Raw genomic sequence first — 576,716 nt, forward strand, 5'->3', positions numbered from 1 at the left:
ACGGTCTGCCTTCCAACTCTTGTCAGTCTGTCTATGGACCAGCTTGCCCGCTCACCTGGGAGCGCACATCTGCTACCTGCCTGCTAGCCTACCTGGAGGCTCTGCCGTCACGTGCTGTGACCACCTGCCTGTCCAGTGACTCCTGCCCGCTCACCTGGGAGCGCTCATCTGCTGCCTGTCTGCTAGCCTACCTGGAGGCTCTGCCGTCACGTGCTGTGACCACCCGCCTGTCCAGAGACTTCTGCCCGCTCACCTGGGAGCGCTCATCTGCCGCCTGTCTGTTGGTCTTCCTGGAGGCTCCGCCGTCACATGCTGTGACCACCCGTTTATCCAGAGACTCTCGCCTGCTCACCTGGGAGCTCACGTCTACCATCAGCCGCCACAGGTCGTACCAACCCTTTACCCAGAGACTGCCCCGGTCACTTGCCGTGACCATCTGCCCGTTCACCCAGAGACTGCCCCGGTCACTTGCCGTGACCATCTGCCCGTTCACCCAGAGACTGCCCCGGTCACTTGCCGTGACCATCTGCCCGTTCATCCAGAGACTGCCCCGGTCACTTGCCGTGACCTCCTGCCCGTTCTTCTAGAGACTGTCCCGGTCACCTGCTGTGACTGCCTGCCTGGTCGCCACCCGCTCCCTTACAAGGACCGCCCCCTTGTATAGTAGCTCAGAGGTTCCGCCTCCCAGACCCGTTACACTCGCCCTATGTACACACATGGGACAGATCTGTCAATCAACTAGGTTCTTCAAGCTATGTTTTTTCTAAAATGTCAGAGCGCCTCAGAGGAAAATATACCTGGCTGAAACCATGCAGCCAGGCTCCAATTCATGCTGCCTGTGGTTTTGGCAGCGTGAATTGACTGACAGGTTCCCTTTAAGGGTTTTTCTGATTTTAAGGCTGAGATGGGAATAATTCTGCTCAGGTTCTGTCTAGCTAGAACTAGAGGTTGAGCTACGGAAATAGCCAAGTGCTACTCACTCCCAACTCACTATTACTAAAATAAGTATGAAAAAAACAAGAAAAAAACAAAACCCTGAAGCAAGTAAATAGTAATAGTACATCTAAATAACATGGGGTACTTAGTTAACACTATTTTGATCAAAAAAGCGTTAGCCATCCCAACAAGGTGTACCCAATCGGCATGGTGCTATCCTATCTCTAGTATCAAAACCTCACCTTGTATCAGCCGACCTGAATGTAAATAAGGGCAGAGCAGAATACAAGACACCTGCCCATGGGAAGCTAAATAGATGAAATGTCTACCTCAAAAAAGGGGGGCCTGTTTGTACAAAGTACAAGAAACCTCAGCAAAACCAAAGAAATGGGCATGTGATGGCGGTGGGTGTAGACCCACTGTGCCACTGGCCGGGCTTACCAAGGAGAGGCGTAATTATTAGTGACTACCTGGTCTTCACTAGAGTCACTGATGGTAAGGATAGGCTTGGGACTTTAATGGGGTATTCCCATCTCCAAGATCCTATCCCAATATGTAGTAGGTGTAATAATATTAGCAAATACCTCGAATTAGAAATGTAGCATAGTTTTTCTGATTCGCTATGTCTCTTTCTTCATGTGCAGGTGTAGCACCCCGAGGGCTCGGCTGCTACAGGGGTATTGCACCTCAGACCAGAGGTGTGATATTCCACTCCCGGGTAAGGATGGAGTGTTGACCAGGGCTCAGTAAGCTGCATGCACCACACACACCCCATTTCCGAGGAACAGACCAACGGTGCTCCCACTAGACAGAGTGCAGGCACGACAGCTTCTGTTCCTGGCTGGAGTGGGGAGGGGAAAGTACACCCAGTGGTGTAGGAGCAGATAGGGGTGGGTCTCTGGGCATAGGCAGGAGCCCATTGGTTGCTAGTCACCTGGGCTCGGGTGTTAGAAGGAGGTATATAAGGTGGGCACCATCTTAGAACAGGGTTGAGTTCAGCCAGTTCAGTCAGGAGGAGAAAAGGAGAGGAGCTCAGCCAGAGAGGGCTGACAGGGAGCTGTGGCTCAGTCTGGGCCCAGCTCCAGAGGCAGGCCTGGAGTGGAGGCCAGAAACAGCAGAAAGAGAGAGGAGGAGGAACAGAAAGGAAAGTAAGAAAGGAACTGGAACAGAAGAGAAAGGAAGCAAGGAACACGGAGAAAGGCCCAGAGACACGAAGGCAGAAGGAACCCCATATGCCCAGAGGAGATACTGGGTGAAGGGTTGGCAGAATAGGGTACCGGAACCCAAATTGGTGGAGGCGACTAATCCTCAGCCAAAACCGGAGGTTGTGACCACATCTTGGTGCGACCCCTCACTACATCCACCAGAAAGGCATACCGCATAGGGTCAGGGAAACCGGAGAGAGGTTTCGCCAACAGAAGGCCCGAGGAAGCTGGACAAAGGTGGGTCACTGGTGGGGACGGCCAGTAGAAAGGAAGAGAGGGGAGCTCTGAACCACGCTCTGGAATTGCCTGGGAGTTGACCGAGTCCCTCACCTGGTGGACGCAGCACGGCTTGGGCAGTCATCGCCTGCAGCATTGACCTGAATAACAACCGTGAGTAAAGCTTTGGAAACTGCAATTACAAGTCTCTGTGTTTCATCGCCGCACCAGCACCATCAGTACTGGGACACTCACACCATCACTCCCATCATCTTCCACATTAGCTGCCCTGAGGCAATACTCCTCCCGTGGGGAGTCATCCCATACTCAGCTGCGCAAACAACATCAGCCTCAGCGGCCTGCAGCGCAGCGGCGGTCCCCACTGACCGCAATCCACGGGTGGCGTAGTCGGACACTTATTTCAATACAAATAGACTGCCACTGGTTTGACCACCCTGGGCACGGACCGGGTCACCGCCACGGAGAACTACAACCCCCAGCGATCCGGCTCCGGTTATTCCCCCTGCACAGCAGCAGCAGCAGCACAGGCCCAGGGGGCGCGTCACAGGCATCGCAGGACCTTAGGTATCCATGGTTACGACCACTGCAATAGTGACAAATAGTTAGATAGTTGCCAGTGGTCACCAGGTGCCACTCCAGGGCAGTCCCTGGACCTGCAGCAGCTGACCAACAGGTCAAATGCAAAATACAAGGCACCAAGGTTGAAGACAGCTACGTGGGCAGGAAGTCTGAGGTTGGGGTGGGCAGCACAGGTTCAGGATACGAAGCCGTGGTCAGGAGCGGAGAGGTCAAACAAAATGAGTAAACTAGCTGGGTCGGTAATAAGAGAGACTAAACAGTAAAGCACCTTAGCAGGGAACTAGAAACAAACTGCAACTAAGACCTAAGCTCAGGCAAGATGTAGAGGGAGGAGCTGCCTAAAATATCCATTGCTGACAGGGAATAGGTCAAGGAAGCAAAACTCGGCAGGACACAGTGGCTCTAAATTCCTGCAGAGTCTGGCCGAGCCTCCCTATAGCCAAGTGGAGACTCTCCAGCAACAGGAGGATGTAGCAGTGCTGAGGAAGCTCAGTGAGATGGTTTGATACTTAGAGGAGCAGAGCGGTGGATGCATTGAGTAGGACGGCGGTAACAAACCGTGCAAGTCACTGGCATGACAGAGCATAAGTTAAAGAAGTTGTCCACTACTATTTACTCCTCTTAAAAATCCCCCCAATGTATTGAACCTGTGGAGAAAAGATTTTTTCTAAATACCTTGTGTTGTGTTTCTTGCCTGTGAGCTATCGCTGGGCTGGGGACAGTGTTTTTCCCACGCGTCACAACCCAGCATCCACCACGCGTTTTCCCTCTCCATTCATTGGGAAAGCGCACAGTGGATGCTGGGTGTGACACACGGGGAAACCCTGCCCACAGCCCAGCATCCACCACGGGAGCGCGTCACTGAGTCACGCCTCACTTGACGTGACCTCATCGGAAGCCAGAGCCGGTTGCAGCCGGGGTCACGTGATGCCTGTGAGCGGCCAGCGGCAGACTTGTGTAGGTTTGGGTGTAATATAGCCAGGCTAGGATGTTTTTCTCTGAAGAAAACGCTTCCAACATGCCACTTTACACCACAGGCTAGAAATATGAAGAATATGCGAGATTGTTGATACATGCAGTACACAACTAGTACTCGTCAAAAATTCCTGCAGCTCCTTTAATGTTATTTTAGTCCTTTTGGCAGCCTCCAAGACCAATTTTCTTCTTGTTTCATCAATTTTTGAGAGATGTGCAATTCTAGGTAATATCATTGTGCCAAATTTAAGCCACTTCTTGATGACCGTCTTCACAGTGTTCTACAGTATATCTAATGCCTTGGAATTTATTTTGCACCCTTGTCCTAATTGATAACTTTCAACAATGAGATCCCTTTGCTGTATTGTAAACAGGGGGGTACATAGAAATCATGGGACCCAATAGCAGAAGTTCTAATTGCCCACCCTCCCAGAAAAAAATAAAAATAATAATTGTCGGGGTCACAAAAGAGCGTATCTCACAATTTTCCAGCCTTTACATAAGAATTTTCCTCCTGCTGAAGTCCTAGATTCCTCTTTCATTGCCCCCATAAAGTATTATGCAAACAAAAGTGCCCCCAAACATAGTATGATACCCCCATGGTGAATTCCTCCACATTCACAGTATAATATCCCTACTGTACCACACCTCAACTCCCAAGGCAAAATATGGTAACCCCAACACAGTATGATCCCCCAACTGTGACCCCTACACAGCTCTCCGTGCACTGTAATGGGCCTACATACAGTATAATGGCCCCAACAGAGTATGATAAACCCACTCAAACCTTAACACTGTATAATTGCTTGCATACAGTATAATGGACTCCCACATATTATAATGGCCCCACATAGCCTTGCATACAGTATAATGGCCCCCATAATCCTCCATAAAGTATAATGCACTCCCCATTATATAATACACCCCATGGTCCTCCATACAATATAATGCACCCTCCATGGTCCTCATTATAATAAAATGCTCTCCCTATGGTCCTCCATATAATAAAATGCTCTTCCTATGGTCCTCCATACAATATAATGCACGGCCCATGGTCCTCCATACAATATAATGCACCTCCTATGGTCCTGCATACAATATAATGCACCCCCATGGTTCTGTATACAATATAATGCACCTCCATGATCCTCCATACAATATAATGCACCCCCATGGTCCTCAATACAATATAATGCACCCCCATAGTCCTCCATACAATATAATTCACTCTTATGGTCCTCCATACATTATAATGCAATCCCCATGGTCCTCCATATAATATAATTAACTCCCATGGTCTTCCATACAATATAATGCACCCCCCATGATCCTCCATACAATATAATGCACCCCCCATGGTCCTCCATACAATATAATTCACTCCCATGGTCCTCAATACAATCTAATGCACTCCCTATGGTCCTCCATATACACTGCTCAAAAAAATAAAGGGAACACTTAAACAACAGAATATAACTCCAAGTAAATCAAACTTCTGTGAAATCAAACTGTCCACTTAGAAAGCAACACTGATTGACAATCAATTTCACATGCTGTTGTGCAAATGGAATAGACAATAGATGGAAATTATTGGCAATTATCAAGACACCCTCAATAAAGGAGTGGTTCTGCAGGTGGCGACCACAGACAACATCTCAGTACCAATGCTTTCTGGCTGATGTTTTGGTCACTTTTGAATGTTGGTTGTGCTCTCACACTCGTGGTAGCATGAGATGGACTCTACAACCCACAGAAGTTGCTCAGATAGTGCAGCTCATCCAGGATGGCACATCAATGCGAGATGTGGCAAGAAGGTTTGCTGTGTCTGTCAGCGCAGTGTCCAGAGGCTGGAGGTGCTACCAGGAGACAGGTCAGTACACCAGGAGATGTGGAGGGGGCCGTAGGAGGGCAACAGCCCAGCAGAAGGACCGCTACCTCCGCCTTTGTGCAAGGAGGAACAGGAGGAGCACTGCCAGAGCCCTGCAAAATGACCTCCAGCAGGCCACAAATCTGCATGTGTCTGCACAAACGGTTAGAAACTGACTCCATGAGGGTGGTATGAGGGCCCGACGTCCATGGAAAGGGGTTGTGTTCACAGCCCAACACCGTGCAGGACGCTTGGCATTTGCCACAGAACACCAGGATTGGCAAAGTCGCCACTGGCGCCCTGTGCTCTTCACAGATGAAAGCAGGTTTGTGACAGACGTGACAGAGCACATGTGACAGACGTGACAGAGTCTGGAGACGCCGTGGAGAGTGATCTGCTGCCTGCAACATCCTTCAGCATGACCGGTTTGGCAGTGGTTCAGTAATGGTGTGGGGTGGCATTTCTTTGGAGGGCCGCACAGCCCTCCATGTGCTCGCCAGAGGTAGCCTGACTGCCATTAGGTAACAAGATGAGATCCTCAGACCCCTTGTGAGACCATATGCTGGTGCGATTGGCCCTGGGTTCCTCCTAATGAAGGACAATGCCAGACCTCATGTGGCTGGAGTGTGTCAGCAGTTCCTGCAAGATGACGGCATTGAAGCTATTGACTGGCCCGCCCGTTCCCCAGACCTGAATCCGATTGAGCACATCTGGGACATCATGTCTTGCTCCATCCACCAACGTCACGTTGCACCACAGACTGTCCAGTAGTTGGCAGATGCTTTAGTCTAGGTCTGGGAGAAGATCCCACAGGAGACCATCTGCAACCTCATCAGGAGCATGCCCAGGCGTTGTAGGGAGGTCATACAGGCACGTGGAGGCCACACACAATACTGAGCCTCATTTTGACTTGTTTTAAGGACATTACATCAAAGTTGGATCAGCCTGTAGTGTGTTTTTCCACTTTAATTTTGGGGATGACTCCAAATCCAGCCCTCCATTGGTTAATAAATTTGATTTCCATTGATGATTTTTGTGTGATTTTGTTGTCAGCACATTTAACTTTGTACAAAACAAAGTATTCAATGAGAATATTTCATTCATTCAGATCTAGGATGTGTTATTTGAGTGTTTATTTTTTTGAGCAGTGTAATATAATGCATCCCCATGGACCTCCATCTAATATATATAATTGTCTTATCTCGTCTGTCTGTCTGTCCAGGAAATCAGGCTCACCCTCACATGCTCACCCGCACACGCTCACCCTCACCCGCTCACCCTCACACGCTCACCCTCAGACGCTCACCCTCAGATGCTCACCCTCAGACGCTCACACTCACGCTCGGACGCTGACGCTCACGCTCTGACGCTCACGCTCTGACGCTGACGCTCACGCTCTGACGCTCACACGCTCGGACGCTCTGACGCTCACGCTCTGACGCTGACGCTCACGCTCTGACGCTCACGCTCTGACGCTGACCCTCACGCTCTGACGCTCACACTCGGACGCTCACGCTCACGCTCTGACGCTCACACTCAGACGCTCACGCTCTGATGCTCATGCTCTGACGCTCACGCTCGGACGCTCAGACGCTCACGCTCGGATGCTCACGCTCAGACGCTCACGCTCTGATGCTCACGTTCACGCTCGGACGCTCACGCTCGGACGCTCACGCTCGGACGCTCTGACGCTCGGTCGCTCATGCTCACGCTCTGACACTCACGCTTACGCTCGGACGCTCACGCTCGGACGCTCACGCTTACGCTCTGACGCTCACGCTCGGACGCTCACGCTCAGACACTCACGCTCGGACGCTCACGCTCTGACGCTCACACGCTCTGACGCTCACGCTCGGACACTCGGGCGCTCACGCTTACGCTTGGACACTCACGCTTGGACGATCACGCTCGGGCGCTCACGCTCTGATGCTCACGCTCAGACGCTCACGCTCTGACGCTCACGCTCGGACGCTCTGACGCTCACGCTCTGACGCTCACGCTCGGACTCTCACGCTCTGACGCTCACGCTCGGACGCTCACACTCTGACGCTCACGCTCTGACGCTCGCGCTCTGACGCTCACGCTCTGACGCTCATGCTCGGACGCTCACGCTCTGATGCTCACACTCATGCTCTGAAGCTCACGCTCGGACGCTCACGCTCAGGCTCCGACTCTCACGCTCACGCTCTGACGCTCACGCTCTGACACTCACGTTCTGGCTCTGACGCTCACGCTCAGACGCTCACGCTCGGACGCTCATGCTCTGGCTCTGACTCTGACCTCATGCTCAGACGCTCACGCTCTGAGGCTCACACTCGGACGTTCAGACGCTCATGCTTGGACGCTCACGCTCGGACGCTCACGCTCTGACGCTCACGCTCGGACGCTCACGCTCTGACGTTCACGCTCTGGCTCTGACTCTGATGCTCACGCTCTGACGCTCACGCTCTGACGCTCAAGCTTTGACGCTCACGCTCTGACGCTCACGCTTTGACGCTCACGCTTTGACGCTCACCCTCGGACGCTCACCCTCGGACGCTCACCCTCGGACGCTCACCCTCACACGCTCACACTCACCCTCACACGCTCTCCCTCACATTCTCACGCTCACATTCTCACGCTCCCATGCTCACCCTCACACGCTCCCATGCTCACCCTCACACGCTCCCACGCTCACCCTCACACGATCCCACGCTCACCCTCACACGATCCCACGCTCACCCTCACACTCTCACCCTCACACGCTCACCCGCTCCCACGCTCACCCGCTCCCACGCTCACCCGCTCACCCTGTGCTAGCCGGTCATCTCCCGGCTGCTCGCAGCAGAAGTTCCCCGACCGGCGGCCTTGCTCCCCGGTCCTCCAAAATTCATTAGGGGCCCCGGGGGGATACATTGGGGGGTTAATTTAAAAGTAGTGCACAACCCATTTAAACACTGCTTCGCTGATTAGTCGCGCCCGGTCGGCCGCATACATATTCTAGAATACCCGATGCGTTAGAATCGGGCCACCATCTAGTACAATATAATGCACTCCCCATGGTGCTCCATAAAATATAATGCACCCCCCATGGTCCTCCATACACACTAATGCACCCCCATGGTCTTTCATTCAATATAATTCACTCCCATGGTCCTAAATACAATATAATGCACCCCCATGATCCTCCATACAATATAATGCACCCCCATGGTCCTCCATACAATATAATTCACTCCCATGGTCCTCAATATAATATAATGCACTCCCTATGGTCCTCCATATAATATAATGCATCCCCATGTCCCTCCATACAATATAATGCACTCCCAATGGTGCTTCATACAATATAATGCACCCCCATGGTCCTCCATACACACTAATGCACCCCCCATGGTCCTCCATACAATATAATTCACTCCCATGGTGCTCAATACAATATAATGCACTCCCCATGATACTCCATACAATAAAATTCACCCCCATGGTCCTCCATACAATATAATTCACTCCCATGGTCCTCAATACAATATAATTCACTCCCCATGGTCCTCCACATAATATAATGCACCCCCTATGGTCCTCCATACAATATAATGCACTCCCCATGGTGCTCCATATAATATAATGCACACCCCATGGTCCTCAATACAATATAATGCACCCCCCATGGTCATCCATACAATATAATGCACCCCCCATGGTCCTCCATACAAACTAATGCCCCCCCATAGTCCTTCATACAATATAATTCACTCCCATGGTCCTCAGTACAATATAATGCACTCCCCATGGTCCTCCATATAATGCACTCCCATGGTTTTCCATACAATATAATGCTCCCCCATAGTCCTCCATACAATATAATGCACTCCCCATGGTCTTCCATACAATATAATGCACCCCTCATAGTCCTTCATACAATATAATGCACCCCCATGGTCCTCTATACAGTATAATGCACCCCCATGGTCCGCTATACAGTATAATGCACCCCCATGGTCCTCCATACAGTATATTGCACCCCCATGGTCCTCCATATAGCATAATGCACTCCCATGGTCCTCCATACAGTATAGTGAACCCTCATGGTCCTCCATACCGCATAATGCACCCCCATGGTCCTCCATACAGTATAATGCACCCACCATGGTCCTCCATACAGCATAATGGACCCCCATGGTCCGCCATACAGCATAATGCATCCCCATGGTCCGCTATACAGTATAATGCACCCCCATGGTCCTCCATATAGCATAATGCACTCCCATGGTCCTCCATACAGCATAATGAACCCTCATGGTCCTCCATACAGCATAATGCACCCCCATGGTCCTCCATACAGTATAATGCACCCACCATGGTCCTGAATACAGCATAATGGACCCCCATGGCCCGCCATACAGCATAATGCATCCCCAGGGCCATAGTCCTCCATACAGTATAATGCAGCTGCCCCATGGTCCTCCACACAATATAATGCACTCTTCCATGGTCCTCCATACAGTATAATGCACCCCCATGGTCCTACATACAGTATAATGCACCCCCCATGGTCCTACATACCGTATAGTGCACCTTCATGGTCCTACATACAGTATAATGCACCCCCATGATCCTCTATACAGTATAATGCACCCCCATGATCCTCTATACAGTATAATGCACTCCCATAATCCTCCATACAATATAATGTCCCCCATGTTCCTCCACCCAATATAATGCACTCCCCATACTGTATTATGGCCACTGGTCACTGATTTAAAAAAAATAAATACAATACTCACCTCTCCTGGTTCCACCCGATGCTCCAGTCCTCTCAGTGTGCAGTGTGAAGCGCCGGACATCTCAGAGCAGCGGGGGCGCTGTAATGACATCAACGCGCCTGCTGTCCTGACACGTCAGAAGCCGAGGAAGAATGATGGGAGTGGAAGCGTCTGCTGATGCTCCCTCCTCCATCATCATTGCTCGTACTGGGCCCAACCTGGCCTTGAGCGCAAGCAATGATAATGGAGGAGGAAGTGTCAGTAGATGCTTCCACCCCTATCATTCTGTGTGGGTGGGCAGTGCGGGTGCTAATGGGCGGAGACGGGGCCCGGTGCGGTGAGGGTTCGATGCGGTAAGGGCCCGGTGCGGTGAGGGTCCCCTAGCAGTGGCGTGGCCTGCCGCCATTGGCGGTACGCCACTGGTTGTAAGCTGTTACAGACCATGGCTTTTGCTGTAAAATGCAATAAGAATGTCAGGAAAATCCTAGGAGAGCTAAGCTTTACATGGGGTTAATCAGAATCTCTGCAAATGATGGCAGCTGTGTACTGACTAATACTATTCAACACGAGTTTAAATGTGATTGACTAATTCTGAACGCAACTACATACACAAATATAAGATATATGCTCACACTTATGCAACCACATAATTTAAGTTTTGTTATTTTTATTTTTCCCCTCAAAATGATTTCACTTTGTTTCTCAATGGATTTGTACAGATTATGGGAGACATTAAAGATGGAGAAAGTTCTGAAAGACTTCTTGGTATGATTTTTTTTTACATGGCACAAACTTGCCATTTTTACAGGGGTGTGTAGATTTTTTATATTCTCTGTATATATATATATATATGCCTTAATTGAATAAAAAAAATATAAACATAAGAAATTCAATTTAGGGATTTTTTCTATTTATGATTATGACTTTTATAATCATAACTGAAAAGAAAAACATTCCTCCAGAAGTCTTCCGCAGTCACGCATTGCAACATTAAGAGTTTTTAAAGGGGAAGTGTAAGTGGCGTAATTTATCTTATCATAGCTTGTCGTGACAAAACAGTACTGTGGAATTTTTTGGGTATTTTAGTGATTAGAATGAGTGACAGCATTATTATCATTCTGTTTAAATCTGTAGTGTGATTCTCTAGAAATATCATGTGCTTATTCCATTAAATTTAATGAAATAAAACTCTGTACTTATTCTGCCTGTATAGATTACGCTGATGTTGGAAGATACTATTTTTGTCCTGCTGCACTATTGCTTTTCATGATGGAGGCTGGAATATTCCCTTTGTAGTCCATTTGATAACTGGATGAGATACCTGACGAGCCTGTCATTGTCCTGAATGAGAAGTAGGCTTGATCTTAGCCACCATTAGTGTGCTGATGGGCTGAAAGTATAGGTTGGTTTGGACAAGTGACAGAGAGGCTGAGTGGAAGCAGTGCACTCGGTGCTGTGAGACTGTCAGTGAGGTCAAGAGACAGAGACCCAGAGTCCGTGCCTAAGTGGCAAGGACTGGGAGTTGGCATCGAGTTAGGTAAGTGGACTGGTGGAATTTAGAGGGATCAGTGTTAAGGTCCATTTACACTGGCAGATTATGGTAAACGAGAGTTTCTAGGAACACTAGTTTCATGATAATCATGCAGACTAAACAGGCTGACGATCACTTAATGTACAAGCAAAACTCTTGTTTGTTGGCTAAAATGATATTTTGGTTTGCACAAAAGATCTTCGTTCTCGGGAGCACATCTTCTTGAGTAAACTGGACCAGTGCTGCTGAGATAGAATCGCAGCCCAGGTGCTCAGAATAATATATTACATAGCGTTCAGTGCACATCTGTAGCTTGTGTATAGGGCTGCCACCAGGAATTTTGGGGCCCCATACTGGCAAAATTTTCGGGCCCCCTTGAGAATCCGCCCAGGCTCCGCCTCCATCCCCTCTAACCTTCTACAGTCCCACTGCCCACTCTTGGAAAAATTCGCCACCAAGATAAGGTATACTCTTCTGGCCGGGCCCTACTCTAACCTATTAAAATTTCTTAAAATATCCAATACTCTTTTTAGGTATATTTTTATTTATTTTTCTTTAAGGGAATGTGTCATATACATTTTTTAAAATGACCAATAATACCACATACAAGGAATACCGCTACACCATGACCAGACCACATATTACCACCACATAGTGACCGAATAATACCACACAGAAGGGACAAAAACCCGCCACACCATGACCAGACCACATATTACCACCACATAGTGACCGAATAATACCACACAGAAGGGACAAAAACCGCCACACCATGATCAGACCACATATTACCACCACATAGTGACCGAATAATACCACACAGAAGGGACAAAAACCACCACACCATGACCAGACCACATATTACCACCACATAGTGACCGAATAATACCACGCAGAAGGGACAAAAACCGTCACACCATGACCAGACCACATATTACCACAACATTGTCACCGAATACTACAATACTGATCATTAATAAAAGAACAGAATACTAATATTACCATAAGTGCCATTATACACAGGATCTCTGTACATGGTATACAGTGTATAATGTAAGTGTACAGGTAATCTAGTGATCACCAGTAACATTAAATACAGGAACTCTGTATATAGTGTACAGGTAATACAGTGATCACCAGTGACATTATATACAGGATCTCTGTATATAGTGTACAGGTAATACAGTGATCATCAGTGACATTATACACAGGAACTCTGTATATAGTGTACAGGTAATACAGTGATCACCAGTGACATTATATACAGGATCTCTGTATATAGTGTACAGGTTATACAGTGATCATCAGTGACATTATACACAGGAGCTCTGCATATAGTGTACAGGTAATACAGTGATCACCAGTGACATTATATACAGGATCTCTGTATATAGTGTACAGGTAATACAGTGATCATCAGTGACATTATACACAGTAGCTCTGTATATAGTATACAGGTAATACAGAGATCACCAGTGACATTATAAACAGGAGCCCTGTACATAGTATATAGTGTATAGTGTCAGTGTACAGATAACACACTGACTCACCGGTGACGTCTCTAGGTGAAGTCCTTCATCTTCGCTTTTCTCCTTCATCCAGCACAGACCGCCATCACTTCTTCCAGATAGGACTTGTCTCTGCATAAAATAACACAGTTATCTAGAGCACATTACCCAACTTCTACATTACACAGCTGAATACAGACGTGCACCCACCATTAATATATAATTAGTTATTATGCAACCCACCATTCCAAATATAAATTGTAATCCACCACTGTGCCCCCACTAACTGTAAATAGCCACTTCCCCCACCTTATAAATATATAAATTAATTAGAACCTGTACTCTTTCCCCCAATTTATTACCAGTCACACTCCTGCATCTGCAACGCCCCCCACTCTGTACCTCCTGCTCCCCTGATTCATTATATTTACATGCACCCTCTGCCCCAATTCATTATGTCATGTCCGTGCTCTCCCCATTCCCACCCTCTATTCATCATCATTTACTCTCCCTACCCCCCACTCCCATGCGCTTATCCTCCCCCCACTCCCAATTTCCGGTGTGCAGCTCATTCTCCCCCCTACTCCCATTTCCCCATGTGCAGCTCATTCCCCCCCCCCCACTTCCAATTCCCCATGTGCAGCTCATTCTCTCCCCCCACTCCCAATTCCTCTTGTGCAGATCATTCTCCGCCTCACTCCCAATTCCCCATGTGCAGCTCATCCCCCACACGCCCAATTCCCCATGTGCAGCTCATCCCCCCCACCTCCCAATTCCCCATGTGCAGCTCATTCTCACCCCCACTCCCAATTTCCCATGTGTAGCTCGTTCTCGCCCCCATTCCCCATGTGCAGCTCATTTCCCTCCCCATTCCCCATGTGCAGCTCATCCCCCCCCCCCAATTCCCCATGTGCAGCTCGTCCCCCCCCCCACTCCCATTTAATTAATTGTATTTAAAAAAATAAAGTTGTCGTACTTACCCCTCATGCAATCCCTGCAGAATCCTGGCTTTCAATGCCGCTGCCGCCGGGTTCTCCTGACTTCTGGTCATGTGACGGTGCGAAGTCAGGAGAAGCATGAAGGAGCTGCTGCAGCTGCGCAGCTCTGGTAAGGAACCCAGCACTGAGATGTGCGCCTCCTAAGGCACTCGGCACTTTATTACACCATGGGGCCCCATGAGCAGAAGCACAAGAGGGGGGCCCGGGCCCAGTGTACTGCTGCTTGCAGGGCCCCATACAGCAGTAAGGGCAGTAATGCCCTGATGGTGGCCCTGCTTGTGTAAACTATAAAATGATCGCTGATCAGCAAACAAGTAACTGATCAGCGGTGGTTTAGTGCCCAAGGTCGGTCGTTGTAAATGGATCCTTAGCCCAAGAGGCTCGTGGTGATTAGCCAAGAGAAAGAGTTTGTCCTCCTCCTGCTTATAATAAAGATTTAACTCATACATAGTATATCATATATTAAAGTTAAACTGTTTAATCAGTCTGCGTAAAGATTGTGTTGACCTGTGTGAGGAGAACATTGGCTCTTATGAACTACTCTTATAATGGCACGACCATTTTGCAGTTTTTTGCTATTACTGACACAAAGAAGATTATTCTATGGTCTGGGACTGGGACTTTGTTTCACAGAGTATTGGGTGATGTGCACTGGTCAGGTGGTATTAAAGTCTGCAAGAATTTAGGGGCTATTGGGACCCCAGAGGCACAGGGCAGATCTATACAAAGTAGCTGGTGCATCTTGTATTCCACAACAGTGGAGGTTTTGATCTGCAAAGCTTCCTACATCTGCAGATATCCCAATACCCAAGTATTCAAGACACTCAGCGTCATGGGGATACCATGACAAAGAGGGGCCAGACGATCGCGGCATCTGGTTTTATGAACTTCTGCATTGGTTAAAAGTACTTCACAGTCTTATTCAACAGTTCAATTTTTTTCCTTGCTAGCAGTGCAAAGGTTAATCTGTTCAGTTGAAGCTCCTGAAGCTTTCCTATCTGGATTGTCTCAGCTGTTCAGTGTTGGCCACTACCCTCTGCTATATATACACTGACCTCTGGCGCTTAGGAGTTGCCAGTGTTAGTTCTAACTGCCTAGTGTGGAGTTGGAGGTATAGTCTGTGGTTGGAGTTGGTGTTTGGAGATTTCCTTAGGAGACTGATGCATGCACATCCTCATCCTCTCCTATTTGGTTTCTCCTTCCTTTATCTCCACTATGTTCCACTCTGTTTGGTGAGTGTATTTTGTATGATTGTTATTTTCATTTATCCCTGTCCATCTTCCCCTTGTTTGTCTGGTTAGGGAATTCCTATACACTTTCTGCTTCCACCTTTCCTGGGGGAGGGAGGGGACAGATAAGGGTTAATTTAGGAGCTTAGTATGCACGTGAACCCGGCATTTTCACCTTCAGGAGTAATCTGGGGGACAGGGATAGACCAGGGCACCCCTAGTTCTAGGGGCCTGGTTAGCTCCCACATTCCCTAGGAATTGTGTGACATTAACACTGGACCATACTTTTTTTGATCCATCATGGATCCGGTGGCAGCTCTGGCATGGCAACTGCAGCAATTCAGCCTGGAGGTGGCAGACTTACGCACAGTTGTTTGCAGCACCCTAAGACTTCAGGATTAGGGCCCACGGCTCTTGGGCAACCCCTGGTGGAGCCCAAGATAGCTCTACCACATAGGTTTTCTGTGGGTCGGGATAAGTTTGTTGTTTTAAGTGAAGACTGTAAACTCTATTTTAAATTACGTCCTCACTCCTCAGATACCAAGAAGCAATGGGTGGGGATCGTAATATCTCTCCTCCAGGTGACCCCCAAGCTTTGGCATTTTCTCTCCCATTGCTCCGAGTTTCATAGGTGGTCCATGGATACTAAGTGGAATGACTCCACGCTCCGTAGTCTGTTCTGTCCGGGGCTTTTTGTGGGTGTACAGGATGCCTTTGCTCTGTATGAGACCCTGGTTTCCCTGGTGGTGGCCATGTCTCTGGCTATCCATGTGGACCGCCGTCATCACCAGAGATTTAAAGATACACCGCAATTTTCGGGGGGGCCGGGGTCAAGGGAACCTTGGGCTGAGTCTACCGAGGAACCCATGCAGTTGGGAGGGATGACTCATTTTGTAGGTCCACCTGTAATTCGGCATAAAGGGAGAGTGTCTTTTTTCTGTGGTGGGAAGGTTCATTTTGTGGGTACCTGTTCTTCCGTACCTATCCGCATGTTGCCACCGGAAAGCTAAGGAGCCCGGATTGCTGGGAGGTTAGCAACCTGGGTATATATATTTCCTCTGTGGGTAGGTCTCAATTTTTTTTACCGGCTAAGATCTATTTGGGCAAAAGTAAAGTGGCTATTTTAGTCTTTCTGGCCAGTGGGTTGGGGTTTAACCTGATTGACTTCAGGTTCGTCCAGGACCAGGGTCTCAAGCCACATAAACTGTCTAGAACGATACCCATAATCGCCATTGACTCTGCACCCTTGAGCCAGGGATATTTTACTCAGGTCATTTGAGTAATACTTCTGCAGGTAGGGGTCATGCACTTGGAATTAATCGATTTTCATGTGCTAGAGGGCTTGTCCTCTCCTGTGGTTCTTGGACTACCTTGGCTTAGTCCCATAGTGGACTGGCAGACTTGGGAGGTGGTAAGGTGGAGCGAGTACTGTCAAGAACACTGCTTGGGCACCCGGTTTGGGAGGGTGGATTCCCAGTCTCTGCTAGAATACCAGTCTGGCTTCAGGGATGTGTTTTCTGAACAGCTGTGTCAAGAACTCCCTCCTCATCGTCCTTATGATTGCACCGTTAAATTTATTGCTGGGGTCAAGCTATCTAAGAGCAGGTTATATAATATTTCTGGTCAGGAGAGACAGGCTATGAAGGACTATATCACGGAAAGTCTGGCAAAGGGTCATATTAGACCTTCCTCACCTCCCGTTGCAGCAAGTTTTTTTTTTTGTTAAGAAGAAAGATGGGGGATTATGCCCCTCTTCAAATTTCCGTGAACTCAATCGGATCACGGTCCAGGAACAATATCCTTCCCCTCTCATTCCGGAGCTCTTCAACCAGATCGTTGGGGCTAAATGGTTTTCTAAACAAGACCTCAGGGGGGCATATAATCTCAATCGAATTAAGAAGGGGGATGAGTGGAAGACAGCATTTAATACACCTGGGGGACACTCATCACCTTATGATGCCATTTGAGTTGACTAATGCTCCCGCCGTCTTTCAGCACTTTGTAAATTATATTTTTTGTCACCTGGCAGGTAGATTTGTTGTGATCTATCTTGATGACATATTGATTTATTCGCCTGACCTTTAGTCACATCAGGTACATGTCATGTCATGTACAGATACTCAGAGGCAATAAATTATTTGGTTAACCAGAGAAATGTATGTTCTCGGTCCAGGAGATCCCTTTTCTGGGTTATTACGTATCGTCCACCGGTTTTCGCATGGATCCGAACTCTTGGCAATAAAGTCTGTCTCTCTTCACCTGTCCTCCATGTGCAGTTTGGGGTCTGTCACTTTTTACCTGCCCACCATGTGTAGTGCGGGGTCTGTCACTCTCTACCTGCCCTCCATGTGTAGTGCGGGGTCTGTCACTCTCTACCTGTCCTCCATGTGTAGTGTGGGGTCTGTCACTCTCTTCCTGTCCTCCATGTTTTGTGTGGAGTCTGTCAGTCTCTACCTGTCCTCAATGTGTAGTGTGGGGTCTGTCAGTTTTTACCTGTCCTCCATGTGTAGAGCGGGGTCTGTCACTCTCTACCTGTCCTCCATGTGTAGAGCAGGATCTGTCACTCTCTACCTGTCCTCCATATGTAGTGCAGGGTCTGTCACTCTCTACCTGTCCTCCATGTGTAGTGTGGGGTCTGTCACTGTCTACCTGTCCTCCATGTGTAGTGCGGGGTATGTCACTCTCTACCTGTCCTCCATGTGTAGTGCGGGGTCTGTCACTCTCTACCTGTCCTCCATGTGTAGTGTGGGGTCTGTCACTCTCCCTGTCCTCCATGTGTAGTGAGGGGTCTGTCACTCTCTACCTGTCCTCCATGTGTAGTGCAGGGTCTGTCACTCTCTACCTGTCCTCCATGTGTAGTGCGGGATCTGTCACTCTCTACCTGCCCTCCATGTGTAGTGTGGGGTCTGTCACTCTCTACCTGTCCTCCATGTGTAGTGTGGGGTCTGTCACTCTCTACTTGTCCTCAATGTGTAGAGCAGGATCTGTCACTCTATACCTGTCCTCCATGTGTAGTGCAGGATCTGTCACTCTATACCTGTCCTCCATGTGTAGTGCAGGGTCTGTCACTCTCTTCATGTCCTCCATGTGTAGTGCGGGGTCTGTCACTGTCTACCTGTCCTCCATGCGTAGTGTGGGGTCTGTCACTCTCTACCTGTCCTCCATGCGTAGTGTGGGGTCTGTCACTCTCTACCTGTTCTCCATGTGTAGTGTGGGGTCTGTCACTCTCTACCTGTCCTCCATGTGTAGTGCGGGGTCTGTCACTCTCTACCTGTCCTCCATGTGTAGTGCGGGGTATGTCACTCTCTACCTGTCCTCCATGTGTAGTGAGGGATCTGTCACTCTCTACCTGTCCTCCATGTGTAGTGTGGGGTCTGTCACTCTCTACCTGTCCTTCATGTGTAGTGCGGGGTCTGTCACTCTCTACCTGTCCTCCATATGTAGTGCGGGGTCTGTCACTCTCTACCTGTCCTCCATGTGTAGTGTGGGGTCTGTCACTGTCTACCTGTCCTCCATGTGTAGTGCGGGGTCTGTCACTCTCTACCTGTCCTCAATGTGTAGTGCGGGGTCTGTCACTCTCTACCTGTCCTCCATGTGTAGTGTGGGGTCTGTCACTCTCCCTGTCCTCCATGTGTAGTGTAGGGTCTGTCACTCTCTACCTGTCCTCCATGTGCAGTGCAGGATCTGTCACTCTCTACCTGTCCTCCATGTGTAGTGAGTGGTCTGTCACACTCTACCTGTCCTCCATGTGTAGTGCAGGGTCTGTCACTCTCAACCTGCCCGCCATGTGTAGTGTGGGATCTGTCACTTTCTACCTGTCCTCCATGTGTAGTGCAGGGTCTGTCACTCTCTACCTGTCCTCCATGTGTAGTGTGGGTTCTGCACTCTCTACCTGTCCTCCATGTATAGTGAGGGATCTATCACTCTCTACTTGTCCTCCATGTGTAGTGCGGGGTCTGTCACTCTCTACCTGTCCTCCATGTGTAGTGCGGGGTCTGTCACTCTCTACCTGCCCTTCATGTGTAGTGCGGGGTCTGTCACTCTCTACCTGTCCTCCATGTGTAGTGAGTGGTCTGTCACTCTCTACCTGTCCTCCATGTGTAGTCTGGGGTCTGTCACTCTCTACCTGTCCTCCATGTGTAGTGTGGGGTCTGTCACTCTACACCTGTCCTCCATGTGTAGTGCGGGGTCTGTCACTCTATACCTGTCCTCCATGTGTAGTGCGGGGTCTGTCACTCTCTACCTGCCCTCCATGTGTAGTGCGGGGTCTGTCACTCTCTACCTGTCCTCCATGTGTAGTGTGGGGTCTGTCACTCTCTACCTGTCTTCCATGTGTAGTGAGGGGTCTGTCACTCTCTACCTGTCCTCCATGTGTAGTGCAGGATCGGTCACTCTCTACCTGTCCTCCATGTGTAGTGAGGGGTCTGTTACTCTCTACCTGCCCTCCATGTGTAGTGCGGGGTCTGTCACTCTCTACCTGTCCTCCATGTGTAGTGTGGGGTCTGTCACTGTCTACCTGTCCTCCATGTGTAGTGCGGGGTCTGTCACTCTCTACCTGTCCTCAATGTGTAGTGCGGGGTCTGTCACTCTCTACCTGTCCTCCATGTGTAGTGTGGGGTCTGTCACTCTCCCTGTCCTCCATGTGTAGTGTGGGGTCTGTCACTCTCTACCTGTCCTCCATGTGTAGTGCAGGATCTGTCACTCTCTACCTGTCCTCCATGTGTAGTGAGTGGTCTTTCACACTCTACCTGTCCTCCATGTGTAGTGCAGGGTCTGTCACTCTCAACCTGCCCGCCATGTGTAGTGTGGGATCTGTCACTTTCTACCTGTCCTCCATGTGTAGTGCAGGGTCTGTCACTCTCTACCTGTCCTCCATGTGTAGTGTGGGTTCTGCACTCTCTACCTGTCCTCCATGTATAGTGAGGGATCTATCACTCTCTACTTGTCCTCCATGTGTAGTGCGGGGTCTGTCACTCTCTACCTGTCCTCCATGTGTAGTGCGGGGTCTGTCACTCTCTACCTGCCCTTCATGTGTAGTGCGGGGTCTGTCACTCTCTACCCGTCCTCCATGTGTAGTGAGTGGTCTGTCACTCTCTACCTGTCCTCCATGTGTAGTGTGGGGTCTGTCACTCTATACCTGTCCTCCATGTGTAGTGCGGGGTCTGTCACTCTCTACCTGCCCTCCATGTGTAGTGCGGGGTCTGTCACTCTCTACCTGTCCTCCATGTGTAGTGAGGGGTCTGTCACTCTCTACCTGTCCTCCATGTGTAGTGCAGGATCGGTCAATCTCTACCTGTCCTCCATGTGTAATGCAGGATCGGTCACTCTCTACCTGTCCTCCATGTGTAGTGAGGGGTCTGTCACTCTCTACCTGCCCTCCATGTGTAGTGCGGGGTCTGTCACTCTCTACCTGCCCTCCATGTGTAGTGCGGGGTCTGTCACTCTCTACCTGCCCTCCATGTGTAGTGCAGGATCTGTCACTCTCTACCTGTCCTCCATGTGTAGTGCAGGATCTGTCAGTCTCTACCCGTCCTAAATGTGTAGTGCGGGGTCTGTCACTCTCTACCTGTCCTCCATGTGTAGTGTGGGGTCTGTCACTCTACCTGTCCTCCATGTGTAGTGAGGGGTCTGTCACTCTATACCTGTCCTCCATGTGTAGTGTGGGGTCTGTCACTCTACCTGTCCTCCATGTGTAGTGAGGGGTCTGTCACTCTATACCTGCCCTCCATGTGTAGTGTGGGGTCTGTCACTCTATACCTGTCCTCCATGTGTAGTGCTGGGTCTGTCACTCTCTACCTGTCCTCCATGTGTAGTGTGGGGTCTGTCACTCTACCTGTCCTCCATGTGTAGTGAGTGGTCTGTCACTCTCTACCTGTCCTCCATGTGTAGTGTGGGGTCTGTCACTCTCTACCTGTCCTCCATGTGTAGTGCAGGATCTGTCACTCTCTACCTGTCCTCCATGTGTAGTGTGGGGTCGGTCACTCTCTATCTGTCCTCCATGTGTAGTGAGGGGTCTGTCACTCTCCCTGTCCTCCATGTGTAGTGAGGGGTCTGTCACTCGCTACCTGTCCTCCATGTGTAGTGTGGGGTCTGTCACTCTCTACCTGTCCTCCATTTGTAGTGCAGGATCTGTCACTCTCAACCTGTCCTCCATGTGTAGTGTGGGGTCTGTTACTCTCTACCTGCCCTCCATGTGTAGTGAGGGGTCTGCCACTCTCTAACTGTCCTCCATGTGTAGTGAGGGGTCTGTCACTCTCCCTGTCCTCCATGTGTAGTGCGGGGTCTGTCACTCTCTACCTGTCCTCCATGTGTAGCGCAGGATCTGTCACTCTCTACCTGTCCTCCATGTGTAGTGTGGGGTCTGTCACTCTCTACCTGTCCTTCATGTGTAGTGCGGGGTCTGTCACTCTCTACCTGCCCTCCATGTGTAGCGCAGGATCTGTCACTCTCTACCTGTCCTCCATGTGTAGTGTGGGGTCTGTCACTCTCTACCTGTCCTCCATGCGTAGTGCAGGATCTGTCAGTCTCTACCTGTCCTCCATGTGTAGTGCGGGTGTAGTGAGCTGGCAGGTTCTGGCTGTTCTGTGATAATTGAGATAGAGCCTGTGACAGAAATGATAACGCAGGATGGTGTTGCCACCTTGTGGCCAGAGGTTGCACCTGCGCAGGATGTGATGACAGAGAAAAAGACTGAGTCTCCTGGGTCCCCCCTCCCTGGAGAGTCACGTGAGCAAAGTGAAAAAAAAAGCAAAGCGCGCGGAGAGTCTGAGGTGGTCTGTGAAAGGAACCAGGACGGTGTGCAGGTCCTCGTGTGTGCCGTAGAGGATACTCTCAACGTGGTTTCTGTTATCTGACACCTTATCCTCAGAGTTTTCCCCAGCTTCCGCACTGCTGAAGGATTCAGCTGTTACACTCCCCGCTATTGGAGTGTGAACCACATAAGGGAATCCACAAGAGCTACTACCCGGATCAGAGAGACTGTAAGCGGGACCTCTGGCGAGAGACCGAAGTATTCCTTCCTTTCAGCGAAGTCTGCTGTTCCTGTTCTCTTCGGCTGGGACGCCTTCCTGCAAAGACAGACAGGCCTGCGACGGGGGACACATCCTTCTGGAGTAAAGGACTGGTAACGTGTGAGTAGGGACAGTGAGGGTCAGCTTATAAGTACACGTTATTGCTGTGAACATTTACGGTTGTCATTTATTGTGTTCTGCTGTGTTAAAAATGTATACAAGTAAAGATACGGTTATAAAGGTAGAGTCTGTGTGTGGGGATCTTGCTGGGCCAGATCATGGATATCAACGCGCGGCCTTGCCCGCGGTCACTTCATCTGGCGTAGTCGGCAGGATCTGTGACCAGCAAGATTCCCACCCAGGCCACGTGTACAGTCAAAAAGCCCCGCCGGTGTCTATTGTGAATCAGGTCAGGAAATTTGGCGGACGAAACTACCCTGTACCAGAGTGGGCGGAACAAGTCCGGATACTGGGGGAAATGTATAATATTGACCCTAAGACCTTGGCAGAAATGGCGGTACTGACTCTAGAAGGGGAGGCATGGACGACAGTCAGACTGGAGACTGTCAGGGGCCAGCGTACAGTGGATGATTTGGTGCGGGTGCTGGAGAACACCTATGGGCCGACCCCATTCCCGGGAACACTGCGACACATGTTCTTTAGACGGACGCAGCTTGAATGGGAGGATATTCCCCTATATGCGAACGCCCTTCAAGTACTCCTTGAACAAGCCTGTGGAAAAGGGGAACAACTAGCTGGTATGGCTCCTCGTGACCTGGTACTGAGAGACCAATTTGTAATAGGACTGAGAGACCAGTATCTTAACCGCACGTTACAGGACTTGATCCGGATGATGCCGACTCTTACTTTTGCTGAAGTCAAACAGGAAGCCATAGAACGTTCAAGGGGACCTATCATGGATGTGGGGATTCAAGGTGCTGCGTGCAGATCCATATCTGACATTAAAAATCCGAACAGTGACACGGAAGACCTGAAACAGATGGTAGCAGACTTACAGAAACAGATATTACAGTTGACATTAGACCGACAGGGAGACCAGTGAAGACAGCCTAGCCGTCCCGTGGGACAGTGTTGGTCATGCGGTGATCCTCGCCATAGGGCAAATCGTTGTCCTCAACACTTCCCTCCGCAAAAACCTCTGTCGCACCAACGAACAAATCCTCAGTCACCCCAGCGAAGGGAATTTCGATCAGACCAGCAAATGGAACCCCAGCCATATCCACAAGCAGAGCTACCACGCCGGGCCTCACCACAATGGCCGCCGTTAAACTAGACACCCCTGCAGTTGAGGCTCACACAGCAGGGGAGGCCAAAGAGAGGGGTGTGGAAAAACAGAGCCGACGGCGGAGTGCTTTTGCCTCGAGTAGCCCGACACTTGAAGTTGTCCTGGAAAGAATTGCCGTACAGGGACTGATGGACACTGGGTCACAAGTGACCACGATCTCTGAACAGTTTTACGAAAATTACCTCAAACCAAGAACTGCTTGTGACCCAGACACCGCCATTAAGATTATTGCGGCTAATAATCTACGCATTCCAGTGACCGGAGTTGCTTGGATGGACACAAAGGCCTGCGGACAGGACTTAGGGAAACGAGGGATCGTCATCGTCAAGGAAGGTTTCGGCTCCGAGACCCCAGTGATTGTTGGAATGAACATCTTGAAAGACCTGGATCTTATGCTGTTGACAAGAAAAGGACCCAAATACTGGCAGAAAGTCACCAAATATAAGCCGACTCGTCTGGCGTTCCAGCGCGTAATCCGGACCGTTGGACTTCAACAGATGGCAGAGGAACAACTACCCCTAGCCGCCATTACGGTGCAACGCCGTACCCGGATTACTTTGCCCGCTGAAAAAGAGACAGTCATTTCCTTACCCCTTAACACCCACCGACAACTTGAGGGGGTTGAAGTGTTGATCGAGCCGAGGACTCCAAGTGGGGGTAAGCTAAACCCACTAGTTGCTTGCACTCTGGCCGTCGTGAGGAACGGGAGAGTCTCTGTCAGGCTAAACAACATCACAGACGTAGGCCTAGCCCTTGAAGCCGGCACTCAACTTGCCCGGGTATATGCTCTACCCACGGAAGTGAATCCCATTGGACCCCTAAAATTCACCCCGTCTACAGAAGGCGACTGGACGGTAACCGTCTCAGCCATAAACGCTCAAGTAGATGATGAAGACATTGGGCGAAAACTACGGGAAAAAGTACAGCTAGACACGTCTCAATACACCAAACAAGAAGTGTCTCAAGTGGAGGAACTCCTGCGGGAACACCAAGACTCCTTCGCAAAGCATGACACAGACTTTGGGTGTACCACCAGTATCCAGCACGAGATACCCACGGGCGATACCCCCCCTATCCGCGAGAGGTACCGGCAGATACCACCTCAACAATACCAGGAGGTGAAAAGCCTATTAGAATCCATGCTACACGCCGGAGTGGTACGTGAAAGCCAGAGCCCGTGGGCTGCACCCGTGGTGATAGTCAAAAAGAAAGATGGTTCCCTGAGATTTTGCGTTGACTACCGTAGGCTAAACGCTTGCACTATACGGGACTCATATCCACTTCCCCGGATCGAAGAGTCACTGACCGCCCTGAAGAAGGCCAAATATTTTTCGTCCCTAGACCTGGCCAGTGGATATTGGCAGGTTCCAATGAGTGAGAAGGACAGGGAAAAGACCGCCTTCATCCTTCCCATGGGCCTGTATGAGTTCGACCGGATGCCGTTCGGCTTGAATAACGCACCAGGGACCTTTCAGAGACTGATGGAACGCTGTCTGGGAGACTTCAACTTTGAGTTTACGCTGATATACCTTGACGACATCGTGGTATACTCCGCCACCTTTGAGGATCATCTTCACAAGCTTGGCCAAGTGTTCCAGCGCTTGAGGGGACACGGCTTGAAGTTGAAGCCCAGCAAGTGCCGTCTGTTCCAGCAGGAAATCGACTACTTGGGTCACCGGATCTCGGCCGAAGGTGTCCAGCCCTCTCCGGAGAAGATAGCAGCCATTCAAGAGTGGCCGCAGCCAACTACCGTCAAAGAAGTCCGGGCTTTTCTGGGGCTGGCAGGCTACTACCGTCGGTTTGTCAAGGACTTTGCTCGGCTTGCTGAACCACTGCATGAGGTTCTCCGAGGGACCTCGAACAGTCCCAGAGGACGACGCATCAGTTGGGGGCCTGACCAAGAAAAATCCTTTCAGGCACTTAAGGCTGCTCTAACATCACCCCCTGTTCTGGCGTATGCAGATTACACATTACCGTTCCAGTTGCACACTGACGCCAGCCTTCAAGGTCTAGGGGCGGTCCTCTCTCAAGTTCAAGATAATAAAGAACGCGTAATAGCCTATGCCAGTAGGTCTCTCCGTGACACCGAAAAGAATCCCGTCAACTACAGCTCCTTCCGCTTGGAACTCTTGGCTCTGACTTGGGCTATGACGGAGAAATTTGCTGGTTATCTGACAGGAGCGGAGGTGCTGGTCATGACGGACAACAATCCTCTCGCCTACCTAGAGAATGCCAAACTAGGGGCAATGGAACAGCGCTGGATGGCCAGGCTCTCTAGATTCCAGTACAAAATTAAATACAGAGCGGGGAATGAGAATCAGAATGCTGACAGCCTGTCTAGAGTGACATCATCCCCGCCAGTGGGGGATCGGGATGAAGAGTTGGAGGAAGATGAGATGCCTGACTTTGCCCGGCTCGCAAAGCAAATAGAAGATAGCTGCCAGTATGCTGTAGGAGGGATTGAAGCCGTAGTGGGATCTCCCCTGTCCCAGCAAGAATGGGCCAAGCTTCAAGATCGAGATCCCGAGCACGTCTTACTGAAACGGTATGTGAATAAGCAAGAGAAACCGCCCTCCGAAGTGAGAGCCCGACTATCGACCGGAGCCTTGACTCTGCTTGCCCAATGGGATCGGCTGATCGTGAAAGATGGAGTCCTGTATCGCAGGGCCCTTTTATCCCATATGCTGGAGGAGTGTTTGCAGATTGTCGTCCCGGTGCAGTTGGCCCATGACATGGTGGGCGAAGCTCACAGGAGGAACGGCCACTTCGGCATAGACAAGACCCTCCGGTGGACCCAGCAGTTCATTTTTTGTCCGGGGCTCCATAAGCTGGTTGAAAGCGTCTGTCAAGAATGCCGTACCTGTGAATTCCACAAGTCCGCTGAACAGCGTGCACCCGTCCAGACTATTAGGACGTCGAGGCCCCTCGAGCTGTTGATGGTGGACTATCTGTTGATCGGAACGGCGAATAGTGGCTACCAGTACTGTCTGGTGATGGTGGACCACTTCACGAAATTCGCCGTCGCTGTTGCTACCAAGGATCAGACTGCCGAATCAGCTGCACAGGCCATCTGTCAACAGTTCGTTCGGGTCTACGGATGTCCGGAGCGGCTGCACTCTGATCAGGGGGCTTGTTTCGAAGGGCGAGTCATTGAAGAACTCCAACGGATGTATGGAATCAAGAAGTCCAGGACCACCCCTTACCATCCACAAGGGAATGGCGAGTGTGAACGCTTTAACCGGACCCTCTTACAACTGATCCGGACACTGGCTGAAGACAAAAAGCCCGACTGGCCTCGATTCCTCCCAGAACTGCTGTGGGCCTATAATAATCAAGTCCATTCCGTCACCGGATTCACCCCATACACCCTTCTCTTTGGCCGTCCAGGCAAAGACATCCATGAGTTGCAACTGTCTAACTCCGAAGAAGATACCTGTGGTACCTATCCTTCCTGGCTACAAACACACCGCCAGAGAATGGAGACTGTCTACCGGCTAGTAGGCCGACAAATCCAGGATCAAGGGCACGCTGACCCACTTCCGGTACAAGAGGACTCACTGAATGTAGGTCAACTGGTCCTAGTCCGTATAAAGAAACCGCAAGGGAAACTGCGGCTCAAGTGGGAGACCGAAGTCTATCGAGTAATTGGACACCCGTACCCCGGTGGCCCCGTCTATCGAGTGCAGGGCGAAGACAGCGGCAGCATCCGTACTTTGCACCTTAATATGTTGCGCCCCTGTCGCTCCCAGCCTGACTCCCCTACTGTGATACCTAGAGAGATGGATATCACTAATACTGTCGGAGACACTGACCCCGGGGATGTAGAGATTGAATGCATGCCTACCCGTGTCCGTCCGACTGACGCACTTGAACCGATTACCTCCTCTACTGACATGTCGACTGGGAAAGAGAGTGGGGTGACTGATAGGAGAGAGGGGATCCAACCCGTTAGGCGGACAACGAGGACCACTGCAGGGGTACCTCCAGGACAGTCCTACAGAGACCAATATGTGTGGCCCTCTTCCCAGCCGCCCCCTGTAACATCCACAGCCATCGCCGCCCTGGAGCCGGTCGTTGGCAGGGACTGCCAACCTTTGAGCGGGGGAGTGTGTAGTGAGTTGGCAGGCTCTGGCTGTTCTGTGATAATTGAGATAGAGCCTGTGACAGAAATGATAACGCAGGATGGTGTTGCCACCTTGTGGCCAGAGGTTGCACCTGCGCAGGATGTGATGACAGAGAAAAAGACTGAGTCTCCTGGGTCCCTCCCTGGAGAGTCACGTGAGCAAAGTGAAAAAAAAAGCAAAGCGCGCGGAGAGTCTGAGGTGGTCTGTGAAAGGAACCAGGATGGTGTGCAGGTCCTCGTGTGTGCCGTAGAGGATTCTCTCAACGTGGTTTCTGTTATCTGACACTTTATCCTCAGAGTTTTCCCCAGCTTCCGCACTGCTGAAGGATTCAGCTGTTACACTCCCCGCTACTGGAGTGTGAACCACATAAGGGAATCCACAAGAGCTACTACCCGGATCAGAGAGACTGTAAGCGGGACCTCTGGCGAGAGACCGAAGTATTCCTTCCTTTCAGCGAAGTCTGCTGTTCCTGTTTTCTTCAGCTGGGATGCCTTCCTGCAAAGACAGACAGGCCTGCGACGGAGGACACATCCTTCTGGAGTAAAGGACTGGTAACATGTGAGTAGGAACAATGAGGGTCAGCTTATAACTACACGTTATTGCTGTGAACATTTACAGTTGTCATTTATTGTGTTCTGCTGTGTTAAAAATGTATACAAGTAAAGATACGGTTATCAAGGTAGAGTCTGTGTGTGGGGATCTTGCTGGGCCAGATCATGGATATCAACGCGCGGCCTTGCCCGCGGTCACTTCACGGGGTCTGTCACTCTCTACCTGTCCTCCATGTGTAGTGTGGGGTCTGTCACTCTCTACCTGTCCTCCATGTGTAGTGCAGGATCTGTCTGTCTCTACCTGTCCTCCATGTGTAGTGCGGGGTCTGTCACTCTCTACCTGTCCTCCATGTGTAGTGAGGGGTCTGTCACTCTCTACCTGCCCTCCATGTGTATTGTGGGGTCTGTCACTCTATACCTGTCCTCCATGTGTAGTGCATGATCTGTCACTCTCTACCTGTCCTCCATGTGTAGTGTGGGGTCTGTCACTCTACCTGTCCTCCATGTGTAGTGAGGGGTCTGTCACTCTACCTGTCCTCCATGTGTAGTGTGGGGTCTGTCACTCTACCTGTCCTCCATGTGTAGTGTGGGGTCTGTCACTCTCTACCTGTCCTCCATGTGTAGTGAGGGGTCTGTCACTCTCTACCTGTCCTCCATGTGTAGTGCGGGGTCTGTCACTCTCTACCTGTCCTCCATGTGTAGTGCAGGGCTTGTCACTCTCTACCTGTCCTCCATGTGTAGTGAGGGGTCTGTCACTCTCTACCTGTCCTCCATGTGTAGTGAGGGGTCTGTCACTCTCTACCGTCCTCCATGTGTAGTGAGGGATCTGTCACTCTCTACCTGTCCTCCATGTGTAGTGCGGGGTCTGTCACTCTCTACCGTCCTCCATGTGTAGTGAGGGGTCTGTCACTGTCTACAAGACAGAAAAATGTAAAAGGAGGTTTTATTTTTTTCATATTCATAGTTTCAGTTACATATTTTATAATATGGATACAGCAGGTACAATGACATGAGCAATTCACATAGATGTAGATATGATTAATAACGGATGAACTACATTCTAAAAAATAAACATAAGTAATAGTACTCCACAATTTGGATATGGTTCTCCTAGGGACCACATTGTAGGAGGTGCGGCACATGTGGTACCTAAACCATAAAGGAAACGAGTGGGAGGAAAGGAGAGGGGAAGAGAAAGTGAGAGAAAGAAAAGAAAAAGGGGGAGAGAGGGTAAATCGCATGTGGCAGGGGCTGAATGGAGTAACGTGTATGTCAGATTTCCTTATACAAAATATATACATTAATAAACATATCTTAGACCTGATGATCCAGTTTGTGTCACGCAAGGTATAGGAAAGACTAAGTGCAACATGAAGGGAAGAAGGAAAAGGGAGCCCAGACTCTAGAGGAAGGGGGTAGTGGAGACCTCCTAGGCTGACATTATATCACCCTGTCTCCCCTAACATCCCTATATTGGTTCCGCACCAATCGCTGAACAGGAACCTCACCTTGCCTTTCCCTGGCATTTGGCCCTGGCTAGGGAAGGGAAGGGATGAGCGCTAGTTGATCCCCACTGACAACTAAAGACAACAAGGGAAGATAGCTTTGCTTTAGCTGACTTCAGAGAGATGAACACATGTCCTCTTAGCACCAGAGAGGCTGCCCGTAAAACCTGGCCCAGATGCACAAAACAATGCTCTTAAAACTATGTGCACTAGAGCATTACCCCAGGTTTACATCACAGAGGACAACCACCTCCGTGATACATACATTCCATCAACTATGTGTCCGGCAGCCACCTTACAAGGTGTATGTACTTCTAAAATCCAAGTCAGAATGACTATATAATACTGATATTAAAATTCCCATTTTGATTTTGGCAAAGAAAGTTTCAGCAATAATTAAATAGTCATTATGACTTGTAATTTAAAAGTAAGTACATCAGCCTCATCAGGCCTTTGAGCTCTATTTAAAAATGTATGTATTTTGTTCTGCGAAATTTGGTGACTGATCCTAGTTAAGTGTGTGGTAGTGTTGCCCAGCATAAGATGGGGGCCCTATTTAATTCTTGCATGATCCTGCTCGGAGGGTAAATCTATAAGTTAGATAAATTACATAAACTTTGGATGAAAACATTTTTTTTTTTACTCTTTTTTTAATAATTTTTTTCTTGCAGCATTTAAATTGTCACAGTATGTATCCATGTATGAACAAATTCCACCACCGTCCTCAGTGCCTGTGCTGCGTTCCACAAAGTTGTATATTATCCCCTGACTCCACCTGTATACCCCTAAAAAATCTTTTGAGTTGCTCCTAAGCTGTATGCAAATCCAGATGGCAAGGTCTAATGGGCATCATTGCTGCGGCGTCTGTCCCTCCTCTCCGCTGAAAATCACTGTCCTCTAGCTTTGATTGATGTGGATAGTTACATAGTTTATAAGGCCGAAAAAAGACAAGTGTCCATCCAGTTCAGCCTATTTCTTGTGCACTGCAGCTATTCCGCAGCGTTGATCCAGGGGAACGCAAAAAAAAAACAAAACAAAACAAAAAAAAAAACCATGCGGTATAGGCCAATTGACATCATTGAGGAAAAAATTCACTTCCCGACACCAATCTGGATTAATTAACTATCACTAAGCATAAGATGTAATTTTATTGTTCTCAAGAAAGGCGTCCAGGCCTCTCTTGAACTCATTAAGTGAGTTGGACATCACCACTTCCTCTCCCAGAGAGTTCCAGAGTCTCACGGCTCTGACCGTAAAGAATCCCCTTCTATGCTGGTGCAGGAACCTCCTTTCCTCCAGATGCATAGTGTGCCCCCTCGTCTTTGTCACCATCCTTGGTATAAACAGGTCATGGGAGAGATCTCTGTACTGCCGCCTGATGTATTTATACATGTTTATGAGGTCTCCCCTAAGCCTTCTCTTTTCCAACGTAAATAGGCCTAATTTTGACAACCTCTCTGGGTATTCTAGTCCCTCCATTCCCTTTATTACCTTAGTCGCCCTCCTTTATACCCTCTCTAGCTCCAATATGTCTTTCCTGAGCACCGGAGCCCAGAACTGTGCACAATATTCTAAGTGCGGCCTTACCAGCGCTTTATACAGAGGAAGAACAATGTTCTCATCATATGCCCCTATTCCTCTTCTGATGCATGCCATGACTCTATTTGCCTTCGCAGCTGCTGCCTGACACTGGGCACTCCAATTTAATTTGCTATTAACCAAGACGCCCAGGTCCTTCTCCATGTCAGATTTCCCCAACGGTTTCCCATTTAATATGTATGGGTGACTGCTGTTTTTCTTTCCCATGTGCATGACCTTACATTTATCGGCATTGAACCCCATTTGCCATTTTTTGGCCCAACTCCCCAATTTATCTAAATCCTCCTGTAGCTGTGCCCTATCCTCATCTGTGTTAACTACTTTACAAAGTTTAGTATCATCTGCAAATATTGCTATTTTACTATGCAACCCTTCCACTAGATCATTAATAAATATATTAAATAATATAGGGCCCAAGACAGACCCTTGAGGCACCCCGCTAGTAACTCTGACACACCCTGAGCTTACTCCATTGATAACCACCCTCTGCTTTCTATCACTCAGCCAGCTATTTACCCACTTGCACACATTATCCCCCAGACCAAGCATTCTCATTTTATATACCAACCTTTTGTGTGGCACGGTATCAAACGCTTTGGAGAAGTCAAGGTATACAACATCCACTGACTCTCCCCGGTCCAGCTGTGAGCTCACCTCCTCGTAGAAGGCAATCAGGTTTGTTTGGCAGGAGCGATCTCTCATGAATCCATGTTGATATGGAGTTAGACAGTTATTATCATTAAGATATTCTACAATAGCATCTCTAAGAAATCCTTCAAACAATTTACCCACAACAGACGTTAAGCTTACTGGTCTATAGTTCCCAGGGTCACTTTTAGACCCCTTTTTGAATATTGGTACCACATTTGCTTGGCGCCAGTCTAGTGGGACAGTCCCTGTCCAGAAAGAGTGCTTGAATATAAGATACAGCGGTCTGTCTATCACATTACTTAATTCTTTTAGTACCCGGGGGTGTATGCCACCTGGGCCTGGTGACTTGTCTATTTTGATATTATTTAGGCGTTTCTGAACTTCCTCCTGGGTTAGGTGGGTGATATTTAGCGGAGGGTTTACTTTATCACTTTGCATTTCCTCCGATAAATTGTTTTCTTTTGTGAAAACAGTGGAGAAGAAGCTATTGAGTAGGTTTGCTTTACCCTCATCGCCCTCTATGATTTTACCCAGGTTATTTTTCAATGGGCCAACTCCATCAGTTTTAATCCTTTTACTGTTTATATAGTTAAAGAACAGTTTGGGATTCGTTTTACTTTCCTTGGCAATTAGTCTCTCTGTCTCCTCTTTTGCTATTCTTATTTGTTTCTTACAGATTTTGTTTTTTTCCCTATAAGTTATTAGCGCTTCCTCGCTGCCTTCTTGTTTAAGTTTACCGAAAGCCCTTTTTTTGTTTTTCATTGCCCTCTTGACTTCCTTATTTAGCCACATTGGCTTCCTCCTATTCCTAGCCCTTTTATTCCCATAAGGTATGTACCTTCTACAGTGACTATGTAGGACTGTTTTGAAAATTTCCCATTTTCTATCCGTGCTCCTATTACTGAAGATACTATCCCAGTCTATAAGGTGAAGGGCATCTCTTAGCTGATCAAACTTTGCCCTCCTGAAGTTCAGTGTTTTTGTGACTCCCTTGCTGGGCACCCTACTGAAGCACATGTGGAATTGTATAATGTTGTGGTCACTATTTCCCAGGTGCCCCCCAACCTGCACCTCAGTTATTCTGTCTGGCCTGTTAGTTAATATTAAGTCTAAAAGGGCCGTCCCTCTAGTTGGTTCCTGCACAAGTTGTGACAAATAATTGTCTTTGATAATTGACAGAAACCTGTTTCCTTTCTGAGATCTACAGCTTTCGGTTTCCCAGTCTATATCGGGGTAGTTGAAGTCCCCCATAATAATCACCTCGTTATTTTTTGCTACTTCGTTTATTTGTCTCATTAATAGACTTTCCGTGGCTTCTGCTATATTTGGTGGTTTATAACAGACTCCTATGATAATTTTATTATTGTTTTTTGCCCCATGTATCTCCACCCATAAGGACTCGACCTCCTCATTTCCCTCCCATACATCCTCCCGTATTGTAGGCTTTAGACACGTCTTTACATATAGACAGACTCCACCCCCTTTCCGATTTCTTCGATCCCTTCTAAACAGACTGTAACCCTGTAAGTTAACTGCCCAGTCATAGCTTTCATCCAACCATGTCTCGGTTATTCCCACTATGTCATAGTTACCTGTAGATATTTCTGCTTCCAGTTCATCCATCTTGTTTGTCAGGCTCCTGGCATTTGCTAGCACGCAGTTTACACGATTTTGTTTTGTTCCAATCTTCTCCCTGTGGATTGTATTAGAAATTTTCTTACCTTCCTTCCAAGTATCTTGTCTTGGACCTTCTTTGTCGCACTTCATATCTTTCATTAGTATGTCCTCTGGTTGCATGTTCGTGTCCGGCGTTTTTCTTCCCATCGCCTCTTCTTCTAGTTTAACGCCCTCCTGATGAGTGTTGCGAGTCTCCTGGCAAATGTGTGTTTCCCGGGTTTGTTGAGGTGTAGTCCGTCTCTGGCAAGGAGTCCATCATAGAGGTAATTCACACCGTGGTCCAGGAATCCAAATCCTTGTTGTCTGCACCATCGTCTCAGCCAGCTGTTCACATCAAGGATCCTGTTCCATCTCCTGACGCCATGCCCGTCTACTGGAAGGATAGAAGAAAAAACTACCTGCGCATCCAGTTCTTTTACTTTCTTCCCCAATGCTTCAAAGTCCTTGCAGATTGTCGGTAGGTCCTTCTTAGCCGTGTCATTGGTGCCAACATGTATCAGAAGAAATGGGTGGACATCCTTGGGACTGATGAGCTTTGGTATCCTATCGGTAACATCCTTGATCTTCGCCCCTGGGAGGCAGCATACTTCTCTTGCGGTTATATCCGGTCTGCAGATAGCTGCTTCTGTTCCTCTCAGTAGTGAGTCTCCCACCACCACCACTCTTCTTCCCTTCTTGGCTGTCCTTTTTCTTGTCGCTTCTGGGTGTTTCTGGGTGCTCTTTTCTTTTTTGCTTGCTGGTAGTTCCTCATCCTTAGGTGTGCCATCTTCGTCCTCCACAAGTCCTTGGAATCTGTTTCTCAGTTGTGTGGTTGGTGGTGTCTCCATGGTCTTCTTGCTTCTTTTGGTCACTTGCCTCCACTTGTCTGCCTCTGGAGGTTCTCTGACGCTTCCTTCACTTTCTGTGACCAGTAGTGACGCTTCTGTTCTGTCCAGGAAGTCTTCATTTTCCTTGATGAGTTTTAATGTCGCAATTCTTTCTTCCAGTCCCCGCACCTTTTCTTCTAAAAGAGCCAGTAGTCTACACTTCTGGCAGGTGAAGTTGGTTTCAGCTTCTGGTCGATCTGTGAACATGTAGCACATGTTGCAGCTCACCATGTAGGTTGTCACATCTGCCATGCTGCTCCTTGTTCCTGCTGACTTGATGTCTGTCTTCTTTCTTGTGATACCCTAGGAGAAACAAATTTGCGCGCCGTTAGGCGATGCTTTCCAAGCAGCTGGTCCCGGCTGTACCCAACGATCTTCTAGCTGAAGGAGACTCTTTGCTTTTCCCAGAAGGCACCTGGAATATGCAAATTGCCCTCTTCAAGCTTCAATCCCTGGTTTGGCGATGCTTTCCAAGCAGCTGGTCCCGGCTGTACCCAACGATCTTCTAGCTGAAGGAGACTCTTTGCTTTTCCCAGAAGGCACCTGGAATATGCAAATTGCCCTCTTCAAGCTTCAATCCCTGGTTTGGCGATGCTTTCCAAGCAGCTGGTCCCGGCTGTACCCAACGATCTTCTAGCTGAAGGAGACTCTTCGCTTTTCCCAGAAGGCACCTGGAATATGCAAATTGCCCTCTTCAAGCTTCAATCCCTGGATGATGCTTCCTGCACGATCTACATAGCCAAACAAAATGTAATCTCTGCGCAGGGGCATCGCCGGCTCGCGCAGGTGCACACTGCTCTGCCTTACTACGGGCAGAGCATGAAACATAACGTGCACATGTGCCGGCACGGTCCACATCTGCAATAGGGAAGAGCAAAGTTCACCTGCACGAGCCGCCGATGTCCCTGCGCAGGCGCAAGATTTCACTCGGCTATGTGGATTTTTCAGGATGTGTCATCCACATCAATCAAAGCCGGAAGACGGCGATTAGCAGCGGAGGGACAGACTCCACTGAAATGACGCCCATCGGACCAGATCGCCCGGATTTGCATACACACTGGAGCAATTCAAAAGTTTTTTTGGCGGGTATAAAGATGGAATCAGGGGATAATATATAACTTTGTTCATACACGAAACAACCGGTGACAGGTTCACTTTAAAATAGAGAAACTGTGCGGAACATCACACCACATATATTGGCAAACCCAAAGAGAACAGACGTGATTGGAAATTGGCAGGAAAGTAAAAGGGGGGAGTCTTCATGCCCATTCAGTTCCCCTTCTTGTGCAGTTCTCCAAGCTCTGCACGTTTCTTCAGAGGAAACCGGTTGCTGAAGGATAAAAAAGAAGAAGACCAGCATAACAGCCGCTTCCTGCTCAGCACTTCTTCTTTCTCAAGGGAAAGCAAGCGTTCATGCTCGTTCTTAAGTTGCTCAAGATGAATGGATCAAACAGAAGACCATGCAACTACTAATAGATTTTGCACATTTGCACAGCTAGTGTAATAAATGTATCCGCTGCACCAGCGTGCTTCAGAGTCTACACTATTAGGCCTCCTTCACACCTCAGTGTTTCCAGAACGTGTGGTGACAGTTTTCACATACCCATTATAACATATGGGGCTTCGCACATGTCCGTGTGTTTACCCATATGTGCACATGTCCATTTTTTTTCCTAGCATGGACGTCAATACGTCCCGCAGACGTGCACACGGATGACATAAAGAGCGTCATCTCTGAGCCGTCTATGTGACTCATACTGAAATAGAATGCAGAATAGAAATGACAGCTGTTTACGTATGAAAGATGTACAAATATCTGGATTGATAGATATGATGTAGATAGATAGATATCCATGGGACATATAATTAGTGCCATGCGCGTGTAATTTACTGTACATGTAATTAGCTAATAAATAAATAAATGAAGAAAACAACGTAGGGTCCCCCCTATTTTTCATCACCAGCCAAGGTAAAGCAGACGGCTGTGGGCTGATATTATCAGGCTGGGAAGGCCTCTAGTTACTTGGCCCTTCCCAGCCTAAAAATAAAAGCCCACAGCCACCCCAAGAATTGGCGCATCCATTAGATGCGCCAATTCTGGCGCTTTGTCCGGCTCTTCCCAATTGCCCTGATGCAATGGCAATCGGTGTAATGGTAGTTGGGGCTTATGATAGGTGTGATTTGTCAATAATTACAGCTGTCATCAGCCCCTCGGGATAGAAATTGAGAGGTGTCTATCAGACACCCCCATTACTACTGTTAGAACTCCCCTGTTAGGTTTTTTCTATTTTGCTGGTCACATGACCTTTTTTGCCTATTTAATCCGGCTCCGCCCTTCTGGCCATGCTGGACTTCATTGTAATTTCTACTCTTAAGCTAGCCAGGTGCTTTGTAACCTTTCTCAGTCAGTTTAGCTTGGTCTTTTGACCTTTATGTTCTATGTTGTGTGTTTGTCTTTTTACTGCTACAATTTCTGCTAGGAGGTGTCCATCTTTCTCCCAGTCCCTAGTTCTTGTAGGGATCCCTCCCTCACATCTATAGGTCTTCGTTCAGACTAGCTGAGGACTTTAGCGGGTCTGATCGCAGGATCAGGTTCCCCGTTACATCGTAGGAATCTAGCTTAGTTCTATTGTAGGGACAGATCTCCTGTCTTTCCTTAGTGCTTGTAGCCTATCATAACAGTAAGTCCAGCCCAAAAATATCTCTAAGGAAAGACCTCCAGTTTCCATCATGGTGTCGGTTCAGGATTTGGCTCAACGCCTGCAGGGACTCTCTCTGGAGGTGGCCGAGCTCCAACAATACGTGAGTAGCTGTTCTGGAGCGCATTTTGTGGAGCCAAAGGTACGATTGCCTGATTTATTTTTTGGTGAACAACAAGATTTTTTTTCCTTTAAAAATGCTTGCTTATTGTATTTTCATTTGAGACCCAGATCCTCTGGTGATGAATCACAGCGCATAGGGTTCATAATGTCACTTTTGCGCAAAGAACCTCAGGGATGGGCCTTTTCTCTCCAACCTAGTGATCCGTGCTTTAGATCAGTGGATAGTTTTTTTTCTACTTTGGGGTTGTTGTATGATGATCCTGATCGTGTCTTATCAGCTGAGACGGAATTGAGACTTTTGAGGCAGGGATCAGGTAATGTGGAAAATTATTGTACTCACTTCCGTCGGTCGTCTGCTCAGGTGGGGTGGAACGATTCAGCTCTGAAAAGTTTATTTCTTGCTGGGCTAGGTGAAAGGGTTAAGAATCTGCTTATTGCTTATCCTACACCTGGAAACTTGCAGGAGGCAATGCAATTAGCTATACGGGTGGACAGGAGACTGCGTGCAAGGGTTAATGAGAGTAAATCCTTTACCATGTCAGCTCCTAGTCTTGAGAGGGTCTGTACTGACATTGGAGAGCCAATGGAGATTGGGGCGATGTCACCCCGCTCTCAGGAAAAAGACCGCAGGTTTTCTGAAGGTTTGTGCTTTTATTGCGGAAAATCTGACCATTTCATAGAATCATAGAATCATAGAATCATAGAATGGTAGAGTTGGAAAGGACCTCCTGGGTCATCTGGTCCAACCCCCTGCTCAAAGCAGGATTCACTAGATTTCATTAAGAACTGTGTGCTTCGTATGAACAAAGAAAAAAAAAAAGGTCAGTTACGCCCGTATAGCCTGTTTAAACACTAAGGGGGTATTTCTTTCTGCTACTACTGCAGCTCAGGAGGAATTAATTGAATTTCGGGTATTTGTGGATTGTGGTTCTACTCTGAATGTGATTGATGGGGGATTCTTGGAAAAACTTAAATTAAAACCCAAACTTTTGTCATCCCCTATTGCCGTGGTTGCTGTCGATGGCTCTCCCTTGAAATGTGTTACTCACAAGGTTTATGAATTTCCCCTCACTATTAATGGTATTTACCAAGAAAATTTGGATTTGGTAGTATTAAATAATTTGCCTTCTCCAGTAATTTTGGGGTTACCCTGGTTAAAATTGCACAATCCTGTACTGGATTGGTCTACTAATGAAATTAAGTCCTGGAGCCCTAAGTGTTATGACAAGTGTTGTAACGGGCGCATTGCTGCTGTGGATAAAGGGGAATTACCTGTACCTATTCAGGATTTTTAGAAAGTTTTTTCTGAGGAGGAGTCGCAAATTTTGCCTCCCCATAGAGACTATGATTGTACCATTGAATTTGTCCCTGGAGCGACTCTTCCTAAAAGTCGTTTATTTAATCTTACTATTCCTGAGAGAAAGGTTTTGGAGGAATACATACAGACGAGCTTGGCCACCGGTCATATCAGACCCTCTAAGTCACCTGTCTCCCTTGCCTCACAGCTTCCTGCTATCCAGGTACGCTCCTGATTGCTTTTCAGGAGCGCACCGCTCCCCTGCTTCACAGCTTCCTGCTATCCAGGTACGCTCCTGATTGTTTTTCAGGAGCGCACCGCTCCCCTGCCTCACAGCTTCCTGCTATTCAGGTACGCTCCTGATTGCTTTGTAAAGGAGTGGACACTGGCTGGCCTATGAAGAGAATGCTGATGTGACCTAATGTTTTATGTGCTGGTGATATAGAGCTATTACTCAATAGTAATGCAAAGTATTGGGATGTTTTATTGAAGAAATGTGTCTGTTGGTCAGAAAATATGTTGTAGTAGAGTAATCTGGGCAAGCTCTGAAGTGCCAATGAGTTTTGGGAGCAAAATAGATATACTTTCTGGTTAGCAGTTAGTTATGTTGTCTTGCTTTAGGCAGTGTTTAATCAGTAATTGTAAGCAGAGATGAGCGAATCGATTCGTAGCTAGTTGAAATTTTTGTGAATTTCTCTAAAAAAATTGGATTTGCCAGAACAGCAAATTAGCAGCCAGCCTCACACCATGTTGCTGAATTTCTTATAGGGCCTAGAAGGGGTTTATAAAATATAATACACACCTGCCCTAGCCCAGCCCCATCTTCTTTCCTTCTGCCACAGCTTCCTCTACGCACTTTGGATCAGTCTTTAGTACGGATCTTCTGGTGTCAACTAGGCCTTACGTGGTCATGTGAGGCACGATACACGCCAATGACATGGATCACCCAAGATGCTGAAGTTGGACTCAATGAATGTCATGATGTGGGTCGCATCCCACAAGACTGCCTGGGGTCAAGATCTGGATCAGAGGGCGATCTGAAGTGAGCGAAGGGTGAGACAGGGAGCTGCAGTGGCAGGACAGGAGGTGGGCAAGCCTGGGACAGGTGACTACAGTCATGGCCAAAAGTATTGAGAATGAGACAAATAGTAATTTTTCCAAAGTTTACTGCTTCATTTTTTGTAATGGCAATTTGCATATACTCCTGAATGTCAAAGAGTGATCAGCTTAACAGCAATTACTGTACTTGCAAAGTCAATATTTGCCCAGAAAATGAGCTTTAACCCCCAAAACACATTTCAACATCACTGCAGTCCTGCCTTAAAAGGAGCAGCTAACATCGTTTTAGTGATTGATCCATTAACACAGGTGTGGGTGTTGATGAGGACAGGGCTGGCGATCAATCAGTCATGATTAAGTAAGAATGACGTCACTGGACACTTTAAAAGGAGGCTGGTTCTTGGTATCATTGTTTCTCTTCAGTTAACCATGGTTATCTCTAAAGAAACACGTGCAGTCATCATTGCACTGCACAAAAATGGCCTAACAGGGAAGAGTATCGCAGCTACAAAGATTGCACCTCAGTCAATAATCTATCGCATCATCAAGAACTTCAAGGAGAGAGCTTCCATTGTTGTCAAAAAGGCTCCAGGGCGCCCAAGAAAGACCAGCAAACGCCAGGACCGTATCTTAAAACTGTTTCAGCTGCGGGATCGGGCTACCAGCAGTGCCGAGCTTGCTCAGGAATGGCAGCAGGCTGGTGTGAGTGCTTCTGCACGCACTGTGAGGCGGAGACTCTTTGAGCAAGGGCTGGTTTCAAGGAGGGCAGCAAACAAGCCACTTCTCTCCAGAAAAAACATCAGGGACCGACTGATATTCTGAAAAAGGTACAGGGAGTGGACTGCTGAGGACTGGGGCAAAGTCATTTTCTCTGATGAATCCCCTTTTCGATTGTTTGGGACATCTGGAAAACAGCTTATTCGGAGAAGAAGAGGTGAGCGCTACCACCAGCCTTGTCTCATGCCAACTGTAAAGCATCCTGAAACCATTCATGTGTGGGGTTGCTTCTCAGCCAAGGGAATCGGCTCACTCACAGTCTTGCCTAAAAACAGCCATGAATAAAGAATGGTACCAGAATGTCCTCCAAGAGCAACTTCTCCCAACCGTCCAAGAGCAGTTTGGCGCCCAACAATGCCTTTTCCAGCATGATGGAGCACCTTGCCATAAAGCAAAGGTGATAACTAAATGGCTCATGGAACAAAACATAGAGATTTTGGGTCCATGGCCTGGAAACTCCCCAGATCTTAATCCCATTGAGAACTTATGGTCAATCATCAAGAGACGGGTGGACAAACAAAAACCAACAAATTCTGGCAAAATGCAAGCATTGATTATGCAAGAATGGACTGCTATCAGTCAGGATTTGGTCCAAAAGTTGATTGAGAGCATGCCAGGGAGAATTACAGAGGTCTTGAAGAAGAAGGGGCAACACTGCAAATATTGACTTGCTGCATTAACTCATTCTAACTGTCAATATAACCTATTGGTACTCATAATATGATTGCAATTATATTTCTGTATGTGATATAAACATCAGACAAACACTAATAAAAACCAGAGGCCAGCAGATCATCTGAAAATATAATTTTGGTGTCATTTTCAAAACTTTTGGCCATGACTGTATAATAAAGGGAATTCAGGAGGCTTACTCATCTCTAATTGTAAGTCAAAGCTAGGTGTGGAACCTTAATAGAGAAAACCAGAAGTAATAGATTCACACACCCATTTTAGGTTTTGTAGCTTCTTGGAAAATGCTGGTTAATGCCTGGTTCATTACACCACCACAACTTCATGCATGAACAGAAGTACCACGTGTCCTCCTTACCGCACCCTGAATAAGAAAAGTGCTGCTCTGAAATGCGATTCCTCAGTGAGAAGTCTGGTGACATTAATGCCTCAGAGTTGTAGTTTTTCAGTGATTCTGAACTGTTACAGGCAGAGCAGTCGCCAGCAATTACAGGAAAGAAATCTCTAATAAGTGTAGAAAAATATTTTTAACAATATATTTTACATCCACTATTGATTTATGGTACAAATGTAACCTAGGTATGATTTGAAAGACTCTTAGGCTTAAATAGTTATTGTTTTGTGCAACAAGTAACTGAAAATTGCAGAACCTTGTCCACGTACATACTTTTCTTGTTTTTAGTTTTAATAAGGGAAAATAGGGGTCATTTGACTTTTTAGGTTATTTTTTTGAATTTTGTTTTACTTTTATATTTTTCCACTTAGGGAACTTGAATTTGTATTTATCTTATTGCTTGTTGTATACACTGTATTGCAATATATAGCTAAAATGTATGATAAAATGTGTTGCTGTATACAGCCGAAATGTCTCCTATTGCTGGACTTTACTGGAGTGCCCCCTGCTGTCATGGTAGCCCATCGCCATGCTTTGATTGGGTCGCAATGAGTGCCTGGAGTGGTGTGCGCCTTAAATGTTGCTGCCAAAGATTGATATGTCTATATAACACAACTGGTATCTGAAGGGTATGGTGTAGGCTCAGCTCCTGAGTCCGCTCCAGGTACCCGCACTCGACATATAGCATACAGGTATAGTGCATGTTGGGAAGAGGTTAATATTTTCCGATTAGTTGGCATTAACTATATTTATTACGGTTTTCTTAAAAGAAGAAGTGAAAAACCACATTTTACCTTTTTGTTTTCAGCATTAATGTTCTCAGTTTTAAAGACCACTAAAAGACCTCAAACTATTAAAGGGAGTCTGTTAGCCCAACCTGACTGTATAAGCACGATGCCTTCTAGGGGATAAAGCCTTTATAAAAATTGCACCTTTAGGGTTTGTTCACGTGACGAAACTGCAGTGTTTTAGTTGCGGATTTTACAAATTTGGTGCATAAAATACTCAGCCTTTTACAGTGTGTAACATACCTGGCGGCGTCCTTGCATGGTGGTCCATCTCCCACTGTGCAAGAGAGCGCACTTGATCTCCTGTCCAGAGTGTCTCTCTGGCTTCCCTCCATGCTGTCTGTTTGTGTCTGTCTCTGCTGCTTAAGGGCGGCGCCCGATCACTTCCTGCTTTTTGTACCTGCTGTGGGTCACACCCCTTGTGCGTCCTCAGCCTATTGCTGTCTGACACTTGGTATATAGCTCAGCAGCTCCCTTCTATCCCTGCCTGAGCATAAGTGTTTCTTTCAGTGTGTGCTTGCACTCTGAAGGTGCCAGGTCCCGTTCTGTGTTCTCTTGTCTGCCTATCCTGGAGGCTGTATTTCCAGGCCTGTCTGAACACGCTCCTAGCCTGTTCCTCCTGCCTTCTAGGGGCCGATTACCTAGACCTGTTCCTGTATCTTGTCTGACCTGTCTGAACACGCTCCTAGCCTGTTCCTCCTGCCTTCTAGGGGCCGATTACCTAGACCTGTTCCTGTATCTTGTCTGACCTGTCTGAACACGCTCCTAGCCTGTTCCTCCTGCCTTCTAGGGGCCGATTACCTAGACCTGTTCCTGTATCTTGTCTGACCTGTCTGAACACGCTCCTAGCCTGTTCCTCCTGCCTTCTAGGGGCCGATTACCTAGACCTGTTCCTGTATCTTGTCTGACCTGTCTGAACACGCTCCTAGCCTGTTCCTCCTGCCTTCTAGGGGCCGGTTCCCTAGACCCGCTCCTGTATCTTGTCTGTCCTGTCTGAACACGCTCCTTGCCTGTTCATCCTGCCTCTCTGGGGGCCGTATTCCCAGACCCGCTCCTGTATCCCGCTGCAGTGTCGGTCTCCTCCGTACACTCAGTTCCAGTCTGAACTCTCTCCTATCCTTTACCTGTTTTTCCTCTATGTCCGTTCCCTTCCTTTTTCTGCAGAGTCTGAACTCGTACCTAACTCCTGCTTGTTGTCTCTGTACTCCCGTTTGTGAGTTTGTGGTCCACTCGCTACTTCACTGCAAGTACCCTGTGGGTGTCTGGCTCTGCCTTTCCCTTCCTGTCTGTTCCGTGTGAACAGAGCCCTGTCCCCCCTACTCAGCCTAGCCTGCTCTGACTCCTCTGCCCGCTGCTCCGGCAGTCCTGTCCTGCCCTGCTTCTGCCCGCTGCTCCGGCAGTCCTGTCCTGCCCTGCTTCTGCCCGCTGCTCCGGCAGTCCTGTCCTGCCCTGCTTCTGCCCGCTGCTCCGGCAGTCCTGTCCTGCCCTGCTTCTGCCCGCTGCTCCGGCAGTCCTGTCCTGCCCTGCTTCTGCCCGCTGCTCCGGCAGTCCTGTCCTGCCCTGCTTCTGCCCGCTGCTCCGGCAGTCCTGTCCTGCCCTGCTTCTGCCCGCTGCTCCGGCAGTCCTGTCCTGCCCTGCTTCTGCCCGCTGCTCCGGCAGTCCTGTCCTGCCCTGCTTCTGCCCGCTGCTCCGGCAGTCCTGTCCTGCCCTGCTTCTGCCCGCTGCTCCGGCAGTCCTGTCCTGCCCTGCTTGTGCTCGCTGCTCCGGCAGTCCTGTCCTGCCCTGCTTGTGCTCGCTGCTCCTGCAGCCCCGTCCTGCTCTGTTCTTGCCCACCGCTTCGGGCGTTCCCTCTCTGCTGTGGTTGTCTACCGCATCTGCGGTTCTGTGACCCAGTCTGTACTGGGTCTTAACCTTTCTGTGCTCCAGCCCGTCCTTTCGGCCAGTACCTCCCTGCCTGCATACTCGCCTGTATCCACCCATCTGCATACCAGCCGTGTTTGCTTATATCCACCAGTCTGTGCCAGCCTAACCTGCCTGTTCCTGAGTCCCAGTGTGTACTGGGTCCTATCCCGCCTGTGTTCCTACCTGCTAGTGCCTCCCTGTCTGCACTCTAGCTGCGCTTGCCTTTACCCGCCTGCCTGCATACCAGTCGTGCCTGCCTATACCCTCCAGTCTGTGTGCCAGCCTACCAGCCTGTTCCTGTATTCCCCTGTGTGGGTCAACAGCCGTGTCCGGGGTCTGTCCTGGAGTAGCACCTGGTCCCTCTGCTCGGTTCCTCCTTGGTGCACTGGCGTCGTATGCCGTCGTGCGACCCTGGTCGGATCGGGTGAATACTTAGTCACGCCCCTCCAGGCATTCACTCTCCGGCACGGTCCAGTGGAATCACTACCAATCCCACGCACACGCCGCTTAGCCCGGGCGTGTGCATAACAGCATGCTCAGGCCATGGTTCCCGTTGAGCCCCACGGCCTTCGCCCTCTGAGAAGTTTTCCAGCGAATATATGCATTAAAATAAATAAATAAATTTTTTTTCTCTTAGCTGAGTTCCAGGCGAAATTACGCACCGTCCAGATGGATCTATCAGCTCTCGTTCCTGCGGATCCGCCACGTTACTATGGGGATCCAAGACAGTGTCGTGCATTTGTGGAGCAATGCATGCTACACTTTAAGGCCTACCCTCTCTACTTTCCTTCCGATTGGGCTAAAGTGGCCTTTATGATGTCTTACCTGGCGGGTGATGCCTTGGAATGGATCAACCCCCTATATGAAACACAGGATCCGATCCTCCGGGACCTAATGGCCTTCCTGGTGGCCTTTCTAATGGTCTTCGATGATCCTAACCCGGAGGCTCCTGCTGAAGCTTCACCTCCCAATATCCCGGAGCAGCCCCGATGGGTAATGTGTGTGGGTAGCGCAATAGTCCTCCAGCCCAATGAGACTACTGCCCACCCAGAATCCTCACAGGGTGACTACGCTTTCCGGAATACTTCTCTCAACCTCAAGAGGCAGTCCAGACGTGCTAGACGTAGAGGCAAGCCGTCACGCCAGGGTCTGTCCTCCCTGAGACCTCCTGACCCCAACCTTGAAGTCCCTACTGAAGCTTCATCTCCCTGTATCCCGGAGAAACCCCAATGGGTAATGTGCGTGGGTAGTGCACCAGTTCTCCTGCCCGAAGAGACTTCTGCCCATCCAGACTCCACACAGGAGAACTTCCTGCACCCGGCATCAGATGCTTCTCTCTCTTTAACCGGTGTGCATGTCCAAGGATGCTCCAAAGCTGTGGTTACCTCTGAGTCTGTGCACCTCTACTACCTGGCGGAGGATCCCCTGTTGCCTCCTGAATCCTCCGGGATACCACTCGATGACAAATGGAGAGAGACTTCTCTACACCCGGTACTCAATACTTTGTCCGCTTCGTCCTGTGAGCCTGACAATGGGTACCCCAAAGTGGTAGTTACCTCCGAGTCTCTACACCCCTCCGACCAGGCGGAGGATCTCCAGTTGTCTCCTGAACCCTTCGGGGTGCTACCTGGTAACGAAAGGACAGAGACTCTCCTATACTCTGTACCTGATACCTCGCTCGCTTCGTCCAGTGAGTCCAACCTAGTGTACTCCGAAGCAGAGGTTACTCCCGAGTCTCTACACCCCTCCGACCAGGCGGAGGACCTCCAGTTGTGTTCAGAACCCTTCGGGGTGCCACCTGGTGGTGAATGGACAGAGACTTTCCTATACTCGGTACCCGATACCTCGCCTGCTTCCTCCAGTGAGTCCGACCTAGTGTACTCTGAAGCAGTTGTTTTCTCTGAGCCTCTGCACTCTTCTGACCCGGCGGAGGACCTCCAGTTGTTTCCTGAATCCTCCGGGGTACCACCAGATAACAAAGAGACAGTGACTTTTCCTCATTATGTACCTGATAACCCGTCTATTTTTTCCTGTGAGCTTGACAAGATGTACCTCGAAGCAGAGATTACCCTCAAGTCTCTGTCCCCCTCCAACCCAGTGAACGACTGGTCCTCGAATTCCCTGCGGAAGATTCTGGCAGGCCTGAAGAAGAGGGGGCGTAAGGGGGGAGGTACTGTAACATACCTGGCGGCGTCCTTGCATGGTGGTCCATCTCCCACTGTGCAAGAGAGCGCACTTGATCTCCTGTCCAGAGTGTCTCTCTGGCTTCCCTCCATGCTGTCTGTTTGTGTCTGTCTCTGCTGCTTAAGGGCGGCGCCCGATCACTTCCTGCTTTTTGTACCTGCTGTGGGTCACACCCCTTGTGCGTCCTCAGCCTATTGCTGTCTGACACTTGGTATATAGCTCAGCAGCTCCCTTCTATCCCTGCCTGAGCATAAGTGTTTCTTTCAGTGTGTGCTTGCACTCTGAAGGTGCCAGGTCCCGTTCTGTGTTCTCTTGTCTGCCTATCCTGGAGGCTGTATTTCCAGGCCTGTCTGAACACGCTCCTAGCCTGTTCCTCCTGCCTTCTAGGGGCCGATTACCTAGACCTGTTCCTGTATCTTGTCTGACCTGTCTGAACACGCTCCTAGCCTGTTCCTCCTGCCTTCTAGGGGCCGATTACCTAGACCTGTTCCTGTATCTTGTCTGACCTGTCTGAACACGCTCCTAGCCTGTTCCTCCTGCCTTCTAGGGGCCGATTACCTAGACCTGTTCCTGTATCTTGTCTGACCTGTCTGAACACGCTCCTAGCCTGTTCCTCCTGCCTTCTAGGGGCCGGTTCCCTAGACCCGCTCCTGTATCTTGTCTGTCCTGTCTGAACACGCTCCTTGCCTGTTCATCCTGCCTCTCTGGGGGCCGTATTCCCAGACCCGCTCCTGTATCCCGCTGCAGTGTCGGTCTCCTCCGTACACTCAGTTCCAGTCTGAACTCTCTCCTATCCTTTACCTGTTTTTCCTCTATGTCCGTTCCCTTCCTTTTTCTGCAGAGTCTGAACTCGTACCTAACTCCTGCTTGTTGTCTCTGTACTCCCGTTTGTGAGTTTGTGGTCCACTCGCTACTTCACTGCAAGTACCCTGTGGGTGTCTGGCTCTGCCTTTCCCTTCCTGTCTGTTCCGTGTGAACAGAGCCCTGTCCCCCCTACTCAGCCTAGCCTGCTCTGACTCCTCTGCCCGCTGCTCCGGCAGTCCTGTCCTGCCCTGCTTCTGCCCGCTGCTCCGGCAGTCCTGTCCTGCCCTGCTTCTGCCCGCTGCTCCGGCAGTCCTGTCCTGCCCTGCTTCTGCCCGCTGCTCCGGCAGTCCTGTCCTGCCCTGCTTCTGCCCGCTGCTCCGGCAGTCCTGTCCTGCCCTGCTTCTGCCCGCTGCTCTGGCAGTCCTGTCCTGCCCTGCTTCTGCCCGCTGCTCTGGCAGTCCTGTCCTGCCCTGCTTCTGCCCGCTGCTCTGGCAGTCCTGTCCTGCCCTGCTTCTGCCCGCTGCTCCGGCAGTCCTGTCCTGCCCTGCTTCTGCCTGCTGCTCCGGCAGTCCTGTCCTGCCCTGCTTCTGCCCGCTGCTCCGGCAGTCCTGTCCTGCCCTGCTTCTGCCCGCTGCTCCGGCAGTCCTGTCCTGCCCTGCTTCTGCCCGCTGCTCCGGCAGTCCTGTCCTGCCCTGCTTCTGCCCGCTGCTCCGGCAGTCCTGTCCTGCCCTGCTTGTGCTCGCTGCTCCGGCAGTCCTGTCCTGCCCTGCTTGTGCTCGCTGCTCCTGCAGCCCCGTCCTGCTCTGCTTGTGCTCGCTGCTCCTGCAGCCCCGTCCTGCTCTGTTCTTGCCCACCGCTTCGGGCGTTCCCTCTCTGCTGTGGTTGTCTACCGCATCTGCGGTTCTGTGACCCAGTCTGTACTGGGTCTTAACCTTTCTGTGCTCCAGCCCGTCCTTTCGGCCAGTACCTCCCTGCCTGCATACTCGCCTGTATCCACCCATCTGCATACCAGCCGTGTTTGCTTATATCCACCAGTCTGTGCCAGCCTAACCTGCCTGTTCCTGAGTCCCAGTGTGTACTGGGTCCTATCCCGCCTGTGTTCCTACCTGCTAGTGCCTCCCTGTCTGCACTCTAGCTGCGCTTGCCTTTACCCGCCTGCCTGCATACCAGTCGTGCCTGCCTATACCCTCCAGTCTGTGTGCCAGCCTACCAGCCTGTTCCTGTATTCCCCTGTGTGGGTCAACAGCCGTGTCCGGGGTCTGTCCTGGAGTAGCACCTGGTCCCTCTGCTCGGTTCCTCCTTGGTGCACTGGCGTCGTATGCCGTCGTGCGACCCTGGTCGGATCGGGTGAATACTTAGTCACGCCCCTCCAGGCATTCACTCTCCGGCACGGTCCAGTGGAATCACTACCAATCCCACGCACACGCCGCTTAGCCCGGGCGTGTGCATAACACAGTGCCAGTAAAATCAATCATTTCTGAGATCTCATGAACACACTATTTTTTTTTTTTTTTTTTTTTTTTTAATATTTGGAATCCTGCTGCATTTTTGCCAAAAGAAAGCATGTCAATTATTGCAGCATTTTTTCAGTAATTTTCACCCATTCAAATACCTGAAAAATGAAACTGAAACAGCATTTTTCCCTGCAAACGTCTGAGGTTTTTATGTGGAAAAAAAAAAAAGCCTTGTGTGAACATATCCTTAGCGTTCTCATTGCAGCCTCCATTCTGCAGAAACTGATGTTCAATCAGATATGCCAATTATGGTGTTTGGTGCACCTGGAGTGTGGCTGAAAAACTCAGTGCACCATTCCGCCCCCTGGTTTTACATGCCGCCACCTCCGTTACTGGTGACATGTCTGTTTTGTATTGGCGGAAATGAACTTTATTTTTTACCCCCGACAGCCTCAGTCTTTCAGTCACTGCGGTGGAGCTGACACAGTTTCAGTAAGATTAGTGAGCGACGGCTGTAACCTTACCCCCAGCACTGATTGACAACCGGCCTTAATGCTTAGCCTGCTGTCAATCAGTGCCGGTGGCGCGGTTACAGCCGTCACTATGTACTGAGCGATAACTAAAACCATGCAGGAGACACAGGACTGAAAGAGCGAGGCTGCGGGAGGGGAATAAAGTTAATTTCCTCCTGGCAGTGGGGCTCTCAGTGCTGGCGCCAAACAGGGTCAGAACACTATTAACCATCAGATTAGTCCCATATCTGTTCTTGGCTTATGAAATGTCGGGTTTCCTTTGAGATGGGTGCATAAAAATTGGACAGCACACGCATGGGTTCATGTGCCGTGCGATTTTTTTCTTGCAACCATTGACTTGCATTGGCTAGTCTTGTCCAATGTACGCGGCCAATCGCAACACACTGCGATTATTTTCGGATAAAATGGATAAAAAAAAAAAATCGCAGAACACTAAATCAGTGAATAACATTAGTCAGAGTGCAATCCGTTTTTTTTAGCAGATTGCACTCGTCCGATTTATATGCAGATGAGAATTAACCCATAAGTGTCTGACTTACAGGAAGAGTTGAAAATGCAATATCCAGCTAAACATTGCATTTCCATGGGATGCTTTTGACCATTTATCGAAATGTGCCCAAAACAAATAAATTAATGGCATTTCGTGCAATACAATTAACACATGCTCCGGTAGAAAATGATCATACGGAGTAAAGAAAAGAACCATCAAATTAAAAATCAATAAATCTTTATTGGAAAGCTTATTAAAACATAATTTATAAAAATCACACAGAGTGCCCAGCCAGGGGGAAACCAAAATATCCAGGAAGGTGAGTAATAAATCGCTATATTAATAAAGATGTAACACTCAAGACAAAGGGATGCTTGTTTAAGATAAAGTCAAGTGACTTCCCATATGGATATATCACATAAATCAAAAAAGCTGGAATACTGAATAATTAATTTCAAAAGGTATGCATTATAAAGATCAATCAGCATTAGAAAGATCTATCCAAGAGGTAAAAGGGAATACCACACAAAATATAGTAGTATAGACTGACACAATAAACCTGCCTCCAGTATAAGCAAAAAATGTCCAAGTGGAACTAGTAATATCAAATGGCTTAATACTAATATAATGATATGAGCCTATAGAAAGCAATTATAGCCATAATGACAATCCCCATAAGATAAATCATTCACATAAACAGAATTCTGGAATTCACATGCTGATAAGTGTAAGGTACAAACATATCTGAAAGATAAAGATCCAAAAAATAGTATAACCCCTGTTAAGAGTGATAGCAGGAATGGACAAGCTGGATCGAGTGGCATCCCCCCCACCCCGACGTGCGTTTCGCCTCTTGCTTCTTCCGGGGGCGTCAGGGTGAGGGGTGACTGCCCTTTTAAACTAAGCATCTACCAATGGAAAGTGAGAAGTGACCAGTGAGCGCTTGTGACGTTCACAGCGCATGTCACGTCCACCACTCCCCACATGTAAATGGAATTTCCAGTGAAAATCAGTGAATAAAATTAGTCAGAGTGCAATATGATTTTTTATACATTGATTATTGATTAAAAACCAAGCAATGTGAACTGAGGTCTAAGATGGTAGACATGCAAGAAATAGGAGCATGTTCACACTAGCAAAAAGAAGCAAAACCTACAAAAGACAAAAATATATCTCATACCCTACCATCATTATATATAAATGTAAAGCAAAGTTGCATAATAAATATAGGGTACTTAGTGAACTATTTTTGATCAAAAAAAGTATACAAGCCGTCCCACCAGCGGCAAGGTGACCCTAAATTGGGACGGTACCTATACTGCCTATATTAAAAACCTTACTGTATATCAAAGTTGAAGTAATGCATATAAAAGGGTAGACAAATAGGACCGGGTCCCAACTCCAGACCACCTAGGCCCCTGGTAAGCTACATATATACTAATCAGCTCAACAAAGGGGATGCCACACCCTTAAATTGCACAGAATGCAAACAAGACAAAAAAACAAGCAATGTGAACTGAGGTCTAAGATCACTAAGTACCCTATATTTATTATGCAACTTTGCTTTACATTTATATATAATGATGGTAGGGTATGAGATATATTTTTGTCTTTTGTAGGTTTTGCTTCTTTTTGCTAGTGTGAACATGCTCCTATTTCTTGCATGTCTACCATCTTAGTCCTCAGTTCACATTGCTTGTTTTTTTGTCTTGTTTGCATTCTGTGCAATTTAAGGGTGTGGCATCCCCTTTGTTGAGCTGATTAGTATATATGTAGCTTACCAGGGGCCTAGGTGGTCTGGAGTTGGGACCCGGTCCTATTTGTCTACCCTTTTATATGCATTACTTCAACTTTGATATACAGTAAGGTTTTTAATATAGGCAGTATAGGTACCGTCCCAATTTAGGGTCACCTTGCCGCTGGTGGGACGGCTTGTATACTTTTTTTGATCAAAAATAGTTCACTAAGTACCCTATATTTATTATGCAACTTTGCTTTACATTTATATATAATGATGGTAGGGTATGAGATATATTTTTGTCTTTTGTAGGTTTTGATTGATTATTGATTGAATAGGATTTATACACAGATGACAATTAACCCATAAGTGTCTGACTTACCGGAAGAGTTGGAAATGCAATATCCGGTTGAACATTGCATTTCCATGAGACGCTTTTGACCATGTAGTTATACCACAAATTGCCGAGCTTTTGCGATCCATTTTTGTACAGGTGAAATACATTTATTATACATGTTTCCTTTGTAAAAACATCAGAAATTCACAGTCAAAAACCATCTTTTGTAACTGCAGTCTGAACCAAATCTCATTTTACTGCATCTTTCAAGACATGGAGCAGCACACTGCTCAGCCTGATCCGTCCTATGAAAAGCATGGATAAACCCCAGTGACATCATTTTGTTCCGCTGGGGGGTGTCCTTCATTTTTGACCATCTTAAGTAACTAAGGCTGCAATAGAGGCTCTGAAAGCACCACTCCAGTGTTTTTTTATTTTACTGCTGGAGCGGTGTCACTAATGTAAGTTCCCTGCTCCTAGTAATATACTTACCATCCACTGTCTTTTTCGGTTATCGGCGCCGATCATCTTCTGCAGATTGTGCCCGGCCGGATCACTCCAGCGTTTTCCGATCGAGTCAGAAAACACTTCTCAATTTAAGTCTATGACAGACGAGGCCAGAATCAGGATCTCATAGACTTACACTGAGAGCTTGTGACCGTTACCTCTGGCTTCTGGAAAGTCAGGAGCTGATGGTACAAGGTGGCAGAGCGGGACCAGAGCAGTGCTGGGAACATCTGAAGATGGCGGCTGGTGAGTATAAGACTTGGGGCAGGGAACATGGATTAGTGCTACTATTCCTGTGCGGAAATAAAAAAACCCCGCTGGAGTGGTGCTTTAAAGGGTTATTGTTGTCATCTTAAAATTGCCTGTAGTACTTGTAAAAACAATCAATTTGTAAATTACTAGTTATTAAAAATGTATTCCTGTTCTGAAGACCAGAGTGATAATAAGGCTGGGGTAACACGAGCGTAAAAAAAAAAAATCAGTCCCATTCTCACCCAAGAGAGTGGGACGAGTTTTTCTCACTTGTCATTCGCATACAATCCATTTTTACTCAGCGGTTATTAAACTTTTACAGGACCATTTACAGTTTCCCATGCTACAGAATTGTAATATGAATGTAAAAATCAGATGCCTCTATGGTCCGTATGGCATGCAATATTTTACTCGCACCCATCTAATTTCGGAGTCAAATCGTAGCATGCTGGATTTTTTTTACTCACCCCGAATACAGCTAAGAAAAAATATGCAGATCTGCACTGTCTCATTGAATAACATTGGTCTGAGTGCGATCCCTCTATTTATCGGATTGCACTCATCTGATTTTTATGCAAGTGTGGGCCAGCCCTAAATGTGTTCGTTACTGCTCGTTGCCTAGGCTACTGGTACTGCTAGTAGCAGTTGCTAAGTTTGCGCAGTGCTTACAAGCTCTTTGTAATAGATGCCAGCTAACCAGGTCCCTAAAACTAGGGGCGCCGTAGTCTATCCCTGTCCTCCGGATTACTCCTGAAGGTGGAGATACCGGGTTCACGCACCTTGCTATGCTCCTACTAACCATACAAAATTCACACACCAAACAGAGTGGAACAAAGGGGAGTTAAAGGATGGAGAAACTAAATAGGAGAGGATGTGTACACAGACAAAACTCCAAGCAACAATCTCCTGAACAATCTCCAAATGCCAATTCCAAACACGAACTACACCACCAACTCCATAACCAGGCAGTAAGAACTAACACTGGCAATCCCCAATGCCAGAGGCAAGCATATATGGCAGAGGGGAGCAGCCAACACTGAACAGTTGAGACAATCCAGGTAGGAAGGATCCATGAGCTTCAACTGAACAGATTAACCCTTACAATGAAGGAACAAGGAAAAAAACCTGCAATGTTTAATACGATGGTAAAGCACTTCTAACCAGTGCAGGAGTATGTGAAACCAGACACCATGGTCTTCTGGCCCCTCTCTGTCGTGGTAACTCCGTGACAGTCTGCTTGCAGTGTCATAGAGCGAAAAGTTTGGTCTAGCAGCGTGATATGCAAAGTTTGGGCTAGCGGCTTGATTATGATGCTAGACTGAATTATTAATCAAGCAGGAGTACGTCATCACCGGATTGGAATATTACACAACCTCTTTAAAACAGCTTTCAGTGCAGATGTGAACAGAGCCTTAATCTAATGTGGTGATTAGAATGCACAAAGTGCACAGACTCCAATGCAGCTCCTCACACCGGCCGTTCACAAGACTAGTTTTTTAATTGAGGACCAAATGTCCGCACCTTAATACAGTACTATGCATGTGAATAGTGTTCTACACACAAAAAAGAATGTGTATATTAAAGGATGCTGCTATTAATTGTGATTAATGCTTCTAACAGCAAGCAGAGGTCAGAAAAGAGAACACCGTAAGGAGCTTGCTGAGGCTGGCATTTCTAAAGTTGGTATCAGGCCTCATTCAGATGTCTGTGAATCAGGTATGTGTTCTATCACAGATACAACATGTACCCTTTAAAGTCTATGGTGCTATTCACATGTCCATGGTATTTTTGCAGACCGTGTGTCCGTTTTTGATTTGGAGCAAAATTACCCATGCAAGTCTATGTATCCTTGAAAATCACTGACAGCACAAGGATGAATAGAAGCTTTGCATTTTTTTTCCTCATCATTGGAAAATCCCTTATAAAACACTGATAATAAAAACTCACACTCAGACCAAACACTGATCAAACTTGGATCCAAAATACCGATGAGCAATGGTCCGCGTTTTTACATACGAGAAAAATCACGGATGTCTGAATGAGGCCTTACAAGCTGTGAAGGTACATGCCTGCTAATAAATTGGGAGCATCGTGGGCAGTCATGTACACTGAAATGGAAGGTGTGTGTAAAGTATAGTAGTAGTTGTAAATCCATGATTGGCCGTCCACCGCCCCTGAGTGGCAGAACTGTAATTAAAGGGACTCTGACATCACCAGAAATGCTGTTCCACAGCAGATATAGGGTTAATCTGCAGGTGAATAGAGTTACAACCCTGTGTAGCTGGCTGACTTGAAGTTCGGCTTCACAGAGAGAATGAAGTTTTAATCATGGTGTAAAGTTTTTTCCTGCCGGACCGGGTCAGTGAGGGAGTGATAACGTCACCGCTCAGTATACTGGGGGTGCAGCTGTAATCACGCCCCGACACTGAGTGACAGCCTGCCTGCAGTGTGTGTGTGTGCATGTATATAGCGAGCTGTCACTCAAAGTGTCAGGGTGTGATTACAGCCGCACTCCCGCTATACCGCGCGGTGTCGTAATCTCTGCCCTGCATCGCCCCAGGACTCGGAGAGTTACATAAAGATTGCACCGTGATTAAAACCTTGTTTTCTCTGTGTAGCCAAGCTCCAAGTCATCCGGCTACAGAGGTTTGTTATTCTATCCACCTGCAGATTAACCCTATATCTGCAGTTAAATAATGCTTTTGGTGAGGTCAGATTCCCTTTAAGCCTTATCATTTATGAGAGTAGATTTTCTATGTAGCAGACGTATCACTCTTTCATCCCTTCTGTTATCATAAAAGAAATGATGTACAGAAATTAGCTTCATAGTAGTGACAGAATGAGCAGCTGAGAAAGGCCAGACTATAGGACTGATAAATAGGAGAGGGGCCGAGACAACTTCCTCTCATATTAATGAAGAGAACAGTTTAAAAGGAACTGTGTCAGCACAGAATGACTGTTCAAACCAAGCACAGGTACTCAGTGCATAATGGCGATGGCGGGGCCAATCATTTATATCCACCTTCCCACCTGCTTGTTTTCCCTCAATCTCCATCCTCCTCTGATAGACAGCTCAGGCTTCATAGAGGCAGAGAAGGATGGAGATAGATGGAAACCAAGCAGGTGGGAAGGTGTATGTAAATGTTAGGCCCTGCTGAGAAGCACCACACAACAGTACTTGGTTTAAACAGTCATTCTGTGCTGACAGAGTCCCTTTAGTGACCAATTTTTTGGAGCAAGTCACAGCTCCTTTTTAACCCTTTCAAGACATATGACATACATTTACGTCAAATGTCGTGTCCCGATTTTGATGCGGCTCCGGCGATGAGCCTGCATATTTCCCTGCACATGACAGCTGATCTAATCAGCTGTCATGTGCCTTTAACAGCCGAGGGTGGATCGGAGCTCCACCCGTGGCTGTTAACCAGTTAAATCCCGCTGTCAATCTCCGACAGTGAGATTTAACATGCGCCAGCTGGAAGCGCATCACAAATCATGCCCAACGGCGCCTCGGTCACGTGATCGGGGGGCGCTGATGGGTTGCAGAAGACCCCCACGCCTGTCATTGTGAATCTCCTGTGAACGCCGGCTTGTGGCTGGCGTTCATAGGCGATCGTGATTTTTGCTATACATACCAGTACTGAAGTTCTGCTACGTATAGCACAAGCAATTTGATAATCGCAGCTTCAAGTCTCCTAAGGAGGTTATGGAAGCCGATAAAGTGTGAATAAAACAGTTTTTAAAAATATGAAAAAAACAAACAAAAAAAAACAAACGTTCAAATCACCCCCCTTTTGCCCTACTGAAAATAAAACAATTAACAATAAAAAATACACATTTTTGGTATCGCCACGTTCAAAAATGTCAGATCTATCAAAATATAAAACAATCAATCTGATTAGTAAACGGCGTAACAACAAGAAGGAATCGAAAAGCCAGAACTATGGGGTTTTTTTTTTTGGCTGTCGCAACATTTCAATAAAATGCAATAAGAGGCGATCAAAACATCGTATCTACCCCAAAATAGTATCAGTAAAAAAAACGTCAGCTCGGGATGCAAAAAATAAGCCCTCACACAGCCCCATAACTTGAAAAATGAAAACGCTACCGGTCTCGGAAAATGGCAACGAGCAAAAACTTTTTTTCATACAAATTTCAACATTTTTTTCACCACTAAAATAAAAAATAAATTGGTCAGTTTTACCGTATAGTGAACATGGTAAATAAGAAGAACAATTGTAGCATTGCACTATTTTTTACAATTTCACTGCAGTTAGAATTCTTTTCCCGATCTGCAGTATGGCAAAATGAATGGTGTCATTCAAAAGTACAACTCATCCAGCAAAAAAAAAAGACCTCATACGGCTATATATAGATGGAAAAATAAAAAAGTTATGGAAAAGGCAAAAAAAAAAAATCAACAAAAAAACAAAACAGAAAATGGCCATGGCGTGAAGGGGTTAAAGAAGCAGCGTTGCTACTTTACTTTAATGTAGTGGTGCTGCAGGTCCCTGCACGGTAGATAAACTTATGTACAGCGCCATGGAATCAATGGCGCTATATAAATTAATAATAATAAACTGAGAAGGATGGGTGGGGTTCCCAGCAATCACACCTCTACTGAACACATATGTAATGGCAAAATATATATATATTTTTTTTAAAGGAATAACCCTTTAAAGTTGAGATCATAATTGCAAATTATTCTGTGTTTGTTTTTACAAACTTTTTGCTGTAGTGTTTTTGTATAAATAACACTAAAATAAAAGATTATGGAAACAGCACAGTAAAAATGGCGCCTGTGGACGTACCCTTCCTAGGGCATGCTTTACACAATGAGGTGCGCAACTGTTACCAAATAGGACAGTCCGTCTCCTTATAGATTGTAAGCTTGTGAGCAGGGCCCTCAATGTGTTACATTGTATTGTTTTTATTGCCTGTAGATGTCCCTACTTTATTGTTAAGCGCTGCTGAATTTGTTGGTGCTATATAAATAAAAAATATTATTATATTAGTATTAACACTGATTTGGCACCGGATTTCACAATATAAACTGCACACATTTTAAACAGATCTTTTAGACCAGTTAAAGGGGTTGTCCGGTCTAAAATGACAAGTCCGCAGACTTGTGAATCCTCACATAGCGCGCACTCTACGGTGTGAGGATTCGCCGGTGTCAGCGTCAGGAATGGCGGTCACATGGCCGCAAGCAAGGAATATGCATACTCCCAGCCACAATCCGACTAGACTGTTTATGGCACGCTCAATGCAAGTGTATTGCGCAAGGCCGGAAACAGTCTAGTCCGATTGTGGCCGGGAGCATGCATATCGCATATTTGCGGCCATGTGACTGCCATTCCTGGTGCTGACACAGACGAATCCTCACATAAGGCAGTCCACACTATGTGAGGATTTACAAGTTTGCAGTCATATAGAGTGACTGCAGGTTCGTAGTTTTAGGCTGGACAACCCTTTTAAGGCTGTTGAATTTACTTTGAAAATCCATGTCAGAATGGCAAAGTATGCTCATTTTAGTATTATGCAGGGAAACTTTTTGAAAATAAACCCATCAGCTTCATCAAGTCTAATCTATTTAAAAATGTATGCATTCATGTATGCAGTGATAGTTTTCCTTAAACATCTTTGCCAGCATCATTTCACTTGATTTTATATGGCGGTTCTGCCGCAGGCATCTTTGCTCTATACTTTTCAGTATTTAGGGCGGGCGGGCGGGTTCCAAATGAAACTGTCCAAAGAATGAACATGTCACTTCTTTTAACTGCTTCCGAACCCTGAATCGGTTAAAAGACGTGAACGTAACATGGAACGTGCACAGCAATGTTCTTTTTCCATTGCTGTGTGACATGATCACTTTATGCAGTGCTTTTTTCAGGTGCAATCTGCCTAAACAAGAAATTGTGTGCACAAGCCCATGTTAGGATGTTCCTGAGCCACCCAGTCCGATTCGGCTGGTTGCCATTGAAAGTAGCCAGCTTGCTGAGAGACAGACCCCTGATCTGTTTAGTTGGGACTCGGTGGGCCAGTTAGGTTTTGATTCGATTACATTTCCTACAAAGTGCAGGCACTGAAACAAAGAATGCTGTGAGATTTCAGCTCTGAAGGCTGGATTATTGGGAATAAACTCTGTAGTGTAATACCCTATAAAATTTGAATTCTTTTCCAAGGCAAAGAATTGTAAGTGTCACTTTCCACATCAGTCCTGTGGTCAGAGGCCGATCTCAGATTCCTCATCCCAACCACAGCTTTCCACAACAGCATCCTGAGGAAAATCCACCTCTACATTGTACTCAAAGTCCGGGTCATCTTTCTTCTTTCTGTTCTTTTCAAAGAGTTCATCCATGATGCTCTTTCTCTTGGCAAGCTCCCTGTCATCCAGTTTGTTAAGATCTTCATCTGGATCTATAGTTTCTTCCCTGCGGATGACATCAAGGCTAACGTCTAGACTCTCGCCTTTCAGATGTGCCTTGAGTAACTTATATAATCTTTCCATCTGCTTCAAGGATACACCTTCTAAGTATTCCCTGTGCCGGGGATTGTTCTTAAGTTGCTCCGCTGCTCGGCTGCAATCTATGGGTACAGAAAACCAACAACATATTATACAGATGGGCAGTGTGTGGAGGGAGGTATTTTATAGAGGGGCAGTGTGGAGAACATGTATTGATGGTGCTTCTGGCACCGCATTCATGTACTGACGGTGGTTCTGGCACCGCATTCATGTACTGACAGTGTGACAGTGGTTCTGGCGCTGCATTCATGTACCGACGGTGGTTCTGGCGCTGCATTCATGTACTGACGGTGGTTCTAGTGCTGAATTCCTTGTACTGACGGTGGTTCTGGCGCTGCATTCATGTACTGACGGTGGTTCTAGTGCTGAATTCATTTACTGATGGTAGTTCTGGTGCTGAATTCATGTACTGATGATGGTATTGGTACTGCAATCAATTGCTGACAGTGGTTCTGATCTTGTACAAATGTAGCAATCCATAACGGGTTTCATGGCTATGCTGGAACTTAAAAATGTACAAAATCTAGAGATTTTATATTATGGGGAGGATTTGTTGAGTTTCTGCTCCAAAAAACTCAGTTTAAGTTAGCGTGTGTTCACAGTGATTTTTTTAGAACAGAAACTCTCCAAATCCTTCTCAAAATTCAGAATTTGATTCCAGTGATGTACTCTTGCATTGATGGTGGTTTTTGGTGATGTATTCATGTAACTACCCCTTTAAAAAAAAATTGTGGTCCTTGACATTAGTTCAGTAAGGCATTGTGGCCCTTGTACTGAAAAGTGTTGTGCATCCCTGTTCTAGAGTGTGTAGCACAGATGTAGCAAAGGGAAACCATCAGGAAATTTATTCCGGCTGAACTAAGCGCAACATGAAATCAGGACAGACATGTATTTTACTCTCTGCAGCATTTCAAAGAACACAAAATTTAAAAATGAGCTAAGAACGAGAAAAAAAATCATCTGAGCGGTTCCACACACAACAAAAATAGGACGAGACCTGCTCGGTGGGGAGCTGTCCCAGTAAACTCTTTCTTTATTCACAGCTTTATTTTGTATGGAACCCCTAGGGTGGTAAAAAAATATTTTTCACTTAAAGGGAATCTGTCACCCTCTGGCACTTATCTGACCTCTAATATGGGCATACAGGTGATAGAAATGTAAATCTATTCATAGCTGTATGCCTCATATTAGAGGTCTTGCTCCTGTGAAATGTCTTTTATTCCTACAAGTTTCTGATGCTTGCAGGCCCCGGGACTGGAGGAAATCCCCATCTACTGTGTGAATTGCAATGTTTCCCCCCTCCCCTGCATGTCACAGTGCCTGTATCTAGCGGCTGCAACTGCACATCACAGGGCATTGTGACATGCAGAAGAGGGGGGAAACATTATAATTCACACAGGAGGCGGAGATTTCTTGCAGGCCCCAGGAGGGGAACGCATCAGAAACTTGTATGAATAAAAAGACATTTCACAGCACCAAGACCTCTAAAATGAGGTATGTATAGATTTACATTTCTATCACCTGTATGCCCATATTAGAGGTCAGATAAGTGCCAGGGGGTGAGAGATTCCCTATAAATGCATGCATTTTGCAATTGCAGTTGGGTTTCTTTAAAAGTTCTCCACGATTTGCCTTCTATGGTCTTCGCACTGCGCTGTCTATTGTTAGCTGCAGAATGAGTTAAGTAAGAATCCATCAGTGAGCTCCTACTAATTAGAGTGTAAGGGTATGGTCACACTGAGTTGTTTTTTTTTTAGCAAAAACTCTCCAAAATTCTCCATAAGAACTGCTTAAAAAGCACTAGTAAAACTCTTCCAATTCATTTTCTGTTCATGTGGAGTTTTTGGAACTTTTTATTTTTAAAAAAAGGTTGTGAAAAACTCCTAAGTTAAAAAACAAAAGTGCTTTCACTTCTTCTTGCACAAGAAAACTTCCCCAAACAAGACATTGTCCAAAAAAAAAAAAAAGGCTGCAAAAACTATTCAGAAAAAAAAAAACGCTTCCAATACTCTTCCAAACTACTTCAGGAAAAGAAAAACTCCTCCAAAACCTCCCCCAAAAAGGATTTTCCTAAAGTGGTTTCTGCTTGAAAACTCGTGGTTTGTCAACTCATCAAAAAAACCTCAGTGTCAACATAGCCAAAGTTCTGCCTCCAAAGCTTTATAATAAGCTTTGGAGGCAGATTCTCATGCAGATCAGTGTCCGGCCCATAGTCCTGAACAGCTCATTTACATACAAAAAAGACATTGATTTCTCTGGAATAAGATTACAGATCGCAGATATCAAGGTATCATTTTATTCAGCTTCCTATGTCCTACAGGCCCATATAGACAGCTTAGGAGGGTTGATGCTACTGACAGATTCCCTTTAAATGTTCGCTCACACTTGTGTATAAATATGTCGAATGCAATGTGATAAAAAAAATAAAATCGCATTCAATGAGGCAATGATCATCTGTGAATTTTTCCTCAGCTGGAATTGAGCTCAGGAAAAAAATAAATAAATCGCAGCATGCTGGGTATGGCTGCAAAAATGTCCAAGACTCACAAATGCAAGTCCATAGGCATTGAGCAGCAGCCACTCCCAGCTCCAGAGAGACTCGGCGCTTAAGATGAGCGGTGACATCAGTAACATTACTGTCGTCACCGCTCATCACAGTCGCCGGGTTGTCGGAGAGTGGCTGCTGCTCAAAGCCTATGGAGCCTCAGAACGAGTCTCCTTAGGCTTTGATCGTCGGAATCGAGGAACGTTGTGGGAAGCGTGGACCACGTCGGAGCTGCGTGGGACCTTGTTTTTTATAATAAATTGGGGAACGAAGGACAGTGTGTAGTCTTTATTTCTCTCTTTTTATGGCTTTCAGGTTTCCATTTGTGAACTGTGTTGGATTCCCTGGATTACGGTGGACCTGCATTTTTTTTTTTTAAATAAATTGGTGAACCAGGGAAAAAGTTGGGGGGATTTAAAAAAAAAAATATATATATATATATATATATATTTTTGTGTCTGTGTTTTTTTTTTCTTTTTACTTACTGGGTTAGTAATGGGGATGTCTGATAGACGCCTCTCCAGTACTAACACCAACGCTTGATGCCAGCAGTGTTTTGGGACAATGCACAGCTGACATCAACCACAAGTACCATTACCCCGATTGCCCTGGTGCGTTGGCAATCAGGAAGAGCCAAGGTGAAGCGCCAGTATTGGCGCATCTAATGTGATGCGCCAATTCTGGGGCGGCTGATGGCTTGTATTTTAAGGCTGGGAAGGGTCCAATAACCAGGGACCTTCCCAGCCTGATAATATAAACCCGCAGCTGTCTGCTTTACTTTTGCTGGTTATCAAAAAGAAGGGGGACCCACGTTGTTTTTTCAAATGATTTATTTATTAGGTTAAATCAGGCTAAATACATTTTAGTGCCACATGAAAGGCACTAAAGAGTGCAAGTTTATTATATGTAGGGGGCTTGTGAAATTATAATCTACAGGACATCTATCTATTCTATCTATATACAGTACAGACCAAAAGTTTGGACACACCTTCTCATTTAAAGATTTTTCTGTATTTTCATGACTATGAAAATTGTACATTCACACTGAAGGCATCAAAACTATGAATTAACACATGTGGGATTATATACTTAACAAAAAAGTGTGAAACAACTGAAAATATGTCTTATATTCTAGGTTCTTCAAAGTAGCCACCTTTTGCTTTGATGACTGCTTTGCACACTCTTGGCATTCTCTTGATGAGCTTCAAGAGGTAGTCACCGGAAATGGTCTTCCAACAATCTTGAAGGAGTTCCCAGAGATGCTTAGCACTTGTTGGCCCTTTTGCCTTCACTCTGCGGTCCAGCTCACCCCAAACCATCTTGATTGGGTTCAGGTCTAGTGACTGTGGAGGCCAGGTCATCTGGCGTAGCACCCCATCACTCTCCCTCTTGGTCAAATAGCCCTTACACAGCCTGGAGGTGTGTTTGGGGTCATTGTCCTGTTGAAAAATAAATGATTGTCCAACTAAACGCAAACTGGATGGAATAGCATGCCGCTGCAAGATGCTGTGGTAGCCATGCTGGTTCAGTATGCCTTCAATTTTGAATAAATCCCCAACAGTGTCACCAGCAAAGCACCCCCACACCATCACACCTCCTCCTCCATGCTTCACGGTGGGAACCAGGCATGTAGAGTCCATCCGTTCACCTTTTCTGCGTCGCACAAAGACACGGTGGTTGGAACCAAAGATCTCAAATTTGGACTCATCAGACCAAAGCACAGATTTCCACTGGTCTAATGTCCATTCCTTGTGTTCTTTAGCCCAAACAAGTCTCTTCTGCTTGTTGCCTGACCTTAGCAGTGGTTTCCTAGCAGCTATTTTACCATGAAGGCCTGCTGCACAAAGTCTCCTCTTAACAGTTGTTGAAGAGATGTGTCTGCTGCTAGAACTCTGTGTGGCATTGACCTGGTCTCTAATCTGAGCTGTTGTTAACCTGCGATTTCTGAGGCTGGTGACTCGGATAAACTGATCCTCAGAAGCAGAGGTGACTCTTGGTCTTCCTTTCCTGGGGCGGTCCTCATGTGAGACAGTTTCTTTGTATCGCTTGATGGTTTTTGCAACTGCACTTGGGGACACTTTCAAAGTTTTTCCACTTTTTCGGACTGACTGACCTTCATTTCTTAAAGTAATGATGGCCACTCATTTTTCTTTACTTAGCTGCTTTTTTCTTGCCATAATACAAATTCTAACAGTCTATTCAGTAGGACTATCAGCTGTGTATCCACCAGACTTCTGCACAACACAACTGATGGTCCCAACCCCATTTATAAGGCAAGAAATCCCACTTATTAAACCAGACAGGGCACACATGTGAAGTGAAAACCATTTCCGGTGACTACCTCTTGAAGCTCATCAAGAGAATGCCAAGAGCGTGCAAAGCAGTCATCAAAGCAAAAGGTGGCTACTGTGAAGAACCTAGAATATAAGACATATTTTCAGTTGTTTCACGTATATAATTCCACATGTGTTAATTCATAGTTTTGATGCCTCCAGTGTGAATGTACAATGTTCATAGTCATGAAAATACAGAAAAATCTTTAAATGAGAAGGTGTGTCCAAACTTTTGGTCTGTACTGTATATAATAACTATCTATTTATTATCTATTATATATCTATTTTTTATCATCTATCTATATGTTTATATAAAATTGCTTTATTAACTAGATTTAATGTACATCAAGTAATATTATAGTATTTAAAAAGATGATGTTAAAAATGCATTGCATACGGAGGTCATAGAGATGCAAGGCAGCACACTGCAACGTTAAGTATGTGAACATGAAATAGATGAAATTTGTATTTTATTTGTATATGGAGGTAGCTGCTCCTAGTAAGCACCTGTACACACCTATTTCTTGTTTTGGATGTGCCGGTCAGTTTTTTTCGGTTTATACAGATGCAAGGCGAGAAAAAAAAAAGTACACTCCCATAGCACTCACCAACTTTTCTGAGAAACTGAGCGCTTTTATATGCGCAGATATGAGCGAACCCTAAGGCTATTTTTTTCTGCTGCAAATCTGCTGGTAACTTTTCTCTGGTAGGAAAACAGCTGCGTAAAAAACGAAGGTTTTGTTGCGTTTTTTGCTGCTTTTTTTTTTGACCACCCATTACTTCCTATGTGTGAAAAAAGGCAGCAAACACACAGCAAAAACGCAGGTGGGTTTTCTGCTGCAGAAACGCTGAAAGAAGTGACACGCTCTATTATCCAAAAACGCAAGCAAGGCAGAAAATACGCAGTAAACAAAAAGCAACGTGTGAACAGAGAATTCTGGTATCTCATAGACTTTGCTCGTACTGCAAAACACAGCTGAAAATTTGCATAAAAATCTGCTGAAAAATAGGCAGCAAAGCACAACGTGTGTGAACATAGCCTAATAGCGCAAATACCTGTAGCTCTTTGATGAAACAGAAAAAGCCCTTTACTGCCACCTCTAGGCAGATGAAAGGCAAGAAAACGGTCTCAAATGTAAAATTTAGGCAATCCGAAAAGAAAAAAAAACAAAAAACTGTCTCTAGTGCCACCTACAGGTAAATTAATAAAGGTAACACCTAACACCCAGAGACTATAATAAAAAATGGGAAAATCAGTGCACTGTCAAAGATTTAAAGAGACGGTGACTTTTGGCAATTAAAGCAACTTTCCAGACTTTTGGTATTGCTATATTTTCTCCTGCAGGTTCGAAGATCCTAGTGAGTGATGTCAATGGCAGCGTCCATCTTCTTCATTTGTATAGACTGGTCAAAAATAGCAGCCATCAGCACAGTCCTAGACTACTGTTTATAACCCATATTGTCACTGAAGGGGAATGGTGGTGTGAAAGTTAGAGGGTTGGACCATGATGTATGTTCTGGCCCAGGTCTCCTGACCTCATATGAGGCTTCTGATTCAGGTCCAGAGAGCCACTACCGGTCCGTACATTACAGTCTGTACTCGCATTAGACAGACGCGTCAAGCCGGCTTTACTGCGATATGACTACGTCTGGCATTGCAGCCATTGGTGTGATCACAGGAGGTAAAGGTTGTCAGGGCTGAATGTCATTCCGATCACAATGAAAAGTATCTACATAATCTCACCAGAGAATTTGGAGAAGTTCCTGATGGGCATAATGCGTTGTCTGGATTTCCCTTCAGTCTTCTCATATACTAAGATAATGGCCGGTGGCTGAAACCGTACGCCACATTTTTTAGCCGTGTAACTCATATTATCCATTTAGAAAAAGAAATCACCAACGTGTTACCACCTAGAAGATAAAGAACAAAAACACAAAGAACAATCATTATTTTTACAGATTCCTGCAAGAAGGTTTTAGACAGATAGTGAACCTCCTAGAAAAAGGTCCTGGTCACCTCATCAATGATTTTTTTCCATTATTATGTGCACCCTTGGTGTGGCCAAGCAGCTCAGTGCACCCTCCTACATACTCGTATTCAATCTCTCTCTGTCTTCCTATATAAAGCCAGAGCAGTCAATCAAGGAGGTGGAGGGAGGAGATAGATGAAAAACAAGGAGGTGGGAAGGTGCTCTGAACTGTTTGGCCACATCAAGGGTGCACTGAGCGCCTGTTCTTGGTTTGAACAGTCACTTTATGCTGACAGAATCCCTTTATGTCAAACCTTCCAAATTTTCTGATAATTCTAAAAAGTGTCTGGAGAGCGTGCAGTGACTAAGAGAAGCGTCAGATTATTGGCATAACGTGCTGCCAGATGTCACACACAAGGAGGCAGTAAGCATGGGCCATAGGAATATAGGGCTACATTCACACATCTGTGGGACACGTTCAGTGTCAGACTGAGATGCCAAGGGCCCACCAGTAACCAACTCCAGGGCCCCACTTTTCAGCTACATGCAAATGTGACATTATCCTCAATCACAAATTTATATAACAATGAACTGGGTAGATTGTAAATTAATAAGATGCTGCCATTGTCTGTACATAGTGATTCAGGTATATTGTGCCAAGTACTGCTCATATAAGAGGGTGGTGGCCCACCGGAGGATTCTCCTGTTCTCCTGTGGGCCAGTCCAAGTGCTGTCTGATTTTCTCAGACAGCACTCAGACCCATAAAGTACAATGGAAGAGTTCACAGATCCGATAAAATCAGGGATCCGAGAGTGAGATCTGTGTGACCCAGAGCAGATCCTATTTCCATTCAAGTCTCCGGGGATCCGTGAGACACAAATATGAACCCCAAGCTTCCATTTTGCATCTGTGTCTCTTGGATCTCCTCGAATAAAAACATGTGAACTTCCCACAGTTTTCTTATTGTCTTGGAAGCAATCGCACCTGTTCAGTGAGAAAAAATGGAAGAGAAAAAAAAGGGACCAACTAAGAAAACAGCTGAGAAAAAAATTGCTTTATCTCTTGGATGGTAACAGTCACATGGATGTGTGAATGTCGTTTTACTGCTGGGATGAGTTTAAAGGTGTTGTCTGGCCTTAGGGTACAAGTCTGCAGTCACCATGTGACTGCAGACTTGTCAATCCTCACATTACGCGCACTACGTTCTGTGAAAATTTGGCGGCACCGGGAACAGGCGGGCATTTGACCACAAGTATGCGGTTTGCGTACTTCCGACTAGGCTTGTCCGCCCTTGCTCAATTCGCTTGCAACTAATGAGGCCGTGCACGTCTAGTCAGCACATGACCACATGTAAGCAAATCACATACTTACAGTCATACGCCCGCTGCCGGAGAATCCTCACTGTGTGCACGATGTGAGGATTCACAAGTCTGGACAACCCATTTATAGGGTTAATCGCAAAATGTTGTCACGTATCCCATAGGGGGAGATAGTTTACTGATCACTGGGGATTCAACCACAATCCCAAGAATAGATCTCTGGAGCCCGGGAGCAGCTCAGCTATTTTAAGCATTCCTATGGGATACGGGGGGACCAGTAGGAGTCGGTGGAGTTGTGCGCCCACCACTGGTTTAGGTGGAGGGCTAGCTGCTGCCATGTTAGGTGCCGCAATCTGTCGGGTTCAGTCAACTGTGCTGTGTGGTAATACAGACGGACTAGTGGCAGAGTGTTTCGACATCATTGTTGGTGGGATTATTGGGGAGGGTGACTGCTGGGATTATTGGGGTAGATGACTGGTGGGATTATTGAGGTGTGTGACTGGTGGTATTATTAGGGTGGGTGACTGCTGGGATTATTGGGGTAGATGACTGCTGGGATTATTGAGGTGTGTGACAGGTGGTATTATTAGGGTGGGTGACTGCTGGGATTATTGGGGTAGATGACTGGTGGGATTATTGAGGTAGATGACTGCTGGCATTATTAGGGTGGGGGACTGCTGGGATTATTGAGGTGGGGGACTGCTGGGATTATTGAGGTAGATGACTGCTGAGATTATTGAGGTAGAGGACTGCTGGCATTATTAGGGTGGGTGACTGCTGGGATTATTGAGGTGGGGGACTGCTGGGATTATTGAGGTAGATGACTGCTGGGATTATTGGGGTAGATGACTGCTGGGATTATTGAGGTGTGTGACTGCTGGGATTATTGGGGTAGATGACTGCTGGGATTATTGAGGTGTGTGACTGCTGGGATTATTGGGGTAGATGACTGCTGGGATTATTGAGGTGTGTGACTGGTGGTATTATTGGGGTGGTTGACTGGGGGTATAACGTACCCTCCCCCATTCTGTACGTGCCATAAAGTCAGGGTACATCAATTCACAGAAAACATTGCAAAATACAGAATGTAGCCTCAGACATCCCATGTAAAGGAGTCTGTGACCAGTCAGGAAGAAAAAAAAGTGAAGTGTCAGAGAACTACAAGTCCCAGCAGTCTGCGGCCGCCATGGACACGGCTCGCTGCGGTCTATGCTGCTCCAGCTGTTGTGGGCCATCACAGGCCGCCGCCATTTATATTCTTATGTGTCATATAACCTCGTTCTAAACCGAAACCTTGTATCACTCACCTGGAACCTGGCGAGAAGGCGTTACCGGGGCAACCAACCGCCAAGCCCCTCACTGAGGCTGCCCCAGCTGCCTGCTGGAGATAACACAAGTCTGACGATCGGAAACAAGAACCGTAATGACTTCTTAGTAGTGTAGAGTAGATGATGAGACTTCAGGGCGGCGTTACAAAGATGTGTTAGTGATTACTGCAGGTTTATTTCGTACAGGCACTGTAGTGTACGGCTATGACGGGTCCTCAGGAGGTCCCCTTGTGGAACGCGGAAGTGGCTGCAGGAGACGTTGGTGGGTGATAATTATTGGTATTATGAGGACGATGGGGGAGCAGGGCCTGCGGGTCACATGCTGCACGGCTCTGCAGGCAGCAGTGGTAGACAGGAGCACATATGGGAAGTGTGTGTAATGTGAACATGGCTCTATCATCCTGACTGAAGTGATATGGCAGAGTCGTTTTTTTTTAGTTTTCTTGTTTCTCGGTGTATTTGTGCAGATTGTGGGTGAAAACAGTTCTGTGATGATTCTTCTTGGTGTTTTTTTTTTTTTTTTTTTTTTACATGACGAAAACAGTATTTTAAAGGGGCAATCTTGGACTTTAACACTGATGGCCTATTCATAGGATAGGTCACCAATGTGTGATCGGGGGTGGGAGGTACGACACCCAGCCTCCTGCTGATCAGCTGTTCTAGGTGTGGACAATGGTTGGAACTGCTCCGTTAGGGTATGTGCACGCGGTCAGGAGCCGCCTGCGGCCACTACTCTGCGGAATAGCCGCGCTATGCAAATGAGCGGCGTCATATTTTTTTCACATGCAGACTTTCCTTCATAGAGATTAGGTCTTTGGGGAAAGTCCACATGCGGACCCGCCAGGGCTGTGGAGTCGGTAAGCCACAGTTGCGACTTCGACTCCTGGATTTTATCAGGTTCCGACTCCGACTCCTTCATAAATGGCCAATTCGTAACAATAAATTTACTGTTGTAAAATATTAACATCGTGCTTATTCAGTTTCTCACCATCATATAAGTAATCAGACCACTTAGAGCAAAAGCTATATTTATTAGAATACAATTAGAATATAGCAAATAACTTTTATAAACTTTTCTAAACTCTTGTAAGTAAATATGCAATAAACACTGTTATGCAGTTAATAAGAAGAAATCTATAAATTTGTCCTCAGAAAAAGTATTGCCTCTGTCAGATCCTCCTTCATGGATGCCCTCAAATCTGATCTAATTATTTTGAGAGCAGAGAACAACCTCTCTATACTAACTTGGGTTGGTGGCAAAGCAGTAACCACTCGGGCAACATCTCTGACAAAGTCAGGATACAGTGGAATCGCTTGTTGCACTGTTATTTTTGATGAACGATCAAATTTCTCAATTTCTTCTAGTGCACATGAAAAATTCTGCTGAAATGTACTGGCTGTGTTCTTTGATGGGGATGACTCTTCTTCTATGCGGGAACGCTTTGCACGGTCGTTGTGATCCAAATATTTTTCGAAATTAAATTCTTCATCAGTTGATGATGAGGGTGAAGATGTGGCAGGACGACCAAATTCTTCTTGTTCCTCCTGACTGTTCTGCAACCCTTTCATCCTTACTGCTATTTCAAACAGAGCTTCTTTTCCTTTAGTTAGCTGTTGATCATCTAGAAGAATCCGATGCATTGGGTCTACATAAACAGCTGCCAAAAGAATGTCATTTTGTAATAGTAGCTCCTCTCTCCTTCATTGATGTAGCAATGCCACTTGCAATTAACCCTCCTCTTTGGGACAGGCGAAACATCAGGTTCTTCCACTCCTTTAAGAAAATACCTGGAGTTAAGTCCTCTGCTTGTAATTTTTTAGTCACTGTAAATGGGTGCTCTAGCAATTTTTCCAGCTCAGCCACCTGATTCCACTGACTTTCATTTAGCGTCAGTTGAGGGTTAGCCATGTCTACAAGAAAGGTTTTCAGTTCAACCAAGCGCTGAATCATTAAGTAAGTACTGCCCCATCGTGTGGCTTGATCAATAATTGCCCCTTTTCCAGCACGTCTCTTCAATATTGAGTCAACTTTAGGGGTTCTGGCAACAGTAGCCAATTTTCTCACCTTGCCAATCAGTGCAGCAGCATGTCCTTCTTGCAGACTGTCTCTTATAGCCAGCTGTAGCGTATGCACAACACCGCGCATGTGATGAATGAAAGAACGTATTGACACAGTTTCAACAAGATCATCTAAACTATGATGTTGCTGTTCATCTGAAGCAACTTCAGTTTGCTCCTCAGTTACAATACTGTGTTCCTCTATTTCAAACATTTCTGTGTCTGTGGACCCAGAATGTTCTTCTAGCTGCTGGTCACCATCATTACTCTCATTCATTAGCTTAATAGTACTTATCATATTTGAAGCATTGTCAGTTACGACAGAAAGAACTTGCTCTTTTTTAAGTTCATAGTCTTGCAGAACCTTTTCCACCAAGACCTGGAGAAACTCACTGGTGTGATGAGCTTTGGTGTCTTTTACTGCCAATGTCTTGGTAACTATTTCATTTTTGTCACAAACAAATCGGACATTGATGGCAAAATAGTTCACTCTGTGACGTGTGCAGGCTTCCATTTTAAGAAACAGAAAGTGTCCCTTGAGAGTTTTTTAAAGTTCTTCCTTTTGTTTAAAAGCTTCTTCGATTACTAATTTTCTAATACTCTCTCTCTCCAGAGAAACACCAAGCTTGCGGGCCATTTCCCCATTCAGACACATAAAAGCTGGTCGTGAAAATAATGAAATAGGCAATGAAATAGGCACACTATCCTTTACAACAAGCTCTATGATCTGTTTTTTAAATGTATCTACTGTCATTGTCACAGTAACTTTGTCACTGACAAAATATCTTGCAACTGATGGCTGCAAAGTTCTCTGCTCCTTTGTTTGGCTGGAAGAGCTGGGCACTGGTTCATTGGTTTGGATGCAATCTTTCTCATCCACTGCTTTCAGTACTTCTGGATGAAAGCGCTGTAAATGTCTCTTTAGATTAGAAGCTCTGGTAGGAACATTTTTATCTTTCCCTGAATATGCACTGATCTTTGCTTCACAGCATTTTTTTCGTCTGGATCATTTGTCATACACTGACAGACATAATGTTTTCTATCTTGAGTGATGGTGAAATGTTCAAATACAGCTGATTTAATGTGACGCTTCTTTGACATTCTCAGGTTTTTAATTCTACATTCACAATCCAAATGACAATTGTTTTTCCTAAAAACAATTGTACAAAATTATTGCCAGGTCGTACAACTGATATAGTGGTCAGTAATACTGTTATTCCTCATGTACTCACAGTTAACTGATGCAAAGTTTGTTGAAAGGATAATACTTCTTACAGTCTTCCTCTTCTGAGTAGCAGCTGTGAGATGCTTGGAAGACGCACACCTAGTAAACATCTAGTCTAGAGGAGGAGCCTTACTACTAAGAATTTGCAACACATTTTCACTTTCAGTTTCATACATTGTAAGTAGGGGGGTTGGGGCAGCATGAGGTTAACCAAGTATAAGATTAGATAAGGGCAGTGGAGAACAGTGACACACAAGAAGTAAGAAATGTCTATCTCCAGCAGAACTGCTTATCACTGTTGTTCATAGTTTGATAGAACATATATATTTGAGTAACATTTATAAAATTCATATGATAGTTCAATTATGAAATATTAATACATTTTTTTTAAAGCTGGAGTCGGAGTCTGTACATTTTTACCGACTCCAACCAAAACTAACTCCGACTTCACGACTCCGGCTCCACAGCCCTGGGACCCGCAAGAGAAATTGACATGCTGCGGGTCTGAAAGACGTGCTGCGTGTCAGTTTCTGCGGGTGATCTGCAGGTGCATGGAGACCCATTGTGGGCTTGGGATTTCTACAAATCCCATCCGCTATGCTGTAACATCTGGCTTTTAGTTGAGATGAATCTGTGCTGTACTTTATGTATACGCTCAGTAGTGAGGCCGTGCTGTGGAGTCGGAGCCAGGGAAATTGAGGAGTTGGTGGTTTGGCTTACAGACTCCACAGCCCTGGCTGTAATTATACAGATCCACAAAATGCAAATAACATGAAGATTTGTGAACGCAGTAAAATTTAAAATGTAAAACAATGACAGAATTTGTTATTTTTCCAATTACTTTCCATAAAGACAATAAAAGTTGAATAATATTATGTACCCAAAAATGGAGCCAGTGATACAACTTGCAACAAAACAAGCCCTCAAATGGTCATGTCATAGCCTCATAGTATAAGTAAGAATGTTATGGCTGTTTGAATGTGAAAGTGAAAAAAATAAATAAATTTCATCCTAAAAGATTGGGACTAGAACTCTATAGCGCCACCTATAATCATAATCTTTATTTTTATATACCATTAACATATTCCACACTGCTTTACAGACATCATCATCACTGTCCCCATTGGGACTCATAATCTACATTCCCTATCAGTATGTCTTTGGAGTGTGGGAGGAAACTGGAGAACCCAGAGGAAACCCACACAAACACGGGGAGAACATACAAACTCCTTGCTGATGTTGTCCTTGGTGGGATTTGAACCCAGGACCCCAGCGCTGCAAAGCAACAATGCTAACCACTGAGCCACCGTGCTGCCACCCATAGGAAGTAGCAATCCTAGAAGTCAATATTGACTCTCTAATGAGCCTTGTCACGTGACTTAGGATAAAAGCCAAAACCAAAATCTCAATTTGCACATGAGACAATTTGCATATTTTCCAGAGGAGCATTGTGGCTTAAAACTGACCTCACCTTGGCATATCAGGCATGACATGTCACTCTCCACAAGGAGAAATGTCACCCCTTGGATTCTAAAGGATCAAAATGCTATAGGTCAGTCCTAAACCTAAAGGAGTTACAGGGGATTTTCTGGGTTTAAAAAAAAATTGTAGATAAATTTAAGGGCTCTCACACAAGCGTACACATCAGACGAGTGCTATGCAATGTTTTACAGGATAGCACTCGGACCAATGTTATTCAATGGGGCAGTGCAGATCTGTGTTGTTTTTTTATACCGATTCGGTGTTCGAAAAAATTTGTAACGCATATTGGATGCCATTCACCCATTCAAGTCTGTGTGTGCATGTAAAACATCAGACTGCACTTGGATGACATCTGACTTGCTGAATATGCGGCAAGTTCTTGCTGTAGGGAAGTAAGCAAACACCACAAGGAGCGCCATGGTGAAGTTGCAGATGATTGAGTACATTTGATATTTTTTTATTTTGGCACTGTCCCTGCTATGAGCTAAATGTTTTGCAGTCTTGGCCTTATTTCGGCCCTCTGGCCATAGTCCCAAGACTCCCAAGTACATGCCAAGTACATGCCATCCAAGTGCAACCATGTAATGACCTCGCACACAGTGTAGTCACATGCCCGAATGCAGTGTCTGGCACTTCTCACCCAGCTTTTGGTCCTTTCCACATTGCTCTTCATGTATCATCATTGAGTTATACCGCCACCTTCTGGCCACAAGGATTATGTCAGTCCTAAAACAGAGTCTGGGAGATAGATAGTACCGGTGTCTAATCAAGAGCTGTGTAGGCGAGCAGCCAAAGTTCTCCCTCTTCTATTCTATTCACACTCCGACGCCTTCATAAATGACTAATAATTAGTTATAATAAATGTTATTCAGAAATGTTTTTAATAATCGGCCGTGGAGGAGCCTGAAGATACCTAGTCCTCAGGACCGGAGAGGTGAGGACTGATTTTGTATCACCACTAGGACACCCTGGTTATCTAGGTTTTTTGATAAACAGTGGCCTAACATTGATAGAACATAAAGCCTTGATTCATCAAAACAATTTTGCCCAAAATTCCGACGTAAATAAAAGTTGCAATTTTTCTGCGTAGCTCGGAGTTGTGCAAAATGTTACTGCTTTTCGCTACTTTCTCCTTGCTCCACCAAAATCGGCAAGGCTGAGGCGTGGTGGGGTCTTGACACCACAGCTCCTGAAGCTCATGACGAGCTGCAGAGTTTCTTACTCCGGTCAGAGACAGAGGTGCACGCCATTGCTCAGATGCTCCAGATTCACTAAGAGTTGTGTGCATCTGACTCCAGCACGCCCCCTCGTCAAGACTCCCCAAAAAAATCATACTAGTCTTGATGAATGGGGCCAAAATATATGTATTTGAGCAAAAAGATTTGTGCTACCGTGGGCCAGCATCCATACCTCCAGACGTCGCAGCCTTATGGTAAGTGCGAGGTGCACCCTGGATGCCGGTCTGAGGATGAAACTGCGTCCATTTTTCTCGTACGTGAAGTAAACGGATGTCTGAATAAGGCCTTACTAACATTTTATACCACTTTTATATGTGTTAAACTGGTGAAGAATTACACCACTATGTAACTGTGACACAATGGACATGTGAATTTGATGCAAACTGACTTCTCTACCAATGGTCCTGATTGAACAATTTCTTATTTTTTTCCAGATTGACATGTCGAAATCACAGGAGACTTTGATGTTCTTCATACTGATAAGTTTCTTCTGTTCTGGGATCAGTACAGGTAAAATAAAATAATTGGCATTACAGGGTGACAGATCTTTTGTGACATTGAATTTTTCTGTAAATTTCCTTTTTTCCGGTGTCGGTCGCACAGCATTGTCTATATGACGGCACTTGTCCCTGTTGCTCTGTGTTATGGAGCTGCACCACCAGTGATTGTGTGAGGTACCATGTTCTTATTAAAGGGATTTTATGTTCATCTGTTCACTCATAGGACAGGAAATGTCATCAGTATGAGCTTGGTGGGGGGTCTGACATTCGTTTTTGGCCGGATGTAAACATTGTATAGATCTGTACTGCACAGCTCCATTCATTGTGTAGCAGCCATTGCAGAGTGCTGTGCATCAGTTCCTATTCCAGAGAACAAGAGCTGATCATAGGACCCGGCAATGTCTGCTACACACTGAATGGAGACATCCCATTCAACTGTAGATTTGGCTTTCTGATAGCCAGAGACACACCAGATTTATTAAGAGGCTCAGATCTCTTCCTAAATTGGTGCCTCTTGCTTGGGCAAGCTTAAATTTAGGTCTTATCAGATGTCAGTTTCTACCATAAGTGATTTTTTTTTGTACGCAATAAATAAAAAAAAAACATTGCAATGGTATGTTCACACTGAGTTTTTTTCCTGCAATCCCTGCAGCGTTTTGTTAGCACTTTTCCTAGCATTTTTAGGAGTGGAGCAGTCCTAAAAATGCATTAAAAAGGTCTAACAAAGCACTGAAAATAATCTTCCTATCTATTTTTATGGAAAATTAACTTGCCGTTCATATGTTCAGACTTTTAAACATCTTTTAAATGCTTCAAAAAGACTTGATTGGAGAAAAGAGAGTGCACTTCACTCCAATCCAAAAGGCTGCATAAAATGCGTCAGCAAAAAAAAATGCAAAAAACCTTGATAAATTCTTTACAACTACTGTAGGTAACATAAAACGCCTCCAAAAACTCCCCAAAAAAAGGACCATTTCCTGGAGCAGTTTCCACTATAAAACTAGTTAAAGCGCCCATAGACTTGGATGGCTGAATTTCATCCTTGACTCAGAACAGAAACGGACAAAAAACATGGACATGTAAAGAGCTCCATAAACTACAGAAGGTACTTGTTCTATCCATGAAAAACCTGGGTAGGACTCATATGTGAAAACATGGACGTCTGAATAAGGTCTAAGGTTTTTTCTCAGGAGTGGGAGCCAAAACCAGGAGTGGGTGATAAATGCAGAATTGGTGACTTGTTTCCATTACACCTTTTCTCTGATTGTTCCTCACCTGGTTTTGTCTCCCACTGCTGAGAAAAAATACTGACCGAATACTGACCAAATACTGACAGTGGGGCCGTGGCCTAAGTGCTCATTACTGATTTGTTAAGTGTCTTATTTGGAGAAACACCACTGCAGATGTTGATGTAGTTTTTTTTTACTTAACGCCAGAATTGGATGTAGGAAGGAGCAGTAGAAGACCCCCCTTTATATCTCCCACTCCTTTTGTACTCACTTATGGTTTTAACTCAAAAATTGCATTTTAAAAGGCCACAAAACTGCAGCATTTGTAAAAATGAAAAAAATAATAATAATATGTCTATGACTGCTTAATAAAGGAGAATTGTCCCATTTTCTTAGTACTCTGGACTATGACTGGAATATACAATGCCGGTCTTAGTGCCCACCCTATGTGCACACAGCTTCTTTCCCAAGGTGAAAATGTTGTCGGTCACTTTTGTTTAGGCGTCTCCACCGGCACCTCATTAATGGTTTCTGCAGCGGCTCTGCCACTACGTACCTGTATAGTGCGGGAGGCTGATGAATGAGCATGTCACTTCAAGGCTTCCGGACCCTGACGCGGTTAATAGAAGTGACGTGGGGTGGAACATGTGCACATCCATGTCATTATTATATTGCTCTGCATTATGTTATTTTTTTCTGGTGTTGTTGCTGCTCTATCTCAGGCATAATCCGCCTGAAAAACACGTCGTGTTCACGTACCCTGAAAATAATTGCTTTTAGCTGCTGCAAAGTTTCTGTTATCTTTTATTTAATAGTTTATTATCTTTTGTTTTTCAATTGCAGAAACTTTTTGTCCCAAACTCACTGTACGGAGAGAGATCTTGAAAAATGGATTTCACAGGTACAGATACATTTTAAGGAGTTTTCTTATCCGAAACTTTTTCTCCACATTATCCCTGTACTGTAACATCACTGTGTATTATCCCTGATCTGTGACATCACTGTGTGTATTATCCCTGATCTGTGACAACACTGTGTGTATTATCCCTGATCTGTGACAACACTGTGTGTATTATCCCTGATCTGTGACAACACTGTGTGTATTATCCCTGATCTGTGACAACACTGTGTGTATTATCCCTGATCTGTGACATCACTGTGTGTATTATCTCTGTACTGTGACGTCACTGTGTTTATTATCCCTGATCTGTGACAACACTGTGTTTATTATCCCTGTACTGTGACATCACTGGTGTTTATTATCCCTGTACTGTGACATCACTGGTGTTTATTATCCCTGTACTGTGACGTCACTGTGTTTATTATCCCTGTACTGTGACATCACTGGTGTTTATTATTCCTGTACTGTGATGTCACTGTGTTTATTATTTCTGTACTGTGACATCACTGTGTTTATTATCCCTGTACTGTGACATCACTGTGTTTATTATCCCTGTACTGTGACATCACTGTGTTTTATTATCTCTGTACTGTGACGTCACTGTGTATTATCCCTGTACTGTGACGTCACTGTGTTTATTATCCCTGTACTGTGACGTCACTGTGTTTATTATCCCTGTACTGTGACATCACTGTGTTTATTATCCCTGTACTGTGACATCACTGTGTTTTATTATCTCTGTACTGTGACATCACTGTGTATTATCCCTGTACTGTGACATCACTGTGTGTATTATCCCTGATCTGTGATAACACTGTGTTTATTATCCCTGTACTGTGACATCACTGGTGTTTATTATCCCTGTACTGTGACGTCACTGTGTTTATTATCCCTGTACTGTGACATCACTGGTGTTTATTATTCCTGTACTGTGATGTCACCGTGTTTATTATTTCTGTACTGTGACATCACTGTGTTTATTATCCCTGTACTGTGACATCACTGTGTTTATTATCCCTGTACTGTGACATCACTGTGTTTTATTATCTCTGTACTGTGACGTCACTGTGTATTATCCCTGTACTGTGACGTCACTGTGTTTATTATCCCTGTACTGTGACATCACTGTGTTTATTATCCCTGTACTGTGACATCACTGTGTTTTATTATCTCTGTACTGTGACGTCACTGTGTATTATCCCTGTACTGTGACATCACTGTGTGTATCATCCCTGTACTGTGACGTCACTGTGTATTATCCCTGTACTGTGACATCACTGTGTTTATTATCCCTGTACTGTGACGTCACTGTGTATTATCCCTGTACTGTGACGTCACTGTGTTTATTATCCCTGTAGTGTGACGTCACTGTGTTTATTATCCCTGTACTGTGACATCTCTGTGTTTATTATCCCTGATCTGTGACAACACTGTGTGTATTATCCCTGATCTGTGACAACACTGTGTTTATTATCCCTGTACTGTGACATCACTGGTGTTTATTATCCCTGTACTGTGACGTCACTGTGTTTATTATCCCTGTACTGTGACATCACTGTGTTTATTATCCCTGTACTGTGACGTCACTGTGTTTATTATCCCTGTACTGTGACGTCACTTTGTTTATTATTTCTGTACTGTGACATCACTGTGTTTATTATCCCTGTACTGTGACGTCACTGCGTTTATTATCCCTGTACTGTGACGTCACTGCGTTTATTATCCCTGTACTGTGACGTCACTGTGTTTATTATCCCTGTACTGTGACATCACTGTGTTTATTATCCCTGTACTGTGACATCACTGTGTTTTATTATCTCTGTACTGTGACGTCACTGTGTATCATCCCTGTACTGTGACGTCACTGTGTATTATCCCTGTACTGTGACATCACTGTGTTTATTATCCCTGTACTGTGACGTCACTGTGTATTATCCCTGTACTGTGACGTCACTGTGTTTATTATCCCTGTACTGTGACGTCACTGTGTATTATCCCTGTACTGTGACGTCACTGTGTTTATTATCCCTATACTGTAACATCACTGTGTATTATCCCTGTACTGTGACATCACTGTGTATTATCCCTGTACTGTGACATCACTGTGTTTATTATCCCTGTACTGTGACATCACTGTGTATTATCCCTGTACTGTGACATCACTGTGTATTATCCTTGTGCTGTGATGTCACTGTGTATTATCCCTGTACTGTGACATCACTGTGTATTATCCCTGTACTGTGACATCACTGTGTTTATTATCCCTGTACTGTGACATCACTGTGTATTATCCCTGTACTGTGACATCACTGTGTATTATCCCTGTACTGTGACATCACTGTGTATTATCCCTGTACTGTGACGTCACTGTGTGTATTATCCCTGTACGGTGACGTCACTGTGTATTATCCCTGTACTGTGATGTCACTGTGTATTATCCCTATCCTATGCAAATTGCTTCTTTAGAGAGGAAGAGGACTAGAACTTTAGCAGCTCGTATTGGAAGTAGCGATCCTAAAAGTCAATAGTGACCCTTTAACGAGCCTTGTCACATGACTTAGAATAAAAGCCAAACCAGAATCTCAGTTTGCAGACACAGTGTTTCAGGGTGCCACCCCCTCATCAATGCAAAGTGTGAGATCTGGTTTGGCTAGGCGAGAGGCGTCTGACTGGGATCCAGGGGGTAACATTTCTCCTTATGGAGATGCCTAGTCTAGTCTGGCATGACAATTTGAGGAGATTTTTAAGCCTTGCATGCTCCTCTGGGAAATGAAATATGCAAATTGCCTCTTCAGAGAGGAAGAGGACTAGAACTCTAGCGCCACTTATTGGAAGTAGCAAGGCTTAAAAGTCTCACATTGGCACGCCAGGCTTATCATGTCACTCTTCACCAGGAGAAACATTACCCCTTATCCCTGTACTGTAACATCACTGGGTTCAGTACCCCTGTATTGTGACATCACTGTGTGTATTATTTATGTACTGTGACATCACTGTGTGTATTATCCCTGTACTGTGACATCACTGTGTTTATTATCCCTGTACTGTGACATCACTGTGTATTATCCCTGTACTGTGACATCACTGTGTATTATCCCTGTACTGTGACATCACTGTGTGTATTATTTGTGTACTGTGACACCACTGTGCGTAATATTCCTGTACTGTGACACCATTGTGTCTATTATTCCTGTACTGTGACATCACTGTGTGTATTATCCCTGTACTGTGACATCACTGTGTATTATCCCTGTACTGTGACATCACTGTGTGTATTATTCGTGTACTGTGACACCACTGTGCGTAATATTCCTGTACTGTGACACCATTGTGTCTATTATTCCTGTACTGTGACGTCACTGTGTGTATTATCCCTGTACTGTGACACCACTGTGCGTAATATTCCTGTACTGTGACATCACTGTGTCTATTATCCCTGTACTGTGACGTCACTGTGTTTATTATCCCTGTACTGTGACACCACTGTGTTTATTATCCCTGTACTGTGACATCACTGTGTATTATCCCTGTACTGTGACATCACTGTGTGTATTATTTGTGTACTGTGACACCACTGTGCGTAATATTCCTGTACTGTGACACCATTGTGTCTATTATTCCTGTACTGTGACATCACTGTGTTTATTATCCCTGTACTGTGACATCACTGTGTATTATCCCTGTACTGTGACATCACTGTGTATTATCCCTGTACTGTGACATCACTGTGTGTATTATTTGTGTACTGTGACACCACTGTGCGTAATATTCCTGTACTGTGACACCATTGTGTCTATTATTCCTGTACTGTGACACCACTGTGCGTAATATTCCTGTACTGTGACATCACTGTGTCTATTATCCCTGTACTGTGACATAACTATGGTTTATTCCTGTACTCCAGGGGTGGAAAATCTCTTTTTTTTTGCCAAGGGCTATTATTTGGATATTTATACCATCCTTCGGGGGCCGTACAAATTGTGCTGCGCTAACTCCACCCACAAAATACATCCTAAGGGTATGTGCACACGATGCAGAAATGAAGCAGAAAATTTCTGCATCATTTCTGCATCTCCCTGGCAGAAAAAACGCATGCAGATTGTGCATGCGTTTTTCCTGCAGAATACATGCGGATCCACATGCAGATTCACATGCGTTTCCGCATGCAGATTGACAAGCTCTTTCCAGGCGATGTTAGCATCACCTGGAAAGTGCTTGATAACTAGGTCACACTATATAAATCCATGCAAACAGCATGGATTTATACAGTGTGAACCGAGAGAGTGTATATACTTACCTCCGATGGCCCGCGCTGTCCTGCTCACTCCGTTCTCCCGGCTGCCGGCAACTTTGAATTGAAAGACCTGCCGACGTCAGCGTCACGTGACCCGTCACATGACTTTGACGTCACCGCAGGTCCTACAACTCACTGCAAGTGCCGGGAACCAAGCGGGAGCGCTGTGCGGGCCGACAGAAGGTAAGAATACATTTATTTTTTATTTTATTCTTCTTTTTACAGCTTTTTTAATGGTACCTGGGTGTGGATGAGACTCTCCTCTCCTCCACACCCGGGTACCATCCGCACATTAGAACGCACCAATTACGCAAGTACAAATGCTGTCTTGCGGAATTGGCGCGTTCTAATGCAAGTCAATGGCGGCGAAATCGCCGCGTTTCCGCAAAATTAATTGACATGCTGCGGATTTTTGACCGCAGCGTTAACGCTGCGGAAAAATCCGCATCATGGGCACAGCACATGCGGATTTCCATTGGGGAACATTGCTGCCCTTCTACCATGCGTTTTTCATGCGTTTCCGCGGCGTTTACGCAACTGCAAAAACGCCGCGGAAACGCATGAAATACGCATCGTGTGAACACAGCCTAACGCTAGCACTGGTGTCAGGACGTAATCTTTCATTGCACGTGCCTCAGCGTTCAGTAGTGAACAGCACGTGTCTGTGCTCACAGGGCAAGAAGAAATTAATGGGCCGAGGGCCGGCAAAATACAACTGCTGGCCCAAGCACTGCAGTACCTGGGAATCTACCCAGGGGCTGGATAAAAGGTCACCGAGGGCCGTAAATGGGCCGCTGGCCTGAGGTTCCCCACCTCTGCTGTACTGTGACATCGCTGTGTGGGTTATCCCTGTACTGTGACATCACTGTGTGGGTTATCACTATACTGTGACATCGCTGTGTGGGTTATCACTATACTGTGACATCGCTGTGTGGGTTATCACTATACTGTGACATCGCTGTGTGGGTTATCACTATACTGTGACATCACTGTGTGGGTTATCACTATACTGTGACATCACTGTGTGGGTTATCACTATACTGTGACATCACTGTGTGGGTTATCACTATACTGTGACATCGCTGGGTAGGTTATCACTATACTGTGACATCGCTGTGTGGGTTATCACTATACTGTGACATCGCTGTGTGGGTTATCACTATACTGTGACATCCCTGTGTCGGTTTTCACTATACTGTGACATCGCTGTGTGGGTTATCACTATACTGTGACATCGCTGTGTGGGTTATCACTATACTGTGACATCACTGTGTGGGTTATCACTATACTGTGACATCACTGTGTATTATCACTGTACTGTGACATCACTGTGTTTATTATCCCTGTACTGTGACATCACTGTGTTTATTATCTCTGTAGTGTGACATCACTGTGTTTAGTATCCCTGAACTGTGACGTCATTGTGTTTATTATCCCTGTATTGTGACGTCACTCTGTTTATTATCCCTGTAGTGTGACGTCACTTTGTATTATCCCTGTACTGTGACGTCACTGTGTATTATCCCTGTACTGTGACGTCACTGTGTATTATCCCTGTACTGTGACGTCACTGTGTATTATCTCTGTACTGTGACGTCACTGTGTTTATTATCCCTGTACTGTGACGTCACTGTGTTTATTATCCCTGTACTGTGACGTCACTGTGTGTATTATCCCTGTACTGTGATGTCACTGTGTATTATCCCTATCCTATGCAAATTGCTTCTTCAGAGAGGAAGAGGACTAGAACTTTAGCACCTCGTATTGGAAGTAGCGATCCTAAAAGTCAATAGTGACCCTTTAACGAGCCTTGTCACATGAATTAGAATAAAAGCCAAACCAGAATCTCAGTTTGCAGATACAGTGTTTCAGGGTGCCACCCCCTCATCAGTGCAAAGTGTGAGATCTGGTTTGGCTAGGCGAGAGGCGTCTGACTGGGATCCAGGGGGTAACATTTCTCCTTATGGAGATGCCTAGTCTAGTCTGGCATGACAATGTGAGGAGACTTTTAAGCCTTGCATGCTTCTCTGGGAAATGAAATATGCAAATTGCCTCTTCAGAGAGGAAGAGGACTAGAACTCTAGCGCCACTTATTGGAAGTAGCAAAGCTTAAAAGTCTCACATTGGCACGCCAGGCTTATCATGTCACTCTTCACCAGGAGAAACATTACCCCTTATCCCTGTACTGTAACATCACTGGGTTCAGTACCCCTGTATTGTGACATCACTGTGTATTATTTCTGTACTGTGACATCACTGTGTATTATCCCTCTACTGTGACATCACTGTATATTATTCGTGTACTGGGACATCACTGTGTGTATTATTTCTGTACTGTGACATCACTATGTATTATTTCTGTACTGTGACATCACTGTGTGTATTAACCCTGTACTGTAACATCACTGTGTATTATTCGTGTCCTGTGACATCACTGTGTATTATCCCTGTACTGTGACATCACTGTGTGTATTAGCCCTGTACTGTGACGTCACTGTGTATTATTTGTGTACTGTGACACCACTGTGCGTAATATTCCTGTACTGTGACATCACTGTGTATTATCCTTGTACTGTGACATCACTGTGTTTATTATCTCTGTACTGTGACATCACTGTGTTTATTATCTCTGTACTGTGACGTCACTGTGTTTATTATCTCTGTACTGTGACGTCACTGTGTTTATTATCCCTGTAGTGTGACGTCACTGTGTTCATTATCCCTGTAGTGTGACGTCACTGTGTTCATTATCCCTGTAGTGTGACATCTCTGTGTTTATTATCCCTGTACTGTGACGTCACTGTGTTTATTATCCCTGTAGTGTGACATCACTGTGTTTATTATCCCTGTACTGTGACGTCACTGTGTTTATTATCCCTGTACTGTGACGTCACTGTGTATTATCCCTGTACTGTGACGTCACTGTGTGTATTATCTCTGTACTGTGACGTCACTGTGTTTATTATCCCTGTACTGTGACGTCACTGTGTTTATTATCCCTGTACTGTGACGTCACTGTGTGTATTATCCCTGTACTCTGACGTCACTGTGTTTATTATACCTGTAGTGTGACGTCACTGTGTTTATTATCCCTGATCTGTGACAACACTGTGTGTATTATCCCTGTACTGTGACGTCACTGTGTTTATTATCCCTGTACTCTGACGTCACTGTGTTTATTATCCCTGTACTGTGACATCTCTGTGTTTATTATCCCTGATCTGTGACAACACTGTGTGTATTATCCCTGATCTGTGACAACACTGTGTTTATTATCCCTGTACTGTGACATCACTGGTGTTTATTATCCCTGTACTGTGATGTCACTGTGTTTATTATTTCTGTACTGTGACATCACTGTGTTTATTATCCCTGATCTGTGACAACACTGTGTGTATTATCCCTGATCTGTGACAACACTGTGTTTATTATCCCTGATCTGTGACAACACTGTGTTTATTATCCCTGTACTGTGACGTCACTGGTGTTTATTATTCCTGTACTGTGATGTCACTGTGTTTATTATTTCTGTACTGTGACATCACTGTGTTTATTATCCCTGTACTGTGACGTCACTGCGTTTATTATCCCTGTACTGTGACGTCACTGTGTTTATTATCTCTGTACTGTGACGTCACTGTGTTTATTATCTCTGTACTGTGACGTCACTGTGTTTATTATCCCTGTACTGTGACATCACTGTGCTTATTATCCCTGTACTGTGACGTCACTGTGTTTATTATTTCTGTACTGTGACATCACTGTGTTTATTATCCCTGATCTGTGACAACACTGTGTGTATTATCCCTGATCTGTGACAACACTGTGTTTATTATCCCTGTACTGTGACGTCACTGGTGTTTATTATTCCTGTACTGTGATGTCACTGTGTTTATTATTTCTGTACTGTGACATCACTGTGTTTATTATCCCTGTACTGTGACGTCACTGCGTTTATTATCCCTGTACTGTGACGTCACTGTGTTTATTATCTCTGTACTGTGACGTCACTGTGTTTATTATCCCTGTACTGTGACATCACTGTGTTTATTATCCCTGTACTGTGACGTCACTGTGTATTATCCCTGTACTGTGACATCACTGTGTGTATTATCTCTGTACTGTGACGTCACTGTGTATTATCCCTGTACTGTGACGTCACTGTGTATTATCCCTGTACTGTGATGTCACTGTGTTTATTATTTCTGTACTGTGACATCACTGTGTTTATTATCTCTGTACTGTGACATCACTGTGTTTTATTATCTCTGTACTGTGACATCACTGTGTTTATTATCTCTGTACTGTGACATCACTCTGTTTATTATCCCTGAACTGTGACATCACTGTGTATTATCCCTGTACTGTGACGTCACTGTGTATTATCCCTGTACTGTGACGTCACTGTGTTTATTATCTCTGTACTGTGACGTCACTCTGTTTATTATGCCTGAACTGTGACATCACTGTGTATTATCCCTGTACTGTGACGTCACTGTGTATTATCCCTGTACTGTGACATCACTGTGTTTATTATCCCTGTACTGTGACATCACTGTGTTTATTATCTCTGTACTGTGACATCACTGTGTTTATTATCTCTGTACTGTGACATCACTGTTTTATTATCTCTGTACTGTGACGTCACTGTGTTTATTATCCTTATACTGTGACGTCACTGTGTTTATTATCCCTATACTGTGACATCACTGTGTATTATCCCTGTACTGTGACGTCACTGTGTATTATCCCTGTACTGTGATGTCACTGTGTATTATCCCTATCCTATGCAAATTGCTTCTTTAGAGAGGAAGAGGACTAGAACTTTAGCGCCTCCTATTGGAAGTAGCGATCCTAAAAGTCAATAGTGACCCTTTAACGAGCCTTGTCACATGACTTAGAATAAAAGCCAAACCAGAATCTCAGTTTGCAGACACAGTGTTTCAGGGTGCCACCCCCTCATCAGTGCAAAGTGTGAGATCTGGTTTGGCTAGGCGAGAGGCGTCTGACTGGGATCCAGGGGGGTAACGTTTCTCCTTATGGAGATGCCTAGTCTAGTCTGGCATGACAATGTGAGGAGACTTTTAAGCCTTGCATGCTCCTCTGGGAAATGAAATATGCAAATTGCCTCTTCAGAGAGGAAGAGGACTAGAACTCTAGCGCCACTTATTGGAAGTAGCAAAGCTTAAAAGTCTCACATTGGCACGCCAGGCTTATCATGTCACTCTTCACCAGGAGAAACATTACCCCTTATCCCTGTACTGTAACATCACTGGGTTCAGTACCCCTGTATTGTACATCACTGTGTGTATTATTTATGTACTGTGACATCACTGTGTGTATTATCCCTGTACTGTGACATCACTGTGTATTATCCCTGTACTGTGACATCACTGTGTGTATTATTCGTGGACTGTGACACCACTGTGCGTAATATTCCTGTACTGTGACACCATTGTGTCTATTATTCCTGTACTGTGACATAACTATGGTTTATTCCTGTACTCCAGGGGTGGAAAATCTCTTTTTTTTTGCCAAGGGCTATTATTTGGATATTTATACCATCCTTCGGGGGCCGTACAAATTGTGCTGCGCTAACTCCACCCACAAAATACATCCTGACGCTAGCACTGGTGTCAGGACGTAATCTTTCATTGCACGCGCCTCAGCGTTCAGTAGTGAGCAGCACGTGTCTGTGCTCACAGGGCAAGAAGAAATTAATGGGCCGACGGCCGCCAAATACAACTGCTGGCTCAAGCACTGCAGTACCTGGGAATCTACCCAGGGGCTGGATAAAAGGTCACCGAGGGCCGTAAATGGGCCGCTGGCCTGAGGTTCCCCACCTCTGCTGTACTGTGACATCGCTGTGTGGGTTATCACTATACTGTGACATCGCTGTGTGGGTTATCACTATACTGTGACATCGCTGTGTGGGTTATCACTATACTGTGACATCGCTGTGTGGGTTATCACTATACTGTGACATCACTGTGTATTATCACTGTACTGTGACATCACTGTGTTTATTATCCCTGTACTGTGACATCACTGTGTATTATCACTGTACTGTGACATCACTGTGTTTATTATCCCTGTACTGTGACATCACTGTGTTTATTATCTCTGTACTGTGACGTCATTGTGTTTATTATCCCTGTATTGTGACGTCACTCTGTTTATTATCCCTGTACTGTGACATCTCTGTGTTTATTATCCCTCTACTGTGACGTCACTGTGTTTATTATCCCTGTACTGTAACATCACTGGGTTCAGTACCCCTGTATTATGACATCACTGTGTGTATTATTTCTGTACTGTGACATCACTGTGTGTATTAACCCTGTACTGTGACATCACTGTGTATTATTCGTGTACTGTGACATCACTGTGTATTATCCCTGTACTGTGACATCACTGTGTGTATTAGCCCTGTACTGTGACATCACTGTGTTTATTATCCCTGTACTGTGACGTCACTGTGTTTATTATCTCTGTACTGTGACGTCACTGTGTTTATTATCCCTGTACTCTGACATCACTGTGTATTATCCTTGTACTGTGACATCACTGTGTGTATTAGCCCTGTACTGTGACGTCACTGTGTTTATTATCCCTGTAATGTGACGTCACTGTGTTTATTATCTCTGTACTGTGACGTCACTGTGTTTATTATCTCTGTACTGTGACGTCACTGTGTTTATTATCCCTGTACTGTGACGTCACTGTGTGTATTATCCCTGTATTGTGACATCACTGTGTGTATTATCCCTGTACTGTGACGTCACTGTGTATTATCCCTGTACTGTGACGTCACTGTGTATTATCCCTGTACTGTGATGTCACTGTGTATTATCCCTATCCTATGCAAATTGCTTCTTCAGAGAGGAAGAGGACTAGAACTTTAGCACCTCGTATTGGAAGTAGCGATCCTAAAAGTCAATAGTGACCCTTTAACGAGCCTTGTCACATGAATTAGAATAAAAGCCAAACCAGAATCTCAGTTTGCAGATACAGTGTTTCAGGGTGCCACCCCTTCATCAGTGCAAAGTGTGAGATCTGGTTTGGCTAGGCGAGAGGCGTCTGACTGGGATCCAGGGGGTAACATTTCTCCTTATGGAGATGCCTAGTCTAGTCTGGCATGACAATTTGAGGAGATTTTTAAGCCTTGCATGCTTCTCTGGGAAATGAAATATGCAAATTGCCTCTTCAGAGAGGAAGAGGACTAGAACTCTAGCGCCACTTATTGGAAGTAGCAAAGCTTAAAAGTCTCACATTGGCACGCCAGGCTTATCATGTCACTCTTCACCAGGAGAAACATTACCCCTTATCCCTTTACTGTGACATCAATGTGTATTATCCCTGTACTGTAACATCACTGTGTATTATTGGTGTACTGGGACATCACTGTGTGTATTATTTCTGTACTGTGACATCACTATGTATTATTTCTGTACTGTGACATCACTGTGTGTATTAACCCTGTACTGTGACATCACTGTGTATTATTCGTGTACTGTGACATCACTGTGTTTATTATCCCTGTACTGTGACGTCACTGTGTTTATTATCCCTGTACTGTGACATCACTGTGTATATTATCTCTGTACTGTGACGTCACTGTGTGTATTATCCCTGTATTGTGACATCACTGTGTGTATTATCCCTGTACTGTGACATCACTGTGTATATTATCCCTGTACTGTGACGTCACTGTGTTTATTATCCCTCTACTGTGACGTCACTGTGTGTATTATCCCTGTACTGTGACGTCACTGTGTGTATTATCCCTGTATTGTGACATCACTGTGTGTATTATCCCTGTACTGTGACATCACTGTGTATTATCCCTGTACTGTGATGTCACTGTGTATTATCCCTATCCTATGCAAATTGCTTCTTCAGAGAGGAAGAAGACTAGAACTTTAGCACCTCGTATTGGAAGTAGCGATCCTAAAAGTCAATAGTGACCCTTTAACGAGCCTTGTCACATGACTTAGAATAAAAGCCAAACCAGAATCTCAGTTTGCAGATACAGTGTTTCAGGGTGCCACCCCCTCATCAGTGCAAAGTGTGAGATCTGGTTTGGCTAGGCGAGAGGCGTCTGACTGGGATCCAGGGGGTAACGTTTCTCCTTATGGAGATGTCTAGTCTAGTCTGGCATGACAATGTGAGGAGACTTTTAAGTCTTGCATGCTTCTCTGGGAAATGAAATATGCAAATTGCCTCTTCAGAGAGGAAAAGGACTAGAACTCTAGGTCCACTTATTGGAAGTAGCAAAGCTTAAAAGTCTCACATTGGCATGCCAGGCTTATCATGTCACTCTTCACCAGGAGAAACATTACCCCTTATCCCTGTACTGTAACATCACTGGGTTCAGTACCCCTGTATTGTACATCACTGTGTGTATTATTTATGTACTGTGACATCACTCTGTGTATTATCCCTGTACTGTGACATCAATGTGTATTATCCCTGTACTGTAACATCACTGGGTTCAGTACCCCTGTATTATGACATCACTGTGTGTATTATTTCTGTACTGTGACATCACTGTGTGTATTATCCCTGTACTGTGACATCACTGTGTATTATTCGTGTACTGGGACATCACTGTGTGTATTATTTCTGTACTGTGACATCACTATGTATTATTTCTGTACTGTGACATCACTGTGTGTATTAACCCTGTACTGTGACATCACTGTGTATTATTCGTGTACTGTGACATCACTGTGTATTATCCCTGTACTGTGACATCACTGTGTGTATTAGCCCTGTACTGTGACATCACTGTGTTTATCTCTGTACTGTGACATCACTGTGTTTATTATCCCTGTACTGTGACATCACTGTGTTTATTATCCCTGTATGTGACGTCACTGTGTATATTATCTCTGTACTGTGACGTCACTGTGTTTATTATCCCTGCACTGTGACATCACTGTGTTTATTATCCCTGTACTGTGACATCACTGTGTATATTATCTCTGTACTGTGACGTCACTGTGTATTAACCCTGTACTGTGACGTCAATGTGTTTATTATCTCTGTACTGTGACATCACTGTGTATGTTATCTCTGTACTGTGACATCACTGTGTATTAACCCTGTACTGTGACGTCAATGTGTTTATTATCTCTGTACTGTGACGTCACTGTGTTTATTATCCCTGCACTGTGACATCACTGTATTTATTATCCCTGTACTGTGACATCACTGTGTATATTATCTCTGTACTGTGACGTCACTGTGTATTAACCCTGTACTGTGACGTCAATGTGTTTATTATCTCTGTACTGTGACATCACTGTGTATGTTATCTCTGTACTGTGACATCACTGTGTATTAACCCTGTACTGTGACGTCAATGTGTTTATTATCTCTGTACTGTGACGTCACTGTGTTTATTATCCCTGTACTCTGACATCACTGTGTTTATTATCCCTGTACTGTGACATCACTGTGTGTATTATCCCTGTACTGTGACGTCACTGTGTTTATTATCCCTGTACTGTGACATCACTGTGTGTATTATCCCTGTACTGTGACGTCACTGTTTTTATTATCCCTGTACTGTGACATCACTGTGTGTATTATCCCTGTACTGTGACGTCACTGTGTGTATTATCCCTGTACTGTGACATCACTGTGTTTATTATCCCTGTACTGTGACGTCACTGTGTTTATTATCCCTGTACTGTGACATCACTGTGTTTATTATCCCTGTACTGTGACGTCACTGTGTTTATTATCCCTGTACTGTGACGTCACTGTGTGTATTATCCCTGTACTGTGACGTCACTGTGTTAATTATCCCTGTACTGTGACATCACTGTGTGTATTATCCCTGTACTGTGACATCACTGTGTGTATTATCCCTGTACTGTGACATCACTGTGTGTATTATTCGTGTACTGTGACACCACTGTGCGTAATATTCCTGTACTGTGACACCATTGTGTCTATTATCCCTGTACTGTGACATCACTGTGTGTATTATCCCTGTACTGTGACATCACTGTGTGTATTATTCGTGTACTGTGACACCACTGTGCGTAATATTCCTGTACTGTGACACCATTGTGTCTATTATTCCTGTACTGTGACATCGCTGTGTGGGTTATCACTATACTGTAACATCGCTTTGTGGGTTATCACTCTTCTGTGACATCGCTGTGTGGGTTATCACTATAATGTGACATCGCTGTGTGGGTTATCACTCTGCTGTGACATCGCTGTGTGGGTTATCACTATACCGTGACATCGCTGTGTATTATCACTATACTGTGACATCGCTGTGTGGGTTATCACTCTGCTGTGACATCGCTGTGTGGGTTATCACTCTGCTGTGACATCGCTGTGTGGGTTATCACTATGCTGTGACATCGCTGTGTGGGTTATCACTCTTCTGTGACATCGCTGTGTGGGTTATCACTCTTCTGTGACATCGCTGTGTGGGTTATCACTATACTGTGACATCGCTGTGTGGGTTATCACTATACTGTGACATCGCTGTGTGGGTTATCACTCTGCTGTGACATCGCTGTGTGGGTTATTACTATACTGTGACATCGCTGTGTGGGTTATCACTCTTCTGTGACATCGCTGTGTGGGTTATCACTATACTGTGACATCGCTGTGTGGGTTATCACTATACTGTGACATCGCTGTGTGGGTTATTACTATACTGTGACATCGCTGTGTGGGTTATCACTCTTCTGTGACATTGCTGTGTGGGTTATCACTCTTCTGTGACATTGCTGTGTGGGTTATCACTATACTGTGACATCGCTGTGTGGGTTATTACTATACTGTGACATCACTGTGTGGGTTATCACTATACTGTGACATCGCTGTGTGGGTTATCACTATACTGTGACATCGCTGTGTGGGTTATCACTCTGCTGTGACATTGCTGTGTGGGTTACCACTATACTGTGACATCGCTGTGTGGGTTATCACTCTTCTGTGACATCGCTGTGTGGGTTATCACTCTTCTGTGACATCGCTGTGTGGGTTATCACTATACTGTGACATCGCTGTGTGGGTTATCACTATACTGTGACATCGCTGTGTGGGTTATTACTATACTGTGACATCGCTGTGTGGGTTATCACTCTTCTGTGACATCGCTGTGTGGGTTATCACTATACTGTGACATCGCTGTGTGGGTTATCACTCTGCTGTGACATCGCTGTGTGGGTTATCACTCTGCTGTGACATCGCTGTGTGGGTTTTCACTCTGCTGTGACATCGCTGTGTGGGTTATCACTCTGCTGTGACATCGCTGTGTGGGTTATCACTCTGCTGTGACATCGCTGTGTGGGTTATCACTCTGCTGTGACATCGCTGTGTGGGTTATCACTCTGCTGTGACATCGCTGTGTGGGTTATCACTCTGCTGTGACATCGCTGTGTGGGTTATCACTCTGCTGTGACATTGCTGTGTGGGTTATCACTCTGCTGTGACATCGCTGTGTGGGTTATCACTCTGCTGTGACATCGCTGTGTGGGTTATCACTCTGCTGTGACATTGCTGTGTGGGTTATCACTCTGCTGTGACATTGCTGTGTGGGTTATCACTCTGCTGTGACATTGCTGTGTGGGTTATCACTCTGCTGTGACATTGCTGTGTGGGTTATCACTCTGCTGTGACATTGCTGTGTGGGTTATCACTCTGCTGTGACATCGCTGTGTGGGTTATCACTCTGCTGTGACATCGCTGTGTGGGTTATCACTCTGCTGTGACATCGCTGTGTGTAATATCTGTGTGGTGGGATAACAGTATTTGCATTTTGACGTTCTGTGATATAACTGTAATAATTCTTCCAGTGACATGACTGGGCGTATGTTATCAGGTGCGGGGGTCGCGCTCATATCTAGGAATTGGTGCCTGATGTGGCCCCATGTCTCCTCTGCATTAGTATTAGATATTCGCACCATACTTTGCATATGAAGTTGTGGGCTCCTGTTATAGATGTTTATATCTGTGTAAAATCCCTGTGACACAGGCGCTTTGTTTTGGTGCTTTTAGGGATCTGGTGACCAGAGTGCAGGTTCCCAGCTCTGCAGAGCAGATGAGCGGCTGCAGCATATTGCTCCGAGAGACGCTCCCATCGGGGCTGTTCCTGGACCCCTATCAGCTTTCCTCCCTGAGGCAGCACAATCTGACAGAGGTGAGGTCCTGTAAGATCCCATCACAGCCGCCTTCTCACTGATTTAAAAGGGGGATTTCAAGGGATAAAAACCAGCAATCCCAAACCACTCAGCAGGTCGGTCCCTTCTGCTCCGGAGCTGCGGCTCTTGTGGTGCCCTGCTGGCCACCACTGGTAATGCAGACAGTTCAGCTTGTGACTGAGGCCAATGATTGGATGTTATCCATTCGGGTATATAGGCAAATATACTTTATTCCTGCTCTTCCCCTGAATACTCAGTTGTTTTTTTTTCTTCTAAATCCAACACACTGCTCTAGAAATCTGGGACTTTTTAATTCTTGCTACTTTTTTAGGGTCTTTATCAAGGGGGCGTGGCTTACAGGGTAACAATACGGACACCCCCGGAGAATCTTGTAAGCCACACCCCCTTGGGAAAGACCATAAAAATCACTTAAGAAAAAGGTCCATACCTCTGGTACCGTATGGCGGATTTATAAAAAAACTAACAGGAGCAACAAGGATAAAATATGAGCAGAACCGGTCACTTTTCTCCTGGTGACGGGTTCCCTTTAATTAACATCTGGAACCGACATCCCGCATTTCTGGATCATATAAGTTGGTCGTGGTCAATATCATGGCAATATGTCGCGCATGTCTTTCCGAAAAAACCACTCTTAGTGCCACAAATGCCGATTTAAATAGTTCAGGACTTTAAATATTGTGAATTCTTCTGACTAAGGTCGTTTTGATGAGTTTGGTGGATTTGGAAGCTCCGGAGTATCTGTCCGCAGAATCGCATGCGCTGGTGTATATAGGACCAGACCAGTCGTGTGCCGGTTGTTTCATCTCGTCGGTGCCGGTCCATGCCAGATACCACCGCCCATCGGCGCATGTCAGCCACGTCTCCATTGTTCTACAAAGACCTCAAATGCTCGTCCACTGCAGCAAAGGTAAAGTCTTTATTTCTCTGTGAATTCGTCTTTTGATGTGGTCTTTTGGTCATAAATCAGCTAGCAAAAGACAGAACTACCCCATGAGAAGGAGCTCACTGATGCATTCTCAGTTAACTCTTTCTTCAGCAACAGACCGTGCAACAAGGAGACTGCAGAAGGCAAAAATGTTAATAAAACCCACCTTAAAAATTGATTTTATAGCCAAACATACATGCATGTAAGTAATTAAAACTGGCCCAAATAGTGTATAACCCTTTTTAATCTTTAGATTGTAATCTGAGTTTGAACAGGATCAGAGTGGTAAGAATTGCTGGGGGGTTTTCATAAAAAAGTACCTTTTTTTTAACAAGCAGGTGTGCTTTTTTTTCTTTATATAAAACTTATACTCCAGCTCATTTCTTTTGGTTTTGCTTTAGCTTCTTGCACTCCGGGCACACAAGACTGTGGCCTCCCTTTCTTTGAGCTAGACATTACCTTTTTGTAGCTTCCCATTGCTGAGTGTCCATAGTTGGGCCCCGGTCCTGCTCGGCCTTACTCACATTGACGTCACTTTGACACATACAGTAGTAAGGTTTTAATACTAGAGGTTAGGACCATCCCGATTGGGGTACACCTTATCGCTGGTGGGATGGCTTTAGTGCAGTACTTCAGTCCATCCATATTTGCCTCCAGTACACACCTGGTAGCAGCTCGGGCTCCACGCTGACCACTCCTGACCTCTTTATGTTCTCGCTTTTACACATGATGCTGCTTTTTATCCCTTTCGTAGACTTTCTCTTAAGCGGCTGCTTGGATTATCCTTTGGTTGAAGCTCCTTGTGAACCTTCTGGTGAAATGCCATGCCAGTGGATGAACCTGCCGTACACCGAGGTTGGTGCCAGGCCTTGTGTGCCCCATAGGTCGTCTGTTCTTGAATAGTCTGTCCAGAAATAACCTTTTATTCTCTCTGATCAATTATCTCTATTCCTCACTGTGTAGTCAGCCAGTGAGCTGTCAGTCAATCAGGTCAAGGTGGGGCTAGGCCGGGAATAGAACGTGGGAGGCATAGGCTTGGGAAGGGCTCTGATCACACCCAGAGCACTTAAGCCTCAGTTCTATTTTAAAAGGAATCTCCTTTTAGCAGTTTTTTGCTGTGTAATCTGACAGCAGCATGATAAGGGGGCTGAGAGCCTGATTCTAGCTATGTGTCACTTACTGGGCTGCTTAGTATAGTTTAAATGAAATCAGTGTTTTATCAGTAGGGGATTCACTAGAGGACTAGTAAACCTGCTACCAGGTATAACCACACCTCTACCACTGATTGGCAGCTTTCAGCTTTCTATGCAGCGTACACAGAAAGTGGCCAATCAGTGGTGTGGGCGGGATTACACAGGGCTCAGCATTCAGAGAACTGCTAGATTTGCAGCAGAGAAAACAGTGAATTTATCAAAATGATATCAAGCAGTCCAGTAAGTGATACATCGCTGGAATAAGAGTCTCTGCCCCTACATTATGCTGCTCTCACATTACATAGCAAAAACCTGCTTACAGATTCCCTTTTAATTAAAACAGTGATTTCTCAGGCAGGAAATAACAGATTGCATCAGTAAAGGGGTGGATGATAATATGTTTCAGACCATATAAACAGGTTGGGGATGGTAGACTGTTTTGACCGATTCCCTTTAAGCCAAGTCATAGATGGCTACTTCCTGGCACAGAAAAATAGTAAATTACCAATTTATCCACTGGTAAATAATTAAAAATGTATTGGATGGAAATCTGGGTTGTTCTGCTTATTTTTCAAGAAACAGCGCCATATTTATCCTTAGTCTGTTATTACAACTCCATCCCATTCACCTGAATACCAAACATATAGTATACGTAAAGTCCTTGTAGTCAGAAAAGTAAGCAGGCCACTTTTTCTAATCCTAAACAACACCTTAAGACAGATCTATTACTCGATTTTATAATACAAGCTACATACATTATTGAGCTGATCTCTTAGGCTATGTGCACACGGTGCGTTTTTGATGCTGCAATTTCGCGTGGAATTGGCCTCAAAAAATGCATTGCAAACCTTATCACATGATTTCCTATGACATTTTGGAAGATCTGTGCACATGATCAGGATTTTTCCTGACTGAATTTCATGTGCGGAAAAAGATGCAGCATGTCCATTCTTTGTGCGGATTTGCCTGTGTTTTCCCTATACAATGCATTGGAAAAAATGTATGGCAAAAACGCATGAAAATGCATCAAAAATGCTGCAGATTTTCCTCAGTGGTTTTGCTGTCAAGAGGTGCAGAAACGCTTCAGAAATTTCTGCAAGCAATTCCTTATCGTGTGCGTATATCCTTAGACCTGATGAGGCTGGCATGTTGACTTTGAAATTTTATGTTAGAACGGCTGCATAATCCTAATACTAAGATGAGCTTTTTCTGAGTCCAACTATAGAATAAAATAATTCACGAATCCAAATGTATTCAGTCTCCGCACACCCAGCCTGACTGACAACTGCAGCTTGTACTAAGTAGTGTGAGATCTCCGCAGCGGCAAGGGAGGAAGGACCCTGAGGAGCTGTCAATCAGGCTATGTGGGCGGCGATTGAGTTAAAGTTTCATAACAAATTATACAGCCATTCTGGCATGGATTTTCAAAATAAATACAGCAGCCTCTTCAGGATTTCCTGGGAATAGAAAAAAAAAACTAAAGGAAATGTGACTATAAATACTTTTAATTAGTAAATGGCACTCTTTTTGTCTAGTGGGGTAATTAATAAAGAATTAAAATCAACAGAAACTGGTTGTAGCTCCACTTCTGTGACCTGTAAATGGCCTGTACCATGTACTGTTTCCAGGTCACAGCAGCTGTAGTCTCTGGCCGCTGGATGGGAGCCCTGAGGACCACCTCTTACATGATGCATCCATGGCTCCCCTTGTGATTAGCCAACCTGGCGCCATATCACATGTGCATCACACCGCAATGATGATGTTGCACCAGGCCGGCTAATCGAAAGGAGAGCCGTGGATGCTGGGAGGTAGGAGGCAGATGTTGGGGCTCCCGTCCAGCACCCACAGATCACTCACCCAGCCGTTGGGACTCGGTCCTGCAAATGGATTTGCACCAACTCTGCTGGTGACGGATATAATTGCAATTGTTGCGTTACAGTAGACACATCCACGCTTGTATTAGTCTGATGGAGGTTGTATTTCTGCGACTGATGATACTGTTCTGCTTACACAGGTTACAGAGAATGCCGCGCTGCAGGTGCCAGTGGGCAGAATACAACATGGAGCAGCCGTCTGCATCATTACTGTCGTCGTCACACTGTTCTGCACCGGATTGATACTCACATCAGTGTACAATCACAGAAAGGTTTACAGGTCGCACAAAGACCCCCACAGACGTTAGATCTTGTCCAAATGATCCCCCCAACTTTCCCATACGCAGGAACACTTGGACCGGCTGAACGTCCATGTCTTCAAATGAGAGAAAGTCTCCGACAGACAACTCCGGCAGACAGCTCCTGTCCTGAGGAATACGAGTCAGGCATTAAAATTCAGGCTGCCGACGCTTATCTCCCCCAACATCATGTGATGGGGGCAGCCGGAGGTCCCTATACGCATTAGTGCCGGCCGATATGACCGGAGTCTCCAAAATGTGATGACACCTGGATGACAATGCTTGTCGTATCCTGGAAAGATACAAAGTGCTTGGTGGGATTTCTCCAGAAATACGAGGAATAGAAGAGAAACGAGTGATGGAGGACGATGTTATTGCGGGTTTCTTTCACATATGGAAATGGGGTTTATAATTGTAAATCCTTGTGGATTTATTGTAAAATAATGAATCAAAGTACAATTTAATGATAAAAAAGTATTGGGTTTTGTAATAAACTTTATATAGTAAATATGATGGTGTTATGGTGAAGGCGACAAATACAGATGTCACTGAATGAGGAGGAGATGGGACGACGTTACGAGTCTCGTGCACTTGTGATGTCTATGTACCATAAGGGCTCATGCACACGGCTAGGATTTTCTCGTACTAGATCGGTCAGAGTTTGATCAGAGTCGTCAGTTTCTCCGCCATCTCCCATCTATCAGTCAGTGATGGCCTCCCAGCGCTGTACCATTTTTTTTCCACAGACTTTCATTGCCAGATCGGATCAACATCGGACGTGTCTGCTCGATTATGAACGGATCACTTGGTCCGAGAAAAAAAATCACAGACACGTGAAAAACTGATGTCTGAATAAGCTCCGAGGGCTCTTTCAGTTGTCTGATTTTTTTCCACTTACTAGAAAAACTGACTAAATAGGTGTTTTTTTTTTCAGTTACTGAAGCACCCTGGGCCAATTGATAAAAGCAGGGGACGATCCCTTTAAGGCCTCGCTCACACTGGCGTATAAAATCGGATTACACTCGGACAATGTCAGTCAATGAGGACGTGCAGATCTGGTATTTTTCTCAGCTGTATTCGCCATGCTGCGATTTCACTCCGAAATTGGACAGTGCGAGAAAAAAATCGCAGCCTATAAACCAGAATTGTGACAGAAAACAAGGCGCAAATTTTGGCTCAAGCGTCAATTGTGCAAGAACTAGTGACTTTTTCCCCCAGTTTGTAAAAATTTAGTGCATCTGATTTTGACTTGGAGAAACATATACATCACGGCTTACCAAGGGGGAGCCGCCCCTTTAAGAGAAAATTATAAAAATGACGAGACATCGCGGAATATCCCAGTCACAACAGAACCCTATGGAGAAAACATTGTATGTAACCGTGGTAACATGGAGCTGAATGTACACCCTCAATGTCATTGGATTATATAGATTGAGTCCCAATGGTGACAGCGATGATGATGGCGCTATGGAAAAGAAATAGTATGGCCACCACCATGCCCGGCACATGAGGAGACTGTACTGCTCCCAGAAGACGCACTGCACACGGCGAGCAGCAGAGGGCGCTCTGCACTGGGCGAGCTGCGGGAGCCGCACTGTGCAGGATGTGCAGCAGGGGGCGCGCTCAGCGAGGAGGAAGAAGGCGCCGCCGTGCAGAGTGTCCCGGCCTGAGGGGAAGAGGAGGAGGTGTGGCAACCCGGAAGCGGAAAGGGTGAGGAGAAGGAGGGCCTGTGCACCGAGAGAAGGGTCTGAGCAGAACGCAGAAGGGAGCCGGCACCGGCGGGGAGTTCAGGCCGCAGCACTGCATTGTAACCCCCGGTAATTATTCATCCTCGCTCAGTACTACACAGTTCTCGCTGCCGCCTGCAGGGGGCGGAGTGCGCGCCGGTGTGTGGATGTGTCCGGGGGTCCTCTCTGTATACGGGGTCAGGGGCTTTTGATAGCCGGATGTGAGGTCTGCTGGTAACTGGGGCAGGTGTGTACACGGCTGTGCGGCTTTTTACTGCTAACACTCTTGTGACCCTTAATCTTTTCATAAGTCAGCGCCCCAGTGCCTGTTACTACATCGCTTTATATCAGGAAAGCTGCACCACCGCGGAGGAGGTTCTGTGCGCGCCCCCCGCACCACCGCGGAGGAGGTTCTGTGCGCGCCCCCCGCACCACCGCGGAGGAGGTTCTGTGCGCGCCCCCCGCACCACCGCGGAGGAGGTTCTGTGCGCGCCCCCCGCACCACCGCGGAGGAGGTTCTGTGCGCGCCCCCCGCACCACCGCGGAGGAGGTTCTGTGCGCGCCCCCCGCACCACCGCGGAGGAGGTTCTGTGCGCGCCCCCCGCACCACCGCGGAGGAGGTTCTGTGCGCGCCCCCCGCACCACCGCGGAGGAGGTTCTGTGCGCGCCCCCCGCACCACCGCGGAGGAGGTTCTGTGCGCGCCCCCCGCACCACCGCGGAGGAGGTTCTGTGCGCGCCCCCCGCACCACCGCGGAGGAGGTTCTGTGCGCGCCCCCCGCACCACCGCGGAGGAGGTTCTGTGCGCGCCCCCCGCACCACCGCGGAGGAGGTTCTGTGCGCGCCCCCCGCACCACCGCGGAGGAGGTTCTGTGCGCGCCCCCCGCACCACCGCGGAGGAGGTTCTGTGCGCGCCCCCCGCACCACCGCGGAGGAGGTTCTGTGCGCGCCCCCCGCACCACCGCGGAGGAGGTTCTGTGCGCGCCCCCCGCACCACCGCGGAGGAGGTTCTGTGCGCGCCCCCCGCACCACCGCGGAGGAGGTTCTGTGCGCGCCCCCCGCACCACCGCGGAGGAGGTTCTGTGCGCGCCCCCCGCACCACCGGTTCTGTGCGCGCCCCCCGCACCACCGGTTCTGTGCGCGCCCCCCGCACCACCGGTTCTGTGCGCGCCCCCCGCACCACCGGTTCTGTGCGCGCCCCCCGCACCACCGGTTCTGTGCGCGCCCCCCGCACCACCGGTTCTGTGCGCGCCCCCCGCACCACCGGTTCTGTGCGCGCCCCCCGCACCACCGGTTCTGTGCGCGCCCCCGGCACCGGAGGTTCTGTGCGCGGTTTGGGCAATGTGTGTCACATGACAGGCTTTTTTAATCCCATCCTCGTGCTACAGGTTTTGTTTTTGGGCAGAAATTGGCTTTTGTTGCTTTTTTTCTTTTTTAATGCGTATCAATTTATGTTGCAGAAATGCACTTTTTTTGGTGCAGATTTTACACATTCATTTTCCCATATTGGGACCTTGTATACACAGATTAAACCACTGAGCTAGCAATGTTCTGGTTAGTGATGAGCGAGTATGTTCTGTTAACCCTTTCGGCGAGTATGCTCGGGCCGAGCTCCGAGTATTTACAGCTGCTCGGTGATATGGTTAAATCGCTCCCGTGTGCATGATTTGCAACTGTTTGACAGCTTTATTACATGAGAGGAATGTCTATTTCTTACACATTCTTCACCTGTATTAAAACTGTCAAAACAGTTGCAAATCATGTACACGGGAGCGATTTAACCATATCACCGAGCAGCTGTAAATACTCGGAGCTCGGCCCGAGCATACTCGGAACAGAACATACTCGCTCAACACTAGTTCTGGTGCATCTGCTCAACAGAAAACCATAAAGCTAATGCATAAGTACCTGTGTAATGCACATGTAGTGTTGGTGCATTGATATACTCTACAACCCGTCTTCCCCGGTTTCCATCTCCGGTCCTCTTCTTTTAGGTCACATGATGTAGTGTTCCTCACTGCCATGAATAAGAACCTTGTCAAACACACAGCCCGAGGTTATTCCCATCGGGGTGTCCTGTTTTTAAATATTGTGTTTTATTATATTCTTTTTGAATGAATGCGCTAATAAATGTTAATGCTTTTATCCCTACACTGCAGACCATGTGCTTTATTTTGTTCCTTCTTGCCTGGTATCATGTTTATCCTTTTCAGCTGGGATTTTTGGCCGTCCTCTCCCCAGAGACTTGGCATAGTTTTTTGTGAGAGGTGAGCTGAACATATTTTTGTTTTCCAAGTGTTCCTCTACTCCAGTCCTTAGGGCCACCAACAGATCATGTTTTTGGGAATTCCTTAGTATTGCACAGGCGATAATTCCCTCATCTATACAATACTAAGAATTCACGATCTGTTGGGGAACACTGTTGTAACGGCTGTTCAGGCTCCGTGGATCACACTGGGGTCTATGTGTCACCTGGAAGTCTATGGAGTGTCAGGACGAGACTCCATAAACTTACATTGTAAAAGCAACTTTGTGATTGTAATGTTTAGACCCCCAGACTCCAGCAGTGCAATGGTCGCTCTTCACGTTTGTTTTCTTTTAAACTCCTTTATTGGAAACTTAAAGGTGGGAACATGTTAAACCAGGTGTCCCTCCCCTATATCTCCATGTGCCCTTTCTACTTCCAGCAGCTGCTGAGCACACGGTCTCCCGGGTTCATTCTTTCGGAGTGGCGATGTGTGCAGGGTGTAAAATCAACACCAGCTCCCACGTTATATGAGGACTCAGCAGGCTGTTGCTTGGCAGGCTGCATTTTACTGACAAATCGGATAAGACATCCAGTCGGCAATGCAAAATTAGCACTTTTTTCGTAAAACTTAATTAAACTGAGATTACACAATTAACTGGGCCTGTAATGATGCCTTTTTATTAAACCTGTCGTAAGTGATCAGTGACGCTCAGGGAGCTGTATCCTTCACATCTCAAAAACATTTATTTGAAGGTTTCTGAAATTCATTTTCTTGGTCACCTCATGAAGACAACCCAGTTTATTTGCTGTGATACACCTTGTTCATCCTTCTTTTAGCCTGAGTAGTAAGGGCATGTGCACACAACGCTTTTTTAAGACAACTGATCAGTCGGGGAGAAAGCAAACATTTGCCGCCAGTCGCTGCTCAGAGTTTTGAGATTTTTTTTTTTTACACAAAGCAAAAGAATTTCCAATGATCTTGTTGTCACTTGTAAGAAATAGTTAGATCTGTTTAGAGAAGGGATCTGGGGGCCGGGAATGATCCCTGCAGGCCTGTCTGTCATCGGCTGTGATGGCTAACAGCCCCTCCACACATCTTCTATTGTTATTACTACTTCAGGTTTCTTCTGATTTTTCTTGTGTTCAGATTTCCAGACTTCTCAGTAATTTCTGTCTTGTGTAATTTAAAGGTGTTTCCTACCTATAGATTTTTGTCCTTTAATGGCCAGCACTGGGCTAATATAACGGAGTCAGATGTTACTGATCCTCCCCAGGCCAGTCGCTGCTCCAATCTGTGTACTGGCTACAGCGGTGGTGTCATTGCTACAATGCACATCACTGCTGCAGCCAATCACCAAGCTCAGTGGTGAGGCTGCGGTGGAGAACACAAGCCCAGCGGTCGGCTGTAGCCATAATCTTACCACCGCCTATAACTGGCACACTCAGTCGTGCACTAAAGAGGCAGGGAACCTTTTTGTGCTGTAGGATCTCTCATTCTGGAGAGAGGCCGTGTCATAATTATGTTTTTTCTCCTGCTCACAGTACATAGGAGACTGTATAATGATAATTCTAGTAAGGACTAAACCATGGCCAACCTTCTCGCCCCATCATGTCCAGCTGTACCCCAGTATTTCCATCTCTTAAATGCATTAATGATTCGCACAAAACGGTTCCACATGGACTTGTTCTTGTCAAAGCCACAGGACATGCATACTGTACCTGTATTTGTGGTTTCTGATTAGAATCATTACCCCTTCCCATTCTACACACAAAATTACTGCTCCTGTACTAATGTAGGTAGAATAAGCTAATGCAAATATTTCATTTATCACAAAAAGTAAAAAAAAAAATCAGTAACTGCAATTAGCCTTTTATGTTCAGGGCTTGTTCCTTCCTGTACACATGAAGCTCCATCTGTCTGACATTGTCCCTTTAAATCCGCCCAGCAGTGCCCGGGTCTGGATCCAGTTTCTGTGCTCTAATAAGCCACAGCGCTTTGATTGCTGTAGTTTTGGCTTGTTTCTGCATGTCTCGCACATTCTGCAGCAAATTCCACCTGCTTTCACAAAGTCCATGCCTGCGGGCAGATCCAGCCTTAGATCGCATGGCTGCTTCTGCAATTACACATAGGTGAAGGGAGTTTTATCACATACCACATCTTCTGTCTGTTACTAGATGTTATAGATTACAGCTGGGGGGGGAGGTCCATAGATTTATCCCACCTCCCAGCAGGTTACTTATTCCACAGAAGAATGAGAAAATTGATCTGTTTGCTCTGCCGGACTGCAAACACAAATGGGATGTTCACATTGTCCGACGGCGCAGCAGAGCTGACAATGTTCCGCCAGCTTTCTAGGCAGATCCTTTTTTTTTTTCTTTTTTTTCACCTCCAACTTGCTAAATTTGGTGTCACTTTGGGCTACAAGCACACATGTAGTTTTGTAAGGAGCCAGAAGTGAATGAATATCAGGAAAAAAAATTTTTTTCCCCCTCCTAAAGTGAACCAGTCATCATGTGCTCTGCCCAATCCACGGGCTGCAGGAATGTGGGACACTGCGGCGTTTTCAGAAATAATGCAGTTTAAAAAATCGTCTAGGAGCAATGGGTCCTAATCGTCATGTATGGCGGGGTGGGGGGTTTGTCACTTTTCTTTGTTGTCTTTTGGTATTTGATTTCCTTTTATTTATTTGCGCTAAATTATATAAAATGCCGCACGGTTCTTTTGCGCAATAGCAAAAATGCTCTTTATTTTAGTCATTTTAACATTATTGCGCCTTTTTAGTGCAGAAATTAGCATGTTCCGATAACATAATGCAGAATTTGCTCAAAAAATTTGTCAGGCTTTCATAAACTGACTCCAGCGGGGAAGGGACTGAAATGTATTTGTGCAAAAAGTTTGCAACTTTTTAAAAAGTCGCATTTCTTAATTTCTGCTGAAAACCTTTAAAAACAATGGCAAACATGCTACTGTCATAGTAGTGGAAACCTGTCTGGCGACTGTACAGAAAGTGCGGCTGCCAGGAGAAATTATTTCCTCCCAAAAGCCACCTGCGCACTATACATATACTACCACTGTGCTGTGTGATGGCACACTATACATATACTACCACTGTGCTGTGTGATGGCACACTATACATATACTACCACTGTGCTGTGTGATGTGATGGCACACTATACATATACTACCACTGTGCTGTGTGATGGCACACTATACATATACTACCACTGTGCTGTGTGATGCGATGGCACACTATACATATACTACCACTGTGCTGTGTGATGCGATGGCACACTATACATATACTACCACTGTGCTGTGTGATGCGATGGCACACTATACATATACTACCACTGTGCTGTGTGATGTGATGGCACACTATACATATACTACCACTGTGCTGTGTGATGCGATGGCACACTATACATATACTACCACTGTGCTGTGTGATGTGATGGCACACTATACATATACTACCACTGTGCTGTGTGATGTGATGGCACACTATACATATACTACCACTGTGCTGTGTGATGTGATGGCACACTATACATATACTACCACTGTGCTGTGTGATGTGATGGCACACTATACATATACTACCACTGTGCTGTGTGATGCGATGGCACACTATACATATACTACCACTGTGCTGTGTGATGTGATGGCACACTATACATATACTACCACTGTGCTGTGTGATGCGATGGCACACTATACATATACTACCACTGTGCTGTGTGATGGCACACTATACATATACTACCACTGTGCTGTGTGATGGCACACTATACATATACTACCACTGTGCTGTGTGATGGCACACTATACATATACTACCACTGTGCTGTGTGATGGCACACTATACATATACTACCACTGTGCTGTGTAATGTGATGGCACACTATACATATACTACCACTGTGCTGTGTAACGTGATGGCACACTATACATATACTACCACTGTGCTGTGTAACGTGATGGCACACTATACATATACTACCACTGTGCTGTGTAACGTGATGGCACACTATACATATACTACCACTGTGCTGTGTGATGGCACGCTATACATATACTACCACTGTGCTGTGTGATGTGATGGCACACTATACATATACTACCACTGTGCTCTGTGATGGCACACTATACATATACTACCACTGTGCTGTGTGATGTGATGGCACACTATACATATACTACCACTGTGCTGTGTGATGTGATGGCACACTATACATATACTACCACTGTGCTGTGTAACGTGATGGCACACTATACATATACTACCACTGTGCTGTGTGATGCGATGGCACACTATACATATACTACCACTGTGCTGTGTGATGTCACACTATACATATACTACCACTGTGCTGTGTGATGGCACACTATGCATATACTACCACTGTGCTGTGTGATGCGATGGCACACTATACATATACTACCACTGTGCTGTGTAACGTGATGGCACACTATACATATACTACCACTGTGCTGTGTGATGCGATGGCACACTATACATATACTACCACTGTGCTGTGTGATGCGATGGCACACTATACATATACTACCACTGTGCTGTGTGATGGCACACTATACATATACTACCACTGTGCTGTGTAATGTGATGGCACACTATACATATACTACCACTGTGCTGTGTGATGCGATGGCACACTATACATATACTACCACTGTGCTGTGTGATGCGATGGCACACTATACATATACTACCACTGTGCTGTGTGATGCGATGGCACACTATACATATACTACCACTGTGCTGTGTGATGCGATGGCACACTATACATATACTACCACTGTGCTGTGTGATGCGATGGCACACTATACATATACTACCACTGTGCTGTGTGATGCGATGGCACACTATACATATACTACCACTGTGCTGTGTGATGCGATGGCACACTATACATATACTACCACTGTGCTGTGTGATGTGATGGCACACTATACATATACTACCACTGTGCTGTGTGATGGCACACTATACATATACTACCACTGTGCTGTGTGATGGCACACTATACATATACTACCACTGTGCTGTGTGATGGCACACTATACATATACTACCACTGTGCTGTGTGATGGCACACTATACATATACTACCACTGTGCTGTGTGATGGCACACTATACATATACTACCACTGTGCTGTGTAATGTGATGGCACACTATACATATACTACCACTGTGCTGTGTAATGTGATGGCACACTATACATATACTACCACTGTGCTGTGTGATGTGATGGCACACTATACATATACTACCACTGTGCTGTGTAACGTGATGGCACACTATACATATACTACCACTGTGCTGTGTGATGGCACACTATACATATACTACCACTGTGCTGTGTGATGTGATGGCACACTATACATATACTACCACTGTGCTCTGTGATGGCACACTATACATACACTACCACTGTGCTGTGTGATGTGATGGCACACTATACATATACTACCACTGTGCTGTGTGATGGCACACTATACATATACTACCACTGTGCTGTGTAACGTGATGGCACACTATACATATACTACCACTGTGCTGTGTGATGGCACACTATACATATACTACCACTGTGCTGTGTGATGGCACACTATACATATACTACCACTGTGCTGTGTAACGTGATGGCACACTATACATATACTACCACTGTGCTGTGTGATGGCACACTATACATATACTACCACTGTGCTGTGTGATGTGATGGCACACTATACATATACTACCACTGTGCTCTGTGATGGCACACTATACATACACTACCACTGTGCTGTGTGATGTGATGGCACACTATACATATACTACCACTGTGCTGTGTGATGGCACACTATACATATACTACCACTGTGCTGTGTAACGTGATGGCACACTATACATATACTACCACTGTGCTGTGTGATGGCACACTATACATATACTACCACTGTGCTGTGTGATGGCACACTATACATATACTACCACTGTGCTGTGTAACGTGATGGCACACTATACATATACTACCACTGTGCTGTGTGATGGCACACTATACATATACTACCACTGTGCTGTGTGATGCGATGGCACACTATACATATACTACCACTGTGCTGTGTGATGCGATGGCACACTATACATATACTACCACTGTGCTGTGTGATGCGATGGCACACTTAACATATACTACCACTGTGCTGTGTGATGGCACACTATACATATACTACCACTGTGCTGTGTGACGGCACACTATACATATACTACCACTGTGCTGTGTGATGTGATGGCACGCTATACATATACTACCACTGTGCTGTGTGATGTGATGGCACGCTATACATATACTACCACTGTGCTGTGTGATGTGATGGCACACTATACATATACTACCACTGTGCTGTGTGATGCGATGGCACACTATACATATACTACCACTGTGCTGTGTGATGCGATGGCACACTATACATATACTACCACTGTGCTGTGTGATGCGATGGCACACTATACATATACTACCACTGTGCTGTGTGATGCGATGGCACACTATACATATACTACCACTGTGCTGTGTGATGCGATGGCACACTATACATATACTACCACTGTGCTGTGTAATGTGATGGCACACTATACATATACTACCACTGTGCTGTGTAATGGCACACTATACATATACTACCACTGTGCTGTGTGATGTGATGGCACACTATACATATACTACCACTGTGCTGTATAATGTGATGGCACACTATACATATACTACCACTGTGCTGTGTGATGGGATGGCACACTATACATATACTACCACTGTGCTGTGTGATGGGATGGCACACTATACATATACTACCACTGTGCTGTGTGATGCGATGGCACACTATACATATACTACCACTGTGCTGTGTGATGGCACACTATACATATACTACCACTGTGCTGTGTGATGCGATGGCACACTATACATATACTACCACTGTGCTGTGTGATGCGATGGCACACTATACATATACTACCACTGTGCTGTGTGATGCGATGGCACACTATACATATACTACCACTGTGCTGTGTGATGCGATGGCACACTATACATATACTACCACTGTGCTGTGTGATGCGATGGCACACTATACATATACTACCACTGTGCTGTGTGATGCGATGGCACACTATACATATACTACCACTGTGCTGTGTAACGTGATGGCACACTATACATATACTACCACTGTGCTGTGTGATGCGATGGCACACTATACATATACTACCACTGTGCTGTGTGATGCGATGGCACACTATACATATACTACCACTGTGCTGTGTGATGTGATGGCACACTATACATATACTACCACTGTGCTGTGTAATGTGATGGCACACTTTACATATACTACCACTGTGCTGTGTGACGGCACACTATACATATACTACCTGTGTAATGTGATGGCACACTATACATATACTACCACTGTGCTGTGTGATGGCACACTATACATATACTACCACTGTGCTGTGTGATGGCACACTATACATATACTATCACTGTGCTGTGTAATGTGATGGCACACTATACATATACTACCACTGTGCTGTGTGATGCGATGGCACACTATACATATACTACCACTGTGCTGTGTGATGCGATGGCACACTATACATATACTACCACTGTGCTGTGTGATGCGATGGCACACTATACATATACTACCACTGTGCTGTGTGATGCGATGGCACACTATACATATACTACCACTGTGCTGTGTGATGCGATGGCACACTATACATATACTACCACTGTGCTGTGTGATGCGATGGCACACTATACATATACTACCACTGTGCTGTGTGATGCGATGGCACACTATACATATACTACCACTGTGCTGTGTGATGCGATGGCACACTATACATATACTACCACTGTGCTGTGTGATGGCACACTATACATATACTACCACTGTGCTGTGTGATGGCACACTATACATATACTACCACTGTGCTGTGTGATGGCACACTATACATATACTACCACTGTGCTGTGTGATGCGATGGCACACTATACATATACTACCACTGTGCTGTGTGATGTGATGGCACACTATACATATACTACCACTGTGCTGTGTGAATGCACACTATACATATACTACCACTGTGCTGTGTAATGTGATGGCACACTATACATATACTACCACTGTGCTGTGTAACGTGATGGCACACTATACATATACTACCACTGTGCTGTGTAACGTGATGGCACACTATACATATACTACCACTGTGCTGTGTGATGGCACACTATACATATACTACCACTGTGCTGTGTGATGTGATGGCACACTATACATATACTACCACTGTGCTCTGTGATGGCACACTATACATACACTACCACTGTGCTGTGTGATGTGATGGCACACTATACATATACTACCACTGTGCTGTGTGATGGCACACTATACATATACTACCACTGTGCTGTGTAACGTGATGGCACACTATACATATACTACCACTGTGCTGTGTGATGGCACACTATACATATACTACCACTGTGCTGTGTGATGGCACACTATACATATACTACCACTGTGCTGTGTAACGTGATGGCACACTATACATATACTACCACTGTGCTGTGTGATGGCACACTATACATATACTACCACTGTGCTGTGTAACGTGATGGCACACTATACATATACTACCACTGTGCTGTGTGATGCGATGGCACACTATACATATACTACCACTGTGCTGTGTGATGCGATGGCACACTTAACATATACTACCAGTGTGCTGTGTGATGGCACACTATTCATATACTACCACTGTGCTGTGTGATGGCACACTATACATATACTACCACTGTGCTGTGTGATGTGATGGCACACTATACATATACTACCACTGTGCTGTGTGATGCGATGGCACACTATACATATACTACCACTGTGCTGTGTGATGTGATGGCACGCTATACATATACTACCACTGTGCTGTGTGATGTGATGGCACGCTATACATATACTACCACTGTGCTGTGTGATGTGATGGCACACTATACATATACTACCACTGTGCTGTGTGATGCGATGGCACACTATACATATACTACCACTGTGCTGTGTGATGCGATGGCACACTATACATATACTACCACTGTGCTGTGTGATGCGATGGCACACTATACATATACTACCACTGTGCTGTGTGATGCGATGGCACACTATACATATACTACCACTGTGCTGTGTGATGCGATGGCACACTATACATATACTACCACTGTGCTGTGTGATGCGATGGCACACTATACATATACTACCACTGTGCTGTGTGATGCGATGGCACACTATACATATACTACCACTGTGCTGTGTGATGCGATGGCACACTATACATATACTACCACTGTGCTGTGTGATGCGATGGCACACTATACATATACTACCACTGTGCTGTGTGATGCGATGGCACACTATACATATACTACCACTGTGCTGTGTGATGCGATGGCACACTATACATATACTACCACTGTGCTGTGTGATGCGATGGCACACTATACATATACTACCACTGTGCTGTGTGATGCGATGGCACACTATACATATACTACCACTGTGCTGTGTAACGTGATGGCACACTATACATATACTACCACTGTGCTGTGTGATGTGATGGCACACTATACATATACTACCACTGTGCTGTATAATGTGATGGCACACTATACATATACTACCACTGTGCTGTGTGATGCGATGGCACACTATACATATACTACCACTGTGCTGTGTGATGTGATGGCACACTTTACATATACTACCACTGTGCTGTGTGACGGCACACTATACTTATACTACCTGTGTAATGTGATGGCACACTATACATATACTACCACTGTGCTGTGTGATGGCACACTATACATATACTACCACTGTGCTGTGTGATGGCACACTATACATATACTATCACTGTGCTGTGTAATGTGATGGCACACTATACATATACTACCACTGTGCTGTGTGATGCGATGGCACACTATACATATACTACCACTGTGCTGTGTGATGCGATGGCACACTATACATATACTACCACTGTGCTGTGTGATGCGATGGCACACTATACATATACTACCACTGTGCTGTGTGATGTGATGGCACACTATACATATACTACCACTGTGCTGTGTGATGCGATGGCACACTATACATATACTACCACTGTGCTGTGTGATGCGATGGCACACTATACATATACTACCACTGTGCTGTGTGATGCGATGGCACACTATACATATACTACCACTGTGCTGTGTGATGCGATGGCACACTATACATATACTACCACTGTGCTGTGTGATGCGATGGCACACTATACATATACTACCACTGTGCTGTGTGATGCGATGGCACACTATACATATACTACCACTGTGCTGTGTGATGGCACACTATACATATACTACCACTGTGCTGTGTGATGGCACGCTATACATATACTACCACTGTGCTGTGTGATGGCACGCTATACATATACTACCACTGTGCTGTGTAATGTGATGGCACACTATACATATACTATTTCAGGTGAATGATGAACTAATAGTTGGATAATTGGCTTTTCAGGATCTGTCATCTGTAAGAATCTTGTGATATTTTCCTACAACCTCGGCTCCATCTTTAACTTTGTTTTATGTTGAGATAAACAGGAATTCCAGAAAAATGCCCCCTCCCCCACCCACCTATAAATCTTTGTCTTAACTATCTTCTGATATCCTCCAGTAATATTTTGTTTCATGAGCTCCTTCTAACTAAACTTTCCTCCATTGTAACAACTGTTGTAGCAGATTACAGCCCAATAAATGGGGTTTTAAGCTGTATCCACATGTCATGACCACGCTGTGATTTTGGTGAGTTTTTCTTAACATATAACCTTTTCCCTTGAGTCTGAAAAATTAGAAAAACAGACAAGTGTGAGTTCAATTTACAGGGAATATGTCAGCAGAATTTCAATCTAAACTATTTATATGCACATGTTCCTGTTTCAAAGACAAGTCCAGCAATACCTTTACACGGCCGGTCTGTTCCCCCGTTACTGGGAAATCAGTGTTTGAATTTGATATGCAAATCAGGCTGAAGAGCTATGATAGATCTGAGGCCTCAGTCACGCTAGATCAGGGATGTCAAACTCAAACACACAGAGGGCCAAAATGAAAAACTTGGATAAAGCTGCTGGCCAACTAGTATACAGTATAATGGGCCCAGACACAGTCCTCTATACAGAATAATGGGCCCCACATAGTCCTCTATACAGAATAATGGGCCCCACATAGTCCTCTATACAGAATAATGGGCCCCACACAGTCCTCTATACAGAATAATGGGCCCCACACAGCCCTCCGTGCAGGATAATGGGCCCCACACAGCCCTCCGTGCAGGATAATGGGCCCCACACAGCCCTCCGTGCAGGATAATGGGCCCCACACAGCCCTCCGTGCAGGATAATGGGCCCCACACAGCCCTCCGTGCAGGATAATGGGCCCCACACAGCCCTCCGTGCAGGATAATGGGCCCCACACAGCCCTCCGTGCAGGATAATGGGCCCCACACAGCCCTCCGTGCAGGATAAGGGGCCCCACACAGCCCTCCGTGCAGGATAAGGGGCCCCACACAGCCCTCCGTGCAGGATAAGGGGCCCCACACAGCCCTCCGTGCAGGATAAGGGGCCCCACACAGCCCTCCGTGCAGGATAAGGGGCCCCACACAGCCCTCCGTGCAGGATAATGGGCCCCACACAGGTGTGGCTGTTCTGCTTTTGCGGGCCAAATATAACCTTCCTGTGGTCCAGATTTGACATGTATGCTTTAGATGTATTCCCCACCCAGCATCACCTCCTGCTGCTTGACAGCTCGTTTGCCTGAAATCGCACAGCATGGAGGCTGTCAGTCAAGCAGGAAGAGGCAGCAGCGCTGGTCATGGAATAGAGCTTGAGTGACAGAGGCTTTAGATCTATCATAGCTCTTCAGTCTCATTTACGTAACAATTTCTCAGTAATGAAGTAATGGACTGGCCATGTGAAGGTATTGTTTGACTTGTCTTTAAAAGAGCTACATGTGCATATAAACAGTTTGGAGATGAAATCCCGCTGACAGATTCCTTTTTAAAACCCCATCCAAATGTAGTGGAGGGAGGGGCTCAGTAGAGTAAACTAAGCAGGATAAGTGTTTTTACAGCCTCAGCAAGTCAATCATGTCACTAGTTTTCATTGTGGATTCAACCTTTCACCTGTGCATCTACATGCTGAATTCCATGCTGTCTTCCCTATACCGTTCTGTTCCAATTCTCTAATGGTACGTCACCCAACTTTTCCGTCTTGACTCCCATGCAGATTTCTCTATTTCTCTACCCCTATGTCCCACTGGTATGTGACCCAGCTGCCCCCCACTTTCATTTATGACCTTGTTTATTCTGTCTTGAGCATCCAGCATCTGGTTCAATCTAATCAGCTGATCAAGATGAGCACAGACCACTCCCATCTGCTTCACAGCTGAATGCATTCTGTAGCCCATATATTGAGAACTAGGAGTCTGTGTCAGACTTCTGTCTGTGTCCATGAGCTGAAGTGTCTGAAATTTGAATGAATCCTGAATTGAAATTGAAGGTAACTGGATACTTTGTCACAGTAAACAATGTTTCTCTTTGTTTTCACTCTCACCTCCTTAATCCTTCACTTCTTTCAACCACCCCTAATCCCTACACCTAGTAAGGAACTCTTCATCTCTTCCTCCATTCTCCCCACCCATCTCACCTCCTCCTCAGAGCTATTCCTCAATATACAATCCTTTGTCTCCAAACACAGACAGCCACCTCATGCCCTCTCCTGCTCCCACCTACTAACGCTTTCTCTGCTCCTCCTTACTGCCGGCGACATCTCTCCAAATCCCGGCCTTCCTCACCACATCCCTACAATCACTTCCACCTCCTACCCATGATCTATCCCAAACTCTCCTAACCCTTCTAACCTTCGACCTATACGCCCAGCCCCCTCTTCCCCAGTTCCACTAACAGGAGCTCTATGGAACGCTCGCTCGGTCTGCAATAAACTTTCCTACATTCACGATCTCTTCATCACTAACAAGCTTTCCTTCCTCTGCATCACTGAAACCTGGCTCACCCCCTCCGACACGGCCTCTCCTGCTTCACTCTCATATGGCGGATTCCACCTCTCCCATACCCCCCGCCCCACCGGCAAGCACGGTGGAGGAATAGGTTTCCTCCTCTCAGAAAAGTGCTCCTTCACCCATATCCCACTGCCGCCCGCAATTACTCTCCCCTCCTTTGAAGTGCACTGCGTGCGCATCTACTCCCCATCCAACCTCCAACTGGCTGTCATCTACCGCCCCCCAGGATCAACCACCACTTTCTTTGACCACTTCACCACTTGGCTACTTTCATTTCCTCTCGATTGACATCCCCACTATCCTCATGGGTGACTTTAACATCCCCATTGACACTTCCCTCTCAGCTGCCTCTAAGCTTCTATCCCTCACTTCCTCCTTTGGTCTTACTCTGTGGTCTTCCACACCCACCCACAAAGACGGCCACACGCTGGAACTCATCTTCACCCGCCTCTGTTCCCTATCTAACCTCTCTAACTCACCTCTCCCTCTCTCTGACCACAACCTACTCACATTCTCTTCTCTCTCCTCCCCGGGGCAACAATCCCCACTCCACAAACTTGCATACCCTCGTAGAAATCTCAAACACCTTGACCTACACTCTCTCTCTGAATCCCTCCTCCCTCTTACAGACATTAGTTCCTTACATGATGCAGATGCTGCTGCCACTTTATACAACACCACAACAGCTGCAGCTCTCGATTCGGTCGCCCCTCTCACACATACCAAGGCTCGCACAATCAACAGACAACCATGGCACACCAGCCTAACTAAAGAACTGCGACGGGCCTCCAGGGTTGCTGAACGTAGATGGAAAAGGTCCCACTCCCATGAGCACTTCATCGCATTCAAACAGTCCCTCACTACCTTCAAGTTCACACTCACTGCAGCAAAACAAACATACTTTGCATCTCTCATATCCTCCCTGTCTCACAACCCTAAACAACTATTCAACACCTTCAATTCTCTCCTCCGTCCCCCAGTGCCTCCTCCCTCTCCTCTTATTTCAGCCGAAGACTTTGCCTCATTCTTCAAGCAGAAGATTGACACCATCAGACAAAGTTTTTGCCTAAAGCCCCCACAGCCCCCCCCACACCTACTCAACCCTCCTCCTCCAAAACTACATTCTCCACCGTTTCTGAAGATCAGCTTTCCTCTTTACTCTCCAAATCACACCTCACCACCTGTAAACTTGACCCAATCCCGTCCCACCTCATCCCAAACCTTACCACTATCTTCATCCCAGCCCTAGCCCACCTCTTCAACTTGTCACTAACAACTGGTGTCTTCCCCTCATGCTTCAAACATGCCTCAATCACACCCATCCTCAAAAAGCCCTCCCTTGACCCATCCTCCGTGTCTAGCTATCGCCCCATATCACTTCTCCCCTATGCCTCAAAACTACTGGAACAACACGTCCATTCTGAACTGTCCTCCCACCTCTCCTCCTGCTCCCTCTTTGACCGCCTACAATCTGGTTTCCGACCGCACCATTCTACTGAAACTGCACTGACTAAAGTCACCAACGACCTACTAACCGCCAAATCTAAGCGACACTACTCTGTCCTCCTCCTCCTAGACCTGTCATCTGCCTTTGACACAGTGGACCATTCCCTCTTACTCCAGACTCTCTCATCTCTCGGCATCACAGACTTGGCCTATCCTGGATCTCCTCATACCTAACAGACCGGACATTGTGTCTCCCACTCACAGACCACCTTCTCATCTCGCCCCCTATCTGTCGGTGTCCCCCAAGGTTCAGTTCTAGGACCCCTGCTCTTCTCCATCTAAACCTTCGGCCTGGGACAGCTCATAGAGTCTCATGGCTTTCATGATCACCTCTATGCTGATGACACATAGATCTACCTCTCTGGACCCGATATCACCTCCTTATTAACCAAAATCCCACAATGTCTGTCTGCTATTTCATCCTTCTTCTCTGCCAGATTTCTAAAACTTAACATGGACAAAACACTCATCATCTTTCCGCCATCTCATTCAACCCTCCGAACTGACCTATCTATCAACGTTAATGGCTGCCCACTCTCCCCAGTCCCTCAAGCTCGCTGCCTTGGGGTAACCCTGGACTCTGAACTCTCCTTCAAACCACATATCCAAGCCCTTTCCTCTTCCTGCCGACTCCAACTCAAAAATATCTCCCGGATCCACACATTCCTCAACCATGAATCTGCAAAAACACTAGTGCACGCCCTAATCATCTCCCGCCTTGACTACTGCAACCTCCTGCTCTGTGGCCTCCCTTCTAACACTCTCACACCCCTCCAATCTATCCTAAACTCTGCTGCTCGACTAATCAACCTGTCCCCCCGCTATAACCCGGCCTCTCCTCTCTGTCAATCTCTTCACTGGCTCCCCATTACCCAGAGACTCCAGTTCAAAACCCTAACCATGACATACAAAGCCATTCACAACCTGTCTCCTTCATATATCTCCGACCTAGTCTCCCGTTACATACCTGCACGCAACCTCCGATCCTCACAAGATCTCCTGCTCTACTCCCCTCTTATCTCCTCCTCCCACAACCGTATACAAGATTTCTCCCGTGCTTCCCCCCTACTCTGGAACTCTCTACCCCAACGTATCAGACTCTCGCCTACCGTGGAAACCTTCAAAAGGAACCTGAAGACCCACATCTTCCAACAAGCCTACAACCTGCAGTAACCACCGCTCCACCATACCGCTGCACGACCAGCTCTATCCTCACCTACTGTATCCTCACCCATCCCTCGTAGATTGTGAGCCCTCGCGGGCAGGGTCCTCGCTCCTCCTGTACCAGTCGCTGTCACATTGTGTTCAAGATTATTGTAATTGTTCTTGTATTATACCCCTTTTTCACATGTAAAGCGCCATGGAATAAATGGCGCTATAATAATAAATAATAATAATCTACAGCACAATCTGAACGTGACACATGCAGATGTAGTTTTCATATCACTGTAGATTTGCAGATCTGCACTATGGCACTTTTGCCTTATTTTTTTGTTCCCGATTTCCTTAATGGGAGTATGTAGAATAAAAACAATAATCCCACCTTTCATACTATGACTTTCTGGGACTAGGCCAATCTAGTGTTAGTACTGCAAATGAAGTGGGCCAGCAGTTTCTGGAAACATGAGATAAATGGACAGGTGCACGTCTCCCTGATGGCTGCGGTGCGAACACATATATGCAGCACACAGTGAACTGCATTTTAGCTACATAGACTATATATTTGTGCTTCATGGCACACCATTTTATCAAATTATGTGAGCCCATCTGCAGGGCTGTGGAGTCGGTAAGCCAAACCTCCGACTCTGAAATTTCCATGACTCTGACTCCCTCATACATGGCTCATGTTTAAGTGATAAATTTACTGTAGCACAGATTCATCTCCGCTAAAAGTCTAGACCCTTAGATCAGGAATAGGACAGACATTTATAGGACATTTCAGAACTTTCCCAAATTCTTATGAAAAAATATTCCCCACAAACTGCATTGAACTACTGTACACAATTTATTATATATTTTAGGAATTGGAGTCGGTCCATTTTATTCCGACTCCACCAAAATGGACACTGACTCCATGACTCCGACTCCACAGCCCTGCCCATCTGCCAGCAAAAGGGCCACCTCTTCAGATTGGACCCTACACTAATAGACTTGCCTTAAACTGTTATACAGCCCTGCTAACATGGATTTTCAGAGTCAGTACATCATCCTAATCAAGTATAACAAATCTATTTAAAGCGTAACAAAATGTTTAAGATAAAATTGATTGTCGGGGGTCCGGTTCTTGAGACCCCCTACTCTTCACTCCAAAGATCCCTGAGAATTGTGCGGCTCAGAGGACAGGAGCGCTCACACGCTCACCTGCGCTTTCTATTGCATCGTACTCCAATCTGTGTGCTCTCTCAGGCAGGAGCTGTGAGCTCGAGCTGCTCCTTTCTTGGGGGTCTTTTGACTGATCAGTGTGGGGGGTCACAGATCCTGGACTCCCACCAAGTCTACAGGACTTACTGATTTAGTGCCTATAATTTAAATGATGGGAACTAGAGTTGGCACAAATGGATTAGCACATCCCTTTCCATTGGCCACTGGACAGGAGCGAGGTCTCTTACCATCTGCGGCTCTATTGATTAGCTGGCCTTGCGCGATGTCACGTGCCGCTCTACAGCGATGACATCATGCCAGGCTGGCTAATCAAAAGAAGAGTTGCCGAGTACAGCAGGTAAGAGACGTTACTTCCGGGGCTGTACGTCGACAACATACCACTTTTGTGACTGACTGGATTTCAACGTGTGAATCAATTCACAACAACTCTGCCTGTACCACGGGCAGCGTGATACGGGCTCTGGGCTCATTCAGGCGGCTTATAAATCGGAAGGCTATCAGAGCTCAATGCTCGGACTGGCCGGCAGCTCTCCCGACCCGAGCGTGATAACTGCATAGAAATAAATAAAGCTGTTACTCTGATCGGGAGAGCCGCCGTCCAGTCCGAGCATTGCATTTCCTCCTCCGTCCGATTTATACGACCGTCTGACTGTGTCATCTTGCTGCATTATTTCTGCAGCGTTTCAGAGAACGCATACTTTGAAAGGCTGGACCTGCTTCAGACAAGTCATTCTAGTTGCATGATGGCGGCTTCTCTTCACCAAGATATCCTGAACTGACGGGTCTCTCCCCTCTGTGTATTGTAGGAAGTGGGAGAAGTTACCGGCAATATCAGTCTGCATCATGGGCTGCGTGGGTCATCTATAAGTTACCTTTATGGTAGTGTTGTAGTAATGGCATCGTTTTTATCTGTTTTATCTTTTTAACTTTAGGTCACCGAAAATGACTGAATAACCCTTGCCTAACTTCTGACAACTTGGTTATAACTATCCCTCTTAGGGTCTGGTCACACCTGTGTATATTCTCTCATGCAAGAGAATCGGATTGATTTTGCTAACGACATCGATTGATCCGAGTGTCATCTGAGTGTGATCCGATTCTCTCACATGAGAGAATTGTAGTACAGGTGCGGAGAAGATGGAGAACTTAATTTCTCCATCTCCTTCATTGTGTGCGTACATCAGACTGCACTCTGATGACAGCCGAATGCAGCCCGATGTTCCACACACACCCATAGACTTATATGGGTGTGCTTAGTCTGATTATGGGATCCACACACAGCATGCCTTAATTGTTTTCTTATGCCAAATGGGCATGAGAAAATAATTTCAGATCTGCACTGCCCCGCAGTATAACACTGGGCTGAGTGTTGTCCGATAAAACATCGCATAGCACTCGGCCGTGTTTACGCCAGTGTGAGCGAGCCCTTACACTTACAGTCTGCATATTCCTTCCTGTCTGCTCCTTGGTGTGAGGTCCTGTGTATACTCCGTGTATGAACCTGTTGATATTGGGACGCTTACTCTGTGGCGGCAGGATAAATAATGGCATCCTGGCACACTACACTAGACCGCTCTGCTGGTAATCTGGTCTGCAGTCTACAGTATGTGTGCACAGGGTTATAAGCAATGATTACAGCCGTTTAGGAACAACTGAGGTATTTATCCTAAGTCATTTGATAAGGATCATTAAAGGGTCTTTTAGGATCGCTACTTGCTATAGGTGGCACTAGAGTTCTAGTCCTCTTCCTCTCTGAAGAGGCAATTTGCATAATTAATTTCCCAGCGGAGCATACATGGCATATAAGTCTCCTTACTTTGATATGCCAGGCCAGGCTTGTCTCTCTACATGAGGAGAAACATTACCTCTTAGTTCCCATCACTTTATAAGAACAGGGGCTTCTGAACTCAATGCTTGGGAGTGATGGGGGTCTTAGCAGATAGTGATAAGTTACGGTGGGCCATCCTCTTTACATACAATGTATATTTTCCCTGTCGGTGGGTGTTGAGATGCTTTGGGCAGTACTGTTGTCTGGTCCATCATGTTATAAGTTGTGTGCTCATATGATATCTATTCAGGGGCACTGTTCACACCCTATGCATAGCCGTGCCATGCGGTACCTGGCAGATGTGACTGCTTTGTAAGATAGCTGCTAGTAGTCATGTTTTCTCACAGTGCAGTGTACAGAGGAGGTTGTTCTTACCAGGACCTGCCAACTTCTCACATCGGTGCCCCTGTGGCAGCACACAATCTGCTTTCATGCTGCTGTAATCTGACTACCTGGTAACAGGGAGGGATGGTTGGAATTTGGCCTTTACACAGTCCCAGTGTTTGTTTGCAGACCGTTCGTATACTGTGAGTCGGCAGAAGGACGGCGATCATGAATGCTCAGATTCCTCTGTCTTGTTTCATCAGTCTCTGGATTACTGGATATGACTCCATTTCTGCCCCAGTTATTCTGTTTAGTAAAAGCCGGATCACAATGGGATAGACGTGTTGTAACCAGGACTGTGAGCTGCAGTTCATCATATACAGTTGAAACCAGAAGTTTACATACACTATATAAAATGACACATATGCATGTTTTTCTCAATATCTGACATGAAATCAGAATAAACCTTTCCCGTTTTAGGTCAATTAGGATTACCATCAATTTTAATATGTGCCAAATGCCAGAATAATGAGAGAGAGTGTTTTAGGCTATGTGCCCACGTTGCGGAAATGAAGCATATTTTTTACGCTTCTCCCCGGCGGGAAAATCGCATGCGGATTTTACATGCGGTTTTCCCGCCAGGTAGAAGCGTTTGTGAGGCGTCTTTGCAGCGTCTTTGCATGCATTTCCGCATGCGGGTTATCAAGCACTTCTCCAAGTGATTCAAGCATCACTTGGAAAAGTGCTTGACAACTTGTTCACACTATATAAATCCATGCAACCGGCATGGATTTATATAGTGTGACCAAGTAATAGTTAAAAAAAAAGAATCAGAATGGTAAAAAATAAAAAAATAAAGTTTATACTCCCCTTCTGATGCATTCTGTGCCCCGTCCGGAGTCTTGAGCGGCTCACGCTGTTGTGTGCAGGACCTTCGGTGACATCATTGAGTCATGTGATGGGTCACATGACTCAATGACGTGGCAGGTCCTTCACACACCTCGCGACGGCGGGAAAACACCGGGAAGACATCAGAAGATAAGTATAAACTTTATTTTATTCTTTTTTTTACAGGTTCTTTGGTACCCAGGTCTGGATGAGAGTCTCCTCTCCTCCAGACTTGGGTACCATCCGCATGTGGAAACGCAAAATTAATGAACATGCTGCGGATTTTTGACCGCAGCATATACGCTGCGGAAAAATCCGCAGCATGGGCATTGACATTGCGGAATGCCATTGGGGACCATGGGGTGCGGATTTACATGCGTTTTACAAGCGTTTACGCTGCGGAAATTCCGCAGCGTATACGCTTGTAATACGCAACGTGGGCACGCAGCCTTAAGGCATTTTTATTACTGCAAAGTCAAAAGTTTACATACATTTCTTTAGTATTTGGTACCATTGCCCTTAAACTGAATGACTTGGGTCAAACGTTTGGGATCTCCTTCCACAAGCTTCTCACAATAGTTGGTCAGAATTTGAGCCCATTCTCCTGACAAAACTGGTGTAACTGATCCAGGTTTGTAGGTCACCTTGCTCGCACCTGCCTTTTCAGTTTTGCCCATAAATTTTCAATAGGATTGATATCAGGGCTTTGCGATGGCCACCCCAAAACATTGACTTTGTTATCAAGCCACTTTGTTACCATTTTGGCAGTATGGTTCGGGTCATTGTCCATTTGGAAGACCCCTTTCTGCCCAAGCTTTAACTTCCTGGCTGATGTCTTGAGATGTTGCTTCAGTATTGCCACATAATCTTCTTTCTCCTGATGCCATCTATTTTGAGAAGTGCACCAGTCCCTCCTGCAGCAAAAAAAACTCACAACATGATGCTGCCACACCCATGTTTCACAGTTGGGATGGTGTTCTTGGGCTTCCAAACGTCTCCCCTTTTCCATCAAATGTAATGATGGTCATTATGCCCAAATGTTAAATTTTAGTTTAATGAGACCACAGGACATGTCTCCAAAAATTAAGGTCTTTGTTCCAGTGTACGTTTGCAAACATTAATCTGGCTTTTTTATGTTTCTTTTGGAGTAATGACTTCTTCCTGGCAGAGTGGCCTTTCAGCCCATGTTGATGCAGTCTTGTTTCACTGTGGATATTGACACAATGTTACCAGCTGCCGCCTTCATCTTCACAAGGTCTTTTGCTTTTGTCCTTGGGTTGATATGCTCATGTCGGACCAAAGCACGTTCATCTCTGGGACACAGAACCCGTCTCCTTCCTGAGCGGTATGATGGCTGGACATTCCTATCTTGTTTCTACTTGCGTATAATTGTTTGTACAGATGAACGAGGCACTTTCTGGTATCTTGAAATTGTACCCAAGGATGAGCCAGACTTGTGCAAGTCCACAATTCCCTTTCTGAGTTCTTGGCTGATTTCTTTAGACTTTCCCATGATGCTACACAAAGAAGCAGTGTGTTTCAGGTGTGCATTAAAATACATCCACAGGCATGTCTCTAATTAACTCAGATGTTGCCAAAAAAACTCTCAGAAGCTTCCAAACACATGACATCATCATATGGGCAGTCCAGAATTGTTTAAAGGCATAGTAACCTTAGTGTATGCAAACTTTTGACTTTGCAGTAAGTAATAAAAATGCATTAAAACATTCTCTCTCTCATTATTCTGGCATTTGGCAAATATTAAAAATTATGGTAATCCTAATTGACGTAAAACGGGAAAGGTTTATTCTGATTTCATGTCAGATATTGAGGAAAACATGTATATGTGTTTGTTTATATAGTGTATGTAAACTTCTGGTTTCAACTGTAAGTGGGAGCACTCCGACTTTTTACATGTTATTTTTCGTATTTCATGTGCAGAGTTTGTCGGTGTTGCGGGTAGAGCAGGTAGGTGGTCTGCTCTGCTTGTTGCCGGGATAGGTGGTCTCGTTATATAATGTGTTCTGTGAAGGCTTTATGACGCACAAAAAATATATTCTCTTCGAAACTGTCCTACCTGACTTCAATAATCTGCAAAACCTCGACGGCTAAATTTCCAGGCATCTCCGCTACAGAGACTAATGCACATTGCCATAAGGAGTTACCGTATGTAGCACAAATCAGTAATGCACCATCCAAACACTATATTATATATACAGTACAGACCAAAAGTTTGGACACACCTTCTCACTTAAAGATTTTTTCTGTATTTTCATGACTATGAAAATTGTACTTTCATACTGAAGGCATCAAAACTATGAATTAACACATGTGGAATTATATACTTAACAAAAAAGTGTGAAACAACTGAAAATATGTCTTATATTCTAGGTTCTTCAAAGTAGCCACCTTTGGCTTTGATGACTGCTTTGCACACTCTTGGCATTCTCTTGATGAGCTTCAAGAGGTATTCACCGGAAATGGTCTTCCAACAATCTTGAAGGAGTTCCCAGAGATGCTTCGCACTTGTTGGCCCTTTTGCCTTCACTCTGCGGTCCAGCTCACCCCAAACCATCTCGATTGGGTTCAGGTCTGGTGTCTGTGGAGGCCAGGTCATCTGGCGTAGCACCCCATCACTCTCCTTCTTGGTCAAATAGCCCTAACACAGCCTGGAGGTGTGTTTGGGGTCATTGTCCTGTTGAAAAATAAATGATGGTCCAACTAAACGCAAACCGGATGGAATAGCATGCCGCTGCAAGATGCTGTGGTAGCCATGCTGGTTCAATATGCCTTCAATTTTGAATAAATCCCAACAGTGTCACCAGCAAAGCACCCCCACACCATCACACCTCCTCCTTCATGCTTCACGGTGGGAACCAGGCATGTAGAGTCCATCCGTTCACCTTTTCTGCGTCGCACAAAGATACGGTGGTTGGAACCAAAGATCTCAAATTTGGACTCATCAGACCAAAGCACAGATTTCCACTGGTCTAATGTCCATTCCTTGTGTTCTTTACCCCAAACAAGTCTCTTCTGCTTATTACCTGTCCTTAGCAGTGGTTTCCTAGCAGCTATTTTACCATGAAGGCCTGCTGCACAAAGTCTCCTCTTAGCAGTTGTTGTAGAGATGTGTCTGCTGCTAGAACTCTGTGTGGCATTGACCTGGTCTATAATCTGAGCTGCTGTTAACCTGCGATTTCTGAGGCTGGTGACTCTGATAAACTTATCCTCAGAAGCAGAGGTGACTCTTGGTCTTCCTTTCCTGGGGCGGTCCTCATGTGAGCCAGTTTCTTTGTACCGCTTGATGATTTTTGCAACTGCACTTGGGGACATTTTCAAAGTTTGCCCAATTTTTTGCACTGACTGTCCTTCATTTCTTAAAGTAATGATGGCCACTCGTTTTTCTTTACTTAGCTGCTTTTTTCTTGCCATAATACAAATTCTAACAGTCTATTCAGTAGGACTATCAGCTGTGTATCCACCAGACTTCTGCACAACACAACTGATGGTCCCAACCCCATTTATAAGGCAAGAAATCCCACTTATTAAACCTGACAGGGCACTCCTGTGAAGTGAAGACCATTTCTGGTGACTACCTCTTGAAGCGCATCAAGAGAATGCCAAGAGTGTGCAAAGCCGTCATCAAAGCAAAAGGTGGCTACTTTGAAGAACCTAGAATATAAGACATATTTTCAGTTGTTTCACACTTTTTTGTTAAGTATATAATTCCACATGTGTTAATTCATAGTTTTGATGCTTTCAGTGTGAATGTACAATTTTCAAAGTCATGAAGATACAGAAAAATCTTTAAATGAGAAGGTGTGTCCAAACTTTTGGTCTGTACTGTATATGAAACGAAAAATCAAGCGAGGCTCACGTACCGTACAAACTAGAAGAGCAAAATGCATCGCAACTCGCTCTGTCACCTGCCTAAATACAGATATAGTCTCCCCCAAAACAAACTGGCTGATGTACTGGTGTCTTTACTTCTAGACCTTAGCAAACAAGACACGAAATTTTGACCCTTTAATGTTTCATCAAGTTTTACACAGATTTATGTGTTCTAGACACCAGATGTGAGGTCTAGAGGAAAATGGTGGCGACATGGGCCGAAGTGTAGGTGCCTTTTCAGACTGTCTGGTATGTAACATTGCGCTGTCTAAAAATGTAGGAAAGTTGGTAAAACGGCCCCATGGTGCCAGGTGATAAGGACACACTGACTGATAATATCCACAGGCGTTCATGGCGAGGCTTTCCGTATATTTTGCAGCAGATCGCACCCTTTGCCTTGCAGACAGTGAAAGCCGCTGCTTTCTGTAAGGTAAGGAGCTGCTGTAGATCTGCCCATTTCTTATATGACTTTATTTCCATGTAGCTTTTTTGTGTGTTAGATGTTATGTTTTTGAAGAACCCACCCACATTTATTCTACTCTAAGCGCTCAGCCATGTGGGACGTTTCCACTACTCCATTCCGACAGTGGGTGGTCCACAGCCGGTCCTCCAATTCTTGCAGATTTTGCTGTGGCCCCAGACTTCAATTTTTGCATTGCAAAATATTCTCTGAAAATCCTCCTCATTAATTGAAATACTGTCTATGATCAATCTCATCTGCAAAACGCTGCAGATATTTTGCTTGAAAAATCCAACCCGTGTGAACATACTCTAACATGAGCACCAGGTGGCGGCACATGGCTTGCCTATGTCTCTTTAATATAGACCTGTAGAGCCTGTGTACAGGGTCTGTGCACACACATATATAGTCCGTGCTGCTTCCACCTATGGGTAAAGCATTTGCTTCTCTGGCAGATCATCCTGGTAATGTGAGATCATAATGATCCTTGGATTAGAAGAAGCAGTGAAGCTGCAAATCCTTCTCTCTCCCGTCTGTGCAGAGCTTAAACCTACCATCAGGAATAAAAATTGTGCTGTAGATATGGTGAGTGTGCTGTACACAAACCGCACAAATCCACAGGAAAAACATAACTCTGCTCGCCCCTTCCCAACTACTGTACAGAATAACTCCCCTACACGGACCCCAGTGCAGATCTGAGGGGGCAGAAACCATTCCTGGGACTGCTGAGCGGTGTGGAGCTTGGGACCGATTTTACTACCGTCTGTCTGGTAGCTGGAGCCGCTCTTTATTTGATGTACTTGTCCTTGGTCACAATGCTGGGCCCTGTTTCCTGAAGTGCGTGTGAGGGTGACGGAGGAGGAGTCTCATCATCTGTAAGTCTAATTATGCCTGTGTACTGGGAGCGTAAGTGGTTCTGTAATAGGAAATCCTGCAGGGAACTTCCTTCTATATACACATTCTTAGTCTGTGGAGCCCGGTATCCTTTTTCCTGTTGAGCTGAGCTGACTTTACACTCATTATGGGGCACAGATGAGAACTGCTGTTTGTGCACCTGCACACAAAAGTCATGGTTTACAGTGTGGACCGGACCTCATGGCTTTGTTCTAAACTTGTATCCAGGACTTCAGGTAGGCTGCCTTTTATACCTATGCCAGGATGAGAACTGGGTTGTGTGCCCATCGGCCCATTCATATACAGTGCAAATATATGGTGGCTACTGGCACTTCATTTTCTCATCCTAAACCTCTATTATACTATATTGAGTAGCTTCCTCAACTTATCCCTGTATGAACAGATTACATCTCAAGAGTCATCTGGGTGCTGCTATCTGGGAGAAGGCCTGCTCATTTGGGATATGTCATTCACAGATCCTGTGTTGTGCTGCACTGGGGGGAAGCTGCGGTGTGTGTGGCACTGGGGGGAAGCTGCGGTGTGTGTGTGTGTGGCACTGGGGGGAAGCTGCGGTGTGTGGCACTGGGGGGAAGCTACGGTGTGTGTGTGTGGCACTGGGGGGTAGCTGCTGTGTGTGTGTGTGTGTGTGTGTGGCACTGGGGGGGTAGCTGCTGTGTGTGTGTGTGTGGCACTGGGGGGAAGCTGCGGTGTGTGTGTGTGGCACTGGGGGGAAGCTGCTTTGTGTGTGTGGCACTGGGGGGAAGCTGCTTTGTGTGTGTGGCACTGGGGGGTAGCTGCGGTGTGTGTGTGTGTGTGTGTGTGGCACTGGGGGGTAGCTGCGGTGTGTGTGTGTGTGGCACTGGGGGGTAGCTGCGGTGTGTGTGTGTGTGGCACTGGGGGGTAGCTGCGGTGTGTGTGTGTGTGGCACTGGGGGGAAGCTGCGGTTTGTGTGTGTGTGGCACTGGGGGGAAGCTGCGGTTTGTGTGTGTGTGGCACTGGGGGGAAGCTGCGGTTTGTGTGTGTGTGGCACTGGGGGGAAGCTGCGGTTTGTGTGTGTGGCACTGGGGGGAAGCTGCGGTTTGTGTGTGTGTGGCACTGGGGGGAAGCTGCGGTTTGTGTGTGTGTGGCACTGGGGGGAAGCTGCGGTTTGTGTGTGTGTGGCACTGGGGGAAGCTGCGGGGTGTGTGTGTGGCACTGGGGGGAAGCTGCGGGGTGTGTGTGGCACTGGGGGGAAGCTGCGGGGTGTGTGTGTGTGGCACTGGGGGGAAGCTGCGGGGTGTGTGTGTGTGGCACTGGGGGGAAGCTGCGGTGTGTGTGTGTGTGTGTGTGTGTGGCACTGGGGGGAAGCTGCGGTGTGTCTGTGTGGCACTGGGGAGTAGCTGCCGGGGGTATATGTGTGACACTGGGGGGTAGCTGCGGTTTGTGTGTGTGTGGCACTGGGGGGAAGCTGCGGGGTGTGTGTGTGTGGCACTGGGGGGAAGCTGCGGTGTGTGTGTGTGTGGCACTGGGGGGAAGCTGCGGTGTGTGTGTGTGTGGCACTGGGGGGAAGCTGCGGTGTGTGTGTGTGGCACTGGGGGGAAGCTGCGGTGTGTGTGGCACTGGGGGGAAGCTGCGGTGTGTCTGTGTGGCACTGGGGGGTAGCTGCCGGGGGTATATGTGTGGCACTGGGGGGTAGCTGCGGTTTGTGTGTGTGTGGCACTGGGGGGTAGCTGCGGTTTGTGTGTGTGTGGCACTGGGGGGAAGCTGCGGGGTGTGTGTGTGTGGCACTGGGGGGAAGCTGCGGTGTGTGTGTGTGTGTGTGTGTGTGTGTGTGTGTGTGTGTGTGGCACTGGGGGGAAGCTGCGGTGTGTGTGTGTGTGTGGCACTGGGGGGAAGCTGCGGTGTGTGTGTGGCACTGGGGGGAAGCTGCGGTGTGTGTGTGGCACTGGGGGGAAGCTGCGGTGTGTGTGTGGCACTGGGGGGAAGCTGCGGTGTGTGTGTGTGTGGCACTGGGGGGAAGCTGCGGGGTGTGTGTGTGGCACTGGGGGGAAGCTGCGGGGTGTGTGTGTGGCACTGGGGGGAAGCTGCGGGGTGTGTGTGTGGCACTGGGGGGAAGCTGCGGGGTGTGTGTGTGGCACTGGGGGGAAGCTGCGGGGTGTGTGTGGCACTGGGGGGAAGCTGCGGGGTGTGTGTGGCACTGGGGGGAAGCTGCGGGGTGTGTGTGTGGCACTGGGGGGAAGCTGCGGGGTGTGTGTGTGGCACTGGGGGGAAGCTGCGGGGTGTGTGTGGCACTGGGGGGAAGCTGCGGTGTGTGTGTGTGTGTGTGTGGCACTGGGGGGAATCTGCGGTGTGTGTGTGGCACTGGGGGGAAGCTGCGGTGTGTGTGGCACTGGGGGGAAGCTGCGGTGTGTGTGGCACTGGGGGGAAGCTGCGGTGTGTGTGTGTGGCACTGGGGGGTAGCTGCGGTGTGTGTGTGTGTGGCACTGGGGGGTAGCTGCGGTGTGTGTGTGTGGCACTGGGGGGTAGCTGCGGTGTGTGTGTGTGGCACTGGGGGGTAGCTGCGGTGTGTGTGTGTGGCACTGGGGGGTAGCTGCGGTGTGTGTGTGGCACTGGGGGGAAGCTGCGGTGTGTGTGTGTGTGGCACTGGGGGGTAGCTGCGGTGTGTGTGTGTGGCACTGGGGGGTAGCTGCGGTGTGTGTGTGTGGCACTGGGGGGAAGCTGCGGTGTGTGTGTGTGTGGCACTGGGGGAAGCTGCGGTGTGTGTGTGTGGCACTGGGGGAAGCTGCGGTGTGTGTGTGTGGCACTGGGGGGTAGCTGCGGTGTGTGTGTGTGGCACTGGGGGGTAGCTGCGGTGTGTGTGTGTGTGGCACTGGGGGGTAGCTGCGGTGTGTGTGTGTGTGTGGCACTGGGGGGTAGCTACGGTGTGTGTGTGTGTGGCACTGGGGGGAAGCTGCGGTGTGTGTGTGGCACTGGGGGGAAGCTGCGGTTTGTGTGTGTGTGGCACTGGGGGGAAGCTGCGGTGTGTGTGTGTGTGGCACTGGGGGGTAGCTGCGGTGTGTGTGTGTGTGTGTGGCACTGGGGGGTAGCTGCGGTGTGTGTGTGTGTGGCACTGGGGGGTAGCTGCGGTGTGTGTGTGTGTGGCACTGGGGGGTAGCTGCGGTGTGTGTGTGTGTGGCACTGGGGGGTAGCTGCGGTGTGTGTGTGTGTGTGGCACTGGGGGGTAGCTGCGGTGTGTGTGTGTGTGGCACTGGGGGTAGCTGCGGTGTGTGTGTGTGTGGCACTGGGGGTAGCTGCGGTGTGTGTGTGTGTGGCACTGGGGGGAAGCTGCGGTGTGTGTGTGGCACTGGGGGGAAGCTGCGGTGTGTGTGTGGCACTGGGGGGAAGCTGCGGTGTGTGTGTGTGTGTGGCACTGGGGGGAAGCTGCGGTGTGTGTGTGGCACTGGGGGGAAGCTGCGGTGTGTGTGTGTGTGTGTGGCACTGGGGGGAAGCTGCGGTGTGTGTGTGTGTGTGGCACTGGGGGGAAGCTGCGGTGTGTGTGTGTGTGTGGCACTGGGGGGAAGCTGCGGTGTGTGTGTGGCACTGGGGGGAAGCTGCGGTGTGTGTGTGTGGCACTGGGGGGAAGCTGCGGTGTGTGTGGCACTGGGGGGAAGCTGCGGGGTGTGTGGCACTGGGGGGAAGCTGCGGGGTGTGTGTGTGGCACTGGGGGGAAGCTGCGGGGTGTGTGTGTGGCACTGGGGGGAAGCTGCGGGGTGTGTGTGTGGCACTGGGGGGAAGCTGCGGGGTGTGTGTGGCACTGGGGGGAAGCTGCGGTGTGTGTGTGTGTGTGGCACTGGGGGGAATCTGCGGTGTGTGTGTGTGTGGCACTGGGGGGAAGCTGCGGTGTGTGTGGCACTGGGGGGAAGCTGCGGTGTGTGTGGCACTGGGGGGAAGCTGCGGTGTGTGTGGCACTGGGGGGAAGCTGCGGTGTGTGTGGCACTGGGGGGAAGCTGCGGGGTGTGTGTGTGTGGCACTGGGGGGAAGCTGCGGTTTGTGTGTGTGTGGCACTGGGGGGTAGCTGCGGTGTGTGTGTGTGTGTGTGTGTGTGGCACTGGGGGGAATCTGCGGTGTGTGTGTGTGTGTGGCACTGGGGGGAAGCTGCGGTGTGTGTGGCACTGGGGGGAAGCTGCGGTGTGTGTGGCACTGGGGGGAAGCTGCGGTGTGTGTGGCACTGGGGGGAAGCTGCGGTTTGTGTGTGTGTGGCACTGGGGGGAAGCTGCGGTTTGTGTGTGTGTGGCACTGGGGGGAAGCTGCGGTGTGTGTGTGTGGCACTGGGGGGTAGCTGCGGTGTGTGTGTGTGGCACTGGGGGGAAGCTGCGGTGTGTGTGGCACTGGGGGGAAGCTGCGGGGGGTATGTGTGTGGCACTGGGGGGAAGCTGCGAGGTGTGTGTTTGTGGCACTGATCTGGGCTTTTATTCTGTACATGTGGCATATGAGGGCTGCACCAAAGTGCTCAGTGTAGCAGATTTTATCCATTGTGACGGCTACATCTACATTATGTGCAGCATGTGAATTCGGGCCCATTTTGTGGATCGCACTTTTAAAAATGTAAAAGAATTTTTATTAATTTTATTTCACTTCTCTCCAAATATTTCTAGCAACACAAATTAGTTTCAATGAGAATAATTGTATCGAGCGCTCTGAGGGGAAATCAGTGTGTCTGTAGCCAGCACAGGTATCCTGTGCACATCAGCTTTTTTTTTTTTTTTACCTCTGTGGTATCGGGCTTTATGAACAGTTTTAATCCCTGCAGATCTATAATAAATTTACCGAGTGGCTTTTGAGTAAGTAACTTGTGGCTGTGTTGCAGTTAGAGGAGATGTGTAAATGGCGTTGTGAAATGAGCTGTCATCACTGCAGGATTTCCTCCGCACACGGCTGAGCGCAGGCAGCTCTTGTTTTCCACGTGTTCATTCCTGCTATACAGATGTGACCTGTTTCCCAGAATGAAGAATCTAGGAAGGGTGCACATCTGTTTTACTGTTTGGGAAGAGCTCTGCCATCCTTAATTTATTTGATGGCTCCAATCAAAACTGAATGTACAGTATATCATTACCAAATTCTGTGTTTTTTTTTAACTCAAAACATCAGTAAGGTTGGCGGCGCACTTTAGGCTGAAGTTTTTATGCTGAGTTTTTAGAGCAGAAACTTAAAGTTTTGAGGAGTATTTTGAGTTTCTGCTCCAAAAACTGTGTGTACATACCTTTAGATGGCTGTTGGCTCAACACTCATTTGGGTGACCGTACACATGCATGCTCAGCTGAGCAGAGTGTCCACGGGGAAAGGAGAGGAGACAACTGGCCTATCGGGGGGCTTATTCCCCTGGGAACTAGCTCTAGCTTCACAGATCAGTAATATATGGTAGAATATAGGCTGTACAAGCAATCCACATATTACAGTTTTGCATGGATACCCTAAAGAGTCAAAAATATGCTATATGCACACGTTGAGGATTTGGATGAAGATATTTCGACATCTCTTGACAGGAAAAACGCAGGCAAAGACGTGTGTTTTTAATGTGTTTTTCAATGCATTTTTTCACCTGTGTTTTTCTAGCGTTTTTGGACAGCAATGAATGCTATGGCAGTGGCTATATTGGACATCTTTTTTATGATTAAATAAATGAAAAAACAATGACATGGGCTCCCCCTTTTTTTTGTAACCAGCAAAAGTAAAGCAGACAGCTGAGAGCTGTCCATGGTTATTGGGCCCTTCCCAGCCTAAAAACTACCAGCCTGCAGCCGCTCCAGGAAGTGGTGCATCCCATTAGATCAGGGGTGTCCAAACTTTTTTCTAAGAGTGCCAAATTTGATGAAGTGAACATGTGCGAGGGCCGATCATTTTGCTTGACATTCTTTGGACCATTAAAATGAATGCAAATAAACTTTTTTTGCAAAGTTTATTGAAAACGGCATACTTTTTATTTTGTGACTTGGATGACAAATCTAAACAGGTGTTTAATCAATCTGCCTTAAAGGGGTTAACCCAGACATACCCCCATTCTCACCCAGGAAGCCCCTCCCCGACTTGAGCATCGAAGCAGTTTATGCTCCAATGTCCTACTTTTGCCCTGCACTAAATTGCGCAGAGGAAAGGCATTTTCTGGAGTTCTAGTGACATACCCGGCTCTCCACGGGGCTGGCAGAAAGCCCAGTGACGTCACCGGCACTGATGGGCGGGCTTTATCACCAGTAAACCAGCTAGAGCAGCGCTAAAGCCTGCACATTAGAGCCGGTGAAGCCTCCTACCGGCAGTGTGTCATTGTAAATAGCACAGGGCAAGGGAGCACATCGGAGCATGAGATGCTTTGATGCCCATGGCAGGGGGGCTGCCTGGGTGAAAAAGGGGGTATGTCTGGGTTCTGAACTTGGACAACCCCTTTAATATAATAAAAACAGGAAACTGAGATATCTCAGGAACATTTTAAAGTACATTACACAAAGTAATGTAAGGTTGTCTGTCAACTTATAAGTTCAAAAAATGTGAACAGGAACATAACAGCAAGTATACATGTGTTCAAATATATAACTGTCTATCCAACTGACATTAATTGAGATTTTACAACATATTAATCTCAATTAAAAAAAAGAAACTAGCCTGCACTAATGTGAAGGGTGAAACTGGGATCTGGACTGCAGCACATAGACTAGGTCTGGTTCAATGGCCGTGGTTTTGATGCGCAAAATGTCACGCAGGTGAGAGTCACTTAGTCTTGTCCTCACGCGGTTCTTGTTAAAGTTCATAACAGAGAATGTCTTCTCACACAAATATGTTGAGCCAAACAAGCTCAGGGTTTTCTTAGCCAATGTTCGAATCTCTTGAAACCGGCTCTTATCCAGTTGGCGGTAAAAGTTAACAAGAGAGAGCTGTTGATGACGACTGCGTAACTCGCTGTCACAATGTAGCTCAATGAGCTCGAGCTGCAACTGATCAGGAGCATTGTCGGGGTCAACAGAGAATGGAGAGGAGAAAATGCTGATCTCCTTTTCAATAGCTGCAAAATCTTGAAAGCGCCGTTGAAACTCCCCAGCCAGAGATGTGATGTCTGCTGCATACCTGCTTATTTGCGCATGGATATCATCCTGTGGAAAACTGTTAATTATTTCCTGTAGCACTGAAAAATGGATGGTATTGGGCGGTGTTTGTGACAACTGCCTTAGGAAAAGTTGCAGCTTTGTTCCAAAGGCTTTGAGGTGTGAATAAAGTTGGTTCACCGCTGCATCTTTGCCCTGAAGATTCATGTTCAGTACATTCAGATGCTTTGTTAGGTCGACTAGAAACCCCAAATCAGCCAGCCAAATTGGATCAGATAGTTCTCGCATCGTTTGTCCCTTTGTTTCCAAGAATTCTCCTATTTCCTTTCTGAGAGAGTAGAAACGTTGCAGTGCAGACCCCCGACTGAGCCATCTTACATCGTTATGATATGAAACATCTTCATATTCAGCCTGGATATCCAGTAGAAACTGTTTAAACTGGCGGTGGCACAGGGCTTTAGAGCGGATAAAATTAATGGTCTTTAGTACCGGTTTCATAACATGATCATATTGGAGATGTTTAGCACAGAGAACTTGTTGATGAATGATGCAATGAAGTTTAATAGCTTTGCCTCCTTCTTCGCTCACCTTGTTACAGATTAGGGTTGATAATCCACTTCGTTCACCAGTCATGGCAGGTGCCCCATCAGTAATAATCCCAGTAACTTTGTTCCAAGGCAGTTTCATGTCATCTATGGCAGAACTAACAGAATCAAATAAATCTTTCCCTCTTGTTTGATCCTTGAGGCTCTGGAGGTCAAGTAGCTCTTCAGTCACATTCATTTCATCGTCCACCCCTCTTAAAAAAATCAGCAACTGAGCCGTGTCAGATAGGTCCGTGCTTTCATCACAGGCTATTGAAAAGAAGTCAAAATCAGCTCCTTTTGACATTAACTGTCTCTTAATATCCGATGAAATTTCTTCAATTCTCCGTGCTACAGTGTTACGAGCCAGGCAAATGTTGGAAAACTCTTGCTTCTTCTCGGGACAGACATTCTCTACCATTTTCATAACACATTCTTTGATAAAGTCACCCTCTGCAAAAGATTTGCAATTTTTAGCAATTAACGCTGCCACCTCATAGCTCGCCTTTGTGGCATTTTCATTTGACTCACGGGCTCTTGTAAAAAATCGCTGTTGTGACAATAAAACAGCTTCAAGTTGCTTATACTTTTCACTTCGGTCGTGCCCTGTTAGCTTGTCGTATGTGCTATGTCTCGTCTGATAGTGTCGCTTGACATTAAATTCTTTATAAACAGCAACGGTCTCTTGGCATATCAGACAAACACAGTGATTCTTTATTTCAGTGAAAAAATATTCTACTTTCCACTTGTCCTGGAAGCGGCGGCCCTCACTGTCAACTTTTCGTTTCTTATTTGTAGTTGCCATTATAAAAATTGGCCAGAAGGGGAGAGATTAAAAGGCGCAGAGGGTGGAACAGCAAAAATAAGATACTGCTATATGCTTTATAACACAGGCAGAGAATAGCAAGCTGTGCAACAGTCGCACATCAGATAATGGAATTATAGCACAGTGACAGGCAGTCAGGGGTTAATGAAGGGTATGACAGCTTGCTACCACAAGCTTGTGTGAGAGCCCTGCTGGCCTAACCTTTCTGGAGGTGTAAGGTGGCGCAGGGACTTATATATAACTTAATATATATATTATTTATATAATTTTACACAACTAAGCTGAGGTCTTCAGCCTATCTGACCTCTGAACGTCTTACAACCCCTGGGGGCTGGAGATCTCGCACGTCGCGAGATCTTGGCTGGCCGGTTGCTGCCGCTCAGTACTCCGGCGCAGGGAGAAGGAAAGCCGAAATCTCGCGATGTCCGAGATTTCGGCTCTTCTCCCTGCGCCGGAGTACTGAGCGGCGGTGGCGACGAGAGCGGCAGCGGCCGCAAGGTACATGCTGCTGGATACCTGGGGGCCTTATTAGTCCGGACCGCGGGCCGCAAATGGCCCGCGGGCCGGACTTTGGACATGCCTGCATTAGATGCTCCAGTCCTGGAGCTTTGCCTTGGCTTTTCCCGACTGCCCTGGTGTGGTGTCAATCGGGGTAATAGGGCTTTGGGTTGATGCTAGCTGTGTTTTTGGACATTACACAGCTGACATCAAGCCCTGGCACCAGTAATAGAGAGGTATCTATCAGACACCAGTAATAGAGAGGTATCTATCAGACACCCCTGTTACTAACCCAGTAAGTAAAAAGAAAAAAAACACATCTTTATTTAAATAAATCCTCCCCGCCACATCATCATTTTCTAAAAAAAAAAAAAAAAAAAGAGTTTCCAATCCAATGTAGTCAACCGAAATTTGACGTAGTCCACGAATGGAAACCTGAAAAACATAAACAGAGAAATAAAAACAAGCCACTGTCCCTTATTCACCACTTTTAGAAAAAAGTTCAAACTAAATGGTAGCTAAAATTGACATAAAAATACCATCCATATATACTTGAAGGCCTCTGAATCATACTACCACATTGGTTGTAAGCATAAGATGGAAAGGTATATGCACACAGAATATAAATGACTTTTACGTATTGGATGGTAGTGTGGTGCATAGAGTAAATAGATATACAAAGAAAAGTAAATGGTGTGCAAATAATGCTCCAGGGTGTGACAGTATGGGAGTCTTAACAAAGGGAGAACTAAGCCAGTGCACACAGATGAGCAGAGCAAGGTGCAAAATCAAATGACAACCACAGGTAACCATTATAATATGTTTAATACCTGTAAATGATGCAGGAGACTAGTTAGTCTGTGTGCTTACATGCGGATTTAATGCATTTCCGCTGTTTAAACACATTAAAATCACTTGTTAAGAGGTCTGGGATGTATCCCAACGATAATCTGCATGTGTTGTGCACATGCTGCGGAAATTTCCACTGCGGATTATCATTGCGGAAAAATCCGCAGCACAACCAATTTGGGCGCGATTTTGTGGCGAAATCGCGCCCATTGACTTGCATTGAACTGCATAATATCCGCATGTATACATGTGTAGATGCGGATCAATGCGCGGATGGTACCCGAGTCTGGAGAAGAGGAGACTCTCCTCCAACCCGGGTACCATGGTACCTGCAAGTTAAAAAAGAATTGTAAAGTAAAAAATAAAAATATTCATAGTCACCTCTCCGGCGGCCCCTGGTCTCCTCCCGGCTGCAACCTCTCACCTCGGCAACCTGCAGTAATGTCATCTAGTCAGCTGATGGTCACGCGACCAGTGACGGTCAGCGGTCAGGTGATGGTCGCATGACCATCAGCTGACTAAATGAAGTCACCGCAGGTCCTGCCAGTACACCGCGGGACGCCGAGGAGAGAGGACCCGGCCGGGTGGAGACCGGGGGCCGCCGGAGAGGCGAGTATAAGTTTTTTTTTTATTTCTTTTTACTTTTTAATTCTTATTTTTACTTTAGATGCAGCATTTGAAGTAGAAATGTCCTCTAAGTTGGTCACACAATATAAATCCATGCCAGTTGCATGGATTTATATTGTGTGACCAACTTGTCAAGCACTTTCCAACTGATGCTCAAGATCGCTTCAAAAAAACGCTTGTAAAAACGCTGAAAAAAAAACGCATGTGAAATCCACATGCTTTTTTTATGCCAAGGAGATGCAGAAATGCTCAGGAAATTTCTGCTACAAATCTGCATCGTGGGCACATAGCCTTACCATATGAATGTGCCCTAGGGATGCCCTCACATTGACACTGAGGCCAAATAGGTTATCTATCTATAACATTCACTGCTGTCTAAAAATGCAGGAAATAAACGCTACAAAACAGCAAATAAGCAGCAAATCTGCCATCATTTTTGGGCCTGCGTTTAATATCATTTTTTACCGACTTCATTGAAGTCAATGGGTGAAAAAATGCTGAAGGAATTGACACGCTATAGATTTGAATCTGCACCAAATCTGCAAGTCACAAATAAGCAATGTGTGCACGAGACTTTAGGATTCTCACTCACTTTGCTGGCGTTAGGAATCCCTTTAGATTTTGTGACACATCCGTGCCGCAAAAATGCCACAAAAAATTTGATGTGTAAACACAGCCTTAAGGGGCACCTGTCATTAGATTCATGCTGCCCTAACTACAGGCAGAATGAATCTGAGCCTGGCAACATGACAGCAGGCAGGAATGTTTTACTGTGAGTCACTGTGACAAACCGCACAGGGCAGGAAGAAGACAGCTGGGGGGCTGCACCTGACAACTCTAGTGTCTCCCTATAGTCCTAGGCCAGTTTTGCAAACTGTTTATTCTGACAAGCCTCGGTGTTTCAGAGTAAAACATACCTGACTTCTGTCACAAAGCATTAATCTAGTCACAGGTTCCCTTTTATATACAGGTGCATCTCACTAAATTAGAATATCAGCAAAGTTAATGGGGTTGTCCAGTACTTTGTACCCCCCCCCCCCCCACCACCACCACCACCACAATGTATCCCCCCGGGGCCCCTAAGGATTTTTGTAATTACCTTACACTGCAGATGATGCCTGTGAGCGGCGCTATCACTGGCCACTCAGAGGCATCATGTGACCGCCGGCTCTGACATCCGCTGATGTCACAACAAGTGCAGGCAGCAGCCGGGGCTCTCTGTCTTCTGCGTTCCAGGTGGATGCCAGGCTGTGGGCGGGGTTGCCCCTCACCCCCGCGTCACACCCGGCATCCACCGTGCGCTCTGCCTCTCCCCATTCATTGAGAAAGTGCGTGGTGGATGATGGGTGTGACGCGGGGGGTAACCCTGCTCACAACCCAGCAGCCACCGCGGGGACCCCAGCACTGATTCACTCCTCACTTGTCGTGACGTTAGCACGGGATCACATGATGCCTGTGAGCGGCCACAAAAGTCATTATCTCAGTAAATTAGAATACTTTATAACATCAGCTTGAAAAATGTTTTTAAAATCCGAAATCTTGGCCTACTGAAATGTATGTTCAGTAAATGCACTCAATACTTTGTTTTACTCCTTTTGCATCAATTACTGCATCAATGCGGCGTGGCATGGAGGCGATCAGCCTGTGGCACTGCTGAGGTGTTATGGAAGCCCAGGTTGCTTTGGTAGCAGCCTTCAGCTCGTCTGCATTGTTGGGTCTGGTGTCTTATCTTCCTCTTGACAATACCCTATAGATTCTCTATGGGATTAAGGGCAGGCGAGTTTGCTGGCCAATCAAGCTCAGTGATACTGTTGTGTATAAACCAGGTATTGGTACTTTTGGGAGTGTGGACAGGGGCCAAGTCCTGCTGGAGAATGAAATTTCCATCTCCAAAAAGCTTGTCGGCAGAGGGAAGCATGAAGTGCTCTAAAATTTCCTGGTAGACAGCTACGCTGACTTTGGTCTTGATAACATTGGACCTACACCAGCAGATGACATGGCTCCCCAAACCATCACTGATTGTGGAAACTTCACACTAGACCTCAAGCAGCTTGGATTGTGGCCTCTCCACTCTTCCTCCAGACTCTGGGACCTTGATTTCCAAATGAAATGCAACATTTACTTTCATCTGAAAATAACACTTTGGAGCACTGAGCAACAGTCCAGGTCTTTTTCTCCTTGGCCCAGGTAAGAAGCTTCTGGCATTGTCTATAGGTCATGAGTGGCTTGACACAAGGAATGTGACACTTGTAGCCCATGTCCTGCATGCGTCTGTGTGTGGTGGCTCTTGAAGCAATGACTCCAGCAGCAGTCCACTCCTTGTGAATCTCCCCCAAATTTTTGAATGGCCTTTTCTTAACAATTCTTTCAAGGCTGCGGTTATCCCAGTTGCTTGTGCACCTTTTTCTATCACACTTTTTCCTTCCACTCAATTTTCCATTAATATGTTTGCATACTGCACTCTGTGAACAGCAAGCTTCTTTAGCAGTGACCTTTTGTGGCTTACCCTTCTTGTGGAGTGTGCCAATGACTGCCTTCTGGACGTCTGTCAAGTCAGCAGTCTTCCCATGATTGTGGAGCCTACTGAAACAGACGAAGGGATCTTTTTTAACTTATCGGAAGCCATTGCAGGTGTTTATTGTTAATTATTCTAATTTACTGAGATAATGACTTTTGTGTTTTCATTGGCTGTAAGCCATAATCATCAACATTAACAGAAATAAACACTTGAAATAGATAACTCTGTTTGTAATGACTGTATATTATATAGGAGTTTCACTTTTTGTATTGAAGAACTGAAATAAATTAACTTTTTGATGATATTCTAATTTAGTGAGAAGCACTTGTACTGTTATAGATTGCTGTATACTAGAGGAATTGTCCAGAAATTTGAAAGAAGGAGCGTTTGTTTTTTTTCTCTCCCCTTTTCTGCTACCAGAATTTGGTATTCATCTAGTTCATGCCGCTTCATAAGAGGTCTCTCCTTATCTTATGCAACTGAATGTTTCCTGATTTCTTGCTCACATTCGCTTCCTCCACAAGATCTGGGTGTTGGAAGAGCGGAGGAATGTACAGGTGTGTAGGACCTGCAGGTACAGGACTTGTAGCTTGTGAATCACTGCATTACTAATCCTGTCACTGTACATGAAGTACAGCCTGTACATGGATTGTTTTCAAGGTTTTGTTGTATTTCTGCATTTTGACATCGATAGTAACCGTTCTCCTGGGACTGCAGTTCTGTAAAGTCCTTGGCAATTGGGGTTGTCTTGCTCCACTCACTCCTGCAGCACAGGGGCGAGAGGCGCTAATGATGTGACAGCTGCACATTTACCCGGTGCGTACACAATAATCAGGACTGTGAGAGGTCTCAGACCATTCATTTAAGCTTGGCTACAAATTAGAGATTTTGGGCAGAACTTTTCTGAATGACGTGCCATTTATCGTTGAAGAAAGTTGTTGTGGACTTCATTGCCAAATGTTACAACAAGCAGCAAACCCATGTCTGCCGTGATCTGTGGACAAGTCTTGAATTCCATTGATCGGATGCACATCAGTCATTTATCACGAGCATCGAATTACAGGACCAAACAGCTTCACAAAATCAGCTATTTAACAGTAATCGGCCATCCACAACCACGGGTGGGGAGGAATTGGCAAGTGCGATCGGGTGGTAAGATGTCATTGTTACCGAAAACTCGTGCACATCATTCTCCATCTTAGGTGGGCATGACTTTCAGCTGTCACACCATGACACCCTACCCTACAGGAAAGGTACTGAGGCACTGTGAATGTAGCATTAAACTAGGTTTACATGTGGTTGTGCACTCATGAATACGGACAACCCATAAAAATAAAAAAATTAGGGGGTTTTGTTTTTTTGGGGGGGCTAGTCCTAAGGGACAAAACACCATAGTGTGCTGCCTCAGTGTATTTTCCTATAGGATTTTATTCTGTGGTGGTCTACGGCAGGGTTCCCCAACTCCAGTCCTCAGGGCCCACCAACAGGTCATGTTTTCAGCATTTCCTTAGTATTGCACAGGTGATGGAATTATCACCTGTGCATTACTACATGACATGTTGGTGGGTCTTGAGGACTGGAGTTGGGGAACCCTGGTCTACGGAGCTGCCAGAGACCACAGAACAGGCCCATTAAATGAAACCTAATGGCAGATTCATTCTGTCCTAACTACAGGCCGCATGAAACCGGCTCCGTTACTGCAGTGAAGGTGAGCAAGGCCGGGAGAATTCCCCGAGACCTGCTTTTTTGGACTAGTCGTCCTGGTCACCTTGTTCCCAGACGTTTTATAAAAGTTTGTGTTCTCTGAAATTCTGCAGCGTCTCAGAGTAAAACCTATATGGCTGACATAACAAAGCCGGCTCAGTAGTTAGAGGCAAAATACAAAATAAAATGGAAATAGAAGTATGCATTTAAATAAAAACGGTTTATTTCATATAGGATTTGGGGAATAAAATGTCGAGGCTGAGATGTGGAGGCTTGGATCCCCTCCTAGTAGGTGACATGTATGGGGGTCTTTGAGTGGATGCCTGGAGTCAGCATTATGGGATGGAAGGGTCCCCTGTGGAAAGAGAGGAGTGCTTAAAAGGGAGTACCGATACTGATGGTTTAGAGGTGCTAGGTAGATGGTTATTGCCTGTATATGTCTGTATTGGGTGTGGAAGATGTAGACCCAGTTTCCAAGGGGATAGGGTTGTCTTACTCGTAGTGCTGTAAGTAGAAATAGAGTTTTTAAGGATGGAGGAACCTGGTGAGGATATAAATGAAAGCAGAGGTCTAGGGTTTTACCATGAGGTATAAGGTCATCCAGCTAGGAGGGTGGAGTTGGTGTGATACACGCGGCTTTGGTTCGGGCAGCATGAATCGGCTGTTGGGTCCCCTTATAAGCTGCAGTTCGGTGTCTGGCTGCCTCCACAGCTTGAAATCTTAAGGTACGTTCCCGTGGGGCAGTAACATAGTGGATTTTCTGTCTGGATTTTCCATTCACAAGCCCTGCAGCTTCTTACAGTATTGGCGTTGTAAATATGATATCTAGAAATCTCATGCACATTCTAAAGAAAATCTCTGCAGCCTAAATTGACCTCACCACCCTCACTTCATCGTGGGACTGAAATTCAGAACATGTTTATGTTGTGGACGTTGCAAAAGATTTCTCCATTTCCAAAGCAAATCGTTAAATGTCCAGCTTATCTACACCATTTCCACTTTAGAAATGCCATATCGGAATGTACTCTGAGGTTACTTAAACTGTTTCCTTGCAGTCATGTAATCTTGCAGAGAACGTCTGTTTCACCTTCAAGACCATGTGGCTGATCAATGTAGCCGCACAGTTTCACAGGTGAAACTATTTCCCTGCAAAACTGAGTGTGCAAGGAAACCGTGGAAAGACCATGGCATCATAGGGCTGCTTCAGTATAAAGCTGCAGCATAACTGCTGCACGTGAACGTCACCAAAACCTACACTTTTTTATAGTTGGGAAAATTGCATGTATACACACCATAACAATACAGCCACTGGCTGGTGTAGTGAACAGCATTGATTATCTCAGGGCGATGGCAGTTGTCAGGGGTGGGATATACAGTGGGGAAAATAAGTATTTGATACACTGACAATTTTTGTAAGTTTTTCCACCTACAAAGAATGGAGAGGTCTATAATTTTTATCTTACATACACTTCACCTGTGAGAGACAGAATCTAAAAATAAAATCACATTGTATTATTTTTAAATAATTAAATTGCATTTTATTGCTGAAATAAGTATTTGATCACTTACCAACCAGGAAGAATTCTGGCTCTCACAGACCTGTTAGTTTTTCTTTAAGAAGCCCTCCTACTCTGCACTCATTACCATGCAAGATTTCGCCACATGGGGTAAGGATGATTAAGAAAGGTCAGGAAATATCCTGGAACTACACTTGAGGACCTGGTCAATGATCTGAAGAAAGCTGGAACCACAGTTTCAAACACCGTTAGTAGCACACTACGCTGCCATGGATTAAAATCTTGCAGGGCACTCAAGGTCCACCTGCTTACGCCGGCACATGTCCAGGCCCATTTGAAGTTTGCCGATGATGCTGAGGAGGCATGGGAGAAAGCCATGTGGTCAGATGAGACCAAAACAGAACTTTTTGGAATCAACTCCGTTTGGTGTGTTTGGAGGAAGAAGGATGAGTACAACCCCAAGAACACCGTCCCAACTGTGGAGCATGGTAGGAGAAACCTTATACTTTGGGGGTGCTTTTCTGCAAAGGGGACAGGGCGACTGCACCGTATTGAAGGTAGCAGCAGCAACCTCCTTACCTCAGTAAGAAGACAAGCGGTGACATGGTGTTGAGTGCCTAAGGCTTAAAGGGGTTGTCCATGAATAAAGTACATTTTAATTAATAAATGTTGGAATAATAAATTCCGCAATACTATTACACAGTGCACAGCAGGGGCACATTTATAAGATTATCTCAGCACAGGAACTTATATATTTTTTTTTAACTCATCCAGTTGTGGAAATTATTATTCCAGGATCTATTGATTAAAGTGTACTTTGTTCTTGGGGAAACCCCTATAAGTCTTGGCTCTGAGCAGACGCTGGCTGGGCTGCATGGTCGGGTTGTTTGTAGACAGAATACAGGCAGCCTTGGGGTATGTGCAGACGGTCTCTTATGATACTGTATCTGCCTTCTTTTACTATATAAATACTCTTTAGGAAAACAGTTTTTCCTGAAGCGTCTTCCTAGACACATTTTGCATCGTTTTTCCATCGTCTTCACCTCCAGCTTTTTTTATAATGATTTCATGTAGAAGATGGCGGAAGCCGTCTGAAGATAGGGCAGGTCATTTCTTTAAGCCAAGGCCTGAGGCGATTTTAAAAGAAGTTGCAAAAGACCGGACATATGCACGGCAAGTCGTATGGCATTGGTGTCCATATGTTCATTATTTTCAGCGTTTTTCAGGTTCCGCCTGTAAGACTACGTGTGCACAGTTCCATTTTCTGGTTGAGTTCCTGGGTTTTGTACTTGCAGCCCTGCGACCTGCTAACCAGAAGACTGCCGCTTCTGAGAGTTGACGACGCGTTGGTCTGGCTGCATTCAGCTCTTTCTATTGTAGCACTTCCTCCACAGACCTGTCACACCACAATAGGCACCAATACTTAATGTTTAGTATTTCCAGTAACTTTTTACCGGAGGGGTTTTCCCTCCATGTGTAATGTTAACTCGTACAATGTGACCTATCCCTTCAGGAAGAGCGCCGAGTTCTAATCTTTTTGTAAAGAAGCCTGCACACTGCTGTGTAATCCCCAGCGGGGAGGACTGCACGATATCGCCTGACTGCTCCAGTTGCGATCACATCCACAGGAGTGTAATTGCTGTCCATGTTCACAACGTATCGGACCACACATGGAGGATTTTCCAAATAGACCTAAAGTTCGCCTGGAAATAATCACAGCATGTACAGGTCTGGTGTACGGTTTACATACACGGCCTGTGCAGGCACCATGGGCCGCTCCTGCACCTGTCCCCTGCATGGACATCTCACAGAGCTGCACACAGCTAGTCCTGACCTCAATTCGCAGACTACACTGATCCGATAAGTTTACCTTTCGTCTGATCATGGGCTTAAAGGGAGTATTCTTCTTTTACAAAACTTTCTGCCATACATTCATATAGTTTTAAAGTGAACTAAACTTTAGTTAACTTCAGGATTAGCACCGACTCTCCTGAGCTCCGTGATTGGCTGCAGTGTTGTCGACGTGTCATCACTGCTGCAGCGGCACAGAGACCAGAGCGGCGGTGGAGTGTCAGTGCTGGTCCTGGGAAGGGTAAGCAAAACTCGATTTGTTGTTTTTAAAACTTTATCCACACATGGCAAAAAGTTTTCTAAAAGAGGACAAACCCTGAAAATCCTCATTCACACGTCAGTATTTTTACATCAAGTGTTTGTATGACAAAACCTGTAGTGGAACTTGCAGAGAAAAGCAGTCAATAAAATTTACACCTATTCTGATTTTGGAGACTTTACTAGAAATAGTGATTAAAGCTACTGATTTAAAATACTGGTGTGTCAATGAAGCCCAAGATAAAAACTTTGGAAGGACCCTGTCTGTTTGCTAAAAGGGCCAAACCTGCAGACAGTCCTGCTTCTTTTAGGGCTCCTCCACACATTAGTGATTTTTCTCGTAAGCAAAAAAGTTTCATCAGTTTTTCTCAGATGAGAAAAAAAAAACTGGTGACGGTTTTTCAAGCTTCTCCTATCAAATAGTCCGTGAATAGTCCGGACAGCACACAGATGGCATCCAAATGCTGTCCGATTATTTATTGATTTCCCCCCCCCCCCACTTATCCATGGCATTGCATTGGTGAGATTGATTTGACACTTTGATAAATATCAGATACGTCTGCGTACTTCTGTGCAGACCACAACGTCTGAAGAAAATATTGGGCATGTGAAATACCCCATAGATTATTATGGGAATGAGTGCTGTCCGCGAGGACCACACATATATCTCACTGATGTTTGAATGAGTCCTTTCCTAGACTTTGTTCTTTTTTTTTTTTCTAAAAATGTCCTCATGATATAATTGCCAGTTCTCCTTTGATATCTTCACAGCGGTATTGGAGGCATTTCAGGAAAACTTCTAGTAACATCCATTTGGCAATGCTGTAAAAAGCCATAGAGTGAACAGGGCCTTCCTGTAAAATATCTTGTTGCAATCTAAGCTGCACGTGTGATTACAGTGGTGGGGAATAGGTATTTCTGTAGTGTATATCTAGCGGAACAGTGAAGCTTCATGTTGTCTGAAGCTTTTTGATGCATTTGATTGAACAAGCACTTGTTTCCAAATATATGGCTGTGTAAACTTACCGGTTATCACCCAATGAACAAGCAGAATGCTCATTCATCAGGTGTTGGGATCGCTCATGCTAACAAAAAATGAATTGTCCTCGGTGGCACATCGCCCAGGGTAAACCTGCCAATAACATACTGTATGGTGACAGAGCCTTCATATTGTCCATTATAGTCCCATCATTATTCATTGGTCTGGGTGACCAACAAGTGAAAACGACTTGATACATAGGCGATTGTCACTCGTTAAGGTGCACTCGATGGGGCGAAATTGGCACGTCTCCATGCACCATTATTTTAGGGAATTAATTGCATTGGCACTACTGTTATTGGTGTCAGAAAACCTTAAAATGTTCAGTATATGTTGGATCGTCAGGTAAAGGCTGCTCACACTGAGTAATTAGGATTGCAGTTTTTTAGTTTTTGTAGGAACCCATACACTCAGTAGTTGATGGTAAGATGTCGTCGTCTCCTCTTACGTCTGTACATGTCATCTGACTGGAGAGCGAGACGTAGGCCGTCCTGGACACCTCTCGTAGCGGATTACCCCCCCCCCCCTTGGAGCACAATGATTGGGGGATTCTTTTCAAACTACCCTGTCCTTTTTTTCCCGTGACGTATCTTGCAGGAGCGCCGGGAGACCCCCATACACATTAGAGCAGTGTTTTCCAAACTCCATTCCTCAGGGCCCCAACAGGTCATTTTCTCAGGATTTCCTTAGTATTGCGCAGGAGATGGACGTATCATCGAGGAATCAGGAATTCTCTCACCTGTGCAATACTATGGAAATCCCAAAAATATGATCTGTGGGGGGCTGGGATTAGAGGGTCAGTATGTCCTGACAAACTGAGAAGCTCAACCTACTCTTAAGACTGTTCACATTCGCGTCTGTGCCGCGTCAAGTGTAATGTCCTTTTTGACGGTAAATTTTTCTTGTCAAATCTAACAATCTACAATCAAACAAAACAAGTGTAAACTAAGAGCCAAATGCAATTAGACGAGTCTGTGATTTTGGTATATATTAGGAAGTTGCTGGCTTTTCATTACCAATTAGGAGAACCTACATTAATGGGGATGACATGTGCTTGTTTTCTCTTACTGTTTGTGTGTAGATGTACAGAACGGACCATAGTTTTATCAAGTACATTCAATAAACCCCCCCCAAATCCCAGACGCTGCTGGTTTTAATGGTTCATTTCTTATGATGTTCTGCATATAATGGCAAACCCTGAATAATAGCAAGTGTAAGGGTAGTACCTCGCCACAGATAAATTGATATGTAGGTTGTGGTTGCAAGTATGCCCAAAAGATGATGCCAATCCTCCGTAAGATTCGAAGATGAAGAGGGCGACAACCGCATCCACGGTAACAAAAATTATGGTATCTTTATTTATTTTTTTTAATCGATACATCATATAATACTGGAAGACTGCAAAGTTTCGACCTTACAGCATCGATAGGTCTTTATCAAGCCATAGGAAACAGTACACACTAAAATATTTATATTACACCTTACCACTTAAAAACATCATATGATTGTCTCTGCCAGGTAAATTGGCTAAAAATGCATATTTAAAACATGCAAAATATAATTTTGCACATATTCAATATTTAAAATACACAACTATGTAAAGAGGACTACAAAACAATGCAAATAACTAGATGTATTACGCTTATGTGTAGTGATATTACAGGTCCAATGAGGGCTCCAACATAACAAATAATAAGAATATAAAAATAACAAAACCCTATTCCTTCAGAACGAAAAGCTCTGCCACAGGGGTGGAGGGAGTAAGTTACAAAAGAAGTTGCTCAGGATCGGACATGGTACTGATGGGTTAACACAGACCTCAGTTGACAATGGCGTTTACTTGTACCAACCACAAGCAAGAATGTGGGGAAAAAAGAGGGCTAAACCACCCTGACCAGGGGGGCAGGGAATGATGCTTTTCTTCTGTTCTAATTAGTGTGGTAGACGGGGTCCTTACTTTACCAAACAACTGAACCAAGGCCCACATGCACATTTGACTATAGCCGTTCGGTCCCCTCACACATACACTTTGGACCATAGGCGTCTGATCCTCTCACATACACATTAGACCAGAGGTGGGGAACCTAAGGCCTACAGGTGGTTTACGGCCCTCGGTGACCTTTTATCTGGCTCCCGGGCAGATTCCCAGGTACTGCAGTGCTTGGGCCAGCAGCCGGCAAAATAACATTAATTTCTTTCTTGCTCTGTGAACACGCAATGTTCACTACTGAACACTGAGGCACGTGCAATGAAAGATTACGTCCTGACACCAGTGCTAGCGTCAGGATGTATTTTGTGGGTGGAGTTAGCGCACAATTTGTACGGCCCCCGAAGGATGGTATAAATATCCAAATAGCCCTTGGCAAAAAAAAGATTCCCCACCCCTGCATTAGACCATAGTCGTCCGATCCCCTCACACATACCCCTTAGACTATAGCCATCCAGTCCCCTCACACATTAGAGTATGGTTGACTGATCCACTCACACACATTAGCCCATAGTCATCTAATCCCTTCACACATACACACACACGTTAGACTATAGCCGTCCAATCTCCTCACACATACCCATTAGACAATAGTCGTCCTGTCCCCTCACAGACTATAGCCGTCTGGTCCCCTCACGCATTACATTATAGTTGTCCGATCCACTCACACACATTAGACTATAGCTGTCCGAGAGTCTGATCTGTATGGGGGCGTCCTGATTCTTCCCCACCCCTTTTCCTATAACTGGTGTTAGGGGGATCCAGCTGTTGGAATTTCAGGGGTCGATCGTTTTCTTCAGTGCTGAGACAAGCCGTTGTCTAGGGAATCTGACAGAGAATCTTGCAGAGAACACAGGAAATCTCACCGAGCGTCCTTTTCATGGTAAATTTGGGTTTGTTGCTGGTCTGCCAAATGATCTAATGTGCACGGGACCTTGAGACTGCAGGTCAACCTAGTGACTGGTAATGTGAGCCAGACCAAATAAATGCCGTTTCTGAAGATTATCTGGTTGCATTAGTTGCTACTTGACACTTGGGTTAGAGGGTTTTGCCACTTTCAGGAAAGTGGACCCCGAATGCTGTAAAATGGCAGAATAAAATAACAGTAGATACTACCCCTCCCCTGGTCCAAAGCCAGCTCCCCGCTGCTGCTCCTGTCTTGGTGTTTTGACTGTAGGAGTGACGTCAGAGTGATGGCTCCCATCCACCGCTGCGGTCAGTCATGGAGCTCAGCCGCTGAGCAGAGTTAGGCAACGTGGCTGCAGCGGTAATGGGAGCTGGTGATGTGATGTCACCGCTGCAGTCAAAATGCTGAGACTCAAGCAGTGGCCGGGAGCCAGAGCTGGACCCAGGTATGGGGGAGTATCTGCTTTTTGTTATTTTTACAGTGTTTGGGGTTCACTTTCCTGAAGTGGAAAACCTAATTTTATGTCGATTTGACTTGCCATTGATCTAGATTGCTGTCATGTCAGTGTAGAAAGTATTGTGACATACTGTATATTTTATAGTTATTTTTCCACTTTAGGTCTATGTCAGCTACAGCAACCATGTCTGATAATGGAGAGCATGAAGATAAGCCTCCAGCCCCCCCAGTGCGGATGAGCAGTGCCGTCTTCAGCTCCGGGACAAAAGACCCTCTGTCCAGCAACCACAGCCTGAAGCCTCTGCCCCTGATCCCCGAAGAGAGGAAATCATCCAGAAACAAAATCATTTCCATCTTCTCGTACAATGAGAAAGGTGAGGTGTGCATCTGAATGGCTGGTAGTAGTCTACATCACCTTTATCACAATGCAGGGGCCATGGACCCTCCCTCCATTGTGGTGATCTGGCAGGGTGATCTGGCAGGGGGGATGCTGAGAGCAGCAGTTATTCCTGTGTAGGGCTTATATACTATTACATGGCAGATAGTCAATGGGGCTTCATGGATTATATGAGCAGGAGCTGCTCTTATCTGGCGGTTTATGGAGGTTGGTTTCATGCAGGATTCCTCTGTTTTATGACTGGACAAATAATTTTAAATATACAATGTAGGGTTTTATTTATTTTGCTTTGAGATCTAGTAAAAGTTGTTGTCTCTTTTCGGGATGAATATCTGTAAATGCCCAAAAAGAAGCAAACAAATAACACAAACCTGATTCTCGCGTTGCTGATGCTTTGCATCTCCCAAACTGATACTTTCCGTGTTCCCTGCTGGTATCAACTTCCTATTTACGCTCAACACGCGGAAAATGACTGCTCAGCCAATCACCGGCCTTGGCGATGTGTCACAGGGGTCACATGTCCCTATGTTAGAATCTCATATGTAATAGAGACCGGCAGGGGACCAAGTAGCAGGTGATCAGTAAGGCAAATATGGCTTCCTTTATTTAAAAGGCTCCAAATAAGTTAAAAATCTAAATAAAGTGGACTACTCCTTTAAAGGGGTATTATTCTAACTTTTTGTAATCAGTAATTCTCAGCTCTAATGCTAAGCCGGCTGTTAGTCAGTGCCGGGGTCTCGGTTACAGGTGCCTCTCTATATACTGAGTGTTGACTAAAACCGCGCCGGCACCCTATGACTGAAAGAGCAAGCCTGCCGGGGGTAATAAAGGTCATTTCCTCCTCCATCTGGGCTCTCAGTGCAGCGCCCAACGGTGTCAGAAAGCTATTATCCTGCAAATTAACCCCATATCTCCCAGGTTAATAGCGTTATTTTACACAACAGGCTCCCTTTAAGTGTTCAACTTGTGTCCATATCCTATTAGGGCATACATGAGGCAACAGCAATAAGCAGCTGACTTCCTTCCTAATGCTCCTAAATTTGCCACAGTAGTTGTCATTCATAAGGACTATTTTTGATGCTACATCCTTCTTAAAGCACCCCAGGTTCGGCAAATAATGTGGCCTTTATGATGCCCAGTGCTTTGTTCTCCCGGGACCTGGTCTGCAGCCAGTGTGGTGCAGCGGGGGGTTATTCTCGGCATTATATTAATATGATCTGGATGGATAACTAGAATAAATGTATTTGCTCCTGGTGGGTAACATGAGATTGGGGAATGTTACGTGTGTGATCACAGTAGCTTATTTGGATGTATGTTTTTGTTTTGTTTTTAATGAGTTTGCATTATCTAATCTTTAATCACAGTGGGTAAGAAGAAAGAACGTCCCGAGATCTCCCCGCCCTCCGATTTTGAACACACTATACACGTGGGCTTTGATGCAGTGACTGGAGAGTTTACTGTAAGTTACATATGTGATGAGCTGACCTATAAGTTCACTGACTATAGTATGGACATGTTATGCTTGGAGGAACAGCAATCATGTCTCTGCCAGGAACAGATGCCATAATGCTAGTGGGAAGAAGTATTTCTTACTCTCTTCAGTGTCCACAATATGGACATGCACAATAAGTTAAAGCACGACTCCATTATTTTTTTTTATTGCACCAACGGAGTGGTGCTTTAAATGTAATTCCCCTACCCTCTGTCGCATACTCTCCTGCCGCCGCCTTCATCCTTTTCGAGCATTGCTCCCGTCTGTGTCCGACGAAAAGTTACCTGCCAGCAGCTCCAGTGTTTCATGCAGCGCGCCGGAGGTCACTTTTCGATGCATCTCTATGAGAGGCTCGTTACGGCCTTGTTCTGGCTCTCATAGACCTGCGTTGAGCTTTTGTGACAGATCTTCTGACTTCTGGCCAGTCAGAAGTTACAGGCACAAGATGGTGCTGCGGGACCAGAGCAGCGTCTGTAAAAGGTGAAGCTGCCGGAAGGGGAGTATAACAATGGGGGCAGAAGGCTTAAATTTAAGGCGCCACTCCAACGCCGAAAAAAAAAACCAAGCGAGTGGTGCTTTAAAAGAAAAGACCCCTCAAATGCTGTGCGGTATAGGAGTGTTCCCATGTTATAAATTGGTGGGCTATCATTAGGATATTCCATCACTTCATTGAACTAGCTAATTTTCATCCAATATTTTTTAAATATAAGCTGCACATTGTTTATAAGCCTGATAAATATAATAACCTAAAAAGGGAACACATCAAATGTATATGAAATAAAATTTAAAGTTTATTACATAGATAATAAAACCAGGTAAGGGAAATAGGATGAGGTGTCCAAAAAAACAGAGAGCAAGCATAGGGGGTACAGAACGATGGTAGTATACAACTCTGCTTATTGCAATAAAATAAAGAAGAGAAGTAGATACTGACCCCCAGCGCTGCCATGTTCCTCGTTTAAAGCATTGGCGAAACGCGCGTCGGACGAGCTGTGGCAGCGCTGGGGGTCAGTATCTACTCCATCTTCTTTTGCACTTTTACGTTGCAGGTTTTGCACATATAATTCATCCAGTTATTCTATGTCTAACTATTCACTTCAATAGGTCACAGCACTTACATTATAAACATATTTATAGCACTATGCACTTTACAATTCATGTTTATGATATAATGGTATACACTGTGATTTAATTAGGTTTTTGATTATATCTGTGCTCCCTGACAATTTTATTGCAATATGCAGAGTTGTATACTACCATCGTTCTCTACCCCCTATGCTTCCTCTCTGTTTTTTTGGACACCTCACCCTATTTCCCTTACCTGGTTTTATTATCTATGTAATAAACTTTACATTTTATTTCATATACGTTTGATGTGTCCCCTTTTTAGGTTATTATATTTATAGACACACAAATTACCAACAGCAGTTGGGTCCTAACATGCGGTACTGATAAATATTATGTAAAATGAAAGTTCACTATTTTAACAAAACGGGACGATGTGCTAAAATTGTGATAATTAGCACGTTCACACCATTTTCTCTCAGCTCTGACAAAGTGGGCGAAGCTGGGACAGGGGCGCGAAATTCGTGACGAGCGGAGACTATCACCACAAATCTTACTCCAGCAGGGTCAAGAGTAGGATTTGTAGCGAGGTGCACTCCACTCGTCTGACGCTCCTGATTCATGAAGAGGCGCGAGTCTGACTCCAGAACATCTCTTCATCAAGAACCAGTGTGAACAACATAGGTTTTAATGAATTGGGCTCTTAAAACTATGCGTGACGGTGCACATTCTGATCTCCTTTTATTTGGCAAATATTTTTTTAGTCATCTTTGTTTTTAATCCCTTCCTGACCGGTCGTTTTTTTGTTTCTTTTTTTTTTGCTTCTCCCTCCCGTTTTTCTCTCTCCTTCTTCCAGAGGCCTTAACTTTTTATTTTTTTTTCCATCAATTATAGCCATATGAGGGCTTATTTTTTATTTTTATTTTTTTTTTTAGTGGAACTAATTGCAATTCGAATGGTAGAATGAATTGTCATTTAAATCTACTGGAAAACTGGAAAAAATTCCAAGTGCAGTAAAAAAAAAAAGACTTTCCAGTATTTTGGGTTTTGTTTTTACAGAGTCCATTGTGCTCTAGAAATGCTGTGGCAACATGAAACTTGTATTGTTTTTTTTTTTCCATATTAAATGGTGAATAAAAAAAAATATTCCATCAATGTCTTTTTTTGCATGGCTAGCTCCCATTTATTATACCATTTTAATCGCTTTGTAGTGCATTTTTTTGTGCTGTTGTGAAAAAAACAATTTCTGGCGTTTCGATTGTTTCCTGCTGCTGTAGTTACAGGTAGATTCCATCTGTGTGTTACAGCTGGCATCTGCCTTCTACGGTCTTAAGTTGGGAAGGGGGTTAAACAAAGCAAATTTCCAGTTCTCAATACCATAGGGGGGTTATGTTGCCATATCATTCTCCTTGTGGATTTGTGCAGGGTATGCCAGAGCAATGGGCACGGCTGCTGCAGACCTCAAACATCACCAAACTCGAACAGAAGAAGAACCCCCAGGCCGTGCTGGATGTGCTGAAGTTCTACGACTCCAAGGACACCGCGAAACAGAAATACCTGAGCTTTTCAGCACCAGGTAAGCGATCTGCACTACAGATGGAAGATGTAATCCACTCTGCCATACGGCGAAATGGGGATCAGTCAACACGAAGATTCCTGTAGTATTCACCACTCCTTTCACATATGACTGCAAGTCTCATAACAGCATTTTCTTGTTTATTCAGATAAAGATGGCCTTCCTTCTGGCGTGTCACCCGCAGTAAGTATCCATACATTTTCATCTTTATGCTGACATAATAAATCCCATCATATATTCAGTGATTATTGGGTTAAAGGGAAATCCAGCTTCTACTGGCTCACTTGACTATGGACACTTTGCATTTAATTTTTTTATTTTATTTGTCTTTTCGCTTCCTAAACGCACAATAAACCAAGTTTCTTTATACTAATTAAAACTTCGCTAGCTGTCAGAGTCTCTGCAACCCGTGTACATAGCTGGCTGTGAGACTGCTTCTGACATACATCCCACTACATAGCTGGCAGTACCGGCGCTCTCTGCTCTTTCTCCTCACTTCTCTCAGTGTTAGAGATACCGAAAGAGAGGAAGGAGGTTGCACATGCCCAGTTAGTGTTGAGAGGGGGCATTCTTATCCGTAACAGGTGATCAGCACCATATAATTTACTGCTTTTTATCAGTATCTCCCAACACAATATGATGCCTCCACAAGTACTGACAATTTGACAAAAAGAAAAATTAACACTACTCTCCTAACCCTGTTCTCCTACTGCTCCAGTCTGTGCAGTGTATGGAGGCACAGCTGGAGCGCTGCCGTGACCTCCATGGTGCCTACTTCTGTAACTTCATCGTTACAGCTGAGATGGCGGAAATCTCATGGTCTTTTTCATTGGTGTTTGTGCGAACAAGAGAGAAGAGATCTCTGGTGGGCTACAGAAGGAGAAATCAGTACAAGAATGAGTCTATATTCTGATACATGAAGGCTGCAGCACCGTGCATACACAGACCTCACACCCAGCATGCATCACCAGGAGGGAAACCTCTGCATGATAGAGGCCTGAAACTAGGGAATACCTGCTACATATTGTGCTGACATTTAGTAAAATCGCGTCCGCAATGCTTGTACTGTGACGCAGCAGATTTAGCACTGCATATCCAAATCCATGTGAACTAATGGTGTTTTTTTTCTTTCTTACTAGCCAAATGCTAAAGGATCTGAGCCTACAAGAGGACATGCAGATGATGACGATGATGATGATCATGTTCCTCCAGTTATTGCGCCACGACCCGAACATACAAAATCGGTAGGCAAACTGATAGAGAGCTCTTCAATTGATCGTTTTATGCAGCCAGAAGTTTAATTAGGCTGTAACATCTGGCACTGTAGGGGTTAAATGGTATTATGAAAAGCATTTATGGCATGTCCATTTAATATGGCAAATATTCCTGATCAATAGGACCCGATGAGCGATATGAAATTGCAACCACCTCTTTATTAAAGGTGAAGCACCATCTTTGCATCGGTGAATGTGCAATTGGACAAGAGCATGGTCTCATCCTGTGTGACAGATACAATGAATGTTTTATCTCCTGTATGGGGTCTGTCGCAGGACTGCAGGGTATAGTGCTTGGCTGCTAAGTTTGGAGAAGTAAGAAATGTGACACTGACTGTATCTTTTTCCTCCAGATGTATACCCGATCTGTAATTGACCCATTACCTCCCCCTGCTGGAGATGCTGACAGCGCAGCAAGGAATGCAGACAAGCAGAAGAAGAAGACAAAGATGAGCGATGATGAGATCATGGAGAAACTACGTGAGTTATATCACCATGTCGCTTAGTGTGCGGCTTATACTGTATAGCTGTGTGTGTGCATAAAAAAATACATATATAGATCTTTTTTTTTCCTTCTTTTTTGGAGGAGGGCGTTTGGAGGAAATCGGCAAGCATTATATAAAACTTTTTTAATAGAAAAAATAGTATGTGTAATAGCTATAGATATATAAATATATAATTTTGGTGTACATTGTAAAACAAATCAATTTTTATTTTTTGTATGTGTTTTTATAGGCTAGTTATACTTAAAGGGTTGTTCCCATCTCGAAGATCCTATCCCAATATGTAGAAGGTGTAATAATATTAACAAATACCTCTAATTAGAAATGTAGTAAAGTTCTACTGATTCACTATGTTGCTTACCTCATGCTGGGCAATGCAGTAGCTTAAGTATCCATGGTTAGGCTGAGTTCACACGATCCGGTTTTAATGCGTTTCCGCGGCTGTTTTTCCTTAATAGGTCTGCCATGTAGAGCAATGATACATGGCAGACCTATTACCAAGCAGTTTTAATGAGTTTAAAAACCGCTGCGGAAACGCATTAAAGCCACTTGGTAATAGGTCTGCCATGTAGAGCCATGATAATCCACATGTGCTGTGCACATGATGCGGACGTTTCCGCTGCGGATTATCATTGCGGCACAAACCGCAGCACAACCAATTCAGGCGCTATTTAGCGGCGAAATCGCGCCTTTGACTTGCATTGAATCGCAGCAAACCCACATGTATAATATCTATACATGCTTATTTGCTGCGTCTCAATGTAAAACAATAGGCGCAAAATCGAGCCGGAATCGCGCTGCGGCTGGTACCCAGGTCGGGAGAGGAGACTGCTGCTCCTCTCATCTGACCACTGCTCTGGCTGATAACAGCGAGAGCAGCGTGGATGGAAGAAGCAGCAGCCTGCTCCTCCCAGCCTGCGTGCTAGCGGCAGTAAAAAAATACTCACCTGTCTGGTGGCCCTCTGTGTCCTCCCCAGCCATGCTTCCTCTTCGGCGGCTCGCGGTACACTGCAGGGCGCGGGCTCGCGGCCCACAGTGTACTTCCAGGACCTGCGCTGACGTCACTGATCACCTGAAGGTCATGTGACCATCAGATGATCAGTGCCGGCAGCAATCAGATGATGGTACTGACTGACTATGACTGATCCCCCTGACACTGCCTTACCTGTCTTGTCCCCTGTGTAATCCCAACAGTTACCGACATTACTTCTGGTCCTGTGATGCTGGTTAGAAGCTCGGTGCATAAGGACCATGCAGCACTAACAGTCACCATGTGCTGTGTTCTTTGCATAGGTGTTCTGGCAAACCTCAGTTATTAACTGCACAGTTTTTAACCCCTTCCAACACTGCAGCATAATTTTTTGATGCACTGAGTTGATAGTTGCCACGTGATGCTGAATGTAGCAATGCAAACGTTTTTTTCCTTTTTTTTTTTTTTTTTTTTTAATTAAAAAGTAATAAAACATAACCAGTTCTTCACCAATACGGTTTTTAAGTCGTAAGTGTTACATTCTGTAAATTGGATTGAGTCAGTTGTGACCACAATGGTCAGTACCAGGAGCGGTGTGGACCACAAGGGTCAGTACCAGGAGCGGTGGGGACCACAACGGTCAGTACCAGGAGTGGTGGGGGTCAGTACCAGGAGCGGTGGGGACCACAAGGGTCAGTTCCAGGAGCGGTGGGGACCACAAGGGTCAGTTCCAGGAGCGGTGGGGACCACAAGGGTCAGTACCAGGAGTGGTGGGGGTCAGTACCAGGAGTGGTGGGGGTCAGTACCAGGAGTGGTGGGGGTCAGTACCAGGAGCGGTGGGGACCACAAGGGTCAGTACCAGGAGCGGTGGGGACCACAAGGGTCAGTACCAGGAGCGGTGGGGACCACAACGGTCAGTACCAGGAGTGGTGGGGGTCAGTACCAGGAGCGGTGGGGACCACAAGGGTCAGTACCAGGAGCGGTGGGGACCACAAGGGTCAGTACCAGGAGTGGTGGGGGTCAGTACCAGGAGCGGTGGGGACCACAAGGGTCAGTACCAGGAGCGGTGGGGACCACAAGGGTCAGTACCAGGAGCGCTGGGGACCACTTCTTTTTAATATCTTTATTAATGACTTTGTGGATGGGATTGAGATTTCAGTGTCAGTCTTTACCGATCTATTTATGATGATAAACTGAGCTTGGCAGTACGATATTGCCGAATGGTCTGGATAAGAGTCTGCATGGGCAAACACTTAGCAGATGAGCTGTTTTGTTAATAAATGCAGAGTAATGCACCATGGCCAAGAGAATAATTAATTAGTATAAATTTATTATAACGCCATTTATTCCATGGCACTTTATATGTGAAAAGGGGTATACATAATAAAAACAATTAGGCTATGTGCCCACGATGCAGAAATGCTCTGGATTTTTTCCTGAGCATTTCTGCATCTCCCTGGCAGAAAAAACACATGCGGATTGTACATGCGGCTTGTACATGCGTTTTTCCTGCCAGGGACATGCGGATGTGAAGCGTTCTTCACATGCATTTCCGCATGCGGGTTGACAAGCGCTTTCCAAGCGATTTTAGCATCACTTGGAAAGTGCTTGACAACTTGGTCACACTATATAAATCCATGCAAACGGCATGGATTTATATAGTGTGACCCCAAAGAATGGTAAAATATAAATATATACTTTCCTTCTGAAGGCGCCCGCATTCTTTATTCGATACGTCCTGGCTTGCCGGCAGATCGCGGTGGACTGAAGGACCTGCGCTGACGTGATTCAGTCATGTGACGGCAGGTCCTTCAGTGTACCGCGAGCTGCCGGCAAGCGAAGACAAGCGCATCGGGGGCCATCAGAAAGTAAATATAATATATTTTTTTTTATTTTATTTTTTTTTACAGGTTCTATGGTACCCGGGTTTGAAGGAGAGTCTCCTCTTCTCCAGACCCGGGTACCATCCGCACATTGAACGCATCGATTCCGCATGTACAGATGCAGTGATGTGTAATCCATGCGTTCCAATGCAAGTCAATGGCGGCGAAACCGCAGCGCTTCCGCAAAATAATTGGTAGTGCTGCGTTTTTTTCCGCAGTGGAAATTTCCGCAGCATGTACACAGCACATGCTGATTATCATTGGGGAACATGGCAGGCCTTCTACAAAGCGTTTTTTAAGCTTTTCTGCAGCGTCATTGCCGCTGCGGAAACGCTTAAAAAATGCATCGTGGGCACACAGCCTTACAATAATCTTAGACAATAGAAGTCACTGACTGGTACAGGAGGAGCGAGGACGCTGCCCGCGAGGTCTCACAATCTACGAGGGATGGGTGAGGATACAGTAGGTGAGGGTAGAGCTGGTCGTGCAGCCTTATGGTGGAGCGGTGGTTACTGCAGATTGTAGGCTTGTCGGAAGAGGTGGGTCTTCAGGTTCCTTTTTGAAGGTTTCCACGGTAGGCGAGAGTCTGATATATTGGGGTAGAGCGTTACAGAGTAGGGGGGATGCGCGGGAGAAATCATGTATGTGATTGTGGGAAGAGGGGAGTAGAGAAGGAGATCTTGTGAGGATTGGAGATTGCGTGCGGGTATGTAATGGGAGACTAGGTCACAGATATATGGAGGAGACAGGTTGTGGATGGCTTTATATGCCATCGTTAGGGTTTTGAACTGGAGTCTCTGGGTAATGGGGAGCCAGTGAAGGGATTGACAGAGGGGAGAGGCCAGGGAATAGCGGGGGGACAGGTGGATTAGTCTGACAGCAGAGTTTTGGATAGATTGGAGGGGTGCGTGAGTGTTGGGAGGGAGGCCACAGAGCAGGAGGTTGCAGTAGTCGAGGCGGGAGATGATGAGGGCGTGCACTAGGGTTTTTGCAGATTCTTGAGTAAGGAATATGTTGATTCGGGAAATATTTTTGAGTTAGTCGGCAGGAAGTGGAAAGGGCTAGAATATGTGGTTTGAAAGAGAGATAATAGTCCAGGGGCAGCGAGCTTGCGGGACTGGGGAGAGTGAGTAACCATTTACTTTAATTGATAGGTCAGACAGGGAGGGTTGAGTGAGATGGGGGAAAGATGATGAATTATGTTCTGTCCATTTTAAGTTTTAGAAATGTAGCAGAGCGGAAGGATGAGATAGTGGACAGACATTGTGGGATTCTGGGTATTAAGGAGGCGATATCGGGTCCAGATAGGTAGATCGGTGTGTCATCAGCATAGAGGTGATCCTGAAAGCCGTGAGACTCTATGAGCTGTCCCAGGCCAAAGGTGTAGATAGAGAAGAGTAGGGGTCCTGGAACTGAACCTTGGGGGACACCGACAGATAGGGGGCGAGATGAGGAGGTGGTGTGTGAGAGGGAGACGCTGAATGTCTGGTCTGTTAAGTATGACGCAATCCAGGATAGAGCAGAGTCTGTGATGCTGAGAGATGAGTCTGTAGTAAGAGGCAATGGTCCACTGTGTCAAAAGCTGATGATCCGTCCAGGAAGAGGAGGACAGAGTAGTGTCGCTTAGATTTTGCGGTTAGTAGGTCGTTGGTGACTTTAGTCAGGGCAGTTTCAGTTACATTTCATTATTTATAAATGGTACTCAACTTTCCAAATTTCAATTACTGGAAAAAAACAGCACTACTCAATGTAAGAATGTCAGGCATCAGCTGCAAAAGCAAACAAGATTTTAGGGTGTATAAAAAGAGATGAATCCTGTGATTACTCTTCTATATCACTTGTAAGGCCACATCTTTCCAAAAATGATATTGGGAAGTCAGTTAGTTCAAAAGTGGGGAACTGGATTATTACATGGGATAGAAGGCCTCCCCTGTGATGAGTGGTTAGAGAATTTAGCTTAGGGAAAGGACTGCTTAGCGGCAAGGTCTTTTAAATGTATAAATATATGTGTGATTGGTACAAAGTACTGGTGCATGACTTATCCCTTTCAAAGACCTTCCAAAGGACCAGGGGGCACTCATTACGGAGGAAGAATGATTCTGGCAGCTAAATAGGGAAGGGTTCTTTACAGTTACAGCAGTCAGACTGGAATGCCGACCACAAGAGGTAGTGATGGCAACATTTCAGAAACGTCTGGATGCTTTAATGGTTAATGGGGATATAAATTTAGCGGTAAAATATATTGCTGATTTAAGAACGGATGTCATCCAATGTAACTTATAAATTTGGTCTTATCATAATCCTAATGGACCACAAAATAATGTTAGTGTGTCATTAATATGGCAGTAACAATAGAAAAATTAATTTATAGCTTCCACAAAATGGAGAAAAAAAAAAGAAAAGGCTTAAACCGAATCCATAGATAATCTTCTCACTTATAGTACATCCCATAAGTGTCTGATGGATGCAGGTCAGGTGCTTTTGTATTCTGGTTCTCACCGCCTTTTGTCCTTCCAGGAACCATAGTGAGCATAGGTGACCCGAAGAAGAAGTACACCAGATATGAAAAGATTGGTCAAGGGTAAGGATCTCTGTTGTACCTGCCAGAATTATCTTGTCACCCTTCATGGACTCTGTCCTCCCCATGGTTGGACAGGACTCCGATAACACTGAATTATGTTCTGTCCTTAGGATAGAAGAGCCCGGGGCTCTCCCTTCATTTTTTTTGCGGTCACTACGAACCATTTTAATGTGATGTATATAAGAGCTACTGAAAATATTCTAATGTAAAGTAGAAAGTATAATCTATATTTGACCACAATGTACAAACAAGGTTATCAATCCCCTTACTACAGCACAGTTGTGTTGGCTAGTAGCATTGAAAAATACCCATTTTACAAGATATAAAGTTAACGCGTAAACGGTGTACCCCCACTGACTTTGAGAACGGGGCTCTAACACCATGGCGGAATTCATTCTGAATTGGCCTGCTGGAAAAAAACAGCATTGTAAATGGCCATCAGTCTAATAGAGAATGAAAAGACTGGAGGCATGAGACATTTAGAAGCCTCGGTTCTCAGGATCGGTGTTGATCTGTCGCTGTCAGTCTCTGACAGCAGCATTTAACACATGCAGTCAAGGGAACACATCATTCCACCCATCAGCGCCCCCCTCCCAATGACGTGATCGCGGGGTGCCAAGGGATGCCATGACAGACGGGGGTCTGCTTAAAACCATTCTGTAGCTGATGTTCATAGATCGTGATTTTCACTATACATAGCAATGCTGATGCGCCGCTATGTATAGCACAAGCTATCTGATGATCGCAGCTTCAATTTCCCTAAGTGGACAATTAAATACAGTAGAAAGGTAAAAAAATGTTTTAAAAAATGTTCAAATCACCCCCCTTTTGCCCCATTAAAAATAAAACAAAAAAAAAATACACGTTTGGTAAAGCTACGTTCGTAAAAGTCCAATCTAAGAAACTAAAAAATAAATTAATCCGATCAGTAAATGTTTTATTGGCCGCTGCAGCATTGCAATAAGAGGCGATGAAAACATTGTATCTACCTCAAAATGGTATCCGTAAAAATGTCAGCTCAGGGCGAAAAATAAGCCCTCATACAGCCCCATGTACCGAAAAATGAAACCGTTGCATGTCTCAGAAAATGGAGACACAACCCAAAAAAAGTTTTTTTGTTTTTTTTACATTTCCGAATTATTTTCACCAGTTAAATAAAAAAAACTATACATGTTTGGTATGAATGGTGTCATTAAAAAAGTACAACTCGTCCTGCAAAAAACAAGACCTAAAAATAAAAAAGTTATGATTCGTGGAAGAAGAGGAGGAAAAAACAAAAATGGAAAATTGCCCAGGTGTGAAAGGGGTTAAAGAGATCTATATTGCTGACTGCCAATCACTACAGCAAATACAGGCTAATCTCCCCATTGTATCGCTGAAATCTTTGTCTTGTCCTTTTAGTGCCTCTGGAACGGTCTTTACTGCTATTGATGTAGCCACTGGTCAAGAGGTAAGAATGAACCCGTAGGAAAAAACGTAGATTATGGGCTTGTTCACACTATATTTTCCCTTGGAAAAATACACCTTTTACAATATTACCAAAGTGAGTGTAGTTTCTGAAATCTCATGCACACGTTGCTTATTTTTTGCTTGCAGATTTGAACCATTAAAGCATATTTTTCAAATGCGCAGCGTGTCAATTCTTTCAGCATTTTTGTAGTGTTTTTTACCCATTCAAATAAATGGGTAAAAAAGCTGCAAAAGAAGTGTTTTTTCTGCCAACACTTGAGTGTTTGCAGCAGATGTTTCTGCTGCAGCAAAAAACAAGCACATGCTCCTAGTCTATTGCTTCTATTCACACATCATAATTCCGTAGCAGTCCACAGTCTGGTTTGTGGTCTGCTACGGAATCCAACCCATACCTTCTATAAAATGTGAAGTGTGTTACGTTACAAATAACTGTTGTAATTTGACAGTTTTTCATACATAATTTTTTTTCCATAGGTTGCTATTAAACAAATCAACCTCCAGAAGCAGCCGAAGAAAGAATTGATCATAAATGAAATTCTTGTGATGAAAGAGCTGAAGAACCCAAATATTGTAAACTTCCTGGACAGGTACAAGTCTTTTGTCCCATGTGCCTACTGAAAATGTGTTCACCGATTCTTGTATCACTACAGTTAGGCTGCTAGTGGTAATAGGTGCCTATGATTAAAAGAAATAAGTTGTCCCCGTGCACACAAGGGATTTCCCACACAGACTGAGGAAAAAAAATCATAGTGTGCAATAGTTTCTGTATAACAGACTAGGCTACTGCATGTAAAAAAAAAAGCTGGTCATATCTGCAATTTTGACTCTCCCATTGTTTTTTCATACAGATGTCTGAAACTGGCTTTAGAGGGACAGCTAAGCTCCTCTGCCCCTTCATTTTATTTATGGGTGCAACCAATCACCCAGCTATAACAATTTTAAATGACACTAATCAAATATATACACTCAGCGTGTATCAGAAAATGGCTTTATGTTTGACTCTGAAATGCTGCAGTTTCAGAGTAAAACCTACATTAAATGCTGCCGAGGCCCGAGCCACACAAGAGACTAGATGGACACACAGGTCCTGGTGGTTTTTCCCCACCCACTCCCCTGAAGTGACCGGTCTCTTCCTATCCACACATACTGGGAGAGACCCTTACTCAAGTGGAGCTGGCGGGGAGATACCATCTTGGACCAGTCTGTCCTACCAGTGTCTGTCGGGCTTTGTCCTTGGTGGCTTTTGGTGCGTGTTTTCTCTGAATTCCGCAGCGTTTCACAGTCAAATTTATCTGGCTGAGATCATAGAGCCAGCGTCAGATACATGTTGTCTGTGGATTGCAGCATGTATCAGCTGTCAGGTTCACTTAAGAGATTAAATAGGTTGTACTAACGAGAAAACCAATGTCTTTATGTCCTACTTATTTTTGGATGTCATGGTGGTAGGCAGTTGTGTTCGGCCAGGGTTTGGAGTTTGCAATATGAATATTGGTTACCTACATTTTCAGCAGTTTTGATGTCTCTTAAGAAAAGGAGGTAGAATACGGTCTTTAATATATTTTTTTCCAATTGTCTGAAATACTAGTACAATAAATGAGCACCTAAAAGTGACAGTAATAGACTGTATTGTCCCAATGCATGAATGACCTTCACTTGCATGTTTCAGAATTTGAACACTTCTGGTCTCTGGTAAGGCCTTCTTCATATGTCTAAACCGGAATTGGAGGTAGTGAGGTATAACAGAATAACTCATGGACTTTCATGCAGACCGTTGTACATACATGACAGTTGTGACGTTATAAACTTTGCTCCCTGTTAATTATGTTCTTCCTATATTCCCTGCTCCCAGTCTCGTACATTGTGTCTCCTCTTCTATAGTTTCTGCTCCCAGTCTCATACATTGGGTCTCTCCTTCTGTAGCCCCGGCTCCCGGTCTCGGACATTGTCTCTTCTTCTGTAGCCCTTGCTCCCGGTCTCGGACATTGTCTCTTCTTCTGTAGCCCCTGCTCCCGGTCTGATACTTTGTGTCTGTTGCAGCTTCCTAGTTGGAGATGAGCTCTTCGTTGTGATGGAGTACCTGGCCGGTGGCTCGCTCACTGATGTTGTAACAGAAACCTGCATGGATGAAGCGCAGATAGCGGCAGTATGTAGAGAGGTATGTACAGCTGTAACCAAAGCATAACATGGTGAAGCCCCATGAGAAGAGCACACAAGCACTTGCAGCATGTAAATAAGCTTGGCCACACTTGACCTCTTCTATACTGACACATGGAATGAAAAGTTATATCCGCCTTTCTAGGCTTAAACTGTATTTTAGTGTCCCTATTGCAGGCACAATACCCTGACTTCATGTGGTTTTAGTGAACTCAACTTATCTACAGTGATTTAATGCTGGCTTAACCCCTTTACAACCCAAGGTGGTTTGCACGTTAATGACCGGGCCAATTTTTACAATTCTGACCACTGTCACTTTATGAGGTAATTACTCTGCAACGCTTTAACGGATCCCCCTGATTCTGAGACTGTTTTTCGTGACATATTGTACTTCATGATAGGGGTAAAATTTCTTCGATATCACTTTTGTTTATTTGTGAAAAAAATGGAAATTTGGTGAAAATTTTGCAATTTTCAAAATTTGAATTTTCATGCCCTTAAATCAGAGAGATATGTCACACAAAATAGTTAATAAATAACATTTCCCACATGTCTACTTTACATCAGAACAATTTTGGAACCAAATTTTTTTTTTATTGGGGAGAGCTATAAGGGTTAAAAGTTGACCAGCGATTTCACATTTTTCCAACAAAATTTACAAAACCATTTTTTTAGGGACCACATCATATTTGAAGTCACTTTGAGGGGTCTTTATGACAGAAAATACCCAAAAGTGACACCATTCTAAAAACTGCACCCCTCAAGGTGCTCAAAGCCACATTCAAGAACTTTATTAACCCTTCAGGTGCTTCACAGGAATTTTTGGAATGTGGAAGAAAAAAACTAACATTTAACTTTTTTCACAAAAATGTTACTTTAGACCCAATTTATTTTATTTTCGCAGGGGTAACAGGAAAAAATGGACCCCAAAATTTGTTGTGCAATTTCCCCTGGGCACGCAGATACCCGATATGTGGGGAAAAACCACTGTTTGGGCGCACAGCAGGGTTCGGAAGGGAAGGAGCGCCATTTGACTTTTTGAATGCAAAATTTGCTTGAATAATTAGTGGACGCCATGTTGCATTTGAGGAGCCCCTGATGTGCCTAAACAGTGGAAACCCCCCGCAAGTGACACCATTTTGGAAACTAGACCCCTCAGGGAACTTATCTAGATGTGTGGTGAGCACCTTGAACCCCCAAGTCCTTTACAGAAGTTTATAACATTGAGCCGTAAAAATAAAATTTTCACATTTTTCCCACAAAAATGTTTTTCAGCCCCCACTTTTGCATTTTCATAAGGGTAACAGGAGAAATTGCACCATGCAGTTTGTTGTGCAATTTCTGAGTAAGCAGATACCCCATATGTGGGGGGAAAACCACTGTTTGGGCACACGGCAAGGGAAGGAGTGCCCTTTCACTTTTTGATTGTAAAATTTGCTTGAATAATTAGCGGACGCCATGTTGCATTTGGGGAGCCCCTGATGTGCCTAAACAGTGGAAACCCCCCACAAGTGACACCATTTTAGAAACTAGACCCCTCAGGGAACTTATCTAGATGTGTGGTGAGCACCTTGAACCCCCAAGTCGTTTACAGAAGTTTATAACATGGAGCCGTGAAAATAAAAAAATCAAACTTTTTCCACAAAAATGATGTTTTAGCCCCAATTTTTTTATTTTCACAAGGGTAAGAGGAGAAAATGGACCCCAAAAACTGTTGTGCAATTTCTCCTGATTACGCCAATACCCCATATTTGGGGAAAGCACAGTGTTTGGGCGCACGGCAGGGTTCAGAAGGGAAGGAGCACTGTGTGACTTTTTGAACGCAAAATTGGCTGGAATCGAGAGCGGACACCATGTCGCGTTTGGAGAGCCCCTGATGTGCCTAAATAGTGGAATCCCCCCACAAGTGACCCCATTTTGGAAACTAGACCCCTCAAGGATTTTATCAAGGGGTATAGTGAACATTTTGAACCCAGAGGTACGACACAGAATTTGATAACATTAGGTCATCATATTGAATAAGTTGTCATTAGTCTTGAGCACAAGTGCTCGCTACTTGAGTTTGCATCGGGTACTCAGGTATGCACCTTGCATCAAGGGTGCTCGAGTCCCCGCCCGCATGTTTCACGGTTATTAGACACCCCCAAAAAAACATGCGGGGATCGCTCGTGCATGGCAGGCAATCCCCGTGAGGTTTTTTTTGGCCGCGAAGCATATGGGGCGGAGACTCGAGCATCGGCGATACTCCATGCATACCCGAGCACCCGATGCAAACTCAAGTAGCGAGCACTTGCGCTCAACACCTTTTTTTTTATTTTTTTTTTTACTTTTGAAAAAACAAACCCAACCCCAGCCCTAGCGTTTATTTTTTACGCCGTTCCTAGTGCGGTAAAAGTGATTAGACGACTTTATTCTTCGGGTCGGTGCGAATACAGAGATACCAGAATCATATCGGGTTTTTATGATTGAGAGCTGTCACATACTAAAAGACGCATTTTTTTTGTAAAATCTAGTTTTTGTATCGACATATTTTGAGATCTATAATTTTTCCATATTTTGGCCGACAGTCATGTGACGACTTGTTTTTTGCAGGATGAGTTGACGTTGTTGGTGCCATTTTCAGGCACGTGACATTTTTTGATCACTTTCTATTCCGATTTTTGGGAGGCAGAATAAACAAAAACCAACAATTCAGGAATTGTGTTTTTTTTTTTACATTTTTTTATTCTGCTCCGCGTGTGGTAAAATTGATAAGGTAGCTTTATTCTTCGGGTCAGTATTTTTACAGCGGTACCACATTTATATCGTTTTTCTATGTTTTGGCGCTTTTACACAATAAAAGCTATTTTATAGAAAAAATTCTTTTTTAGCATCGCTTTATTCTGAGAGCTGATTTTCGGCTGATGGAGCTGTATGGCAGCTTGTTTTTTGCGGGACAAGATGACCTTTTCAGCGGTACCATTTTTATTTATATTCGTCTTTTTGATCGCGTGTTATTCCATTTTTTGTTTGGCAGTATGATGATAAAGCATTGTTTTTTGCTTCATTTTTTTATTTTTTTTTACCGTGTTCACTGAAGGGGTTAACTAGTTGGACAGTTTTATAGGTCATGTCGTTCCGGATGCGGCGATACCAAATATGTATACTTTTATTGTTTTTTTGTTTTTTTTTCATAATAATATTTATTGATGGGTATATTATATTTTTATTTTTTTGGTGGATTATTTTTTTTTTATTTTTAATATTTTTACAATTTTTTTTCTATTTTTTTTTCCCTTTCTGACAGTTTTTTTATTTTTATACTTTGTCCCACTTTGGGACTATCAGATTTTATTCTGATCGCCTGCCTAGCACAGTAATGGAGCACCATCTCTGTGCCGTGCAGGCTGTCAGAGCTGCACAGTGAGAAGATAGTTTGGTCATGTACTGCACATGACCAAAAAATCTTCCTGCTGTCTGGTGACCCGGATGTTGTCATGACGACATCGGGTCGTCATGGCAACATCCGGGAAGCCGCGTTAGACAGCGCTGGAGGCCGGAAGAGGAGGTGAGTATTGCGATCACCTCCCCTTAGCCACCGCAATGCTGCGATCGACTTCGATCGCAGCACTGCGGGGGTTAATGTGCCGGGAGCGGTGCGATCGCCCCCCCCACAGCCTGTGTGCGTGCGCGATCGCCATGACGTATTAATACGGGTCAGGCTCTTAAAGCCCAGTGCACAGACGCGTATTAATACGTCATGGGCTTTAAAGGGTCGCTACACTATTTTATTTTGATGAAGTAGCACAATATGGTAGGCACACAATGGCAGATTGTTTGGGGGTTCAATGGTAGAAAGAGATCCGAGGCACTCCAGATTCCGAAGGAAAATTAGTTTTAATGTAGTACGGTCATCAAAAATTCTGTGTGAAACAATAGGCCATCATTTTGGTCACATGACCTTGATCATGGCCACATGGTGAATACAGAAAAAAGGCAGGCTGATCTATATACCCTATATACCTACAGCAATGTAGTTGGTAAAAGTGCCAGGACGTGCTTATAGCCGCTGCTTTCAGTGATGTGAGCGATGACACTAGCCGTGCCTGCATAACTGAAAGCTGGCGGCTCCCGGGAAGGAGAAAGTTAATTTTCTCTTGGGAGCAGCACTTTTAGTAAGGTGGACAGAGACATTTCTAATGCTATTGACCTTCAGGTTAACCCTATATCTGCAGTTTAATAGCACTATCCGATGATACAGGTTCCCTATCAGTGAGCCTTTTGTTTTTTAAAACATTCTCCTTATTTGTTGGTCTTCCCAGCTATCCACGTAATGGAGAAAGCCACTTTTCATCACTATGTATTGGACACTACATTTTTAGACCATATAAAAACATCTCTTCTAGTTACGAAAAAATAAAAGTAATATTTCATAGAAGACTGATTTGCAAAATGTTCTGATTTTAGTGTTTGCAAGCACTGGAGTTCCTGCACGCCAACCAGGTTATTCACAGAGACATCAAGAGTGATAATGTACTTTTAGGAATGGACGGCTCTGTCAAACTTAGTGAGTATATCCTGGATTATTATATATAGGTAGATCGGTATTATATCTATCGCTACTGTGCAAAAATTTTAGGTAAAAAAATGCTGCAAAGTAAGAATGCTTTCAAAAATAGAAGTGTCAATAGGTTTCACTTAGATAAAATTAAAGTGATTGAACAAAGGAGAAAGATAAATGAAATCAATTCTTGGTGTGACCGCCCTTTATTTTCTAATCTGCATCAATTCTTCTAGATACACTTGCACAAAGTCAGTTGTTTTGTAGGGTTATAATCAGCTGTAAGAGTAATCAGTTACATCGATCAGGTGATAACGATCATTTTCATGTGTAGGTTGAAACAATTATTAAAAAAAATTGCATGTAATTGGCTTCCAAGCCCCTGCTTTTTCCCATGTTTATTTGCCTGGCATTAGCTGAATGACATCAGCAGTACTCCAAATGATTGCGATCTGATATCAAGTGAAAGGCTCAGCACTTGTGTCTCACTAAAGCCCCCGTCTCACATAGCGAGATCGCTGCTGTGTCACGGTTTTGGTGACGCAACAGCGACCTCACCAGCGATGTCGCTATGTGTGACACTTTGCAGTGATCAGGCCCCTGCTGTGAGGTCGCTGATCGCTGCAATGTGTCATGGACCATTTTTTGGTCCTTGCCCTCCCGCTGGTCAGCACACATCGCTGTGTGTGACCAGCGGGAGCAGCGATCAGGCTGGTAACCATGATAAACATCAGGTTACTAGGGGCACACGCGCACTTAGTAACCCGTTGTTTATCATGGTTACGAGCCTGCTAAAGTGAGCGGTAACCTCCCTCTCACTGTAGCAGAGTGGTAACCATGATAAACAACGGGTTACTAGGTGCGCGTGTGCCCCTAGTAACCTGATGTTTATCATGGTTACCAGCCTGCTCCTGCTTCAGCAGGCTGGTAACCAGGAGCAGGACATCGTGGAAAGATTCTTTCCACGATGTCGCTGCTCCCCTGATCGTTGGTGAGCCTGCCTGTTTGACAGCTCACCAGCGATCACATAGCGACGCAGCAACGATCCCTGACAGGTCGTATCGTTGTCGGGATCGTTGCAGCGTCGCTAAGTGTGACGGGGCCTTAACTCTGGGGAAAGTCTGCTGTAGGAGATTGCTCTGATAATAATGCAGGTAAATATACTGGAGTTTGGAAGCCACTTACAGTTGAAACCAGAAGTTTACGTACACTATATAAAAAGACACATATGCATGTTTTTCTGAATATCTGACATGAAATCTGAATAAACCTTTCTCGTTTTACGTCAATTAGGATTACCATAATTTTTAATATATGCCAGAATGAGAGAGAGAATGTTTTAAGGCATTTTTATTACTTACTGCAAAGTCAAAAGTTTACATACATTTCATTTAGTATTTGGTACCATTGCCTCAAAAACTGAATGACTTGGGTCGAACGTTTGGGATAATCTTCCACAAGCTTGTCACAATAGTTGGTTGGAATTTGGGCCCATTCCTCCTGACTAGTGATGATCGAGCGTGTTCTATTAACCCCTTCGGCGAGCAAGCGAGTGCTCGTCGAGTATTTTGGCATGCTCGGCATTTCTTTTAATGTCGTTGCGCCTGCAAGTGTCACGGCTGTTTGACAGCTGTGACACATGCAGAGATTGCTTGTCTGTCAGGCAATCTCTGCATGTGTCACAGCTGTCAAACAGCCATGACACTTGCAGGCGCAGCGACATTAAAAGAAGTGCTGAACGTGCCAAAATACTCGGCGAGCACCCGAGCGTACAAAACTGGTGTAACTGATCCAGGTTTGTAGGTCGCCTTGCTCGCACCTGCCTTTTTTGCTTTGCCCATATTTTTCAATAGTATTGAGATCAGGGCTTTGTGATGGCCACTTTGTTATCCTTAAGCCACTTTGTTACCATTTTGGCAGTATGCTTTGGGTCATTGTCCATTTGGAAGACCCATTTCCGTCCAAGCTTTTACTTCCTGGCTGATGTCTTGAGATGCTGCTTCAGTATTGCCACAATCTTCTTTTCTCATGATGCCATCTATTTTGTGAAGTGCACCAGTCCCTCCTGCAGAAAAACAACCCCAAACATGATGCTGCCACCCCCTTGTTTCACAGTTGGGATGGTGTTCTTAGGCTTCCAAGCTGCTCCCTTTTTCCTCCAAACGTAACGATGGTCATTATGCCTAAAAAGTTACATTTTAGTTTCATCAGACCACAGGACATGTCTCCAAAAAATAAGGTCTTTCTTCCAGTGTGCATTTGCAAACATTAATCTGGCTTTTTTATGTTTCTTTTGGAGTAATAGCTTCTTCCTGGCAGAGTGGCCTTTCAGCCCATGTTGATGCAGTACTCGTTTCACTGTGGATATTGACACAATCTTACCAGCTGCCCCCTTCACGAGCTTTTTTGCTTTTGTCCTTGGGTTGATATGCACATGTCGGACCAAAGCACGTTCATCTCTGGGACACAGAACCTGTCTCCTTCCTGAGCGGTATGATGGCTGGACATTCCCATCTTGTGTGTACTTGTGTATAATTGTTTGTACAGATGAACGCGGCACCTTCAGTTATCTTGAAATTGTACCCAAGGATGAGCCAGACTTGTGCAAGTCCACAATTCCCTTCCTGATATCTTGGCTGATTTCTTTAGACTTTCCCATGATACTACACAAAGAAGCAGTGTGTTTCAGGTGTGCATTAAAATGCATCCACAGGCATGTCTCTAATTAACTCAGATGTTGCCAAAAAAACCTCTCAGAAGCTTCCAAACACATGACATCATCATATGGTCAGTCCAGAATTGTTTAAAGGCATTGTAATCTTAATATATGCAAAGGTTTGACTTTGTAGTAAGTAATAAAAATGTCTTAAAGCATTTCTCTCTCTCTCTCTCTCTCTCTCTCTCTCTCTCTCTCTCTCTCTCTCTCTCTCTCTCTCTCTCTCTCTCTCTCTCTCTCTCTCTCTCTCTCTCTCTCACTCTCTCTCTCATTATTCTGGCATTTGGCAAATATTAAAAATTATGGTAATCCTAATTGATCTAAAGCGGGAAAGGTTTATTCTGATTTCATGTCAGATATTGAGAAAAACATGTATATGTGTCTTTTTATATAGTGTATGTAAACTTCTGGTTTCATCTGTACATAAATTTTTTTTTGACAAATTCCCTAATTTAAGATATTTACAAAACTTCATGTGTCTTAAAATTCTTTAAAAAGAGGGTTAGTTACAATTTAATTTAAAAGGAAAGTGTCATCAGAAAATAGTCTATTGTTTAAATTTAGGTTTTTGTGTTAGATTTTTTCCCCATATCACAATCTTTATAAAAAAAAAATAAAAAAAAAGTCTTGCCATTTTCACATTGGCCACTGGGGCTATTTTAGACTATTTTTTTAAATTTCTTGTTAAAGGGAATCTGTCACCCCCTGGGACATTTTAAGCTATTTATATGGGCATACCGGTGATAGAATTGATCAAATGGTCATACCTGTATGCCTCATGGCTGCGGTCTTGTTGTTGAGAAATAATCTTTAAATCCTGTATGTTAATGAGTTCTTCCAGGCTCTGGGGCGTGCGGTGCCTGGAAGAAAACTGCCTCCTGAGTTCATTTGCATACCACCTCCTCCCATCAGCGTCACAGTGCCCTGTGACATGTGCTGGTGGCCCCAGAACCCTGCGCCCTGCAATAGTGCGATTATACTTACCTTTTCCACCCTTCTATAAGCATTGACTTCATGGTTCTTCTGCGCAGGCGCCGGCGAGTGGTAGTGAAGTAGCAGTGACTCGCCAGCGCCGGAGAATAATGCTATGAGGTACACAGGTATGACTATTTGAACAATTCTATCACCCATATGCCCATATTAATAGCTTAAAAATGTCCCAGGCGGTGACAGATTACCTTTAACTCCATAATATATTGGAAAGTCTGCTCACCCACCAGGAGACAAGATGCACGGAAACTTGTAGTGCCACAAGGTAGAATTCTGTAGTAACAAGATAATCCGGTATCGTGTTCCTCTAATGAAACATGTCTTTTATTAATAGTAGTAAGATATAGCTTCCATCACCAAAAATGACAAGCAGACATGTTTCAGACAGTCTTTAGTCATTGCATAATATACATGCACTTTTTTTTATTGGCAATATGTTTGTTCTTTTTCCATATCACAATCTTTGTTAAAACCTTTCACTAAATTGTTCATGTTGAACTGGACATTAGATGTTATAGTGGCTGCAGAGCGGAATCCTTTTTATTTTTTTATATATTTCGCCTCGTTGCTGAGATATTAGCAATTAAAGTATTTGGCACCTGAGGAGTTAACTGTTTTGGTAGGTCCAAGTGGGTGTTATCAGACAGCTTTCACTGGGGGTGTGTACTTCTCCCTGTATGATGCTGACCAATCATAAGCAAGCAGCAACACTCAAAGGAAAAAAGATCACGCCCCACCATAGCTTAGAGCAGCTTCTCAGTGTGTGAGATGTAATGAATACAGCCCTGACCTCTTGGTCTAACCTCTTCCATGAGTCAGTGTTGGGGGAGGGCAGTGCAGCTGAGTTTAGCGATGTCACATTACAAAACCTACTGTCAACTCTGCTGTACTGCCCCTCTTTCACACTGACTGTCCAGAGATGTCAGTAATCACTCTCGCTAACCATCTTCTTTTTTTTTTTTTTCTCTCTTTTGTCGTCTTCAGCGGACTTTGGTTTCTGTGCCCAGATCACTCCTGAGCAGAGCAAGCGGAGCACCATGGTGGGGACACCATACTGGATGGCACCTGAGGTGGTGACCAGGAAAGCATATGGCCCCAAAGTAGACATATGGTCGCTTGGAATCATGGCTATTGAAATGGTGGAAGGAGAGCCACCTTATCTCAACGAGAACCCCCTAAGGGTAGGTACTTTTGTTTTTCACCCCAAGTGGCACTAGGAAAGGTCTGCTCAATGTAGTATGAGGCCTACCACTTGATCTCCCAAAGTTAATTTTAACCAAAATAAGAGTAGTAGTCTTCTGTTTAAAAACGTTGAACGTTGTAGTTCCTATCGCTTTTCTTTTTTTATTTTTTCAGGCTTTGTATTTGATTGCTACTAATGGCACCCCAGAACTGCAGAACCCTGAAAAGCTTTCACCAATTTTCCGAGATTTCCTGAATCGTTCTTTGGAGATGGACGTAGAAAAGAGAGGATCAGCAAGAGACCTCCTACAGGTTAGTGGAAGAAATGCTCTAACATTATGGACATTTTTTTGACCTTTGTTGATTATTTGGTGCAAGTTCCACTGCAAAAAATCTGATCTGCATTGGACAGAATTAGAGACCCCTTCTACATTTGACATCATTCTGAGATTAGATGATAAATCCCTTCCCGACATATGACGTACAATTATTGTTGCAATTTCAGGATCTGGGCTTGTATCAATGCCAGCAGCCATTGGCTGTGTTATACAGCCAGCATCTGCCTCTAACAGCAGCTTGAGGAGCTGAGCTTCAGACATTGCAGGAAATGAAGCACTTTGGCGTTATCATTAGGTTTGGGTGGAGATTACACTGTTACAGGTTGCTCATTGAAAGATCCATGAAATTTAGTGGTGCTCCACCTACTGTTCTTCCTCTTAAATGTTGTTGTCAGTCTCATGAGGATAGCATTTAATGGTGGCTGTCTCGGGGTGCACTGTTCCAAGTGCCCATCCATTCCCATCACAACTTTCCCACGACAGTCACGGGTTGTTGATGGGTTCCTATGGCAGTCAGGCGTCTGCTGAAGGCTCTTTTGCTGGACATTACGGTACTCCCGTGACTGCCATTACTAATATTACTACAATTGAAGAAAAAAAACTAAAATGTTACACGTCTTGGAAATAAGCAACAGACAATTTTTTTTTTATTATTTACGAATTTCCTAGTTTTTTCTTCAACAATTGAATAAAAACAAGCTAAACAAGTTTGGTATCACTATAATTGTACTGATCTGCGGTTGTAAATAGATTCATGGCTAGAGCACCGACAGAGGCAACGTATTGTACGTCTGCATGTCTACTGCGCAGGTACCTTATCAGCAGTCTGTGGCTGATTGGTCCCCTCTGCAGTGATGTGATGAGAACCTGTGCGGGATCGCCTTTCCAGAGGAAGTAGATAAATAGCAAACAAGGGGGTTGGTTTTGGACAGAGTCATGACCTATTGTCTCATGTTTAGCAAATGGTCCTTGTTTTTCTCACTAAACTTTATGGGGCTGTTCATGTATCTTGTTTTGTTTTGTTTTTTTCTGTCCGGAGTATCCGCAAAAAAAGAAAACGAATCTGAATCACATGTTAAACTTGATCATTCAAATCAGTGGTTGGTGGGAAAAAAAAACCTGATAGCATTCAGACTCCATCCATGCATCATTTGAGCGCTGTTCATTTTTTACTGTTTAATGCTGAAGAGAATCTTAGAATTTTATTTTATTAAAAAAAACTCATGCTTCACTGGTTTTAAAAAATGGATGAAAATTGTTCTGCACATTAATGAAAAACTATTCTCTTTTTTTTTTTTTTTTTTTTTTTTGAGACCTCAGTGTCACCCTGGTTATTGGGCTTAGAAATCAGAAGTCCACCGTACAATAATTCTGCTAATGAATCTTAGGCTATTTTCACACGCAGCTTTTTTTACTCTGTGTTTTCTGCAGAAAATAAACTGCATTTTACAGTACGAGCAAAAGCTTTGAGACTTTAGAAATCTGATGCGCTTGTGTTTTTTTTTTCTTTTAATTTCCTGACTGAATTTGAAATCTGCAGCCTGTCATTTTTTCAGTATTTTTGCAGCATTTTTTTTCACCGATAGAAAGCAATGAGAATGCAAAAAACAAACAAACAGGTTTTGCCATATTTTTACTGAATAAACCTAACTTTATTAAACATACTGCACTGTAGACTGGTTTTGGCAACAGAAGAAAAAAAAACGCTGTGTGTGAACATAGCCTTAGTGTTCCTGGGAAAATAAAATGTCAGAATTCTAATTTTTTTCTTTTTGTCTGAGTATAGTTATATTTTAATATTTTTTCATCTTCTTTTTTTACAGCACCCATTCTTGAAACTTGCGAAACCACTGTCCAGCCTGACTCCTCTCATCCTGGCTGCAAAAGAAGCAATGAAAGGCAACCGTTAACGTCCAGCCATCCCTTCCTCCATTACGCCCTCTGCCCTGTTAACCCTCCTAACATTTTACAAGTGCCACTCCTCTGCTCATCGGCAGCTGAGACAATAATCGACAAAAAAAAAAACGGACCAGAGATTCGCGCTCTCTTCTTGTCGTGGCAGTGAAAGTACAGAGTGCGAGCGAGGACGTGGCACCCCCCATGCTGTGCGTCTTTCTTCCTGAAAGAAGGATGAAACTGTTTGTGGCCATTTCAGATCCCGATCTTTTTGGGATTCCGACTGCATTGTGGGAATAAGTTTCTACGTCTGTGCCCTCTGAAGATGCCTGCTCTTGTTTTCTGGCCTTTTCTTGATACTTGAATAACTCTCATGCCAGTGCCAGAGCTTTTATCTCTTGCTGGCTCCTTTTTATTCCATTCACTGCCCGTGTGCCTGGGATTCACCCGCTGTCTTGTCCTCGGGGCAGTGTGAATGCGTTGCTTCCGTAGAGCGGCATCCAGAGAATTTCATTGACTCTCCTGACCATCGCTGTTCAGGTCTATGATGTACGAGGCATATCGCTGGTGGGGAAGTGAATTGAAACCGTCTTAACTAACACTTACTTCATTGATTTTTGCAGTAGGGAAAGGGCTGAGGATATGAGGACTGTCCTTGCCTGCGCCATGCTGTGTCAAGAGCAAAATGATTCTTTCACAACAGTGGCCTCTTCTTCTTTTCTTTTTGTAATTAATATGGACACTTTTTGTAACCTCCAAGTGCTCTTAACTTAACAGCCAAGGAAAAACCATCTGATAATTTTTTAACTGCCTTATATAATGTCACATTAAGGGAAGTTGTGCCAAAGTTACTACCATTTTTTGTGCAGGATACTTTTTTTTTTGTATACTCAATTTAATACATTTTTTTTAATGTTCTTTCAAAAATACTGTAAGAATTGACAACGTTAAGTGCCTATGAGTAAGTATCCTTTGTTAGGCAAGTAAGATCCCCCAGAGCATCATAAAGTACTTTCTGGAACGGAGCTTTTGCTCTCAGTTAAAAGTTAATGTTTTCCCTTTCCTTCCCCAACAGAAATCGGGGACTAATTATAGTAGTCCAGTTTCTTCTAAAACTTTGCGATGAGGTGTAGCATGTGCCAAAAGTCCAAAAACGTCAGTGAAACTACATACGGTCCTACTTGTAAAGAAGTTGCCAGATGTGCGAATCCTTTCATTGTGTTCTAACCCATTGGACAAAAGGGAATTCTAGTATCATGATACTTGGCGCCTTGTGTGTCCCTGCATTGCTTTTCTCGTCCCACGTTTTCTAGCTGGAAGTTGGAGCTAGGCCTTGGACATTATATTGAACTATAGCTGACCCTGCCAACACCAACAAGACGTAAAGAAAGACCACATTGTCTTATTCTGAAAAAGCTGTGTAATTGTGTAATATGTACCTTTAACGTTTGCAAACAGCCTAGTATCTGCAGTTTCCTCTCATACCCTGTAAACATATCAACTGCTGGTATTTATTATTCCAGACCGGTTTGTAGATTATCCTATGTGACCTTGTGCTGTATATGTTAAGCCCCCGTCACACTATGCGAGATCGCTAGCGAGATCGCTGCTAAGTCACAAGTTTTGTGACGCACCAGCGACCTCATTGGCGATCTCGCTACGTTTGACACGTAGCAGCGACCAGGTCCCTGCTGTGAGATCGCTGGTCGTGTCGGAATGGTCTGGACATTTCTTTGATCGTTGAGGCCCTGCTGGACAGCATGCATCGGTGTGTTTGACACCTTACCAACGACCTTGTTGACGACTCAGACACAGAAACACATAGGCGTGCATCGTTATACAGATCGTTGCTGCGTCGTTGGGAAGATCTGACTGTTTGACATCTCACCAGCGACCACATAGCGACGCAGCAACGATCCCTGACAGGTCGTATCATTGTCGGGATCGCTGTAGCGTCGCTAAGTGTGACGGGGCCTTTAGTTTTGACTTTCTAAGCCCATTACTCTGCACCTGTGCTGCTGGCTAGAAACGATTTTATAGCAAAGAACTGTAATATCGCAGAAAGCACAGTCGTCACTTTTCTTGAGCTAATGGTATGTAGTCCAAGTTGGTGATAAAGCCTTAAGCGAACCCAGAAGAAAGAAGTGAGATATTGGAGGCCTCTGTGGCTAGTTGGTGTATAACTATCCCATTGCTGAGTGTTCAGTTCCTCAGCTTGAGCCTGTCCCCGCTTTTGCCTTCATTAGTTCTTACAAGACTGACGGCAGTGTGTTCTCCGATTATAGCAACTGGTAAATTTCTAAATCTGGTATTTGATAAATGTCTGGTCAATTATAGGGGATATTCGGGACTTGCGCCTAAGCACTAACAGGCAGGTAGTTGTTACCTACCTGCCTGTTGTGCCCGGCGCCTTTCATCGCCGGCACAGAGCGGTCACAGACAGCTCCTGACGAGGGTTCAGCTGTCTGCTGTGCTGACGTCACATCGACAGTGCGGCGGCTTTTTTTCTGCCCTGCTCTGTTGACAGGATTGGACTTTGACATCATTCTGATTGACAGCCGAATTCCCGATGCCCAACTGAGGGAGCCGACTGTCAATCAGAATGATGTTGGAAGCCATGCCCCCTCAACAGAGCAGGGCGGAAAAGAAGCCATCACTCTGTCGACATGATGTCAGCAGAGACAGCTGAAACCTCAGCAGGAGCAGTCTGTGACCACTCTGTGCCAGCGATGAATGGCGCCGGGCACAACAGACAGGTAAGTAGCAACTACCTGCCTGTTAGTGCTTAAGCACATTTTTTGTTTTTCACAAAGTCCTGGATATACCCTTTAATATGTGTGGGGATAACTCGAATTTCCCATGACTGCAGATACTGGGGGATGGGATAGTGTACAGTTGAGCAAAAAGCTTTGCAGTACCCTGGTCCTGCATCCATATCAGTAATCCATGGCCTTGGTCACTAGGCTTCTTGAGATGCCATGCCTTTGCAAAGGCCTAGTTATCCCTTGAAGCGCCAAGTATTTCTGCATTCAAGTGGTGGCTGAGGAAGTTTGGACTTTCCTAGTCCACCTACTATGGAGAGCCAACTTGTACTCTGTATCAGCAGCCTGCAAACATTTGCTCAACTCTAGGATCGGGCTGTTTGATTTCAATATGCCCAGTCCTTTTGTTCCCAGACATGATCTGAGGTCGGAAATGACTAGGAATGGCTGATTCACCTCTCCCCCTCAGTCCACACTGAAATGGAGATGTCTTTGGGAGGAATAATTTCCGGCCAGTTGGGCTTTAGAGAGCTCTTTCTGTAGTGATTTCCCAGCTTTAGAGAAGAGGACATATCAAACCTATGGTGCTGACGAGTGTGGGAATCTAGGGCTGCGGTTACAAAGAACCTTGGAAATATGCAGTGATTTTCTATTTAGGAGGCTTTTCTGCTTCTAACAATACAGGTAGCGTCATCGGTTACGTTTGTCAGGTTCCCTTAAGAATTATACACGTCTTCACTGATTGTAGAATGAAATGTAGACTGTTCTTGATTTCCTAAAGGGCTCAGTGGTGTCGGCCACCTGTTCTGTCCATATTGATGCGGCACCGGGCAGCAGTCCGTGATTACTGCTTAGTATAGAAGTTGCCGCATTTGACGAATCATACTGTGTCTGAGTTGAGTGAAGATGGCTGTAATATTTCAACCTTAATGCTTAGAAATACGTGTACATAGCTAGGATCTAGAAGTTGAATACGTGAATGTTGTGTCCTTTTGAGTTTTTGTCGGAGATTGCATTAACAAAAACAGGGCATTTGTAATGATTTCTCTGCATTGACAATACCTTGGTTCCTTATTAACATTTGAGACTTGAAGGGAGACCTCATTTTCACAATATACACACAGGGTTTCGAAAGTGTTTTATAAAGCATTATAATATTTTTCCTTGAAGACACAGATGCAAAAGTCGGACATCTTCAGGAACCAGCATCTCTTTCTGCAAACCTTCACGGCGCTCTGAAGTAGGATCTCACAACTTCTCCTAAACCAAGAAAGACTTTGAGATCCGTAAAGGTGACAGAATATGGGAAAGGCTTTCTGGTTACTTTGTTGAAGTTGCTCGGTCCCTCGTCATGAGACTCAACAAATGTCTCATGTTTGGAAGAGTGTGGTCTCCGTTCATAATAAATCCAAGATACTTGCCTTTCTGTCTTATGTTTCTTCTTCTCCCTGTAGCTTTTGCATGCAGATGTTACATATTTTTGTGGTTCCATTCTCTGCATAACGTCCTTTTCCTGTCTTGTTTAATTTATCCCATCTTTTTATTTAATTACGGCAATAACTACTGAATCATTTGTGTGCGTCAACTTTGCTTGGAATAAACATTTTTGTTTTATTTTAGAAGTATCCATCCCATTATTGCTGTGGCTTTATAAGTTCACTGTGTTTATGTAGATTGTATACTCAGGGGTGCACATCCTTTTTTGGTGTAAAGTGTAACATTGACAAGATTTGGTGCTTGAAGAATATACACCACTCACCCATAACATTAAATCAACCTGCTTAATATTGTATAGGTCCCTGTGCTGTAAATTGCTTTCACTCTTAATGGCGTTGCCCATGTAATTTCCAGCCCAAAATCCCACTATCATTGCATCCAAGCCAAAAAAATCACTGAAGAGGATAGACCTCCATTGCCATTTTGCTCTGCACCATGATGGCCTTTGAGAGAGGGAGGTGAATGGGATCACCTTCACAAGGGAACATCACGACGGTCCTACTACTGACATTATGGTGTTGGGTGGCATATTGTACAGTAGTCTTCTTTCCAGGTGCGTGGTGTTACATTGATTTGGTTGTGTAACAAGTCAGTCATTTCTTCAATGTATCCCAGGAGACCTTTATCAACATGGCAATGCCAAGAAGCACATGTGCTAAGGTGAGCAGCTGTGTGTCCTAAATGTACTAGCATGGCCTGCAGCATCTCCGTAATTGTCTACCATTGAGCACATCTGGGACATCATTGATTAGCAATTGCACAGGCAGCTGCCAGCAGTGGATCTTGATTTATGTGCCTTCAGCGTGGCAGATCATTCTCCATGTCGCTCATACATAATGCTGAATGAATCAAAGTGCTTTGAAATTTTGTTACCAGTTTTTCATTATTTGCACATCATTAACATGTCTATGGATCTTGTGGTTTCCATAAATGCTAAATATTGAAAGTTGTGCAATGTTGGGCCAATTTATTGATGCTAATTTTTTACTTTGGCCAGTTCTAACATCACTGTAACTTGGCCCACCTTTAAAGTGTCTAGTCTAAGTTTGCACTATCTCTTAGTTGCAACATATACCATAACTCGGCTCACTGTTTGTGTTTTGAGGACAGTCGGGTTGCATGGACATCCCCACTAGATCCACAAATGTCTCAATCCAAAACATAAAAAAGTCCAGCAATGCAGAGACCATCCCAGAAGACTTGCCTTATTCTAAGCATGATGGAATAAACGTTGGCAAATAACACAGGAGCCCTAGACCTGGCCTGAATCTTTCTACAGGTTATGCCTATGAGTCACACCAAAATAAGGCAAAAAAAACAAAACATAGCCCAAGTTGAAATTTGCCAAAACTTTAATAAAGACATATAAAGATAAATACACACAATAATAAAATCAAAGACACACCACAGAAGGAAAAGGATGGAGAGCCTGGACCTCAATAATATGTAAGGTAATATATCCTACTTGTAGTTCCCCCAGGTAGATATATAACAGCTAGTATAAAATTTATGGGCATTAAATACAAAGCTGCAAAAAATATGTAATATAAAAGATGACTAAGAGGCAAGTGAAATATAGCTTAATAAAGTGCATAAATATATATGGTGTATAATAACACCACCCAATTATACATATATAAGCATAGCTGCATACATAAATGACCAGTGTCAATAAAAACAGCCCATAATAGTATTTAGGAAGTAACCATAATTACCCAAAGGCACAAGTCAATGGTTCAGGCACACACCACACACCCGACGCGCGTTTCGCATAGGAAATGCTTTGTCCAGGTTATGCCTATGGCCAACAGCAAGTTTCTATATGTTGGCTTTTGTACCCTAATTTGCATCACATTGTGGAGCAACTTTGCTGCGTGGCATCACCATTTACACCACATTGAGCATATTGAGAAATATACAATTATTGGTAGCAAGTTAAGCCAGATATCTTACAGACGAGAACTCCATAAATGATCAATCTCCTAAGAGGTGAGGGGAATCATGTGAGCTGTAGATTTATATTGGTAAGTATACCCACAGCAATCCTTGGCGGCATTAAAACAACTGTGGCAGTAAGAGCTGAGCAAGATGACGAAGGTGAAAAGAGTTGAGCTATAACGGAAAATCTTTTTCTGTCACATATACTGTATGTTACCTATGCACATAGGGCCCGATTCATCAAAGTGATTTTATTAGATTTCTGTCATGAAATACATTAAAAAGTTGTTTTGACCAGCTTCACCAAAATGGGTGTAGCATGGGAGGGATGAGCATGGCAAAGCCCACCCGATAAATTGATCAAAAGTTGTGACGTAACTTATGCCAGAAAAGTGACTCCAGTCTCTAAATGGAGTAACATTTCCAGCCAGGTGCATACCGTGGATGAGATACGCCTAATTCATTAAGATGCACATCTCACTCTTGTTGGCCCCTCATTAAGCCTGGTGTACGAAATGCCAGTCTTAATGGGGCCCATAGTGTGTGAACGTGTGTGTTTTTTCTAAAGATCTCACTGAACCCGAGGATACTGTACTTTTCCAATAGGGCACTACCAGTGTAACAATTAGTGAAATGCCTTTCCTCCTAAATATTCCATGTTCGACTGTGGATGATATTATTGAAAATTAGAGATGTGGAAACAATGTAAAGTTACAAAACTGTGAATTGAGCTGCGGGGAGCATAGTGTATAAAAATTACCCAAACTCTTTGCTGACTGCGTAACTATGGAATTCAAAGCCTGTGTCCCTGGAGCTTCATGGCGAGTGTTTCCGTGCTAAAGGAACTGCATGCGTTATATCACCCAGCGTAATGCCAAGCATCGGATGGAGTGGTGTAAGGCAGCCACTGAACTCTGGAGCAGTGAAAATATGTTCTCTAGGGTGGTGAATCATACTTGTCTATAAAAACAAGTGCATTGAAAGCCAATGTGTAAACCTTTTATTCAAGGGGTTTCCCCACAAAGTACATTTTAATCAATAGATCTTGGAAGAATAATAAGTTCTACAGTTGGATGCATTTTAAAAAATGTTCCTGTGCTGAGATAATCTTATAAATGTGCCCCTGCTGTGTACTGTGTAATGGCTGTGTCTTACCATACAGGAACACGGTCTGATCATACCACAGCTCCTGGGCAGGGGGGAGAAAAGAGTGTACAGACATTACAGCAGAGGATCGCAAATAATTCTTATTGTGAGGAAAAACATTTCAGTGCCTGTTTTTAAGCAAAGTATTACCAGAAAGAATCAGCTGCTATCTCTGCTGTAATGTCTGTATACTCTTTTGCGTCCTCCTCTGCCCAAGAGCTGCGGTATGATCAGACCATGTCCCTGTACGGTCAGACACAGCCATTACACAGTACACAGCAGGGGCACATTTATAAGATTATCTCAGCACAGGAACATTTTAGTTAAACACATCTAATTGTGGAACTTATTATTATTCCAAGATCTATTGATTAAAATGTTGATTAAAATTAACTTTGTTCATGGGAATCCCCCTTTAAGTCTCACGACAGCTTTTCAAATATATATTATAAAATTAGTCTCTAACGAGGAAAAAAAAAGTCACACGCACCTAGGGAGTATCGACAGTACAGAAGGTACAATACATGCACAATCAACAATGTGGCACAAAACAGTGGCTAACAAAATACCCCAGTATAAGAGATAAGGGGGTAGCACCACACCAACAAGAGGACAACTTTATTGGTAACCTATTTATATTCATGGCATTCAACGGTTTGCTCTTAATACTGTACATGCCTTATTTCACATTGGACTATATCTATGACCAGTGTTTCTACTTTTTCATCCTGAATATACCTGTGACCTACAATTATATTGATTTCATTTGCACTTTATATAATATTGCAATATATATTCTTTGTTATATAGCTTGCTCTGTTCATTTACTGTATCACTCAATTTAAGAGATATTTTGTCAGCAGCTATTTTGTGCAACATCCATGTATTGTACCTTTTGTGCTGTCTATGCTCCCTAGGTGTGTGTGGCCTTTTTTTCCCCACTTTTGAGACTTTTTTAATATGCTAATGTGAGACTTAGAGGTTGTCCATTAGTTCATCATTGATGACCCATACTTGGGAAAGGTCATCAATGCCTGATTGTTCGGGGTCTGACTCCTGGCACCCCCGCTGATCTGCTGTTATCGGTGTCGGCGGCCGCTGGCCAGAAATGCTCATTTGCAGAGCTGCTCCGTCTTCTGACGCGGCCGGATCCTGAACATCTGCCTCCTATTGATTTGAATAAGGATAAAAAAAAAAAAAAAAAAAAAGGTTTTTAATATAGGCAGTATAGGTACCGTCCCAATTTAGGGTCACCTTGCCGCTGGTGGGACGGCTTGTATACTTTTTTTGATCAAAAATAGTTCACTAAGTACCCTATATTTATTATGCAACTTTGCTTTACATTTATATATAATGATGGTAGGGTATGAGATATATTTTTGTCTTTTGTAGGTTTTGCTTCTTTTTGCTAGTGTGAACATGCTCCTATTTCTTGCATGTCTACCATCTTAGACCTCAGTTCACATTGCTTGGTTTTTTGTCTTGTTTGCATTCTGTGCAATTTAAGGGTGTGGCATCCCCTTTGTTGAGCTGATTAGTATATATGTAGCTTACCACGGGCCTAGGTGGTCTGGAGTTGGGACCCGGTCCTATTTGTCTACCCTTTTATATGCATTACTTCAACTTTGATATACAGTAAGGTTTTTAATATAGGCAGTATAGGTACCGTCCCAATTTAGGGTCACCTTGCCGCTGGTGGGACGGCTTGTATACTTTTTTTGATCAAAAATAGTTCACTAAGTACCCTATATTTATTATGCAACTTTGCTTTACATTTATATATAATGATGGTAGGGTATGAGATATATTTTTGTCTTTTGTAGGTTTTGAATAAGGATAGGTCAACAATGATAAAGTAGAAAGTAGACAGCCTCTTTAATAAAGGTTTAACTCGTCTTCTAGGCTATGTTCCAATGATGAGTTTTGAGTTTTCCACGCTGCTCATTTTTAAAACAATGCAGGCAACCTATTTTACTTAATGGATGCAGGAATGGTGCAGAAAATCAGCATAAAAAACTCACCGACGGCTCACTGTGGGAATGTAGCCTTAGACATTGGGTTCAGGGCACTTGATCTACAGTTTATTTGCTTGTCTTGGTGCATTGCCGTTACCGTGCTTGTGCCTTTGGTGGCATGTGGCTCATATTAAATTCTCAGTGCTTGTGCAGCCCATGTCACACCTTTGTGATTTTGGTTCATTCTCTACCTGCTAGTCTGATGGATGAGTCTGGGTTCAGTGAATGCAGGAGAACGTTACCCTCCTGGTTGCATTGTGCCAACTGTAACCAACTTTTGGTGGCAGAGGGATAATGCTTTGTGACTGTCTTTCAGGAGTCGATCTAGGTCCTTTATTTCCAGTGAATGGAAATCTTAATTCTTCACTATACTAAAACATTTTGGACAATTGAATGTTTCCTAATTTGTGGGAACAGTTTGAGGAAGGCCCTTTTCTGTTCCACCATGACTGTGTAGCTTTTTACCTTTTTGAATGTTATGACCCAGCAAAAAAAAAAATTTTGTCGGCATGGTCTGTTATTAATATGATCACTTACTTAGAATTTAATCAAACTGTAACGTTAACCACCAATATGGTTCCATTTCTTTCTTTTTTTGTTCGAACATGTGGTCAGTGCTGCCAAATATAATATTGAAGTCTCTCAAAGTAAATAATTCTGGTCTTCGCTGCTGCTTAAACTTCTGATTTTACATTACATTGAAGTGTATAATTTTTCATTTTGGGATCCAGTTCTGGAATTGTTGATCATTTTAGATGACTGTAAAGCCATGAAAGTAGCTGATTCCTATATTTCTGCTTGGTGTCCTTACTACTGTTACACTTCGGTTAGAAGCTCTATGATGTGCTGCATGCACAGCTGCACTGGTTCCCGCCTGCGTCCTTGGTCCAGCTAGTAGCATTGAGCCACGTTTACCATCACTAGACCTGTATAAGTACAGAGTCACTTCTTCCTAAGTCTCCTCTATCACTGACCCTCCTTCCTCCCACCATGGCCGGACTGAACATGGTAGTAGGCTTCTTTGTTTCAGTCATCGCCTTATCTCAACTTATTCGTTGGATAAGTAAGAAACTGCTGCCAGCCCGGATTTATGGATGCTCTGTCAGTGAGTTTGCCAGTTCTCTGCAGCTATGTGCCTGCTATATGGAAGTCCACATGCTGGTAGAGATTGGCATGTGGGGTGGTGGATTTGGCCCAGATGTGGTGTCTACGCTTCTCTTTTTGCTGTTTTTAGTGCATGGATTCACTTTTGATGGGTCATCGGCCAATTCATCCGTCTCTCTTCAGGAGTTCTTGCTGAAAGATAGCCCATTAGTAGACACAATAATTAAGTTAGTGGCTCAGATTGGAGGCATGGTGGCTGCCAGATTCTTAACCAGCCTCTACTGGAGACTGGAGCTGACCGAATTTCACACAATCCAAATGATGATGATGGATGATTGCAGCTCCTCTTTACAAACCACGGTGGCTCAGGGAATTTTCGTTGAAGCACTGAGCGCCTTCTGCTATCACATAGTGCTACTTCGCTTCCAAAGCACACGGTTGATTTACAGGTCACCAATACTTGCCCTGACTGTCACTTTACTGGCATATGCAGGTAAGTCGCCACTCACTTCTTTACTTATATATTTACTTTGATTATTGTACTGTTTAACATCAGATTATTGGAGAGCGATTGGGTTCTATCATTGGAACAGGGAACTACTTAGATGCTATAGTCTGAGCTTTACCTGACTATACACTGACATAATGGTTACAAGGGACCTTTATGTCAATGTCAGCAGAACTGACCAATTTCAGCAGGATCGTCTGACCATCTGAACAGTATGAGTCTCCCGACTCTCCCCTGTCAGATGTTGGGGTGAAGAAGATATGAAGAAGGTTGAGTTTAAATGCCTGATACAGTACTTCTGTTCTCGTGTGAGAGAAGACATTGGGAATAGTGTCTGTGGGTTACTACAATCCTCTCCAAGCGGAGTATGACATGTACAAGGTGTCCAACACCTATCTACAGCGTATAGCCTCCTAAAGTCCATATTGTCTACGGGGTGAAAAATGAGTGTAGGAAAAGTGCCAGTGATCACAGGTCCTTATTCCTACATATTGTCTTATTAAAATAAACACAGTTTTGGTCTCATTTTCTATAGAACAGCTGTTGGTGTCACTTCTGCTCTTGGTTAGATATAGCCTTGGCGTCTGGGGATAGTTAATGTCCTTGTCACCAATTTTTGTCCACTCTCTTTAGAAGAGATGAGCTGTTAACTGGACATACACAGGAAAAGTAGCCTAAATCAGTGAATGCATAAACCTGTTAGAAGGTTGCTGTCCTTATAAAGAGGTGTCATGAGATATCTTGGCACCATGTTGTAGAATGACATCCTAGCTTTCTAAGAAATTTGCATTAGAAAGTGAACATTATACAAAAGCTGGATTGTGATCTGCTTCAGGGGTTAAGATGCGTTTTAAGTTTGATATAGATTCCAGGTTCTTTTCTGATGACTTTTATCTATATCTTTATAGGGAGTCAAAGTTCTGATTTTTCTGGTACAGAGCCCCAAATTCCCTGCATGATAAAATGTAGGCAGTCTGCTATAGGGAAAACCTCCCTGCATACAAATTTTTATAGAGGACGTTGAAATCAATACTAAGTGTATACGTCTTTCATTGAATAGTTGCAGTCAGGGTTGCCAACTTGACTTTATACTTTTTCTGGACAAGTTACCAAAAAATCATGGTCATGTATAGACAATACTTTTTATGAACATATTAGAAAACTATAATGAATCTTTATAAGTGATCCATGTCTACAGGCCAAAATTCTGATCTGAAGACGTCAGCTGTATTCACTGTAAACTGTCAATTACAGTCATAATAATCTTTCTTCAGCTTCAAAAAAATCACTGATGCCTTAAATTTATTTTATGAAAAAGTTAATAAAGTTCCCTATTGATATGGACTGTCCTGGAATTTCTAGATGGTTCATAACCCTGGTTGCAGTACAACAGGATCTTTGAGGCAGGACACCTGATGGCGGCACAATATGTACTGCCTGATGGTTTTGTTAGAAAACTTACGCTGGATTTTTGAAAGATTGTTATGGCAGCACGGTGGCTCGGTGGTTAGCATTGCAGCCTTGCAGCGCTGGGGTCCTGGGTTCAAATCCCACTAAAGACAACATCTGCAAGGAGTTTGTATGTTCATAGAATCATAGAATCATAGAATGGTAGAGTTGGAAGGGACCTCCTGGGTCATCTGGTCCAACCCCCTGCTCAAAGCAGGATTCACTAGATCATCTCAGACAGATGTCTGTCCAGCCTCTGTTTGAAGACGTCCATTGAAGGGGAACTCACCACCTCTCGTGGCAGCCTGTTCCACTCATTAATCACCCTAACTGTCAAAAAGTTTTTTCTAATATCTAATCTGTGTCCCCTCCCATTTAGTTTCATCCCATTGCTTCTAGTCTTTCCTTGTGCAAATGAGAATAAAGATGATCCTTCTACAATGTGACAGCCCTTGACATATTTGTAGACAGCTATTAAGTCTCCTCTCAGTCTTCTTTTTTGCAAGCTAAACATTCCCAAATCCTGCAACCGTTCCTCATAGGACATGGTTTGCAGACCAGTCACCATTCTGGTCGCTCTTCTCTGAACTTGCTCCAGTTTGTCTATGTCTTTTTTAAAATGTGGTGCCCAAAACTGTACACAGTATTCCAGATGAGGTCTGACCAAAGAGGAGTAAAGACCGATAATGACTTCACGTGATCTAGACTGTATGCTTCTGTTAATACATCCCAGAATTGTATTTGCCTTTTTTGCTGCTGCATCACACTGTTGACTCATGTTCAGTCTATGATCTATTAGTATACCTAAGTCTTTTTCACATGTACTGTTGCTTAGCTCTATTCCTCCCATTCTGTATATGCTTTTTTCATTTTTATTGCCCAGATGTAGTACTTTGCATTTTTCCCTGTTAAAAACCATTCTGTTGGTTGCTGCCCACTGCTCCAGTTTATTTAGGTCTTTTTGAATCCTCTCTCTCTCTTCTCTAGTATTAGCTATCCCTCCTAGCTTTGTGTCATCAGCAAATTTAATCAGCTTACCCTCAATTCCTTCATCTAAATCATTGATAAAGATGTTGAACAATACAGGTCCGAGGACGGAGCCCTGTGGTACCCCACTTGAGACATTCATCCAGCTGGATGTGAAGCCATTTACAACCACCCTTTGAGTCCGATCACTAAGCCAGTTATGAATCCACCTAACAGTTGCCTGGTCCATTGCATACTTGGTCATTTTTTCAATAAGGATGGTGTGAGATACTTTTTCAAATACTTTGCTGAAGTCAAGATATACTATATCTACAGCATTTCCCTGATCCACCCAGTCAGTGATTCTGTCATAGAAGGAAATTAAGTTAGTCTGACATGACTTGTTAGTTACAAACCCATGCTGACTCTTGTTAATCACTTCATGATTAACTCCCTTCATGTTCTCCCTGTGTTTGTCTGGGTTTCCTCCGGGTTCTCCGGTTTCCTCCCACACTCCAAAGACATACTGATAGGTAATGTAGATTGTGAGCCCCAATGGGGTCAGTGCCGATTATGTCTGTAGAGTGCTGTGGAATTAATAGCGCTATATAAGCAAGTAAAATAAATAAATCCTACATTAGTAATAACCTGTTAAGAACCACTTTACTCATACTTCCGTTCTTTACTTCAAGTCTTTTCAGAAGACTCACTATCCTTACAGTCAGGAATCCTATGACAGGTGACACCTCTATACACAGCTGATAACATACGATCCATCTATCACCACCGCTCGCTCTCCCTTCCTTTACGATCACTTTTGTACACGCTCAGTCGATGCTTCAAGACAAATCATAGGGTCTGGTCAGTCTATTGCTGCTAAAGTGCATGTGAGTTTCTTAAAAGAACAGGAAATAGGAGTCTGAAAATAAAAAGCTCTAGTGGCCATCTTGAACATTTCAAGGTTTATATTTGTTTTTTTAAATACAGATTGTGATCTAAGGAAAAGAAAATACCAAACATTTTGTAAAAAATTTTTTAAACATAATCTGATTTTTTTAAAAATAAGTCATTTTCTGATGACCCATTCCCTGGAGTTCATTTAGTCCAGCTAGACTGTCAAAGAAGCAAACTGAATACATGTCTATTATACAAGATCCGGTCTCTGATCCTGCCTGTGGTTTGGGTAGCATAATTATTGTGACATGTTCCCTTAAAGCAGATGCAGATCTGTTCAGTCAGTGACTAATGTCACCACAGGTGTCACATACACACTTCTCAGCACGCAACGTGGAGTGCACCTGCAAGATTTAATTTTTCTCCAATTACTCAATCCAGCTCTCAACCTCTTTTTGGCTATAAAGTGAGCATAACTCACACCCCGACACAGTCCACACACCCTAATTTCTTAACACGCTGCTACCACTCATCAAACGCACGAGGTGATGAGTCCCCAAAGTATGTTACTGTCAGACAATCAAAAGGTCACACACACTCTGACAGCCCTGGCCCCGACGTGCAGCAGCATGATGAGGTCAGCACGCTATGATGTCATCACACTGCTGCCGGCACCTGAGCCCCGAAGTGCCGCAAAGGCAAAGAGACAGCGCGGCCAATAGTAAGCGCTCCATGAAGGAGCTGAAGATCAAAAGCCTCATTATTGTGGATGAAGGGGTTAATGTTACAGTGCGGGCACATAATGGGGGTGACAACTGCGAAAAGTGGCGCAGTTTTGCTAGAGGTGGCGGTGGTACTTTATTCATAGGGACAGTGTGGGGGATAGTTTACAAAGGGGCAATGTTTGTGGGGGGATATTTTGCAGAGGGGCAGTGTGCAGGGGATATTTTGGAAAGGGAAATTGTTTTGGGGGATATTTTGGAGAAGGGCAGAGTGCTGGAGGGGGAATATTTTGGAGAGGGACCGTGTGCAGGGGGGAATATTTTGGAATGGGGCAATATAGGGGGATATTTTGTGCAGGAAGCACAGGCAATTATTTGATGGGAGCAGCATGGGAGATATTTTTATTTATTTGGCAGTATAATGATACTTTTATTTTTAAGGGCACTGTGTCGGTAAGTCTGCAGAGATGAACTCTGCCCGTGAAATCTCATCATGGCGTCTGTGCTACATAGTGACAAAAGGGATTGGAACAATTTAAATCAGAGAAAATGTTACCTATAAAGTACCTGGGTCTAAATGTCTATTTATGATACTGCCAGCTGGATGATGACTGGTAACAGAAACTCCCAGTATCTCCTTACCATTGGTAAAGACATACTGGGAGTTGTAGGTTCATGCTATACAATTGTATATGGGGTTAACCTGACCTTGCAATTGATTGCTGTACTAAGCTTGATGATTTATTCATATAGAGACGGTGGTTCTGGCACTGCATTCAAGTGCTGGCGGTGATTCTGTTGCTGCATTCATGTACTGACTGTGGTTCTGGCACTGCATTCATGTACTGATGGTGGTTCTGATCTTGTACACATGTAGCAATCCAAAACGTGCTTCATGGCTATGTTAAAAAGTAAAAATCCTCAAAACTTACAGTTTCTGCTCCAAAAACTCAGTGTAAGTTAGTGCATGTTCACACTTAGTTTTTGGAGCAAAAACTGAGCATAAGCTCTCCAAATCCTTCTCAAACACTCAAAACTTGGATCTAGTGATGTATTCATATACTGATGGTAGTTCTGGTGATGTATTCATGTACCCCTTTAAGTGTATTGCGGCCCTTGTATCAAAAAATGTTGTGCACCCTGGATTTAGAGATTCATATAAGAGTCTTAACCCTCATAAAAATCATACTTGTAACTGTAGATTTTAGTAACTTGGTTTCATATAATAACAGTTTTATTAGATATGTAAATGAGGAGGCTTCAGTGCACCATTCCCTACCTTAGTTACCATCATCTCACCTTATGCTGATTGAGAACACTCGCTCTGTAGAGTTGCCTGATTTAAATCCCCAGTCCTGCACTTACTAATCCTGCAGCGGCTGAGGCACACTCAGTGTCAGTGTGTGGAAGACTGATATCATCATTCTCCTGTTTTTAGCCTTTGGCCACACCAAGGGTGCTCAAAAACCCTCATAAAACAAAATGAATAAAACCTACAGTACCAGTATGATTTGTTTTTATAACTTCTATGTTTCCTATATGAATGTCTAATTTAAATTTTTCAGTTTTAGGGGGGGTGAAAGACTCCCTTTCAAGTGTACCTCCATGATTCTATTAAAATCCTCTTAGGATATGTACGTTGGTGGGTAAATTCAGCATAACCTGAAGATCTTGGGCTCCAACTAACATTTTATTTATTGTCCGTCTCTTCACATGGGACCTTTATAAGGCCCTAAGGCCAAAGCTTACAGAGATACCAAACATGACTGTTTACTGGTTTGTGACATTTTGTCTTTAAAAAGTATGTTACAAAAAAATGATTACCGCAGTTGTTTTTAAACCACTATTTTTTATTATCTTTATGGGGGAAAAAATCTTTAGTTTCCTTATTGTTCCAACCTGCAGTGTATTGGTTTACAGAGATGTATCTTTATGTACCAGTACAAAATGTCTGAAAAGGAGCATAAATACCATTTAGAAAATACCATTCTGCAAATTATTTTATACTTAATAGTGCAGCATGTGGCTCACGGTTAATGTTTCCGCCTTCCATACTAGAGGTCCTGATTTTAAATCCCTGGAAAACGCAGAGTGCAAATTAAAGCAACATATTTTGAGGATGGAACTGAAGGCCGCAATATACCTGAAGGATGACACAGACCATCCCCGAAACGCGTTATTTTTATTTACACCCAAATAAAGACTCTAGCTCATGGCTCAATACTCAAACGCTTTTGGGATACCAGCAAAATTCTCCATGAAACTCCTCCTTGCTTGCTCCTACCATTATCTGCCTCTACAGTCACGCCACTGACAACAGCCTTGGCATTGTTTGATATTGGCAAAGAGGAGAGGAAAGATGAGTGGTAGGATTAATATCTAGCAGGCTTGCAAAGATGCTGGCTGGTGACTGGGCTGCAACCCCATAAAATCTCTTTCATAGCTGATAATAAACTGCCTTTTAGTGAATTGGGCAGAAGATGACGCCATCCTGATCAGCTGATCTTTGAAGGCAACACCTTTGCAAAGGATCTAGAATTACAAAAAGGACTATTTTTCACAGGATCTACTCTTTAAAGGGGTCACATCAGCCATTCACGGCTGAGATGGGAGTATCCGTCTTTGTGTGGCAATAACTACAGTAATTAGCCGAGCATTCTGCGACTGTACTACTTTTTCCACAACTTTTTCACATCTATGGAAGTTTTGGAAACAGAGTAGCTCAGCCCACTTGGATATTCCCATAGCTGTCATGGGAATACCCATCTAATTGTTCAAACAGTTCCACTCATATAATGATGGCAGCTTTATTCTTAAATACTTTACTTCTCATTGTGTTTAATTCTTTTCTTAGGTGGTCCATACACTGCAGCTTACTTCAACCCAGTCCTGGCCTATGCCTTGACCTTCAACTGTCCTGGGAAGACATTACAGGAGTATTCTATTGTTTATTTTGCTGGTGCTATAATTGGTGAGTAGAGGATTTTCTTTTTATGTGTGGTTAGAAACGTAGTGAAATTGGTGATTGTGTATTTTCATATAAATTCTTTTTTAATATTTGGCTACCAATATTGCATATTGGCCATAGATTGATTTCATTTGCTAAAGCGTTGAATCATCGAGTATATTCTTTATTAAGATGCCAGTCCACTGTGGAAATTAGTATACAGACCACAAGACCACCGGGAATACTACATATTATTCCACTATCCACTCTGTGCAAATAAGGGTGTGGCTACTCTTTTCTTTGAGCTGGACATTACATTCATGTAGTTCCTCATGCCTGGGTGTACATTAGCCGGGTTCAGTCCTTCTCAGCCCTTATCCACATGTACGTCACTTGACAAATGGTAAGGTTTTAAAACTAAAATAGGGTCACCATGATGTGGTGGGACGGCTTAGACATTTTTTTGATCAAAATTATATTAACTGAGTACCCTATATTATTTTCATGCACTATTGCTATTTATTTACTGCAGGGTATTTTCTCATTATGTTTTTATCTTGGGTTTTGTCTGTTTAGAGGCCAGTGTGAACATGCGCCTACACGCTGCATGCACACCAACTCATATTCCAGTTCATCTCTTTAGATTTTTGTTTCCGTTTTTTTTTTTTCACTCTGTGCAAACATAGGTGTGGCCTCCCTTTTCTTTGAGCTGGACATTCATGTAGTTCCCCATACTTGGGTGTCCATTAGTCAGGTCTCAGCCCTTATCCACATGAACGTCACTTGACAAATGATAACGTTTTAATACTAAAGGTTATCACCATCCCAAATAGGGTCATCTTGACGTGGTGGGATAGCTTAGTTAACATAATTTTGAACAAAATAATGTCTAAGTGCCCAATATTATTTTCACTATTGCTATTTATTTATTTACTGCAGGGTATTTGCTTATTCTGTTTTTATCTTGGGTTTTGTATATTATTCCACTGGAAGTCAAGATGAATTATCCCTTTTCTGACGTGGAGCGTAATAGTACTCCCCATGTGAGATCCCCCTGTTTGATGCTGAGCCCACACCTTTCAGAGCACATGTCAGCTGATCTATACAGCTGACTTATGCCCGCAACAGCCGCGGGTGGAATCGTGATCCACCCGCGGCTGTTAACCAGTTAAATTCCGCCAAGAGTGTGCAAAGCAGTCATCAAAGCAAAAGGTGGCCACTTTGAAGAACCTAGAATATAAGACATATTTCCAGTTGTTTCACACTTTTTTGTTAAGTATATAATTCCACATGTGTTAATTCATAGTTTTGATGCCTTCAGTGTGAATGTACAATTTTCATAGTCATGAAAATACAGAAAAATCTTTAAATGAGGTGTGTCCAAACTTTTGGTCTGTACTGTATATATACACATACATACAGAGATATACCGTCTGATGTACTGTATATACTGTACATATGAGGAAACACTTGCAGTGATCAGCATATATTTGGCCGGTATTTGCTAGTACACTATTGACTTCAAATTCAATGGTGACAACTCCATGACACAATCGCAGGAACCTGATAGGTGGTTGTTGTTAAGGCATCCATGAACCCTTAAGGTGGCCAAATTGGTCCTTTGCTATGTGGCACAATGATTCCTATGTACACCATTGTGTATTTTTTTGCGCTACAAGTTGCCCTACACCGTCGCATAAATCTGGAGCTTATGTTCAGCACCACTTTTCAAACATTAAAAATGGCATAATATTAACAAATTTACTATAACATCTTTGGTTTTGAAGCATTTGTTGATTATTTTCACACTTACTAAACTGTTTGATTTCTGTGAATATTATACTTGAGATGTTTTATGAGCATAAGATTTCTGCCACCATAATGGACAATGTACTATGTCATGGACACCTACGGACACTCTTTATATTCTACGTAAACTCTTTATACGGTTCTTTCCTAGGAATGGTTTTGGCCCTTTTCCTGTATATGGGACACATTCCTCGTCTCTTCCAAAAGAACCTTCTCTACAACCAAAAGAGCAAATTCAGAACCCCAAAGGCAAAAAGTGTTCAGTCTAGCGTTCCAAAGAACGTCCCATCTTCACCAAAAGGCTCGGAGAAAAAAAGCTGGAAAAAAAGTGAAGAAGGTCACAGAAGAGAAGAGTAGCTAATCCTACCAGAATGTGAAAATCTGAATTTACAATATTTTTCAAAAAATGAACAAATCTCATATAGCTACGTATAATGCAGTTCTCTGAGTAATGTATACGTGCATAGTTACTAAAATATTTCATGCAGCGTGAATGATGTGAAACTCATGGGATGGTGAACTACAGGTAACAGCTAGTAATTAATGAGGATGGTTGCATAGTTCTGGGACCCCAATGCAAATTTTGTATTGCAGTGTATGACTGCTATTCCTCCCCTTCATTTCTCATTCATACCTCTGCACCTCTATAGCTATACCACTTGACTGTCATCCGAGAGTCATGCCTATCTGGGCTCTACAATGACTTTAGGGCTTCCACAAGTTTTTCCAAGTTTCCTCATTGATCAAAAAGTACTGATTGATTTGCCTGACAATTTTTGCCTAAATGAGGCTGCATTAGGTTTTGGCTACACAGTGATTTTAGTTGCGACACAAGTTGCGTAGCCAAACAACGCTATGTGCCGATACTATATTGCAGCGTAAGGCAGGTGAATGTGGTGAATGGCGATCCTGAGGGTTCCACAACAGTGACAAACAAATTACAAAAAAATCACCCTACGGGTTGCAATTCACCACATTCATTATGCTACAATGTAGTAGTGGCACAAGACAATCTTTTGTGGCAAGACCTGTTTCTTGGCCAAAGTTGCCATGTAGCCCCAGCCTTAATTTTGCAATTTAAGAACTCAGGCAGCCAACAGTTGTTGTGCGGCCCTTGCCTGATCCCGTTGCTCCATGCTGATCAGACCTCCAAGGATATTATATCTTTGTAACTCACTAAGTTGTCTTTTTTATCTCATCCCTGACTCTACGTATAGCTTATGATGTGTTATTAAGAAAATTAAACATGATGACATACTCTACTCTTTGTAAATCGTCTTTTAAAGGAGCAAGAATGTGATATCCAGTGCGACTTTCAAAAAAAAAAATCATGAAGGAATCAGATTACATAATTGTAAATTGTTTTTATTCCACATTGATTATTTCCATTATAACATAAGATAATACAGTAAGCAACCAATCTGACCCTTTATTTTCCAATATGCCTAGGCGGTTGTCCCACGAACAAAGTACAGTTTAATTAATAGATCTTAAAAATAAGTTACCACATCTCCTGGGCAGGGGAGGAAGGAAAAGAGTATACAGACAGGACAGCACAGGATCACAAATGGTTCTTTCTGTGAAGTAAATCAAGTTTTCAAACAAGGAGGGAAATGTTTTTCTTTACAGAAAGAATCAGCTGTGATCCCCTGCTGTAATGTCTGTATACTCTTTTGCGTCCTCCTCTGCCCAGGAGATGTGGTATGATCAGACCATGTTCCTGTACGGTCAGACACAGCCATTACACAGTACACAGCAGGGGCACATTTATAAGATTATCTCAGCACAGGAACATTTTATTTAAACATCTAATTGTGGAAGTTATTATTATTCCAAGATCTATTGATTAAAGGATACTTTGTTAGTGGGGCAACCACTTAAGACCTTGGACATATGAGTACGTCCTAGATCACCTCCCCCTCTCATTGCTGGAGTCCACACTTTTCCGGGCACATGACAGCTGATCTGATCAGCTATCATAAGCCCCTAACAGCTGCGGGTTGAATCGCGATCTACCTGCGGTTGTTAACATGTTAAATGCTGCTGTCAAACTCAGACAGCGGCATTTAACATGGCTGCTCCGGAAGCACGTCACATGACCGCGTGTTGCCGATGGGTTGGCATGAGAACCCGGGGTCTGCAGGAGACCCCTGTGGTTGTCATTGCTGGGATGCTATGAGCACTGCTCGGCAGTCGGCGCTCATAACAAGTGAGTATTTCTGCTACGAAAACGCAAAAACAGAAAAACCCAAAGTCGCAAAGGGGTTAAGAAAAATGGAGTCTTTAATTTGGTGATCAACTCGTGATTTATACTTTTCTGGTCATGTGGCTTGAAATGATCGAATCTCCGAAGATTCAAATTCACAAAATGTTGTTGATTTTACCAGGAAATTCTATTCGCAGCAAAATTATTCTCTGCCAATTGAGCCTTCCTTATTATATTGTGGGGTGTCTCCATACTTAGAAACCTAGATCATAATAAACAGTGTAAAAAAATAATATTTTCACCTTACTGCTGAACCTGCCATCCCCGCAGCCCACTCTGGGCCTCTTCTTTTCCCCTTACCCCGTTGCACGCATTCTCTTCAAACTCTTCACTCCAGCACCTGGCTTCAAGTAAGTTTCAGACGTCATTGCGCGACACTCTGTTACTTGGGTGATGCTCGCCATAAAGTTGTGACTTCACGATGTCCAACGTGACAGCCCAGCATAAAGTGATGTCAGAGGCCTAGGTGAGCTGGAAGCCACGGCCCGGAGTGAAGAGGTCGAAATGGGGATGCATGTGATTGGGAAGGGAAAATGAAGAGGTACAGAGGTCAAGATGGCAAGCTGAGGGGGTGGCGGGTAAGAGAAGTGGTGAGGTATTAAGATTTTATTTCTCTGTTTCATGGCCCTCTATGCTTCAGCAAAATAGTGGCAGCATCTGGCCGCCATTTGCGAGGAGTCAATTACAAAAAATTAGTGTTCTGGAAAATACAAATGTTTGTAAAATTCAAGGAGTATTCAATAAAATTCATTCATCTCTATACATCACCACTTCAGTTGCCATTTGAAAAGAAACTCCTCGTAACTGATGAGTAGTGTTGAGCGATACCTTCCGATATCGGGAAATATCGGATCGGATTGGATCGGACCGATACCCAAAAAGTATCGGATATCGCCGATTCCGATACCGGAAACCAATGCAAGTCCATGGGACACAAATATCGGAATAAAAATAAACCCTTTCTTTCCTTTTAGTGTTTTCATGCACCGTCTCTTTAAAAAAGCCGGCCGGCAATTCAGCAGCGGTACCCGACAATTTGGAATAGAAAGAATAGAGAATCACACATAGATTAGATAGATAGAAATATGTCAGTCACATATATAAGAAGTACAGTGATAGTGTTGGTTATTGTTCTTGTCATTTAGTGTTAAAATAAATTATTTATTAAAAAAAAATTGGCGTCGGGTTCCCCATAATTTTAGGCTCTAGCGGAGGTTAAGCAGACAGCTGGGGCAGATGTTTGAAGCCTGAGAAGGGGTTAATACCCACGGAGCTTCCCAGGCTACTAATATCAGCCCCCAGCTGAATACCTAGCCTTTACTAGCTATTAAAATGGGGGACCCCGAAAAAAATGACGTGGGGTCCCCCCTATTTTAATAGCTAGCAAAGGCTAGGCAGACAGCTGGGGACTGATATTAATAGCCCAGGAAGGGTGCCATGAATATTGGCCCCCTCCCAGGCTAGAAACACCAGCCGTCAGCCACCCCAGAAATGGCGCATCCATAGGATGTCATGTGAATGTAGCAGAGCTGAAGCTGTCGTGGGAACCATGGAAAGGTAAGGATGATGTTGCTTTATTATTTTACTTTTATTGCAGAAGACATTGGCTTCAGCTGGAATGGGCGTGATGGTAAGTATGGTTTAATTTAGAACAATAAAGAATTGTGTCTTTATTTCAATTAAAGGACTTTATTCTGGGTGTTTGTGGTTTTTTGTTTAACTTTGACTATGGGGTTAGTAATGGGAGTGTCTTATAGACGCCTCTCCATTACTAACCTGGGCTTGATGTCAGCTGGCATTATAAGCTGACATCAACCCCAACCCTATTACCCCACTGCCACCGCTACAGGGCAGTGGGAAGAGCGAGGCTATGTGCCAGAATTGGCGCATCCTATGGATGCGCCATTTCTGGGGCGGCTGACGGCTGGTGTTTCTAGCCTGGGAGGGGGCCAATATTCATGGCACCCTTCCTGGGCTATTAATATCAGTCCCAAGCTGTCTGCCTAGCCTTTGCTAGCTATTAAAATAGGGGGGACCCCACGTCATGTTTTTGGGGGGGTCCCCCATTTTAATAGCTAGTAAAGGCTAGGTATTCAGCTTGGGGCTGATATTAGTAGCCTGGGAAGCTCCGTGGGTATTACCCCCTTCCCAGGCTTCAAACATCTGCCCCACCAGTCTGCTTAACCTCTGCTAGAGCCTAAAATTACGGGGAACTCCACGCCAATTTTTTTTTAAAATAAATCCTTTATTTTAACACTAAATGACAAGTACAGTAATCAACACTATCACTGTACTTCTTATATATGTGACTGACATGTTTCTATCTATCTAATCTATGTGTGATTCTCTATTCTGTCTGTTATAAATTGTCGGGTACAGATGCTGAATTGCCGGCCGGCTTTTTTAAAGAGACGGTGCATGAAAACACTATTATTTTTTTTAATAAATCCTTTGCAGTAAATGACAAGTACAGTAAGCAACACTGTCACTGTACTTCATATATATGTGACTGACATGTTTCTATCTATCTAATCTATGTGTGAAGCTCTATTCTGTCTGTTATAAATTGTCGGGTACCGCTGCTGAATTGCCGGCCGGCTTTTTTAAAGAGACGGTGCATGAAAGCACTATTATCTTTTTTAATAAATCCTTTAACACTAAATGACAAGTACAGTAAGCTGAGCGCTGCCATCCAGCTTGTCATCCTTCAGAGCGCAGGCATTTTGGGCACTTCCGATTCCGGTATTCGATATTCTAAAAGTATTGGAACTCAGTATCGAAACTCCGATACCGCGAATATCGGTAGATACCCGATATTTCAGTATCGGAATGCTCAACACTGCTGATGAGCCATTTTAGTAGACTCTTAAATATTTTGATTTTTGCTTGGTTCCCAGTAATGTAGAAAACTGGAAACCAACACAATTTACAGATACAAACCTCTAGTTGGACCTGTGCATAAGATGGTTATCTTATGATGTCTACCCCTTTTTCTAAATAAATCTGAAACAGCGATCCAAGGAAGCCACTTCCAGCTACAAACCAGTTTACCCTGAATAATCCGGATTCATCATTGCATGGTTGCAATCAGTGACAGTCCCTGCATGGATGTGCCGGGTGTGTCAGGACAGGAGCCACCACCATGATGTCAGTAAAGCATAAAAAGAGGAGCTGTCCCAGTGACCAACAAAATGGTGCAAAATTGATCCATACAGAGCTATATCTTATGTGTCATTTGAAAAAAATATACCTTTTTTTTACTAAACTGAAGATTATTTAGACTCTGACTAGAAAGAAAATAACCACAACTGTGATGTTGCCAACCACAGGCCCTGTTCAAATTTTGCATATTGATGCAGTTTTTTTTTAAGACAAAAAGCCAAATTATATGTACCACTAGCTATTGAACCCGTTCTATGCCTGGGTGGTGAGCATTTTTATTGGTATATGGTCTCCCATGCTGGTATGTGCTGCCCCCATCCTGTCCCCATCATCCTATCCTGGTATGCATGGCACCCCTCATCCCCAATCCTTGTATGCATGGCACCCCTCATCCCCAATCCTGGTATGCATGGCACCTTTCACCCCCAATCCCGGTATGCATGGCACCCCTCACCCCCAGTCCTGGTATGCATGGCACCCCTCATCCTGTTATGCATGGCTCCCTCATACCCAATCCTGGTATGCATGGCACCCCTCATCCAAATCCTGGTATGCATGGTTGCCCCACATCCCTATCCTGGTATGCATGGCCCCCTCATCCCCAATCCTGACATGCATGGCACCCCTCATCCCCAATACTGGCATGCATGGCACCCCTCATCCCCAATCCTGGTATGTATGGTACCCCTCATCCCCAATTCTGCTATGCATGGCACCCCTCATCCCCAATCCTGCTATGCATGGCACCCCTCATCCCCAATTCTGCTATGCATGGCACCCCTCATCCCCAATCCTGCTATGCATGGCACCCCTCATCCCCAATCCTGCTATGCATGGCACCCCTCATCCCCAATCCTGGTATGTATGGTACCCCTCATCCCCAATCCTGCTATGCATGGCACCCCTAATCCCCAATCCTGGTATGTATGGCATCCTTCATTCCAAATCTGGTATGCATTGCACCCCTCATCCCAATCCTGGTATGTATGGTACCCAATCCCTCATCCTGATATGCATGGCACCACTCATCCCCCCAATCCTGGTATGCATGGAACCCATCCCTCATCCTGGTATGCATGGTACGCCTTATCCCTATCCTGGTATGTATGGCATTCCCTGTTTTGCCGGAGGCTAGCATGGGGGGGGGGGGGGGGAGTGCGGGCCCATACCGTACTTTCTGGCGCCATTTTGCTGAAGACACTGCAAATATGTCATCAGTAAAATGGCGCCAGATAGCGCTATGCGTATGCACCGATTCCGACCCTCACTCCTGCCCCGGTCTCCGGCGAAGAGAAGCGCCGCGGCAATGCTCCTCCCGGTCAGGTAAGTATGTAAGTATGGCGCCGGAGATCGCGGTATGCGTTCAGTGCCTACGCATACCGCGATCTCTGGCGTCATACTCTCCTCTGACCTCTAACGGCTCCATGCGTTCTTCTGTCTGGAGCCAGACTGTGCAGGCGTGTCGCGCTTGTGCAGTCTATAAAGGCTTCAGACAGAGACACGCATCTCTCGTTATATTATAGATACTAAACAACTCCTGAATACAGTGGGTAATGTATTTCGCCTTGTTTTCATGCAGCAGTACATGCAGATTTTGTTATACAGAATGGTCATAAAAAGTGCATCATTCTTCATACAACACCATACTGTCCCTAGAAAAATTAATTCTCATGCTTCATTGATGAAGTAAAAGCTGTGGAATACAGCCCCACACTGAGAACATTTTTGCCTGTTGTATAGTCCCTTATTGTACATTGTATTACATGGGGTGCATAATCCTGTGCACGAAGCCTCAGCTAAAGCTTGAAATTAATAAAAAAAAAAAGAGAAACATAAAGCCACCACTCACAGCCACTTATCTGCCCTGAAAACAAAAGGATCAAGTGCTGAAACTTCAACTGCTACATCATATTCTGTTAGAGAAGAACTGGGGATCTTGACACATATCAGATGGTTGGCAAGGTCCATTGAAATCTGCAGGGTTGGATGACTTTTATCTACTGTGTTGAGCGCTAACGTTTTTACACAACAAAGAAAACAATATGAAAAAAAAAATGAAATCAAACAGTACAGTGTGACTGGTCCTCAATTGTTGCTCACTTGCTGTGCCTAGTTGTTTTTCTTCAGTGCCACAGAGTTTGAATGTATTGGCATAGAGCATGCTTGACCACTAGCTTCTCGTAGAAGCGGTCTGCTCTTAAGAGGAATAGAGGACCAGTTTACCCCAATTTGGCGATTAATGAATGTCTGTGTGGTTGAAACCATTATTGATCTAACATTTATCACCTTTGTGGATGGGTGATAAAAATACCCTTTTAGTGCAGTCTTAAAAATTAAAGCCGTTACTGTCAATGACTACAACATGTGTCAGGTTTTAGAGTCTTTGCCACATCTTGTTCCTGTTTACAGCCCAATGTTCGGACTTTTGATTTCGTATGCGTATGCGATGTTTTTGTTGGGAAATCTTTTTCCCTTTAATTGTCCCTTGCCTATTTTGCTTGAAAAACAATAGTTCTGTATACTGAATTTCTGGGGTGACCAGCTGGCGACATAGACGTTGCTCATCCTTTTTGAGTCCTGGCTTCAGATTGTAACCAAGGATTTTATGTATTCCTATCTGAAATGGTCGTAGGAAGTTGTCTTTCATTTTTGCTGGGTCTGCTTGATCTTGTAGACAGATCTCAGATTGTGCTGCCCTCCTCCTCTGAAGTTCCTGCACCTCACGTTGCATCCGATCTTGCCCAAATTTGTCTACCTTTTCCCAAAAAGACTTATTGAAGTAAACATAAAGCTGCCAATCAAGCTGGTTCCAAGTTTTAATTTTATGTTGAGTCTTTTCAGAAAGGACTTTTCGGTTGGAGACATTCCTGCTATTTAGAGGAAAAGACAATACATCATCAAAGCTCCAACAAAGGGCATCCTTCAAAAGAATCAATGATTCATCAAAGTAATCTGTGATCAAGACCAAGTTAAACATGATTTCTACAGTTGTTTGGGCCAGCTTGAAGTGTTTAGGAGTTTCAGGCCCGTGTTGGTCAAGACCAAGATCAAAGGCCATAAGGTTTTTGCCATAACCGCTGTTTATACTTGTTTGGTTGTAATAATTGTAAGGATTATTCAAGTATTCTTCTAAGCTGTTAGCTTTAACAAAAATGTCTAAATCCTTGTAATACGAAAATGATGACTCCATGAGAGACACAGGATTTCTCATTAAGGTGAAATAAAAAGTGTCCATGGGCATCACCTTTTCCACCTGTAATAAATTGAACAATAGAGATCAGTAGAGATCAAATTGATATAGGTAGAAACTCTATAGGGTGTAACCATATGGGGTGGTACGTTCCCCTTGTGAAGGCAATTACCTAAACCACGATTTGTTGGTAAGAATAGGAATGAACTGGCATAAGACCCAAATTGGAATAAAACAGAGTGGAGTTTTATAAATGATAGCTCAGTTTTTCTTCTGCCAATTAATTGTCTCTTGAATTAATTCCAATGTTTATAGGTACTAAATAAACCTGAAATGTGAGTTTCCAAAGTTCATCATAACCAAACTACTGTAAGTAACAGGTTTGTGCAGAAGATGTGCCCAAAACAACAACCCTCTTCTCAGACATCACTCCGTATTCACTATTGTCTGAAGCTGCACCGATTTTCTACTCTTTCCCCCTGCATTCGTTCTGCACATATTCATTATTTGTAAATTCCAATATTTATCACTGTTAATTAGTATTAATTACAATAAATGCATAGCTATTGTTAATATACAGACTAAGCCTAACATAACATTTCTTTCTTGTACCTTTTTGTTTTTTTCATCTTTATCTGCCCCTCTGTCCATCCAGCTTCACATAGCAGAAGGGATGGTCCTATTCCTACACTGCTAAAGCTAACATTTTCCAGCACAACCCTGCTTCTCCTCAGTACTGCAAACCCCTCCCTCCCTCTCCAGGGTGTTAGTGACTAGGCTCACCTCTCGGCTGCATCCAACACCAATGTTTGTCATGTTATCAAACTATTCTAAGTGTAATATTCACTTTATTTGTATGTGCACTGCATGCTCCTGTAAAACAAATCTGCCTGCCCAATCTTATCTTCTCCCAGCTACATTAGTATAAGTGCCTGTGTGTTTTGCATCATTGCTCTGTTAGCTATTTTTCAGCAGAGCTCCGCTGTCCTGCAGTCCTCCACAATGGAGCTTGTAATAACTTAGCTCAGCAGAGGTGACACAAGCAGAACTGTGCCATATGCATAGTGGCATTTGCAGTTTCACATCACATGTGTTGCAGGCAAGCTCTGATGAACACTTTACACACCCTTGACATTCTTTCAAGCAGCTTCATCCCGTAGTCACCTGGTATTGCTTTCCAACAGAGCTCAGAGAGCAGGAGCTGAGATGCCTCCTTCCTGCCTGTCAGACGCTGATCTGATGCTCTCCAGTGCAGATGCACTGCAGAGTATCAGATCACTGATCTCACTGTGTAAAGTTGATGTCCCATACTGGCAAAATGCGAAAAAGTATAAAGAGTCAATACAAATTGCAAAAAAAAAAAAATAATAATCACAAAATAAAGAACAAAAAAATGGAAAAAATGTAATGACCCGACCTATAAAACTGTCCCACTAGCTAACTCCTTCAGTGAACACCGTAAAAAAAATAAATGAAAAACAAGGCAAAAACTATGCTTTATCATGATACTGCAGAACAAAAAATGGAATAAAACGCGATCAAAAAGATGCACGTAAAAAATATGGTACCACTGAAAATGTCCTTGTCCCACAAAAAAAAAGCCATCATACAGCTCCGTCAGCAGAAAAATAAAAAAGTTACAGCTTTCAGAATAGAGCGATGCAAAAACAATTATTTTTAATAAAATAGTTTTTGTGTAAAAGCGCCAAAACATATAAAATCGATATAAATGTATTACTGTAATCGTACTGTCCCGAAGAATAAAGCTGCCTTATCAATTTTGCCACACGTGGAAAGCATACTCCAAATCTCCAAAAAACAATTCCTGAATTGCTGTTTTTTGTTTATTTTGCCTCTCAAAAAACAGAATAGAAAGCGATCAAAAAATGTAATTTTCCCGAAAATGGTACCAATAAAAACGTCAACTCGTCCCGCAAAAAAAACAAGCTGTCACATGACCGTTGGCAGAAAAATGGGAAAATTATATGTATCAAAATATGGCAATGCAAAACTTGTTTTCAAAAAGTGCCTTTTACTGTGTGACAGCTGCCAATCATAAAAACCTGATATAAATCTGGAATCACAGTAATCGCACCAACCGAAGAATAAAGTAGTCTAATCACTTATACCACTGCCTCATTAAAGTGAATGGATCCCATGGGATAGGGTTAGGGTTGTGTTAGGGTTGTGGTAGCATTAGGGTTGTGTTAGGGTTAGCGTTGTGTTCGGGTTAGGGTTGCATTAGGGTTAGGGTTGTGTTGGGGTTGAGATTATATCAAAAGTAAAGAAAAAAAATGATGATATGGCGACTAGTGTTGAGCGCATGTGCTCGCTACTTGAGTTTGCATTGGATGCTCGTGTATACACTGAGTATCACAGGTCCTTGAGTGACATGCTCGAGTCTCTGACCCATATGTTTTGCGGCTGTTATACAGCCAAAAAAAAACAAGCGGGGATTGCCTGCAATACACGTGCAATACCCGCATGTATTTTTGGATGTCTAACAACTATGAAACATGCGGGGCGGAGACTCGAGCATATCACTCGAGTACTCGCGATACTTGATGCATACCCGAGTACACGATGCAATTGCGCTCAAAACTAATGACAACATATTCAATATGATGACCTAATGTTATCAAATTCTGTGTCATACCTCTGGGTTCAAAATGTTTACTATACCCCTTGATAAAATCCTTGAGGGGTGTAGTTTCCAAAATGAGGTCACTTGTGGGAGTTTCCACTGTTTAGGCACATCAGGGGCTCTCCAAATGGGACATGGCATCCGCTCTCGATTCCAGCCAATTTTGCGTTCAAAAAGTCACACAGTGCTCCTTCCCTTCTGAGCCCTGGGCGTTGAAGGTGGTCACCACACATCTATACAAGTCTAGTTTCCAAAATGGAGTCACTTGTGGGGGTTTCCACTGTTTAGGTACATCAGGGGCTCTCCAAACGTGACATGGCGTCCAATAATTATTCCAGCAAATTTTACAATCAAGAAGTCAAATGGTGCTTATTTAGTTCTAAGCCCTTCTGTGCGCCAAAACAGTAGTTTTCCTTCACATATTGGGTATTTGTTTACTCAGAAGAAATTGCACAACAAATTGTATGGTGCAATTTTTCTTGTTACCCTAGTGAAAATGCAAAATTTGGGGCTAAGCAGAAGAAATGCTAGCACAGGCTTCCAGTATCCATTAGTTCAGATGCTGCACATCTCCTATCTTCACAGCATAGACAATTGCCTTCAGATGACCCAACAGATAAAAGTCTAGGGGGGTCAGATCGGGAGACCTTGGTGGCCATTCAACTGGCCCACGATGACCAGTCCACTTTCCAGGAACCTGTTCATGTACGAATGCTCGGACCTGACACCCATAATGTGGTGGTGCACCATCTTGTTGGAAAAACTCAGGGAATGTGCCATCTTCAGTGTATAAAGAGGGCAACACATCATCATGTAGCAATTTCACATATCCAGTGGCATTGAGGTTTCCATTGATGAAGAATGGCCCCACTATCTTTGTACCCCATATACCACACCATACCATCAAGATACGAGATATGCAGCATCTGAAACAATGGATACTGGAAGCCTGTACTAGCATTTCTTCTGCGGTGTTGCTATCTGTGTGTCAGAGTGGGAGAAGAAGGTTGCATTGACAATACAACACAATGGGCAGCACTTTGAACTCATTTTATAAGTGGTCATAAACTTGTAAAAAACTCATGAAAGAATAAAGTTATGTTAAAACCAAGCACACCATTATTTTTCTTATGAAATTCTCAATAAGTTTGATGTGTCACATGACCATCTTCCCATTGAAAAAAATAAAGTTGGATCCAAAATGGCAGACTTCAAAATGGCCGCCATGGTCACCACCCATCTGGAAAAGTTTTCAGCCTCCCATATACTAATATGCCACAAACAGGAAGTTGATATCACCAACCATTCCCATTTAATTTAGGTGTATCCATATAAATGGCCGACCCTGTATATCCGGAGCTTAGTTCATTTGTTATTACTACCATAGATTCAGAGTGAGCGTACCTCTGTGAGACGGAAGCGCATGTGATGACACATTATATCATAATTAGGCCGGGTTTTTGTGATGTAGCCTTCCACAAAGTAAGCCGTGAAATGGTAGGGATAAAAGAGCTGTGTTTGGTGATTAGCTGGTAGGGCAAACGTTAAGTTGTGTGATTCACCAAACCGGAAGAGAACGTTCATGATGGTGCTACTGGCTGTTTTATGGGTTTTCAGGAAGAATATGTGTGTGTGAGGCTGGCAAGATCTCTCCTCTTTTCTTCCCATGTTTGATGGTCTCTTTTCACCCTCTGGCACTTGTTCAGGTGACTGCACCACAAGCTTCTGTATAACACTGACATTCTTCTCATTAACAGGACCAATGTCTAAATGTACCGAGGATGGCAAAATGGCGTTCTCGGGGTACCTGTAATAGATAATGCATATTTAATAATTTTCGTATAAAGAGTCAGAAACAGTAGAAATTTATGGACAGTGCCCAGTTTTGAGGCATTTTGGCTTAATAAAAATAAGATAATAACTAAAAAAATATATATTGCTCTTCCCTAATTAAAGTGTCTGGAGAAGCTGCAAGAAAAAAGTAGGAATGCATGGCCCTGTTCAAATCAATGGGCAGACAAGCCATGGCTTCCAAATGGAAGGCCAAATTTTTTTTCAGTGGCTTCCTTTATTTTAGCTGATAGATGGAGAGGAATTTTTTTTATTATACACATAAAGGAGACAAAACCTTTTATCATTATTTATATTCCTGTTGTTTTTCACATGAGCAGGGATCTAGTACAGTCTAGGAATATTGATAAAATCCCGGGGACACAGAATAATAAATGGGTTTATGATAACATCCCTGGGGGTATAGTGTAATAAAGGGGTTAGTGATAACATCCCTGGGGGTATAGTGTAATAAAGGGGTTAGTGATAACATCACTGGGGGTATAGTGTAATAAAGGGGTTAGTGATAACATCCCTGGGGGTATAGTGTAATAAAGGGGTTAGTGATAACATCCCTGCGGGTATAGTGTAATAAAGGGGTTAGTGATAACATCCCTGGGGGTATAGTGTAATAAAGGGGTTAGTGATAACATCCCTGGGGGTATAGTGTAATAAAGGGGTTAGTGATAACATCCCTGGGGGTATAGTGTAATAAAGGGGTTAGTGATAACATCCCTGGGTATAGTGTAATAAAGGGGTTAGTGATAACATCCCTGCGGGTATAGTGTAATAAAGGGGTTAGTGATAACATCCCTGCGGGTATAGTGTAATAAAGGGGTTAGTGATAACATCCCTGGGGGTATAGTGTAATAAAGGGGTTAGTGATAACATCCCTGGGGGTATAGTGTAATAAAGGGGTTAGTGATAACATCCTTGGGGGTATAGTGTTATAAATGGGTTTATGATAACATCCCTGCGGGTATAGTGTAATAAAGGGGTTAGTGATAACATCCCTGGGGGTATAGTGTAATAAAGGGGTTAGTGATAACATCCCTGGGGGTATAGTGTAATAAAGGGGTTAGTGATAACATCCCTGGGGGTATAGTGTAATAAAGGGGTTAGTGATAACATCCCTGGGGGTATAGTGTAATAAAGGGGTTAGTGATAACATCCCTGGGGGTATAGTGTAATAAAGGGGTTAGTGATAACATCCCTGGGGGTATAGTGTAATAAAGGGGTTAGTGATAACATCCCTGGGGGTATAGTGTAATAAATGGGTTTATGATAACATCCCTGGGGGTATAGTGTAATAAAGGGGTTAGTGATAACATCCTTGGGGGTATAGTGTTATAAATGGGTTTATGATAACATCCCTGCGGGTATAGTGTAATAAAGGGGTTAGTGATAACATCCCTGGGGGTATAGTGTAATAAAGGGGTTAGTGATAACATCCCTGGGGGTATAGTGTAATAAAGGGGTTAGTGATAACATCCCTGGGGGTATAGTGTAATAAAGGGGTTAGTGATAACATCCCTGGGGGTATAGTGTAATAAAGGGGTTAGTGATAACATCCCTGGGGGTATAGTGTAATAAATGGGTTAGTGATAACATCCCTGGGGGTATAGTGTAATAAATGGGTTAGTGATAACATCCCTGGGGGTATAGTGTAATAAAGGGGTTAGTGATAACATCCCTGGGGGTACAGTGTAATAAAGGGGTTAGTGATAACATCCCTGGGGGTACATTGTAATAAAGGGGTTAGTGATAACATCCTTGGGGGTACAGTGTAATAAAGGGGTTAGTGATAACATCCCTGGGGGTACAGTGTAATAAAGGGGTTAGTGATAACATCCCTGGGGGTACAGTGTAATAAAGGGGTTAGTGATCACATCCCTGGGGGTACAGTGTAATAAAGGGGTTAGTGATAACATCCCTGGGGGTATAGTGTAATAAAGGGGTTAGTGATAACATCCCTGGGGGAATAGTGTAATAAAGGGGTTAGTGATAACATCCCTGGGGGTATAGTGTAATAAAGGGGTTAGTGATAACATCCCTGGGGGTATAGTGTAATAAAGGGGTTAGTGATAACATCCCTGGGGGTATAGTGTAATAAAGGGGTTAGTGATAACATCCCTGGGGGTATAGTGTAATAAAGGTGTTAGTGATAACATCCCTGGGGGTATAGTGTAATAAAGGGGTTAGTGATAACATCCCTGGGGGTATAGTGTAATAAAGGTGTTAGTGATAACATCCCTGGGGGTATAGTGTAATAAAGAGGTTAGTGATAACATCCCTGGGGGTATAGTGTAATAAAGGGGTTAGTGATAACATCCCTGGGGGTATAGTGTAATAAAGGGGTTAGTGATAACATCCCTGGGGGTATAGTGTAATAAAGGGGTTAGTGATAACATCCCTGGGGGTATAGTGTAATAAAGGGGTTAGTGATAACATCCCTGGGGGTATAGTGTAATAAAGGGGTTAGTGATAACATCCCTGGGGGTATAGTGTAATAAAGGGGTTAGTGATAACATCCCTGGGGGTATAGTGTAATAAAGGGGTTAGTGATAACATCCCTGCGGGTATAGTGTAATAAAGGGGTTAGTGATAACATCCCTGCGGGTATAGTGTAATAAAGGGGTTAGTGATAACATCCCTGCGGGTATAGTGTAATAAAGGGGTTAGTGATAACATCCCTGGGGGTATAGTGTAATAAAGGGGTTAGTGATAACATCCCTGGGGGTATAGTGTAATAAAGGGGTTAGTGATAACATCCCTGGGGGTATAGTGTAATAAAGGGGTTAGTGATAACATCCCTGGGGGTATAGTGTAATAAAGGGGTTAGTGATAACATCCCTGCGGGTATAGTGTAATAAAGGGGTTAGTGATAACATCCCTGGGGGTATAGTGTAATAAAGGGGTTAGTGATAACATCCCTGCGGGTATAGTGTAATAAAGGGGTTAGTGATAACATCCCTGGGGGTATAGTGTAATAAAGGGGTTAGTGATAACATCCCTGGGGGTATAGTGTAATAAAGGGGTTAGTGATAACATCCCTGCGGGTATAGTGTAATAAAGGGGTTAGTGATAACATCACTGGGGGTATAGTGTAATAAAGGGGTTAGTGATAACATCCCTGGGGGTATAGTGTAATAAATGGGTTTGTGATAACATCCCTGCGGGTATAGTGTAATAAAGGGGTTAGTGATAACATCCCTGGGGGTATAGTGTAATAAAGGGGTTAGTGATAACATCCCTGGGGGTATAGTGTAATAAAGGGGTTAGTGATAACATCCCTGGGGGTATAGTGTAATAAAGGGGTTAGTGATAACATCCCTGGGGGTATAGTGTAATAAAGGGGTTAGTGATAACATCCCTGGGGGTATAGTGTAATAAAGGGGTTAGTGATAACATCCCTGCGGGTATAGTGTAATAAAGGGGTTAGTGATAACATCACTGGGGGTATAGTGTAATAAAGGGGTTAGTGATAACATCCCTGGGGGTATAGTGTAATAAATGGGTTTGTGATAACATCCCTGCGGGTATAGTGTAATAAAGGGGTTAGTGATAACATCCCTGGGGGTATAGTGTAATAAAGGGGTTAGTGATAACATCCCTGGGGGTATAGTGTAATAAAGGGGTTAGTGATAACATCCCTGGGGGTATAGTGTAATAAAGGGGTTAGTGATAACATCCCTGGGGGTATAGTGTAATAAAGGGGTTAGTGATAACATCCCTGGGGGTATAGTGTAATAAATGGGTTAGTGATAACATCCCTGGGGGTATAGTGTAATAAATGGGTTAGTGATAACATCCCTGGGGGTATAGTGTAATAAATGGGTTAGTGATAACATCCCTGGGGGTATAGTGTAATAAAGGGGTTAGTGATAACATCCCTGGGGGTACAGTGTAATAAAGGGGTTAGTGATAACATCCCTGGGGGTACAGTGTAATAAAGGGGTTAGTGATAACATCCCTGGGGGTACAGTGTAATAAAGGGGTTAGTGATAACATCCCTGGGGGTACAGTGTAATAAAGGGGTTAGTGATAACATCCCTGGGGGTACAGTGTAATAAAGGGGTTAGTGATCACATCCCTGGGGGTACAGTGTAATAAAGGGGTTAGTGATCACATCCCTGGGGGTATAGTGTAATAAAGGGGTTAGTGATAACATCCCTGGGGGAATAGTGTAATAAAGGGGTTAGTGATAACATCCCTGGGGGTATAGTGTAATAAAGGTGTTAGTGATAACATCCCTGGGGGTATAGTGTAATAAAGAGGTTAGTGATAACATCCCTGCGGGTATAGTGTAATAAAGGGGTTAGTGATAACATCCCTGGGGGTATAGTGTAATAAAGGGGTTAGTGATAACATCCCTGGGGGTATAGTGTAATAAAGGGGTTAGTGATAACATCCCTGGGGGTATAGTGTAATAAAGGGGTTAGTGATAACATCCCTGCGGGTATAGTGTAATAAAGGGGTTAGTGATAACATTTATGGTAGATTACAGTGGTTAATAATGCATGGAAACAGATAATATATATAAATGTCGCTGGAAGTGAAAATTATGTGGTCTGCTCGGTGAGTGGGGCAGGTGACAGCCACAAATATCTGGTGGATCGTATGCCTGAGCAGAAGGTAATGAATACGACTGGTGCAAGATATCTACCACTCGCACACGCAACTAAGCAGATGTCAGTAGACATGACATCACCGGTCCCATTCGGCTTCTAATGCGAAAGTGAGCAGAGCCGGATTATCATTTTAATGTTTTGAGCAAAAGCTGAACTCATGGAATTAGCCAGATGAGCATGGAATTCTTGTAGTTCTGGAAAAACTGGTCCATTTTTTATAGCCATGATCAGAGCACAGATCTTGTCACTTGGAGAAGGTAAACTGTTGCATTTAACACCTTTGCGCTTTTCATACAGTTAATAATGTGTTTGCAACCTATGACTTATATTTCAGAATGTGATAACCATGACTTTTTGCTATGAGTTACTGTCAACCTGTAGAGTTAGAGACATCACCTGGTTACCTAAATTGCGGGTTTACTGTATGCCCACATTAATATACAGTGGGGAAAATAAGTGTTTGATACACTGCCGATTTTGCAAGTTTTCCCCCCCTACAAAGAATGGAGGGGTCTATATTTTTATCGTATGTACACTTCAACTGTGAAAAACAGAATGTAAAAAAAAAAATCAGAAAGTCACATTGTATGATTTTTAAATAATTAAATTGCATTTTATTGCATGAAATAAGTATTTGATCACCTACCAACCAGCAAGAATTCTGGCTCTCACAGACCTTTTGGTTTTTCATTAAGAAGCCCTCTTGCCCTGCACTCATTACCTTTATTAATTGCACTTGTTTAAACTCGTCACCAGTATAAAAGACATCTCTCTACACTCTCAATCAATCACACTCCAACCTCTCCACCATGGCCAAGACCAAAGAGCTGTCTAAGGACACCAGAGACAAAATTGTAGACCTGCATAAGGCTTGGAAGGGCTACAGGACAATAGGCAACCAGCTTGGTGAGAAGGCAACAACTTTGGCGCAATTATTAAAAAATGGAAGGACACAAGATGATTGTCAATCTTCCTCGGTCTGGGGCTCCATGCAAGGTCTCGCCTCATGGGGTAAGGATGATTCTGACAAAGGTCAGGAAGCAGCCCAGAACTTCACTGGAGGACCTGGTCAATGAACTGAAGAGAGCTGGGACCACAGTCTCAAACATTACTGTTAGTAACACACTACGCAGTCATGGATTAAAATCCTGCAGGGCACGCAAGGTTCCCCTGCTCACGCCAGCACATGTCCAGGTCCCTTTGAAGTTCACCAGTGACCATCTGGATGATCCAGAGAAGGCATGGGAGAAGGTCACGGGGTCAGATGATACCAAAATACACTGCTCAAAAAAATAAAGGGAACACTCAAATAACACATCCTAGATCTGAATGAATGAAATATTCTCATTGAATACTTTGTTCTGTACAAAGTTGAATGTGCTGACAACAAAATCACACAAAAATCATCAATGGAAATCAAATTTATTAACCAATGGAGGCCTGGATTTGGAGTCACCCCCAAAATTAAAGTGGAAAAACACACTACAGGCTGATCCAACTTTGATGTAATGTCCTTAAAACAAGTCAAAATGAGGCTCAGTATTGTGTGTGGCCTCCACGTGCCTGTATGACCTCCCTACAACGCCTGGGCATGCTCCTGATGAGGTTGCGGATGGTCTTCTGTGGGATCTCCTCCCAGACCTGGACTAAAACATCCGCCAACTTCTGGACAGTCTGTGGTGCAACGTGACGTTGGTGGATGGAGCGAGACATGATGTCCAAGATGTGCTCAATCGGATTCAGGTCTGGGGAGCGGGCAGGCCAGTCCATAGCTTCAATGCCTTCATCTTGCAGGAACTGCTGACACACTCCAGCCACATGAGGTCTGGCATTGTCCTGCATTAGGAGGAACCCAGGGCCAACCGCACCAGCATATGGTCTCACAAGGGGTCTGAGGATCTCATCTTGGTACCTAATGACAGTCAGGCTACCTCTGGCGAGCGCATGGAGGGCTGTGCGGCCCTCCAAAGAAATGCCACCCCACACCATTACTGACCCACTGCCAAACCGGTCATGCTTAAGGATGTTGCAGGTAGCAGATCGCTCTCCACGGCATCTCCAGACTCTGTCACGTCAGTCATGTGCTCAGTGTGAACCTGCTTTCATCTGTGAAGTGCACGGGGCGCCAGTGGCAACTTTGCCAATCCTGGTGTTCTGTGGCAAATGTCAAGCGTCCAGCACGGTGTTTTGCTGTGAGCACAACCCCTATCTGTGGACGTCGGGCCCTCATACCACCCTCATGGAGTCAGTTTCTAACCGTTTGTGCAGACACATGCACATTTGTGGCCTGCTGGAGGTCATTTTGCTGGGCTCTGGCAGTGCTCCTCCTGTTCCTCCTTGCACAAAGGCAGAGATAGCAGTCCTGCTGCTGGGTTGTTGCCCTCCTATGGCCCCCTCCACATCTCCTGGTGTACTGTCCTGTCGCCTGGTAGCGTCTCCAGCCTCTGGACACTACGCTGACAGACACAGCAAACCTTGTTGCCACAGCTCGCATTGATGTGCCATCCTGGATGAGCTGCACTATCTGAGCAACTTCTGTGGGTTGTAGAGTCCGTCTCATGCTACCACGAGTGTGAGAGCACAACAAACAATCAAAAGTGACCAAAACATCAGCCAGAAAGCATTGGTACCTGGATGTGGTCTGTGGTCCCCATCTGCAGAACCACTCTTTATTGAGTGTGTCTTGATAATTGCCAATAATTTCCATCTATTGTCTATTCCATTTGTACAACAGCATGTGAAATTGGTTGTCAATCAGTGTTGCTTCCTAAGTGGACAGTTTGATTTCACAGAAGTTTGATTTACTTGGAGTTATATTCTGTTGTTTAAGTGTTCCCTTTATTTTTTTGAGCAGTGTATAACTTTTTAGTATCAACTCCACTTGCCATGTTTGAAGGAAAAAGAAGGATGACTACAACCCCAAGAAAACCGTCCCAACCGTGAAGTATGGTGGAGGAAACATCATACTTTGGGGGTGCTTTTCTGGAAAAGGGCCAGAAGGACTGCACCGTTTTGAAGGGAGGATGGATGGGCTCATGTATTGCGAGATTTTAGTCAACAACCTCCTTCCCCCAGTAAGAGCATTGAAGATGGGTTGTGGCTGCGGCTTCCAGCATGACAATGACCCAAAACACAGAGCCAGGACAAGTAAGGAGTGGCTCCGTAAGAAGCATTTCAAGGTCCTGGAGTGGTCTAGCCAATTTCCAGACCTGAACCCAATATAAAATATTTGGAGGGAGTTGAAACTCAATGTTGCCCAGCGACAGCCCCGAAACGATAAGGATCTGGAGAAGATCTGTATGGAGGAGTGGGCCAAAATCCCTGCTGCAGTGTGTGCAAACTTGGTCAAGAACTACAGGAAACGTCATGACATCTGTAATTGCAAACAAAGGTTTCTGTCCCAAATATTAATTATGTTTTTCTATAGTATCAAATACTTATTTCATGCAATAAAATGCAACTTACTATGTAAAAATCATTCAATGTGGTTTTCTGGATTTTTTTTTAAGATTCTGTCTCTCACAGGTGAAGCTTACCTACGATAAAAATTACAGATCTCTCCATTCTTTGTAGGTGGGAAAACTTGCAAAATCGGCAGTGTATCAAATACTTATTTTCCCCACTGTATGCCTTTTATATGAGAACCAACACTGTGGATGTTTACTGTGCTTCATTATAAAACAATCAAAGTGACTAAGGGCTCATTCAGACATATGTTTTTCTCATATGAGTGCTAGCTGGGTTTCTTCATAGATAGCACTCATCCATATGATAGTTTATGGAGCTGTTCACATATCCGATTATTTCCTTGCAAAATCACGGAGACATGTCCGATATTGATCCAAGTGTCGGATCAAAATCAGCAATGCAAGTGTAAGGCACCATGGAAAAAAAATAAATTTTTCACTGACTGATAAATATGAGAAGGTGTTGGATAAGATGACTGAATGGGCAAACACTTGGCAAATGAGATTTAATGTAGATAAATACAGAGTAATGCACCTAGGATGGAGTAATCCTATTACTACATAGATAAATACAGAGTAATGCAACTAGGATGGAGTAATCCTATTACTACATACACATTAAATGGGAGTATACTCAGGACTACAGAACAGGAGGAAGACTTGGGTATTCTGGTTACAAGTAAGCGGAGCAGCAGTGCTCAATGTCAAGCAGCAGCCACAAAAGCAAATAAGATTTTAGGATGTATAAAAAGAGAAATAAAATCCTGCGATCCCAACGTATTGTTACCCCTTTATAAATCACTGGTGAGGCCACATCTGGAATATGGGATCCAGTTTTGGGCTCCACATTTTAAAAAAGGATATTCAGAAGTTAGAGTCAGTTCAAAGGCGGGAAACTAGCTTATTACAAGGGATGGAGGCCTCTCATATGATGAGAGGTTGGAAAAGTTGAGTCTGTTTAGCTTAGAAAAAAGACGCCTCAGAGGAGTTCTCATTTACATGTATAAATATATGTGTGGTCAGTACAAAGGACTAGCACATGACTTATTCCTCCCAAAGACTATACTAAGGACCAGGAGGCACTCATTACGGGTGGAAGAAAGGCGATTCCGGCACCTAAACAGGAAAGGGTTTTTTACAGTCAGAGAAGTCAGACTGCGGAATGCCGACCATAAGAGGTAGTGATGGCCGACACTATAAAAGCCTTCAAAAAAGGACTGGATGATTTCCTCAGTACACATAACATTGTGGGCTATAGTTAAATTAGTGACAAATTATGTAATTGCTGGAGAAAGGTTGAACTTAATGGATCTAGGTCTTTTTTAAAGTTGAAACTTTTTTTTCTCATCAGTGAAAAAAACTGTTGAAACTCTGACCAAACTCTAATGAAACTCAGTCCATTTATCTCGTACGTGAAAAAAAACCCCGATGAAAACAGTGAAGTCTGAAAGAAGCCTGAGGTCCCTGGAATATAGTTCAGAATAAGCAAAGGTCAGCACATTATTAATACCCTGTCAGGACACATACTTGTAGCTTTTTATACCTGAAGGCGGCTTCCAAAACAAATTGAGATAAAGTGAGAAAATATACCTTGCAATAAATTCTCACTGATAAAATGTTATCAGAATATGCTTGAAAGAACAATACAATTAATAAGACCAAGTAGTAAAAACAGAAAATCTGTGGAGTGTGAGGTAGTAGAACATGTAGGTGAAAAAAGGTTGATGAAAGATATTCAGAAATAATGGTTCTCTTGTGTGTGAGGGCATCATTCTTTGTTACATTTTCTATAAATAATTTTCAAAAATTAACCAGTGATCACAAAACTTAAAGGGGTTGTCTGGTGGAAACAAGTTGATAAGTGATAACTTATTGATGGATGTTGGTCTGACGTCTGGGACCTTCACCAGTCGGCAGAACTGGGAACTTTTATCACAGTTAGAATGGAGCGGCACTGCACATGCTCGACCGCTGCTCCTATCATTCCCTATGGTGCTACCGAGCGCTGCGCTCGTCTTTTTCTGGAAGCCACGTAGAGGATGAATAGAGTAGCGTTTTGTCAACCAACCTGCCAGTCCATCTTGTAATGGGGATAGAAGTTCATCAATGGGGATAAAAATCCTGTTCTGCCAATTGGTGCAGGTCCCAGCGGTCAGACGCCACAGCAATTAATAATCCAACCACTGTAGCTTTAATTGTATTGTGTAATAACGCCAGACAATACTGCTACTAATAATAAATAGTATATCACCTACAAAGAACAAACTGAGTCAATATATCTCCAGAAAGTTATAAAAACAATCATTTTTGTATGAAGTAAACAATAACACACAATGATAAAAAAGAGGCCATGCTGCTTAGCACTGGCACTCAAGGAAACCATTTTCCATCTATACAGATCAATTGAGGTAAACAGGAATGAGCTCAAAAAAGGAAAGGGAAACACAAAGGTGACATGGAGTATAAATTATTATTATTTATTATTATAGCGCCATTAATTCCATGGCGCTTTACGCGTTTAAAAGGGGTATACATACCAAACAACAAGTACAATAATTTGAACAAAAATGAGTTGGCGACTGGTACAGAAGGAGCGAGGACCCTGCCCGCGAGGGCTCACAATCTACAGGGAATGGGTGAGGATACAGTAGGTGAGGGTAGAGCAGGTTGTGCAGCAGTATGGTGGAGCGGAGGTTACTGCAGGTTGTAGGCTTGTCGGAAGAGGTGAGTCTTTAGGTTCGTTTTGAAGATTTCCATGGTAGGCGAGAATTTGATTTGTTGGGGTACAGAGTTCCAGAGTAGGAGGGATGCGCAGGAGAAATCTTGTATGCGATTATGGGAAGAGATAAGAGGGGAGTAGAGAAAGAGATCTTATGAGGATCGGAGGTGGCATGCAGGTAAGTACCGGGAGACTAGGTCACAGATGTATGGAGGAGACAGGTTGTGGATGGCTTTATATGCCACAGGGTTTTGAACTGGATTCTCTGGGCAATGGGGAGCCAGTGAAGGGATTGACAGAGGGGAGAGGCCGGGGAATAACGGGGGGACAGGAGGATTAGTCAGGCAGCAGAGTTTAGGATAGATTGGAGAGGTGCAAAAGTGTTAGAAGGGAGGCCACAGAGCAGGAGCTTGCAGTAGTTGAGGCGAGAAATGATGAGGGCGTGCACTAGTGTTTTTGCAGATTCGTGGCTGAGGAATGTGCGGATCTGGGAGATATTTTTGAGTTGGAGTCGGCAGGAAGTGGAAAGGGCATGGATATGAGGTTTGAAGGAGAAATCAGAGTCAAGGGTTACCCCGAGGCAGCGAGCTTGCGGGACTGGGGAGAGTGGACAGTCATTGACTTTGATAGATAGGTCAGATGGGCGGGTTGAGTGAGATGGGGGAAAGATGATGAATTCAGTTTTATCCATATTAAATTTTAGGAATCTAGCAGAGAAGAAGGATGAAATAGCAGACAAGCAGTGTGGGATTCTGGTTAGTAAGGAGGTGATATCAGATCCAGATAGGTAGATCTGTGTGTCATCAGCAGGGCCGGCGTCAGCACCCGGCGTACCCGGGCAAATGCCGGGGCCCTGAGCAGGCAGAGGGGCCCACTGGCGGTCGCGCACCCCGCTGGGCTATGGGCGGAGAAGAGCGGTGTCAGCGCCCGCCCTTCTCCGCCGCTTGCTCAAGGCCCCGGCAGCCGGATACTTACCTCTCCCCGTGCCTCCGCAGATCAGCTGTCTTCCTGCTCTACGCTCCCTGTGACGTCTCAGGTCAGAGGGCGCGGTGACGTCTTTACACCGCGCCCTCCCCTGAGCCGTCACAGGGAGCGCTGAGCGGGAAGACACCGACAACGCTGGAGTTCGGAGCCGAGCAGCGGGCAGCGGGCAGCAGGTAGCAGGTGAGGAGAAGGGAGGTGAGTATTTGATTTTTTTTTTTAATGTATGGAGGCATGGGGCATTATAAAGAGGGGGGGGGACATCCTGCATGGGGCATTATAAAGAGGGGGGGGACATCCTGCATGGGGCATTATAAAGAGGGGGGGGACATCCTGCATGGGGCATTATAAAGAGGGGGGGACATCCTGCATGGGGCATTATAAAGAGGGGGGGGACATCCTGCATGGGGCATTATAAAGGGTGTGGCAGCCTGCATAGTGCATTATGTGGGGGGGAACAGCCTGCATGGAGCATTATAAGGGGGGGCAGCCTGTATGGGGCATTATGTGGGGGGTAACAGCCTGCATGGAGCATTATAAGGGGGGGACAGCCTGTATGGGGCATTATGTGGGTGGTAACAGCCTGCATGCAGCATTATATGGGGGCCAGTATCCTGTATGGAGAGTTATAAGGGGACCGGTATCCTGTATGGAGCGTTATAAGGGGACCGGTATCCTGTATGGAGCGTTATATGGGGGCCAGTATCCTGTATGGAGTTTTATAAGGGGACCAGTATCCTGTATGGAGCGTTATATGGGGGCCAGTATCCTGTATGGAGCTTTATAAGGGGACCAGTATCCTGTATGGAGCGTTATATGGGGGCCAGTATTCTGTATGGAGCCTTATATGGGGGCCAGTATTCCATATGGAGCCTTATATGGAGGCCAGTATTCCGTATGGAGCCTTATATGGGGGCCAGTATTCCTTATGAAGCGTTATATGGGGGCCAGTATTCCGTATGGAGCCTTATATGGGGGCCAGTATTCTGTGTGGAGCGTTATATGGGGGCGAGTATCCTGTATGGAGCGTTATATGGGGGCCAGTATTCTGTGTGGAGCATTATATGGGGACCAGTATCCTGTATGAAGCGTTATATGGGGGCCAGTATTCCGTATGGAGCCTGATATGGGGGCCAGTATTCTGTGTGGAGCGTTATATGGGGGCCAGTATCCTGTATGGAGCGTTATATGGGGGCCAGTATTCTGTGTGGAGCGTTATATGGGGGCCAGTATCCTGTATGAAGCGTTATATGGGGGCCAGTATTCCGTATGGAGCCTTACATGGGGGCCAGTATTCTGTGTGGAGCGATTCACCGGTTTCTGAGCTATTCTGGAATTTACAATAGATATCACTCATGTAATGTAAGAAGTGAAATCTTTGCATTGTACTATATATATATATATATATATATATATATTTCTCCGCTGTATCTCTGCATCATGAATCGTGGTATGTGTTAAAGGGCCCACTGAGACTCTTTCGCCCGGGGCCCAGAAAAACCTGGAGCCGGCCCTGGTCGTCAGCATAGAGGTGATACTAAAAGTCGTGAGACTATGTGCTGTCCCAGGCCGAAGGTGTAGATGGAGAAGAGTAAGGGTCTTAGAACTGAGCTTGGGGGACACCGACAGATAAGGAGCGAGATGAGGAGGTGGTGTGTGAGTGGGAGACACTGAAGGTCCGGTCTGTTAGGTATGAAGAGATCCAAGATAGGGCCAAGTCTGTGATGCCGAGAGATGAGAGAGTCTGTAGTAAGAGGGAATGGTCAACTGTGTCAAAGGCAGATGAATATTTTTCATGGTTCCGTTGAGATATAAAATACACTGTTACTCCGTGTTACCTAGCTGAACTATTTAATAATGTTATATTGCATGTGTTTGTCCTCTCTATATCACACTTGATTTTTATTATTTGATTGATGTGGATCACACATTGTACGTTAGTTGACAGCAATGACAGATACACAGGTATCGTTTTTTCTGCATACATATACACACATATATGCTTTTTTAAGCTCCTGATCGCACAATTTATCTAGATTTATACTCCATGTCACCTTTGTGTTTCCCTTTAATTTTTTTAGCTCATTCCTGTTTACCTCAATTGATCTGTATAAATGGAAAACTTTTTCCTTGTGTGTCAGTGCTAAGCAGCATGGCCTCTTTTTAACATTGTGTGTTAATTTTTACTTAATAAAAATGATTGTTTTTATAACTTTCTGGAGATATATTGCCTCAGTTTGTTCTTAGTAGGTGATACATACATTGTTGAGTTTTTATCGCCAAATATGATTATTGCAGTTCTGAAATCCCTTTTTCTATTATAATAATAATAAATAATACAACAATATGGATGTGAATTATAATAGACCAATCTATAAAAGAATAAATAGATATACATTTTTGCACCCAAAGTCATTAAATTCTCTTATCCAAATTCAATTTTCTCAAATTACTCACCTTATCAGATTCTGTAATAAAATCACAATGGAAATTATTCCAGTGATGATAAACACAATATATAATTGCCTCAGATGTATGATTTTTCTTTTCCTGCAGGTAAGACAAAAAGTCAATTCAAATCCAAGGAAGGTAGATGACCTGGTATGGGGTGGGTTATATGGTGACTATTGGGAGTTGGATTATCTAGTGTCTAGTGGGGAAGGTTGGGTAACTACCTTATGTTTGTTGGGGATTATTGGTAGATATTAACACCTTCACCCCCCCAAGCCTGTTTTCACCTTCATGACCAGGCCAAATTCTGACCAGTGTCACTTTATATGGTAACTCTGGAAAGCTTTAACGGATCCCACTAATTCTGAGAATGTTTTTTTGGAGACATATTGTACTTCATGATAGTAGTAAAATTTGTTCGATATGACTTGCATTTATTGGTGAAAAAAATGTAAAATTTGAACAGTTTTGCAATTTTCAAACTTTTAATTTTTATGCCCTTAAACCAGAGAGTTAAGTCACACAAAATAGTTAATAAATAACATTTCTCACATGTCTACTTTACATCAGCACAATTTTTTAAACATCAATTTGTTTTTGTTAGAAAGTTAAAAGGGTTAAAAGTTGACCAGCGATTTCTTATTTTTCCAACAAAATTGACAAAACCATTTTTTTTAGGAACTACATCACATTTGAAGTTTCTTTGAGGGGTCTATATGACCGAAAATACACAAAAGTGACACCATTCTAAAAACCACATCCCTCAAAGTCCCCAGAACCAACATTCAAGAAGTTTTTTAACCCTTCAGATGCTTCACAGAAATTAATGCAAGGAAAAAATTAACATTTAACTTTTTTTTTTTACATTTTTTTTTTATTTTAGACTCAAAGTTTTTTATTTTTTCAAGGGTAAGAGGAGAAAGTGGACCCTAAAACTTGTTGTTCAATTTCTCTTGAACACGCTGATACTGCATACAGTACAGACCAAAAGTTTGGACACACCTTCTCATTTAAAGATTGTACATTCACACTGAAGGCATCAAAACTATGAATTAACACATGTGGAATTATATACTTAACAAAAAAGTGTGAAACAACTGAAAATATGTCTTATATTCTAGGTTCTTCAAGGTAGCCACCTTTTGCTTTGATGACTGCTTTGCACACTCTTGGCATTCTCTTGATGAGCTTCAAGAGGTAATCACCGGAAATGGTCTTCCAACAATCTTGAAGGAGTTCCCAGAGATGCTTAGCACTTGTTGGCCCTTTTGCCTTCTCTCTGCATTCCAGCTCACTCCAAACCATCTCGATTGGGTTCAGGTCTGGTGACTGTGGAGGCCAGGTCATCTGGCGTAGCACCCCATCACTCTCCCTCTTGGTCAAATAGGCCTTACACAGCCTGGAGGTGTGTTTGGGGTCATTGTCCTGTTGAAAAATAAATGATGGTCCAACTAAACGCAAACCGGATGGAATAGCATGCCGCTGCAGGATGCTGTGGTAGCCATGCTGGTTCAGTATGCCTTCAATTTTGAATAAATCCCCAACAGTGTCACCAGCAAAGCACCCCCACACCATCACACCTCCTGAATTCATGCTTCACGGTGGGAACCAGGCATGTAGAGTCCATCCGTTCACCTTTTCTGCGTCGCACAAAGACACGGTGGTTGGAACCAAAGATCACAAACTTGGATTCATCAGACCAAAGCAGAGATTTCCACTGGTGTAATGTCCATTCCTTGTGTTCTTTAGCCTAAACAAGTCTCTTCTGCTTGTTGCCTGTCCTTAGCAGTGGTTTCCTAGCAGCTATTTTACCATGAAGGCCAGCTGCACAAAGTCTCCTCTTAGCAGTTGTTGAAGAGATGTGTTTGCTGCTAGAACTCTGTGTGGCATTGACCTGGTCTCTAATCTGAGCTGCTGTTAACCTGCGATTTCTGAGGCTGGTGACTCGGATAAACTTATCCTCAGAAGCAGAGGTGACTCTTGGTCTTCCTTTCCTGTGGCGGTCCTCATGTGAGCCAGCTTCTTTGTAGCGCTTGATGGTTTTTGCAACTGCACTTGGGGACACATTCAAAGTTTGCCCAATTTCTCGGACTGACTGACCTTCATTTCTTAAAGTAATGATGGCCACTCGTTTTTCTTTACTTAGCTGCTTTTTTCTTGCCATAATACAAATTCTAACAGTCTATTCAGTAGGACTATCAGCTGTGTATCCACCAGACCTCTGCACAACACAACTGATGGTCCCAAACCCATTTATAAGGTAAGAAATCCCACTTATTAAACCTGACAGGGCACACCTGTGAAGTGAAAACCATTTCCGGTGACTACCTCTTGAAGCTCATCAAGAGAATGCCAAGAGTGTGCAAAGCAGTCATCAAAGCAAAAGGTGACTACTTTGAAGAACCTAGAATATAAGTTATAGTTTAAGTTGTTTCACACTTTTTTGTTAAGTATATAATGCCACATGTGTTAATTCATAGTTTTGATGCCTTCAGTGTGAATGTACAATTTTCATAGTCATGAAAAATACAGAAAAATCTTTAAATGAGAAGGTGTGTCCAAACTTTTGGTCTGTACTGTATGTGGGGAAATACTACTGTCTGGGTGCACGGAAGGGCTTGGAAGGGAAGGAGCACCGTTTGACTTTTTGAATGCAAAATTGGCTGGAATCATTAGCAGACGCCATGTCGCATTTGGAGAGCCATTGATGTGCCTAAACATTGGAAACCCATCAGAAGTGATCTCATTTTGGAAACTAGACCTCTAAAGGAATGTGCAGTATCCAGACCCCTTTAAATTTTTCACTCTTTGTTTCATTGCAGCCATTTGGTAAATTCTAAAAAGTTCATTTTTTTTCTCATTAAAGTACACTCGGCACCCCATCTTAACTGAAAATAAAACAGAAATGTGGAAATTTTTGCAAATTTATCAACAAAGAAAAACTGAAATATCACATGGTCATAAGTATTCAGATCCTTTGCTCAGACACTCATATTTAAGTCACATGCTGTCCATTTCCTTGTGATCCTCCTTGAGATGGTACTACTCCTTCAGTGGAGTCCTGCTGTATATATATGATATGACTTGATTTGGAAAGGCACACACCTGTGTATATAAGACCTCATCGCTCACAGTGCATGTCAGACCAAATGAGAATCATGAGCTCAAAGGAACTGCCCAAGGAGCTCAGAGACAGAATTGTGGCAAGGTACAGATCTGGCCAAGGTTACAAAAAAATTTCTGCATTACTCAAGGTTCCCAAGAGCACAGTGGCCTCCATAATCCTTAAATGGAAGAAGTTTGGGACCACCAGAAGTCTTCCTAAACCTGGCAGTCCAGCCAAACTGAGCAATCATGGGAGAAGTGCCTTGGTGAGAGAGGTAAAGAAGAACCCCAAGATCACTGTGACTGAGCTCCAGAGATGCAGCAGCAAGATGGGAGAAAGTTCCACAAAGTCAACTATCACAGCAGCGATCCACCAGTCGGGCTTTATGGCAGAGTGGCCCAACGGAAGCCTCTCCTCAGTGCAAGACATATGAAAGCCCGCATAGAGTTTGCTCAAAAACACATGAAGTACTCACAGACTATGAGAAATAAGATTCTCTGGTCTGATGAGACGAAGATAGAACTTTTTGGTGATAATTCTAAGCGGTATGTGTGGAGAAAACCAGGCACTGCTCATCACCTGCCCAATACAATCCCAACAGCGAAACATGGTGGTGGCAGCATCATGCTATGGGGGTGTTTTTTAGCTGCAGGGACAGGACAACTGGTTGCAATTGAAGGAAACATGAATACAGCCAAGTACAGTGATATCCTGGATGAAAACCTCTTCCAGAGTACTCTGGACCTCAGACTTGGCTGAAGGTTCACCTTCCAACAAGACAATGACCCTAAGCACACAGCTAAAATCACGAAGGAGTGGCTTCAGAACAACTCTGTGACCATTCTTGACTGGCCCAGCCAGAGCCCTGACCTAAACCCAATTAAGCATCTCTGGAGAAACCTGAAAATGGCTGTCCACCAACGTTCACCATCCAACCTGATGGAACTGGAGAGGATTTGCAAGGAAGAATGGCAGAGGATCCCCAAATCCAGGTGTGAAAAACTTGTTGCATCATTCCCAAGAAGACTCATGGCTGTACTAGCTCAAAAGGGTGCTTCTACTCAATACTGAGCAAAGGGTCTGAATACTTATGACCATGTGATATTTCAGTTTTTCTTTTTTAATAAATTTTCAAAAATATCTACATTTCTGTTTTTTTTTCAGCCAAGATGGGGTGCAGAGCGTACTTTAATTAGAAAAAAAATTAACTTTTTAGAATTTGCCAAATGACTGCAATGAAACAAAGAGTGAAAAATTTAAAGAGGTCTGGATACTTTCCGTACCCACTGTATATAGATGTGTGGTGAGCATCTTCAACTTCCAGGTGATTCACAGAAGTAGAGCTGTGAAAATAAAAAAATTACATTTTTCCCATAAAAATGTTCTCTTAGTCCCAAATTTTGCATTTTCACAAGGGTAACAGGAGAAAATGCACTGTACAATTCTTTGTGCAATTTCTCTTGAGTATGCTGATACCCAATATGTGGAGGAAAACTACTGTTTTGGCGTACAGCAGCCCCATATTTTGCATTTTCATAAAGGTAACAGGAGAAAATGCACAATACAATTTGTTGTGCAGTTTCCTGAGTACACCGATACCCAATACCCGATATCAATCACAACATTAAGGGGGTTAAACTGCCGGGAGAGGTGCAGGCACCACTCCTGGCAGTGAGTGCCGGGTGTCAGCTATGATATTAGCTGAACACCCAGCGACGATCGCATAGCTCCTGTGAGTCAAAATCGCAAGGACGTACCCAGTACATTCAAGGTCGGGAAGCACTTCCCAACCATGACTTACTGGGTACGTCCACGGTCAGGAAGGGGTTAATGTCAAAGGGTTATTCCAGCTCTGCTGACTTCTGTATCTGGAGGTGAGAGTGATGTCATATCTACAAATACCGGCCAGGACACACACTACAGTTATCGTGCACTTATCCTATACACTAGAATAATACAGGAGCAGACAAGCTTATATATTTTTGATTGGACAGCACACTGACCCATGTTATTCAATAGGGCTGTTCAGATGAACGATTTTTTTCTTGGTCCAACTGTCTGTAGGAAAAGAGTTGCAGCACCTACTTTTACCGATACATTTCTATTATAAACCAAGAAACTGTATTTGATCATGTACCTTTTTTAGAGTAGATGTATGAAAAGGGATGTAAAACAATGGACACACGGATGAAAATGAGAAGAAAATCATCCAATTTCCTGGATGAGACTCAGATGATTTTTCATACGCTCGTCTGCAGCCGGCCTTAGTCCTAGTCCTGTCTGTTTTTTTTTTTTTTTTTTAGAATTTCATTAAGTGATTCGCAAATCATTATTAAAAATGGATCTGTGTCTCAGGTTTGTGAGACTCTGAGCAGGTCCTAGCCTCATCTGTTTTGAGGATCAGACCCGGCCATTTAAAGTCTATGGGTATCTATGAGCAATGGATGACAGACTGAAGACAGACTTTGTACATTAGTGTTACATTTAAGTTTCATGCGTTTTTAACTGATACATTTAGGCTATGTGCGCATGATCAGGATATGAAGCAGAAATTTCCTGACCATTTCTGAATCTCTTTGGCAGGAAAAATGCTGCGGAAAAACCTAGCAGTTTTGCCACATTTTTGATGCGGTTTTTGAAGCGTTTTTGTACATCAAGGAATGCTTTTTGGAGCTTAATAACGTTATTTGATGGGACATTGCTTAAACCCTTGGATTACCTTCAGAACTGTGTGAGTATATTGGTTAATCTAAATGATTAAAGAATGTGTCTGTTGTATTTCAAATAAAGTGTTTGCTCTGTGTCTGTATGTTTATTTAACGCTTTAATTAGGTTTGGTCATGAAAAGGTCTGAGTGACACCTTGTCATAACCAAACAAAAGAGCTAGATGTCAGCTGATCCCATACACCCAATCTTCATTAGCATTTCCATTTATGTAATTTATGCAGTAGTTGTGAGCTGCTATTTTTAGCCTAGGAAGGTTCCATTTCCATACATACACTGTGTGCAGAATTGTTAGGCAAGTTGTATTTTAGAGGATTATATTTATTATTGATCAACAACTATGTTCTCAATCAACCCAAAAGACTCATAAATATCCAAGCTTAATATTTTTGGAAGTTGGAGTGTTTTTTTTTTTAGATTTGGCTATCTTAGGAGGATATCTGTTTGTGCAGGTAACTATTACTGTGCAGAATTATTAGGCAACTTAATAAAAACCAAATATAATCCCATCTCACTTGTTTATTTTCACCAGGTAAACCAATATCAGTGCACAAAATTTAGAAATAAACATTTCTGACATGCAAAAACCAAAAATTCCATCCATAGATTCTGTGAGTTTCTTGATCTATTTTCGATCAACATTGCGTGCAGCAGCCACCACAGCCTCCCAGACACTGTTCCGAGAAGTGTACTGTTTTCCCTCCCTGTAGATCTCACATTTTATGATGGACCACAGGTTCTCTATGGGGTTCAGATCCGGTGAACAAGGGGGCCATGTCATTATTTTTTCTTCTTTTAGACCTTTACTGGCCAACCACACTGTGGAGTAGTTGGATGGATGTGATGGAGCATTGTCCTGCATGAAAATCATGTTTTTCTTGAACGACACCGACGTCTTCCTGTACCACTGCTTGAAGAAGTTGTCTTCCAGAAACTGGCAGTAAGTCTGGGAGTTGAGCTTCACTTCATCCTCAACCTGAAAAGGTCCCACAAGTTCATCTTTGATGATACCAGCCCATACTCGTACCCCACCTCCACCTTGCTGGCATCTGAGTCGGAGTGGAGCTCTCTGCCCTTTACTGATCCAGCCTCTGGCCCATCCATCTGGCCCATCAAGAGTCACTCTCATTTCATCAGTCCATAAAACCTTTGAAAAATCAGTCTTAAGATATTTCTTGGCCTATTCTTGACGTTTTATCTTACGTTTCTTGTTCAAAGGTGGTCGTTTTTTAGCTTTCCTTACCTTGGCCATGTCCGTGAGTATCGCACACTGTAACATCCCTTGTGGTGTGCTGGCATGGCTTACCACCTCTCACCATGCAAGGCCACCATCTTACCTATCAATGTAGGCTGCACACTTTGCTCCAGTGCCTGCTGTGTCTCTTGTCTGATTGCTTAGGGTGGCGGCGCGGTTACTGCCTGATTCTTATAGTTACTGTGTGTGCACTCCTAAGGTCTCCCCAGCCTTTTGCTGTGAGTCACTGGATACTTAAACCCCCTACACCCAGTAGGGGGTGCCTGAGCATCACTTTCATTCAGTGTGTTCTGTGCAACTGAGTTGCCAGGTCCTGTCCTGTATCTTGTCTGTTTTCGCCCCTGGGGGCTGTATACCCAGGTCTGTTACCTGTATTTGTGACTTCTAGTCTGTCTCCGCCACCCTGGGGGCTGAGTTCCCAGGCTCGTTCCTGTATCTTGTTCCTGGTTCAGTTCCTGTCTGAACTGTGTCCTAGCCCGTTACCTGTTTCTCTCTATGTCTGAACCTTCCCTTTTCCTGCAGTGTCTGAACCTGCACCTAACTCCAACTCGTTGTCTATGAACTTCTGTTTGTGAGTTTTGTGTACACTCGCTACTTCATTGTAAGTACCTTGTGTGTATCGGTTTTTTTTGTTCACCGCACTTGCGGTTTTGCTCTGCTCTGCGTGTTCACCGCACTTGCTGTTTCGCTCTGCTCTGCTTGTTCACCGCACCTGCGGTTTCGCTCTGCTCTGCTTGTTCACCGCACCTGGGGTTTTGCTCTGCTCTGCTTGTCCACCGCATCTGCGGTTTCGCTCCGCTCAGCTTGTCCACCGCACCTGCAGTTTCGCTCTGCTCTGCTTGTTCACCGCACCTGCGGTTTTGCTCTGCTCTGCTTGTCCACCGCACCTGCGGTTTCGCTCCGCTCAGCTTGTCCACCGCACCGGTGGTTTCGCTCTGCTCTGCTTGTTCACCGCACCGGCTGTTTTGCTCTGCTCTGCTTGTTCACCGCACCTGCGGTTTTGCTCTGCTCTGCTTGTTCACCGCACCTGCGGGTTTTGCTCTGCTCTGCTTGTTTACTGCACCTGCGGGTTTTGCTCTGCTCTGCTTGTCTACCGCACCTGCGGGTTTTGCTCTGCTCTGCTTGTCTACCGCACCTGCGGGTTTTGCTCTGCTCGTCTACTGCACCTGCGGGTTTTGCTCTGCTCTGCTTGTCTACTGCACCTTCGGGTTTTGCTCTGCTCTGCTTGTCTACCGCACCTGCGGGTTTTGCTCTGCTCTGCTTGTCTACCGCACCTGCGGGTTTTGCTCTGTTCTGCTTGTCTACCGCACCTGCGGGTCTTGCTCTGCTCTACTTGTCTACCGCACCTGCGGGTTTTGCTCTGCTTGTCTACCGCATCTGCGGGTTTTGCTCTGCTCTGCTTGTCTACCGCACTTGCGGGTTTTGCTCTGCTCTGCTTGTCTTCCGCATCTGCGGGTTTTGCTCTGCTTGTCTACCGCACCTGCGGCTCCGTTCCTGTATCCCAGTCTGTACTGGTCCCTATCCTGCCTGCTTTCCTACCTGCCAGTACCCGCCTGTCTGCATGCCAGCCGTGCCTGCCAGTGCCCACCTGTCTGCATGCCAGCCGTGCCTGCCAATACCCACCTGTCTGCATACCAGCCGTGCCTGCCAGTACCCACCTGTCTATATGCCAGTGTAACCTGCCTGTTCCTGCATTCCCCGGTGTGGGTCAACAGCTGTGACCGGGGTCTGACCTGGAGTAGCACCTGGTCCCTCTGCTCGGTTCCTCCCTGGTTCACAGAGTCGACTGAGCCGCCGTGCGACCTTGGTCGGACCGGGTTGATACTTAGTTATGCCCCTCCAGGCACTCCTCAGTTCATGGTCCAGTGGGATCACTAACCACGCTCACGCCAGTCAGTCCGGGCACAAGCGTAACACACACCTTGTGATTTTTGATACTCCAGTAATGTTGCAGCTCTGAAATATGACAAAACTGGTGGCGAATGGCATCTTGGCAGCTTCACGCTTGATTTTCCTCAATTCATGGGCAGTTATTTTGCGCCTTTTTTGGCCAACATGCTTCTTGCGACCCTGTTGGCTATTTGCCATGAAACGCTTGATTGTTCGGTGATCACGCTTCAAAAGTTTGGAAATTTCAAGACTGCTGCATCCCTCTGCAAGACATCTCACAATTTTGGACTTTTCAGAGCCCGTCAAATCTCTCTTCTGACCAATTTTGCCAAAGGAAAGGAAGTTGCCTAATAATTAAGCACACCTTATATAGGGTGTTGATGTCATTAGTCAACACCCCTCCTCATTACACAGATGCGCATCACCAGATTTACTTAATTGGTAGTTGGCTCTCAAGCCTATGCAGCTTGGAGTAGGACAACATGTATAAAAAGTATCATGTGATCAAAACACTCATTTGCCTAATAATTCTGCACACAGTGTAGTCCCTGGCTATAATTAACAGCTCACAGCTGTTTCATTAGCCCCTAGGTCCCCCCGATCAGCACTCAGCAGTGCTTTGGACTCTGCATATTTTTGCTGCGTTCAAACCACGGTGTTCTAATTCTGCTCTTTTGTTGTTGGTGCATTCTGCTACTGAAATTGACATGCTGCAGGTGAGTTTGAGTACGTGGCCACGGTCAGGAGCCGCTGCAGGTTTGACGCTGCGTGTTTATACAGCATCAAACCCACAGCGTCCAGAAATTACAGCATGGTGGATGGGATCTCTAGAAATCCCATGTCCATTATGCGTGCATCAGAGGCTGCGAATCACCCGCGGACACTGACATGCGGTGCATCTTTCAGGACTGCAGCATGTCAAATTCTTTTGTGGAGTCGCTAGTCTCTGCAATTTAACCACTAGAATGTGTTGAATGCGGTAAATCCACATGGCTCAGTGAACACGTGGATTTACCTGTGTTCAATAGAATTCAGCGTTTTGGACACAGCAAAAATATGCGTCCAAAGTGCTGTTACGTCTGTATTGTGGGCACAGACCCTAAAATTAAAATAAAAAAGGCGTGGGCTCCCACGTCATTTTTAGAATTAGCAGAGGGAAAGCCAAAAGCTGAAGGCTGATAGTAGTATCCGGGGAAGGGGCCATTAGCCAACAATATTCCCTGGCTATTAATATCAGTCCACAGCTGTTTGTTTAGCCTTTACTGGCTAGATTACAGAGGGACCTCAGAAAAAAATTGATGTAGGGTACCCCTACAAAATCTAACCAGAAAAGGTAAGACGCCCACATTACTAACCGCATACTAAAATGGGCGCCTATTTTTCAATAAAAGACACGGCCAGAATAAAGTATTTTAATGAAATAAAAATCACACGGTTCTACAATTTTTTTATTACCCTCTCAGTCCCTGAATCCCTTGATCTACTGAAAAAAAAGTAAAATAACAAACAACCATATCCTTCACCTGTCCGCCGTCAACGACGCAGTCCACGTACCGCCAACGATTGTCCCACCACGATCCGGGTCACTTCTACAGCAGTGACATCAGCAATCACTGATGTCACTGCTGTAGAAGACAACAGTGTATACTGACAGGAGTGTAAAAACACTCCTGTCAGTATACATGCTGCTGCAGGAGTGAGGTCACTGGCGTTCATCAGCTGAAGTTCAGCTGATCAGCCCCGTTGAACTCACCACCATGGGAACATTCTTTAGAATGTTCCCATGGTGAGGTTATGTGAGCTCACAGCTCCCAGCTCCCAGCAGTATACTGCCGGCCGCCGGGAGGAGAGGATCTCCGGGGACCACAAGGACACCGAGGGCCGCCAGACAGGTGAGTATAAAGTTTTTTTTTCTTTCTTTTGTTAACTGCTTTGCTGCTGGCTTTGCTGAGGAGAACTACTGCTCCCCCCAGCCACGCCGTTCTCGCTGTTATTAGCGGGAGTGGTGGTCGGATGAGAGGAGTTGTAGTCCTCCTTTTCCGACCTGGGTACCACCCGCACCGCGTTTCCGCTGCGGATTCGTGCCTATTGGCTTTAATTGAAATGCAGCAAATCCGCAGGTGTAAATATTATACCTGTGGTTTTGCTGCGGTTCAATTCAAGTCAATGGGCGCAAATTCGCGTTGGAAATGCCCGAACAATGGTCATGCTGCGTTTTTTTCCGCAATGGTAATCCTGAGCGGAAATTTCCGCATTATGTGCACTGCACATCAGGTTTGCCCTCAGTTTGCTCCAGGCAATCACTTGTGGTACTTCTATGTAGTGTTGAGCCACCCCCGTAGTGTTCGGGTTCAGTTCGTCAAACACCGGGATGTTCGTGGAACTGTTCGTCGAACACCATTTAAACCAATGGCAGGCAAACAAAAACACATAGAAACACACAGAAAACACATAGAAAACACCTTCAAAGGTGTCCAAAAGCTTACAAACTGCTCAGAAGACACTGTCTTTAAAAAAGTCGGCTGGCAATTCAGCAGTGGCATACACCGGTACCCGACAATTTAGAACAGAAAGAATAGAGCATCACACATAGATTAGATAGATAGAAACATGTCAGTCACATATATAATAAGTACAGTGACAGTGTTGATTGCTGTACTTGTCATTTAGTGTTAAAATAAAGGATTTATTTAAAAAAAAATTGGCGTGGGGTTCCCCATAATTTTAGTCTCTAGCGGAGGTTAAGCAGACGGCTGGGGCAGATGTTTGAAGCCTGGGAATGGGGTAATACCCACAGAGCTTCCCAGGCTACTAATATCAGCCCCCAGCTGAATACCTAGCCTTTACTAGCTATTAAAATGGGGGACCCTCAAAAAAATGACGTGGGGTCCCCCCTATTTTAATAGCTAGCAAAGGCTAGGCAGACAGCTGGGGGCTGATATTAATAGCCCAGGAAGGGTGCCATGAACATTGGCCCCCTCCCAGGCTAGAAACACCAGCCGTCCGCTGCCCCAGAGATGGCGCATCCATAGGATGCGCCAATTCTGGCACAGAGCCTCGCTCTTCCCACTGCCCTGTAGCGGTGGCAGTGGGGTAATAGGGCTGGGGTTGATGTCAGCTTATAATGCCAGCTGACATCAAGCCCAGGTTAGTAATGGAGAGGCGTCTATAAGACACCCCCATTACTAACCCCATAGTCAAAGTAAAAAAAAAAAAAACACAAACACCCAGAATAAAGTCCTTTAATTGAAATAAACACACAATTTTTTAATGTTCTAAATTAAACCATACTTACCATCAGGCCCATTTCAGCTGAAGTCAATGTCTTCTGCAATAAAAGTAAAATAATAAAGCAAACTCATTCTTACCTTTCCATGGTTCCCACGACGGCTCCAGCTCTGCTACATTGACATGACAGGCTGGATCGCAGCCGAAAGCTGCCATCCAGCTTGCCATGCCGCAGACACTGAGAAGTGCAGGCATGCTTGCGCTCCTCAGTGTCTCGCTGTGACGGCATCCAGATGAGCCGAGGTCATGTCCAATGAACTCAGCTCACCTTATGCATGTCACTGACAGCGTGGGAAAATTCTCCTGCGCTCAGCACTTCAACAGGAGAATTCTCCCACGCTGGGATGGCATTGAGATGACAGGCTGGATGGCAGCTGAACGCTGCCATCCAGCTTGTCATCTTTCAGAGACACCACAGAGCGCAAGCATGCCTGCGCTCTGCAGTGTCTATGAAGGATGGCATGCTGGATGGCAGAGCTCAGCTGCGATCCAACCTGTCATCTCAATGCCTTCCCAGCGTGGGAGAATTCTCCTGTTGAAGTGCTGAGCGCAGGAGAATTTTCCCACGCTGTCAGTGACGAGCATAAGGTGAGCTGAGTTCATTGGACATGACCTCGGCTCATCTGGATGCTGTCACAGCGAGACACTGAGGAGCGCAAGCATGCCTGCGCTTCTCAGTGTCTGCGGCATGGCAAGCTGGATGGCAGCTTTCGGCTGCGATCCAGCCTGTCATTTCAATGTAGCAGAGCTGGAGCCGTCGTGGGAACCATGGAAAGGTAAGAATGAGGTTGCTTTATTATTTTACTTTTATTGCAGAAGACATTGGCTTCAGCTGGAATGGGCGCGATGGTAAGTATGGTTTAATTTAGAACATTAAAAAATTGTGTGTTTATTTCAATTATAGGACTTTATTCTGGGTGCTTGTGTTTTTTTTGTAACTTTGACTATGGGGTTAGTATTGGGGGTGTCTTATAGACGCCTCTCCATTACTAACCTGGGCTTGATGTCAGCGGGCATTATAAGCTGACATCAACCCCAGCCCTATTACCCCACTGCCACTGCTACAGGGCAGTGGGAAGAGCGAGGCTAAGTGCCAGAATTGGCGCATCCTATGGATGCGCCATTTCTGGGGCGGCTGACGGCTGGTGTTTCTAGCCTGGCAGGGGGCCAATATTCATGGCACCCTTCCTGGGCTATTAATATCAGCCCCCAGCTGTCTGCCTAGCCTTTGCTAGCTATTAAAATAGGGGAGACCCCACGTCATTTTTTGGGGGGTCCCCCATTTTAATAGCTGGTAAAGGCTAGCTACTCAGCTGGGGGCTCATATTAGTTGCCTGGGAAGCTCTGTGGGTATTACCCCCTTCCCAGGCTTCAAACATCTGCCCCAGCCGTCTGCTTAACCTCCGCTAGAGACTAAAATTATGGGGAACCAAACGCCAATTTTTTTTTTAATAAATCCTTTATTTTAAAACTAAATGACAAGTACAGTAATCAACACTATCACTGTACTTCTTATATATGTGACTGACATGTTTCTATCTATCTAATCTATGTGTGATTCTCTATTCTTTCTATTCTAAATTGTCGGGTACCGATGCTGAATTGCCGGCAGCTTTTTTAAAGAGACGGTGCATGAAAACACTATTATTTTTTTTTAATAAATCCTTTAACACTAAATGACAAGTAAAGTAATCAACACTGTCACTGTACTTCTTATATATGTGACTGACATGTTTCTGTCTATCTAATCTATGTGTGATGCTCTATTCTTTCTGTTCTAAATTGTCGGGTACCGGTGTATGCCGCTGCTGAATTGCCGGCTTTTCTTGTTTCACTGTGAGCACTGTTCCCATCGATTTGGGCAACCACTATAATGCCACAACCACCATGGCTGTGGCATTACAGTGAGTGGCAGACAATTCCTGCATGATTGGTGCTCTAAATAGTGCCAGACATGCAGGACACGCTTTTGGTGCAAGAACAGTTATCGAACATAACCTCGAACAGCCAAATTTTTTGCAAATCGTTCGCGTTCGTCGAACGACTCGAACACCGCCCAAAACAGCTCGAATTTGAGATTGGCGAACAGTTCTAGTCGAACACCGCTCATCTCTACTTCTATGTACCTTTGTGCATGCTTGGAGCACTAGCTGTTGACTGGTTTCTTCTCTGGTGCCCTTGGAGGACAGTTGGCGTTACTCCTCTGGTGTTTGCTCAAGCTAAGTTAATCCCCTTTGTTTGTCTGCCTTATTGTCTTTAATTTGTAGTGGGGCCAGACAAGTGCTCACCCCTCCTCCTCCCTATCTAGGGCCAAGCTCTAGGGACATACAGGGTTTAGGGTCCTGCTCGGCGATAGGTGTGGAACCTATATAGAGACGAGTAGGGTAGGCACGGGGTTATTTGATCTACCTAGAAGTCTCCACTCCCCCTTTCCCTAGTGTTTGGGCTTCCTCCCCCTCTTCCCTTCGTGTTGCACTTAGCCTTTCCCACACATTGCGTGACAGGAACTGGTATAATTAAATAGGCAAACTGATCTGCCAACAAGTTATAGAGAAAAGGGAGGTCAGCAAATAGCAGATTCATATAAATTTTGTGTGAAAAGATTCAGTAACATTTGTAACATACTGATTGAAATTTTTGTTGATTTTTGACTTATGAGTCCAGTGGGTGGTTTTATCAGTAATTATTAGCTATTGTGCCAAAACAGCTTCTTATCTTAATCAGTCAGATGTGTAGATTTGTTAAGCCAAGAGAAATACACTATTGTGTTGACTTGTGAATGTATGTGTTTTTTTGTGGCTGGTCAAGAAGGACATACTATTATGTGTATAAACCTGAATGTAGACTTCTCATGATTTTGAAACAATGATATTTGTTACTATGCTAATTTCATATTGTACTAAAACAAGATAGATCAGGGGTCTCAAACTCAGCTGGGCATATGGGCCGCACATGGAAAAACATTTAATTTGGGGGCCCGCATTATTTGCATGACAAAGTGACATTTTTAGTGATACCATTTTATTTTCTATACACCTTTTGAACTGGTCCTCATCTTGCAGACATGGTCTCCCATCCAGATTCGCCATATTGCAGACATGGTCTCCCATCCAGGTCCTTCATATTGCAGACATGGTCCCCCATCCAGGTCCCCATATTGCAGACATGGTCCCCCATATTGCAGACATGGTCTCCCATCCAGGTCCCCCATATTGCAGACATGGTCTCCCATCCAGGTCCCCCATATTGCAGACATGGTCTCCCATCCAGGACCCCCATATTGCAGACATGGTCTCCCATCCAGGTCACCCATATTGCAGACACGGTCCCCATATTGCAGACACGGTCCCTATATTGCAGACATGGTCCTCCATATTGCAGACATGGTGCCCATATTGCAGACATGGTCCCCATATTGCAGACATGGTCTCCCATCCAGGTCCCCCATATTGCAGACATGGTCCCTATATTGCAGACATGGTCCCCATATTGCAGACATGGTCCCCATATTGCAGACATAGTTTCCCATCCAGGTCCCCCATATTGCAGACATGGTCCCCATATTGCACACATGGTCCCCATATTGCACACATGGTCCCCCATCCAGGTCCCCCATATTGCAGACATGGTCCCCCACCCAGGTCCCCCATATTGCAGACATGGTCTCCCACCCAGGTCCCCCATATTGCAGACATGGTCCCCCACCCAGGTCCCCCATATTGCAGACATGGTCTCCCATCCAGGTCCCCCATATTGCAGACATGGTCACCCTTATTGCAGACATGGTCCCCATATTGCAGACATGGTCCCCATTCTGGTCCTTATCTTGCAGACATGTCCCCCATCCAGGTCCCCATGTTGCAGACATGTCCCCCATCCAGGTCCCCCCCCCATACTGCACACAGGTTTCCTCCCCCATACTGCTCACAGGGTCCCCCCCCATACTGCGCACAGGGTCCGTCCCCCCCATACTGTGCACAGGGCACCCCCATACTGTGCACAGGGCCCTCCATACTGCGCACAGGGTCTCCGTCCCCCCATACTGCGCACAGGGTCTCCGTCCCCCCATACTGCGCACAGGGTCCCAGTCCCCCCATACTGCGCACAGGGTCCCCGTCCCCCCATACTACGCACAGGGTCCCCGTCCCCCCATACTGCGCACAGGGTCCCCGTCCCCCCATACTGAGCTCAGGGTCCCCGTCCCCTCAAACTGCGCTCAGGGTCACAGTCCCCCCATACTGCGCACAGTGCCCCCCCCCATACTGAGCGCTGTATTTCACATGACAGAGAAAAAAAAAAAGAAGATTCTCACCTGACCTCCGTTCCCTCGGTGTCCTTTCTGCACCTGTGGCCCGCAGGCACAGACCCCATAACGATCGTGGCTCTCTCCAGCAGCCGCCGACATCAGCGCTGTAGTGCAGTGTATTGTCGCGCAGAGACAGGCTCTCTGCACAGCAATACCAGTGTCAGCCACCGGCCTATCAGAGGCCAGCAGCTGACATCTGCGCAAGGCAGTGACGTCATACGCCACTGCGCTGGAATGCAGATGTCAGCTGCTGGCCTCTGATAGGCCGGCGGCTGGCATTGGTATTGCTGTGCAGAGAGCTGGTCTCTGCGCGGCAATACACTGCACTACAGCACTGATGTCGGCGGCTGCTGGAGAGAGCCGCGATCGTTGCGGGGTCTATGTGCCTGCGGGCCGCAAGAAGCAGCCAGAGGGGCCGCATGCGGGCCGCGTATTTGAGACCCCTGAGCTAGATGTTCATTTAAAGAGCCACCCTGCTATACCTACTATGTAACTTCATTAAATGCACAAACAATGAGACCTGAGCCCTGTGGAATAATATCATCCCTAATCCTTGACCTGTGGTTGTGTACTTGAAAGGATAACTGTAACTATTTAAGGGACCGATGACTCTGTAGCAGTCAGAATTGAAAGAGAGACTTTACAGAGAGAATCAAAGATCAATCAGGCTCTTCAGGACATCAGCCTGGTAGCATGGCTCTATACAGAGAGACACAGATTTGGATTCTACATGATTCCAGCCTAAGGGTACATCGCCCTGACTGGAAGGATACGGATCTGCTCCATTGACCATCAGAGAACTCATAGATACATTTGGGGAGACCAGGTTGGGACGATGAAGTCACCTAGCCCCATGGATATGTTGTTGCCAGGTGAGACCCAAATAGACATTCGGAGAAGCCAGATTGGGACCAGCTGGTCACCTGGCTCCATGGAAACTCTGAGAGGTCATTGTGGGACCCTCGGGTATCCTGGACTTGTTCCCTGATGGACAGTCAGCTTCCTAAGCTTGCCGTTACCTTTTCTTTGTGGGGGGCCACTGGTTGAGGTAGTACGCCCTGGAAGTCCCAAAGTCGCAGCTGCTCTATTCTCGACGGGCCAGAGGAAGGGTGAGTCTGTGTAATACTGTACCATCTTGGATATTTGCTGGGAATGTTCTATGTGTTTATTACCTGTTTGGTGGTTCAATAATTTATTGCCACGCTGTTTTCCCTCAACCTGTGTTGTCTGAGTAGTGTTCTGCACACGGAAGACCCTGTGTCTTCACAGCTATCTATGTACGCATGCTCATATAGTGAAGGCTGTCAATCATTGAGTGACAATGCCCATGGACTTCTTAGTTAAAAAAATCAGCAGAGATTTCAAAAAACTATTAATAGGTGAGGCCACGTTCACATGGCAGTATTGTGGACAGAAGTTAAAGCTAGGAGTCAGGATGAGCGGACCCATGAATGGTCAGGTTCGCCAGGTTCGGCCGAACTTTAGTCCAATGTTCGGTTTGGGCACAATAACTTAACCTGAACTTGACCCCGAACCCCATTGAAGCCAATGGGGACCCCAACATTCCTACTGTAAAATGGCTATAAAATGGTCGTAGTAAGGGCTAGAGGGTTTCAAAATATAGCAAAATGGGGGTAAGAGCAGGACAATTGCCGTGCAAAGAAATGTGGATATTGAAATTACTTAAAATAACAGAGTAAAAAAATGAAGGAGTGGAGCAGTGCCTTGTGTGTGTAGTTTACTTTACTTATTAATAAATAAATTAAAAAACAATGTGGGGTCCTCCCTATTTTTAATAACCTGCCAAGGGAAAGCAGACAACTGTGAACTGGTCTTATTATGCTGGGAAAGGGCCAAAATTCATGGACCTTCCCAGCCTATTAATATCAGCCCCCAACTATTTGCTTTGCCTTTACTTTTTATTAAGATTGAGGGACCCCAAAAAAAGGGGTAATATTTAAGGAAGCTCTGCACCACCAAAATCAGCACATGTGCCAGGCAAGGGATGTGTGTCAAACCGGCTAGACCCAGAGCTGCTACGAGATTTCGCCCATTATTGCACACCACCAGGCTGGACTTGAGGTTCACCGGCATCAACCACTCATGTGTCTGCTGTTTGATCCCCGTCCACAGCTCCTGCGCTGTGTGCGATTTGTCCCTCAAACAGTTGAGTTTCAGTAAGCCTGCTGTCATTTCCCCCTGCCTGTGCTGAAGTTGCTGGTGCAGGTCTTACTGTGACTAAATGAGGAGGCAGTGGAGGAAGCGGAGTAGGAGGCAACCTGGACAGAGAAACATCCAACAATCCTCGGTGATGGTAGAACATGCACCTCAACGCCTTACACCTCTGGCCCTGCTGCCACTACACTGTGTTCCAAATTATTATGCAAATAATATTTTCTCAGATTTTCCCAAATTACCTATATGAATTGCAGTCATTGTAATTTTCCAGTCAAATAACTATTAGAGTACAATTGAAAGGTTTTTGTACAAACTGCCTATGATAACAGTATATTTTTAAAAAAATAAAATACTCAAACTGCACTCAAAATGCATGTTCCAAATTATTATGCACAGCAGAGTTTTCAACCTTTTCATTTTAATAAAGAACAAAAAAATGGTCATTTTTGAAATTATGAGCATTAGCAGGTTATTACAAACTGAAATCAAACAGTTTTCAACTCAAAACTTTATTCTAGGTGATGTAACATTTGCACTTAGGACCCCTTGTTCGAAAGGAGCTTCTGAACTCTCTCATTCATTGAATTTGTCAGGTTTTGGATGGTTTCTGCTTCAATTGTTTTGCATGAGGACAGAATACCCTCCCAGAGCTGTTGCTTAGATGTGAACTGCCTCCCGCCATCATAGACACTCCTTTTGTTGATGCCCCAGAGGTTCTCAATGGGGTTGAGGTCAGGGGAGCATGGGGGCCACACCATAAGTTTGTCCCCTTTTATGCCCACAGCAGCCAGAGATGCAGATGTGTTATGTGCAGCATGAAACGGTGCATTATCATGCATGAAAATGATCTTGCTGCAGAATGCGCGGTTCTTCTTCTTGAACCATGGCAGGAAGTGCTGTTTGAGAAACTCAACATACATTATGGAGTTCATCTTTACCCCTTCAGGGATCCTAAAAGGGCCGACAATCTCTCTCCCATGATTCCAGCCCAAAACATTACTCCACCTCCTCCTTGTTGGCGCCGTAGCCGTGTTTGCATGGGGTGTCCATCAACCAGCCATCCTCCACTCCATCCATCTGGACCATCGAGATCATTTCATGCATGATAATGCACCGTCTCATGCTGCACATAACACATCTGCATCTCTAGCTGCTGTGGGCATAAAAGGGGACAAACTTATGGTGTGGCCCCCATGCTCCCCTGACCTCAACCCCATTGAGAACCTCTGGGGCATCATCAAAAGGAGTGTCTATGATGGTGGGAGGCCGTTCACATCTAAGCAACAGCTCTGGGAGGGTATTCTGTCCTCATGCAAAACAATTGAAGCAGAAACCATCCAAAACCTGACAAATTCAATGAATGAGAGAGTTCAGAAGCTCCTTTCGAACAAGGGGTCCTATGTGCAAATGTTACATCAACTAGAATAAAGTTTTGAGTTGAAAACAGTTTGATTTCAGTTTGTAATAACCTGCTAATGCTTATAATTTCAAAAATGACCATTTTTTGTTCTTTATTAAAATGAAAAGGTTGAAAACTCTGCTGTGCATAATAATTTGGAACATGCATTTTGAGTGCAGTTTGAGTTTTTTATTTTTTTAAAAATATACTGTTATCATAGGCAGTTTGTACAAAAACCTTTCAATTGTACTCTAATAGTTATTTGACTGGAAAATTACAATGACTGCAATTCATATAGGTAATTTGGGAAAATCTGAGAAAATATTATTTGCATAATAATTTGGAACACAGTGTATATTTACCCAGTGGGCAGTTAGGGAGATGTAACGTCCCTGCCCGTGTTTACTGGTCCATGTATCAGTGGTTATGTGGATCTCGCCACTGATGGCGTTGCGCAGTGCACACCTGATTTTGTCTGCAACATGTGTGTGCAGGACAGGGAGCAGGAGGAGGCTCAGATCTGCCATGCTTTTTAAGATGTGTACACCACTGCCCCTCATGCTTGGAATTTAGATGCCTCGTCTTGCAGATTGTGCTCAGGTTCAGAAGATTTATGCTTCGCTTCAGGCTCTGACAGCACAGCGTGCAAACCACCCGTCGCTTGTTGTCAGCACATTGCCTGAAGAAATGCCATGCCAGGGAGCTCCTTTGAGCTGGCTTTAGTGTGCTCATTTCATCAGCGTGGTGAACAGTAGCAGCCGACATACTGGCTAGGATGCTTTTGCACCCTGCTCCCTGTTTTGCTGCGCTGCTGGGGCAGCGTAACCACCTTCTCTTCCTCAGAACTGCGCACGTCACTAGGATGGCCTTTGCTCCATGTGGGGTCTAGGGTCTCATCATCCCACGCATCACCTTCCACCCACTCCTCATGCCTAGCCTCCTTGCTGGTCTGCACACTGCAGAAAGCTGCAGCAGTTGTCATCTGTGTTTCATCATCCTCTGAGATGTGCTGCGTTGGTCCACTGACCATGTGCACTAGCCCACCCACGTACTCATCCTCCAACATAACAAGTGGTTGTTTATCAGTGCCCTCAGTCTCTTCCACTTCTGGGGCAGGGCTAGGTGGATGGCCCCAGCCAGCGGAGTCATCAAAAATCAAAAGGGACTGCTTCATGACTTGAGACTCAGATTGTTTGGCTGATTTGCAAGGGGGTGAGGTGGAAGAAAGAAGGCCATGGTCCTCAGGCTCCAATTTTGCACTTTCTGCAGGGGACCGGGTGGTAGATAACGCAAAGGAACTGGAAGCACTCTTAGCCATCCAATCAATCACTGTCTTAACATGTTCTGGCATCACCATTCGGCCAGCTGTACTTGGGCCTACAAAATGACACAGAATACCCTGTCGCCTGCATGCATCTGAGGAAGGTGTTTCACTTGGGCACATAACAGGCACAGATCGACCACGTCCTCTCCCTGCTACAGCTACACCATCACCACCAGCAGCACCACGACCACGTCCACGTCCCCTATTTGATGCTCTCCTCATGTTTTTTTCCCCTAAAAACAATTCCCAGTAGAGAAGCTGGATTAGGGCACTCTACACCAGGCTGTTAGGGCAGTATGCACCAGGCTGTTAGGGCAGTATTCACCAGACTGTTAGAGCAGTATGCACCAGGCTGTAAGGGAACTATGCACCAGGCTGTTAGGGCACTCTGCACCAGGCTGTACAAGCAGTATGCACCAGGCTGTAAGGGCACTATGCACCAGGCTGTAAGGGCACTCTGGACCAGGCTGTACAAGCAGTATGCACCAGGCTGTAAGGGCACTCTGCACCAGGCTGTACAAGCAGTATGCACCAGGCTGTAAGGGCACTCTGCACCAGGCTGTACAAGCAGTATGCACCAGGCTGTAAGGGCACTATGCACCAGGCTGTAAGGGCACTCTGGACCAGGCTGTACAAGCAGTATGCACCAGGCTGTAAGGGCACTCTGCACCAGGCTGTACAAGCAGTATGCACCAGGCTGTAAGGGCACTATGCACCAGGCTGTAAGGGCACTCTGGACCAGGCTGTACAAGCAGTATGCACCAGGCTGTAAGGGCACTATGCACCAGGCTGTTAGGGCACTCTGCACCAGGCTGTACAAGCAGTATGCATCAGGCTGTATGGGCAGTGTGCACCAAGCTGTAGGAGCAGTATGCACAAGGATGTTATGGCAGGCTGCACCAGGCTGGATTAGGGCACTCAACGCAGACGCTGTTTATGACACCAAGCTCTGAACTCAGAATGGCGGCGCAACCCATGATCCAGCCTTTACACATGTGGTGCGCAGGCCAATCACAGCCATGCCAATTCTTGGTATGGCTGTGATGGGGTCGGCAGGTGTCCGGTACAAACTCCGAGCTTTACCATTCAGGTTCACTCATCCCTATCTAGGAGTTGAACAAACAGAGAAAATGTATAATGGAAAGGCTAAGTTCACACGAATGCGTTCTCAGCCTGAGTGTTGTCCGTAAGAAATATTCAAGTCTTTTGAGACACAAAAAAAAATTGGATCCCAAATGGATAAACTGAATAGCATTTGATTCTCAAGGATACACTGCAATACTTTACATAGGAAACTGTATTTGGTAAAATATAATTACTGCTTGTGTATAAAATAGGTGACATATGGATCGGATATAACAGATATGATGTGGGGATCACAGCTACTGCAAAAAGGTTCACAAAAAAGACAAATGGGAGGATCTCAGAGAAAAATATGTCGCAGAAGCTTGAAAGGAATTTCATCCTTCTCACTACATAATAGAAATGTGGTTTTACAAGTGGGGTTAGATTATAATTTATTATCTGCTTCACTTGGTTGTCATTGGCTGCTTTAATGCCGTTGTAGAGATTTTGAAATCATACCTTTAGGGTCACATTTTTTTACCAGTTCTAATAGCAAAATTGTATGTCACATCTATAGTGGTAGCATGCTTTATGATTTATAACATTTTGCTAGTAGAACTGGTAAAAAAATGTGACCCAACAGATATGACTTCGAAAGAAACCTCTACAAGGGCATTAAAGCAACCAATGATAATCCAGTAAAACAGACAATTACTATTTGCAGTAATACTTAAATAAAAAAGCCTCCATGAATCCAAGCCTTATAGTTGTATCATATCATAGCAGTCTAACAATTGTCACTTTTACAGAATTGCAGTTTTCCTGTAATCACAGGGAGAAGTGCCCACAAGCCTTAAAGGGGTATTCCCATCTCCAAGATCCTATCCCAATATATAGTAGGTATAATAATAATAATATTAGCAAATACCTACAATTAGAAATGTAATAGAGTATTTTTGATTCGCTTTGTCACTTACTTCATGTGCAGGCATTGCAGGACCTTAGGTATCCATGGTTACATCCACTGATAAAGTGACAGTTAGTTAGCTGCTAGTGGTCGTAGCCATGGATACCTAAGGTCCTGCGATGCCTGTACATGAGGTAAGTGATATAGCGAATCAAAAATACTATACTATATTTCTAATTGGAGGTATTTGCTAATATTATTATTATTATTATTATCACACCTACTGCATATTGTGATAGGATCTTGGAGATGGGAATACCCCTTTAAAACTTGTTTATTGACTGTGCTGCAGTCTTTTAACAAACAGTAACACGGACTACCGTTTAGAAGTTCATGTTCGGGGTTCGGCACTAGGTGTCCGGTACGAACCCTGAACTTTACCGTTCAGGTTCGCTCATCCCTAGCTAGGAGTTGAACAAACAGAAAATGTATAATGGAAAGGCTAAGTTCACATGAGTGGGTTCTCGGTTCGATGGCTGTCTGTAAAAACTATTCAAGTCTTTAGAGACACAAACAAAATTGGATCCGAAACAGATAAACTGTATAGCATTTCATTTTCAAGAATACATTGCAATTCATCACATATTTGGTCTTGTAATATATAACTACTACTTGTGTGCAAAACCGATGACGTATGGATCGGATATGGATGACCACAGAGATGAAAAAATTGTCTTTTTTTCTGGATGAAAATTGGATGATTTTTTTATATGCTCACATTAATTTAGCCAAACTCTTCTGAGGCAGGTACCAAGATGTGGTCAACTGGGTTGTGGAACCCCCCTCAAATAGGTGGATGTGGAGGAAAATGATGTCTCTGTCTGCATCAATGTAGCCAATGGCCCTGTTAGCGCATGCGCTGTTTTCCAGGGCTTCAAACGTATGTCTTGAAAGTGCCCCTGATGTGGGGATCACAGCTACTGTAAAAAGGCTCACCAAAAATATGGAAGGGAGGATTTCAGTGAAAGATATGCAGCAGAAGCTTGCAAGGTATTTCATCCTTCTCATCTATATAGAAATAAAAATGTAAATGTTCGTTTGTTCAAAATCTTGCTGTTGCCTGTGCTCTGCTCCTTTCATCTCCCCCGTGGATGTTGTGGGGAAGGGGAATGAAGAGACCATCTGTTCGAAGCCGAAAAACTCTGCTGCTCATCACCACCACCGCCTGAGAGGCGGCCGCCTCTGCTTTCTGTCACCGCTGCTGCCGCTTCTTCTTCTCCAACAGGTGAGTCTATTTCCGACTGCGCAACAACAAGCGGGGGAGAGAGGGAAGGAGAGAGGAAGGCTGCATGGAGAGGTGCAGGCCGCTGCCTCTGCTCTGGGCGCTGAGCTGGGCCCGAGCCGCGCAGCACTGGGTGGATAGCGAGCGAGTGCAAATCCCACTGCGCCACCGGCGGGAGCGGCGCTGTGATCTGGCTGGTCCCGGCCCGGGACATGTCAAGCGGATCACCTTTCTCATCTGCCGCCTGCCTTCATCTCTGCCTCCCCCTCCTGTCACATTTTCTCTGTACTAGGGAATTGAGATTGACAATCCCTGACATGACCGGCCCCATTGTGACACCTGACAGCAAGTACCGACCTCTTTAATGACCTGTGCAGGGGTCACAGGGTACAGGCGACCACCATGCCTGCCTGATGGGCACAACTATCAACAGCGCCAGCATTGCCCCATCTGTTGTACGTAAAAGCAACACACGCTATACTAAATAGAATCTTTAGAATTGTGTGGTTTAAATCTAGACACGGATAGCTTCTCACAAGGACAATTATGTGTTGCGTGTTCTAGAGTCGGCAAACCAGACAATCTCTATATCTACACAGACAATGGAACAACAAAAAATATTGTATACCCACAAGCATTGTGAAATTAAATATTTTAGAATATTAACCAAACTGAGCCAATGCAACGCGTGGCCGGGTACAGCTAGTTACTAGTGTTGAGCGAGCATGCTCGACACTGCTCGGTACTCGCCCGAGCATCACGCTACTCAAGAAGTTCGGTGAGCACCGAGCATTTCCGGGTTACTCGGGCAGGAGCTCGGGTCTCCGCCCTGCATGTTTGGCGCTCTTTACAGAGCCAATGAACATGCAGGGATTGCCAGCCAGTCACTGTAATGCCGCAGACATGTTGGTTGTGGGCATTACAGTGATTGGCTGGCCGCACAGCGTCACCTTGAGTATTTAAAACCGGGCGCCGCCATCTTGGACACAGTCGCCCGAGATCAGACAGTGTAGGGTCAGTGCTGCTGAGTTAGGGAGAGATATATAGTGCAAAATAGGTAGTGTAGGGTTTCTAAAGGCTGCCAAATCAAACAAACAGTCCTTCTCAGGACTAATATCCATCCCAGATATCATGCAGGCAGGCAGGCTGTATAGGAGATGCAGTGGTTATACCAACAAACACTGCATTACAGGCATGTGTGCTACCGCTGCTCAAATTGCTAGACTTAGCCTCAGGTCTCAGGGGCCAGGAAAAATTATTTTTTTTTTCACCTAAATCCTCTTTTTTTTTTCCCTCAGTCAGACTGTACAAAAACCCATCTTATTAACCTTTTGGTATTCCCCCCAACCCCCCCCCCCAAAAAAAAATTTAGTGTGTCTGTGAGTGTTCAGACACAAATATATCTGTTTAAAAGAGTCTGGTGTATACCAGATAACTAGAAGTGTTGTTTTGCAGTTCCACGCTTCAAATCTCTGTATTATCCACTTTTTTGCATTAAAAAAACATTTTGAGTGTCTCGCTGACTGTTCAGACACAAATATATCTGTTTAAAAGATTCTGGTGTAGGCCAGATAACCAGAACTATGATTTTGCAGTTCCACGGTACAAATCTCTGTATTATCCACTTTTTTGCCTTTTTGCATAAAAAAAAACATTTTGAGTGTCTTGCTCACTGTTCAGACACAAATATATCTGTTTAAAGAGTCTGGTGTAGGCCAGATAACTAGAACTGTGGTTTTCCTCTTCCACGGTTCAAATCTCCTTTTTATTACCCTTTTGCCCATGATAGTGCAAGTGTAAGCAATTTAACTTCATTTACAATGGGAAAGGTGCGTGGCAAGGGACGTGGAACTGGACGTTCTGGTGATGGTGCGTGCAGAGGACGGGGCCGTGGCCAAAATGAAAAAATGTGCCACAACCAACAGCCACATCTTCTCGCTCCCAGTTCTTGACCGAATTACTAGGGAAGCACACAACAGCACCACTATTGCAAACTGATCAGTGTGAACAGGTTATTAATTGGATAGCAGATAATACTTCCAGTCACCTGGGCACCACCACCTCCGGTCTGTCTTCCACACGGTCAAATCTTAGTTGCCGTGAGTCTCGACCGCATACTCCTCCTCACCCTGATGCTCCTTCCTCCCACCATGCCGAGTGTCGTCAGACAGCAACTGATCCCACAGTTGGACACTCTGAAGAGCTGTTCACTGGTCCATTTCCATATTTGTGCCCCTCGCCTGCTCCGCTTGAAGTGGTGGAAGAGGAGATCCCATGTAGTAATGGCCAAATATTTGAACAGCCACGGCCACAGTAAGGCGACGCTGGCAATTTATCACAAGAGGTGGACGATGACGAGACACAATTGCCAAAAAGTGAGGAGGAGGACCGTGGTGCAGAAGTGGAAGAGGAGGAAGTAGTGGATGACCTAGTAACTAATCCAACGTGGCAGGAGGACACGCAGAGCGAGGCCAGCAGCACACAGGGGGAGGGAGGCAGAGCACCCCAACACGCATTAAGAAGCAGTGTGGTGGCCACAGACAGAAGGCGGGCAACCATTCCCCGTAACACCAATACGAGGGACGTTGCCAGTACAACCGGTAGGTCTTCCAGAGTCTCAAATTTTTTTAAAGACTCTGCTGATAACCCCAAAAAGGCCATTTGTACCACCTGCCAGGCCAGCATCAGCAGGGGTGACAAAACTACCAGCCTGACCACCACCAGCATGATCAGGCACATGTCAGCAAAGCACCCGACTTTGTGGGGCAAACCCCAGGGTCCACGACCAGTGTCAGTGGGTGTCACCACTGCTTCTTCCGCTGTTGTGTGTGTAAGAGAACCCCCTGTTGTGCGTGCAAGGCAATCCCCTGTCCATACTGCATGCAAAGATGCCCCCTTCTCTCTGTCTTCACTTGTTATGGCAGTTTCTCAAGAAACAGCATCAACGTCCACATCCCACCGCAGCATTCAATTGTCCATATCCCAGACCTTTGAATGAAAGCGCAAATCCGCAGCCAACGCCCCACAGGCCACAGTCTTAAATTCGCACATTTCACGACTGCTTGCATTGGAAATGCTGCCTTTTAGGTTGGTGGAGACCGCCATCCCTTGGTACTCGGTCCCCAGCCGACACTATTTTGCCCGGTGTGCCATCCCCACACTACACAAGCACGTATCCCAAAACATCCGCCGTGCCCTCAACAACACAGTTACTGGGAGAGTCCACCTGACAACGGACATGTGGACAAGTGCTTGTGGCCAGGGACAGTACATCTCCCTGACGGCACACTGGGTAAACATAGTGGACCCAGTCGGACCTTGGGACGGAACACATCCTCCCCACACCGAGGATTGCAGGCCCTATGTTAGTCAGAGTTGCCCCCACAGTGTACAGCTCCTGCGCATCATCCTCCTCCTCCTCATGTTCAGCCTCCATCTCAGATATCACCACATCAGTTACAAGCTGGTAGCACTGCAGTACTGCCTCAGCCAAGCGGCAACAGGCAGTGCTGAAACTCATAAGCTTAGGTGATAAACCTCACACTGCTTGTGAGTTGTGGACAGCTGTGAAAGAGCAGGCAGATCTGTGGCTGAGACCGCTGAACCTACATCCAGGCATGGTCGTGTGTGACAATGGCCGTAACCTGGTGGCGGCTCTGAGGCGAGGCGAGATCACACATGTACCATGCCTGGCTCATGTGCTTAACCTCGTGGTTCAGCGGTTTCTTAAATCGTATCCCGAGTTGCCAGATCTGCTCATCAAAGTACGCCACCTGTCAGCTCATTTTCGGAAGTCGGCTACTGCTTCCACCGACCTTGCTGTGTTGCAGCAGCGTTTGCAGCTTCCGGCACACCGACTGGTGTGTGATGTCCCCACACGTTGGAACTCTACCCTCCACATGTTGCAAAGGATTTGTGAGCAGAAGAGAGCAGTTGTGGAGTACCAGCTGCAACAAGGCCGTCGATATTCAGGTCAGACTCCACACATAAGACCTCAGGAGTGGACCTGGATGTCGGACATATGTACCATCCTGACAAACTTTGAGGAGTCCACCAAGATGGTGAGTGGCGATGACGCCATCATTAGCGTCAGCATCCCACTTGTCTGTCTTTTGCAATGCTCTCTGCAGAGCATTAAAGAGGAGGCATTGCAGCCAGAGTATGATGAGATGGATCAAGAAGCCGTAGTGAGCGATTACACACAGCCCAGCCTCATCTCATCCCAACGTGCATTGGGGGACAATGAGGGAGAGGAGGAGGAGGAAGAACAGGAGCTGGTATCATGCGCTGTAGACGGTAGTACCTGTACAACTGTCATACTGTTGGTTCAGCGTGGGTGGCCTGAGGACAGGGGGGAGGAGGAGGAGGAGGAAGAGAGCATGGTCAGTCGTCATCTTGGTGAGGACACGGAAGTCTTGCCCGTTACCAGTCTGGCACGCATGGCTGACTTTATGTTATGCTGCCTTAACCGTGACCCTCGCGTTGTCAAAATGTTGGGTGACAGTCATTACTGGTTGGTGACACTTTTAGACCCCCGCTACAAGGAGAACTTTCATTCTCTTATTCCTGAGGTGGAGAGGTCTACAAAAATGGGGCACTACCAGAAGGCCCTTGCTGCAGAACTGTTAAAAAAATTCCCATCTGAACACGCTAGCGGCAGAGGTCACAGTTCGTTGCCCAACCAAGGCGTACAGGCGAGAGAGATGCAACTCCAATCCAGAAGAGGCAGGGGAACACTGTCAACGTTCTGGGACAGTTTTCTGAGACCCGCCCAGCTTACAGGCCCTGAGGCGCGGGTTACTCTCACAAGGAGTGGAAAGTTTCAAAAGATGGTGAGGGAGTACCTTGCCGACCGTACCAGCGTCCTCCGTGATTCCTCTGTGCCTTTTATTTATTGGGTATCCAAGCTGGAAACTTGGAATGAACTCGCTCTGTATGCCTTGGAGGTCCTGGCCTGCCCTGCCGCTAGCGTGTTATCGGAGTGTGTTTTTAGTGCCGCTGGGGGAATTATAACTGATAAGCGCACTCGCTTGTCAACTGACTATGCTGACAAGCTGACCCTTATCAAAATGAACAAGGGCTGGATTGGGCCAGACTTCTCATCACCACCAAATGACAGCAGAGTAACATAATGTCAAATTCACTGTGTTATTTCGGGAGGTGTATTCCCATGCACCGCTTCACACCCACACATGGGTATATGCTTCCTCATTTCGACTGTTTTTTGCTCTTCTCCTTATCCTCAGCCTCCACCACCACTATACCACCAGGGTGACTGTGGTCCGTGTTGCCAGCATTACAAGTTCCTCCGTCCTAATTTTTGGCAGCTTTTGCTTGGAAGGCATAGGTAAAGTCTATGGGAGACCCACTCCCCAATAATGGGAATAATGTTTTTAATATGCTGTACTGCATGGCTCTTGTAAAGGGCATTAAAACTGTCTTGTTAAGCTACTGTGACCTCCACGACTCTTCCAAGGGGCATTAAAACCATCTTATTAAGCTACTGTGACCTCCACGTCTCTTCCAAGGGGCATTAAAACCGTCTTGTTAAACCACTCTGACCTCCACGTCTCTTCCAAGGGGCATTAAAGCTGTCTTGTTAAACCACTCTGAACTCCACGTCTCTTCCAAGGGGCATTAAAACCGTCTTGTTAAGCTACTGTGACCTCCACATCTCTTCCAAGGGGCATTAAAACCGTCTTGTTAAACCACTCTGAACTCCATGTCTCTTCCAATTGGCATTAAAATCATCTTGTTAAGCTACTGTGACCTACATGTCTCTTCCAAGGGTCATTGATATTGTCTTTTTATTCCACTGGGACCTCCACATCTCTTCCAAGGGGCATTAAAACCATCTTGTTAAACCACTCTGAACTCCACGTCTCTTCCAAGGGGCATTAAAACCACCTTGTTAACCTACTGTGACCTCCACGTCTCTTCCAAGGGGCATTAAAACCATCTTGTTAAACCACTCTGAACTTCACGTCTCTTCCAAGGGGCATTGATACTGTCTTTTTATTCCACTGGGACCTCCACCACTCTTCCAAGGGGCATTGATATTGTCTTTTTATTCCACTGCGACCTCCACCACTCTTCCAAGGGGCATTGATATTGTCTTTTTATTCCACTGTAACCTCCACCACTCTTCCAAGGGGCATTGATATTGTCTTTTTATTCCACTGGGACCTCCACCACTCTTCCAAGGGGCATTTATATTGTATTTTTATTCCACTGGGACCTCCACGTCTCTTCCAAGGGGCATTAAAACTGTCTTGTTAAACCACTCTAAACTCCACGTCTCTTCCAAGGGACATTAAAACCATCTTGTTTAGCTACTGTGACCTCCACGTCTCTTACAAGGGGCATTAAAACCGTCTTGTTAAACCACTCTGAACTCCACGTCTCTTCCAAGGGGCATTAGAACCATCTTGTTAAGCTACTACTACTGTGACCTCCACGCCTCTTCCAAGGGGGGCATTAAAACCGTCTTGGTAAACCACTCTGAACTCCACAGCTCTTCCAAGGGGTATTGAAACCTCTAACCTCCACGACTTTTCCAAGGAGAATTGGTATTGTCTTTTTATTCCACTGTAACCTCCACCACTCTTCCAAGGGGCATTGATATTGTCTATTTATTCCACTGTGACCTCCACGTCTCTTCCAAGGGGCATTAAAACCATCTTGTTAAACCACTCTGAACTTCACGTCTCTTCCAAGGGGCATTGATACTGTCTTTTTATTCCACTGGGACCTCCACCACTCTTCCAAGGGGCATTGATATTGTCTTTTTATTACACTGCGACCTCCACCACTCTTCCAAGGGGCATTGATATTATCTTTTTATTCCACTGTAACCTCCACCACTCTTCCAAGGGGCATTGATATTGTCTTTTTATTCCACTGGGACCTCCACCACTCTTCCAAGGGGCATTTATATTGTATTTTTATTCCACTGGGACCTCCACGTCTCTTCCAAGGGGCATTAAAACTGTCTTGTTAAACCACTCTAAACTCCACGTCTCTTCCAAGGGGCATTAAAACCGTCTTATTTAGCTACTGTGACCTCCACGCCTCTTACAAGGGGCATTAAAACCGTCTTGTTAAACCACTCTGAACTCCACGTCTCTTCCAAGCGGCATTAAAACCGTCTTGTTAAACCACTCTGAACTCCACGTCTCTTCCAAGGGGCATTAGAACCATCTTGTTAAGCTACTGCTACTGTGACCTCCACGCCTCTTCCAAGGGGGCATTAAAACCGTCTTGTTAAACCACTCTGAACTCCACAGCTCTTCTAAGGGGTATTGAAACCTCTAACCTCCACGACTTTTCCAAGGAGCATTGATATTGTCTTTTTATTCCACTGTAACCTCCACCACTCTTCCATGGGGCATTGATATTGTCTATTTATTCCACTGGGACCTCCACCACTCTTCCAAAGGGCATTGATATTGTCTTTTTATTCCACTGGGACCTCCACGTCTCTTCCAAGGGGCATTAAAACCGTCTTGTTAAACCACTCTGATCTCCACATCTCTTCCCAGGGGCATTAAAACCGTCTTGTTAAGCTACTGTGACCTCCACGTCTCTTACAAGGGGCATTAAAACTGTCTTGTCAAACCACTCTGAACTCCACGTCTCTTCCAAGGGGCATTAAAACCGTCTTGTTAAACCACTCTGTACTCCACGTCTCTTCCAAGGGGCATTAAAACCGTCTTGTTAAGCTACTCTGACCTCCACGCCTCTTCCAAGGGGCATTAAAACGGTCTTGTTAAAGCTCTCTGAACTCCACAGCTCTTCCAAGGGGCATTGAAACCTCTAACCTCCACGTCTCTTCCAATGGGCAATGCATTTCCTCCTAATTTTAGTCAGCTTTTGCTTTTCAATGCATAGGCGAACACTAAGGGAGACCCACTCCCCAATAATGGGTAGAAGGTTTTTAGTACACTGTAATCCACATCTGTTTCAAGGGGCATTGCAGTTCCTCATAATTTTTGTAAAGCCTTCCATTCACTGCTTAGGCCAACAGTGTACAGGAGACCCAGTTGCTATAAATGGAAAAAACGGTTTAGTTAAGGCCCTCTGACCTCCATGTCACTTCCAAGGGGTATTGGAGTGCCTCGAAATTTTTGGTAGGCATTGCACTCACTGTATGCCCTATAACTGTGTAGCCGAACCGCTCCTTTTGGTACAGAAACATATCCTACAAGACATGTGTGGTTGACTGGACTGATATTGATGTGAATGGTCCCTGTTCCTCCTGCTCTTTCTCCTTTGCCACCACCTCATCCATCATTCATCACCTGAAGCTTTGTTTTAACGGAAGTCATAGAACTGGGATAGTAGCAGGAAAACATCCAGCAATCCTCGGAGGAGGTAGGATATGCGCCAAAACGCTGACCACCTCAGACCTAGCCGCTACTACATACATGTGCTTGCATTCCAAGGAACAGAAAGCTAAGGAGATGGATGGCCTCATGATCATGAATAATTTACTCATTGTGTAGGAGGCCGACCACTGCTGCTGTCTACCTTCTAAACTTTGTGTTGAAGCCTGATTGACCCAGGACCCGCAATCCTCTATGTCTGGAGGACGTGTTGTATCCCAATGTCCAACTGTGTCCCGGCTTCCACACTATTAACCCAGTGTGAAGGCGTCAGTGAGATCGATCATCCCTGGCCACATTCACTTGTCCACGTGTTTGTGGTTAGGCTGTGCTTCCCACTAAATACACTGGGGAGGGTACAGGTAATGTTTCGGTATGCGCGCTTTTATATTAGGCGCACAGGGGCAAATAGGGATGGCTGGGGACCGATAATGGACACCCGGCCACCCCCAGGTGGCTGGGGACCGTGTGTGGGCACCCGGCCGTGGGGCAGCTCAAGACCGAGTATGGATACCAGGCCACCGACGCAGCCATGACGTGGTGGCCGGATTCCGCCTCCACATGCCTAAAAAGCCCAATTTCAAGTGCAAGCAAGCAGTATGGTATTGCAGCCTGGGGGTGGGTGGGTGTCAGGCTGCATACTTGCGCTTGCATTGCAAGGAATGGGGGAGGTACAATTGAACACTGCCCCGGGACAAGGACTTGCACGGGGATAGTTGCAAGTCTGCATCTTCTGATGCGGCAAGGATCACTTCTGATGGGCACACTTTTAGGCAGTGACCTGGGTGTCAGAGATGCTTCCAGGGTTCTCCCCCATGCTGTTCCCATGTCTTTTCAGCACTGTATGCATGTGTCACACAGCACATGGCCAGATAAGGTTGTAAAATGCTAAAATGACATTTCCCGGTGAATGCATATGTCACGGTTGAAAGCAATACAAAAGTGCAAAAACGCATAAAAAATGCTACTTGTGAACATAGCCCAAGGTGTGGGGGAGTATTTTTGTTTTTGGTTATTTATTTTACCTTATACACAAGTCTTTACCCTGGAAAGGATGTTCCTTAACATATTTCACAGGAAAGCAGTTTCACTTTCGTTTTTGAACGTTTTATTGTGAGCCCCTTAAAGTGGCTTAATACCTCTGACCACATTGTTGACAGCAGTGACCTGGGGGTCAGAAATGCTTCCTGGGGCGATCCCCATGCTGTCCCCATGCCTTTTGAGCACTGTCACTATCGTTTTGGGCACTTTTTAGGCTTTCTACAGACTGCCGGGAGTGCCGCCGCAAAAATGCTCGAGTCTCCCATAGACTAACACTGGGCTCGTTGCTCGGGTCAAGCACCCGAGTATCACGGTGAGCTCGGCCCGAGCTTCGAGCACCCGAGCATTTTAGTGCTCGCTCAACACTACTAGTTACATAATAGAAATGTGGTTTTACAAGTGGAGTAGGTGTGACGTAGAATTTTGCTAGTAGGTAGGATTGGTAAAAAAATGTGACCCTAAAGCTATGATTTCGAAATAAACCTCTACAAGGGCATTAAAGCAACTTCCAATGACAACCAAGTGAAACAGACAATTAGTATTTGCAGTAATACTTAAATAAAAAAGCCTCCATGAATCCAAGCCTTATAGTTGTATCATATCATAGCAGTCTAACAATTGTCATTGTTACAGAATTGCAGTTTTCCTGTAATCACATAGAGCATTATATTACAGGGCAAGATGAGGGTCTGTAGGACCCTCTTCTAATATTGTTGACTAAAGGGGGTAAGAATAACTCTGGAAAACTGGACAGCTGGTGAACATTGGAAGTGACACAGCTAAAGTAACTATCCTAATCATCAGTTCAATTCTCACACTCTCAGCTCCTGCACTTTAAAGAGAATCTGTCAGTATAATCAATGCTCCTAAACCATCTACATGGGCATATGAGTCATAGGAAGCTGAATAAAATAATACCTTGATATCTGAGATCCAATGTCTTATGCCAGTGAAATCTGATTTTTTCTTATATGTAAATGAGTTGTTAAGATCTGTGGCAGGAGATACAGTTGGGTGAAAAAGGGTGTTACCCCTTCCTGATTTCTTATTCTTTTGCACGTTTGTCATACTTAAATGTTTCAGATCACAAAGCAAATTTAAATATTAAACAAAGATAACACAAGTAAACACGAAATACAGTTTTTAAATGAATGTCTTTATTATTATGGGGAAAAAAATCCAAACCTACAGGGCCCTCTGTGAAAAAAGTGATTGCCCCTCTCTTAAAACATAAATTAACTGTTTATCACATTTTTGGGAAGCTGTTTTCAATTTCCATAGCCACACACAGTCCTGATTACTGCCACACCTGTTTTCAATCAAGAAATCTCTTCAATAGGACCTGGCTGACAAAGTGAAGTAGACCAAAAGATCCTCAAAAGCTAGACATCATGCTGCAATCCAAAGAATTTCAGAAACAAATGAAATATGTCAGCCTGGAAAAGGTTATAAAGCCATTTCTAAAGCTTTGGGACTCCAGTGAACCACAGTGAGAGCCATTATCCACAAATGGCAAAAACATGGAACAGTGGTGAATCTTCCCAGGAGTGGCTGGTCGATCAAAATTACCCCAAGAGCACATCCAATAGGTCACAAAAGACCCCACAACAACATCCAAAGAACAGCAGGCCTCAGTTAAGGTCAGTGTTCATGACTCTACCATAAGAAAGAGACAGGGCAAAAATGGCATGCATACAGAGTCCCAAGACAAAAACTACTGCTGAGCAAAAAGAACATAAAGGCTCGTCTCAGTTTAGCCAGAAAACACCTGAATGATCACCAAGACTTTTGGGAGAATACTGTGTGGACTGACGAGACAAAAGTTTAACTTTTTGGAAGGTGTATATCCCATTACATCTGGCGTAGAAGTAGCACAGCATTTCAGAAAAGGAATATCATACCAACAGTAAAATATTGAGGTGGTAGTGTGATGGTCTGGGGTTGTTTTGCTGCTTCAGGACGTGAAAGACTTGCTGTGGTAAATGGAACCATGAATTCTGCTGTCTACTAGTGATGAGCGAGCATGCTTGTTATTTGAGATTTACGAGCATGCTCGGGTGTTTCCCGAGTATCTTCAGCATGCTCGAGTGTAAGGTTTTAGTTGCGCTGTGTGCATGATTTGCGACTGTTTGACAGCTTTAATACATGTGAAGAATGCCTGTTTCTTAGGCATTCCTCACATGTATTAAAGCTGTCAAACAGGTGCAAATCTTGAGCACTGAATGACGAAAACATAACACCGAGCACCGCTGAAGATACTTGGCGAGCACACGAGCATACTCGCCGAAAGAGTTAACAGAACATACTCGTTCATCACTACTGTTTATCAAAAAATCCTGAAGGGGAATGTCCGGCCATCTGTTCGTGACCTCAAGCTGAAGTGCACTTGGGTTATGCAGCAAAATCCAAAACACACCAGCAAGTCTACCTTTGAATGACTTAAAGCGGTTGTCCGATACTTAAAAAAAAATGGCAGTGTGTTTGAATGATAAATATGTAACACTCCTTTAGGGCTACCATGGTACTCTGGGTGTTATGGGGGGTCCCACCTCTCTAGGGCGCAGTGCCTCCACCCGAATCTTGATTGGAGCTCTCACTGGGACTGCAGAAGGACTGTTATCTTCTGCCAGGGACTGATTTGGGAAGCCCCTGCCGCAGCTCAGTACACACTCACCCGGAACAGGAGTAAAACTGTTTAACAGGTTTATTGCTATGCAGCAGAAATTAGGTGGATTTAAAGAAATAACATACAATACAAGTAACGGTGCTCTGTAAAAGTCATATACATATCACAATCTAATTCTACCCCGACCCTGCAAATATAACGTAGCAGGTTTTCCCTTTTCTGTATTAACTCAGTTGCCCAGTTGCCGCGGATGTTGGCGCGCAAATTATAACCGTTGGTGCACTTAGATGAATATTAATGTCAATAGTCTGGGTTGTAGTGTACTCACTGTAAATAGTGCTGGTAGAACCACAAGTCTCAGAATGGCACTCACGGTGCATCTCAAACGGTCGTATGTTTCCCTGGACACCAGCTGGGGGCAGCAGGATTCAGTCCTTTATATGATGGGGGTGCCTGCAGAACTCTCCGAGCCCTTGATGTCACTTGCTTCACAGGGTGACAAGGCCGCGCTCTCTCCAGCAGCACGGGTATATCAGAGGGGACGGCAACACTCTGCAGCGTAGAGGAATACAAATCCACAGCGCTCCGTTTTCACAGCAAGCTGCCACGCTCTCTTTCCTCTGAACTTTTTCTTTCACTTTCACTTCCTGCCCAGCTCCCTCCCCCAAGTCCCTCCTCCTCCAATCCACTCTCTCTCCTTCTATCCTTCCAGGCTGTGTCTTCTGACTGAAACAAGGTTCCCTGGGAATTGTAGTCCACTGCAGCTCAGGGGAAAAACGATTAATGTCTGTAGGTCCCTGTTTAACAGCAGCTGCAAAGCTCTTCTTAGTGTCTGTAAGTCCCAGTATACCAGTAGCTGATCTGACAGTTCCATGTGCAGGTGTTACATTCTCCCCCTGGTGATTCATTGAAAGTGTCCCATCAGGACATGAGGACTCACCACCTGAAACATGAATGGGGGTTAAGGCATCCTGACAAACACCAAATTTACATGCACACAAACCACCACTTGGACACATGGGAGATACTGGGAAATAAGGCCAATCAGAATTTGAATTAAGGTGTAGCAGCCTGGGGACCTCAGTGGTATGTCCCATTCTATCATAGGTCAGCATCATGGGAGGCCTAGTGTCCCGTTTGGGATGAGTGTGTACTGAGGAGGCCCCCTCCTCAGCCCCCGACTCTTGTCACTCAAGAATGGGCTCCTCCAGGTGGATCTCTTCATTCAATAAAAGTCCCTCTTCTGAACTTTCCCCCAATTGTGGGCAGGGTGCACTCGCCTCCTGACAAATGTCCCTTTTCTTTGTTTCTACTTCAGGAGTCTAGTTTACAGGGTCCGCACCCATGGGGCATGGGTCCTCGGTCCACCTGTAGCTCCATTGACCGTCGGGTCCCCATTCATCCCCAGACTCGCTGTCACTTCCTCCTGAGGCAACCCCAGGCTGGGGTGGTTTTTGACACCTACAACTTCTCCTATTGCACGGAAGGGTTGTATGACCTCCTTGAGCTGGCAATGGGGGTAAAGGGATGTTTTTTCCCACAGGCAACAGATGGTGTCGATGATAGGGTTTGACAGCTCCACTCCGTTTCTCGGGCTTCACTCTGAAGGCCGGGACACCGGGCAACTTCTCCATCACCACATAAGGGTCAGGACACCACCGATCAGCAAGCTTGTGCTTCTCAGGAAGGCCCAGAATTTGGATAAGGACTCTATCTCCAGGCAGTAAAAGTTGTTCTCGAACCCTACAGTCGTAGCGAGTCTTATTGCGCTTCCCTGACCGACCAGAGGCCTGCTCTGCCAATCTGTAAGCTTTTGTCAAATCTTCTTTTAGCTGGGACACATATTTTAAGTAGGTCTTCCCATTAGAACGGTCAATGGATGTCCCAAAACTAATATCCACTGGTAGTCGGGCTTTTCTTCCAAACATGAGGAAATAAGGAGAGTATCCAGTTGGCTCATTTGTGGTGCAATTGTAGGCATGAACCAACTGGCTCACATGCCTGCCCCAGTGTCCCTTCTTCCTGGGATCCAAAGTGCCTAACATGTTCAGAAGGGTACGATTGAATCTCTCAGGTTGAGGGTCCCCTGGTCGGTGATATTGTGTGGTTCTGGATTTCTTGATCCCACAGAGAGCGCATAGCTCCTTGATTAGTCTACTTTCGAAATCTCTTCCTTGATCGGTATGGATGCGGGCAGGCAGCCCATAATGTACGAAGAACTTCTCCCATAGAGTTTTTGCCACAGTAATTGATCTTTAGTGGGGTAGGCTTGGGCATATAAGGTGAAATGGTCAGTGACCACTAACACATTACTGACATTGCTTTCATCAGGCTCGATGGAGAGGAAATCAATGCACACTAGCTCACGTGGGCCATCACTGGTAATGTTCTCAAGGGGGGCTGTTCTCAAAGGCAAGGTTTTTCTCAACACACACCGGGAGCATGATTTGCAGTATTCTTCAATATCCGCTTCCATGCGAGGTCAGTAAAATCGGTTGGCCACAAGACTCGCGGTCTTTTCGATGCTAAGATGTCCATGGTCATCATGAAGGGACTTCATGACCATCCTCCGAAATCGGGTGGGTAACACCAGCTGTCTGCGGACTCCTCTCTTCTGGCACTTCGCCTCCCGCTATAGTAGTCCATTTCTTACTACTAGAGACTCTAGCTGCCGAGTCAGCAGGACAGACTCCTCTGTTCTTAATGCATTCTTTTCAGGCCTCCAGCCGCTCTTAATCCACCATCGGACTACCCCCCCTGATCGATCTTCCTGCTGCGCCTTTCTGACTTGATTAACCCTAGAACGCATGACCATAAAAATCTACACTTTCACATACCTGGGGCCTTTTAGGCCCGTGTGCAAATAACATGGAATAACTCAAACTCAAATGACAAACAACTATATACATGAAGAATACCTAGAGTTTCAAAATTCTAACTAAAGTAATCTTGCAGAAAATAGAAAACAATTAACGGGGCGGGCCTGTGAGGCCCCAGGTATGCGTTCTAGGGTTAAGAGTCAGTTGAGGGAGAGAGTCTGAATTCACATTTGTCACTCGGCAGTACAACAACAGGAGCGCTTCATTGGATACTCCTAAGAATTTAGTACAGCACTGCATAGGGAGGGCATTAGTTTGATGTCTATGGCACGGAGTCTTCACCTCAGGGTCAGGGACCTCTATCCATCCTCCTTCTTCTTCCTCATTTAAAGGTTCCCTAGGCAGGCGAGAGAGTGTGTCTGCATCAATGTTACTGATCCCCGGTCGATACTTTAAGCTGAAATCATACAAAGAGAGTGCGGCAAGCCACCGGTACCCCGTGGCATCCAGTTTTGCGGTGGTTCTCACGTAGGTTAATAGATTGTTGTCGGTATGAACCACGAAGTGTACCCCATAGAGGTAGTCATGCAGCGTGTCCACTACAACCCATTTCAAAGCCAGAAACTCCAATTTGTGAGCTGGGTAGTTGCGTTCACTGGGAGTCAATCCTCGACTAATGTAGTAAACGGGACGTAGACAGCCATCATGGTCCTGATAGAGAATCCCTCCTAGTCCGTCGAGAGAAGCATCTACATGTAACACATATGGTTTACTGGGGTCTGCATAGGCCAACACTGGAGTTTGGGTCAAACATGACTTCAGTTTCTCGAATGCCTCGTCGCATAAAGGTGTCCATCTTTTCCCAAAAAGTTCATTAACTCAGAAGTAGACCCTCTTTCCTGACCTTGAGGAGTGGGCTGTCCTGCCGGAAGGGGGATACCCCTGGGTAAGGGCAGTTAACGGCTTGGCAATCCGAGAGTACTGGGGTACAAATCTTTGGTAGTATCCACAAAATCCTAAAAAGGACCTAAGTTCCCTCAGCTTGATGGGCTTAGGCCAGTTTACCACAGCTTCCACTTTGGCGGGGTCGGTGGAAATTCCTTCTCTGCTGACTATGTGCCCCACATATTTCACAGTCGTCTGGCAAATCTGGCACTTGTCAAGGGACAACTTCAACCCAGCCTCCTTCAGCCTGTCCAGCACCTTGAACAACCGCTGGTTGTGTTCTTCCAGAGTCTTCCCAAAAACAATAAGATCATCTAGATACACCAAGACCTCACGTAAGTGCATGTCCCGCACTACTTTGTCCATACATCTCTGAAAAGTGGCTGGAGCACCTGTCAATCCTTGAGGTAGTCTCTGAAACTCGAAGAACCCAATGGGGCAGATAAAAGCGGTCTTCTCCTGATCTTCTTTTGACATGGGTATCTGATAGTAGCCACTCTGGAGATCTAACACAGAAAACCATTGTCTCCCTTGCAGGCAATCCAAAGCTTCATCTATTCGGGGCACAGTGTACTGGTCAGGGACAGTACGTTTGTTCAAGGTACGATAATCCACACACATCCGAATAGCTCCATTTTTTTTTCGAGCTATCACGATGGGGGAAGCATAGGGGCTACTAGACTCTATGATGACTCCTGTGTCTAACATACCGCGTAGATGCGGCCTGACATCTTCAATATCCGCAGGGGCCAATCTTCGGGATCTCTCTCTGAAAGGCGTTTGATCCTTCAACCGAATGACATGCTCTACTCCTTGGGTGAGGCCCATGTCCCATTCACCTAAAGAGAAAGCTGCCCCCCACATCATCATGCCATCGATGACCAACCCCCTCTCTTCTCTTTTCAGCTCACTTCCTTCAAAACAAGGGTCAAAGCTTTCAGGCTGCAGTTCCCTCTTCTCCTCCTGCGTCCTCACATAGGCTTCCAGACAGACTGGGTGGATGGATAGGGTCTGCGAGTAATTTTCTCCCCCAACTTCACGACACCACTGAGCTAACGTACGGAAGATGTTGGCATTTGTTCCCACTATGACAGGTGTTGGTCTCTCATCTGCCTCTGCCTCCGGGCAGATTAGCGCTATGATGGGTATCTCTTTATCCACTCCAACAACAGTCTTTGGGAATCGTAGTGTCACGGAAACGTATCCTCGGTAGGGGTAGCTGTGCTCACTCAGTCCCCACACCACGAGTCCAGACAACGGTTTCAGAGGCACATTGGATAAATATATCTTATACCATCCTTCGAAATGATGGACACTTGAGATCCGCTATCCAGCAACACTGAACAAGGTTGACCATTGATACATGGGGGGACATGTGGGGCTGGTCCCACTAACCCTTTAGGCAGTGTTTTCAATGAGGCACTATTAGATGGGGAGGTAGAGTAGGTCTTAGTTGCTGATGGGGGCTCAGTATGGGGTTCTACTGGCCCCCTTTCCCGTTTCCCGACTGCCTCTGAGGGTGATGGGGAAGATGTGAAGAGTTCTTTGAGCTCCACCTCTTCGGACACTGACAAGCTATATGGCCTGGACTCCCACAGACAAAGCACCCTTCTGGTTTCCTACTCTCCACTCTACAGAGGTCATCATTCTCTCTTCCTGAAGCCAGGGTTTGCTTCTCGGCTACCTCCGCAGCACTTTGTAGCCACTGTATTGTCTTGGCCTGGGCACTTAACAATTGTGTAATCTGCTCCCCCTGTTTCTCGATGACTTTCAACAGTTCTGTCTCTCGGCAGTCGGCTGCTGGCTTCAGGGCAACAGTAGTCACCCGAGGGGATGTCTTCTCTCTTGCGTCCAAAATAACCTCCTCCTTGTGAACTTCCTTAAGCAACTCATGAAAAGAACCAGGAATCTTCTCCCTATCACAAGACCTCATCTGCTGGGCAATTGGATCATGAGTGAGAGCTCCTCTGAGTACTTGGTCCAGACGACACTGATCAACTTCTTTAGGGCTGACTCCACCTTTAGATACTATTCTATGAACCAGCTTATCTAGTCGGTATAGATAGTCAGACATCTTCTCATCTGGTTGTTGATAGGTGGTACGGAGTTTATAGAGTAGATCAGTAGCATCTTCATGGGATCCAAAAGCATCTTCTAAAGCACTCATATAATCTTGATAAGTTGCTAGTGGCTTGCTCCGCCAAGCAGCCTGCACCACTTCCATAACAGTACCCTTCAAACTTTCTACTATTCTCTGCTTCTTTATGGCATCAGTGCACTGCAACTCTTCTAAGCACAGTAAAGTGACATCCCTCCAAGTATCATATCCTTCTCCAGCAGGGGTGGGGAGGGCACCCGAGAAAGTTCTTAAACGACGGTAATTCCCTTCTGTCTGCATCTTTGCAAACTGACTGACTAACTTTTCCATAGCTGTCATAAGCACATCAGCAGGGGCCCCTGTCTCTTCAGGATTGACTCTAAGTGGAGTAGAGGGCGGACATATACTAATCTTTCTAGGCTGAGTGGTTGATTCCTGTTGCCGGGTCTCAATTTCGGACCCAGTAGGCCAAGTGATCTTCCATTGTCGACCATACTCTGGGGACATGGCTATCATAGATGGAAAGTATTCTTTCCTCAAGATTTGCCCGGTTGAGATCAGGGCTGTGGGTAACTGTCCCCCCTTTTCCTTCCTGCGGTCGACCACTTTAGGGTGGACAAGTTCAGTGAGTCGGTTAACTATTTTCAGTATCTCTTCATCAGACGCATCACAGAGCTCACCACTCACTGCAAAGCTTTGTTTAGCTGTAACATCCATCTCTTCACACCACAAATACACTTCTTGCTCTGTTAAAGTCTCCATGGTAAATACTCCTGTGTTAGTTCTGGATCTCAGCAGTGCCTCCACTGTAACACCCCTTTAGGGCTACCACGGTACGCTGGGTGTTATGGGGGGTCTCACCTCTCTAGGGCGCAGTGCCTCCACCCAAATCTTGATTGGAGCTCTCACTGGGACTGCAGAAGGACTGTTATCTTCTGCCAGGGACTGATTTGGGAAGCCTCTGCCACAGCTCAGTACACACTCACTCGGAACAGGAGTAAAACTGTTTAACAGGTTTATTGCTATGCAGCAGAAATGAGGTGGATTTAAAGAAACGGTGCTCTGTAAAAGTCATATACATATCACAATCTAATTCTACTCCGACCCTGCAAATATAATGTAGCAGGTTTTCCCTTTTCTGTATTAACTCAGTCCAAACATTGGGGCCCAGTTTCCGCGGATGTTGGTGCGCAAATTATAACCGTTGGTGCCCTTAGATGAATATTAATATCAATAGTCTGGGTTGTAGTGTACTCACTGTAAATAGCGCTGGTAGAACCACAAGTCTCAGAAGGGCACTCACGGTGCATCTCAAACGGTCGTATGTTTCCCTGGACACCAGCTGGGGGCAGCAGGATTCAGTCCTTTATATGATGGGGGTGCCGGCAGAACTCTCCGAGTCCTTGATGTCACTTGCTTCACAGGGTGACAAGGCCGCGCTCTCTCCAGCAGCACGGGTATATCAGAGGGGACGGCAACACTCTGCAGCGTAGAGGAATACAAATCCACAGGGCTCCGTCTTTCACAACAAGCTGCCACGCTCTCTTTCCTCTGAACTTTTTCTTTCACTTTCACTTCCTGCCCAGCTCCCTCCCCCAAGTCCCTCCTCCTCCAATCCACTCTCTCCTTCTATCCTTCCAGGCTGTGTCATCTGACTGAAACAAGGGTCTCTGGGAATTGTAGTCCACTGCAGCTCAGGGGAAAAACGATTAATGTCTGTAGGTCCCTGTTTAACAGCAGCTGCAAAGCTCTTCTTAGTGTCTGTAAGTCCCAGTATACCAGTAGCTGATCTGACAGTTCCATGTGCAGGTGCTACAAATACAACCTTTTTTCTAATTACCTTGCGCTGCTGATAATGCCTGTGAGCGGCGCTATTGGTGGCTGCTCACAGGCAGCACGTGACCCCATGTTGACGTCACGACAAGTGAGGCGTGACTCAGCGCTGGGGTCCCCACGGTGGCTGCTGGGTTGTGGGCGGGATTATTCCCCTGTGTCACACCCAGCATCCACCGCACGCTTTCCCAGTGAATGAGGACAGGGAGAGCGCGCAGTGGATGCCGGATGTGATGCAGGGGAATAACCCCGCCCACAACCCAGCAGCCACCAGTGGAACGCGAAAGAGGGACCCCCGGCTGCAGCCGCAACTTGTGATATCAGCGGATGTCAGCGCCGGCTGCAGCCGGGGGTCACGTGCTGTCTGTGAGCGGCCACCAATAGTGCCACTCACAGGCAGTATCAGCAGCACAAGGTAATTAGAAAGAAGGTTGTATTTATCATTAAAACACACTGTCATTTTTTAAAAAGTACCGGACAACCCCTTTAAGATAAAATGAAGACTTTGGATTGGCCTAGTCAAAATCCTGACCTTAATCCGATTGAGATGCTGTGGCATGACCTTAAAAAGGTGGTTCATGCTAGGAAACCCCCCAATGTGGCTGAATCACAACAATTTTGCAAAGATGAGTGGGCAAAAATTCCTCCAAAGCATTGTAAAAGACTCATTACCAGTTATCACAAACGCTTGATTGCAGTTGTTGCTGCTCAGGGTGGCCCAACCAGTTATTAGGTTTAGGGGGCAATCACTTTTTCACACTGTGCCCTGTAGGTTTGGATTTCTTTTTCCCTTAATAATAAAGACCTTCATTTAAAAACTGCATTTTTTGGTTACTTGTGTTATCTTTGTCTAATATTTAAATTTGTTTTGTGATCTAAAACATTTAAGTGTGACATGCAAAAGAATAAGATATCAGAAAGGGGGCCAAACACTTTTTCACTCCACTGTACATCTCCCTGAGAATCTGCCTCCATAGATTATTTTAAATGAAACTTTACCAGTGTGAGATATTAATGACTGCCAGTCTGCTCTCATAATCACACACAGCTCTGAAGTGCTGAGTTGTCTATGTAGTAATTGACAGCTCAGTTGTCCAGTCTGGTGCAGGGATGTGCTTAGCTGTCTGTGCAGTGATTGACAGTTCAGTTGTCCAGTCTGGTGCAGGGGCATGCTGAGCTGTCTGTGTTTTGATTCACAGCTCGGCTGTCCAATCTGAGACTGGGAGGTACTGAGCTCTCGTCAGGTGCTCCCAGTTCCCATAATTGCTCAGCTATTTGACTGAGCTGACAGTCCCAGATAGCTGTCAGCCGTAGCTTGTGATTTGTTTGTGGTTGCTTTACTCTGTGCCTCGTATTTTACTCATTGATATATCGCTGCCTGACCTTGGACCTCGTTCTGACCATTCATCTGTTTAACCCCTTTGCTCTGATCCGCTATCCTCCGGGTATTTTGACCTCGGACCGTTACCTGACTACAACTTTGTCTCTTCCCACTGTTTATGATGTACCCTCCTGGTCATTGACCTTGGAGTCCTCAATTATCCCGACTCACGGCTTGTCCCTGAGAAGTGACTCAGCATCACAGTCTCATTAGACACATTTGCATCTACAGTTGTCCTCTCATAGTGCTGACATTTCTGCTGCAAAGCTATGCCTGATTATGACCAACACAGCACAGCAGAAGCAAACTTTGTCTCATTACAAACATTTGCAGCAGCACATGTGTGGCACCCCAGGAGTCCAGTTGCCACAGTGGCATTGCCTCCCTCACAAGGGGTGATGCCATGCCTGGAAGCCTGGAAGCAAGCAGGGGTCCCCTAGTCAGGTATACTAACCTGCAACACTTTCCTGGCTCCAGACCAGCAAGGGGAGCTCCTCCCCTTAGCAACTGGAATCTGGAGGCGGGGTTAGTTAGAGTTAGTGAGCAGTTGAATTCAGGACAGCGAAGAGGAAAGACCTGGGGAGTGGGGCTGCACGGCAGTTCACCCCAGAGAGGAGCGTAGAAGAACCGGACACCAGAGTCCGAGGTTGTGGGTAACTGAAGGCCCAGCAGCAGAAACCGGAGGGCAGGAGACTGCAGGTCTCCTGGCCCCATCAGACCCCTGGAGGCTCAGCAGCACATAGGGCCCAGTACCGCCACGTGGGAGCGACACTCCAGGAAGGCCCGAGCTGCCTGCCATACGGGTGAGCACAAAGACGTTTTACTCAGGGACAAGGGCCACAGCACAGCTACAAGCAGCAGGGCCAAAGAGAATAGCGCAGAGGGAAGGCCTACAACTTTACCTGGCGAGGTGGATCCCCAACTTGCTTCCAGGCTGCCCGGACCTCTACTACCAGCTAGTGCCCATGCCCCGGTCTGCCTAACCACCTCAAGTAAAGATAAGAGGAAACCGACCATTAAGTTGTGGACTGATTATTAACTGCGCCATCCCCTGCATTACACTGCACAGCAACATCTATAACGTCACCATTTCCTGCCCTGGAGCTAAGCTCTGCCTGTGGAGAGCTGAACCAACTCTGCTGCGTCATCATCAGCTCCAGCGGATCTGCACCGCAGCGGCGGCCCCATATAGCCACATACTACAGGTGGCGTCACGAACATTTATATAAAACTTTAATTCCCCTTTTCTCAACATCCCCTTTTATTGACTGCCCTGGGTCACGGACCGGGTCACCGCCACTGTGACACCCCCCAGCATCGACCGGCCCGGCTACCGAGTACCCCACAGCCCAGGGGGCGCGTCATATGTTCTTTCATAATGCCGGTAGCTCTGCTGCAGAGCTGTGAATGATTACAACCTATGTAGTACAGCAGAGCTGAACCTTGTCTCATTAGAAACACAACAAGCACATATCCAGTTGTCCTCTCACAGAGCTATTAGCTCTGCTGTATTGCCTCCCCCCCCATTGGCTAGCTGTGAGATGGAAGCTGATGCACTATGAAAGGAACTGTATATGCAAATGTGTTTGTAATGAGACAAATGTCACTTCTGCTGTACTATGTTAGTTCGGCTGTATTGTTAGTTTTTACCTCTCTACAGATAAATGTGTGATTATGACAGCAAAGTGCCAGTCATTACATGTCTCACTGGTCGTGCCCCCTTTCATTTAAAATCAGCTCTGTTGGCAGATTCTAGTAAGTGAATATCACCCAATGATACAGCCCACACATATAGTCATAAGGGTTACTGCTCTGACAGATTGAACAGGATGGGTAATGTAACAATAATTTTAACCTAAAATAACAATATAACCTACCCCTATGGTCAACAACGCTGGAATGCCACCATCCCAGGTGAAAGTAATGCCAAAATGCACAGCATGGTTGACAGCATTTCAGCTTGTGGAGGACCATATCGGTAAGTTATTTCTTACATAAGGATATGCTATACCTCTGTATAACTTGCAAAGACCTGAAAAGAAATAGTAATTTAATATCTAAAACTATATAACCAGTGGTGTAACTAGAGTCCGATGGGCCCCAGTGCAAGATTTTGACCAGACTCCCCCACATTCTGGTATATACTGAATATATGTCCTCCATTCTGGTATATACAGGTATGTTTCTCATCCCGGCCCCATCATTGTATATGTATACAGTATATGCCCTCCATCCTGGTATATATGTCCCTCATCCTGGCCCCATCCTGGTATATATGTCCTCTATCCTGGTATATATATCCCCCATTCTGCTATATATTTACCTTATCCTTGGCCCTATCCTTGTGTACTGTATATATCCCTCATCCTGGGCCCCATCCTAGTATATATACAGTACAGACCAAAAGTTTGGACACACCTTCTCATTTAAAGATTTTTCTGTATTTTCATGACTATGAAAATTGTACATTCACACTAAAGGCATCAAAACTATGAATTAACTCATGTGGAATTACATGCTTAACAAAAAAGTGTGAAACAACTGAAAATATGTCTTATATTCTAGGTTCTTCAAAGTAGCCACCTTTTGCTTTGATGACTGCTTTGCACACTCTTGACATTCTCTTGATGAGCTTCAAGAGGTAGTCACCGAAAATGGTCTTTCAATAATCTTGAAGGAGTTCCCAGAGATGCTTAGCACTTGTTGGCCCTTTTGCCTTCACTCTGCGGTCCAGCTCACCCCAAACCATCTCGATTGGGTTCAGGTCTGGTGACTGTGGAGGCCAGGTCATCTGGCGTAGCACCCCATCACTCTCCCTCTTGGTCAAATAGCCCTTACACAGCCTGGAGGTGTGTTTGGGGTCATTGTCCTGTTGAAAAATAAATGATGGTCCAACTAAACGCAAACCGGATGGAATAGCATGCCGCTGAAAGATGCTGTGGTAGCCATGCTGGTTCAGTATGCCTTCAATTTTGAATAAATCCCCAACAGTGTCACCAGCAAAGCACCCCCACACCATCACATCTCCTCCTCCATGCTTCACAGTGGGAACCAGGCATGTAGCGTCCATCCGTTCACCTTTTCTGCGTCGCACAAAGACACGGTGGTTGGAACCAAAGATCTCAAATTTGGACTCATCAGACCAAAGCACAGATTTCCACTGGTCTAATGTCCATTCCTTGTGTTCTTTAGCCTAAACAAGTCTCTTCTGCTTGTTGCCTGTCCTTAGCAGTGGTTTCCTAGCAGCTATTTTACCATGAAGGCCTGCTGCACAAAGTCTCCTCTTAACAGTTGTTGAAGAGATGTGTCTGCTGCTAGAACTCTGTGTGGCATTGACCTGGTCTCTAATCTGAGCTGCTGTTAACCTGCAATTTCTGAGGCTGGTGACTCGGATAAACTTATCCTCAGAAGCAGAGGTGACTCTTGGTCTTCCTTTCCTGGGGCGGTCCTCATGTGAGCCAGTTTCTTTGTAGCGCTTGATGGCTTTTGCAACTGCACTTGGGGACACTTTCAAAGTTTGCCCAATTTTTCACACTGACTGACCTTCATTTCTTAAAGTAATGATGGCCACTCGTTTTTCTTTACTTAGCTGCTTTTTTCTTGCCATAATACAAATTCTAACAGTCTATTCAGTAGGACTATTAGCTGTGTATCCACCTGACTTCTGCACAACACAACTGATGGTCCCAACCCCATTTATAAGGCAAGAAATCCCACTTATTAAACCTGACAGGGCACACCTGTGAAGTGAAAACAATTTCCGGTGACTACCTCTTAAAGCTCATCAAGAGAATGCCAAGAGTGTACAAAGCAATCATCAAAGCAAAAGGTGGCTACTTTGAAGAACCTAGAATATAAGACATATTTTCAGTTGTTTCACACTTTTTTGCTAAGTATATAATTCCACATGTGTTAATTCATAGTTTTGATGCCTTCAGTGTGAATGTACAATTTTCATAGTCATGAAAATGCAGAAAAATCTTTAAATGAGACGGTGTGTTCAAACTTTTGGTCTGTACTGTATATCCCATCCTGGTATATATATCCCTTATCCTGGGCCCCATCCTGGTATATATATATCCTATCCTGGTATATATGTCTCTTATCCTGGGCCCCATCCTGATATATATATATATATATATATATATATATCCCATCCTAGTATATATGTTCCTTATCCTGAGCCCCATCCAGGTATATATGTCCCCCATCCTGGTATATGTCCACCATTCTGCCACTGTTCTTTAATGCAAATAAAAGAATTAACAATTATACTCACCTCCCATCCACTCCCATACCACGTGGCGTCCTCTTCTGAAGATGTCAGATGACTTTAGTGTGCAAGTGACGGAAGCTCATGATGTCACTACCATTTGCCCCCAGTCATGTGCACGTCAACTTCAGCTGCAGGCCTCTGATTGACCGGCAGTGTGTGTTACCACGCACGTCTCTTCGCCGCAATACTCTTCAGTTGAATGTGAGTCCGAGGATGCACATCCAGTTGAAGTTTGTGCTGGCGCTAGCATGCCCCCAGCGCTTGGGCCCGGTCGTATCTGCGACCTCTGTGACCGCGGTCGTTACACACCTGTATAAAACTGTAAATTATTTGAATCATGCATTTTATTACTATATACTATATACAGTACAGACCAAAAGTTTGGACACACCTTCTCATTTAAAGATTTTTCTGTATTTTCATAACTTGGAAAATTGTACATTCACACCGAAGGCATCAAAACTATGAATTAACACATGTGGAATTATATGCTTAACAAAAAAGTGTGAAACAACTGAAAATATGTCTTATATTCTAGGTTCTTCAAAGTAGCCACCTTTTGCTTTGATGACTGTTTTGCACACTCTTGGCATTCTCTTGATGAGCTTCAAGTGGTAGTCACTGGAAATGGTTTTCACTTCACAGGTGTGCCCTGTCAGGTTTAATAAGTGGGATTTCTTGCCTTATAAATGGGGTTGGGACCATCAGTTGTGTTGTGCAGAAGTCTGGTACATTTACCAGCATGTGTTGGTAAAAGTAACTACCAGCATGTGTTGGTAAAACTGCTCTTACAACCCTCCTCAGCTACATTTACCAAGAAGCCGTGGTAAATGTGCACATTTACCAACTGAGCTTGGTTAAAGTCAGATGTTCCATCTTCACACCTGATATTTCTGACTTTTACCACGCTCGACGGTAAATGTTAACATTTACCAAGACTTCACAGGTAAAAGTCCAATTTTGCTTTTCATTTTGAGCTTTTACCGACGGCCTCGGTAAATGTCCAGATTGACCGGTAAATCCTAGGTTTTACCGGCCTTCTGACTTTTACAGTAACATATATATGGAGGTCAGCAGTCACTATTGAGGGGGCAGAAAAATCACTCCCCTATTGGATACAGAGGACACATAATCATGTATTCTTTGTTACTTGCCATTAGCCAAATGCCACAATGTTTTTTCTTCCATTTGGACAGAAATTACAGAAGTCGAGTCCCTATATTATACTGCTCTTACAGAGGACACCATAGTCAGGTAACAGATCATCTAGAATATCCCTATGTTATTTTACACCAAACCCAGCTGCTAGGGTCAGCATTTAACATGAGGATGTACAAGGGAACACTCATATGTCAGTGATTTTCTTGTATGCAAAAATGCACCATTTTCATCACTGTTTTCGATCAGATTTCCATCAGCTTTTGGTCCATGGGTCAGTTTTTTTTATTTTGTGCACATAAAGCTTCTCCTATCAAACATGAAAATGAGACCGCACACTGATGACACATGGATGTCATGTCAAACTCATTAAGAGGCGCATGCCACTTAATGGATTTGGTGCATCTTATCAGTGACGTGTGTCTCATAGTGATGAGCAAGCGTGCTCGTCACTGCTCGATACTCGATCAAGCATCAGGGTACTCGGATACGCTTGTTACTAGATCGAGTATCGTGGGTGTTTGAGTGCCATGCTTGAGTGCCTGTCCCGCGGCTACTATACAACCAATAAACATGCAGGGCCGGCCATGCCATAGCCATGTTGGCTACTGGAATTACTGTGATTGGCCGGGAGAATCGCGTCTTGGAGTTTTATATGAGACTCGGTGATACAATGCTCGGCACCCTGTCCTCAGGAAGCAGTTCAGGGAGAGTTGTTATAGGATGGAGAGTTTATGTTTAACCTAATAAATAAATAATTTAAAAAAGTGATGTGAGGTCCCGCACATTTTTGGTAACCAGCCAAGGTAAAGCAGACAGCTACAGGCTTATATTATCATGCTGGGAAGGTCCATGGATATTGGCCCCTTCCCAGCCTAAAAATACAAGACCACAGCTGCTCCAGAATTGGTGTGTCACCTGGTGAGGTGGCAATCGGGGTAATATTTTTTGGAGTTGATGTCAGCTGTGTAATGTCAGCTGGTATCAAGCCCAGGGGTTAATAATGCATAGGTGTCTATCAGACACCCCCATTACTAACCCGATAATGAAAAATAAAAATATACACAGAAAATACTTTGTGGGAACATTTTTATAATAAATTGGTGATTGCAGGTTAGTGAGGGGGGAGTCTTTATTCAAATAAAGTATTTTTTCCTGTGTATGATTTTTTTTTGTATTACTGGGTTAGTAATGTGTCTTCTGATTAGACACCTCTCCATTACTAACCCCTGGGCTTAATGCCAGTGGACATTACACAGCTGACATCAACTCCAAAAATATTACTGCAATTGCCACCACACGAGGACAATTGGGAAGAGATGGGCAAAGTGCCAGAAATGGCGCAACTAGTGAATGCACCAATTCTGGGGCGGCTGCGGGCTGGTATTCTTAGGCTGGGAAGGAGCCAATGTCCATGGGTTTTTCCAGCCTGAGAATATCAGCCCCCAGCTGTCTGCTTTACCTTGGCTGGTTTTCAAAAATAGGCGGGACCATACATTATTTTTTTAAATTATTTATTTATTTAGTTCCTAACAGCGACCTGGGAGTCAGGGAAACGTCTAGCCATCTTCCCCATGCTGTTCCCATTCCATTTGAGCACTGTGTCCACCCATTTCAGTAATTTTGCTAACCCCCCCGACCCTCCTGATAGGGTCTCCTGGAAAATTGCTCGAGTTACCTATTGACTTACATTATACTCATTACTCTGTTTGTCCGGCCTGTACGATTCGAGCACCGAGCACTTGAGCATTTTAGTGCTCAATCATCATTAGGTCCTCACCAAAAATGTTACTCAAATCAAGAACTGGAGAAACATTTCTGTAGTAAGAAATGATGGCACTTTTTATGAATTCGTCAAGTGGGTCTTGCCATGACTCATCCCTATCCATCCTCTCCATGTCCAACCGCATTGGCAAAGCTGACAGAAAGTGGCATTAAAATGCCAAAAGTTGCGGTTTTCTTGAGCAACTTCAGGTTGTGCAAACTTTTGCAACTTTTCAAAGTGTTTTATGCCATCATTCTGGAATAAATACTTTGATGAACTGGGACCATAATTTTGCATTGGCGGGTTTGATCTATGACTCAGATCAAAGTCGGACATGTCTCTGTGCTTTGATGTGGACTACTCGGTCCGCTAAAATACAATGACATGTGAACAGCCCCATAGACTATCACAGGAACGAGTTCTATCAGGGAAGAACTGGATAAGGTTGCTTGATACAGAGGTCATGAGAGTTTGTGGTTCAGTTGCTGAATGATTGCACAAAGAATAATTTTGTTATTGTAGATCATATGCCACTACGTATATGCAAATATCACACATTATAGGTATAAAAGGACCTGGCCTGCAATAGCCTTTCCTCTGTGTTGTCCTCAGTATATTTAAATATGCTTCTCCAGATACTTTATACAAGCAAATTCACCCCATTTGCATGCGGTATGTTGTCATTTTTGTGCTTTCATTTTTCCTCCTATACTTCCAAAATAAATATCTTTTTAATTTTCAAATTAAAATAGCTACATGAGGACTTGTATTTTTTTAATTACACCATTTATTTTACTATATAGTGTACTGAAAAATAGAAAAAAAAGGTTTTGAAATTATGACAAAAATAAAATTTTTCCCTTGTTTTTTGGGCTTTCTTTGTTATGGTGTTCAGTGTGTTTTAACAAGAAAAGATCTGGTAACATTATTCTCCAGGTCTGTAAGTTTATGGTGATACTAAAATTGACTAGGCTAGATTAATATTATAAGGAGAAGAAAGATGGCAGTGACGGAGTCATCTGAAGGCCATGGCTGCCATAATAAACCATCATTTTGCTGGGTGGTGGGGGTAGTGATGGCTGCACACAAGTAACAGAAAAGTTTGAATATTATTGAATGGAGCCCCATGTAAATGCAGCTGAGGACAATCTTGCGCACTATCACTCTATTATATATTAATGGGACCCCCAAAGATAGCTGAGCCAAGGGCAGACATATGATTGGTGCATAGCACTAGTGATGAGTGAGCACTAAAATGCTCGGGTACTCGTTGCTCGGGTCGAGAAAATTGGAATACTCAGGTGCTCGACCCGGGCAACAAGCCCAATGTAAGTCTATGGGAAACTCAAGCATTTTTCAGACGGCAGACAGCCTAACAATTGCCCAAATCGATGGGAAGGGTGCTGAAATGACATGGGGACAGCATGGGGAAGACCCCTGAAAGGATTTCTGACTCCCAGGTCACTGCTGTCAACAACGTTGTCAGAGGTGTTATGCCACTTTTACGGTCTCACAATAAAACATATAAAAACAAAACCAAAAATGGATTTTCCTGGGAAATATGTTAAGGAACATCCTTTTCAGGGTAATGACTTGTATATACAAAAATAAAATAAATAGCCCAAGCTGTGGAGGAGCATTTTTGTTTTTGGTTATGTTCACACGTAGCGATTTTGATGCGTTTTTTTCACTTTTGCATTGCTTTCAACCGTGACAAAAGCATTCACCAGGAAATGTCATTTTAACATTTTACAACCTTATCTGGCCATGTGGTGTGTGAAATATCATCAGACACATCGTGTTTCATTTATGAAGGTGGGACTCTGAAAGTCACAAAGCCTATTTTTATAGGGCCATCAGGCGACCTTTACTATTCTTAAAGGGCCAGCAGTCGGCCCTCACTATTCTTAGAGAGCCATAAGCCAGATATGTTTTATTGTTCCCATTACTAAAGAGTGGGTCTCCTATACTGTTATTGCGTATGCAGTGAGTTGCAGGACTGCCCAACATTTGGACGCACCCCAATGCCACTTTGAAAATTTGGATACACCCCAATACCCCTTTGAAGAGACTTAGAGGAGGGCCTCCTGTAAACAATGTTCCCATTATTAGGAAGTGGATCTCCCATTGTGTTTGCCCATGCAGTGAATGCAAGGGCTGCCAAAAATTGGAAGGCACTCCAATGCCCCTTGGAATAGACGTGGAGGAGGGCTTCATAAAAAAATGTTCCCATTAGAAAGGAGCGGGTCTCCTATACTTGTAATGCCCATGCACTAAGTGTCTGGGCTGACAAACATTTACCCCTGGGGGGTATACATGAACATACTGTATAAAAATTTTTTTTTACGGGCATCATAAACACCCTTTAAAAAAATTATGTGGGTGTTGCATCATGGACCACGGTCACCCTGGTGATATGGTTGTGGAGGATACCCCATATGTGGGTATGAAGAGGTGCATGGGAATACACCTCCCAAAAAAAGACACAGGATTTGAGTTTATATTATGCTGCTCTCATTCGGTGGTGTTGAGAAGTCCGGCCAAATCCAGCCCTTGTTCATTTTAATAAGAGTTAGCCTATCAGCAATTTCAGTTGACAGGCGGATGCGCTAATCAGTTATAATTTCACCAGCAGCACTAAAAACCCGCTCTGATAAAATGCTGGCGGCAGGGCAGGCTAGGACCTCCAAGGCATAGAGAGCCAGTTCATTCCACGTATCCAGCTTGGATACCCAATAATTATAAGGCACAGAGGAATTACGGAGGACGTTGGTACGGTTGGCAAGGTACTCCCTCAGCATCTTCCCAAACTTTGCACTCTGTGTGAAAGTACCCCGCGCCTCAGAGCTTGTGCGATGGGAGGGGCTGAGAAAATTCTCCCAGAAATTTGACAGTGTTCCCTTGCCTCTGCTGGATTTAAGTTGTGTCTCTCTTGCCTGTACTCCTTGGTTGTCCAACAAAGTGTGACCTCTGCTGCCAGCATTTTCAGATGGGAATTTTTTTAATAGTTCCGCAACAAGGGCCTTCTGGTACAGCCCCATTTTTGTAGACCTGTCCGCCTCAGGAATAAGAGATATAAAGTTCTCCTTGTAGCGTGGGTCTAGAAGAGTCACCAACCAGTTATGACTGTCACACAAAATTTTGAGAACGCGAGGGTCATGTGAAAGGCAGCGTAACATAAACTCAGCCATGCGTGCCAGACTACTAACAGGCAAGGCCCCCGTGTCCTCATCAAGAGGATGACTGACCATGCTCTCCTCCTCCTCCTCCTCTCTGTCCTCTGGCCATCCACGCTGAACAGACGGTATGACAGCTGTGCAGGTAGTATCATCTATAGCGCATGAAACTAGCTCCTGTTCTTCCTACTCCTCTTCCTCATTGTCACCCAATCCACGTTGGGATGAGATGAGGCTGGGCTGTGTGTAATCATCCTGTATGGTTCCTTGCTCCATCTCATCGTGCTCCGGCTGCAATGCATCCTCTTTGATTATGAGCAGAGAGCATTTCAGAAGACAGAGAAGCGGGATGGTGACGCTAATTATGGCGTCATCGCCGCTCACCATCTTGGTGGAGTCCTCAAAGTTTTGGAGGATGGTACATATGTTTGACATCCATGTCCACTCCTGAGGTCTTATGTGTGTAGTCTGAACTGAATACTGATGGCCTTGTTGATGCTGGTACTCAAAAACTGCCCTCTTCTGCTCACAAATCCTTCCCAACATCTGCAGTGTAGAGTTCCAATGCATGGGGACATCACACACCAGTCGGTGAGCTGGAAGCTGCAAATGCTGCTGAAACACGGCAAGGGCGGCGGAAGCTGTAGGTGACTTTCTAATATGGGCACACAGGCGGCGTACTTTAACAAGCAGATCTGGCAGCTCCGGGTAGGATTTGAGAAACCGCTGAACCACGAGTTTAAGCACATGGGCCAGGCATGGTACATGTGTGAGCTCGCCTTGCCTCAGAGCCGCCACCAGGTTCCGGCCATTGTCACACTTGACCATGCCTGGCTGTAGGTTCAGCGGTGTGAGCCACAGATCTGCCTGCTCTTTCAGAACTGTCCACAACTCTTCAACATTGTGCGGTTTGTCACCTAAGCATATTAGCTTCAGCACAGCCTGTTGCCGCTTGACCGAGGCAGTGCTGCAGTGCTTCCATCTTGTGACTGATGTGGTCATTTCGGAGATGGAGGCTGAAGAGGATGAGGTGCAGGAGCTGTAGACTGTGGGGGCAACCCTGATTGACCTAGGGCCCACAATCCTTGGCATCGGGAGGACGTGTTCCGTCCCAAGGTCCGACTGGGTCCCGGCTTCCACTATGTTAACCGAGTGTGCCGTCAGCGAGATGTCCACGAGGGCTAACAGTCTACAAGGGATGGGTGAGGATACAGTAAGTGAGAGTAGAGCTGGTTGTGCAGCGGTGTCGTGGAGCGATGGTTACTGCAGGTTGTAGGCATGTTGGAAGAGGTAGGTCTTCAGGTTCTTTTTGGAGGTTTCCACGGTAGGCGAGAGTCTGATGCTTTGGGGTAGAGAGTTCCGAAGTAGGAGGGATGCACAAGAGAAATCTTGCATGCGATTGTGGGGAGAGGAGATAAGAGGGGAGTAGAGGAGGAGATCTTGTGAGGATCATAAGTTGCGTGTAGGTATGTACCCGGGAGACCAGGTCACAGATGTATGGAGGAGACAGGTTGTGGATGGCTTTGTATGCCGTGGTTAGGGTTTTGAACTGGAGTCTCTGGGCAATGGAGAGCCAGTGAAGCGTTTGACAGAGAGGAGAGGCTGGGGAATAGCGGGGGGACAGGTGGATTAATCGGGCAGCAAAGTTTAGGATAGGTTGGAGGGGTGCGAGAGTGTTAGAGGGGAGGCCACAGAGCAGGAAGTTGCAGTAGTCGAGGTTGGAAATGATGAGGGCGTGCACTAGTGTTTTTGCAGATTCGTGGTTGAGTAATGTGCGGATCCGGGAGATGTTTTTTGAGTTGGAGTCAGCAGGAAGTGGAAAGGGCTTGCATATGTGGTGTGAAGGAGAGGTTAGAGTCCAGGGTTACCCCAAGGCAGTGAGCTTGTGGGACTGGGGAAAGTGGACAGCCATTGATTTTGATGGATAGGTCAGCTGAGTGAGATGGGGGAAAGATGATGAATTCAGTTTTATCCATGTTACGTTTTAGAAATCTAGCAGAGAAGAAGGATGAGACAGCGGACAGACATTGTGGGATTCTAGTTAGTAAGGAGGTAATATCAGGTCCAGAGAGGTAAATCTGTGTGTCGTCAGCATAAAGATGATGCTGAAAGCCGTGGGATTTTTATGAGCTGTCCCAGGCTGAGGGTGTAGATTGAGAAGAGCAGAGGTCCTAGGACTGAACCTTGGGGGACACCAACAGATAAGGGTCGAGATGAGGAGGCTTTGTGTGAGTGAGAAACATTGAAGGTCCTGTCTGTTAAGTATGAGGAGATCCAAGGTAAGGCCAAGTCTTTGATGCCAAGAGATGAGAGAGTCTGTAGTAAGAGGGAATGGTCCACTGTGTCGAAGGCAGATGACAGGTCCAGGAGGAGGAGGACAGAATAGTGTTGCTTGGATTTGCCTGTTAGTAGGTATATGTGCTTGAATAGATATATTTGGTAGACACAGCACTTATATACCATGGGATTATGCCCTGGGACATATAGGCTCAGATCTCCTATATACAGAGGGTACGGAAAGTATTCCCTTCAAATTTTTCACTCTTTGTTTCATTGCAGCCATTTGGTAAATTCTAAAAAGTTCATTTTTTTCTCATTAAAGTACACTCTGCACCCCTCTTGACTGAAAAAAAACAGAAATGTAGAAATTTTTGCCAATTTATGAAAAAACAAAAACTGAAATATCACATGGTCATAAGTATTCAGACCCTTTGCTCAGACACTCATATTTAAGTCACATGCTGTCCATTTCCTTGTGATCCTCCTTGAGATGGTTCTACTCCTTCATTGGAGTCCAGCTGTGTTTAATTAAACTGATAGGACTTGATTTGCAAAGGCACACACCTGTCTATATAAGACCTCACAGCTCACAGTTCATGTCAGACCAAATGAGAATCATGAGCTCAAAGGAACTGCTCAAGGAGCTCAGTGACATAATTGTGGCAAGGCACAGATCTGGCCAAGGTTACAAAAGAATTTCTGCATTACTCAAGGTACCTAAGAGCACAGTGGCCTCTATATTCATAAAATGGAAGAAGTTTGGGACCACCAGAAGTCTTCCTAGACTTGGCCGTCCAGCCAAACTGAGCAATCGTGGGAGAAGAGCCTTGATGACAGAGGTAAAGAAGAACCCCACAATCACTGTGGCTGAGCTCCAGAGATGCAGTAGAGAGATGGGAGAAAGTTCCACAAAGTCAACTATTACTGCAGCCCACCACCAGTCGGGCCTTTATGGCAGGGTGGCCCGACAGAAGCCTCTCCTCAGTGCAAGACATATGAAAGCCCGCATAGAGTTTGGTCAAAATAACATGGACTCCCAGACTATGATAAATAAGATTCTCTGGTCTGATGAGACGAAGATAGAACTTTTTGGTGATAATTCTAAGCGATATGTGTGGAGAAAACCAAGCACTGCTCATCACCTGCTGAATACAATCCCAACAGTGAAACATGGTGGTGGCAGCATCATGCTATGGGGGAGTTTTTCAGCTGCAGGGACAGGACAACTGGTTGCAATTGAAGGAATCATGAATGCTGCCAAGTACAGAGATATCCTGGATGAAAACCTCTTCAAGAGTGCTCTGGACCTTAGTCTTGGCTGAAGGTTCACCTTCCAACAAGACAATTACCCTAAGCACACACCTAAAATCACAAAGGAGTGGCTTGAGAACAACTCTGTGACCATTCTTGACTGGCCCAGCCAGAGCCCTGACCTAAACCCAATTGAGCATCTCTGGAGAGACCTGAAAATGGCTGTCCACCAACGTTCACCATCCAACCTGACGGAACTGGAGAGGATCTGCAAGGAAGAATGGCAGAGGATCCCCAAATCCAGGTGTGAAAAACTTGTTACATCATTTGCAAGAAGACTCATGGCTGTAGTAGCTCAAAAGGGTGCTTCTACTCAATACTGAGCAAAGGGTCTGAATACTTATTACCATGTGATATTTCAGTTTTTCTTTTTTAATAAATTTGCCAAAATTTCTACATTTCTGTTTTTTTTTCAGTCAAGATGGGGTGCAGAGTGTACTTTAATGAGAAATAAAAGTGAACTTTTTAGAATTTACCAAATGGTTGCAATGAAACAAAGAGTGAAAAATTTAAAGGGGTCTGAATACTTTCCGTACCCACTGTAGGTATGGTTTGATAAGCTTAAAATATATTATAGTGTGACTGATATAACCTGCTACACCCCATTGAGTCATTTGTACTCTCTACAACTGTAGTCTGTAATTCTGATAGCCTTGTATCCCAGTGAGTGGGATGGATTGTCTTGAGCTTTCTGTTTCTGGTAATTTGCTCATAGATTTATTATTGATTATATGATATATGTGCTGTTATATGTGTAATATTTATACTAAAAATCATGTATTTTTTATCCCATATACTCTGTTGTGTTCTTGGTTGGTTTTCATATCATTGGTGCAACCTGTGCAGCCTCACAGGGGCCGGAGAAATAAGGGGGCAAATTTCAACTTCAAAGCCGGTAGAATTGTGTATTATGATAAGCTATTGGACTGCAAAGGGTCTATATATTGTTCTTGCACTGGGCCATCTTTTTTTCTGTGCCTGCCACTGAGCTGAGCATTGCACTCGGGTGATCTTCCTTCAGACCTCCCATAAGAATAGATCAGCAGTGTGCATGATCGACCTCCACACCATTCACATGTACAGTGTCCATTTTAGGACATGATAAGATATCAAAGTCAAACATCAGAATCATGTCAGTTTGAGGCCAAAGACCCTGTCTGAGAACTGATTTTGACAAGTGACTTTGACAAGTGACTTTTATTTGATCATGTCCTAAAATGGACACTACACATGGGGCTAATCAGAGCTCCAGTTATCTGAATTCTGAGAGTCCCAGCAGTCAGACACCCAGCCATTGGGAAGCAATTGTGAACTTTTCCCCTATCCTGAGGATAGGGAATAACTTCCAAACTTGAGAATATCCCTTTACAAGTATACAGTAACCTAGTTGTGACTGCAGGCTGTTGGAGCAGTGGAGAGAGGTCATTAAAGTATAGTAAGCGTGGATTTATTTTCCTGTCTCTAGGACATGCTAAAGATGAGCCAAAGTTACGAAGCTAATTTTTCAGGAAATCTACATCAGAAATCCAAGGCTGGCCTACAGATTTCTGTTGTGAATTTTTAGTTGGGAATGAAAGAGGATTAGCCTTATTCAATGGGGCAAATCCACCTGTGACTACTGAATCCGCTCGGAAATTGCTTTAATACGATATATGTTTATTATTTGCTCCCCACAAAGCAGATATGGATTCCACTGTGGAATATTATGTAGCTGTATGACTGACAATGCAGATATCCTATTAAAAAATGGAGATGGTTTGTGGGCAGATTTTACATAGATTTCTGTTGCTACTGTAAAATTTTCACCTGCAAACACGAATGGAGAATTCACAGAATTTGTGCAACAAGTAAACCTAATTTTACAGGGCCCTCCACTTACATCTGTCATTTGTGTCATTGCGTCCCCCAGAAGCCCCACCAGGCAATTTGCCAACCTGATCCATAACCTGGACACCCGACAGGACAGCAAACTGATCAGAATTCCAACTGCTCCCAATTTGCTCCAATATTGATAATTTGTTCCTTTAAGAACCAGTTTTCCATTTTTTTCTTTGTTTTAAAACATCTCTGAGTATAACAGAAAAAGATGTCACAGCCTTCACATCAGGAGCTTTTAGATGCTTGTGAAGATCCGGGGTCTTCCGTGGGCGTAATACTACTCAAACAACACAGGGTCAGGGTAAAACAGTGTGGCAATACTTTATTGAACCACCAAACAGACAATAAACATATAGAACAGTCCCAGCTAATACCCAAGATGGTGCAAAATTACAGACTCACCCTTCCGCTGGCCTGCCTGGGAATAGAACAGCTGCGACTTTGGGACTTCCAGGGCCAACTACCTCAACCAGTGGCCCCCCTGCTTTTGGCGGGCCCCCACACATAGGAGGTAGAGGAATTAGGAAGCTGACATTCCATCGAGGTACAAAGCCAGGAGACTCAAGGGTCTCACCCTGGCCTCTCCGAGAGTCTCCATGGGGACAGATGACCATCTGGTTCCAATCTGGCCTCTCCGAATGTCTCCATGGGTTCCAGGCGACCGAAGGGTCCTACCTGGCAACCCCAATCAACATATCCATAGGGCCAGGTGACTTCATCGTCCTAACCTGGTCTCCCCAAATGTATCGATTGGTTCTCTGATGGTCAATGGAGCAGATCCATATCCTTCCAGTCAGGGCCGTGTACCGTTAGGCCGGAATCATGTATAATCCAAATCTGTGTCTCTCTGGATCGAGCCATGCTACCAATCTGCTGTCCTGAAGAGACGTCTGATCTCTGATTCTCTCTTTCAATTCTCCCTGCTACAGAGACATATGCCCCTTAAATAGTTACAATTGTCCATTTCAAGTCAACATCCACAGGATAAGGATTAGGGAGGGTATTATTCCACAGGGCTCAAGTCTCAATGTTTGTGCATTTAATCAATTTGCATAGTTGGTATAGCAGGGGGCTCTGGTAAATCAACATTTAGCTGGCTTTAGTATAATATGTAATTAGCATATTAACAAACATTATTGTTTCCAGACTTCAAGAGAAGTCAACATTCAGGTTTATACACATAATAGTATGTCCTTCTTGACCAGCCACAGAAAAACATATACATTCACAAGTCAACCCAAAAATAATAGTGTATTTTTCTTGACTTAACAAATCTAAATGTCTGGCTGATTAAGATTAGAAGCTGTTTTATCACAATGCATATGTGTTTTTTTTTCGTCAAATACGTTGTTATACAGTACCTTGGCAATATGCCTTAAAGAGGTTGTCCACTACTTTTACATTAATGGCATATCCTTCGGATAGGCCACCAATGTCTGATCGGTCCGGGGTCCAACACCCCTGTCGATCAACTGTTACTGGTAGTGGCCACCAGTCATAAGTACTTACTTGCGGAGCTGGCTGTCTACTTGTAGTGGCTGCCACAGGGTACTACACATCTGCCTCCTATTGATTTGAAAAGGAGGTGGATGTACAGTTCCAAGCCCTGGCTAAGGATAGACCATACAATGTAAAAGTAGTGGATAACCTCTTTAATTAAATTGTTGTCGAGTCAAAATTGATAAGTCTGCAGTCACTCTGTGCAGACTCTGCGCAGATCGGGGTGTATGTATGCATTATACATACTACTGGCCAGAGCCCGTCCAGTGGGCTTGGCCTCGCTTTCATACACTCACGTGGATAGCCACATGACTAGATGCGGAGCAGCATCGCTCAATGCAAGTGTTTGGAGCAAAGCTGCGCCAACTGGATGGGCTCTAGCCGGGAGTATGTATAACTCATATGACGCACCCCTGGGCCGTGTGCAAGGGATACCCGGAGCCGGATCTCGATGGGGGTAGTAGTCCTTGTGGCGGTGACCCGGTCCGTGCCCAGGGTGTCAAACTAAGTGGCAGTATATGGCAGTAGATGTTAACTTGGATGTCGACTACGCCACCCGTTGAGTGTGGCTTTGCAGCCGCCGCTGCAGAACAGTCCGCTGAGGCCGGTGGTATGGGTGCAGCGATGATGGTATAACCCCCAACGGGAGGGGTATGGCCTCAGGGCAGCAGGTGAAGATGATGGGGGTTGTGACGGTGCAGTAAGAAGAGTCAGAGTCAGGAGATGCAGTTTTCAGGGGTGTTCTCTCAGTCACTCTGGCCTTGAGTGACCACCCGAGCCGTGCTGCGTCCACCAGGTCCTGGACTCGGCTAACCCCCAGGCAGTTCCGGAGCGTGGTCCTGAGCTCCCTTCTCACTCTCTTTCTCCTGGCCGTTCCCACCAGGGATCCACCTTTGGCCGGCTCCCTTGGGTCTCTTAGTGGTCAAACCTCCTCTGGGTTCCCTGACCCTATGCTTGGTGTGCCTTTCTGGTGGATTTGGTGAGGGTCGTGGCAAATCTTGACCACGACCTCCGGTTCCTGGCTGAGGATAAGTGGCCTCCACCAGTTCGGGTTCCGGTACCCGTGTCCGCCAACCCTTCACCCTTTTTGGTCTGATTCTGGGTTCTTAGGGTTCCCTCTGGTCTTCCACTCTGGGCCTTTCTTTCTCCTCTCTCCTCTGCAGGCTTGGCTCTGGAGCTGGGCCCAACTGGAGCCACAGCTCCCAGTCAGCCCTCCTGGCTGAGCTCCCCTGCTCAAAAGACCCTGTCCTAAGATGGTGCCCACCATATATACTCCCTCTATGTGTGAGCCCAGGTGACTAGCACCCAATGAGCTCCTAGCTTTACCCAGACTACTCCCCCTATCTGCCCCTACACTACTGGGATGTTCCACCCCCCTCCCACTCCAGCCAGGGACAGACGCTGTCGTACCTGCACATATACTGGTGGGAGTACCGTTGTTCTGTCCCCCGGAAATGGGATGTATGTAGTGCATGCAGCCTACTAAGCTCAGTCCCACACTCCATCCTTACCCGGGAGTGGAATACCACACCTCTGGCTTGAGGTGTAATACCCCTGTAGCAGCCGAATCCTCAGGGTGCTACATTCCCCCCTGGTAAATCACAGCACGTCCTCGGGCTGTAAAAGAGCAAAAAACATAAAACATACAAGCTTTTTAAAGTGCACTACATATAAAATATATAAACAGTAACCTTCAATCATCCCTTTATGGGAGGTACTTCTCTTTTAAAATGTTACGGACACATCATAAAATAATATTAACTCTTTCATCATAATAAAACTTTTCATATAAAACATTTTTGACCTCTGGCCACTTGTGCAAATTGTGACCAGGTAAGTGCCACAGTCTCTGGTAGAAAAAACAGTTTCCTATAAAACCAGTAGGGGGCGCTTTAAGAAGCGCAACTATTTACAAGGGATATGGCCGCTCTCAGTCCTCGGCCAGTGGGGAAAAGGGATGGCTGCTCACAGTCCTCAGCCTGTGGGGAGATGGGACACACTGGAACAGTTCACTGGTCCCAACGGGGACTATATCTTACTGGCAACAGTTATTGTACCTTCACGGGTAACTATTTACAGTGCTCCTACTGTACATCAGTGGCGACGTCCTCCTGCTCCTGCCTGAGGGTAATCTTCAGACCCGTCCGGGTCCTCTTGTTCCTCCTCACACCGCAGCTCCTCCTCAGTCAGGCGATGTACATGAAGGGCATAGGGTCCTTTGGCACACTGGTGCCGGGTGAAGGTGACCTCATCTCCCAGGTAAAGGTCACGACCTCTGTGTCCCTCCGGCAGATGGCTTTCTACGTCTCTGCGGGTGACAAAGACGTCGCCGGGGGTTCTGTGGTCCCATATAAAACCCCACCCGTTCTCCATTTGGAATTTTATTACAGTCCCGCTGGCACGGGGACCGTGGGCAGTACGGGGGTTTCTGCGGGCCCGGCGCTTTTGCTCGGCGCTCTGGACTTGGAGCCGCTCCTCGCGGACCCGCCTCTCTCGTCGCTCCTTAGCAAAAACCTCCAATTGTTGCCGGCAGCACTCCGTACGCTGGGCTGCGGCTGCCCGGGTCTCCTCGGTGAATCCCATCAGGTCCTCACCGGTAGGGTCCCACTCAAATTGGGCGTCCTCCAACGGAAGCGGATTGAGTTTGGCGGGCGCAGGAGCCGGAATTAGAGGCTCATCCAGAGGCCGTTCCCTCCGGAATAGAGGATGAATATATTCAGGTGGCCACACGAAGAGCAGCCCGTCCTGGGTGGTGTTTTGTGCAGAGCGGTCTTCGCCCAGACGGGGTGCTGTGGAGGCAGAGGGCGCTGTGGTGTTTGCGGCGCCCAGGGGCTCCTGGCCTTGCGTCCAGGCCGATGGTAGTCTGAATACAAAGGGCGCTTTAAAGGCTGCGGCGCCCGGGTCTACCAGGCCTTGCGACCAGACCGGTGGCATGATGGAGGTAGAGGGCGCTGTGAAGACGGAGGCGCCCGGGGGTACTTGGCCTTGCGACCAGGCCGAGGGCGCTTCTTGCTTGGCCGCGCTCTGAGTCGAGGCGCATGACGTAGCAGGGGGCGTGGCCGCGGCTCCTGCCGCTTGAGGCCTAGCTCGGAGCGGTGACGATGCAGCAACGTGAGTGGTGAGTGGGGTCTCGGGCTCTGCGACGGGGAGCTGGGGCAGGCTTGCGACCCTCGGGCACGGGGTGTTGTCGTCCCCATTACCTGCTCCCTTTCCTTCAACTCCCTCCGCGGCGTCGTCTCCGGCCGTCGTCCCTCCTGCACCTTCCTCAGAGGCGGACATGCTCCTTGTCGTGGGTGGCGTGCTTCGCTGGCGGGTTCCAGCCTGCTGGGCCATCTCCTTGCTCCACTCCGCCAGCGCTTCCTGCTGTACCCGGGCCATCTTCCGTGCGAGGCCCTCCAGCGCGGTCTGTGCACGCTCCCGATCTCCGGGGAGCTGCGCCAGAATCTCCAGCAGGCCTTCTGGAGTGGCGGCCTGCAACAGGCTCCTGACCACAGGGTCGGTGCTGCCTGACTCTCCCTCCATCTCCGGGTGTGTTCTCTCTAGACTCCTCCAAGCTGCTCCCATCTTCTCTCTTTTGTTCTGTATCCGCCCCCATTGAGGGCGGTCCTGGGGCAACTTGGTGATTGTCAGTTCCAGGGGCAGACCCCCCACGCTGATGGACATCTCAATCATTGCAGTCTCTGCTGGTGGGGGCGGTCTTCGTTTTCGGCGCCATTCTTGGTCCTGGCCCACGATGGGAGGTGGCCTCTTGCCACCCTCTGGCACGCCCATAATGGCGTCCGCTCTGCCAGGGCGGGAAATCTTCTTAGATGGCGGGAATCGCTTCCCAGTGGCGGGAAACACTGCAGATGGCGGGAAAAGACTGCAGATGACGGGCAAATGGCGGGAACCGATCCGAGATGGCGTCCGATGGCGGGGACCCTCCGGAACCGGCGGGAGACTTCTTTTTGAGGTAAATGCGAACTTTTCTTCAGGCACGCAGTACCCGGTGGTTGCGGGCACGTGATGCTGCCGACTACGCCAAAGTTGACGCGCCCCCTGGGTCGTGTGCAAGGGATACCCGGAGCCGGATCTCGATGGGGGTAGTAGTCCTTGTGGCGGTGACCCGGTCCGTGCCCAGGGTGTCAAACTAAGTGGCAGTCTATGGCAGTAGATGTTAACTTGGATGTCGACTACGCCACCCGTTGAGTGCGGCTTCGCAGCCGCTGCTGCAGAACAGTCCGCTGAGGCCGGTGGTATGGGTGCAGCGATGATGGTATAACCCCCAACGGGAGGGGTATGGCCTCAGGGCAGCAGGTGAAGATGATGGGGGTTGTGACGGTGCAGTAAGAAGAGTCAGAGTCAGGAGATGCAGTTTCAGGGGTTTTACTCACGGGTGTTCTCTCAGTCACTCTGGCCTTGAGTGACCACCCGAGCCGTGCTGCGTCCACCAGGTCCTGGACTCGGCTAACCCCCAGGCAGTTCCAGAGCGTGGTCCTGAGCTCCCTTCTCACTCTCTTTCTCCTGGCCGTTCCCACCAGGGATCCACCTTTGGCCGGCTCCCTCGGGTCTCTTAGTGGTCAAACCTCCTCTGGGTTCCCTGACCCTATGCTTGGTGTGCCTTTCTGGTGGATTTGGTGAGGGTCGTGGCAAATCTTGACCACGACCTCCGGTTCCTGGCTGAGGATAAGTGGCCTCCACCAGTTCGGGTTCCGGTACCCGTGTCCGCCAACCCTTCACCCTTTTTGGTCTGATTCTGGGTTCTTAGGGTTCCCTCTGGTCTTCCACTCTGGGCCTTTCTTTCTCCTCTCTCCTCTGCAGGCTTGGCTCTGGAGCTGGGCCCAACTGGAGCCACAGCTCCCAGTCAGCCCTCCTGGCTGAGCTCCCCTGCTCAAAAGACCCTGTCCTAAGATGGTGCCCACCATATATACTCCCTCTATGTGTGAGCCCAGGTGACTAGCACCCAATGAGCTCCTAGCTTTACCCAGACTACTCCCCCTATCTGCCCCTACACTACTGGGATGTTCCACCCCCCTCCCACTCCAGCCAGGGACAGACGCTGTCGTACCTGCACATATACTGGTGGGAGTACCGTTGTTCTGTCCCCCGGAAATGGGATGTATGTAGTGCATGCAGCCTACTAAGCTCAGTCCCACACTCCATCCTTACCCGGGAGTGGAATACCACACCTCTGGCTTGAGGTGTAATACCCCTGTATCAGCCGAATCCTCAGGGTGCTACACATACATACCCTCCAGTCTCGGCTCACAGACTGGCGAATCCCTGCAATGCACAGTGTGTGCGCTGGGAGATTCATAGGTCTGCAGTCACATAGAGTGACTGCAGACTTATCGATTTGGACTGGACTACCTCTTTAAATATTCACTGTGTTCTCACAGTGTCTAATGTATTGTACTTTGAGAATCACTGCTGGAAAATGTTGTCATAATAGCTCCTTTTAAATATTAGTTTTAGATAATGAGGCAGATACCCAGGAAAATGTATTACAGGGCCAACAACAATAGAGATAATTATCTTGATCTTTTTGTTCTCAAAGTCAAAGTCATGTTCCTTAAAGGTGAAACTGTCAGGTTGTGTACAGCCCTGAAACTGCTATCAATATTCTACAGAGCCTTATCTCTTTGAGCTGCAAAGAAAACACCACTTGTGGTGTGCTAATTAGCTGGGACCAGTCCAGCAGGGAGTCTACAACCCAGACCAGTCCCAGCCGTGGGTGCTATAATCATAGCCTCTCAACGTGATTGACATCTTTTTCTACTGTGCCCAGTTATAGCATCATTGTAGGACGTTGTGCGCCTGCTCGTCTCCTCCTGCACTGAAGCTTTGACTTGGTACAAAGCTTCAAAGAAAAATGGAGTGATGCTTTCATTATGTCTGAATGATGACGAGTATTAGAAATATTAGTACTTAGAAATAATAATAATACACTGTGTTCCAAATTATTATGCAAATAATATTTTCTCAGATTTTCCCAAATTAATTTTCCAGTCAAATAACTATTAGAGTACAACTGAAAGGTTTTTGTACAAACTGCCTATGATAACAGTATATTTTTTAAAAAATAAAACACTCAAACTGCACTCAAAATGCATGTTCCATATTATTATGCACAGCAGAGTTTTCAACCTTTTCATTTTAATAAAGAAGAAAAAAATGGTCATTTTTGAAATTATAAGCATTAGCAGGTTATTACAAACTGAAATCAAACAGTTTTCAACTCAAAACTTTATTCTAGGTGATGTAACATTTGCACATAGGACCCCTTGTTCGAAAGGAGCTTCTGAACTCTCTCATTCATTGAATTTGTCAGGTTTTGGATGGTTTCTGCTTCGATTGTTTTGCATGAGGACAGAATACCCTCCCAGAGCTGTTGCTTAGATGTGAACTGCCTCCTGCCATCATAGACACTCCTTTTGATGATGCTCCAGAAGTTCTCAATGGGGTTGAGGTCAGGGGAGCATGGGTGCCACACCATAAGTTTGTCCCCTTTTATGCCCATAGCAGCCAGAGATGCAGATGTGTTATGTGCAGCATGAGACGGGGCATTATCATGCATGAAAATGATCTTGCTGTGGAATGCACGGTTCTTCTTCATGAACCATAGCAGGAAGTGCTGTTTGAGAAACTCCACATACATTATGGAGTTCATCTTTACCCCTTCAGGGATCCTAAAAGGGCCGACAATCTCTCTCCCCATGATTCCAGCCCAAAACATTACTCCACCTCCTCCTTGTTGGCGCCGTAGCCGTGTTTGCATGGGGTGTCCATCAACCAGCCATCCTCCACTCCATTCATCTGGACCATCGAGATCATTTCATGCATGATAATGCCCCGTCTCATGCTGCACATGACCTCAGCTCTGGGAGGGTATTCTGTCCTCATGCAAAACAATTGAAGCAGAAACCATCCAAAACCTGCCAAATTCAATGGACGAGAGAGTTCAGAAGCTCCTTTTGAACAGGGGGTCCTATGTGCAAATGTTACATCACCTAGAATAAAGTTTTGAGTTGAAAACTGTTTGATTTCAGTTTGTAATAACCTGCTAATGCTTATAATTTCAAAAATGACCATTTTTTTGTTCTTTATTAAAATGAAAAGGTTGAAAACTCTGCTGTGCATAATAATTTGGAACATGCATTTTGAGTGCAGTTTGAGTGTTTTATTTTTTTAAAAATATACTGTTATCATAGGCAGTTTGTACAAAAACCTTTCAATTGTACTCTAATAGTTATTTGACTGGAAAATTACAATGACTGCAATTCATATAGCTAATTTGGGAAAATCTGAGAAAATATTATTTGCATAATAATTTGGAACACAGTGTAATGCTAAAGATAAATGACTACTAGTACTACTACTGCTATTACTACCATGACTGTGGAGTCGGTAAGCCAAACCTCGGACTCCAACTCAATTTCCCTGACTCTGACTCCATGACTCCGACTCCACAGCACTGCCTCACTACTGAGCATGTAAAGCCCTGGAGTATACTACAAAGGAAGTATGCAATAATGCTTCATACTGTAAAGGAAACGTCCATAAAACTTGTAACCGCTAGCCCTTGTATATAACCCTTACCAAGTTACCATTCAGTAAAGAGTTTATTTTGGCGAGGTGGTCTCCCTCATTGAACTGTGCAACATCTGGTCCTGGCCAGCCCACACCTCAGGCTACATGTAGCCTGCATGGGCGTAAGGCCCTCACAGCACAAGTCCAAACACCCAGCCAGGACCCACACATTCATGTAGCATGATGAGGCGCTGAAAACAAGTGCCTTGTCCGCGGCTACCACCCCGCTCCACGTTACATATGAAAGAAAACAATTTTTCATACCAAAAGCAAAATCTTCAGATCTTCACGTATCCTAATAGATAAATCACTCTGAATGACACTAATGATATTAAGACATTATTCTGAGAAAAGAACCCAAAGTATTGGGTTATTATTTGCATAATAATTTGGAACACAGTGTAATGCTAAAGATAAATGACTACTAGTACTACTACTGCTATTACTACCATGACTGTGGAGTCGGTAAGCCAAACCTCGGACTCCAACTCAATTTCCCTGACTCTGACTCCATGACTCCGACTCCACAGCACTGCCTCACTACTGAGCATGTAAAGCCCTGGAGTATACTACAAAGGAAGTATGCAATAATGCTTCATACTGTAAAGGAAACGTCCATAAAACTTGTAACCGCTAGCCCTTGTATATAACCCTTACCAAGTTACCATTCAGTAAAGAGTTTATTTTGGCGAGGTGGTCTCCCTCATTGAACTGTGCAACATCTGGTCCTGGCCAGCCCACACCTCAGGCTACATGTAACCTGCATGGGCGTAAGGCCCTCACAGCACAAGTCCAAACACCCAGCCAGGACCCACACATTCATGTAGCATGATGAGGCGCTGAAAACAAGTGCCTTGTCCGCGGCTACCACCCCGCTCCACGTTACATATGAAAGAAAACAATTTTTCATACCAAAAGCAAAATCTTCAGATCTTCACGTATCCTAATAGATAAATCACTCTGAATGACACTAATGATATTAACACATTATTCTGAGAAAAGAACCCAAAGTATTCATATAAAAGGGTTCTTGATGTACAAAATTTAGGAGCCACTGGCATGCATTATATATACAGTGGTTTGCAAAAGTATCCACACCCCTCTTCGGCTTTTTACCTATTTTGTTACTTGTGGAGAAGTACAAGTCAGGGTTGGGTTAGAAAAAATTATCCCAATCTTTGATGATCCCCATGAGCACAATCAAATTCATTATTGACGCGCCCAGGGGATGGGGAGGACTCGGCGCCCGGGCCTTGTTGTTAGTTTTGGGGGATGTCGCGGTAGTCGGCTCCCGGGCCCGTACCCTGGGCCTCTCTTTTATAGGGGGTGGATAATTATGTGGAAGTTCGTGACGCCACCTGTGGCGTCTGGTGAGGATCACCAGCACTGCGGCAGCCCACTGAGGCCGGTGTTAAGGCAGCTTGGGTGGTATAGCTCCCCACCGGTGGAGTCAGGCCTTAGGGCAGCCTAGGAGAAGGGAGGCAGGACAGAGGAGAACCAGCCGGGTCTGAAGAAGGATAGGCAAAATCACAGTTCACTTCAGTACCTTTTACTGATGGAAGTTCAGGCACATTCCGGCGCACTGGAGAGTGAAGAGTGCATATCAGGATTCTCCCCTGTGAGCGGGTATAGGGCCTCCTGTTTCTTGCCTTTGAGCAGCAAGTTTCCGACCTGCCTGGAGCTAGGCCTAACTTTGTCTCTATCCTTCACCGGCTGACTTTGTGGTAGGGCCTTCTCTTGGAGTACACGCTTCCAGATTGCGGGGCTTCCGTGACTCCTGGCTCTGGTACGTATCAGCTCTTGGGAGATCCTGGGACCTGAAGTCTTCCAGGGGTCTCTGGTTTTCTCTACAGGGGGGGTATACGGCCCTGTAGACGCAGACCCGGTGTCCGGTATATGTTTTCTGGGGTGAGATGGTACAGCTCCTCTGCCCCCAATGCTACTCACTCCTCTAGACTTCGGCCTCGCTTGGGGCCCTCACTAGGCTATACATACTAGGGGCAGCTTGCCACGCTTCACCGCTCTTATGGCGTCGGCACGCCTTAGGCTCACTAACCTGAGCTCTCTGAGTCTTGGCTGTGCTCCACTGCAGGCTGACCTCTCAGGCTCATGCACTGCAGGAACTGTCTCCACCGACTGAGCTGCCTAACTCCACCTCCCCTTTTTATATCCCTAACGGGCTCCCTCTTGTGGTGTGTGGAAGGTGGAGGTGTGTGTATGCTGTGAGGGCCTCTTGTGGAGGAATCCGTCCATGCACCCCTCTAGGATATGTGGCACCAAGCACAGCAGTGCGCCACATTATCATCAAATGGAAAGAACATGATAGCACAACAAATCTGTCAAGAGAGGGCCGCCCACCAAAATTCTCAGCTGGGGCATGGAGGGCATTAATCAGAGAGGCAGCACAGAGACCAAAGGTAACCCTGAAGGAGCTACAAAGTTCCCATGCAGAGACTGGAGTATCTGTCCATACGACCACAATAAGCCGTACACTCCATAAAGGTGGCCTTTTTGGAAGAGTGGCCGTCAGAAATAAGCCTTTAGTTACACACAAAAATTGTAAGGCTCGTTTTCAGTTTGCTAAAAGACATGAGGGAGACTCCCCAAATGTATGGAGGAAGGTACTGTGGTCAGATGAGACCAAAAATTAAACTTTTCGGCCATCAAGGTAAACAGTATGTCTGGTGCCAAACCAACACAGCTCATCACCCCAAGAACACCATCCCCACAGTGAAATATGGTGGTGGCAGCAGCAGTATGCTGTGGGGATGTTTTTCAGCAGCAGGAAAGGGAGAATGGCCTAAGTCGAGAGAAAAATGGATGGTTTGAAATACAGAGATATTCTAGAGCATAACCTGTTTTAGTCTGTCAGTGGTTTGAGGATGGGACGGAGGTTCACATTCAAACAAGACAATGATGCAAAGCATACTGCTAAAGCAATACTCAAGTGGTTTAAGGGGAAACATCAAAGCCCAGACCTTAACTCAATGGAGAATCTGTGGTCAGACTTGAAGATTGCTGTTCACCAGTTAAAACCATCTAATTTGAAGGAGTTGGAGCAGTTTTTCCTTAATAAATGGGCAAAAATCCCTGTGGCAAAATGTGGAAAGCTCATAGAGATTTATCCAAAGCGACTTGCAGCTGTAATTGCTGCAAAAAGAGGCTCTACAAAGTACTGAGTTTAGGGGGGGAATAGTTATGCACACTGATTTTCAGTAATTTTGTCCTATTTGTTGTTTGCTTCACAATGAAAAGAAATCCAAATGTTCGCAGTTGTAGGCATGTTTTTTACATGAACTGATGCAAACATGAAAAGTTTGAAACATGAAACATGAGGTTGCAAAATATGAAAAATGCCAAGGGGTGAATACTTTTGCAAGCCACTGTAGATACGAGTAAGCAAACTGCAGCCAGAAATTCTAAATATTGCCGTTCCCAAAATCACAACTTATCAACTATCCACAGGATATGTCATGAATCGCTGGACGTCTCACCTTCGAGACTCTTCTGATTCCAAGAGCGGTAGACCCCTACCAATAGAAAAAATAGGGCTCCTGGTTATATCTGTCAGTCTAACAGGTTTAAAAAACAATAACAATGGTCATACGAACTGCAAATCAATTCAAATTGAGGAAGGGACCCCTGAAATCATTATTAGTGGGGGTCCCAGCATTATTACCTCCCTGCAATCAGCCCCTAGCTGTCTTGCCTATAGCCAAGATCACAGATTGCTTTTTCTGTAAAAACTAGACTAGATTTCAAAAGATAAGACAGATATCTATCTGCTGACTCGGTAACATCTATAATTTTCCTTCCTATAGAATAGTAAGATAATATGGTGTAAAATACTACAAAACGTAAAATATATTCATCCCAAAGCTATACAGATCCATTTACAAGATGCTCATGTTTTCTTGCTCCTAGAGTTTGTGTACTTACCAGTACTGCCATCTCAGCAGGAACATCATAATTATAGGACCAGTAGCGAACACGTATTACCCTATGTGCACATCAGCGATCACTGAATCACACCGTACTTCTCTACCTGTTCTCTCTGGATTTTTGACTGCACACTGCATTGGCCTGTGCTGTGCCCTCCCCAGTGTTCACACCACTCCTCCTGCTCCAACCAGTGTAGTAACACAGGTGATAACTGCAGACTGGAGCAATACTCCAGCATTTGCCTGTTCTGCACCACAGTTAGGGTGAATATTCAATATATTCATTGCATTTTCCCTTGTAGGAATACCAGGTATTAGAGCAACAGAAAGGTCAAATTTGTAATTTTTTTTTCTTGGAAGGAAACAAGACCCACAAGTGTGAACATTTTACAGCAACCAGAATGCATTCTTTATTCTTGCGAAAATTTTCATCCACCAAATAAATATCAAGAACATGACTGGTAATTTAACCCCTTCAAGACCTGTGCATTTTTCATTTATTCTTCACTTTTATTTTTTTCCCCTTTTTCTTCCAAGAGACCTAATAGAAGCAATTCATTATTGAATTTGAGCCTGTTTTTTTGGGGGGCTCAATAGTCATCTTTCTGATTGTACCTTTTCTATAATATGTATTCTCTAATGTAGGCAGAGTTTGGGGTATCGAGAACATTTTGCTTAATTCTTCATTTATGATTTTTCAATAAGTCGCAAACTATGTCTCCAAAATGTACTCCAATCCCGCCCTGCAGTAGTTTTATGTATGCCAAATATTTTGGTACAATTTTTGTATCACTTTGGGAAACATGTCACTTTATGCCCTAAGAAAGCACAAAAAAGGTTAAATGTTGAAAATAATGCAATTGTAGCTTTGTTTTTTTGGGGTTTTGTTTTTACATTTCTTATTGTGCAGTAAGTGATATAGCAATATGAATCGCATGGTTTGTACGATGCAATGAGGAATACGGTGGTTCAGAGTCCGCGCTGCCCTATGGCTCAAATATACGATCGCACACAAAGGTGAAGCATGAATGCGATTTATTTTGTCAATGCGTTTCAAGGTTTTCAAACCTCTCAGGACCAAACCACAATGATACATGGTCTGATGCCAAACTTGTATAGTTTTTTCTAGAGGAGTAAAAAAATTCTGACATTTATCTGGTTTGTTTTGCCATTTTCTGAAGCCCGTAACTTACTTTTTTTTTCTCTTGAAACACCTGTAAGAGGACATGTTTTTTTTTTGCATGACGAGCTGTAGTTTATATTGTTATTTTTGGGTACATACAACAATTTCAGAAACTTGTATTGGAATTTTTAGGAGAGGTTCGGTGACCAAAAATAATTTTGATTTTCTTTTATCTTTGCCGCATTTAACTTAAGCAAATTTTATATTTTGAGAGATTTCACTTTTACAAATATATTACCGTACATTTTTTTATTTTTAGAAGGGGAAAAGGGGGTTTATTTAAACTTTTACATTTTCAAATTTTTTTCTATTACATTTAAATGTATATTTTTAGTCCTCATAAGGGACTTGTTCCTTTTAATCGTTTGATCGCTTGTTCTATATACTGCAACACACTAGTATTGCAATCTACTGTATAATACAAATCATGGTCTTCTATGAAGCCAAGCCTGTGGCTTAGGGGACACTGACATCAGAGCTTACATCAGAGCTGGGCTATAGGGAAAGAGGGAAGACAAACTTATAAAAAGGGCATACCTTAACGCATAGCAATGTAACAGCAACAATACCATGACATGACCATACAATACTGTATGATTCCCAAGTCGTGGGACACAGGCTGAGATTTTATATCTAATCTGCATTTATGTAATAGATTTTCTGATATTATCAGAATATGCCAATATGCCGACTAACACAACACTGTCAGGTATCAGGTATAAGGGTGGAAATGGGCTGGGGACAAATGTATTTTTTTTTAAGTGGTTTCTCTGACTGCATTATTTTTATGCTCCTATAGTTGTCAGGTTGCTTTTTGACAGGTCTCTGTGGGTTTCTTGTACATTTATTCTCGAGTCACCATATCTTTTTATACGTTGACTCTGGCAATTATATTTATTCTTTACAGGTTACCTTGAGCCTGATCATACTCACTTTTATGCGTCGCTTTCTTGGTCAGGCTCAGATTTATTGATATCCATTATATTCTATTGTTATTTATATGTACATTGTATAACTGGTCTTCTGGTGCTATATTTTGGTTCTGTACATGTGTGTTGCATTTATTTTTCTTGGTTATGGCATGTACCCCTCACCATTTTACTTAGTGGGATGTAGTGTGTGTTTTTCATGTTTATAATGTTATTATGTTTTCATGGTTGTGTTTTTTCCTCAATAAATCTAGACTTTTACAGGTGTGCTCATCACTAGTGTACTGCTTTGTGTTTTGTCAAAAATGGGGTAGGGTGCAAAATTTATACCTGTATCGATATCTTTGCTCTTTGCCAAATGAAGAAGTGATTGCTTTATCTCGAGCCATCCAATACTTATTCTTTCAATCAGGGAGAAAAATCAGATACACTGTTTTAAATGTGAAAAAGTAATGATTTCTCAAGTTAAAGTGAATAAATTAGCCTTTTTTGGGATCCACAACAGATTTGCTAATCACAAAATGAATGAACAATTACAAAGGCTTTTTTTTATCAAGCTGTCCAAAAATTATCCCCTTTTTAGGACGCGAAAACATGAGTACTGTTTTCAAAGTGAAGAAACTATGGTTTTGTTGTCAGCAAATTTATTAATAAATTAGAAATATTTTGGGAGCTGTTTTATGTTTATGTACTATCAAGAGAGTAAGTTTTCCAGCCTCACCATTACTGTGTAGCTGCTAAGAGATGTATGGCTGGCATGGCTGTGCAGTGGCTGTGGCAACAGCAGCATGGTAGAGAGTAAGGATGGGGCAGGCAAGGAGATGTGTAGCAGTGGGCTAGCAATGGCAGCCCAGGCAACAGCTGTACTACAGTATAGGTGACACGATGGACAGGTAGTAAATGCCCAGGTGAGTGAGTTTTAATCATTGGCATCAGCTGTCGGTGCATGAAAATCCCCACTGATCCATGACTGATTCCTTTTGACCAATGTTAGGTCTTGTGGCAGATAGTCTGGTGCGCTTTGATGTGACAAATCCTCCGGCCATACCGAATACCCTCTCTGACATGACACTGGAGGCTGGCCATAACAGTACTCTCACAGCAAACTGAGCCAATTCTTCCCCCTGGTCCAATTTGTTGACCCAGAAATGTATGCAATTAGGGCTCATGGTATCTGTCTTTGAAAACACACTGTCTAGGTATGACTGAACCTGGCTATTCAGACGGTGCCTCTGTGTATGCTGAAGTAAACTGGGTTGTCACAATAGCAGAAAAAACATCGGGTCCAAATATGCTATAGGTGTTGCTGATGCTGCTGTCTTGCCTACTTGTTGGAGCCCTAATGCTGGCAAAGATGTGTGGATCGCAGAGGGGTCTGCTGGTCAGTAGTTCAAATGGCAGGCATTTGCTTGGCCAAATCTTTGCAGAGCAGGTAACAGAGTTTATCCTGTTAGTAAACAAATTTGGACTCCCTTTCGGAAGCTGGCAACAATTCCCCTATTTAGCTTTTATAACAAAGGTCTAAAACAAAGTTATATTGTGGTACCGTGTTAGTCAGAAAAATGTCACGGGTGTGTCGCCACGAAGATCGTCACGAGTACACAGCCTGACTTCTCGCAGCTGACTTGTTTGTGCTTTGTGTTTTTCGGCAGTGAGGGAGTTAATTCTCTCTCTCTCTGTGCTAGAGGAGGTCCAGCCTCGCCCAGCTGCAATCAATACTTCTGTAGTGAGACTCCTTCAAATGCCTGCTGGTCTGTTTGGGAAGTGTCGGTGAAAGCTTTTCATTCAGACTTACAGAGCGGATCGTGGTGTTTGGAGTTTCTGAGATAAGTGTACTTGGAGTGTATTTTCCCTTCCTCGCTTTATCATTTATCTCCTTTCCCGTTGGTGTTCCCTCTGTTGTAGTTGTGTAGTTGTTGTATGCAAGGTGGTTTTGGTTTTTCCCTTGTACTGTCTCGTTCGTCTAAGTACTGTGTGTGGGCATATTATTTCTTGTCCCCTTTTGTTGTGATCGGGGTCCTTCTCAGGACTAGATTACTTAGGTGCAGGGATCCTCAGGAGGTAGGGGTTACGCTGGCGGCCTGGACCTCTGTACCTTTAACAGTACCTCCAGGTTGAGGGATTAGTCAGGGCCCCAGCTTAGGGTCAGCTTAGGCCCCCTACCTCCAGTATACTGAGACAGCGTGACATTTTCACCGACCCACTTAGTTTTTCTCCAGCTACCATGGATCCAGTAGCCGGTCTAGCTCGGCAGTTGCAGAGTTTGTCCATGGAGCTGGCGGACGTTAGGTCCAAGGTTTTGCATCCTCAGGAGCAAGCCGGACCAGAACCTAAAGTAGCTCTCCCTGACAGGTTCACTGGGGGGCGGGACAAGTTTTTTGTTTTCCGAGAGGCATGCAAGTTGTACTTTCGGCTGCGGCCTCGGTCATCGGGGAGTGAAGAACAAAGGGTGGGAATTGTCATCTCGCTCCTACTAGGGGACCCACAATCTTGGGCGTTCTCTCTTCCCCCGGGCCCCCCGGCTCTCCAGTCAGTGGATAGGTTTTTCGCTGCTCTGGGACTCGTATATGATGACCCAGATCGGATCTCCCTTGCTGAGTCTAAGTTACGTAGGATCCAGCAGGGAGATCGTCTGGCGGAGGAATTCTGTTCGGAGTTCCGTAGGTGGGCCACGGACACCCAGTGGAATGACCCGGCTCTTAGGAGCCAGTTTTGTCATGGTTTATCCGACAAATTACAGGATGTGTTGGCACAGTATGACTCTCCCGCGTCACTGGAAGCCGCTATGGCCCTTGCTATTCGCGTTGACAGACAGCTTCGGGAGAGGTGCGGGATAACTCTACCCCCTGTGATGACTCCACCTCCTACAAGGTCCCCTCATATGGTGGTTCCCCTGGTCAGTCCAGAGGAGCCTATGCAATTAGGAGTGACATCATTTCGGGGGAGGGGACCGGTGGTGCGCCATAAGACAGGAAGGTGTTTCTTCTGCGGGAGAAAGGGACATTTTATTGGGGGGTGTCCATCCCGTCCCTTGCAGAGTGAAGAGTCGTCGGAAAACTGTTGATCCCAGGTTGTGTGGTGGACGGCAATCTGGGAGTAGGTATTTCGTCCCTAGGTTCGTCTCAGTTTCTCGTACCGGCGGAGGTGGTGGTGGGTACGAGAACTGAGAGGATATCTGTTCTTCTGGATAGTGGGGCCGGGGCTAATCTGGTTGATGCTCGGTTTGCCCGGGTTCAAGGTATGCGATTGAGTGAGTTGGCTAAACCCATCCCCATATTCTCGATCGATGCCAGGCCTCTCGGTCAGGGAAGTTTTTTGCAAGCTGTGCATGACTTAAAACTTCAAGTGGGGGCGATACATAAAGAACTGTTGTCTTGCTACGTGTTGGAGGGTCTTCCCACTCCTATAGTGTTGGGCCTTCCCTGGTTAGCTAAGCATAACCCGGTTATTAATTGGCAAACCAGAGAGATAAGCCAATGGAGTAAATTCTGTAATAAAAACTGCATAAACACGGTCATCGGTGCGGTTACTCCTTGGGTCTTACCTCCATTTCTGGCGGACTTTGAGGATGTATTCTCGGAGAAAGGGTGTCAGGAACTACCTCCTCATCGCGAGTATGACTGTTCTGTAAAACTGCTCCCTGAGGCCAAGTTACCTAAAGCTAGGTTGTATAACCTTTCTGGTCCTGAGAGGCAGGCCATGAAGGATTATATTTCAGAAAGTCTGGCTAAGGGGCATATTAGACCTTCATCTTCACCGGTGGCTGCGGGGTTCTTCTTTGTTAAGAAGAAAGATGGAGGCCTACGCCCTTGCCTGGATTTCCGTGAACTTAATCGGATTACGGTCCGAGATCCGTATCCGCTCCCACTTATTCCCGATCTCTTTAATCAGATCGTGGGCGCCAAATGGTTCTCTAAGTTGGATCTCAGGGGGGCGTACAATCTGATTAGGATGAAGGAGGGGGATGAGTGGAAGACGGCGTTTAACACTCCGGAGGGGCATTATGAGAACCTTGTCATGCCATTCGGTCTGACTAATGCCCCGGCGGTGTTCCAACACTTTGTTAATGACATTTTTCGCCGCCTGGTGGGACAGTTTGTTGTCATATATCTGGATGATATCTTAATTTACTCGCCGGATCTGGTGTCTCATCAGGAGCACGTTAGGCAGGTGTTACAGATCTTGCGGGATAATAAACTGTATGCCAAATGGGAAAAGTGTGTGTTCGCCGTACAGGAACTCCAGTTTTTAGGCTTCCTGGTTTCAGCGTCCGGTTTTCGTATGGACCCTGGGAAAGTGCGGGCAGTTCTTGAGTGGGATCGGCCAGAGAATCTTAAGGCACTACAACGTTTCCTGGGGTTTGCTAATTATTACCGGAAGTTCATTCGTAATTTCTCGTCCATGGTTAAGCCTCTCACAGACATGACTAAAAAGGGGACGGATTTTTCTAGGTGGTCTGACAAGGCTTGTCAAGCATTCTCCTCCTTGAAAAAATGTTTTGCCTCGGCACCCATACTCATTCAACCTGATGCGTCACAGCCATTCATTGTAGAGGTAGACGCTTCCGAGGTAGGGGTGGGAGCAGTATTGTCACAGGGTTCGTCCCCTGGTAAGTGGCATCCGTGCGCCTTTTTCTCTAAAAAATTGTCGTCCGCTGAGAGGAATTACGATGTCGGCAATAGGGAACTCTTGGCCATTAAGTTAGCTTTTGAGGAGTGGCGCCATTTTTTGGAGGGGGCAGTCCATCCGGTCACCGTCATCACCGATCACAAGAACCTGCTATATCTGGAGTCCGCGAAACGTCTGAATCCCAGACAAGCTAGGTGGTCATTGTTTTTTACCAGGTTTAATTTTGTCGTTACATATCGTCCTGGGTCAAAAAATGTAAAGGCGGATGCCTTATCTCGTAGTTTCCCTGGGGCCGGGAATACGGACGACCCGGTTCCTATCCTTCAGGAGGGGGTGGTGGTTTCGGCAGTATGCTCTGAGCTGGAGGAGGAGGTATTGGAGGCTCAGGGGGACGCCCCTGTTGGACCTCCGGGGAGACTGTTTGTTCCAGATCAGTTGCGACAAAAGGTGATCGAGGCACACCATAACTCAGTTTTTGCAGGACACCCGGGGAGTAAAGCAACTGTGGATCTCCTCTCGCGTCGGTTTTGGTGGCCTAACTTACATAAGGAGGTGGTAACTTTTGTCGCGTCCTGTGGGGTTTGTGCGCGCTCTAAGACCTCACATACCCGTCCGTCTGGGGCCCTCTTACCTTTGAAGATCCCGGAGCGTCCTTGGACTCATCTGTCTATGGACTTTATTACGGACCTCCCTCCGTCTTCGGGTAAAACGGTCATACTCGTTGTAGTGGACAGGTTCAGCAAGATGGCACATTTTATCGCTCTTCCGGCTCTCCCTAATGCTAAAACTCTTGCGCAGGTGTTCATTGGGGAGATTGTGAGGCTTCACGGGGTACCCTCCGAGGTGGTGTCTGATCGGGGGTCTCAGTTTGTGTCCAAGTTCTGGAAGGCGTTTTGTGCACGGCGGGGGATGCATTTGTCATTCTCATCGGCTTTTCATCCTCAGACCAATGGTCAGACGGAACGTATGAACCAGAGCTTGGAGACATATCTCCGGTGTTTTGTGTCAGAGAACCAGGAGGACTGGGCTTCTTTCTTACCTCTGGCAGAGTTTGCTCTTAATAATAGGCGGAGCGAGTCCACTGGTAAGTCCCCGTTTTTTGGGGCATATGGTTTTCACCCCCAGTTTTGTACTTTCAGTAGGGGGGGCTCTTCGGGGGTTCCTGAGGAGGAACGATTTTCCTCATCACTCGCTTCAGTATGGAGAGGGGTGCTGAAGAATCTGAATACTATGGGGAACCGATACAAACGTATGGCTGATAGGAGGAGAGTGTCTGGTCCGGACCTAAGTGTGAACGATCGGGTATGGTTGTCTACCAGGAATATTAAACTTAAGGTTCCCTCCTGGAAACTGGGTCCCAGGTTCATCGGGCCGTACAGAATCAGTTCTATTATTAATCCGGTGGCATTCCGTCTTGACCTCCCCCCTACGTTTAAAATTCACAACGTGTTCCACAGATCATTGCTTAAGAGGTATGTGGCGCCGGTGGTACCGTCACCTTTACCTCCCCCTCCAGTGGTGGTCAATGGTAACTTGGAGTTCCAGGTATCGAGGGTCATCGATTCACGCTTTAATCGCCGGTCCCTTCAGTACCTGGTTCATTGGAAAGGGTATGGTCCTGAGGAGAGGATGTGGGTTCCTGCGTCGGATATTAACGCAGACCGATTAGTTCGAGCCTTCCACACGACTCACCCGGATAAACCTGGCCCTGAGGGTCCGGAGGCCCCTCGTAGAAGGGGGGGTACTGTCACGGGTGTGTCGCCACGAAGATCGTCACGAGTACACAGCCTGACTTCTCGCAGCTGACTTGTTTGTGCTTTGTGTTTTTCGGCAGTGAGGGAGTTAATTCTCTCTCTCTCTGTGCTAGAGGAGGTCCAGCCTCGCCCAGCTGCAATCAATACTTCTGTAGTGAGACTCCTTCAAATGCCTGCTGGTCTGTTTGGGAAGTGTCGGTGAAAGCTTTTCATTCAGACTTACAGAGCGGATCGTGGTGTTTGGAGTTTCTGAGATAAGTGTACTTGGAGTGTATTTTCCCTTCCTCGCTTTATCATTTATCTCCTTTCCCGTTGGTGTTCCCTCTGTTGTAGTTGTGTAGTTGTTGTATGCAAGGTGGTTTTGGTTTTTCCCTTGTACTGTCTCGTTCGTCTAAGTACTGTGTGTGGGCATATTATTTCTTGTCCCCTTTTGTTGTGATCGGGGTCCTTCTCAGGACTAGATTACTTAGGTGCAGGGATCCTCAGGAGGTAGGGGTTACGCTGGCGGCCTGGACCTCTGTACCTTTAACAGTACCTCCAGGTTGAGGGATTAGTCAGGGCCCCAGCTTAGGGTCAGCTTAGGCCCCCTACCTCCAGTATACTGAGACAGCGTGACAAAAAATCTATGTAAATACTTTTATGTCCAAAAATAACAAAAGTATTCTTGACGTGATACATTTATTGGCTAACCAGGAGAAAATATATATGTGCAAGCTTTCAGAGCACAGAGGCTCCTTTGTCAGGCAATATTACAAATTAATTCATAAGACAAGGGGCACAACATTTAAGAGATATTACAGTACAACATTTGTTCATGAGGAGGAAGGGGTGATGCCTCCTAATGATAAGTCCATGAGATGTCTGTGGGAATGCTTAATTACTTGGAGACCATCTGGTGGAAGTGTGCCTTGACTTCATGTAGTGACTCATAAACCCAGGTGTTAGATTGAGTCCTGTTGTCAGTGAATTGAACTTCTTTATCAATTTGAATTTCCAGATTCTTCTCTCGCGGTCATCTTTGAAGTGACCTTTTAGTACTTTTAGAAAACTTTTAGATCTTTCATACAGTGTCCCTGACTAGAGAAATGTTTTCCCACAGGCGTGTCCTGTTTATTCTTAATAGTGTGTCTGTGTAAATTCATTCTCGTTTGCAGCCTTTGCATAGTTTCTCCAATATAATAATCTTTAGAGAGCCAATCAACATGCAGAGATTGTCTGCCACACACTATAATGCCACAGCCATGTTGGTTGTGGCATTACAGTGATTGGCTGGCCACACAGCATCATCTGGTCTATATAAGACCTGGCTCCTCCGTGCTCGTCACAGTCACTCCGGAATCAGACAGTGTAGGGAGAGGTGCTGCTGAGCTAGGGAGAGATTTGCTTGTTTCTAGTTAGTGTAGGTATGCCAGACTATAAAGACACATATCGATCTCAACTAACAGTCCTTCTGAGGACCAATCCAGCTGCAGAAATATCAGTGCTAGGCAGGCAGGCAGGGTATATAGCAGACTGCAGTGCACATAGCAAGAGGGTCCATTACAGTTCTGTCTGCTTCTTTTACAGATATTTGTAGAAATAGCCCCAGATATCAGGGGCCAGGAATATATATATTTTTTATGTTAATCCTGATTATTTGCTTAAAAAACAATCCACAGAACACTGTTTTCCTGCGCCATTTGCTTGTTGGCACTGCAGAATACAGCCAGGTCCTTTCCATATTACAGCGCTAAACATCCAGCTATTTAAAACTGTGGTCTCCATTGAAATTGTGTTTCAGTGTGTCAGTGAAGCTATTGATATCAGTTTGCTGTTAAAAATAGTTACCTACAGGCCAGCTATTTAAAACTGTGGTTTGTCCGTCTCACGGATTACATATGATTGCGCTGAAAATATTGCCATTTCTGGCCTCCATTGAATTTTTTTTTCGTGTGTCATTGAAGCTATTGACATAAGTTTGCTGTTAAACATAGTTACCTACAGGCCAGCTGTTTACAACTGTGGTTTGTCCGTCACATGGATCACATATAAGTTCACTCCAAATTCAGCCATTTGTAGTAAGCGTGGAAGATATTGTCCTCCATTTAAAATGGGCAAGGCACGTGGCAAGGGATGGGGAACTGGACGTGATGGTGATGGTACATGCAGAGGCTGAGGCCGTGGGCAAGCTGAAATTGTGCCACAACAAACACCCACATCTTCTCGCTCGACCTTCCTGTCCCAATTAATAGGGGACCACGGAACACCACTATTGAACACAGAGCGGTGTGAAAAGGTTATTGGTTGGATAGCAGATAATGCTTCCAGTCACTTAGCCGCCACCACCACCACCCTGTCTTTCACACGGTCAAGTCTCAGTAACTGTGAGTCTGGACCGCATATTCCTCACCCTGAACCTCCTTCCTCCCACCATGCCGAGTGCCCAGAGACAACTGATCCCACAATTGGACAATCCGAAGAGCTGTTCACTTTTCCATTTATAGATTAGGGCCTCTCGCCCGGTCCACTTGAAGTGGGGCAAGAGGAGATCGCATGTAGCGATGCCAAAATATTTGAGCAGCCATGGTTACACTAAGGCGATGGTGGGCAAGTGTCACAAGAGGTGGAGGATGATGAGACACAATTGCCAGAAAGTCAGGAGGAGGACCAGAGTGCGGAAGTGGAAGATGAGGTGGTGGATGATATAATAACTGACCCAACCTGGCAGGAGGACATGCAGAGCGAGGACAGCAGCACACAGGGGGAGGGAGGCAGAGCACCCCAACAGGCAGGAAGAAGCAGTGTGGTGGCCGCAGACAGCAGGCAGGCAACCGTTCCCCGTAACACCAACACGAAGGAAGTAGCCAGTACAACTGTTAGGTCTTCCAGAGTCTGGTTGTTTTTTAAAGACTCTGCCAATAACCCCAAATAGGCCATTTGCACCACCTGCCAGGCCAGCATCAGTAAGGGTGGCAAAACTACCAGCCTGACCACCACCAGCATGATCAGGCCCTTGGCAGCAAAGCACCTGACTTTGTGGGCCGAACCCCAGGGTCCAGGAACAGTGTCTGTGGGTGGCACCACTGCTTCTTCCGCTGTTGTGCATGCAAGACAATCTCCTGTCCATGGTGCATATGAAGTTTCCTTCTGCCCTGCACCTGTCGTTGCACACTCTCAAGTAGCAGCATCAGGAAGCACGTCCTTGTCCCAGCGCAGCTTTCAGTTGTCCATACCCCAGTCCTTGGAATGCAAGTGCAAATATGCAGCCAACGCCACACTACTAAATTCCCACATTTCGCGACTGCTTGCGCTCGAATTGTTGCCTTTTAGGTTCGTGGATACAGAAGCATTCTGCAACTTGATGGCAGCGGCAGTCCCTCGGTACTCAGTCCCCAGCTGCCACTATTTCTCCCTGTGTGACGTCCCTGCATTACACAAGCACGTGTCCCAAAACATTAGCCATGCCCTCAACAACGCAGTTACCGGGAAAGTCCACCTAACCACGGACACGTGGACAAGTGCTTGTGGGCAGGGATGGTACATCTCGCTGACGGCACACTGGGTTAGCATAGTGGAAACCAGGACCCAGTCAGACCTTGGGATGGAACACGTCCTCCTGACGCCAAGGATTGCAGGCCCTAGGTCAATCAGGGTTGCCTCCACAGTCTACAGCTCCTGCACCTCAGCCGCCTCCTCCTCTTCAGCCTCCATCTTCGAAATGACCACATCAGTCACAAGCTGGAAGCACTGCAGCACTGCCTCGGCCAAGCAGCAACAGGCTGTGCTGAAGCTAATATGCTTAGGTGACCAACCGCACAATGCTGAAGAGTTGTGAACAGCTCTGAAAGAGCAGGCAGATCTGTGGCTCACATCACTGAACCTACAGTCAGGCGTGGTCGTGTGTGACAATGGCCGGAACCTGATGGCAGCTCTGAGGTGAGGCAAGCTCACACACGTACCATACCTTGCCCATGTGCTTAACCTCATGGTTCAGCAGTTTCTCAAATCCTATTCGGAGCTGCCGGATCTGCTTGTTAAAGTACGCCGCCTGTGTGCCCATATTAGAAAGTCACCTACAGCTTCCGCCGCCCTTGCCGTGTTTCAGCAGCGCTTGCAGATTCCGGCTCACATACTGGTGTGTGATGTCCCCACGCGTTGGAACTCTACACTGCAGATGTTGGGAAGGATTTGTGAGCAGAAGAGGGCATTTGTTGACTACCAGCATCAACAAGGCCATCAGTATTCAGTTCAGACTCCACACATAAGACCTCAGGGGTGGACATGGATGTCAGACATATGTACCATCCTCCAAAACTTTGAGGACTCCAGCAAAATGGTGAGTGGTGATGACGACATAATTAGCATCACCATCCCGCTTTTCTGTCTTCTGAAACGCTCTCTGTTCACAATCAAAGAGGATGCATTGCAGGCTGAGCACGATGAGATGGGGCAAAGAACCAAACAGGGTGTTTACACACAGCCCAGCCTCATCTCATCCCAACATGGATTGGGTGACAATGAGGAAGAAGAGGAGGAGGAGGAAAAACAGGAGCTAGTTTCATGCACTATAGACGGTACTACCTGTACAACTGTCATACCGTCTGTTCAGCGTGGATGGCCTGAGGACAGAGAGGAGGAGGAGAGCATGGTCAGTCGTCCTCTTGGTGAGAACACGGAAGTCTTGCCTGTTAGCAGTTTGGCACGCATGGCTGAGTTTATGTTACGCTGCCTTTCCCATGACCCTCGCGTTCTCAAAATTTTGGGTGACAGTCATTACTGGTTGGTGACACTTCTAGACCCACGCCAAAAGGAGAACTTTATATCTCTTATTCCTGAGGCAGACAGGTCTACAAAAATGGGGCAGTACCAGAAGGCCCTTGTTGCGGAACTATTAAAAAAATTCCCATCTGAAAACACTGGCGGCAGAGGTCACAGTTCGTTGGACAACCAAGGACTACAGTCGAGAGAGACACAACTCCAATCCAGCTGAGTCAGGGGAACACTGTCAAAGTTCTGGGAGAGTTTTCTCAGCCCCTCCCATCGCACAGGAGTGCAAAGTTTGGAAAGATCCTGAGGGAGTACCTTGCCGACCGTACCAACGTCCTCTGTGATTCCTCTGTGCCTTATAATTATTGGGTATCCAAGGTGGATACGTTGAATGAACTGGCTCTCTACACCTTGGAGGTCCTGGCCTGCCCTGCCGCTAGCGTTTTATCAGAGCGGGTTTTTAGTGCCGCTGGTGGAATTATAACTGATAAGCGCATCCGCCTGTCAACTGAAAATACTGACAGGCTGACTCTTATAAAAATGAACAAGGGCTGGATTGGGCCAGACTTCTCAACACCACCAAATGATAACAGTGTAACATAAACTCAAATCCAGTGTCTTTTTTTGGGAGGTGTATTCCCATGCACCTTTTCACACCCAGACATGGGTATACACTTCCTGAGTTTGGCTATTTGCTCTTATCCTCCTCCTTCTCCTCATCCTCATCCTCCTTCACCATATCACCATGGTGACCATGGTCCGTGATGCAACACCCACACAATTTTTTTTAAAGAGTATGTTCATGAATACCCCCCCCAGGGGTAAATGTTTGTCAGCCCATACACTTAGTGCATGGGCATTACAAGCATAGGAGACCGGCTCCTTATTAATGGGAACATTTTTTTATGAGGCCCTCCTCCACGTCTCTTCCAAGGGGCATTGGAGTTCCTCCCAATTATTGGCAGCCCTTGCGCTCCTTGCATAGGCCAACACTATGGGAGACCCACTTCCTAATAATGGGAACATTTTTTCATGAGGCCCTCCTCCACGTCTCTTCCAAGGGGCATTGGAGTGCCTCCCAATTTTTGGCAGCCCTTGCATTCACTGCATAGGCCAACACTATGGGAGACCCACTTACTAATAATGGGAACATTTTTTCATGAAGCCCTCTACGTCTCTTCCAAGGGGCATTGGAGTGCCTCCAAATTTTGGCAACCCTTGCATTCACTGCATAGGCAAACACAATGGGAGACCCACTTCCTAATAATGGGAACATTGTTTTCAGGAGGCCCTCTGACCTCCATGTCTCTTCCAAGGGGCATTGGAGTGCCTCCAAATTTTTGGCAACCCTTGCATTCACTGCATAGGCAAACACAATGGGAGACCCCCTTCCTAATAATGGGAGCATTGTTTTCAGGAGGCTCTCCTCTAAGTCTCTTCAAAAGGGTATTGGGGTGCATCCAAATATCAAAGGGGTATTGGGGTGCATCCAAATTTTGGGCAGCCGTGACACTCACTGCATACGCAATAACAGTATAGGAGACCCACTCTTTTGTAATGGGAACAACAAAACATAGCTGGCTGATGGCTCTCTAAGAATAGTGAGGGCCGCCTGATGGCCCTATAAAAATAGGCTTTGTGACTTTCAGAGTCCCTCCGTCATAAATGAAACAGGATGTGTCTGATCATGTCTCACACACCACATGGCCAAATAAGGTTGTAAAATGTTAAAATGACATTTCCCGGTGAATGCATTTATCACGGTTGAAAGCAATGCAAAAGTGCAAAAACGCATCAAAAACACTACGTGTGAACATAGCCTAAGGTGTGGAGGAGTATTTTTGTTTTTGGTTATTTATTTTGCCTTATATACAAGTCATTACCCTGGAAAGGATGTTCTTCAACATATGTCCCAGGAAAATCCATTTTCGTTTAGTTTTTGTATGTTTTAATGTGAGTCCGTCAAAGTGGTGTAATACTTCTGACAAGATTGTTGACTGCAGTGACCTGGGAGTCAGAAATGCTTCCAGGGGTCCTCCCCATGCTGTTCCCATGTCATTTGAGCACTGTTCCCATCGATTTGGGCAATTTTTAGGTCCTCTGCAGACCGCCGGGGGAAGCCGCCTGAAAAATGCTCGAGTTTTCCATAGACTTACTTTGGGTTCGTTGCTTCGGTCGAGCACCCGAGTATTCCAATGTGCTCGACCCGAGCAACGAGCACCCGAGCATTTTAGTGCTCGCCCATCACTATCGGTGATGGATTTTTGCCTTTTCGATGGAGAAGGTGGAGGTACAGTGGGGAAAAAAGTATTTAGTTAGCCACCAATTGTGCAAGTTCTCCCACTTAAAAAGAGCAAAGAGGCCTGTAATTGACATCATAGGTAGACCTCAACGATGAGAGAGAAAATGGGAAAATCACATTGTCTGATTTGGAAATAATTTTTTTTTCAAATTTTGGTGGAAAATAAGTATTTAGTCAATTACAAAAGTTCATCTCAATACTTTGTTATATATCCTTTGTTGGCAATGACAGAGGTCAAACGTTTTCTGTAAGTCTTCACAAGGTTGAAACACACTGTTGCTGGTATGTTGGCCCATTCCTGCATGCAGATCTCCTCTAGAGCAGTGATGTTTTGGGGCTGTCGCTGGGCAACACGGACTTTCAACTCCCTCCAAAGGTTTTAGATAGGGTTTAGATCTGGAGACGGTCTAGGCCACTGCAGGACCTTGAAATGCCCTGGTGGTGTGGTTGGCATCATTGTCATGCTGAAAGACCCAGCCACGTTTCATCTTCAATGCCCTTGCTGATGGAAGGAGGTTTGCACTCAAAATCTCACAATACATGGTTCCATTCATTCTTTCATGTACACGGATCAGTCGCCCTGGTCCCTTGGCAGAGAAACAGACCCAAATCATGATGCTGCCACCCCCATGCTTCACAGTAGGTATGGCGTTCTTTGGATGCAACTCAGCATTCTTTCTCCTCCAAACGCGCCAAGTTGTGTTTCTACCTAACCGTTCTACTTTGGTTTCATCTGACCATATGACATTCTCCCAATACTCTTCTGGATCATCCAAATGCTCTCTAGAAAACTTCAAACGAGCCCAGACATGTAATGGCTTAAGCAGGGGGACACGTCTGGCTCTGCAGGATCTGAGTCCCTGCCGGTGTAGTGTGTTACTGATGGTAGCCTGTGTAACGTTGGTCCCAGCTCTCTGCAGGTCATTCACTAGGTCCCCCCGTGTGGTTCTGGTATTTTTGCTCACCATTCTTGAGATCATTTTGACCCCACGTGGTGAGATCTTGTGTGGAGCCCCAGATCGAGGAAGATTATCAGTGGTCTAGTATGTCATCCATTTTCTAATTATTGCTCCCACAGTTGATTTCTTCATACCAACCTGCTTACCTATTGCAGATTCAGTCTTCCCAGCCTGGTGCAGGGCTGCAATTTTGTTTCTGGTGTCCTTTGACAGCTCTTTAGTCTTCACCATTGTGGAGTTTGGAGTGTGACTGTTTGAGGTTGTGCACAGGTGTCTTTTATATTGATAACCAGTTCAAACAGGTGCCAGTAGTACAGGTAATGAGTGGAGGACAGAGGAGCCTCTTAAAGATTAAGTTACAGGTCTGTGAGAGTCAAAAATCTTGCTTGTTTGTAATTGACCAAATACTTATTTTCCACCAAAATTTGAAAAAAAATTATTTCCAAATCAGACAATGTGATTTTCAGGATTTGTTTTCTCATTTTGTCTCTCCTAGTTGAGGTCTACCTATGATGTCAATTACAGGCCTCTCTCATCTTTTTAAGTGGGAGAACTTGCACAATTGGTGGCTGACTAAATACTTTTTTTCTCCACTGTATACTTAATAGAAGAGGATACTTAATACAATAGAGGAGGATAACAATGATGATGGTAATGACACTGAACAGGCATTATCTAAAAGCGTGGCTTGGCTGACAGACACACATGTTGAGAACAGGGAGGAGGACAACCTCTAGTTTGATGGAGAGATGTAGTTCCTAGTCTATAAGAGCCCGGATGTCCACGGCTTATTTTCCTCTTACAGAGTCTGTAGAGTGCCAAAGAATCATCTGGTGGCAACATGCAAAATAACTCCCACACACGAGAAGCCAGAATGTTTGACTCTCCACCACCGCGACCATACCTTTCAGGCATTGTAGAGACTCCCCCATCAACATCACGTGTGGCATTACATGCTCCACAGCTGACAGCGGGAAAAGCTTATCAGGCCCCATGGATGGTTTTTAACGCCTGCTGCCTGCATTGTGTGTGACTGATGCCAGAAACTTCCTCCTCTGATGACCTATAATCCTTGTCACCCCTGTCTGGTTCCCAGATTTAGTCCAAGACAGAATTATCATCATTTTTATCTTCATCCATGATTCCACTGATAGGTGCCTCTCTGTGTAAAATGGCCAGAGCTCCTTGCCCCCTAGCCTGTTGTACACCTTGAGGTTTACCCTGGGTCAGAGTAATATTCCCTCGGACAGAGTCCTTACCACCTTGATTCTCAGAGCTTGTAAACCAGATTGGCATTAGAATCTTGTTGTCGATCTTCTCTGGCACCATGTCTCAGCTAGTGTTGCAGTTAAAAGCTACATCATCCTGCTGTGATTGAGATGAGTGCTGTGACTTATAAGCTATGTGCCCACGATGCAGAAATGCTCCGGATTTTCCCTGAGCGTTTCTGCATCTCCCTGGCAGAAAAAAAGCATGCGGGTTGTACATGCGGATTGTACATGCGGATTGTACATGCGTTTTTCCTGTCAGGGACAAGCGGATGTGAAGCGTTCTTCACATGCGTTTCCGTATGCGGGTTGACAAGCGCTTTCCAAGCGATTTTAGCATCACTTGTAAAGTGCTTGTCAACTTGGTCACACTATATAAATCCATGCAAAAGGCATGGAATTATATAGTGTGACCCCAAAGAATGGTTAAAAATAAAAAAATAAATCTATACTTACCTTCCGATGGTGCCCGGAGTCTTGCTTCACCGTCCTGGCTGCCGGCAGATCGTGGTACACTGAAGGACCTACCGACGTCAGCGTCGCTGACGTGTCACATGACTATGACGTCAGCGCAGGTCCTCCAATCCATCGCGATCTGCCAGCAAGGGAGGACGAGCGCACCGCGGGCCGCCAGAAGGTAAGTATATATTTATTTTTTATTTTATTCTTTTTTTTTTTTACAGTTTCTATGGTACCCAGGTCCAGAGGAGAGTCTCCTCTCCTCTAGACCTGGGTACCATCCACACATTGAATGTATGTATTCCGCATGTGCTTATCTAGTGAAGCGGAATACATGCGTTCTAATGCAAGTCAATGGCGGCGAAAACACAGCGCTTCCGCAAAATAATTGGTAGTGCTGCGTTTTTTCCGCAATGATAATCCGCAGCGGAAATTTCCGCAGCATGTGCATAGCACATGCGGATTATCATTGGGGAACATGGCAGGCCTTCTACCATGTGTTTTATAAGCGTTTCTGCAGCGTTTTTGCCGCTGCGGAAACGCTTAAAAAATGCATCGTGGGCACACAGCCATACTCTGCTTCCTCCCCAATAATGCACTTGGAAAGGAGGGCAAATGTGACTTGCATTTGACACTACCTGTGCCGGGATGGTTGCTGCCAGCACTACCGGTGGTGTCAGAGCTGTTGCTAGCAGTAACTACATTCTTTTCCGTGATATTTGTTTTTTATATATCGCCCTGCCACATGTCACCTGTACCATACTTGAGTTTAGTATACATTTTGGAAAAAAACTATAACATTTAATTTGTTTCTAAACTTTGGTAACAAACTTTATTAGTTTTTTATTGCAAATTCTCCTACCCTTGACAAAAAAAAGCTTAACCCTGAATAAAGAGGTGGCTATGTTGTAAGTACATGAACAGAAAGTAATTTGTAACAGCCACTAGTATTGCTGTGGCACCTATGATTGTTAAATGCGAACAGGTTCGTTTTAATTTATCTGATCAGAAAAATTTGAATACAAATCTGAAAACAGATTTTACCTCAGAATTGAGAATTTTGATAATGACTGATCAAGTTTGGCAGAGAAAAAAGTTGATTTCTCTGATAAGATATATTACAAAGTTGCTTATTTCCACATGTACTATTGACTTATTAAATAGAAATTAAAACAATTGTAACTATTTAAGCTTTTGTTTTAATTTTGTTGTTGTTTTAGTATTTTTTTTACATTATGACGTTCAACCAAAGTGAAAAGTAATTTAATGAAACCTAAAATGCTAGGTTGCGAAGTTGCTACACGTAGGTTCATGACTAGTGACATATAAAATAAAAAAAAAGTCCACATGCTTTTACCAAATAAGATGGGACCAGGAAATCTTGAATCATGTCCAAATTGCAAGCACATGCAACAGATCGCTGTATTCAGGTGGTATGTGTATGCATCTAATATTAGACTATTGGAGCAATGAAGCCGGCTCAATAAATTATTTTAAACAACGTGCCCACTTTGGTAGGTAAACACTTGGCATAAAATGACGTCCCTTGGCCAGCCTCTATATTTTATACTGCCTTTGATAGCCCTCTCGATTGGCTTTGCTACATCATGTGAAGGGATTGCTGCAGGTCATTATGGGGCTGCCATGCCAGCTGCCACTAGTCTGCTCTCTAAGTGTGCAGCATGTGTGAAATGGCTCCAGGCATTTCTTTATTTGCCGGTCTTACGGAATTGCAGATTGTTCAAATTCACGTAGAACCGCTAATTTCCAGAAACTCAACTCAAAAGAAGCCTGATGCATTTTGGAAACAAGTTCTGTGGACTGATGAGGTTATAGAACTCTTTGGCCACAATGATCAAAGGTACAGTATGTGTGGAGAAAAAAGGGCACAGAATTTCAGGAAAAGAACATCTCGCCAACCATTAAGCATGGGGGTGGATCAATTATGCTATGGGGTTGTGTTGCAGCCCATGACACGGGGAACATTTGGCTTCTACAAATGGATAATGATCCTAAACACACGTCAAAATCCACAATAGACTACCTCAAAAGGCACAAGCTGAAGGTTTTACAATGCCCCTCACAATCCCCTGATCTGAACATTATTGAAAATCTGTGACTAGACTTCAAAATAGCAGTGCATGCAAGACGACCCCGGAATCTCACAGAACTGGAAGAATTTTCTAAGGAAGAATGGATGAAAATCCCTCAAACAAGAATTGAATGACTTCCGCCTGGCTGCAAAAAGCGTTTACAAGCTGCGATACTTTCAAAAGGGGGTGCTACTAGGTACTAACCATGCAGGGTGCCTAAACTTTTGTATTAGACCATTTTCCTTTTTAAAATTTAAAATATATATATATATATATATATACTAGATGGTTGCCCGATTCTAGCGCATCGGGTATTCTAGAATATGCCCCATGCAGGATGTGACTCCCCCCCCCCATATAATGCGCCATGCAGGATGTCACATCCCCTGTCCGTTATAATGCCCCATGCTGGATGTGACATCCCCCCCTCCCTTATAATACCCCATGCAGGATGTCACATCCCCCCCATAGTGCCCCATGCAGGATGTGACATCCCCCCCTCCCTTATAATGCCCCATGCAGGATGTCACATCCCCCCTATATAATACCCCATGCAGGATGTCACATCCCCCCTATAGTGACCCATGGAGGATGTCACATCCCCCTTCCCTTATAATGGCCCCTCCACGATGTCACACTTCCCCACCCCACCATTTAATGCCCTATGGCCCCATACAATAAAAAAAAAATCCAATACTCACCTCACTTGTCAGCTGCTCCTCTGGACTCCAGCGTAGCCCGCATGTTCCCGCTGTGCGCTGTGACCGGTCAGGAGAGAGCGAGGTGTAAAGACGTCACCGCGCCCTCTGACCTGACACGTCACACAGCAGCAGTGGAAGACACAGGAGCTGCTGCGCAGGCACGGGGAGGGGTAAGTATGACGCCGGGTGCCGGGGTCTTGAGCGAGCGGGGGGGGAGGGGGAGAAGAGGGGAGGGGAGAGGAGGAGAGGGGAGGGGTAAGTATGGCGCCGGGTGCCGGGGTCCTGAGCGAGCAGGGGAGGGACAGGAGGAGAGGGGAGGAGAGGAGGGGAGGAGAGAGTAGAGGAGGGGAAGAGAGGGGAGGGGCGTCACTTTTACCGTCCGGAGATAAGCGGCCGTAGCCGCTGATCTCCCGACAGTAGCCGCATGGGAGTCAGCGGCGCCTCCGGTCGGGGGACGTATGCTGCGAGCAGCCGGCTTCATCTCTCGGCTGCATCGCCGCTCACCTCCGTGCGGCAGAACAGCCGCTAACGGCCGCCATCTTTTTGTGAAATGCCGCGTCGCTGATTGGCCGCGGCCGGACCAATCAGCGACGCAGGATTTCCTGGACAGACAGACAGACAGACGGGATAAGACAATTATATAGATAGATATATATATATATATTTTTGCCTAAAATATGAAGGAAATGTGTCATCTTTAACTTTAGTCCTTTTAGAGATCATTTCATCTTCAACTTGCTTAACTGTTCACAATAACAGTAAGTTTGACCCAGAGGTGCCCAAATTTTACATGCCACTGTTTAAGACATCCAATTATCTATTACAGCCACGTGATCCTTATCACATGGTCATTACATACCGATGAAGTCACTTCTTGTTACTGGATTGTTATATCTTAGTCTTTTTATTTTATTTTGTATTATAATGTAATATTTATTTAGAATTAAAGGTGGGTTGTCTGCTTTGTTCAGGGGTCCTCACAGAATTCAAATTTCAGCCTAATTTTGTTAAATCTGGGGAGATTTATGTAATGATATTCTGCCCTAATGATATAACTGTTAACATTAGCTTAATCTCCTCACATAAAGAATTTATATTACTGATAATTTTCTTCACAATCTGATATTTTTCATCCAAAATCTCCCTTCTCACATGAAGGTCCATATAGCGATCTCAATCCTAAATCTAATCTGTTTCTTGCACAGGAGTTTGCATGAAAGAGACAGTGTTTGTGATAGTTTTTTTCTGCAGTAGTAGCTTTGGAAATAATTGTTTGTCTGCAATGTTGTGTCTGGTAAGTTACTGACATCACTTGTATTATATTCATTATTTATGGTCAGAAAGGTGGGGACATAATTATCATCATTATGTCTCTAATATGCGGTGTATGTACAGGGAAGGGATAGCAAATTGAGATGGGCTCATGTACAATAATGATATACTCCTCCTTTCTAGTGACACTATGAGACGATGGTTGGCCATAACTTCTCTTTCTGTTGTTATCTCAAGCTTCATTGGATTCAATAAATCCCTCTTATCAAGGTGACATCCTAATTATAAGCCCATTATTGGGGATCTGACCTCAACGCTCCTGAAATCAACTGGTATAAGCCATGGAAACTGAATTTCGAAATCTGTCATCTATAGTGATGGACGGACCCCTGGATGTTCGGCCAAACATCTATTAAAAGTTTGGGTTTGGGTAACCTGTATAACTCTACCTACACCACTGATTGGTATTCTGTGTACACTGTATAATGACAGAAAGCTATAAAGCTACCAATCAGTGGGTGGGGGTGTGGTTGAACCTGGAGGCAGGTGGGCAGCTTATTCTGTAGTGATAATCTCCTGCTGATAAAACACTGAAACAAGTACCAAGCCTTATTGGTACAAACACGGGCACAGAGCTTGGCAATTTATTTTAACTCCAATTTCAACTTTTAAAACAACTTACAAAACAACTTGGAGCACTAATGGCTGTTTCTCAACCCTAGAATGTGGAGCAAGCAAAGATTTATTTGCTTTACAGTTGGTCTGAGTACATCTTATTGAGCTACAAGATCTCTGTCATTTTGGAAAATTCTGATAACATAGGAAATCATTGAAGGTGACCAGTAAAAGTTAAAATTTTCATTATGATCCGAAAGTCAGAATAGGAATTCAGCACGACATGTGTCTATAAAAGTTAATAGTGCCCGATTCATCATTTACTGCTTTTTTTGAGTTACTTTTATTTATTTTTTGTTTTATGGTGTTTGTTGACATTCTATGTGTCAAATTCTTAAAGATGGCGCACATGGGTCATGAATTTTTACAAAATCAAAAATGCTCTTTATCTTTGCCTTTAACCTTTTTTGCGACTTTTAGCAAAAATAAAGCTGTAAATTCCACTAAAATGTTTCAAATTTGCACAAAAAATGCAGGTAATAACTAAATTTGATTGCAAAAAATAAATTAAAAGACAAGACAGTTCTTAATGGTAGCTGTCCCAGCAGAGAGGACATAATAGACACATATCGGGGGAAAACCAAAGGGAAAAGGACCCCTAGAAGTAATAATTCAAGTAGAAAAGATAAAACGTTATTAATTCATAATGACATATGCACAATGGAAATAAGAGTGGCATGCCAGGGGAAAATGTATTAAAGTCAAAAGTCAATTAATGTGAGGATATAATAGTATACATCCTGGTAGCCAAGGTGTAAGAATCTCACCCATCAAACACACCGGACAAGTGTTTCACGAGTACTTCATCAGGGGTGAATTTATGAAATGCCCATCATGTGTGTTTGGTGGGTGAGCCCCTTTCACCGCTGTATCTCATCTTCTTACACTCCATTGTACCAGGGGTGGTGCCACAGGATTGGAGGATGGCAGACGTAGTACCAATAATTAAGAAAGGTAAGAAGGTGGATCCAGGTAACTATCCTCTGGCAATGTGCAAAGTTTTTGAGGTCATCATAAGCGATGACCTGTAGAGATATAGAGCAGAGAATAATATAATAAATGATAATCAGCATGGTTTCTATGAGGAGGTGAGTGCAAATCAGGATGTTGGTAATGCGGCTGATGTGATTTATCTGACTTTGCAAAGGCATTTGATACTGTACCAAATAGCAGCCTTATACTGAAGCTACAGAAGCAAGGACTTGGGGGAACTATATGTAGATGGGTAAGGAATTGGCTAAATGATAGGAAACAAAGAGTCGTCATAAATGGTACGTTTTTTAAATGGAATATAGTCAGCAGTGGGGACCGCAGGGATGTGTGCTAGGACCGATTCTTTTTAACCTCTTTATTAATGACTTAGTGGATGGGAATGAGAGTAAAGTGTCAGTTTTTGCTGACGACACCAAACTATTTTGGATATTAAAATCTGATCTTGACATTACGATATTGCAGAACGATCTGGATAAGATGACTGAATGGGAAAACACTTGGCAGATGAGGTTTAATGTACAGTAGATAAATGCAGAGTAATGCACCTAGGACAGAGTAATCCTATTGCTACATACACATTAAATGGGAGTATACTCGAGACTACAGAACAGGAGAAGTGTGACACCCAGCTGCGCTTGGTATCACAGATCCTGGAAGAGTGCATTGATGGATTCCTCCACAAGAGGCCCCCATAAGCATTCACACATCTCCACCTTCCACCTCAGACCAGCAGAGGGAGCCCGCTAGGGAGATAAATAGGGAAGGTGAAGCCAGGCAGTTGAGTCTGGAGTCAACAGAGAGCCAAGTGTGTTGAGAGAGTTCCTGCAGTAGAGAAGCCTGAGAGAGGTCAGCCTGCAGTGGAGCACAGTCCAGACTCAGTTGTAGCTCAGAATAGTGAGCTTAAGGTGTGCCGGCGCCATAAAATCGGTGAAGCGCGGCAAGCTGCCGTTAGTGTGCATAGCCTAGTGAGGGCCCGAGTAGGCCGAAGGCGAGTGGAGAGTTAGTACATAGGGGGGGCAGAGGAGCTTAACTAGCTCACCCCGAAGACTCTACCGGACACCGGGTCCGAAGCTTACCGGGATCTCTATGACCCAGTAAGGCATAACCGGAATCCCTGGAGAACTACAAGTCCCAGGATCGCTAAAGTGCTGATACGTAACAGAGCCGGGAGACACAAAGGCCCCGCAAGCTGAGGAGCGTGTATTCCAAGAAAAGGCCCTACCACAAGGTCAGCCAGCGCAGGACAGAGACAAAGTTAGTCCTAGCTCCAGGCAGGTCAGAAACTTACTACGCAGAGGCAAGAAACAGGAGGCCCTACACCCGCTCATTGGGGAGGATCCTGATATGCACCCTTCACCCTTCAGTGCTCCGGGATGTGCCTGAATTTCCACCAGTAAAGGTACTGAAGTGACTACCGTGTCCGTCCCTGTTCTTGCCCTGACCCGGCAGGGTCTCGCCCGTCCTGCATCCCCTCTTCCCTACGCTGCCCTGAGGCCTAGCTCCACCTGTGGGGAGCTATACCATCAAGCTGCCTTATCATCGGCCTCAGTGGACTGCGCAGCGCTGGTGATTCTCACCAGAAGCCCCAGGTGGCGTCACGAACTTTTATAAAACTAAGAAACCTATTATCCCCTTTTTAAAGAGTGACCCCAGGGTACGGGCCCGGGAGCCGACCACCGCGACATCCCCAAGGCCAGGCTAAAGGCCTGGGTACCGAGTCATCCCCATCCCCTGGGCTAGTCATCTCTTCCTGGCGTCACGAACAGGATCGCGTGCCCTCTGCAACGACGGAGTGTTATGCCCGTTGCCACCGGGTACTGTGCGCCTTTAATTAAAAACTGTGTACGTTAAACTGTGGTGATGAGTGCCGCCATTGTTGGGCCACCGAGCGAGAAGAAGGGCGTAACCGCGGGAAACTGAGGAGCGTACCAGCAAAAGAGCTCGAAGCCCCGGACCCGTCCCATGCCTCAACGTCAAAACCGGGAAGCACCAGGTCCTGGAAGGAGTGTCGCTGAACGCTCTGACGTAGGACGCAAGCGACGCAAGGTCCTGAAGACGACCGTCACCTGCGGAGCTGCGGCCTACCGGAAGAAAAACTAGAAGGTAGGCCACGGTTAGCTAGGGGGGCGCCAGAATGTCCGACGAACAGCACAACGCTGGGATACCGGTCAACGTCCCTGATGTTCAACCCGCGTCCGATGCCGGGCAGGCCGAGGCGGCCGCTCCACCAGCAGCGACTGTAATTCCTGTTATTCCCATAACTCTACCGTACATTCCTGGAGCAAAGTGGCTCCCCCAGTACAACGGCAAACCAGATACCCTGTCTGGATTCAAACGGAAGATATGCGGTATCTTGGACATGTATTCTGTGACAGGGAAACAAAGAGCCGCCGTTGTATTAGGACAACTGACCGGTGCTGCGGAACTGGAAGTGGAAATAGGAGTCAGTGTCCGCAATATTTCAAAAGCTACAGACTGTCTTTGAGGATCTTACTGAGGCGGACCTCCGGATGAGGTTCTACAATTGTTCCCAACAGCCGGAGGACAATGTTCGGGACTACGCCTGGCGTCTACAGGGGGCCCTGCGGGCTCTGAAAAAGGTTAGTCCGACCAGCATAGAAAATGAAAACAAAATGCTGAAGGGACAGTTTGTCCGGGGACTGAGGTCTCCAGAGGAGAGAAGGACTGTGCGTTGGTGGTCCTTGGATCATCCAGATGCCACTTTTGACAATCTTAAGGACATGGCTATAAAAGGACTGCAGCCCCTGGAAACAAATGCCATCCAATGTTACCAGGGTGGGGCTACCCCAGTGCCTGCTACACCCACCTTTTCCCCAGTGGCTGCTGAAACTAAGGTTCCAGCAACGTCCCCTAGGGAGCTGGACAGTCTGCGCTCCGAAGTGCGTCAGTTGAGCAAGACCCTGACCACTGTGCTGAGTGCCCAGCAGCTGTGGACAGAGCCCGAGGAAGGAGGGAAAATCCTGTTAGCCGATAGCCCTGAGGATGTCCCCTGGATGCGAAGGAGGAGGAGGCCAACACCACCCTCTCCGAGGACCAGTGACCAGCGCCGTCCACAGAAGGATCCTACCTGCTACCGCTGCCGCAAGACCGGACACACCGCCCAGAATTGTCCTTTAAACGAGAAAACCCTGGGGCCGAGGGCCGACACCCAGGAGTAAACTCACCAGGCCCATCAGACTGGTACAACAGGTTCGTCGGAGGAAGACCTTTCCTGTCCATTGTGTTGGACGGGATCCCGACGCACGCTCTGCTGGACACAGGATCTCAGGTAACCATCATGCCTGACATCCTCTACAAGAGGTTCTGGTCCATGGACGACCTACGTCCGCCAGCTCCAAATCTTTCTGTTTATGCCTCAAACGGACTCCCCCTTAACCTAATAGGGGTTAAGAATGTGACTGTAAAGGTGGGGAGAGTGGAGCTGAAGGACCAGGGGCTAATTGTAGTAGAGACTAATCCTGATGACACCAATCCGTATATGGTACTAGGCACTAACATTGTTGGTAACTGTTTGGGAGAAGTTGTGTTCTTGCTCCAACAGATAGCTGACACTGCCAGACCAAGACAGAGGAGGGCACTGCAGAAGGACATTCGAGTCCTGATGTACCAACAGCAAGTGAGGTTAACAGAAGGTGAAATCGGTAATGTGCGGGTAACGGACCCCATACCCATTGTCATTCCCCCAATGAGTGAAATGCTCATCTGGTGTAGAGCTGCTATAGGTCTTAGAGGACAGAGCTACCAGGTGGTAGTAGAACCCCTTTGCTCCGAGCACAGACCCATGCTCTTAACCGCCAGAGGAGTGGTAGATGTACGCAATGGGAGGATGCCCGTCCGTCTTCTCAACTGTGGGGAAGATGAGGTCAGATTGCCACGTCATGCCACTGTTGCCAAATTACATGCTGTCAATAACAACTGCATTCACAAGGCTGAGTCCTTAACCTCACCAGACGAAGTGGAGGATAATGACCCTGCAACCCAGGTGGAGGATTGGTGTCAACAGCTCCATGTTGGGACAGACACCACTCCTGCCCAGAATACTCGCAGGTGTTTAGTAAACATCCACTTGACTTCGGGAGGATTAAGGGAGTTCAACATCATATCCCCCCAGGCGACCATCCCCCAATCAAAGAACGTTACAGGCCTATACCACCAGCTCACTACCAGAAGGCTAAGGAAATGCTCCACGACATGAGAAAGGCATGGGTAATAAGGGATAGTTGTAGTCCCTGGGCAGCTCCCCTAGTGCTAGTTAGGAAAAAGGACAGGAGCATGAGAATGTGTGTAGATTACCGACAAGTAAATCGCATTACACATAAAGATGCATACCCTTTACCACGCATAGAGGAGTCCCTAGCTGCCTTAAAGTCTGCAAATTACTTTTCCACCCTTGACCTCACTAATGGGTACTGGCAAGTAGCTGGGGCTGAGGAGGATCGGGAGAAGACGGCCTTCACTACCCCAATGGTACTCTGCGAGTTCAACAGTATGCCGTTTGGACTCTGCAATGCCCCTGGAATGTTTCAGAGATTGATGGAGTGCTGCCTGGGACACCGCAACTTCGAGACTGTGTTACTTTACCTGGACGATGTGATAGTGTACTCCAAGACGTACGAGGACCACTTGAAGCACCTGGCAGAGGTATTTGAGTCACTGTCCCGGTACGGGATGAAATTGAAGCCCTCAAAGTGCCACCTGCTCAAGAGAAAGGTACAGTACCAGGGGCACATTGTCAGTCTGGAAGGGGTAGCACCAGACCCGGAGAAGGTCACTGCCATCCAGAAGTGGCCAGAGCTGAAGAACCTCAAGGAGATGCGTCAGTTCTTGGGACTAGTAGGATACTACTGAAGGTTTGTAAAAGACTACACCAAGAAAGCAGCTCCTCTGCAAGACCTCCTGGTAGGGCAGTCCCCCAAAGGCAGAAATCCCCCATTCCACTGGGGTAAGGAGCAAGCCAAGTCGTTTCAGGAGATGAAGGAGATCCTGACAGGCGATGAGATCCTAGCCTACCCTGACTACAGCCAACCGTTCCTGCTGTATACAGATGCCAGCAAGGAAGGGCTGGGTACTGTCCTAAGTCAGAAGCTGAATGGCCAAGAGAAAGTGATCGCATACACAAGCAGGAAGCTCCACCCGACCGAGAGGAACCCAGAGAACTATAGCAGCTTTAAGTTGGAGTTTCTGGCCCTGGTCTGGGCCATCACTGAAAGGTTTAAGCACTATCTAGCCTCCAGTAAGTTCACTGCCTTCACTGATAACAACCCCTTGATCCATCTTGAAACAGCTAAGCTAGGAGCACTGGAACAACGATGGATGGCGCGGCTGTCAAATGACCAATTTACAATTAAATACCGGGCGGGCCGCAAGAACGCCAACACCGATGCCCTGTCCAGGATGCCTCACCAGTCAGACACAGAAGAAGAAGTGGATGACCTGGAAGAGATAGAGCTACCTGCCTTTCACCGGAATGGGATGATCCACGAGCAACGAGCCTCCAGGAGGCAGCGTGGAAAGACGTTAAACCCCCTGCCTCACCACAGCTGTAAAGAGACCCAGGACAGTGACCCGGTTGTCAGCCGCATCAAGGAGCTGATCACCCAAGAAGGTGCCTCCCTGGAGAAGGAAGCGTCTCTCCAAGCAAAGCAGCTGTGGAACGAGAGAAGCCGGCTGTTTATCTACTGTGAGAAGTTGTGCCGGAGGTACGTCAATCCAAAAACCCATGAGATGGTATGGCAGATAGTGGTCCCGAAGACAGACATCCAGATGGTATTAGAGGCTTACCAGGATCAAGCGGGGCACTTTGGCTGGAAAAAGCTAGAGACCCTGCTGAAGTGTCGATTCTACTGGGTAGGAATGCGCAGCTCCATTGAGAGGTGGTGCCGGGACTGTGGACCCTGTGGCCCTAGAAGAAAAGACTACAGCCGCCAGAAGGCACCCCTGCAACCCATCAAGATGACTCGACCCCTGGAGATCGTGGCCCTGGACCATGTTAAGCTGTCCCCCAGCAGGTCAGGGTATTCTTATGCTCTGACCATGGTAGATCACTGCTCACGTTTCTTGGTGGTCGCCCCCGTCAAAGACCTGACGGCAGAGACAGCAGCAAAGACGTTCCTAGCATATTTCTGTAGACCCCATGGTTATCCTGAGCAGGTGCTGACGGACCAAGGCCCGGCCTTTGAGGCTGAGTTGTTTAAGGAGTTCTGCCATCTATACGGGTGTAAAAAGATAAGAACTACACCGTACCACCCACAAACCAACGGTCTCTGCGAAAAGATGAACAACATCATCATCGACTTGCTAAAGACCATACCACTTGAGGAGAGAAACCAGTGGCCAGACCTACTACCTGACCTAGTGGATCTGTACAATCATATTCCAGTAAGTTCCACCAATTGCACTCCGGCATACCTCATGCGGGCAAGGCCAGGAAAGCTGCCCATGGATCTGGAGCTTGGTGTTGTTGAGCCTGAAGCTGATATGACCACTGAGGACTGGGACACGACCAGACAGGAGCAGTACAGGAGGGTACAAGCCTGTGTCGAGGACAGTCTCACTCGGGTGAGAGAAAAGCAGGAGGCGCACTACTACAAAAACGCGCCTGCAGAACCCTTCACACCTGGTGAAACAGGAAAAGACGAAATCACAAACTTGATGACCAGTGGGAAAAAGAACCTTACGCTGTGTTACCGTCAAGGTTTGATAACAGAAAGACTTGCATAATCAGTCGAGATGGAGGAAGAACGTCTACAACAGTATCCAGGGACCACCTAAAGTTGTGTCCAAACCTACTAAAACCTCAAGAAGAAGTGCCTCTCACCAAACTGTAGGAGCCTAAAGAAGCAGTGATCCACACTGACTTAGGAGATTTCCCGGCAGATTGGCCCCAACTAGGAGGAGCAGTAGTCATCCCTGTAATTACCTTCTACCCACAGCAAGAAGAACCAATAAGTGCTGCAGAAGTGCCTACTCAAGCAGAATCCCCGGAAGAAGGATCCCCGGATGGAATAGAGCAAGAAGGCCCAGCCAATGGTATGCTTGCTAGTCCAGTAGAGAGGTCAATACAGTCATGTAGCCCCTCCACACCTAGTACTGACACATTGGGAGGTAGTGCACCTGCTAGTACTTCACGCATACCGGTACTACGCAGATCAACACGTAGCACGAGAGGTAAACCCCCTGTTAGGTACACTCAGTAAAATAGTCAAATTTCTGAAAATGTAGATAGTTACCCCTGGGGTATTGTGTATTAAATTGAAAATGTACTGTATTAATTGTGTACTTTCTTATATGTATGTCTTAATTAATTTGTGCTTTGCCTTGCAAATAGACAATTCAAGTGACATGGACACTTTACCTCATTAATTTCTTTATTATTTACCTAAGAACTTCGTGGCTGAGGACTATGTGCAGCCCAAAAACTATCTTTTGTATATAATTGCACTCCCTGGAGTGCCCCTTTTAGGTGACCTCAGAAGGAAAACCTGTCTGGAGTGGCTCTCTTGTAGGTCCAACTCGGGATCTTCATGCCCTGCAGCCACCCCAGGGCCTACGTTGAGGGTTTGGGACAGGTCCCTCAAATCACCAAGTACTCTACCCTGTGAGATGGACATCCTGTATGGGAACCTCACCACAAGAGACTTGAACTCTGAGGACGCTTTGTATTTGTTAATGTTGTTATGTATCGTTTAAGATTGGAGCCTCCCATAAAGGGAAGATTGTTTATGTTATCTTATTGTTGTTTTAAAAGGTACTTCAGCCCGGGAGTGCTGAGCTTTGCTAGGGGGGAATGTGACGCCCAGCTGCGCTTGGTATCACAGATCCTGGAAGAGTGCATTGATGGATTCCTCCACAAGAGGCCCCCATAAACATTCACACATCTCCACCTTCCACCCCAGACCAGCAGAGCTAGCCCATTAGGGAGATAAATAGGGAAGGTGGAGCCAGGCAGTTGAGTCTGGAGTCGACATAGAGCCAAGTGTGTTGAGAGAGTTCCTGCAGTAGAGAAGCCTGAGAGAGGTCAGCCTGCAGTGGAGCACAGTCCAGACTCAGTTGTAGCTCAGAATAGTGAGCTTAAGGTGTGCCGGCGCCATAAGATCGGTGAAGCGCGGCAAGCTGCCGTTAGTGTGTATAGCCTAGTGAGGGCCCGAGTAGGCCGAAGGCGAGTGGAGAGTTAGTACATAGGTGTGCAGAGGAGCTTAACTAGCTCACCCCGAAGATTCTACCGGACACCGGGTCCGAAGCTTACCGGGATCTCTATGACCCAGTAAGGCATAACCGGAATCCCTGGAGAACTACAAGTCCCAGGATCGCTAAAGTGCTGATACGTAACAGAGCCGGGAGACACAAAGGCCTCGCAAGCTGAGGAGCGTGTATTCCAAGAAAAGGCCCTACCACAAGGTCAGCCAGCGTAGGACAGAGACAAAGTTAGGCCTAGCAGAGGTCAGAAACTTACTACGCAGAGGCAAGAAACAGGAGGCCCTACACCCGCTCATTGGGGAGGATCCTGATATGCACCCTTCACCCTACAGTGCTCCGGGATGTGCCTGAATTTCCACCAGTAAAGGTACTGAAGTGACTACCGTGTCCGTCCCTGTTCTTGCCCTGACCCGGCCTGCATCCCCTCTTCCGTACGCTGTCCTGAGGCCTACCTCCACCTGTGGGGAGCTATACCATCAAACTGCCTTATCATCGGCCTCAGTGGACTGCGCAGCACTGGTGATTCTCACCAGAAGCCACAGGTGGCGTCACAAACTTTTATAAAACTAAGAAACCTATTATCCCCTTTTTAAAGAGTGACCCCAGGGTACGGGCCCGGGAGCCGACCACCGCGACATCCCCAAGGCCAGACTAAAGGCCCAGGTACCGAGTCATCCCCATCCCCTGGGCTAGTCAGAAGGACTTGGGTATTCTTGTTACAAGTAAGCTGAGCAGCAGTACTCAATGTCAAGCAGCAGCAGCAAAAGCAAACAAGATTTTAGGATGTATAAAAAGAGAGATAAAATCCCGCAATCCCAACATATTGTTACCCCTTTATAAATCACTGGTGAGGCCACATGTGGAATATGGGATCCAGTTTTGGGCTCCACATTTTAAAAAGGATATTAAGAAGTTCAAAGGCAGGCAACTAGATTATTACAAGGGATGCAAAGCCTCTCATATGATGAGAAGTTGGAAAAGTTGGGCTTGTTTAGCTAAGAGGAGATCTCATTTACATGTACAAATATATGTGTGGTCAATATAAAGGACTGGCACATGACTTATTCCTCCCAAAGACCATACTAAGGACCAGGGGGCACTCATTACGGGTGGAAGAAAGGCGATTCCGGCAGCTTGATAGGAAAGGGTTCTTTACAGTCAGACTGTGGAATGCCAACCACAAGAGGTAGTAATGGCAGACACTATAACAGCTTTATACAAGGGCTGGATGTTTTTAGTGCACATAACATTGTAGGTTACAGATAATTTAGCGATAAAATGTATAATTGGTGGAGGAAGATTGAACTTTATGGACCTAGGTCTTTTTTAAACCTATGTAATTATGTAACTATGAATTGCTTACATTTTATCCTTTCTTTTTAACCATTATGAACTGTCTTGTCAACAACAACTGTCTTGTTTTTTCCAATAAAAGTTATTGATTATTTTGATTAATATTTTCCTGTCCTGCACTTTATCATTATTGCCTTCTGTTTTATGCTAATGCTATTTGGGACTCGCTACCCCTTTCTGGGTTATGCTTTTTGTTTATAAAAAATGCAGGTTTACAGAAAATCCCACATAATGGGGACTGGAATACATATGCTCAAGCATCACAAGGCTCGGTACATGTATTGTGGAACTGCAAAACTCAAAGGGGTTTTCTACTACAATGATACTACCGACTCTGTCAACAGTGTAAGTCATCCATATCAGATCAGTTTAGGTCCAACACTCAACATCTCCACCAATCAGCCATTACTAGCAGCAGCTTGATGTACACAGTGTATGAAGCAGAACACCGCCACCCCATGCACTGTTTAGTGTCCACTCTGGGGTTCGGCAGATCAGTTCCTATTCATAGGTTACTATGATGCTGGCAGAGTTGGGTGGGCCGCTGTTAGCAACAAAAGGCACAAAATAGGCACATAACAAAAAACAGGGCAAAATGTGTCTGGTCTACCGATGAAAAAAAGGAAGTTAAATTGCCAATGTAAAAGAGCAATTAGTTACCATATTATATTAATAACTAATATTAGGATCTTATATATTCTCAGTTTTGCTAAATGCTCAACCTTAACTTTCCTATAGCTCTGCATAAACTATAAGACTATGAAAACCTTTGCGGTTTTGTTATTCTATTTTTTATCAGTTTTGCTCTACTTGACATCTTTATGTGTCAAGACCACAGATACCTTATTATTATTTACCAACCTTCAGCTCGATCTTGAGCCATAGCAACTTAATGGATGAATGATCTGTAGGAAGAACGATCTTGTGCAATCCTAGATAGGTCCACCGGGGTCTTTGCCTCTATTATCTTGATAGTATAAAGCCATCGGGTTGCTGGTCTTACTCTTCACATTGTTCCTTCTAGTCTTCCAACCATGATGTCCTTCTCCATTGATTGCTCTCTTCATATGATGTGTCCAAAGTAGACAAATCAAAGCTTGGTGATCCTTGCTTCAAGTGACATGTCTGGCTTGATTTGTTCTAAAATTGATTTGTTAGTTCTTCTTGCCATCCATGGTATTGATAACATCCTTCTCCAGCACCACATTTCGAAGGCGTTGATTATTCTTTTGTCTTTGTTTCCTTATTGACCAGGTTTCGCATCCGTATGTTACTACAGAAAAGACCAAACTATGTACGAGCCGTGTCTTTGTCGCTATTGAAATGTTTCTCAATTGATCCGAATAAGTATGGAGTTATCTCTTCTGAGGACAATGGAGGGAACCACATTAAACCCATAAGTGACATACACATGATATATATAATTTATGGCTTTAATGTGGTTCCCCTCATTGTCCTCAGTAGAGATAACTCCGTTCTATATATCACACCATAACTATATTAACGTTGAGATGCAAACTTTAGATGCACATTGCGAACCAGCATTTTTTCCTTACAATATGTTTTCATAAAATGGTTGATTAGTGTGGGTCCTCTTCAAATTCATGATCCTATTATATTATAATATGTAGGACAAACCGCATTAATTTAGGCCATAATGTTGTTCGTGGCAATTCAATACTTTCCTTGTGCGGCCACTAGATGGTGGTATAGTAAAAGACTTTAGCTTAATTTCCTACAAAATCCTGGAACACAAGTGTAATCTACACTCTTCAACATTGAATTTGCAAAAGCAAGAAGAAAAAAATCCTGAAGTGATGTAAATCACAGGATGGATAGACGTGTTTAAGATATGCAAATATTAAAAAAATTAAAATTGCCGACCAATGACATCCCAAATATAATCGTCTGGAGAAAAGTCTGGAGGTGCTGGAGGGCATGGTAGTAATGGTAGCTTTGGCCATATAGGCTGCTCACAGTAGCACCAGCACGATACGGCCTGGCATTGTCATGTCGAAAAATGTTATCCAGAACACTATGGAGAAATGACCATACCACTGATTCCATGACAAAATCAATATAACGTTGAGTTGTTAGTGTACCTGGAATGAAAACCAGAGGAGTCCGGTTACTGTACATTATGCCCAACACCATAATCCTAGAAGCAGGACTGGTGTGATGTTCCCTTGTGAAGGCCTCTTTATGATGTTGCCCACATGGTTTCCAGACCATTTTGCAAGCTACCATTTCCATACCTCCCAACTTTTGAAGAACAAAAAGAGGGACAAATTATGTGATGCAAATTTTGGCCACACCCCAAGCCACACCCCAACCACACCCATTTACCATTTCTTTCTCCCCTGGCAAGAGGAGATGTCAGAGGGGCGGTGGCAGTGATAGAAATTCAGATGTCTGAGACTCAAATCCAGGACTGTACGCTGAATCTGGGACGATTAGGACTAGAGATGAGCGGATCGATTCATGGGACTTCGATCCAGCGTACAGGTCAGAAGTATTGGGCGGCTGGATGGGAGGCCGCGAATCTCTTACCTTCCGGCTAAATGGTACCCTGTGCAAAATTGCTTTTGATGCCCCCTACTCCAATGTTTTTTTATTCATTATTCCCAAGACACCTGCGTGTGCATTATACCCTAGGAAAATTGATTGAAGCTTTCTTCACATACAGGCCCCTATTCATTCATACTGACATTTTGTATGCCAATCTTAATGAAAAAAGAACTGCAGAACGATGCGCCGAATTCATTAAAGTGCTGCTCCAATACTTTTACATTGATAATCTATCCTAAGGATGGGGTCATTCATATTAGATCGCTGGGGTTCCGACCCTTAGCATCCCCACCAATCAGCTGTTCTCAGTGCGGGCAGCTGGATGTTAGCACAACTTCATCAACTGTATAGTGACCATGGCCGAGTACTGAAGATTCACTCCTATTCATTTGAATACACCTGGCAGCAGTCACTACAGAGTTGGTGAAGTTGTACTGTCCTGCTCCGCAACTGCTAACATCCAGCCGCCGGCACTGAGAACAGATGATCGGTGCAGTGCTAACGGTCGGAACCCCGGCAATCTGATAACAGTAAAAGTCGTGGAGCAATCCCATAAGGGGCATGTGCATCATACTGAATAAGGTGCACTGCCGCACACAGCCCTGACACACTGGCCGTATACCGCACACAGCCCTGACACACCGGCCGTATACCGCACACAGCCCTGACAAACCGGCCGTATACCGCACACAGCCCTGACACACCGGCCGTATACCGCACACAGCCCTGACACACCGGCCGTATACCGCACACAGCCCTGACACACCGGCCGTATACCGCACACAGCCCTGACAAACCGGCCGTATACCGCACACAGCCCTGACACACCGGCCGTATACCGCACACAGCCCTGACACACCGGCCGTATACCGCACACAGCCCTGACACACCGGTTGTATACCGCACACAACCCTGAAACACCGGCCGTATACCGCACACAGCCCTGACACACCGGCCGTGTACCGCACACAGCCCTGACACACCGGCCGTGTACCGCACACAGCCCTGACTCACCGGCCGTATACCGCACACAGCCCTGACACACCGGCCGTATACCGCACACAGCCCTGACACACCGGGCTGGATATAATAAACAACACACTAGTAATTGGAGGTTATTTAAAATGATATGTATGCCAAAAATCACCTACAAAAAGAAAACAGTCAAGATTTAAACATTGCAGGATAACGTTTTCATAACTTCCATGATGTGACTATATTTTGGCCTCTGAAACACTCTGATCCTAAGTTGCACCTTGTTGTGAAAAGAGGGGAAGTTAGTAGGCGGGGGCAGACAAGGAATTTTCCCTAGGGAAGTGTCATTTGGCCCCCAGATTCCACATTGTTAAGGACATACTGTGAGTTGTAATTTCATGCAATACAATTGTATATGGGGCTGACCTGACATTACAATTGATCTCTGTACTAAGCTTGGTGATGTATTACTGTACTGATGGTAGTTCCGGTGACGAATTTCTGTACTGATGGTGGTTATGGTGATGTATTTCTGTACTGATGGTGCTTTTGGTGATGTATTTACTGATGGTGGTTCTGATAATGTATTTCTGAACTGATGGTGGTTCTAGTGTTGTATTTCTGTACTAATAAAGGCTATGGTGTTGTATTTCTGTACTGATGGTAGTTCTGGTGATGCATTTCTGTATTGATGGTGGTTCTGTTGATGTATCCATGAACTAATGGTGGTTCTGGTGAAGTATTTATGTACTGTTTGTAGTTCTGGTGCATTATTTATATACTACTGGTGGTTCTGGAGATATATTCCTGTGCTGTTATTGGTTTTCATCCTGTACACATGTAGAAATCTATAACTTGTAAGATTACATGATACATTGCTACAATAATAAAGTATTGTGCCGTCTGACAAGTTAAGGGTTATTACAATTGCATTTATGTTAGGAGCATTAAATGGTTTGTCCAGGTTTGTGATGAAAAACTGCAGTCACTTTATGTTATTGCAGACTTCTGAGTTCTCACAAAGTGGGCACCCTGCATTGCCAGGATTCTTCAGTGTCAGTGGTGAGAGCAGGAGGACATGTAACCGCAAGTATGCGATTTGCATACATGCGGTCATGTTCTGACTAGACGTGCATTGCCTCGCTCAATTCACTTGCATTTAGAGAGGCTGCGAACATCTAGTTGTAATGTGTCGAAAGTATGCAAATTACATTAATGCGGTTTCATGACCGACCGCTTTTGTCGACTTCACGGGAAAATCCTGACAGCGTGCACTATGATGATTCAGAAGCCTGCAGTCACATAGCAAGACTGCAGACTTTTTTTCGCAAACCTGGACAATCCCTTTAAATCTAAAAATAAGTATTGTAGCGTGCCCAATTCTAACAGTGTGTAATACACTTACTGTTAGGATTTGGTTGTCAGTTACAGCGATCACCATATGACAGCTCATATGCGATTTTCATACTTATGGTCATGTGCCAATTAGCAACTCCTCCTGCACTTATCTCAATGAAGCAGGAGCTGTAGTATTTTACTGAACATTGAGATAATTAGGAAGTGTAGTTAGTCGGCACGTGACTATAAGTGTGCAAATCACATATGAGCAGCCACATGATCACTACTCAAAACGCTTAAACTGTGCATAGGAGGGTGCACCAAACTGAATTTTTGCCCCGGACGCCAGAAAACCTAAATCCGCCTCTGTAGTAGGTGATATGGGATGGCAGACTGAGACTCTCGCATGCCACAAATCTCACTGTGGCACTGGGCTGGCACTACCACCTGAATAACATTTGCAGACCTCGAGCTCAGTTCTTGTGTTCTGCCATTATGCAAATGCACATGGCAGAACACAGTGGCGGAGACGTACCACCCTTGCCTCTGTCTATGGTCACCGGACAGACCTTCAAAGTATATTTTCTCTGAAATACAGTACAGTACAGACCAAAAGTTTGGACACGCCTTGTCATTTAAAGATTTTTCTGTATTTTCATGACTATGAAAATTGTACATTCACACGGAAGGCATCAAAACTATGAATTAACACATGTGGAATTATATACTTAACAAAAAAATGTGAAACAACTGAAAATATGTCTTATATTCTAGGTTCTTCAAAGTAGCTACCTTTTGCTTTGATGACTGCTTTGCACACTATTGGCATTCTCTTAATGAGCTTCAAGAGGTACTCACCGGAAATGATCTTCCAACAATCTTGAAGGAGTTCCCAGAGATGCTTAGCACTTGTTGGCCCTTTTGCCTTCACTCAGCGGTCCAGCTCACCCCAAACCATCTCGATTGGGTTCAGGTCTGGTGACTGTGGAGGCCAGGTCATCTGGCGTAGCACCCCATCACTCTCCTTCTTGGTCAAATAGCCATTACACAGCCTGGAGGTGTGTTTGGGGTCATTGTCCTGTTGAAAAATAAATGATGGTCCAACTAAACACAAACCGGATGGAATAGCATGCCGCTGCAAGATGCTGTGGTAGCCATGCTGGTTCAGTATGCCTTCAATTTTGAATAAATCCCCAACAGTGTCACCAGCAAAGCACCCCCACGCCATCACACCTCCTCCTCCATGCTTCACGGTGGGAACCAGGCATTTAGAGTCCATCCGTTCACCTTTTCTGCGTCGCACAAAGACACGGTGGTTGGAACAAAAGATCTCAAATTTGGACTCATCAGACCAAAGCACAGATTTCCACTGGTCTAATGTCCATTCCTTGTGTTCTTTAGCCCAAACAAGTCTCTTCTGCTTGTTGCCTGTCCTTAGCAGTGGTTTCCTAGCAGCTATTTTACCATGAAGGCCTGCTGCACAAAGTCTCCTCTTAACAGTTGTTGTAGAGATGTGTCTGCTGCTAGAACTCTGTGTGGCATTGACCTGGTTTCTAATCTGAGCTGCTGTTAACCTGCGATTTCTGAGGCTGGTGACTCGGATAAACTTATCCTCAGAAGCAGAGGTGACTCTTGGTCTTCCTTTCCTGGGGCGGTCCTCATGTGAGCCAGTTTCTTTGTAGCGCTTGATGGTTTTGCAACTGAACTTGGGGACACTTTCACAGTTTTCCCAATTTTTCACACTGACTGACCTTCATTTCTTAAAGTAATGATGGCCACTCATTTTTCTTTACTTAGCTGCTTTTTTCTTGCCATAATACAAATTCTAACAGTCTATTCAGTAGGACTATCAGCTGTGTATCCACCTGAGTTCTGCACAACACAACTGATGGTCCCAACCCCATTTATAAGGCAAGAAATCCCACTTATTAAACCTGACAGGGCACACCTGTGAAGTGAAAACCTTTTCCGGTGACTACTTCTTGAAGCTCATCAAGAGAATGCCAAGAGCGTGCAAAGCAGTCATCAGAGCAAAAGGTGGCTACTTTGAAGAACCTAGAATATAACACACATTTTCAGTTGTTTCACACTTTTTTGTTAAGTATATAATTACACATGTGTTAATTCATAGTTTTGATGCCTTCAGTGTGAATGTACAATTTTCAAAGTCATGAAAATACAGAAAAATCTTTAAATGAGAAGGTGTGTCCAAACTTTTGGTCTGTACTGTATAGTTAGCTGCAATTGTGCAGCCTGGCTCTGATTCACGCTGCCTGTGCTTTGGGTAGCATAAATCAGATGACAGTTTCCTTTTAAAATATGAAAAAGCAAAAAAACTGCATGTCTGACTTTAATTTATATACTGAGTAGGGTTTATTCATAACATTTGGGTTTGACAAGTAATTATGCTACTTGTGTGAGAGATGTGAAATTTCATATTCTTACAGGGTAATGGGGCCAAGGGTGACTGCTACCTGTGCACAAATTAAAGCTACAGGCCCGAAACAAGGGATTAGTAGTGTAGACAGCCATACTTTATGTATTATGCACATTTCTGGAGTCATAGAAAGTGTCAATAAGGATGATATTGCATTTTATTTTATTGGTTAAGGCTGTATTCACATTTGCATTCTTACTTCTGATCCAATATAGGAGCTGAAGTAAAAAAAATAACAAAGCTTTACTGTTGTAAAAAGTGGACATTTTTAGATCTTGTGGAATGAGAATTGTTGGGTGGAAACTGCGGACGTCACAGTTTTTATAACAAGGTTACATGTGTTCAATGGTTCATGTCTTTAATGTTGACTTGGTGACATTCTCCATTGGCATTCCTGAAATGTGCGCAGTTGTTGTCCCAGGTATGAATTTATTTTTCTGCTTATTTTGTAGAATTTTATTGTACTGAAGTTCTGGAGTAATAAGTCTTTGGCACAGCAGCTCATCGTCCTCTGATAGTCCAACCTTTAGGTTGTAACCAAGGATCCTGGCAACCCCAGATTGATATGGCATCATTGACTTGTTCCTTAATTTTTTGGGGTCAACCTCATCCTCCAGACATTTTTCGGACATCAAAGTCCTTATTTTCTGGAGCTCTTTAACCTCATGTTCCATACGTTCCACTCCAAATATCTGTACACGTTTCCAGAAAGAATTATTGAAGTAGACATACATATCCCAATCCAAATGATTCCATGATTTTATCTTTTCTTGAGTTTCCAGCGTTAGTGTTTTCTTAGTACTGTTGCTTCTAGTATTGAGAGGGAAAGACAGGACATCATAGAAAGACCAGCAGAGAGCATCCTTCAGAAGAATAAGAGACTCATCATAATATTCTGTGATCAGCACCAGATCAAATATGTTATCCATAGCGTTCCATGCTAAAACTGATTGCTCAGGGGACCCATTAAGCTCAAAACCTAAATCAAAAGTCATAAAATTCTTAGCAAGGTTTGTCAATCTGTCTGTATTTGTGTAAAATATTTTTGAATTGTTTAAAAAATCTTCTAGATTTTTAGCCTTTTGGAAAGGTCCATATCCCTTGTAGTAGGAAAAAGATGATTCCATTTGAGAGATTGGATTTCGCAGGATGGTGAAGTAGAAGGTGTCTTCTGGCATCACTTTTTCTACCTGTTTAAAATTCATAAATTCGATTAATTCATAGTAAAAATACATTTGAATAAAATCGAATTACAATCAGGCCACCTGGAGCTAAAGAGAATAAAAGTGTGAAAAATCTGCTGTATTATACAATGTCAGAACTGTGGATGAGATGTTATGAAATCTCATTCACACTATTTGGATCTTCAGCACAAATTGACTTGTTCTGACCATTTTCAACCCATATGATGTCAATTTATGCTGCCAATTATCATTGCAGATTTCAGTTTTTGCAATATAAAGGATACAAATGTAAGCTATTTCAAAGCATTTCTCTGAAAAAAATTGCAACATTTGCTGTGGATTTTACCATTGTGGATCTTGAAAAACTAACACAAGTCATGTGTGTTGTGGTTGTGTTCTAAAATAAAATGTCATGCAGCTGTCACGCAATGTATCCAAGATAATACAACTTGTGCAACATAATGTGACACACAAGCATTACAGCCTTTAAATGCCATTAAACCGAAATGTAAATAACAATCAGGAAGGAGCAAGATGTCATTTGTAGTTCCTCTTCCTAAGAGGGTGTGAAGGAGTACCAGCTGATAACAAATAGGGTGAGAAAAGGGAAGGAATATGCTAAGAATAAACAGCACAGAAAATAAATCTTCACTTAAAAAGATCCAGGGACATTTTTGACTACACTACATCTAATGTTTCTAACTTTTTGGTATTTTTTTGTACCAATAGGGTTATTTCAAATAAAATTTCTGATTACAGCAACAACGATCATTGATCATTTATGATTTTCTGACTATTTGTACGCAACAAAGGAAACTATGCACTCAGCAGTAAGTCACTGAATGCTGATGGAAGCGCTGAGCTCCTGTCCATTGGTAAATACTGTACCATCCTTAATATTGAAATTGCAACACTAAGAAGGAAAAATCATGGAATTATGGCAATGACGGGATCATTAGACATGTTAATGATATGCAAATGATGAAAGAATAGATACAACATTTTCAAAACTTCTCCATTTATTCAGTATTGAGTATGAGCGCCAAGCACAAAAATACTCACACTTACCTATCTTGGCTGCTATCAATGAGGTTATAAATGGTTGTATGAGCAATTTTCTGCCATGCTGAATACATTTGGTCACACAAATCATCAAAATCCTCTGCCAGTTGTGTCTTGATGATTTGCGTGCCCAAAAGTATCCAGCTCCCTTTTCTTCTTCAATAATTTTTATTAAACTTTTTTTATAGAATAAATGTGGTATGGGAGGAGTAGAAGAATGTAGAGGGTGTTACGCTCACGCCCGGACTGACTGGCATGAGCGTCGTTAGTGATCCCACTGGACCATGAACCGAGGAGTGCCTGGAGGGGTGTGACTAAGTATCAACTCGGTCCGACCAAGGTCACACGGCGGCTCAGTCGACTCCGTGGACCAGGGAGGAACCGAGCAGAGGGACCAGGTGCTACTCCAGGTCAGACCCCGGTCACAGCTGTTGACCCACACTGGGAAATGAAGGAACGGGCAAGCACAGCTGGTATGCAGACAAGCGGGTACTGGCAGGCACGCCTGGTATGCAGACAGGCGGGTATTGGCAGGCATGGCTGGTATGCAGACAGGCAGATACTGGCAGGTATGAACGCAGGCTGGATAGGGACCAGTACAGACTGGGATACAGGAACAGAGCCGCAGGTGCGGTGGACTAGCAGGGCAGAACCGCAGGCGTGGCGGACAAGCGGGGCAGAGCAGAGCGAAACCGCAGGTGGGATGGACAAGCAGAGCGAAACCGCAGATGCGGTGAACAAGCAGAGCGGAGCGACACCGCAGGTGCAGTGGACAAGCAGAGCGTAGCAAAACCGCAGGTGCGGTGGACAAGCAGAGCGGAGCAAAACCGCAGGTGCGATGGACAAGCAGAGCGGAGCAAAACCGCAGGTGCGGTGGACAAGCAGAGCGGAGCAAAACCGCAGGTGCGGTGGACAAGCAGAGCGGAGCGAAACCGCAGGTGTGGTGGACAAGCAGAGCGGAGCGAAACCGCAGGTGCAGTGGACAAGCAGAGCGGAGCGAAACCGCAGGTGCGGTGGACAAGCAGAGCGGAGCGAAACCGCAGGTGCGATGGACAAGCAGAGCGGAGCGAAACCGCAGGTGCGGTGGACAAGCAGAGCGGAGCGAAACCGCAGGCGCGGTGGACAAGCAGAGCGGAACGAAACCGCAGGTGCGGTGGACAAGCAGAGCGGAGCAAAACCGCAGGTGCGGTGGACAAGCAGAGCAGAGCGAAACCGCAGGTGCGGTGGACAAGCAGAGCGGAGCGAAACCGCAGGTGCGGTGGACAAGCAGAGCGGAGCGAAACCGCAGGTGCGGTGGACAAGCAGAGCGGAGCGAAACCGCAGGTGCGGTGAACAAGCAGAGCAGAGCGAAACCGCAGGTGCGGTGAACAAGCTGAGCAGAGCGAAACCGCAGATGCGGTGATCAAGCAGAGCAGAGCGAAACCGCAGGTGTGGTGGACAAGCAGAGCAGAACAGAGTAGAAGGTGCAGGCAGACAGGACAGGGCTCTGTTCACATGGAACAGACTGGAAAATACAGGAAGATAGAACACAGGAGGTAGATACGGAGGCAGGGAAACGGGACAAGCAGAACCAGATACACACAAGGTACTTACTATGAAGTAGCGAGTGGACACAAAACTCACAAACAGAAGTACAGAGACAACGAGTTGGAGTTAGGTGCAGTTTCAGACACTGCAGGAAAAGGGAAGGTTCGGACATAGAGACAAACAGGTAACGGGCTAGGACACAGTCCAGACAGGAACTGAACCAGGAACAAGATACAGGAACGAGCCTGGGAACTCAGCCCCCAGGGAGGCGGAAACAGACTAGAAGTCACAGATACAGGCAACATGCCTAGGTATACAGCCCCCAGGGTGGCGGAAACAGACTAGAAGTCACAGATACAGGTAACAGGCCTGGGTATACAGCCCCCAGGGTGGCAGAAACAAACAAGATACAGGACAGGACCTGGCAACTCAGTTGCACAGAAAACACTGTAAGAAAGTGTTGCTCAGGCACCTCCTACTGGGTGGAGGGGGTTTAAGTATCCAGCGACTCACAGCAATAGGCTGGGGAGGCATTAGGAGTGCGCACACAGTAACTATAAGAATCAGGCTGTAACCGCGCTGCTGCCCTAAGCAATCAGACAAAAGACACAGCAGGTACTGGAGCAAAGTGTGCAGCCTGGACTGATAGGTAAGATGGCGGTCTTGCATGGTGGGAGGTGGTAAGCCATGCCAGCATGCCACCAGGGATGTTACAGAGGGGGAAGAAAAAGATAAACAAATTTTAAGGATAGGAAAGAAGGGAGGGGTTATGGAAATAAATGGCAAAATTGAGAAAATAGTCTCTAAAGAGAGACAATGACAAGGGTACATTGAGTTTCTAATCTTAGTACAGATAAAATTGCTTAATGTTTAATTACATTTGACTGCTTATCATAGAGAGAAGTATAAGACAAATACAAGTAAGGTTAGTAAAGCATGATAGATATTCTTTATCCGTTGCTTATAGGCACTCTTGTCGGGGCCATTATGGTCCTGTTCGGGGGAAAGCGTCTGGTTTGGGGATTTCAAAAGTAAAGTCTCAAAGAGAACCCCAAATATAGATTAACCCCTTAATAGCCTATGACGTATTAGTATGCTATAGGCTTTTACCCCCGGTTCAGCGCGGGCTTCGGCGCTGAGCCCGCACTGAACCGGGCACATGCCAGCTGATTCTTACAGCTGACATGTGCGGCAGCAGCCGCGGGTGGAACCGCGATCCACCTGCGGCTGTTAACCAGTTAAATGCCGCTGTCAATCTCTGACAGCGGCATTTAACAGCGCCGCGCCTGAAGCGCGGCCTTAGCCCCGCCCATTGGTAACCCCATCACGTGGCCGCGGGTCACCGATGGGTCGGCATGACAACCTGGGGTTGGCAGCAGACCCCTGTGGTTGTCATGTCTCGCTACCTATGAGCGCCACCTAGTGGTCGGCACTCATAGCACAGGAGCATTTCTCCTGCATACAGGCGATCTGCTCGTCGCCTGTATCCAGTAGAAACGATTAGGAAACTGCAGCTTCTAGTCTCCTATGGAGACTATTGAAGCATGCACAAAGTGTAAAAAAAATGGTTTTAAAAATATAAACAAAAAAATATATAAAAGTTTAAATCACCCCCCTTTCGCCCCATTCAAAATAAAATAATAAAAAAAATTCCCACATACACATATTTGGTATTGCCGCGTTCAGAATCACCCGATCTATCAATATAAAAAAAGAATTAAATGGCAACGGCAAGTAAATGGCGTAATGAGAAAAAAATTCTAAACGCCAGAATTACGTTTTTTTGGTCGTCACAACATTGCAATAAAATGCAATAACGGGCGATCAAAACATCAGATTTATCCCCAAATGGTATCAATAAAAACATCAGCTCAGCACGCAAAAACTAAGCCCTCACCCAGCCCCAGATCCTGAAAAATGGAGACGCTACGGGTCTTGGAAAATGGCACCATTTTTTTTTTTTTTAGCAAACTTTGGATTTTTTTTCACCACTTAAATAAAAAATAACCTATACATATTTGGTGTCTACGAACTCGTAATGACCTGGAGAATAATAATGGCAGGTTAGTTTTAGCATTCAGTGAACATGGTAAAAAAAAACCCCAAAAAACAACTGTGGAATTGCATTTTTTCGCAATTTCACCGCACTTGGAATTTTTTTCCCGTTTTCCAGTACACGATATGGTAAAACCAGTGATGGCGTTTAAAAGTACAACTCATCACGCAAAAAATAAGCCCTCACATGGCCATATTGACAAAAAATAAAAAGGCTATGGCTCTGGGAAGAAGGGGAGCAAAAATCTAAAACGCAAAAACGAAAAAACCCAAGGTCCTTAAGGGGTTAAAGCTGAGTGGTAAACCATGTGAACTAGGATCATATCTGTAAGATTGCAGGTAATCCTTACATGAAAGAAGCATGAATTACCTCTATGACGGACTCCTTGCCAGAGACAGACTACACCTCAACAAACCCGGGAAACACACATTCGCCAGGAGACTCGCAACACTCATCAGGAGGGCGTTAAACTAGAAGAAGAGGGGATGGGAAGAAAAACACCGGACACGAACATGAAACCAGAGAACATACTAATGAAAGATATGAAGTGCGACAAAGAAGGTCCAAGACAAGACACTTGGAAGGGAGGTAAGAAAATTTCTAATACAATCCACAGGGAGAGGATTGGAACAAAACAAAATCGTGTAAACTGCGTGCTAGCAAATGCCAGAAGCCTGACAAAAAAGATGGATGAACTGGAAGCAGAAATATCTACAGGTAACTATGACATAGTGGGAATAACCGAGACATGGTTAGATGAAAGCTATGACTGGGCAGTTAACGTACAGGGTTACAGTCTGTTTAGAAGGGATCGAAGAAATCGGAAAGGGGGTGGAGTCTGTCTATATGTAAAGACGGGTCTAAAGCCTACAATACGGGAGGATGTATGGGAGGGAAATGAGGAGGTCGAGTCCTTATGGATGGAGATACATGGGGCAAAAAACAATAATAAAATTATCATAGGAGTCTGTTATAAACCACCAAATATAGCAGAAGCCACGGAAAGTCTATTAATGAGACAAATAGACGAAGTAGCAAAAAATAACGAGGTGATTATTATGGGGGACTTCAACTACCCCGATATAGACTGGGAAACCGAAAGCTGTAGATCTCAGAAAGGAAACAGGTTTCTGTCAATTATCAAAGACAATTATTTGTCACAACTTGTGCAGGAACTAACTAGAGGGATGGCCCTTTTAGACTTAATATTAACTAACAGGTCAGACAGAATAACTGAGGTGCAGGTCGGGGGGCACCTGGGAAATAGTGACCACAACATTATACAATTCCACATGTGCTTCAGTAGGGTGCCCAGCAAGGGAGTCACAAAAACACTGAACTTCAGGAGGGCAAAGTTTGATCAGCTAAGAGATGCCCTTCACCTTATAGACTGGGATAGTATCTTTAGTAATAGGAGCACGGATAGAAAATGGGAAATTTTCAAAACAGTCCTACATAGTCACTGTAGAAGGTACATACCTTATGGGAATAAAAGGGCTAGGAATAGGAGGAAGCCAATGTGGCTAAATAAGGAAGTCAAGAGGGCAATGAAAAACAAAAAAAGGGCTTTCGGTAAACTTAAACAAGAAGGCAGCGAGGAAGCGCTAATATCTTATAGGGAAAAAAACAAAATCTGTAAGAAACAAATAAGAATAGCAAAAGAAGAGACAGAGAGACTAATTGCCAAGGAAAGTAAAACGAATCCCAAACTGTTCTTTAACTATATAAACAGTAAAAGGATTAAAACTGATGGAGTTGGCCCATTGAAAAATAACCTGGGTAAAATCATAGAGGGCGATGAGGGTAAAGCAAACCTACTCAATAGCTTCTTCTCCACTGTTTTCACAAAAGAAAACAATTTATCGGAGGAAATGCAGAGTGATAAAGTAAACCCTCCGCTAAATATCACCCACCTAACCCAGGAGGAAGTTCATAAACGCCTAAATAATATCAAAATAGACAAGTCACCAGGCCCAGATGACATACACCCCCGGGTACTAAAAGAATTAAGTAATGTGATAGACAGACCGCTGTATCTTATATTCAAGCACTCTTTATGGACAGGGACTGTCCCACTAGACTGGCGCCAAGCAAATGTGGTACCAATATTCAAAAAGGGGTCTAAAAGTGACCCTGGGAACTATAGACCAGTAAGCTTAACGTCTGTTGTGGGTAAATTGTTTGAAGGATTTCTTAGAGATGCTATTGTAGAATATCTTAATGATAATAACTGTCTAACTCCATATCAACATGGATTCATGAGTAGTGTTGAGCAAACATGCTCGACACTGCTCGGTACTCGCCCGAGTAGCGTGATGCTCGGGCGAGTACCGAGCATTTTCCGGTTACTCTTTACAGAGCCAATGAACATGCAGGGATTGCCAGCCAGTCACTGTAATGCTGCAGCCATGTTGGTTGTGGGCATTACAGTGATTGGCTGGCCGCACAGCGTCACCTCGAGTATTTAAAACCGGGCGCTGCCATCTTGGACACAGTCGCTCCGGATTAGACAGTGTAGGGACAGCGCTGCTGATTTAGGGAGAGATATAAACTGCGAAATAGTTAGTGTAGGGTCTGTAAAGGCTGCCAGAACAAACAAACAGTCCTTTTCAGGACTAATATCCATCCCAGATACCAGGCAGGCAGGCTGTATAGGAGACACAGTGGTTATACCAGCAAATGCTGCATTACAGTCCTGTGTGCTCCTCTTGCTGAAATTGCTGGACTTAGCACCAGGTGTCGGGGGCCAGGAAAATCCTTTTTTTTCATCTAAATCCTCCTTTTTTTTCCCTCCTTCACACTGTACAAATACCCGTCTTATTAACCTTTTGGTGTGTCCCCCCCCCCCCCAAAAAAAAAGAGTGTCTCTGATTTTTCAGACACAAATATAACTGTTGAAAATAGTCTGGTGTAGGCTAGAGAAACAGAAGTGTTGTTTTGCACTTCCACGGTTCAAACCTCTGTATTATCCATTTTGGGCCATTTGTATCTAAAAAAAAAAACAGTTTGAGTGTGTCGCTCACTGTTCAGCCGCAAATCTATATATGTAGAAAGTGTCGTATACCCCAGTAAACAATAACTGTGGTTTTGCCATCCCACAGTAAAAAATCTCTGTTATTCAGGTTTTGGTATATTTTCCGTAAAGAAAAACAGTAGTGTCTCCTGACTGTTGTGACACAAAAATATATCTGTTGAAAATAGTCTTGTGTAGACCCGACATCCCAGTGTGGTTTCGCAGTTCCACGGGTAAAATCGCTGTACTATCCAGTTTTGGGCCTTTGGTATCTAAAAAAAAGCAGCTTGAGTGTGTCGCTCACTGTTCAGCCGCAAATATCTCTATTTAAAAAAGTGTGGTATACCCCAGTAAACAATAACTGTGGTTTTGCCATCCCACGGTAAAAAATCTATATTATTCAGCTTTTGGTAGTTTTTTCCGTAAAGAAAAACAGTAGTGTCTCCTGACTGTTGTGACACAAAAATATATCTGTTGAAAATAGTCTTGTGTAGGCCCGACATCCCAGTGTGGTTTCGCAGTTCCACGGGTCAAATCGCTGTACTATCCAGTTTTGGGCCTTTGGTATCTAAAAAAAAAGCAGTTTGAGTGTGTCGCTCACTGTTCAGCCGCAAATATCTCTATTTAAAAAAGTGTGGTATACCCCAGTAAATAATAACTGTGGTTTTCCTCTTCCACAGTTCTAATCTACTCTTTATTACCCTTTTTCCATTGATAGTGCAAGTGTAAGCTATTTTACTTCATTTACAATGGGCAAGGCGCGTGGCAAGGGACGTGGAAGTGGACATTCTGGTGATGGTTCGTGCAGAGGACGGGGCCGTGGCCAAGGTGAAAATGTGCCACAACCAACAGCCACATCTTCTCGCTCCCACTTCTTGACCGAATTACTAGGGAAGCACAGAACAACACCAGTATTGAGAACTGATCAGTGTGAACAGGTTATTAATTGGATAGCAGATAATACTTCCAGTTACCTGGGCACCACCACCTCCGGTCTGTCTTCCACACGGTCAACTCTTAGTAGCTGTGAGTCTCAACCGCATACTCCTCCTCACCCTGATGCTCCTTCCTCCCACCATGCCGAGTGTCGTCAGACAGCAAGTGATCCCACACTTGGACACTCTGAAGAGCTGTTCACTGGTCCATTTCCATATTTGGGCCCCTCGCCTGATACGCTTGAAGTGGTGGAAGAGGAGATCCCATGTTGCGATGCCCAAATATTTGAACAGCCACGGCCACAGGAAGTCGACGTTGGCAATCTGTCACAAGAGGTGGACGATGACGAGACACAATTGCCAGGAAGTGAGGAGGAGGATCGTGGTGCGGAAGTGGAAGAGGAGGAGGTGGTGGATGATCTAGTAACTGACCCAACGTGGAAGGAGGACATGCAGAGTGAGGCCAGCAGCACACAGGGGGAGGGAGGCAGAGTACCCCAACAGGCAGGAAGAAGCAGTGTGGTGGCCGCAGACAGAAGGCAGGCAACCGTTCCCCGTAACACCAACACGAGGGACGTTGCCAGTACAAGCGGTAGGTCTTCCAGAGTCTGGAATTTTTTTAAAGACTCTGCTGATAACCCCAAAAAGGCCATATGTTCCACCTGCCATGCCAGCATCAGCAGGGGTGACAAAACTACCAGCCTGACCACCACCAGCATGATCAGGCACATGGCAGCAAAGCACCCGACTTTGTGGGGCGAAACCCAGGGTCCACGACCAGTGTCAGCGAGTGTCACCACTGCTTCTTCCACTGTTGTGCGTGCAATAGAACCCCCTGTTGTGTGTGCAAGGCAATCCCCTGTCCATATTGCATGTAAAGATGCCCCCTCCTCTCAGTCTTCACTTGTTATGGCAGTTTCTCAAGAAACAGCATCAACATCCACGTCCACGTCCCACCGCAGCGTTCAATTGTCCATATCCCAGACCTTTGAACGAAAGCGGAAATTCGCAGCTAACGCCCCACAGGCCACAGTCCTAAATTCGCACATTTCACGACTGCTTGCGTTGGAAATGCTGCCTTTTAGGCTGGTGGAGACGGAATCCTTCCGCAATCTTATGGCGGTGGCCGTCCCTCGGTACTCGGTCCCCAGCCGACACTATTTTGCCCGGTGTGCCATCCCCGCACTACACAAGCACGTGTCCCAAAGCATCTGCCGTGCCCTCAACAACGCAGTTACTGGGAGAGTCCACCTGACAACGGACACGTGGACAAGTGCTTGTGGCCAGGGACGGTACATCTCTCTGACGGCACACTGGGTAAACATAGTGGAAGCCGGGACCCAGTCGGACCTTGGGACGGAACACATCCTCCCCACACCGAGGATTGCGGGCCCTATGTCAGTCAGAGTTGCCCCCACAGTGTACAGCTCCTGCGCATCCTCCTCCTCCTCATGTTCAGCCTCCATCTCAGATATCACCACATCAGTTACAAGCTGGAAACATTGCAGTACTGCCTCCGCCAAGCGGCAACAGGCTGTGCTGAAACTCATAAGCTTAGGTGATAAACCTCACACTGCTTGTGAGTTGTGGACTGCTGTAAAAGAGCAGGCAGATCTGTGGCTGAGACTGCTGAACCTACATCCCGGCATGGTCGTGTGTGACAATGGCCGTAACCTGGTGGCGGCTCTGAGGCGAGGTGAGATCACACACGTACTATGCCTGGCTCATGTGCTTAACCTCGTGGTTCAGCAGTTTCTTAAATCGTACCCCGAGTTGCCAGATCTGCTCGTGAAAGTACGCCGCCTGTCAGCTCATTTTCGCAAGTCGGCTACAGCTTCTGCCGCCCTTGCTGTGTTGCAGCAGCGTTTGCAGCTTCCGGCACACCGACTGGTGTGTGATGTCCCCACACGTTGGAACTCTACCCTCCACATGTTGCAAAGGATTTGTGAGCAGAAGAGAGCAGTTGTGGAGTACCAGCTGCAACAAGGCCGTCGAGATTCAGGTCAGACTCCACACATAAGACCTCAGGAGTGGACCTGGATGTCTGACATATGTACCATCCTGACAAACTTTGAGGAGGCCACCAAGATGGTGAGTGGTGATGACGCCATCATTAGTGTCAGCATCCCACTTGTCTGTCTTTTGCAACGCTCTCTGCAGAGAATTAAAGAGGAGGCATTGCAGCCAGAGTATGATGAGATGGATCAAGAAGCCGTAGCGGGCGATTACACACAGCCCAGCCTCATCTCATCCCAACGTGCATTGGGGGACAATAAGGGAGAGGAGGAGGAGGAGGAGGAGGAAGAACAGGAGCTGCTATCATGCGTTGTAGACGGTAGTACCTGTACAAGTGTCATACCGTCGGTTCAGCGTGGGTGGCCTGAGGACAGGGGGGAGGAGGAAGAGGAGGAGGAGAGCATGGTCAGTCGTCATCTTGGTGAGGACACGGAAATCTTGCCCGTTACCAGTCTGGCACGCATGGCTGACTTTATGTTACACTGCCTTAACCGTGACCCTCGCGTTGTCAAAATGTTGGGTGACAGTCATTACTGGTTGGTGACACTTGTAGACCCCCGCTACAAGGAGAACTTTCACTCTCTTATTCCTGAAGTGGAGAGGTCTACAAAAATGGGGCAGTACCAGAAGGCCCTTGCTGCAGAACTCTTAAAAAAATTCCCATCTGAACACGCTAGCGGCAGAGGTCACAGTTCGTTGCCCAACCAAGGCGTACAGGCAAGAGAGATGCAACTCCAATCCAGCAGAGGCAGGGGAACACTGTCAACGTTCTCGGACAGTTTTCTGACACCCGCCCAGCTTACAGGCCCTGAGGCGCGGGGTACTCTCACAAGGAGTTTAAAGTTTCAAAAGATGGTGAGGGAGTACCTTGCCGACCGTACCAGCATCCTCCGTGATTCCTCTGTGCCTTTTAATTATTGGGTATCCAAGCTAGACACTTGGAATGAACTCGCTCTTTAAGCCTTGGAGGTCCTGGCCTGCCCTGCCGCTAGCGTGTTATCGGAGCGTGTTTTTAGTGCCACTGGGGGAATTATAACTGATAAGCGCACTCGCCTGTCAACTGACAATGCTGACAAGCTGACCCTTATCAAAATGAACAAGGGCTGGATTGGGCCAGACTTCTCATCACCACCAAATGACAGCAGAGTAACATAAAGTCAAATCCACTGTGTTATTTCGGGAGGTGTATTCACATGCACCGCTTCACACCCACACATGTGTATACGCTTCCTCGTTTCGGCTGTTTTATCTTCTTCTCCTTATCCTCAGCCTCCACCACCACTATACCACCAGGGTGCCAGCATTGCAAGTTCCTCCGTCCTTATTTTTGGCAGCTTTTGCTTGCAAGGCATAAGCAAATACTATGGGACACCCACTCCCCAATAATGGGACTTATGTTTGTAATATGCTGTACTGCATGGCTCTTGTAAGGGGCATTGCAAGTTGCTCCGTCCTAATTTTTGGCAGCTTTTGCTTGCAAGGCATAAGCAAATACTGTGGGACACCCACTCCCCAATAATGGGACTTATGTTTGTAATATGCTGTACTGCATGTGACGCGCCCCCTGGGCCGTGTGTACACATGTGTGGGATACCCGGTGCCGGGTCTCTGGGGTCTGTAGTCTCCGTGGCGGTGACCCGGTCCCGTGGCTCAGGCTGGTCAAACCAGTGGCAGTCTTTCTTAGGTTTTGAGGTTAATTGTCCGACTGCGCCACCCGTGGATTGCGGTCAGGGAGTACCACCGCTGCGAGGCAGACTGCTGAGGCTGGTGTTGTGTGCGCAGCAGAGAATGGGATAACTGAGGAGTATAGCCTCAGGGCAGTGAGTGTGAATGATGGAGGTGATGGTGCACGAGCGCAGCAGGAACGACTCAGAGTCTTTGCAGTGCAGTTCAGGGTCTTTACTGATGATTATAAGGTAGACCCTCCCGGGAGTACTGGCTAGCATAAGAGGCCTGGTCAGTCTGTCAGCAAGCAGGAGTTCCCCTGGCCAGGTGGAGTTGTAGGCCTCCCCGTCTGTCTGCACTCTTCCTGGCTACCTTGCTGTAAGCTGGTAGAAGTAGCCCACGTCCCTGAGTGTACCTTGTAGTGCTCACCCGTATGGCTGGTGACTTGGGGCCTTCTGTTAGCCTCTGCTCCACGACGGCGGTGCTGGTCCCTTGCTTGTGACTGAGCCTCCTGGCTTCTATAGCCAGAGAACCTGAAATCCCCTGCTGGCTGGTTTCTGCTTCTGGATATATAAGTCCTCACAGCCTCGGACTCCTGTGTCCGGTTCCTATTGTCTTCTGCCAGGGCGAGCTCTGCTCAGCTTCCAGCCCCTGGTCTTTAGCTCCTAGCTCCTACAGAGCTCCTTGCTGTTACTTTCCCTTGCTCTCACTCTGACTCTGACTGTTCTCTGTTCTCTGACTCACTCAACCCCGCCCCAGATCCAGTTTATAAGGGCAGAATTCTCCCCTCCCAGGACTGGGGCAGGAGGATGTTGCATGTTTAAGGGATCCTGACCAGGAAACCTCCCACTTGCTCTCCGACGTAATATCTCTATTACTGTGGTGACCAGACCCCTGGGGTGCCACACATGGCTCTTGTAAGGGGCATTGCAGTTCCTCCTAATTTTTGGAAAGCCTTCCATTCACTGCTTAGGCCAACAGTGCACAGGAGACCCAGTTGCTATAAATGGAAAAAAAGGTTTAGTTAACGCCCTCTGACCTCCATGTCATTTCCAAGGGGCATTGGAGTGCCTCGAAATTTTTGGTAGGCATTGCACTCACTGTATGCCCTATAACTGTGTAGCCGAACCGCTCCTTTTGTTATAGAAAGATATCCTACAAGACATATCTGGTTGACTGGCCTGATATTGATGTGAATGGTCCCTGTTCCTCCTGCTCTTTCTCCTTTGCCACTACTCATCCATCATTTATCACCTGAAGCTTTGTTTTAACGGGAGTCATAGAACTTGAATAGTAGCAGGAAAACATCCAGCAATCCTCGGAGGAGGTAGGATATGCGCCAAAACGCTGACCACCTCAGGCCTAGCAGCTACTACATACATGCGCTTGCATTACAACAAAACAAAGCAGATGCTAACTTCTATCATCCTCATCATGCTCCTCACCTTGGCACTCTCAACTCCCCTGATGGAGAAGCCAGGGCCCACCGGAGGATTCTGATAGTCCGGTGGGCTCGGCCAATGCTGCCCTAAAGCAGGCCAGGCTAAAAAAAGTGTGGGAAAGGTTACCGGGACAAATAGGGGTGGCTGGGGACCGAGTATGGACACCCGGCCACCCCCTGGAGGCTGGGGAGCAAGCGGGGACACCCGGCCACCAGGCGGCTGGGGACTGAGTATGGATACCAGGCCGCCGACACAGCCATGGCGTGGTGGCCAGATTCCGCCTCCACATGCCTAAAAAACCCAATTTAAAGTGCAAGCAAGCAAGCAGCATGGTATTGCAGCCTGGGGGTGGGTGGGTGGCAGGCTGCATACTTGCGCTTGCATTGCAAGGAATGGGAGAGGTACAATTGAACACTGCCCTGGGACAAGGACTTGAATGGGGATAGTTGCAAGTCTGCAACGACAGGTGCAAGGTGGGAGGCATCTTTGCATGTACCATGAACTGGGGTTTGGCATGCACACACTACAGCGGAATAGGCTCTCCTTCCCACTAAATGCACTGGGGAGGGCACAGGTAATGTTTTGGTATACGCGCTTAATCTTATGTATAAGGCACACCAGGACAAATAGGGGCGGCTGGGGACTGAGTATGGATACCTCGCTGCCGAAGCAGCCATGAGGTAGTGGCCAGCTTCGGCCTCCTCCAAACTAAAAGGCCCCATTTCAAGTGCAAGCTAGCAGTATGGAATTGCAGTCTGGGGGTGGGTGGGTGGCAGGCTGCACACTTACACTTGCATTAAAAAAACTACTACATACATGCGCTTGCATTACAACAAAACATAGCAGATGCTAACTTCTGTCATCATCATCATGCTCCTCACCTTGGCACTCTCAACTCCACCGATGGAGAAGTCAGGGCCCACCGGAGGAGTCTGGTTCTCTGGTGGGCTCGTCCAATGCTGCCTAAAGCAGGCCGGGCTAAGAAAAGTGTGTGGGGGGATGTTCCAAAGAGAAATAGGGGCGGCTGGGGACCGTTTATGGACACCCGGCTGCCCCCAGGCGGCTGGGGACCGTGTGTGGACACCCGGCCGTGGGGCGGCTGGGGACCGAGTATGGATTCCAGGCCGCCAACACAGCCATGACGTGGTGGCCAGATTCCGCCTTCACATGCCTAAAAGGCCCAATTTCAAGTTCAAGCAAGCAGTATGGTATTGCAGCCTGGGGGTGGGTGGGTGGCAGGCTGCATACTTGCGCTTGTATTGCAAGGAATGGGGGAGGTACAATTGAACACTGCCCTGGGACTAGAACTTGCATGGGGATAGTTGCAAGTCTGCATCTTCTGATGCGGCAAGGATCACTTATGATGGGCACACTTTTAGACAGTGACCTGGGAGTCAGAGATGCTTCAGGGGTCTTCCCCATGCTGTATCCATGTCTTTTCAGCACTTTATGCATGTGTCACACAGCACATGGCCAGATAAGGTTGTAAAATGTTAAAATGACATTTCCCGGTGAATGCATTTGTCATAGTTGAAAGCCATGCAAAAGTGCAAAAACGCATAAAAAATGCTACTTGTGAACATAGCCGAAGGTGTGGAGGAGTATTTTTGTTTTTGGTAATTTATTTTAACTTATACACAAGTCTTTTCCCTGGAAAGGATGTTCCTTAACATATATTTCACAGGAAAAAAGTTTCACTTTCATTTTTGAACGTTTTATTGTGAGCCCGTAAAAGTGATTTAATACCTCTGACCACGTTGTTGACAGCAGTGACCTGGGGGTCAGAAATGCTTCCTGGGGCGATCCCCATGCTGTCCCCATGTCATTTGAGCACTGTCACTATCGTTTTGGTCACTTGTTAGGCTTTTAAAAGACTGCCGGGGGTGCCACCGCAAAAATGCTCGAGTCTCCCATAGACTAACATTGGGCTCGTTGCTCGGGTCGAGCACCCGAGTATCACGGCGAGCTCGGCCCGAGCTTCGAGCACCCGAGCATTTTAGTGCTCGCTCAATACTATTCATGAGGGATCGCTCCTGCCAAACAAACCTGATCGCCTTCTACGAGGAGGTGAGCTCACAGCTGGACCGGAGAGAGTCAGTGGATGTTGTATCCCTTAACTTCTCCAAAGCGTTTCATACCGTGCCACACAAAAGGTTGGTATATAAAATGAGAATGCTTGGTCTGGGAGATAATGTGTGCAAGTGGGTAAATAGCTGGCTGAGTGATAGAAAGCAGAGGGTGGTTATCAATGGAGTAAGCTCAGGGTGTGTCAGGGTTACTAGCGGGGTGCCTCAAGGGTCTGTCTTGGGCCCTATATTATTTAATATATTTATTAATGATCTAGTGGAAGGGTTGCATAGTAAAATAGCAATATTTGCAGATGATACTAAACTTTGTAAAGTACTTAATACAGATGAGGATAGGGCACAGCTACAGGAGGATTTAGATAAATTGGGGAGTTGGGCCAAAAAATGGCAAATGGGGTTCAATGCCGATAAATGTAAGGTCATGCACATGGAAAAGAAAAACAGCAGTCACCCATACATATTAAATGGGAAACCGTTGGGGAAATCTGACATGGAGAAGGACCTGGGCGTCTTGGTTAACAGCAAATTAAATTGGAGTGCCCAGTGTCAGGCAGCAATTGCGAAGGCAAATAGAGTCATGGCATGCATCAGAAGAGGAATAGGGGCATATGATGAGAACATTGTTCTTCCTCTGTATAAAGCGCTGGTAAGGCCGCACTTAGAATATTGTGCACAGTTCTGGGCTCCGGTGCTCAGGAAAGACATATTGGAGCAAGAGAGGGTACAAAGGAGGGAGACTAAGGTAATAAAGGGAATGGAGGGACTAGAATACCCAGAGAGGTTGTCAAAATTAGGCCTATTTATGTTGGAAAAGAGAAGGCTTAGGGGAGACCTCATAAACATGTATAAATACATCAGGGGGCAGTACAGAGATCTCTCCCATGACCTGTTTATACCAAGGATGGTGACAAAGACGAGGGGGCACACTATGCGTCTGGAGGAAAGGAGGTTCCTGCACCAGCATAGAAGGGGATTCTTTACGGTCAGAGCCGTGAGACTCTGGAACTCTCTGGGAGAGGAAGTGGTGATGTCCAACTCACTTAATGAGTTCAAGAGAGGCCTGGACGCCTTTCTTGAGAACAATAAAATTACATTTTATGCTTAGTGATAGTTAATTAATCCAGGGATTTAATCTGACTGCCAGATTGGAGTCGGGAAGTGAATTTTTCCTCAATGATGTAAATTGGCCTATACCGCATGTTTTTTTTTGCCTTCCCCTGGATCAACGCTGCGGAATAGCTGCAGTGCACAAGAAATAGGCTAAACTGGATGGACGCTTGTCTTTTTTCGGCCTTATAAACTATGCAACTACGTAACTATGTAACTATGGGTCATGAGAAGCTCAGAAGGAACAAGACCAAGGTAAGACAATAATCATATTCCAATAAAATTTACAGGCTTATTGGGAGAGGAAAGATCAAGTAAATAGTCGCTGTAGCCTTCCTCCCGAGTCGTGACCAGGAGAATCTCAGTTTCATTTTAAATGTGAAGATTTGCAGAACCTATCCACCTGTATTTCATGCCTGCCCTTGCAAGTTTGCTTGTAATGTTACTAAAGAGAGTGGCTTTGGATAGATCTTTAAAGAGAAAGATGGAGCTGTAAGGCTTGTGGAGTTTTTTTAATTTTTCTAGTAAGCTGTTTCTTAAGTTAGAAGAGTAGAATTTGACAATAATGTAATGGGTAAGAAATGAGGTTTTGGGATTCTGTAGACATTAGCGACAATTTTCTCATCAGAGAGAACTGAGAGCAGATCAGTAGTCATCTTTGTAATGTAGTCCTCCAGGTTTAAAGGGGATACCGTTTCAGACACTCCCCTAATTTTTAAATTGTTTTTTTCTGGAATTGTCTTCAGAATTAGCTTGTTGGTGTTTAATAAGAATCGCTTCTTTATGAAGGGATTCGACTGAGCTTGACAAAGCCACTTTGTGTCTTCCCATATTAATTATGGTGTTTTCTGTTATATCAATTCTATTTTGGACAGATTTAATTTCAGATATTAATTCTGTTTTCTGTGGGGTTATGGCCTGCTGAATATGACTCGCCCCCTGGGCCGTGGGGCACGCGGATCCGGGCGATAGGGGAACGATGGGGGTAGTAGTAGTGGCGGCCCGGTCCCGCGGCTCAGGGTGGTCAGACCAATGGTAGTCTGCTACTGTACTTTAGATAATGTCCGACTACGCCACCCGTGGATTGCGGTTATTAGGAACCGCCGCTGCAAGGCAGTCTGCTGGGGCTGATGATGAATGCAGCTGGGATGGTGTGACTCCCCACGGGAAGAGTACGGCCCCAGGGCAGTGTAGTGGATGGTGGGAGTGATGGTGGTGAAGGTCCCAGTACCGGTAGTGCCGGAGGAGCGAAGGAGCACACGGACAACAAGTTACAGTCCAGGGTCTTTACTCACAGTTCGTTTGTTCCGGGTCACTTCCGTCGGCAGTGACCGCCCGAGCCGTGCTGCGTCCACCAGGTGAGGGGCTCGGTCAACTCCCAGGCAGTTCAGGAGCATGGCACAGGACCCCCTTTAATCCTTTCTCTGGCCTGCCTCACCAGTGACCCACTTTTGTCCAACTGCCGCGGACTCGTGCGGTTAAACGTGGGCCCCGTCCTCCGCTGTCCTATATGGTGCCTTCCTAGCAGGTTTGATGAGGTGTCGCACCAATAGATGATCACGACAACCGGTCTTTGGCTGAGGGTAGTTTCTCCTCCACCAACTTGGGATCCGGTACCCTTAAACTGCCTGACCCTTCACCCTGGATTCTCGTGGGTTCTTAGGGTCCCTTCCACCTTCTTGTTCCTGAGCCCTTCTGTTTCTCTCTCTCTTTCTTTGCAGTTCCTTTCTGTTTCTGTTCCTTTCTGTTCCTTTCTCTTGGAGCTGAGATGAGCCAAAATCTCAGCTCCCCTTCACCTCCTCCTCGGCCTCTCACTAGGCCCTTCTGGAGTAGAGCTCCTACAGAGCCTCTACTCTCTGTCTTCTCCTCTCTGGACAGAACTGACCCAGAACTAAGATGGTGCCCACCTTTTATACCTCCCTCTGACCATGAGCCCAGGTGACCAGCAACCAATGGGCTCCTTCCTACGCTCAGGAACCAACCCCTATCTGCCCCTACTGCACTGGGTGTTCCACCCCCCTCCCCACTCCAGGCAGGGACATAGTCGGTCGTGCCTGCACTTATGTCTAGTAGGAGCACCGTTGAGCTGTCCCTCGGAAATGGGGTGTGTGTGCTGTATGCAGCTAACTGAGCCCTGGTCCATACTCCATCCTTACCCGGGAGTGGAATATCACACCTCTGGACTGAGGTGCAATACCCCTGTAGCGGCCGAACTCTTGGGGCGCTACAAATAGATAATATTAGGTTATTAATTGTTTGTTTTATGAATAATTCTGTGGCTGGTTTATTGTCTAAGATGTCAGACAACAAATCATTTACGTCATTAAGGGAGCTATGTGATTAGTAATTCTGAATTTTGGTTTCTGAAGAGGGAATGCTTGAAGTAATATTCGGTACCATAAGTAGACAATTTAAGTGCGTTACAGAGCTCTCTGACAAAGAGTTCTGATGGTGGTTTGTCTGTTGCATGAATGTCACAGAGTGGCGTCCGGTCTGTGAAATTGTCATTGATTTCAACGGGATTGTTTTGACTGCTTTCTAATGATACCTCTGATGGAGTTGCATTGGTATGCTTTTTTCCTATGTTGTCATCATCTGATGAGAAAGTATCTATAACATAAGCTCCCTCTGAGCTGTGGAAAGTTCTAAGTGAGGATGGAGGAGATGCTGTCCCTATCAAAAAGCCGCCTATATCTGAATCCTCCCGGTTAGACTCAAAAGACCAACACAGACCAGAAGAGTAGTAATCTGAGCTGCAATCATTATTTATATGAACATTACAGTGGTGGCCAAAAGTATTGGCACCTCTGCAATTCTGTCAGATAATACTCAGTTTCTTCCTGAAAATGATTGCAAAATGATTGGCACCCTCAGCCTAATACTTGGTTGCACAACCTTTAGCCAAAATAACTGCAAACAACCGCTTCCGGTAACCATCAATGAGTTTCTTACAATGCTCTGCTGGAATTGTAGACCATTCTTCTTTGGCAAACTGCTCCAGGTCCCTGATATTTGAAGGGTGCCTTCTCCAAACTGCCATTTTGAGATCTCTCCACAGGTGTTCTATGGGATTCAGGTCTGGACTCTTTGCTGGCCACCTTAGAAGTCTCCAGTGCTTTCTCTCAAACCATTTTATAGTGCTTTTGGAAGTGTGTTTTGGGTCATTGTCCTGCTGGAAGACCCATGACCTCTGAGGGAGACCCAGCTTTCTCACACTGGGCCCTATATTTTGCTGCAAAATTTGTTGGTAGTCTTCAGACTTCATAATGCCATGCACACGGTCAAGAAGTCCAGTGCCAGAGGCAGCAAAGCAACCCCAAAACATCAGGGAACCTCCGCCATGTTTGACTGTAGGGACCGTGTTCTTTTCTTTGAATGCCTCTTTTTTTTCCCTGTACACTCTATGTTGATGATTTTTCCCAAAAAGCTCTACTTTTGTCTCATCTGACCAGAGAACATTCTTCCAAAACGTTTTAGGCTTTCTCAGGTAAGTTTTGGCAAACTCCAGCCTGGCTTTTTTATGTCTCGGGGTAAGAAGTGGGGTCTTCCTTGGTATCCTACCATACAGTTCCTTTTCATTCAGACGCCGATGGATAGTACGGGTTGACACTGTTGTACCCTCGGACTGCAGGGCAGCTTGATCTTGTTTGGATGTTAGTCGAGGTTCTTTATCCACCATCCGCACAATCTTGCGTTGAAATCTCTCATCAATTTTTCTTTTCCGTCCACATCTAGGGAGGTTACCCACAGTGCCATGGGCTTTAAACTTCTTGATGACACTGCACACGGAAGACACAGGAACATTCAGGTCTTTGGAGATGGACTTGCAGCCTTGAGATTGCGCATGCTTCCTCACAATTTGGTTTCTCAAGTCCTCAGACAGTTCTTTGGTCTTCTTTCTTTTCTCCATGCTCAATGTGGTACACACAAGGACACAGGACAGAGGTTGAGTCAACTTTAATTCATGTTACCTGGCTGCAAGTGTGATTTACTTATTTCCAACACCTGTTAGGTGCCACAGGTAAGTTACAGTACAGGTGCTGTTAATTACACGAATTAGAGAAGCATCACATGATTTTTCAAACAGTGCCAATACTTTTGTCCACCCCCTTTTTTAGGTTTGGTGTGGAATACACGAATTAGAGAAGCATCACATGATTTTTCAAACAGTGCCAATACTTTTGTCCACCCCCTTTTTTAGGTTTGGTGTGGAATTATATCCAATTTGGCTTTAGGACAAATCTTTTTGTGTTTTTTCATTGAAGACAAATTAAATAAAGATAATTATACCAAAGAATTTGTGATTGCAATCATTTTCAGGAAGAAACTGAGTATTATCTGACATAATTGCAGGGGTGCCAATACTTTTGGCCACCACTGTATATACAAAGCGAGTTGGTTCTACAAACTCTATCTCCTTACAAGTAGCATCCTCTCCTAAGTAATTATTTTCCAGATACAGAGTATAATTATTAGAACCGCGAGTCTCAAGAACATAATCAGCGAAAAAACACCTGCAACAGATTGCAGATGGATATCACTGGGGCAACCACTTCAAACCGCATAGAATTAAACAGAAACAAATGAAGTCTTAAAGGTTAATGCAAAAATATATGAAAACTTTATTAGTACAAAACATACATATAAAATCTATAAGTACAAAAGATGTGTGTAACGGAGTAGAGATAAAGAAAGGCAGCCAGGGCACTTAAAAACCTCCAATCCTATAAGGATTTGGTGTTTAAGCAAGCAGACAAGGGGGGGAACATCATGGTATGGCCATGTGCTCAATATGAGAAGGAGGTACTGCGTCAGCTGCAAGATCGAAACACCTATATGAAATTATCACACAGTCCGTTGGCCTCTTACTCAGCCGACTTACAGAGTATTCTGTCAAGAGTAGTGTTGAGCCACCCCCGTAGTGTTCGAGTTCGGTTCGTCGAACACCTTTGTGTTCGCCGAACTGTTCGTCGAACACCTTCGAACACCGTTAAAACCAATGGCAAGCAAACAAAAACACATAGAAACACATAGAAAACACCTTCAAAGGTGTCCAAAAGCTGACAAACTGCTCTGAAGACATAACTAACACATGGAAAAGAGACAAGTACATATAGTCAAGCGAAAACAAAAGAGGTGGAGGAGTAAAAGGAGGGGGAGACACAGATATAGGCATGTCATGCCCTTCTAAAATCCAAAAAGTGAGAAGCCGACACGGCCAGTCAGTTCCACCTCCGTGTCGCCGGGTTTGTGCCAGACCCTGACGTCCAGCCCCCCTCTCCCAATACTGGTGCCTGTCCGCTGGTGGGTCGAGCGAGCAAATTAAATTGTCTCTCTAATTTGAATGAATACACTTTAAATCCTTTTACAAGGATCTATTGGAGGGCAAGTCTCATGCCAGCAGCCGCGTAATTCCAGCTCCAGTAGCGTCCACTAAAGCTGCTGCAGTTTAAAAGCTTTTATAAGGATCGAGCTCGGCGGTCCACCGCAAGGCGTCCTACAGCCAGTCCCAGCCCCTATGCCTTGGGGTGCCTCCCCAATGCTCTTCACTGAGTATCCCGGGGTCCCGAAGCATTTCCTTTGAAAAAATTAAGTGTCCAAACTACAGGTGGTGTAGCTTGCTTAACAGCTGGGATAATCCGCTGACTAGCAGACACTGCTACTAGGCACAAAGTATTTCCTGGGCTAGATGCAGTTAAAAATTTGTAATTAGATACTCTCATTGGATGCTGAGAAAGCATTCCATAGAGTCTCCTTGCACGCCATATATTATTCTCTTAAAAAGCTTGGGGTAGGGGTCTAGGGGACCCTTTTATAGCCGAAATCAAGGCCCTGTATCGCAATACGTCACCTAGGCTGAAGATAAATGGAACTGTAGCACCCCGAGGGCTCGGTTGCTACAGAGGTATTGCACCTCACCCAGAGGTGTGATATCTCACTCTCAGGTAAGGATGGAGTGTGGATCAGGACCCCGACACCTGCATGCATTACACCACATTGCCATGGGGCAGGGTGACCAATATGCCCCTGAGATGGGCACGACAGTCCCTGTCCCTGACTGGAGTGGGGGGAGGGAACACTGAGGAAGGGGAACCCTGTAGTGCAGGAGCAGGGAGGAAGCAGTTCCTGGGTGCATTGAGAAGGAAGTATAAAAGGTGGGCACCATCTTAGTTCAGTGCAGAGAAGTCTGAGCAGAAGTGACAGGGAGCAGGGGCTCTGCATGAGCTCTGCTCTGGAGGCGGGCCTAGTAACAGAGGCCCAGGGAGAAGGAAGGAAGAGGAGCGGAGAAGGCTCCAGGAACGAGAAATGAAGGGATCCCAGGGGTGCGGACGGGCGAGTCGCCACCGCACGCCCGAATCCACCTGCGTGGAGGGGTCAGGCCAAAGGGGGAGACCGGTCCCTGAAACTAGTGGAGGCGGGAAACGACCCTCAGCTAGAAACCGGAGGCTGTGACATTTTATGTGGCGCAGCCCCTCGCTACACCCGCTAGGAAGGCACCACATAGGGTCAGGGAAACTTGCGCCAAGTTTACCAAGAGGGGGCCCGAGGCTGCCGGACAGAAGCGTTGGTAAGAAAGGCCAGACAAAGGACACACAAAGGGGGTCCTGTGAAGCACTCCAAAGTTATCTGGGAGTTGTCTGAGCCCCTCACCTGGTGAGCACAGTACGTCGTGGGAAGCCGTTACCTGCAGAAGTGGTCTGGATAATAAGAACTGTGAGTAAAGGCCCTGGACTGCATCACTGACTCCGTGTCGTTACTGCTGCTGCCCTGCACCATCACCCCCATCCTCCGCATACACTGCCCTGAGGCTATACTCCTCCCGTGGGGAGTTATACTATGCTCTGCTGCACCCACAATACAAGCCTCAGCGGTCTGCCCTGCAGCGGCGGTTCACTCTGACCGCAATCCACGGGTGGCGTAGTCGGACATTTAAACATCAAAACCACATAAATAGTTCCGCCACTGGTTTGACCGCCCTGAGCCACGGAACCGGGTCGCCGCCACGGAGACTACAACCACCAGCATCCACCAAAAAGGGTCCGGCTCCGGGTGTCCCAAGGCCCAGGGGGCGTGTCAGAACATTTTAATCACCTTTCATAATCACCAATGGGACAAGGCAGGGATGTCCTCTGTCCCCTCTCTTATACATCCTAGTGACGGAGCACCTGCTCTCATCAATTCGCCATAACCCCAATATTAGGTGGATTGAGGTGGGAGGCACCGAGTACAAGTGCTCTGCATTTGCTGATGATGTCAATCACATATATCCATCCCTGCTGTTATGGCTGAAATAGATCACTTTGTTACATGGTCAAATTTTAAAATCAATGCAGCGAAGTCTGAGGCCCTCGATGTCTCCCTCCCCAAATCCGTACAGGATTCCATCCAGTCCAACTTTCCCTTTGCCTGGCCCTCACAGGGTATCAAATGCTTAGGAATTCCTATTCATAGAGACCTCTCCCATCTATGTTATCTTAATTTTGGGCCCTTTATTGAACAACTCCATACAGACCACGGTTGGCAAGTTAGAACTGTAAGATTCACTACGTGAACCACTGGTGTTTTGTGGAAAAGCACATATACACTGTGTTCCAAATTATTATGCAAAAAGTGTTTAGGAGTGATAAGGGAAGAATTTGTTTGTTTGTCAGTTAAACTCATTGATGGTGATGTGTGTCAGGGCTCTTTATATCACTGTAAGCAATTGCAGACACCTGTGCTAATTAAAACCTACAAAAGACAAAAAATATATATATATCATACCCTACCATCATTATATATAAATGTAAAGCAAAGTTGCATATTAAATATAGAGTACTTAGTGAACTATTTTTGATCAAAAAAAGTATACAAGCCGCCCCACCAGCGGCAAGGTGACCCTAAATTGGGACGGTACCTGCACTGTCTATATTAAAAACCTTACTGTATATCAAAGTTGAAGTAATGCATATAAAAGGGTAGACAAATTGGACCGGGTCCCAACTTCAGACCACCTAGGCCCGTGGTAAGCTACATATATACTAATCAGCTCAACAAAGGGGATGCCACACCCTTAATTTGCACAGAATGCAAGCAAGACAAAAAACCAAGCAATGTGAACTGAGGTCTAAGATGGTACACATGCAAGAAATAGGAGCATGTTCCCACTAGCAAAAAGAAGCAAAACATACAAAAGACAAAAAATATAGGGTCACCTTGCCGCTGGTGGGACGGCTTGTATACTTTTTTTGATCAAAAATAGTTCACTAAGTACCCTATATTTAATATGCAACTTTGCTTTACATGCATTACTTCAACTTTGATATACAGTAAGATTTTTAATATAGACAGTGTAGGTACCGTCCCAATTTAGGGTCACCTTGCCGCTGGTTGGACGGCTTGTACCCTTTTTTTGATCAAAAATAGTTCACTAAGTACCCTATATTTAATATGCAACTTTGCTTTACATTTATATATAATGATGGTAGGGTATGAGATATATATATTTTTTGTCTTTTGTAGGTTTTGCTTCTTTTTGCTAGTGTGAACATGCTCCTATTTCTTGCATGTGTACCATCTTAGACCTCAGTTCACATTGCTTGGTTTTTTGTCTTGTTTGCATTCTGTGCAAATTAAGGGTGTGGCATCCCCTTTGTTGAGCTGATTAGTATATATGTAGCTTACCACGGGCCTAGGTGGTCTGAAGTTGGGACCCGGTCCTATTTGTCTACCCTTTTATATGCATTACTTCAACTTTGATATACAGTAAGGTTTTTAATATAGACAGTGTAGGTACCGTCCCAATTTAGGGTCACCTTGCCGCTGGTGGGACGGCTTGTATCTTTTTTTGATCAAAAATAGTTCACTAAGTACCCTATATTTAATATGCAACTTTGCTTTACATTTATATATAATGATGGTAGGGTATGAGATATATATTTTTTGTCTTTTGTAGGTTTTGCTTCTTTTTGCTAGTGTGAACATGCTCCTATTTCTTGCATGTGTACCATCTTAGACCTCAGTTCACATTGCTTGGTACCTGTGCTAATTAGTTTGGCAGGTGTGTCCAATGAAAGGCAAGACTACTTAAGAAGGCTGTCCCACATTATTAAGCAGCCTACATTTTCTGCCAAAATGGGAAAGAAAAAGGATGTGTCGGCTGCTGAGAAGCAGCAAATTGTGGAGTGTTTAGGTCAAGGCATGACTACAATCAACATTGTGCGATGATCAGGATGAAGTGTCTTGGCAATCAAGAAGTATGTAGCTGATTCACAGTACACAAGTGTGCGTGCTGATAAGGGCAAATTGAGGACTCTTTCCTACAGGCAATTACGTCAGATTAAAAGAGCAACGGCAAAAAAGCCTTGTCATAGCAGCAGACAAGTTTTTGAAGCTGCTGGTGCCTCCAACGTCCCCCGAAAAACAAGATGCAGGGTCCTTCAGAGGTTTGCAGCTGTGCGTAAGCCATCCTGTTGACCTTCTCTATCCACTGCACACAAGCAGAAACGGCTCCAGTGGGCCAAACAATACATGAAGACTGACTTCAAAACTGTGTTGTTCACCGATGAGTGCCGTGCAACGCTCGATGGTCCAGATGGATGGAGTGGAGGATGGCTGGTTGATGGACACCCCACGCAAACACGGCTACAGCGCCAACAAGGAGGAGGTGGAGTAATGTTTTGGGCTGGAATCATGGGGAGAGAGATTGTCGGCCCCTTTAGGATCCCTGAAGGGGTAAAGATGAACTCCATAATGTATGTGGAGTTTCTCAAACAGCACTTCCTGCCATGGTTCAAGAAGAAGAACCGTGTATTCCGCAGCAAGATCATTTTCATGCATGATAATGCACCGTCTCATGCTGCACATAACACATCTGCATCTGTGGCTGATATGGGCATAAAAGGGGACAAACTTATGGTGTGACCCCCATGCTCCCCTGACCTCTACCCCATTCAGAACCTCTGGAGCATCATCAAAAGGAGTGTCTATGATGGCGGGAGGCAGTTCACATCTAAGCAACAGCTCTGGGAGGGTATTCTGTCCTCATGCAAAACAATTGAAGCAGAAACCATCCAAAACCTGACAAATTCAATGGACGAGAGAGTTCAGAAACTCCTTTCGAACAAGGGGTCCTATGTGCAAATGTAACATCACCTAGAATAAAGTTTTGAGTTGAAAACTGTTTGATTTCAGTTTGTAATAACCTGCTAATGCTTATAATTTCAAAAATGACCATTTTTTTGTTCTTTATTAAAATGAAAAGGTTGATCGAAGAGTGTGGGGGATCTAAGAGTGTGGCAACCCAGCAGTCAGGATTACTTAGAATTCTGACAATCTGAGGGTCATGTTGCAGGTAGTGCAGTAAGAAGGCACTCATGTGTCTTGCGCATCTAGGAGCCCCAAAATTATTTTCCGGGCTAGATGCAGCTAAAAATTATTATTAATTTTAAATCTGGTGGAGCTTAGTATAGATGGCCTAATAGAATCAGTACTGCAAACTGCTACAAAGCCCAAATTATTTGCCAGCCAAGATACAGATAAACATGATTAGTAATTTTAAATCTGGTGGAGCTTAGTATAGATGGCCTAATAGAATCAGTACTGCACACTGCTACAAAGCCCAAATTATTTTCCAGCCAAGATACAGATAAACATGATTAGTAATTTTAAATCTGGTGGAGCTTAGTATAGATGGCCTAATAGAATCAGTACTGCACACTGCTACAAAGCCCAAATAATTTTCCAGCCATGATACAGATAAACATGATTAGTAATTTTAAATCTGGTGGAGCTTAGTATAGATGGCCTAATAGAATCAGTACTGCACACTGCTACAAAGCCCAAATAATTTTCCAGCCAAGATACAAATAAACATGATTAGTAATTTGAAAGCTTAAAACGGTTGGTGAGGTGATTTTAACCAATCATCAAGCTTTTACTCTCCCCAGGATGACACAGGGGTAGAAAAGTCATTTCGGATCCATGATTTGTTCATCTTTATGAACGTGAGTCTGTCTACATTATCAGTGGAGAGCCGCTTGCGCTTATCTGTCAGCACACCACCAGCAGCGCTGAACGCTGGCTGCGGGGCATGACAAGATCTCCAAGGCGTAAGTGGCGAGCTCCGGCCATTTATCCAGATTGGAAGCCCAAAAAGAGCAAGGGTCCAGTGACACAGTCTTGGCTTCAATGTTTACTTGGAGATACTCCTGTACCATCGTCTCTAGGCGTTGACTATGTGTCAGACTTCTTGTCTCCTGTGGCCTTGCAAAGGATGGGCTAGAAAAGTGGTGAAATGATTCCGCAAAATTGATGTTACCAGCAGATACTGTGTTTCTGTTACGGCTTGAGTGCTGAACACTCGACAGTCCCACGGTTGGCAAGTTTGAACTGTGAGATTCACTACGTGCACCACTGGTGTTTTGTGGAAAAGCACATGTAAGATTCTGCAACAGTCTCTGCTGATACTCCTGCATGCGTGCATCCCTTTCTATGGCAGGAATAATTTCTGCAAATTTACTTTTGTATCAGGGATCTAACAGTGTGGCAACCCAGTAGTCAGGATTATTTCTAATTCTCACAATTCGAGGGTCATGTTGCAGGTAGTGCAGCAAGAAGGCACTCATGTGTGTTGCGCATCCAGGAGCACCAAGTCCCTGTTGTGTTGGTGGCGAGGTAACAATCATGCTTCCTTCCTCTGTCCTCTCCCCCCAACCTCGCACAACAGAAATGTGATCAAGGTCTCCCTCATCTGATGAGTCTTCCATCAGTTCGTCCTCCACTTCTTCCTGGGCTCCTGCACCTTCCTCACTAGTTTGGCTGCTACCATGCGCCCTGGTAAAACCATGTCCCCTACCCTCACATGCCTGCCGCCTTGGTGCTGCCGACCGTCTGGACCTTGCAGATGTTAGCCCTTCCGCATACAACTCCTCCTCCTCTACTTCCTCCACCTCCTCTTGTGCCACCACCTGACTCCGAATTCTGTTTAACATGTGCTCCAGCATGTAAATCACCGGAATAGTCATGCTCATAATGGCATCGTCAGCACTAAACATCTTCGTCGCCATTTCAAAACTGTGCAGAAGGGTGCATAGGTCCCTGATCTGAGACCACTCCTACAGCGTGATTTGCCCCACCTCTGGATCTCGTTGGCCCAGGCTATACGTCACAACGTATTGCACCAGGGCTTGTCGGTGCTGCCACAGTCGCTGCAACATGTGCAGAGTTGAATTCCACCGGGTAGGCACATCGCATTTTAGCCGGTGAAGTGGCAGGCCCAACGACTTCTGTAGAGATGTAAGTCGCTGAGCTGCGGGATGCGAACGGCGGAAGTGAGCACACAGCGACCGTGCCCTCTGCAGAAGGCCCTCTAGTCCGGGATAGTGGGCTAAAAATTGCTGGACAACCAGGTTCAACACGTGAGCCATACAAGGCACGTGTGTGACACTGACCCGGCGAAGGGTCGCACCCAGGTTTGCAGCATTGTCGCACACGGCCTTCCCTGGTTTCAGGTCCAGTGGAGACAACCATTCATGAAATTGGTTCTCCAGAGCTGACCACAACTCCTCAGCTGTGTGGCTCACATTTCCCAGACATTTCAAAGTAAAAACCGCCTGATGACGTTGAGCCCTACTGCCAGCATAGTAAGGAGGTGTGCAGGATCCCTTCTGCACAGTTAGAAAGCTTGTGGCATGATCAGACAGGCTTTGGGTGCAGGTGGAGGACCGAGAGGAGGTTGAGGAGGCAGAAGCAGTGGAGGAACTTTGAGATAAAGAGGATTGACGCACAACTCGTGGTGGACGGCAAGACTTGGACAGCAGCCCCTTGTCCTGCTGTCACCATACTTACCCAGTGCCCAGTCAGCGACATGTAACGCCCCAGTCCATGCCTACTCGTCCAAGTGTCTGTGGTGAAATGCACCCTGTCACACACAGAGTTTCTCAAAGAAGCGGTGATGTTGTGTGCGACATGCTGGTGGAGCGCAGGCACACCTTTCTTTGAGAAGTAGTGCCGACTGGGCATCTGGTACTGGAGCACTGCGACGGACATAAGGTCTCGAAAATCCTCTGTGTCCACCAGGCGGAAAGGCAGCATTTCTGTAGCCAAGAGCTTGCAGATGGTGAAATTCAACCTCTTAGCTTTCTCATGGCTAGAAGGAAATGGTCTTTTACTTGTCCACATCTGAGGGACCGAGGGCTGGCTGTTGTGCTTAGACGGGGTTGATAAGGGTGTCCCCGGCAAACTGACGGTCTGTGAAGAAGATGCAGGCGGACATGTTAGGTTGCCTTGATCCAAAGGTGGTGCTATCGATGTCGGACAGCGCTCAACACCAGCTGGTGTTACCACCTCCAAAGAAAATGATGACCTGCCAATCACGCTGGCTGTTGCGGGTAAAGAGGTGGCAGGTCTGCGTCCCAAAACAGGTGTGACTGCTGTCCCCCCAGTCACAGAGGATGAAGAGGCCGTGGATGCACAAGATGTGGCAGACGGCGGTTGGCCCGGCCGGCTAGGCCGCATTGTAGCACAGTGAGCTTCCCACTGCAACTTATGCTTCATGTCCATCTGCCGGTTCATGCATGAAGTACTCAAACTATGTATTTTTTGGCCTCTACTTAGCTTTTGTTACAGATAACACGAGTTGGGTCATCTTTATCGATCTGAAAAAATGCCCAGGCTATGCAAGGCTTAGCACCCATGCGACCCGAAGAGCCACCACGACTTGTGGTCAGAGGCAGAGTTGTGTTTGAGCATGCAGTTGTTGACATGCTTTCAGTACTACGTCTCTGTCCAGGAAGGCGCAACCTGACCTCGTCGTCACTAGCATCCTCCTCCACCTCCTCTGCTGACCTCATCTCTTGGCTGACTGTGGGTTGATAGTAAGTGGGATCTCCAACCTCATCATCATCACCCTGTGTGTTATCACACCCGTTGTCCTCAGAGCCAACCTGTTCCTGCCCTGACAAAAAACTAAAGTTGTCGCTCCAATCAGGTATTTGAGTCTCATTATCGTCTTCCTCATTGTCTCCACCAACAGGAGTTACAGTTTGGGAATGAGGGTCTAAATTATGGTCAGAACCTTCTGCGTCTGGTCCTGGATCCGACTCATAAAGATTCTGGGCATCAGTGCAGATCATTACCTCGTCTGGATTCACAGAAGCGCTGGAGTCGACCTCTGATTCCCAGGCTATAGTATGAGTAAACAGCTCTGCAGACTCAACCATCTGTTCTACCCCATACTCAGACGGGCAGCTGGAGATTTGGGAGCTGTGAGGAAGCAAGTGCGATTGGGGTGACACCTCTGAGGACTGGAGTATTTGTGATGTTGAAGTTGAGGTAGAGGAGAGCCCACTTAAAGGAGCACTTGATATCCGTTCAAGCACCTGCTGTTTTTGTGCCTCATCTGGAATTTGTAGCGATTGGTGTGGCCGTAAGAAAGGGATCTTATCACATTGTCCGCTAAAAGAAGTAGACATTTTAGTTTGGCTGGAAGATGGTCTTTCTTCTGCAGATGTTACTGTTGCTTTAACACCTACCCCACGGACACAACCTTTTTTCCCCTTCCCAACACGCCTATTCCCCTTTCCACCAGCAGCAGGCCTCTTTCCACTCATTTTGGTGGTTAACTAATTCACAACTCTGGAGTTGTTTGCACAAAAAAACAATGGATGGGAACCGAGCAGAACTGAGTGGCCAAACTGTGGTATTAGGCCAAAAGTATTGGCTGGGTTAGATGCAGATAAAAATGATATTGAATTTGCAACCTGATGGAGGTCAGTATAGATGGACTAATAGTACAAGTCCCACACACTGCTACAAGCTGAAATATTTTTTTCAGAGCTAGATGCAGAAAAAGATTATTTTTAATTTGCAACCTGATGGAGGTCAGTATAGATGGACTAATAGACCAAGTCCCACACACTGCTAGAAGCCCAAATATTTTTTCAGAGCTAGATGCAGAAAAAAATTATATTCAATTTGCAACCTGATGGAGGTCAGTATAGATGGACTAATAGACCAAGTCCCACACACTGCTAGAAGCCCAAATATTTTTCAGAGCTAGATGCAGAAAAGAATTATATTGAATTTGCGACCTGATGGAGGTCAGTATAGATGGACTAATAGAACAAGTCCCACACACTGCTACAAGCTGAAATATTTTTTCAGAGCTAGATGCAGATAAAAATTATTTTTAATTTGCAACCTGGTGGAGGTTAGTATAGATGGACTAATAGACCAAGTCCCACACACTGCTAGAAGCCCAAATATTTTTTCAGAGCTAGATGCAGAAAAAAATTATATTCAATTTGCAACCTGATGGAGGTCAGTATAGATGGACTAATAGAACAAGTCCCACACACTGCTAGAAGCCCAAATATTTTTCAGAGCTAGATGCAGATAAAAATTATTTTTAATTTGCAACCTGATGGAGGTCAGTATAGATGGACTAATAGACCTAGTCCCACACACTGCTAGAAGCCCAAATATTTTTTCAGAGCTAGATGCAGAAAAAAATTATATTAAATTTGCAACCTGGTGGAGGTTAGTATAGATGGACTAATAGAATGATGCTATGCCCAAAAGGTTTTACTTCTCTAGGTGCAGTAAAAAAATTGGTATTCTATACACAGGTGGTGTAGCTTGCAACACAGATAGGCTACTCCACTGACTAACACACTCTGCAATAGGCCAAAAAGGATTTGCTTTGCTAGATTTAGCCAAATGCTGTGAAAAAAACTTGCACAGCACTGGCACAGACCTGCCTAGCAAAAACTGATAGGAACTGGTGTAACTTAGTCCTGAAAAGGACTGCAATTACAATTAGTCTTTACTCCCAACCTATCTATTTAAGAGCACAGACCTGCCTGATAAAAGTTGTAGGAAATGCTGTAACCTAGTCCTTAAAAGGACTGCAATCACAACTCTTCCCTACTTCCAAGCTATCTGTAGATTTGTGCGAAAATTGGCTTGAAATTAACAAGGTATAGCGCACACAGCAACAGCGGTGCCGTCTAACACGCAGCTGCAGCAGTGAGAAAATGGTGGTGACGGGGAAAATGGCTTGGTCTTATAGGGCAAGGACATGTGACATACACTGCCAATGACACATGCCCTTGCTTGTGTGAAAAAAAGCAGTTTGCTCCGTGTGTGCACTGCTGATAGGCTGACAGATTGCACCTCCCCACTGTAAACGCGGGAAAGAGAAAAAAAAATGGAGATCTTCATTATTCCTGCAGAGATCCATCCCCTGCCCCTCCCCCCACCCCGTTGTACACTCAAACTGCGTATTAACATTAATTTTCATCATTACTGAGAAAAAATCCAGTTATGATTTTGGAGCACGAACAGTTATCGAACATAACCTCGAACAGCAGAATTTATTTCAAATCGATCGTGTTCGCCGAACGGCTCGAACACCGCCCAAAACAGCTCGAATTTGAGATTGGCGAACAGTTCAAGTCGAACACCGCTCATCTCTAGTCAAGAGCTTTCGAGGCGGGAACCATCTCTAAGAGGGTTCTTGATGGCCTCACGGTTCGCTTCCCGCGAATTTCTACGTTTTACATGCTACCCAAGATCCACAAGGACGCCGTCAATCCTCCGGGGATTTGTGGATTTCTATTTGAAGCCCCTCGTAGAGACACTACCATCATATCTCAGGGACACGACGGATGCCCTCACTCGGGTTGACGGCGTCTTTGTCGATCCCGATACCCTCTTAGTCACAGCAGACGTGGAGTCCTTATACATGTGCATTTCCCACGCTGATGGGCTTGAGGCGGTTCGCCTTTTCCTGGGTGCTTCGGACCTGGACGGCCCCCTGTGTGACTTTATTCTCGAGCTGCTGCACTTTATATTGACTCATAATTTTTTTATTTTTAAAGATCAGTTTTACCTCCAGCAGCGCTGCACGGCCATGGGCGCGGCCTGTGCGCCCTCGTATGCCAATCTCTTCCTGGGGTCCTGGGAGAGATCCTTCTTTGGCGACGGGGGCACATGGGCCGCTAACCATGTGCTGTGCTGGTACAGTTACATCGATGATGTCCTGCTCCTGTGGAAGGGTACAGCGCAGCAGCTCGGGAAGTTCATGGATGGATTAAATGGCAATAGCATGAATATCCACTTAACTTATAAATTTCATGCTACCAAAATGGACTTTCTGGACGTGGGACTAAGGGTTGACTCACAATTTGCCATTCAGACTGACGTCCATCGAAAGCCAACAGTGGTTAATTCATTAATACATGCTTCCTCAGCCCATGATCCAGCTACATTGGGGGCTGTCCCGGTGGGACAGTACCTGAGGATTGGGCGGATCTGCTCCTCACCCCAAAGTTTTGAAGTCCAAGCTGCTGACCTTCGAACTAGGTTTGAACAACGTGGTTACAGCCGGCGATCTATTAAAAAAGGTTATAACAGAGCCAAAGCAACATTTCGTACTGATCTTCTATATAACCATAATAGACAACCAAAGTTGAGTCAGGACTTGATACGTTTTATATCTATGTACAATTCTCAGTGGGATAATATGCAAACCATCTTGAGGAAACACTGGCCAATACTTCGGACCGAACCGTCCTTAGCTACATCTTTGGGTCAGTACCCGTCGATGACCCCTAGGAGAGCCAGAAGCCTAAGAGACATTATTGTCCGGAGCCATTATGTTCCGGCCAACAATACATTTTTATCTTCCTCCCAACCAACCACAGGATGTTTTCCATGTGGTCACTGTCTGGTTTGCGCCAATGTCCTACACTCCCGTACCTTTGACTCTGCTACAGGGGACCGCCAATTTAAAATCCGTCAGTGGATTTCCTGCGGAACTCCAAATGTAATATATTATGCTACCTGCAAGTGTTCCCTCATTTACATTGGACTCACTTCGAGGGAACTCAGAGTCAGGGTCCGTTTGCATGTTAGGGACATTGCCGCAGCCAGACAAGCGACAGACCCTTCTGAGCTTAAGACAATTCCCCAGCAGTTTTGGCAGTTTCATAACTGCAACGCTAGATCTTTATCTGTGAGGGGCATTGAAGTTGTCCATCTCGGTGCCAGGGGTGGCAACTAGAGATGAGCGTTGTTCTACTCGAACTGTTCGCCAATCTCAAATTCGAGCTGTTTTGGGCGGTGTTCGAGCCGGTCGGCGAACACGAACAATTTGAGAAAAATTCGGCTGTTCGAGGTTATGTTCGATAACTGTTCGTGCACCAAAATCATAACTGGATTTTTTCTCAGTAATGATGAAAATTAATGTTAATACGCAGTTTGAGTGTACAGCGGGGCGGGGGGAGGGGCAGGGGATGGATCTCTGCAGGAACAATGAAGATCTCCATTTTTTTTTCTCTTTCCCGCATTTGCAGTGGGGAGGTGCAATCTGTCAGCCTATCAGCAGCGCACACACGGAGCGAAGTGCTTTTTTTCACACAAGCAAGGGCATGTGTGATTGGCAGTGTATGTCACATGTCCTTGCCCTATAAGACCAAGCCATTTTCCCCGTCGCCACCATTTTCTCACTGCTGCAGCTGCGTGTTAGACGGCACCGCTGTTGCTGTGTGCGCTATACCTTGTTAATTTCAAGCCAATTTTTGCACAAATATACAGATAGCTTGGGAGTAGGGAATAGTTGTGATTGCAGTCCTTTTAAGGACTAGGTTACAGCATTTCCTATGACTTTTATCAGGCAGGTCTGTGCTCTTAAATAGATAGATTGTGGGAGTAAAGACTAATTGTAATTGGAGTCCTTTTCAGGACTAGGTTACATCAGTTCCTATCAGTTTTTGCCAGGCAGGTCTGTGCCAGTGCTGTGCAAGTTTTTTTCACAGCATTTGGCTGAATCTAGCAAAGCTAATCCTTTTTGGCCTATTGCAGAGTGTGTTAGTCAGTGGAGTAGCCTATCTGTGTTGCAAGATATACCACCTGTGTATAGAATACCAATTTTTTTACTGCACCTAGTGAAGTAAAATCTTTTGGGCATAGCATCATTCTATTAGTCCATCTATACTGACCTCCATCAGGTTGCAAACTGAATATAATTTTTTTCTGCATCTAGCTCTGAAAAAATATTTGGGCTTCTAGCAGTGTGTGGGACTTGGTCTATTAGTCCATCTATACTGACCTCCATCAGGTTGCAAATTAAAAATAATTTTTTTCTTCATTTAGCTCTGAAAAAATATTTGGGCTTCTAGCAGTGTGTGGGACTTGTTCTATTAGTCCTTCTATACTGACGTCCAGCAGGTTGCAAATTGAATATAATTTTTTTCTGCATCTAGCTCTGAAAAAATATTTGGGCTTCTAGCGGTGTGTGGGACTTGGTCTATTAGTCCATCTATACTGACCTTCATCAGGTTGCAAATTAAAAATAATTTTTTTCTGCATCTAGCTCTGAAAAAATATTTGGGCTTCTAGCAGTGTGTGGGACTTGGTCTATTAGTCCATCTATACTGACCTCCATCAGGTTGCAAATTAAAAATAATTTTTTTCTGCATCTAGCTCTGAAAAAATATTTGGGCTTCTAGCAGTGTGTGGGACTTGGTCTATTAGTCTATCTATACTGACCTCCATCAGGTTGCAAATTAAAAATATTTTTTTTCTTCATTTAGCTCTGAAAAAATATTTGGGCTTCTAGCAGTGTGTGGGACTTGTTCTATTAGTCCTTCTATACTGACCTCCAGCAGGTTGCAAATTGAATATAATTTTTTTCTGCATCTAGCTCTGAAAAAATATTTGGGCTTCTAGCGGTGTGTGGGACTTGGTCTATTAGTCCATCTATACTGACCTCCATCAGGTTGCAAATTAAAAATAATTTTTTTCTGCATCTAGCTCTGAAAAAATATTTGGGCTTCTAGCGGTGTGTGGGACTTGGTCTATTAGTCCATCTATACTGACCTCCATCAGGTTGCAAATTAAAAATAATTTTTTTCTGCATCTAGCTCTGAAAAAATATTTGGGCTTCTAGCAGTGTGTGGGACTTGGTCTATTAGTCCATCTATACTGACCTCCATCAGGTTGCAAATTGAATAAAAAAATTTTCTGCATCTAGCTCTGAAAAAATATTTGGGCTTCTAGCGGTGTGTGGGACTTGGTCTATTAGTCCATCTATACTGACCTCCATCAGGTTGCAAATTAAAAATAATTTTTTTCTGCATCTAACCCAGCCAATAGTTTTGGCCTAATACCACAGTTTGGCCACTCAGCTCTGCTCGGTTACCATCCATTGTTTTTTTGTGCAAACAACTCCAGAGTTGTGAATTAGTTAACCACCAAAATGAGTGGAAAAAGGCCTGCTGCTGGTGGAAAGGGGAATAGGCGTGTTGGGAAGGGGAAAAAAGGTTGTGTCCGTGGGGTAGGTGCAGAAGAAAGACCATCTTCCAGCCAAACTAAAATGTCTACTTCTTTTAGCGGACAATGTGATAAGATCCCTTTCTTACGGCCACGCCAATCGCTACAAATTCCAGATGAGGCACAAAAACAGCAGGTGCTTCAACGGATATCAAGTGCTCCTTTAAGTGGGCTCTCCTCCACATCAACTTCAACATCACAAATACTCCAGTCCTCAAAGGTGTCACCCAAATCGCACTTGCTTCCTCACAGCTCCCAAATCTCCAGCTGCCCGTTTGAGTATGAGGTAGAACAGATGGTTGAGTCTGCAGAGCTGTTTACTCATACTATAGCCTGGGAATCAGAGGTCGACTCCAGCGCTTCTGTGAATCCAGACGAGGAAATGATCTGCACTGATGCCCAGAATCTTTATGAGTCGGATCCAGGACCAGACGCAGAAGGTTCTGACCATAATGTAGACCCTCATTCCCAAACTGTAACTCCTGTTGGTGGAGACAATGAGGAAGACGATGATAAGACTCAAATACCTGATTGGAGCGACAACTTTAGTTTTTTGTCAGGGCAGGAACAGGTTGGCTCTGAGGACGACGGGTGTGATAACGCACAGGGTGATGATGATGAGGTCGGAGATCCCACTTACTGTCAACCCACAGTCAGCCAAGAGATGAGGTCAGCAGAGGAGGTGGAGGAAGATGCTAGTGACGACGAGGTCAGGTTGCGCCTTCCTGGACAGAGACGTAGTACTGGAAGCACGTCAACAACTGCATCCTCAAACACAACTCTGCCTCTCACCACAAGTCGTGGTGGCTCTTCAGGTCGCATGGGTGCTAAGCCTTGCATAGCCTGGGCATTTTTTCAGATCGATAAAGATGACCCAACTCGTGTTATCTGTAACATTTGTCAGCAAAAGCTAAGTAGAGGCCAAAAAATACATAGTTTGAGTACTTCATGCATGAACCGGCACATGGACATGAAGCATAAGTTGCAGTGGGAAGCTCAGTGTGCTACAATGCGGTCTAGCCGGCCGGGCCAACCACCGTCTGCCATATCTTGTGCATCCGCGGCCTCTTCATCCTCTGTGACTGGGGGGACAGCAGTCACACCTGTTTTGGGGCGCAGACCTGCCACCTCTTTACCCGCAACAGCCAGCGTGATTGGCAGGTCATCATTTTCTTTGGAGGTGGTAACACCAGCTGGTCTTGAGCGCTGTCCGACATCGATAGCACCACCTTTGGATCAAGGCAACCTAACATGTCCGCCTGCATCTTCCTCACAGACCGGCAGTTTGCCGGGGACACCCTTATCAACCCCGTCTAAGCACAATAGCCAGCCCTCGGTCCCTCAGATGTGGACAAGTAAAAGACCATTTCCTCCTAGCCATGAGAAAGCTAAGAGGTTGAATTTCACCATCTGCAAGCTCTTGGCTACAGAAATGCTGCCTTTCCGCCTGGTGGACACAGAGGATTTTCGAGACCTTATGTCCGTCGCAGTGCCCCAGTACCAGATGCCCAGTCGGCACTACTTCTCAAAGAAAGGTGTGCCTGCGCTCCACCAGCATGTCGCACACAACATCACCGCTTCTTTGAGAAACTCTGTGTGTGACAGGGTGCATTTCACCACAGACACTTGGACGAGTAGGCATGGACAGGGGCGTTACATGTCGCTGACTGGGCACTGGGTAACTATGGTGACAGCAGGACAAGGGGCTGCTGTCCAAGTCTTGCCGTCCCCACGAGTTGTGCGTCAATCCTCTTTATGTCATTTTTCCTCCACTGCTTCTGCCTCCTCAACCTCCTCTCGGTCTTCCACCTGCACCCAAAGCCTGTCTGGTCATGCCACAAGCTTTCTAACTGCGCAGAAGGGATCCTGCACACCTCCTTACTATGCTGGCAGTAGGGCTCAACGTCATCAGGCGGTTTTTACATTGAAATGTCTGGGAAATGTGAGTCACACAGCTGAGGAGTTGTGGTCAGCTCTGGAGAACCAATTTCATGAATGGTTGTCTCCACTGGAACTGAAACCAGGGAAGGCCGTGTGCGACAATGCTGCAAACCTGGGTGCGGCCCTTCGCCGGGGCAATGTCACACACGTGCCTTGTATGGCTCACGTGTTGAACCTGGTTGTCCAGCAATTTTTAGCCCACTATCCCAGACTAGGTGGCCTTCTGCAGAGGGCACGGTCGCTGTGTGCTCACTTCCGCCGTTCGCATCCCGCAGCTCAGCGACTTACATCTCTACAGAAGTCGTTGGGCCTGCCACTTCACCGGCTAAAATGCGATGTGCCTACCCGGTGGAATTCAACTCTGCACATGTTGCAGCGACTGTGGCAGCACCGACAAGCCCTGGTGCAATACGTTCTGACGTATAGCTGGGCCAACGAGATTCAGAGGTGGGGCAAATCACGCTGGAGGAGTGGTCTCAGATCAGGGACCTATGCACCCTTCTGCACAGTTTTGAAATGGCGACGAAGATGTTTAGTGCTGACGATGCCATTATCAGCATGACTATTCCGGTGATTTACATGCTGGAGCACATGTTAAACAGAATTCGGAGTCAGGTGGTGGCACAAGAGGAGGTGGAGGAAGTAGAGGAGGAGGAGTTGTATGCGGAAGGGCTAACATCTGCAAGGTCCAGACGGTCGGCAGCACCAGGGCGGCAGGCATGTGAGGGTGGGGGAGATGATTTTACCAGGGCGCATGGTAGCAGCCAAACTAGTGAGGAAGGTGCAGGAGCCCAGGAAGAAGTGGAGGACGAACTGATGGAAGACTCATCAGATGAGGGAGACCTTGATCACATTTCTGTTGTGCGAGGTTGGGGGGAGAGGACAGAGGAAGGAAGCATGATTGTTACCTCGCCACCAACACAACAGGGACTTGGTGCTCCTGGATACGCAACACACATGAGTGCCTTCTTGCTGCACTACCTGCAACATGACCCTCGAATTGTGAGAATTAGAAATAATCCTGACTACTGGGTTGCCACACTGTTAGATCCCCGGTACAAAAGTAAATTTGCAGAAATTATTCCTGCCATAGAAAGGGATGCACGCATGCAGGAGTATCAGCAGAGACTGTTGCAGAATCTTACATGTGCTTTTCCACAAAATACCAGTGGTGCACGTAGTGAATCTCACAGTTCCAACTTGCCAACCGTGGGACCGTCAAGTGTTCAGCACTCAAACCGTAACAGAACCACAGTATCTGCTGGTAACATCAATTTTGCGGAATCATTTCACCACTTTTTTAGCCCATCCTTTGCAAGGCCACAGGAGACAAGAAGTCTGACACATAGTCAACGCCTAGAGACGATGGTACAGGAGTATCTCCAAGTAAACATTGAAGCCACGACTGTGTCACTGGACCCTTGCTCTTTTTGGGCTTCCAATCTGGATAAATGGCCGGAGCTAGCCACTTACGCCTTGGAGATCTTGTCATGCCCCGCAGCCAGCGTTCTGTCTGAACGTGTGTTCAGCGCTGCTGGTGGTGTGCTGACAGATAAGCGCACGCGGCTCTCCACTGATAATGTAGACAGACTCACGTTCATAAAGATGAACAAATCATGGATCCGAAACGACTTTTCTACCCCTGTGTCATCCTGGGGAGAGTAAAAGCTTGATGATTGGTTAAAATCACCCTACCAACCGTTTTAAGCTTTCAAATTACTAATCATGTTTATCTGTATCTTGACTGGAAAATAATTTGGGCTTTGTAGCAGTGTGCAGCACTGATCCTATTAGGCCATCTATAATAAGCTTCACCAGATTTAAAATTAAAAATAATTTTTAGCTGCATCTAGCCCGGAAAATAATTTTGGGGCTCCGAGATGCGCAAGACACATAAGTGCCTTCTTGCTGCACTACCTGCAGCATGACCCTCATATTGTCAGAATTCGAAGTAATCATGACTACTGGGTTGCCACACTCTTAGATCCCCCAAACTTTTCGATCAACCTTTTCATTTTAATAAAGACCAAAAAAATGGTCATTTTTGAAATTATAAGCATTAGCAGGTTGTTAGAAACTGAAATCAAACAGTTTTCAACTCAAAACTTTATTCTAGGTGATGTTACATTTTCACATAGGACCCCTTGTTCGAAAGGAGCTTCTGAACTCTCTCGTCCATTGAATTTGTCAGGTTTTGGATGGTTTCTGCTTCAATTGTTTTGCATGAGGACAGAATACCCTCCCAGAGCTGTTGCTTAGATGTGAACTGCCTCCCGCCATCATAGACACTCCTTTTAATGATGCTCCAAAGGTTCTGAATGGGGTAGAGGTCAGGGGAGCATGGGGGTCACACCATAAGTTTGTCCCCTTTTATGCCCATATCAGCCAGAGATGCAGATGTTTTATGTGCAGCATGAGATGGTGCATTATCATGCAGAAAAATGATCTTGCTGTGAAATACACGGTTCTTCTTCTTGAACCATGGCAGGAAGTGCTGTTTGAGAAAATCCACATACATTATGGAGTTCATCTTTAGCGCCTTCAGGGATCCTAAAGGGGCCGACAATCTCTCTCCCCATGATTCCAGCCCAAAACATTACTCCACCTCCTCCTTGTTGGCGCTGTAGCCGTGTTTGCGTGGGGTGTCCATCAACCAGCCATCCTCCACTCCATTCATCTGGACCATCGAGCGCTGCACGGCACTCATCCGTGAACAAAACAGTTTTGAAATCAGTCTTCATGTAATGTTTGGCCCACTGGAGCCGTTTCTGCTTGTGTGAAGTGGATAGAGGAGGTCGACAGGATGGCGTATGCACAGCTGCAAACCTCTGAAGGACCCTGCATCTTGTTGTTCGGGGGACGTTGGAGGCACAAGCAGCTTCAAAAACTTGTCTGCTGCTATGACAAGGCTTTTTTGCCGCTGCTCTTTCAACCTGACGTAATTGCCTGTAGGAAAGAGTCCTCAATTTGCCCTTATCAGCACGCACACGTGTGTACTGTGAATCAGCTACATACTTCTTGATTGCCAAGACACTTCATCCTGATCATCGCACAATGTTGATTGTAGTCATGCCTTGACCTAAACACTCCACAATTTGTTGCTTCTCAGCAGCCGACACATCCTTTTTCTTTCCCATTTTGGCAGAAAATGTAGGCTGCTTAATAATGTGAGAGAGCCTTCTTAAGTAGTCTTGCCTTTCATTGGACACACCTGCCAAACTAATTAGCACAGGTGTCTGCAATTGCTTACAGTGATATAAAGAGCCCTGACACACATCACCATCAATGAGTTTAACTGACAAACAAACAAATTCTTCCCTTATCACTCCTAAACACTTTTTGCATAATAATTTGGAACGCGGTGTACATGTGCTTTTCCACAAAACACCAGTGGTTCACGTAGTGAATCTTACAGTTCTAACTTGCCAACCGTGGTCTGTATGGAATTGTTCAATAAAGGGCCCAAAATTAAGATAACATAGATGGGAGAGGTCTCTATGAATACGAATTCCTAAGTATTTGATACCCTGTGAGGGCCAGGCAAAGGGAAAGTTGGACTGGATGGAATCCTATATGGATTTAGGGAGGGAGACATCGAGGGCCTCAGACTTCGCTGCATTGATTTTAAAATTTTACCATGTAACAAAGTGATCTATTTCAGCCATAACAGCAGGGATGGATATATGTGATTGAGTGATATATACTAGGACATCATCAGCAAATAGAGAGCACTTGTACTCGGTGCCTCCCACCTCAATCCACCTAATATTGGGGTTATGGCGAATTGATGAGAGCAGGTGCTCCGTCACTAGGATGTATAAGAGAGGGGACAGAGGACATCCCTGCCTTGTCCCATTGGTGATTGTGAAAGGTGATGAAAATGTTCTGACGCACCCCCTGGGCCTTGGGACACCCGGAGCCGGACCCTTTTTGGTGGATGCTGGTGGTTGTAGTCTTCGTGGCGGCGATCCGGTTCCGTGGCTCAGGGCGGTCAAACCAGTGGCGGAACTATTTATGTGGTTTTGATGTTTAAATGTCTGACTACGCCACCCGTGGATTGCGGTCAGAGTGAACCGCCGCTACAGGGCAGACCGCTAAGGCTGGTGTTGTGGGTGCAGCAGAGCGTAGCATAACTCCCCACGGGAGGAGTATAGCCTCAGGGCAGTGTATGCGGAGGATGGGGGTGATGGTGCAGGGCAGCAGCAGTAACGACACGGAGTCAGTGATGCAGTTCAGGGCCTTTACTCACAGTTCTTATTATCCAGACCACGTCTGCAGGTAACGGCTGCCCACGTCGTACTGTGCTCACCAGGTGAGGGGCTCAGACAACTCCCAGATAACTTTGGAGCGCTTCACAGGACCCCCTTTGTGTGTCCTTTGTCTGGCCTTTCTTACCAACACTTCTGTCCGGCTGCCTCGGGCCTCCTCTTGGTAAACTTGGCGCCAGTTTCCCTGACCCTATGTGGTGCCTTCCTAGCGGGTGGAGCAAGGGGCTGCGCCACATAAAATGTCAGAGCCTCCGGTTTCTAGCTGAGGGTCGTTTCCTGCCTCCACTAGTTCGGGGACCGGTCTCCCCCTTTGGCCTGACCCCTCCACGCAGGTGGATTCGGGCGTGCGGTGGCGACTCACCCGTCCGCACCCCTGGGATCCCTTCATTCCTCGTTCCTGGAGCCTTCTCCGCTCCTCTTCCTTCCTTCTCCCTCTTGCAGGCCTGGGCCTCTGTTACTAGGCCCGCCTCCGGAGCAGAGCTCATGCAGAGCCCCTGCTCCCTGCCACTTCTGCTCAGACTTCTCTGCACTGAACTAAGATGGTGCCCACCTTTTATACTCCCTTCTCAATGCACCCAGGAACTGCTTCCTCCCTGCTCCTGCACTGCAGGGTTCCCCTTCCTCAGTGTTCCCTCCCCCCACTCCAGCCAGGGACAGGGACTGTCGTGCCCATCTCAGGGGCATATTGGTCGCCCTGCCCCACGGCAATGTGGTGTAATGCATGCAGGTGTCGGGTCCTGATCCACACTCCATCCTTATCTGAGAGTGAGATATCACACCTCTGGGTGAGGTGCAATACATCTGTAGCAACCGAGCCCTCGGTGCTACAGTTCCATTTATCTTCAGCCTAGGTGACGTATTGTGATACAGGGCCGTGATTTTGGCTATAAAAGGGTCCCCTAGACCCCTACCCCAAGCTTTTTAAGAGAATCATATATGGCGTGCCAGGAGACTCTATGGAATGCTTTCTCAGCATCCAACGAGAGTATCTACTTACAAATTTTTAACTGCATCTAGCCCAGGAAATACTTTGTGCCTAGTAGCAGTGTCTGCTAGTCAGCGGATTATCCCGGCTGTTAAGCAAGCTACACCACCTGTAGTTTGGACACTTAATTTTTTCAAAGGAAATGCTTCGGGACCACGGGATACTTAGTGAAGAGCATCAGGAGGCACCCCAAGGCATAGGGGCTGGGACTGGCACTAGGATGCCTTGCGGTGGACAGCCGAGCTCGATCCTTATAAAAGCTTTTTAACTGCAGCAGCTTTAGTGGACGCTACTGGAGCTGGAATTACGCGGCTGCTGGCATGAGACTTGCCCTCCAATAGATCCTTGTAAATGGATTTAAAGTGTATTCATTCAAATTAGAGGGACAATTTAAATTAAAAAGCTTAGAGCTGCCTCCACCACAGGGGGGCTCTCTCGACCCACCAGCGGACAGGCACCAGTATTGGGAGAGGGGGGCTGGCCGTCAGGGTTCACCGCGGCTCTGGCACAAACCCGGCGACACGGAGGTGGCACGGGCAGGAGCGGACTGGCCGTCTCGGCTTCTCACTTTTTGGATTTTAGAAGGGCATGACATGCCTATATCTGTGTCTCCCCCTCCTTTTACTCCTCCACCTCTTTTCTTTTCGCATGACTATATGTACTTGTCACTTTTCCATGTGTTAGTTGTGTCTTCTGAGCAGTTTGTCAGCTTTTGGACACCTTTGAAGGTGTTTTCTATGTGTTTCTATGTGTTTTTGTTTGCCTGCCATTGGTTTTAACGGTGTTCGAAGGTGTTCGACGAAAAGTTCGACGAACAGTTCGGCGAACACACGGGTGTTCGACGAACCGAACCGAACTCGAACACTACGGGGGTGGCTCAACACTAGTGGCAACATCAAACAGAGATTATTTCAGCGAGAGGCTAGATGGATTACAATACTGGACACAATGGCCCCTAAGGGACTAAATGAATCTTTAAGTTTTGCCTCGTTTCTTTGATCTCCATGGTTACCACTAATGCGTCTCCTTCTCCTGTCTTATTGTTATTAAATGGGATTAATCAATTTTTTATTATAATTCATTTCTTTCTTTTTATTTGTGTCATTTTTTAACCTACTTCCAGTTGTTTTTTATGGTGCAGTATAGTTGTGGTTTTTAATCTATTATGTTGCGTTGTCTGTATTCTAAAAATTTCTCCCTTTTTTTTTTTTTCTAATTTTTCTATGTACTTAGATTTGAACTATTCCAGAATTGACCAATGTGAAAACATGTCTCTACATCATCAATTTCGTTTGAATAAATCACCCCACTGTGATGCGATATCGACCTTTCTGTTATGGTGGTACCCTAATGATGTCTCTATACGAAGGTTCTATCTATTTTAAGAATAACTTCATCATATTACATTGCTGTTTTATGGGTCCATCTTTTGTTATGTAGAAATTGATGTTTTCTCTTATGATATTTTACTGAATGTGATCTCCATCTTGGGTCTATTTTGGGTTTTGTTTACTTACCCTCCTGTGATCCTGTTGTGTGCATGCGCCCGTCATGCTGGCACTCCTGGCCCGAGGTCCGGCGTCTCACCGTTGATTGCCGGACTGTGGTGCAGGACCTGCCGGGTGACGCGTGCATGCGCCACCCACACACAATCATTGGATGTGATCGGACCATGTGACCTCCCACATGACCGATCACATGGGTATTTCTAAGGTCCTTGCAGCGCATTCTCTTACCTTCCCTTGAGAAAGCTGGACGTGTTCCCTGCGAAACGTGCGTCGGGAGGGAAGAGACACTAGCCTTCCTTACCACCTGGTGGGGCGCATCTTCACTCTTAGAGGTAATGATTTGGTGGACATTGACTGGGCATGTATGGGGATTTTTTTTTTTTTTTTTTGAGACCTTATAGCCCCACCATAATGGTGTAGGCTTACGAGAGGGGCATTGTAGCCTTAATTGTGGTCTTGTATTACTAGGAGATGGGGCACTAAGCTCCACAGCATGGTCTGATATTAGTCTCTCTAGGTTTTGTTGTCCCTGTCCTCCCTCCTATATTCTACTTGACACCAAGTCCCATTTATCTTGATAATTGTCATCTTGTTTCTTCTACCTCTTTGTGCCCTTGCTGCCTTTCTTTATCTCTACTCCGTTACACTCATCTTTTGTACTTATAGATTTTATATGTATGTTTTGTACTAGTAAAGTTTTCATATATTTTTGCATTAACCTTTAAGACTTTATTTGTTTCTATTTAATTCTACAGAGTATAATTAGAAGATATGGAGTTATCAGAATTTTGCATTGAAAGTAGCTGAGGTGCATCGTACAGCTTGCTAAAATTCTGATAATTCACACCCGATTTAGTGTCACCTGCTATGTTGAAATACTCTTTACTTTTGGGCTTATAAGAGTGATTGTTGCCTGGAGTTGCTACTCCAGATACAGTATATGCGAGTCCCCCTTGGCATCATCTTCTCATCCATAGTGAGTGAAAAGGGGTGATACGGTTTTAGAGCAAGCTGATAATTCAGAACCACGGAGTTCCTTTATGTGTGGTGAGAGGAACATCTGATGGGACCTAGGAGACTCTGTAGGTGGGTCTATATGTCCTGTTTTCAGAGACAGGGCACGTTTAAATGGAGGTTGAGGCTTATCAGGAAAGGTCCCCTTGTGATTTGTCACTTCAGTGTAAGTAAAGGCTTTTTTCTGCCCACTCTATCATAAAAGCCACCTCTATGGAGTTTACAGCTTATTGCAGACCCGGCGTCAGTACCCGGCGCACCCAGGCAAGTGCCAGGACCCTGAGCAGGCGGGGTGGCCAACTTGCTGTCGGGCACCCCGGAGCACTATGGGACCCGTGCGTGGAGGAGAGCGGTGACAGTGCCCGCCCCTCCCCTTCCCTGCTTGCTCAGGGCCCCGGCACAATACTTACCTCTCCCCGTGCCTCCGCAGCAGGTCCTGTATCTTCCGTGGCTGCTGCACTGTGACGTCTCAGGTCAGAGGGCGCGATGACGTATTTCCACCGCGCCCTTTGCTGAGCAGTCACAGCACAGAGCGGGAAGACAGCGACGTGGCTGAGGAGTTATTTTTTTTTATGTATGGAGGCATGGGGCATTATATGGGGGCCCAGGAGGCATGGGGAATTATATGGGGGCCCAGGAGGCATGGGGAATTATATGGGGGCCCAGGAAACATGGGGCATTATATGGGGGCCCAGCCTGCATGGGGCATTATATGGGGGCCCAGCCTGCATGGGGCATTATATGGGGGCCCAGCCTGCATGGGGCATTATATGGGGGCACAGCCTGCATGGGGCATTATATAGGGGCACAGCCTGCATGGAGCATTATATGGGGGCCTTTATTCTGTATGGAGCATTATATGGGGGCCAGTATTCTGTATGGAGCATTATATGGGGGCAAGTATTTTGTATGGAGCATTATATGGGGGCAAGTATTTTGTATGGAGCATTATAGGGGGACCAGTATTCTGTATGGACCATTATATGGGGGCCAGTATTTTGTATGGAGCATTATATGGGGGCCAGTATCCTGCATGGAGCATTATAAGGGGGCCAGCATTCTGTATGGAGCGTTATATGGGGGCCAATATTCTGTATGGAGCGTTATATGGGGGCCAGTATTCTGTATGGAGCATTATATGGGGGCCAGTATTCTGTAAGGAGCGTTATATGGGGGCCAATATTCTGTATGGAGCGTTATATGGGGGCCAGTATCCTGTATGGAGCATTATATGGGGTCCATTATTCTGTATGGAGCATTATATGGAGTCCATTATTCTGTATGGATCAATATATGGGGCCCATAATACTGTATGGAGGACTATGTGGTGCCCATAATACTGTTTGGAGGACTATGTGGTGCCCATAATACTGTATGGAGGACTATACTATCCGGTCTGCACTGTGCGCTGTTAGGATTCGCCGGTTTCTGACCTATTGTGAAATTTACAATAGATATCACTCAAGTAATGGAAGAAAGAAATCTTTTGCATTGTATTATATACAGGGTTGTCCAAAAGTAGGTGGACAGAAAGTGTAATAAGGTTATGAAGGGGGAGATTTATCAAACATGGTGTAAAGTGAAACTGGCTCAGTTGCCCTTAGCAACCAATCAGATTCCACTTTTCATTCCTCACAGACTCTTTGGAAAATGAAAGGTGGAATCTGATTGGTTGCTAAGGGCAACTGAGCCAGTTTCACAGATCTAGTTTTCACAGATAGATCTCCCCCAAATCTGTTTTCTTTTCAGATAATTCAGATAACACACAATGGCAAATAATTTAAATACAGATCAAAGAAAATGGATTTTAACAGAGTATTGGAAATCTCAAAATGCTGAAACCGTTAGAGCAAATTGGGTTGAAACATTTGGTACTCAAACCCCAAAGAGACAAACCATTTACCGCATTCGTGACAAATGCAATGCCACTGGCTCAATCCTTAATGCTCCAAAAACTGGTCGACCCAAAACAGTCTGTACAGAAGATAATAAACAACGTGTTGCTGAAACATTTGTTCAGAGTCCAAAAAAGTCCACAAGGAGAGCCTCTTTGGAATTGGGAATTTCACGAGCTTCTATCATGCAAATCCTGAAATCTATTGGGTGGAAAGCTTATCGTCCACGTCTAATTCATGGTTTATTGGAGGATGATCCAGACAGGCGGCTGCAATTTAGTGAGATTATGCTTAACGAAACTGAAGAAAATCCAGTAATTTTAGATAACATTATGTGGAGTGATGAAGCTTCTTTCAAATTCTCCGGCCATATTAACAGACATAATTGTATTTACTGGTATAATGAGAACATGCATTTAACATTAGAGCAACAACTAAATGAGCCTGGTGTCAATGTTTGGGGTGGTATTTCAAGTTTTGGTGTTTTAGGACCAATATTTTTTGATGGAACAGTCACAGGAGATAAGTATCTCGAAATTCTAATGAATCAAGTTGTTCCCCAGTTACAGCAACAGCCTAATTCAAATGACTTTTATTTCCAACAAGATGGGGCCCCTCCACATTATTCAAGAGTAGTCTGCGAGTATCTTGATGAAACATTTCCTAATAAATGAATTGGCCGAAGAGGCCCACTTGATTGGCCGGCACGTTCACCAGACTTGACCCAAATGGATTTTTTCTTTTGGGGAGTACTCAAGGACAAAGTTTATTGTCGAAAACCAAAAAGTGTCAGTGATTTGAAAAATTACATAAGAGATGCATTTCAAGAAATTAATACCCAAAGAGACTTGTGCAAAAAAGTTTGTCGTAGCGTAAGAGGCGACTTCAAAGCTGTGCAAATTGTAATGGAAAACAGTTTGAGCACCTGCGCTGATAAAATTTAAGGACTTTTGTATTATTGTTCAGAATAAAATTTAATTGTCAATGTTATGCTTGTGTTAGTAAATATAATTTTATATATAAATCAAAATAAATGTTATTATTTTCTGGCCACCTACTTTTGGACCACCCTGTATATATATTTCTCTGCGGTATCTGTGCATCATGAATCGTGGTATGTGTTAAAAGGGCCCACTGAGACTTTTTTACCCAGGGCCCACAAAAACCTGGAGCCGGCCCTGGCTTATTGTGGTCATATGGACAGATACTCCAGTATCTGCTTGGGAATTCTGCAGCTCCTTCAGGGTTACCTTTGGTCTCTGTGCTGCCCCCCTGATTAATACCCTCTGTGCCCGGGCTGAGAGTTTAGGTGGGCGGCCCTCTCTTGGCAGGTTTGTTGTTGGTACCATGTTCTTTCCATTTGATGAAACTGGATTTAATGGTGCTCCATGGACCATCAGAATTTGGGATAATTTTTTTTTTGTACTTCCCAACTACTTTGACCCTGACTTATTTGGAGATCTCCTTGGTCTTCATGGAGTTGTTTGGTTAGTGGTGCCTATTGCTTAATAATGTTGCAGCCTCTGTGGCCTTTCAGAAAAGCATGTAATGTAACAAAATGGGTAAAAAAACAAATGGAGTGAACACTTTCACAAGCCACTGTATGTGTATGTAAGACTCTGTTGCTGTTGTCTTTTTATTCATATTTTTAAAAAGCATAATGAAATATATATTGTTCATTTAATGTTGTATTAAAAAAATTCCAACTACATATAATGTCAAAATATTATTGCTGTAGGGAGGTTAAAGTGTGCCGGTCACTGCCCTTTTCATGTAAAAACACATTTGCTAGCCCTATATAAAATGTAAAAATGTAACGGATTAAAAATGAAGACAAGTGGCCTTGAGGACCTCATAAAAGACCCAATTCTACATTAGAAGTCTGGTCCACACTTATTGGCTGTGGAAGCCTTCAATACTAACATGATAAGTGACATCCCACAACCCTTCATGGCAGCTTAAGTGTCAAAACTTGAGATCCCCCATGTTATTGTGAGATTTCGCACTTTTAACTAAGCGAGCTCTTCCTGCAACATATTAAAGTTAACCTATCAGCTGATACATGCTACCCAATCGGACAGGCGGTTTCCCAGTCCTGGATTGACAGGTCTTTGCCTATATGTGTACATAGTCACAGACCTGTCAATACAGGACAGCGGTTGGGGAGAAGCCACCGGGGATCCACTGGACTGAGTAGTCTACAAGCTTTTAAACTAAATTTTTCTCTGAAACGATGCAGCGTTTCAGAGTCAAACATACCTGGCTGACAACATACAGTCAGTGCCTGATACATGCTGCCCACAGATTAGGCAGCATGTATCAGCCTACAGGTTCACTGTAATGGCCAAGCCGAGTGCTCATGTGTATTAGAGATATAGTTCTCGTTTGAACTAGCGTTAGGCTACTATTCAAGAAGCATGGGACTTTATCTAGGTCTCCAGCATCAAAAGAGCTGTTTTTTTTTATTAATCCTGATAATTTAATGACTATCTTTATACAAGCCCCCCAGTATATAGCAAAGGTTTTAAATGAGCTAAACAAAAACTGAAAACATCAACCTTAAAGAGGTTGTACCAAGTTTGGAAGTTGTTCCCTATCCTTTGGAAATAGGATAACTCCCTGATCGCTGGGAGCCTGACCACTAGAACCCCCATCAACCTTGGGAACTTGGGCTCTGAAGAGCCCCTTGTGAATGTGGTCAACCATTTGCATTGCCACTCAATTTATTCTTAATGGGAATGCTGAAGATCAGCCGAACGCTGCACTCTTTTATCTCCAGTGGTCCGATTAAGAAAAAATGGAACAGAGATGAGCATGATCAGCTACCACTCCATTCACATGAGGATCTTATATTCTTGGAATTAGTGGGGATTCCAGCAATAAGATTTCTATCGATTGGGAAATTGGCCCTTATCAGATGGATAGGGAATAACTTCCAACTGCTACAATCCCTTTAATGAAATTTGCTCTGCTGTTCAACAAGCAACCAGTGCCAAAAGTTGAAATATTAAATTAAGTCTACCAATTTCTGTTCTTTTAAATTAGTATTGAATCATTCATAGCTCACCTCTGTAAACTTGAAGCGCATATGATGACACATAATATGAAAAATCTGTTTTCTTTTAGCAGAGAATCCATTCACATAAGAGGCTCTGAAAACACTTGGATAGAAGAATTGAGAGGTGTGAGAAGGGAAGGCAATGGTTAAGTTGTGGAATTCTCCATAGCGGAACAGAACGTTCATAATTGAGCTGCTAGCCGTCTTGTGAGTTTTTAGGAAGAAGATGTTGTTCTTGGGTTGACAAGATTTTGTGTCTTGTTCGCTCCTGACAGCAGTTTCCTGAATTAAAACTGTTTCACTTCTTATTCTTGATTTCAAAGTCATTAACACCTCCTTCCACCTTGGCCCTTTTAATCGCTCAGACAATTGATCTTTTTGCAAATAATGCAAAAGTTCTGATGCAAAGTCTTGTTCTCTGACGAAATTGTTGTCACCTCTTTCAAGTCCATAAGTAAATCCGTCTCCACTATTGGAAGACAATAGATTTGAGATTAAAGGAATCTCATGTATAATATACCTATATGAGAATAAAATAACTTTTAAAGCTAATTATAAAAACATTAAAAGTCATATAAGTTAATAATTTTGATACATTTACACTTTGAATTAAGCATATTGTAAAACAGGCACAAAACTTATTCACATCTTCATTTGTTTTACACAAAAGCACAGACATATCAGTTGCACATGGCAGCACTTGACGTGTAAATGACATTTCAGCAGTACGGCTTGCCTGACTTGAACACTCCATTCTTTTTGTCTGACCTTCACTGACAACAGTCCTATCCAGTGATACGCTTGCCTCAGGAATGGCAAGTGCTGTATTTGTTCACTATAAATTCCAGGTCTGGCCCAAGTTGCCTCCTCAGCCCACTCTACTATCTGCTTTGGCCCCTGCCATGACCCAATGATCTATTTCTGGCTTCATTTCTTTCTAACTACAGCTGGATCACTTTCTGTGTCTTTTCCAGTTCACCAGACCGGATTCAGGATGCTCTGGCCGTATTATTCTGCCACAGGATCCAGTTATAGAATCTTGCTATCTCTGTTCTGCTTCTTCCCTGCACACACTCATCACTCCCTGTAGCTGGCTTTATTTCACTAACTGCTGACTCCTCTAACACTCCTCCCATCTGCAGCACTGGTTAACACTTCCTTTTCCAACTGTCAAATCTACTATATTGGTATACAGTACACACAACAATGGTGGACGTTATAACAAATTATGCATTATGCTTAGGCTGTTTTTTGGCAGCTGGAATGGGGGTTTTAGTAAACTTCAGGCCTTTGCCATAAAAACTGAAGATGAAGAGGAATTTCACCTTTCAGTATGACAACGATCTAAAGCATACGTTTAAATAAAAAAAAATGGCTTTTGGATTGAAGTGAAGAGGGCTGTACACAGAGAGGTCCTTACAATCTGACGAATTTGCAGTGCTACTGCAAAGAAGACAGGGCAAAGATTGACAATTCTAGATTTGCCATGCTGATAAACTCCTACCCAAAAAGACTGAATGCTGACATAAATTCAAAGAGTACTTCAACAAAGTATGAGTTTCAGGGTGTGCATATTTAAGCAGAATTATTTTAGTGCTTTCCACCTGAAAAGAGTTCAGTTTGTCTTTTCAACTGAATTGTACAGATTATGAGATGAAAAAGTTCTGAAATTATTCTTCTTGGTATGATTTTTTTTACATGGCATTAATCTGGCAGTGTAAAAGGGGTGTGTACACACGCACACATACTATATATATATATATATATATATATATATATATATATATATATACACACACACACATACTGTATATATTCACTACCGTTCAAAAGTTTGGGGTCATTTAGAAATTTCATTATTTTTGAAAGAAAAGCACATTTTTTTTCAATGAAGATAACATTAAATGAATCAGAAATACACTCTATACATTGGTAATGTGGCAAGTGACTATTCTAGCTGCAAATGTATTGTTTTTATTGCAATATCTACATAGGTGTATAGAGGACCATTTCCAACAACCACAACTCCAGTGTTTTAATGGTACATTGTGTTTGCTAACTGTGTAAGAAGGCTAATGGATGTTTAGAAAACCCTATAAAACCCTTGCACAAGTATGTTAGCCCAGATGAAAAAGGTTTGACTGATTTGAGAAGCTATAAAATTTACCTTCCTTTCAGCTAGTTGAGAATCTGGAGCATTACATTTGTTTGTTCTATGAAACTCTCAAAATGGCCAGAAAAAGAGAACTTTCATCTGAAACTCGATAGTCTATTCTTGTTCTTAGAAATGAAGGCTATTCCATGCGAGAGATTGGCAAGAAACTGAAGATTTCCTACAACGGTGTGTACTACTCCCTTCAGAGGAGAGCACAAACAGGCTCTAACCAGAGTAGAAAGAGAAGTGGGAGGCCCCGCTGCACAACTGAGCTACAAGTACATTAGAGTCTCTAGTTTGAGAAATCCATGCCTCACAGCTCCTCAACTGGCAGCTTCGTTAAATAGTACACACAAAACGCCAGTGTCAACGTCTACAGTGAAGAGACAACTCTGGGATGCTGGCCTTCAGGGCAAAGTGGCAAAAAAAAAGCCACATCTGAGACTGACTAATAAAAGGAAAAGATTAATATGGGCAAAAGAACACAATCATTGGACAGAGGAAGATTGGAAAAAAGTTTTATGGACAGATAAATCAAAGTTTGAGGTGTTTGGATCACACAGAAGAACATTTGTGAGACGCAGAACAACTGAAAAGATGCTGGAAGAGTGCCTGACACCATCTGTCAAGCATAGTGGAGGTAATGTGATGGTCTGGGGGTGCTTTGGTGCTGGTAAAGTGGGAGATTTGTACAAGGTAAATGGGATATTGAATAAGTAACTCTATCACTCCATTTTGCAATGCCATGCCATACCCTGTGGACAGCGCTTGATTGGAGCCAATTTCATCCTACAACAGTACAATGACCCAAATCACACCTCTAAATTATGCATGAACTATTTAGGGAAGAAGCAGGCAGCTGGTATTCTATCTGTAATGGAGTGGCCAGCGCAGTCACCAGATCTCAACATCATTGAGCTGTTGTGGGAGCAGCTTGACCGTATGGTAAGCAAAAAGTGCCCATCAATCCACTTCAACTTGTGGGAGGGGCTTCAGGAAGCATGGGGTGAAACTTCTCAAGATTACCTCAGCAAATTAACAGCTAGAATGCCAAACGTCTGCAATTCTGGAATTGCTGCAAAGGGAGCATTCTTTGACGAAAGCAAAGTTTGAAGGAGAAAATTATTCTTTCAATTAAAAATCATTATTTCTAACCTTGTCAATGTCTGGACTATATTTTCTATTCATTTTGCAACTCATTTGATAAATAGAAGTATGAGTTTTCATGGAAAACTCAAAATTGTCTGGGTGACCCCAAACTTTTCAACGGTAGTGTATATACACTGCTCAAAAAAATAAAGTGAACACTCAAATAACACATCCTAGATCTGAATGAATGAAAAAAAATATTCTCATTGAATACTTTGTTCTGTACAAAGTTGAATGTGCTGACAACAAAATCACACAAAAATCATCAATGGAAATCAAATTTATTAACCTGGATTTGGAGTCACCCCCAAAATTAAAGTGGAAAAACAAACTACAGGCTGATCCAACTTTGATGTAATGTCCTTAAAACAAGTCAAAATGAGGCTCAGTATTGTGTGTGGCCTCCACGTGCTTGTATGACCTCCCTACAATGCCTGGGCATGCTCCTGATGAGGTTGCGGATGGTCTCCTGTGGGATCTCCTCCCAGACCTGGACTAAAGCATCTTCAAACTCCTGGACAGTCTGTGGCGTAACGTGACGTTGGTGGATGGAGCGAGACATGATGTCCCAGATGTGCTCAACCAGATTCAGGTCTGGGGAACGGGTGGGCCAGTCCATAGCTTCAATGCCTTCATCTTGCAGGAACTGCTGACACACTCCAGCCACTTGCGGTCTGGCATTGTCCTGCATTAGGAAAACCCCAGGGCCAACCGCACCAGCATATGGTCTCACAAGGGGTCTGAGGATCTCATCTCGGTACCTAATGGCAGTCAGTCTACCTCTGGCGATCGCATGAAGGGCTATGCTGCCCTCCAAAGAAATGCCACCCCACACCATTACTGACCCACTGCCAAACCGGTCATGCTGAAGGATGTTGCAGGCAGCAGATCACTCTCCACGGCGTCTCCAGACTCTGTCACATGTGCTCAGTGTGAACCTGCTTTCATCTGTGAAGAGCACAGGGCGCCAGTGGTGACTTTGCCAATCCTGGTGTGCGCCAGTGGCGACTTTGCCAATCCTGGTGTTCTGTGGCAAATGCCAAGCGTCCAGCACGGTGTTGGGCTGTGAGCACAACTCCCATTTGTGGACGTCGGGCCCTCATACCACCCTCATGGGGCACAACCAACATTCAAAAGTGACTAAAGCATCAGCCAGAAAGCATTGGTACTGAGATGTGGTCTGTGGTCCCCACTTAAAGAACCACTCCCTTATTGAGTGTGTCTTGATAATTGCCAATAATTTCCACCTATTGTCTATTCCATTTGCACAACAGCATGTGAAATTGCTTGTCAATCAGTGTTGCTTCCTAAGTGGACAGTTTGATTTCACAGAAGTTTGATTTACTTGGAGTTATATTCTGTTGTTTAAGTGCACTGTATATATATATATATATATATATATATATATATATATATATATACAGTGCATTGTGAAAGTTTTTGACCCCCTTGAACTTTACTACCTTTTGCCACATTTCTGGCTTCAAACATAAAGATATAAAAAATTTTTTTGGGGAAGAATCAATTCTTGCCCATTCTTCCTTGCAAAACAGCTCGAGCTAATGAGGTTGGATGGAGGGCGTTTGTGAACAGCAGTTTTCAGTTCTTTCCACAGATTCTCGATTGGATTCAGGTCTGGACTTTGACTTGGCCATTCTAACACCTGGATATGTTTATTTTTGAACCATTCCATTGTAGATTTTGCTTTATGTTTGGGATCATTGTCTTGTTGGAAGATAAATCTCCACCCCAGTCTCAGGTCTTTTGCAGACTCCAACAGGTTTTCTTCCAGAATGGTCCTGTATTTGGCTCCGTCTATCTTCCCATCAATTTTAAACATCTTCCCTGTCCCTGCTGAAGAAAAGCAGGCACAAACCATGATGCTGCCACCACCATGTTTGACAGTGGGGATGGTGTTTTGAGGGTGATGAGCTGTGTTGCTTTTACGCCAAACATATCGTTTTGCATTGTGGCCAAAAAGTTTGATTTTGGTTTCATCTGACCAGAGCACCTTATTCCACATGTTTGGTGTGTTTCCCAGGTGGCTTGTGGCAAACTTCAAACGAGACTTTTTATGGATATCTTTCTTCTTGCCATTCTTCCATAAAGGCCAGATTTGTGCAGTGTACGACTGATTGTTGTCCTATGGACAGACTCTCCCACCTCAGCTGTAGATCTCTGCAGTTCATCCAGAGTGATCATGGGCCTTTTGGCTGCATCTCTGATCAGTCTTCTTCTTGTTTGAGATGAAAGTTTAGATGCACGGCCAGGTCTTGGTAGATTTGCAGTGGTCTGATACTCCTTCCATTTCAATATGATCACTTGCACAGTGCTCCTTGAGATGTTTAAAACTTGGGAAATCTTTTTGTATCCAAATCCGGCTTTAAACTTCGCCACAACATTATCTCGGACCTGCCTGGTGTGTTCCTTGGTCTTCATGATGCTCTCTGGACTTGAAACATAACCCTGAGACTATCACAGAGCAGATGCATTGATAAGGAGACTTGATTACACACAGGTGGATTCTATTTATCATCACCAGTCATTTAGGACAACATTGGATCATTCAGAGATCCCCACTGAACTTCTGGAGTGAGTTTGCTGCACTGAAAGTAAAGGGGCCGAATAATATTGCACGCCCTACTTTTCAGTTTTTAATTTGTTAAAAAAGTTAAAAATATCCAATAAATTTCGTTCCACTTCACGATTGTGTCCCACTTGTTGCTGATTCTTCCCCCAAAAATTTGAATTTTATATCTTTATGTTTGAAGCCAGAAATGTGGCAAAAGGTAGAAAAGTTCAAGGGGGCCAAATACTTTCACAATGCACTGTATATACAGTATATATATATATATATATATATATATATATATATATATATACAGTGGTGGCCAAAAGTATTGGCACCCCTGCAATTCTGTCAGATAATACTCAGTTTCTTCCTGAAAATGATTGCAATCACAAATTCTTTGGTATTATTATCTTCATTTAATTTGTCTTCAATGAAAAAACACAAAAAGATTTGCCCTAAAGCCAAATTGGATATAATTCCACACCAAACCTAAAAAAGGGGGTGGACAAAAGTATTGGCACTGTTTGAAAAATCATGTGATGATTCTCTAATTCGTGTAATTAACAGCACCTGTAACTTACCTGTGGCACCTAACAGGTGTTAGCAATAACTAAATCACACTTGCAGCCAGTTAACATGGATTAAAGTTGACTCAACCTCTGTCCTGTGTCCTTGTGTGTACCACATTGAGCATGGAGAAAAGAAAGAAGACCAAAGAACTGTCTGAGGACTTGAGAAACCAAATTGTGAAGAAGCATGAGCCTTCTCAAGGCTACAAGTCCATCTCCAAAGACCTGAATGTTCCTGTGTCTTCCGTGCGCAGTGTCATCAAGAAGTTTAAAGCCCATGGCACTGTGGCTATAACCTCCCTAGATGTGGACGGAAAAGAAAAATTGACGAGAGATTTCAAGATTCAAGATTGTGCGGATGGTGGATAAAGAACCTCGACTAACATCTAAACAAGTTCAAGCTGCCCTGCAGTCCGAGGGTACAACAGTGTCAACCCGTACTATCCGTCGGCGTCTGAATGAAAAGGGACTGTATGGTAGGATACCCAGGAAGACCCCACTTCTTACCCCGAGACATAAAAAAGCCAGGCTGGAGTTTGCCAAAACTTACCTGAGAAAGCCTAAAAAGTTTTGGAAGAATGATCTCTGGTCAGATGAGACAAAAGTAGAGCTTTTTGGGAAAAAGCATCAACATAGAGTGTACAGGAAAAAAAAAAGAGGCATTCAAAGAAAAGAACATGGTCCCTACAGTCAAACATGGCAGAGGTTCCCTGATATTTTCGGGTTGCTTTGCTGCCTCTGGCACTGGACTGCTTGACCGTGTGCATGGCATTATGAAGTCTGAAGACTACCAACAAATTTTGCAGCATAATGTAGGGCCCAGTGTGAGAAAGCTGGGTCTCCCTCAGAGGTCATAGGTCTTCCAGCAGGACAATGACCCAAAACACACTTCCAAAAGCACTATAAAATGGTTTGAGAGAAAGCACTGGAGACTTCTAAGGTGGCCAGCCATGAGTCCAGACCTGAATCCCATAGAACACTTGTGGAGAGATCTCAAAATGGCAGTTTGGAGAAGGCACCCTTCAAATATCAGGGACCTGGAGCAGTTTGCTAAAGAAGAATGGTCTACAATTCCAGCAGAGCATTGTAAGAAACTCATTGATGGTTACCGGAAGAGGTTGTTTGCAGTTATTTTGGCTAAAGGTTGTGCAACCAAGTATTAGGCTGAGGGTGCCAATACTTTTGTCTGGCCCATTTTTGGAGTTGTGTGAAATGATCAATGATTTGATTTTTGCTTCATTCTCTTTTGTGTTTTTTCCTTGCAAGCAAATTAAATGAAGATAATAAGACCAAAGAATTTGTGATTGCAATCATTTTCAGGAAGAAACTGAGTATTATCTGACAGAATTGCAGGGGTGCCAATACTTTTGGCCACCACTGTATCTATCTATCTATATATATACATATATACTCCGCAACATTGAAATTGCAACATCATTATAGACATGTTAATGATGAAAAAATGGAAACAGAATTTTCAAAACATCACATGGGCAATGCGATGAAAATGCCTTCACAAGGTAACGTCAAACTGCTCATGCTTCCAAGATAATGGTTTGTGGTGGCATACTGTACTGTAGCTGGACCCCTCTAGTCTTCATTCCAGGTCAGCCTAACATTCACTTGCCAGTGGTACAGCCATTTCTCCAAAGTGTCTCAGGAGCTGTTTTTCAACATGACGAAAGGCTACATTTTGATTGTGCTACTTTTCAAAGCTTGAATGGCCTAATTGTCCTACCATGACCTGCAGCATTTCTAGACTTGACTCCCATTGAGTACATTTAAGATGTTACCGGTCTGCAATAGCAAAGGAAGCTGCCCGCAGTGGTTCTAGATGATTTGCCCAAGTGTATTCAGTGTGGCAGAGCAAAACACTTACTAGACAATCACTAATAGCCTAATTTTATTTATTGTACATGGTACTTTACACTGAAAAAGTTTGTGCTTCCTGTTACTTGTCATTATTGAATAATTTTCCATATTCACAGTTGTTAATTCCATGGCCCCAGATTTTTGTCTAATAACTTCACTCTACATCTCTTAATAAACATAACTATTGTGTATTAATAATTCTATTATCGTTGTGATAAATATTTATCTTAATATTAGACTTGTATGAACAATTGTTCTCTCACCTTTCTGAATCGCTGCTTTTCAACACTTGCAAGATCAAAAATAATACTATTGTTATTAGTAAAAGGACACCGAAGATTTTCAAATGCTGAATGTTACTACAGACAAACCTGCAAGACAAACCAAAATGTATTAATGTCCATACTGTGCATACCCAGGATCCAGCTTACAACTATTGGAGGCAGAGTCTTTTGTTGCACAACCCCCACTCTTTGGACCTAGGTAAGACAAATATCAAACCTACCCATTAAATCGGACTTTATCAAAATTAATTAAGTTATTCTCCCGACTAAATGTTTGTTTGTATTAAGCCCATTTTATCGCATATTTATAACAAGTCTTATTTGTTAAAGGGGTATTCCCATCTCCAAAATCCTATCTTAATATGTAGTTTGTGTAGTAATAATAATATTAGCAAATACCTCCAATTAGAAATTGAGTATAGTTCTTCTGATTCGCTATGTCGCTTACCTCATGTAGGAAATTGTAGTAGCTTAGATATCCATGATTATGACCACTATGAGCTGTCTAACTAACTGTCACTATATGAGTGATAATAACTATCAATGCCCTACTTGAAGTAAGCTACATAGCGAATAAGAAGAACTATGCTAAATTTCTAATTTGAGGAATTTGATAATATTATTAATATTACACCTACTACATATTGGGATTGGATCTTGGAGATGGGAATACCCCTTTAACTTTACTCTATACTCTTTAAACAATAGTGCAAATGCCAAAAAGATATAAGGAGAAGCAGAAGGTCTATCACTTAAATGCCTAAATAATTTCTTTAGAAAATACCTATTTATGAGATAATTAAAGCTGTCATGACATTGTGCTGTCCGTGTGTCAATAGCCTGTACAGAGATAGTAAATTAACCAATAGTCAGTCAATGTTTTATTGCATATTAGCGATTTTCTGTGTGGGATGAAGCAGGAGCCGCAGATGTCTGGGGTGTTACCCCACTATTTAAATGGCAAAGGACTCTGTGCAGCGCTGGATGCTGAGATCCATTGAAAAATAATTGCCCTCAAGAGTGAAGAATAGGGGTGAGTGTAGCTCTGAGTACACATGAAATAAGCACAGTTTAGTGTCTACCCTTGGTGAAGAACCAAACCTTCAGCTAGTGTACATACTGCAGTTTGTAAAGTTCAAGCCTTTGCTTTTGTTACCCTATAACAGCAATGTAAAACTCAAATACAGTGTGGGCCAAAATTAAAAACTTGGACAAAGTCGTGGGCCAACCTTACTATTAATTGAAAAAGTCTACAAATGTGGAAATGTTTCCTTCTCATGAAATATAACGATACATTTTTTCATATGGAAACAAACTTAGGTTTTGATTAACCCTTAGTGACCGAGCCAATTTTGACCTTAATGACCAGGACAAATTTTTAAAATCTCACCACTGTCACTTTATGCGATAATAACTCTGGAATGCTTCAACAGATCCCAGTGATTCTGAGACCGTTTTTTCATGACATATTTTACTTCATGATAGTAGTAAAATTTGTTTGATATGACTTGTGTTTATTTGTGAAAATATCGGAAATTTGGCGAAAATTTAGCAATTTTCAAACTTTTAATTCTTATGCCCTTAAACCAGAGTCATGTCAAAATTGTTAATAAATAACATTTACCACATGTCTACTTTACATCTGCATCATTTTTTAAACATTTTTTTTTGTTATGAAGTTAGAACGGTTAAAAGTTGATTAGCAATTTCTCATTTTTCTAACAAAATTTACAAAACCATTTTTTAGGGACCATATCACATTTGAAGTGACTTGGGGGACCTATATGACAGAACATATCCAAAAGTGACACCATTCTAAAACTGCGCTCCTCAAAGTCCTCAAAACCACATTCAAAACGTTTACTAACCCTTCAGGTGCTTCAAAGGAACTAAAGCAATGTGGAAGGAAAAATGAACATTTAATTTTTTTCACAAAAAGTTTTACTTTAGCCCCAATTTTTTTATTTTCACAAGGGTAACAGGAGAAAATGAACCCCAAAATTTGTTGTACAATTTCTCCTGAGTATGCTAATACCTTATATGTGGGGGAAACTATTGCTTGGGCGCACGGCTGGGCTCGGAAGGGAAGGAGAACTGTTTGACTTTGTGAACGCAAAAATGGCTGGAATCGAGAGCGGATGCCATGTCATGGAGAGCCCCTGATGTGCCTGAACAGTGGAAACCACAACAAATGACCCTATTTTGGACACTAGAAGCATCAAGGAATGTATCTTGATGTGTGGTGAGTGCCTTGAACCACCAGGTGCTTCACAGAAGTTTATAGCATAGAGTCGTGAAAATAAAAAAATCTAATTTTTCCCACAAAATGTACTTTTAACCCCAATTTTTTTATTTTCATAAGGGTAACAGGAGAAAATGGACATGAAAATTTATTGTGCAATTTCTCCTGAGTACGCCGATACCCCATATGTGGGGGAAAACTATTGTTTGGGCTCACAGCAGGGCTAGGAAAGGAAGGATCACCGTTTGACTTTTTGAACGCAAAAATGGCTGGAATCGAGAGCGGACGTCATGTCGCGTTTGGAGAGCCCCTAATGTGCCTAAACAGTGGAAACCCCCACAAGTGGATAATAGGTGAAAACGGACCCCATAATTTGTTAAGCAATTTCTCCCGAACGCGATGATACCCCATATGTGGTGAAAAACTTCTGTTTGGTCACATGGCAGGGCTAGGAAAGGAAAAGGTGCTATTTGTCTGGAATAAATTGTGAATGCCATGTCACATTTGGAGAGCCTCTGACATGCAAAAACAGCAGAAACCCTCCACAAGTGACCCCATTTTGGAAACTAGACCCCTCAAGGAATTCATTTAGGGGTGCACTGAGCATTTTAATATACAGGTGATTCACAAAACTTTATAACATTTAGTTTTGAGAGCAAAAAATATTTTTTGTTCCACTAAAATACTGTTTTAGCACCATATTTGTAATTTATACAAGAGATAATGGAAGAAATTGGACCCCACAATTTTTTATGCAATTTCTCCCGAATGTGACAGTACCCTATAAGTGGTTGTACACTACTGTTTAAGCTCATAGCAAGGATCGCATGAGAAGGAGCACTACTTGGCTTTTAGAATGCAGATTCCATTTGAATAGATTGTGGGCTCCATTATCCGAGCCCCTGAAGTGCCAGAGCAGCAGAACCCCCCCCCCAGGTGATCCCATATTGGAAACTTCCCTGCCTAAGGAATTCATCTAGGGGTACAGTGAGTATTTTGAACCCATAGGTGCCTCACAGAATCTTATAACATTGAGACATGGAAATATGACATTTTACTGGTAAAAATGTTATTATTGTATTTGCTGCAAATCTTTTTGGGACACAAGGGTTAATAAGTGAAACTGGACTCCATAATTTATTGCGCAATTTCTCCCGAACGCGGTGATGGCCCATATGTCATCAGAAATTACTGTGAGGCCACACGTCAGGGCTGAGAAGGAAGGAGCGCTATTTGGCTTTTGGAGCACAGATTTTACTATAGCAGTTTTCGGAGTCCCGAAGGTGCCACAACCACAGAAAAGCCCTAAAAGTGACCCCATTGTAGAAATTGCACCTCTCAATGAATTAATATATGGCTGCAGTGATGATTTTTCGATCACTTCCAGAATATGGCTGGGATCACAATCTTGTGTTCAACACTGAGCACTCACATTGGGGTTTCCGTGTAAATTCAACAAAAATTCTGTTCAGACGAAACCCACAACGGAACCACTCGTCATAATGAGGCAGATGGAGACAGTTTAAAGTTTGTTTGGTGTCTGATCTGGTGGTGTCCATCTTTTTAGGCGTGCACAGATCTTTGGTCACCCACACTTGTGTGCTAAAATGACGTCTAAAATGATGGGACATCGCCGGAACACAGACCAGTCCAAAGTGACTCCATCTGCCTCATAAGTGAGTGGCTCCATCCAAAGTTTTGTCTGAATCGCGGTTTTGGAGAATTTACACCGAAACCTCAACATAAGCGCTCAGTGGAGAGCGCAGCATAAATGTGAGCTGAGCCTTATTCCGATTTTTGGGAGGTAGAATGAATAAATAGACAGCAGTACAAGAATAGTTCTTAGTTTTACTTTTGTGTGGTTCACCGTGCGGTATAAGTGATAATGCGGAATTATTTTTCAGGTCGGTGCGATTACAGCAATACCATACTTATATGGGGTTTTTAAAGGTTTTGCTGCTGTCACACAGTAAAAATGCTTGTTCACAAAAAGTTGTTTTTTTCATCACCATATTCTCAGAGCTGTAACTTTTTATTTTTTGGCAAACAGAGCTGTATGAGGGCTTATTTTTTGCGTGACGAGTTGCAGATTTCTCTGGTACCATTTTGGGGTACATAATATTTTTGATCGCTATGTATCCAGATTTTTCAGACACAGAATAAACAAAAACCAGCAATTCAGGTATTGTTTTTATTTTTATTTTTTGCGACGTTCACCAAACGGTAAAAGTGATATGTCCAATTTGTTCATCGGGTCAGTACGACTATAGTGATACCAGATTTATATTTTTTTTATGCTTTGCTATTTTTACACACTAAAAACAATATTTTACAAAAATGAATTTGTTTTTGCATCGCCATATTCTGAGAGCTGTACCTTTTCTATTTTTTTGCAGAATGAGTCATATTAGGGCTTGTCTTTTGCAGGACAGTTTGGCGTTTTCATTTCTACCAATTTTTTTTTACATATGTCTAATTGATCGCTTTTTATTCACTTTTTTGTGAGTCAGTATGATGAAAAAGCAAAATTTTGGGCATTTTTTTTAGTATTTTTTTGATGGCGCTTGCCATATGGAATAAATAAAATGCCAATTTTATAGAGTAGGTCGTTCCAGACGTGACGATACCAATTATGTGTACTTTTTTTGTTTATTTTTGTTTTATAACAAATGTGTTTTGAGAGGCGAAATGGCTTTTCGAGATTTGTGTATACTTTTTTGTGTGTTTTTTTTACTATTTTACTTTTTCACTTTTTTACACTTTTTTCACTGCAGAACATGTATAATTCTTTTTTAATTGCTGGTCTCATATGTGGCACCCCAGGGGTCTGGTTACCACAGTAATAGAAATATTACGTCTGAGAGCAAGTGGGAGGTTTCCTGGTCAGGAGCCCTTAAGCATGCAACACCTCCTACCCAGACCTGGGAGGGGAGGAATCTGCCCTATATAAACTGGGTCTGGGGCGGGGTTAGACAGTCAGAGCCTGGAGTGAAGTTCCAGACACGGGGCAAGAGACAGCTAGGAGCTCTGTAGGAGCAGGAGCTGAGTGCCAGGGACTGGAAGCAGATATTGCTCGTCCTGGCTGAAAAGACTATGACCGGACAACGGAGTCCAAGGCTGTGGGACCCTCTAAGTCCAGCAGCAGAAACCAGCCGGCAGGGGATTCCAGGTCCTCTGGCCATAGAAGCCTGGAGGCTCAGTCACAAGGAAGGGACCAGCACCGCCATCGAGGAGCGGAGGCTACCAGAAGGCCCCAAGTCACCAGCCATGCGGGTGAGCACCACACGGTATACTCAGGGACGTGGGCTACTTCCACTCGCTTACAGCAAGGTAGCCAGGAAGAGTGCAGATAGACGGGGAGGCCTACAACCCCACCTGGCCAGGGGAACTCCTGCTTGCTCGCAGACTGACCAGGCCCCTTATGCTAGCCAGTACTCCCAGGAGGGTCTGCCTTAATATCATCAGTAAAGACCCTGAACTGCACTGCAAAGACTCTGAGTCGTTCCTGCTTTCTCACCGCATACAGCACTACTAGTACTGGGACGCCCGCGCACCATCACTCTCATCATCCACATTCCCTGCCCTGAGGCCATACTCTTCCCGTGGGGAGTTATCCCATCTTTAGCTGCGCACACCACACCAGCCTCAGCAGACTGCCTCGCAGAGGCGGTACACCCTGACCGCAATCCACGGGTGGCGTAGTCGGACATTAAACCACAAAAACCCTATAAAGACTGCCACTGGTTTGACCACCCTGAGCCACGGGACCGGGTCGCCGCCACGGAGACTACAACCCCCAGAGACCCGGCTCCGGGTAACCCACATGCTTGCACACACGGCCCAGGGGGGCGCGTCACATACACTGCAGTTCTCATGTAGAGCAGTGCATGAGAGCAGTCAGTGAATCACTGATGCAGCTTGTGAGGCCCAGCTTATAGCTGAATCTCACAGGCCACTGCACCCTCGGGTCATCACATGTCCTCAGGGTATCATGGTAACCATCGAGACCCATGATTCTCATCGTGGGGGTTCGATGGTTACTAAGGGGGTCTTGTGACCCCCTTGCAATCAATTAAAACAGCGATGAGGGATTAAGGCCCCTTAACGACCACCGTTTTAATGTGTAGCGGCGATCGTTAAAGGGCTAAACATTGAATCTTGAACAAGCAAAGCTTAATACTCTAAACACATGTTGTCACGATTCCTCTGCTCAGTGTGTCTTGGATGCAGTGAGTGACAGCTCAGTCGTCCAATCTAGTGCAGGGGCGTGCTGATCTAGATTGGACGTTTTGAGGTGGACATAGGAAAACAAGATTCTAGAGACGCAAAATGATGCCAAGTTTTTCTGTGGGAGTTAGAATCTAGAAATGTAAAGAAGTCTTCTAGAATAGATAGTGACATTTTCTATTATTGTATTCAAATGACGCTGCAAGGTCTCTACGTCTAGAAAGGATGCCCATCTGCTTGCAGGTCTGAAACGCTAAATATTGTTTTCTCTCATGAAAAAACTAAAGCTGCTTATTCTGAAGTCTTTATGGTGGTAGTAGGTTGTACATGTCTTATGACACTACATAACGGTTTATTGCTTCTTTATCCTCTCATGTATAAAAACTATGATAAGCTAAAAAATAAGAATTTACTGCTAATAGTTATATAGTAAATATATAGTGCGATACTTAAGGAGGCATACAGCCCTGTGGTCATGAAGTGGTTAATAAAATAATAATAAAAATGAACATAGTCCAAAGTTGTCCAACAGGAGGCTGGCTGTTATCAGCTGATAAAGCAGCTTTGCTGAACAACCCTTAATTAAGAGTCCAAAATGCGCAAATACCCTGTAATAACTAAATGAATAGTAATAGTACATGCAAATAACATGGTGTACTACTTAGTTATCACTATTTTGATCAAAAAGGCATAAAAGCCATCCCAACACGACAAGGTGTACCCAATCGGGACAGTACCTAATCTTGTAGTTCACCTCACTATGTATTAGCAGATATTCATATAGATAAGGACCAGGTTCCAACTGTTCAGTGACTTGTTCATGGAAAGCTATGTAAACAAAATGGACAGCCCGAAAAAGGGAACCATGCCCCTGTTTGTGCAAAGTACAAAAAACTGAAACAAAACCAAAAGTCAAGAGCCATAAGTGCAATGCATAGGTGTGTATTCAATCTCTGACCATTTATCAGACAGAACCTAAGATAAGAAGTGTAAGTATGTATGCTGTATATAGGAGACATAGCAGTTTTTCTCTACCCAGTAGCTCAGGGACAACTGAAAATTATAAATAGTGCCCGCAGAGGGAAAAACTGGTAAAGAATGCAGTATATAAGTCATAGAATGGCCAGAAATAGTGTTAATCCTCATGCAGTAACGGAAGAAGGAAAACAAGGATTGAAAACAAGAAGTGATTGAAAGTGATCAAGGACCCGCATTCACTGCAGAAGTTACTAAATCAATCTGGGAGATGATTGGGGCGGATGTGGGCCTGCATACTCCTTATCATCCTCAAAGTAACGGCAAAATTGAAAGGATGAATGGCACTTTAAAAAACAAAATTCTTAAAGCCAGTAAAGAATTGTCACTTCAATGGCCGGAGGTGCTGCCTATTGCCCTATACTCAGTCCGAAATACCCCGAGACAACCCACAGGGCTCACACCATATGAGATCTTGTTTCGGGGACCACCTAGAATGGGTCGATATTACCCAGAGCAGCTTAGTTCAGGGAATGATAAGCTTGTGAATTTTGTTGTTGGACTTGCTAAAGAGTTAAAACTAACACATGCTACAGTGTACTCTTCTATTCCAGACTCAGATCTAGAAACAGGTACTCACAGCATCCAACCTGGAGATTTTGTCTGGATAAAGAATCACGTGCTAGGCACACTGGATGCCAGATTTGAAGGGCCCTACCAAGTGCTGCTTACATCACCTACGGCTGAAGGGCGAAGGCCGAACATCATGGGTCCACACATCCCATTGCAAGAAGGTGGTCTCAGACCCACAACCCTGATGTTCCTTTGTCTATGACAGTAGCTGGGGGGAAGCCTTTGTTACGGTAACACGTGCATTCCAAGCAATTATTACTAAAGAGAATGATATTCCAGTTTTCTGGTATAACACTTCCTTGAATGTGGTGACATGAAGATTAGGATTAGATTGGAGGGCAAATAGACTGGGGAATGTGCAATAACTAAAGCAATAATGTCTGTTTACCTTATATCTGAGTCCCAGGAATCCAAAGAGGAAATAAAGGCTGCGTTTGCAGGTACATACAGGGCCAAGAGAGAAGTTAACCCCAAAGGCAGTTTTGACCCACATATATATATTGATGTCCTCGGAGTGCTTAGGGGGGTGCCAGACGAATTCAAGGCCTAAGACCAAGTGAAGGCGAAATTTCAGTCCATAATACCCTTAATAACCGTTAACAAGAGCGTAGATTGGATAAATTACATATATTATAACCAACAAAGAATTGTCAATTACACCAAAGATGCCTTACAAGGGATAGCTGACCCACTAGCACCCACATCTACCATGGCTTTCCAAAACAGAATAGCTCTGGATATGTTACTTACAGAGAAGGAGGGGTATGCAAAATGATAGGGGAGCATTGTTGTACGTATATCCCAGAAAATACCGGCCCCACAGGGAAAGTTACTAAGGCTCTCAAAATCTATGAACAAACAGTTCCCCTTAGAACAAAAGTGTTGTACCAGAGAGATTACCGGAAGTAAATGAGTTTGTAAAGTTAATATCCATATTTCTCTGTTAGGGGTAGCCCTCGATTACCCAGTCACTAGATCTTTTAGGGTCTACACCCCTTTCCTGTATGTCTTCGTACTAGTTAGATTTAGGAATGTCGGTGGGTCCATCTGAAAGAGACGGGGCGCCCGTCACATCGTAGGGTTCCAGAATAGCCTTAACATAGGGTCAATCTCTTTTCCCCCTCTGATTTTTAGCATATGGATATTAAGGCTATGTGCCCACGATGCAGAAATGCTCAGGATTTTTTCCTGAGCGTTTCTGCATCTCCCTGGCAGAAAAAAACTCATGCGGATTGTACATGCGTTTTCCTGCCAGGGACATGCGGAAATGGAGCGTTATTCACTGACAGTTCCGCATGCCGATTGACAAGCGCTTTCCAAGCGATTAGCATCACTTGGAAAGTGCTTGTGACAACTAGGTCACACTATATAAATCCATGCAAACTGCATGGATTTATATAGTGTGACCCGAGAGAGTGGTTAAATATATACCCTCCGATGGCCCCCGGTGTCCTGCCTCACACTCCGTTCTCCCTTGCCGGCAGCGGTGGATTGAAAGACCTGCTGACGTCAGCGTCGCGTGACCCGTCACATGACTCTGACGTCAGCGCAGGTCCTTCAATCTACTGCGAAGTGCCGGGAAGCAAGGAGGAGCGCACTGCGGGCCGCCAGAAGGTAAATATACATTTATTTTTTATTTTATTCTTTTTTTACAGCTTTTTTAATGGTACCTGGGTGTGGATGAGACTCTCCTCTCCTCTACACCCGGGTACCATCCGCACATTAGAACGCGCCAATTACGCAAGTACAGATGCAGTCTTGCGGAATTGGCGCATTCTAATGCAAGTCAATGGCGGCGAAAACGCAGCACTTCCGCAAAATAATTGGTTGTGCTGCGTTTTCTTCCGCAATGATAATCCGCAGTGGAAATTTCCGCAGCATGTGCACAGCACATGCAGATTATCATTGGGGAACATTGCTGCCCTTCTACCATACGTTTTTAATGCGTTTCCGCAGCATTTCCGCAGCTGCAAAAACGCTGCAGAAACGCATTAAAAACGCATCGTGGGCACACAGCCTAAAAGCAAATAATTGATTTTAGGGGGGTTTGTCAAGGTAAAATATACAGTATATTATAGAAAATCAATTAGTGTCTTTTAATAGATTACCTAATCAGTGTGAATCAATATAGCGATGATGGAATAATCTATGTGTATGTATGTATGCAAATGTGTATATGCACATGGATTATGTTAATAGTTAATGAATATATAACCAACAGCTTCTGTTCTAATTTGTAGACACGAACAACTAAATGATTTCCTGTGAATGACGTATGCATGTGCACGGCTGATAACAGAGAGATTCATGTCGAGTTGGCAAAGATGGCGCTGAGGGGTGAACTCACCCCCTTATCAGAATTCCTAAGGCGTTACTCAAACCAAGAGATACATAGATGGACAAATTACAGCGTGCCGAGTTATCAGAAAAGAGCAATATATTTTACTAATCCCACCTAGAAGGAGAATGCTATTTAACCCCATGTCTACGTAATAAAGTATGCCATTTCGGTGGTTCAGTCTCTGAGTGAAATTTTTCAACCAGATTAGCAGATTTGGTTAATTAGCTTCTCTGCACGCACTCAGACATCTTTAATTTGGAGGAGAACAGTTACCTAGTGTATCTTAAATTGGTGTAACCTCCACACAGACACAAGACAGCTTATTCTGAAAAGTCACCCAAAGGGGCTGGTACATTTTATTGCCTGGATGGCAGTATTCTCTGGGAACAAAGGATGACTTTTGTAGGGGCTCTTCACTTTAGCTGAAATCAAAGAGTTCTGGACAATATCTTATAGAAACAAACAAAATGTAACGGGTCCGGGAGGCGGAACCTCTGAGCTACTATACAAGGGGGCGGCCCTTGTAAGGGAGCGGGTGGCAGTCTCTGGGTGAACGGACAGGGAGTTACGGCAAGTGATCAGGGCAGTCTCTGGGTAAGGGGTAGGTACGACCTGTGATGGCAGAGCCTCCGGGTAGGCTAGCAGGCAGATGGTAGATGTGTGCTCCCAGGTGAGCAAGCGAGAGTCTCTGGAATAGCAGGTGGTCACGGCACGTGACGGCGGAACCTCCGGGCTGGCAGGCAGGTAGGTAACGGAGAAGCGCTCCCAGGTGAGCGGGCAAGAGTCTCTGGAATAGCTGGTGGTCACCGCACGTGACAACGGGACCTCCGGGCTGGCAAGCAGGCAGGTAACGGAGATGCGCTCCCAGGTGAGCGGGCAAGAGTCTCTGAGATAGCTGGTGGTCACAGCACGTGACAACGGAGCCTCCGGGCTGGCAAGCAGGCAGATAACGGAGAAGCGCTCCCAGGTGAGCGGGCAAGCTGGTCCATAGACAGACTGACCGGAGTAGTAAGGCAGACCGTCGGGCCTCAGGCAAGCAGGCAGGTAGCTGATATGCGCTCCCAGGTGAGCGGGCAGGCTGGTCCTTTAGACAGACTGACAGGAGTAGTAAGGCAGACCGTCGGACCTCAGACTGGCAGACAGGTAACAAGTATTCAGGCAGGAATCAGGCAGGTAACTGGCAGGTAAACTAGCAGGAAACTGGCAGGAAACTGGCAGGTAACTGGCAGGTAACTGGCAACGGGACCTGAGGGCTGAAGCACAGGTGAGACACAGGTGCAAACAACATTGCTCGGGCACCTCCATTTTGGAGGAGGTGCCTTATATATGATGAAGTCCTCCGGCCATTGGCCGGGGACTCTTTAGGGCGGCGCGCGCGGCCCCTTTAAGAGGAGGGGAGCGCGCGCGCGCGCGCCCTAAGCACAGGGGCCGGGAAGGAGCGCGCGCTGAGAGCAGAGCAGGAGGAGGACGCCGGGACGGAGCGCGCGCTGACAGCAGAGCGGGGGGAGGATGCCGGGCACGGAGCAGAGCGGTGAGAGGAGCAGCGTCCCTGCCTAGCAGAGGGCAGGGACGCCGGCACTACAGTACCCCCCCCTTTAGGCCCCCCCTTTTTTAGGCCAGACAGAAATTTAGCTAGGATGAGAGGGGCATGGATGTTCTCCCGGGGCTCCCACGTTCTCTCCTCAGGACCAAACCCCTTCCAATCTACCAGAAAAAAGGTCTTTCCTCTTACCCTTTTGGTGGCAAGAATGTTCTCTACCTCAAACTCGTCCTCAGCAGAAACCGAAGCAGGAGGCGTACCTGTAGACTTGGAAAAAGAGTTAAGCACCACAGGTTTGAGGAGAGACACATGGAAGGAGTTAGGGATCCGTAAGTTGGCCGGGAGTTTCAATTTATAGGCCACCGGGTTGATCTGACTGATGACCTCCAGTGGGCCGATGAACCGAGGCCCTAACTTATAGGAAGGGATCTTGAGCCGGACATATTTGGACGAGAGCCAGACTTTATCCCCAGGGCGGAATTGAGGAGGGTCCAGACGTTTTTTGTCAGCGTGTCTTTTCATACGCTCGGATGACAGAAGGAGTGCGGACCGGGTACTCTCCCATATGGAGGAAAATTTGTTAACAAGAGATTCCGCAGCCGGATTGTCCACCGAGGTGGAGACGGGAAACGGGATCCGAGGATGCTGACCGTAGACTACAAAAAACGGGGATTTGGAGGAAGACTCGCTCTCGTGATTGTTGTACGAGAATTCGGCCCATGGCAGGAGATCCACCCAGTCAGAATGGTGGGCATTAACGAAGTGCCGAAGGTAACTGGTCAGGTTCTGATTGATCCGCTCCACTTGACCATTAGACTGTGGGTGGTAAGCGGAGGAGAAGTCCAGGGTGACGTCCAGCAATTTACAAGTGGCTCTCCAGAAACGGGAAGTGAACTGTACTCCTCGATCCGACACGATGTGACGGGGCAGGCCATGAAGACGGAAGATGTGGCGGATAAAGTCTTTAGCCAGCTCGGGTGCAGACGGAAGACCTGGCAGTGGAATGAAGTGAGCCATCTTGGAAAAACGGTCAGCGACCACCCAAATGACCGTACAACCGGCAGAGACGGGCAGATCAGTTATGAAGTCGATCGCTATATGCTGCCAGGGGGCAGCAGGTACTGGCAGAGGTAGGAGGCGGCCGGCCGGCAGGTGTCTCGGAACTTTGTTGCGGGCGCAGGACACACAGGCAGAAACAAAGTCAATTACATCCTTGTGCAGGTTAGGCCACCAGTAGTGCCGGGTAATAAGCTGGAGGGTCTTTTTCTGACCGGCGTGGCCAGCTAGTTTAGACGAATGACCCCAGTGTAGGATCTTCTCCCGATCAGGTACTGGTATGAACGTCTTACCAGGAGGAAGACGATTTAGACTCACGGGAGCCACCTGCATTACTCTGGCGGGATCGATGATGTGTTTCGGATCCTCCTCGAGATCAGACACCAGAAAGGATCGAGACAAGGCGTCCGCCTTGACGTTTTTGTCAGCCGGGCGAAAATGAAGGACAAAATCAAAACGAGCAAAAAACAAGGACCACCGGGCTTGGCGCGGGTTAAGTCTCTGGGCATGCTGGAGGTAAGCCAAGTTCTTGTGGTCAGTGTAAATTATTACCGGGTGAAGAGCCCCCTCGAGCAGGTAACGCCACTCCTCCAATGCCAGTTTGATGGCCAATAACTCTCGGTCTCCTATGGAATAATTGCGCTCTGAGGAGGAGAAGAGTTTTGAGAAGAAGCCACAAGTTACCATCCTCCCGGAAGATGATTTTTGAGTAAGTACTGCTCCGGCTCCAGAGGAGGAGGCGTCAACTTCCAGGAAGAACTGCTTGTTGCCATCTGGGCGATGCAGCACCGGGGCGGAAGAAAAGGCCTGTTTAAGGGAAAGAAAGGCCTCCTCTGCTTCGGGTGGCCACTCTTTGGGATTAGTACCTTTACGGGTGAGCGCAGAAATTGGGGCCGTCCGGGAAGAGAAGTGTGGTATGAAGAGGCGGTAGTAGTTGGCGAAGCCCAGGAATCGCTGAATGGCCTTCAACCCCTCCGGTCGGGGCCATTTCTCGATGGCAGACAGTTTCTCAGGATCCATTTGTAGGCCGGTCTGAGAGATAATGTAGCCCAGAAACGGAAGCGAGGTCTGCTCAAAGAGGCACTTCTCAAATTTAGCGTAGAGATGGTTCTGCCTTAGCCTGAGCAGGACCTGACGAACGTCCCTCCGGTGAGTCTGGAGATCCGGAGAGAAGACCAAGATGTCGTCCAGGTACACCACTACGCAGGAGTAGAGAAGGTCCCGGAAGATGTCATTGACCAACTCTTGAAAGACGGCAGGAGCGTTACAGAGACCAAAGGGCATTACCAGGTATTCATAGTGGCCGTCCCGGGTGTTGAATGCCGTCTTCCATTCATCCCCCTGACGAATACGAACCAGGTTGTACGCCCCACGAAGGTCCAGTTTGGTGAAGATCCTAGCCCCCCTCAGACGATCAAATAATTCTGGAATGAGCGGAAGAGGGTACTTATTCTTCACCGTGATCAGGTTTAGGCCTCTATAGTCTATACAGGGACGGAGAGAGCCGTCCTTCTTTTTGACGAAAAAGAAGCCTGCTCCCGCCGGGGAGGTAGATTTCCGGATGAATCCTCTGGCCAGATTCTCCTCAATATATTCGGACATTGACCGGGTCTCAGCAGCGGATAAAGGATAGATACGCCCACGGGGAGGAGTAGTACCGGGTAGCAGATCGATGGGACAGTCGTATGGTCTATGTGGTGGTAATGTCTCTGCCTCCTTTTTATTAAAGACATCTGCATAAGACCAATAAGGAATCGGAAGTCCAGGTAGATTAGCTGGGGTAGGAGAAGGACGGACGGGATGGACGGGAACCAGGCAGGTTTTATGACAGTCTTGTCCCCAGCGAAGGACCTCTCCGGTTTGCCAGTCTAGCACGGGTGCATGTCTCTGGAGCCAGGGCAGACCTAGCAAGAGGGCGTGAGAGAGTCCAGGCAAAACATGAAAGGAGATACTTTCAGAATGCAGCATTCCCACCTGCAGGGTAATGGATTCGGTGATGAGTTGAATGGGGCGAGGTAAGAGGCCCCCATCCACGGCAGCGACAGACAAGGGTACAGCCAGAGGTTTGGTGGGGATGCGGTATTTCTCAACCAGGGACTGTGAAATAAGGTTCCCGGCTGCTCCAGAGTCAAGTTGGGCTAGTTCGAAATAACGGTTCTCCCCGTAGATGATCGAAACAGACAACAGCAGGGATGGAGAGGATTTATTCTTGTCTAGGTGGACCTCTCTGAGCGAACCTAGACACAGGCGTTTCCCGACCTCTCCGGGCAGGCACGGATCCGGTGCTCCTTACTGCCACAGTAGAAGCAGCTCCCCTCGGCACGGCGTGAGTCCTGACGGGTTTTGACCATCTTGGTCTGGTCGACCTGCATAGGCTCAGGAGAGTGTACCTGGGGAGAGACGGAGGGAATGACGGGTTTCTGGAAAGTAGGAGCTAAACGTGGAATCCTTCTCTCACGGGTGACCTCTTTGGCACGCTCTTGGAACCGTAGGTCAATCCGGGTGGCAAGGGTTATTAGATCATCGAGAGAGGTAGGAATGTCCCGACCAGCAAGTTCATCTTTAATACGACCGGACAGACCCTCCCAGAAGACGGATACCAGAGCGTCGTTATCCCAGGCCAGCTCCGAGGCAAGGGTGCGGAACCGTATGGCATATTGGCCCACGGTGAGACCCTCCTGACGGAGGCGTAGCAGAGAGGATGCGGATGAGGTCTTCCGTCCGGGTTCGTCGAAGACTTTCCGGAAAGCCGAGAGAAAAGCAGGCAAGTTGGACACCAGGGGGTCTCCTCTCTCCCATAGAGGATTTAGCCAGGCCAGGGCCTCCCCGGTGAGATGGGACATGATAAAGGCAATTTTGGCCCGGTCGGAATTAAACTGATGGGACAAAAGTTCAAAGTGCAGGGTGCACTGATTTATGAAGCCCCGAGCCTGGACGGGGTCGCCTCCGAAGCGAGGAGGTGCAGAGAGCCGGGGTCCGGGGTAGGATACCATAGTATTAGTGGGCAGCGGAGCTGCCGGATTGCAAGATATGGCACTGGCGGAGGTTGTTGGTGGATCAGACAGAGTGTTCAGGCGAGTATTAACATTCCGCAGGTGACCCAGGATGGCCTCCTGTTGGGACCTCTGACGGGACAGTTCAAGACAGAGGTCCGAGAGCGAGGGAGCTTGGGTGCCACCGGGTTCCATGGCCCGAGCAAACTGTAACGGGTCCGGGAGGCGGAACCTCTGAGCTACTATACAAGGGGGCGGCCCTTGTAAGGGAGCGGGTGGCAGTCTCTGGGTGAACGGACAGGGAGTTACGGCAAGTGATCAGGGCAGTCTCTGGGTAAGGGGTAGGTACGACCTGTGATGGCAGAGCCTCCGGGTAGGCTAGCAGGCAGATGGTAGATGTGTGCTCCCAGGTGAGCAAGCGAGAGTCTCTGGAATAGCAGGTGGTCACGGCACGTGACGGCGGAACCTCCGGGCTGGCAGGCAGGTAGGTAACGGAGAAGCGCTCCCAGGTGAGCGGGCAAGAGTCTCTGGAATAGCTGGTGGTCACCGCACGTGACAACGGGACCTCCGGGCTGGCAAGCAGGAAGGTAACGGAGATGCGCTCCCAGGTGAGCGGGCAAGAGTCTCTGAGATAGCTGGTGGTCACAGCACGTGACAACGGAGCCTCCGGGCTGGCAAGCAGGCAGATAACGGAGAAGCGCTCCCAGGTGAGCGGGCAAGCTGGTCCATAGACAGACTGACCGGAGTAGTAAGGCAGACCGTCGGGCCTCAGGCAAGCAGGCAGGTAGCTGATATGCGCTCCCAGGTGAGCGGGCAGGCTGGTCCTTTAGACAGACTGACAGGAGTAGTAAGGCAGACCGTCGGACCTCAGACTGGCAGACAGGTAACAAGTATTCAGGCAGGAATCAGGCAGGTAACTGGCAGGTAAACTAGCAGGAAACTGGCAGGAAACTGGCAGGTAACTGGCAGGTAACTGGCAACGGGACCTGAGGGCTGAAGCACAGGTGAGACACAGGTGCAAACAACATTGCTCGGGCACCTCCATTTTGGAGGAGGTGCCTTATATATGATGAAGTCCTCCGGCCATTGGCCGGGGACTCTTTAGGGCGGCGCGCGCGGCCCCTTTAAGAGGAGGGGAGCGCGCGCGCGCGCGCCCTAAGCACAGGGGCCGGGAAGGAGCGCGCGCTGAGAGCAGAGCAGGAGGAGGACGCCGGGACGGAGCGCGCGCTGACAGCAGAGCGGGGGGAGGATGCCGGGCACGGAGCAGAGCGGTGAGAGGAGCAGCGTCCCTGCCTAGCAGAGGGCAGGGACGCCGGCACTACACAAAATTGTAGAAACTGGTCCAAAAATGATTATATACTACAAAAAAACATTGAAAAGTGTATAAAAATGGAAGCAAATTTATATTATGCTTTATTTAAAACATTGGGTCCCGAGCTATAATCTTGACGCATTAGTAAAGTAAGTGTTTCATGTGTATTTATAGGTGTTTGTCATTACAGCTGGCTTTATGACCAAGACGTGTATTGATCTCTAGTTAAGACATCACTGTTCTGTTCAATAAGTAACAAATCATGGATCCGCGGAAGCCCCAGAAGTTTTCCCAGAAGTGAATCCTACAGCTTCATATGTGGATCTTTATAACTATTGAAAGTCTTTTCCATAAATCTTAATTGTGTTGCTTCTGCAGGAAGTTCATGGATTTCTGTAAGGGTCATTCAGATTAATGTTGTAGATACTGATGTAACAATTCTGCTGTGTGAATATATGATAAGGATTTCATTTATTTACCTGGGTCTTGTTTTCCAGCCGTGCTCCATAATAGTATCCTTAGAAAATTTCAGTTCCTCTTACGCTGTTGTTGTCTCTCATTAAATTCAAGTGACCTTTACATTCTCTTTTGAACTTTATTCTTATATGTTTGTGATTCTTCCACAGGATCACTCCACCCTTTTACTGTCAGCTAGATAACTCCTTGTCATAATTCTATTATCAATGACCTACCAAGACTTCAATATTAAAATTAATGAGTAACTTCCAGATAAAGACCAGCAATTGAAAGCTAAATTACACCTATTATTAATATTTCACTGTTGATGAAATGCTAACTTATAGTGGCCCATAATTACTTTATTAACTAAGTATAACTGAGTTCTTAGCTACTATATTATGTGGGCATGTCCCTGTATGGCTGCCAACAGGGAGCATCAAGAACTTATAGACAGTAGAGTAAAATTAGGGCATTATTGACGCTGGAACCACTGTGTGATTGGCTGTATTGCATTTTCCATTAAGCTGAAGGATTCGACAAAATCCATTTGACTACACAGTCTAAGGCCACAAATATAAAAAAAAATTGCAAGATGACCCCTGGTGTGGGTAAGCACTAACTACATACATAAATCCAATCAAAATCTGCTCAGATGAACATATGTAGAATCATAGAATCATAGAATCATAGAATGGTAGAGTTGGAAGGGACCTCCTGGGTCATCTGGTCCAACCCCCTGCTCAAAGCAGGATTCACTAGATCATCTCAGACAGATGTCTGTCCAGCCTCTGTTTGAAGACGTCAATTGAAGGGGAACTCACCACCTCTCGTGGTGACAAACAAGAAATGGATCTTACAAATTGGTTTCAGGAACGGAGGTATAGCCGATGTAGCATTGAACAAGCGTAATGAAGAGCCAGTAACACTAAACGTTCAGACTTACTGGCCCCCAAGAGGAATCCTGGGGCAGAAAAGGTCCGATTTGTACGCGATTTCCACTCTTGCCATTATCAGGTTCGTGACATTTTAATTAAACATTGGCCCATATTGCTATGAGGTAGATCATAGCGTAAACATCTTACCGAATACCCAGCTATGTCCTATAGGAGATCTAGAATCCTTCGTGACCTCTTGGTCCATAGTCATCACCAAAGTCTAAAACCTCAACACATTTTTGGTTCACTTGGTCCAAAATGGGGAGAACCCCCATATGGACATTGTGTAGCATGTCCAAATGTATTGAACACCTCTGAGTTTCATAACTCATCAGGTACAACCTGTTATGAAATTACACATTAGCTCAATTGTTGCACCAGGGAAGGTTTTTACTACGCAACCTGTCCTTGCAATAAAATATGTATTGGCATGACCACGAGGAAACTCAAAAAGTGAGTGAGGGAACATATATGGAACAAAATTGCAGCAAAAGAAACCACCATAGATGAAGACCTTTAATTTATCTGTGTGTTTCCCTCTGAGCCTTTGTTGCGACATCTATGGTGCTTGATTTCATTATCTTGTTTTTGGTTTTAACTTTTTATTTTGTCTGTCTTACATTTCTGGGCATATCTTTATAATGAACAACATTCATGAGTATCAGAAGTGGACACATCGATGGAATTGATGCATTCTTGATTCTCTTTCAATTATCTATAATACTATTTACTTATTGAACATAATGTATATTTATAAGTGACTCTGAATAGGGTAGGTGCACTATTTTATATAGTTTTATTCATTGTTTCATATATTTATAAATCAATGGACTTTTAGATTAGTCTAGAGATATCAGGCTATATTACGGTATTTCATATGCATAATCTATGACTTGTTAGTCTTCTTTTCTACAGTGGTTCACAGTCACTTTTTTTTGTGTATAGTGTATATTAAGTTATAAATGGATTTTCCCATGTATATGCATGTATGTACAGTACAGACCAAAAGTTTGGACACACCTTCTCATTTAAAGATTTTTCTGTATTTTCATGACTTCGAAAATTGTACATTCACACTGAAGGCATTAAAATTATGAATTAACACATGTGGAATTGTAGCGCCCCAAGGGCTCGGCCGCTACAGGGGTATTGCACCTCTGCCAGAGGTGTGGTATTCCACTCCCGGGTAAGGATGGAGTATGGACCAGGGCTCAGTTAGCTGCATACAGCACACTCACCCCATTTCCGAGGGACAGCTCAACGGTACTCCCATTAGACAGAAATGCAGGTACGACAGACCATGTCCCTGCTGGAGTGGGGAGGGGGGAGGAATACCCGGTGATGTAGGAGCAGATAGGGGACGGTTCCTGAGCGTAGGTAGGAGCCCATTGGTTGCTGGTCACCTGGGCTCATGGCTAGAGGGAGGTATAAGAGGTGGGCACCATCTTAGGTCGGGCGTTCGGTCAGTCTGTGCAGAGAGAGGAGAAGACTGGGAGTAGAGGCTCTGTAGGAGCTCTACTCCAGAGTGGGCCTAGGGAAAGGCCGAGGAAGAGAGTGGAGTGGAGAGAGAGAGGAGGTGAAGGGGAGCTGTGGTTTCCTCTCAGCCCAGCTCCACGAGAAAGGAGAAGAAGAAGGAAAAGGAAAGAAGAAGAGAGAGAGAGACAGAAGGGCTCAGGAACAAGAAGGTGGAAGGGACCCTAAGAACCCACGAGAATACAGGGTGAAGGGTCAGGCAGATTAAGGGTACCGGATCCCAAGTTGGTGGAGGAGAAACAACCCTCAGCCAAAGACCGGAGGCTGTGACCAATTATTGGTGCAGCACCTCATCAAACCTGCTAGGAAGGCACCATAAAGGACAGCGGAGAACGGGATCCACGTTTAACCGCACAAGTCCGCGGCAGCTGGACAAAAGTGGGTCACTGGTGAGACAGGCCAGAGGAAGGATTGAAGGGGGTCCTGAGCCATACTTCTGAGCTGCCTGGGAGTTGACCGAGCCCCACACCTGGTGGACGCAGCACGGCTTGGGTGGTCACTACCTGTACAGAAGTGACCCGGAACGAATGAACTGTGAGTAAAGACCCTGGACTGTAACTTGTTGTCTGCGTGCTCCTTTGCGCCTCCAGCACTATTGGTACCGGGACTCTCACCACCATCACTCCCACCATCCACTACACTGCCCTGGGGCCGCACTCTTCCCGTGGGGAGTCACACCATCCCAGCTGCATACATCATCAGCCCCAGCGGTCTGCCTTGCAGCGGCGGATCCTAATAACCGCAATCCACGGGTGGCGTAGTCGGACATCACTTAAAACTTATAAAGGGACTACCACTGGTCTGACCACCCTGAGCCACGGACTGGGTCGCCACTATTACCCCCACCGTTCCCCTATTGCCCGGATCCGAGTGCCCCACGGCCCAGGGGGCGAGTCAGAATTGTATACTTAACAAAAAAGTGTGGAACAACTGAAAACATGTCTTATATTCTAGGTTCTTCAAAGTAGCCACCTTTTGCTTTGATGACTACTTTGCACACTCTTGGCATTCTCATGATGAGCTTCAAGAGGTAGTCACCGGAAATGGTTTTCACTTCACAGGTGTGCCCTGTCAGGTTTAATAAGTGAGATTTCTTGCCTTATAAATGGGGTTGGGACCATCAGTTGTGTTGTGCAGAAGTCAGGTGGATACACAGCTGATAGTCCTACTGAATAGACTGTTAGAATTTGTATTATGGCAAGAAAAAAGCAGCTGAGTATAGAAAAACGAGTGGCCATCATTACTTTAAGAAATGAAGGTCAGTCAGTCCGAAAAATTGGGCAAACTTTGAAAGTGTCCCCAAGTGCAGTTGCAAAAACCATCAAGCGCTACAAAGAAACTGGCTCACATGAGGACCGCCCGAGGAAAGGAAGACCAAGAGTCACCTCTGCTCTGAGGATAAGTTTACCCGAGTCACCAACCTCAGAAATCGCAGGTTAACAGCAGCTCAGATTAGAGACCAGGTCAATGCCACACAGAGTTCTAGCAGCAGACACATCTCTACAACAACTGTTAAGAGGAGACTTTGTGCAGCAGGCCTTCATGGTAAAATAGCTGCTAGGAAACCACTGCTAAGGACAGACAACAAGCAGAAGAGACTTGTTTGGGCTAAAGAACACAAGGAATGGACAGCAGACCAGTGGAAATCTGTGCTTTGGTTTGATGAGCCCAAATTTGAGATCTTTGGTTCCAACCACCGTGTCTTTGTGCGATGCAGAAAAGGTGAACAGATGGACTCTACATGCCTGGTTCCCACCGTGAAGCATGGAGGAGGAGGTGTGATGGTGTGGGGGTGCTTTGCTGATGACACTGTTGGGGATTTATTCAAAATTGAAGGCATATTGAACCAGCATGGCTACCACAGCATCTTGCAGCGGCATGCTATTCCATCCGGTTTGTGTTTAGTTGGACCATCATTTATTTTTCAACAGGACAATGACTCCAAACACACCTCCAGGATGTGTAAGGGCTATTTGACCAAGAAGGAGAGTGATGGAGTGCTACGCCAGATGACCTGGCCTCCACAGTCACCAGACCTGAACCCAATCAAGATGGTTTGGGGTGAGCTGGACCGCAGAGTGAAGGCAAAAGGGCCAACAAGTGCTAAGCATCTCTGGGAACTCCTTCAAGATTGTTGGAAGACCATTTCCGGTGACTACCTCTTGAAGCTCATCAAGAGAATGCCAAGAGTGTGCAAAGCAGTCATCAAAGCAAAAGGTGGCTACTTTGAATAACCTAGAATATAAGACATATTTTCAGTTGTTTCACACTTTTTTTGTTAAGTATATAATTCCACATGTGTTAATTCATAGTTTTGATGCCTTCAGTGTGAATGTACAATTTTCATAGTCATGAAAATACAGAAAAATCTTTAAATGAGAAGGTGTGTCCAAACTTTTGGTCTGTACTGTATATATATACTGTATTACTTTAACATATTTATTATATGATATTCATTTGATTGCTCAGTCTGTATATATAATTTATATTGTAATACATTTTTGTATACTGTGGAATCCCCTGTACAACTACCCTACATCTGTATGTATTCTTGCGTCTGTATTTTGGATTTTTTAAAAAAATTATGATCTTTTGTTATCTAATAAAGTATATAACTTTTTAAACTTATCTAGACTACCTTTGTCCTGGCATTTGTTTTGATCTTTTACAGTATAAGGCCACGTTCAGTATTTGGTCAGTATTTTACCTCAGTATTTGTAAGCCAAAACCAGGAGTGGGTGATAAATACAGAAGTGGTGACGTTTTTCTATTATACTTTTCCTCTGATTGTTCCACTCCTGATTTTGGTTTCAAACACTGTACTGACCAAATACTGAACATGTGAACGTGGCCTAAAACTGCCTATACAAATTAGAAATATGTTGTGGTTCAAGGATCCGTTTTCAACACAACAATGCCAGGCCACATGATGCTGGTGCTACTGAGAGCAGCCAGAGTTAAACGTGCTAAAATTGCCTATAGCATCATTGGTTGGCAATAGCAAAGGGACCTGCCAGCAACGGATCTTGATGATTTGTGCATGCCCAGTTGCCATCAGCATGGCAGAACAGTCTTCAGATATCCATTAACCCCTTATCGATATATGACGTACTGGTATGCCTGCTTCCTGACTTTGATGCAGGTAGCACACTGAGCCCACATCTTTTCTGGCTCATAACAGCTGATTTAATTGGCCCTCATGTGCCTCTAACATTGGAGAGTGGAGCTGATGAAGCGACTGTGGCTGTTAATCTGTGAAATCCTGCTGTCAATCTCTGACAGCCTCATTTAATACTCGCCGGCAGGGGGAAGAGTGTCGCTCCACGTGCCCATTGGCGAGCCCGTGACGTGATCGCTGGGTGACGATGGGTTGTCATGAGAGCAGGGGGTCTACGATCCTCCTGTGAAAGCTGTCATCTAGCTGGCGTTCATAGGAGATCATGATGTATAGCACAAGCAATCAGACAATCTCAGCTTCAAGTCCCCTAAGGGGATGAAGACTTTTTATCACTATGGTATTGAGTCTCCGAGCACATATTTCTTTTATTGATTATCTTTTTCTATCCCTTTTAATTGTAACATTTATTCTAAAAGACAGGATCTTTGCTACAAGAGCGAATTTCCATATCAAATGGTGGAGAAGTAGCATAACTAGCTACCTAAGTTCCCTGATAAAGTAATTCAAACAGAAGTAACTACAGGATGGACAAATGCGGCGGGAGGTGAGATTTCTTACCAGTCTCTACTTTCCTCCTCCTCTGTAGGTCGTGCTTTGGGTATTTTGACTTTAACAGATGTTGCCAATCTCTATCACAGGTGTCTTTGAAGATGCATTTACACTGGTTGATAATTCATCAGATTCCAACATTAACGACCCATCGTTCATAAATGTGTAATGTGAATGGGTTAAGCGATGTCCAGAAACGTTTGTTCATGATGCATGAAATCATTTAGGTAAGCGAAAAAATTCTTGTTCACCTTTTCGAAAATTATGTAATGTAATTGGAGATTGTTCGCTTGTTCAATGGTTTCACCAGCAAAAAAGAGGAGAGGAAATTCAACTCCTAAATTGGTTGATCGTATTCCAAGGCAATACAGCGATTGGAGCATGGGACCGAGTATATATTTGTAACTGACAAAAATGTTTTCACTTTGCTAATGTAATTACGTTTTATTTCTACAGCATCAATGGAAATGTTTGTACAATACTTTATGAATTCATGTAGTCGAAATATATAGTATCACTTATGGGATTTGGACGATGAACACACCTAATCTGTCTGTGTGAACACAGTGCTCGATGCTCAATGTTTTGATGTAACGATCACTGTGGGAACATCCTGGTGTGGGGCTGTTTTTCAGCATACGGCACTGTCAAATTTCATATAGTTGAAGGAAGGATGAATGGATGAATGTGCTGAGACAATCTTGGTAAAAATCTGCTGCCATCTACCAGTATGATGAAGATGAAACGAGGGTGGACATTTCAGCAAGACGATGATCCCAAACACACAGCCAAGGAAACTCTCAATTGGTTTCAGAGACAGAAAATAAAGCTGCTAGAAGCTGCTTTTATGGAAAGAACTGAAGCTCAGAGTTAATAGAAGGAGCCCATGGAAGCTTCAGGATCTGAAGAGTGTTTGTGTGGAAGAATAGGCCAAAATCACACCTGAGCAATGCAGGCGACTAGTTTCTCCATACGGGAGGCATCTTGAAGCTATTATGATCAACAAAGGCTTTTGTACAAAGTATTAATTAAATTTCAATAAGCGTGTTCAATACTTTTTCCTTGTGTCATTTCTCATTATTATTACACATAACTTAATTTATGGACATCTATAGTTTGATTTCTTTGCCTGTGTGGTTTGGATGGGTTGTTACCAAGATCTGGTCAATAGCATATTTAGAAATATATTTACTTAGAAAATTGGTGACGTGATGGTGACGTGACGTATTTATTTCATCAAATCCAACAGGAAAGAAGAAAACAGCACTCACCACAAGATGCCAGTGTGGAATCCTTTAATCCAGAATCGACATACAGGTGTAGCGACTGGCTAGGGGGTGCAGGGTTGAAGAGTGGATTAAAGGATTCCATGCTGGCATCTTGTGGTGAGTGCTGTTTTCTTCTTTCCTGTTGGATTTGATGCACTACATTTCTGCATTCAGCACCACCCTCTACAGATTGCTCAAGGGCTAAGCAATCCGAAAATAGTGATAATCGATTATAAAGGTTTGTCATTTGTACTGCTGCCGGTGAGCTTCTCTTGAATGTTGTTCACCAATATTTATTTCACCCGCTGTATGGATTTAAGTTGGTTGCGGTATGGTGGGTTTATTATGAGCATTCCTACAAAGTGTATGTTCTCCTTGGTTGGATATTTTTAAGTGCTTTTATATATGGTTTTGACAGTTTTCGAATTTTTTTTAATGTTTTGATAAAAATAAATTAAGAAAATACATTGTCTGTGATATATAGACATTGGTGTGCACTGTTCTCTTTATATACATGGTCTCTATTTGATTTACAGTATGTGGTCAGTAGTTTATAGTGTGTAATTAGTTGCACCCTAATCTGTATTTGTGCCTATGTTCTGCTCCTTATTGATAAATCATACAGATAGTGTGTGACAGATCAGCAATGAAGAACACTTAGCATCTGTTTACCTATAGTCATAAACACTGGGTCGATTCTCGCTTCCCTGCTGCATAAGACGAAAATTTAAATAGCAACAAGCCAAAAGCAGGAGTGGGTGAAAAATGCAGAAGTGGAGACGTGTTTCTTATACGCTTCCTCTGGTTGTTCTATTCCTGATTTTGACTTACAAATACTGAAGTAAAATACTGACCAAATACTGAAAGTGTGAACATGGTCTAAGCTTGTAGCCATCAGTTGCCATTCCCCCTTTTAATATTATACTACTCAGATCTGCTTATCACATAGCACCTGCAGACAGTAATCACCTCCCACTTAGTCAATAATGGTGGTGAGTCTGGTGACGTGACTAAAGGCTCCTCTCCAGAAGACAGCAATGAGCATACAATAAAGATACAAAATAAATCCTTAAATACGAACATACTCTTATAGTGCCCGAGACTGCTCTGATTATCTATGATACAAAACTATAAATGTGCGAACCTACACAAATGAATACAGTGAAAATGGTATTGTGGCACCCCAGGGGTCTGGTTTCCACAGTAATGCAATGTTATGTCTGAGAGCAGGTGGGAGGTCTCTCGGTCAGGAATCCTATGCATGCCACACCTCCTGCCCAGTCCTGGGAGGGGAAGAACTTCCCCTGTATAAGGCAGGGTTAGAGAGTTGAGAGGGAGAGTTCAGCCAGGAGGGCTGACAGGGAGCTGTGGCTCCGGCTGGGCCCAGCTCCTGGGCCATGCCAGAAGTAGAGAAGAGAAGCAGCATAGGAAGAAACAACAGGAGCTCTGTGGGAGCAGTGTTACAAAGAGTCAGGGGCTGGCAGCTGCAGAGCTCGCCCTGACTGAGAAGATTTCTTACCGGACCCGGAGTCCGAGGCTGTGGGGACTAACTCCTACCCAGCAGCAGAATCCGTCAGGCAGGGGATTTCAGGTCCTCTGGCCAAGAAACCCGAAGGCACGGTCACACGCATGGGACCAGCACCGCCGTCGTGGAGCGGAAGCTACTAGAAGGCCCCGAGTCACCGGCCATACGGGTGAGCACCACACGGTACACTCAGGGACGTGGGCTACTTATACTCGCTTCTAGCAAGGTAGCCAGAAGAGTACAGTAAGTTTGGGAGGCCTACAACTCCGCCTGGCCAGGGGAGATCCCATCTGCTCAAGGACTGACCAGGCCCCAATCGCTAGCCAGTACTCCGGGAGGGTCTATCTTTGTCACCAGTAAAGACCCTGAACTACACAGTACCGTCTCCGAGTGGTTCCTGCTACCCCCATCATCCACGTCGGCTGCCCTGAGGCCATACCCCTCCCGTTGGGGGTTATACTATCACGCTGCACAATCCTACCACCGGCCTCAGCGGTCTGCCCTGCAGCAGCAGCTCCCTGGCTGCACTCAACGGGTGGCGTAGTCGTCCAACATCTACCGCTAAAACAGCGCCACTTAGTCTGACTCCCTGGGCACGGACCGGATCACCGCCACGAGACTACAACCCTCAACAGATCCGGCTCCGGGTAAGCTCCCGCGTGCGCAACGCAGCGCGACACAGGCCCAGGGGCGCGTCAACTTTTGGCGTAGTCGGCAGGATTTCGTGCCCGCAGCCACCGGGTACTGCGTGCCTGAAAAAGACTGTTCAAACTTACCTGTGGTGAAGATTCCCGCCATCCGGCGCCATCTTCCGCTTCCTTCCCGCCATCGGTGGAGTTTTCCCGCCATCCGGCGCCATCTTCAGCCTTCTTCCCGCCATACGTGGAGTTTTCCCGCCATTGGACGCCATCTTGAGGACGCCGCGCGGGAAGAAGAGGGGCGTGGACTCCGAAAGCGCGCGAGAACTGAAGCCCCGCCTCACGTCCGGACGTTGCGTAAGGTCCTGGAAGGAGCCCAGCAGACGCCGACGTCACAGGAGCGCGACGGAAGGTCCTCAACCCTGACGATCCACTGTGGAGCCGCGGCCTACGGAAGAGGATCATCGCAAGGTAGGCCACGGTCCACTAGGGGGGAGAAGGATGCCGGATACGGAGGAGAGCTTCACCGCTTCAACCCCCGCCAGCGCCACCGCTGTTGCGGTCATGCCTTTCACCATGCCCTATATCCCGGGGGCAGCCTGGCTACCCCAGTACTCAGGGGAGTCACATACCCTGCATGACTTTAGAGAAAAGCTGGATAGCCTCTTCCAGGTGTACCCCCTCACAGAGGAGCAAAAAGTGAGCATCCTGGTGGCCCAATTAACCGGGGCAGCCCAAAGGGGGGTAAAGTCCTGGCCACCTGGGAGGAGGACTGTCGCAGAGATACTAACCCAGCTAACCGAGGAGGAGCTGCAGTACTACCAATACGAGGAAAGCCAAGAGGACCCGGACGGGTCTGAGGACTACCCTCAGGAGGGAGCACAAAGAGGACATAGCTACTGAAGGGAAGTAGCGTGAATAAAGAGCTGTACATAGTTACCCGTTAGGGTACAAGGACTGCTGCTAATTAAAATATGGTCCCCGTTGGGATTAGTGAATTGTTCCCCGTGTGTCCCTATCCCTTACCAGGCTGAGGACTGTGAGCAGCCATCCCCTATCCCTTACCAGGCTGAGGACTGTGAGCAGCCAATCCTTATCCCCACTGGCCGAGGACTGAGAGCGGCCATATCCTGTAAATAATTATGTGTTTCTAGTAATTTATAGGAGTCCTTGGTGGATTTACCGGGAATCCTTTGTACAGTTAGTGGAGCGTAACCCAGGATGGACTAAAAGACTGTTAAGGACTCGGGGCAGGACAGACCCCTACCTGGTTACGTCTCCCTGTTTTGGTGAAATGGACACCTTTGTTTCCTTCAAAGACTGCACCCGGTTGCGGACATGCCGTGACCACCTTTATGTGTTTTTCTTATTGTATTATTATTGTTATACCCTGTTATGTCTTTCTAAAAAAAATATGTTTAGTCCCGGAGTACTAAATTTCACTAGGGGGGAATGTGGCACCCCAGGGGTCTGGTTTCCACAGTAATGCAATGTTATGTCTGAGAGCAGGTGGGAGGTCTCTTGGTCAGGAATCCTATGCATGCCACACCTCCTGCCCAGTCCTGGGAGGGGAAGAACTTCCCCTGTATAAACCTGGGGCTGAGGCAGGGTTAGAGAGTTGAGAGGGAGAGTTCAGCCAGGAGGGCTGACAGGGAGCTGTGGCTCCGGCTGGGCCCAGCTCCTGGGCCATGCCAGAAGTAGAGAAGAGAAGCAGCATAGGAAGAAACAACAGGAGCTCTGTGGGAGCAGTGTTACAAAGAGTCAGGGGCTGGCAGCTGCAGAGCTCGCCCTGACTGAGAAGATTTCTTACCGGACCCGGAGTCCGAGGCTGTGGGGACTAACTCCTACCCAGCAGCAGAATCCGTCAGGCAGGGGATTTCAGGTCCTCTGGCCAAGAAACCCGAAGGCACGGTCACACGCATGGGACCAGCACCGCCGTCGTGGAGCGGAAGCTACTAGAAGGCCCCGAGTCACCGGCCATACGGGTGAGCATCACACGGTACACTCAGGGACGTGGGCTACTTATACTCGCTTCTAGCAAGGTAGCCAGAAGAGTACAGTCAGTTTGGGAGGCCTACAACTCCGCCTGGCCAGGGGAGATCCCATCTGCTCAAGGACTGACCAGGCCCCAATCGCTAGCCAGTACTCCGGGAGGGTCTATCTTTGTCACCAGTAAAGACCCTGAACTACACAGTACCGTCTCCGAGTGGTTCCTGCTACCCCCATCATCCACATCGGCTGCCCTGAGGCCATACCCCTCCCGTTGGGGGTTATACTATCACGCTGCACAATCCTACCACCGGCCTCAGCGGTCTGCCCTGCAGCAGCAGCTCCCTGGCTGCACTCAACGGGTGGCGTAGTCGTCCAACATCTACCGCTAAAACAGCGCCACTTAGTCTGACTCCCTGGGCACGGACCGGATCACCGCCACGAGACTACAACCCTCAACAGATCCGGCTCCGGGTAAGCTCCCGCGTGCGCAACGCAGCGCGACACAGGCCCAGGGGCGCGTCAGTATCACATATAAAAACATATATATTAATAATAATTAAAATGAAAGGGTAACTCATAGGCTGAAATATTAGCTATTCTATATTTTTACAATAAATATAATAAACCAATGGTTTCTTATTTTATGTTTCTGTAGACCCATACGAATGAGTGTGGCAACCCTCTGATAACCGAGTATTACGGTATACTGTATAATCCCGGGCATGTTATATCGGTCATATTTCTCACTTGGCAGGACATCATCATAACTTTGTAGATCATACAAATTACCTTTGTGTCCTTTTCAAATTATTCTGTGTGACTCTATTATAGTTTTGGATCTCAGTCTTTAACTACTGTAAAATTGATAGCAAGTCGACTTAAACTATCTCCTTTTTAAGGTGTGAAAATTATTTGCCAACTTTGTTTTGGAAGTTGCTCCTCTTTAATCCTTTGCGCAGCCAATTTTCATTTTTACGTTTGCAATTATCCCTGCCCTTCTTCCATGAGCCATAATATTTGTATTTATCCATTAACATTGCTGTATGAAGGCATGTTTTTTATTTGGACAAGTTGTAGTTTTACCATAAAATGCATTGAAAATAGGAAAAAAATCCAAGTGTGATAAAATGGTGCAAAAATGCAATCCTGTCATTTTTTTAGGTTTGGTTTTACAATGCTTATTGTGCTGTATTAATGATCTGGCAATACGGTTACAGCAATTACAATACTGCATAATTTTTTTTCTATTTAGACGAAATCTCTCACCAGTTGTTTGCCAACTAATCTGAGAGTTGCATAATGTAATGGAAGAGACCCTAATTCCAGCGATGTGTCACTTACTGCGCTGTTTGCTATAGCTTTGATAAAACAACTGTTTTATCAGCAGGAGGTTATCGCTAGAGGACTAGTAAATCTGCTGTCATGTAATCATCTATATTCTTAAGCTCTGTATAACCTGCCCCCACCACTGATTGGCAGCTCTCTGTGTACACTGTACATAGGCAGAAAGCTGCCAATCAGTGATTTGGGCGGAATTATACAAAGCTCAGTATTCAGAGAACTGGTAGATCTATAGCAAATAAAACAGTTTTAATAAAAACTTCAGCAACCAGTAAAGTAAATGAAATATCACTGGAATAAGGGTCTTTGGCCCTACATCATTCTGCTCTCAGAAGCGATTGCAAAAACCTGATGATAGATTCCCTTTAACTAGTGATGGGCGAGCACTAAAATGCTCGGGTACTCGTTGCTCAGGTCAAGCAAATTGGAATACTCGAGTGCTCGACCCGAGCAACGAGCCCAATGTAAGTCTATGGGAAACTCGAACATTTTTCTGGAGGCTCCCCCTGGCGGTCTGCAGAGGGCCTAAAAATTGCCCAAATCGATGGGAATCGTGCTCAAATGACATGGGGACAGCATGGGGAAGACCCCTGGAAGCAGGTCACTGCTGTTAACAACGTTGTCAGACTATTACGCCACTTTTACAGACTCACAATAAAACATACAAAAGCGAAACCAAAATGGATTTTCCTGGGAAATATGTTAAGGAACATCCTTTCCAGGGTAATGACTTGTATAGAAGGCAAAATAAGTAACAAAAAACAAAAATACTCCTCCACATCTTGGGCTATGTTCACACGTTGCGTTTTTGCACGTTTGCATTGCTTTCAACCGTGATAAATGCATTCACCGGGAAATGTCATTTTAACATTTTACAGCCTTATCTGGCCATGTGGTGTGTGACACATCATCAGACACATCCTGTTTCATTTATGATGGAGGGACTCTGAAAGTCAACAATGTGGTCAGAGTATTACGCCACTTTTCCGGACTCACAATAAAACATACAAAAACGAAACCAAAATGGATTTTCCTGGGAAATATGTTACGGAACATCGTTTCCAGGGTAATGACTTGTATATAAGGCAAAATAAATAACCAAAAACAAAAATACTCCTCCACACCTTGGGCTATGTTCACAAGTAGCATTTTTGATGCGTTTTCGCACTTTTGAATTGCTTTCAACCAAGACAAATGCATTCACCAGGAAATATCATTTTAACATTTTACAATCTTATCTGGCCATGTGGTGTGTGACACATCATCAGACACATGCATACAGTGCTGAAAAGACATGGGAACAGCATGGGGAAGACCTCTGGAAGCATCTCTGACTCCCAGGTCACTGCCTAAAAGTGTGCCCATCATAAGTGATCCTTGGCGCATGCGAAGATGTCTCCCGCCATGCACCTGTCATTGCAGATTTGCAACAATCACCGTCCACGTCCTTGTCCCACTGCAGCGTTCAGTTGTCCCTACCCCATTCCTTGGAATGCAAGTGCAAGTATGCAGGCAGTCAGCCACCCACATGCTGCAATACTATACTGCCAAATTTTTGACAGCTGCTTGCACTTGAAATGTGGCCTTTTAGGCTCGTGGAGGCGGAAGCTTTTCACAACCTCATGCCGGCGGCGGCCGCGTGTCCATACTCGGTCCCCAGTCGCCACTATATTTCCCCGTATCGCCTCCGCCTTCCACAAGCACGGGTCCCATATAACCCGTGCCCTCCCCAGTGCACTTACTGGGAAGGACCACCTAACCACAAACACGTGGACAGGTGAATGTGGCCAGGGACAGTACAGAACCAGTACACAACTTTTTTTGCTAAGAGTTGTATTTAGCTGGGTGAAAGGACTGGCATAGAGGGAAACCGTATGTACCCTGCGTGTCATTTGTCCCAGGAAGTCCTGTAATTGAGCTTGTTGCAGAAGCAATGGCAGCCCGTCCAACATCAACTCGCACTTGTCGGTGGTGCTTTGACACACACACACCTTTCTTTGCGCATTTAATTTCTTGAATACTGAGTTGGACAATGGCCTGATCTGTAATGCGCTTTGAGAAATAACATGCATAAGCATAGCCGATCCACATTAAAAAAGCAGCCATAGAGTGTCCGGGAACCTTCCCCCACACTTTTCTTAACCAGTGCTGCTTTTCGGCTAAGACAGGCCCACCAGAGAACCGGAGACTCCTCCGGCGGGCCCTGGCATCTCCTTCAGGAGAGTTCATAGTGTTGAGGTGAGGTCATGATGATGATATAGGCCACCATCTGCTGCTTAGTTTTCTGTTACTTGGAATGCAAGTGCAAGTATGCAGCCAGCCACCCACCCACCCACAGGCCGCAACACTAAACTGCCAGATTTCTGGGCTGCTCTTTGCACTTGAAATATGGCCTTTTAAGCTCGTGGAGGCGGAAGCTTTTCACAACCTCATGCCGGCGGCGGCCGCGTGTCCATACTCGGTCCCCAGTCGCCACTGTATTTCCCGGTATCGCCTCCGCCTTCCACAAGCACGGGTCCAATATTACCCGTGCCCTCCCCAGTGCACTTACTGGGAAGGACCGCCTAACCACAAACACGTGGACAGGTGAATGTGGCCAGGAACAGTACAGAGCCAGTCCACAACTTTTTTTGCTAAGAGTTGTATTTAGCTTGGTGAAAGGACTGGCATAGAGGGAAACCGTATGTACCCTGCGTGTCATTTGTCCCAGGAAGTCCTGTAATTGAGCTTGTTGCAGAAGCAATGGCAGCCCGTCCAACATCAACTCGCACTTGTTGGTGGTGCTTTGACACACACACATCTTTCTTTGCGCATTTAATTTCTTGAATACTGAGTTGGACAATGGCCTGATCTGTAATGCGCTTTGAGAAATAACATGCATAAGCATAGCCGATCCACATTAAAAAAGCAGCCATAGAGTGTCCGGGAACCTTCCCCTACACTTTTCTTAGCCATGGCTGCTTTTCGGCAGGGTTGGACAGGCCCGCCAGAGAACCGGAGACTCCTCCGGCGGGCCCTGGCATCTCCTTCAGGAGAGTTCATAGTGTTGAGGTGAGGTCATTATGATGATATAGGCCACCATCTGCTTAGTTTTCTGTTACTTGGAATGCAAGTGCAAGTATGCAGCCAGCCACCCACCCACCCACAGGCCGCAACACTAAACTGCCAGATTTCTGGGCAGCTCTTTGCACTTGAAATATGGCCTTTTAAGCTCGTGGAGGCGGAAGCTTTTCACAACCTCATGCCGGCGGCGGCCGCGTGTCCATACTCGGTCCCCAGTCGCCACTATATTTCCCGGTATCACCTCCGCCTTCCACAAGCACGGGTCCAATATTACCCGTGCCCTCCCCAGTGCACTTACTGGGAAGGACCGCCTAACCACAAACACGTGGACAGGTGAATGTGGCCAGGGACAGTACGGAGCCAGTTCACAACTTTTCTTGCTAAGAGTTGTATTTAGCTCAGTGAAAGGACTGACATAGAGGGAAACCATATCTAACCTGCGTGTCATTTCTCCCAGGATGTCCTGTAATTGAGCTTGTTCCAGAAGCAATGGCAGCCTGTCCAACATCAACTCGCACTTGTCGGTGGTGCTTTGACACGCACACATCTTTCTTTGCGCATTTAATTTCTTGAATACAGAGTTGGACAATGGCCTGATCTGTAATGCGTTTTGAGAAATAACATGCATAAGCATGGCCGATCCACATTAAAAAAGCAGCCATAGAGTGTCCGGGAACCTTCCCCCACACTTTTCTTAGCCAGGGCTGCTTTTCGGCAGGGTTGGACAGGCCCACCAGAGAACCGGAGACTCCTCCGGCGGGCCCTGGCATCTCCTTCAGGAGAGTTCATAGTGTTGAGGTGAGGCCATGATGATGATAAAGGCCACCATCTGCTTAGTTTTCTGTTACTTGGAATGCAAGTGCAAGTATGCAGCCAGCCACCCACCCACCCACAGGCCGCAACACTAAACTGCCAGATTTCTGGGCAGCTCTTTGCACTTGAAATATGGCCTTTTTAGCTCGTAAAGTCGGAAGCTTTTCACAACCTTATGCCGGCGGCGGCCACGTGTCCATACTCGGTCCCCAGTCGCCACTATATTTCCCGGTATCGCCTCCGCCTTCCACAAGCACGGGTCCAATATTACCCGTGCCCTCCCCAGTGCACTTACTGGGAAGGACCGCCTAACCACAAACACGTGGACAAGTGAATGTGGCCAGGGACAGTACGGAGCCAGTCAATAACTTTTTTTGCTAAGAGTTGTATTTAGCTCAGTGAAAGGTCTGGCATAGAGGGAAACCATATCTAACCTGCGTGTCATTTCTCCCAGGAAGTCCTGTAATTGAGCTTGTTGCAGAAGCAATGCAGCCTGTCCAACATCAACTCGCACTTGTTGGTGGTGCTTTGACACACACATCTTTCTTTGCGCATTTAATTTCTTGAATACAGAGTTGGACAATGGCCTGATCTGTAATGCGTTTTGAGAAATAACATGCATAAGCATGGCCGATCCACATTAAAAAAGCAGCCATAGAGTGTCCTGGAACCTTCCCCCACACTTTTCTTAGCCAGGGCTGCTTTTCGTCAGGGTTGGACAGGCCCACCAGAGAACCGGAGACTCCTCCGGCGGGCCCTGGCGTCTCCTTCAGGAGAGTTCATAGTGTTGAGGTGAGGCCATGATGATGATAAAGGCCACCATCTGCTTAGTTTTCTGTTACTTGGAATGCAAGTGCAAGTATGCAGCCAGCCACCGACCCACCCACGGGCCGCAACACTAAACTGCCAGATTTCTGGGCAGCTCTTTGCACTTGAAATATGGCCTTTTAAGCTCGTGGAGGCGGAAGCTTTTCACAACCTCATGCCGGCGGCGGCCGCATGTCCATACTCGGTCCCCAGTCGCCACTATATTTCCCGGTATCGCCTCCGCCTTCCACAAGCACGGGTCCCACAACATTACCCGTGCCCTTGTGAGAGTGTGAACTGTGATAGCAGCAGGAGAGCATTAGGACCCTGTGAGTTTTTCCTGGCTGAGCTCAGAGCAGGGGCAGAGCAGGAGACCCTGTGTGTACTGAGGGTGTCTGCGGTGTGAGACACTGGACATGGTATCTGAGGAGAACTGCAAGGACTGAACTGCAATAAAACTCTCTCTCTACAAGCTTTCCTGTGGGGATTGATAACCCCTGGCCCTGGTGAAGCTGTGTCCCTGCTTAAGAACAAGTGCTGAGCTGGGGAAAGCTGTGTGGCTCTTTGGAGTTTTGTGGAAGTCCATGCTGAGTGACTAGAGACTTTGTGCTGAAGGGGGCAAGTGTCGAGTGAGAAGGGAAAGAGACTGAGGATATCATCTCTGTGACGGAGCACGTGGTTGGTGGTCTGGAAAACAGTGAGTGACTGCGAGAGGAGAGAAGGGGTCCGGTGCCATTCACATTGAGAGGATACTGACAAGCCTTGTGAAGAGTTCTTCCCAGACCTTAACCTGAGGCTACAGGACTAAAGTCCCCGGCATGTGGGCTCGGCATCAGCCGACTAGACAAGGAACCTTTGCTGTTTTTGTGAACGTTGCTTTTGTTTGGCGCCAAAGTTTTCCGGGACTAGCTGCAGCCACCGCGATTCACAGGACTGTGATAGACCACATCTGAGGTTAACGGTACCGTAACTTTAAGATACCCGGGTTTCCCTATACTAGGGGAATAAGAGCAATTGGTATAGTTTCATGCATTGTTATTGTTAATAGAGGTAGGATTGTACTCAGTGTGCCATCTCAGGGGTCCCTATAGAACACCCTCACTAGATTGACTCGGTGTTTAGGTAAAATTGTTCAAAATCTTTAGAATAATTCACATAAACTGGAAACCTTGAGATTGGCACATTGATTTCAGCTTTTGCTGATTTTGTGTATTTAGTAGAGACAGTGTCACAGGTAGAAACTGAGACTGATTCATGCAATACTGAATTTTAGTCTAATCGCTGTTTTAGCAAAGAAAGTGTTGTTTATTTCTGTCTCTGTCTCAGTTTGTGACTCACTGGATCTCTCTCGGACCTTCGGTCATTACACCCTCCCCAGTGCACTTACTGGGAAGTACCGCCTAACTACAAACACGTGGACAGGTGAATGTGGCCAGGGACGGTACGGAGCCAGTCCACAACTTTTTTTGCTAAGAGTTGTATTTACCTCGGTGAAAGGCCTGGCATAGAGGTAAACCATATCTAACCTGCGTATCATTTCTCCCAGGAAGTCCTGTAATTGAGCTTGTTGCAGAAGTAATGGCAGCCCGTCCAACATCAACTTGCACTTGTCGGTGGTGCTTTGACACACACAAATCTTTCTTTGTGCATTTAATTTCTTGAATACAGAGTTGGACAATGGCCTGATCTGTAATGCGTTTTGAGAAATAACATGCATAAGCATGGCCGATCCACATTAAAAAAGCAGCCATAGAGTGTCCGGGGACCTTCCCCCATACTTTTCTTATCCATGGCTGCTTTTCGGCAGGGTTGGACGGGCCCACCAGAGAACCGGAGACTCCTCCGGCGGGCCCTGGCATCTCCTTCAGGAGAGTTCATAGTGTTGAGGTGAGGCCATGATGATGATAGAGGCCACCATCTGCTTAGTTTTCTGTTACTTGGAATGCAAATGCAAGTATGCAGCCAGCCACCCACCCACCCACAGGCGGCAACACTAAACTGCCAGATTTCTGGGCAGCTCTTTGCACTTGAAATTTGGCCTTTTAAGCTCGTGGAGGTGGAAGCTTTTCACAACCTCATGTTGGCGGCGGCCGGGTGTCCATAGCCGCCACTATATTTCCAGGTATCGCCTCCGCCTTCCACAAGCACGGGTCCCACAGCATTAGCTGTGCCCTCCCTAGTGCACTTACTGGGAAGGACCGCCTAACCACAAACATGTGGACAGGTGAATGAGGCCAGGGATGTGGTATGGAGCCAGTCTGCAACTTTTTTTGCTGAGAGTTGTATTTAGCTCGGTGAAAGGACTGACATAGAGGGAAACCGTATCTACCCTGCGTGTCATTTCTCCCAGGAAGTCCTCTAAAGCTGCTTGCACTTGAAATGTGGCCTGAACATTACTGCTGGTACTTTTCTATGGGAATTTGCTTGCCTCCTACCAGCCTGGAATATTTCCAGCAAACTATGGTACGACGCCATGGTATTAGCACTGCCTCCAGTACCAGTAGTGAAGCCATCCCCAATTTCCTTCTCAGGAATTTTATTTGGTAGACTAAGTGGCTGCCCAAATACATTTTCTCACAAAGGAGCTGAAGATAGAGTGGCAGTAGGTGCAAGTTTCTCCAGCCTGTTAGATATTAGAGGGTGAACGGCAGCACATTGGATCAGTGGTTAGCACTGAAGCCTTGCAGCGCTGGGATCCTGGGCTCAAATCCCAGCAAGGACAACATCTGCAAGGACTTTGTATGTTCTCCCCGTGTTTACGTGTGTTTCCTCCTCAGTAAAAAAGCAGCCATAGAGTGTCGGGGAATCTTCCCACACACTGTTCTTAGCCAGGACTGCTTCTCGGCAGGGTTGGACAGTCCCACCAGAGAATCCTCTGGTGTGCCTTGGCTTCTACCTCAGGAGAGTTCATGATTGCGCTAACTTTGCAGCTGCTATGGGGCTCTTGAGCAGGTGAGAAAGGTTAGCCCTCAGAATCTGGTGGGCACAATGTTTTTCAATCTGAAACAGCTTCTCAGTGGGAGTTGTATTTCACCACAGCCATATTCTTTAGCTTGGTGAAAGGACTGGCATAGAGGGAAACCGTATCTATCCCGGCTGTCATTTCTCCGTCACCAGGTTCCGCCCATTGTCACACACGACCATGCCTGGCTGTATGTTCAGCCAACAGCCACAGATCAGGCTGCTGCGTTACAGCTTTCAACAACTCTGCAGTGCTGGGCGGTTTGTAAATTAAGCATTAAGCATGTTATCTTCAGCACAGCCTGTTGCCGCTTGGCCAAGGCAGTGCTGCAGTGCTGTCCGCTTGTGACTGATGTGGTCATTTCGGAGATGGAGGAGGAGGTGCATGAGCTGAACAATGTGATTACATTGAGGTTAAATTGGTGACGCTGTTTTTTATACTAAAGAAAGATCCTATTGTTTTGGTTTTTTTACGTTATTTTTTAAGACAAATGCATTTACCGGGAAATGTCATTTTAACATTTTACAACCTTATCTGGTGTGTGACACATCATCAGACACATCCTTTTTTATTTATGATGGAGGCACTCTGAACGTCATAAAGCCTATTTTTATAGGGACATCAGACAGCCCTTACTATTCTTAAAAGGACAGCAGTCGGCCCTAGCTATTGTTAGAGAACCATCAGCCGGCTATGCTTTGTTGTTCCCATTATTAACATGTGGGTCTCCTATACTGTTATTGCGTATCCAGTGACTGCAAGGGCTGCCAAAAATTTGGACGCAACCTAATACCCCTTTGAAGAGACTTAGAGGAGGGTCTTAGTAAAAAAAATGTTCCCATTACAAAGGAGAGGGTCTCCTTTAGTGGTAATGCCCATGCTATGACTGCAAGGGCTGCCAAAATTTGGGAAAAACCCCACTAAGAATTTAAAGACACATAGAGCAGGGCCACAGTAACAAGGTACGACATGTTCCCATTAGAAAGGAGAGGGTCTGCTATACAGTTATAGGGTATGCAGTGAATCCAACGGCTGACCAATTTTAGGAAAAACCCCACTAAGAATTTAAAGACACACGGAGCAGGGCCACAGTAACAAGGTACGACATGTTCCCATTAGAAAGGAGAGGGTCTGCTATATAGTTATAGGGTATGAAGTGAGTCCAACGGCTGACCAATTTTAGGAAAAACACCACTAAGAATTTAAAGACACATAGAGCAGGGCCACAGTAACAAGGTACGACATGTTCCCATTAGAAAGGAGAGGGTCTGCTATAGAGTTATAGGGTATGCAATGAGTCCAACGGCTGACCAATTTTAGGAAAAACCCCACTAAGAATTTAAAGACACACAGAGCAGGGCCACAGTAACAAGTACGACATGTTCCCATTAGAAAGGAGAGGGTCTGCTATAAAGTTATAGGGTATGCAGTGAGTCCAGCGGCTGACCAATTTTAGGAAAAACCCCACTAAGAATTTAAAGACACACAGAGCAGGGCCACAGTAACAAGTACGACATGTTCCCATTAGAATGGAGAGGGTCTGCTACACAGTTATAGGGTATGCAGTGAGTCCAACAGCTAACCAATTTTAGGAAAAACCCCACTAAGAATTTAAAGACACATGGAGCAGGGCCACAGTAACAAGGTACGACATGTTCCCATTAGAAAGGAGAGGGTCTGCTATACACTTATAGGGTATGCAATGAGTCCAACGGCTGACCAATTTTAGGAAAATGATGTGGTCATTTCGGAGATGGATGCTGAAGAGGAGGAGGAGGCTGAGGAGGATAAGGTGCAGGAGCTGTAGACCGTGGGGGCAACCCTGATTGACCTAGGGCCCGCAATCCTTGGCGTCGGGAGGACGTGGTCCATCCCAAGGTGCGACTGGGTCCCGGCTTCCACTATGTTAACCCAGTGTGTCGTCAGCGAGATGTACCGTCCCTGCCCACAAGCACTTGTCCACGTGTCCGTGGTTAGGCGGACTTTACCAGTAACTGCGTTGTTGAGAGCACGGCTAATGTTTTGGGACACGTGCTTGTGTAATGCGGGGACGGCACACCGGCAGAAATAGTGGCGGCTGGGGACCGAGTACCGAGGGATGGCCGCCGTCATCAGGTTGTGGAATGCTTCCGTCTCCACGAGCCTAAAAGGCAACATTTCGAGCACAAGCAGTCGTGAAATGTGAGAATTTAGTAGTGTGGCCTGTGGGGTGTTGGCTGCATATTTGCGATTGCATTCCAAGGACTGGGGTATGGACAACTGAACGCTGTGCTGGGACAAGGACATGGACGTGCTTCCTGATGCTGCTACTTGAGAGTGTGCAACAACAGGTGCAGGGCAGGAGGCATCTTCGCATGCACCATGGACAGGGGATTGGCTTGCATGCACAACAGCGGAAGAAGCAATGGTGCCACCTGCAGACACTGTTTCTGGAACCTGGGGTTCGGCCCACAAAGTCGGGTGCTTTGCTGCCATGTGCCTGATCATGCTGGTGGTGGTCAGGCTGGTTATTTGCCACCCCTGCTGATGCTGGCCTGGCAGGTGGTGCAAATGGCCTTTTTGGGGTTATCATCAGAGTCTTTAAAAAACAACCAAACTCGGGAAGACCTAGCAGTTGTACTTGCAAATTCCTTCGTGTTGGTGTTACGGGGAACGGTTGCCTGCCTTCTGTCTGCGGACACCACACTGCTTCTTCCTGCCTGTTGGGGTGCTCTACCTCACTCCCCCTGTGTGCTGCTTTCCTCGCTCTGCATGTCCTCCTGCCAGGTTGGGTCAGTTACTATATCATCCACCACCTCGTCTTCCACTTCCGCACCCTGGTCCTCCTCCTGACTTTCTGGCAATTGTGTCTCATCATCGTCCACCTCTTGTGACACTTTCCCACCGTCTTGTGCTATATGCACTGCAGTCTGCTATATACACCGCCTGTGTGGCACCCCGAGGTCTGGTTGACACAGTGGCAGCAATGTCATGTCTGAGAGCAGGTGGGAGGTTCCCTGGTTGGGGACAATTAGCATGCAGCACCTCCTGCCTCAGTCCAGGGAGGGGAGAAACCTGCCCTTTATAAACTGGATCTGAGGCGGGGTAAGGGAGACCAGTGAGAGACCAGCCAGAGTCTAGTTCCAGAGACAGGGACAGGTCAGCAGCAGGCTGAGGAGTCCCTGTAGGCAGAGGAGGAACACAAGGCCAGGAGGGGAGCTAGAAGAACTCATCCTGACTAGAGACTTAGAAAGCCAGACACTGGAGTCCGAGGCTGTGAGGGTTATAAGCCCAGCAGCAGAAAACCACCACGCAGGGGACTTCAAGTCCTCTGGCCCAAGGAAGCCCGGAGGCTCAGCCACACGAGAGGGACCACTACTGCCCTGGAGGGGTGAGAAGTACGGAAGCCCCGAGTCGCCAGTCATATGGGTGAGAACAACATGGTACACTCAGGGACGTGGGCTACCACTACACTACAGCGGGATAGCCAAGAAAGAGTGAAGTCAGCACGGTAGGCCTACAAACTCCCCCTGACCAGCAGGATTTCCCAGTTGCTCTCAGACTGACCAGGCCTCCATTGTTAACCTGCATTCCGGATGGGTCCCTTAATACCACCAACAGTAAAGACCCTGAATTGCATGACAGACTCCGTGTGGTTACTGCTGCTCCCGCGCACCATCACCACCAACATTCACACTTGCTGCCCTGAGGCTATACTCCTCCCGTGGGGAGTTATACTACGCTCAGCTGCACCCACAACGCCAGCCTCAGCGGTCTGCCCTGCAGCGGCGGTTCACTCTGACCGCAATCCACGGGTGGCGTAGTTGGACATTCAGCTTATAGACTGCCATTTAGTTTGACCACCCTGAGCCACGGGACCGTGTCCCCTCCACGCAAGGACTACAACCCCCAGCATCCACAACGGGTCCGGTTGCGGGTATCCCCACACTCACACGGACCATGGGGCGCGTCAACTTCCTATACACCCTGCCTGCCTGATATCTCTGCAGATGGATTAGTCCTCAGAAGGACTGCTTGTTAAGATGGATATGTGTAATGTATGGTTTTTCTCCCTACACTACCTAATACACAAGCAAATCTGTCCATGACGCAGCAGCACCTCTCCCAAAACAAGCAAATGGCGCAGAAAAATTGTGTTCTCTGGATTGCTTTTTAAGCAAATAATTAGGATTAAGATCCAAAGAAAAGTATTCCTGGCCCCTGAGACCTGGGCCTTTGTATAGAAATATCTAACAGCAGCAGAAGGCAGAATTGGATTGGAGCCTCTTGTGCTATATGCACTGCAGTCTGCTATATACACTGCCTGCCTATACACCCTGCCTGTCTGATATCTCTGCAGATGGATTAGTCCTCAGAAGGACTGCTTGTTAAGATGGATATGTGTAATGTACGGTTTTTCTCCCTACACTTCCTAATACACAATCAAATATCTCCCTGACACAGCAGCAGCTCTCCCTACACTGTCTGATCTGGAGTGACTGTGACGAGCATGACGGCGCCAGGTCTAATATAAACCTGATGACGCTGTGCGCCAGCCAATCACTGCAATGCCCACAACCAACATGGCTACGGCATTACAGTGCATGGCAGGCAATCCTTGCATGTTCATTGGCTCTCTAAAGAGCGCCAAACATGCAGTGAGATGCTCGGGCGAGCACCAAGCAGTAGCGAGCATGCTCGCTCATCACTACCTTTAACCCCTTTACCCCTGAAGGTGGTTTGCACGTTAATGACCAGGCAAATTTTTACAATTCTGACCACTGTCACTTTATGAGGTAATAACTCTGGAACGCTTCAACGGATCCCCCTGATTCTGATACTGTTTTTTCATGACATATTGTACTTCATGAAAGAAGTAGAATTTCTTCGATATGACTTCCATTACTTTGTGAAAAAATCTGAAATTTGGCAAATATTTAGAAAATGTAGCAATTTTCATGCCCTTAAATCAGAGAGAAATGTAACACAAAATAGTTAATAAATAAGATTTCCCACATGTCTACTTTACATCAGCACAGTTTTGTAACCATTTTTGTTAGGAAATTATAAGGGTTAAAAGTTGACCAGAGATTTCTCATTTTTCCAACAAAATTTACAAAACCATTTTTTAGGAACCATATCACATTTAAAATGACTTTGAGGGGTCTTTATGACAGAAAATACAAAGTGACACCATTCTAAAAACTGCACCCCTCAAGGTACTGAAAACCACTTGACTTTTTGAATGTAAAATTTGCTTGAATAATAAGCGTATGCCATGTCGCTTTTAGGGAGCCCCTGATGTGCCTAAACAGTGGAAATCCCCCACAAATAACACCATTTTGGAAACTAGACCCCTCAGGGAACTTATCTAGATGTTTGGTGAGCACCTTGAACCCCCAGGTGGTTCACTGAAGTTTATAACATTGAGTCATAAAAATACATTTTCCCACAAAAATGTTTTTCAGCCCCCAATTTTGCATTTTCATAAGGGTAACAGGAGAAATTGCACCATACCATTTGTTGTGCAATTTCTCCTGAGTAAGCCGATAACTCAGATGTGGGGGAAAAACACTTTCTGGGCGCACAGCGGGGTTCGGAAGGGAAGGAGCGCCATTTGGCTTTTAGAATGTAAAATTCGCTTGAATAATTAACGGACGCCATGTCGCGTTTGGGCAGCCCCTGATGTGCCTAAACAGTGGAAACCGCCCACAAGTGACTCCATTTTGGAAATTAGAACCCTCAAGGAACTTATCTAGGTGTGTGGTGAGCAGCCTGAAACCCCAGGTGCTTCACAGAAGTTTATAACGTAGAGCCGTGAAAATTAGCGATGGGCGAGCACTAAAATGCTCGGGTGCTCGATGTTCGGGTCGAGCAAATTGGAATGCTCGGGTGCTCGACCCAAGCAACGAGCCCAATGTAAGGGAAACTCAAGCATTTTTCAGTCGGCTCCCCCCGGCGGTCTGCAGAGGGCCTAAAAATTGCCCAAATCGATGGGAATAGTGCTCAAATGACATTGGAAGAGCATAGAGAGGACCCCTGGAAGCATTTCTGACTCCCAGGTAACTGCTGTCAACAACGTTGTTAGAGGTGTTACGCCAATTTTACTGACTCACAATAAAACATACAAAAACAAAAATAAGGCAAAATAAATAACCAAAACAAAAATGCTCCTCCACACCTTGGGCTATGTTCACACGTAACGTTTTTGATGTGTTTTTGCACTTTTGCATTGCTTTTAACCGTGACAAATGCATTCACTGGGAAATGTCATTTTAACATTTTACAACCTTATCTGGCTATGTGGTGTGTGAGACATGATAAGACACATCTTGTTTCATTTATGAAGGAAGGACTCTGAAAGTCACAAAGCCTATTTTTATAGGGCCATCAGGCAGCCTTTACTATTCTTAAAGGGCCAGCAGTCAGCCCTCACTATTCTTAGAGAGCCATCAGCCGGCTATGCTTTGTTGTTCCCATTACTAAAGAGTGGGTCTCCTATACTGTTATGGCGTATGCAGTGAGTGGCAGGTCTGCCCAAAATTTGGATGCACCCCAATACCCTTTGAAGAGACTTAGAGGAGGGCCTCCTGAAAACAATGTTCCCATTATTAGGAAGTGGGTGTCCCATACTGTTTGCCTATGCAGTGAATGTAAGGGCTGCCAAAAATTTGGACCTACTCCAATGCCCCTTGGAAGAGATGTAGAGTGCCTCATGAAAAAATGTTCCCATTATTAGGAAGTGGATCTGCTATTGTGTTGGCCTATGCAGTGAATGCAAGGGCTGCCAAAAATTGGGAGGCACTCCAATGCACCTTGGAAAAGACGAGGAGGGCCTCATAAAAAAATGTTCCCATTATTAGGAAGTGGGTCTCCCATAGTGTTGGCCTATGCAGTGAATGCAAGGGCTGCCAAAAATTGGGAAGCACTCCAAAGCACCTTGGAAAAGATGTTCCCATTAGAAAGAAGAGGGTCTCTTATACTTGTAATGCCCATGCTCTAAGTGTATGGGCTGACAAACATTTATCCCTGAGGGGTATACATGAACATATTGTAAAAAAAAAATGTATTGGCATCATAAACACCCTTTAAAAAAATTATGTGGGTGTTGCATCAGGGACCACGGTCACCCTGGTTATATGGTGGTGGAGGATGAGGATGAGGAGAAGGAGGAGGGCAAGAGCAAATAGCCAAAATCAGGAAGCATATACCCATGTGTGGGTGTTAAAAGGTGCATGGTAATACACCTCCCAAAAAAAGACACTCGATTTGAGATCATGTTACGCTGCTATCATTCAGTGGTGTTGAGAAGTCAGGCCCAATCCAGCCCTTGCTCATTTTTATAAGAGTCAGCCTGTCAGCATTTTCAGTTGACAGGCGGATGTGCTTATCGGTTATCATTCCACCAGCGGCACTGAAAACCTGCTCTGATAAAACGCTAGCAGCAGGGCAGGCCAGGACCTCCAAGGTGTAGACATCCAGCTCATTCCACGTGTCCAGCTTGGATACCCAATAATTATAAGGCACTGAGGAATCACAGAGGACGTTGGTACGGTGGTCAAGGTACTCCCTCATCATCTTCCCAAACCTTACGCTCCTTGTGAGAGTACCCCGCGCATCAGGGCCTGTGCGAAGGGAGGGGCTGAGAAAACTCTCCCAGAACTTTGACAGTGTTCCCCTGCCTCTGCTGGATTGGAGTTGTGTCTCTCTCGGCTGTACTCCTTGGTTGTCCAACGAACTGTGACCTCTGCCGCCAGCGTTTTCAGATGGGAATTTTTTTAATAGTTCCGCAACAAGGGCTTTCTGGTACTGCCCCATTTTTGTAGACCTGTCCGCCTCAGGAATAAGAGATATAAAGTTCTCCTTGTAGGTTGGGTCTAGAAGTGTCACCAACCAGTAATGACTGTCAGCCAAAATTTTGAGAACGTGAGGGTCACGGGAGAGGCAGCAAAGCATAAACTCAGACTGGTAACAGGCAAGACTTCCGTGTCCTCACCAAGAGGACAATTGACCATGCACTCCTCCTCCCTGTTCTCAGACCATCCATGCTGAACAGACGGTATGACAGTTGTGCAGGTAGTACCATCTATAGGGCACTAGCTCCTGTTCTTCCTCCTCCTCTTCCTCATTGTCACCCAATCCACGTTGGGATGAGATGAGGCTGGACTGTGTGTAATCACCCTGTATGGTTCCTTGCTCCATCTCATCGTGCTCCGCCTGCAATGCATCCTCATTGATTGTGAGCAGAGAGCATTTCAGAAGACAGAGAAGCAGGATGGTGATGCTAATTATGGTGTCATCGCTGCTCACCATCTTGGTGGAGTCATCAAAGTTTTGGAGTATGGTTCAGATGTCTGACATCCATGTCCACTCCTAAGGTGTTATGTGAGGAGTCTGAACTGAATACCGACTGCCTTGTTGATGCTAGTAGTCAACAACTGCCCTCTTCTGCTCACAAATCCTTCCGAACATCTGCAGTGTAGAGTTCCAACACGTGGGGACATCACACACCAGTTGGTGAGCCGGAAGCTGCAAATGCTGCTGAAGCAGGGCAAGGGCGGCAGATGCTTTAGCTGACTTTCTAAAATGGGCACACAGGCGGCGTACTTTGACAAGCAAATCCGGCAGCTCCGGGTAGCTTTTGAGAAACTGCTGAACCACGAGGTTAAGCACATGGGCCAGGCATGGTACATGTGTAAGCTCACCTCGCCTCAGAGCCGCCACCAGGTTCCGACCATTGTCACACACGACCATGCCTGGCTGTAGGTTCAGCAGTGTGAACCCCAGATCAGCCTACTCTTTCAGAGCTGTCCACAACTCTTCAGAATTGTGCGGTTTGTCACCTAAGCATATTAGCTTCAGCACAGCCTGGTGCCTCTTGGCCGAGGCAGTGCTACAGTGCTTCCAGCTTGTGACTGATGTGGTCATTTCAGAGATGGAGGCTGATGGAGGCTGAAGAGGAGGAGAAGGCCGAGTAGGATGAGGTGCAGACTGTGGGGGCAACCCTGATTGACCTAGGGCCCGCAATCCTCGGCGTCTGGAGGATGTGTTCCATCCCAAGGTTCGACTGGGTCCAGGCTTCCACTATGTTAACCCAGTGTGCCATCAGTGAGATGTACCATCCCTGCCCACAAGCACTTGTCCACGTGTCCGTAGTTAGGTGGACTTTCCCTGTAACTGCATTGCCAATGTTGTGGGACACGTGCTTGTGTAATGCGGGGACGGCACACCCGGAAAACAGTGGCAGCTGGGGACCGAGTACTGACGGACAGCCGCCGCCATCAGGTTGCGGAAAGCTTCCATCTCAATGAGCCTAAAAGGCAACATTTTGAGCGTAAGCAGTTGCAAAATGTGGGAATTTAGTAGTGTGGCCTTTGGGGCCTTGGTGTTAGAACTCTCCTGTCAGGTTTTTTCTAGTTTGCTGGTCACATGACCTTTTTTGCCTATTTAATCCTGCTCCACCCTCCTGGCCTTGCTGGACTTCATTGTAATTTCTACTCTTGAGCTAGCTTGGTGCTCTGTTACCTTTCTCAGTCAGTTTTGCTAGGTCTTCGGACCTCTATGTTCTATGTTGTTTGTTTGTCTTATTTCTGCTACAATTTCTGCTAGGAGGTGTCCATCTTTCTCCCAGTCCCTAGTTCTTGTAGGGATCCCTTCCTCACATCTATAGGTCTTCGTTCAAACTAGCCGAGGACTTTAGCGGGTCTGATCGCAGGATCAGGTTCCCCGTTACATCGTAGGGATCCAGCTTAGTTCTATTGTAGGGACAGATCTCCTGTCTTTCCTTAGTGCTTGTAGCAGATCATAACAGTAAGTCCAGCCCAAAAAATTTCTCTAAGGAAAGACCTCCAGTTTCCATCATGGTCTCGGTTCAGGATTTGGCTCAATGCTTGCAGGGACTCTCTCTGGAGGTGGCCGAGCTCCAACAACACGTGTGTAGCTGTTCTGGAGCGCATTTTGTGGAGCCAAAGGTACGTCTGCCTGATCTATTTTTTGGTGAACAACAAGATTTTTTTTCCTTTAAAAATGCTTGTTTGTTGTATTTTCGTTTGAGACCCAGATCCTCTGGTGATGAATCACAGTGCATAGGGTTCATAATGTCACTTTTGCGCAAAGAACCTCAGGGATGGGCCTTTTCCCTCCAACCTAGTGATCCGTGCTTTAGATCAGTGGATAGTTTTTTTTCTGCTTTGGGGTTGTTGTATGATGATCCTGATCGTGTCTCATCTGCTGAGTCTGAATTAAGACGTTTGAGGCAGGGATCAGGTAATGTGGAAAATTATTGTACTCACTTCCATCGGTGGTCTGCTCAGGTGGGGTGGAACGATTCAGCTTTGAAAAGTTTGTTTCTTGCGGGGCTAGGTGAAAGGGTTAAGGATCTGCTGATTGCTTATCCTTCACCTGGAAACTTGCAAGAGGCAATGCAATTAGCTATACGGGTGGACAGGAGACTGCGTGCAAGGGTTAATGAGAGTAAATCCTCTGCCATGTCAGCTCCGAGTCTTGAGAGGGTCTGTACTGACATTGGAGAGCCGATGGAGATTGGGGCGATGTCACCCCGCTCTCAGGAAAAAGACCGCAGATTTTCTGAAGGTTTGTGCTTTTATTGTGGTGGATCTGACCATTTCATTAAGAACTGTGTGCTTCGTATGAACAAAGAAAAAAAAAAGGTCAGTTACGCCCGTATAGCCTGTTTAAATACTAATGGGGTACTTCTTTCTGCTACTACCACTGCTCAGGAAGAATTAATTGAATTTCGGGTATTTTTGGATTGTGGTTCTACTCTGAATGTGATTGATGGGGGATTCTTGGAAAAACTTAAATTAAAACCCAAACCCTATTGCCGTGGTTTCTGTCGATGGCTCTCCCTTAAAGAGTGTTACTCACAAGGTCTGTGAATTTCCCCTCACTATTAATGGTATTCACCAAGAGAATTTGGATTTGGTAGTATTAAATAATTTGCCTTCTCCAGTAGAGTTGGGGTTACCCTGGTTAAAATTGCACAATCCTGTACTGGATTGGTCTACCAATGAAATTAAGTCCTGGAGCCCTAAGTGTTATGACAAGTGTTGTAACGGTCGCATTTCTGCTGTGGATAAAGGGGAATTACCTGTACCTATTCAGGATTTTTGGAAAGTTTTTTCTGAGAAGGAATCGCAAATTTTGCCTCCCCATAGAGACTATGATTGTACCATTGAATTTGTCCCTGGAGCGACTCTTCCTAAAAGTCATTTATTTAATCTTACTATTCCTGAGAGAAAGGCTTTGGAGGAATACATACAGACAAGCTTGGCCACCGGTCAGATTAGGCCTTCCAAGTCTCCTGTGGCTGTTGGATTTTTTTTTTGTTAAAAAAAAGGACGGCGGTTTACGTCCTTGTCTGGACTTTCGTGAGATTAATTAAATTACTGTACGCAATCCTTACAATCACTGTAATGTCACAACCAACATGGCTGCAGCATTACAGTGTGTGGCAGACGATCCCTGGATGTTGATTGGCACTCAAATGAGTGCCAAACATGCAGGGAGGGGACCCGAGCTCCCGCCGAGCAACCCTGGAAATACTCGGCGAGCGCCGAGCATCTCGAGCAGTGAGATGCTTGGGTGAGCACCGAGCAGTAGCGAGCATTCTCGCTCATCACTAGTTAAAATAAAAAGTCTAACTTTTTCCACAAAAATGATTTTTAGCCCCAATTTTTTTTATTTTCACAAGGGTAAGAGGAGAAAATTGACCCCAAAAACTGTTGTGCAATTTCTTATGAGTATGCTGATACCCCATATGTGGGGAAAATACACTGTTTGGGTGCACGGCAGGGTTGAGAAGGGAAGGAGCACTGTGTGACTTTTTGAAAGCAAAATTGGCTGGAATCGAGAACGGACACCATGTCACATTTGAAGAGCCCCTGATGAGCCTAACAGTGAAAAACCCCCACAAGTGACCCAATTTAGGAAACTACACACCTCAAAGATTTTATCAAAGGTTATAGTGAACATTTTGAACCCAGAGAACTTGATAACATTAGGTCATCATATTGAATAAGTGGTCATTAGTCTTGAGTGCAAGTGCTCACTACTTGAGTTTGCATCGAGCACTCGGATATGCACCAAGTATCGCTGGTGCTCGAGTGACATCCTCAAGTCCCCGCCCCGCATGTTTCACGGTTGTTAGACACCCCCACAAAAAACATGCGCATGGAGGCAATCCCTGCATGTTTTTTTTGGCTGTAGAACAGCCACGAAACATATGGGGCGTTGACCCGAGCACCAAACTCAAGTAACGATCACTTGTGCTCAACAATAGTCATCATATCGTCATCATTTTTATTCTTTACTTTTAAAAAAATCCCAACTCGAACACAACCCTATCCTCAACCCTAATACAACCCTAACCCTAACACAACCTTTACCCCAACCCTAATACAACCCTGACACTAACCCTAATCCTAACCGTAACCCTAATCTTAACCGTAACAATCATCCTAACCGTAACCCTAACACAACCCTTACCCCAACCCTAATACAACCCTAACACTAACCCTAATCCTAGCCGTAACTCTAATCCTAACCGTAACGCTAATCCTAACCGTAACCCTAATCCTAACCGTAACCCTAATCCTAACTGTAACCCTAACCCTAACACAACCCTAACACAACCCTAACCCTAACACACCCCTCACACAACCCTAACACTAACACAACCCTAACACTAACACAACACAAACACTAACACAACTTTAACCCTAACACAACCCTATCCATAACACAACCCTAACCCTAACACAACCCTAATCCTAATCATAACTCTAATCCTAGAGTTTATTTATCACACCATTCTTTGTGCGGTATAAGTGATTAGACGACGATTAGATACCAGATTCATATCGGGTTTTTATGTTTGGCAGCTGTCAGACACTAAAAGATGCTTTTTTTTTGCAAAGACTAGTTTTTGCATCGCCATATTTTGATAGCTATCATTTTTCCATATTTCGGCCGACAGATTCATGCAAGGGCTTGTTTTGACATTTTTATTGGTACCATTTTCAGGCACGTCACATATTTTTATCGCTTTCTATTCCAATTTTTTTTAGGAGGCAGAATAAACAAAAGCCAACAATTCAGGATTTTTTTTTATGCCGTTCTGCGTGTGGTAAAATTGAAAAGGCAGCTTTATTCTTCTGGTCAGTACGTTTACAGCAATACTACATTTATATAATTTTTTATGTTTTGGCGCTTTTACACAATAAAAACTATTTTATGGAAAAATAATTTTTTTTTGCTTTGCTTTATTCTAAGAGCTGTAACTTTTTTATTCTTCGGCTGATGGAGCTGTATGGCAGCTTGTTTTTTGCAGGACAAGATGACGTTTTCAGCGGTACCATTTTTATTTACATTCGTTTTTTTGATCGCGTTTATTCCATTTTTTTGTTTGGTGGTATGATGATAAAGCACCATTTTTTGCTTCGTTTTTTTTTTTACCATAATCATCAAAGGGGTTAACTAGTGGGACATTTTTATAGGTCATGTAGTTCTGGATGTGGCGATAGCAAATATGTGTACTTTGTTTTTTATTTTTTCATAATATTTATTTATGGGTACAGTATGTTTTTATTTTTTTTGGACTATTTTTTCATTTTATTTTTTTTTATATTTTTTCAATTTTTTCACTTTTTTTTCCACTTTCTGACACTTTTACACTTTGTCACACTATTGGGCTTTCATTTTTTGCAGGCTGATCGCTTGTATAGCATAGGGATGCCTTCTCAGGAAATGCGATCGAATTTGATCGCAGTATTCCAGGGGTTAATGTGCCGGGAGTGGTACGAGACTGCTCGTGGCACAGAGTACCGGGTGTCAACTGTCAGAATCAGCTGACACCCGGCGGCATGGTCGCGATTACCGAGGCGTAATAATACGTACCTGGTCATTAAGGCCCAGGGCACAGAGATGTATTATTACGCTTCACGTCAAAAAGGGGTTAAGTAGTGAAAAAAAAATTCAGGAGTTTGTAAAAAAAAATGTTGACTCGAGTCGCCAGATCTGTAATGTAGATGATAATGTTCTGTTAATTGAGTGATATTAGGGCTTGTTTTTGTTGAGCTGATAGTTCTATTGAAACCAATTTTGGGTACATATGATATTTTGATTGCTTTTTATTGCATTTTTCAGGGAGGTGAGGTGACAAAAAAATGCAGTTCTGGAGTTTTCATCTTTTTTCTTTTACTGTCTACCGTATGGGTTCATTTATTTTATATTTTGATAGACCAGACATTTACTATATGGCTTTATATAGTGAAAATTGTGTTCTCTTATGAGGTTCAGCCACTGGCTCAGCTTTAAAGGAGTGCCAAAATGCTAAAATGACAGTGATGGGTATATTCAGCAGGCGTCCAGCTCTCATGGTAACTCATTCATGCAACCCGGGGAGGCGATGGGAGCCAGTGCACATGAACACCATCAACTGCTCCATTTAAAGGCCACCGTCAGTCATAAAAGTATAATATACCGTTTGTGGATGGATTTTAGCTCCTGAGCTCTCCCTCCCCCAAATTAGCACCCCTATGCTGATGTATCTAATATATATAATTGTCTTATCCCGTCTGTCTGTCTGTCTGTCTGTCCAGGAAATCCCGCTTCGCTCATTGGTCCGGCCACAGCCAATCAGCGACGCGGGATTTCAGAAAAAAGATGGTGGCCGTTAGCGGCTCATCTGCCGGACGGAGGTCAGCGGCGATGCAGCCGGGAGATGAGCGGCGCTAACACGCTCTCCAGTCCTCACAAACACGGTTCGCTGATTGGTCACTGCCGCCGCCCGCAACCAATCAGCAGTATTGGCGCCAAATTTAAACCTCGCTCTGCTGATTGGTCGCGTTCGCCGGCCGCGAACAATCAGCAGTATTGGCGCCAAATTTAAACACCGCTCTGCTGATTGGTCGTGGTCGCCGGCCGCGACCAATTAGCATATTGGCGCCAAATTTAAGCCCCGCTCTGATGATTGGTCGCGGTGGCCGGTCGCGACCAAGCAACGATATTGGCGCCAAATTTAAACACCGCTCTGCTGATTGGTCGCGGTTGCCGGTCACGATTAATCACCACTATTGGCGCCAAATTTAAACACCGCTCTGCTGATTGGTCGCGGTCGCCGGCCGCGACCAATCAGCATTATTGGCGCCAAATTTAAGCCCCGCTCTGCTGATTGGTCGCGGTGGCCGGCCGCGACCAATCAGCGATTTTGGTGCCAAATTTAAACACCGCACTGCTGATTGGTCGCGACCGCCGGCCGCGACTAATGAGCATTATTGGCGCCAAATTTAAACCCCTCTCTGCTGATTGGTCGCGGTTTCCGGCCGCGACTAATCAGCATTATTGGCGCAAAATTTAAACACCGCTCTGCTGATTTGTAGCGACCGCCGGCCGTGACCAATCAGGGATATTGGCTCCAAATTTAAACACCGCCTTGCTGATTGGTCGCGGTCGCGACTAGAGCGGTCGCGGTGGCCGGCCGCGACCAATCAGCGATTTTCGTGCCAAATTTAAACACCGCTCTGCTGATTGGTCGCGGTCGCCGGCCGCGACCAATCAGCATTATTTGCACCAAATTTAAGCCCCGCTCTGCTGATTGGTCACGGTGGCCGGCCGCGACCAATCAGCAGTATTGACGCCAAATTTATACACCGTTCTGCTGATTGGTCGTGGTCGCTGGCCGCGACCAATTAGCATTATTGGCGCCAAATTTAAACAACGCTTTGCTTATTGGTCGTGGTGGCTGGTCGCGACCAAGCAACGATATTGGCGCCAAATTTAAACACCGCTCTGCTGATTGGTTGCGGTTGCCGGGCACGACTAATCAGCATTATTGGCGCCAAATTTAAACACCGCTTTGCTGATTGGTCGCGGTCGCGGTGGCCGGCCGCGACCAATCAGCGATTTTGGTGCCAAATTTAAACACCGCCCTGCTGATTTGTCGCGGTCACCATCCGCGACCAATCAGCATTATTGGCGCCAAATTTAAACACCGCTCTGCTGATTGGTCGCTGTTTCCGGCCACGACTAATCAGCATTATTGGCGCAAAATTTAAACACCGCTCTGCTGATTTGTCACGACCGCCGGCCGTGACCAATCAGGGATATTGGCTCCAAATTTAAACACCGCTTTGCTGATTGGTCGCGGTCGCGACCAATCAGTGATTTTCGTGCCAAATTTAAACACCGCTCTGCTGATTGGTCGCGGTCGAAGGCCGCGACCAATCAGCATTATTTGCGCCAAATTTAAGCCCCGCTCTGATGATTGGTCGCGGTGGCCGGCCGCGACCAATCAGCGATTTTGGTGCCAAATTTAAACACCGCTCTGCTGATTGGTCGCGACCGCCGGCCGCGACCATTCAGCATTATTGGCGCCAAATTTAAACCCCGCTCTGCTGATTGGTCGCGACCGCTGCCCGCGACCAATCAGTGATTTTGGCGCCAAATTTAAACCCCACTCTGCTGAGTGTTCGCGACCGCCAGCCGCGACCAATCAGCGATTTTGGCGCCTAATTTAAGCCCCGCTCTGCTGACTGGTCGCGGTTTCCGGCCACGACTAATCAGCATTATTGGCACCAAATTTAAACACCGCTCTGCTGATTGGTCGCAGTCACCGGCCGGGACCAATCAGCAGTATTGGCGCCAAATTTAAATACCGCTTTGCTGATTGGTCGCATTCGCGACTAATCAGCTATTTTGACACCAAATTTAAACACGCTCTCCATTCCTCACTAACACGGTTCGCTGATTGGTCGCGGCTGCCGCCCGCAACCAATCAGCAGTATTGGCGCCAAATTTAAACCCCGCTCTGCTGATTGGTTGCGTTCGCCGGCCGCGAACAATCAGCAGTATTGGCGCCAAATTTAAACACCGCTCTGCTGATTGGAATTGGTCGCCGGCCGCGACCAATTAGCATTATTGGTGCCAAGTTTAAACAACGCTTTGCTTATTGGTTGCGGTGGCCGACCGCGAGCAAGCAGCGATATTGGTGCCACATTTAAACACCGCTCTGCAGATTGGTTGCGGTTGCCGGGCGCGACTAATCAGCATTATTGGTGCCAAATTTAAGCCCCGCTCTGCTGATTGGTCGCGGTGGCTGGCCGCGACCAATCAGCGATTTTGGTGCCAAATTTAAACACCGCACTGCTGATTGGTCGCGACCGCCGGCCGCGACCAATCAGCATTATTGGCACCAAATTTAAACCCCTCTCTGCTGATTGGTCGCGGTTTCCGGCCGCGACTAATCAGCATTATTGGCGCCAAATTTAAACATCGCTCTGCTGATTGGTCGCGGTCGCCGGCCGCGACCAATCAGCAGTATTGGCGCCAAATTTAAACCCCGCTCTGCTGATTAGTCGCGACCGCCGGCCGTGACCAATCAACGATATTGGCGCCAAATTTAAACACCGCTTTGCTGATTGGTCGCGACTAATCAGCGATTTTGGCGCCAAATTTAAACACGCTCTCCAGTCCGCACTAACACGGTCCGCTGACTGGTCGCGGCCGCCGCCCGCAACCAATCAGCAGTATTGGCGCCAAATTTAAACCCCGCTCTGCTGATTGGTCGCGTTCGCCGGCCGCGACCAATCAGCATTATTGGCGCCAAATTTAAACACCGCTCTGCTGATTGGTCGCGGTCGCCGGCCGCGACCAATCAGCATTATTGGCGCCAAATTTAAACAACGCTTTGCTTATTGGTTGCGGTGGCCGGCCGCGACCAAGCAGCGATATTGGTGCCAAATTTAAACACAGCTTTGCTGATTGGTCGCGGTGGCCGGCCGCAACCGATCAGCGATATTGGCGCCAAATTTTAACACCGCTCTGCTGATTGGTCGCGGCCGTGACCAATCACCATTATTGGCGCCAAATTTTAACACCGCTCTGCTGAATGGTCGCGACCGCCGGCCGCAACCAGTCAGCATTATTGGCGCCAAATTTAAACCCCGCTCTGCTGATTAGTCGCTACCGCCGGCCGTGACCAATCAGCGATATAGGCGCCAAATTTAAACACGCTCTCCAGTCCTCACTAACACGGTTTGCTGATTGGTCGCAGCCGCCGCCTGCGACCAATCACCGATATTGCCGCCAAATTTAAACACCGCTTTGCTGATTGGTCGCGGTTGCCGGCCGCGACCAATCAGCGATTTTGGCGCCAAATTTAAACACCGCTCTGCTGATTGCGCCCGGTCGGCCGCATACATATTCTAGAATACCCGATGCGTTAGAATCGGGCCACCATTTAGTCTATAGATAATTTTGCATAAAAGAGTTACATAACTTGAGGTGAATAAAGTCCAGAAATTTTTTCCGCAAAGCCAGAATCTTAAATAGACGGTAATGACTTCTACAAAGTGACACCAGCAGCCATGATAGGCTTAATTTGGAGCAGGATATACGATTTTCTTAAACCAATGGTATCTATATCTTCTTAGTTTATTGACTATATTCTTTATTATTGCTTCAAAAGATGTCAAATCTCCCCCATATTCCTAGTTTATTAAGATGTATTATGACTAGTGTTGAGCGATACCTTCCGATATTGGGAAATATCGGATCGGATTGGATCGGACCGATACCGAAAAAGTATCGGATATCGCCGATTTCGATACCGGAAACCAATGCAAGTCAATGGGACAGAAATATCGGAATGAAAATAAACCCTTTCTTTCCTTGTAGGTTAATTCTACATGAAGGAAAACAACAAAGAATAATGTAGAATGTATTGGGGGAGGTGGGGGAGACAATAAAGGCATAGAGGTTTAGCCCAATCAAATGGAATGGCAGGAATTAATATTTTTTTTAAGACGTTCTGAGTTACGGAAATATTGACTATGTTAAGTATTTTTATATTTTGTCAGATATTTATGTTTCACTACTTCCATGCTCTTCACCTTCTTTTTACTTCTCCCACACTTTCTCCTTCATCATCCTCAGCATCTTTTTCATCCTCTTCTTCTTCACCTTCTTCATCTTCTTCTTCTTCACCTTCTTCGTATTATTCTTTTTTTTTACATTCTTCATATTCTACTTCTTCATCTTCTTCATATTCTTCTTCATCATATTCTTATTTGTGACAGGCATTCCTGTAGTTGTTATCTATAAAAGGTTGGACATTACACCTTTCGTTCTGCCCGTCACAAAAGATTTACAACAGGATTTGTCCGCGTTCAGTTTGGCCTGCAGCAGCAGGTCTTTTCCAGGGACACCACGAGGGGGAACGGACTCACCCCCATACACTGCTTAGTCATCTTCTGCTTATAATTTAGATATTATCTTTTGCTCTGATTTTTAGTCTTATGCTTAATGTTCTTCCGCTTTTTGTTCTGCAGCTCTTGTATTTCTGCTTCTTGGTTTTCTGTCTCTTGTTCTTCTGTATCTTGGTGCTTGTCTTCTCTTCTTTGTCCTCTTGGTCAACTTCTTCAGGGTCATCTTCTTGGTCTTCTTCGGGGTGGTCTTCAGGGTCGTCGTCTTCGGGGGTCCTCGTCTTCGGGGTCCTCGTCTTCTTCGGGTTGGTCTTCTGGGTCCTCGTCTTCGGGGTCCTCGTCTTCTTCGGGGTGGTCTTCAGGGTCCTCGTCTTCTTCGGGGTGGTCTTCAGGGTCCTCGTCTTCTTCAGGGTGGTCTTCAGGGTCCTCGTCTTCTTCGGGGTGGTCTTCAGGGTCCTCGTCTTCAGGGTCGTTGTCTTCGGGGTCCTCGTCTTCTTAGGGTTGGTCTTCAGGGTCCTCGTCTTCAGGGTCCTCGTCAGGGAGGTCCAGAGTGATTACCAAGAACCATTTCAAAAAGCTTGAACTTGGAAATGTAGCAGAAGGTACAAGAAAGCTGAGGAACTACCGAGAACCAGCTGACGGTACTGGAACCCGGATGGGTAGCAGAAGGTACAAGAGCCAATAGAACTGCCGAAGACCAGCTGACGGTACTGGAACTCGGTTACTAAGCAGGAGGTACCTGTGCCAGAAAGCACTACCAAGGACCAGCAGACGTTGGTGGAACTTGGATACCGAGAAGGAGGCACCTAATCCAAAGGCACTGCCGAGAACCAGCTGACGGTACTGGAACCCGGATGGGTAGCAGAAGGTACCCATGTAAAAAAAAGTTCAAGGCCGCGAGCCGTCCGCAGTTACCAAAACCCACAGTCCTACAGGGGGTGCTTGTCCTATTGGCACTATGGAACCAGCCTTCATTGCCTGATCCCGCAGCCCACATAGGAGTCACCTAAACTGCAGGCACTATAGAGTCGGCTAACCCGACCGCAACACGACAGGACAACGCATTGGAGGCAAAGTGATGTTGACACTACTCGGAAACAGCTGGCGTGCTGGAACCAGGCTGGGCAGGAGGGAGTACCCGTGCCAAAGTCACTGCCAAGAACCAGCTGACGGTACTGGAACCCGGATGGGTAGTAGAAGGTACAAGAGCAAATGGAACTACCGAGGACCAGCTGACGGTACTGGAACCCGGATGGGTAGCAGAAGGTACAAGAGCCAATGGAACTGCCGAAGACCAGCTGACGGTACTGGAACTTGGTTACTAAGCAGGAGGTACCTGTGCCAGAAAGCACTATCAAGGACCAGCAGATGTTGGTGGAACTTGGATACCGAGAAGGAGGCACCTAATCCAAAGGCACTGCCGAGAACCAGCTGACGGTACTGGAACCCGGATGGGTAGCAGAAGGTACCCATGTAAAAAAAAGTTCAAGGCCGCGAGCCGGCCGCAGTTACCAAAACCCACAGTCCTACAGGGGGTGCTTGTCCTATAGGCACTATGGAACCAGCCTTCATTGCCAGATCCCGCAGCCCACATAGGAGTCACCTAAACTGCAGGCACCATAGAGTCGGCTAACCCGACCGCAACACGACAGGACAACGCATTGGAGGCAAAGTGACGTTGACACTAACCGGAAACAGCTGGCGTGCTGGAACCAGGCTGGGCAGGAGGGAGTACCCGTGCCAAAGACACTGCCGAGAACCAGCTGACGGTACTGGAACCCGGATGGGTAGTAGAAGGTACAAGAGCCAATGGAACTGCCGAAGACCAGCTGACGGTACTGGAACTCGGTTACTAAGCAGGAGGTACCTGTGCCAGAAAGCACTACCAAGGACCAGCAGACGTTGGTGGAACTTGGATACCGAGAAGGAGGCACCTAATCCAAAGGCACTGCCAAGAACCAGCTGACGGTACTGGAACCCGGATGGGTAGCAGAAGGTACCCATGTAAAAAAAAGTTCAAGGCCGCGAGCCGGCCGCAGTTACCAAAACCCACAGTCCTACAGGGGGTGCTTGTCCTATAGGCACTATGGAACCAGCCTTCATTGCCAGATCCCGCAGCCCACATAGGAGTCACCTAAACTGCAGGCACCATAGAGTCGGCTAACCCGACCGCAACACGACAGGACAACGCATTGGAGGCAAAGTGACGTTGACACTACCCGGAAACAGCTGGCGTGCTGGAACCAGGCTGGGCAGGAGGGAGTACCCGTGCCAAAGACACTGCCGAGAACCAGCTGACGGTACTGGAACCCGGATGGGTAGTAGAAGGTACAAGAGCCAATGGAACTGCCGAAGACCAGCTGACGGTACTGGAACTCGGTTACTAAGCAGGAGGTACCTGTGCCAGAAAGCACTACCAAGGACCAGCAGACGTTGGTGGAACTTGGATACCGAGAAGGAGGCACCTAATCCAAAGGCACTGCCAAGAACCAGCTGACGGTACTGGAACCCGGATGGGTAGCAGAAGGTACCCATGTAAAAAAAAGTTCAAGGCCGCGAGCCGGCCGCAGTTACCAAAACCCACAGTCCTACAGCGGGTGCTTGTCCTATTGGCACTATGGAACCAGCCTTCATTGCCTGATCCCGCAGCCCACATAGGAGTCACCTAAACTGCAGGCACCATAGAGTCGGCTAACCCGACCGCAACACGACAGGACAACGCATTGGAGGCAAAGTGACGTTGACACTACCCGGAAACAGCTGGCGTGCTGGAACCAGGCTGGGCAGGAGGGAGTACCCGTGCCAAAGTCACTGCCGAGAACCAGCTGACGGTACTGGAACCCGGATGGGTAGTAGAAGGTACAAGAGCAAATGGAACTACCGAGGACCAGCTGACGGTACTGGAACCCGGATGGGTAGCAGAAGGTACAAGAGCCAATGGAACTGCCGAAGACCAGCTGACGGTACTGGAACTCGGTTACTAAGCAGGAGGTACCTGTGCCAGAAAGCACTACCAAGGACCAGCAGACGTTGGTGGAACTTGGATACCGAGAAGGAGGCACCTAATCCAAAGGCACTGCCGAGAACCAGCTGACTGTACTGGAACCCGGATGGGTAGCAGAAGGTACCCATGTAAAAAAAAGTTCAAGGCCGCGAACCGGCCGCAGTTACCAAAACCCACAGTCCTACAGGGGGTGCTTGTCCTATTGGCACTATGGAACCAGCCTTCATTGCCAGATCCCGCAGCCCACATAGGAGTCACCTAAACTGCAGGCACCATAGAGTCGGCTAACCCGACCGCAACACGACAGGACAACGCATTAGAGGCAAAGTGACGTTGACACTACCCGGAAACAGCTGGCGTGCTGGAACCAGGCTGGGCAGGAGGGAGTACCCGTGCCAAAGTCACTGCCGAGAACCAGCTGACGGTACTGGAACCCGGATGGGTAGTAGAAGGTGCAAGAGCAAATTGAACTACCGAGGACCAGCTGACGGTACTGGAACCCGGATGGGTAGCAGAAGGTACAAGAGCCAATGGAACTGCCGAAGACCAGCTGACGGTACTGGAACTCGGTTACTAAGCAGGAGGTACCTGTGCCAGAAAGCACTACCAAGAACCAGCAGACGTTGGTGGAACTTGGATACCGAGAAGGAGGCACCTAATCCAAAGGCACTGCCGAGAACCAGCTGACGGTACTGGAACCCGGATGGGTAGTAGAAGGTACAAGAGCAAATGGAACTACCGAGAACCAGCTGGCGGTGCTGGAACCCAGGGTAAATACTAAAAACAGAGTGGAGCCAGAGGTGTAATTGGAGCAAGTTTTAAATCAGTAGTACAGTGGATGTGGACAAAGCAGGAGAATTTGCCGGACACACAGCAGGGGAACAGCTGACGTTACTGAACCCCAATAACACTGGAGCAAGCGTTGACTGTGCAGACGGCACTTCTGAGCAGCAACTAGCGGTATTGGAGCCCAGGGTAAATACTAAAAACAGAGGAGCCAGAGGTGTATTTGGAGGAGGTTTTAAATCAGTAGTACAGTGGATGTGGACAGAGCAGGAGAAATTGCCGTCCGCAGAGCAGGGGAACAGCTGATGTTACTGAACCCTAATAACACGGCAGCAAGTGTTGACTGTGCAGACGGCACTTCCGAGCGCCAACTGGCGGTGTTGGAGCTCAGGGATAATACTGAAAACAGAGGAGCCAGAGGTGTAATTGGAGCAACTTTAAAATCTGTAGTAGTGAGAATGTGGACAGAGCAGGAGAAATTGCCGTCCGCACAGCAGGGGAACAGCTGACGTTACTGAACCCCAATGACATGGCAGCAAGTGTTGACTGTGCAGACGGCACTTCCGAGCGCCAACTGGCGGTGTTGGAGCTCAGGGATAATACTGAAAACAGAGGAGCCAGAAGTGTATTTTGAGGAGGTTTTAAATCAGTAGTACAGTGGATGTGGACAGAGCAGGAGAAATTGCCATCCGCACAGCAGGGGAACAGCTGATGTTACTGAACCCCAATAACACGGCAGCAAGTGTTGACTGTGCAGACGGCACTTCCGAGCGCCAACTGGCGGTGTTGGAGCTCAGGGATAATACTGAAAACAGAGGAGCCAGAGGTGTAATTGGAGCAACTTTAAAATCTGTAGTAGTGAGAATGTGGACAGAGCAGGAGAAATTGCCATCCGCACAGCAGGGGAACAGCTGATGTTACTGAACCCCAATGACACGGCAGCAAGTGTTGACTGTGCAGACGGCACTTCCGAGCGCCAACTGGCGGTGTTGGAGTTCAGGGATAATACTGAAAACAGAGGAGCCAGAGGAGCCAGAGGAGACAGAGAGACTAATTGCCAAGGAAAGTAAAACGAATCCCAAACTGTTCTTTAACTATATAAACAGTAAAAGGATTAAAACTGATGGCGTTGGCCCATTGAAAAATAACCTGGGTAAAATCATACAGGGCGATGAGGGTAAAGCAAACCTACTCAATAGCTTCTTCTCCACTGTTTTCACAAAAGAAAACAATTTATCGGAGGAAATGCAGAGTGATAAAGTAAATCCTCCGCTAAATATCACCCACCTAACCCAGGGGGAAGTTCAGAAACGCCTAAATAATATCAAAATAGACAAGTCACCAGGCCCAGATGACATACACCCCCGGGTACTAAAAGAATTAAGTAATGTGATAGACAGGCCGCTGTATCTTATATTCAAGCACTCTTTATGGACAGGGACTGTCCCACTAGACTGGCGCCAAGCAAATGTGGTACCAATATTCAAAAAGGGGTCTAAAAGTGACCCTGGGAACTATAGACCAGTCAGCTTAACGTCTGTTGTGGGTAAATTGTTTGAAGGATTTCTTAGAGATGCTATTGTAGAATATCTTAATGATAATAACTGTCTAACTCCATATCAACATGGATTCATGAGGGATCTCTCCTGCCAAACAAACCTGATCGCCTTCTACGAGGAGGTGAGCTCACAGCTGGATCGGGGAGAGTCAGTGGATGTTGTATACCTTGACTTCTCCAAAGCGTTTGATACCATGCCACACAAAAGGTTGGTATATAAAATGAGAATGCTTGGTCTGGGGGATAATGTGTGCAAGTGGGTAAATAGCTGGCTGAGTGATAGAAAGCAGAGGGTGGTTATCAATGGAGTAAGCTCAGGGTGTGTCAGGGTTACTAGCGGGGTGCCTCAAGGGTCTGTCTTGGGCCCTATATTATTTAATATATTTATTAATGATCTAGTGGAAGGGTTGCATAGTAAAATAGCAATATTTGCAGATGATACTAAACTTTGTAAAGTAGTTAATACAGATGAGGACAGGGCACAGCTACAGGGGGATTTAGATAAATTGGGGAGTTGGGCCAAAAAATGGCAAATGGGGTTCAATGCCGATAAATGTAAGGTCATGCACATGGGAAAGAAAAACAGCAGTCACCCATACATATTAAATGGGAAACCGTTGGGGAAATCTGACATGGAGAAGGACCTGGGCGTCTTGGTTAACAGCAAATTAAATTGGAGTGCCCAGTGTCAGGCAGCAGCTGCGAAGGCAAATAGAGTCATGGCATGCATCAGAAGAGGAATAGGGGCATATGATGAGAACATTGTTCTTCCTCTGTATAAAGCGCTGGTAAGGCCGCACTTAGAATATTGTGCACAGTTCTGGGCTCCGGTGCTCAGGAAAGACATATTGGAGCTAGAGAGGGTACAAAGGAGGGCGACTAAGGTAATAAAGGGAATGGAGGGACTAGAATACCCAGAGAGGTTGTCAAAATTAGGCCTATTTACATTGGAAAAGAGAAGGCTTAGGGGAGACCTCATAAACATGTATAAATACATCAGGGGGCAGTACAGAGATCTCTCCCATGACCTGTTTATACCAAGGATGGTGACAAAGACGAGGGGGCACACTATGCGTCTGGAGGAAAGGAGGTTCCTGCACCAGCATAGAAGGGGATTCTTTACGGTCAGAGCCGTGAGACTCTGGAACTCTCTGGGAGAGGAAGTGGTGATGTCCAACTCACTTAAAGAGTTCAAGAGAGGCCTGGACGCCTTTCTTGAGAACAATAAAATTACATCTTATGCTTTTCCTCAGTGATGTAAATTGGCCTATACCTCATGGTTTTTTGTTGCCTTCCCCTGGATCAACGCTGCGGAATAGCTGCAGTGCACAAGAAATAGGCTGAACTGGATGGACGCTTGTCTTTTTCGGCCTTATAAACTATGTAACTATGTATGTAACTATGTGTAATTGGAGCAACTTTAAAATCTGTAGTAGTGAGAATGTGGACAGAGCAGGAGAAATTGCCGTCCGCACAGCAGGGGAACAGCTGACGTTACTGAACCCCAATGACACGGCAGCAAGTGTTGACTGTGTAGACGGCACTTCCGAGCGCCAACTGGCGGTGTTGGAGCTCAGGGATAATACTGAAAACAGAGGAGCCAGAGGTGTAATTGGAGCAACTTTAAAATCTGTAGTAGTGAGAATGTGGACAGAGCAGGAGAAATTGCCGTCAGCACAGCAGGGGAACAGCTGACGTTACTGAACCCCAATAGCATGGCAGCAAGTGTTGACTGTGCGGACGGCACTTCCGAGCGCCAACTGGCGGTGTTGGAGCTCAGGGATAATACTGAAAACAGAGGAGCCAGAGGTGTATTTGGAGGAGGTTTTAAATCAGTAGTACAGTGGATGTGGACAGAGCAGGAGAAATTGCCGTCCGCACAGCAGGGGAACAGCTGACGTTACTGAACCCCAATAACATGGCAGCAAGTGTTGACTGTGCAGACGGCACTTCCGAGCGCCAACTGGCGGTGTTGGAGCTCAGGGATAATACTGAAAACAGAGGAGCCAGAGGTGTAATTGGAGCAACTTTAAAATCTGTAGTAGTGAGAATGTGGACAGAGCAGGAGAAATTGCCGTCCGCACAGCAGGGGAACAGCTGACGTTACTTAACCCCAATAACATGGCAGCAAGTGTTGACTGTGCAGACGGCACTTCCGAGCACCAACTGGAGGTGTTGGAGCTCAGGGATAATACTGAAAACAGAGGAGCCAGAGGTGTATTTGGAGGAGGTTTTAAATCAGTAGTACAGTGGATGTGGACAGAGCAGGAGAAAGTGCCGTCCGCACAGCAGGGGAACAGCTGACGTTACTGAACCCCAATAACACGGCAGCAAGTGTTGACTGTGCAGACGGCACTTCCGAGCGCCAACTGGCGGTGTTGGAGCTCAGGGATTACAGTTCAGGTGGTAGAAACATGAACAGAACAGGAGACCTGGATACTTTTGCCAACAATTATTTATTCTGGAAGAGGACTGGCAAATTCATGAGAGATCCAGGCCTTGTTCATTTTGAGAAAAGTAAGCCGGTCAACGTTATCGGAGGATAGTCGCATGCGACGGTCTGTTAGTACACCTCCTGCGGCACTAAAGACGCGTTCCGATAATACACTAGCAGCAGGGCAAGCTAGCACCTCCAATGCATACTGACTTAGCTCTGGCCATGTATCTAGCTTACAGACCCAAAACTTGAAGGGAGAAGAGCCGTCTGGGAGTACACTAAGAGGGCAAGACATGTAGTCTGTCACCATCTGACGGAAACGTTGCCTCCTGCAGACTGGAGCCGTCTGTGATGGTGTAGACATTTGTGGTGGCGGGGACACAAAACTTTGCCACATTTCGGCCATACTGGTCTTGCCTTGTGCTGAGACGCTGCTTCTGCTCCCTCTTTGTGCAGAGCTTCCTCCACTGCCTCGACGCACTGAGCTGCTTTGTAAAGCACTAGCAGCACTGCTCTCGGATGGAATGGAGAACATGATGGAATGCACCAGTGCGTCTTGGTACTCCCGCATTTTACGCTCCCGGTTCAACGGTGTTATGAGGCTTTGTAAGTTGTCCTGATAGCGAGGATCTAGGAGGGTGGACACCCAATAATCAGCCGTGTTGAGAATGTGGGCGATGCGGCGGTCGTTTCTCAGGCACTGCAGCATGAAATCAACCATGTGCTGCAGACTGCCAACTGGCCAAGAAACGCTGTCCCCTGCTTGAGGCGTGATCTCTGCCTGCTCTGCATCACCCCACCCTCGCTCTAGATACTGACTACTAGAGCATTGTGTACCTCCCTCCTCTGGACAGATGTCTTCCTCATCCATTGACTCCTCCTCATCCTCCTCACAAAGTGTCCCCTGCCTAGGCCTTTGTGAGGAACCATGTTGCGCAGACTGTAGAGAAGCAGATGGCATTTGTGACTCCTCATCCTCCACCTCTTCCAAAACCTCGTCCCTTAGTGCTTGCAGTGGTTTTTCAAGCAGGCAGATAAGGGGGATAGTCATGCTGACTAGTGCATCATCTGCACTCGCCATCCGCGTGGAATAATCGAAGGCACGCAAAACGTGGCAAATGTCCTTCATAGAGGCCCTCTCAGTGGTGGTGAAGTGTGAACGGCGCGCACTGCGACTTCTTTGCGCCTGCTGCAGCTGGTACTCCATTACTGCTGCCTGCTGCTCACACAACCTCTCCAACATATGTAACGTTGAATTCCACCTGGTGGGTAGGTCACATATGATGCGATGTTCCGGAAGACGTAATCGGCGCTGCAGAGCTGCAATGCGTGATCTTGCATTGCTGGAACGCCGCAAGTGAGCGCACTCTATGCGGACCTTGTGAAGCAGTGCATCAAGATCCGGATAGTCCCTCAAAAAACTCTGTACGACCAAGTTGAGCACATGTGCCAGACATGGGATGTGAGTGAGGTTGCCTAGGCCCAGAGCTGCCACCAGATTTCGGCCATTGTCACACACTACCATGCCTGGCTGGAGATTCGCTGGCACAAACCACACGTCGCTCTGCTGCTTGATGGCATTCCAGAGCTCCTGCGCTGTGTGGCTTCGATTCCCCAAAGAAATTAATTTTAATACGGCCTGTTGACGTTTGGCCACGGCTGTGCTCATATTGGTCACCATAACAGGTAACCATTCACGGGTCGATGTGGAGGTAGACCGTGACGGCTCCTGCAGCGCTGATTCAGAGGAACTGGAGTATGAGGAGGAGTCAATGTGTACAGACTGGATTCCTGCAATCCTTGGAGTTGGCAGAACACGTACAGCGCCACTCTCAAGATCTGTATCCGGCTCCACAACATTTACCCAATGGGCAGTGAGGGAAAGGTATCGTCCCTGTCCATGCTTACTGGTCCACGCATCGGTGGTCAGGTGGACCTTGCTACTGACGGCGTTTTGTAGCGCATGTTTAATTTTTCCCTCCACATGATGTTGCAGGGCAGGGACGGCTTGCCTGCTGAAATAAAATCGGCTGGGCACGTTGTATTGTGGGACTGCCAATGCCATAAAGTTACGGAATGTGTCAGTCTCCACCAGCCTGAATGATAGCATTTCAAGGGCCAGTAGTTTAGCAATGCCAGCATTCAGAGCCTGTGCTCGGGGGTGGTTTGCCGAGTATGGGCGCCTTTTTTCCCATGCCTGTGCTAACGATGGCTGTAGACTGGCCTGGGAGTGTGAGGATGACTGGGAAAGTGGTGCTGTGGGTGGAATTACACTGTGTCTCTGTACAACAGTGCCAGAGATTCTTCCATGGCGATCCTGTGAGGAAGCCGAACCAGCTGTGTGTGAGCTGGAGGAAGAGGCTACAACACGAGCTGAAGAGGTGGTAGGTGGCGCTGTAGGTTGGCCTAGGTCTTCAGTGTGTTTTTGTAACTCCACCATGTGCTTGGTCCGCACATGTTTCCACATATTTGTGGTATTGAGGTTGCTGACACTTTTCCCTCTTTTCACCTTCTGATTACACAGCTTGCATTTGACAAAGCAAATGTCATCTGCAACTGTGTCAAAAAAGGACCAGGCACTGCAAGTCTTGGGAGCGCCCGCTTTGGATTTTGGAAGAGCCATGCTCCTAATGGGTGCCGAAGTGGAGGCTACAGGCAACCAAGTCTGCCCCCTCCCTCTCCCTCCTTTTTGGGCTGTTCGGGGAATCTCTTCCTCAGAGCTGCTCCCACCACCTTCCTGTCCCTCACGCCATGATGGGTCAAGGACCTCATCATCTACACCACCCTCTTCAAACAACTGCTTCTCCTGGGTAGTCTCGACAGCACAGTACGCACCAGAAAGTGGCACCTGAGTCTCATCATCAGATGCGTACTGAGGTGTGCTGCTGACCATAGGCACTGGCCCACCCACCTCTTCAGATTCAGAGAGACAAAACGGTTGCGCATCACTGCATACTACCTCTTCTTCAAATTCTCGAATTCTGCTTGGCTGGCCCCCTCTTTCCAAGCCAAGAGATTCAGAAAACAGAAGTAGAGATGGCTCCTGTCCAGGGCTCTCTGACTGCCTGGGCAATTTGGCAGGTGGTGAAGAGACAGATGGGTGCTCTTCAGTGCTCAGGACCTGAGAGGATCTGGAACTAATTGAAGTCGATGCGTTAGCTGCCATCCATCCGACAACGGCTTCAATTTGGTCCTCCTGCAGCAGTGGGGTACGGCTAGCTCCTACAAAGCTGCGCATAAAGGACTGTTCCCTGGTAAAACTGGGGGATGCTGAGTCACTGGTGCCCGCAGCAGGCACAGAATCCCCACGTCCTCTCCCTGCAGGCACAGAATCCTCACGTCCTCTCCCTGCAGAATCTCCACGCCCACGCCCACGACCACATGCCTTACTCCCTGCCTTCTTCATCTTGGTAGACTGATAAAGATAGGCAGAAAAGTACTAAGGGCTTAGTGTGCTTATTCCTGAACAGCTGCTAACAGGTGTAAGAAACACTAATTTTATAAAGTGTGGACTAGACTTTAATATGAGCTAATGTGGCCTACACAACTGTAAAGTGGAGTGTTTGGTGAACTTTATTTAGTTTTTTTTTGTCACAAAAAGACACTGGATGTGCCTAAAGATGTAATAACGATAGTATCACAAACTTTTTGTAGCTATTACAATGTAGGAAGGTAACCTACAATGCAATAGATGAGGCTGCAAAAAATAGGCTAATACTAATCTGGCTGGGGCTGCAGGGCCCAATGCTGCAGAAAGGCTCCTCTAACTACTCCTATATAGTGTGTTTGGAACCAATTTAGCTGAATACGGATGGAACCACCACCCTAATAGGAGATATCAGGAAAAATTATGAATTGGCAAAAAAGGACAATGTATGAGGCAGTGACACACACTGAGTGCACTACAACCAGACGTGGTTGAAGCACACACTACAGGGTGAGCTGCACTCACACACCAGACCTTGCAGACAGCGGTGAACAGTACAGATGCAGAGCACTGTGCACTAGCGCTGCAAGACCAAAAAAATTTCTCTATCTACTCCTATATAGTGTGTTTGGAACCAATTTAGCTGAATACGGATGGAACCACCACACTAATAGGAGATATCAGGAAAAATTATGAATTGGCATAAAAGGACAATGTATGAGGCAGTGACACACACTGATTGCACTATAACCAGACGTGGCTGAAGCACACACTACAGGGTGAGCTGCACTCACACACAGAGACCTTGCAGAAAGCGGTGAACAGCACAGAGAACTGTGCACTAGCACTGCAAGGCACAGCGATTTATAAAGTAGCTTGGGTAAAGCAGAATAGACCAAATATGTAGCTAAAACTGTCCCTCAGAACAACAGCGTCCTATCCCTAACTGAATTCACAGCAGAGTGAGCTCAAAATGGCGGCGGCGGCTTTTATAGTGCATCATGACATCATTTCAGCAGCCAATCACAGCCATGCCATTAGTTAAGATGCCTACATGCCTAACAGGATGTGCCCACACTTCTTAGGATCCTCATTGGCTGAATAAAATGAAAATGGCTCATTGCATTATGGGAACTTCCGATTCCGGTATACGATATTGCAAAAGTATCGGAATTAAGTATCGGAATTCCGATACCGCGAATATCGGCCGATACCCGATATTTCAGTATCTGAATGCTCAACACTAATTATGACAAAACAAATGTATTTCCAATAAATACTTGTGGGTGAACTTGAGTTACTAATTAATGTTTTACCTGTAATTAGGAAGTGTCCACACATAGTTTCAGTATTGTCATAATATAAAGAACAATCACCTAATTAGCTAAAAAAAGTAAGAGGACAAATTTGTCATCGAAAAATGACATTGTTTATTGTGCACCACTTCTGCATTTTTAACCCATTCCTAGTTTTGGCTCACCAATACTGATGTAAAATACTGACTGTCATAGAAATATGTGTTGTAGAAAATATTAACTTCTCTACGCCACATGAAATTGCAGGGACAAAGATAGCTGACAGTCAGATTAACAGAGGACCTGATACCAAACCCCTCCCCCATTTGCAGTAAGGAAACAGGAGCTAGCAATCTAAAGCTGTCTTTATGTAAAATGGCAGAGTACAAAGAGATGTGAACCATCTTATTTAAAGTGCATGGAGTACTCTTGATGCCCAGATGACTGAAAGAAGATGCCTTTTGTGAGAAAGACAAATATATTTAAAATACACAAGAGAACTCTTTTCAAAGAGTTGGACAACAAAAATGGTACATGTGCAGGGCAGTGGAAGTCTTTTGTCCACAGAAAAAGTCCTTTGAAGTTTGGGAGAGAATTAACACAGATATCTCACAAGTAGTGTTGAGCATTCCGATACTGAAATATCGGGTATCGACCGATATTCGCGGTATCGGAGTTCCGATACTGAGTTCTGATACTTTTACAATATCGAATACCGGAATCGGAAGTTCCCATAATGCCTGCGCTCTGCAGTGTCTCTGAAGGATGACAAGCTGGATGGCAGCGCTCAGCTTACTGTACTTGTCATTTAGTGTAAAGGATTTATTCAAAAAAACAATAGTGTTTTCGTGCACTGTCTCTTGAAAAAAGCCGGCCGGCAATTCAGCAGCGGTACCCGACAATTTAGAATAGAAAGAATAGAGTATCACACAAAGATTAGATAGATAGAAACATGTCAGTCACATATATAAGAAGTACAGTGACAATGTTGCTTACTGTACTTGTCATTTAGTGTAAAGGATTTATTTAAAAAAAATATTAGTGTTTTCATGCACCGTCTCTTTAAAAAAGCCGGCCGGCAATTCAGCATCGGTACCCGACAATTTAGAATAGAAAGAATAGAGCATCACACATAGATTAGATACATAGAAACATGTCAGTCACATATATAAGAAGTACAGTGATAGTGTTGATTACTGTACTTGGCATTTAGTGTTAAAATAAAGGATTTATTAAAAAAAAAATTGGCGTGGGGTTCCCCGTAATTTTAGTCTTTAGCGGAGGTTAAGCAGACAGTTGGGGGCAGGTGTTTGAAGCCTGGGAAGGGGGTAATACCCACTGAGCTTCCCAGGCTACTGATATCAGCCCCCAGCTGAATACCTAGCCTTTACTAGCTATTAAAATGGGGGACCCCCCCAAATAAATGACACGGTCCCCCCTATTTTAATAGCTAGCAAAGGCTAGGCAGACAGCTGGGGGCTGATATTAATAGCTCAGGAAGGGTGCCATGAATATTGGCCCCCTCCCTGGCTAGAAACACCAGCCGTCAGCCGCCCCAGAAATGGCGCATACATAGGATGCGCCAATTCTGGCACTTAGCCTCGCTCTTCCCACTGCCCTGTAGCGGTGGCAGTGGGGTAATAGGGTTGGGGTTGATGTCAGCTTATAATGCCAACTGACATCAAGCCCAGGTTAGTAATGGAGAGGTGTCTATAAGACACCCCCATTACTAATCCCATAGTCAAAGTTAAAAAAAACACAAACACCCAGAATAAAGTCCTTTAATTGAAATAAAGACACAATTCTTTATTGTTCTAAATTAAACCATACTTACCATCATGCCCATTCCAGCTGAAGCCAACGATCTCCTGCAATAAAAGTAAATTAATAAAGCAACATCATCCTTACCTTTCCATGGTTCCCACGACAGCTTCAGCTCTGCTACATTCACATGACAGGCTGGATCGCTGCAGAAAGCTGCCATCCAGCTTGCCATGCCGCAGACACTGAGAAGCGCAGGCATGCTTGCGCTCCTCAGTGTCTCACTGTGACGGCATCCAGATGAGCCGAGTTCATGTCCAATGAACTCAGCTCACCTCATGCACGTCACTGACAGCGTGGGAGAATTCTCCTGCTGAAGCGCTGAGTGCAGGAGAATTTTTCCACGCTGTCAGTGACGTGCATGAGGTGAGCTGAGTTCATTGGACATGAACTCGGCTCATCGGGATACCGTCACAGCCAGACACTGAGGAGGGCAAGCATGCCTGCGCTTCTCAGTGTCTGCAGGATGACAGGCTGGATGGCAGCTTTCTGCAGCGATCCAGCCTGTCATGTGAATGTAGCAGAGCTGAAGCTGTCGTGGGAACCATGGAAAGGTAAGGATGATGTTGCTTTATTATTTTTCTTTTATTGCAGGAGATCGTTGGCTTCAGCTGGAATGGGCGTGATGGTAAGTATGGTTTAATTTAGAACAATAAAGAATTGTGTGTTTATTTCAATTAAAGGACTTTTTTCTGGGTGTTGTGTTTTTTTAAACACTTTACTAGAAATTCATGGTGGTCATGTCTAATATTGGCGTGACCCCATGAATTTTGGACTTAGGGCCAGCTGATAATACCAAGCTGGCCCTAACCCCTTTATTACCCAGTGAGCCACTGCACCAGGGCCCTGAATGAGCTGGATACAGTGCCAGAAGATGGCGCTTCTATGAACCCGCCATTTTCCGGGGTGGCTGCGGACTGCAATTTGCAGCGGGGGGTGCCCAGAAAGCTTGGGCCTCCCTGCGCTGCAGATTCCAGCCCCCAGCTGCTTAGTTGTACCTGGCTGGACACAAAAATAGGGCGAAGCCCCACGTATTTTATTTTTAATTATTTCATGAAATTCATGAAATAATTAAGAAAAAAGGGCTTCCCTATATTGTTGTGTCCGGCCAGGTACAAATAGGCAGCTGGTGGTTGGGGGCAGCCCGTTCCTGCCTGCTGTACCTGGCTGGACACAAATATAGTGCGAAGCCCCACGTCAATTTTTTTAAAATTATTTCAGGAAATTCATGAAATAATTAAAAAAAAATTGACGTGGGGCATCGCACTATATTTGTGTCCAGTCAGGTACAGCAGACAGGAACGGGCTGCCCCCAACTACCAGCTGCCAATTTGTACCTGGCCGGACACAACAATATAGGGAAGCCCTTTTTTTTTAAATTATTTCATGAAATAATTAAAAAAAAATTGACGTGGGGCTTCGCACTATATTTGTGTCCAGTCAGGTACAGCAGGCAGGAACGGGCTGCCCCCAACCACCAGCTGCCTATTTGTACCTGGCCGGACACAACAATATAGGGAAGCCCTTTTTTTTAAATTATTTCATGAAATAATTAAAAAAAAATTGACGTGGGGCTTCGCACTATATTTGTGTCCAGTCAGGTACAGCAGGCAGGAACGGGCTGCCCCCAACCACCAGCTGCCTATTTGTACCTGGCCGGACACAACAATATAGGGAAGCCCTTTTTTTCTTAATTATTTCATGAAGTTCATGAAATAATAAAAAAAAAAAAAATACGTGGGGCTTCGCCCTATTTTTGTGTCCAGCCAGGTACAACTAGGCAGCTGGGAGCTAGAATCCGTTGCGCAGGGAGGCCCAAGCTTTCTGGGTTTCCCCCCCGCAGCAAATTGCAGTCCGCAGCCACCCCGGAAAATGGCGCGTTCATAGAAGCGCCATCTTCTGGCTCTGTACCCAACTCATCCAGGGCCCTGGTGCGGTGGCTCACTGGGTAATAAAGGGGTTAGGGCCAGCTTGACATTATCAGCTGGCCCTAAGCCCGAAATTCATGGGGCCACGCCAATATTAGACATGACCGCCATGAATTTCTAGCGAAGTATTTAAAAAAAACACAACACCCAGAAAAAAGTCCTTTAATTGAAATAAACACACAATTCTTTATTGTTCTAAATTAAACCATACTTACCATCACGCCCATTCCAGCTGAAGCCAACGATCTCCTGCAATAAAAGTAAAATAATAAAGCAACATCATCCTTACCTTTCCATGGTTCCCACGACAGCTTCAGCTCTGCTACATCGAGATGACAGGCTGGATCGCAGCAGAAAGCTGCCATCCAGCTTGCCATGCCGCAGACACTGAGAAGCGCAGGCATGCTTGCGCTCCTCAGTGTCTGACTGTGACAGCATCCAGATGAGCCGAGGTCATGTCCAATGAACTCGGCTCACCTCATGCACGTCACTGACAGCGTGGGAAAATTCTCCTCCACTCAGCGCTTCAGCTTGAGAATTCTCCCACGCTGTCAGTGACGTACATGGGGTGAGCTGAGTTCATTGGACATGAACTCACCTCATGCACGTCACTGACAGCGTGGGAAAATTCTCACGCTGAAGCGCTGAATGCAGGAGAATTTTCCCACGCTGTCAGTGACGTACATGAGGTGAGCTGAGTTCATTGGACATGAACTCACCTCATGCACGTCACTGACAGCGTGGGAAAATTCTCACGCTGAAGCGCTGAGTGCAGGAGAATTTTCCCACGCTGTCAGTGACGTGCATGAGGTGAGCCGAGTTCATTGGACATGACCTCGGCTCATCTGGATGCCGTCACAGCGAGACACTGAGGAGCGCAAGCATGCCTGCGCTTCTCAGTGTCTGCGGGACGACAGGCTGGATGGCAGCTTTCTGCTGCGGTCCAGCCTGTCATCTCGATGTAGCAGAGCTTGACCTGTCCTGGGAACCATCGAAAGGTAAGGATGATGTTGCTTTATTATTTTTCTTTTATTGCAGGAGATCGCTGGCTTCAGCTGGAATGGGCGTGATGGTAAGTATGGTTTAATTTAGAACAATAAAGAATTGTGTCTTTATTTCAATTAAAGGACTTTATTCTGGGTGTTTGTGTTTTTTTTAACTTTGACTATGGGGTTAGTAATGGGGGTGTCTTATAGACACCTCTCCATTACTAACCTGGGCTTGATGTCAGCTGGCATTATAAGCTGACATCAACCCCAGCCCTATTACCCCACTGCCACCGCTACAGGGCAGTGGGAAGAGCAAGGCTAAGTGCCAGAATTGGCGCATCCTATGGATGCGCCACTTCTGGGGCGGCTGACGGCTGGTGTTTCTAGCCTGGGAGGGGGCCAATATTCATGGCACCCTTCCTGGGCTATTAATATCAACCCCCAGCTGTCTGCCTAGCCTTTGCTAGCTATTAAAATAGGGGGGACCCCACGTCATTTTTTTGGGGGGTCCCCCATTTTAATAGCTAGAAAAGGCTAGGTATTCAGCTGGGGGCTGATATTAGTAGCCTGGGAAGCTCCGTGGGTATTACCCCCTTCCCAGGCTTCAAACATCTGCCCCAGCCATCTGCTTAACCTCCGCTAGAGACTAAAATTATGGGGAACCCCACGCCAATTTTTTTTTAATAAATCCTTTATTTTAACACTAAATGTCAAATACAGTAACCAACACTGTCACTGTACTTCTTATATATGTGACTGACATGTTTCTATCTATCTAATCTATGTGTGATTCTCTATTCTTTCTGTTATAAATTGTCGGATACCGCTGCTGAATTGCTGGCCGGCTTTTTTAAAGAGACGGTGCACGAAAACACTATTATTTTATTAAATAAATCCTTTACACTAAATGACAGGTACAGTAAGCAACACTGTCACTGTACTTCTTATATATGTGGCTGACATGTTTCTATCTATCTAATCTATGTGTGAAGCTCTATTCTTTCTGTTCTAAATTGTCGGGTACCGGTGTATGCCGCTGGTGAATTGCCGTCTTTTCATGTTTCACTGTGAGCACTGTTCCCATCGATTTGTGCAACCACCTCCCCCAATACATTCTACATTATTGTTAGTTGTTTTCCTTCATGTAGAATTAACCTACAAGGAAAGAAAGGGTTTATTTTCATTCCGATATTTGTGTCCCATTGACTTGCATTGGTTTCCGGTATCGGAATCGGCGATATCCGATACTTTTTGAGTATCGGCCCGATCCAATCCGATCCGATATTTCCTGATATCGGAAGGTATCGCTCAACACTACTCACAAGCCATAGAGATAGCTATTGTCCTTCACAGGTGCACATTCCTTTCATCCAAACATATTTGCTAGACTCTGAAGGACCGATAGAAAAATCTGAATATTGGAATTTGTATAAACCCAATATGGATGGAATAAACTTTTTCAGCACCAGAGCTAATGGCAAGGAGGCACATAATTTTTCATAACTGTAACCCCTGCCAATGAGCCACAAATCTACAATGGACAGATAACTGACAACAGCTATGTCATGTTTCTTATCTAAGTAAAAATAATATCCCGTTGGAAAATATGGCATCGATGTCGAGCTTCTGCGATCGTCTGGAGGGGAGTTATCGCATAAGTTGGGGATTTCATAAAGGGCTGAGACCAGTCCACAACCTGGCCCATGTGAGGTCATCACGGGGGAGTGTGTGTGTGGGACTCAGTGGCTGATAAAATATCAAGCCTAATTATGATCTGGGTTCCTGCAGGGAGATACATTTTCAGTGTATGCTTGCTTCCCGTCCGCTGGACGTTCTTCAAACAAAGTGCTCTCCTTCGCTAGGCCGAATCACATCTGTGATCGGTGTAGTAAGTTTATTTTGTTTTATCCCTTTTATTTTTAGTTGTGTTCCTTTTGTTCTTTAAACTGCACCCTGGAGTTATACGCTACCAGAACCAGAAACAGGCCTCCAGTCAGCCTGATTAAAACACGACTGGTTGTGGTAGCTAATAATCTTTCTGGGGTTATCGCAGAGTTAGCAATGATCGTTCGCCGATATATACGCATATTCCATACATTGGAATCTGGAGGTCTATATACCAAACTTTCACTGTTAGTTTCCTAATGACTGGCCTGTTAGTGCAAAAAGCTTGCTGCCTGATCCATTATTCGTCGGCCGATCATGTGATTGTCCGGATGATAGGGGGCAGCAGAGAGCAGTTCGCTCCAAAGATCACAACAGGTGGTTCTGCATGACTTCCGGCCCTTAATATTTGTGATAATATCTCCTTGACACTGACCAAATACTGAACTTGTGAATGTGGCCTAAAGAGGCATTGTACTGTAAAAATACATTAATTTTACACCAAAAATGCATAAAAAAAGTGAAAAGGCATTAAAAAAAAATGCAGTAAAAACGCAATGAGATTGTTATTGAGTACTGATGAGCGAGCCCTAAAATGCTCGGGTACTTTGGGCAACGAGCTCAATGTAAGTCTATGGGAATCTCAAGCATTTTTCCTGCGCAACCCCTGGAAGCATCTCTGACTCCCAGGTCATTGCTGTCAACAATGTTGTCAGAGGTATTACGCCACTTTTACGGACTCACAATAAAACATACAAAAGCGAAACCAAAATAGATTTTCCTGGGAAATATGTTAAGGAATATCCTTTCCAGTGTAATGACTTGTATATAAGGCAAAATAAATAACCAAAAACAAAAATACTCTTCCAAACCTTGGGCTATGTTCACACATAGCGTTTTTGATGTGTTTTTGCACTTTTGCATTGCTTTCAACTGTGACAAATGCATTTACCAGGAAATGTCATTTTAACATTTTACAACCTTATTTGGCCATGTGATGTGTGAGACATGATCAGACACATCCTGTTTCATTTATGAAGGAGGGACTCTGAAAGTCACAAAGCCTATTTTTATAGGGCCATCAGGCGGCCTTTACTATTCTTAAAGGTCCAGCAGTCGGCCCTCACTATTCTTAGATAGCCAGCTATGCTTTGTTGTTCACATTACTAAAGAGTGGGTCTCCTATACTGTTATTGCGTATGCAGTGAGTGGCAGGTCTGCCCAAAATTTGGACGCACCCCAATACCCTTTTGAAAATTTGGACGCACCCCAATACCCCTTTGAAGAGACTTAGAGGATGGCCTCCTGAAAACAATGTTCCCATTATTACCTTTCCAGGGTAATGACATGTATATAGACTGTAAGCTTGCGAGCAGGACCCTCACTCCTTTCGATATGAGATATGCTTATTCTGTATTGTCTGTATAAGTCCCCCCTAAAATTTGTAAAGTTCTGCGGAATAAGTTGGCGCTATAAAAATAAAAATTATTATTATTATTATAAGGCAAAATAAATAGCCAAAAACAAAAATGCTCCTCCACACTTTGGGCTATGTTCACATATAGCGTTTTTGATGCGTTTTTGCACTTTTGCATGGCTTTCAACGTGAAAAATATATTCACCGGTAAATGTCATTTTAATATTTTACTACCTTATCTGGTCATGTGGTGTGTGACACATGATCAGACACATCCATACAGTGCTGAAAAGACATGGGAACAGCATGGGAAAGACCCCTGGAAGTATCTGACTCCCAGGTCACTGCCTAAAACTGTGGTCATCAGACGTGATCCTATATTACTGCGGTAATAATACAGACATTTTTGGCAACGTGACAAATATTAAACTCCATTTAAAATGGGCAAGGTGTGAGGTAAGGGATGGGGAAGTGGACGTTATTGTGATGGTGAGAGTGCATGCAGAGTCCCAATTTCAAGGGGGCCGCGGAACACCACTATTGAAGGCAGAGCAGTGTGAAAAGGTTGTTGATTGGATAGCAGATAATGCTTCCAGTCAGTTTGCCACCATCACCTCCCTGTTTTCCACATGGTCCAGTCTCAGTAGCCGTGAGTTTGGACCACATTATTATTATTACTTTAGCGCCATTTATTCCATGGTGCTTTACATGTGAAAAAGGGGTATACAAATACATCACAAAAACAATTACAATACTCTTGAACAAAAATGTGACACCGACTGCTACAGAAGAGGAGAGGACCCTGCCCGAGAGGGCTCACAGTCTACAAGGTATGTGTGAGGATAGAGTAGGTGAGGATAGAGCTAGTATGGTGGAGCGAGGGTTACTGCAGGTTGTACGCTTGTCGGAAGAGGTGGGCCTTTTGAAGGTTTCAACAGTAGGCGAGAGTCAGAAATGTTGGGGTAGAGAGTTGCAGAGAAGGGGGGATGCATGGGAAAAATCATGTATGCGATTGTGGGAAGAGGAGATAAGAGGGGAGTAGAGAAAGAGATCTTGTGAGGATCGGAGGTTGCGTGCAGGTAAGTACTGGGAGACTGGGTCACAGATGTATGGTGGACACAGGCTGTGGATGGCTTTGCATGCCAAAGTTAGGGTTTTGAACTGGAGTCTTTGGGCAATGGGGAGCTAGTGAAGGGATTGACAGAGAGGAGAGGCCAGGGAATAGTGGGAGGACAGGTGGATTTCTCGTGCAACAGAGTTTCGGATAGATTGGAAGAATGCGAGAGTGTTAGAAGGGAGGTCACAGAGCAGGAGGTTGTAGTCGTCGAGACGGGAGATGATGAGAGTGTGCATTAGTGTTTTTGTAGATTTGTGGTTGAGGAACGTGCGGATCCGGGAGATTTTTTTACTTGGAGTCGGCGTACTCCTCACCCTGATCCTCCTTCCTCCAACCATTCAGAGTGCCCTGAGACAACTGATCCCACACTTGGACACTCTGAAGAGCTGTTTTGTTCAGCTTTCTATTTATAGATTCTGGCCTCTCACTCAGTCCACTTGGAAGTGGAAAGAGCTTGAATATGTGGTTTGAAGGAGAGATTAGAGTCCAGGGTTACCCCAAGAGCTGTTCACTTTTCCATTGATAGATTCGGGCCTCTCGCCCGGCCGGCTTCAAGCAGGGCAACAGAAGATCGCATGTAGCGATTTGAGCAGCCATGGTCACCCGAAGGTGACGGTGGAAAAGTGCAATTACTGTCGCAAGAGGTGGATAGTGATCAGACACAACGGACAGAAAGTCAGGAGGAGGACCAGGGTGCAGAAGTGGAAGACGAAGCAGTCGACGATGAAGTCACTGACCCAACCTGGCAAGGGGACATGCACAGCGAGGAGCGCAGCACACAGGGGGAGGGATGTGTAGCACCACAACCGTCAGGAACAAAAAGTGTGGTTCACAAGGCACAAGGCGGGCAACTGCTCCCCGGAACACCAACACGACTGAAGTTGCCAGTACAACTGTTAGGTCTTCCTGAGTCTAGTTCTTTTTTAAAGACTGTTGTTTAGATAACCCCAAAAAGGCCATTTGCAACATCTGCCAGGCCAGCATCATCAAGAGCACCAAAACTACCAGCCTGACCACCACCAGCATGCTCAGGCACATGACAGCAAAGCACCCGACTAGCTGGGCCAAAAGCCAAGGTCCAGAAACAGTGTTTGCAGGTGACACCACTGCCTCTTCCGCTGTTGTGCGTGCACACCAATCCTCTGTGCATGGTGCCTGCGAAGATGCCTTCCGCCCTGCACCTGTCGTTGCAGACTTGCAACCATCACCGTTCATGTCCATGTCCCTTTGCAGCATTCAGTTGTCCCTACCCCAGTCCTTGGAATGCAAGTGACTCGCCCCCTGGGCCGTGGGGCATTCGGGACCGGGCTTCAGGGCAATGCTGGGAGTAGTAGTGGCGACCCGGTCCCGTGGCTCAGGGTGGTCAGACCAGTGGTAGTCTATGATGTGCTGTAGGTAATGTCCGACTACGCCACCCGTGGATTGCGGCTATTATGAACCGCCGCTGCAAGGCAGACCGCTGAGGCTGATGGTGTTTGCAGCTGAGGTAGTGTTACTCCCCACGGGAAGAGTGCAGCCCCAGGGCAGTGTAGAGGATGGTGGGGGTGATGGTGCAGAGAGTCCCAGTGCCGTTAGTGCTGGAGGAGCAAGGAGTACACAGACAACGTACTGCAGTCCAGTGGCTTTTACTCACAGTTCATATGCTCCGGGTCACTTCAGCGCAAGCAGTGACCACCCAAGCCGTGCGGTGTCCACCAGGTGAGGGACTCGGCCAACCCCCAGGCACTTCAGGAGTATGGTTCAGAGCTCCTTCCTATCCTTCCTTCGGCTCATGCCCCGTCAGTGACCAAGCTTTTGTCCAGCTCCCGCGGGTCTACGCGGGCAAACGTGGGCCCCGTTTCCCGCTACAATATATGGTATGCCTTCCTAGCAAGGTTTAGCAAGGTGTTGCACCAAGTGATGGTCGCGACCTCCGGTTCTTGGCTGAAGATTATTAGCTTCCACCAAATTGGGGTCCGGTACCCTCTTCTTGCCTGACCCGTCACCCGATTCACGTTGGTCCTTAGGGTCCCTTCCACCTTCTTGTTCCTGAGCCCTTCTGTTTCTTGGCCACTTCTTTCCCTTCTCCTGTTCCTTCTCTTCTCCTCTGTTCCTTCTCTTCTCTGGCCCTGGCCTTTTCTCTAGGCCCGCCTCTGAGCAGAGCTCCTACAGAGCCTCTGCTCCCTGTCTTCTCTTCTCTCTGTACTTCACCCAGATCTAAGATGGTGCCCACCTTTTATACTTCCCTCTAGAAGTTGAGCCCAGGTGACCAGCAACCAATGGGCTCCTACCTACGCTCAGGAACCGTCCCCTCCTGCTCCTACATCACCGGGTTTTCCTCCCCCCTCCCCACTCCAGCCAGGGACAGATTCTGTCGTGCCTGCATTACTGTCTAATGGGAGCACCGTTGAGCTGTCCCCCGGAAATGGGGTGTGTGTGATGCATGCAGCCTACCGAGCCCTGGTCCATACTCCATCCTTACCCGGGAGTGGAATATCACACCTCTGGCAGAGGGGCAATACCTCTGTAGCGACCGAGCCCTCGGGGCGCTACACAAGCGCAAGTATGCAGCCAACCACCCACCCACAGGCCGCAATAGTAAACTGCCACATTTCAGGACTGCTTGCTTGCACTTGAAATGTTGCATTTTGGGCTCGTGGAGACGGAACCTTTCCACAACGGTCCCCAGCCGCCACTATTTCTCCTGGTGTCATGTCCGCCTTCCACAAGCGCGGGTCCCAGGACATTTGCGTGCCCTCCCCAGTGCACTTAAGTGAATGTGGGAAGTGAATGTGGCCAGGGATGGTTCATCTCACTGACGCATTCCATTGGGTTAATATTGTGGAAGCCGGGACCCAGTGGGACCCTGGGACGGAACACGTCCTCCCGACGCATAGGATTGTGGGTCCTGGATCAATTAGGGTTGCCCCTAAATTCTACAGCTCGTGCACCACCTCTTCCTCCTCTTCAGCCTCCATCTCCATCACTTGATTCATTTTTTCAGGAGATATTTCAGATTATTTACTTAAACTTTGAGTTTGCCAATAACAATAAGCAGGACTATATGCTTAGGCGACAAACCGCACACCGTTGCAGAGTTGTTGAAAGCAGTATCAGAGAACCTGGTGGCAGCTCTGAAGCTAGGCAAGCTCGCACACGTACTATGCCTGGCCCATGTGCTCAACTTAGTGGTTCTGCGGTTTCTCAAAACCTACCCAGTTCTGCTAGAGTGGCTTGTGAAAGTACGCCGCATGTGTGCCCATTTCAGAAAGTCAGCTACAGCTTCCGCCGCCCTGGCAGGGCTTCAGCAGTGTTTGTAGCTTCCAGCTCACCGAGTGGTGTGCGATGTGACCACGCGTTGGAAATCAACGTTGCAGATGTTTGGAATGATTTTGAGCTGCAGAGAGCAGTTGTTGAGTACCAGGTTCAACACGTCCGTCGGCATTCAGGTCAGCCTCCGCACATAAGAGCTGATGAGTGGGCATGGATGTCTGACATCTGTGCCGTCATCCAAACCTTTGAGGACTGCAACAAGATGGTGAGCGGCGATGACACCATAATTAGCGTCACCATCCCGCTTCTCTGTCTACTGAAACGCTCACTGCTCACAATTAAAGAGGAGGCATTACAGGCGGAGCAAGGAACTATACAGGGTGATGCCACTCAGCCCAGTTTCATGTCACCTCAATGCAGATTGGGTGATAATGAAGAGTCGGAGGAGGAAGAGAACATAGACAGTCATCCTCTTGGTGAGAACAGGGAAGTCTTGGCTGTTGGCAGTCTGGCACACATGGCCGACTTTATGTTCCGCTGCCTTTACTATGACCTTCGCGTTGTAGGCATTTTGGGCATTACAGAAAACTGGCACAGCACAAGAGAATTCTTGGAGACCGAGGTGTGAGGTTCTGATTAAGGAGGATGTCAGTCTTAGATCAGTTGCAGAACGGAGGGCACAGGAGGGTTGATACACAGAAATGAGGGATGAGATATAGGGCGGTGCATAACTGTGGAAAGCTTGGTGGGTGAGAGAGATGAGTTTGTATTGTATTCTGTAGTGATTGATTGTTTAACCTAACCAGTGCAATGACTGGCACAGGGTAGAGGCGTCGGTGAAGCGGCTTGATAGAAATATGACCCTGGCTGCTGCATTCAGAAGCGATTGGAGAGGAGACAGTTTGTTTAGAGGGAGACCAATTAGAAGAGAGTTGCAGTAGTGAATAAGAGCTGCACTAAGAGTTTTTGCAGTATCAAAGGTGAGAAAATGTCGCATTCTGGTGATATTTTTAAGGTGCAGGTGACATGAGCGAGTGAGTGATTTTCCACATTGAATAAAGGAAAGTTGTGTGTCAAATATTACTCCAAGATAGCAGGCGTGCCGAGTGGGAGTTATGGTGGCACCACCTAACGGAAATTGCAAAGTCAGGTATATGTAGGTTAGTAGAGGGAGGAATATGAAGGAGTTCATTTTTGGAGATATTAAGTTCAGGCTCTTGTTGAAGAACTATAACAAAAAAAACGCTGGCAGCAGAGGTCACAGTCAGACAGTTCATTGGACAACCAAGGAGTACCAGCGAGGGAGACACAAACCAGTTGCGGTAGAGGCAGGAGAATGCTGTCAAAGGTCTGGGACAGTTTTCTCAGACCCTCCCAGCACCCAAGTCCTGATGCACGGGGTATTCTGACAAGAAGGGAAAAGTTTTGGAAGATGCTGAAGGACTACCTTGACGAGCATACCAGCTTCCTCCATGATTCCTCTCTGTCTCTGTGCCTTACGACTGTTGGGTTTCCAAGCTGGAGACGTGGCATGAACTGTCTCTCTATGCCTTGGAGGTCCTGGCTGTTATGCACACGCCCGGACTGACTGGCGTGTGCGGGTGTTGTGGTTCCACTGGACCATGAACCGGAGAGTGCCTGGAGGGGCGTGACTAAGTATCTGGCCGATCCGACCAAGATGGCACGACGGCATACGACGCCAGTGCACCAGGGAGAAACCGGGCAGAGGGACCAGGTGCTACTCCAGGTCAAACTCCGGACACGGGGGTTGACCCACACAGGGATTACTGGAACAGGCTGGTTAGGCTGGCGCACAGACTGGAGGGTATAGGCAGGCACGACTGGTATGCAGGCAGGCGGGTAAAGGCAAGCGCAGCTAGAGTGCAGACAGGGAGGCACTAGCAGGTAGGAACACAGGCGGGATAGGACCCAGTACACACTGGGACTCAGGAACAATACAGGCAGAGGGGTACAGGCAAGCACAGCTAGAGTGCAGACAGGGAGGCACTAGCAGGTAGGAACACAGTACACACTGGGACTCAGGAACAGGCAGGTTAGGCTGGCACAGACTGGTGGATGTAAGCAAACACGGCAGGTATGCAGATGGGTGGATACAGGCGAGTATGCAGGCAGGGAGGTACTGGCCGAAAGGACGGGCTGGAGCACAGAAAGGTTAAGACCCAGTACAGACTGGGTCACAGAACTGCAGATGCGGTAGACAACCACAGCAGAGAGGGAACGCCCGAAGCGGTGGGCAAGAACAGAGCAGGACGGGGCTGCAGGAGCAGCGAGCACAAGCAGGGCAGGACAGGACAGGACTGCCGGAGCAGCGGGCAGAAGCAGGGCAGGACAGGACTGCCGGAGCAGCGGGCAGAAGCAGGGCAGGACAGGACAGGACTGCCGGAGCAGCGGGCAGAAGCAGGGCAGGACAGGACTGCCGGAGCAGCGGGCAGAAGCAGGGCAGGACAGGACTGCCGGAGCAGCGGGCAGAAGCAGGGCAGGACAGGACTGCCGGAGCAGCGGGCAGAAGCAGGGCAGGACAGGACTGCCGGAGCAGCGGGCAGAAGCAGGGCAGGACAGGACTGCCGGAGCAGCGGGCAGAAGCAGGGCAGGACAGGACTGCCGGAGCAGTGAGCAAAAGGGTCAGAGCGGAGCAAGGCTGCCGGAGCAGTGAGCAAAAGGGTCAGAGCGGAGCAAGGCTGCCGGAGCAGTGAGCAAGGAGTCAGAGCAGGCTAGAACCGCCAGAGTGGTAAGCAAAGGAGTCAGAGCAGACTAGAACCGCCGGAGCGGTGAGCAAAGGAGTCAGAGCAGGCTAGAACCGCCGGAGCGGTGAGCAAAGGAGTCAGAGCAGGCTAGAACCGCCGGAGCGGTGAGCAAAGGAGTCAGAGCAGGCTAGAACCGCCGGAGCGGTGAGCAAAGGCGTCAGAGCAGGCTAGGCTGAGTAGGGGAGACAGGGCTCTGTTCACACGGAACAGACAGGAAGGGAAAGGCAGAGCCAGACACCCACAGGGTACTAGCAGAGAAGTAGCGAGTGGACCACAAACTCACAAACGGGAGTACAGAGACAACAAGCAGGAGTTAGGTACGAGTTCAGACTCTGCAGAAAAAGGAAGGGAACGGACATAGAGGCAAAACAGGTAAAGGATAGGAGAGAGTTCAGACTGGAACTGAGTGTACGGAGGAGACCGACACTGCAGCGGAATACAGGAGCGGGTCTGGGAATACGGCCCCCAGAGAGGCAGGACGAACAGGCAAGGAGCGTGTTCAGACAGGACAGACAAGATACAGGAGCGGGTCTAGGTAATCAGCCCCTAGAAGGCGGGAGGAACAGGCTAGGAGCGTGTTCAGACAGGTCAGACAAGATACAGGAACGGGTCTAGGTAATCGGCCCCTAGAAGGCAGGAGGAACAGGCTAGGAGCGTGTTCAGACAGGCCTGGAAAAACAGCCTCCAGGATAGGCAGACAAGAGAACACAGAACGGGACCTGGCACCTTCAGAGTGCAAGCACACACTGAATGAAACACTATGCTCAGGCAGGGATAGATGGGAGCAGCTGAGCTATATACCAGGTGACAGACAGCAATAGGCTGAGGACGCACAAGGGGTGTGACCCACAGCAGGTACAAAAAGCAGGAAGTGATCGGGCGCCGCCCTTAAGCAGCAGAAACAGACACAAACAGACAGCATGGAGGGAAGCCAGAGAGACATTCTGGACTGGAGATCAAGTGCGCGCTCTTGCACAGTGGGAGATGGACCACCATGCAAGGACGCCGCCAGGTATGTTACACTGGCCTCTAGTGTTTTGTCAGAAATAGTTTTTAGTGCTGCCGGGGGCATTATAACTGATAAAACTGATAAGCGCATCCGCCTGTCAACAGAAAATGCTGACAGGCTGATTCTTATAAACTGAACAAGGGCTGGATTGGGCCAGACTTCTCAACTCCACAGAATGATAGCAGCATAACATAAACTCAAATCCAGTGTCTTTTTTTGGGAGGTGTATTCCCATGCACCTTTTCACACCCACACATGGGTATATGCTTCCTGATTTTGGCTATTTGCTCTTGTCCTCCTCCTTCTCATCCTCATCCTCCACCACCATATCACCAGGGTGACCGTGATGCAACACCCACATAATTTTTTTAAGGGTGTTTCTGATTAGAGACGAGCGAATATTTCAATATTCGTTTTGGATTACAATCGCCGTTTTTGCAATATTCGCCAATGTAATTGTCGAATATTCGCCAAACATTGGCGAACGCCATTGGATTCAATGGGTGCCAAAACCAAACGCATACTCACACCTTCAAACAGGACCAAAATCTGCCAAAACACATCAATTTAGGGGCAGTCACAAGGAACTTGCCATCAATTGACCCAGAGTACAAGTAGTATAATTATTATTATTTATTATTATAGCGCCATTTATTCCATGGCACTTTACATGTGAAAAGAGGTCACTGACTGGTAAAAGAGCAGAGAGGACCCTGCCCGTGAGGGCACACAAACAGTCTATAAGTGATGGGTGAGGGTACAGCTGGTCGTGCAATGGTATGGTGGAGCGAGAGTTACTGCAGGTTGTAGGCTTGTCGGAAGCAGTGAGTCTTCAGCTTCCTTTTAAAGGTTTCAACAGTAGGCGAGAGTCTGATATGGTGGGGTGCAGAGTTCAAGAGTAGAAGGGATGCATGGGAAAAATCTTGTATGTGATTGTGGAAAGAGGAGATAAGGCGGGTGTACAGATGGAGATTTTGTGAGGATCGGAGGTTGCGTGCAGGTATGTACCGGGAGACTAGGTCACAGATATATGGAGGAGACAGATTATGGATGGCTTTGCATGTCATGGTTACGGTTTTGAACTGAAGTCTCTGGCCAATGGAGAGCCAGTGAAAGGATCTTATAGATTGCAATCTTATAGTCAGTCCACAGTAAAAAAGAAGCCATGGAACCTTCCCACAGACTTTTCTTAGCCAGGGATGCTTCTTGGCAGGGTTGGACGGGCCCACCAGAGAACCGGAGACTCCTCCGGTGGGCCCTAGTTTCTCCGTCAGGAGAGTTCATAGTGCAAACTTTGCAAGTCGTGAAGATGATAGAGGCCACCATCTCCTTAGCTTGCAGCTGGTACTTTTCTGTGGGAATCAGCTTGCCTCCAACCAGCCTGGAATATTTCCAGTGGTTTGGTATTGGCACCCATTACCAAAAGCGAAGCCATCCACAATTTCCTTCTCAGGAATTTTATTTGGTAAACTAGTTTGGTACATTAGTTTCTCACAAAGGAGCTGAAGATACTGAGTGGCAGTAGGGGCAAGTTTCTCCAGCATGTTAGATATCAGAGGGATAACAGAGAGGGCAGCACAGTGGCTCAGTGGTTAGCACTGATGCCTTGCAGCACTGGGGTCCTAGGTTCAAATCCCAGCAAGGACAACATCTGCAAGGATTTTGTATGTTTTCCCCGTGTTTGCTTGGATTTTCCCCTCAGTAAAAAAGCAGCCATAGAGTGTCCAGCAACCTTCACACAGACTTTTCTTAGCCAGGTCTGCTTCTCGGCAAGGTTGGACGGGCCCACCAGAGAATCCTAGGGTGGGCCCTGGCTTCTCCATCAGGAGAGTTCTTGATAGCGCAAACTTTGCAGCTGCTATGGGGCTCTTGAGCGGGGGAGAAAGGTGGGCCCTCAGAATCAAATCCTCTGGTGGGCCCAATGTTCTTCATTCTGACACTGCTTCTCTGAGAGAGTTGCATTTCACCACAGCCATATTCTTTAGGTCGGATGATAGGACTGGCATAGAGGGAAACTGTACCTACTCCGGCTGTCATTTCTCCATCACAAGATTCCGGCCATTGTCACACATGACCATGCCTGGCTGTATGTTCAGCGGTGAGAGCCACAGATCAAGCTGCTGTGTTACGGCTTTCAACAACTCTGCAGCGGTGGGCGGTTTGTCACCTAAGCATTAAGCATATTATCTTCAGTACAGCCTGTGCTGCTTGGCCAAGGCAGTGCTGCAGTGCTTCCAACTTGTGACTGATGTGGTCATTTCGGAGATGGAGGCTGAACAAGAGGAGGAGGAGGAGGTGCAGGAGCTGAACAATGTGATTACATTAAGGTTACATTGGCGAGTCTGGGTTTTATACTACAGAAAGATCCTACTGTGTTTTAATTAATTATTTATTTATTTTTTACGTCTCTTCAAATGTGTATTGGAATTCGTCCTAATTTTTGGCATCCCTTGAAATTGCTGAATATGCAATAACAGTATAGGAGACCCACTCCTTTATAATCGGAAGGACAATTCAAATAGATTCTAGAATATTAACTGTCTTATCTGACATTCTTTTACGGGTGAGATATCGCAGTGGAGATAATGTATTACACTGATCCAGCCAGGTATTATTGCCTTATACTGCGTGCTGCTGGTGCTGCCCAAAAAAAATTTAAAATCTATTCTGTTCCCTATCGATAATGCTGTTAGATGCATTTAGAATAGGGACAGGTGCTGCTAGGTGGTATCATCACCAGCTACAGATGAGTGTTCATTCTGGTCGCATCTATGTCTTCCACAATCCATAACTTTTTTTTTTTATTATTTCTTTGGCCTTATATACAAGTCATTACCCTGGAAAGAATGTTTCTTAACATTTTTTCCATTTTAGCTTGTTTTTTGTATGTTTTTTTGGTCAGTTCGTAAAAGTGGCGTAATACTCTGACAACATTGTTCACCGATATGCTATTTGTCAGCGGCCAACTGTGAATAGGTTTGAACCCTCAACTGCAATACTTTAAATGGAGTATAATATTTGACATGCTCACAAAAATTGCTGGATTATTAGGGCAATCATATGGGATAACGTCTGATGGCCACGGTTTCAGGCAGTCGCCTAATAGTATGGTGTTTGTCAGCGACCTAGTGTCAATTGGTTCAACAAAACACAGGTGGCTGACTTTAAATGGAGTGGAATATTTGACACACTCCACAAAATTTCTGTATTATTACGGCAGTTATATGGATCACAGGCGTCTGATCATTGAAAAAAGTTCCTCAGCTTCCACAATACTGTAATGTGAATAAAAGTAAAAAAAATCTGGCTCTATTCTGCGAACAAGCAAATGGAACAGTAAAATGGTGTACACTGACACACTGCTACAAACTGTAAATGGAGGACAATATTTTCCACGTTCACTACAAATGGCTAGATTTGTACAGCAGTTATATGTGATACGTATGACGGACACCCACAGTTTTAAATAGCGGGCCTTTAGTTTACTAATACTATTCTTCACAGCAACCTCGTGTGAATAGCTTCACTGACACAGTGCTACAAAATGTAAATGAAGGCCAGAAATGGCTGAATTTTGAATGCAGTTATATGTGATATATCTGACGGAGAACCACGGTTTTAAAAAGCGGGCCTGTAGTTTACTAATTCTATTGTTCACAGTGACCTCGTGTGAATAGCTTCACCGACACACTGCAACAAAATGTAAATGGAAGCCACCTTCTTTTTAAGCAAATAATCAGGATTAAGATTTTAATAATTAGCCCTAGCCTTTGATACCTGGGGCTATGTCTACAAATATCTGTAATAGCAGGATCTGTCAGAACGTGCAATGGACCCTCTTGTGCTATATGCTCTGCAGTCTGACACATACCCAGCCTGCCTTGATTTTTAAACAAATAACCAGGATTAAGATAAATACATATTAGCCCTTGCCCCTGATATCTAGGGCTATGTCTACAAATATCTGTAACAACAGTAGCAGCAGACAAAATCTGCTATGGACCCTCTTGTGCTATATGCACTGCAGTCTGCCACATAACGTGCCTGCCTAACTCCTGCTATCACCACTGAATGTATGCAGCTGGATTAATCCTCAGAAGGACTGTTAGTTCAGATGGATATATACAACCCCTGGCAAAAATTATGAATCACCGTGCTCGGAGGATGTTCATTCAGTTGTTTAATGTTGTTGAAAAAAAGCAGATCACAGACATGGCACAAAACTAAAGTCATTTCAAATGGCAACTTTAGGGCTTTAAGAAACACTAAAAGAAATCAAGATTAAAAATGTGGTACTCAGTAAGGGTACTTTTTTCAGACCAAGCAGAGGGAAAAAATTATGGAATCACTCTGTAAATTTTCATTTCCAAAACTAACACCAGCATCAAATTAGATCTGCTCATTAGTCTGCATCTAAAAAGGAGTGATCACACCTTGGAGAACTGTTGCACCAAGTGGACTGACATGAATCATGGCTCCAACACCAGAAATGTCAATTGAAACAAGAGAGGATTATCAAACTCTTAAAAGTAGGTAAATCATCACGCAATGTTGCAAAAGATGTTGGTTGCTCACAGTCAGCTGTGTCTAAAATCTGGACCAAATACAAACAACATGGGAAGGTTGTTAAAGGCAAACATACTCGTAGACCAAGGAAGACATCAAAGCGTCAAGACCGGAAACTTAAAGCAATATGTCTCCAAAACAGGAAATGCACAACAAAACAAATGAGGAACGAATGGGAGTAAACTGGAGTCAATGTCTGTGACCAAACTGTAAGAAACAGCCTAAAGTTTCTCTCTGCTACACACGGCGTACTGCGGCCACCGGGTAGGGGGTTCAGCACTTCCCAGGTAGATTAGGAGCACCTGTCAAGACCCCGCTGGTGTGTTCCTCTCCTTCTTATCTCCTCCCGCTTGTGTTCCTCCCTGGGATCCGCTAAGCTGCCGGGCGTTTCCAACAGTGACGTGAAGTACACAGTTAGATATCGGGGGCCAGTCACCCCTCTTGCAGCAGGAATCCCTCTGGCTAAGCCAGAGTGAAGAATACAGGTGGCGACTCCGCTCCGTCCGTATCCCCCTGGGATCCTTTTGCCTGTGGAGCCTATCTCCTCTGCTCCCCTCCAAGGCCTTCTTAGAACAGGACCCTGACCGGGTAGAGACAGTAGTTAAATATGACCCACTCCTCGTCTCAAGGCCAGAGTACGAGGACCTTGTATCTTCAGCCAGCTGCAGACTCTTGCTGGACCCTGACAGAAGACCACAATCAAAAGACCTTGAACATAAGATGGCTGTATATTATATATGATACTGTATGTGCTCCCTGTGTTTCCTCCACCCTCACCCACTACCTGGTTACCCCTATCTTTGGTTCCCCCCATCTCCTCTATCCCGGGCCGGGGCAGCATCCTTGTGCATTTAGACCCCCTACAGGACAGGAGTGGTGTAGTGTTGAGTGGTGAAGTGGGGTCCTGTGAGATGCTCCATCCTTACCTGGAAGAGGAGATACCACACCTCTATCTGAGGTGCAGTACCCCTGTGGTGACTGAACCCTCAGGGGCGCCACAACTGTGACGAGCCTAGCGTCACCGGGTCATAAATAGACCCGATGACACTGTGCCACCAGCTAATCACTGTAATGCCCACAACCAACATGGCTACGGCATTCAAAAAACTATTTGAAACCAATATTTTTAAAGGTAAAATATAAGTTTACTTTTTTTTAAATAATTCTAATATATACTGAAGCTTATTATTTTTTATTTTTTTATTTTATCTTTTGTTTCTTGATTTTGGCAGCATAAATCTTGCTTGCTGTAGGGTCCACCAAAATAAAAATGTGTTTAGGCTGGAGTCACACGAGAGTATAGCATACGATGCGAGAGCATCAGATGCGATATGCTAATGACACCCGGCTCCAGCTCTGCTGCGAGTGTGTGCCGACTGTCAGTTCACTGTGAGAACCGCAGCAAAGGTGCGGAGGAGACGGAGAAAGTTATTTCTCCATCTCCTCGATTGCATGTCTAGGCGTGTATCAGACTGCACTGGGATGACATCTGAGTGCAGTCCGATGATTCACACGCACCCATAGACTTGTATGGGTGCGAGTGAGCCGAGTCTCGCTGCTCACTCATATTGAACTGGCATGAGAAAATTATCGCTGATCTGCACTGCCCCATAGAGTGACACTGGGCCGAGTGCTATCCAATAAAACGTCACATAGCACTCTGCCGTGTTATACGCCTTTCATGAGCATCATTTTAAGTCTTGTATTGCTCATGAAAGTTGTGCTACTCGCTTTAAGAAACTTTTTAGTGTTTTCAATTAGCTCATAAAAAAACGTCAAAAGTGGAATATGTTTATTTGTTATGTACTATATATTGTTGTGTGCCCATAATGCCTTTTTTTTCCTGTGTGAAGTCTTTCTTGAATAGTTTTCACTGCTGACATATACAGCACAAGTAGCTGAATCATCACTGCGGCTAATCATCAAAGTTGAGAACAGTAGCAGAAAGTCAACATTGGATGCTGGGAGGGTGTTGAACAGCTCCCTTTGTTATTTTAGACCTTTGCAACAGTATTGTACAAATCAATTTTAAAAGCGACAACCCCTTTAAGCCCTTCCCATAGTGTGGATACATGTACGTCATATGTCAGGAGCAGCTGGAAGTGGGTCAGGGGCTGAACCTGCATCCTACACTGTGGTTGCTGGTTGTATGAAACAGCTAGCATCTGCTTTGACAACAGTGATCGCAGCCAGATGTTGACTTCGACATTTATATGGAGTGACTGTGTCATATAATTGATCCAGTGTTTAGTGGCCCACCAGTGATACAATTGCGGGGTGAGAATGGGTTGGCATGGCAGTTGAAAGCCTACTATAAGACTCCATCAAAGCCCTATTTTAAAGACCGGGAGCCAAGGAAGCAATGCAAGGAATTCCAGATATTCAACATTAATTTATTGCACGTTGATAACATTGTACTGAACTTTAAGTCAAAATCCCACATTACAAAAAGATTAAAAGGTTTTTTTTAGGACTTAAATATTGATGACCTCCACTATTTTTAGGATAATTATTCAGATGGGCGGGGGTTCAATACCCTGCACCCCCACTGATCAGCTGTCTCTAGCTCTCTCTGCAGTCTTATGTACATAGTAAGCTGAGCTAGAACAGCACTCTGTCTAGAAGCCGTACTTGGATTTGCCGCTCAGTACACATTCACTTCAACGGGAGCTGAGCCGCATCACAATGGCCACTGCACAGTTTGCAGAGATGTGCTTTTGCAGCTGTGTAAACGGTGCACATAGGTCTGCAGTGAGAGCTTCAAACTTCTTGATCGGTGGGGGTGCTAAGTGTTGGACCACCACCAACTCGATATTGATGGCGTACGCTAAGGCTAGGGTCACATGACTGTATTTTCTCTCATCAGAGAAAATCGGGTTGCTTATGCAAATCACTAGTGATGAGCGAGCATGCTCGCTACTGCTCGGTGCTCGCCCAAGCACCTCAATGCTTGAGATGCTCGGAGCTCGCCGAGTATTTCCGGGTTACTCGGGCAGGAGCTCGGGTCCCCTCCCTGCATGTTTGACGCTCTTCACAGAGCCAATGAACATGCAGGGATTGCCTGCCACTCACTGTAATGCCGCAGCCATGTTGGAAAATCGGACATCATTTTTTCACAGACTCATTGTCTTGCATGGTCGAGTGCGATCCGAATATTGGATGCAAATCTTGCATGCGGCAATTTTTTTCCTCAAACAGATTCTATCCAAGGAAAAATAAATTGGACATATGAGATCCGATGTTTTGTTGGATCGCACTTGGACTGAGTATACAGTCATCAGCTAGAGAATAGGTCCTGGAAAAGCAATTTAATTAGCCATTTTGGAAGATAGCTCTGATTTACTGTCTTATCCAACAGAGTGTAGATTTGAAACTAATATAAAGCACAATTAACATAATAACATGAGGGGTAGTACACATTCACATGGGTTTTCATGTATAGTGGTAAAAAAAATGTGCAAATTAATAAAGGACATGTTTGCAGTAGAGAGAGCCCACTTTTCGGGATGGTGTCAATGAACTCTTGTCCGATCTATGACGACTTTATAGGAGAGATCTTTCTTTTCTTCATTGCTGTCCAGGGCACGACCACAAAATCCTACCAGATCATCAATGGCTAAAATCTAGCAAGACTGTGCTATGTAACAAGCTCCGACCAAGGCAGGACATGGAGTTGTGTGACGCTCACAGCCCTACCCTGAGAGATGGGGGTACTCGGAGCCGGGTCAGATGTTGGGGAAGCAGTCGTGGCCTGGACCCGTTCCGTGCCCAGGGCCGTCACATTTAAAAGGGTGTAATGGGCTTTCAGGGTTGAGTGGTTATTAACGACTATGCCACCTGTGGTGTCTGGTGATGGCCACCAGCGCTGCAGCAGTCCTCTGAGGCGGATTGTAGTGGCAGCTGTAGATGGTGCTACTCCCCACAGGCGGAGCAGGGCCTCAGGGCAGAGAGGCGGATGGAGGGAGTAGTCGTGAGAAGTCCTGGTGCCTTGCGGTGCGGTGCAGAAATAAAGAGACCGGAGGCCATAGGGGTATACTTCCAGGGTCTTTACTCACGGTAGACCATGCAGCTGCAAGGCCTCTCCCTGCTCCTCACGGGGCTCTGCGGCCACCAGGACCTGGGGTCCGACAACCTCCGAGTAATTCAGGTGCTTTTGTCAGGACCGCGCACCAGAGTGTTCCTAGACTTTAAACTAAGTCCTCTCCTATCCGTGTGTGTAGAAAGGCCGGGTCTCCCTCTGGACTATGCACAGAACAAGGGTACGGGTGGTGACTCCGCTCCGTTACCCGGTGGGATCCACTGAGCCTCTGGGCTTCTCCGGCTGAGACATAGAGTAACAAAGTCAGATATCGGGGGGCCGGTACCCCTCTTGCAGCAAGAATCCCTTTGACTAGGCCAGAATAGCGAGGACAAGTGGCGTATACCGCTCTGTCTGCATCCCCCTGGGATCCTTTTGCGGTAGAGCTAGACTCCTCTGCTCCAGGCCTTCTTGGATAGGGACCTTGACCGGGTAGAGACAACCGTTAACTCTTGCCCGCTCCTCGACTCAAGGCCAGAGTGCGAGGACCGTGTCCCCATCAACTGCAGGTTCACACAGAAAGCCACATTCAGTGATGAAGATCACAATCAAAAGACCATAAGCCCAAGATGGCTGTTTAATAAATATGAATTATTAAGTGTAACCTAAATGTGCGTCCTCCACCCTCACCCACTACATGGTACCCCTTATCTTTTGGTTCCCCCCATCTCCTCTTATCCCGGCTGGGGCAGCACACTGGTGCATATAAGCCCCCCCTAGGTGGGAGAGGTGTAGTGTTGGATGTAGAGATGGGGTCCTGTCAGCTGCACCATCCTTACCTCGAAGGAGAGATACCACACCTCATTAAAGAGATGCAGTACCCCTGTGGCGGTCGAACCCTCAGGGGCGCCACAGAGTGATGTTATAGATTTGCCTCAGAAAGTCATCAGAGAGTCACTGAAAGGTACAAAGTAAATGTATACATGAATATTGCCTTTAGGCCATTGCCCCACTATCAGTATATGGCCATGCCCCACTATCAGTATTTGGTCAGTATTTTATCAGGATGAGGGATGTCATGCATACCAGGATGGGGATCAGGGGGTGCCATGCATACCAGGATGGGAGATTGGGGTGCCATGCATACCAGGATGGGGGATTGGGGTGCCATACATACCAGGATAGGGGATTGGGGTGTCATGCAGCCCAGTATGGGGATTGGGGTGCCATGCATACCAGGATGGGGATGAGGGGTGCCATGTATACCAGGATGGGGATGAGGGGTGCAATGCATACCAGGATGGGGGATTGGGGTGCCATGCATACCAGGATGGGGATGAGGGGTGCCATGTATACCAGGATGGGAATGAGGGGTGCAATGCTTACCAGGATAGGGGATTGGGGTGTCATGCATACCAGGATGGGGATGAGGGGTGCCATGCATACCAGGATGGGGATGAGGGCCACGTATAACAGGAAGGAGGGGACCATATATATGAGCAGCAGTTTGGCTATGTTTACATGTTGCATTTTTGCTGCGTTTTTTTCTGCAGGCAAAACTTGCTCTCTTGGTAGCAAAGAAGTGGCTTCTAACACAGCAGATTTTGCTGTGTTTTTGCTGCTTTTCTTGGTTAAGTTTTGCAGGTTTTTTTTTAACTTCTGATTATATGTGTAATTTGTCTACAATGAATAAACAGGAGAAATATCAGCTCACCCGCCTGTTGATTCAATCCAGCTGGAAGCCCGCAAGCCACTCCTCTGCTGAGCTATTTATTAGTACCCTGCTTTTTTGCTGCTTTTTTGGTGAATAAAACTAACTTTATTAAATATGTACTATAGACAAATGAAGAAATGATCCAGCTTCTGATTCAAGGTATGTATAAAATGTATTTCTTTATTTTCAAAATATTTTAAAGAAGAAAACATATTGGATCCAGCAATTCACAGGTGTGAGGGGGGGACTTGGTTTATAAGATAATAACCAGACGCGTTTTGTGTGCGACGTGCACTCTTAGACTTGGTGTCCATCTTCTCCATTGTCTCTGTGCGCGTGCAGTCCGATGTTTCACATGCACCCATAGACTTCAATAAGTGAGTGTGATCTGATTATCAGATTCACTCGCAGATAAAACATCGGATCACTCTCGTCCGAGTTATGTGCTCATGTGTGTGAACCCTTAGGGATACTATCTCTCCTTGTGGAGCCTGCTAGCTGGGATTCACATTTTATTACAGCGAACTTATTTGGATAGAAACATTTTTTATTCTGTCATTATTTCTCATTTCTGTACGGAGATGTTGTTGTTTTGAAGAACCACAATCGACATTTTGCCTGGTTGCCACCATAGGTTAAAAATCAGTCAAGATATATTTTAGCTTACAGACTTTTCTCCTGGTCGCAGTATCCACACAGCATTCCAAAAATGGCATTAACAATCTGGGAGAAACACAATAAGATCTGTAAAATGTTGCTCATAGACAGAAGAATAAAGAAACTGGAATGCCACGTCTCAATGTGAGGAGGCTCAATACAGGCCACACTCTTCAAAGATGGGTCCGGATCTATGACCATTGAGCTACAAAACAGAAAAGAAAAGATTTTTATTAAATGCACACTTTATCTGTCTGAGAAGTCAGAAGGCCTCCATATAGGTTGGTTGACTTTTACGAGCATCTAATGTAGGAATACTGTAGTTGTAATGTAGTACTAGTAATGGTCAGGAAAATCTAATTTATATGTAATTCAATAAATGGTGGCCAGTAGAGATAAGCAGATCATTTGACATTAGAATTCACTGCCATTGTTGAATTTCCCCCAAAATATGATTTGCAACAAATAAATGTGCACAAACTGCATTATTAAAATGCCTCTAATTGCCTGGAAAGATGTGTAGAACACTGTAAGTTCCCCTTAGAGTCAAATTAGTACAAATTATTATTATTTATATTGTTTATTTTTAGAGCACCATTGATTCCATGGTGCTGTACATAAGAAAGGGTTACACATAAGAAACAAGTATGAAATATGGTAAACAAACTAACAATGACAGACTGGTACAGAAAAGAGAGAGCCCTGCCCTTGTGGGCTTACAGTTTACAGGATAATGAGGAAGGAGACAGGAGGGTAGGGGGTTGCGGCAGCTCTTGTGGTGGTGAGGTGGCAGCAGGGTCATTGCAGGCTGTAAGCCTTCCTGAAGAGGTGGGGTTTCAAGTTCTGTCTGAAGGTTCCGATTGTGGTGGATAGTCGGATGTGTTGAGGCACATAGTTCCAGGCGATGGGGAACACTCAGGAGACGTCTTGGAGGCGAGTAGGTGAGGACCGGAGGTTGTGTGTTGGAAGATATCAGGAGATTAGTTTAGAGATATATGGGGGAGACAGATTATGGACAGCTTTGTTAGCAGTTTGAACTCGATGCGTTGGGGAATTGGGAGTCAATGAAGGGATTTGCAAAAAGGAGAAGCAGAGGAGTAGCGTGGAGACAGATGGATTAGTCGGGCAGCAGAGTTAATGACAGACTGGAGAGGTGCGAGAATGTTAGCAGGGAAGCCACAGAGGATGATATTGCAGTAGTCAAAGTGGGAGATGATGAGGGCATGCACTAACATTTTAGTATATTTAGGGTTGAGGTAAGGATGGATTCTGGAAATATTTTTGAGTTAAAGGCAGCAGGAGGTGGCAAGAGCTTGGATGTGCGGTTTGAATAACAGGGCAGAGTCAAAGGTAACTCCAAGGCAGCAAACTTCTGGTACTGCGGAAATGGTGGTTTCGTTAATTGTGATAGATAGGTTAGGTGGGGGGTGAGGTGAGATGGAGGAAAGATGATGAGTTCCGTTTTGTTCACACTGAGTTTTAGGAAGTGAGAGGAGAAGAATGTATGCAATCCTTGAACAGCCGGTCGGGGTTGCATACTGCTGCGCGAGATGTATGCACGTTGTGCAGTTGGAAGCCCAGGTACTGGATCTAAATGAGCAGCTGGCAACACTGAGATCCATTGACAATATGGAAAGGAGTCTGCTGCTCACTGAGCAGCTGCTCACTGGGGTAGATGTGGGGGAGGGTGGTAGTAGGGAGCTGCAGGACAGTGAGGCAGCTAGCTGGATGACAGTTAGAAGGGGGGGTAGAGGGAAGAGTGCCAGGGAGGCTAGTCTGGCACACCCCAATAAGTTTTCAAAGTTGGCAGATGAGGGGGGTGACGGTACAGGGGTAGCACTGCTGTAGCAAGGCATGTCCCCTGAAAGCCGGAGGAGTGTCAGCTCCAGTAAGGAGGGAAATAGGAGAGCAGGATAGGCCAGGCAGGTGCTGGTAGTGGGGGACTCAATTATTAGGGGAACAGATAGGGTAATCTGTCACAAAGACAGGGATCGTCGAACAGTGTGCTGCCTACCTGGCGCTCGAGTTCGGCACATCGCTGATCGGGTTGACAGATTACTGGGAGGGGCTGGTGAGGACCCAGCGGTCATGGTGCACATTGGCAAAATGACAAAGTTAGAGGTATTCTCTGAAATACTACCGGTACCACGTGCCACGTCAGAGAGGCAACGGGAGATTAGGGAGATAAATAAGTGGCTCAAGAACTGGTGTAGGAAGGAGGGATTTGGGTTCCTGGAGAGCTGGGCCGACTTCTCAGTTGGTTACAGACTCTACGCTAGGGACCGGCTGCACCTCAATGGGGAGGGTGCAGCTGTGCTGGGGGAGAAAATGGCTAGAAGGTTGGAGGAGTGTTTAAACTAGGGATTGGGGAGGAGGGTATTCATTTTATAGGTGGGGAAGATAGTGCAGATAGTGACCTGAGCACAAATAAAGAAATTGGGGGTGGGGTTAGAACAGTCAATAAAGTAAGAAGGAATAGAGGTACAGAGAGATACATAAAATGCATGTACACTAATGCCAGAAACCTCACCAACAAAATGGAGGAATTAGAATTAATTTTGTTGGAAAATAATTATGACATGGTGGGGATATCTGAGACGTGGCTGGACGAGGGCCATGACTGGGCAGTTAATTTACAGGGCTATATTCTGTACAGAAATGACTGTGCAAACAATCGAGGGGGGGTGTGTGTTTATATGTAAAATCATCCTTAAAACCCATCTTGAGGGAGGATATATGTGAATCTAATGGAAATGTAGAGTCCCTGTGGGTGGAGATGAGGGGAGGGGGAAAAAATAATAAATTACTGATAGGGGTTTGTTATAAGTCTCCAAAAATAATGGCAGCAGCGGAGAATATCCTTGTAAAGCAAATAGATGAAGCAGCGACTCAAGGAGAAGTCATTATTATGGGGGACTTCAACTACCCTGAAATACATTGGGGGACAGAAACCTGTGGTTCAAGCAAAGGTAATAGGTTTTTGACAACTATGAGAGACAATTACTAGTGTTGAGCGAGCACTAAAATGCTCGGGTGCTCGAAGCTCGGGCCGAGCTCGCCGTGATACTCGGGTGCTCGACCCGAGCAACGAGCCCAATGTTATTCTATGGGAGACTCGAGCATTTTTGGGGTGGCACCCCCAGCAGTCTTTTAAAAGCCTAACAAGTGCCCAAAACAATAGTGACAGTGCTCAAATGACATGGGGACAGCATGGGGATCGCCCCAGGAAGCATTTCTGACCCCCAGGTCACTGCTGTCAACAATGTGGTCAGAGGTATTAAGCCACTTTTACAGGCTCACAATAAAACGTTCAAAAACGAAAGTGAAACTTTTTTCCTGTGAAATATGTTAAGGAACATCCTTTCCAGGGTAAAGACTTGTGTATAAGTTAAAATAAATGACCAAAAACAAAAATACTCCTCCACACCTTCGGCTATGTTCACAAGTAGCATTTTTTTATGCGTTTTTGCACTTTTGTATTGCTTTCAACTATGACAAATGCATTCACCGTGAAATGTCATTTTAACATTTTACAACCTTATCTGGCCATGTGCTGTGTGACACATGCATAAAGTGCTGAAAAGACAAGGGAACAGCATGGGGAAGACCCCTGGAAGCATCTCTGACTCCCAGGTCACTGTCTAAAAGTGTGCCCATCATAAGTGATCCTTAATGCATCAGAAGATGCAGACTTGCAACTATCCCCATGCAAGTTCTAGTCCCCGGGCAGTGTTCAATTGTACCTCCCCCATTCCTTGCAATACAAGCTCAAGTATGCAGCCTGCCACCCACCCACCCCCAGGCTGCAATACCATACTGCTTGCTTGCTTGAACTTGAAATTGGGCCTTTTAGGCATGTGGAGGCGGAATCTGGCCACCACGTCATGGATGTGTTGGCGGCCTGGAATCCATACTCAGCCAGGTGTCCATACTCGGTCCCCAGCCGCCCCGCAGCCGGGTGTCCACACACGGTCCCCAGCCGCCTGGGGGCAGCCGGGTGTCCATAAACGGTCCCCAGCCGCCCCTATTTCTCCTTGGAACATCCCCCCACACACTTTTCTTAGCCCGGCCTGCTTTAGGCAGCATTGAACGAGCCCACCAGAGAACCAGACTCCTCCGGTGGGCCCTGACTTCTCCATCGGTGGAGTTGAGAGTGCCAAGGTGAGGAGCATGATGATGATGACAGAAGTTAGCATCTGCTATGTTTTCTTTTAATGCAAGTGTAAGTGTGCAGCCTGCCACCCACCCACCCCCAGACTGCAATTCCATACTGCTAGCTTGCACTTGAAATGGGGCCTTTTAGTTTGGAGGAGGCCGAAGCTGGCCACTACCTCATGGCTGCTTCGGCAGCGAGGTATCCATACTCAGTCCCCAGCCGCCCATATTTGTCCTGGTGTGCCTTATACATAAGATTAAGCGCGTATACCAAAACATTACCTGTGCCCTCCCCAGTGCATTTAGTGGGAAGGAGAGCCTATTCCGCTGTAGTGTGTGCATGCCAAACCCCTGTTCATGGTACATGCGAAGATGCCTCCCACCTTGCACCTGCCGTTGCAGACTTGCAACTATCCCCATTCAAGTCCTTGTCCCAGGGCAGTGTTCAATTGTACCTCTCCCATTCCTTGCAATGCAAGCGCAAGTATGCAGCCTGCCACCCACCCACGCCCAGGCTGCAATACCATACTGCTTGCTTGCTTGCACTTTAAATTGGGCCTTTTAGGCATGTGGAGGCGGAATCTGGCCACCACGCCATGGCTGTGTCGGCGGCCTGGTATCCATACTCAGTCCCCAGCCGCCTGGTGGCCGGGAGTCCCCGCTTGCTCCCCAGCCTCCAGGGGGTGGCCGGGTGTCCATACTCGGTCCCCAGCCACCCCTATTTGTCCCGGTAACCTTTCCCACACTTTTCTTAGCCTGGCCTGCTTTAGGGCAGCATTGGCCGAGCCCACCGGACTATCAGACTCCTCCGGTGGGCCCTGGCTTCTCCATCAGGGGAGTTGAGAGTGCCAAGGTGAGGAGCATGATGAGGATGATAGAAGTTAGCATCTGCTTTGTTTTGTTGTAATGCAAGCGCATGTATGTAGTAGCGGCTAGGCCTGAGGTGGTCAGCGTTTTGGCGCATATCCTACCACCTCCGAGGATTGCTGGATGTTTTCCTGCTAATATCCAAGTTCTATGACTCCCGTTAAAACAAAGCTTCAGGTGATAAATGATGGATGAGGTAGTGGCAAAGGAGAAAGAGCAGGAGGAACAGGGACCATTCACATCAATATCAGGCCAGTCAACCAGATATGTCTTGTAGGATATGTTTCTGTAACAAAAGGAGCGGTTCGGCTACACAGTTATAGGGCATACAGTGAGTGCAATGCCTACCAAATATTTCGAGCCACTCCAATGCCCCTTGGAAATGACATGGAGGTCAGAGGGCGTTAACTAAACCTTTTTTTCCATTTATAGCAGCTGGGTCTCCCGTGCACTGTTGGCCTAAGCAGTGAATGGAAGGCTTTCCAAAAATTATGAGGAACTGCAATGCCCCTTACAAGAGCCATGTGTGGCACCCCAGGGGTCTGGTCACCACAGTAATAGAGATATTACGTTGGAGAGCAAGTGGGAGGTTTCCTGGTCAGGATCCCTTAAACATGCAACATCCTCCTGCCCCAATCCTGGGAGGGGAGAATTCTGCCCTTATAAACTGGATCTGGGCCGGCGTTGAGTGAGTCAGAGAACAGTCAGAGTCAGAGTGAGAGCAAGGCAAAGTAACAGCAAGGAGCTCTGTAGGAGCTAGGAGCTAAAGACGAGGGGCTGTAAGCTGAGCAGAGCTCACCCTGGCAGAAGACAATAGGAACCGGACACAGGAGTCCGAAGCTGTGAGGACTTATATATCCAGCAGCAGAAACCAGCCGGCAGGGGATTTCAGGTCCTCTGGCCATAGTAGCCCGGAGGCTCAGTCACAAGCAAGGGACCAGCACCGCCGTCGTGGAGCGGAGGCTAACAGAAGGCCCCAAGTCACCAGCCATACGGGTGAGCACTACACGGTACACTCAGGGACGTGGGCTACTTCTACCCGCTTACAGCAAGGTAGCCAGGAAGAGTGCAGACAGACGGGGAGGCCTACAACTCCACCTGGCCAGGGGAACTCCTGCTTGCTCACAGACTGACCAGGCCTCTTATGCTAGCCAGTACTCCCGGGAGGGTCTACCTTATAATCATCAGTAAAGACCCTGAACTGCACTGCAAAGACTCTGAGTCATTCCTGCTGCGCTCGTGCACCATCACCCCCATCATCCACACTCACTGCCCTGAGACTATACTCCTCCCGAGGGGAGTCATCCCATTCTATTCTGCGCACACAACACCAGCCTTAGCAGTCTGCGTCGCAGCGGTGGTACTCCCTGACCGCAATCCACGGGTGGCGCAGTCGGACAATTAACCTCAAAACCTAAGAAAGACTGCCACTGGTTTGACCAGCCTGAGGCACGGGACCGGGTCACCACCATGGAGACTACAGACCCCAGAGACCCGGCACCGGGTATCCCACACACGTGTACACACGACCCAGGGGGCGCGTCACATGCAGTACAGCATATTACAAACATAAGTCTCATTATTGGGGAGTGGGTGTCCCATGGTATTTGCTTATGCTTTCCAAGCAAAAGCTGCCAAAAATTAGGACGGAGCAACTTGCAATGCCTCTTACAAGAGCCATGCAGTACAGCATATTACAAACATAAGTCCCATTATTGGAGAGTGGGTGTCCCATAGTATTTGCTTATGCTTTCCCAGCAAAAGCTGCCAAAAATTAGGATGGAGCAACTTGCAATGCCCCTTACAAGAGCCATGCAGTACAGCATATTACAAACATAAGTCCCATTATTGGGGAGTGGGTGTCCCATAGTATTTGCTTATGCTTTCCCAGCAAAAGCTGCCAAAAATAAGGACGGAGCAACTTGCAATGCCCCTTACAAGAGCCATGCAGTACAGCATATTACAAACATAAGTCCCATTATTGGGGAGTGGGTGTCCCATGGTATTTGCTTATGCTTTCCCAGCAAAAGCTGCCAAAAATTAGGACGGAGCAACTTGCAATGCCCCTTACAAGAGCCATGCAGTACAGCATATTACAAACATAAGTCCCATTATTGGGGAGTGGGTGTCCCATAGTATTTGCTTATGCTTTCCCAGCAAAAGCTGCCAAAAATTAGGACGGAGCAACTTGCAATGCCCCTTACAAGAGCCATGCAGTACAGCATATTACAAACATAAGTCCCATTATTGTGGAGTGGGTGTCCCATAGTATTTGCTTATGCTTTCCCAGCAAATGCTGCCAAAAATTAGGACGGAGAACTTGCAATGCCCCTTACAAGAGCCATGCAGTACAGCATATTACAAACATAAGTCCCATTATTGGGGAGTGGGTGTCCCATAGTATTTGCTTATGCTTTCCCAGCAAAAGCTGCCAAAAATTAGGACGGAGCAACTTGCAATGCCCCTTACAAGAGCCATGCAGTACAGCATATTACAAACATAAGTCCCATTATTAGGGAGTGGGTGTCCCATAGTATTTGCTTATGCTTTCCAAGCAAAAGCTGCCAAAAATTAGGACAGAGCAACTTGCAATGCCCCTTACAAGAGCCATGCAGTACAGCATATTACAAACATAAGTCCCATTATTGGGGAGTGGGTGTCCCATAGTATTTGCTTATGCTTTCCCAGCAAAAGCTGCCAAAAATTAGGATGGAGCAACTTGGAATGCCCCTTACAAGAGCCATGCAGTACAGCATATTACAAACATAAGTCCCATTATTGGGGAGTGGGTGTCCCATAGTATTTGCTTATGCCTTGCAAGCAAAAGCTGCCAAAAATAAGGACGGAGGAACTTGCAATGCTGGCACCCTGGTGGTATAGTGGTGGTGGAGGCTGAGGATAAGGAGAAGAAGATTAAACAGCCGAAACGAGGAAGCGTATACCCATCTGTGGGTGTGAAGCGGTGCATGTGAATACACCTCCCGAAATAACACAGTGGATTTGACTTTATGTTACTCTGCTGTCATTTGGTGGTGATGAGAAGTCTGGCCCAATCCAGCCCTTGTTCATTTTGATAAGGGTCAGCTTGTCAGCATTGTCAGTTGACAGGTGAGTGCGCTTATCAGTTATAATTCCCCCAGCGGCACTAAAAACACGCTCCGATAACACGCTAGCGGCAGGGCAGACCAGGACCTCCAAGGCGTACAGAGCGAGTTGATTCCAAGTGTCCAGCTTGGATACCCAATAATTAAAAGGCACAGAAGAATCACGGAGGACGCTGGTGCGATCGGCAAGGTACTCCCTCACCATCTTTTGAAACTTTCCACTCCTTGTGAGAGTACCCCGCGCCTCAGGGCCTGTAAGCTGGGCGGGTGTCAGAAAACTGTCCCAGAACGTTGACAGTGTTCCCCTGCCTCTGCTGGATTGGAGTTGCATCTCTCTCGCCTGTACGCCTTGGTTGGGCAACGAACTGTGACCTCTGCCGCTAGCGTGTTCAGATGGGAATTTTTTTAAGAGTTCTGAAGCAAGGGCGTTCTGGTATTGCCCCATTTTTGTAGACCTCTCCACCTCAGGAATAAGAGAGTGAAAGTTCTCCTTGTAGCGGGGGTCTACAAGTGTCACCAACCAGTAATGACTGTCACCCAACATTTTGACAACGCGAGGGTCACGGTTAAGGCAGCGTAACATAAAGTCAGCCATGCGTGCCAGACTGGTAACGGGCAAGATTTCCGTGTCCTCACCAAGATGACGACTGACCATGCTCTCCTCCTCCTCTTCCTCCTCCCCCCTGTCCTCAGGCCACCCATGCTGAACTGACGTTATGACACTTGTACAGGTACTACCGTCTACAACGCATGATAGCAGCTCCTGTTCTTACTCCTCCTCCTCCTCCTCCTCTCCCTCATTGTCCCCCAATGCACGTTGGGATGAGATGAGGCTGGGCTGTGTGTAATCGCCCGCTACGGCTTCTTTATCCATCTCATCATACTCTGGCTGCAATGCCTCCTCTTTAATTCTCTGCAGAGAGCGTTGAAAAAGACAGACAAGTGGGATGCTGACACTAATGATGGCGTCATCGCCACACACCACCTTGGTGGCCTCCTCAAAGTTTGTCAGGATGGTACATATGTCAGACATCCAGGTCCACTCCTGAGGTCTTATGTGTGGAGTCTGACCTGAATATCGAAGTCCTTGTTGCAGCTGGTACTCCACAACTGCTCTCTTCTGCTCACAAATCCTTTGCAACATGTGGAGGGTAGAGTTCCAACGTGTGGGGACATCACACACCAGTCGGTGTGCCGGAAGCTGCAAACGCTGCTGCAACACAGCAAGGGCGGCGGAAGCTGTAGCCGACTTGCGAAAATGAGCAGACAGGCGGCGTACTTTCACGAGCAGATCTGGCAACTCAGGGTACGATTTAAGAAACCACTGAACCACGAGGTTAAGCACATGAGCCAGGCATGGTACGTGTGTGATCTCACCTCGCCTCAGAGCCGCCACCAGGTTACGGCCATTGTCACACACGACCATGCCGGGATGTAGGTTCAGCGGTCTCAGCCACAGATCTGCCTGCTCTTTCACAGCTGTCCACAACTCACAAGCAGTGTGAGGTTTATCACCTAAGCTTATGAATTTCAGCACAGCCTGTTGCCGCTTGGCGGAGGCAGTACTGCAATGCTTCCAGTTTGTAACTGATGTGGTGATATCTGAGATGGAGGCTGAACATGAGGAGGAGGAGGAGGAGGATGCGCAGGAGCTGTACACTGTGGGGGAAACTCTGACTGACATAGGGCCCGCAATCCTCGGTGTGGGGAGGATGTGTTCCGTCCCAAGGTCCGATTGGGTCCCGGCTTCCACTATGTTTACTCAGTGTGCCGTCAGAGAGATGTACCGTCCCTGGCCACAAGCACTTGTCCACGTGTCCGTTGTCAGGTGGACTCTCCCAGTAGCTGCGTTGTTGAGGGCACGGCAGATGCTTTGGGACGCGTGCTTGTGTAGTGCGGGGATGGCACACCGGGCAAAATAGTGTCGGCTGGGGACCGAGTACCGAGGGACGGCCACCGCCATAAAATTGCGGAAGGATTCCGTCTCCACCAGCCTAAAAGGCAGCATTTCCAATGCAAGCAGTCGTGAAATGTGCGAATTTAGGACTGTGGCCTGTGGGGCGTTAGCTGCGAATTTCCGCTTTCGTTCAAAGGTCTGGGATATGGACAATTGAACGCTGCGGTGGGACGTGGACGTGGACGTTGATGCTGTTTCTTGAGAAACTGCCATAACAAGTGAAGACTGAGAGGAGGGGGCATCTTTACATGCAGTATGGACAGGGGATTGCCTTGCACACACAACAGGGGGTTCTATTGCACGCACAACAGTTGAAGAAGCAGTGGTGACACCCACTGACACTGGTCGTGTACCCTGGGTTTCGCCCCACAAAGTCAGGTGCTTTGCTGCCATGTGCCTGATCATGCTGGTGGTGGTCAGGCTGGTAGTTTTGTCACCCCTGCTGATGCTGGCATGGCAGGTGTAACATATGGCCTTTTTGGGGTTATCAGCAGAGTATTTTAAAAAATTCCAGACTCTGGAAGACCTACCGCTTGTTCTGGCAACGTCCTTCGTGTTGGTGTTACGGGGAACGGTTGCCTGCCTTCTGTCTGCGGCCACCACACTGCTTCTTCCTGCCTGTTGGGGTACTCTGCCTCCCTCCCCCTGTGTGCTGCTGGCCTCACTCTGCATGTCCTCCTTCCACGTTGGGTCAGTTACTAGATCATCCACCACCTCCTCCTCTTCCACTTGCGCACCACGATCCTCCTCCTCACTTCCTGGAAATTGTGTCTCGTCATCGTCCACCTCTTGTGACAGATTGCCAACGTCGACTTCCTGTGGCCGTGGCTGTTCAAATATTTGGGCATCGCAACATGGGATCCCCTCTTCCAGCACTTCAAGCGTATCAGGCTTGGGGCCCAAATATGGAAATGGACCAGTGAACAGCTCTTCAGAGTGTCCAAGTGTGGGATCACTTGCTGTCTGACGACACTCGGCATGGTGGGAGGAAGGAGCATCAGGGTGAGGAGGAGTATGTGGTCGAGACTCACGGCTACTAAGAGTTGACCGTGTGGAAGACAGACCGGAGGTGGTGGTGCCCAGGTAACTGGAAGTATTATCTGCTATCCAATTAATAACCTGTTCACACTGATCAGTTCTCAATACTGGTGTTGTTCTGTGCTTCCCTAGTAATTCGGTCAAGAAGTGGGAGCGAGAAGATATGGCTGTTGGTTCTGGCACATTTTCACCTTGGCCATGGCCCCGTCCTCTGCACGAACCATCACCAGAACGTCCACTTCCACGTCCCTTTGCCACGCGCCTTGCCCATTGTAAATGAAGTAAAATAGCTTACACTTGCACTATCAATGGAAAAAGGGTAATAAAGAGTAGATTAGAACCGTGGAAGAGGAAAACCACAGTTATTGTTTACTGGGGTATACCACACTTTTTTAAATAGAGATATTTGCGGCTGAACAGTGAGCGACACACTCAAACTGCTTTTTTTTTAGATACCAAAGGCCCAAAACTGGATAGTACAGCGATTTGACCTGTGGAACTGCGAAACCACACTGGGATGTCGGCCTACACAAGACTATTTTCAACAGATATATTTTTGTGTCACAACAGTCAGGAGACACTACTGTTTTTCTTTATGGAAAAAACTACCAAAAGCTGAATAATAGAGATTTTTTACCGTGGGATGGCAAAACCACAGTTATTGTTTATTGGGGTATACCACACTTTTTTAAATAGAGATATTTGCGGCTGAACAGTGAGCGACACACTCAAACTGTTTTTTTTTTTAGATACAAATGGCCCAAAATGGATAATGCAGAGGTTTGAACCGTGGAAGTGCAAAACAACACTTCTGTTTCTCTAGCCTACACCAGACTATTTTCAACAGTTATATTTGTGTCTGAAAAATCAGAGACACGCTATTTTTTTTGGGGGGGGGGACACACACCAAAAGGTTAATAAGACGGGTATTTGTACAGTGTGAAGGAGGTAAAAAAGGAGGATTTAGATGAAAAAAAAAGGATTTTTCCTGGCCCCCGACACCTGGTGCTAAGTCCAGCAATTTCAGCAACAGGAGCACACAGGACTGTAATGCAGCGTTTGCTGGTATAACCACTGTGTCTCCTATACAGCCTGCCTACCTGGTATCTGGGATGGATATTAGTCCTGAAAAGGACTGTTTGTTTGTTCCGGCAGCCTTTACAGACCCTACACTAACTATTTCGCAGTTTATATCTCTCCCTAAATCAGCAGCGCTGTCCCTACACTGTCTAATCCGGAGCGACTGTGTCCAAGATGGCGGCGCCCCGTTTTAAAATTCTCGAGGTGACGCTGTGCGGCCAGCCAATCACTGTAATGCCCACAACCAACATGGCTGCAGCATTACAGTGACTGGCTGGCAATCCCTGCATGTTCATTGGCTCTGTAAAGAGCGCCAAACATGCAGGGCGGAGAACCGAGCTCCCGCCTGAGTAACCCGGAAATGCTCGGTGCTCGCCGAACATCCCGAGTAGTATGATGCTCGGGCGAGTACCGAGCAGTGTCGAGCATGTTCGCTCAACACTAACAATTACCTTTCACAACTGGTTCAGGACCCAACAAGAAGGGGAGCACTGCTAGACCTAATATTAACCAATATACGAGTTGGGGGTCACTTGGGTAATAGTGATCACAAAATAATACGTTTTCATGTAACCTTTAATAAGATGTTTAGTAGAGGGGTTACAAGGACACTAAACTTCAGGAAGGCAAATTTCCAACAGTTGAGAGATGATCTTAGTGCAATAAACTGGGACGATATCCTGAGACATAAAGCTACAAAAAGCAAATGGGAGACATTTATTAGCATCCTGGATAGGACCTGTGCACAATATATACCCTATGGGAATAAACATGCTAGAAATAGGAGGAAACCACTATGGCTAAATAGAGCTGTAAGGGGCGCAATAAGTGACAAAAAGAAAGCATTTAAAAAACTAAAGCAAGTAGGTAGTGATGAGACATTAAATAAATATAGAAAATTAAATAAATTCTGTAAAAACCAAATCAAGGCAGCAAAGATTGAGGCAGAGAGAATCATTACCAGAGAAAGTAAAAATAACCCCAAAATATATTTTAACTACATAAATAGTAAAAAACTAAAAAATGATAGTGTTGGCCCCCTTAAAAATAGTCTGGGTGAAATGGTGGATGAGGATGAGGAAAAAGCCAATATGCTAAATGATTTTTTTTCAACCGTATTTACACAAGAAAATCGCATGACAGAAAACATGATTAGTGATAACAAAAATTCTCCATTAAATGTCACTTGCTTAACCCAGCAGGAAGTATGGCGGCGTCTAAGAATCACTAAAGTTGACAAATCCCCGGGCCCGGATGGGATACACCCGCGAGTACTGCAGGAATTAAGTAACGTCATAGATAGACCATTATTTTTAATCTTTAAAGATTCCATAATAACAGGGTCTGTGCCACAGGACTGGCATATAGCAAATGTGGAGCCAATATTCAAAAATTGGACAAAAACTGAACTTGGAAATTATAGGCCGGTAAGCTTAACCTCTACTGTGGGTAAAATCCTGGAGGGTTTCCTAAGAGATGCTATACTAGAGTATCTGAAGAAGAATAACCTCATGATCCAATATCAACATGGGTTTACGAGGGACCGTTCCTGTCAAACTAATCTGATCAGTTTTTATGAGGAGGCAAGTTCCGGACTGGACCAACGAAATGCAGTGGATGTTGTGTATATGGACTTTTCAAAAGCTTTTGATACGGTTCCACACAAAAGGTTGATACATAAAATGAGAACAATGTGGATAGGGGAAAATATATGTATGTGGGTTAAGAATTGGCTTAGTGATAGGAAACAAAGGGTGGTTATTAATGGAAAACACTCAGACTGGGTCTCAGTTAACAGTGGGGTACCACAGGGGTCAGTATTGGGCCCCCTTCTTTTTAACATATTTATTAATGACCTTGTAGGGGGCATACAGAGTAATATTTCAATATTTGCAGACGACACTAAACTCTGCAGGGTAATAAATACAGAGGAGAACAATTTTATATTACAGGAGGATCTATGTAAACTAGAAGCTTGGGCTGATAAATGGCAAATGAGCTTTAATGGGGATAAATGTAAGGTAATGCACTTGGGCAGAGGAAATAAAATGTACAATTATATGCTTAATTGTAAAACACTGGGCAAAACTGTAACTGAAAAAGACCTGGGTGTATTGGTGGACGACAAGCTCACGTTTAGTGGCCAGTGTCAGGCAGCTGCTGCGAAGGCAAATAGATCTTTTTACTCTGAGGCCAGAGATGGGGACAAGGGGGCATCTTCTACGTCTGGCGGAAATAAGGTTTAATCATAATCACAGATGGGGATTCTTTACTGTAAGAGCAGTGAGACTATGGAACTCTCTGCCGCATGATGTTGTAATGAGTGATTCACTATTAAAATTTAAGAAGGGCATGTGTGGCGCCCTGAGGGTTCGGTCGCCACAGAGGTATTGCATCTCATCCAGAGGTGTGGTATCTCACTGTCAAGTAAGGAAGGAGTACAGCTCAGGACCCTAACACTACATCCACTACACCACAGGGCGAGATTGCTCCTACAGGAGAGCACAGTCCCTGATCCCTGGCTGGAGTTGGGAGGAACCACTTAGAGAGGGGGAACTAAGTAGTGGATGGGTGGAGGACGTAGATCCTGGGAGCACTAGAGTAGGAGGTATAAAAGGAAGGAGCTATCTTAGATCAGGGCTCAGACAGTCAGAGGAGGAAGGTGACAGGAGCAGGGGCTCTGCATGAGCTCTGCTCCAAAGGCAGGCCTAGTCAGGAGGCCTGAGCCTGAGAAGAGAAGAAGAGGGAGTAGGAAGGCTCCAGGATGAGAAGAGAAGGGACCCCAGGGGTACGGGCCGTGCAGCAAGCCACCCGTACGCCCGCCGCTACCAGGAGGTAGGGGGGTCAGGCCAAAGAAAGGGAACCGGTCCCTTAACTAGCCAAGAGCTACAAAGCCTAACTAGAGAACCGGAGGCTGCAGCATTTCAAATACCGCAGACCATAAGTCCATACCAGTGTACTAGGAAGGTAGCCGCATAGGACCACAGGGACGGAACACACGTCTCCCACCAAGGCCCGAGGACACCGGACAGGAGTGCTACTAGGTGTGAAGTGCAGGGAGAAGGCCAGAAAGGACACACAGAAGGGGGTCCTGATAAATACTCTGGAGGTATCTGGGAGTCGTCCGAGCCCCTCACTGCGTGAGCACAGGACGCCGTGGGCTCTTACACTGGCCCTGTAACTGGAACTGCTTAAACCGTGAGTAAAGGATCTGGGACTGCATCGATTGGACTCTGTGATTATTCTTGCACCGCGACACCTTGCACCATCACCACCATCATCCATACACGCTGCCCTGAAGCTCCACTCTTCCTGTGGGGAGTCACATCACCTTGCTGCACACACCATCAACTTCAGTGGACTGCTCCGCAGTGGCGGTTCCCAATAACCACATCCCACAGGTGGCATAGTCGGACTATACATAAACTACCCTGGTTTGACCGCCCTGGGTCATGGACCAGGTCACCGCCACGGTGACTACAACCCCCAGCATCTACAAGGCCCGGCTCCGGGTATCCCACACGGCCCAGGGGGCGCGTCAACTTTGGTGTAGTCGGTAGGATCCGTAACCCACCCATTACCATCGGGTATTGTGTGCCTAAGAGACTGTGTCTTTCTACTGAATGTGGCGTCCACCCCTGAAGAACGGGCGCCATTATGTGCCAGCCAAACAACAACCAAAGGTCACCTCCCATCATGGGCCAGGTCCCAGAATGGCGCCAAAAGCGGGGCCCGCCCCAAGCAGCAGTGATTATGTGTGTGGATGTGTCCATCGACGTGGGGGGGCTGCCCTTAGAAGTGACCGACAGCAGGCTGCCCTGGAACCACCCCCAAAAGGGGAGGGGAGGCAGGAAAACTGAGAGACAGGGTGTGGTCTGGAACAGTCCAGGCAGGCCGCACCCAGGAAAGGACATGGACCACAGCAGCACCGGAGACCCTGCCAGCGGCATGCTGCAGGCCGAAGCGCCTTATACCCTGGAGGAGCTGGTGACCAAGCTCCCCCGAGACGACACCGAATTCCTCCGCGCCGGCATGGAAGACCTGGGCCGGAGGATGGCCAGGGCCCAGCGGGACTCCATTGAGGAGTGGAAGCGGGAGATGGAGCAGCGGATGGCAGCACGACAGCCAGCAAAGCTGCCAGACACCGGCAGCGCCCCAGCCTCCGAGGACCGAGAGCAGAGTCGGGAGGTCGTGAGTGACACAGGAGCAACCGCGGGAGCAGGTAGGGGAAGTTTCCCTGTCCCGGGCGCTGCACGCATCGACCTGTTCCTGGGTCCCCTGGTGGAGCCGCTAATCCTGGGCGTCACTGAAACCACCCCGCTCCCAATGCCCGAGCCTGGCCCTTTAAACCTGGGTGACGCTGCTGCATGCTCGCTGCACTATTACCAAAGTGCGCCCGTCCTAAGCGTTCTCCAGGTCCCGGAACCACCTTCAGACGCCAGCGACGCAGGCCCGCTCCTAGGCCCTCTCCAAGAACCTCCCCCTCCGACACCCGCATGGATGTACGGACATCACCAGTGGGACTGGTCCGCGGAGGTAGAGGACCAGCAGTCTTCGCTCCTGCCCGCTTCGCAGCCCACCGCCTTCGTCTCCCAGTTGCAGGAAGACGAGGCCCAATTCGAGTGGGATTGCTCTGGGGAGGACCTGATGGGGTTCATTCAGGACCCGCTGTCAGGCACGGATCTATTTGTAAATAGAAGGGACGTGGAGTCCCACCTGCCAGAGGGACACCCTGATCGGGACCTGTATCCCGGGGACACCGTGTCCTACACCCGTCACCGAGGAGTAAGGGGCTGGTATGCCCTCAATGTCCACCGAGTGGAGACAACGCCCTACCATGCTGAAGACCCGGCTGGGTCAGCCTGCGGTGGACCAGAGACTCCCCGGAGGGAGCACCCTTACTGAGTATAGTAGGTGGAGCAAAACTTTGAAATTTTATATAAGTTGCCCGTCAGGGTATGCAGAGGCACTGCAAGTTTGCCCGGTTTTATGTGTTTATCCAGATACCCGTAAGGGTGTAAAAAGACATTAGGAAAGAGGACGGTGATCTTCCTGTGAACTGATATTGTAAATAGTTTGCCACTTCTTAAAGTGCCCCCTATTGGTTTTATAAGAACTACAACGAGTGACCTCAGAACAAAAACCCATTGGAGGTGGCCGAAGACGAGGTCCAGCAACTGGATCGTCTAAGCCCTGCAGCCACCCCAGGGCCTCCGTTGAGGGTTTGGGACTGGTCCCTCATATTCGTGTTTGCAAGTTTGCACCTTATTGAAAAATGGACATCTGGTTGCAGACATCACTGTGACCAGTTAACGAAAGTTTTATATGCAAAAGATGTGTTGATAAAAGTGAAAAGAGTTTTAGAATGTTTTATGCATGTGAAGAAAGTGTTTATAATGTTTTTGGTAAAAGAAACGTAACCAGTAACGTTGAAAGAAGTATGCCTCCCATAAAGGGAAGAAGTGTTGTTTACAATCTTATATGCGGATGCAGCCTAAAAGTTTTTGCATGTCTTTAAAAATCGTCTTTTGCTCTGTTCCAGTCTGCGGACGTGCTGTGTTTTACCAGGGGGGTGTGTGGCGCCCCTGAGGGTTCGGTCGCCACAGAGGTATTGCATCTCATCCAGAGGTGTGGTATCTCACTCTCAGGTAAGGAAGGAGTACAGCTCAGGACCCTAACACTACATCCACTACACCACATTTCCGGGGGACAGGGCGAGATTGCTCCTACGGGAGAGCACAGTCCCTGATCCAAGGCTGGAGTGGGGAGGAACCACTTAGAGAGGGGGAACAAAGTAGTGGATGGGTGGAGGATGTAGATCCTGGGAGCACTAGAGTAGGAGGTATAAAAGGAATGAGCCATCTTAGATCAGGGCTCAGACAGTCAGAGGAGGAAGGTGACAGGAGCAGGGGCTCTGCATGAGCTCTGCTCCAGAGGCGGGCCTAGTCAGGAGGCCTGAGCCTGAGAAGAGAAGAAGAGGGAGTAGGAAGGCTCCAGGACGAGAAGAGAAGGGACCCCAGGGGTACGGGCCGTGCAGCAAGCCACCCGTACGCCCGCCGCTACCAGGAGGTAGGGGGGTCAGGCCGAAGAGAGGGAACCGGTCCCTTAACTAGCCAAGAGCTACAAAGCCTAACTAGAGAACCGGAGGCTGCAGCATTTCAAATACCGCAGACCATAAGTCCATACCAGTGTACTAGGAAGGTAGCCGCATAGGACCACGGGGGCGGAGCACACGTCGCCCACCAAGGCCCGAGGACACCGGACAGGAGTGCTACTAGGTGTGAGGTGCAGGGAGAAGGCCAGAAAGGACACACAGAAGGGGGTCCTGATAAATACTCTGGAGGCATCTGGTAGTCGTCCGAGCCCCTCACTGCGTGAGCACAAGACGCCGTGGGCTCTTACACTGGCCCTGTAACTGTAACTGCTTAAACCGTGAGTAAAGGATCTGGGACTGCATCGTTTGGACTCTGTGATTATTCTTGCACCGCGACACCTTGCACCATCACCACCATCATCCATACACGCTGCCCTGAAGCTCCACTCTTCCTGTGGAGAGTCACATCACCTTGCTGCACACACCATCAGCTTCAGTGGACTGCTCCGCAGTGGCGGTTCCCAATAACCGCATCCCACAGGTGGCGTAGTCGGACTATACATAAACTACCCTGGTTTGACCGCCCTGGGTCACGGACCGGGTCACCGCCACGGTGACTACAACCCCCAGCATCTACAAGGCCCGGCTCCGGGTATCCCGCACAGCCCAGGGGGCGCGTCACATTGATGCCTTTCTAGAAAAGTATAATATTACAGGTTATATATACTAGATTCCTTGATAGGGCGTTGATCCAGGGAACTAGTCTGATTGTTGTATGGAGTCGGGAAGGAATTTTTTTCCCCAATGTGGAGCTTAGTGTTTGCCGCATGGGTTTTTTTTTTGCCTTCCTCTGGATCAACATGTTAGGCTATGGGTTGAACTAGATGGACTTAGTCTTCCTTCAACCTTAAAAACTATGTTACTATGTTACTATGTAAGCAGGAGGATATGGCTGATAGACACCCTGGGATTCTGGACAGCAGAGAGATGATGTCTAGGCCAGAGAGGTAGATCTGGGTATCATCAGCGTATAGGTGTTAATGGAAGCCATGGGACTTTATGAGCTATCCTAGGTCAAAGGTATAGATTGAGAAGAGTAATGGTCACAGGAAAGAGCCTTGAGAGACACTAATAGAGAGGGCAGGGTGAGGAGGTAGTATGGGAATGGGAGACACTAAATATGCAGTTAGAAAGGTATGAGGAAATCCAGGAGCAGGCATGATCTTTGACGCCAAGGGAAGAGAGGAGTTGTAGTAGGAGGGAGTGGATGACTTTGTTGAAGCCACAGGACAGATCTAGAAGGAGTAGTATAAAGAATTGTCTGTTAGCTTTGGTGGTATGCAAGTCATTAGTAATTTTGGTTAGGGCAGTTTTGGTGGAGCGGTGGGGATGAAAGCCTGACTGTAGACCTTCAAAGAGTGAGATAGATGCAAGGTAAGTTCAGCATGGACATGATGTTCAAGGAATTTGGAGGCGAACAGGAGCAGTGATATGGAACGATAGCTAGACGCAGAGGTAGAGTTATGGGATGGTTTCTACAGGATAGGTGTGATCATAGCATATTTGAAAGCAGAATGGAAGGTACCAGAAGTTAACAATAGGTTGAAGAGATGGATTAGGGCTGGGATAAGCATGGTTGTGAGGTTGGAGAGGAGGTGGGATGGCATGGGATTAAGGGCACAAGTGATGAAGGGAGATTTGGAGAGGAGATGAGAAAGTTCTCCTTCAGTGAGGGTGCGAAGGAAGGTTATGGGGTAAGGGCAGTCGTCTGTTCTACGTAGGGGTTGTGGTGATTGTGCAGTAAATATTTGTCTTGTTTGGTCAATCTTAATTATGAAATATGTGTCAAAATCTTCTGCAGAGATGAGGGGGGTCGGAGGGGGCAGTGGTGGGTGGAGGAGGGAGTTAAAGGTGTTGAATAACTGTATGAGGTTGTGGAATAAAGAAGATAGAAGGTTAGTGAAGTAGTCAGAGGAGAGGGCCGACTTGAATGTGACTGTTGCATTTTTGAATACAGTGAAGTGTTCTTGCTTCGTAACCTTGGACAATTGCCAAAGCTTTTTAGTGAGTGTTATCGTGCCAGTGTTGTCCATTGATTCATCACACTCTGCCATGCACGAGAGGGGCAACCGAGTCAATAGCTGAAGCGAGTGTGGCATTGCAGAAAACAGTAGTACTATGTGTGTTATGGAATGAAGATAAGGAGGGCAGCAGTAGAAAAGAGTCACAGAGGGTGTGAGTGTCTAGATGTGCGAGGTTTCTGCAGAAGTACCCTAGTTACTGGACATGGGGGAAAGATGACAGGACAGGGATGAGAAAGTGAGTAGATGGTGGTCAAATAGGGGAAGTTGTGAGGTTAGATAGGTAGCAAAGGCGGGTGAAGAAAAGGTCTAATGTTTGTCTGGCCGTGTTGTTGGCTGAGGAGGAACAACTGGGTAAGATCAAAGGATGAAGTAAGAGACAGGAATTTGGAGGCTGCACTGTGGCAGGTTTCAGTGAGAATGTTGACGGTCAGTGGGGTTGTTGAAGAGTACTATAATGCAAATACAGCCTCTTTAATGTCGAAATGACTTCAACCTATCTGGCAAGGGGAAAACAGATAGCAACCAGAGGTAACTCATAGCATATTTAACAACACACTGCAGTATCAAACTTTTTAGGCTACCTAAATTGTATAAACAGACTAAATATATCCTTTGGTGGGGGAGCACATTGCTGTTGTTCACAGTCACGTGTTGCACATGGAAGAAGCTATGTCATTTTCACACAATTGAGTGCAATAATTATCTCTGTTTGGGGAGTATACAAAGCTTTGCACGTTGCTAAATGAAAAAGAGATATCTTTTTTTTAAAAAAATCCCTTTAATTAGAGAAACAAAATGTGTAGAAGTAATGGCCTATCAATTAGATGTGAAAAAAAATTATCCTTTTTTTGGGATCCAAACTGGCTAATAATCACAAAATGATTAAACAATTAAAAATGATTTTCATCAAGTGGTCCCAAAATAAAACCCTTTTTTCTGCAGGCAAAACAGTTGCACTGTTTTAAAAGTGAAGAAGTTATGACTTCGCAACAAGGAGTGAAAAAAAATTCCCCTTTTGGAGTCTGCAACTGGCTTACTAATCACAAAATGATAAGGCAATTACAATGCTTTTTTATCAAGCTTTACATAAAGTATCCCCTTTTTCTCTGGAGACAAAAGAGGAGTACTTTTTTGAACATGAAGAAATTAAGATTTGTTGTCTCAAACCCTTTTAAAAAAATTCCCTATTTTGAGAGCTTTTTTTGAGGGTACAAAAAAATTGGAGTACATTTCCCTTGATCAATAATATTATCTAGCACTATGTAACACAATGGACAGCCAGCAGATGTGTGGCTGTGCAGTGGCTGTGGAAGGAGAAGAATGGTGGAGAGTTAGGATTGGGCAGGCAAGGAGATGCTAGACATCTTAGGACCACCAATGACAGCTCTGGCAGTAGCAATACTACAGGATTGGTGGCATGATGGATAGATAGCAGATGCCCAGCAGAAAGCAGTCCATCGCTACTGGTCGCAGCAGATCCGTTTAGACAACAGTCAAATGACAGGCAGGAAAACAGATGCTATGACCAATTCAATCATTGGCATCAGTTAAGTTTTCCAAACTTGTGGCACATAACCTGGTCCACTTTGCTGTGGCAAATTCACCGGCCACACTGAATACCCTCTCTGACATAACACTGAAAGCTGGAGACAACAGTACAACCATAGCAAACTGGGCTAATTCTTGCTACTGGTCCAATTTGTTGACCCAAAATTCCATGGGATCTGGGCTCAGAGTATCTTGAGTATCTGCATGCTTTAAAAACACATCTCTTTGAACAGTTCTATCACCTCACTTAACTAATCTAACTCTTCCATGTTCCCCCTTTCTAAATTGTCCTCAGAATCTGGTCCATCCTACTCGTCTATTGCCACATTCTCCATGCACCCAATAGCATTTGGTAACTGTACTTAAACAGATACTAGCTGATGACGACAGCTCTTGCAGTATTATTTGAAAAACCCTATTTATTAGTATGATGCTCGACCACACATAACAAGCACTTTTTACCTATTCTGTCCCCCCTATTTCCTTATAGATTGTAAGTGTGTGAGCAAGGCCCTCACTCCTTCTGTAACTGTTGAACTATGTTACTTTGTAATGACTTTTATCATCTGTACATGTTCCCGCTTAATTGTAAAGTGCTGCAGAATATATTTGCATTATATAAAAAAAAAAAATTATTTATTATCTATTATCTGTTTATTTTTTTATTATTTATTGTCTGCCTTAGAAAATAAACAGTCCAGGTATGACTGTGACGCGCCCCCGGGGCCATGGGATACTCGGCAGCCGGGCCTCTGGTTACCGGGGAATATCACGGTAGCTGGCCTGGTCCGTGACCCAGGGCGGTCAGTAAAAAGGGGGAGATTTGTAGGGGATTTGGGAAAGTGTTCGTGGCGCCACCTGTGGATTGTGGCTAGAGGGAGCCACCGCTGCGGAGCAGTCCTCTGGAGCTGGTGTTACAGCAGCAGGGATGGTGTGGCTCTCCACAGGTAGAGCTAGCTCCAGGGCAGCGTGGGGAGTAATGGATGGTGGTGCAGGGGAGAAACGGCAGGACGGTCCCGGAGGAAAGACGGACACTCACACGGGGGTAAGCTTCAGTACCTTTACTGGTGATGGTGCAGGCACGGTCCAGGTTACTCCGGGCGAAGGGCGCACTTTTGGACTCTCCCCAGTGAGCGGGTATAGGGCCTCGTGATCCGTTGCTTTACTCGCTATGCTTCTGACCTGCCTAGAGCTAGGCCTAGCTTGGTTACTGTCTCTCTTTGCACCTGATGACCTGGTGGTAGGGCCTTCTCTCTGGAGATCACTCTCCCTGGACGCTGGGGCCTCCATGACTCCTAGCCCTGGTACTGTAGTCAGCGTTTGGTGAACCTGGGACCTGCAGTCATCCAGGGGTTCTGGTGGTTCCTACTGAGTGTAAATGGTCCCTGTAGGCGCGGACCCGATGTCCGGTATATATATCGGGGCGAGCCTGGTATGCTCCTCTGCCCCCTCACTACTTCTTCCTTCGCCTCTCGCCTTCGGCTCACTCAAGGCCCTCACTAGGCCTTCACACGTGCTGTAGGCCTTGGCTCGCCTAAGCACAGCAGCCAGCTTGCCGCTCTCTTCGCTGCTCTCTGAGCGTCAGCACGCTCTCTGCTCAACTCTGAGCTCTGTCCCTCTCTGTGTCTGAGAGACTAACTAACACTAGACTGAGCTGCCTGGCTCCACCCTCCCTATATATATCCCTAACGGGCTCCCTCTGCTGGACTGAGGTGGTAGGGTGGAGGTGTGTGAATGTGTGAGGGCCTCTTGTGGAGAAGTCCATCCATGCAGCCTTCTGTGTTCTGTGGCACCAATGCGCAGCAGGGCGCCACATCCCCCCCTAGTAACACTCAGTACTCCTGGACTGAAGCATTTTTGCAAAAACAGGTTAACAAATAACAATTCTTCCCTTTATGGGAGGCACTTTTCTTAAACGTTACTGGTAACATTATAATACAATAATAACAATTATAAATAATATTAATTCAGTTACAGTAAGTCCCGTGACCTGGTGTCCATTTCACCGAAGAAAGAACATGAGGGACCCGCCTGAAAACCCTCAATGTAGGCCCTGGGCGTGGCTACAGGGCATAGGTGATCCAGGTGCTGGACCACGTCTTCCGCCACGCTAAACGGGTTTTTGTTCTGTGGGACTCCAGGGAGTGCAACTATGTACATGACAGATTGTGGGCTGCTCACAGTCCTCAGCCACCGAGTCCTTCATATATGCCCTTACGGGTAGCTAAATAAACACATATATTTCAGTTTATACAATAAACATAATGCAATACCCTACTGGGTAACTATTTATACTACAGGTATTTCTCTATTTACTCCCTATACCTGACAGGGGTCTGGCCTTTTGTGCTACGCGATGACCTACGTAGTACTGGAATGCGTGTAGTGTGGATGTTTGCGCTAATTTCTGCTCTATGTGTTGGTGGACTGCAAGACTGCCTTAACCTCTCTACGGGACTGGCAAGTACACTGGTTACTGGGCCTACTGGCTCCGCTTCTACTGGTGATCCTTCTTCCGGGGATTCTTCCTGAGCAGGCTCTTCTGGGGCACTTTCAGGTCCTACTTGCTGTGGAGAGTCTTCTGGCTGTTGGTAGAAGTGTAGCACAGGTATTATTACTGCTCCATCCAGTTGAGGCCAGTTGAGGCCAATCTGCCGGGAAATCTCCTAAGTCAGTATGGAGTACTTCTTCTTTAGGCTCCTCCGGTACAGTGAGAGGCATTTCCTCCTGGGGCTTCAGCGGACTTGGGCACAACTTCAGATGGTCTCTTGATACCGTTGCAGTCGTTCTTCCTCCGTCTTTGCTAATTAGACAGGTGTTCCTATTGTCGAATCTGGAATTCAACACAGTGTAAGGTTCCCTTTCCCACTGGTCGTCAAGCTTGTGGCTTCTTCTCTTTCGTTTCAGCACAACTTCTCCAGGTGTCAAGGGTTCTGCGGGTGCACTCTTGTTGTACTGTGCTTCCTGCTTATCTCTCACCCTACTTAGACTGTCTTCGACACAGGCCTGTACTCTCTTGTACTACTCCTGTCGGGTCGTATCCCAGTCTTCAGTGAACATATCTGCTTCTGGCTCGACCACTCCAAGCTCCAGGTCCATGGGCAACTTTCCGGGTCTTGCTCTCATGAGATACGCTGGAGTACAATTGGTGGAACTCACAGGTATGTGATTGTACAGATCTACTAGGTCAGGTAGTTTGTCTGGCCACTGGTTTCTTTCTTCTAGAGGTAAGGTCTTCAACAGGTTGATGACTATGTTATTCATCTTTTCACATAACCCATTGGTTTGGGGGTGGTACGGTGTAGTCCGGATCTTCTTACACCCGTACAGATGGCAAAACTCTTTGAACAGCTCGGCTTCAAAGGCTGGGCCTTGATCCGTCAGCACCTTATCCGGGTATCCATGGGGCCTGCTGAAGTAGGCTTGAAACGTCCTTGCTGCAGTTTCTGCCGTCAGATCCTTGACGGGGGCTACCACCAGGAACCGGGAGTAGTGATCCACCATGGTCAGGGCATAAGAGTAGCCTGACCTGCTGGGTGACAGCTTGACGTGGTCCAGAGCGACGATCTCCAGGGGCTGGGTTGTCTTGATAAATTGCAAGGGTGCTTTATGGCTGCTATAGTCTTTTCTTCTGAGGCTACAGGGTCCACAATCCCGGCACCACCTCTCTATGGAGCTCCGCATTCCAACCCAATAATACCGACTCTTCAGGAGAGTTTCCAGCTTTTTCAAGCCAATGTGCCTTGCTTGATCGTGGTAGGCCTCCAACACCATCTGGATGTCTGTCCTGGGCACTACGATCTGCCATACCATCTCATGGGTCCCTGGGTCGACATACCTTCGGCACAGCTTCTCTCTATAGATGATATATTGTGGAGAAGCGTCCTTCTCCAGGGAGGAACCTTCCTGGGTTATCAGTTCTTTAATACGGCTGACAACCGGGTCGCTGTCCTGGGTCTCCTTCCAACTGTGGTGAGGTAAAGGGTTTAGTGTCTTACCACGATACCTCCTGGAGGTGCGCTGCTCGTGGACCATCCCATTTCTGTGGAAGGCAGGTAGCTCAATCTCCTCCAGGTCATCCACTTCTTCTTCAGTGTCCGACTGGTGAGGCATTCTGGATAGGGCATCGGCGTTAGCATTCTTGTGGCCTGCCCGGTACTTGATGGTGAACTGATAGTTTGACAGCCGGGCCATCCAACGCTGTTACATGGCTCCCAATTTGGCTGTCTCTAGATGTGTCAGGGGGTTGTGGTCAGTATAGGCCGTGAACTTAGTGGAGGCCAGGTAGTGCTTGAATCGTTCAGTGATGGCCCAGACCAAGGCCAGGAGCTACAACTTGAAGGAGTTATAGTTTTCTGGATTCCTCTCGGTAGGACGGAGCTCCTGCTAGCATAGGCAATCACCTTCTCTTTGCCATACTGCTTCTGCCTTAACACAGCTCCTAGTCCCTCGTTGCTGGCATCAGTGTACAGCAGGAAAGGTTGGCTGTAGTCAGGGATTTCTTCGCCAGTCAGGATCTCTTTCATCACTGCAAAGGACTCAGCCTGCTCTTTACCCCACTGGAAGGGGGGGTTCTTGCCTCTGTTGGACTGTTCCACCAGGAGATCTTGCAAAGGCGCTGCCTTCTTGGTGTAGTCCTTTACAAACCTCCGGTAATACCTGACCAGTCCCAGGAACTGACGTACCTCCTTGAGATTCTTCGGCTCCGGCCATTTCTGGATTGCAGTGACCTTCTCCGGGTCTGGTGCTACTCCTTCTGGACTGACGATGTGCCCCAGGTACTGAACCTTCCGTTTGAGCAGGTGGCATTTTGAAGGCTTCAATTTCATCCCATACCAGGACAACGACTCAAATACCTCCGCCAGGTGCTTCAAATGGTCCTCATACGTCTTGGAGTACACTATCACGTCATCCAGGTATAGCAGCACGGTCTCGAAGTTACCTTGTCCCAAACAGCACTCCATCAATCTCTGGAACGTTCCAGGGGCGTTGCAGAGTCCGAACGGCATACTGTTGAACTCGCAGAGTTCCATCGGGGTAGTGAAGGCTGTCTTCTCCCGGTCCTCCTCAGCAACTGCTACTTGCCAGTACCCACTGGTGAGGTCAAGGGTAGAGAAGTAATTTGCAGACTTTAGTGCAGCCAGGGATTCCTCTATACAGGGAAAAGGGTATGCATCTTTATGTGTTATGCGATTTACCTGTCTGTAATCTACACACATCCTCATGCTTCCATCCTTTTTCCTGACCAGGACCAGGGGAGCTGTCCAGGGGCTACAGCTATCTCTTATTACCCCTGCCTTCTTCATGTCATGCAACATTTCCTTCGCTTTCTGGTAGTGTGCTGGTGGGATTGGCCTGTAACGTTCTTTGATGGGTGGATGGTCTCCTGTGGGTATATAGTGTTGTACCCCTTTAATCCTCCCGAAATCAAGTGGGTGTTTACTGAATACCTGCTTGTATTCCTGGACCACCCTGTATACACCTTGTTTTTGATGGACTGGAGTGGCGTCAGTCCCAACATGGAGCTGTTGACACCAATCCTCCAACTGAGCTTCGCAGTCATTGTCCTCCACTGTATCTGGTGGGGTCAAGGATTCCACTGTGTGTATGGCGTTGTTATCCACAGTATACAACCTGGCGACAGTGGCATATCTTGGCAATTTAACTTCATCCTCCCCATAATTTAGGAGTCGTACGGGTACCCTCCCATTGCGTACATCAACCACCCCTCTGGCAGTTAAGAGTGTAGGTCTGTGCTCCGAACTAATGGGCTCCACTACCGCCTGATAGTTCTGTCTTTTAAGACCTATTGCTGCTCTACACCAAATCAGCATTTCACTCATTGGGGGAATCACAATGGGTATCGGGTCTGTCACCCGTACATTACCAATTTCACCACCTGATAGCTTTACCTGTTGCTGGTACATAAGGGCTCGGATCTCTTTCTGGAGCACCCTCCTCTGCCCTGGTTTGGCGGTGTCAGAAATCTGTTGGAGCAAAAACAACACTTCTCCCAAACAGTTACCGACAATATTTGTACCAAGTATCATATACAAGTCTGTATCACCAGGATTAGACTCCACTACAATTAGTCCTTGGTCCTTTAGTTCCGCTCTCCCCACTTTCACTGTCACATTCTTATCCCCTACTAGGTTAAGAGGAAGGCCGTTAGAGGCATACACGGAGAGGTTGGGGGCTGGCGGCTGGAGTTCGTCTATGAACCAGAACCTTTTGTAGAGGACATCAGGCATGATGGCTACCTGAGATCCAGTGTCCAGCAGGGCAGGTGTCGCAATACCGTCCAGCACAATGGACAGGAAAGGTCTTCCTCCCACAAACCGATGGTACCAGTTTGATGGGCCTGCTTGATTTACTCCTGGGTGTCGGCCCTCGGCCCCAGGTTTCGCTCGTTTAAAGGACAGTTCCACGCTGTGTGGCCTGCCTTCTGGCAGCGGTAGCAGATGAACTCTCCTGGAGGGCGACGTTGGTCGTGGGTCCTCCCACGGGGTAGCGTTGTCCTCCTCTGGGGTGGCGTTGTCCTCCTTCTTCTTCTCATCCAGGGGACATCCTCAGGGCTGTCGGCGAGTAGTATCCTTCCTTCCGGCTCGGGCTCCTCCTGTAGCTGCAGGGTACTCAGGACAGTGGGTAAGGTTTTACTTAACTGGCGCACTTCAGAGCGTAGGCTGTCCAGCTCGCTAGGAGGCACTGTTTGCATCTTTGTTTCAGTCGTTAGTGAAGGAGCAGTGGGTGCTGCGGGCACTGGGGTGGCCCCACCCTGGTAACGCTGGATAGCAGTATCTGATGTTTCCAGGGGTTGCAGACCCTTTATAGCCATGTCCTTAAGGGTGTCAAAGGTGGCATCTGGATGATCTAAGGCCCACCACCGTACAGTTCTGCTCTCCTCCTGGGACCTCAACCCCTGGATGAACTTTTCCGTCAGCATTTTATTTTCACTTTGTATGCTGGCTGGACTAACCTGTTTCAGGGCCCGCAGGGCTTCCAGTAAGCGCCAGGCATAGTCCCGGACACTGTCCTCAGGTTTCTGGACACAATGGTAGAACCTCATCCGGAGATCTGTCTCAGTGCGGTTTTCAAACACAGTTTGCAGTCTCTTAAAGATGATAGATACTAATTCCTGGTCTGCGGCTGGCCAGGTTTCAACTTCCCGCTCTGCGGCACCAGTCAATTGTCCCAGCACAACAGCGGCTCTCTGTTTACCGGTCATAGAATACATGTCTAGCACACCGCATTTTTTTCTCTTGAATCCGGACAGGGTGTCCGGTTTGCCGTTATACTGGGGGGAGCCACTTCGCTCCAGGGATATACGGCAGGGTCATAGGTATTAACGGGGTCACGACCCCTGCTGGTGGAGCGGCCGCTCCGGCATGTGCAGTGCCGGGCGCAGGTTGGGCATCAGGAGCGTTAACCGGTGCTCCGGCGGCTTGCTGGTCGTCGGCCATGGTTGTGCCCCCCTAGTGAACCGGAGCCTACCTTCTTCACTTTCTTATCAGGTAGGCCGCAGCTCCACGGGCGGCAGTCTTCTTCCAGGACCTTGCGTCGCTCGCGTCTGACGTCAGAGCGTCCTCTGGGCTCCTTCCATGACCTGACGCTTCCTGGTTCGACGTCAGGGCGCGGCGTATCCTGGGCTTCGCGTGCTTCCAGCGGTTATGCCTCTCCGATTCCCACGGTTGCGCCCCTCTTCTTCCCGCGCGATGACAGGAAGATGGCGGACAATGGCGGGAAATCTCGGGAATGGCGGGAAAACAGTGAGTATTATAGTCTCTTAAGTCGCACAGTACCCGGTGGCAACAGGCACGGAATCCTGTTCGTGACGCCAAGGCTGACGCGCCCCCGGGGCCATGGGGTTCTCAGCAGCCGGGCCTCTGGTTGCCGGGGGATATCACGGTAGCTGGCCCAGTCCGTGACCCAGGGCGGTCAGTAAAAAGGGGGAGATTTATAGGGGATTTGGGAAAGTGTTCGTGACGCCACCTGTGGATTGTGGCTAGAGGGAGCCGCCGCTGCGGAGCAGTCCTCTGGAGCTGGTGTTACGGCAGCAAGGATGGTGTGGCTCTCCACAGGTAGAGCTAGCTCCAGGGCAGCGTGGGGAGTAATGGATGGTGGTGCAGGGGAGAGATGGCAGGACGGTCCCAGAGGAAAGACGGACACTCACACGGGGGTAAGCTTCAGTACCTTTACTGGTGATGGTGCAGGCACGGTCCAGGTTACTCCGGGCGAAGGGCGCACTTTTGGACTCTCCCCAGTGAGCGGGTATAGGGCCTCGTGATCCGTTGCTTTACTCGCTATGCTTCTGACCTGCCTAGAGCTAGGCCTAGCTTGGTTACTGTCTCTCTTTGCACCTGCTGACCTGGTGGTAGGGCCTTCTCTCTGGAGATCACTCTCCCTGGATGCTGGGGCCTCCGTGACTCCTCGCCCTGGTACTGTAGTCAGCGTTTGGTGAACCTGGGACCTGTAGTCCTCCAGGGGTTCCGGTGGTTCCTACTGGGGGTAAAGGGTCCCTGTAGGCGCGGAACCGGTGTCCGGTATATATATTGGGGTGAGTCTGGTATGCTCATCTGCCCCCTCACTACTTCTTCCTTCTCCTCTCGCCTTTGGCCCACTCAAGGCCTTCACTAGGCCTTCATACGTGCTGTAGGCTTTGGCTCGCCTAAGCACAGCAGCCAGCTTGCTGCTCTCTTCGCTGCTCTCTGAGCGTCAGCACACTCTCTGCTCAACTCTGAGCTCTGTCCCTTTCTGTGTCTGAGAGACTAACTAACACTAGACTGAGCTGCCTGGCTCCACCCTCCCTATATATATCCCTAACGGGCTCCCTCTGCTGGACTGAGGTGGTAGGGTGGAGGTGTGTGAATGTGTGAGGGCCTCTTGTGGAGAAGTCCATCCATGCACCCTTCTGGGTTCTGTGGCACCAATGCGCAGCAGGGCGCCACATCTGAACCTGACTGTTGAACTGGTGCTTCTCGGTTTACTGAGGTGCACCAGGTTCTCGCAATGACAGAAAAAAAATCTGGCCCATCATGTCAAATTTACTGTAGGTGTTGCTGATGCTGCTTCAGATACCTGTTGTTGCCCTACCACTAGCAAAAGCAGGGGGAGTGTTGTGCCTGTGTGGATCAAAGAGGGGTCTGGTGGTTTGTTATGCAGGCTGCAGGTAGAAGCTTCGCAGAGCGAATAACAGAGTTTATCCTACTTTTATAGTGAGGGAATAAAAGCATAGCTATCCAATACTTATCACTTTCCTTCATGTTAACAATACATCTGTTTTTCCACAAGTATTGCAGCATACAGCTTGCCTTGCACACCAGCACGACCAAGAGCCCCACGTTTTAATTGTCATAACCCCACTTTGATGGTTGGTTGTCATGGCTGCGTTGCAGTCATTGTCATTTTATCTCTGACTGTCTGCCTGGTTCCTTGTGACATAAACCTTGAGGGTCCCCAACAGACACAAGGTGTCACTGAACTTGTGTCAATTGGTTTTCTTCCTCCATCCCCTCTTGATTGTTGGTAAGTAAGGAGTGTTTTTACCAGGTTAAATATTAGTGGGATTAGATTGCTGATTCCACATGTGTCTCTGCTCACAAAGTTTGTCATTTTTTCAAAGGGCTTCAGTAGGCGAGTGTCATCCCTTATTAGTTGCCAATGTTGGATCTCAGTAACCCATGCTCCAGATTGACTGCTGCACAGCAGCAACTATTCCGCCTTGTGGCTTTACTCTTTAGGCGTGTAGGTTATCAAGATGGAAAACTGCTTGGCGGCATTTTGACTTGCATGAGCAAAAGAATGAGGGCGGAGTGTGAAATCAGCAATGTGCCCTGTGCTTGTTGGCCATGATGAGGGCATGTCAGTTGAGCAGGATCTGGAGGTGTTGTAGGAAGAAACAAATGACCAACACCAGCATATCCCAGTAATTTTGAGATTGTTTTTCGTGACACATACTTTATGTTAATGGTAAATATAGGTTGATATTTTTGGATTGGATTTATTTATAAAAATATCAGAAATTTGACAAAAAAAAAATCAAAAAAGTGAGAAATGTTCAAACTTTGAATGAATAATGTATCCCTTTAATCCTGATTGTTATACCACACAAAAAAGTTAATAAATAACCTTCACCTCATGTCTTACATCAGCACCATCTGTAAAAGGTTTTATTATTTTTTTAGGATGTTAAAAGGTTTAAAAATGTAGCAGCAATTTTTAATTTTTTCAAGGAAATTTACAAAACCTATTTTTTAGGCAACAATTCAGTTTTAAAGGGCATTTGGGAAACCTATATATTTAAAAAAAAAAAAAAAACGATACCATTTTAAAATCAGAACCCCTCAACAGATTTAAAACTGCCATCAGGTAGTTTATTAACCATTCAGGTGCTTTTCTGGAATTAATGCAAAGAAGCATGACAGGAGAATTTTTATTTTTATTTTTACCACCTAAATTTTTCTATCTTCTGAATAGGTCACTACAGCCGGCAGACCCTAAGTCCATTATTTGGCTGTGAATTGCCATGGCAACCATCAGGGCCACATAATCATGATCTCAGGGTGCCGATGGGGTTAAAGAAGAAGCCCCACACTCTGTTAGCCATCTAAATGCTGTAGTCAGTATTGAAAGCACTATCTAGGGGTTAAATGGCCATGGTCGGTGCCAATACCGATCGTGGTTGATGCAGCAGGGTGTCAGCTATAGTGTACAACTGACAGCTGCTGCATTTTCACCCATAGGGGGATGCTATTCTTTTAAAACACGTCAGTAAACATATGTATTGGTGGTCACTAAGGGGTTAACCTATAGTACTGGTGCAATAAGTAAGGGGTGAATATTTCTGTAATCCATGATGATATCTAGAACATGCCACCAGCACGAGCTCTTTACAGTCCTTTGAGCATCTGCCATATTGTATTATAACAATTTGGTTTCTATATAAATGCGCACAATTTACTGTAGTGCAAAATTACCTATTGCTGAAGATTGTATGTTTAGGATATCCCCAATTCTGTTTTACTCCTTTATCGTCTTGGTACAAGCAGTAGGGACCAGTGAATAACCCGGAAACAGAGATTATAAGAGAGATTGCTGCTCCAAGCAAAGCCACAAATGAGAAAATACCAGATAGGAGCATCTGAAGGGAAGAAAAGGAAGTCGTGAGGTCACCTCCTCCACCTTGCACAATTACAGATAACACCTCCATACATAGTAGATAACACAAGCTCCTCCATTCACAATAGGTGATGGTCACAGCTCACTCCCTCCCCCTCCTGTATAATGACAGATAACATCTCCATACTCAGATACCATAGGCTCCACTATTCACAATAGGTGATGGTCACAGCTCACTTCCTCCCCACCCTATATAAAACAGATAATACTTCTATACACAGTATACAACACAGGCTCTACCATTCACAATAGGTGATGGTCACAGCTCACCTCCTCCCCACCCTATATAATAACAGATAATACTTCCATACACAGTATACAACACAGGCTCTACCATTCACAATAGGTGATGGTCACAGCTCACCTCCTCCCCACCCTATATAATAACAGATAATACTTCCAGACACCGTATACAACACAGGCTCTACCATTCACAATAGGTGATGGTCACAGCTCACCTCCTCCCCACCCTATATAATAACAGATAATACTTCCATACACAGTATACAACACAGGCTCTACCATTCACAATAGGTGATGGTCACAGCTCACCTTCTCCCTTTCTGTTCACTATGATCTTTGCCTAGATCAATCACACCATGAGCACAAAGCTGTATAAGTCTAGTTTTAGGCTCAGTGGTCAGTGTAAACATTGCAAAAAATGTTTTAAGTTTTTTTTTTTATGGATATTACAGTATATGGAAAGTTGAAAAAAGAAGTTATCAAACAATTAAAAAAAAACATGTTAAGCTTCATTCCCATGATGAGCTTTTGGTGAGATTTTGATGTAGATTTTCTGCAGCATTTCTGTGACCATTAAGTAAAATAAGTTACTGGCATTTTTTTTAAAAAAACATACAGCGTCCAAAACTCACCAAAAGCTCATCATGGGAACGTAGCCTAACATAAAAACCCAATGTAAACATTTTATGATTACGTATTCCCTTTATAAGATAAATACATGGTTTTCTCCAGTAACATGCATGTTTAGGTGTCATTATAAATTGGTTGGAGGGGGTAGTGACAGTGACAGTCTCTGTGTCCACGGCTGACAAATATCCACTGTGACTGTCCAATGTTGTCCCAAGTACTGTGGGCTAAGTAAATATTTCACCTGGCAAATTACTTTAAACCAGTGATATTATGATATTATGGACAGGACATAACTAACAAATTCCACAATTGTCCCACTACTTACATCACACCGAGGTCCACAACAAGACAATCTTTTTTTAAACCCGGTGGTTGTGATTTGTATACTGGCCAAAAAGACCTAGAAGTGAAATTATATTATTTATTAGTTTGTTGCAAGTGTATAAACTATGCAGTCATGAGATACAATACTATACATAGCCCTTGGGTAAAAATGACACTTTTACTAAACTTCAGACTAAAACTTTCTTAAAATAAAAAAAAGTTAAAGGAGTTGTACACTACATTATATTAGCCCCTCAATGTATCCCCCCGTGGCCCCTAAGACTTATTGTAAATACCTTCTGTTGCTGATAATGCCTGTGATTGGAGCTATCGCTGGCCGTTCACAGGCATCACGTGACCCCGCGCTGACGTCACAGCAAGTGAGGCGTGACTCAGTGCTGGGGTCCCTGCGGTGGCTGCTGGGTTATGGGCAGGGTTACCCCCTGCGTCACACCCGGCATCCACCGCACGCTTTCCCAATGAATGGGGAGATGAGGAGAGGCAGAGCGCGTGGTGGATGCCGGGTGTGACGTGCAGGGGGGGGGGTAACCCCGCCCACAGCCTGGCATCCACCTGGAACACGGAAGAGGGACCCCCGGCTGCTGCCAGCACTTGTTGTGATATCAGCGGATGTCAGAGCCGGCTGCAGTCGGGGGTCACGTGATGCCTGTGAGCGGCCACTGATAGCGCCGCTCACAGGCATTATCTACAACAGAAGGTATTTACAAAAAGTTTTAGGGGCCCTGGGGGGATACATTGGGGGTGGGGGGTTAATATAAAGTAGTGTACAACCCCTTTAATGAAGGAACATACCATGGTATTGAAAGTATAGTCTACAAGAACTGAGGTTACAATGAATAAATGAAGATAAATACCTGGTAATAATTGAGTAGAAAACCACACACATTCCAAACAATCAACTCAGACACATCAAGCGCCCCTTTACTACACAGATGACAAGATGAGGCCAGCCATCCATCCAAAGTTTTGCTGTTACATCATGGCTTATACTTCAGTCACATTCAGAGCTGCAGTCACCATTCAGCTGAACATTATGTCTAACACTCTGGTCACATCTAGAGCTGCTACCATAATTCTGCTGTAATATTATGTCTAATATTTCAGTCACTTCAAGAGCTGCAATCACTATGCTGCTGTCATATCATGTCTTATACTCCAGTCACATCCAGAACAAGAGATCAAGTGATCAGGGATTCAAATGATTTTAATTACTTTCTTTGGCATCTGTATTTGAATAATAGTTACACTTTTATTTTATTATGATCATTTATTTTTCTATTTTTTTCCAAAAATTAACAGTACAAAATAATAAACTTTGCAATATGTTTTATTAAAGAAACTTCATTTTTTTCCCTTCTTTTCGCTTTTTTTCTCCTGCATTGATCATTCACTCTTAAAAAATCTCTATCGCAGTGGTCCACAATCTTTCTTACTTTGAGAGTCACATTCAGCTGTGAGAGATGGTTGCAAGACACATAGTAATAGATAGTCACAAGACACATCCAGCAACATCCCCCATCCAACCCCACCCATCATGGTGACACCCAGAGCCCCCATTACACCTTTAATTGTCAGGATCATCCTGACACATCATGGGCCCCTAAGCCAGAGGTTGAGAACCCCTGAGCTATAGAATATGATGCATTCATTGCACATGCCGCTGTTCTTGTGCCTTAGTTTGAGGAATCAGTCTGCTGTTGAGCTGGGATCTTTTTTAAAGGAATCACGATACATGTAGAAATGAGCAAATAAATTCGAATGGAAATTAATTCTACATACATTTTATAAACATCTGCATTCACCAAAATGAAGATCTTTTTTGTAATTCGCTTCCACGCAAACCATTTTCTAAACCATGACAGGCCATCAAAAGTTTAAAAAAATCCTTATACTCCCCTCACCGCACACCTTTCCAGCCCTTCCGTCCTCGCTGCATCTTCTGATCCTCCAACACACAGGCTTGAATCCCTGGACTTCATGAAAGTTGGAAATCTTGGACAAGTGTAAGAGGTCTCGGGAATGTAGCACAAGTGGTGGGACAACAGAAGATGTAGTGAGGACCGGGCAGGTGGCAGTGCAAAACTGCAATTGTTGATGGAGCAGGGATGCCAACCGTCCAGAAATTCCAGGACAGGACTGTAAAAATAGGGCACTTTTTTTGCCCTGCTGTAAAAAAAATTTAAGGCGTCTGTGACTTTTTTGAGGCTGTAGAAACTTATACAGATTATTTTTGTTGTAATTATCATCATAGAAAGAGAAGGAAGATTTTCTATTAATATTGTATAGATAAATGCTACCAACATCCACTAGATGGAGCAGTGGTTCAACAATAGTAAAAAATTCATAATATATCAGATACTTTCCAGGAGTTAAACAAATATATATAAATATATACACAGTTGAAACCAGAAGTTTACATACACTATATAAAAAGACACATATGCATGTTTTCCTCAATATCTGACATGAAATCAAAATAAACCTTTCCCGTTTTAGGTCAATTAGGATTACCATAATTTTTAATATTTGCCAAATGCCAGAATAATGAGAGAGAGAATGTTTTAAAGCATTTTTATTACTTACTGCAAAGTCAAAAGTTTAAATACACTAAGATTTCTATGCCTTTAAACAATTCTGGACTGCCCATATAATGATGTCATGTGTTTGGAAGCTTCTGATAGTTTTTTTGGCAACATCTGAGTTAATTAGAGACAAACCTGCGGATGTATTTTAATGCACACCTGAAACACACTGCTTCTTTGTGTAGCATCATGGGAAAGTCTAAAGAAATCAGCCAAGTTATTAGGCTCATCCTTGGGTACAATTTCAAGATACCTGAAGATGCCTCGTTCATCTGTACAAAAAATTATATGCAAGCAGGCTTGGACTGAATCCCCTGGTGGGCCCTGCACTGCAAGAGAAGGAAGGCTCCCCCACCCCCTAGCATAGCTATGCTCTGCTGTACTAATCCCCATCCATAGAGGCACATTCCCTTGTTCCCCTGCTGTGCCTGAGTCTGACTGACAGCAGTGCAGGAGAGGTGCCACTGACTGACAGTAACACTTCTCCTACACAGATGTCATCCTGACTACTAGCACAAGCACAGCAGGGGAAGGAGAAAGTGTGCAGATATGGATGAGGATTAGCTGAGCAGCCAGTGCATAGTTGATTAGTGTGGTGACACCTCTCCTGCAGAGGTGTCAATGTGACCTGCTTTAAGAGCCCCTCCCCCACCCAGCGCAATGAGATCCTGTGGGGCATTTTATGTGCAATTGAGATGTGTAATAGAATAATAGATCTAAATGTATCAATTCAGGGGGACTTGGCTATATACTGTATACTATATGTGGGTGAGGGGGACTTGGCTATATACTGTATGCTATATGTGGGGGAGGGGGAGTTGGCTATATACTGTGTGCTATATGTGGGGGAGGGGGCTTGGCTATATACTGTATGCTATATGTGGGGGAGGGGGAATTGTCTATATACTGTATGCTATGTGTGGGGAAGAAGGAATTGGCTATATACAGTGTGTTATATGTGGGGATGGAGACTTGGCTATATACTGTGTGCTATATGTGGGGGAGGGGAATTGGCTATATACTGTGTGCTATATGTGGGGGAGGGGGACTTGGCTATATACTGTGTGCTATATGTGGGGGAGGGGGACTTGGCTATATACTGTATGCTATATGTGGGGGAGGGGAATTGGCTATATACTGTGTGCTATATGTGGAGCAGGAGACTTGGCTATATACTGTATGCTATACGTGGGGCCGGGGGACTTGGCTATATACTCTGTGCTATACGTGGGGCAGGGGGACTTGGCTATATACTGTATGCTATATTTGGGGAAAGGGGACTTGGCTAAATACTGTATGCTATATGTGGGGAAGGGGGACTTGGCTATATACTGTATGCTATATGTGGGGGAGGGGGACTTTGCTATATACTGTGTGCTATATGTGGAGCAGGAGACTTGGCTATATACTGTATGCTATATGTGGGGAAGGGATACTTGGTTATTTACTGTGTGCTATATGTGGGGCAGGGGGACTTGGCTATGTACTCTGTGCTATACGTGGGGCAGGGGGACTTGGCTATACACTGTATGCTATATGTGGGGAAGGGGGACTTGGCTAAATACTGTATGCTATATGTGGGGGAGGGGGACTTTGCTATATACTGTGTGCTATATGTGGAGCAGGAGACTTGGCTATATACTGTATGCTATATGTGGGGAAGGGATACTTGGTTATTTACTGTGTGCTATATGTGGGGCAGGGGGACTTGGCTATGTACTCTGTGCTATAGGTGGGGCAGGGGGACTTGGCTATATACTGTATGCTATATGTGGGGAAGGGGGACTTGGCTAAATACTGTATGCTATATGTGGGGGAGGGGGACTTTGCTATATACTGTGTGCTATATGTGGAGCAGGAGACTTGGCTATATACTGTATGCTATATGTGGGGAAGGGATACTTGGTTATTTACTGTGTGCTATATGTGGGGCAGGGGGACTTGGCTATGTACTCTGTGCTATACGTGGGGCAGGGGGACTTGGCTATATACTGTATGCTATATGTGGGGAAGGGGGACTTGGCTAAATACTGTATGTATATCTGAGGGAGGGGGACTTGGCTAAATACTGTGTGCTATATGTGGAGCAGGAGACTTGGCTGTATACTGTATGGTATACGTCGGGGAGGGGTACTTGGCTATATACTGTATGCTATACGTGGGGCAGGGGGACTTGGCTATATACTGTGTGCTATATGTGGAGCAGGGGGACTTGGCTAAATACTGTGTGCTATACGTGGGGCAGGGTACTTGGCTATATACTGTATGCTATATGTGGAGCAGGAGACTTGGCTATATACTGTATGCTATACACTCTTTAAAAGGGGTTTTAGTGTACAGTCATGGCCAAAAGTATTGAGAATGAGACAAATAGTAATTTTTCCAAAGTTTACTGCTTCATTTTTTGTAATGGCAATTTGCATATACTCCTGAATGTCAAAGAGTGATCAGCTTAACAGCAATTACTGTACTTGCAAAGTCAATATTTGCCCAGAAAATGAACTTTAACCCCCAAAACACATTTCAACATCATTTCAGTCCTGCCTTAAAAGGAGCAGCTAACATCGTTTTAGTGATTGATCCATTAACACAGGTGTGGGTGTTGATGAGGACAGGGCTGGCGATCAATTAGTCATGATTAAGTAAGAATGACATCACTGGACACTTTAAAAGGAGGCTGGTTCTTGGTATCATTGTTTCTCTTCAGTTAACCATGGTTATCTCTAAAGAAACACGTGCAGCCATCATTGCACTGCACAAAAATGGCCTAACAGGGAAGAGTATCGCAGATACAAAGATTGCACCTCAGTCAACAATCTATCGCATCATCAAGAACTTCAAGGAGAGAGCTTCCATTGTTGTCAAAAAGGCTCCAGGGCGCCCAAGAAAGACCAGCAAGAGCCAGGACCGTATCTTAAAACTGTTTCAGCTGCGGGATCGGACTACCAGCAGTGCCGAGATTGCTCAGGAATGGCAGCAGGCTGGTGTGAGTGCTTCTGCACGCACTGTGAGGCGGAGACTCTTTGAGCAAGGGCTGGTTTCAAGGAGGCAGCAAAGAAGCCACTTCTCTCCAGAAAAAACATCAGGGACCGACTGATATTCTGCAAAAGGTACAGGGAGTGGACTGCTGAGGACTGGGGCAAAGTCATTTTCTCTGATGAATCCCCTTTTCGATTGTTTGGGACATCTGGAAAACAGCTTATTCAGAGAAGAAGAGGTGAGCGCTACCACCAGTCTTGTCTCATGCCAACTGTAATGCATCCTGAAACCATTCATGTGTGGGGTTGCTTCTCAGCCAAGGGAATCGGCTCACTCACAGTCTTGCCTAAAAACACAGCCATGAATAAAGAATGGTACCAGAATGTCCTCCAAGAGCAACTTCTCCCAACCGTCCAAGAGCAGTTTGGTGCCCAACAATGCCTTTTCCAGCATGATGGAGCACCTTGCCATAAAGCAAAGGTGATAACTAAATGGCTCATGGAACAAAACATAGAGATTTTGGGTCCATGGCCTGGAAACTCCCCAGATCTTAATCCCATTGAGAACTTGTGGTCAATCATCAAGAGACCGGTGGACAAACAAAAACCAACAAATTCTGACAAAATGCAAGCATTGATTATGCAAGAATGGACTGCTATCAGTCAGGATTTGGTCCAAAAGTTGATTGAGAGCATGCCAGGGAGAATTACAGAGGTCTTGAAGAAGAAGGGGCAACACTGCAAATATTGACTTGCTGCATTAACTCATTCTAACTGTCAATATAACCTATTGGTACTCATAATATGATTGCAATTATATTTCTGTATGTGATATAAACATCAGACAAACACTAATAAAAACCAGAGGCCAGCAGATCATGTGAAAATATCATTTTGGTGTCATTCTCAAAACTTTTGGCCATGACTGTACAGTTTGTCTCGTGACGCCACCTGTGGTTTCCGGTAATGGTTACCGGCGCTGCTGCAGACCTCCGGGGGTGATGGGATAGCAGCTGGGATGTTTCTGCTCCCCACAGGCGGAGCGAGCCCCCGGGGCAGGGTTGATTGATGGGATGCAGGGCGTTGTAGTGTAGCAGGGATGATGGCGCAGCGGCAATAACCGACAGAGACAGTGGAGTGAAGTCATCCAATTTTACTCACAGTTCTTTCTAGATTCCGCGGTTACACTGTACAGGTTACCGCTTCCCGCGTTGCGCTGCGTTCAACAAGCAGGGGTTCAGAAGTCCCTCCGGCAATTCGAGAGTACTTATCGGGACCCCCTTTCTATATGTTCCTTTCCTCAGCCGACTTTCCGCGCTGAGTCTTCTCCCTCCTGCCCTGCGCTTCCCCACACAAAGTCCTGATAGGGTGCTCTGAAGTCCCTCTGGGCAACCTGGAGTTCCCGGACCTACTTGCTGCCCTCCTCGGCGACTAGGGTGAGGCTGTGGCAACTGCACCATAAAAGTCAGAAGCCTCCGATTTCCTAGCCGAGACTTGAAGTGACACGACTAGCCCAGGGACCGGTTCCCTTCTTGCAGCCTGGTCCCTCTGACACTTGACAGATTAGAGCGTACGGGTGGCTTCCTGCTCCTTCCGTACCCCTGGGACCCCTTCAGTTACCAGAGCCTTCCTCCTCTGCTCCCCTCTTCTTCTCTTCTCTGCTGGGCCTCATTCACTAGGCCCACTCTGGAACAGAGCCCCTGCAGAGCACCTGCTCCTCTCAGACTTCACTCTCCATTTCTCCTTTCTTACTACTTCTCCTTACTAACTAAGATGGATCCCCTATTTATACTCCTAACAAATGCTCCCCTAAACTGCTTCCTCCACCCACAACCACTACTTGGTTCCCCCTCACTCTGGTTCCCCCCACTCCAGCCAGGGACAGGGCTCAGCAGAACACAGTGCATCTTGCCCTTCCAGCCGGCCGGGAGCAGTGTAGTGTTGGATGCAGGTGTTGGGGTCCCGGGCTGTACCCTTTCCTTACCAGAGAGTGAGGCACCACTAGTTGTAGTACCTCTGTGGCGACTGAACCCTCAGGGGCGCCACATATGCTATATGTGGGGAAGGGATACTTGGCTATTTACAGTGTGCTATATGTGGGGCAGGGGGACTTTGCTATATACTCTGTGCTTTATGTGGGGGAGGGAGACTTGGATATATACTGCATTCTATATGTGAGAAAGGGGGACTTGGCTATATACTGTATGCTATATGTGGGGCAGGATGACTTGGCTATATACTGTGTGCTATATGTGGGGGAGGGGGGCTTGGCTATATACGTAGATACGGAGGCAGGGAAAGGGGACAAGCAGAACCAAATACACACAAGGTATTTACAATGAAGTAGCGAGTGGACACAAAACTCACAAACAGAAGTACAGAGACAACGAGTTGGAGTTAGGTGCAAGTTCAGACACTGCAGGCAAAGGGAAGGTACGGACATAGAGAGAAACAAGTAACGGGCTAGGACACTGTTCAGACAGGAACTGAACCGGGAATAAGATACAGGAACGAGCCTAGAAACTCAGCCCCCAGGGTGGCGGAAACAGACTAGAAGTCAGAGATACAGGTAGCGGCCCTGGGTACTCGGCCCCCAGGGTGGCGGAAACAGACTAGAAGTCACAGGTACAGGAAAAGGCCCTGGGTACTCAGCCCCCAGGGTGGCAGGCAGACTAGAGTCAGGACAGGGCCTGGCACCTCAGTTGAAAAAGACAAACTGAGTGAAAGTGTTGCTCAGGCTACTGGGTGGAGGGGGTTTAAGTATCCAGTGACTCACAGCAATAGGCTGGGGACGCATTAGGACTGTGCACACAGTAGCTATAAGAAACAAGCAGAAATCCGCGCCGACGCCCTAAGCAATCAGACAAGAGACATGGACACAGCAGGTAATGGAGCAAAGAGTGCAGCATGGACTGACAGGTAAGATGGCGGTCTTGCATGGTGGGAGATGGTGCACCATGCAAGCATGCCACCAGGAATGTTACATATGCTATATGTGGGGAAGTGGTACTTGGCTATATACTGTATGCTATATGTGGGGAAGGGGAACTTGGCTATATACTGTATGCTATATTTGGGGAAGGGGTACTTGGCTATTTACTGTATGCTATATGTGGGGAAGGGGTACTTGGCTACATACTGTGTGCTATATGTGGGGGAGGGGGACTTTGCTATATAATGTGTGCTATATGTGGAGCAGGAGACTTGGTTATATACTGTATGCTACATGTGGGGAAGGAATACTTGGCTATTTACTGTGTGCTATATGTGGGGCAGGGGGACTTGGCTATATACTCTGTGCTTTATGTGGGGGAGGGGGACTTGGCTATATACTGTATTCTATATGTGGGAAAGGGGGACTTGGATATATACTGTGTGCTATATGTTGGGAAGGGGGACTTGGCTATATACTGTGTGCTATATGTGGGGGAGGGGGACTTGGCTATATACTGTATGCTATATGTGGGGAAGGGGGACTTGGCTATATACTGTATGCTATATGTGGGGAAGGGGGACTTGGCTATATGTTGTGTGCTATATGTGGAGCAGGAGACTTGGCTATATACTGTATGCTATATCTGAGGGAGGGGGACTTGGCTATATAATGTGTGCTATATGTGGAGCAGGAGACTTGGCTATATACTGTGTGCTATATGTGGAGCAGGAGACTTGGCTATATACTGTATGCTATACGTGGGGCAGGGGGACTTGGCTATATACTGTGTGCTATATGTGGAGCAGGAGACTCGGCTATATACTGTATGCTATATGTGGAGCTGGAGACTTGGCTATATACTGTGTGCTATATGTGGAGCAGGAGACTTGGCTATATACTGTATGCTATATGTGGGGAAGGGGTACTTGGCTATATATTGTGTGCTATACGTGGAGGAGGGGAACTTGGCTGTACAGTGGGCACAGAAAGTATTCAGACCTCTTTACATTTTTCACTCTTTGTTTCATTGCAGACATTTGGTAAATTCTAAAAAGTTAACTTTTTTTCTCATTAAAGTGCACTCTGCACCCCACCTTGACTGAAAAAAAACAGAAATGTAGAATTTTTTGCAAATTTATTAAAAAAAAAATTTGTTGGTGCGAGCAAGGTGACCTACAAACCTGGATCAGTTACACCAGTTTTGTCAGGGAGAATGGGCCCAAATTCCGACCAACTATTGTGAGAAGCTTGTGGAAGGAGATCCCAAACGTTTGACCCAAGTCATTCAGTTTAAGGGCAATGGTACCAAATACTAATGAAATGTATGTAAACTTTTGACTTTGCGGTAAGTAATAAAAATGCCTTAAGGCTGCGTGCACACTATGCGCTTTTCAAACGTTTTTGCAGCGGAATTTCCGCAGCGAAAACGCTTAAAAACCGCTTGGTAATACGTGCCCCATGGTCCCCAATGATAATCCGCACGTGCTGTGCACATGCTGCGGAAATTCCCGCAGCGGATTATCATTGCGGAAAAATACGCAGCATGTCCATTAATTTTGCGGACACGCAGCGTAATTGCCGCCATTGACTTGCATTGAATCGCATATTATCCGTGTGAGCATATGTGCCCATGCGGATATTATACGGTTCAATGTGCGGATGGTACCTGGGTTTGGAGAAGAGGAGACTCTCCTCCAGACCCAGGTACCATAGGACCTGTTAAGAAAGAATTTAAAATAAAAAATAAAGATTATACTTACCTTCTGATGGCCCCCGGTCTCCTCAGCGATGCGTCCGGTCTGTTGTATAAGTTGCGGTGGTGTGAAAGGACCTGCCATGACGTAATTTAGTCATGTGACAGGTCACGCGACAGCTCATGTCGGCCGTCGTGTGACCTGTCACATGACTAAATGACGTCATGGCAGGTCCTTTTACACCACCGCGACCCATACAACAGACCGGACGTTGCGGAGAAAACACCGGGGGCCATCGGAAGGTAAGTATAATCTTTATTTTTTATTTTTTACTATTCTTATTCTTTTTTTTTAACTATTACTTGGTCACACTATATAAATCCTTGCCGTTTGCATGGATTTATATAGTGTAACCAAGTTGACAAGCACTTTCCAAGTGATGCTAAAATCGCTTGGAAAGCGCTTGACAACCCGCATACGGAAATGCATGTGAAGAACACTTCACATGTACAATCCGCATGTGTTTTTCCTGCCAGAAAGAAGCGGAAAAAATATGCAGCATTTCTGCATCGTGGGCACATAGCCTAAAACATTCTCTCTCATTATTCTGGCATTTGGCAAATATTAAAAATGATGGTAATCCTAATTAATAGAGTTGAGCGAGTATGTTCTGTTCCGAGTACGCTCGGGCCGAGCTCCGAGTAGTTACAGCTGCTCGGTGATATGGTTGAATCGCTCCCGTGTGCATGATTTGCAACTGTTTGACAGCTTTATTACATGTGAGGAATGTGTAAGAAATAGACATTCCTCTCATGTAATACAGCTGTCAAACAGTCGCAAATCATGCACACGGGAGCGATTCAACCATATCACCGAGTAGCTGGAAATACTTGGAGCTCGGCCCGAGCATACATGGCGAAAGGGTTAATAGAACATACTCGCTCAACACTACTAATTAACCTAAAATGGGAAAGGTTTATTCTGATTTCATTTCAGATATTGAAAAAAAAACATGCATATGTGTCTTTTTATATAGTTTATGTAAACTTCTGGTTTCAACTGTTTATGCATATATTAGTTTAACTCAGGGAAAGTACCTCATAACCTCATACAGTATGACTATTTACTATTGTTGAACCACTGCTCCATCTAGTGGATATTGATAGTACTTATCTATACAATATTAATAGAAAATCTTACTTCCCTTTCCCTGGTTATTTGCTCACATGACCTTACCAATACAGCCATTTACTGCACGTATGGACTGTGTGGATTATATGGACTTTGTATTTTCCACTTGATTATTATTACCATCTACCTCAAGTGTCTCTGTGCAATTTTATGACATCATTATTATATTCTATTTGGTCTGGAATAATGTCACTGATCTCTTGTATCTTTATACTGAGTGATATACATATTTTATATGTCGGTTTTATCAGTGTGTGTGCACCCTTTTCTGTATAGTGCCACCACACAACCACTGATTGTCAAAATTAAGTTTTTTTAATTTATCTCTTTGGTTCTGACTCTTTCTATGACCATAAGTTCGGGTTTTCTTCTTTGGGCACATATTCCTTCCGAATGGTCTGCCATTCTATTTTCACGTCAGATATATGTCAACCAATTAGCTTGTTATTATTTCACCTAGTATAACATGGTATTTTTTGTATTGACATGCAAGTGCTTCTCACTAAATTAGAATATCATCAAAAAGTTCATTTATTTCAGTTCTTCAATACAAAAAGTGAAACTCATATATTATATAGAGTCATTACGAACAGAGTGATCTATTTCAAGTGTTTATTACTGTTAATGTTGATGATTATGGCTTATAGCCAATGAAAACACAAAAGTCATTATCTCAGTAAATTAGAATACTTTATAACAACAGCTTGAAAAATGTTTTTAAAATCTGAAATGTTGGCCTACTGAAATGTATGTTCAGTAAATGCACTCAATACTTGGTCGAGGCTCCTTTTGCATCAATTACTGCATCAATGCGGCGTGGCATGGAGGCGATCAGCCTGTGGCACTTCTGAGGTGTTATGGAAGCCCAGGTTGCTTTGATAGCAGTCTTCAGCTCGTCTGCATTACTGGGTCTGGTGTCTCTCATCTTCCTCTTGACAATACCCCATAGATTCTCTATGGGATTAAGGTCAGGCGAGTTTGCTGGCCAATCAAGCACAGTGATACTGTTGTTTTAAAACCAGGTATTGGTACTTTTGGCAGTGTGGACAGGGGCCAAGTCCTGCTGGAGAATGAAATTTCCATCTCGAAAAAGCTTGTTGGCAGAGGGAAGCAAGAAGTGCTCTAAAATTTCCTGGTAGACGGCTGCACTGACTTTGGTCTTGATAAAACACAGTGGACCTACACCAGCAGATGACATGGCTCCCCAAACCATCACTGATTGTGGAAGCTTCACACTAGACCTCAAGCAGCTTGGATTCTGGCCTCTCCACTCTTCCTCCAGACTCTGGGACCTTGATTTCCCAAAGAAATGCAAAATTTACTTTCATCTGAAAACAACACCATAGACCACTGAGCAACAGTCCAGGTGTTTTTCTCCTTGGTCCAGGTAAGAAGCTTCTGGCATTGTCTATTGGTCATGAGTGGCTTGACACAAGGAATGTGACACTTGTAGCCCATGTCCTGGATACGTCTGTGTGTGGTGGCTCTTGAAGCAATGACTCCAGCAGCAGTCCACTCCTTGTGAATCTCCCCAAAATTTTTGAATGGCCTTTTCTTAACAATCCTTTCAAGGCTGCGGTTATCCCAGTTGCTTCTGCACCTTTTTCTACCACACTTTTTCCTTCCATTCAACTTTCCATTAATGTGCTTGGATACAGCACTCTGTGAACAGCCAGCTTCTTTAGCAATGACCTTTTGTGGCTTACCCTCCTTATGGAGTGTGTCAATGACTGCCTTCTGGACATCTGTCAAGTCAGCAGTCTTCCCCATGATTGTGGAGCCTACTGAAACAGACTAAGGGACCTTTTTAAATGCTTAGGAAGCCTTTGCAGGTATTTTTGTTAATTATTCTAATTTACTGAGATAATGACTTTTGTATTTTCATTGACTGTAAGCCATAATCATCAACATTAACAGAAATAAACACTTGAAATAGATCACTCTGTTTGTAATGACTCTATATAAGTTTCACTTTTTGTATTAAAGAACTGAAATAAATTAACTTTTTGATGATATTCTAATTTAGTGAGAAGCACCTTTATGTCACCTGCCGAGTCCAGTATATGTTCTAATAAATAACCATATGCCTATAGTAGAAGTTGGAGGCAGTCAGGAGACCTCACAGGTTCCCTTTAAGCTAGTCGCACATATGTAACTGTTGGGGAAACACAACACTTTTCATCTGAAATGGACAGAACATCTAATGTGTATGGGGGCCTCCTGAATCTCACCAAGTAACAGATGTAAGAGAGAGATAGGGATCGGGCAGCTGGATGTCAATATGCTAAATCCTTTTTACTCAGAGACAATATGCCACCACCAGCAGTGTGAATCAGCCATATATTTTAAGACATTTGGAAATTCACATGTGGTTAAAAAAAATTACAAAGTGGAGTAAAAACAAACACAGACGTGATAACAAATGAGCAAACTACATATGTTCTATTACTTACCATAAGTCCTCCTGCCCAAACTCCTGCAAGAAATCTGGCATGGCCGCTGATCTGTTCATTTCTTAAGTATGAACAATCAAGATTGGGGAAGAGTAGGAAAAGGTTTGCAGTAATAGAGAGTATAGCCAGTAACATTAGAGAGAGTCCAGTACAACGAGTACACTTCCCAGCACACATTCCCCTAGAACAATGGATAGAATAAATATGTATGTACATATGATGTAATATACAAACTACAAAGAAAATATTATTGCATAAGCTCTATTGTATCTTACATTTATAATAAAGTAAAAAAAGACAGATATATGGAATAGGACGCTCAAATGATCCTTCTAACCCTCAAAAAGGAGAAGACAAATACTAAGCATTATAGCCAATTATAGTAATCATGCTATAATTATTTTAAACACTATAAAAAAATAAGCAGAACTAAAAGATACCCAAAGATCTACTCGATGTACAGTCGTGAACAAATTAAATTTTTTACAAAGTTTGCTGCTTCAGTTTTTATAGCGGCAATTTGCATAAATTCTAGATTGTTATGTAAAGTTATCAGATGAATTGTAAAAAATTGCTAAATCATTTGTTGCCATGAAAATTAACTATCACAAAAAACATTTACACTGAATTTCAGTCTTCCCACAAAAGACTTGATAACAATTTCAGTGATCTTTTGTTAGCTCAGGAGAAAGTGTTAACAAGGACAAGGCTGCTGATATCACTCTTTTATGCTGAATGAATTGTAAGAGCAGACTAGTTGCCTTAAAGGGGGCTGGTGCTTGAAATCATTGTTTTCCTTCTGTTAACCATGGCTACCTCCAAGGAAACACATGCAGTCATCATTGCTTTGCATCAAAAAGGCTTTACAGGCAAGGATATTGTTACTTGTAAGATTTCCCCTAATTGAAAAATGTATCAGATCATCAAGATCTTCAAAAAGAAAGTTTCAGTTGCTGTGACGAAGGCATCATTATGCCCAAGAAAGTCCAGCAAGTGCCAGGACTGTCTCCTAAAAATTTGATAAAGGAGATACATGGTACTTTATACTTTCTATAGGGTGCGCATGTAGCATACCATTTCTTAATCTGAAATATGAAGAGAAACCCAGACTCTAAACTAATGTATCAATGTAGAATAAATGCTTTAAAAGTTTATCCACACAAATATGTGACGTTTTGTTCAATTATACCTTTATCAGACAAAACAGATTGTATAAGTAGCAAAATAGAAAGTTTGGAAGAGGTAGCACAAGAAGAAAAGTCGACCTCCGTCGCTTCAGGTGAATTGTAACTCCAAGCAACAAAGATTGCCTTTGCAACATGTGCCATCTCTTATGAAATTAGCATTTTGCTAATAATGCAAAAGGCTTTGTCTGGTGAAGGTCTGAGTGACCAAAATGTCATGTGTTTTGATTTGCTGAACTATTAAAGAATTTAATCTTCATTGATATACTACTTTGGAGTGCCGATTTTCTCTTCATATTTTGTCTCCTAAAGAGGCGTCAGCTTGGGGATCAGTTCAACACCAGTGCAGAGCTTGCTCAGGAATAGCTGCAGGTAGGTGTCAGTGCATGTACACGTCCAGTGAGGCACAGGCGCTTGGATTCTAGCCTGTGTCAAGAAGGACAACAAAGAAGCCACTTCTCTGCAAGAAACACATCTAGGAAAGACTGATATTTGGCAGGAAGCACAGGAATTGGATTACTGAGGACTGGGGTAAAATTATTTTCTTTGATACAGCCTCCTTCAGATTGTTTTAGACATCAGAAAGAATAATTGTCCAGAGAAGGAAAGCTACGCACTAGTATGAGTCCTGTGTCATCCCATCAGTAAAGCATCCTGAAACCATTCATGTGTGGGGTTGTTTTTCATCCAAGGGCGATGGCTTACTTACAATTTTGCCTCAGAACACTGCCATGAATAAAGAATGGGATCTAATTATTCTCCAAGACCAACTTCTCCCAACGATTCAGGAGCATTCGGTGATGAACAATGCTTTTTTCAGCATGAGGGAGACCATGTCACAAGACAAAAGTGGTTACTCAGTGGTTCAGTGAACAAAACAAAAATTTGGTGTCCAAAAGCAGGAAACTCCTGAGATTTCAATCCTATTGAGAACCTGTAGTCAATTCTCAAAAGTGGGGTAGACAAACAAAAAAACAGGTAATTATGATAACCTTCAAGCATTGATTAAGCAACAATAGGTTGCAATCATTTAGGATTTTGAGCTCAATATTACAGTATATACTTACCTTTTAGAAATTTAGGCTATTGATGCTCTGTCACATTATTGCCCGGCAGCATTCTGTCAATGTATTAAAAAGACATTTCCCCATGAATCAGTCAGTCAATCTACTTGTGAGAACTTCCTCCTACTCTTTCATATATAACTAACTAAACCACAATATTCCAATTTTAGCCCTAAAAGAGGAATTCTGTGTGGAGATGGTCTGATGAAATCATAAATTACATTTATACCTAATGTGGTAAACTTAATTGAGCGCGTGTCTGTATGAAAAATTAGGATGTATTCTAATACGCTAATACTTGCTAATAAACTTGCAACTATCGAGGTGTCTGAAAGTTTGTGAGCCCTCCAGAATTTTCCACATTTCTGCATAAATTTGATATAAAACTACATCAGATTTTCACACAATTCCAAACAGTAGATGAAGACAACCAGGTCCAACAAATCAGACAAAATATTAGACTTTGCCATGTTTTAATTGAAGAAAATGATCTAATATCAAATGTCTGTTAGTGACAAAAATATGTGAACCTTTGCTTTTAGTATTTGGTGTGACCTCCTCCTTACATTTCCAATAATGGTTGATTAGTAGTGTTGAGCATTCCGATACTGAAATATCGGGTATCGGCCGATATTCGCGGTATTGGAATTCCGATACTTAATTCCGATACTTTTAGAATATCGAATACCGGAATCGGAAGTTCCCATAATGCCTGCGCTCTGCAGTGTCTCTGAAGGATGACAAGCTGGATGGCAGCGCTCAGCTGAGATCCAGCCTGTCATCAGAATGCCATCCCAGCGTGAGAGAATTCTCCTGATTGTTTAAAAGCCGGCGGGCGGTAAAAAGCCGCCGGCTTTTAAACAATCACACAGCCCCATACTGCTTCCCCGCAGCCTCCCACCCCGATCCTCCGTTCCCCCCGCCGCCTCCCATCCCGATCGTAAGTTAGGACCGGGCGGGGAGCGCAGCACCAAGGAGCGGGGAGCGAAGGACCCGGGCGGGGAAGCCGGCAGTGAAAAGACTTCACCGCCGGCTTTCCCGTTCTGTGCTGCGCTTTCCCGCCAGTTATTTCAAATGAACAGCTGCGGTATCAGGTGATGCTGATCAGCTGTTCATTTGAAGTAGCCACGGTGCCCTCGGAGGGTTCATGTGAGTTCATGCTTGACTGCATGAACTCACATGAACTTTCCCACAGCCGCACAGGTCAGCCTCACCTCCCCGACCGGTCATGATTGGTGTGTGTGGGTGTCTGTGCGATGTGTGTGGGTGTGCGCGGTGTGTGTGAGGTGTCTGTGGGTGTGCGCGGTGTCTGTGCGATGTGTGCGGGTGTGCACGGTGTCTGTGCGATGTCTGCGGGTGTGTGCGGGTGTGCGCGGTGTCTGTGCGATGTCTGCGGGTGTGTGCGTGCAGGCAAACATAGGCAGTTGTGACACTACTACTCCCATCGGCCTATGTCTGTCCCCCGTCCACTCGTGCCAGCAGGATCAGCTTGATGGGAGCAGTAGTTCCCATCAGCCTGATCCTGCTATTTAAACTGCCCCATGTGCTATTTTTTTGCCCCTATACATCTTTTAGTTTTTTAGGCCCCCATATATATTTGTTTTTGTCCCTAATAAATTTTAAATACATGTCATTGGTGGCCAGTGGTTACCTAAAATTAATTAGTTTATACATTACCTGTCCCCGCCGATCGCCACCTAAAATAAAGTAAAAAATAAAAAAATACACCTATACTCACCTAGACACCTAATTCCCCGTAGCCATCGATCTCCTTTAATAAAATATAAAATAATAAACCACAACCTTATCGTTACCCCTCCGTAGTAGTCCACGAGTGTCCCACGAAGATCTCCAGTTTAGAACGGCCACATAGAATGTGACCGCTCTGAACCGCCGCCGCCGCTAGACTGACGGGGCCGTAAAGCAGCTCCGTCATTGCATAAGTGGGTTCGCCGGAGTTCAGGCAGCGCTGCTCCGGTTAGCTGCTTTACGGCCCCGCTGTACCGTGAGAAATTCCCATGGTACAGCAATGCCGTAAAGGAGGTCTACGGAGCTGCGCTGACTGAATGCACTCCGGTGACCTCAGTCAGTGTCTTCCGCTGCCGGGAGCGGAAGTGTTCCCGGCAGTGTGAGCTTACAGAAGCCATGCACATCTGTCACCATCTCCAGATGTGACAGCTGTGCATGGGAGATCAGCGCAGGAACGTGGACAGGTAACTATTTTTTTTTTTTAGTAAACTAAGAATTAAATAAAATGGTGTGTTTTATTTCAAATAAATTATTTTTTTTCTGGGTGTAGTGTGTGTTTTTTATTTTTAACACTTTGTAGGTTAGTAATGGGGGTGTCTTATAGACGCCCATCATTACTAACCTGGGCTTCATGGCAGCTGGCGCTGACATGAACCCCACCACTATTACCCCCTGCCACCGCACCAGGGCAGCGTGGAAGAGCGAGGCTAAGTGCCAGAATTGGCGCATCCTATGGATGCGCCATTTCTGGGGAGGCTGACGGCTGGTGTTTCTAGCCTGGGAGGGGGCCAATATTCATGGCACCCTTCCTGGGTTATTAATATCAGCCCCCAGCTGTCTGCCTAGCCTTTGCTAGCTATTAAAATAGGGGGGACCCCACGTCATTTTTTTGGGGGGTCTCCCATTTTAATAGCTAGTAAAGGCTAGGTATTCAGCTGGGGGCTGATATTAGTAGCCTGGGAAGCTCCGTGGGTATTACCCCCTTCCCAGGCTTCAAACATCTGCCCCAGCCGTCTGCTTAACCTCCGCTAGAGACTAAAATTATGGGGGATCCCACGCCAATTTTATTTTTAATAAATCCTTTATTTTAACACTAAATGACACTTGAGGGGTTAATAAAGATGCAGTCCCTAAATTATTATTTATTTTTTAATTAATTTTTCCCAAAAATTTTGACGTGGGCTTTGCCATATTTTTGTATGCCAGCCAGGTACAGCAGGCAGGAACGGGCTGCCCCCAACTCCCAGCTGCCTATTTGTACCTGGCCGGACACAACAATATAGGGAAGCCTTTTTTTTTTTAACTATTTCATGAAATAATTTAAAAATTTTTTACGTGGGGCTTCGCACTATATTTGTGTCCAGCCAGGTACAGCAGGCAGGAACGGGCTGCCCCCAACCACCAGCTGCCTATTTGTACCTGGCCGGACACAACAATATAGGGAAGCCCTTTTTTTAAAATTATTTCATGAAATAATTAAAAAAAAATTGACGTGGGGCTTTGCCCTGTTTTTGTGTCCAGCCAGGTACAACTAGGCAGCTGGGGGCTGGAATCTGCAGCGCAGGGAGGCCCAAGCTTTCTGGGCCACCCCCGCTGCAAATTGCAGTCCGCAGCCACCCCGGAAAATGGCGCGTTCATAGAAGCGCCATCTTCTGGCGCTGTACCCAACTCATCCAGGACACTGGTGCGGTGGCTCACTGGGTAATAAAGGGGTTAGGGCCAGCTTGGCATTATCAGCTGGCCCTAAGCCCGAAATTCATGGGGTCACGCCAATATTAGACATGACCACGATGAATTTCTAGTAAAGTATTTAAAAAAAACACAACACCCAGAAAAAAGTCCTTTAATTGAAATAAACACACAATTCTTTATTGTTCTAAATTAAACCATACTTACCATCACGCCCCTTCCAGCTGAAGCCAGCGATCTCCTGCAATAAAAGAAAAATAATAAAGCAACCTCATCCTTACCTTTTCATGGTTCCCACGACAGCTTCAGCTCTGCTACATCGAGATGACAGGCTGGGCCGCAGCAGAACGCTGCCATCCAGCCTGTCATCCCGCGGACACTGAGAAGCGCAGGCTTGCTTGCTCCTCAGTGTCTCGCTGTGACGGCATAAAGATGAGCCGAGGTCATGTCCAATGAACTCGGCTCACCTCATGCACGTCACTGACAGCGTGGGAGAATTCTCACGCTGAAGCGCTGAGTGCAGGAGAATTTTCCCACGTTGTCAGTGACGTGCATGAGGTGAGCCGAGTTCATTGGACATGAACTCGGCTCATCTGGATGCCGTCACAGCGAGACACTGAGGAGCGCAAGCAAGCCTGCGCTTCTCAGTGTCCGCGGAATGACAGGCTGGATGGCAGCGTTCTGCTGCGATCCAGCCTGTCATGTGAATGTAGCAGAGCTGGAGCTGTCCTGGGAACCATCGAAAGGTAAGGATTATGTTGCTTTATTATTTTTCTTTTATTGCAGGAGATCGTTGGCTTCAGCTGGAATGGGGGTGATTGTAAGTATGGTTTAATTTAGAACAATAAAGAATTGTGTCTTTATTTCAATTTAAAGGACTTTTTTCTGGGTGTTTGTGTTTTTTTTTTAACTTTGACTATGGGGTTAGTAATGGGGGTGTCTTATAGACGCCTCTCCATTACTAACCTGGGCTTGATGTCAGCTGGCATTATAAGCTGACATCAACCCCAGCCCTATTACCCCACTGCCACCGCTACAGGGCAGTGGGAAGAGCGAGGCTAAGTGCCAGAATTGGCACATCCTATGGATGCGCCATTTCTGGGGCGGCTGACGGCTGGTGTTTCTAGCCTGGGAGGGGGCCAATATTCATGGCACCCTTCCTGGGCTATTAATATCAGCCCCCAGCTGTCTGCCTAGCCTTTGCTAGCTATTAAATTAGGGGGGACCCCACGTCATTTTTTTGGGGGGGGTCCCCCATTTTAATAGCTAGTAAAGGCTAGGTATTCAGCTGGGGGCTGATATTAGTAGCCTGGGAAGCTCCGTGTGTATTACCCCCTTCCCAGGCTTCAAACATCTGCCCCAGCCGTCTGCTTAACCTCCGCTAGAGCCTAAAATTATAGGGAACCCCATGCCAATTTTTTTTTAAATAAATCCTTTATTTTAACACTAAATGACAAGTACAGTAATCAACACTGTCACTGTACTTCATATATATATGTGACTGACATGTTTCTATCTATCTATCTATCTAATCTATGTGTGATGTTCTATTCTTTCTATTCTAAATTGTCGGGTACCGCTGCTGAATTGCCGGCCGGCTTTTTTAAAGAGACGGTGCATGAAAACACTATTATTTTTTTTAATAAATCCTTTACACTAAATGACAAGTACAGTAATCAACACTGTCACTGTACTTCATATATATGTGACTGACATGTTTCTATCTATCTAATCTATGTGTGAAGCTCTATTCTTTCTGTTGTAAATTGTCGGGTACCTGTGTATGCCGCTGCTGAATTGCCGGCTTTTCGCGTAATACATTCTGCATTATTCTTAGTTGTTTTACTTCATGTAGAATTAACCTACAAGGAAAGAAAGGGTTTATTTTCATTCCGATATTTGTGTCCCATTGACTTGCATTGGTTTCGGCGATATTCGATACTTTTTGGGTATCGGTCCGATCCAATCCGATACGATATTTCCTGATATCGGAAGGTATCGCTCAACACTATTGATTAGTCCTGCACATCGGCTTAGAAGAAATTTCGCCCATTCCTCTCTACAACATAGCCGCAACTCTGTTATGGTGGCTTTTCTCCCATGAACTCCTTTCTTCAGGTCCTTTCACAGCACTTATATAGGAATAGGATCAGCACTTTGACTTGGTCATTACAAAACTCTAACGTTATTCTTCTTTAACCATACTTTTGAAGAATGGTTAAACACCGCATACTCGAGGCAAAAACTGGATGCATTCTTATGAATAACGTTTTTTTCTATGACATTTGTGAGTGACTGTTATTTCATGTAACAGTTCCTCTTTCTTATGGGAAAAAAGCTTTTTTTATCTATGCTATTTTTATTGGACCACAAAAGTAATATTCGCCTACTAATTTTATTTATATCCCAACTACACTATTTCCCAAAAATGTCACCATTCTGTATAAGGAGTAACATCTCTCCTTGTGGAGAGTGATGTGCCTGACATGCCAATGTAAGGAGACTTGAGACTTATAGGCCATGCAATACTCCTCTGGGAAATTCAATATGCAAATTGCCTCTTCAGAGGGGATGAGGACTTGAACTCTAGTGCCACCTAAAAGTCAATATCAAAACTTTAAAGGGGTAGTCCACTACTCGGACTACTGCTTCTGAATCCCTGTCCCCCCAGTAAAATAATAACACTTATACCCACCTCCAGTGCCGGCACTGACTCTCCCGAGTCTTGTGTGACATTTTTATATCACGCTATCCCTGCAGCCAATCAGCGGTGGCTTCACTCTCTGGTTGCTCTTTCACTTCCTACAGATGTCAATTATGTCCGTAGGAGAGGAGTGTGAAGCAAGTACCAATTGACCGCAGGGATTGCATGACATAACAATGTCATTCGAGTCTCAGGAGAGCCAGTGCTGGTGGTGGCACCAAAGGTGAGTATAAGTGTTATTTTGTAAAGGGGGGAAACATAGGGATTCAGAAAGGATTGTCCATGTAGTGGACAATCCCTTTATCAAGCCTTGGCATATGACTTAGGATAAAACTCACACCAGAATCTCAATTTACAGACACATGTTTCAGGGTGTTGTCGCTTCTCAGTGCAAAGCATGAGATCTGATTTGGCTGTATGAGAGGTCTCTGATTTGGGTCTTAGGGTTAATGTGACTCCTTGTGGAGATTGACTTGCATGACATTCCAGTGTAAGGAGACTTATAGGCCATTCAATGCTCCTCTGGGAAATTAAATATGCAAATTGCCTCTTAAGAGGAAAAACCCTGAAACGTGTCTGCAAATTGAAATTCTGGTTTAGTTTTTATCCTAAGTCTTATAGCAAGGCTCGTTAAAAGGGTCGATATTGACTTTTAGGATTACTACTTCCAATAGGTGGCACTAGAGTTCAATTCATCTTCCTTTCTGAAGAGGCAATTTGCAAGTTTTGTATAATTTACAGAAAATCGAAATAAAGTATATTTAATTCCGGTTACAAAAACTTGTTGGAAAATATGCTTGTGCACAGGGAGTGGATATAGACAGAATAGGGCTTCTGTGCAGGGAGTGTGATAGGTTCCCCAGATCATGCCAATTTCACACATCTATGTAGTTTACCATCAAATATCCTGTCTTATCTAACAGAATGAAATAAGGATGTCACATACCCATGTATGTCATCACAGAACAGCACAACATGTTCAAATTATAATTGTCACCGTGAGTTGTTCAATTTCCCACACAACCTCATGACTGCATTGGGCACATCGCTTACTAATCATTTATATTGGACAAAGTACTTTAGTCCCATTAAAAAAAAAAAAAAAACTAAAAAAAAACCATTAATCATGCGCATGCAAGTGGCACTATGCTTTGACTCTTTTTGGTGTGTCATGCCTTAAATAAAGCTGTTTTGCTTTTGATACTTCCTAGTATTTGGCTTTGACAGTGCATACTGTATTACAAGCATTTTTCATGGATTTCCGCTGCGGAAACGCACAAAAGATGCATGTGCATTTTTTATCTGCGGATTTTCTGCATCTAAAGGGGAAAATCCGCACAGAAAACTCAGTGTACCCGCAAGTGAAGCTGATATGCTGCGGATTTGAAACTGGTGCGCAGGTAAGTTTGCGCTGAGTTAGAAGGAAGCACAATGTGCATGCGATTTCTATAAATCCCATCCACTTTGCTGGAACTGTGAAACGCTGTCAAGAATGTACTAAAAGCTCATCGATGGGAACATAGCTTTTAACCCATCACCAGGATATAGGACCAGTGATCAGTCTTAGGCTATGTTCACAATGAGTTTTTTGAAACATTGAATATCTACAAGATTTTCAAGTGGAAACTGCTTTTGGAAATGCTCCTTTTGTTAGTTTTTGGAGTAGTTTACTTTAAGTAGTTTTGACAAGGTTTTCAAGACTTTTTGAAGAGCTTTTCCTGAAGGTTTTTTGCTGCAGCTTGATTCCACAGTGCCTAGATTAGAGTGGATTCATTTAGGATCAGCTTCAAAAAAATGACATGCATTTTTTTCCACTGGGAGTTTTTTTTTAAAGACTATTCAGGGAGAAAACAAATTGCCGAAACACATCTCAAATGACCAACAAACTAGATTTCCAATAGTAATGAATAGGAAGAGGTTTTCAAGCAGATCCGCTCAAAAAAAACTGTATAAACATAGCCTCTGGCACCTGAAACCCTTGACAACATCTGCTACAATATTTATATATATATACACACACATACTGTATATACAGTGGGTACGGAAAGTATTCAAACCCCTTTAAATTCACTCTTTGTTTCACTGCAGCCATTTGGTAAATTCTAAATTTTTGCAGATGTACTAAAAAAGAAAAACTGAAATATCACATGATCATAAGTATTGAGACCCTTTGCTCAGTATTGAGTAGAAGCACCCTTTTGAGCTAGTACAGCCAGAAGTCTTCTTGGGAATGATGCAACAAGTTTTTCACACCTGGATTTGGGGGTCCTCTGCCATTCTTCCGTGCAGATCCTCTCCAGTTCCATCATGTTGGATGGTGAACGTTGGTGGACAGCCATTTTCAGGTCTCTTCAGAGATGCTCAATTGGGTTTAGGTCAGGTTTCTGGCTGGGCCAGTCAAGAATGGTTACAGAGTTGTTCTGAAGCCAATCCTTTGTTATTTTAGCTGTGTGCTTAGGGTCATTGTCTTGTTGGAAGGTGAACCTTCGGCCAAGTCTGAGAACCAGAGCACTCTGGAAGAGGTTTTCATCCAGGATATCTCTGCACTTGGCCGCATTCATGTTTCCTTCAATTGCAAGCAGTCGTCCTGTTCCTGCAGCTGAAAAACACCCCCATAGCATGATGCTGCAACCACCATGTTTCACTGTTGAGATTGTATTGGGCAGATGATGAGCAGTGCCTAGTTTTCTCCACACATACCGCTTAGAATTATCACCAAAAAGTTCTATCTTCGTCTCATTAGTCCAGAGAATCTTATTTCTTATAGTCTGGGAGTCCTTCATGTGTTTTTGAGCAAACTCTGCGGGCTTTCATATGTCTTGCACTGAGGAAAGGCTTCCGTTGGGCCACTGTGCCATAAAGGCCCGACTGGTGGAGGGCAACAGTAATAGTTGACTTTGTGGAACTTTCTCCAATCTCCCTACTGCATCTCTGGAGTTCAGCCACAGTAATCTTGGGGTTCTTCTTTACCTCTCTCACCAAGGCTCTTCTCCCATGATTGCTCAGTTTGGCTGGACGGCCAGGTCTAGGAAGACTTCTGGTGGTCCCAAACTTCTTCCTTTTAAGGATTATAGAGGCCACAGTGCTCTTAGGAACCTTGAGTAATGCAGAAATTATTTTGTAACCTTGGCCAGATCTGTGCCTTGCCACAATTCTGTCTCTGAGCTCCTTGGGCAGTTCCTTTGAGCTTATGATTCTCATTTGGTCTGACATGCGCTGTGAGGTCTTATATAGACAGGTGTGTGCCTTTCCAAATCAAGTCCTATCAGTTTAATTAAACACAGCTGGACTCCAATGAAGGAGTAGAACCATCTCAAGGAGGATCACAAGGAAATGGATAGCATGTGACTTATATATGAGTGTCTGAGCAAAAGTTCTCAATACTTATGACCATGTGATATTTCAGTTTTTCTTTTTTAATAAATTTGCAAAAATTTTTACATTTCAGTTTTTTTTCAGTCAAGATGGGGTGCAGAGTGTACTTTAATGAGAAAAAACATGAACTTTTTAGAATTTACCAAATGGCTGCAATGAAACAAAGAGTGAAAAACTTAAAGGGGTCTGAATACTTTCCGTACCCACTGTATATATATAAATATCCATGTGAACTAACAGTCCTTCTGAGGACTAATCCACCTGCATATATTCAGTGGTGATAGCAGGAGTTAGGCAGGCAGTGTATGTGGCAGACTGCAGTGCATATAGTGCAAGAGGGTCCATTGAACGTTCTGTCTGCTGCTGCTTTTCTTACAGATACTGTATTTGTAGACATAGCCCCAGATATCAGGGGCCAGGGCAAATTTTTTTTTATCTTAATCCTGGTTATTTGCTTAAAAAGCAATCCAGAGTACACCATTTTCTGCTCCATTTGCTTGATAGCACTGTAGAATACAGCCAGATCTGTTCCATATTTCAGCAATAAAAATCCAGAAAATTGAACTGAACGTGGAAAATATTGGCCTCCTTTTCCATTCTGTTGCACTGTGTCGGTCAAGTTATTCACACTAGGTCTGTGTGAAGAATAGTATTAATAAATTACAGACCTGCTATTTAAAACAGAGGTTCTCAGTCAGACAGATCACATATAACTGCGTTCCAAAATCAGCCATTTCTGCCTTCAATTTCATTGCAGTGTGTCGACCAATCTATTCACACTAGGTCTCTGTGAAGAATAGTATTAGTAAATTACAGGTCTGCTATTTAAAACCGTGGTTCTCTGTCAGACAGATCACATATAACTGCATTCCAAAATCAGTCATTTCTTGTGAACGTGGAAAATATTGTTCTCCATTTAAAATGGGCAAGGTGCGTGGCAAGCGAAGGACGTTGAAGTGATGGTGATGGTGCATGCTGAGGCCGAGGACGTGGCCGTGGGCAAGCTGAAATTGTGCGACAACAAACACCCACATCTTGTTCCTCGACCTTCCTGTCCCAATTACTAGGGGCCTGCAGCACACCACTATTGAACCCAGAGCAGTGTCAAAAGGTTGTTGGTTGGATAGCAGATAATGCTTCCAGTAACTTTGCCACCACCACCACCACCCTGTCTTCCACACGGTCAAGTCTCAGTAGCCATGAGTCTGGAGCACATATTCCTCACCCTGATCCTCCTTCCTCCCACCATGCCGAGTGCCCGGAGTCAACTGATCCCACACTTGGATACTCAGAAGAGCTGTTCACTTTTCCATTTGTAGATTCGGGCCTCTCGCCCGGCCAGCTTCAAGTGAGTCAAGAGGAGAACGCGTGTAGCGATGCCCAAATGTTGGAGCAGCCACAGTCATATGAAGGTAACGGTGGGAAAGAGCAATTACTGTCGCAAGTGGTGGATCATGATGATGAGACAAAATTGCCAGAAAGTCAGGAGGAGGACCAGAGTGCGGAAGTGGAAGACGAGGTGGTGGATGATATAGTAACTGACCCAACCTGGCAAGGGGACATACAGAGCGAGGACAGCAGCACACAGGGGGAGGGAGGTGTAGTACCACAACAGGCAAGAACAAGCAGTGTGGTGGCTGCAGACAAGAGGCGGGAAAGCGTTCCCTGTAATGCTAATATGACAGAGGTTGCTAGTACAACTGTTAGGTCTTCCCGAGTCTGGTTGTTTTTTGCCTTATTTTGCCTTATATACAAGTCATTAACCTGGAAAGGAAGTTCCTTAACATATTACCAGGAAAATCCATTTTGGTTTTGTTTCTGTATGTCTTATTGTGAGTCCGAAAAGTGGAGTAATACCTCTGACAACATTGTTGACAGCAGTGATCTGGGAGTCAGAAATGCTTCTAGGGGTCTTCCCCATGCTGTTCCCATGTTATTTGAGTACTGTTCCCATCAGTTTGGGCAATTTTTAAGCCCTCTGCAGACCGCTGCAGGGAGGGGGGGGCCGGAAAAATGCTCAAGTTTCCCATAGACTTACATCGGGCTCGTTACTTGGACTGAGCACTCGAGCATTCCAATTTGCTCGACCTGAGCAATGAGTATCTGAGCATTTTAGTGCTCGCTCATCACTAATTGTGACTCCAAATACAGACAAGCTCCACGAATATGCAACAGAAAATGGGAGACACAAGCATGACACCGGCATTCCTACTTTTTTCGACTCTCACGTGTACATTGACTCTATTGAGGTTTCAAGAGGAGTACCAGATGAGTTCAAAGGCAGAGACCAAGTAGCAGCAGGACTTCAATCGTTATTCCCCATCAGCAAATAAAAATGTAGACTGGATAAATATCTACAATGACAAACTGTTGGATGCCAACTCTGACCAGCACATGAATGTATAGTTTCCATGATTGTTGTGGCTTGTGTGTGTGTGTGTGTGTGTGTGTATGTGTGTCCATCCGATGGTGTTACAGACAGAGCGATCCGGAGAATCCAGTGCAGTAGTGTAGGAAGACTGGCTTCTTCTAGTGGGGGAGGAGAATGTATCTGGGGGAGTCTGTAAAGAGGCACATCGGCTGGAACAGCCACCCACTGCCACAAGAGAAGGGAATTGTGAGAGCAGGAGTTATTTTATCTATCCTGACTCCATTTTGATTTTTGTTCGTGTATCTTCTGTTTACCAGAATGGAGTTTGAGCCGCTGTGTTTGTTTTGTCTATATATTTTGCCTGAGATCAGATAAGAAGGTTTTAGGAATGTCTTTGTTTAAAGAGACTTAGAGATAAGGAAGAAACAAAACTAGAAAGTGAGAGATTCTTAAAATCCAAAAGCTGGATATAGACAGAATTACCTTTAGCCAACGAGATGTACAGTACAGACCAAAAGTTTGGACACACCTTCTCATTTAAAGATTTTTCTGTATTTTCATGACTATGAAAATTGTACATTCACACTGAAGGCATAAAAACTATGAATTAACACATGTGGAATTATATACTTAACAAAAAAGTATGAAACAAATGAAAATATGTCTTATATTCTTGGTTCTTCAAAGTAGCCACCTTTTGCTTTGATGACTGCTTTGCACACTCTTGGCATTCTCTTGATGAGCTTCAAGAGGTAGTCACCGGAAATGGTTTTCACTTCACAGGTGTGCCCTGTCAGGTTTAATAAGTGGGATTTCTTGCCTTATAAATGTGGTTGGGACCATCAGTTGTGTTGTGCAGAAGTCTGGTGTATACACAGCTGATAGTCCTACTAAATAGACTGTTAGAATTTGTATAATGGCAAGAAAAAAGCAGCTAAGTAAAGAAAAACGAGTGGCCATCATTACTTTAAGAAATGAAGGTCAGTCAGTCCGAAAAATTGGGAAAACTTTGAAAGTGTCCCCAAGTGCAGTTGCAAAAACCATCAAGCGCTTTAAAGAAACTGGCTCACATGAGGACTGCCCCAGGAAAGGAAGACCAAGAATCACCTCTGCTTCTGAGGATAAGTTTATCCGAGTCACCTGCCTCAGAAATCGCAGGTTAACAGCAGCTCAGATTAGAGACCAGGTCAATGCCACACAGAGTTCTAGCAGCAGACACATCTCTTCAACAACTGTTAAGAGGAGACTTTGTGCAGCAGGCCTTCATGGTAAAATAGCTGCTAGGAAACCACTGCTAAGGACAGGCAACAAGCAGAAGAGACTTGTTTGGGCTAAAGAACACAAGGAATGGACATTAGACCAGTGGAAATCTGTGCTTTGGTCTGATGAGTCCAAATTTGAGATCTTTGGTTCCAACCACCTTGTCTTTGTGCGACGCAGAAAAGGTGAATGGATGGACTCTACATGCCTGGTTCCCACCGTGAAGCATAGAGGAGGAGGTGTGATGGTGTGGGGGTGCTTTGCTGGTGACACTGTTGGGGATTTATTCAAAATTGAAGGCATACTGAACCAGCATGGCTACCACAGCGTCTTGCAGCGGCATGCTATTCCATCCGGTTTGCGTTTAGCTGGACCATCATTTATTTTTCAACAGGACAATGACCTCAAACACACCTCCAGGCTGTGTAAGGGCTATTTGACCAAGAAGGAGAGTGATGGGGTGCTACGCCAGATGACCTGGCCTCCACAGTCACCAGACCTGAACCCAATCGAGATGGTTTGGGGTGAGCTGGACCGCAGAGTGAAGGCAAAAGGGCCAACAAGTGCTAAGCATCTCTGGGAACTCCTTCAAGATTGTTGGAAGACCATTTACGGTGACTACCTCTTGAAGCTCATCAAGAGAATGCCAAGAGTGTGCAAAGCAGTCATCAAAGCTAAAGGTGGCTACTTTGAAGAACTTAGAATATAAGACATATTTTCAGTTGTTTCACACTTTTTTGTTAAGTATATAATTCCACATGTGTCAATTCATAGTTTTGATGCCTTCAGTGTGAATGTACAATTTTCATAGTCATGAAAATACAGAAAAATCTTTAAATGAGAAGGTGTCTCCAAACTTTTGGTCTGTACTGTATGTATGCTAATGTCAGCACTAGTGATGAGCGAGTACTGTAATATTCGTAATCGCTATACTCGTAACGAGTACTTTGTAATAGTCGCGTATTCGTTCAGAATAGCGAGTACAATGTAAGTCAATGGGAAATGCGAGTAATTTTCTGCTGGATCCTACAAAATGATCTGGGGGCCTGAGGAAAAGGCTGAAATGGATGGGAAAGTGATGAACCAGGATGAGAAGAGCCTAGAGAATATGCCTGCATGCATTTCTGACTCACATATGGTTTCTGGGAATAAGTTTGTCGCAGTATTACTCCACTTTTACAGACACACAAGAACAACTACCAAACCTAACCTACCGTAAGTTGTATTTAACAGGTCAAAAAGGTTAAGAAACAGTTTTTCCTGCATAATTTCTTGTATATAAGGCTAAATAAGCCAGAGAAACAAACAAAATATCCCTTTTAGCGTTGGTTCACACATACTGTTGTGGCTTTTTTTCGCCTTTTACAATTGGGAGGGTCCTGACTTATACATTTTATTGGTCCCTCTGTCATACATCATTTTTAGTTCGCTATTCCCCAGCACTTTACAAGCACAGCTAAAGCGTACCAGTAGGTATCTTGATCTTTGAACTCAGAGGCCTCAGGTGGCTCTGTAAGATGCGTTTTAGATGGACAGCTGTTACTTAGACATGTGGGCGGTCCCTCCATCATTGACACTCAGATAGTGGAATACATATTCCATAGCCGTTTACAATGTACCTATTGTAGCGTTGGGCTTGACCCTCCTCCTCCTCCTCCACCACCACCATGTGACTGCGGCCCTAAATTCAAATGTTCAGAGGGACTGCAGTAGACAGGAAAGCTGAGTTTTGTGAGAGCCCTCGTGTGGCCCTGTAACATACATTTTGAAGTGCCCTCCTCTAGAAATTTTGGAGGTCCCTCTTGTGTACATTTGAGAGTGCCCTCGCTTATTCATATTGTAGGGCCCTCACTCTATTATTTAACTCATTTAAGGGCAGTGACTACAGAGAAAAAGGCCAAGAGACATGGGGTAATAGAAGGTAGCAGTGAGTGTGGCCTGCGATCCTTAGGTATGGCTGAACTCTGTGAACCAGAAAAATAAAGCTGCACTAGTCAACTGGATGACGAGCTGAAATATATCACTTGTGCAAGTCAATGGACAAAGGATATATGGTGCTCCCCCTCCAGGATGGGTTGGAGAAGTTTCTCCAAATGGCTCAGATTTTGATTGTCAATATTCCCCAGATTATACAGCAAGAGAAGACTTCTTGATACTGTACTACTTGGTCCAGTGCAGAATGTGCATCATATTTCCAAAAATTACTCCTGGAGGCTGTGTCATAGGTGTAGGAAGATTTCATGACTAGGGCCTCCCTTGACAAACATGATCTACGATGAAGTACTGTAGTAGTTGTGGCCCTCAATTCAAGTTTTCAGAGGCCCATCAGTCGGTCATCAACAGTCAGTGTAAATTTCTATAAAATATGTGACTCGCCCCCTCGGCCGTGGGGCACTCGGAACCGGGCTTCAGGGCAATGCTGGGAGTAGTAGTGGCTACCCGGTTCCGTGGCTCAGGGTGGTCAGACCAGTGGTAGTCTACTATGTGCTGTAGGTAATGTCCGACTACGCCACCCGTGGATTGCGGTCAGGGCTAACCGCCGCTGCAGTGCAGACCGCTGGGGCTGATATAAATGTGCAGCACTGAATAGTACAACTCCCCACGGGAGGAGTATGGCCCCAGGGCAGTATATATAATGGATGATGGAGGGGATGATTCCGACCGCGATAGCCAGGAAACGGAGGCCTTAAACAGTTCAGGGTCTTTATTAGAACAAGTAAAATGACCCAGAAACAGGCCTGGCTAGGAGGGAGCCTGGATGTCTGAGAACAAGTGGGAAGCTGGCCCTGGTCAGGGTGAGGGTGTAGGCCTACCGTACTCTCTGTGCTCCTTCTGGCTATTTCCCTCCTTGTAGGGTAACAGCCCACGTTCCCGAGCTCACCGTGTCCTCTCGCCCGTATGGCTTGCAACTTGGGTCCCCTTCTACTCCCGGCCTGGTACGGCTTTGCTGGTCCCTTCTGCTGTGGCGGAGCCTCCGAGCTTCTTAGGCCAAGGAACATACAGTCCCTGCGGACTGATTATCTGCTGTAGGACTTGGAATCCTCCCAGCCTCAGACACCAAAGTCTGGTAGATTAGTTTCTTTATCTGCCAGGACAGGCTCACTTCGCCTCTTGTCCCTGGCTCGTGGCTCTCCTACTCCCACACGTCCTCTTAGGCTGCAACACAACTGTCTGTCCCTGCTCTGGGACACCTCTCAATCCGGAGACAGGTTGTCCAGTTCTCCCTAACCCTGCCCCCAGTTCCAGCTTTTATAGGGGCAGCCTGCTCTCCCCACTGGCCTGGGACAGGAGGTATTGCATGCTAATGGTCCTTGACTAGAGAACCTCCCCCTTGCTCTCAGACACAGCTTTATTATATTTGTGGCATCCAGGCCAGGGTGACACATTCCCCCCTAGTAAAATTTAGTACTCCGGGACTAAACAAGAAACAAGAATAATATGCATGACCATAAAACATTAGTAGACAAACGACGCACAGGTTGAGTTCTTAAGGTCACAGTGTGGTCTGTGACCGGGTGTCCATATCACCAACATAACGGGGAGCCTTAACCAGGTGAGGGTCTGTCCTAGCCCCAAGTCTTTTACAGTCTTAGTTCATTCCTTGGCCAGGCTCCGAACGCAGTCCATTCAAAGTCCCGGTTATAAAAGTTCATAACCTTTGAGTCCGTACGGTAACTGTAAGAAACTGAAATACACAATTACTAATCATGCATGTAACTTTGAAAACATTTCAACACTTGGCAACAGGGTTATTTACAGTTTTAGTGCACTCTATATTCTCCAGCGAGCGGGTATCTGCCCCTTTGTGCTCCTGGTTGACCTCCTTAATCCACTGTCTGGTGGTGGACAGACTTGGCTTTCCCCACTAGCGTTAGGGGTACAGCTACCAGCTGGGTGTACAGGTAGGGCAGGCAGCTGTCTGCGGGTCCTTTGGCTCACCGCAGGCATGGCAGGCTCACTGTCAGCAGAGGGTTGACTCTCCTGGGCTGCTGGTACCAGCTCTTCTGCCTCTGGAACTGCTTGCTCTTCTTCACCTTCCGGCTCTGGTGTAGGTTGTTGCTGAGCCGGTTGCAGGAAATGCAGAACGGGTGCCACTATGGCATCGTTTATTTGAGTCCAGGACTGAGGGAACTCTCCGAGAACGGTGCTGATCATTTCTTCCTTGTCCTCTGCGGGTTCAAGGTCACTTTGATCCTCTTCTGCACTGCGGAGTTGCTCGGGGCACCTTTTTAGGTGGTCTCTGGAGATGGTACTAGTGGTTTCTCCTCCATCCTTGGTGATCACGCACACCTTCGAGTTGTCGTGATCAGACTGCAGTACGGTGTAGGGTTCCCTTTCCCACTGGTAGTCCAAATTATGTAGCCTTCTCTTTCGCTTCAGGACCTGCTCACCAGGTTCTAGGGGACCAGCAGGGGCGTGTTGGTTGAAGAGTCTTTCTTGCCTTTCTCTCGTACTCCTGGACCACCCGGTAGATTCCTTGTTTTTGGTGCAGGGGAGTGGAGTCAGCACCCACATGGAGTTTCTGGCACCAGTCCTCCTTTTGTTTCTGGGAGCCATTACCCTCCGCCTGTGGAGATGGAGGCAAAGGCTCCACGGCCCTGATTGCTTTGTGTTCGACAGCAAACAGTTTGGCAAGTGTAGCATACCTGGGTAAGTGTACCTCCCTCTCCCCAATGTTGAGAATGCGAACGGGCACCCTCCCATGACGGACATCAACCACCCCCGGGCTGTCAAAATGGTGGGCCTGCTGTCTGAGTACACTGGTTCTACCATGGCTTGGTAGTCTCTACCTCTCAACCCGATTGCAGTCCGACACCAGATCATCATTTCACTTTTGGGAGGCATGGAAATGGGGAATGGGTCACTCAGTCTTACGTTACCGATCTCACCACCAGACAGTTCTACCTGCTGCCGTCTCATCAGGGCTTTTATCTCCTTGTTGAGGACTCTCTGTTGGCTGGAACTAGCATTCACCGCCACCTGTTGTAGAATTACAATTACCTGTGAAAGACAACTTTCAATCACGTTAGTACCCACAGTTATTTTAGGGTGACTTTCACGACGGTCAATGTCCACAATAATCACTCCCTGTGCCGGTAGTTCAACTTTACCAATTTTAATGGTCATCTCCTTGAACCCCATCTGCGGCACGGGCAAGCCATTACTGGCGATGATGCTCAAGTCACTGTCTGGATACCGTGTTATATCAGCATCAGTCCAATACTGCTTAAAAAGTACATAAGGGATAGTAGTTACTTGCGACCCGGTATTCAGCAAGGCGCTCATGGGGATACCGTCCAGCACCACGGGTAAAACCGGGCGCCCCCCAACATACTTATTACGCCAATTGTAAGGGCCTGGTGATCTTATGCCTGGGGGTTGGCCCTCTGCCCCAGGTTGGACCCGTTTAAATTACAGTACCTGGAAATGTGTCCGGACTGGTTGCATCGACGGCAAATGGGCTGTCCATCCTCTGCGTAGCGGTCTGTGGGCCTCCCTCGGAACGACGGGATCCTCCTCTGTCGACGCCACGGGACATCCTCCGGACTTGAAGCTAACTCGATGGGTCTTGATGGGTCCACTTGCAACGCCTAGACGGTACTGGTCAACGCCGCGACGCTCCTGGTCAGCTCCTGGACTTGGTGGTGCAGATCTCTTCATGGGGCTTGGTTCAGGGCCTGTGCATCGGCCCCCACAGAGTCCATAGAGGATGGCGCCGCCTCCTGGTGGTAGGTGAGAGCAGGGCACTGGGGGTTTATAGCGCCACTTGTTGCGGGTTCACGGAGCACCCTTATGGCCCTGTCCTTGAATTGGGCAAAGCTCAGGTCAGGGTTCTGAAAGAACATGAGGCGCAGCTGGGTCCGTAGGCGATAGACAGCAGACCTTCTATGAACTGTTCTGTTAGTAGCTTATCCGTATCCTGCACGCTGCCAGTGTCAGCTTGTTTGATGGCTCTCAAGGCTTCCTGCAAATTTAGGGCATAGTCCCTGATGCTGTCCTGTGCCCGCTGCTTACATCCGTAGAACCGCATTTTAATTTCAGCGGAGGTACGTGTATCAAAAGTACCCCGCAGCCGGGCCAGAATGTCCTTTACGGTCCTTTTCCCCTCAGCGGGCCATGACTTTACCTCCTGCTGGGCTGCGCCAGCTAACTGCCCTGTCAGTATGCTAATCTTCTGTTCCTCTGTCAGGGGGTAAACTTGGAACAAACTGTACAGCCTTTCCTTAAAGTCAGTTAGGGCATGGGGCTCCCCTGAATACTTAGGCAGTCAGGCCCCTCCAGGGATGTAGGGCAGGGAAAATGGCATCAACGCTGCTGCAGCTGTGCTGGTGGTAGTGGGCGCCTCCGTGTCTGACATTTTCCTCCCCCCTAGCTAAGCGTGGCCTACCTTCCGACGATCCTCTTCTGTAGGCCACGGCTCCGCCGGTGCTGCTCCGGACGAGGACCTTGCGTCGCGTCCTGGTGACGTCAGCGTCGCTCTCTCTCCCTTCCAGGACCTTGCGCAGCGTCAGTGCGTGGGGCGGAGCTTCGGGTCTCGCGCGGTTTGGACGTCCACGCCCCTCTTCTTCCCGCGCGGCGTCCTGAAGATGGCGTCCGATGGCGGGAAAACGGCTGAAGACAGCGGGAACCAGCGGAAGATGGCGGGAGACAGCCGAAAATGGCGGGAAACAGCTCCGGATGGCGGGAAACCTCTTCTTCAGGTACGTGTACAGCCTTTTTCAGGCACGCAATACCCGTTGGTGGCGGGTTGGTTACAATCCTGCCGACTACGCCAAAGCTGACTCGCCCCCTGGGTCGTGGGGCACTCGGAACCGGGCTTCAGGGCAATGCTGGGAGTAGTAGTGGCGACCCGGTTCCGTGGCTCAGGGTGGTCAGACCAGTGGTAGTCTACTATGTGCTGTAGGTAATGTCCGACTATGCCACCCGTGGATTGCGGTCAGGGCAAACCGCCGCTGCAGTGCAGACCGCTGGGGCTGATATAAATGTGCAGCACTGAATATTACAACTCCCCACAGGAGGAGTATGGCCCCAGGGCAGTATATATAATGGATGATGGAGGGGATGATTCCGACCGCGATAGCCAGGAAACGGAGGCCTCTTAAACAGTTCAGGGTCTTTATTAGAACAGGTAAAATGACCCAGAAACAGGCCCGGCTAGGAGGGGGCCTGGATGTCTGAGAACAAGTGGGAAGCTGGCCCTGGTCAGGGTGAGGGTGTAGGCCTACCGTACTCTCTGTGCTCCTTCTGGCTATTTCCCTCCTTGTAGGGTAACAGCCCACGTTCCCGAGCTCACCGTGTCCTCTCGCCAGCCACGCACCCACAGGCACAAATACTAAACTCGCAGATTGCCAAATTGCTAGCTGTGGAGATGTTGCCGTTTAGACAGATCAGTGGCTCTCCCCGCTGCACCTCCAACCCGGTCTGGTCGTCTGCGATAATGGGCATAACCTGGTGGCGGCTTTAAAGGTTGGCAAGCTGGTACACGTGCCATGCATGGCTCACGTTCTGAACCTAGCTCAGAAATTTCTGAAAACTTACCGTAACTTGTCGTACCTACTAGAGAAGGTGCGCCGTATTAGCGCCCATTTCCGCCATTCCTCTACCGATTTTGCTGCTCTTACAATGCTGCAAAAGTGCTTGAATTTTCCAAGTGTTACACGAACGCCGCTAGGTTCAGATAGGGGGGAGACAGGTTACATGAATTCTTTGGAATCCTGGGGGAACCATTACTCAGGGCGACCATATACCATGTGCTGGAGCTTCTCTCAGGCACACAAGGGTATTGACCCTCAGGCACAGACACGTAGGTTGTTTTACCTGCTGACCAGACACACTTGACAATAGTCCTCATAAACGGTAGAACAGTAGCATTTAATAAGAAGCCGCACAGCCAGTGCAAGTTAAGTGTTTTGAGCAACAGGCTCCAGTGACAAACAGTACAGTTTTCTTTAGCAGCACAGCAGTTCACAGTCTTCCCAGTAGTACCGGACAGCACAGTTCTAATGTAAAGGCACATTAATGAACACAGCATTCTTTACAGCACAGTGAGATGGATGAGGGGGGAGGGTTTGCTGAGAGAGATGATCCCTGTGACACCATTACTACCAGTCCTTATCTTTCTGCCTGACAATACTCTGCACTGTTAGTTCAGGAACTCTACCTGACTTGTGCTTAACTTCACTCCTGACTTGAATCCTTTTCACTTGCAGGGGCGCTTCTGTGAGATACAGAACACACACACACCACCTTTCTCTTCGGCTCCAGTCAGACAGTAAACAACTTCCAAACAATCCCCCTGGGGCTCTGCTAAACATTCCCCTTCTCCTGTGACTATGTTAACCCCTCTAGTTGCTGGATGCTTCTAGAGCACAACACTTCCTGTCTCATGTGCTTGTGCTACTTCTAATTGTTGCTGAATGCTTTTAAAGCAACAGCACTACTTCTGCATGTCACATTCTGCAACAGCACTACGTCTGCATGTCACACTCTTCCCTCCTTTTTGAATGTCATCCTCGACATTCGTCTTAATTGGTCAATCTGACCAATTCTGAAACAGTGGTGAAAGTTGGATAACTTTATATACAAATTGGCATTGTGAAATTGGTATAACATTCATAAACATTGATAACAACCTAATCTTATGACCTTTTTCTTGTAGGATGCCTGTAAGAAATAAACAATTAAACACAATTAAAACAATCAGCATCTCTTCAGCTTGAGCTTTTCATACGTCTTCAACCAGCTCTCTCTCTCTATGCTTTAATAGTTCTTTGTTTCTACAAAGTATTTTAAGGAAAATCACAGCATGAAAACAAGTCTTTCCACTAGGCAACATCTTCCATAGTGCCTCTCGGTGGTGAATACCACTCAAGTGGGCTTACCTGAGCCACAGGCAGAGATACCTGTTTCCAGTCGACAGTCCTTGGCACTTGACTCGGTTCACCAAGTGTCTCATACGTCAGCATCACGGGCCTCCTCACTTCGAGTCGATATCCTTCTGGTGAGTTGTTCCTCAGAGACCACGGGTTCTTCGGTCACAGAAGTTTCTTCCGCCGCACTCATTTCCCGTGTTTCCTCAGATGCTCTTGGATCTGCCTCTGTAAGTTCCTGTATTTCTCATGAGTCGCTTGTTTCCGCACAGTCTGGTACTTCCGTTCCTCCTGAGTGTCTATCGTTCTCTTCAGGGGCTGGTGTTCGATCATCAGATCTGAATTGTACTTTATCTGTACTCCTTGGTCTCCTCTTGAGACTCAGGACTTATTTCATTCACCTGAGGATGGTACATCCCTCTCTTTGCCGATCCGAGAAATACAACAGTGTGTTCTTCTCCATCAGAACTTTCAAGGTCACAATCCACCTCCAGAGCATCAGTCTGTGGTGGTCCCTTAGTCGGTCTACTTCTGGGAAGACTTGTTGTGGTAGGAGATAATCACAGGGTAGCAGTAAATTTCGATGGACTATTCTGGTTTTCTTGTCTCCCGTTTCCAATCGGATTTCATACACTGGGCTGTCATCAGCTTTTCTCCTTACGACCACATACACCTTGTCTTCCCAGTATGAACGAAGTTTTCCTGGACCGCCTTTCTCACGTACGTTCTTTTTTTTAACCAATAAGTTTTTATTAGGCTATGAAGTACAATACAAACAGTGGTATCGCCGAAAAGGCAACGGCGATAACCGCAAATATAAACAGTAAACAATCTACAATAGAAAGAGAGGAGGGGTAGGGTTTAGGAAGAGGGAACAGGTGCACTTAAGGGAAGAGGGAAAGGGGGGGGGCGAGGAGGGGTAGGAGACAACAGTGAAAAGGTGCCCGAGAGTAGAACATATATAAAAGTTATAAGGTGCCTAAGAAGCAAACAGTAATTGTTAACCAAGGTGGTCCATAAGACGGTCATACTAAAAATCAATGTGATAGGGTAACAGAGTTCAACCCAGAGGTGATCCACGGGTCCCACCAGGTCAGCACTTTATTTTTCCTGGAAATATCGTGCGCTAAAATGAGTTCATACTGGAAATGGGTGTTAATCTTAGTCACCAGTTCCGACTGAGCGGGGCAAGAGGATAGTTTCCAGTGTTTTGCAATGCATTGCCATGCCGCGATAAGAATATTAGCTGAAATAGGACGTAAGGGCCTTGGAATGTCAGTCAGACCAATTCCCAGTAGTGCGAGTTGGCCGGTCAGAGTTATTGGAATATGCAGTACAGTATGCAGAATGCTCTCAACAGTAAGCCAAAATGCCTGTATCCGAGGACAGAACCACCAGACATGCTCAAGCGAACCAGTAAGTGAACATCCCTTCCAGCACAATGAGGAAACCGAAGAATTGAATTGAGACAGACGGAGTGGGGATATGTACCAATTGAGTTGCAATTTCTTAGTTTGTTCCAAATGATTAATACATGCAGAGAATTTCGCCGTGTGGGACGCTGCTTTGCTCCAATCAGCCAATGAAGTAGTAAAAGAGAGACGGCGTTCCCAGATTGTCATGTATGAAAGTTTTGTTTGATCATTTGGAACAAGAAGAGCTCTATAGAGAATGGAAACTCCGTGGAAGTCTGTCATCAGTGGGCAGCCCGTCATCTAATGGGAGTCTACAGGTCTGTAATAGGTGTCGAATTTGTAAATATTGGTAAAAACAAGAGTGGGGTAAGGAATAAACAGACGTCAGTGTGGAGAATTGCACTAGGCCCCTTGTGTCATAGAGGTGTTTTAGAGTGTGGATACCAGTGGCTTTCCATCGGGATAGTGAAAGATGTGGTATCATGTTTTCAAGTGTTGTTAGAGAAATGTGTTTGTATAAAAAGGCAAAAAGAAGCGTACCATGCTTGAACCACTCATTCACTAGAGCCGATATTGTGGACAATGGCCAGGAAGCAGGGAGCGCCTTCAACAGGCCCATTTCCAACAGTAGTCTGGTGGAGCCGACTGGAGCAAATGACGACTCTATTTGCATCCACAAATGAGTAGTGTCCGAAGTCCACCACAATTTGGCAGCTTCTAGTAAAGCAGCTCTGTGGTAGGTTTTAACATCCGGCACCCCCAGACCTCCCTCCAAATATGGAAGAACCATAATGCGGGAGGAAACACGGCACGGCTTAGATTGCCAAATAAAGCGGAAGATTAGGCGTTGGAATAACGAGATATCCACACAAGGAAAATGTAAAGGTAAGCAACGGAAAAGATAGACTAGCTTGGGCAGGACAGTCATTTTTATTATCTGGATTCTGGCAATCCAAGAGAGAGAAACGGAGCCAAGAGGGTCAAGTTCTTTCCGAATAGCCGCAGAAATGATATTGCAATTTCTCCTAACTATATGCGACATGGAGGTGATGTAAATACCTAAATACGTAAAACCTTTGGGCGACCAAGTGAAGGGGAATGTTTTCTGTAGAGCCGATTGGAGTGAGGGTGAGATGTGGAGAGGGAAAAGTGTCGATTTTGTGAGATTCAATTTATAATATGAGGCAGCTGAGAAGTCCGACAAGAGGTGCACAATCTCTGGTATGGTGGTTTCTAAGTTCGTACAGGCAAAAATGACATCGTCCGCATAGAGGCCAATTTTATGCTCATGAGAGCCTACTTTAATTCCACAAATGCGGGGGTTGAGGCGAACTATCGCTGCCAAAGGTTCAATTGCCATAGCAAAAATTAAGGGAGACAGGGGGCAGCCTTGTCGAACACCATTTGAGATGGGGAAATTCTTCGACAGGAAGCCAGAGGCTTTTACTGAGGCTGAAGGGGCAGAATAGAGTGCCATAATGGCAGTTTTGACTGAGCCCTGGAATCCGAATCTGGCAAGAACTGCATCGATGTACCCCCAGTGCACCCTGTAAAACGCTTTTTCAGCGTCCAAGGACAGGAATGCACCGGGGGTCATGCTCCGTTCTAAAATGTTGAATAGATCGATGACGCGCCGAGTACAGTCCTGAGCCTGTCGACCCGGCACAAAACCCACTTGGTCAGAGCCTATTAAAGACGGGAGGACATCAAAAAGTCTGGTCGCCATAGCTTAGCATATAGTTTAATGTCACAGTTCAGTAGCGCTATTGGGCGGAAATTTGCTGGTGATGTGGGGGGTTTGCCAGGGTTGGGCAAAGTGGTTATGACGGCTTTGAGACCCTCCTTACGTACCTCCCCCCCGGACTGCCAGAATGTGAAGAGTTTATAGAGGAAGGGAGTGAGAATAGAATGAAACTGCATATAATATTGGTATGGAAGGCCATCCGGGCCGGGGGCCGAGCGCTTCTTGGAGGCAAGGATCGTTTGGGTGACCTCTAGCAGCGTGATGGGTCGGTTCAGAGCCGAAAGTCGTGCAGAGGAGAGGGAGGGAAGGGCCGCCCTATCGAGAAATGCATTAATAATGGAGGTGGTAAGTTGAGGAGTATCGTGATCAGTGTGTAAATTATATAAGGTCTCATAATATAATTTGAAGTCTTCCACGATATCTAAAGGGTTACAAACTTGGGTCCCATCAGATTTGAGTAGGTATGCTATTCTAGTCTGTCCTTCCTTTTTTTTGATACGTCTAGCCAGAAAAGTGCCAGCCCTATCCCCCATGCCATAGTACTTGGCTTTTGTTTTCTTCAGTGAATATTCCATCCTCCGTAAAAGAAGAGCACGTATTTGCTGTCAAGCAGTATTAAGTTCTGAAAGCAATGAGGGAGTAGGGGAAGACTTATGCCGCTGTGCCAGAGTATGCACCTCAAGCGTTGCTTGCTTCAAAGCTGGGGTATATTGTTTTTTTGCCTGTGCTGCGAGTTTTAGGAAGGTGCCACTGATGACAGCCTTGTGCGAAAGCCACAGAACCTCATCAGAAACATCACCGGTGTCATTGTTGTGAAAGAAGTCTGATAGCTGCGTGTCCACATGGGAAATATTGTCAGGGATAGTTAGTAAGTAATCGTTCAATTTCCATTTAGTCGGGGATCTGAGAACTGTGGATTCCTCGAAACAGAGTGTGGTGGGAGCGTGGTCTGACCAGGAAATTAGCCCAATGGTTGCGTCTAAACAATGGTGTAGGAGAGAGTCATCTACCAGGATATAGTCAATCCTGGAGTACGTGTGAAAGCGGGGGGAGAAGTACGTGTAGTCCCTTTCCCCACAGTGTAAGTATCTCCAAATATCGTGCAGGCCGTGTTCGGTTACCAGACGAGATAGTTCAAGTCTGGCGCCGGACTGGGAGCAGTCTATGTGTCTCTGCATAGGTGCATTAAGGTCTCCACATAAGAGCCTGTAGCCAGTGGCAACTGATTGCAAAGTGTTGAAAAATTTCCGGAGAAATCTGGATTGGCCCACATTGGGGGCGTATATAGATGCGATGGTATATGGGATATTGTTTAGGGTACAGATAAGTATTAAATAACGGCCTTCAGGGTCTTTGAGCACACTCTGCATAGTGAAAGCAACTGTATTTTTAATGAAAATGCCCACACCTGATTTCTTCACGGAGCCATTGGCAAAGAATTGGTGAGGATAAGCCCCAGCATACATTCTAAAATTATCCCTTGCCAATAAATGGGTTTCCTGTATACAAAGAACGTCACATTTGGAGCCATTAAGTTGTCGCCACGTCAAGGCATGTTTACAAGCGGAATTGAGACCGTTAACATTGATGGAATATTCAGATAAACTCATGGTGTCAGGGAAGGCGCGGACGGGTAGAGATATTAACAATGGTAATGCAAGAATATGTTGACTCGTTTACACCTAAATTCAAGAGGGAGGTGGGAAGGGTAAAAAGGGAGGTTAGGTAAAAGAGGGCAGGGGAATAACAGCAATAACAGTAACAGTAATCAAACACTAGACCCGGCAGTACAAGTAGTGTGCCAGGCAAAGAAAAGGCGAGGTGGATACACCTCAGGAGAGTGAGACATTTCACCCTGGGGGCAGAACTTCCACTTATCACAGGTGTGAAAGAAGTGTATCAGGGGAGAAAGGAGCTAAGAGATTTAGTAATTAGGGTAAAGTAGATAGAGATTGAAGTAGAGAAG

At 45.8% G+C, this 576,716-nt stretch overlaps 7 protein-coding genes across 11 annotated transcripts; 3 read left to right on the forward strand and 4 right to left on the reverse strand.

The window, feature by feature from the left end:
• Positions 1-52,312: 52,312 nt before the first annotated feature.
• CEP19 (centrosomal protein 19) lies at positions 52,313-69,262 on the reverse strand. The gene is made up of 3 exons (XM_073674366.1): positions 69,129-69,262; positions 66,276-66,442; positions 52,313-59,715 (listed from the first exon to the last, which is right to left on the reverse strand). Exons 2-3 carry the CDS (start codon positions 66,409-66,411, stop codon positions 59,354-59,356), a joined length of 498 nt encoding a protein of 165 aa, XP_073530467.1. The 5' UTR covers positions 66,412-66,442; positions 69,129-69,262; the 3' UTR covers positions 52,313-59,353.
• PIGX (phosphatidylinositol glycan anchor biosynthesis class X) lies at positions 67,274-98,896 on the forward strand. Its single transcript, XM_073673489.1, is given in 10 exon segments — positions 67,274-67,314; positions 69,369-69,411; positions 75,587-75,662; positions 77,725-77,782; positions 94,110-94,251; positions 94,970-95,180; positions 95,953-96,053; positions 98,406-98,564; positions 98,566-98,589; positions 98,591-98,896. Coding segments are annotated over 10 exon segments (1,056 nt in total). The 3' UTR covers positions 98,792-98,896.
• Positions 98,897-99,974: 1,078 nt separating this feature from the next.
• Positions 99,975-181,993, forward strand: PAK2 (p21 (RAC1) activated kinase 2). 3 transcript variants are annotated; one of them, XM_073674362.1, is made up of 15 exons: positions 99,975-100,381; positions 150,745-150,956; positions 152,344-152,438; positions 154,962-155,112; positions 155,261-155,295; positions 156,252-156,356; positions 156,740-156,866; positions 162,260-162,323; positions 163,725-163,773; positions 164,268-164,380; positions 165,831-165,948; positions 170,394-170,493; positions 175,178-175,374; positions 175,550-175,687; positions 177,537-181,993. In XM_073674362.1, the coding sequence occupies exons 1-15, from the start codon at positions 100,071-100,073 to the stop codon at positions 177,621-177,623; spliced, it is 1,902 nt and encodes a 633-aa protein (XP_073530463.1). In that variant the 5' UTR covers positions 99,975-100,070; the 3' UTR covers positions 177,624-181,993. The 3 variants fall into 3 exon arrangements, with proteins under 3 accessions (XP_073530463.1, XP_073530464.1, XP_073530465.1); XM_073674363.1 differs by having other exon boundaries at positions 100,246-100,381; positions 150,728-150,956; XM_073674364.1 differs by lacking the exon at positions 99,975-100,381 and adding an exon at positions 127,956-128,148.
• A 5,892-nt stretch (positions 181,994-187,885) lies between these two features.
• Positions 187,886-198,628, forward strand: LOC141259000 (aquaporin-12-like). Its single transcript, XM_073674367.1, has 3 exons — positions 187,886-188,564; positions 195,465-195,581; positions 197,518-198,628. Exons 1-3 carry the CDS (start codon positions 187,958-187,960, stop codon positions 197,721-197,723), a joined length of 930 nt encoding a protein of 309 aa, XP_073530468.1. The 5' UTR covers positions 187,886-187,957; the 3' UTR covers positions 197,724-198,628.
• Positions 198,629-202,381: 3,753 nt separating this feature from the next.
• On the reverse strand, positions 202,382-299,543 carry LOC141259001 (galactose-3-O-sulfotransferase 2-like). 2 transcript variants are annotated; one of them, XM_073674368.1, is made up of 5 exons: positions 299,412-299,534; positions 298,967-299,002; positions 224,714-224,806; positions 210,033-210,435; positions 202,382-206,047 (listed from the first exon to the last, which is right to left on the reverse strand). In XM_073674368.1, exons 1-5 carry the CDS (start codon positions 299,438-299,440, stop codon positions 205,169-205,171), a joined length of 1,440 nt encoding a protein of 479 aa, XP_073530469.1. In that variant the 5' UTR covers positions 299,441-299,534; the 3' UTR covers positions 202,382-205,168. The 2 variants fall into 2 exon arrangements, with proteins under 2 accessions (XP_073530469.1, XP_073530470.1); XM_073674369.1 differs by lacking the exon at positions 298,967-299,002 and having other exon boundaries at positions 299,412-299,543.
• A 40,860-nt stretch (positions 299,544-340,403) lies between these two features.
• Positions 340,404-419,922, reverse strand: LOC141259002 (galactose-3-O-sulfotransferase 2-like). 2 transcript variants are annotated; one of them, XM_073674371.1, is made up of 4 exons: positions 419,743-419,922; positions 401,924-402,031; positions 393,353-393,812; positions 340,404-341,454 (listed from the first exon to the last, which is right to left on the reverse strand). In XM_073674371.1, exons 1-4 carry the CDS (start codon positions 419,769-419,771, stop codon positions 340,615-340,617), a joined length of 1,437 nt encoding a protein of 478 aa, XP_073530472.1. In that variant the 5' UTR covers positions 419,772-419,922; the 3' UTR covers positions 340,404-340,614. The 2 variants fall into 2 exon arrangements, with proteins under 2 accessions (XP_073530472.1, XP_073530471.1); XM_073674370.1 differs by having other exon boundaries at positions 393,353-393,863; positions 419,743-419,918.
• Positions 419,923-499,178: 79,256 nt separating this feature from the next.
• TM4SF19 (transmembrane 4 L six family member 19) lies at positions 499,179-547,502 on the reverse strand. Its single transcript, XM_073673491.1, has 4 exons — positions 547,326-547,502; positions 533,473-533,547; positions 532,073-532,236; positions 499,179-499,377 (listed from the first exon to the last, which is right to left on the reverse strand). The coding sequence occupies exons 1-4, from the start codon at positions 547,500-547,502 to the stop codon at positions 499,179-499,181; spliced, it is 615 nt and encodes a 204-aa protein (XP_073529592.1).
• Positions 547,503-576,716: the final 29,214 nt, after the last annotated feature.

Source organism: Phyllobates terribilis, unplaced genomic scaffold (assembly GCF_046119375.1).
Source record: "Phyllobates terribilis strain yellow unplaced genomic scaffold, ASM4611937v1 Scaffold_3__8_contigs__length_932513732, whole genome shotgun sequence".
Lineage (NCBI taxonomy): Eukaryota > Metazoa > Chordata > Amphibia > Anura > Dendrobatidae > Phyllobates > Phyllobates terribilis.

Bases quoted from the DNA above. Each gene is read 5' to 3' on its own strand.
- CEP19 (XM_073674366.1), bottom strand. From the start codon at position 66,411: ATGGATAATATGAGTTACACGGCTAAAAAATGTGGCGTACGGTTTCAG. The intron at 59,716-66,275 runs GTGAGATTATGT...CTGTACCCATAG, and splicing joins GAACTTCTCCAAATTCTCTG to ATTGCAGCCGAGCAGCGGAG.
- PAK2 (XM_073674362.1), top strand. From the start codon at position 100,071: ATGAGGAGACTGTACTGCTCCCAGAAGACGCACTGCACACGGCGAGCA. The intron at 175,375-175,549 runs GTAGGTACTTTT...TTATTTTTTCAG, and splicing joins TCAACGAGAACCCCCTAAGG to GCTTTGTATTTGATTGCTAC. The intron at 175,688-177,536 runs GTTAGTGGAAGA...CTTTTTTTACAG, and splicing joins CAGCAAGAGACCTCCTACAG to CACCCATTCTTGAAACTTGC.
- LOC141259000 (XM_073674367.1), top strand. From the start codon at position 187,958: ATGGCCGGACTGAACATGGTAGTAGGCTTCTTTGTTTCAGTCATCGCC. The intron at 188,565-195,464 runs GTAAGTCGCCAC...TTCTTTTCTTAG, and splicing joins CACTTTACTGGCATATGCAG to GTGGTCCATACACTGCAGCT. The intron at 195,582-197,517 runs GTGAGTAGAGGA...GTTCTTTCCTAG, and splicing joins TTTTGCTGGTGCTATAATTG to GAATGGTTTTGGCCCTTTTC.
- LOC141259001 (XM_073674368.1), bottom strand. From the start codon at position 299,440: ATGATGTTCCTGCTGAGATGGCAGTACTG. The intron at 210,436-224,713 runs GTGAGTAATTTG...TATCTATTACAG, and splicing joins TTATTACAGAATCTGATAAG to GTACCCCGAGAACGCCATTT. The intron at 206,048-210,032 runs GTACGCTCACTC...AATTTATTACAG, and splicing joins TGCGCTTCCGTCTCACAGAG to GTGGAAAAGGTGATGCCCAT.
- LOC141259002 (XM_073674370.1), bottom strand. From the start codon at position 419,771: ATGGAGCACGGCTGGAAAACAAGACCCAG. The intron at 393,864-401,923 runs GTGAGAGAACAA...ATTCTCATATAG, and splicing joins AAAAGCAGCGATTCAGAAAG to GTATATTATACATGAGATTC. The intron at 341,455-393,352 runs GTGAGCTATGAA...AATTTTAAACAG, and splicing joins TGCGCTTCAAGTTTACAGAG to GTAGAAAAAGTGATGCCAGA.
- TM4SF19 (XM_073673491.1), bottom strand. From the start codon at position 547,502: ATGTGTGCTGGGAAGTGTACTCGTTGTACTGGACTCTCTCTAATGTTA. The intron at 532,237-533,472 runs GTAAGTAGTGGG...TCTTCCCTTCAG, and splicing joins GTTGTGGACCTCGGTGTGAT to ATGCTCCTATCTGGTATTTT. The intron at 499,378-532,072 runs GTAATTTTGCAC...TCTGTTTTGTAG, and splicing joins CATACAATCTTCAGCAATAG to CTCAATGGTCATAGATCCGG.